At 40.2% G+C, this 573,517-nt stretch overlaps 3 protein-coding genes across 9 annotated transcripts; 2 read left to right on the top strand and 1 right to left on the bottom strand.

Moving 5' to 3' along the window:
• The first annotated feature begins 129,986 nt into the window (after positions 1 to 129,986).
• SULF2 (sulfatase 2) lies at positions 129,987 to 277,061 on the top strand. Of its 3 annotated transcripts, none has more exons than XM_043989120.1 (21): positions 129,987 to 130,364; positions 157,732 to 157,978; positions 175,013 to 175,252; positions 220,103 to 220,254; positions 230,763 to 230,932; positions 239,826 to 239,976; positions 241,444 to 241,619; positions 244,826 to 244,954; positions 247,518 to 247,574; positions 253,059 to 253,188; positions 253,992 to 254,205; positions 260,971 to 261,199; positions 261,423 to 261,519; positions 264,799 to 264,893; positions 267,201 to 267,260; positions 269,224 to 269,393; positions 270,255 to 270,397; positions 272,701 to 272,824; positions 274,136 to 274,169; positions 274,401 to 274,451; positions 276,116 to 277,061. In XM_043989120.1, the coding sequence occupies exons 2-21, from the start codon at positions 157,804 to 157,806 to the stop codon at positions 276,144 to 276,146; spliced, it is 2,628 nt and encodes an 875-aa protein (XP_043845055.1). In that variant the 5' UTR covers positions 129,987 to 130,364; positions 157,732 to 157,803; the 3' UTR covers positions 276,147 to 277,061. The 3 variants fall into 3 exon arrangements, with proteins under 3 accessions (XP_043845055.1, XP_043845053.1, XP_043845056.1); XM_043989118.1 differs by lacking the exon at positions 129,987 to 130,364 and adding an exon at positions 130,810 to 131,075; XM_043989121.1 differs by lacking the exons at positions 129,987 to 130,364; positions 267,201 to 267,260 and adding an exon at positions 130,810 to 131,075.
• A 543-nt stretch (positions 277,062 to 277,604) lies between these two features.
• NCOA3 (nuclear receptor coactivator 3) lies at positions 277,605 to 484,430 on the bottom strand. Of its 5 annotated transcripts, none has more exons than XM_043989114.1 (24): positions 484,358 to 484,412; positions 478,264 to 478,389; positions 378,907 to 378,977; positions 331,524 to 331,628; positions 328,203 to 328,375; positions 322,761 to 322,861; positions 319,561 to 319,735; positions 318,972 to 319,160; positions 318,721 to 318,813; positions 311,083 to 311,223; positions 310,701 to 310,848; positions 309,386 to 309,771; positions 307,116 to 307,981; positions 305,622 to 305,757; positions 300,921 to 301,115; positions 299,892 to 300,125; positions 299,634 to 299,760; positions 296,372 to 296,543; positions 293,346 to 293,642; positions 286,102 to 286,206; positions 283,743 to 283,995; positions 282,604 to 282,778; positions 281,966 to 282,107; positions 277,605 to 281,456 (listed from the first exon to the last, which is right to left on the bottom strand). In XM_043989114.1, the coding sequence occupies exons 4-24, from the start codon at positions 331,607 to 331,609 to the stop codon at positions 281,445 to 281,447; spliced, it is 4,206 nt and encodes a 1,401-aa protein (XP_043845049.1). In that variant the 5' UTR covers positions 331,610 to 331,628; positions 378,907 to 378,977; positions 478,264 to 478,389; positions 484,358 to 484,412; the 3' UTR covers positions 277,605 to 281,444. The 5 variants fall into 5 exon arrangements, with proteins under 5 accessions (XP_043845049.1, XP_043845050.1, XP_043845051.1 ...); XM_043989115.1 differs by lacking the exons at positions 478,264 to 478,389; positions 484,358 to 484,412 and adding exons at positions 450,868 to 450,978; positions 483,960 to 484,002; XM_043989116.1 differs by lacking the exon at positions 478,264 to 478,389 and having other exon boundaries at positions 484,358 to 484,430.
• LOC122743898 (60S ribosomal protein L29-like) lies at positions 404,562 to 405,236 on the top strand. The gene has a single exon (XM_043989122.1). It carries the CDS (start codon positions 404,603 to 404,605, stop codon positions 405,206 to 405,208), a length of 606 nt encoding a protein of 201 aa, XP_043845057.1. The 5' UTR covers positions 404,562 to 404,602; the 3' UTR covers positions 405,209 to 405,236.
• Positions 484,431 to 573,517: the final 89,087 nt, after the last annotated feature.

Consider the following 573,517-nt stretch of genomic DNA (forward strand, 5'->3'; position numbering starts at 1 on the left):
ACTTAATTCATGAACACAACTTACTGAGTATCTACCCTATTGAGAATGAAGTCCTAGGTTTTATGTGGGAGACAAAGAGGTAGCATGGGTGTAGTAATAAGGATAGGGATTGGACTGGTCATCTTGGCATAGGGAACTCCTAGGCGAAGAAATTCCCTTTACCAAATCAAATTGCTGCTTCCTTTGACACATCCACTTTTAGAGCATTGCCTAAGGGCTTATGGGATGTGTCCAGGGCCCCATAGAGCTGGACTCTGGTCTTCCTGGCTTCAAGGCCACCTCTCTGTCTGTCATGCCATGCTGCCTCTCTGAAGGTGATATCATGATACTGTTGTGACTGTGCCCCTGTAGGAATCTGTCCAGCTTTGGGTTCAGTGCTCTTCATGAGAATGCTTGGGGCCCCTGCCTACTAAAAGCTCCCTCCTTTAGACAAGTCAAGATCCGTCACATAGTCTCATGTTGTAGTGAAAAAAGTAACAGCCATCTTAAAGAGAAAAGCATTGTGATATTAATAGAGACCCATGTCAAACACACTTTCCATCTTCCCATACTCCCAACTCCCAGTCTGAAGGCTGCTGGGCCTGGCTTCCTCTCCCTACCACTGACTGCCTGGGCCAGGCCTTCCAAGTTTCCCAAGCACATCAGACCCTCATCTCTGGTGTTGGCCAAGATAGGAGAGTCTCACTACCGTGTCATGCAGCAACTACATCATATCTTTTTTGTTCTCAGAGAAATAGAGAAATATCTTGACTACAACATCAAGAGGAATGTAGAGTGGCTTACCGAGAGCCCCTCCCATGGTGACAATCCCTTTCTCTCCATTTCTGGCTCTTCTTCCTGCTCTCTATCTTGATCTAGGTGCTTCTCAAACTCCTGTCTTCTAGAGCAATTTCTTACCAGCCGGGCTGGCCAGTAAAGCTCTGTGGGAAGTATCCAATAATAGTACCTGTGGGGGGGAATGCAGTTCAGAGAAACCTGGGGTTATGTTTCTTTGAACAAACCACCTTCATTCATATTATTGTAACCCATGACCCAGAACTGATGAAAACCAGGTTAAATCTTGGGGGTTTCTCACAAAACATTCTCACTTAGGTCATGCCCCCACCAAGTGTTTCCTTTGGGAATATCAGAATTTAGTTCATGGATAGATCTCCCCAGAAAAGGCAAGGTAAGTAGCCCTCTCCTTCCATATAAACACTGAGGCTTACAATATACATAGAATATAGAACCAGCTTTATTTTTGTTGTTGTTATTCATTCATTTCAGTCGTATCCGATTCTTTGTGACCCCACTTGGGGTTTACTTAGCAAAGGTACTCCAGTGATTTGCCATTTCTTTCTCCAGTTGATTTTATAGATGAGGAAACTGAGGCAAACAGGGTTAAGTGACTTGCCCAGGGTCACACATCTAGTAAGTATGTGAGGCCAGATTTGAACCCAGGTCTTCCTGACTCCAGGCCTGGCTCTCTGTGCCACCTAACTGCCCCAGATTTCTTTTACTTGACAGAAAATGCAAAGGACTCACACCTGAGTCTAGAAATAATTCAGATGACTCTCCTTAGGACCTGGGATCATAGATTTAAAGCTGAAGGAGATTTGAAGATAGCAGTCATGTCTCCCCTAAATCTTCTCTTGGTTTAATGACCCCAGTTTCTTTAGCTGATTCCCACATGGCATGATCTTGAGGCCCTCACCATACTGGATGATCTCCAGGTTATTCCACCAAAAATAGGGCATCCAGAACTGAATATGATACTCTAGATGCAGTCTGACCAAAGTAGAACAGTATTATCACCTCCTTCATCCTGGACATTCTACCTTTTTGAAGGCATCCTTAGACAATTGGTTTTTGTGGCTGCCAGATCACCCCATTGACTCAAATTGTACTTCTAGCCCAGTGAGATCCCAAGTTCTCCTACTGTCTCATCACATTACCCCCATCTTGGACTTGTATGGGTGATTTTTTTTTTAATTGAAGTGTGACTTTACATTTTTCTCTATTATATTTCATTTATTTAATCTGACCCAATATTTCAGCTTATCATTATCTTTGAGATCCTACTCTGTCATCTAATGTCCAACCTATACCTCTTAACTTTGTGTTAGCTGAAAATACAATAATCATGCCATCTGTTATTTTATCCAAGTCATTGATAAAAATGTTGAGCAGCACAGGGCTGAGCACAGATCCCTAGGGATATCTACTTGAAACCTCCTTCCAAGCTGACATTAAACCATCCAGTTTCAAACTCACCTGCTGTGCTATTGTCCAGACAAGTGGTCTACATAATGGCTTTGACCCCAATGGGTGTGTGATGAAACATTTAGAAGGGAGGAAAATGAATCACAGTGCACCTTCCCTTAACAGCTAATCATAGAGCTTGTCTCAAATGCAATATTATTCACCAACACTGCCACCACATTCTGCTCATTCTCTGCACTCTGCAAGGTCCCCAGTTCTACCTTTCTAAACCAGCCATTGGCTCCCCTGTGCATTTATAACTAACCACTCTCTTGGTACCCATAGCAGGAGCTGTACAAGTTCCTTTGGGAAAATCCCATACCTTCTCAACATACCAATTCCCTGTCCCCTCAGATCGCCTTGTTCCTTCATCAGGTGTCCATTGGAAGGTAGCCTCAGGAATCCAGAGCAGAATCTAGTTAAGTAAGAAAACAACCACCTTTCTTTTCATTTTGGGTTTACAGAGTAAACCACACAAGATGGGCAGGTATGGATGGGTTGCAACAGATCACAGATCTCATTAGGTTATCTTCCCCTTCCCCCGCCACCCCAAACCCACCCTTTTCCAAACTTCCCTGTTATTGTCAAGGATACTACCAACCCTCCAATCAATGAGGTCTACAATCTCAGTGCCATCCTCATTCTCCCCTATTCAACCTATCCAATCAATTGACAAACATTGTCATTTCTACCTCTGTTCCATCTCTGCTTCTTTCTGCTGACTCATCTACTCTCCTAGGTCAGTCACTCATTACCCCCTCACTTGGACTATTGCAATAGACTCCTTATCTCCCCACTCTGGTCAATCTTTCACATAGCTGCCAAGTGATTTTCCTAAAGTTCAGGTCTGATTTTGCCATTCCCCTCCTCAGTAAACTCCAATAACTCCTGTTGACTCTGGGATTTTTAATTTTTTTTTTTGTAATTTGTGTAATGTTTGTAATTGTTAGTACATATATAATTTATAAATAAGTAAATATACACATCAGGGGGTGCTCAGAGGTTTGTTTGTTTTGACTCATAGTGTTGACTAATCAAAAACAATTTGGCAACTCCTGGTGTGGACCACATCTGTCTCTCTTTTCTATAAGAATATCAAGAGACACCTCATCAAATGCTTTGCTAAAATCTAAGTAAAGTATATCTACTGCAGTCCCTTGATCTACCAGTTTAGTAACTCTGTCAAAAAAGGGAATGAAGTTAGTCTGATACAATCTATTCTTTTTTTTAAGTTTTTTTTATTGCCTTTTGTTTTCACAACAAAGTCAGTTGCCTTCAAACCACCACCACTGGGCTTCCCCTAGCAACAAAGGCAAATACTCAACATTTATTATATTTTAAAATGTATGAGCCATTCTTAACTTGCAGGCGGTACAAAAACAGGCTGCAGGGTGGATTGGGCCTTCCTCCCAGCAGTAGTTTGTGGACCCCTGATTTAAGCTAAGCCAGCTGACAGAGAGGCTGAAAGCCTATACCACACATGTCCTGTCCTTGACTGTGCCATGCTCACTTTATTTGGTCACCAATTCCATTTCCAGATGTTCACTCTTATTTTAATAATACATTCTAGACTTTTCCCAGGAATCAAAGTTGAGTTCGCCAGCCTGTAATATGCACAGTGTGTTCTGTTCCCTTTCTCTGGGAATTAGAACAGATGCCTTTCCTCAGGTACCTCTCTTGTTCTCTTCAGTCTTTCGAGAATTAGTGAATGTGGCTCACCGGCTCTTTCTGTTCCTGAGGGCATAGTTCATTGATGGCTGGTGACTTGAACTCATCAAGGACAGTCAGGTGTTCTCTGTGTTCTTATTTACCTCGAGTAGGTATCAACTCCCTCTTAGCCACTTTTGCTCCATCCTCTCCAATCCAAAGGTCATCCTCCTTTGAAAAGAAGACAGAAGTAAAGTTCCAGGTAACCAGTTCTTGCCTTCTCTCTGTCACTAGTTATCACCATCCCAATCACTCTCAATAGCAGTTATAACCTTTCTTTAATCCTCTACTGTAATTTTTGCCCTGCGGTAGCAAAAAAACCCGCTTTTTGTTCCTAACTTTGCTTTCCAGCTCCAGTTCGTTCTAAATATTAAAATTCAACACCATTCTTGCAGGGTATTTATCCTCTTACCCCTTATTCCAGTATGTCTTTTTCCCTCAGCCCTGTGCATCATATCAATCAACAATCAGTCAAGTATTTGCTAACCCAAATCCTAGGTGCACTGAGAATACAAAGACAAAAGCAAGAATACTTGCCCTCAAAGAGTTTATAATCTAGTGGGGGTGAGGGGAATGAGCTACAACACCTACACACATGATTCCTACAAGTCTTAGTGTAATGTGATTAAAGCTTTAATGAAAACTTTAATAGTGTAAAACCCCTATGATTTGTGGGATACCCTGTATAGAAGTACATATAGAATATGATCATCATAATACCAAAGACAATAATAGCTGATACATAATAATAGATAACATATGGTTTGTAAAGCTTTATACATATATTATCTCATTTTAATCTACATAAACAACTCTCCCTTTTGCTTCACTTCAGAATTATTTCTCTCTCTGTCTTCAGAATTTCATTCTTAAAAGCTTCCCATCCTTTCTAGCCTGTTTTTCCCTGTAACATTTTAAGACATGGAATCACCCCTATCGTTTATATTCTTTTAGCTTTTCTCCTCCAAAAATCAAGGCTGTGTGTTAGCCTCTGCCTGCCTTACACCACTGATTCCCTCAAAGGAGTCCCATAGTTTCCACCCCAGTGATCAGTTTCTCCTCCTAACCATCCTCCTGATGAAAATCGAACCTAGAATATAAGTTCCCTTGTTGGTTCATTCACCTTTTGAAGGATGGAAGTTTCAGGAAGCCAATGTCAAGGAGCGATGAGCTGCTCTGCTTTGGGCCGAGAGAGCTTGAACAGATGTTCCCCATCTCCACTTTATTATGCCTCAATGCCAGGCGTGTGATCATTTCCCAAACTTCTCATCTACTTCATCTTCCAGGAAGTCTTTTATGAGCTGCCCACAGAGTCTACAGTATTCTGTCCTTCTGTGCTGAGGTTCTTAGAGCCTCCACCATTCACTGTGATTTTTAATCACAAGCCATTTTTTGTAGCCTTAGGTAATTCTTTTGTTTGTTTGTTTGTGTTTGTTTGTTTGTGGGGCAATGGGGGTTAAGTGACTTGCCCAAGGTCACACAGCTTGTAAGTGTCAAGTGTCTGAGGTCAGATTTGAACTTAGGAACTCCTGAATCCAGGGCCAGTGCTCTATCCACTGGGCCACCTAGCTGCCCCCCTACCCTTAGGTAATTCTTATGTGTAAGAAACTTGTATTCTCAATGAGAATGTGAGCCCCCTGAGGGCAGAGACCCCTTCATACACCTCTGTATCCCTGTGGTGTTGGGCACATAATGTAAACCCAATCAATTTTTGAATGAAATTGGAAGTAAAACGTTTCTGTAAACTGGAAGAATCAATGTTTTGAAGGCCTTCCCTTGACAAATCATGTAGAATCCTAGTTGTCACTTTCTGGGGTAGGTAATTATTTACTTGGGCTACATCAGGAATGCTCACTACTTGTGTTCCATGTCATTGACTTCCTGGAGAATGACTACTGATACTGGGAGGACTGGGGACCTCCCTAAACTCTGACGCTCCCTGCTGCTTTCCTGCCCTTAATTGGCACCAACATGTTGACACACAAAGGGTCCTACTCAGTGGAAGTCAAAGTTTGTTTACCAGTGAACTGGTCAGCAGCAGGGAAGACCAACTCCAAGGTTCAGACCTTTTTGGTGTAAATTGGGTAGCAAGCACAGGATGCAGATATCTGTCCTTTCCACTGATTAATCAAAATTTTGGATACCAAGTGAGTCCTGGGCCCAGCCTTTAAGCTGCAGGTCAGTGAGGTCCTGCCAATGCCCTCTTTTACCTAGTGCAAACCTGTTACTGTTACTATCATTAATAACAACCCTAATTTATATTGAATTGATTTTGAAGTTCCTATAACAACATTAATGCTATTATTTTCAATAACAACACTATCATAGAGTAGAAAGATTAATGGATTTGGAGTCTAAGGACCTGGGTTCACATTGTGGCTTGGACACTAGCTGAATGACCTTGGCCTCAGTTGCCAAGCCTCTTCTTTATACTTTAGTAGCTTGCTAGAAATTGGACTATATTGGCCTTTCCTTCAAGAATCCAAAGTTATCCCCCACTAAAAAGGAGCCCATGTATGACCTCATGGGACAATTCATGATTTACAAAGTGCCTGCCTCATAATCAGCCCTGTGCAATGGATATTAATTGTCAAATCATAAGGCAATAAATTTAAAGCAGAAGAGCATTAGAGACCATTGAGTTCAGCCTTTCCCCCCCACACACTTTACAGATGAGGAAACTGAGGCCCAGTGAGGCAAAGTGGGTATCTAACCAAAGTCACATGGCTAAGTACATGGATGGGACTCGAACCCAAGAACTGAATCCTAAATTCAGTGTCCTTATGTGATAGCATCCTTCCTCTTCCATTGCAGTAGCCAGTCAGAAAGCTGCAGAACACTTGATACAGGAGGTGACTGAGACAAATTCCCCACATGGACTTCATTTGAGCTTCTGTCTCATTGTGTTCCTTCTCAGCATTTGGTGACAGAAAAGAAAAATGAGGAAAGCTGGTGAGAGTAGAAGTCACATCAGAGCAGTCATGGGGTTTTTACATTGTTCCTTATGGCTCAAAGCTCTTTCCCCACCGACCCTGTCCTCAGCCCCACCCCCTGCACAACAGATGAGAGATTATCAAAAGTCTTGTTGTTTGAACAGCAGTACCAAATCAGGGCAAGGTTCAGAATTGATTAATATGATCCCAACTAAAACATGCCCGGTCCTGAGACTTGGGAGGGGGTTCACAAAGTGGACATCCTGGAATGTGGCAGAATGTGGATGATGGGAGCGGAGAACAAGCCCCTGTGCCTCCCCTGCCCCTGCTGTTTATCTCTTGGTTTTATTCATCAGAAAACCCAAGATTGCATTTCATTTGACACTACCGCCTGAGAAATAATTGGAAACAGGGCCCAAATGGAAAATGTTGGTAAATAGAATACGGTGTCTATTTTAAGATCTTCGATCATTTCAAGCTCTAATGTGGCATAGTGGAAAGACTGCCAGATAGAAGAGCAGGGCCCTAGTCCCAACTCTGTCACTGACTGTGTGACCTTGGACAAGTCTCTTCTCTCCCAATTTTGGATCTCAGTTTTCTCTCCTACGAAACAAGTAGGTTGGGTTAAGTGATCATTACAGTCCCTCAGATCTGACAGTCCATGAGCCAAGGTCTTCTTCCAGGATTAATATTTTATGATATGAGATCTCTTTTAGTTCTGACATCCTACATTGTAAGGTTAGGGTTTGGTTTGGTTTTCTGAGCTCTCACATTCTGCCTTCTGAGGTCACTGCTTAGCAACAGTATGGTACTGTGGAGAGAGTGATGGACCTAGAGTCAGGAAGACCTGGATTCAAACCCATTTCTTACACTTATTAGGTATGTGTGACCTTGGCCAAGTCACTTCACCCAAGCCTCAGTTTCTTTATCTGTAACATGAGAAAGTTGGGATAGATGGCCTCTGAGGTCCCCTTTAGCTCTGGATCTGGAATCTTTGGTTTATGCTCTAAGGACTCTTCCAGCATTAATATTTAGCAATGAGGTAGAAAGCCTCTTTTTTTCTCCAAGTTACTAAGTGACTCAAAAACTAATCCCTCCCTATTTCCTCCAAGAGTAAATACCCACTCCATAGCCTCACATATAAGGCTTTTCCAGGTCCACCTCCTGTACCTTTCCAACTTTACCTCATTCTTCTTCCCTTCCCTAACAGCGAACCAAACCACGTTATTAGTTTTTCCTTAAACTTGATGTTGCATCTCCTTTTTGTCTGCGTTCACACAAACTCAGCTTTGTAGCTAAAGTACCTTTCTATCATCTATCATCTCCTACCATCTCTATCATCTCCCACCATCTCTATCATCTGCCATCATCTCCAACATCTTCCATCATCTCCTGCATCTTTCATCATTTCCACCTCTTAAAACACTTCCTTCAAATTCAGTTCAGCCCAGGTACTACCTCCTGTGGGAAGCCTTCCCTCATTGTTACAATTTTCAATGCTCTCTTCCTCCTCAATTTTCCTTGTGGTATACTTATTTATGTGTAAGAGAGGTGATCCATAACCGAGCTTCATTTATGTCAGGGGGCCCCAACTCCTCCATTAAATCAATCAGTCACAAGCAGAGGTACAAACTAGTAGTGAGGTAGGCCTAGAAATCTCTATTGAATCAATCAGTCAAAGTAGAACTGAAATGCTTTGGAACCATTGGATAAAAACAAATGACACCACACAGAAAAATGTCTTGTGATTGGTTGAGTAGAGTCAGTCATTTTCTTTGGGGCTTGGATAATATCAGCAAGTCTATTTAGAAAGGGAATCACTTGGTGTGGAGGAGATAGTTTTGTCCCCTTCTCTTCACCCCTTGACCATAGAGGAATGATCTTGCAAACCTCAAAAGGTCTGGGAACTTTAGGTTTCCTACCCACAATGCTAAAAGTGTTTGTGGAACAGTAGTAACAAAGGTATCATCTGTGTCAGGAGCTAAAGACAAACTAGACACGAGATAGCTTCAAGGGAACTTCATGACGACCTCGGGAAGGGAGGGAAGGACTTCCACTGCACCAGGAACTGCCTGTGATCCCTGTGTCATTTGTGCTCCTAAGTTGGAGCCTCCTTCCTCCTGGACTTCACTGGTACTTGTGAGATAGTGAGCCCTAAACTTTTAGGAGACATGTTTTTAAACTAACTGTTCTTACTATCTTAGTAAATACTTCTAAATAAATGTTAATTTATTAATTGCTATCAAATGGATAATAGAGAGCATACCAGTAGGGGCTTATGAGTAATAATATTAGAAAAACCCCTTGAACCCCTTGGGCTTACCCCTGGAATCCTGAAGAGAGAATTAGTCAACCCCTGGAGCCTTGCACCCCCAATAGTAGTGGGATTATGTAGGTGGGGGGAGGGAGGAGGGAGGGAGAGAGGAGAGAGGCAGAGAGAAGAGAGAAAAATATTCCTCCCAAAAGATTATAAGGTCCTCCAGGGCAGGGATTATTTCATTTTTATTTTATATCCTGGGTGCCTAGCACAGTGCCTTACACCTACCAGAGGTGTTTAATAAATGTTTATTGAATTCCCTAAATGGAAGGGATTAGACCCCTACCAAGCAAGGTCAAACTACTTTTTCCATCCGATGCTTTTTTGGGTCTGTAGGGAAGACTTGGGTTCAGAAGAAATGCAATCTTCCACCACAGGGTGACTCAATTATCTAAAGTGGTTGCAGTTGTCCCTGCTCTAAAAGAGAAGGATTTGCTACAGATGAGATTTTAGCTCTGGATGAATTTTTTATTGAAATTGTTACTTAATGCTGGCCTAATGGATTTTAAATGTTGCAGATGCATTGCTAAGTAGGTTTGAGTCTTCAGAATGCTTCCTCCAAGTAGGAGGTTGAGAAATTCACTATGAGAGAATGCCGAAGGGGGTGGCTGATTTCACATGAGCCCTCTTGAGGCGCTACTATCTGATTCATGAGGTTGGGACTGCAGCACTTTTCTTAAGATCTTTTAAAAAGGTTTGTTGATGGCTTTTGTTTTCACATCACCATCATTTCCAGATATGCCCCACTCCTACCACCCCCAGGGAGTCATCCCTTGTAAGAAAGTAAAAACAAATGCTATAGCGTGTAGATGCCATCTGACAGCATTTGTGATGTTCTACACCCATATTCCACCACCTCTCCAATGAAAGAAGGGTGATGCATTTCCTCAGCTTTTCTCTTGGGTCACATGGTCATTGTAATTACATAGTGTTCATAGTTTTTTTTTAAACATCTTTTAGTTTATATTGTCACATGTTTTACATATTTATATTTAAATATATAATGTGAAATGTAATTCTTTTATACAAATACAGTTACAAATCATTTTACTATTTACTTTTTAAGCTTTTAAAGAATTATTACTTATCTCTTAGATCATAGGATCACAGATTTAGAGCTGAAAGGAAGTTTTAGAGCATTGCTTGGGTCCTGGACCACCAAGGCATCAGGTGACTGGTCCAAGGTCACACATCCAGAGTGTGTCAAAGGTCATTCTTCAGCCCAGGTCTTCCAGATTTCAAGACCAGTTCTCTGTCCCTTGTGCCACAGCTGCCTTTTTTTCAGAAATATATTTTCCTTATTCTGTGTGCCACATGGGTTACTCTGGAAAGAACCCAGGACTCCAAGTCAGAGAAACTGCTTTCTTGGCACATACTCTGCTGTTGGACCTTGGCAAATCACTTCCCTCTGGGCTTTAAATTCCTCATCTGTAACATGAAGAAAGTGGATTTGATTTTCTCTAAGGGTCCTTCCAGATCTGAAGTCTAGGATTCGAGGTTCAGGCCACCTGCTAGAAGCAGGACCTGGAACAACTTGCTGAAGTTTCCAATAAAATGAAAGCTAGTTGAGGTCAGAGGCTGTTTTAGGTTTATCTTTTCCACCCCAGTACCTGGTATGGTTACACATACTAGATCGAAAGATGTTTGTTGATTAGATAAAATGAGACAAATAGCATCTGTGCTCAATAACTCACAGGCTTGTTATGAGGACCAAATGGAATGTAAAGTACTCTGTAGGCCATCAGCCATCATCTACATGCAGGCTATCCTTGTTTCAGCAGAAAATGTGCCATATGATAGGAGCTGTTTTGGAGTTGGGTGTCATGGTACAAAAGTGAGGTTGATTCAAATTCATTAAAATCTGCTTTGGACAAGTGGTGGTGTAGCCCTTTAAGAATTGAAGAGCTTTGAACAGTCCTCCTGGAGTCAGATGTTGTTAAGTTGGTTCTCTAAAAAAAAAAAAAAAAATGCAAGCCAAAAAGAAAAAAAAAACACCACCCCACAGCTATCTTTTTATTTTTTTTAAGTTTCATTGATGCATTTTGGTTTTGCATCACAGTCACTTCCAGATATAATCTGAATCCCAACCACACCCCACCTCCACCTTCCCTCATAATATAGGCAGAAAAAACACCTACCCCTAATGCAGTGTCTGATAGAGTCGGTGATTTTCTGTACCTGTAGTTCCCCACCTCTCTAAGGAAAGGAGGCACGCCATCCACCAGTGTGGTCTCTTAAGAGCCACATATTTACTTGTCCCATGCATCTAATAGGATTAACTTTGCAAAGCACTAAAGTGGGAAACCATGATGCAGGTGTTTTCTATCTAAAACACCACTGGCTTGCTGTACAGCCTTGGGAAATCTATTAAATCTCTCTGCATCTCTATTTGTCAGTCTGTAAAGTGGGAATTAATGTTCATATATGGCATGCAAGGGTTGTAAAATGTTTGTCTATGTTTCCACAACTGGACAAAAACACTGACAGTGCCACCCCTTCCCTCACTCAGTTTGATGCTCCCCAGCTCACACTGCCTTGGTGCCCCTTTGTAGCTCTCGCATTTTATCACCTGGAGTTATTTTTCAGTCACTTTTCAGTTGTGTGTGACTCATCCTGACCCATTTGGGGTTTTCTTGGCAGAGATACTGAAGTGGTTTACCATTTCCTTCTCCAGCTCATTTGACAGATGTAGAAACTGAGGCAAACAAGATTAAGTGACTTTCCCAGGGTCACACAGCTACTAAGTGTCTGAGGTCAGTTTGGGACTTGGGAAGATGAGTCTTCCTGTCTCTAGGCCTGGCACCTAGTTGCCCCAGTCACTTAGAGATGACAGCTTAAAAGAGAAGTGACAGACTGTGCTAAAAAGTCCCCCACTCTGAAAAAGAAGCAGTAAGCCTTGGCCTCATTATATATGGTGGAGGAACAGATAGAGCCTAACATTTAGTTTCTTCAAACACTTTGAGGAAGAGTAAGGTCAGTGGGGACCTTGTTTCCTTATCTGTAAAATAAGACAGTTATACAGGATGATACTTGAAATCTCTTTCCATTCTAGCAGTCTGAGTTCTAAGGTCTCCATCCAGCTCTCACATTCTACATATTGTTCTGGGGCCACATCTAGCTCTGACATCCTGGGTTCTAAGGGCCCCATTCAGCTCATCATTCCTCTTTCTCTAACTAGAAAGGAGGGATCACTTCTGGGGGTGCTCCCTGAAAGTTCCAGTCAGGGGACTAACATCTATGGGACACTTTAACAGAGTTGGGAAAACTCTGGACATTGTCCAAGAAGAATTGGGTTCCAGTCCAAAGACCAACACAACTAAGCTGTATGACCATTGGGCAGTCACTGTCCTCTCAAGCTCAGTTTCCCCATCTATAAAATGGGATAACAAAACTCAAACCACCTCCCTCTCAGGATTATTGTGAGGCAGGTGCTTTGTAAACATTAAGGCCCTAGAGAAACATGAGGTATTATTCCACCCCACTGTGTCTAATGCCATTTCTGCTGCACTCACTCTCATGCAGAAAGCAGAGGACTTAAGGAGTGGTGGGTGGCCTAGGGATGAAAAATAACCCACAAGATGCTTGAAAGACTAAGTCTCAATATCCCTGGCTTATGGTACTTAGCTGGAACCTCTCTGAACCTGGGTTTTCACATCTATTAATAAGGGAGTTGAATGAAGAGAAGCCATTTCTCACTCCAATATTCTAAATTCAGAGGGGCAAACATAGACATATACATACACACATATACACCCATGTGCAGGTAGACATATATGTACATATAGTTATACACATATATGTCTATATAGATATCTGTGTCTATAAGCAGGTGTACTTATATGTGTGTGTCTATATACAGATACATACATGTATGCATATACATATCTCTATTTTGTATAATGTGTATAATATGTATGTATGTATATATAGACACGTTTATGTATGTGTGTATATGCCGTGTATTTATATACACACATATGTGTATATACACATATGCACAAATGTGCGTGTATATATAAATGTGTGTATGCACACACGCACATACAATCTTACCATAGCTAGCATTTACACAGTAGTTTAAGGTTGGCAGAGTCCTTTACAACTCTCTTCCAGCCCTCTTGTTTTTCTCCTTTGTTCCTAGGTCCTTTCTCACTCAGATAGTCTGAGGTTCTTAAAGTCCCTTCATGCCCAGACATTTTAGGACGTCATAACAGTAATGATAGTTGGCATTCAACTTCATGGTTTGTAAAGCACTTTCAGTATTCTCTCTCAGGGAAAGCTACAACAATCCTGGAAGGTGGGTGCTATTCTTATCCCTGTCATCCAAATGAGGAAACTGAGACTGAGAGAGTCTAAGTGCCTTGCTGCAGATCATACGAAAGAGTTGCCAACAGGTTAATGGAAATCATTAGCAGAAAGCAGGGCTGAGGGGAAAGGTTTTCTGCAAATGAGCTGCTGGTTGTTGACCTAACTCAGGGACTTTCCTATCATTGCCTCCCCACTGACCTTACTCTTCCTTGAAGTTTTTGGAGAAACTGCATATTAGATTCTCCTTGTTCCTCAGCCATGCATAATGAGGCTGAGGCCCACTGCCTCTTTTTCAGAATAGGGGGCTTTGGTGGAGTCCTTCACTTCTCATTCAAGCTGTCATCTCTGGATGATGAAGTGTGTTATCTTGACTCTTTCACTTTGGGTTCAGAGGACCAGAGTTCCAATCCTGACCCTGTCATTCACTGCCAGTGTCACCTAGGACAAGTCACTAAACCTCTCTATATCTTTGTTCCCTCATCGGTAAAATGAGAGAGGTTAGACTGAAAGCCTCTGAGGTCCGTCCTTTCCCTAAATCCATGCTGCTCATATCCTATGTGAACTTTCTCATTACTTTCCTCATCTGCAAAAAAAAGATAACTAGGATATTTGAGATCCCTTCCCAATCTAACAGTCTGGGTTCTAAGGTCCCAAATTAGCTCTAACACTCTATACACTCTTCTAAGGCTTCATCTAGTTCTGACATCCTGAGTTCTAAGATTCCCATCCAGCTCTAGCATTCTGAATATGATTCTAAGGCCTTACCCTGGCTTTTAAGGTCCCCATAGAGCTCTAATGTCCTGCACACTGTTCTAAGGCTTCATCTAGCTCTGATATCCTGGGTTCTAAGTCCTGTGATTTGAGGATTTTTCAGGTGCTATATAAGGGCACAGTCCTGTTGTAAGTTTACAGTCACACAGAAAACAATGATAAAAGATGCCCAGCCTCAAGCCCCAAATTCTCATCCTGGTGTGGGGATATACTTGGAAGTTTGGAGATGTCTCAACTAAGAGATTATAAAATAGAGATAGAAGGAGGAAATTTTTTCTCACATAGAAGAAGTATAAGTATAAGAAGGAAGAGCTTTTATAGTGGATGGGGAAAAAAGAGGGAGTGATGGCAATGCTTGAACCATATTCTTATCAGAATTGCTTCAAAGAGGGAAGAACACACACACACACACACTCAGTTGTATATGTAATTTGCCCAATAGGGAAACAGAAAAGGAAGGGGATGATTAAAGGGAGGATAGATGAAGGAAGGCTGTGGTTAAAAGCAAAATAGACTTTTGAGGAGGGATAGGATAAAAAGAGGGAGAGAAGAAATAGATGAAAATGGGAAAACACAATTAGTAATCATAACTGTGAATGGGAATGGGATGATCTCACCCATAAAATGAAAGCAAATAGCCAGAATTCAACAATATGTTGTTTACAAGAGACATACTTGAAACAGAAAGAAACTGAGAGAGTAAAGGTAAGGAGCTGGAAGAGAATACTTCATTCTGTTTCATTGTGCTTCAACTGAAGGAAAAAAGAGCCAGGGGTAGTGATCTCAGACAAAGAAAAAGCAAAAATGGACCTAATTAAAAGGGATAATTAGGGAAACTACATTTTGCTAAAAGGTACCATAGACAATGAAGTAATATCAAAAAAGAGTTTATAGCAAGTTTTTCTAATAAAGGACTCGTTTCTCAAATACATACTGAAGATAGAACTGTCAAATTTATAAAAATAAGAGCCATTCCCCAATTGATAAATGGTCAAAGGATATAAACAGGCAATTTTCAGAAGAAGAAACAGAGCTATCTTTAACCACATAAAAATGTTTTAAAACATTTTTGACTAGAGAAAGGCAAATTAAAACAACCCTTAGGTACCACCTCATACCTATCAGAAATGACAAATGCTGGAGGGGATGAAGGGGATATAGATACACTAATGAACTCTTAGTGGAATAGAGAACTGCTCCAACTATTCCCTAAAACAATTTTGAACTATGCCCAAGGGCCATATCCTTTGATCCAGCAATAACACTGCTGTGTCTTTATCCCAAAGAGATAAGAGAAAAAGGGAAAGGAGCTATATGTACAAAAATATTTGTAGCAGTTCTTTTTTGTGTAAGCAAAGGATTGGAAATCGAGGGTATGCTCATCAATTTTGGAACGACTGAAGTACTTGTGGTGTATGATTGTGATGGGGTATTATTGTGCTATAAGAAATGATGAGGGGGGCAGCTAGATGGCGCAGTGGATAGAGCACTGGCCTTGGATTCAGGAGTACCTGAGTTCAAATCCGACCTCAGACACTTAACACTTACTAGCTGTGTGACCCTGGGCAAGTCACCTTAACCCCAATTGCCTCACTAAAAAAAAAAAAAAAGAAAAAAAAAGAAATGATGAGGGAGGTGATTTCAGAAAAACATGGCAAGACCTATATGAACTGGTGCTAAGTAAAATGAGAAGAACCAGAAGATCATTGTGCACACTGACAGCAATTTTGTAATGATAATCAACTGTGAAAGATTTGGCTCCTCTGATCAATACAATGATCCAAGAAAATTCTAAAGGACTCATGATGAAAAAATGTTCTCCACCTCCAGAGAGAGAACTAATGAACTCTGAGTGCAAATTGAAATATAATTTTCTCACTTTGTTTTTCTAGCTTTCTTAAAAAGCATGGCTAATATGGAAATGGTTTGCATGATTTCACATGTATAATTGATATCATATTTCTTGACTTCTCAGTGGGTGTGAGAGGGTATGGGAGGGAGGGAGAGAATTTGGAATTCAACATTTAAAAAGAAAAGAATGTTTAAAAATATAGTTTTTTTTAAAAGATCATAAAATAGAGATAGGAACTTGGGAGTCCAAGTGAGGAAATTCCCTCTACCAATACAGTCTTAGAGAGTTGTCTGGGCCACTAAGAGGTTAAATGACCCTGGTCTAGGGTCAGACTACCAGTATGTGTGGAAAGCAGAACTTGAACCTGAATCTTCCTGCTTCTGAGGCCAGTTTTCTGTCTGCTATGCCACTCTGCATTTAGAACTGGAAGTACATTAGAGATCATCTAACCCTATTTCTCCTCCACCACCATTTTTCATTCAGATGAGGAAACTGAAGCCCAGAGAGAGAATATAGCTTGCCTATGGTTGTAGATGTATGTGTCAGAACCAAGAGTCACACCTGGACCTTGTGATCCCAAGTTTGCTGCTCTTACAACCATTACATACTGAAAAGGTAGCTCAGTTATAGTCTCATTTTTAAAAAAATGTTTTATTAATGCTCTTTTTTGTGGGGCAATGAGGGTTAAGTGACTTGCCCAAGGTCACACAGCTAGTGTCAAGTGTCTGAGGCCAAATTTGAACTCAGGTCCTCCTGAATCCAGGGCCGGTGCTTTATCCACTGCACCACCCAGCTGCCCCCCTTAATGCTCTTTTTGTAAATGTCATGGTCACTTCCCAGTACCACTCACCCACCCTGCCACACCCCAGAACCATCCCTTGTAATAGAATTAAGCAAAATAAATTGACATGCACAGCTGTGAGATCTAATTCCAGCCCTGATAATCAATCAATCATCACATGACTCGGCAACAAACTCTATGACGGGCTCCATTCCAGCAGGTGCTATACAGTGTCTTCAGATGGGTTCCTGCCATCAAAGAGCTTACAGTCTAGATGGGATAAGGCATTATTCACATGAAAGGGTAACCACCACTACCAGATGTTCTTGTCCATATGCTTTTGTGAGAGACACAGGCAGCAAATTCTTTAACAATTCTGAAGAAGTAGAGATCTCTGTGGCTTTGGCAATCAGGGAAGGCTTCCTGGAGGTGACAGGATTATCTGTATGATTGAACCTCACTTTCTTCTTCAGAACATTTAGGCTGAGAGACTCGCCTTTGGAAGGATTCTCTAGACAGGTACAAAATACGTAGGAAGACCTTTGTGTTCAGGACCAACCACCATTCAGGACTGTCACCAACTTTAAGAAAATCAGTGTACGCAAACACATTTTAGAGGGCAGAGAAGAGGAACAGACAGAAACAGAGATGAAGAGATAGAAGGAAATGGAGAGGGAGAGAGGAAAAGGAAAAGAGAGGAGAAAGAACAAGAGCATTGAGACACTCTCTCCTGTAAATTGTAAACAATTCACTTGGAACTGAGTTCCATAGAAATGCACAGTGAGTGAGAGTTGTTATAAAAATCTCTCTTCTGAGAATGCAGACAACCCTCTATTATCCAGGGCCATATAATCCACCACCCAGATGAGCCTTCTCCTTGCTGTTTCCTGGCTCTATTACCTCACCACCCCACCACACCGCCCCCCTCCTCAGAAAAGACAATCTTCTTAGAACAGTTCTAGCTGAGCCTGGTGAGAAAGACGATGGCACGAATAGTAGGATTTAAAATTGGAATGAGACCTGGAGATCATCTAATCCAACGCCCTCATTTTTATTTGATTTTTTCTAAGTTTTATTGTTGTCCTTTGTTTTTACACCACAGTCATTTCCCCTAAATGCCTTTATCCTCACCCCCACCCAGCCCCAGTGAACCCTTCCTTGTAACAAAGGCAAACATTTAAGCAAAGCCAACCAACACTGACTGCATCTCATCTGGGTACATGGCATTGTCTCCCACTAAGCAGGGGCCTTCCCCTTATATTTTTTCCCCAGGTACAGAACAGAGATATGTTGCCTCTTCCACAAAAGAAATACTTAAAACACAAAATACCGAAGTTAGCCAATACTTAAAATATGAAACTGTAACTCATTACTTCTATTATATTCACTTCCATACTTACTAAGTAAACAGGCTTCATTTGCCCTGAGCTTCCTTTTCTTTTCTATTGTATATCTCCCAATAGTTAGCCATCATCTCCCATTCTTTATTTATTTACTCCAGCCTTTGATGAAATGGTGGCCTTTTCCTGGCCAATACCACCTCCTCTCTACTTTTATCCCTTTTCATCTTCCCCAAAAGGTTACCCCCACAAATCATTACTCTCCCTCCCTCCCTCCCCCCCCCCTCTCTCTCACACACACACACACACACATATATACACACATCTCTCATCCCTCATGATATTTTGGCTCCTTCTCTACTGCCTTAAAATGTCCAGGTTTTCCCATCCTTAAAATAAAAAAAAAAAACCCACCTTCACTTAACTCCCCAGTCCTCTCAAACTATGCCTCTCCTCCCTTTTGCAAACAAACTCTTGAAAAAGTTTTCTACACTTAACTGCATTAACTTCCTCTCCATTGACTTCCCAAACCCAAATTTGGCTTCTGACCTCATTACTTAACTTAAACTATTCTTTTCAAAAGTATTAGTGACTTCGTAATTCCTTAATTCCTTTTCTCAGTTCCTATTCTTCTTAACCTCTCTACAGAATTCAATGCTCTTAACCATCCTCACTCCTCCCATGCCCTTTTTCCTCTCTGAGTTTTCATGATATTACTTTCTCTTAGTTCCGCTCTACCTATTTGACCACTCAACAGTATGCTCTGCTTGATAATCATCTATATCCCACCCCCTTATTTATTGATGCACCTCTGGATTCTGTCCTGGGCTCTCTTTTCTCTCTTTTACTTTCTCATCATTTCCATGGGTTTAATTATCCTCTTTAATTCCCAGATCTATATATTCAGCCCCAGTATCTCTCCTGAGCTCCAGCTTTGCATCACTAACAGCCTATTAAATATATCTTGCCATTGGCATCATAAACTCAGCACATCCAAAACCGAACTTATCTTTTGCCCAAAACTCCTCTTCCTAACTTCCCTCTTTCTATCAAGGGCAGCACCATCTTTCTAGTCCCTTAAGTCCAGCACATCAGAGTCATCCTGTATTCTTCCTTCTTCCTCACCACCACCACCGTCTCCCCCATCCAGTCAGGATGCCAAGTCTGATGAATTTTTTTCTATACCTTCCCTTGCATTTTATCCTATCTCTCTGCTCTCACAGCCTCTACTCTAGTTCAGGCCTTCATCACCGTACCTCTGCGTTATCACATCTTTTTACCTGGTCTCTCTGAATCCAGGCTTGCCCTTTTCCCATCCATCCTTCACCCAGTTGCCAAAGTGATATCCCTACAGCGTAAAATTGGCAGTGTCATTCTCCTCCTCCAAAAGCTCCAGTGGTGGCATATTGTCCTAAGGATAAAATACAAAACCTGCCTTTGTTTAGCATTTAAAGACCTCTACAATCTGACTCCAACCTACCCTTCCAGATTTATTACACCTCACTCTGTTGCAGCCAAATTGGCCTACTCACTGTTTCTCATACACAGCGTTCCCTCTCTCATCTCTCATCCTTTTCATTAGCTGTCCCCCATGCTTGGAATGCACTCTTTGCTCTTAAAACTTAGTTCAAGGGTCACCTACTATATAAGGCCTTTCTGGATCATTAGTGCCTCCCCAAATACTTTGTATTTACCTGGTATGAATACTCTGTATTTACTTTTATTTGAATGAATTGCTTCCCCTGATACAATGTTAGGCCTTGGAGTCTGATACTGTTTCATTCTGGTTGTTTTATCCTCAGTTCCCAGCCCAGTGCTTAGAATGTAGTCGGTTCTTAATATAGCCTTGATTGTTGACTAATTTTATATTTGTGTTCCTGACCTTTTTATTAAGAGAAAAAATGTGTTTTGTAATCAGTTCCACAGGAGTTTTAACAACATGTTTTTAGGAGTTATTGCTTACATTTCTCCCTTTCTGCTTCTACTGTGACAGTGGCAAAGAAAGGGAAACAGAGGGTACAAGAAATGATACATTTTTTAGACCATCTATAAGCCTAAGGTTACAATTCTTTAAATGTAAGGTGACTTGAGAGTTGTGACTTGATGTATTATTGGAGAAAGTGATGTGTGTTCATTTTACCATTCTTCACTATAAGCCATATGACAAGAAAGAATGAAGTTGTAACTAAACAAAATATTAGCTCACCAGTTCTCTTTGGAAAAGCCTATAAAAGAGTTGGCAGAGTTGGTTTCATTGTGTACCTAAGGGCAACATTATTTCCTGGAACATATTGCAGCACTCCTAAGTACTTGCAAAAAAGACCACCATGAAAATAACTGCAGTTTATGCACCAGCATTTGTTGCAGAGGATGATGAAGTAATAAACTTGATAAGACCTTCCCCATCAAAATTTAACTAAAATACTTTGATATTCAGTGACTTAAATGCAAAAGTCGAAACAGGTAAGGAAAGTAAGAAATATATATATGAGAATTAGCAAGAAATACTTGGAGAAATATGGATCAGGATAAAGAAAAAGAGGGTGGCCAAAGACTTGTAAACTCCGCAGAAGCTACTCCTACATATCATGATTTATTTAAGAAAAGAATTGGAATATGCTGGTCCTGTTGAGTATAAATAACATCACAAAAATGAAATTGATTATATTTTCATAGGAAATGACTCATTACTGCTGTGGGAGTCATCCCTCAAGTCAGCTGTCTGTGTATAGTCAAACTAATATCTTGTTCAAGCAAAGATCAAAATTAGCACAAAATAAAAGAAAAGAAAAGTGAGGAAAAGATAATGGCATGCAATTAAAACAACTCTACCTTGACCTATTTAAATGAGTTATCAGGGGCGAAAAATGGGAAGTAGATGAAAGAAAGGACATGGACACCAAGCACATTAACTTCATAAAGAAGTTTAGCCAATATAAATCACCTGCTATAATCAGAACAAAAGAGCCTAAGAAGCCCCTTAGTAAGCAATCACTTGTGCATTTCTTGCAAAACAGAAAGATATGACATCCAAGAGCAATGCCAGTTAAGAATATGAACTCATTTGTAAAATCTTATGAAGAAAAATCCTAGTAAAATAAGGCAAAAGCAGTTTAAAGAAAGCTTAGTAAGAGATCCAACTAAGCAAAGTCACCCCAAGAGCACTTAAAAATGAAAATGGATGCAAGGCAACAAAAGTAGAAGAAAACTGGAAAATATTTTTAAACAAACTCTCTTTACCATCAAAGAAAGCAGAGACACTATACTTGAACTCTAACACCACAGTCCCAGATATACTCTTAGAAGAGGTGGTAATAGTGCTAAAAGAGAATAAAAATAGGAACAGTAGCTGAAGTAGACCAAGAGTAAATAAAAGAGATCCATGCTGTAGGCAACAGAATTGTGAAGGCATTAAGGGAGTAATTCATAAGTTATCCAAAGGAGGAAAAGATATGGGGAAATTATCAAACCTTACTAATAAAAAATACAAATATAATATCAAAACCTAATAACTGGGGCAGCTAGGTGGTGCACTGGAGTCAGGAGGACCTGAGTTCAAATCCAGCCTCAGACGCTTAATACTTACCAGCTGTGTGACCCTGGGGAAGTCACTTAACCCCAATTGCCCCACACACACACACACACACACACACACACACACACACACACACACACAAAACTACTAACTATAGGCCTGTCTACACACACACACACACACACAAACATATACATTTACATTTATGTATATGTATATATATATATATACACACACACAAACATATGTACATAATTTTATGAGAAAAATATATAGACACATAAAGGACATATTCAATGAGGGTATAGGAAATAGGCAAGTTTTCACAAGTGATATTCCATCTTGATCATTACATAATTGACTAAAAGATATAGAGAATACAAGATCCCCACAGTGCTTTATGCTGATTACAAAAATGAATTTGATTCAACAGAGCAAACCACCACCTATTGATGTCTTGAAATAAGATATCAATACATATATCAGAAATATGAAAGAAATCTTGGAAAATATCTAGCAATAGAGATAGATTTGATGACCCTCTGCTCAAGTGTCAGGAAAGGCATAAAACGGAGATGGGCAATTGTCAAAGGTACTCACTACTGTCACAGACAAGATCCAGCATAGATTTCTGATTGAAAAGGAATTTTACTGTGAACAGTGAGAACCTCCAGGTTCTCCTTTTTGTGGATGGCAACATGGTGTCTGCAACAGAACCCCCCAGAAAGAGATCTATAACTACTTAAAATAGTTAGGGCTGTTGTTGTTTGTTTTTTTCTGTCATGTCCAACTCTTTGTGACCCTGTTTGAGATGTTTTCTTGGCAAAAGTGCTGGAATGGTCTTCCATTTCCTTCTCTAGCTCATTTTTACAAATGAGGAAACTGAGGCAAATAAGGTTAAGTGATTTGCCCAGGGTCACACAGCTGGTAAGTATCTGAGGCTGGATTTTAACTCAGGTCTTCCTTACTCCAGACTCACACCCAACTACCCTGAGTTGTGTGTAACCATCCACAAAAGGAAAAATCAAGTGAATGAAGAATGCCTGTTGTGCAGGTTATGATGAAAGATGAAGCATCAGAAGTAATCATGGATGTAGACTAGAGCAGATGTTAGAAGTCACCAAGTACACCCAAAAATTTTACAGATGAGGAAAGCGAAGCTTAGAGAAGTTTAAAGACTTGTCAGAGACAAGATTTAAATCTGACTCTTCCTGACTCAAAGTCCAACACTATCTACTACACCATGTTATATCCCAAAGGCATGTTTAACAGTCAGGAACATAATCCAGGCCTTACTTGTGACAAGAAGAAATTATTTTACTTAACTATGAGGTATAAAGATGGATGGATAGATGAATGAACAGATGGGCAGATGGATGGAGAGACAGACGGACGGATGGATAGATAAATGTTTGGGCATCTGTTAAGTGCATATGCCAAGCACTGTGGAAGGTGTTGAATATACAAGTACAAGCAAGCAAGACAGAAGTTTATGTTCTAATATCTAATATGTTCTAATGTTCTGAGCTATCACGTAAAAGGGAGCTGGAGAAGGGGAAGGGAAAATCACGATGGTACAAAGATGACTGGGAAATGTTGTGGAGGATTGGTTCCATGCAGACAAAATAAAAGTTCCCCTAGCAGGACCTGGTGTCCCAGAGTTAGAATCCCAGGTTACATTGGGAAGGGGGCAGAGTGGAGGAGAGCTGGAGATGATAGACAAAGTAGAGGCAACATAGTGTAGAGAAAACCAGAAAGTAGCCAAGAAAAGGTCAAAATGACATGACTTACTTTTTCCTTTTTCCCCCTTTAATTGGCTTCTTTTGAAGACTAGATGTAAACAGAAATGAAACCGACAATCTAATTTCCTTTTATGCATCCTTCATTTTTAAGAACAATGCTTAGTTACTCAGCACCTCTTACTAGCTCCCCATTGCCTAGTGAAGGATAGTTCAAATCTGTTAATTTTCCATTTGAAGCTCTTTACAATCTGGTGCCTTCATTATCTCATCTGCCACTACTCCTGTCCACCCATCCTGAATGAGGCAAACTGGATGACTCATTGTCTGTCTCTCCTTGCCCCTCCCCAACTCCTTTTCTAAGCCTATATATTTTTCTTCCTGTTCCCTTGCCTATTCCTGTTGCCTGTTTCTAACGTTTGAGAGGTGACTTATCCCTCAAGGCCCAGCTCAGGTGCCACCTTCTCTAAGAAGGCTTTCCTGGGGGCAGCTAGGTGGTGCAGTGGATAAAGCACTGGTCCTGGATTCAGGAGGACCTGAGTTCAAATCCAGCCTCAGACACTTGACACTTACTAGCGGTGTGACCCTGGGCAAGTCACTTAACCCTTATTGCCCCACACTAAAAAAAAAGGCTTTCCTGATATCACCAATCTGTAACAAACCCTCCCTCCCCAACCCCAACCTTCACATACCCTTTGGATTGTATCTTTCTTATGCATTTCACAGAACTTCAGAGTTAGAATGCACCCCAGAGATCATCTAGTCCAACCTCATCATTTCAGATTTGAGAAATCTGGGGCCCAGAGAAGTCAAAGTATTTGTCCAAAGTTACTTAGTAGTAAGTAGCAGGGGCAAGATTTGATATTCACTTCACTGTGCCAGAGCCTGGGAGATTTTAGTAGAATCCTGATAGGTCCACTAGAAGTACTTTCTTTCTTTTCTTTTTTCTTTTTTTCTTTTTTTGCAGGGCAATAAGGGTTAAGTAACTTGCCAAAGGTCACACAGCTAGTAAGTATCAAATGTCTGAGGTCATATTTGAACTCAAGTCCTCCAAAATCCAGGGCTTGTGCTTTATCCACTGCGCCACCTGGCTGCTCCCTATTTTTCTTTCTTTCTTTCTTTTCTTTTCTTTCTTTTCTTTCTTTCTTTCTTTCTTTCTTTCTTTCTTTCTTTCTTTCTTTCTTTCTTTCTTTCTTTCTTTCTTTCTTTCTTTCTTTCTTTCTTTCTTTCTTTCCTTCCTTCCTTCCTTCCTTCCTTCCTTTCCTTCCTTTCCTTCCTTTCCTTTCTTTCTTTCTTTCTTTCTTTCTTTCTTTCTTTCTTTCTTTCTTTCTTTCTTTCTTTCTTTCTTTCTTTCTTTCTTTCTTTCTTTCTTTCTTTCTTTCTTTCTTTCTTTCTTTCTTCCTTCCTTCCTTCCTTCCTTCCTTCCTTCCTTCCTTCCTTCCTTCCTTCCTTCCTTCCTTCCTTCCTTCCTTCCTTCCTTTCTTCCTTCCTTCCTTCCTTCCTTTCTTTCTTTCTTTCTTTCTTTCTTTCTTTCTTTCTTTCTTTCTTTCTTTCTTTCTTTCTTTCTTTCTTTCTTTCTTTCTTTCTTCCTTTCTTCCTTTCTTCCTTTCTTTCTTCCTTTCTTTCTTCCTTTCTTTCTTCCTTTCTTTCTTCCTTTCTTCCTTCCTTCCTTCCTTCCTTCCTTCCTTCCTTCCTTCCTTCCTTCCTTCCTTCCTTCCTTCCTTCCTTTCTTTCTTTCTTTCCTTTTTTTCACTAGAAGCACTAAAGCAAATCACAATTCATTCAACAAACATTTCTTAAGGACCTACTGGGTATAGATCCCTATGGTTACACGAAGTTTAGACAAGATATAGTCCTTGCCCTCACGAAGTTCACAGGATAAGGATAAGGCCTAAACATAGGTAAGGTTAATAATATTATATAATAAGTGCATTGGGGAAGTACAAACAAAATATTGTATGAGCTTTAAAGAAGAACTGGGGGAATCCAGGAAGAATTTGTGTAGGAGGTGGTGCCACCCTCAAGATGCCCCCAGTTATAAGAAGACAGCCTTGCTCATCCTCTCACTCAACAGATCTGGGAACTTTAATCTCTGGAGTCACCCAGGCATCACTTTTCACCAGCCCTGAAATCCAATGGGGGAAAAAGACCTTGAAAAAAACTTTCTTAAATTATTTAACATTAGCCAGACATCCCACTTATGAAAACTCTTGATCAAAGTTGCATGACATTTGCCTGCTGGAAAAGAAGTCTTGTTATTGGTTTGCAGGGAAAACGCTTTTGATATTGCCACAGTTGCTATTCTTCCCACGAAGGCAAAATTAATGGCCTATGACGGATATGACAAATCAGTTCTTATCTCAAAGGAAAACAGATACTCACCATGAGAAGCAGAACCCCTCTTGTCTCCTGAAGAATGTGCCAAAGAATTCCATGTTTCTCTTTAATATTTTTAAGATCCCATAGGGACAGAAGGTTAATCCATTCACTGTTGAGAGCAGGCAGGTCTAAAAATGGTTAGAACATTTCAGCCACAGCCTGGTGCAATGGATTCGGGGTCAGAGGACCAGGTTTGAGTCCTCATAGACACTAAGTGCCTCCTCTGGGGGACAGAGATAATAATCCTGCCCCAGCCCTTGCCTTAGAGGATGGTTATGAAGAAAGTATTTTGTAAACAAACCTTAAAGCACTATAAAAACCTTGATTTATTCTTATGATCTATTATTCTATAGCTCAAAACCACAAAGGCTCAATAAAGATGTTGTAGGGTCTGACATTAAAGTAAAAAGCAAACAAAAAGTGGTGAGTTTATGGGGGTGTAGTGAGGCACCCCAGGTAGACAAGTATTTGTTAAACCCTGACTTTTAACCTGGTCCCTTCCTTTGTGGCATAGGAATGAAGGAAGAGACCAAGCATTTATTGAGCACCTAAAGCCAGGAACTGTGCTAAAGCACTTTATAAATACTATCTTATCTGATCTTCATGATAACCCTGGGAGGTAGGTGCTATTATTATATCCATTTTACAGTTGAGGAAACTGTATTTGTCATCATCGTCATCATCATCCCAACTTTACAGTTAAGGAAACTGAGGCAGATGGAGGTTAAATTTGAACCCAGGACCTTGATTTCAAACACTATGATCTTCAAATCCCTTTCAACCAGCTAAACAGTCTAGGAAATGTTAATAGAATTACAGAATCCTCAGCATTGGAAGGGACCCCAGACAGCATCAATAACTGCCAAAGTGATTTTTCTAAAGCTTAGATCTGACCCTTCCCTCCTTCCCAACTTTAATGGTTCCCTACTACCTCCATGATAAAATCCTCTGATTGGCCTTCATAATCTTGGCCCTTCCCACTTTTCTTATACTTTACTACCTTCTGCCTACACTGTGATCTATCTACATTGGCCAACTTCTTGTTCCTTGCTCATGACACCCATCTTTGTCTTCCTGCTTTCCATGCCCTCACATCTGCCTCTTATTTTTCCTGTGTTCAAGACTCATTCAAATCCCACTTTTTGCAAGAGATTTTTTCCCCAGTACACACACACACACACACACACACACACACACGCACACACACGCACACACACGCACGCACGCACACACGCACGCACGCATATCTCCCAGGTACTACTCCCTTCCTCTTTAAGTTTACCTAGATCTAGAACATGTGTGTATATGCATACATATATGTACATGTGCTTATAGGTATGCATACACATATGTGTACATGCATGTGTGTGTTTATATGTGCCTGTGTGTATATTGACTATATTTCATTATTTACATGAGGTCTTCTCCATTAGAATTTGAACTCCTTTAGGGCAGCGATTGTCTTTTGGCCTTCTTTGTATCCCTAACACTTGGCATAATGTCTGATATATAGCAATCCCTTAGTAAATGCTTTTTGGACTTATTACATATCTATATACATATATGATTTTATTATATATGTTTTATGTAATGTGTACTACCTTACATGCTTATATATATAATACACACAGTTTTAAAGTTTATATGCTGCTTTAATACATTATTTCATTTGACTCTTACAACAACCCTGTGAGGTATATAGCTATGATTATTCCCATCTTACAAATCAGGAAACTGAGGATTAGAGAAGTTAAATGACTTACTAAGTATTCCTTAGCCAGTAAGAGTCAGAAGTAGGATGTAGATTGAGATCTTTCTGACTCCAAGTCCAGCATTCTATCTCCTGTACCATGTTATTGCTATAAATAATAATAACAATAATAGTTCATATCTATATAACACTTTAATGTTTATATTCCTTAAAACTAGCTAGTTAGGTAGATATTGCCAAAAATATTATCCCCATTTCACAGATGTGAAAAACTGAGTCTCAGGTTAAATAACTTGCCTAGAGTCACACAACAAATTAGAGTCAGAGGTAGATTTTGAACCCATATCACCCAACTGTATGTTAAGTACTCTTTCTACAATACTATGTTCCCTCTCTAATTACCATAATAATTTGTATTTCTATATCACTTCTAATTTTACAAAGCACCTTCTTCACAATGACCTTATGAAGGTGTTACAAGTAATATCATCCCCATTTTGCAGATGAGTCAACAGACTCATAAATAATAAATGACTTGTCCAAGGTCAACCAGTATGTCAGGTTGAGTTTTAATCCAGTATTTTTTTCCACTACCTTGAATTTCCTTATCTTCATCAGTATCAAGTGACTGGTGAAATTATAAGATATTCCCCAAACAAGTTCCACCTCTAACACTGACCTGGAATAATATTTCTTAAAATTCTACTTTTATACAACCAACAATTAACTGATTCACACATTCATTCAACAAGCATTGATCTTCCTTAAAAAATTATTGATAAGTTTGGTTTAAACTCAAAGGATACTTCCCAGCAAATAACCAAACAAAACCCCTTGCAAAGCACATTCCCCTCCAAAACAATTAATTATTAAAAGAAAGGAAGACTATATATTATTAATTAGCCAGTATGGCACTAGTATTGACTGTCATATTTGACCACAGCTTTTTTTAAAACAAGCATTTATTAAGTATCTGCTATATACAAGGTACTTGGAGAGATAGGATATAACATAACAATATTGTTGGCTGTAATACACAATAACATATGCTGAATGCATTAGATAGGTCAAGGACAGAGTGCTAAGGAAGATCCAGGAGGCAGGCTATTACCCACCAGGACAAATGGAAACTGACTCCTTCAAGAGGCTGGGAGAGGGTTTCCCACTGGCCAAGCCAATCTTTCCTAGACTAGTTCTAAGCTGCAGAAACTCTGGCCTCATTTCTGCCCCAGGGGCTGATCAGACAGCTCGGAGATATACGGCCTTTCTGTTCTATGCTAGGAAATTTATGAAGCATTTGAGCTTGGGTCTGGAGGGTAGCTGTGCAGAATATGGTTCACCAGAGACTAGTTAAAGATAGGGACTATGTTAAAGCTTCATTAGGAGGCATTTGGAAATTGAATGATGATGGATGCATTGTAAACCACAATGAATATTGTTTTTCCTTCCTCTTTGCTCGTTTAGTCTGCCCTATATCACTGAGAAGCAATGACAGGCTTAAAGGAAAGCGGTCTGCTAATTATATAGCTAGGAGCCCATTAAGCACAAGATGGTAGTGGTTGTCATTTCTTAGACTTGAATCGTAACCCTGTTTAAGAATAGGAAGATAAATTTTAAATGTGAAAAGGGTTACAGTCTGTGGAGCCTTGGGCTTAGAAGCAGAAACCCTGGGTTCTCTGAGTGAATCGTAGGATTTTAGGACTAGAAAGAGATCCCTTCATTTTACCAAGGAGGAAACTGAGGCCCACAGAAAAGTGACTTGCCCAAGGTCAATTAATCAATCAACAAGCATTTTTTAAAGCATCAACTATGTGCTGGCTCCATGCTAAGAGCCAGCCACACAAAGACCAAAAGAAAAATGCTGCCTGCCCTCAAGGAACTTACATTCTGTTGGAAAATACTGTGTGTAAAATGTATAAAATATAAATAAATACAAGGTAATTTGCAGGAAAGACACTGGCCTCCAGGAAGATCAGCAAAGGTCTTGTGTAGGCAGTCACACCATAATTACTAGCTGTGTAGTGGTAGGTGGGTTATTTCCCCTCTCTGAGCTTCAGTTGCCCTGTCCAGAAAATGGAAATAGCATTTGTTTCTTCTCCATCAAGCAGTCTGCATGTGAGTTTTGCATCCCCTACTCCTTATTGCCTTTGCAACATTGGGCAAGTCACTTAACCTTCTAACTCCAAATCTGCAGTAGAACATAAGCTCCCTGAGGCCAGGGATTGTTTCTTTTCTTTGTGAACCCAGTACCTAGCACAGTGTCTGGTATACAGTAGATGCCTAATACATACTTGTTGAATTGAGAACCTTCCCCTCTTAGAATACCTTCTATCTACTCTGCATATACCTTACAGCTTACTTGTCTCTCTTACATGTCATCTCCGCCTTTAAAATGTAAGATTCTTGAGCACAGAAACTGTTTTTGCCTCACTTTATATATCTAGCACTTAGCTCAATGCCTGCTACATAGTAAGTGCTTAATGTAGTGGTTCTCAAACTTTTTTGAGCTCAAGACCCCTTTACACTCTTTGGGGGGGGGCGGGAAATGAGGGTTAAGTGACTTGCCCAAGGTCACACAGCTAGTAAGTGTCAAATGTCTGAGGCCAGATTTGAACTCAGGTCCTCCTGAATCCAGGGCCTGTGCTTTACCCACTGAGCCACCTAATTGCCCCCTACACTCTTAAATATCACTGAAGGGGGCAACTAGGTGGCGCAGTGGATAGAGCACCAGCCCTGGATTCAGAAGGACCTGAGTTCAAATCCGGCCTCAGACACTTAACATGTATTAGCTGTGTGACCTTGGGCAAGTCATTTAACCCCAATTGCCTCACCAAAAAAACAAAAAAACCCAAAACAATAAATATCACTGAAGATGCCAAATATCTTTTGTTTGTATAGATTATATCTATTGGTATTTAGCATATTCAAAATTAAAATTTATTTTTAAAATATTTATTTAGTGATTCATCTAAAAATAACAATTATAAACCCATTTATACATGTGAATGTATAATTTGAATATAATGTGGGAAAGTATTTTTCAAAATAAAAAACATTTATTGAGAAGAGTGGCAATTGTCTTCCATACTTTTGCAAATCTCCAGTGTCTGGCTCAAGAGAAGACAGCTGGATTCTCACATTTGTCTCTGCTTTCAAAGTGTTGATATGTTGTTATGGTTAAAACCAGTCAACCAGCATTTATTAAATACCTACTGTGTGCCCAGCATTGTGTTAAGCACTGGGGAATACAAGGCCAAAAATTCCCTGCTCTTAGAAAATTCATATGTTGTCTTTATATTACTTTGAAAATAATTTTGGCTTTGTAGACCCCCCCCTGAGCAGTTCTTGGGGGTCACAGAGGAGTCCACAGAGTATACTTTGAGAACCACTGGTTTAATAAATGTTTATTGATTGAATGAATGAATTACTATATGAATGAAAGCTGATTATTTTTATTACTAGTAATAAACTGCGTTGCTGTGCTGCTTGTAGTGAATGGTTTTAGTAGGGTCCATAAAAACTAGGTAAAATAAGACCCCCTTAAACAAGTCTCTCATTGCTGTTTCAATCAAACTGCAGTCAGGCAGACTTCAAGTGATCCCTCAGAGTCATTTCCTACTATTCTTCTCTCAGTGGCCACAAAGTCAACAGGAGGTGGGCCCATAATCAATGACAGGATATATATTTATTTATAATTTTTTTCTAACAGGTCCTTTATCTGCTGTCAAGCAGGCCTCAAAAAGAACACTGGGTTTGGAGGCAGAGTGAGAATCAATAAATATTTATGAAGAGCCTACTACATGCCTGGCACAGTGCTAAGTGCCAAGAATAGAGAGAAAGGCATCAGACGGGCCCTGCCCTTGTGGTGCTCACAATCTAATGGGGACAACAATATATAAAAAGAAGCTAAAAAGTGTTGGGGGTGGGGGATTTACCCTCTTGCAGCTGGGGTGAGGAATGATCTGAGGGAATGAGGAATTTCTGGAGATGATGAAGTCCAGGGAAGTAGCTGGATAGTAAAAGATGAGGAGAATTTTCTGGGTACCCTCCTTAAATTGTGGAGGCTCTAGGAGAAACTCCCTAAAGTTCACCACCACCACCACCACCACCTTCTCTAACCAGAGAGAAGGATGGGATCCCAGGACATGGGATGCAGAGGAGGTTGGAATTGCAGAGTTGAGTTCATTTTGCAGAATGATGTGTTTCTGAAGATGATGAAGCCTTATACCTCGAATAACCCAAACTATGGGCCACAACCCACTCAACCTAGCAGAGAACTAGAGTGGGATAAACTCATCAGATTTGAGGGATAGCTTTATTCTACAGTTGCCCAGTATTGACCATGTCTTCTTGGTCAGGTGTGTGGAGGGGCCTTTAGAATATACCACCTGGGGGCAGCTAGGTGGCTCAGTGGATAGAGCACTGGCCCTGGATTCAGGAGGACCTGAGTTCAAATCTGGCCTTAGACACTTAACACTTACTAGCTGTGTGACCCTGGGCAAGTCACTTAACCCTCATTGCCCTGCAAAAACAAAACAAAACAAAACAAAAAAAAAACCCCAAATATCTCTAGTTCCTTCAGCTGTTCTTTTATGCCCTGCTCTTCAGTCCTTTAACCATCCTAATTATCCTCTTCTGGAGACCCTCTAGCTTGTCAGTATCCTCCCTAAAATGTGACTTTCAAAAATGAATTACAGTGTTCTAGTTGTACTCTAACCAGGACAGAATACAGTGGAACTGTTGCCTCCCTTGTACTAAACACTGTGTCTCACTTAATGCAGCCTAGTATCATAATAACTTTTGGAGTTTGCCATCTCAGACATGTAAGGTTGATTATTTGAATCCAAATGTGACTTTACATTTATCCCAATTTGCAGCTTATTAGATTCAGACCAGTGTACTAGCCTATCAAAATCTTTTGTATTTCCTGATGTCATCTACTCCACCACCACTACCACCAACCACCACCACCACCATCTTTGAATTACCTGAAAATTTGAGAAGCATGTCATCTAGGCCTTCACTTAAATAACTGATACAACTGTTAAACAGCCCAGAGCCAAGGACAGACCTTGGGGTACTACACAAGAAATTCCTCTCCAAGTTAATATTGAACTGTTAAGGACTACTCCTTCAGTCTGATCATTTAACTGGTTCCAAATCCCCCTGACTGTACTATTGTCTAGTTCTCATCTTTACCTTGTCCACAATGATAGCATGAGAAACTTTTTTACATCTTTTCCTAAAAACCAGGAAAGCTATGTCAACATCATTCTCCCATCTACTTTTGGTTGTGGTTTTGGTTTGGTAGGAGTTTGCGGGGAGAGGGTTATTTTTCATTTAATTTTGGGGGGACAAGGTACTAGACCTTTCAGAAAAGGAAATGAGGTTAAACTGGTATGACCTGTTCTTGAAGAAACTATCATGACTCTTCACCATTTCCCTTTATAAGTGCTCATAACCTGTCCTCATAATCTGTCCCTTTCTCAATACACACACACACACACACACACACACATACACACACACACACACACACACAGAGCTAGTTCAGGCCAAATTTTCTCTTTAGCAGATGAATAAACTGAGAGGAAAAATCACTTGTCACTTGGGAAACCAATGTCTTTATCTAAATAGAACTCCCCTCTATAGCCGTTCAACTATAGCTCCTTCACCCCTTTATTGTTGTTGTTGTTGTTGTTATTTTGTGGGGCAATGAAGGTTAAGTGACTTGCCCAGGGTCACACAGCTAGTAACTGTCAAGTGTCTGAGGCTGGATTTGAACTCAGGTCCTCCTGAACTCAGGACTGGTGCTTTATCCACTGTACCACCTAGCTGCCCCCTCACGCCTGTATTATGATGTGCCATTTCTCTTTCTGTCATACCACAAACTGACCAATTTCTACTACAGTGTAGTAGAAATAATGGCTCACATTTGTGGAGCTCTTGAAGTTTGCCAAGAATCTAACTGAATATTCATAGAAATTCTGTGGAATAGTTGTTATTACTATCCCGGTTTTACAGATAAGGAAACTACGGTTAAACGACTTGTCCACCATCTTGAAGCTAGTAATTTTCTGAGGTGGAACTAAAGGCCAGATCTTCTCAACTCCAAGTCCAGAGGTCTATCCATTATGCTATTGTTCCTCTCATTGAACTTGGGTTAGAACCCCACCTTTATCACTCATTACCTGTATGACTTTACACATGCCCCTTCCCTTCTCCAAGCTTCAGTTTTCCCATCGACAAAGTGGGCACAACAATCTTTACCCTCTCAACCACCTCATGGGGTTGTTGTAGAAATCAAAGGAGGTATATGGTAGTTCTCTATAAACTGTACAGTGCTATAGAATAATAACAAAATAATGGTGATTAGCAAACATATAGTGCTTTAAGATTTGCAAAGTGCTCCAAAGCATCTCCATTTTGCAGATGAGAAAACTGATATTGAGAAGAGTGAAGTGACTTGGGTAGGGTTCATACAGCTAGTGAGTCTGAGGTAGGATTTGAACTCAGGCCTTCCCAACTCCAAGACTAGGGTTCTAATTACCTAGATGCCTATAGAGTGTGAGGTAAGAGATTATTATCATCATCATAATCAGTATCATTAATTGCTGACTTGCCATTTGGGGCACTATGAGAAAGATTCTTAGTCCTTCCTGGATGGTAGATAGCATTTTCTTAGCACTGGCTCCTTATTGCCTAGGTCCCTTATTCTATTATTGCTAAATTATACAGCAATCTGGGGCACTGTAACTGTCACACATGTCTGGAACAGGTATAGAGCAGCTCATCACTAGATAAGAGTTGCCCCAAAACTCCTTGGACCATCAGAAAAAATGCAGAGGTGAGAACAGCACCTTATTAAACAGCTTGTGTCTCTGGCCACCTGCAGAAAACTGCTAAGAAAGCATACTGATTTTGTCTCCCCAAATGGAGACAAATGCCTTCTTCTGACAAAGATGGGAGACTGCAGGATATTTCTACCACTATTGTACCAGAGTACCGCTGCCCCTAGAACATGAAGAAAATACACAAACACGAGGCCCTGCTTTTCAAAGGTGGTTTTGTCAGCTTTTGGAAGTCATTGGAAAAAAATACGAGTTTTAAGAATGAACCTTCGCATACTTTGTTAGTTCTCTGCTTCTTGATCTTTTCTTTTCTAACCTCATAGCCCTGATCCTTCCCTCCCAGAGGCTCAGACTTTCTGCCACAGGCCCTCTCTGAAGAATATGTCACATTTTGTCCTCCATCACCATCTGATTTGGAAGTCCTGATCATGCACAGCTAAGGGGACAGACGTGTGAAGACCATATTGGCAGAGCAAAGTGGAGGAATGATGCATTTACCCAAGGAAACCAAGGGAGAGAACAGCCTTCGGCAAAATTATCCAGTTATAGGGCAGCTAGTTGGCACAGTGAATAAAGCACAGGCCCTGGATTCAGGAGGACCTGAGTTCAAATCCGACCTCAGACACTTGACACTTAATAGCTGTGTGACCCTGGGCGAGTCTCTTAATCCCCATTGCCCCGCCCCCCCAAAAAATGATCCAGTTATTTCAGGAAAAAACAATATCCAGGAAGAGACTTGCATTAACTGGATAATCCATTCAGCTATCTACTTCTGAAAGGGATGTCAAAGCATAAAATAGGAGAGCTGAAAGGATCTTGAGAATATAGAATGGCAGGACTGGGAGGGAACATAGAATATGAAACACAGACACCTGGAAAAGGCCTTAAAACATAAGATGGAGAACATGGAATGTCAGAGATGGAAGAACACAGCTCTTAAGGCATGGAACACAGAAAATCAGACTTGGAAGGAACCTTAGAACATTGAATTTCAGAGCAGTAAAAGACCTTAAAAATTAGAATATCAGAGGGGATATTAATGGAACATGGGATGTTGGAGCTGGAAGGGATCTTAGAACCCAACTAGTACCATTTCCCTACTTCCTCACTTTATAGATGAGGAAACTAAAACCCAGAAAAGGAAATTACTTGCCCAAGGTCATACATTAAGTCAATGACAGAGCCCTTGAAATAATCCAGGGTTGATTCCCAGAACGATGCATGGTCCATCACATCTCTGTGATCTTCTACAATAAAGTCCCTTCCTAACTCTTTGATTCGATGAATCTCCAGTCTAGGTTGGACTATGCAAGGTCTTCAAGCCTTTGATCAAAAGCATTCTTCATTTTTGTTCCTACAAGAGCATAGCTGATATCAAGTCAGAAGGAATGAGGCTGCCTGTATCCTCATGTCAAGTTGTAGGCGCTCTCTTATTAATATGGATTAGAAAGTATGGATCTCAGTGACAAAGTCATAAATAATCTGCCGCTTACCTACAGGACCACAGCTTGTTTGCTTGATGGGTAATTGATGTCGATTGTAGAGGATGTCCATGAACTTGGAATTGTGTTGTTTACCTGCCAGGGACCTTGAATGTGCAATTCTCTAACTTAGTCACCGAGGTATAGATTACATGCACAGTATGAGTATTGTCAAGGGACATAAATTACAGCAATTAGAATTAGCTGGAGGAGAGAGTGATGCATTATTAATTGGTTCGGTCATTAAAGGGCTGCAGAGAACCTGAAAGAGATATAGTGTCAATACCAAAGGGCCACAAGTGACAAGCAGACTGTGAGCAAAGACCAATGATGACACTCAGAGCTGAGGATCATTAACACAGGCGATTATTCGGAGCTTAACAATGCCGTGGGTGGAGTGAAATTCACTCCAACATGGTAACAATATGTTAAAATGGAAATTTTATTATTTTTCCAAAGCAGTAATTTTCAGATGACTACTTCAGGGAAGAAAAGAGTATAAATGATTACCTTCTCAGGAACTTGTAGCATTTCCTTGGGAAGATGGAGTGGAAAAAGTAACAACCCAGCAACCTGGTTAATTTGAATGGAAAATGAGTGTTTTATAGAGTAAACATTACAAAGATTATAATAATCGGGGCTGATGTAAAGATGAATAAATCTTACCATATTGACGAATAACATTTAATTAAGAGAATCTTTATGCTATGAAAACAAAGTGTTGCTGGTCTCATGCAGAGAAATATGGCACTGTGAATAATAAGAGGCTCATTGTAATGCAACTGTATATCAACCACTTAATTATTCATAAACTTCCCAGTGACTGGGCTTCACCTATTTTGAGCTAATTCTCTTTTTCTTTTTTAAATTCCAAATGCTACTTGTCTTATTTAATGAAACAGTTAATTCATTGTACTGTAAGTATAGATTTAAAAAAAACCAAAACAGAGAGAGGCATGTTTGTCCTCTCAAGGAATTTTAATAATTGATTTGCCCAGAATGTAAACTGTAAGTACTGAAGTTATTTGCACAGAGATGTGTGTGCATGTGTACTTCAGCTTTTAACATAAGCATGGCTCTAGATAACAGCACACAGAGTGAATGTGAAATTACCAAATAGAATCTTCTCCAGAGTCCTGTACCCCTAACTCAGGTTCCTGACTCCTGACCCACCTTTGCCCTTGCCCCCATGGCTACTTTACCTCCTGACATCTGCATCTCTTTTTGGGTGTCTCTGTCCTTTGGGTTACCAGAGTTGGCCAATTTTACTTTGATGACAGAAAAGCATGATGAATCCAGAGACGCAAACTTAGCTATTCATACCAGAATTCCTTGCTGGACGTCCCTCGTCAGTTGAACTTGGTAAGTCCCAGAATAGGCCTCTGCAATGCCCTCTGACCTTTAGCCATCCTCCCTAGTCGTACATTACCAGTAGCCCACTGGACATTTTATCCCAAAGATGTCTCAAACTCAACATGTTCAAAACTGAACTTGGTATCTTTCCCCTTAAATCCTTCCCTCTCCCCGACCCCAGCAGACTTCCTTGTTTCTTCCCCCAAGTCCTTCTAGTCTTCCACGTTCAAAATGTCAGAATTATCCTGAACTCCTCATTCTCCCTCACTCAATGTACAATCAGTCGCCAAATATTATCATTTCCACTTTGATAGCATCTCTCAAATGTGACCCTTTCTCTCCACTCATGCAGCTGCCATCTTAGTTCAGGCCCTGATGACCTTGTCTCCATGACTGCAGCAGCTTCCTAATTGGTGTCCCCTGCCTCAGGTCTCTCTCCCCCATTTCAATCCATCCTACTGCTGTCAAAATGATTTTCCCCAAACACAGATCTGACCATGTGACTCTTCTCAATCAACTTCACCGGCTTCTTGTTGCTTTTAGGATAAAATAAAAACTCCTGTGTTTTGTTTTGAAACCCCCCATGCTGCAAATCAGCCAAACTTTCCTTTCTTCTGTTTCTCACACAGCTCTGCCTCCCTCACGTCCATGCCTTTGCTTTGGCTCTCACGAAGTCCCATAATGTACTCCCCTCCTATCTCAGCTCCATAATGCCCCTCTCTCTCTTTAAGACTCAAGTACCAATAGCTAGTACCCTCCTTCCAAACTACTTGGAATTTGTGTACATATCCATATTTGTTTGCTTTATGTTGTAGGTGTGTTTATGGGTCCTTGTGGTCTCCTCCATTAGGAAGTGCTCCTTGAGGGAAAGGATGGATTGCTTCATACTTGGTAACTGTATCGCCATCTCCCAGCATAGTGGCTGGTGCATAATAGGTGCTTAATAATTGTTGGTTGATTAGTTGCTGAATTCAGCCTTTATTTGAAGTCTTCCAGTCAGAGAGAACTTCTTGCTTACCAAGACAGTCCATTCTGTTTTAAATAGTTCTAATCTTTAGGCATCCACCTTAAGTATTCCTCTTTGCAACTTGGACCTGTTGTTCCTATTTCTATCATCTGGGGCCCAGCTATTCATAGTCAGGCTGCAACCTACCTTGCTTATGTGATCTCACAGTGCTCTCATATACATGTTCTAGAGTCATAATGGACTTTTCACTGTCTCATAAATATCTCACTCTCCCACCTCCATGCATTTTCTTGCTCCATTTCTGAAACCTTGACTGCCCTCCCTCCTCCACCTGTCTTTGCCTGTTAAAATCCTACTCAGAGGTTCTTGATGATTCCACCCTCAGACCTTGTATTGCCTTTGGTTTGCACTGATCTAATGCTCTTACACTTTGATTTTTACTTAATTATATAATTGTTGTGGCGCCCTGCTTGACCAGAAGCTTAATGGGAGGGCATGTTTTACTTAATCATTTCTCTCTCCTAAGGTCTAGCACAGTGCTCTGTAAATAGAAAACATGTAAGGAATCCTTTCATTAAATTTAAGTATTATCTTTAAAATAATCCCACATTGGGACAGCACAGTGGTGCAGTGGATAGAGCACTGGCCCTGAAGTCAGGAGGACTTGAGTTCAAATCCAACCTTAGACATTTACTAACTATGCGACTCTGGGCTAACTTGCCCGATTGCCAAGGAAGGAAGGAAGAAAAAGAAAGAAAGAAAGAAAGAAAGAAAGAAAGAAAGAAAGAAAGAAAGAAAGAAAGAAAGAAAGAAAGAAAGAAAGAAAGAAAGAAAGAAAGAAAGAAAGAAAGAAAGAAAGAAGGAAAGAAAGAAAGAAAGAAAGAAAGAAAGAAAGAAAGAAAGAAAGAAAGAAAGAAGGAAAGAAAGAACAAAAGAAAGAAAGGAAGAAAGAAATGCAAGAAAAGGGACACATTGTGATATAGTCAAATAATCCTCAAAAGGAAGTCGGGGAGGGGCAGCTAGGTGGCTGGATTCAGGAGGAACTGAGTTCAAATCCGGCCTCAGAAACTTAACATGTATTAGCTGTGTGACCTTGGGCAAATCACTTAACCCCAATTGCCTCACCAAAAAGTAAAAAAAAACAAAAAACAAACAAAAAAGGAAGTCAGGGGGCAGCTAGGTGGCTCAGTGGATAAAGCACTGGCCCTGGATTCAGGAGGAACTGAGTTCAAATCCGGCCTCAGACACTTGAAACTTACTAGCTATGTGACCCTGGGCAAGTCACTTAACCCTCATTGCCCCACAAAAAAAAAAGAAAAAGAAAAAAAAAAAGGAAGTCAGGAGAGCTGCTTTTAAGTCCTAGATGAGCCCCTCATCAGCTGGGTAACATTTGAAGAACCACTTCTCTCCTCAGGACCTCCATTTTCCAGCAAGAAAATGATCACTTGAACCAAATTCAACTCACCTAACATTTATTAAGGCCCTACTATGGGCAGCTAGGTGGCACAGTGAATGTTGCACTAAGCCTGGAGTCAGGAAGACCTGAGTTCAATTGTGACCTCAAAACACTTACTAGCTGTGTGACTCTGATACTTAACCCTGTTTGCCTTAGTTTCCTCATCTCTAAAATGAGCTGGAAAAGGAAATGACAAACCACTTCAGTGTCTTTGCCTAGAAAACCCCAAATGGGGCCATGAAGAGTTGGACATAACTGGAAAATGACTGAATAACATGGGCATATGCTGGAGATACAAAGAAAAAATGAAACCATCCCTTTCCTCATGGAGCTTATTTTCTACTGGGGTTGGGGCAGGGGTGGTCTTCAAGGTCCCTCCTAGGTCCCACACATAAAGGTCACACTACCTGCTACTAAAGTGTCTGATCCACTTAAGAGCTCATATGTTTCTAGGACAGTGTATCATATGGGTGGGAAATGAAAGTGGTTTTTATTGATACCACAACTCTCTGAAACCCTTGAGTTTGGGTGCAAAGCTGTTGATAATTTTGATCAGTCTATCTCATACAGTAACCAAGGCATAAGAATCATCTAGGATATTGGCTCAAATTAAGGCATAGATATAGATCATGTATTTTTCTTACAGATTCTTGATTTATTGCCTTTTATAGTCTCTTTGGCCATGTGGGAAGTAAGAAGCAAACTGTCTGCATTAGGAATAGACACAGCAGAGCTGCCTAAATTGACAAATCTGCCCGTGGTGTTTAAAAAAAATCATTATGCTTTTGCCATTGGCATAAGTAGAAATTAACTACCTCCCCATTGAATCATAGGATCATGGGAAGGACCTTGGAGATGATCTAATCCAATCCCCTCGTTTTAAAGAAAAGGAAACAGAGGCACAAAAAGGGGAAGTAGTTTGCCCAAGGTCACACAGCAAGTTAGTTTCAGAGATGGAATTACAACCCAGGTCACTGTTTATAGAAATCTAAACTGTTTCCAACTTGGAGGTCCTCTAGTCCAGCCCTTTTGTTTTTCCACGAGGAGAAGAAGAAGAGGAAGGGGAAGAAGAAGGAAGAAGAAACTGAAACCCTGAAAAGAAATATAGTCTCCTCAAAGTCATACACGTCGTAAGTGGCAGAGTTGAGATTCAAATCTCAGAACCAAATTTTTGAAGACCAGACATCCCCATCATTATAGGCTTCATGGGGCCCTCATGTCTAAGACTGAACAGAGAGACTCCAGGGATAGGCTAATTTTTGTCCAGAATGCCATGGCCTATGTTCTCCAACATGAGATGCCATCTAATTCCAAGGCCTGGCTTGGTGTAGGGCTTGACTTTGGCATTAGATCCAAAATATGTCCCCTAATGATGCAGCATGAGTGATGGGAAGAGCATAGTATTGTGTGTCTGGTGACCCAGAATCAAGTCCTGGCTTTATCACTGAATTGCTGGATGACCTTGCTCTCTTGGCCTCAGTCTCCCCATTTGAAAAATGAGCAAGGCCAGGCAATAATAATAGCCACCATCTGAAGAGCCCCTCACAGTTTAAAGCATACTTTGTCGATCATAGCCATGTAAGCTAGGTAATGTATTAGTTCCCCCGTTTTATTGGTGAAGGAATTGATGCCCAAAGAGAAGTGATTTGCTCAGGGATTACACCAGTAATAACAGTCAAGATTCAAATCTAAGACTCCTGATTTGAGCTCTGTGGAGTTCCAAATGACTTAGTCTAAGCCATTTAACCTCCCAAACTCAGCTGAAGTCTCACCTGCTCTAGAAAGTCTATTCTAGGGGACAGCTAGGTGGTGCAGTGGATAAAGCACTGGTCCTGGATTCAGGAGCACCTGAGTTCAAATTCGCCCCCAGACACTTGACACTTACTAGCTGTGTGACCCTAGCCAAGTCAATTAACTTTCACTGCCCCACAAAGAAACAAACAAACAAAAAAGTCTATTCCAGTCCACATCGATCTCGTTATTCTTGGTAGTCTTGTAGCACTTCTGGGAAGCACCCACACAGCTTGATACTTCCTAAGTGTTCCTAATTTTGTCTATCTCCTTGGGTGCTCCTGTCAATCACCCACTTGTCTCTTCATCTCTCTAGGTTTCCATGACACTGCTCTCTCCTGGTTCTCCTTCTACCCATATGCCTAGGCTTTCTCATTCTCCTTTGCTGGATTTTTGTCCAGGTTGTGTCCACTCACTAATCATGGGTGTCCCCCAGGCTCCATCTTAGTTCCTCTTCTCTTCTCCATCTATACTATTCTGCTTCCTTATCTCCTGTGGATTCAATTATCATCTCTGTGTTGTTGATTCCCAGATCTATTTGTCTGCAATCTGGCATCTCTATCTGCCTCTTGGACATCTTGAACCAGATGTCCCATAGTCAACTCAACACATCCAAACTTAAACAAACTCAGCACTTAAAGTCGACACAACCCAAACTGACTCCATTATCTTGCAGCCCAAATTACCTCTTCCTAACTTCCTTATTCCTGTTAAGTGTACCACCATCCTCTTGGTTAGCCAGGCTTGCCACTTCTGTGTCATCCTCAACTCCTCACCCTCACCCCCCATCTCCAATATGTTGTCAAATCTTGTTGTTTCTACCATCCATTTGCTCGTCATGTGCACCCTTCTCTCCTCTGACCCTGCAACCACCCTGACACAGGCCTTCATCACCTCACGCCTTGACTACTGCAATAGCCATCTAGAAGGATGGTCTCCCTGCCTCAAGCCTTTCTGTGCTCCAGTCTACTCTCCACTCCTCTGTCACATTGGTCTTCCTTAAGCCAAAGTCTGATCACGTCACTACACGCCCCCCCCTCAAAAGCTTCAGTGGCTCCTCGTGACCACCAGGATTAAATATACAATCCAAAGTTTGGCCTTTAAAGCCTTTCATAACTTAGCCTCTTTTGACCCTTACAGTTTTCTTATACTTACTCCCCTCTTATGCTCTGCCATTCAGTGACACTGGTCTCCTTACTGTTCCATGCCTAAGATCCTCCATCTTCTGACTCTGGGAATTTCTCCTGGCTGTCCCCCATGCCTGGAATGCTCTCCTGCCTCCTGGCTGCCCTGGCTGCCTTAAAATCTTCAAGAAGTCTTTCCTAGTTTCTCTTAGTCTTAATACATCTTCTCTAAGATCACCCTCAGTTTGAGGGTGAGGACTAGTTTTGCCTTTCTTTGTATCTCCAGCTTCCCACAGTGCTTGGCACATAGTAGGTCCTTAATAAAGTCTTGTTGACTGACTGACTGACTGACAGTCCTCCACAGCACTCAGCACAGGACTGGTTACCTAGTAGGCTCATGGTCATGACTACTTGGTTGTTGCGGAAACAGGGTTCCTACGAAACCAACCTTTTGCATTCATCCAAGAAATCTTATATTGGCACCATTCTATCCCAGCTGGGATAAGGGAAGCTTTACTTAAAGGTCAAACATGGACCTAAACCTCAGCCAGATTCCCTGAGAGAAGCAAGCTGTCCCTTGGCTTCCATTAAGAACAAGATGGTGAAGTGGATAGAATGCGGGGCCTGGGGTCAGGAAGACTCCTTTTCCTGAGTTCAACTGACCTCAGAGACTTAGTAGCTGTGTGACCCTGGGCAAGTCACTTAACCTCAGTTTGCCTTGGTTTCCTCATCTGTAAAATGAGCTGGAGAAGGAAATGCAAATTACTCCGGTATCTCTGCTAAGAACACCCCAGTGGGGTCCTGCAGAGTTAGACATGGAAGAAACAACTAAACAACAACAAATTTATGATACAGAGTGAATGAAGAAATCTCTCCTTCTTCTTGACAGCAGCATTTTATGATTGATACATAATAATGTTTCCCTCCCAAGGAGCCAGAGAGCTATTCCAGGTCCCTGTCACTGGAGGGGTTAAATATAGTGGTGTCTTGGGAAACAGGACACATGGGTTCCACTCCTGGCTGCACCACAAACTCACTGTGACCACAAGCGAGACACTTCACAGAATCTCAGTTAGAAAACACGTTGGGGCCCTCTAGGACCACCTGTACCTAAACGGTAATCGCTTCTTCAGCATCCTTTGACAAGTCACCATCCAACCTTTGCTTGAAGACCTCCAGCCAGAGGGAGCCAAGTGACTTGCAAGGCATCCCACTCCACATTTGGAGGGCTCTAATCATTAGGAAATTTTCCCTGACATCAATCGTCCTCTCTGCCACTTACACCCATTATTCTAGTTCTGCCCTCTGGGGCCAAGCAGACCAAATGTAATCCCTCTTCCGCATGAAGGATTAGACTCACCTCATTCTGTAGAACCTGCATCTGTAAAATGAGCCTCTCTTGGGCTCCGTTTCTTCATGTAAAAAATGGAGGGGGTGATGGAAAGTGGAGAGAGATCTAGGTAAAAATAATAGTGGCTGGGGCAGCTAGGTGGTGCAGTGGATAGAGCATTGGCCCTGGAGCCAGGAGTACCTGAGTTCAAATCCAGCCTGAAACACTTAACACTTACTAGCTGTGTGACCCTGGGTAAGTCACTTAACCCCAATTGCCTCACTAAAAAAAAAAAAATAGTGGCTGATCTCTCCATGGTGCTTTAATATTTACAAAGCGCTCGTGTTAATAATTGTCTTACTTGAAAATGTATGTATGCTCCTGAATATAGATGATCCTGACATGTGCATGAAAAAGAAAACTCCAGTCCTATAAAATAGTCCAAATATTATCACCCCTCTTTTACAGATGAGCAAACCGAGGATCTCCTAGCATTGAAAATTAAAATTCTACCTCCTGTTCCAATAACAGTTGTCTGCCGGCTCTTCCAGAGATTAAAAAATGAAGCTGTCTGGTCTAACAAGCAAGACAAAAGGAGTTTTTGTTGCTTTCCACTCAGGATAGAGCAGGGGAGACAGGTTGTTCGGATTCTGTTGTGGGGACATGGAAGCACAGTGATTTCAGTGCACTTAGTTGACTTATTAAATGTAATGGCAGGAGTAATTGCATGCTATTATTATCAGAGGCTGGAGCTTGCAATCCATGATTGCAACAAAAATCTAAGCCCCCTTATAATGGGAATGGATTTTTATCAAAGGGATTGGAGACCTGCTTCAGCTTAGCCTTTTCAAAGGCCATGCTCACCACAAGCGGCAGCCGCCATCAAAGGCAGCCGGAGCCCTGAATGAGATTGGGAGGCATGTAATGACAGTCAAGCTATTTCTTTGTAGGAGTATTTAAATCTCCAGAAGTTGAGTGTGTGGCCCTATCAGAACTGCTGGGCCCCAGAGGGTCATTTTTAACAGCCTCCCCAGCTGTCTCTATTTGCATCTACTAACGACCACTGTTGAGACCAACCTGTTTGGAATAAAGGATCGCCATTATGTAAGGGGCAATGAGAAATTATCACCGCTAACAATAATAAAGCTCTGTGACAGGCACTGGGGACACAGAGACAAAGGGAGACAGTCCCTTCTTTCAAGAAACACACACACATACACGTGTTTGTATACATATACATACATACTAATACATATATACACATATGTGTTATTTTACATATTATATAGACGTACATCTATGTATATGTGTTATACATATGTGTGTGTTGTATGTATGTATAAATGTATATAAACTTTTGTGTCTATATGAAATATGTAGGTATACACATGCATATGTCCATGCATATCAAAAGAGACAATATGTAAGTTATGCAAGATCTATATAAAATGGCACCTGGAGGGTTGCAAAGAGACTTTGTCAGATAATCCCATTTTACAGATGAGGAAACTCAGGCTCAATTTGGTAGAGTAATATGGCCATAATGATACAATTTGGTGTAATGTTAAGGGTGCTATCCTTAGAGTCAAAAGTGCTAGATTAGAACCTGACCTCTGATTTTTACTGACTTTGTGACCCTGGACAAGTCTTAGCTTCTCTAAGCCTCTGTCTTCTCATCTGTAAAATGGGGATAATGATCTTTGTACTATCAAATCCCACAGGGGTATCCTATGGAAAGCACTATAATGCACTAAGGGCTATAGAAATAGTTATTGAGTGAGAGCCAGGATTCAGACCCCAGTTCCCTGACTCCCAGTCCAATCTTCTCTCTACTTCTCCACCCCACTGCCACTTCACCCCCATCTTCCTAGCCTGTACTATGGCCTTATAGCCAGTAAGTATCCAGGACGATTTTAGACAAACTAGCCAAATGCATCCCTATGGGATGTAAGGGGTAAGGATAACCAACACTTAGGATGCACTGTCCATGTGTTTTAATAACCTGTCTGCAGCTCTCAAATTATTAGTGGCCATTTCCTTGGGAGACTTGGGAGGAAAGAAGTGAGAGGTAGAGAGGGCAGGGTTGAGGCCTTTCTGCCCCAGGATAGACTATGATCTCATTGCCCAGGTTTCAGTCAGTCCGCACAGGTGGTGGGTGGGTGTGGATGTGGGTATGCATGCATGTGTGCATATTTGTGTGTGTATCAGTGTGTGTGTGTGTGTGTATCTGTATGTTTGTGTGTGTCTGGTGTTTTGAATATAGGAAAGGATTGAAGCCAGAGCCAAGTTATTGTTTCTGTCTCCTCTTGGTGAGCCAAAAAAGAAAACCAAAGGGATTTGGCAGCAAAAATAAAACAAAATAAAACAAAACAAAAAACAAAAACCCTTCCAAACCCTAGCAAGGAAAACAGGCCACCATGGGAAAGGGAAACATTCTTCTAGTTCAGGGCAATGGCAGCAAGTCCTCAATCTATTGGAATGCTCCTCCAGAAAGTAGAAGGTTCAGAGGAATTCCATCTTCTGGTTAACCGGGGATTTAACTCCAAAAGCCTTTGGGGGAAATCATAGGATTTATAGCTTGAAAGGAATTTGGAGATCATCTAAGGACTAATCTAGTAGGCAGTAGAGTATTATGGAAAGATATAGAGATATATAAATATCAATATAGAGCCAAGATTTGAACCCAAGATCTGTGGCAGTAAATCCAGTGCTCTTGGCACTTTGCCATGCTCCTGACTCCAAAGTTTATTAACACTATAATCTAGCATATGTGTTGTAACCCTCCATCATGCTCCTGGGTCCTAGTAAACTGTAAGCTCCTTGAGGACAAGATTTTTTCTGTTTCTGTATTCTCAATTTCTAGCACAGTGCCTTGTATAGAAACGATGTTTAATAAATATTGGTCGAATCAGTGAACGAACCCAGAAATGCTCCAAATGGTTTGCAGGTGGGTACAAATCTGATAACTGCAAAAGTCAGTGAGAAACCACATGGGGATTTAATAAGTCAAAGACTCTAAAGGATATGCACTAGCTGGTGAAGTAGAGAAAAGCTTCTTAAACTGTGGGCTGCAACCCCATAGGAGACTGAGTAACTGAATATGAGGGTCACGAAAAATTTGGCAACAGCAAAATGTTGTGTATACCTATTTTATATACCTATGTACTTGGGATTGTATAAAAATTTCTCAGGCGAAAAGGAGTAGTAAGTGGGAAAAGTTTAAGAAGCCCTGAAGTAGAGAATGATAGAATTTAGAGCTAATGGAGACTTAAGCAGCCTGTCTCCTTTATGTGAGAGAGAGGCAAACTGAGGCCCACAGAGGTTAAGTGATTTGTATGACTGTGCAGAAAAAAACATATAGCAGAGACAGAATTTGAATCCAGCTATGCTGGCTCCAAACTCAGTATGCATTTGATTCTATTGCGTCTCTCGCTAAAGAACAGTAAATATCATGTGGTAGTGATCAGCTCTCCCTCCAGTCGGTGTGGTTTCTTGGACATAAAGCCCGGCCACAGATTGTCCATCCAAGTCAAAGAAACTAGAAAAGAGAGGCAGTTGTTGGGATTACCCAAACCAAAGAATAGTCACCACCACCTGAAAGGTGAAGAGGGTTTTCCGGTCCCCTTTATTGATGATGCTGTTCTACGCAGTATCTGAACAACATCTTGAGCCTTCACTCAACAGAGCCTGTGAAGACACACAGGCTAAGGCTTTAAACATGTGATGGAGGCTGAGAAAAAGCCAAGCATTTGGTGGCATTTTCTTCCTTTCTTTGCCCTTCTATTTGGATCCAAGAACAAAACTGAAAATTGTGGTTTACAAGGTTTACAATCTTTACTTTACAAAGATGTTGGTTTAACATAGAACAGCCCCACTTAGCAAAATAAAACGATACAGACTACCTTAATTACCATGGCGGCAGAGAGTATGTTGCCATTGAAACACTAGCGTAATAGACAAAACCCTTCACTGGAGAAGAAAATTAATCGTCCACAAACAAGCATGCAGTTCATCTTGAATTCAGTTGTCTGACACTCCCTTGGCACAAGACTCTCTGGATTTTCCTCTTCCTTCTTTTCCAAGTCTCTACCTCTACAAGTCCTCTCTTTCCACCCTGCCCTGCCCCCCTCTTCAGGGGGGTTTTGTTCAGCAGATCAGTGGTAGTATTTGAGGTCACACCAAGGTCTTCGATTTAATAGTTGGCTTATAACCTAGTATTCAAGGTCTGTCACAGTCTGTCTACAACTTGATAGGTGTCAGAGCCCTATGACTTCTGGGCCCCATGGCCCAAGAAAAGAAAGGAGGTCAAGAGATGGCGCCAGCAACACAGCTATTGCTAACTTCTCATCATGACCCAGACCCATAGTCTTGGCCCAAGACCTCAAGAAGCTTATAGCACAGCCTAATACAAAGGACCATAAGCACAGACACATAGAAAACCATCCAGGGAACCAGACACCGCAGAGTTACTCCATTACCTCCACGTAGAGGTTTTACCTGGCTTTCTTGTTCTTCCTTTTTCAATGGATCCAGCACCACAGTCTACAGGCCCATTTAAAGAACACCAGCTCAGCAGCCTTTACTTTTAATAGCACTCTTCCTATTCCCATTATCTAACTGCTCTATTTCCCTAATTGTGGTAACATGGTTCATCAGGGGTTCTGGATTTTAGTCCTGACTCTACTATCTAACTTTAAGAAAGTCACTTCCTATTTTTCATGCTTCAGTTTCCAAGTCTGTGTAACCCATCACTCTTTACCAAAACATCTAGACAGATATAAGCCCAGGAGCATTCTGGGTTAGAGGGTCTCATTTCCTTGAGTATGAGTACCTCAGTGTCTATCTCCACTTCAAATGCCTCTGGAAACATCCAAACCTGTCTCATTTTCAGCTTTTCCCTGGATTATGCTATTCTAAATAAACTGAGGCTTCTAATTAGCATTTAAGTATAGAATATTTTATCCAGGACAGTGGTTAACAAATAACAAGGTTAGTATCTTAGCTCCTTATAAAGAAAGGAGTTTGTATAGCTCCCTTCAAAGTCATTGCCATTTTTTTATCCCATCCCCTCCCCAATAATAGCTCAATCTCAATCCTTCCCAGTCTCATGAGGCCAAATGAGAGATGTGGAAAAAATCCTTGCAGCCTGAGAGCATTGCTATTGCTTATCCCTGTAGATGTTCTGTCAATTTTTCCTCTTCCTTGCTGCATATACTCCATGGCAATGGCCTTAGCAAGACCTCTTTGTCCCCCCCCCCCAAGGTAGTGCTATGTTATAGACACGCTTGTACCTTCTTCTCCCTTCTTCCCAGCTGCTGCTGATCTCCCAGCAGTCCTTGCATGCTCCTTTACCCACTGTGTATCTTTGGCCCATCATATTCTAGGGCCACATCTCCTACAGTACTTGCATGAATTCTCCAACCTCACAAAGGGGGAAAAGAGAAAAGAAGTCATATCTCAGAAATGTGCCAGCTTTCACTCATGCCTGCTGCATGTAATATGAGGGGGCTGAACAAGATGATCAATTGGTTCCTTTCTAGCACTGATTGTCTTTGTTCTAGCTTCTAAGACCCCTTCTAGTATTATCCATCCATTACTCTAAGACTCTAAGGTGGGGCAGTTAGGTTGTGCAGTAGATAAAGAACTAGCCCTGGATTCAGGAGGACCTGAGTTCAAATCCAACTTCAGACACTTGATACTTATTAGCTGTGTGACCCTGGGCAAATCACTTAACCCTCATTGCCCTGCAAAAAAGAAAGGAAAAAAGAAAGACTCTAAGCTTATCTCATACTATTTTCCTTCATGTTCTCCACAGTCCTGCCTATCAACATGACTTGCCATAGTTTTGCTTTCCCACCTCCATGACTTTGCTCGTGCAGTCCACTTTGCCTTAAATGCCCTCGCCATCATTCTCACCTACTAATATCCAACTTGCCTTTCAAAACGTAGATTAGACACTAACTTTTCCATAAACCTTCTTCTGTGTCCTCAAGCAGAAATGATCTCTCTCACCTCAGATCATAGGATTGGAGAGATATAGCTAGATAGTATCTTATGGGTCATCTAGTCCAACCCTCTCATTTTACAGATGAGGAAACTGAAACCCAAATCAATCAGCATTTATTAAGTATTTATGATGTGCCGGGCACAATGTTAAGCACTGGGGATCCAAAAAGAGACAAAAGACAATCGCTGCCCTCAAGGGGATTATAATCTAATGTTCATAATTTAGAGCTAAAAGAAATCTTGGAGGTCATCTAGTTTAGCTTCTTCATTCAACAAATATGGAAATTGAGGCCCAGAGAGGCTAAGTGACTTGTCTGAGGTCACACAGGTTTTATGTGACAGAGTTAAGATTTAAATCCATGCCTCCCCTCCTCCCCAATGGTATGGAGTTGCATAGTGTAACAGAAAGAAGAGATCCTCTAAAGTCAAAAGACTTAAGCTAAATGCTGCCTCTGATGCTTGTTGATTTAATACCTTGTGTGACCTTAGAAAGGTAACTTCTCCTTTCTGAACCTCAGTTTCCCTATCTGTTTAATGAGGGAGATAGACTAAATAGCTCTTGATTTCTCTTAGCTCTAAGCTTTGAACTCATAATTCCTAATCCAGTATGCTGCTCTTAATAGTGTTTTGTTTGTATCTCTTCCATGCATGGAGGATATCTTGCCTTGTATCATGAAAGAAAGGAAGAAAAGGAAAAGAAAGAAGCAAAAAATACCAGGCATCATGATGTATGCCTGTTGTCTCAGCTACCAAGGAGACTGTCTGGAGCATCTCTTGAGCTCAAGAGTTCCAAGCTATAGTGGGATAAGAAAATCAGGTGTCTGCACTAAGTTCAGAATAATTATGGTGAGCCTCCAGGAGCTGGGAGTGAGAGAGGAGGGGGGTGTCACCAGACTACCTTAAGAGGGGCAAACTGTCCAGATCAGAAACAGTGCCCATCAAAACTCCTGTGCCAATCAGAGTGGTTTGGTCCTGCAGTGGCCCCTTCCACTGACACTTCCAACCTGGAAGAGTTAGAGTCCTTTAAGAAATCAGGGTAGCTGGGTTTTGGAGCATGCCCCATTTGGCTAACATGAAGGACCATAGCATTCCCTATGATGTAGGTTAGGTAATCACCTTTGATTGACTGCCTGCATATTTAAAACTGGTGACATTGAATCTTTTCCACATCTTTTTAGCTGCACTCTTTTCAGGTCTCCTATCTGCTGTGCTCAGCATAGACTGGTAAAAGTCGGGGACCTCTCACTCTAACTTTGAGAAATGGACCTGGGGGTGTTCGATTCCCTTATGCATTGTTTGTCCTCAGTTTTGTGTGCCAGAGGTGTTCCTCATGGGCCCCAGGAGTTCAGGACATGATGACTTTGGTTGACCTTATGATGGCTGGCAGGGTGGCATAACCAAGCAAGCCAGCCTGGAAGTTCTGAGAAGCCAGAGAGCCTGGTACACAAATCCCAGGGGGATTTTAGACTTGAAACTAAGACTAAGCTTCACAGTAATTGATCTTAGCTATGAACCTAATAATCCCTTTCTCCTCCCATGAGACTGAGGTATAAGGAGAAAGGGAGGAGTATGTTCTCAAGTGTTGAGGGAGGGACTTTGTATATTTGTGATTATATCTTTTGGAGTAAATATTTCCTTTGGAAAAGTTCCACTGTGTTGCATAAACATGGAAGGAAGGGGAAGGAAATAAGCATTTATTAAGTGCCTACTATGTGCCAGGCACTGTGCTATGTGCTATACAATATTATGTCATGATTGCCTTTTCAGGCAGTGGAGGTGGAGATGGAGGGAGGGAGAGAATTTGGCACTCAAATTTTTTTTAATGTTTAAAAAAAATAAATTTTAAAACCTTTTTAAAAATAAATATTAGTTCATGAAGAAGGAAAGAAGGAAGGAAAAGAGGAAAGGAGGGAGGGAAGGAAAGGAAGGAAAGAGAAGGAAGATTTATTAAATAATTACTATGGGGGGCAGCTAGGTGGCACAGTGATTAAAGCACCGGCCCTGGATTCAGGAGGACCTGAGTTCAAATTGGGACTAGGAAATTTGACACTTTCTAGCTGTGTGACCTAGAGTAAGTCACTTAACCCTCATTGCCCTGCAAATAATAATAATAATAATAACAATAACTATGTTCCTGACAATGTGTGCATTTTATGTATCCTACTGGATTGTAAGCTTTATAAGGGAAGGGCCTCTATTTTTACCTTCTTCCTATAGAGTATAGGATGCTACACAGGACCCTGAATAAATAGGTATTTAATAAGTGTTTGTTCAAATGACTTGGAATAAATTGTGTGCTTTCATTATATCACCAGCCCTTGATTTTATTTCACTATAACATGGCAGACTGTTTAGCCACCATCCCTCAAGATCCATGCCCCTCCTTTCTAAAGCAGCCCCATCACTAGTGATGAAGCTCTCACAAAACCCTTTGCCCAGCCTTTAAAGGGTAAAAGTCAAAAATCAATAATGAGCTTCTTCTCTCCTACTGCTGCAGCCATCAGAGGTAAATGAATGATTAAGCATGATGAATACCAGTGTAATGGAAGACGCAAAGTAGGGGAAAGTGCTCACTTTAGCCTAAACTCTGAGATTTATTGCTGAGTACCGCAAATCATGGGCTCATCAATCTCCCAAGGACTCAGAAAGGCACCCACTGCAGTGAGTTTTAAAAGGCAGTGAATGAAATTCTACCTCCTCATCCTGGCCCTTTGTGGTCCAGTTACTTCAGAATCTCACACTCCCCATCACATCACTATTCAGCCTCTGGCAACCGTTCTCTGACACCCTGACCCTGGTCAAACCATAGGTATCTGGTCCTTCCTTAAGATGCGGCTCATTGGCTGCTTTCTACACTCACAAAGAATAGCTTGGCTGGGTATCTGCCCTCTCAGCTGCTATCTTTGTAAGATGTGTTCTTTCCATTATTCAATTTTTTTTACATGAGAGAATGCCTATAATGCTGTCCTTAGCAGTCACACTGTGGGATGGCCTTATGATGAAGTGCTTGGTATTTTGGTAACCTAAACACTGGCTCCCCTAGCCCTGCTCTCAGAATTCCTCACTATCTCAGTAGTCCCTTAGATAGCTCACCTTATAGTGCCCCAATTTTAGCGGCTCAGATATACTCAGAAAACTATTCTGCCTATGAGACAGGTAGTCAAGAGTCTTGAGTTCTAGGTCTGGCTGAACTACCCACATGAACAAGTCATTTTTCCCATTAAGGCTTCAGTGCCATCATCTGTAAAATGAAGGGGGTTGAACTAGATTAGAGAGTTTTCTTTCTTTCTTTCTTTCTTTCTTTCTTTCTTTCTTTCTTTCTTTCTTTCTTTCTTTCTTCCTTTCTTCCTTCCTTCCTTCCTTCCTTCCTTCCTTCCTTCCTTCCTTCCTTCCTTCCTTCCTTTCTTTCTTTCTTTCTTTCTTTCTTTTGGTTTTTGGGCAGGGCAATGAGGGTTAAGTGACTTTCCCAAAGTCACACAGCTAGTAAGTGTAAAGGGTCTGAGGCCATATTTGAACTCAGGTCCTCTTGAATCCAGGGCCAGTGCTTTATCCACTGTGCCACCTAGCTGCCCCTTAGACTAGAGAGTTTTGACCTTGTTAGGGTCAAGGATCCCTTTGACAGTCTACTGAAGCCTATACAGTCCTTCTTAGAATCATATTTTTTAAATTAATAAAATAAAACCTCAGATTACAAAGGCAACTAATTATACTGAAATACAGTTATCAGAATATTTCGGAGAGCCCACAGACACCAATTCAAGAATCCCTGAACAAAGTAGAGTACAATCTATGTTCTAAACTCCCTCCTAGCTATACCTTTCTATGTTCTACTATATTTTCTAGTTCTAACATTTCTATCCCTTCTAACTCTGACTTTCCATTATTCTACATTCTAAGATTCCTTTCAGTTCAAACATTCTATGTTATGACGACATCTCTAATATTTTATCTCCTGTGTTCTAATGTCAATCAATCAATTAACATGCATTTATTGAGTTCCTGCTATGTCCCAGACAATGTACTTGGTGCAGGGGATTTTTGTTTATTGATCAGTTGTTTCAGTTGTGTCTTATTCTTTGTGAACTCATTTGGGGTTTTCTTGGAAAAGATACTGTGTTATGGCTTCCCACTTGCTTCTCCAGCTCATTTTACAGATGAGGAAACTGAGGTGAACAGGGTTAAGTGACTTGCCCAGGGTCACACAGCTAATAAGTGTCTGAGGCTGAATTTGAACTCAGATCTTCCTGACTCCCGGCCTGATGTTCTATCTATTATTGAGCTACCTAGTTACAAAACCAAAAATGAAAAAGACCTTACCATCAAGGAGCTTACATTCTATCAGGTTATAGGGTAGGTGACATTTACATGTATCTGTTTGTGTGTGTGTGTGTGTGTGTGTGTGTATTGTGTAAAATAAATGCAACATAAATCTACAACAGGAATAAGGGGAAAATACTTTCAGCCCTAACATATCTCCAATTTTCTATGACCAAAACTTACTTTCAGCTCTAGCCTTAAGTGTTCTAGGGTCCATTATAGCCCTAAGGTCTTTCCTCTTGTATTCTTGCTAGTTAGGTTTTTGTTAACCACATATAGTAGATGTGTATGTGAGTGTGTGTGTGTGTGTGTGTGTGTGTGTATCAGACTGTTGTGGGGGAACAAAGGGCTCAGAAATATATGTACATATATATATATATATATATATATATATATATATATGAAAGAAGAGTTTACCAAATTTTCCAAAATAAGAAATTCTTGTGGGGCAACTGCAGTGTCTTAATATAGAATTCCTTCTAACTTGATGTGAAAAGATTTAATCTCCTTCCTTCATTTGTATTTACTAAGCCACCAAGGAGACATGTATGTAATTCCCACCAGAGTCGGATGTAATTGTGTGCCCATATCAAGGAGATAAGTCTCTTTCTTGTGTGGCTAAGCAGTGTATTAAGTGGTCCCCTATCCATTACCCAGCTGCGTGGGCTTGGCAAACCCCACTGCCAGAAATATATATACATATATATTTTTAAATGGAAAAACATTAGGGAATGGCTTATGATAAGGGGATGGCATTTATCAAAATATTTCAGTTCACAATTGTGTGTTTGGGTAAGGTTTTTAGCAGGAGTATCAGACATGGCAGCATCAGGGAACAAGGCAGAGCAAACAGTACTGGGAGATAAGAAAAGGGTTATTGGTGAGATAGAAAACAGCAGGTAGAGAAGAGGCAGGGGACATTGGGTGGGATAAAGTTTGGAGTGTGTAGTAATGATAAGAAAAGCTACAGCAGCGAATAAAATTAAGATTGCGTGAGCCGTAAGACACATGAGACATTTTTCAAGGATATAAGAAGCAAGAGATCATTAAAATAAGTTACTAGGGCTTCTAAGAGATAGTAGGAGTAATTTAATGATAGAAGCACCAGACATTGCTGAAAATCCAAATTAATTCTTTGCTTGACTGTTCATGGGGGAGAAAGAGGATGCTAGCAAGCGGAATTCATTTTTCTCAGAGACAAAAAGAGATGCAGGAATGGATGGGGGAAGGCAGAATGTACCCTGGTGATAAAGAAAGGCAGGTTCTTTTCCCCAGTGTTTACAGCGGAAGGAAGCAGTGCCAACCCAGACGGATTTGAAAAATGCCACCTTCCTAGAACAAACCCTTCCGTGAGAAGTAGGTTCCAGGCTAGAGCTCCCCAGCCTGACTGATGCAGGCAGCAGGCTACCATGGGAAAGTCCCCATATGCCCTTCAGGAAGCTCAGACTCCTGAGTATTTCTTTATCCTCTCAAAACCTACAAAGCTTCCCACTAGATAATTGTCCCATAAAGATGTAGGGCTGTCAACTTCAATCAGATAAATCATAGGGTTTGCTTTTTTTCAGAGGCCGGTATGAAGAGCATTTAGATGTTTACTTTTTCACCTTTCCAATATTACTTCCAGATTAGGGGTATAAAGTCACAAGGGAGGGACAGTGACTTTTTTATTTTCTTCAAAATATATAAGTACAGGTTTCATTTCAAGAAAAAACCCTACATTAATAGTAATAATAATAGCTAACATTTATATAGCACTTACTATATGTCAGGTACTATGCTAGCACTTTGCAATTATTATCTCATTTGGTCCTCACAGGAGCCTTGTGAGGTAGGTGTTTTTATTATCCCCAGTTTCTAGATGAGGAAACTGAGGCAATTAGAAGTAAAGTGACTTGCCAGGGTCACACATAGCTAAGAAGTGTCTGAGGTCAGATTGGAACTCAGGTTTTCCTGACTGCAGGTCTGACGCTCTGTCTATCCACTGCACCACCTAGAATGTTCGAGCTAGAAGGGACATTCCAGATTATCTAGTATAATAACCCATTTTACTGAGGAGGAGGAGGAAGAAGAGGAAACTGAGACTCAGAGATAGGAAGTGACTTCAGTTCAATTAAGTTCTAGTGTATGTGCTAGGAGATAAAGACATAGACATGATGAAGCTTATATTCTTCTCTGATTTGTTCAACCTTTCCATTTCCTATGGAATGGATATTTATAGCTTCTTTGAGTCACAAATACTAGGTAGTAGGAGAACCAGTGGTTTCCTTGGCAGAAGCAGTCTGGTACAGAGCAGAAAGATGCCAGTTTTAGAGTCAGAGGACCTGGATTCTCCCACATTTCCTGTGTGACCTTGGGCAAGTCACAGCTTGTCTGGGCCTCAAATTCCTTACTTGTAAAATGAGGGTATTCAACTAGGTGACCTCTAAGGTCTCATCTAGTGGTAAATTTGTGCTTCTGATTTCCACTTGAATGTTCTTTCCACTGCTCTATTCAAATTAATTCAATAATCATTTATTTGGTACTCACTGTGTATACAGCTCCATGCTATCTGTCCATGTTCTTTTCCTCATTGCCTCTCTGGTAACATGCTACAGTATATTCATGTGTTTTTCCATTGTCCTTTAGGTGACCTGCAATTTTAATTCTTTGGAGAGTGTTGTCTTTCCATGCTTTGTAATCATACAATATCACTATAAGATTGTTGGGGTCTAAGAAAATCAGCCTTTATTTAACGGAGAAGGCATGTGTGATGAAAAATGGCATTCTACTTCCCAAAATTAGTTCAACACACTTTTATTGTCCATCTGCACTGTCAGTTCAAGATACATGTGTGGTAACTCTTCTTGGGCCACTTCCCTAACCTGTACTAAGACTCACCTGTTGAGGTCCTCAGAGGATTGTTTTACTGCTACTCTTAGGGCTCTAGGAGTAACCCTGAATTGATGAGTTTCTGACACTGTTGCTTATAAGCCCCCACTGGTGTGATTCCCATTGATTATCAGTCAGTAGGCTCACTTAGCTTTTAGCAAAAGTATTTAGTAAATGTACTTGGTCAAAATCATCCATCCCCTATATTCCAGGGGTATCCTTTATACATAAGACCTCTGGAGAGAGTAGGCGCAAACATAAAGTACAAAGGTAGTGTGGCACATTTATAAAGAATGCATATAACAAAAGGGGAAACTCATAATTCCAGATTGCTAGAAATCCTTTCCTCCCTTCACAGAATTCTTATGAACCCCTTTGATATAGCTCTCTGCTGGCCTCTGAGCATTAGTGCCTCTATAGAATCCATAGCTGGGAATTCTTTTCTAGAAGAAGGTGTTACACTGTTGAAAGCTGATTCCTCCCTTGAGTGACTATCCTTATGCATCCATCAGCATCTGCATTTGTCTTCAGTGTGTCTTTTGATGCATGTATTATCTGCTACAGTTTCTCCAGTCATGTGGTTAATGGTTTATTTGGGGAATCGGGGGTGGCAGCAGGGGCGTTATACTCCTTCTGGGCCCAATATTTTTCCCACTACCACTTTCTGCTTCTTAAATGTAGAGGCAAGGTTCTGCCTCATCAAGGTACTCCCAAAACTGGAATTCTCTAGCACCTGACTGAAATACCTCTAGGTAATTATATCTCCCATTGGTGTAGTTAGCTCATTTAATTAGCCAATCAGCTGTATCCTTCTTGACCCAACTCCAAATATCACCTGTCATAAAGAAATCACAAGGCATAAACCATCTTTTTATATTCCTTTAAAACTTCATCATATGTGACTATGCATGCACTTAGTAGCTTATAATGACATTAATTGGAATAAGGTGGAACCCAATCCTTAAGTATGTACTAATGGGCTATCTATCCAATGAGACAATGTCTAGCTATCTATCCTGGACAACAGGGATAATTTATTTGTTTTTTTCATTGTGTGGACAGTTAGAACAGACTCTTTCAAGTGATGACAGATGTCATTATGAAAATTCTGCATTATTCCAGGTAGAGATAATAGCAGAAGCCATAAACAAGGCTAAAACCATTAAGATGAAATTTATCAAAATAAATGTAGGGGGCAGCTAGGTGGCACAGTGGATAAAGCTCTGGCCCTGGATTCAGGAGGACCTGAGTTCAAATCCAGCCTCAGACACTTGACACTTACTAGCTGTGTGACCCTGGGCAAGTCACTTAACCCTCATTACCCTGTAGAAAAAAGAAAAACACAAACCAAAATAAAATAAATAAAAAATAAATAAATGTAAAGGCCTACACTTGGGTTCAACAATTAACTTCACACATTTAAATTGGTGGAGGCATGACTAAAAAGGGGCTCTTCTGAAAATGATCTGGAGATTTTAGTAATCTATAGACTCAATATGAGTCAATAGTGTAGTAAGAACTTATTCCACACCTTAGTAGATGTATAAGTCCTAGAAATTTGCCTGAGGAATGAAGAGATTGTGACTTTCCCAGAATCACATAGCTAATAAGTTTCAGAAGTGATATTTTACCCCCAGTCTTCTGAGCCCAACACTCTGCTACTAAGACAAACTGACTCTCGAGCATTTTTGGTTGTTAGGATGTTGATAAGATTTTAGGGTATACAGAATAGGTCAGGCGAGATGGCAAAGGGCCTTGAGAATCAATTTAAAGAAGAAGAACCCTTGAGAAGATAAGACTAATAGGTGATGTAATAATTGTCTCCCAAGTGTTTAAAGAGTGGCTATCCCCTGAGAGAGGCAGTAGACTTGGTGGTGGCATGGACAGAAGCTTCAAAGAATAAGATTTTAGTCCTAATACTTAGAGCTGTTACAACAGTGAAGAAGACCCCTCAGGTGACCTTCAGTGAATATCTTTAAGTGAAGTCTATATGACTGTTCATCGAGGGGGAGTCTTGTTCAGGTACATGTTGGACTAGATGCCTTCAGAGATCCTCAACTCTGAGATTCTATTATTATGTGCAATAGATGACTCACAGAGATTTTTGTAAATAGACAAGGGGAGTTTTAGTTCCTAAGATGTCAAGGGCTGATTAGACTATGTAGGCTGTCCCAAAAGTCTTAGTGCATTTTTTTTTTAGTGAGGCAATTGGGGTTAAGTGACTTTCCCAGGGTCACACAGCTAGTGAGTGTTAAGTGTCTGAGGCCGGATTTGAACTCAGGTCCTCCTGACTCCAGGGCCAGTGCTCTATCCACTGCACCACCTAGCTGCCCCTAGTGCATTTTTAAAGATTAAAACTGCACTGACTTTGGGGACATCCAATACCGTAGTTCTGACTGAACTTGAGGGTGCAACTTGGGGAAACCAGAGAGAAGGAATTTTATTGACTCAATGCACAGTGGATCAGGGAGTAAGAACCCTTGATGAATTAGGAAGAGGCAGGGGAGGCAGGACAGAAGTAAGTGTGAAACCCTTCCATCTCCCTTCCCTTAGTACAAAACTGGGGACTAGAGGGTTAGAATATTGCATACACTATCAGGTATGGAGGTTTTGTATATAGATTCTGTTTAGTTTCTTTGTTACAAGGGACAGTTCCGTTGGTGGGGGAAGCTAATGGAAAATTACTGTGATTAAGAAAAAGTAAATCTTTAGCGCTATGGAATACATCCATATGTATGTGTATGTATATGTGTGTGTGCATGCGTGTGTGTGTGTGTGTGTGTGTGTGTGTGTGTATGTATCTGTGTAGAGGGATTATAAAGCCCCCAATCCCAACAATAAAACTGAGAAAAGAAAAACTAGGCTCCTTAGGAAGCCAAACAAGAGAAAGAAACTGGTTCAAAAAGAGTTAAAAGTCTAGCCCCTGAAATCCACCTTGCTCATAGCTAGTTTCTCCAGCTGTAGTTATATTCCTCACTCTAACACTCTGGCTGAGTATAGAGTCTTCCTTTACCCCTTATGTTCTTCTAAAGCCTCCTGTGTTAGCACATGATATTAAGAAAATGGTTTGGGGCAGCTAGGTGGCGCAGTGGATAGAGCACCGGGCCTGGAGTCAAGAGTACCTGAGTTCAAATCCGGCCTCAGACACTTAACACTTACTAGCTGTGTGACCCTGGGCAAGTCACTTAACAATGGTTTAAAGAAGAGGTCTCCTCCTCAGAGGTTTGCCTCTAACAGGATGGCAGCCACATCACTCTCCTCATGCTGATACCAGCAGATGGAAAGTATGTAGCAATATGTTAGAAGAAGGAGATAGAGACCAAGTGATGCTATTAGAAATGGAGAAATGGGGGGGGGGGCAGCTAGGTGGCGCAGTGAATAAAAGCACCGGCCCTGGATTCAGGAGGACCTAAGTTCAAATCCAGCCTCAGACACTTGACACTTACTAGCTGTGTGACCTTGGGCAAGTCACTTAACCCAAATTGCCCTTCGCAAAGGAAAAAAAAGAAATGGAGAAATGCAAAGCCGTAGGTGAAACCTGAAGTCAGAATGTAAAACCAGAGATTGGAGTAACCATACAAGGCATTCAGACTCCATCTCCTCTATGAAGCTTTCCCTGATCCCTTTAGTCAGTAATGGCCTTGCCTGGCAAGGCAGCCAGGATGCTGGATTTGTAGTGAAAGAAGCTGGGCTCAAATTCTGGTTCTACTATTGACCACCAATGTAGTATTGGGGAAGTCTCTTCAGCTCTATGGGCCTCGGTTTCCCCATCTGTAGAAATGAAGGGACTGCACTAGATAATCTTTAAAGTCCCTTCCTGCTCCAAAGCTATGATCTTTATCATTTACAAAGTTCTTTGTTTTCTATTCTCTACTACACTTGCAGTATGATGGTGTGGATTTTAGCTTCCTGCTCCATTCTTTGTAGAGGTGGAAAACTATGGGAGTGGAGTATTCTATATGTTGTCAGATCAGATGATATGTCGATTAGTGTTGCTAAACTGCTTTTCTTGTTTCTTTTTTAAAAATTCTTTGTTATAAGGGATGGCTTTCTGGGTAAGATTGGGAGAAGTATATATTTCAAAATTTTGGTGGTGGTGGTGGTGGTTTAGTTCTTTTAGTTGTGTCCTATTCTTTGTGACCCATTTGGGGTTTTCTTGGCAACGATGCTGGAATGGTTTGCCATTTCCTTCTCCAGCTCATTTTATAGATGAGAAAACTGAGGCAAACAGGGTTAAGTGACTTGCCCAGGATCACACAACTTTTGTCTGAGGTCAGATTTGAGCTCAAGAAGGAATGTTCCTGATTCCAAGCCTGGCACTCTATCCACTCTCAGAACCCTGTAAAAGGATCATTGATCGTAAGAATAAAAATTAGAAGACGTCCAGCTTTCTTATTTTATAGATATAGAAATCTATTTGGAAGATGTTTTACCAGAGTATGTATTGAGCACGGCAAACTGTCATCTCTGAAGCACTCAGGTCTTGGGTCAGACTGACTTCCTTGATCATTTCAAATAGTCTTGACATTTTCTTCTCGATTCTAGCTGCCTTATTTTGAACTCCAGCTCCTGTGAATTGGGCCTAATCTGCCCTAGTCTTTGGGTTTCAGTTTCCTCATCTATAAAATGAAAGGGTTACACTACATAGTCTCTATGGTCCCTTCAAACTTTAAATCTATAGTCTATGTATATGAGCCTCAAGTCTCTTTCAGTTCCACCTAGTAGAACCACATCATTTTGGGTCACTGCCTGGACCCTAATAATGCATTGCCTAGTGCAGACTCCCCCAAATTGCTTGGTTCAATAGACAGCTCAGAAAGAGCTGCCTGAAGTATGGTGATAATATGAGAATTTTCTAAGGTTTCGGCACTGTCACATGAATTCTGGATTCAAGTCAGTTGGGTCAGCAATCCTCTGTGCTGATAAATGTTTTGCTAAGAGGAGAGGGACTTATGCTCAAGGAGAAATTTGGTTGAAAAGAAACAATTTAACTGTGCAAGTGATAAATTACAATTGTTTGAGGGTATTGGTATACACTCTTGTTTTGCTCACAAAGGTTATGTGTGCCCACATGGGCCTGTCTAGATGTGGTTCACAGGAAGATATGAATAGGTATTTCTAGAGATGCCTCTGCCTGTCCTTCTCCAAGGGAAACTGATTTCTGACATGAGGGGAAGCAGGAGGTTGGAGCCAGAGGCTGGCTACTCTTTTCTCCTTAGACATAGGGTGAGCGCCAGGCTAGAATTATCACTCTTTGCCTCCCTAAATATTGTTAGTTATGGGGAAATAATTTTTAGGTTCAAGCTACACTCCTGGTAATTTTCCCTTAATAAGGGAGGATTGCCCCAAACTATTTATCTAAGACTTGATTCCCTTCCCACCAACTGCCACTTTTACAATAAATATGCATAGATAATAAAATAATAATAATGTTTATATAGCACCTACTATGTGCCAGACAGAATGCTAAGCACTTTATAAGTATTATCTCAATTGATCCTCCTAACAACCCAAGCTATTATTATCCCAATTTAACAGTTGAGAATTTGGAGCAGATAGAGGTCAAGTGACTTGCCCAAGGACACAAAACTAGTGTCTTAGGAAGAATTTAAATCTAAGTCTTGGACAGCTAGGTGGCTCAGTGGATAGAGCACAGGCCCTGGATTCAGCAGGACCTGAGTTCAAATCCAGACTCAAACACTTGACACTTACTAGCTGTGTGACCCTGGGCAAGTCACTTAACCCCAATTGCCTCACCAAAAACTAAAATAAATAAATAAATAAATAAATAAATAAATCCAAGTCTTCCTAGGAAGATGCTGTCCACCTTCAGAGAAACAGATCGTGAAGAAATAAGCAGAGTATAGTCTTATTTTTATATATATATATATATATGTGTGTGTGTGTGTGTGTGTATGAATGTATATATGTGTATATTTACATATATATTTTATATATACACATATCTGCACTTAATGGCAGCCTTCTTTAGAGTCGGGGGGAAGGAGGGGGCAAATAACGAAGTTTAAAAGTGCACAGCAGAGAACAAAAGAAAAGCCACAAAGAAAGGCTGGGGATATTTGAAAACAATGTGTAGTATTTATTGTATAGGTTTTCTTGATATGGAAATTTATTGTTTCATATTGAATCCTCTCCTATGTTCTGCTGTATACATGGATTTTTTTTCTTTTCTCATTTTGTACTTAAGTTCAAAATTTTTTTTAAATCATTTAAGAAATTCAAGTTTTCCTGATACCAGGTTCATCTCTCTATCCACTATGCCACCTAGGTACAAATAAGCTCATTTATCCAAGCTGGTGGCAAACAAAAATCAGAGAAATTATACATATACATACATATTATTCCAGGCAGTACACATGGTAAAAGAGCTCTCCCACTGGGAGCAAGATATCTCAGCTCAACAAAGAGAGAGTCCCAGATCTCACTCAAGTGGAAATTCCCCAAAGTCTCTAATGCGGTAATCTGGGGACAGGACATGATCAAAGAGCCAGTTTCACCTGTCTGCTTCTTTCCAGAGTTTCTCTCCCTTCAGAATCCAGAAAAGAATCAGAAGCTACTTTTCTTCTTTCTTTAAGCTGGAAGCCAATAGACCAGGCTCTCTCTTCTCCCAAGTCCTCACCAGCTTAGCCCCTCAGATAAGCATGAAGCATTGAGTAATCAATGAGGAGAATCCCATGCAAATGTCCTTTGAAGCACAGGTAACACAAGAATCAGTCAATGAGAAAACTTATGATCTCTAAGAAGCTTAGTTACATCTCCTAAATACTCTAGGTCAGTAGAGTGAAATTCTCACAGAAATGGGGGCCACTACTCCACACATAAGGATCTGCACAGGCCGCAGACCAACTTAGCTTTTAAATGTAATCTTAACTATTTTATTATATTTTAAAAAATATTTCCTAATGACATTTGGGGGGGGGGTGTTGTTTTTTGGTTGGGCAATGAGGGTTAAGTGACTTGCCCAGAGTCACACAGCTAATAAGTGTCAAGTGTCTGAGGCCAGATTTGAACTCAGGTCCTCCTGACTCCAGGACTGGTTTTCTATCCGCTACACCACCTAGCTGCCCCTCCTAATGACATTTTAATCCACCTTTCAGAGTGTTGAGAGTAGTCCACTGGGGGCAGCTAGGTGGGGCCGTGGATAGAGCATTGGCCCTGGATTCAGGAGGACCTGAGTTCAAATCTGGCCTCAGACACTTGACACGTACTAGCTGTGTGACCCTGGGCAAGTCACTTAACCCTCATTGCCCTGCCAAAAGAAAAAAGAAAGAAAGAAAGAAAGAAAGAAAGAAAGAAAGAAAGAAAGAAAGAAAGAAAGAAAGAAAGAAAGAAAGAAAGAAAGAAAGAAAGAAAGAAAGAAAGAAAGAAAGAAAGAAAGAGAAAAAGAGAGAGTAGCCCACTGGCTGTATATTTGACCCCTGTGCTCTGATATTCTCCTACATGGTGGGAGGGAGCTAACTGAGTTTGTTTCCAGGGTTCCTTCAGGGTCTAGGATTGTTACATTTGATATTGCCAGCTTCCCCAGGTCAGAGTAGCTGAGCTAGAATCATAGCACAAGCACACCCCATTTTATTGTGCTTCACTTTCTGGTTCTTTGCAGATATTGGGGGTTTTTTTGTTTTGTTTTTGGGTTTTTTTTTTACAAATTGAAAGTTTGTGGCAATCCTGTGTCTAGCAACTCTATTGGCACCATTTTCCCAACCACATGTGCTCACATCACCTCTTTGCATCACATTTTGGTAATCTCACAATATCTAAAACCATTTCATTATTATTATATCCATTATGTTGATCTGTGATGTTACTATTGTGATTGTTTGAGGTACCATGGACTGTGCCCATGTAAGATGGCAAACATAATTGATAAATGTTGTGTGTGTTCTGACTGCTCCACCCACCGGCCATTCCCTTTCTCCCTTTCTTCAGGCCTTTCTATTCCCCGAGACACAACAATATTGAAGACTATCACATAAATTTAGTTGATAAAGCAGTGGCAGGCTTTTAGAGGATTGACTCTAATTTTGAAAGAAGTTCAAGAAGTTCTACTGTGGGTAAAATTCTAATAGTATCACAAGCTACAGAGAAATATTTTGTGAAAGGAGTCAGTGTGGCAAGTTCACTGTTGTCTAATTTTAAGAAATTGTCTCAGCCACCCCAACCTTCAGCAACCCACCCTGATCAGTAGGCTGCTCTCAGCATCAAGGCAACACCTTCTACCAGCAAAAAGAGTATGACTCCCTGAAAACTCAGGTGATGGTTTCCATTTTTTTTAGCAATAATACATTTTTTTTTTTGCAGGGCAATTGGAGTTAAGTGACTTGCCCAGGGTCACACAGCTAGTAAGTGTTAAGTGTCTGAGGCCGGATTTGAACTCAGGTCCTCCTGAATCCAGGGCCAGTGCTCTATCCACTGTACCATCTAGCTGCCCCAATAATACATTTTTAATTAAGATATATACATTATTTTTAAAGATATAATACTATTATACACAATAGATTACAGTATAGTGTAAACAACTTTTCTAAGCACTGGGAAACCCAAAATTAGGGTGACTCATTTTATTGCAATATTCTCTTTATTGCAGTGGTCAGAAATTACACCTACAATATCTCTGAGGTATGCCTGTACACAGAATGTCAGAGCTGGAAATGACCTGAGAATATCTAATGTTATATTTGGAAGGAACTGTGGAACATGGAATAGAAAAGGAATCTTAGACATCACATTATCCAACCCCTTAATTTAAAGATTGGAATAGATGAGGTTTGTTGAGTAGACTTGATCAAAGTCACATATGTGGACTAGGTTGAGACTACATGAAAATGACAGAGCTTGATCCTAAAAAATTGGTAAGCTCTTAATAAGTAACAGAGAAGGAAGGAGGCCACCTTTCAAAGACAGAAAGTCAGGAATGAATTGATCCTCTTATTCCCATTCAGAAATGTCTCCTAGGCAGCCACCTCACCCACCCCACCCTAGTTACAATGTTGGTGGGTTAGCTCAGAACAGGACTTCCAGGGCCAGAATGCTGTGATCCTTTTAGTTCATGATTATTTCTCTTACCATGGCCTTCCTTGCAGCCCAGCTACCATGGCCATGATCCAGGGAAGCCTCAGTGGAGAACTCACCCACCATCCCAATTAGCTACTACTCCCCTTTTTTGGTTGTTTTCTGGCTGAAGCAACAGGACATCCTAAAGGAGGGACAAGACAAGGCAGAACTGTGAGCCCCACAGCCCCAGGAAAAGCAGTGCCTCTCCCAACCCCCTCTCCCACCCAAACCATTGGCCCTGCTTCCAACTCAAACCTCCTCTTCTCCCAACCCCTGAGCCATCATCCAGGAAATCAATCTTTTAGTCCCAGCTATGGAAGATCCAGAAAAGTAAGTTCTCGACACCAAAGTCATTAGGGCAGTCAAAAGCTAGCATCAGAAACAGATGCAGTTTTGTCACTAGAAATAACAATGAAGACCAACTACTTTGCATCTGTCCCCTAATGATCATGGTGCCTTTCCATTTGATTTGCACCTGGAACATCCCATGTGTTGTATCTCCCATTAGAATATGAGCTCCTCCACAGCAAGGATCTTATTTTTCTATTTCCATCTCCAGCACTTAACCCAGTCTTTGCACATAGAAAGCACTTAAATCTTTCTTTCTTTCTTTCTTTCTTTCTTTCTTTCTTTCTTTCTTTCTTTCTTTCTTTCTTTCTTTCTTTCTTTCTTTCATTCACTCATTCTTGCTTGCTTGCTTTCATTTATTCATTCATTCATAACATTCTTCTAGTACAACACTAAGGGCTGGGATTCCAAGCCGGTCTCCTTCACCAGAATACAAATGGGGCCATATGTAGGAGTTCCTTGAGTTGTGCCACAGGGAGGAGCATTCGGATGGCTTCTAGCCAGACTCACTCTGACCTTAGAGCCACACAGAGCTGGGTCCTGCATCCATCATGGTTGTTTACAATGATTTCCTCTGCAACTTACACACAGAGAGAGAGAGAGAGAGAGAGAGAGAGAGAGAGAGAGAGAGAGAAGAATACAATATGGGGGCCTAGAATGGAAGGCACATTATAATGTTATTAACTTTGCTTTCTTGACCTATCCCTCATCCAATCCCCGATATCCATAGAAAGCCACAACCCATTTCCTTTGCAGTGGGAGAGGCAAAAGGCAGCATTTCCCCAAGGTGTCATAAGGGGATGATGGGGCACAGGGGGGGTTGCAAGAACTACATTTGATTCCCTCTGGCTGTAAGAGCCTGAGCTTGGGAAGAGAATTTGTTTCTCCTCTTAGGGGTCCTAGTCAGACCTGGTGAAGATGAGGGAAGAGGATTCATGGAAGGAGAATCTATGAGGTTTGAAAAGGGTGAACAGAGATATATAGATATAACCTATATCAGATTGCCTGCTGTCTGGGGGAGGGGGGAGGGAGGGGAGGGAGGGAGAAAAATCTGAAATTGTAAAGCTTGTATAAACAAAAGTTGAGAACTATCTTTACATGTAACGGAAAAAATAAAATACCTTATATGTAAAAAAAAAAAGAAAGAAAAAAAGAAAAGGGTGAACAGTATCTACTCTTGTCAAAATTGCTCTTCATTTTCCTTCTGCCTCCCTTTACAGGATCCTCTTATCCACCTTGCACTTCCCCTCACTGCTGCTGTGTCCTGATACCTGATCCCCATGGACTTTTGCGACATCCCACAACCCCCCATCCAAATCTGTCTCATAGATTTTGTATCAGATAGGACCTAATCAACTACTGTCTCTGTGCTTTTGTATGGGTTGTCCCCCGTACCTGGGATGCATTCTTTCCTCACCTCCCCACTGCCTCCCCCCATTTATATAGCACTTACCATGTGCTAGACACTGTGCTACTACAGACTTTGCAGTTATCATTTCACTTGATCCTCACAAGAGCCCTGGGAGGTAAGTGTTATTATCCATCTTTTACAAATGAGGAAACTGAAGCAAATAGAAGTTAAAGAACTTGACCAGGACCCAGCTAGTAAGTTTCTGAGGATGGATTTGAATAGAGTATTCTCATACCTATCATCAATCCATCAACATTTATTAAACACCTACTATGTGCTGGGCACTGTGCTAAGCCCTGGGGATAAAAAAAGAGGCAAAAAGACAGTCCCTGCACTCAAGGATCTCAAAATCCAATGGAGGAGACAACATGCAGACATATATGTACCAATAAGCTATATATAGGGAAAATAGGAAATAATTAACAGAAGGAATTCACTGGAATTAAAAGGTGTTGGGAAGGCGGCTAGGTGGCTCAGTGGATAAAGCACCAGCCCTGGATTCAGGAGTACCTGAGTTCAGATCCGGCCTCAGACACTTGACACTTACTAGCTGTGTGACCCTGGGCAAGTCACTTAACCCCCATTGCCCTGAAAAAAAAGAGGTGTTGGGGAAGGCTTCCTAGAGAAGGTGGGATTGTAGCTGGGATTTAGATGAAGCCAAGGAGGTCAATAACTGGAGTAAAGGAGAGTGAGCATTCCAGGCATAGGGAACAATAAAAATAGTAATCAATTCAGGGATGACAAACAAAAGATATAGCCCTAACTAGAGACTAAATAATGAAATCATAAATAATAAGTAGATCAAAGAACAAATCATAGAAAAAATTAATTATTATGTGAAAGAGAATGATAATGATGGGACAACATAATAAAATTTCTGAGATGCAGCTAAAGCATTCCTCAGAGGAAAAATTATATCCTTCAAAACATACATTAACAAGATAGAAAAAGAGTATTAATGAGTTGAATATGCATTTTAGAAATCAGAAACCCCACAAATAAACAAATAGAATAAACACTAAGAAGGAAATCTTGAAAAGGCAAGGAGAAATAGATAAATTGGGAACTAAGGCAACTATAGAACTGATAAACAAAACTAAAAACTGGTTTTTTTAGAAGACTTAACAAAATTAACTTTTAAAAACCTTTAGCCAAAATTATTAAAAGGAAAGCAGAGGGGGCAGCTAGGTGGCGCATTGGATAGAGCACCGGCCCTGGAGTCAGGAGTACCTGAGTTCAAATCTGACCTCAGACACATAACACTTACTAGCTGTGTGACCCTGGGCAAGTCACTTAACCCCAATTGTCTCACTAAAAAAAAAAAAAAAAAAGGAAAGCAAATAAACACAAGAAAAGTGAGCAAAATTAAATCATAACAAAACCATAAGAAATAAAAAGAATTATCAGAGCCTACTATGCACAACTATATGCCAATAAAACTGAGTACACTAGAAAAAAACATAAGCATCTCAATAGATGAAGAAGAAGCCTTTATCAAAGTCAAAGTGTCATTTCCATTTATGCTAACCCCTACAAAGTATAGACCAAGAGGAATCATTTTGTTAATGTAATAAAAGGTAAATAACAGTAATAAGCAAAGGAGATGTATTAGAAGCTTCCCCAGTAAACACAGGAGTAAAACACTATGCCCATTCTCCCCCTATTATTTGACATAGTTCTAAAATTCTAGCAATTATAATAACAGAGCAGAAAGAAATCAATGGTGTAGAGATCAATAGGAGATAAAACTGTCTGATTCGCTAATAACATGATGGTTTACTTAGAAAATCATAGGGAATCAGCACATAAATTGAGATATTATCTTTAATAAAATTTCACACTACAAAATAAAATCCCAAAGATCAGCAGCATTATTGTATAACAAAATCCACGAGACAATATAGGGAATCCCATTCAAAATTACTACAAAATGCAAAAAAAAAATTGGGGAGTCAGTCTACCAAGGCACATTCAATATTTGGATAGATGCAATTACATAATTCTCCTTAACTCTAAAGAACAACTTAAGCATAGGAATATTGAGTGTCCATGGTTGGGCCATGCCAATAGAATAAAATGACAATAATAATTTACAGATTAAATTTCCCACATGCTTAGAATGTTCTACCTCCTAACTTCTGCCTTGGAATCCCCAGCTTTTTTTCCCCCAAAACTCAGCTCTAGTACCTACTTTTGCATAAAGCCTTTCCTGGTTCCCACAGCTGCTAGTGACCCTCCCTCCAAGGTTACCTTGTGTCTGTTTTCTATGTATTTTATACTCCATATACATATATGTGTGTATGTATACCTACATATGTACGTGTTGCCTCCCTTATTAGACACTAAGTTCTTCTTTTTGTATCCCCAGTGCTTAGCACAGGGTCTGGCATACAGTGGGTAATTGATAAATGCTTAATTGTTTGAAGGAATGTATCACATCAATTACTATGAGGTTGTCACAGTAAACAAAACCAGAAAACAAAAGAAGTTGCCCTTAAATGGCTCAATACAGCCTCCTTCTAGAAGCAAGTCAACATTTATAGAGGCAGACCAAGTCATTGAGAGAAGGGGTTTCATCATGTACTCAAAGGCAATGAGAAACATCATTTCATGTGATATTTGGTATTGCCCACTTTGTGATGAATATAATTAAAAAGACCACCATGAAGCTAATCATAGATTTCATGCTAACATCTGTTGCAAGGGATGGAGAGGTAAAAAAAAAATTCTATCAAGAATTTGACAAAATCCTTTGAACCAAGACAATGTATACTTAGATTCTTGGTGACAATGCCAAGGTGGGAATGAGCTGTGATGATGAAAATTCTGTTAAAATGTGTAATCTACATTTAAGAAATAAATAGTCAAAGGCTTTTAGATTATTCCAAAACCTTAAGCCTTGATATGATGAAAGGAATGGAAAAAACATTGTTTAAGCATTTGCTATGAGGGGATACAAATAGAAAATAAAGACAGTCCCCGCTCTCGAAAAGCTCATATTTTAATTGGGCGAGAGCAAATAAAGGAAGTTCCCTGTTTTTGTTCAGTTCAGACAAGATGGGAAGGCTGGCTAATACTAAGACAGGAAAAATAGCTGGTCCGATGGCAAATCCTAAAACCCTCTCACCCCTGAAAAAAAGTAGTTGGAAGGCATTAAATACAATAAGCAATAAATGGCATTCCATAAAATGAAATTGACTATATCATAGTAGACAGAAAATAACTAATTACTGATATAGGAAACACATAGCAACAGTATGCAATTAGAACATCAGCAAAGGTCAAAATCAACATCATATCAGAATAAAGAGGAATAACTGAAGTAGCCAGATGGTGGGTGAAATGGATGAGATAGAGCTGGGCCTGTAGTCAGGAAAACTTGAGTTCAAATCTGGCCTCTGATACTTACTAGTTGTGTGACCCTGGCCAAGTCACTTAACCTCTGTCTGCCTCAGTTTCTTCATCTGTAAAATGGGGATAATAATAGCAACTATCTCCCAAGTATGTTGTGAGGATCAAATAAGATAATAATTGTAAAATGCTTAGCATAGTGCCTGGCACATAGTGCTATATAAATATTAATTTCTTATTATTATTATCTGTGTGACCCCAGACAAATCACTTAAACTGTCTGCCTCAGTTTCTTCATCCATAAAGTATAAATAATAATAGCACCTTCCTCTGAGAGTTGTTGTAAGGATAAAATAAGATAGTATTTGTAAAATACTACAAACCCTAAAACACTATCTATATGCTGGTTATCATCATCATTATTAAAGGATAAAGTTAAGACAATATAGGGACTAGCTGTGTGACCCAGGCAAGTCACTTAACCCTCATTGCCCTGAAAAAAAAAAGACAACATAAGGAGCAATGCATCAGATTCAATTAACATATTCAAAAGGCAAGTAATGCACATAAATGCAAAATGGAAAAAAGAAAAAGTATTAAATCTCAATTATCACTATTTGCTGGGGAGAAAATATAACTGATAAAAAGTAGTCACTACAATAGGAAGGCCAAAAAAGCCTAGAAAATGCTGGAGCCAGCACATAATCTCATGTAACAGGAAGACATGGCAGTCAAGAGCAACAATGGCTTGTAACTCATTTGTAAAATATCAGTAGATGATGGAATATTATGAACAAGTTGTCCTTATAAAACAGTGAAGAAGAGTGGAAGTAAAGACAAATCTAAAAAAAAACCAACTTGGCATGAGATCCAACTGTGACATTTCATTTGGAATATATTCAGAGATGAACCTGGCAGATAGACAACAAATAGAAAATGGATCACATTACTGACCCATTTCTTTCCTAAATGATAGTAGAACTGCTAGACTGGGACTCTAACACCTCAGCCCCCAATGTGCTATACAAGGAATTTCAAATAACACTTAAGATGAAATCAGGAAGAGCAGCTGAATCAGACCACATATATACTGAGAGAAATCTATGGTGTAGACAACACAATTTTGAAGGTGTTGAGGGATCATTTTACAAGATATCTTAGAAAGAGAAAAGATGCCAAAATAATGGGTGGTTTGGGGGGTAGGAATGACTACCCCCCCAAAAAAACAGTTAAAACAACATCAATAACTTTCAACTCTTTTACCTACTTTTTCATCATTGTGATATCTATAAGAATTATCTAAATTGTCAAAAAAAAAAGAGAAAATTACAAAGTTGGAGGGACTAGAGGGAAAAAAGAACATAAATGCATTGTTGGTGGAGCTATTAATCACTATGAAAAGCAACACCCAAAAAGTTACTAAACTGTATATGACCTTTGACCCAGAATACTATTACTAGCCTGTATAAATCAAAGAAAGATCAAAGAAAAAGGAACAGGATCAGAATATACAAAAATATTTATAGCTGCTCTCTTTTATGGTATCAAAAACTTGAAACTAAGGGAGTGCTTATGAACTGGGAAAGTACTATGTGAGAGTATGGGGATTCTATTGCACTGTAAGATTTGATTGAAAGGATTGTCTCAGAGAAACCTGGAAAAACTGCTATGAACTGATTCAGAATGGAGTAAGAAGAACTAGAAGTGAAAGTTTTGTAAAAACAAACAACTTTAAAAGACTAATGACAAACAATCAACATAGTGACAAACCACAATTCCAGAGGATTCATGATGAATCACTCTGTCTACCTTCTGACCGAGTCAATGGACTCAAGTCTATAAAATAAGACATATTTTGGGTCATGATCAATATGGGAATTTGTTTTGCTTGACTTGCATACTTATTACAAGTATTTTGAGTTTTTTTTCTTTTTTCCCTAAATCTTTTTGGTAGGAGAGGTTGGAGGGAGAGAAAACAGATTTTTTAATTAATTGGAAAAAATGAAATATTAAAAAAGAATGATCTACATATGTCTCCAGGGTATCCTTGATTAAAATATGAGAAAGAAACATTCTGTGCTAGATACTGTTTTCTTTTTTTCCCCTTATTTTTTAAGCCAGATTTGTAATTTCTCAGGGTAGGAAAACCTGGGGGTTAAACTGTCTCTGCAAATGTAGATAGACACTTGTAGTACAACTTAGCGAGATGTCTAGAGCATGGAGACATTATGAGACTTATTACCAGGGGTAATTCAGCTTGTATGTGACACAGGATTTGAACCAAGGGTTTCCTGACTCTAAGATCAGCTCTCTATTCACTATATCATCTTATCTTTCAGGGACATAAAATTAAAAACAACATAGCCACTGCCCACAAAGAAGTTATCACCTATATCTCCACTCTATCTCCCTTAGGACCCTGAACATAGGCTTGCACACACATGGTCCTTGGTTGACTGATTGAATGCCTGGTCATACATCTGTGTTGCTCCAACTGACCTCAAGATACTCCAGCTATCTTGAAGACACTCCTGCTTTTTGTGAAAGCAAGAGCTAAAGATGGAAGCTACCAGCCTGGAGGCCACTTCACATAAGAAAAAAGACTTGGGAAATAATTTGGGGTCACATTGTTATGTGAAGAAGGAAGGAAAGAGAAATTTGGGACTCTTTGGCATGGGTGATATAAGTAAAAAGCTTTCCAAGTTGTTTGGTTTCTTTGGCTTCAGTTTCGCTCCATATCCCAGATGTCCCTCTTGACTCAAAAATCCTAGAGCTAGAAGATATATGGGAGAGAGATCTATTTGACAGAGGAGAAAATTAAGGCAGAGCAACATCCAAATCACACAGATCGTAAGTAGCCAAATCCCAGGTCTGTTGACTGAAAATCTTATTTTTAACTTTTTTTATTACAAACTGAATAATAAACGAAGACAAATCCTGCAATGAGCATGCAAAATATAAAATATATAGGGTATAAATAAATATAAAATATAGGGTAGGGAAGAAAAAAAGAAATCTACATGATAATTTTGTTATATATCTGAGAGAATTAGCAAGTTGTGCATAGTAGATTTGTAGTTCCATGTGCAATCACCTTTTTTATTGTACTCTGTTATGGAAATGTTTGTTTTATTTCATAAATTAAAAATAAAATATTTTTTAAAATAAAGCTTACCTTTATATACATTTATACATATATATATATATGTGTGTGTGTGTGTGTGTATACATATGAATGAAAATCTACATAAAGCCATTCACATTTCACAAAACAGAAGCAGAAAAATTAACAGGGAAACAAACAAATTCATTCAAAGACCTGTGCCCTTTTCCAAGTTCATTGAAGGTCTACCTCCTTGGACTTTGTTTGCTCTTTTTATGTATGGTCAGCAATGCTGAGACTTCCAGGGCTGCTGATCTTGCCATATTACATCTTTCTCTACTTTCTTGTATTCTTTATATTCATTTTCTGCAGCACCATAATATTCTATTACATTAATTTTTTTTGCAATTTATTTAGCTATTCTTCAATCATTGGATATATGGGTTGCTTCAGGTTTGTTTGTTTTTTACCATTACATATCAATACAGGACATGGATATTTTTGTATAGCTATGAATATATTTATATGGATAGGTCATTATTTTCTCCTCTCTTAAAACATTTTTAGGATAAAATTCCAGCTGTGGAAAGGCAGTGTGTGGCATGGTGGACCAAGATCCTGCCTCTGAGAAAAAACCTGGATTCCCATCCTTCTTCAGATACATCCTAACTGTATGATCCTAGGCAAGTCCCTGTTGGTGCTCTCTTTTCTTTTTTTTTTTTGTTTTTTTGTTTTTGTTTTTTTGGTGGGGCAATGAGGGTTAAATGACTTGCTCAGGGTCACACAGCTAGTAAGTGTCAAGTGTCTGAGGCCAGACTTGAACTCAGGTCCTCCTGAATTCAGGGCCGGTGCTTTATCCACTGTGCCACCTAGATGCCCCTTGATGGTCTCTTACCATTCTCTAATACAGTAATTTTCAGAACAGGTACTCAGTTGCATAGGGAGAGGAGCGTTTCCTCACTCTCAGTATCCTCTGATAGAATCCAGGAACAAAGGGGAAAAAATGTTTTAAATGAAATTGCCATTTCATTGTGTAGTGTGATTAGTTTTGCGATCCTTACTGTATTTTGTCATATTGTTCACCAAAATACTTGCTCCAACATGCACTCCCACCAACAGATCCTGCATCAAGCGTCCTTTCCACCCTACCAGGCTTCATTAATGGAATTGTGTCCTTGTGCCTTCCTCTTTTAAGAAAAAGAGCTGAGGAAGGACCTAAGTGACCCCCAGTCTCTGTCACCTGGTGCCACTGGGTACTAGTATTCTGACATTCATTCATTCATTCCTGCAGTGGCTCACAGGGGCAATTGCTCACCTGTGGGGACTCATGAACTCTGATCCCTGTTCCATGGTAACCAGAGGCAAGGGAAATTCCTACTCTTTGTCATCTCTGCCTCTTTCCCTGCTTCTACCCCAGACAGCTCTCAGGAAGTAATTGGGCAAGATTAGAACAGAAACTAGATGCAGTCATACCAACTAATAGACCAGAGGTTAATAGATCACAGGAGTGGATTGATGATCACAGGCTTGGATTGATGCCCAGGGACCTATCCCCTTGTTTCTCCGGTTCAAGGATCGTAGGATTCAAAGCTATAAGGAACCTCAAAGGTCATCTAATCTAATGCTATCATTTTATAGCTGGAAGAAACTCAAGACCCAGAGAGGGAAAGTGATTTGCCCAAGGACATCTAGATAATAATTATAGACAGCTGGGTGGCACAGTGTATGCAAGCTGGGCTTGTAGTCAGGAAGACCTAAATTCAAATTCTGCCTCAGACACAGAGGGCAAGTCGCTCCACCTATGGGGGCCTCAGTTTCCTTATCTGTAAAACAGGGATAATAAAAGTACTTACCTACTATACTTGTTGTGAGGGTCAAATGAGATCATTTATGGATAGTACATTGGAAATCTAAAAGTACTATATACATTTTGTTGTTGTTGAGTCCTTTTCAGTCATGTCCAACTCTTTATGCCCTCATTTGGTGTTTTCTTTTTTTGTTTGTTTTTTTGGTTTTTTGGTGGGGCAATGAGGGTTGTGACTTGCCCAGGGTCACACAGCCGATGTCAAGTGTCTGAGCAGAGATTTGAACTCAGGTCCTCCTGAATCCAGGGCTGGTGTTTTATCCACTGTGCCACCTAGCTACCTCCATTGGGTGTTTTCTTGGCAAAAATACTGGAGTGAGTTGCTATTTCCTTCTTCAGTTTATTTTACAGATGAGAGAACCAAGGCAAACAGGGTCAAGTGGCTTGCCCAGGGCTGCACAGCTAATAAGGGTTTGGGGTCATATTTGAAGTCAAGAAGATGAGTCCTCTTGACTCCACTGTGCCACCTCGCTGCTGACTCATAATGATGATGATGATTATAATTAGCCAAGATAGATTTCAAACCCAGATCTTTTAAGTTCCAAATCCAATGCTCTTGCCACTACACCATGGTACCTAATTAGCCATCAGCTTGGTTCACAGCGCCGCCCCCCCCCCAAGCTCTACTATTATAAAAACGGTACAACCCCTTGTCTTTGCTGCTACCTTTAGATGCCTCTTATTCTCTTCCTATCATTCTCCCTTCTCTGGATTTCAGCCAAATAGGCAAAGTCAGCCTGGCATAGTATCTAGAGAGCAAGATTTCAAGCCATAATGACCATGGTTCCAACCCCGCCCCTGACATTTACAAGATCTGTAGTCATGGGGAAGCCATTTAATTTATATAATCCTCAATTTCTTCATCTGTAAATGGGGATAATAATATAGTACCCACTTCACATGGTTTTTGTAAGGTTCCAATAAGCTCATGGATGTTAAGACCTTTGAAGACTTTCAAGAGTTATATCTTTGTCAATTATTTAGGAAAGGTTTGATTGCCATGAAAGAGTCAACTTAACCAATTCTACGGGGTGGGGTGGGGCACAACAGAATCATAGTGTTCCAAAGGACTCTGACTATTGACAGTATCTGCTCTAAACATTCTAATTCCAAGCTGGCATTCACCTCCTTGAACGTCCCTGAGTAATACAAGCCTTAGATCCTGAGCAGCACAAAGCACCACAGCCGTCTGGCTAAGGAAAGCCCCAGTGAGGCATCATCTTCTGGCCCAAACCTCCCCCCAGACTTCTTCCTCCCATTTGGCTCTGCCTTAATCTCTGAAACTCAGTTTCCTCTTCCATTAAAGGGAGAGAATAATTACATTCCCTGTTCCATGGGATTCATTCGGGAAAAGTACTTTGTAAACCTTAAAGAGCTGTGGAAATGTGAATTCTGGTAGGGGTGGAAGCAGGGCTGTGATTGTGTCAGGGTGAGATGAGAGTGATTCTGTCTCCTCAGCTTCATGTTAGATCTAAGAGTTCAAATGGAAACTGCCCTAAGAGAGGTCACTGACCCACTATTGTTCTTATATCAGTGAATAAACATTTATTGAACACCTACTATGTGCTAGTACAGCAGAGTGGCACAGTGGATAGAGCGCCAGGCCTGGAGTCAGGAAGACCTAAGTTCAAATCCAGCCTTAAACAATTACTATTTGACCCTAGGCAAATCATTTAACCCCATTTGCCTCAGTTTTCTCATCTGTAAAATGATCTGGAGAAGAAAGTGGCAAAACATACCAGTATCTTTGCCACGTAAACCCCAAATGGGGTTATGAAGAGTTGAACACAACTGAAATGGCTCAACAGCAGCAGTAGCATGTGCCAGGCACTATACTAAGTGCTAGGAATGCAAAAGACAGTCCCGCTCTCAAGGAGCTCACAGTCTAATGTCAGGGACAACATGCAAATGACTATGCACAAACAAGGTTATTTGTATTATAAATTGGGAATAGTCAACAGAGGGAAGACACTAACCTAGAATTAAAGGGGATTGGGCAAGACTTGCTCCAGATGGGATTTGGGGCCTGAGAAGCCAAGAGGCATAGATGAGGGAGGCAGTTCCAGGCTTGGGGAACAGCCAGTGAAAATACCAGGAGTCAAGAGGGGGGGGCCTGCTTTTTGTTGAGCTACCTCACAGATGAATAAAATGATTTTTTAAAAATTTGTTATGGGGGCAGCTAGGTGGCACAGTGGATAGAGCACGGGCCCTGGAGTCAGGAGTACCTGAGTTCAAATCTGGCCTCAGACACTTGACACTTACTAACTGTGTGACCCTGGGCGAGTCACTTAACCTCAATTGCCTCACAAAAAAAAAATTGTTATGATTATTAGGTAAAGGAAATGGACTTTTGTCTTCATCAGTGTAAAGAGCTCCTAGGCAAGGAAATAATAATAACTAGCATTTTTATAGCACTTTAAATTTTGCAAAGTGCTTTACCAATCTTATCTCATTTGTTCCTCCAAGAACCCTGGGAGGTAAATGTTATTATTATTCCCATTTTACAGATGGGGAACCTGAGGGAGACAGAGGTTAAGAGATTTGCTTAGTTAGTAAATGTCAGAGATCATATTTGAAGTGGTATCTTTCTGGCTCCAAGTCTAGCTCTCTGTCCATTGTACTCCCTAGTTGGCCCTACTCCCTCTACCAATGTCGGGGGATGTCTGAGGGTCTTAGAGAGTTGTCCCACAGCACACCTTGAATCTGGGTAGTAAGAGCTTCTCGGATGCCTCTCTGCTACACCATGCTGGGTTTCCTCGTTTATTACTTGTATTTCCAAATACTCACTCTACATGACTACCTGCTTCCTGTACAAGGTTTGAAAATATGATAGCCACCCCTGGCCCAGCTGCTAAGGAACTAGGCTTCCCCAGGCAAGCCCTTCTTCACTCAATACCTCAATGGTCTAGTAAATCAAAACATTGGGCCCAAGCCTTGCATTTGAAGGAAGGCGGACTTGGGGCAGCTGCAGGAGGAGAGGAGAAGGGGGAACAGGAAGGAGAGGAAGGTGAGGAGGAGGAGGCAGCTGGCCACCAAAGCACAATTATCCGTCAGCTTGTAAAATACAGCCTGTATAAGTATGCAGCACCCTCCATCTCCTTCCCCACCCCCAGCCCCTTTCCTTGGTGATCCAAGCTCACATTTAGACAGGGTTTGGTAAACTTGTTTCTTCATAGCAGGCATGTGTAGCAGGGAGGTCATTCCCTAAGGGGGCTTGCTGTCCTTCCTCTTCAAGCCACTTCCTCCCTGCACCATCTCTGTTTACCAAAAAGGCCCAGGTCTATGCAGGTGGCCTGGACACCATACTGATGAAACTCTGACTACAGGCTTGGCTCTACCCGCGCTAGGTAGTTTTGCTCTGTTTGGCCACACAGACATGTGGCCTTGTTCACAGCAGCTCCAGGTAGGTGAATGTGGATGACTCAACATTATCTACACCCCCCCTCCATTATTGCAAAAATGGCTCATAGCCCAGGCCCCTTGATGTGGCCTAGTGGGAGAAAATATCAGACCCAAAGCCAGGGACCAGTCCAAGTTCAGTAGCTGACTCAGCCATGGACCAGCTCTGTGAATCTCAGCAAATCACTTAGCCCTCCCGGGCCTTCGTTCCTGCTCTATCAAATGATAATACTTCCCTTGCCTACCTCAAAGGGTTGTTGTGAGAATTAAATAAGATAATGGGTGTGAAAGCCCTTTGAAAAGTTAAGAACACACTATGGATGTGAGAAATTATGTATTATTACTGTTGCTTCAGTGACTGTCATCTTTATGTGTGGAAAAAAATCAGAAAAAGTAAGAATAGAGTGATTCAGAAATGGAAGGAAGGCACTGTGGGCAGTATATTGTTGTTGTTTGTTCTTTGTTCTCAAAGAGGACCATGACAGATGTCACAATTTGCAAAGAACTAGATTTAAGTGAGAGAGGGCTGTGCAAAGTCACCAGCCTCACTCTCTCCTCCAGAGCCATCCGGGTCCAGTGGCAAGATATATTATCACAACAGCTGGAGATGGCCCCAGATGAAGTGGGAGACCTTGGCCTTTTAAGCTAAGGCCTTTCACAGGTCTCAGTTTGCCTGATAGTGCTGGACCTAGAATTAGAGGATTTGGGTTTGAATCTTGGCTCTATTTGTCTATGTAACCTTCAGCAAGTCATTTACCTTGCCTGAGCCTCAGTTTCCTCATCTGTAAAAAAGGAAGGAGTCAGACCAGATGGCCACTGAAATCTCTTTTGGCTCTAAATCTATCCCTCCTCCGTAATATCTCTGACGTTGGAATCCAACCTCCGCTTCAACACTTACATTGACAGGAAGCTCCCTCTCTTTTGAAGCAGCTTGTTCCAACTGGGCCAGTCTCTTCCTTCTGTCTTTCTGAAATTTGCTTTCCTATAACTTCCCTGCCTAGGAACTTTTGGGCCAAGCAGAACAAGTCTACTCTTTTTTTCTAATGACCTTTTCCCCTCTTAGACCTGTCACAGAACCCAAAAGAATGTAAACACCTTGGAGACAAGAACTGTTTCATTTTTGTCTCTATAATCCTAGCACAGTGCTTGGCATATAGTAGGCAATTAATAAATGCCTTTTCTATTGCCTTTTTCATCTTTCTATACTTATATAATTTAGTGTGTTACAGTTATCAGTGTTGGAATCTTATCCCTTTATTAAACTACCTACAAGGGTAGGGACTATCTTTTTTTGGGGGGGGGTGAGGCAATTGGGGTTAAGTGACTTGCCTAGGGTCACACAGCTAGTAATTGTTAAATGTCTGAGGCCAGATTTGAACTCAGGTCCTGCTGAATCCAGGGCCAGTGTTCTATTCACTGTGCCACCTAGATGCCCCATGGGACTATATCTTATCTAAATTTTATATCTTCCCCCTCCCAGAACCTAAAAAAGATGGGGCTCTGTACCTATGTACAGTCTCATAATAAACATTTGTTATTATAGCTATATCCCCAGCTCTGGGCTTAAGTATTTAATAAATGCTCATGGAATTGAATGATATTGAATTGATGTTCAGTCCTTCAGATAGCTGGACTTGATGCTCATGACCTCCACCCCACCATCACATCAGAGCTACCTATTGATTCTATAAGGGCTATAGAACATCTTGCAAATCAAAAGGTCCCAGGAAAAACTGGCAATGGTGGCAAGTAAAAAACCACACAGGTCCTTACCCAAGGCCTGTGAGTCCTAGGAAAACACATGTGCTTTCTCCTGCACACCTGTCTCCTCCCTGTCCCAGGCGCCGGAAACAGATGCCACAGTGTGGGGTTGCTGTCAGCAGTCAGTCTTTACGTTTGAATCAAAATTCGAGTCACTGGAATGAGATGCTAATTATAGCCTTAGTGCATGCAATCTGTTACATCCTAAAAATATGTTGTCTTTCACTTGTACTGCCACAGGTGCAGCTGAGTTTGGGAAAAGGAATGCTTTTTTAGTCACCGTGCAAATAGAATAGGGCGGGATCCTGGATTCCCATGAGTGATGTTATCTGCTAGCGCCAGCGGTTGGTGTTTCCAAGATGACGCGAAGCCGGAGATTGGCCAATGGGAAAGGCTTTCTGTGTCAGTCAACAAAAAAGGCTCTGTCAAAAGAAAAAAGATGTCTTGCTTGTTTTTACCTGAAAAAGGATCACCTCACACATGAAAATGGCCAGCATCCTTCCAACCCACAGCTGCCTCACCACTTAAAGCTTGTCACTTCAAAGATTTGGAGATGAAACAGCATTCAACGAGAGCAATAGTAATAACTCTCATGTCTGTAGTTGATTAAAGTTCCTCATACCAAGCCTGTGAAGTAAGTAGTCCTCACCTTAGAGATGGGGACTACTGAGACTCAGACAGAGGAATCAGTGACTTACCCAGAGTCACACAGCTGAGTAAGTTTTGGAACTGGAACTTAAATCCAGGTCTTCTGATTCCAAGAGCGAGGTTCATTCCATTGCACTCTGCAGCCTAGCAGTATTGCCAAGGGCTATGGAAAGAGGCTAAAACTTAGCGTTATAGCAAACTATATTCAAGTTCCAGCTTTGCAACTTATTGATGCTAAGACTCAACAAGTCACTGAAGTTTTCTGAATCTTAGTTTCCTCCTCTGTAAAATGGGCAAACCCCATTCACCTCTGCTTCATAGAATCCCTAGCTGTCTTCAAAACTTAGCTCAAACTCCATCTCCTATATGAGGCTTTCCCTGATTCTCCCCCAACAAATTGCTTTGTATTTACTTTGCGTGTGTTCTGTATATATTTATGTGCATTCATCTTTGCCTCAATGCACATAAACTCCATGAGAGTAGAAACCGTTTCGTTTTTGTCTTTTTGGTGTGTTTTTTCCTGGAACCTAGCACATTACCTAGAATGCAGTAGGCACCTAATACATGATTGGTGATTGATTTATTGCTTAGTAAACAATCAAGGGTTTTCACAATAATGAGGGGAGCTATTACTGTTATTCACTCAACAAGTATTTGCTTTGTCATCTAAATTCAAAGTACTGTGAAAGATATCAAGGGGGATGCAAAGGTGACTGAAACATAGTCCCTGCCCTCAGAAAGCTGCCAATCTCCTAGGGAGAGATAGGACATCTGCACAGATATCTGTAACGCAAGATAAAATGTGAAAGGGCAACCAAATAGGGAAAGACAAAGTGATAAGAGCTCAGAAGAAGGACAGAGTCCCCTGTGGAGTCCTCTATCTTGTATTTGGGAAGTTGAATTTTTAAACCCAAGAATAAGATTTTACTTTTATCCCTGTAAAATTGTAGCTTACTTAAATCCAGCCCCAGAGTTCTAATTTGTCAAGATATTTTTAAGTCCTATCATCCAGCATGTTAGCTATTCCTCCTAACTGTGTCATCTACAAGTTTGATTTTTTCAAACAGAGAAAGAAACTGTCTTTATCTAAGTCATTGGTTAAACTGTTAAACAGCACGGGTCCCAGAACAGATACATACCCTAGTACAACTACAGTGGTAGGTTAGGGAGCCAGGTGACACAGTGGATAGAGCTCTGGGCCTGGAGTCAGGAAGACCTGACTTCAAATTTAGCCTCATACACTTACTTACCCATGTGATTGTGGACAAGTCATTTACCCTTGAGTTTCCTCAGCAATAAAATGGGAATAATAATAACACCTACTCAGCATCATGGTGAGGATCAAATGAGATAATTGCCAAGGGTTTGCAACAGTGCCTGGCATACAGCAGGTGCTATATAAATGCTTGTTCCATCCCCTTTCCCTCATAGTCCTTTATAGAATCAGGGACAAGGAAGTAGAAAAGGTGCTAGAAGTGAAGTCAGAAGTATTGGGTTTCTGATCTCAGCTCTGCTTCTTACTCCCTATGTGACCACTGGGAAATTCTTTAGCCTCTCTGGTTAGCCTCAGTTTTCTCGTCTGTAAAAGTAAGAGGCTGGAATAGATTAGCCATGGGGCTCCTTCCAGCTCTAGATCTGTGATCGCTGATCCTTCAGGAAGTTCAGTTCAGCAAGTATGGAGAGTCTCCCCTGTGTCAGGCACTCAGAGTCTTGTAAAGAAAAAAAATGCTAAGTCATAGAATTTGGAGCTCAAATGGTCATAGAGATCAACTGGGGCAACACGATTGGAAGCAGAGGCTCATAGGATTGATTTAAAGCTGCCAGGGACCTCGGAGATGATCTAATGTAACCCTCTTATTAAATTTATCCAGTTAAAAAACAGAGGGGGGGGCAGCAACTGTGACAAGGTCACACACGTAGCACATAGCAGAGTCAGGATTTGGACCGATATTTTCTGACTTCAAGCCATTATTTTTCTTTCCCATTATGTTACACTGAATTCAACATGCATGTATTAAGCACTTACTGCAAGCAGAATAATGTGCTTGGCACTGAGAGAGATACAAAGTTCAAAAGAAGACGGCCTCTGATCTCAAGCAAATTATTTTCTAATAGGTGGATAAGATATGGACACAAATTAACACAAAATGTTAAATGATGAATACATTTTAAAAAGATAAGCCAAGGGCTCTTTGAGGTCTCAGGGGAAAGGTTGCTACCGGTAAAAGATCAACCAGGCTTCATGGAAGTAGTTGTTCAATCATGTCCAACTCTTTGTGACCCCTTTTGGGGGTTGTCTTGGCAGAGATGCTGGAGTGGTTTGCTATTTCCTTCTCCAGCTCATTTTACAGATGAGGAAACTGAGGCAAACAGGGTTAAGTGACTTGCCCAGAGTCACATAGCTAGTAACCCAGAGGAGCTGGGTTCAAATCCTGATTGTGCCACCTAATCACAGGTATATCATTTCATCTGTCTGAGCCTCAATTTCCTATAAAAAATGATATAGGGTTAAGCTCCATGCCCAGCTCAAAATCTATGAGCTTATGATTCCCCTACTAAAATAGAGCTAAAAATTCAGGGTATGTAGAGGGGGAATATGTGAAAAGTCTGGAAAAGTAGACTTCCCAAAAAAGACACCCCCTCCCAACTACTCACCCCCAAACCTCCAATGCCTACCCCCAGGGGTCCCCTACACAAAGTGAAGTCCATAATCCACTTGACCTTTGCATGCATATTGGTGAAATGCTTCCCATGTGGATAATTATGACGGAGTCGATAAGTGAACACACTAATAAACTGAACAGATAGGAAAGGTGTTAGCACAGCACTTACAGCTCTTTGATGGTGCGCGGCTCTGGATTTATGAAACCATAAAAGAAACCTAGTATGCGCTGAAGCTATAAATTCCTAACAAAGTTCAAGGAGGGCCCCCGCTTCCCCCAGAGGCCAAGATTTCCAGGGCTCTGATTCTAGCCCCTACTCACGTCATGAGAGGCTTGCCCAGGTATGCAGGTGCACAATCCCCTTCCCCTCTCCAGGTGAGGCTGGAACCCTGGACTTTCCCAAGGGGAAAAAACAAAACAAGAGGACCTGACATGAATATTTCATTAGACTCAGGGGATTCCAAGTAGAGCCTGTAATTTGTAAATTGTGTTTCCATCTTTATTACCTAGAAATTGAACCACCACTGTGCTCTTCCCTTCACCTGGCATTTATTTTTAGTGCTGGGGGTCAGGGAGAGAACTTTAATTGCCTGCTCCAACCCAGTGAGGGGAATTATCTATTTCCATAGCCCAGAGCATCCATCTCACATGCAGCTAATATCTGGAGCCCAGGAATGGAGACTGGAGTGTCATCTTCAGGCTTTATGACGCTGGACCAGAACGGGCAGCATCCTTCAGTGTCAGTCTTACAAGTAGAATCACCTTTTTGTCCAGCCAGATGCAGTGTGATGTGTAACTCCGCTACTGAGCACAATCCATTTGGAGCCATAAAAAACCCTAGTCCTGGTTATTTTCATTTGGAATTGTCCTGCCAGACATCACCACTTGCTGATTCACAAAGCTGGCCCCCTGGGCAGCCAGGAATATAGTTTCATTTTCCTGTTGTTTGGAGGGGGTGGGGTGCAGGGAAAGGTCACAGAGAGGGAAGGGAAGGAGATTTGAGAAGAGGAAACACCTGGGCTGCTTTCTTTTGATTTTATATGGAAAGAAAGCTAATGTTGTAATGCCAAGAAATGTTCTCATGAAAGGTAGTGGCTGGTCCCACGGTATCAAAACCTTTCATGACATCTTCTCCATTTATATGGGTTGAAAAGTAGATGATCTGAGTTCCAGTTCTGACTGGGAATTAAGCCTTGTGTTTGTACAAATCCCTTCCTGTGTCTGGGCCCCATTTTTGACCCTCATAAAATGAAGACATTGGACCACACGATCCCTGATGACTCTCCCAGCTCTGACATTCAGTGTTCTAAGGGCCCTCCCAGCTCTGATGTTTTGTGTTCCATATTCTAAGGTCCTTTCTAGCTTTATGAAGCCTGTGGTTTACTGAGTGCCTACTTAGGTGCAGACAATGTTGATATTCTTTGCAAATGAAGGACCAACACAACCAACAACAGCTTAGTTGCAGACCAACAGGATTGGTTACCATTGATATAAAAATACATTGATCAGAGTCTTTAAGCAATTGTTTCAACTTCATCCATTTTATGGGGTTTTTTGGTTGTTGTTTTTGGCAGGGCAATGAGGGTTAAGTGACTTGCCCAGGGTCACACAGCAAGTAAGTGTCAAGTGTCTGAGGCTGGATTTGAACTCAGGTCCTCCTGGATCCAGGGCCAGTGCTTTATCCACTGTACCACCTAGCTGCCCCCTGTACCACCTAGCTGCCCCCAACTTCATCCATTTTAACAAGGATTTCCTTATTGCTGATTATTGTTTCCAAAAAAAGAAAGGGAATACAGGAGAGTTTAGAGTGGGAGGGAGACTTTTTCCTGCCTTAGGAACCACGTGGACACCTCCTCGTGTCTACTCATGGTTGGCTCCTTTGACACTTGTAGAAGACCCAGGGCCCATTAGCATATCACTTACTTCCTCTGTTCTTTGATCAGGTTCAAACCAGAATTTTGGAGAATTTCCGGCTGCCTTCAATATAAGTGCCACTGCCTACGAGATGCCTTGCCTCATGATGCCCTCCCCCATTTTCAAGTGCTCTTGAGATTATCTTGTATTTCTTGCGCTATTGACATATAGTATCCTCTCCTCTTCCCCAAAAGAATTTAAGCTCTTTGAGGGCAAACTGCTTTGTTTTTAAAGCTAAAAAGAACTCCTGTAGCCCAATGTGTAGCAGTGCCTGACATGTAATAGGGGCAGGAGTATTTGTTGGTTTGAATTGAGATGAAGCAATAAAAGGGTTGGATTGTATTTGCTTACTAGCTCTTTGACCTTGGACAAAGCAGAATGGAAATAATAATCCTTGTACTTCCTGTCTCTCCGGGGATGAAATTAGGTAACATGATGTGCTTTGTAAATCTTAAAGCAGACAGGAATACCAGCTTTTGTTATTTACACCTCCAAAGCTGGAAGAATGCCACTTTCTCATAGATCATAAGATTTTTTTTTTTTTTTGCGGGGCAATGGGGGTTAAGTGACTTGCCCAGGGTCACACAGCTAGTAAGTGTCAAGTGTCTGAGGCCAGATTTGAACTCAGGTACTCCTGAATCCAGGGCCGGTGCTTTATCCACTGCGCCACCTAGCTGCCCCAGATCATAAGATTTTGACTGGTGAGGGACCACAGAGATCATCTAGTCAGACCCTTTCATTTTACAGATTAGGATGTAGGAGAGTGTAGGGCTAGGGAGCAAAGAGTCGATTCATAGGATTCAACCCAAGTTCTTCTGAGTTCCAATGCAGTGTTCTTTCTATTGTACCACATAGGCGCTGGGTAGATAGAAATTGATCAACAGTCAGTGGGGTATCTTGTCTCTCTTCTAAAAGCCCATGGAAATCTCTAACACTTTGAATCCCTATAGAGTTTTCTGGGAGCTAGTTAGAAGGGGAATTGGGGAAGCCAAGCTTCCAAGTATATACTGGGGCTCTGTAAGGAGGTGGAATGGGGCTTAAGAACTCCTCCTCCTCAATCCAGAACCCCCCAAATACTGAGTATAAGCTATCTTTTCCAACTACAATGTCCGCTTGGAATCGATGGTTTCCAATATTGTCACTGCATCCTTCTAAAGAAGTCTGTTCATTGATTAGTGTAACAAGAGCTTCTCCTGAGGCATAGACTTCATCCCAACTGTTAATCTTTTCAGAGAAAAGGTCACTCCTATTATAAGGAAAGCCACAAAAGAAGGTCACATGATGGTCTCCAGAACACTGGTTCCTCTTTTCCTTCCTTCCTTCCTTCCTTCCTCCCTCCCTCCTTCTCTCCCTTCCTTCCTTCCTTTCTGTCTTTCTTCCTCCCTTTCTCTCTTTTTCTCTCTCTTCCTTCCTTCCTTTCTTTCTGTCTCTCCTTCTGTTTCTTTTCCTTTCTTCCTTTCTTCCTTTCTGTCTGTCTGTCTGTCTTTCTGTCTTTCTTCCTTTCTTTTTGAGGTAATCAGGGTTAAGTGATTTGCCCAGCATCAGCTAGTAACTGTCTGAGTCCAAATTTGAACTCAGGTCCTCCTGACTCTAGGTCAGTGCTCTATCCACAATGCCCCCTAACTGCCCCTGGTTCCTCTTTAATGAACCTTTGAAAATTTGAGGAGTCAGAAATTAATGAACTCTTAGGAAATTTTGAGTGGTTACACATTTAGGGTAAGGAAGAAAAAGAGAAAATTAAAGATATTAGATGATGGAAAGATCATTTATTAGGAATTTGGAACTAAGTTAATATGTTGTGACAAAAAAAGAACTCACTTTGGGGTCAGAAAGCCTGTTTTTAGATCTAGGTACTGCTGACGGCTACCTCTGTGAAAAGTCACCTAACCACTCTGGGTCTATTTTCTCATCTGTAAAAAGAAGGGTTTGTACCAGATAGCCTCTAAGTTACCTTCCAGAAGCAGTTGTTGACACAGTAGGAGCCTCAAGTCATGAAGACTTGAATTCATATCCAAACTCAAACACTTACTAGCTGTGTGACCCTGGGCAAGTCACTGAACCATTGTTTGCCTCAGATTCCTCATCTGTAAAATGGGGATAATAACAACACTTATTTTGTAGGGTTGTTCTGAAGATCAGATGAGATAATATTTGTTTAAAAGCACATAGAGCTTAATAAATGTTCTCTCTCTCTTTCCATATATAGATAGATAGAGATATAGTATGTGTGTATGTGTGTGTGTATATATATATATATATATATACATATATAAAATCTCATTCAGTCCTCACAACAACCCTATGAAGTAGACAGTACAAATATCCCCATTTCACATCTTAAAGATGCTCAGGTGAAATGACTTGTTCAGTGTCAATGTCACATGGGTACTAAATGTCAGAGCCAGGATTTGAACCCAGATTGACTAAATTCAAGCCCAGTCATCTTTCTACTAATGCAGCGGGCAGGAATACATACACATACACATACATATACATACCTGTCTGTTTTGTGGTATATCTTTTTTTTTTTTTTTAACAATTCAAAAAACAGTACTGTAGCTAGGAGCTGTGCCCTCAGTGAGAACTGAAATCCTCTGATGTACTGCCAATAAAGATGAGTTTTAAGATAGGTTTCACTTTATTGTGACAAGCGATTAGTTTCCATAAAAACCCCATCCCTCTTTTTCCACAGCTGATGGCATTTGGCGATTCAGTCTTTTCCTTCCTGAAAATGACATCCTCTTTAAAATTCAAATGCCCTTCAATAGATACAGTACTTTCAGGCAAACCCACGGGGACAGGTGGCACCCAGGGTAATTCACTAGAGGAGTGCCCTGAGCATAGTGTGCTTTTTACAGGTTTTTAGCCATCCTCTTCGTATTAACACTGAGGATTGCATGTCCTCAGGAAGTGACAAGCTGTAGGGTAGGAAAACCTGGGCTTAGATATCCATCCTACTACTTACAACGTGGTTAACCCCAGACTTCCCATTAGACTCCTTGAAAGAATGGACTGTCTTTTGCTTTTCTTTGTATCCCCAGACCTAGCACTTAGTCCCCGTCCCATAGTAGGTGCTTAATAAATGCTGAATAAATACTGATTGAATAGAGTTCAGTTCCCTCCTTTGTAAAATAAACCGGTGATCTCTAAGGTTCCTTCAGTGTATTATGTTTTGTCTTCATATAAATTGAACTCCAATGGCCAGAACAAAAGCTAGACTAGAAGACAATTAAATGTGAGGCAATGCTAGGGTGGGACAGGGTTCGGGTTAGAGGTGATGTTTATTTTTTTAAATAATATTTTATTTCTTCCCCAATTACATGTTAAAATAATTTTTATTGGGGTTAAGTTTTGCATTCCAAATTCTATCCCTACTTCCCTGAGGCAGTAAGCAAGCAGATATAGGTTGTATATGTGCAATCAGGTAAAACATTTCCATATTAGTCATTTTGTACAAGAAAACTCAAAAAAATAATGAAAGAAAGAAAGAAAAATGAAAATTTCATGCTTTAGTCTGTATTCAGACAATATCAGCTCTTTCTCTGGAGACAGATAGTATGTTTCATCATGAGTCCTTTGGGATTGTATTGCTGATACATTATTAAATCATTGTATTGCTGATAATTGCTAAGTCATTCAACAGTTCTTCAATATACAATATTACTGTTACTGTGTATAGTGTTCTCCTGGTTCTGTTCATATCACTCTGTATCAGTTCATGTAAGTCCAGGTTTTTCTGAAATTATCCTGCTTGTAATTTCTTATAGCACAATAATAATCCATCACAATCATATACCACAGTTTGTTTAACCATTTCCCAGTTGATAGGCATCAGAGGTAATGTTTAATGGGGGTAAAGTGACTTGCCCAGGATCACACAGCTAGTAAGTGTCACGTGTCTGAGGCCGGATTTGAACTCAGGTCCTCCTGAATCCAGGACCAGTGCTTTATCCACTGCCCCACCTCGCTGCCACAGAGGTGATGTTTAAATAAAAAAAAAAAACCTAGAACTATCTTTTTTACTTTAGCCATGTTTGTCAGATGTCAAGCAGTCCAAGATTCTAGAGAAATTAGATGAAGCTACCAAAGAATTTGGAGAGTGAGAAGTATTTTAATATAGATGTTAATTGGGGGCAGCTAGATGGCGCAGTGGATAGAGCACCGGCCCTGGAGTCAGGAGTGCCTGAGTTCAAATCCGGCCTCAGACACTTAATCCTTACTAGCTGTGTGACCCTGGGCAAGTCACTTAACCCCAATTGCCTCACTAAAAATATATAGATATAGATATAGATATAGATATATAGATGTTAATTTAATGGTCACCCAGAGTAGACACCTTGGAGCCATCTGTGACTCCTGTCCATTCAATCTTTTATGTCTTGTCTCTGGTTCCCATATCTTCAGTGACTCTCTATTGTCTACAGAACAAAGTGTAAACCCCTCTGCTTGTTCTTTAAAGCATTCTACAATCTGGCCCTACCCTGTGTTTCCAGCATGATCTCCTATTACTCCATGAAATATTAAGCAATCCACATGTAAAGAGCCTCCTCCGTGCATGACCACTCCTTGCAGACCAGGTCCATGGCTCTCTTGGGGCTCTGAAGGCCACTGCATTCCCTGCAGATTCAGCTCGAGTACAGGATGTCCTCTACGTACACTGGAAGACTCAAAATCACAACATTTCAGCATTACAAGAAACCTCAGCAGTCACCTACCTAGTCCAAACCATACTGGAAGAGCCTTTGCTTGAAAATCTCCATTGAGGGTAAACCTCCTCCCTTCCAAGGTAGCCCATCCCATTTGGAGTTGGCTCAAACTTTTAGGATGTTTTCCTTATATCAAACGTGGCTTTTTGCAACCTATTGCTCCTTATTCTTGCCTTCTGAGGTCAATTCTAACTCTTATCTCCCTTCCACATGGAAGATTTGCAAGTACCTATAGTGTTCCAGGCACTGTGCTAAGCTTTGAGGATACAAAGAAAGAAAAAAACCCATCCCTGCTCTCAAGGGACTCCCAATCTTCTGGGTGAGGTGACATGCAAACTATACACAGACAAGATAGTGACAGGATAAATGGGGGAGGGGTGGGCACCAGGGAACAAATTTCAGAGAGGAAGCATTAAGAGTGAGGGGGCCGGGGGCAGCTAGGTGGTGCCGCAGATAAAGCCTTGGATTCAGGAGGGCCTGAGTTCAAATCTGACCTCAGACACTTGACACTTGCTAGCTGTGTGACCCTGGGCGAGTCACTTAACCCCCATTACCCCACCACACACACATACACAAAAAAGAGTGAGAGGGCCTGGTAGGAGTTTCTTGCAGAAGGTGGGCTGTGAAGGAAAGCAGAAGAAAGAAATAGGGAAAGAAAAGATTCTAGGCATGGAAGAAGTCAGTGAAAAAGCACAGACTTGGGAGAGGGAGTGTCTTTTTTGAGGAAGAATGAGATGAGTGTCTCTGGATCAACAAGTATGTGGAAAGGATTAAGATGTAAGAAGACTGGAAATGTTAAAAGGGGCCAGGTTATTTAGGGCTTTGAATGCCAGAGGATTTTATATTTCATTCTAGAGGGAGCCACTGGATTTTATTGTCTAGGGAAGTGATGTGGTCAGTCCTGTTATTTTAAAATATCAGCATAACAGCTCAGTGGAGAAGAGATTGGAATGAGGAGAAACTTGAGACAAGGAAACCAACTCCCATCCTTTGGGTGATGAGGGCCTGCACTAGAGTGGTGGCAGTGTCAGAGGAGAGGAGTATATCTGAGAGATGGTAGAAAATCACAGGACTTGACCACTGTTTGGATATGGAGGGTATGAGAGAGGGTGAGGTGTTAAGGATGACACCCAAGTTTCAAGACTGGGTGACTTGGGAGGATGATGGTGCCCTTGACAGTAACTGGAAGTTAGGAAGACAAAGAGTTGTGGGGGAAGACAATTAATTTAGTTTCGGACATACTGAGTTTAAGATGTCTATGGTACATCTGGTTCAAGATTTCTAGAAGGCATTTCATGCCCCCCTACTCCTGAGCCTTCTCTTCCCCAGGCTAAGCATTCCCAGTTTGTTCAACTAGTTATAATATGGTATAAATTCAAGGAGTTTCACTGTCCTGATTGCTCTCTGGTGTTGTTTGTCCTTCATTCCTGAATGTCACTGGTGATGTCATTGATCTATTGGATGTGCTCTAGATATAATATTAATAAAGAACCATAATGCTCCAGACATCTGCTAGAGCTCTCTTACTGCCAAGAAGCCAACCAGCTGACTACTTAACTTGCTTTAAACATGACTTCATCTTTCAAAAGGTAAAGAAATTCTGTTCTAGATCTGATTCTCTCCAACAGCAATAGCCTAGAACGTTGGAAATATCATTGGTTCTGTAGTCAGAGGACCTGGGTTTGAATTTTGCCATAGATACTTCCTATCTGTGTGACTTAAGGCAAATCACTTGATTTCCCTGGACCTCATCTATAAAATGAGGGGATTGGACTAAAAGGTCTCTCTAGCTCCCTTCCAGCTCTATATCAGTGATCTTATGAACTAGTTTTTGAGGAGTGAAAATGAAGGGAAACTTTGAGGGAAGCACCCACTCCCTCCTGGAGTTTATGTTAAAGAAAGAGAGGGAAGTTGGTCAAAGTCTAACATGCTCCCTAGATTTAGTGGCTCAGATTTTAAAAGGTTCAGAGGAAGGACAGGTAGGATTAAAATCACTCGGGGGAAGTCAGACAGGGAGAGATGGGAATCTTTCAAGAACAACACTCTGGAAACACAAAGGCAATCAGTTTTGAGGGGAAAAAAATCAGAAGTATTGACACATGGAAAACTCACCTAAGATATGTACAGAAAATCGAGGGAAGATCATTTGGTATGAATACAAAAATATGCCTGATACTGTAAGAATAGAATCAGGAGAGCTAAAGCTCAGCATGAGTGAGATCAGGAAAATGAAGAACAACAAAATTGGGGAGGGGAGCAAGGTGTAGCTATATCATGGGAAGAGGAAAGCAAAAGATGAGATAACATGGGGGGAATGACACAATATAATAACTGACAACAGAGGGAAAGCAGAACTATTTAATTATTATTTTGTTTCTGTTTTCTTTGTCTAGGATAATGACCTTTGAACTGGAAAGGACAGAACAAAAATAGCTAGTAGGGAACTGACACCCAAGATAAGTTAAGAGATAATATGAGAACACCTTGTTGCCACTATAAACTCAAGTCATTATATATGCTGTATATTCTTTGCTCCCCAGACACTCCCTCTTCCTTCTTGCCTCTGCATCTTTGATCACACTATTCCCCATGCCTGGTATGTCCTCCCTTCCCAACTCTGCCTGCTGAATTCTTCTCTATCTTTTGAAATCAACTCAAAAGCTCTTCCATGAACTCAGCCCAGATGGTAAAAGCCTTCCTCTTCAGAGCTCACACAGCACTATCTGTGCAGCCCTCTGATGTGCCTCTCATCTAATATTAAGATTTGTATTTGGCTTTGTGTGTCAGACTCCTATCTAAAGCAATAAGAAAATTCCATGGGAACAAGAACTGTCTGTTATGTCAACTTCAAGGCATGGACACAAGTCCATGGTGCTGATTGAACCCTCCCTGGTTCAGGAAGCCAGGAAGGAAGTGAGCAAGCTGATCCAGTGGACCTGAAAGTTGATAACACACTGCAAACATGGTCAAGGACCAGCTGGAGAAGCTGAAGGGCCAGGGCCAGGGCCAGGTGTCAGGTCTGATGGAACAGCAGGGACAAAGCCAAGAGCCAAATTCAGGGAAGAGAGGGCTGGAGCCCAGGCAACAATGCTCTACACCAGCAAGAGGTGGGAGATAAGAGGAATCTATTGGTGGCATTTGCTGGCCTCAGAGATGCATGTGAATCTTTGGCCCTGATAGCTAACTTCTGAAATGCTTTTCACTTCTGTTAACTCACTTTTATTTCTAAGGAATCCACACAGTGTCCACACTTGACATCTCTCATCTAGACTATTCCAACAGTCTCCTAACCAATCTTCTGACCTCGTGACTCACCCTCCAATCTATCCTGCACCCATAACCATGTTAATCTTCCAAATAAATAACTTGAATCACATCACTTACCTGCTCAATATTTTTAGTGATTTCCCCCTGGCCTTCACTATAGAGTCAAAATTGTTAAGAGTTCAAGGCCCTTCACAAAATAACTCAGATCTACCTTCCCAAAAAGGGCTCAACAGACAGGAATGTTGGGTCCAATCAAATAAGATAGGACTTAAATTCTAATAAATGCAAAGTCTAACACTTGGGTTCAAAAAATCAACCTCACAGGTATAAGATAAGGGAGGCATGGCTAGTTGGCAGTTTATATGAAATGGATTTGGGGATTTTAGTAGACTTTAGAACCAATAGGGACAGCTAGGTGGAGTAATGGATAGAGAGCCTCATACCTAGAGTCAGGAAGATTCATTTTCCTGAGTTAAAATCTGGCCTCAGACACTTACTAGCTGTGTGACCCTGGGCAAGTCACTTAACCCTATTTGCCTCAGTTTCCTCATCTGTAAAATGTATTAGAGAAGGAAATGGCAAACCACTTTAGTATTATAGCCCAGAAAACCCCAAATAGAGTCACAAAGTCAGATACAACTGAAACAACTGAACAAGACTCAGTATGAATCAACACGATATGACCATCAAAAAAGCTAATGTGATTTTGTACTATGTTAACATAGTACATACATAGTTAACAAGGTCCACAAAGAAGGAGGTAATAGTCCTTCTGCGCTTTGACTTGATGAGAACACATGAGGAAAATACTGTGTTCAATTCTGGGCATCACCTTTTAAGGACAATGATAAACTGCACAGTATCCAGAGTAAGGCATTCAAGATAGCAAAGGGCCTCAAAGAGAGAGCGTACCTCATTCCCACCTCTGTGTCAGTCAGTCAGTCAATCATTAAGCACCTACTATGTGACAAGAAAGGTAAAAGATGGTCCCTCACCTTGAAGAGCTCACAATCTAATTGGGGAAACAACAAGCAATCAAATATGTACAAATAAGCTATAAACAGGCTAAAGAAAAAATAACATATAGAGGGAAGACACCAGAATTAAGGGCGATGGGGAGAGACAGATCAACCAGCAAGTTATTGCAATAGTCTAGGCATGAGGTGATGCTCCTCTACACCAAGGTGATGGCAATATAAAAGGAGAGAAGGAGGCCTATTTGAGAAATGCTGCAAAGGTGAATGTCCTTGGCCATAGATTGAATGTGGGAAGTGAGGGATAGTGAGGAGTCATGGATGTGAACCTGGGAGACTGGGAAGATAGTGGTGCCCTTGACAGTAATAGAGAAGTTCAGAAAAGGGGAAGGGCATAAGGAGAAAGATAATAGATTCCATTTTAGACATGCTAAGTTTAAGAGGTCTGCTGGACATGCAGTTTGAAAGGCCAGAGAGGCAGTTGGAGGTGCAAGATTAGAGGGCAGCAGAGAGGCTAAGCTCGGATAGATAAGTAGATGTGATAATCATCATCATAGAGATGATCATTTATCCACAGAAACTGATGAGATCACCAAGTGAAATAGTCTAGAGTGGGAAGAGAAGGCCAAGGACAGAGTTTTAGTGGAATACTCATGGTTATCAGTCTTTCTCTTCTATAACTAGAAATTGTTGGACTAGAAAGTCCCACATAGGTCTGAGGTTTTCTGTTGTGAAACCTTTTCTAACTTTGATGTTGCGTTCTAAGTTCTCTTCTAGCTCTGACATTCCATGTTCTAAAGTCCCTGCCAGTTCAAACATCCTGTTCTAAGGACCCTGCCAGCTATGACCTTCCATGTTCTAGTAGCCTTCCCTGATCTGAAATACGGCCATGTCATAAGGTCCCTTTCATCTGAGACTATATCTTTTAAAGCAGCTAACCTTCTGTGTTCTAAGGAACTCTTCAGTCCTAACACCAAAATAATCTATGATTCTATGATTCTTATCCTCTGGGTGAACCTTATCTCCTCCCTGTCACTCACTTAACTTGCATGCAGGTCAGGCTGCTGAGGCTGAGTTCTGACTCTAAGCCAGCATTGCAAAATCTTGGGATCAATTCAGTGCATTAGAACTTAGTGAAGGGTGAAGCTTCCTGAGCACAGCTCCTCCCCCTGTCATTGCAAGAAGCAGGACGGTTCAACTGTAGGCTGAGATTTGTTTTGGCTCATTCTGCTGTGGATGAAGCCAGAATGTGATACGGCCTCTCCTACAGTGTCTCTCTTTGCCACTCACCCTCCTCTCTCTTTATGTCAACATCATTCTTTATTCAGGACCTCCTATTCAAGTCTTGTACTCGTGGTGTTCACTCAAACCAAACTGGACAATTTTCAGCATCCAAGACTTGAAATGACCTGCACAAGCATTGGAAATAATCATCAAGAAAGAATTGTGTCGGGGGCAGCTAAGTGGCACAGTGGATAGAGCACCAGCCCTGGAGTCAGGAGGACCTGAGTTCAAATCTGGCCTCAGACACTTGACACTTACTAGCTGTGTGACCCTGGGCAAGTCACTTAACCCCAATTGCCTCACTAAAAAAAAAAAAAGAAAGAAAGAAAGAATTGTGTCAGAGCCAAGATGGTAGAGAAAAGGCAGTGAGTTCTCAAACTCATGACATGATCACTCCAGAAAACATCAAAATAATGCCATAGGACAATACCTGGAGCAGCAAAACCCACAGAAATAATCTTCTAACCAAGAATGGCTTAGAAGGTCAGAAGGAGGGAGCTGCTGTGCTGAGAAAGGAGTGGATCCCAACCCCACAGTCACCCTGACACAGATCCAGTCCCAAGAAGGCCTCACCAGAGAAGGAGACCCCCCAGAGCCTCTGAATCAGCTGAAGCAGCAGTGTCATCTGGAACTAAGCTCACAGTCTGGTGAGAGGGTTGAGCCCTTGGCAGGGGGGAGATTACAGGGGTCTATGCTGGTGCTGAGGCAGAACCTGGGTTTTTTACCCTTGCTGGGAACCAGGTAGGCTTGAGCAGCAGTGTCCCAGGTGGGAGAGGGGCACAGGCTGGTCAGAGCTGACTACCACAACACACAAAGCTAATTGATTAGCAAGTTGGTCTGTGGTCATCCACGGACCAGGGAAAGGCCGGGGGAGTGAAGAACCTGATCCTCCTTAAATCATACCACCTGGGACTTCTGAAGTTTGGGTTACTGCAGCCTGGAAACAGTACCCCACTTTAAGGAGCTAAAAGTCAAGTAAAAGAAAGGCAAGATGAGCAGACATAGAAAGTTTCTTCAGTGACTAGGAAGATCGAGATGCACCCTCAGAGAAAGATGTCAGTGTCAGGGCCCCTATATCTAAAGCATCCAAGAAAAATATTAATTGATCTCAGGCCATAGAGGCACTCAAAAAGGACTTTGAAGATAAAGTTAGAGAGGTAGAGGAAACAATGGGAAAAAAATGAGGGTGATGCAGGAAAGACATGAGAAAAAAGTCAACAGCTTGAAAAGCCAAGTTGGCCAAATGGAAAAGGAGGTACAAAAGCTCTCTGATGAAAATAATTGCCTAAGAATTAGGATTGAACAAATGGAAGCTAATGACTTTATGAGAAACCAAGACACAATAAAGCAAATCCAAATGAATAAAAAAATAGAGGGCAATGTGAAATATCTTCTGGGAAAAACTGCTGACCTGGAAAATAGGTCCAGGAGAGATTATTTGAAAATTATTGGTCTACCTGAAAATCATGATCAAGGAAAGAGCTTAGACATCATCTTCCAAGAGATTCTCAGGGAAAATTGCCCTGATATTCTGGAAGCAGAAGGTAAAATAGAAATTGAAAGAATCCACCGATCACCTCCAGAAAGAGATCCCAAAAGGAAAACTCCTAGGAATATTATAGCCGAATTCCAGAACTCTCAGGTCAAGGAGAAAATATTACAAGCTGCCAAAAAAGAAAGAATTCAAGTATTGTGGAGGCCCGTCAGGATAGCACAGGATCTAGCAGCTTCTACATTAAAGGACCAGAGGGCATTGAATATAATATTCCAGAGGGCAAAGGATTTGGGATTACAACCGAGAATCACCTACCCATCAAAACTGATCATCTTTCAGAGGAAAAATGGGACTTTAATGAAAAAGAGGACTTTCAGGTATTCATGATGAAAAGACCTGAACTGAATGGCAAATTTGACTTTCAAATACAAGACCCTAGAGAACCATAAAAAATTGGAGTTGGGGGACATACCTGGGGCCATGCAGTGGGTGACAGTGTTGTGTCTGAGGCCTGATTTTGGCTGGGATCCCCTTGGGTCTAGGGTGGATTCTTTGTCCACTGTGTCACCTAGTTGCCGCACATCTTTAGGGTTAAATTGAGGGGTGATTGGAATGCACTGGGGGAGGGGGAAGGGCAGAGGTAAAATCCTACATGAAAGAAACAGGAAAAGGCTTATGGAGTAGGGGAAGAGATAGGGGAGGAACAGGGCAGTAAATGAATTTTACACTCATCAGAAAAAGCTCAAAGACCTTAAACTCATCAGAGTTGCCTCAAGGAAGGATTAACACACACACACCCAACTGGGTGGAGTTATCTATTTAATCTGGGCAGTAAATGAGCCTAACACTCTTCATAATTGGCTCAAGGAGGGAATAACATACACACTTAATTGGGTGGAGTAATAGGAGGGGAAGGGGATAGAGAGAGTGGGGCAAAAGAAGGAAAGGCAGATTGGGGGAGGGGACAGACAGAAGCAAATCCCTTTTGAAGAGGGATAGGATGAAAGAAGATGGATAATAGAATAAATATCATGGGGAAGGGAATAGAATGGAAGGGAAACAGTTAACATTAGTAATCATGAAAAAGAGAAAAGGGGGAAATTGTACAAAAAATATTTATAGCAACTCTTTGTGGTGGCTAAGAATTGGGAATCAAGGGAATGGCCATCAATTGAGGAATGACGGAAGAAGCTGTGGTATATGATTGTGGTGGAATAGTATTGTGCTATAGGAAATGACAAACAGGATGATACCAGAAAAACTTGGAAGGGCTCATGAACTGATATATACTGAAGTGAGCAGAACTGGGAGGACATTGTGCATAGTGACAGCAGTATTGTTCAATGAGCAATTGTGAATGACTTAACTACTCATAGCAATGCAATTATCAAGACAATCCCAAGGGATTAATGATGAAACTTACTATCCATCCCCATAGAAAGAACTGATAAAAAGAGCACTTGTGGATTGTACGTATATAACCTGGTTGCTGTCTTGTGGAGGTGGGAGGAAAGGGAGGGAGGGAGGGAGAAAAATTTGGAACTCTAAATCTTATGAAAATGAATGTTGAAAACTACCCTTACATGTAACTGGAAAAAAATAAAATAAATATTTGTTGAGAAAGAAAGAAAGAAAGAAAGGAAGGAAAGAAGGAAGGAAGGAAGGAAGGAAGGAAGGAAGGAAGGAAGGAAGGAAGGAAGGAAGGAAGGAAGGAAGGAAGGAAGGAAGGAAGGAAGGAAGGAAGGAAGAAAGGAAGGCAGGAAGGAAGGGAAGGAAGGAAAGGAAGGAAAGAAAGAAAAAGTTGTGCCTCCACCTGGAATGTCAGGGCTAAAAGAGACCTCAGAGGACCTCTATTCTTTCCTAGTCCTCCCCTACTGGTAGTGCCAACCCCTCTTAGATTACCTTCCTTGTTCTTTGTAGTTACCTTCTGTGCTCTGATCTATCTATGTCATCTTCTTCTTTAGAATGTAAACTCTTGGAGGGCAGGAATTGCTTTTGCTTTTCTTGGTCTCCCCAGTGCTGGCATAATGCCTGGAACATAATAAGCACTTAATAAATGCTTATTGATTGATGGAGTCCAACCCATGCCCAAACTATGAGCCTCTGCTACATATCCTACAAGTTGTCAAGTGGTCTCTGTTTAACCACCTCCAGTGATAGGAGCAGAGCCATGCCAGCTTGGACAGCTCTAATTGGGAGGAAATTCTTCCTTGTGTTGCTCTGAAATCTCAGAAAGTTGGAGAAAAGGTGGCTGTGGAAGATTAGACTTTGAGCTTCCAGTGATTTGGGGTTGAGCAAGGGTAGGTGAGGAGTCAACAGGTCAGGTGATACTAAAGAAGCAAATATTGAAAGAAAAAGATGACAAGACTCAACAACCTGGGGCCTGGAAAATGTGTTTTGGCAGGAGAATGAAACCAGTCAGTCCCTAATTAACTATTCACATTGGCAAAGAGCTCCCAGCACACCCAGAGTCATCCGGGGATCGTTGCCCCTTGCTCATTAAGAATTGACATTCCTGAGTGAAGAAAAAAAAATCAGGCTTTTCAAATTCGTACACCCAACTATTACTTCTGTCTTGACGTTGAAATGTGACATGTGCAACCCGGTAGCAATAATGATGATGATGATAGCTCACTTTTCTGGTGCATTTTGTGGTTTTTACAAAACATTTTTCTGACAACACCTTTGTGAGGTAGCTGGTACAAGTTCATTCCCATTGGGCCTAAAGATGCCTTTTCTAGACATGGTTATAGCCTTCTGCCCTAGTCCTTAATTCTTTCTCATCTTAGTGATCCTTATTAATATAGTTGTTGCAAGAGTTTAGAAAAACCACTAAAGTTGGAGTTAAAATATCTGAATTCATGTCCTGGCTCTGATACTTAGTCTATCAGTCAGTCAATAAGCATTTATTAAGCTCCTACTATATGCCAACCACAGTACTAAACTCTTTGCTATAATTGTTGGCTCAACATAGAGCACCAGGCCTGGAGTCAGGCAGACCTAAATTTCAAATCTGGTCTCAGATACTAGCTGCGCAAGTCACTTAATCCTATTTGCCTAAGTTCCTTATCTGTAAATTGAGCTAGAGAAGGAAATGGCAAACCACCACAGTATCTTTGCCAAGAAAACCCCAAATGGACTCATGAAGTCACAACTGAAACATCTGAACAACAATTTAATGGAAAGATGGGGTGGGATTGAATCACTTGTATATATTCTCTATATTGTCTTGGCAAGAAGAAAGGCCACCTTTTCACGCAAGACAGGGGAAACAGAGATAGCACTTACCTTGCTACTAACGCAGCCCCACGTTTAGCTTTTTTAGCCACCATGTCATACTCATCCCGGGCTCTCAGTCCACTAACATCCACAGCTGGGACTATATAGGTGAGAGTGTCTTAGCTTAATGTTTAGAATTGAGGTTGTGATAGGGATGGCTGAGCAATCAAGTTCACCATAACTGGGACATGGAGAAAAGGGAGGACTCTGGAATAGATTAGACACAGGAGCATAGGATTTGGAGCCACTCTACTGCTCCGTGGCTCATACCATAGCCAGCAAAGTATTTTCCCATGGCATTGATTGCTTGAGGATAAAAATGTAGTGCTGCTGAAATAGCTCCCAAGATGAGTTCGTGAGCCACAGTGCACTTAAGATTGAGGTCCAGGAGAGTAATTACAGAATTCCAGTCACTGCACAAGGAGGTACATACCAGAAATGTATGAATTCCTAGCGTTCACTCTGTGCCAAGTGATAATGATGCCCAGAAAGAACCCTTTGCAATTTGGCCAAGTCTGCGAGCTGGTAGTTGGGTAGACAGCCATCGAAGGGTTGCAAAATTCGTACATTTCTATGAGAGCTGGTTTGGCTTTATTGCTTCCAATGGCAGCACTTTGTGAGATGCAGATGTTCACCAACAAGCTGTTATCTGTTTTGTCTGAGGAAGAAAAGTCTGGTAACACAAGAACCCCCACTCCAGTCCATGGTAATCATATCTTTGCTGGGGCATCAGACAGACCCCATGGGAGAGTGTTTCTTGTTTAAAAAAAAACAAACAATAACAACACCTTTTCCCTAGATTCCCTTCCTATTCTGACATTCCATATTCCATGTTCTAAGTCCCTTCCAGCTCTTAAACTCAACATTGTAAGGTCCCTAAAGTCCTTTTCAAAGCTTTGACTATGATATTATATGATTCTATTGCTTTAGCAAAATTAAACCGTTTTGACAGTCATTTGCCTAATTGGATCATTGTAGAGAGCTAATCCAGATAATTTGGACATAGAGAAGGTTTTGCCTGAGGTACAATTGAGGGGGCAAATGATGTGGTTTGATTTCCCCCATCATCATAGTAAATAAGTAATTGAAAAATTCTTGGTTTGGGCTTTAGAGTTGCAGAACATTTCACAAATAGATGAATGAATGGAAAAGAATGTGTTAAGCACTCACAAGCACTGTGCTAACCACTGGGGATACAAACACAAAGGAAAAGATCTTCCCTGTCTTCAAGGAGCTTACACTCTAATAAATGGATACTATATATGTTGGTGATTGGTGGTCAGGGAGGAGCTTTTTTTTCCTGAAAATTAAGGGAATAATGAATGGGGCCAAAGGAGGAATAGACTGGCACAAACCAACCAGGAATAATAGTAAATTTGATTTGATTGTGGTTCAAGCTTCCAGGACTGGAGTAGGAAAAAGAAGTGACAATATGAGGTAATATGATTAGTGAGAATATTATAGGAGCAAGAGTTCTCAAACTTTATACTCTAATAAATTATTGAGGATTCCCCTAAAGAGCTTTTGTTTATGTGGGTTCTTTCTTTCTTTCTTTCTTTCTTTCTTTCTTTCTTTCTTTCTTTCCTGAGGCAATTGGGGTTAAGTGACTTGCCCAGGGTCACACAGCTAGTAAGTGTTAAGCATCTGAGGCCAGATTTGAACTCAGGTCCTCCTGAATCCAGGGCCAGTGCTCTATCCACTGTACCACCTAGCTGCCCCATGTGGGTTATTTCTATTGATATTTTGTTGTTTGTTCAGTCTTTTCAGTCATGCTCAACTCTTCGTGACCCCATTTGGGGTTTTCTTGGCAAAGATACTGGGGTAGTTTGCCATTTCTTTCTCCAGCTCGTTTTACAAATGAGGAAACCGAGGCAAACAGGATCAAATGACTTGCCCAAGTTCACACAAGAAAGGTCCAGAAGTTTACAGAGCTAGTAAGTGTCTGAGGTCAGATTTGAATTCAGGTCTTCCTGGCTCCAGGCCCAGCATTCTATCCGCTGTGCCACCCAGTTGTCTTCTATTGATATTTGCTGTATTCGAAATTAAAACCTCTTAGTTTTGATTTCACAGGTCCCATGAAAGGGTCTTGGGATTCCCAAAGGCCCTCAACCATACTTTGAGACCTACTATTGTAACGACAGTGACAGAAAAGAAGGCAAATGAAGTGAAATATAGCTGAGGATTTCCCAAGTCTCCATAGAGAGACCATTGCCAATCAGGAGAGTAAGGGCCCAGAGCAGAAATGTTGATGTCACTGAAGTGTCTGATGTAAATGAAAATGAAATCCAAGTAGTGGGTGATGGGACACTGGTGCAAACCTAATAACTTCGTCTTGTTGATGGATTTAAACAAAGTCTTCTAAGCTCTGATTTTTTATTTAACTCAACCTAAAAAATCTACGCAGCAGGTTCACTTCACCAGGCTCATCACAGCCAACTCCTGGGGAACACCTGGCAGTTCTCTTTGATGTTCACACATCATAGATTCTTGTACCATTCAATTCATTTCATAGAAAGTCAGAGTTAGAAGGGAGCTTAGAGATCATGTAGTCCAAGTTCTTTACTTTATAGATGAGGAAACTGAGGCCTAGAGAGAGGTTGCCTCGGATCACAGAGCAAGAAGGGAGCAGAGCCAAGTCAAACCCAGGTCTCCTGACTCCAAGTTCACCGCAATTTTTACCGTGCTACCCTACAATTTTGTTCAGTTTAGTTTAGTTCATTTCAGTGCAGTGCAATTCCATTTAGTGTTTGTTTTTTACAGTTATTCTGTTTCTTATGCTGATTCTATAGAAACAATCCAGCTAGGGGCTGAACAAAAGGATTATGACTTTAAAGACTTAAAGAAGGGGCAGCTAGGGGGCGCAGTGGATAGAGCACTGGCCCTGGAGTCAGGAGGACCTGAGTTCATATCTGGCCTCAGACACTTAACACTTACTAGCTGTGTGACCCTGGGCAAGTCACTTAACCCCCAATTGCCAATTGCCTCATTTAAAAAAAAAAAGACTTAAAGAAGAGTCTCAGTTTTCTCAAATGTAAAATAAGGTTAGACTAAATGACCCTTACTGTCCCTTCTAGCTTTAAATCTATGATCCTAAGAGTAGAACTCCATATGAACAGCAGATAACTATATATACTATACTCTCTGGTGTATCTCTTTAACTCATCATTCACAGGTTGACAGGTTGGATCCTCATACTACTATTCTCAAGTTTCAAGATGCTCTGTGAGTCCTAGTTCTTAAAGCTATCTCTTAGGAGCCCCTAGCAGTGGACTTACCTTTAATAATCAGACAGGAGACAAAATTAACTCAAAGCAAAGGCTTTCACTAAAATGCAATACTAAGAATAACAGCTACAAAAAAATACCCCAAAAAACCTGGAGCACAGGCTCATACAGCATCAGTAAGAAAAGTGAGCACAAATGTAGATTCTAACAGTGATGAGGCATACATGTGGGGAATGGAATATATGTGGCCAGGGAAGTTTGTGGCTCCACTACAGGGCCCCAGTGTCCTTTCTCTTCTGATTAAAATCCTCACGCTTCTCCCTCCTGGGCATAGCTTGCTTTTCAAGAGCTACGAAGAGTGTGGCCAGTATTCAGTCAACCAATGGCAGCTGTCCTTTCCCTTTTTAAAACTTTATAAATCTATGCAAGGTCTATATACCTTATTTAGATCAACACCCTTTTATCTGCCTCTTATTTTATGTGACTGCATCCTACACTAGGGGTTAGTCAAGGACAGATTCCTCTGTTATTCACAGGTTGTCTCCCCCATTAAATCTTAAGCTCTGTGAGGGCAGGGAATGTTTTTGCCTTGTACTGCAGTGAACCAGATGTTCCTCCTTGCTGATCTTCTGAGATATAATAGCCAATCCTCAGAAACACCCTCCTTTCTTACTGGAGGCAAGAGACAATAATCTGTCCTCAAACGCTCTTCCCCATACAAATCCTTTTTGTGCTATTTGTCAGGGTGTTCCAATACATGGGGAGCTACTGTGGTCACTGAGTCTAGTTCTTATTTTATACGTGAAGAAACCAAAAGAAAGAAATGCAGTTAACCAATGAGTTCATGACAAGGCTAGGATTCAAATTCAGGTCTTCTCATAGCCAGTAGCTCACATTTCCTTAGAGCTTTAGAGTTTGCAGAACACTTTTTTCATAAGAGCCTGGTTGGCTGACTGTACAAAAATGGGTAGTGTGCTTTATTTGGTCCTTGGGCCATAGTTTGGTGAACCTTAATGGAGATAGTACAAGAATCGTTGATTTCCCCAATTTTACAGGTAAAGATACTTAGACTTAGAGCTCTGTGGTCCAAACAAGGTCACATACAGCCTCAGTGTCAGAACTGAGCCCCAAACCCAGGTCTCTGACTCAAAACCCAGTGTTTTCTTTACTATACATGCCTCCCACTTCTAAAATTCTATGCTCTGCAATTTAGATAAGTAGTGTGGTATCATAGGAAAACAACCACATTGAGAGTCAAGTTGAATGAAGGGGTTGAGCCATATCCCTCATAAAGTTCTTTTGAGTTCTAATATTCAGTGATGCTCCAGTTCTACTAAGATCCTATGAATCTGTGTATTCAGAGTGCATTTATAGAGACAGCAATATTGTTTGATGAAGAACTATGAATGACTTAACTATTCTCAACAATACAATGATCCAAGACAATCCCAAAGAACTATTGATGAAATATACTATCCATCTCCAAAGAAAGAACTGATATTAATGGAACACAGACTAAAGCATGCTATTTTTCACTTGCATTTTTTCTTTTATTCAAGTTTTCTTGTACAAAATGACTAATATGGTAATATTTTACATAATTGCACATGTATAACCCATATCTGATTGCTTACAAACTCAGGGAGGGGGGAGGGGAAGGAGGGAAGGAAAGATAAAAATTGGAACTCAAAACTATAAATAAAAATGTTTATTACTTTTTAAAAATGAGAAATAAAAAGAGTTCTAGGGAAAAGGAGTGCATTTACATAGTGCTTTAAGGTTTGAAAAGTACTTTACAAATCTTATCTCATTTGATGCTCACAACAATTAAGAGAGGTATTTTACAGTTGAGGAAACTGGGGCAAATAGAGAGTAAGTTAATTTTCCAATGTCATATAGCTAGTGTTTCAGGCAAAATTTGAACTCCGGTCTTCCTGACTCCATGTCCAGAATGCCACCCACTGTGATTATTTTCTCTTTAAAAAGTAATATTTTATTTTTTCCCAATTATATATAAAAACAATTTTAAGATTTGTCTTTTTTGAATTTTGAACTCCAAATTCCCTTCCTCTCCTCCTTCCTCTCTGAGATGATAATCAATTTGATATAGATTATATGTATGTAATCATGCAAAACATATTTCCATATTAGTCATGTTGTGAAAACACAGACCAAAAAACACACCATAAAAATAAAGTAAGTGAAAAACAGTATCCTTCTATCTGCATTCAGACTCCATCACTTCTTTCTCTGGAGGTAGATAATATTTTTCTATCATTAATCCTTTGGAATTGTGGCATCATTGTATTGCTGAGAATTGCTAAGTCATTCACAGTTAATCATCATACAATATTGCTGTTACTGTGTACAGTATTCTCCTAGTTCTACTCAAGTCACTCAGCATTAGTTCATAGAAGTCTTTCCAGGATTTTCTGAAATCATCCTGTTCATCATTTCTTATAGCACAATAGTATTCCTCTACAATCATATACCACAGCTTGTTCAGCCATTCCCAAATAGATGTACATCCCCTTAATTTTCAGTTCTTTGACACCACAAAAAGAGCTCCTGTAAATATTTTTATACATATTGGTCCTTTTTTATTTTTAAAAATCTCTGGGGGATATAGACCTAATTAATCATTTCAACTAATTTTTGGTTGATTCTCTAGGATCCTCTCTAGGTATGCCACCATACCAAATGCAAAGCATGATAGTTTTGTTTCTTCATTGCATATTCTAATTCCTTCAATTTCTTTTTCTTCTCATTGCTATAGCTAATATTTCTAGTACAATATCAAACAATAGTGGTAATAATGAGCATCCTTGCTTCACTCCTGATTTTACTGGAAAGGCTTCTAGCATATTTCCATTACAGATAATGCTTTCTGGTAGTTTTAAATATTACTTATCATTTTAAAGAAAGTTCCAGCTACTCCTATGTTCTCTAGTGTTTTTAATAGGAATAGGTATTATATTCTGTCAAAATCTTTTTCTGCATCTGTTGATATAATCATATGATTTCTGTTGGTTTTGTTACTAATATGGTCAGTTATGCTGATAGTTTTCCTAATATTGAAGCAGTCCTGAATTTCTGGTATAAATCCCACCTAGTCATAATGTGTAATAGCTCTTTCACACTTCTTCATGTAACATAATTCATCCCATTCTGCTTCTCCCTTCTCTCTTTCCCCAATGCAACCTTCTTTCTCACCCCTTAATTTTATTTTTATATAATCTCATCAAAGTTAACTTATACCCACACCCTCTATGAATATTCCATCTAACTACCTTAATAGTGATAAAGTTCTTAACAATTACAAGTATTATCTTCCTATGTAGGAATGTAAATAGTTTAATCTTATTCAATCCTTATTATTTCTCTTTTCTGCTTACCTTTTTAATGCTTCTCTTCAGTTTTTTATTTTAAAATCAAATTTTCTGTTCATCTCTGGTCTTTTCATCAGAAATGCTTGAAAGACCTCTATTTCATTGATAATCCATTTTTCCCCTGAAGGATTATACCCAGTCTCACTAGGTAAGTGATTCTCTCCTTTACATTCCAGAATATCATATTCCAAGCCCTCTAATCCTTTAATGTAGAAGCTACTAAATCCTGTGTAATCCTGACTGTGTCTCCATTATATTTGAATTTTCTTTCTGAGTGCTTGGAGTATTTTCTCCTTGACCTGGGAGCTCTGCAATTTGGCCATAATGTTCCTGGGAATTTTCATTTTGAGATCTCTTTTGGGAGGTTGATTGATGGATTCTTTCAATTTCTATTTTACCCTCTGGTTCTAGGATATCAGGGCAGTTTTCCTTGATAATTTATTAAAATTTGATTTCCAGATTCTTTTTTTGATCATGACTTTCAGGTAGTCCAATAATTCTTAAAATATCTCTCTTGGATCTATTTTCTAGGTTAGTTGTTTTAACGGTGAGATATTTCACATTTTCTTCCATTTTTTCATTCTTTTGGTTTTGCTTTTATTGTTTCTTGATGTGCCATGCAGTCATTAGCTTCTATTTGCTCAATTCTAATTTTTAAGGAATTATTTTCCTCATTGAGTTTTAGTACATCCTTTTTCCATCTGGCCAATGCTACTTTTTAAGAAATTGTTTTCCTCAGTGAATTTTTGTACATCTTTTTCTGTTTGCCTTTGCCAAGCTATTGACTTTTTTTTTTGCATGATTCTTTTGCATCACTCTCATTTTTTCCAAATTTTTCTTCTACCTCTCTTATTAGATTTTTTAAAAATCCTTTTTGAGCCCTTCTAGGAGATAATTTTGGACCTGAGACCAATTCATATTTCTCTTTGAAGCTTCATATGTAGCTGTTTTGACATTGTTGTCCTCTTCTAAGTTTGTGTTTTGATCTTCTCTGTCACCATATTAATTTTCTATGGCAAGGTGTTTTTTTTTTCTGTTTGTTTTTGCTCACTTTCCAGCCTCTCCCATGACTTTAATATTAAAATTGAGCTCTACTCCTGTGTTGGTTGGGGCACCATCCCTAACTTCTTGTACAGAGGCTGTGGGGCCTCACTACTGGTCTATCCCAGAGCCTAGGGCCTGGCTGCTGGCTTGCCCAGATGCTGCCTGCATTGGACTGTACTTCCCTTTTAACTACTGAGAAAGATCTTTCTTGCCAACCCTCTAAGTTTTCTTGGGCTGGAAAATTCTTCAACTCCATCTTTTTGTTGGTTCTGCCACATTCATTTTTAGGCAGAGTTTTGTAGTTGTTTGGAGGTGAATTCAGGAGAATTCAGGCAAATTCCTACCTTACTCCACCATCTTGGCTCCACTTATTGAAAACACACCACTGTGATTTTTTTACAGATGAGAAAATGGAAGTTAAAGAAGGTAAAAGGATTTGTTAAAGGTCTTACTATTTATTAGTGGCAAAGCAACAAATCACCTTGTGGCTTTACTGATTTAAACTACTCTGGTACTAATTAGGGGGATAATTACTGTGGGGTGCTCAATCAATCAATCAACAAACATTTATTAATCTGTTACTATGTGCAAAACACTATGTTGAGCCCTGGGGATACAAAGAAAAAAGCAAAAAAAAAAATTGCCTTCAAAGAGCTTATATACTAATAGAGGAGGCAACAGGCACTAAATTCAATATATACAAGATATACACAGGACAATAGGAAAGTAGGCTTAGTAAGGAAGGCATCACTAGCTAGAGGCTGTGGTCATGATGTTGTATGTACCTGATCCTTGGATAGGCTGAAGCTGGTGAATCCCTTGAATTCAGGATTTATCAGCTGAGGTAGGGCTAAAAGTGATCTGATGTCATCATGTAGTCTGACATGGTGAGTCCCCAGGAGGAGGGTTGGGCAGGTGGGGAACCGGGGCGAAGTGGCCCAAGGCAGAACCTCAGCAGGTCAAAGCTTCCCTGCTGATCAGCAGTGGGATTAGGCCTGTAGGTAGAATAGCTGTTGTACTTTCATCCGAGTTGAGAGAGGGAGACTCAGCATCAGAAAAACCAAACAAACAAATAGGAGAGGACAGGGGGTGGGAGAAAGGAAGAGAGGATCTTCTGCAGGGAGAAGGCTCCCTGCCTTTCAGCAGTAGGCATGTTCATGATGCTCCCTCTGAGATGAAGGAGGTAGCTTGGGAGGGGTCTGGCACTCATCCCAGAAGCCCCAGATAGGGCTTCTGTAGGGGGTTCCAAGAGTAAGAGCCAGAAGCTGCCAGACACACAGGAGGCAACCCCAGTGAGTCACTGAACAAGGCAATTACGAAATGAAGAAATGTCATTGCAAACAAGGATGCCAGACGAATAAGAGTTCCCGCCAAGTCACGGCATGGGCACCTCATCCTGACTGACACAAGGCAACCTTGCAAGGCACATCCAGCCCCATCATGGTGAAAAGGAAGAGAACAAAAAAATTTTTTATGCATCCTTCCTAACAACATCCAGCCATCCCTGGAGGCTGAAAGGGGCACACTCTGTCCATCTGGTCTTTCTTTAGGATGCTTCTCCTTAGAACAGAGACAGTGTAATCACTTGGATTTGGGAATGGGCTCAGAGTAGAGGGATCAGAGAAGCTGAGCTCTAGAATAGGTGCCACCCACCCCCTCCATCTAGGTCTTGTATACTGAAGGACTCAGAAAGGACTAGTTGAAAGGGCACTGGAATTTGAGGCAAAGTCCTGGGTTTTAATCTTGGAGCTGCCATTTTCAATCTGTTACCCAAGACAAATCACTCCACCTCCCTTGGCCTCAATTTCTTCACTTATAAAATAACATCTAGGCTTTAAGTACTTTTAGGTTCACTAAGCACATTACATGTTATCTCACTTGATCCTCACAACAGCCCTGTGAGATGCTCTTACTTTACATTGAGTAAACTGAGGCGAACAGAAGTTAAGAGACTTGCCCAGGATCACACAGCTAGTAAATGTCTGATTCAGGATTTGAACTCAGGTCTTCCTGATTCCAAGTCCAACACTCTATCCACCATGCTACCCCCTCTGCACAAATTCAAGGGATCAGACTGAATGGGTAAGGTCACTTCCAGTCTTAGTGCTTATGTTCCTGGCTCCATTTTGATTTGCTGTGTGATCTGAAGCATTTGCTTCCCCTCTCTGTTCAGTGGGGACCTGGCTTTCTGCCACCACTCTCTGCCTGGGAGGAAGGAGCTTTTTGGCTCTGCCTCTCCTATACCCAACCCAGCACTCCCACTGGCTTCCATTCCCCACCCCAACATTCCAGGTGAACTGAGTCTATGTGGGGTTGGCAGCATGGAAGGTGAAGGCAAGCAGGGACACAGGCTGCCCTTTATTTCACTTATCAATTTGTAAGATAGAACATGGCAACATCGCAATGGCCACTTCCCACCCCCCTTTCATTTTCCCTTATGGTTCATAGCCTGGGTAGAGCCAACACTTTAAATTCCCAAGCTTTCTTGGGCCACTGACCATATTCCAACCCAAGTCATTTCCATGGCATGTCTTTCCTGTCCTCCCCTGCTCTCCCTCTGCCTTCTCTCCCACCTTCCTGCCTCACAACCAGCTCTTTTTCCCCTTCACTGAATCTTCATGCCCTGACTCTTTCTCCCACTCTCCTTCAACTGACCTGTATCCTTTTGTTCCCACAGAATACTGGCCTTTGGACCACCTCTCCCTCACTGCAATTCCCTCTTCCTCCTCACAGCCCCTTGTCCCCAGAATTAAGGTTCATCTGATCACAAGATCTGGGGGCAGAAGGGACCACAAAGGTTATCTAATCCAACCTTGTTTTACAGATGAGTAAACTGAAGATCAGAGAAATTATATGATGTGCGAATAATTACACAGCTAGTAAATTTTAGAGCCAGGTTTTTTTAACACTGTCATCTAACTCCAAATCTAGAACTTACACACACACACACACACACACACACAACTATGCTGGGCCAATGCTAATTTAGGAAAACTGGAGTATATGATGATCAGAAAGGAGTCAGAAGCACCAAGTTCACTCTATAATTGTGACCCGTGTAAATAGGACCCACAAATATTGTCACTAGGGGCTGGAACCTTTGCTGGGCTTTGGAAAAGGCATGGGATTGGAAAGAAAAGAACTATCCTATACTTAAGTTTGTTGTTTAGTCGTTTCAATCGTGTCTGACTCTTTGTGAAACCATTTGGGGTTTTCTTGGGAAAGATCTTGGAGTGGTTTGCCTTTTCCTTCTCCAGTTCATTTTACAGATGAGGAAACTGAGGCAAACAGGGTCAAGTGACTTGCCCAGGGTTGCACAGCTAGTAAGTGTGAAGTGTCTGAGGTCAGATTTGAACTCAGGTCCTCCTGAATCCAGGGCCGGTGCTTTATCCACTGCACCACCTTGCTGCACATGCTTTAAGAACACCGATGGGGCAGCTAGGTGGCACAGTGGATAAAGCACCGGCCCTGGATTCAGAAGGACCTGAGTTCAAATCCAGCCTCAGACACTTGACACTAGCTGTGTGACCCTGGGCAAGTCATGTAACACGCATTGCCCCGAAAATAAACAAACAAACAAGCAAACAAACAAACAAATCATAAATAAATGAATGAAGGAATAAATGAATAAATAAATGCCCCAAAAAAGGACACTGACATAAACAAACAAATAATTAATAAATGAATGAATGAATGAATAAATAAATAAATGCCAAAAAAAAGGACACTGACAAACTGACATTCTAGAAAAAGCAATAAATTTTGAATAAAAAACATGGATTCTAGTTTCAACTCAGCTACATCCTAATTGTTTGTCCCTGGATAAGTGACCCTCTCTGGATCTTCCTTTACTCTTCTATGAGGATTGGACTAGAAGTTCTTCAAGTTTCCTTCTAGCTCTAAATCTTATGAAAGTTTAATGCATCCACAGGAAGGCTATAGAGCTCACAGATTTAGAAAAGACCTCAGAGACTACCTGATCCAAACCTTTCATTTTACAGTTGAGGAAACTGAGGCCCAGGGAAATTAAGTGACTTGTTCAATTTCACACAGGTTGCAAGTGTCAGAAGCAGGATTTGAACCTAGGGTTTTGTGCTCCATTGTTAGTGGTCTTTCCACTCTGTACTGACCTCCTAGGAGACCATACCAGAAGCAGCTGAAAGAACTAGGGAGATTTAACTTTAACAAAAGAAGATTTGGAGAAGGGGTTCACGATGGCTATTTTCATGTATCTAAAGGACTATCCAATGCAAGAAAGATTAGAACTCTTTTGTAAAATTGCTAAAGATAATGACCAAGGGAAGGTGTGAAAGGGAGATGGAGTTCAACTCAACATGAGGGGAAACTTTCTGATAATGAGAGCTGCCTCCAAGTAGAGCTGGCTGCCTCACAGAGGCATGAATTTGGTGAGATAGGGTTTGTAAAGTATATTCCAAGTCATAAAGCACTCCAGAAAGGCTACTAGCATTACTGTTATCATCACTGAAAGCATCTAAGCAGAGGATGCCCAGAGGGGATTCCTGGGTTACCTGGGGCACAGGGGGCCCTCCCAGAAAAGGGGCTCCAGCCCCAGCCCCACAAGGACTGGTTTCATTCTTGGCTGAGTCTAACTCCAAAGAGAAGGGTCAGAGTTATTGTTGTTATTGTTATTGTTTTCTATACTTTCTGGTTCATTGTCCCCTAACCAAGAATTCTAGGGCGAGAGTGGGGTTGGGGGTGGGGTGGGGGGAAATCTCTTCAATACAGTTTAAGTATAGTTCATTTCTAGGGTGTCTCTGATGAGGGATTAGGAGAATTAGTGCCTTCTAAAAAAGCTACTTGGCAGCTAGGTGGTGCAGTGGATAGAACCAGCCCTGGAGTCAGGAGGACCTGAGTTCAAATCCGACCTCAGATACTTGACACTTACTAGCCGTGTGACCCTGGGCAAGTCACTTAACACTCATTGACCTGCCTCCCCGCTAAAAAAGCTACCTGATGTACAAAGTAGACACCAAAGGTAATACATCTATTTATTTCCTCCACCACAAAAGAAATGCTTAAAACAAAACCGCATAGGGATGTATTAACATATATTTAAAGCATAAGAACCCATCACCCCATTTATATACTCCTTGAAAGTAAAGACAACTCTGTAGGACTTCTGAGCAGTTATTTCTTTTCCATCTCAGACCCCTCCCTTCTCCCCACCCCCAGCCTGATCAACTCTCAAGGTCCAGATGTTCCAACCAGCCCAGGTCTTGCTTTCCCCCTTTTAGCTGCAGCATCTTCCTGGCAGTGGTCATCTTCTCTTCTGAGAAGTGGTGTAGTCACAGGAAATACCTCTTGCTAGACAGCCAGCATTGACTCAGGAACCCAGGAATTCTTGAATATAGCATCTGCCAAGGCTGTAAATGTCTATCTTTTAAGATCGCTGTTCAACTACCTATTCTTAAGAAAGAAAGAAAGAAAGAAAGAAAGAAAGAAAGAAAGAAAGAAAGAAAGAAAGAAAGAAAGAAAGAAAGAAAGAAAGAAAGAAAGAAAGAAAGAAAGAAAGACAAAGCAGAAAATGTAGCCAGGTGTTTGAGGTCTAGTCTCAGGCTTGCCTGAACAAGGTTGTGTTCCAACTGCCACATGCTCAAGTTGTATCCACCATTGGGGCTTGATGGGAAAGAGAGGTAAAAAACTCCCCTTTCCCTTCTTTCTGGAAGTCCAAGAGAGCTGGCAGAGCCCCAAGCAAGAGAGAGATGCATACACAGAGACAGAGATAGAGAAAAGAAGGAGGAGGAAAAAAGGAGGAAGAGGGGAAGTAAGAGGACAAGGAAAAGGAGAAAGAGAAGGAAGAAGAGGAGAAGGAGGAGAAGGAGGAAAAGGAGGAGGATGATGACGACGATAAGGAGGAGGAGGAGGAGGAAAGAAGAATTTTTTTCCTCCATAAAAAAGCTGATGTCATAGTGGGATACAGCACTAGGCCTGTATTCAGAAAGACCTGAGTTCAAATTTGGCCTCAAACACTTACTAGCTGTGTAGTCCTAGGCAGTTCACTTAACCTCTGTTTACCTCAGTTTCCTCAACTGCTAAATTAAGAGAATAATAGCGCTTACCTCTCAGGGGTGTTGTGAGGATCAAATGAGATAATATTTATAAAAAGTAATTAACGCAGTGCTCAGCACATAGTAGTCACTTTATAATTGTTCATTCCCTTCCTCAGTTCCTCTACTGAATTTGCAGCTCCTCTTGGCTCATTAGCCAGTCCTTTGTGAGACACTCCAATCACAGAGAATATGGTACCAGTCAGAGTTGTTGATCTACACACCTGTCCAGTTCCCCAAGGAGCCATAGTACACATCTAGTTCCATGACTTAGTGCTTGGCTCATCCTAGCTATATTTGTATTGGGAACAAGATTGGATTAGATGATTTCTAAAGTCCCATCCAACTCTGGAAGTTAATATCCCCCTCTTGGGCTAAATTTTTGAGAGGCAGTATAGTACAGTGGGAAAGAACTTTGGACTTGGGGTCAAGGATCTACCTTGGAATCCCAGCTCTAGCTTTCAGCTGGGTCATGTGAGCAACAAAAAGGAACGACTAGACATCTCTCATTCCCATGACCTCTCAAACCTCTCCAAACCAGAAATCATGCAACAAAGATAAAGCAACTTCAGCTGTCTCCATGGTCTAGGACACCCAGAATCCAAAAGGATGGTGCCAGGCCAGAAAACTAAAGAATAGAAGGAACAAGACAGGACAACAGAACAGGATTCTATGAAGGTTGATGGTTAAAGGTGAGAGGAATACTGTGGAATACTTCACTAAGCATGAGGGGGAAAGCCAAGTATGCCAAAAGTCACTTGGGGCAGAGACATAGTTTTATGAACCATGAATTACCCAGCATTGGAGAAGACTAAAACACTTTGAGATTCTGTCCCAAAGTAACCACCATCAGAGAAGACAGAGCCAGAAAATGAATAAGGAGAAATCAGAAGGGGAAAAAGAATGAACTTAACAAAGATCTCAGGAAGAAGGAAACTCAGACTTGAACAACCTAAAAATCATGGGTCTTCACATGTAAAAAAATATTTATAGCAGCTCTCTTTGTGGTGGCAAAGAATTGGAAATTGAGGGGATGCCCTTCAATTGAGGAAATGGCTGAACAAGTTGAGGTACATGAATGTAATGGAATACTATTGTGCTGTAAGAAACAACGAGCAGGAAGATTTCCGAAATACCTGAAGACCTAAGTGGACTGATGCTGAGTGAAGTTAGCAGAACCAGGAGAACATTGTACATAGTAACAGCAACATTGTGTGATAATCAACTGTGATAGACTTAGCTCTTCTCAGCAATACAATGATCCAAGACAATTAAAAAAAAAACTCGTGATAGAAAATGTTCTCCACATCCAGAAAAAAGAACTGTGGATTCTGAATGCAGGTTGAACTATACTGTTTCTACTTTTGTTTTTTGTTTTTTGAGGTTTTTCCCTTTTGTTCTGATTCTTCTTTCACAACACGACTAATGCAGAAATATGTTTAATGTGATTGTACGTATATAACCTACATCAGACTGTTTTCTGTCTTGGAGAGTGGGGGAGGGAGGGAGAAAATTTGTAACTAAAAATCTTATGAAAACAAACGTTGAAAACTATCTTTACATGTAACTAGAAAATAATAAAATACTTGTATGATAAAAAAAAGATTATGGGTCTTCCAAAATAACACAATGGTACCAAAAAAAAACTTAACACCACAATGCAGGAAATAATAGAAGGGAACTCCCCAGAAATTCTGAATAGAAAAAAAGAAATACCAATTGAAAGAATTCACACATCAGCTCCACAAAAAAACCCAAGTCTGCAGACTCCAAGACACACAGTGGTTAAGTTTGACAATTCCTTTAAGAAACAAGAAATTCTGTAAAAAATCAGGAGAAAGACCTTCAAACGCAAAGGCAAGGAAATTTGAATAATGCAAAACTATTCAATACCCACCAGAAAACATAGGACAGAATGGAATCATGTATTCTGAAGAGCAATGAAGCTCAGGATGCAGCCTGGATAACCAATGCTGCAAATCTGAGCTTAACCATATGTGAAAAAGATGGACCTTCAATAACAGAAAGACTTTTGAAACATTTTTTAACAAGAAAACCAGAACTCAAACATGCCAAACAACAAAAATGCAGGTGAAGTGAATAAATGCAGCAGCCAAAAGTATCAATAGCAACAAAGTGACAGCAAAGAGACCAATGAGAGACTTCCTTCTAAAATGTACACAAAGAGACAGAGGTGAAGGTAGAAGGCTGGTGGAATTAACAGTAAAGAACACCTTGGGCATCATGGATGGAAACTGCATTGTTCTGGGTGTGAGGCATGATGAAAAAGAGAAATCCATGGAACAAATTCTACCAGGGAGTGACAGAAACAGCCTAGAGGGGAGAACCTAGAATGAATACCTTGGAAGCTTTGATCACATGAGGAATACAGAGAAAAGAGAGATCAGAAAATTATAGAAGTCATGAATCAGAGAATAAGAATCTAGAATAGACAGAGAGGATGAATAATGAGAGAGAAAAATAATTTTTGGAAAAAGGTGCAAAAAATGAAATTAAAAAGAAACACACACTAATGAACAGGACTAATTAAAGGAGAGGAAAGAAAATCTGGCCTCAAATACTTCCAAGCTTTACAGCCCTGGGCAATTCACTTAACCTCTGTTTGCCTCAGTTTTCTCAACTGCAAAGTTAAGAGAATAATAGCACCCATTTCCTGTACAAATTGGGAAGAACATTGCCAGAAGGGTCAGGAGATCTGGGTTCTAATGTAGACCTGGCTCTATATCAAAGTAAATAACAGCACTTGACTGAGAAGAAAAAAGGGGGGAAGAATTATATAATCAGATAAAAGCAGGAGAGCAAAAGAAACTAATAAGCAAAAGCTGGAAAGGAAAAGGATAACAAACAAAAGGAGATCAGGGATAAGGGGAAGAGTTCCCTATAAATGAGCCACTTTTAAAAAGATCAAGGTAAAGTAAGCAAAGGAACCTAGTACTATTTGCAGCAAAAGAGGAGAAAAAATTGTAATGAAAAAAACAACCAACATTAGTGACAAGAGAATTCAATATCCTTCTCACAGATTTGGATAAGTCTAACAGAAAATTAAACAAAAGAGAACATATGGAATTTAACAAATTGCTGAAGAAACTAGAGTTAAAATACTTATGACATACATCTAAATGCGATGGCAAAAGAATACACACACACACACACACACACACACACACACACACACACATTTCTCAGCACCATATAGAATGTTTACAAAAGTTGACCACTCCCTAGTTCAGGGTTTCTTAAACTTTCCACTCTTGACTCCTTTTTGCCTGAGAAATTTTAACTCTACTCCCCTGAGTATTTAGGTATATAAAATAGGTATCCATAACTTTTTACTGTTGCCAAATTTTTCTCAACCCCCACGTTCAGTGACTCAACTTCTTATGGGGTCAAGACCCACAGTTTAAGAAACTAGGCACTAGGGCACAGAGATATTTCAAACGACTTTTTTTTTAACTTTAAAAATATGCTTTAATCTGTATTCAGATACCATCAGTTCTTTTTCTGGAGATGGAATACATTTTTCATAAGTCCTTCAGAGTTATCTTGGATCATTGTATTTCTGAAAACAACTAATTAATTCACAGCTGATCATGTTAAAATATTGCTGTTACTTTGTGTACAGTACATTTCACTTTGCATCAGCTCATGTAAGTCTTTCCAGGTTTTTCTGATAATATCTTGCTCATCGTTTCTTTTGTTTTTCTTTCATAAAAGTATTTTATTATTTTCCAGTTACATGTAGAGAGGGTTTTCAACATTTTGTTGTTTGTTTTGTTTTTTTGTTTTGTTGTTTTTTTGTGGGGCAATGGGGTTAAGTGACTTGCCCAGGGTCACACAGCTAGTAAGTGTCAAGTGTCTGAGGCCAGATTTGAACTCAGGTACTCCTGAATCCAGGGCCAGTGCTTTATCTACTGCACCACCTAGCTGCCCCCCAACATTTGTTTTTATAAGATTTCTAGTTTCAAGTTTTTCTCTCTCCCTCCCCCCTCCCCAAGACAGCAAGCAATATGATGTAAATGATATATGTACACTCACATTAAACATATTTCTGCAATAGTCATGCTATGAAAGAAAAATCAGAGAAAAAAGAAAAACAAAAAAATAGAAATAATATGGTTCAATCTGCATCTAGATTCCATAGTTCTTTTTTTCTGGATTTGGAGAGCATTTTCCATCATGAGTCCTTTGGAACTGTCTTGGACCATTGTATTGTTGAGAAGAGTCAAGTCTATCACAGTTGATCAAAACACAATGTTGTTGATACTGTGTACAATGTTCTCCTGGTTCTGCTCATCTCACTCAGCATCAGTTCATATAAGTCCTCCCATGTTTCTCTGAAATCTGCCTGCTCATCGTTTCTTACAGCACAATAGTATTCCATTACATTCATATACCACAACATGTTCAGCCATTCCCCAACTGATGGGCATCCCCTCAAATTCCAATTCTTTGCCACCACAAAAAAGCAGCTATAAATATTTTTGTACATGTGGTTCCTTTTCCCTTTTTTATGATCTCTTTGGGGAAAAAGACCTAATAGTGGAATTGCTGGGTCAAAGGGTATGCACAGCTTTATAGCCCTTTGGGCATAGTTCCAAATTGCTCTCCAGAATGGTAGGATCAGTTCACAGTTCCACCAACAATGCATTAGTGTTCCAATTTTTCCACAGCTTCTCCAACGTTTTATATTTTCCTTTTTTGTCATATTAGCCAATCTGATAGGTGTCAGGTGGTACCTCAAAGTTGTTTTAATTTGCATTTCTCTAATCAATAGTGATTTAGAGCATTTTTTCATATAACAAGAGGTAGTTTTGATTTCTTCATCAGAAAACTGCCTGTTCATATCCTTTGACCATTTCTCAATTGGAGAATGACTTGGATTCCTATAAATTTGATTTAGTTCCCAATATATTTTAGAAACGAGGCCTTTATCAGAAATACTGGCTATAAAAATTGTTTCCCAGTTTTCTGCCTCCCTTCTAATTGTGGATGCATTGCTTCTGAAATTAATCTCTCTTTCTCTCTCTTTTTTTGGTGAGGCAATTAGGGTTAAGTGACTTGCTCAGGGTCACACAGCTAGTAAGTGTCAAGTATCTGAGGTCAGATTTTAACTCAGGTCCTCCTGACTCCAGGGCTGGTGTTCCATCCACTGTGCCACCTAGTTGCCCTGCTCAAACAAATTTTTAAAAGGCACAATCCTAGCCCTACTTGTATGATCTTGGACAAGTCACTTAACCTCTCTTGGCCTCAGTTTCCTCATCTGTAAAATAGGGGGTTGGACTAGATGAACTCTGAGGTTTCTTTCAGCTCTGTGATCCTCACTGTGCAGAAATATATCACCCAGCTCCCCAAGAAGATGACGTGCTTCAATTGTTCCTCTTCACAGTTAATTGACTAGGTGGTATGTGAGGAAACAGGGTGGGAAGGAGCCAGATGAGAAAAAACTTGCTTAGACAAAGAGTAAGGTAGTCCAGTGGCCAGGGTGTTTGAAGAAATTCTATTAATATCACAGATTCATACAGTACCCTCAGTTGCTTCACTGAGTAATTTCAAGCAAATATGACTATTAGTATCCAACAAACTTTGAAGTGTTTACGCTTTCCTGAATTAAACAATTCTTTATTACTTCTTTAGCTGAAAATATAGTAAGGTCTCCTGTAAGGAAATATGTATGTATGTATGTGTGTGTGTGTATCTGTGTATATATATGTATGTATATATGTATGCCAAGAACATTATAGAATGCTATAACATCACAAATGGAAAGAACCTTAGAATATGGATCGTTAAGTTGGGAGAGGTTCTAGAACACAGGGACCTTAGAGATCATCCAGTCCAATCCTCTCATTTTATGGATGTGTTCCTCTAAACTCACAGAGAATTGATTTGCCCAAGGCAGCTCAGTGGATGAAGCACTGGGCCTGGAGTCAATGAGACTTGAGCTCAAATATGACTTCAGATACTCACTAGTTATGTCACCCTGTACAAGTCATTTAACCTCTGTCTTCCTCAGTTTTGTCACCTGTAAAGTGGGGTAATAACAGCGCCTACCTCCCAGGGGTGTTGCGAGGATCATATGAGATAATACTTGTAGAAAGCTAAGCACAGTGTGTGGCATAGAAGAGGCTCTTCATAAATACCTGCTCCTTCCCTCCCTCCTGCCCCCCAAGGTCACATAGCTAGTTAGTAGCAAAGCTGGAATGAGAACCTTAGTCTCTTGACTTCCAAGGCAGCATGTTCTTTCATTCACACCATGCTGCTTCTCCATAAATAAATTAAAATTCATAACCTATTCCACTCCACAGTAGGGAGCTAGCTAAGATGCATGTGCCAGTGTGTTCATTTCATCCAGAGGGCAACATCTTCCCTTGTAGCCCTGGCTCCTCTGAGCTCCCCTCCCACAACTACAGTTCAGGTTCTGCTAGGGCTCTATCCCATAGCGTGTGGTGCATTAGCCAGATCTGGCAGCTGCAGTAAAATTCTTTTAGAACATTCTCCAGGTGGCATCTGGTTTTGAAATGACATCCCTGGGAAATTGTTCTGCAGGACAGCTATGACTTTAATTTTCAGGCTTTTGCGCAGGATACTTTATGATAAATTTTATTAAGTGGGGAAGCATCTAAAAAGGGGCATTCTGCTCAAGTTTGGGGTATAATCGGGTGACCTTTCTAAAGGACAAATTCCTTCCACCACCTCCCCTGCCACTCTGACCCATTTAACTGTTCTCCCACATGTTTCACTGGTTGCCCGGGCAGAGATAACCTGCCTCATGCTGGCAAAGCTGCAAAGCAGACCGGGAAGAACACTGGACAAATAGTCAGGAGGCATGGGTCCTAGTCTGGACCTGGCTCTATATCAAGGTAAAACAAGTTAGCCCTCTTCCCTGGGCCTCAATTTCCTCGTGTATAAAATGAGGGAGTTAGACTATGTGTAGAAACAGGCCTGAAAAAGCCATTTCTGAAACAACCCTGGGTTTTTTGAGTAAGAGAATTTGAGTTTGAATCCAGCATTTCCTGCTTTCAGGCTGTGTGACCAGTGGAAAATCACTTAACCTTTCTGAGCCTTGGCTTCCTTCTCTGTAAAATGAAGGGGTTGGGCTACATCAGGGCTTCTTAACCTTTTTTTGTGTATCCTGGACCCCCCCCCCCCCAGTCTGGTGAAACCTGTAGAACCCTTCTTAGAATAATGTTTTTTAAATACATAAAATAAAACACATAAGAATACAAAAGAAACCAATTATATTGAAATTCAGTTAATTCCAGTATTTCTTTTAAAGTTCCCAGACCCCAGATTAGGGACCTCTGATGGATAATGGAGTATAACTATAACAATAACAATATCTAGCATTGACATAGATAGCACGTTAAGGTTTGCAGAGAGCTTTACACGATATCTTTTTTTTTTTCCTCAAACAACCCTGAGAGGCAAGTGGCATTATCCCCATTTTATAGGTGAGGAAACTGAGACAGATAGGTCACATAACTAGTAATTGTCTGAGGTCACATTGGAACTCATGTCTTCCTGACTCCAGGTTCACTGTTCTTTCCCTTGCTCCACTTAGTGGCCTGCTAGAGTCTGTTCCAATTCAAAATCCAATGAGTTGGCTAATTCTCCTGTTCTAATGCCATGTCAATTTCAAGTACAGAACAGGCATGGGGGTGGGGTAGGATGAGGAGGGTAGCAAGTCAAACATTTATCCAAGTCATCATCTTACTTTTCCTAAATTATTACTAGTATTAATAAGTATGCAAGTGGTTTCCAGGAAGGTGTCCCCTCCTTCCCCCCTACCTCCCACCAAAAAAAATTATATAGTCATGGAGAGAGACATATCAAATTATACTTTTTTGTCCAACCAATCATGTTTTCCCCCCTTAGAAAGCTACTGGACCACCCTGGGTTCATTAAGCCTGCTTTCTCTGTATAGATCTGCAGCTGTGCCTTCCTGAGACACATTAATCATTTTAATACTCAATTATACATGTATTAATCTTGCTTGTATGCCTCTGTTTCATCACAGCAATAAAATTCCACGTGTTTAATCTTCCCTGGCTGGGTCTCCAAAGGAGAGCTATTGGTGGTTCGTTAAATGAGACAAATCACCGTTTTTATCTGTGTTCTCCAACCAGTGTTTAGAAACAGAGATGTCCTTAAACCATAAAAATTAGAGATCGCAGCACCATGGATGTAGAACTGGAAAAGACCTTTGATATCATTTAGTCCAGCCCCCCCCCCATTTTGAGTAGAAGGAAATGGGCACAGAGAGGTTAAGGGAGTGCCAGGATTAACAAAATTAGTGCGTTGTAGAACAAGAATTTGAACTCAGGTCATCTGATTTCAAATCCCATTCTCTTTCCACCACATTCTTGGAGGTAGATATGAAAGGGTAGAAAGAGCACTGAATTTGGAGCCAGAACATGTAGGATCCCAGAATCTCGAGGTTGAAAGATCATCTAATTTAATTGCCATCTGAAGCATGAGCTTCCTGTATGATATATCCTCCCCTCTGTTTGAAGGCCTTGGTGAAGGAAGCTTGCCACCAATAGAGACAGCCTTTTCCATTTGGGGGAGCTCTTTCTAATTGTCAGAAAGTTCTTTTTTTTTAAGGAGCCATAATCTGCCATTCTGTAATTTCTCCCCACTGGTCCTACTGCTGTTCTCTGGGACCAAGCAGAGTAAATCATGGGATCACAGGATGTTTTTTATTTGGGGAGGGGGGAGGCAATTGGGGTTAAGTGACTTGCCCAGGGTCACACGGCTAGTAAGTGTCTGAGGCTGGATTGGAACTCAGGTCCTCCTGAATCCAGGGCCGGTGCTTTATCCACTGTGACACCTAGCTGTCCCAGGATCACAGAATTTAGAGCTAGAAGGAACCTTGCCAAGATAGATCATCTGGTGCTAGTTGAACAAGCTAAGGCCAAGGTAGCAGAGGCAGTATTCTAACTCACATCCTCGCTTTTCAGATGCTTCCTTGGTCTCTTTAAATCTCACTTTTACCATCTGCAAAGCGGGTCTAATGAGACATGAACTATTTACCTCTCCTAGTTGGTTTTTGGTTTTTGTTTTTATAGGAAAGTGCTTTGTAAACTGCAAAAGCTCTATAGAAATGTCAGCAATTAATATTATTAATAATAATTGTCACCACTCTCTGAGGTCACCCATGTGCATGCTGCAAGTTACCCCAATTACACTGATTTGCCGTACCTTCTCCTTTCCAAGGATCCCTTTATTCATGAATATGCACTTTTGGGCGTCAGGCATTACTGTAAATTGCACTAAACAATTATTTGTAATTAAGGAAAAAAAATGTGTGCTCTGCTAAAGTGATTAGCCTTGTTCTGGAGAAGTTATTCCATCTCTGTGTCAGCTTGCTCCCCCCCTTAGTGATAGGGCATGAAACACAATTAGCTTTCTTCTGGGCTAGGGTGGTTAGGCTGCTGTTTTTCATTATCATAATATCTCAAGATATATAAACAGTTTTTCCCCTGACGTAATTTCATTTCGACAGGCAGGGCAGCTTCAGTCTGAACAAAAACATGGGTGGGATGGACCACAAGACTCTCTTCCGTGGATGATGGCAGACTCCACAATGCAAAACACATGCAAGGCTGGCCTCGCCCAGGGGTTGAGGGCTACAGGCCTGTTTGGGTGACAAGCACCTCCTGTAAATTCGTGTTTGTTCCAAGCCTTGGCACTTGATTAAAGCCACCTGTGCTCTAGCAATTTACCCCAATGTTAGTTTTTCTCAAATGTTTAGAGCACCCAGACTCACCAGATTTAGAGAGCTGGAAGGCACCTTAGAGATCTATTCATCTAAGCCCCTCATTTAACAGAAGAGGAAACTGAGACTTGGAAGTACCCAAGTTCACACAGGAGCCGATCTTTCCATTTTGCCCATTTAGTGCAACAAAAAGAATTCTTGATATGAAGTCAGAGAATTTCAAGCTCACCTCTCTGCTCTGCCCCACATTACATTGGTGACCTTGGGAAAACCACTAGGATCCTAGGATGTAGAAATGAAAGGGGTTTCAGAGACTTTCTTGTCTAACCCTCATCTCATAAAGGGGAAAACTGAGGCCCATAGACATTTAAGAGATTTTTCACAAGATCACCCAGATGACAAGTAACAGAGCTGGAATTTAAACCTCAAATCTCATTCTTATTCCTTTATATCACATTGCCTTTTAACCTCTCAGGGCCTCAGTTTCCCCATCTGTAAAAATGAATGGATTGGACTAAATGATCTCTAAATCTTCTTCCAGCTCGGATACCCTGTGATCTATGATGATCAAGACCTAGAGACATTCTTCATAATTGACTCATATTCCTTTGTCTGAAATATGTTAAAAGCTAAACTTTTATGACCCTCATAAAATCTCATTCTGTTCAGACCCAAACTCAGCATAGAAAAGGGCTCTGGCGAAAAATTAAAAAACAAAAATTAAAAGTGCTCAAAATTACATTCAAACTCTGGATGAAAAAGAAGAAACACCCATGAATTTTATGTTTGTTTCACATGACTTAGGAAAATGAAACAGCAATCCTGGATTTGTAAGGTTGAAAAAAAAAAACCAGACAGGAATTCTCCACAAAAGGCCGTTGATGTTGTGACGAGGCAGGAGCAGAAAACTAGGTTTCTGTGTGTGAAAAGAAAGACGCCAGGGGGGTTCAGAAGGACTTACAATGTTTACAGAGAGGCCGGTTGTGATATGATGAAATGGACAAGGTTATGGCTATCTGGAAAGGTATAACACTGCAGGAGACATGATGGAGATGTTTAGAATGATAAACAAAGAGAAAACCAATCAGTTCTTTTGTCCCCTAGCATATCAGATGAGATTTAGACACATTGGTATTAAAGGGTCTGGAGGGTGAGTGAAAGCAAGGGTCTCCAATGGAATACTTATCACCAGAATTCAGTCACCCATTGTCAGAACTGAGCATGACCTTAGAATATAGGATGTCAGCTCTGTTAGGACCCTGGTCTATCTGCCTCATTTTCTAGAGGAGCAAACTGGGGTGCAGAGATGGCAAGTGACTTGCCTATCGTGATATCACAAGTCAGAGCCAGTGTAGCTAGGTGTCGAAGTGGATAAAGCACCAGCCCTGGATTCAGGAGTACCTGAGTTCAAATCTGGCCTCAGACACTTGACACTTACTAGCTGTGTGGCCCTGGGCAAGTCACTTAACCCCCATTGCCCCGTTTAAAAAAAAAAAAAAGTCAGAGCCACAGCAAGACAAATCTCCATGTTTAGAGAGCTCTTTCTACCAAAGCAAAATTCAACCAACTGACCCCTTCTTCCCAAAGGAGGAGGAACTTTGAGTGTGATCTGGAAAGTAGATGTGATTCTGATTCCCTTACTAATATATTGAATGCCTCATGGTATGTTGGAAAAAAGCAAAATCACTGGGCCTGATTTTGAATCTTGGCTCTACCACTCCCTTTGTGACCTTAGGCAAATCATCCAACTTCTCTGGGCCTCAGTTTCTTCATCTGTAAAACAAAGGAGTTGGGCTGAATGATTTCTAACAACGTCCTTTCCAGCTCTAAATCTAAGATCCCACAGATAGGTGCTAGGGGACAAAATTGAAGATCAGGGGCATGGGCAGATTTGGGGCAGTCATGAGAATATTAGTGATTCTAAAGACTCAAGAGCTGTTCTTAAGAGCTGAGATAGAATAGCTGTCATTTGGGTTTTTTATTATTATTTTGAGAGGAGGTAGGATGGGGAAGGGAGTCTGACGTTCTTTTTCAAGAAGAGGCTAACAAAAAGAAAGAAAGAAAGAAAGAAAGAAAGAAAGAAAGAAAGAAAGAAAGAAAGAAAGAAAGAAAGAAAGAAGAGGCTAATGAAATCAGTGACATTAAATGGAAAAAGAAATCGCCCAGAAACCTGATTTTGAATAATGTAAAGGGATGTGGAGATGTGAGGCAAACTAGAGCCAAGTCATGAATAAGTAGTTTTCTCCTAAACTGGAATGAAGCCCAAGCACTGTGGGAGAGCAGGCCTAAGAATCTGGACAATTACTTCAACTCCTATATAAATTATATACATAATAATAGTCCTGTAAAAATATAAACAAGTCCCAGATACATCTGGGCAGAGTCCTGCATGACAATGACAAGAGGATGATTGCACTTGGGGTTGGAAGACCAGGATGGAAGACCTGGGCCCATTTGTAAAACAGGGATCATCTTGTACTACCTAATTCACAGGTCCACAGGGTCCCAGGTGGCCCATCATACTGTCGTGGACAGATCGCTGGACCTGGAGTCAGGCGCCCTTAGCTTAGCTTTGACATTTAGCAGCTGTTGTGATCAGGGGCAAGTCACAGAATGCTAGAACTGGGGGTGGGAGTGGGGGCAACCTTAGAGATCATCCATCCCAAACCCCTTTGCTTTGCAGATGAGGAAAATAAAGCCAAGGAGTGAAAATGCCCTGCTCAAGGCTACACCTCTAGTAAGTGGTAAAATCTAGACACAATGCAAGGTCTTCTTACATCAAGGCCAGTCATATTTCCACTACACCAGTGGTTCTCAAACTTTTTGGTGTCAGGACCCCTTTACACTCTCTGAAATCACTGAGGATCCCAAAGAGCTTTTGTTTATGCAGGTTATGTCTATCTGTATTTACCATATTAGAAATGAAAATACCTAGCATGATTATGAAAATAATAATCTTATGATTCTCTGAAGGAGACCTCTGGACCACACTTTGAGAATCACTGCATTATACCATGTTTCTTTCCCATATAACCTCTCTGTGCCTCAGTCTCCTTTTCTGTAGATTGTATTCGCACTACCTACCTCAAAGAAAGTTGTGAAGAAACTGCTCTGTAAACCATAAAGTACTATTAGAAAAACAAGTTGTTATTATTAGAAATTGAGGTAATGGTAGAGATAATCTATTGTAATTCATTTTATAGCTAAGTATGTTTGCTATTAAGAAAACACTACTTGGTGGGGGCAGCTAGGTGGCACAATGGATAAAACACCAGCCTCAGACACTTGATACTTACTAGCTGTGTGACCCTGAGCAAGTCACTTAACCCTCATTGCCCTGGGTAAAAAAAAAAAAAAAGAAGAAAAGAAAAAGAAAACACTTGGTAAATCTTAAACCGCATGTTCATTCATAAGATCATAGATTTAGAGTTGGAAGGGACTTTAGGAACATCACTCATTTTACAGATGAGGAAACTGAGGCTGGTGAAGGTTAAATTACTTGCCTATGGTCAGACAACTATTAAGTATCTGAGGTAGAATTTGAATTCAGGTCTTCTTGACTCAAAGCCTATCCTGTTCAGAAAGCACTGTGCTGGGGGCGGTACAGGGTTTAAACTAGACAGTCCCTGCCTTTAAATATTTTAGTGGTATAGGAAAGAGTGGGACACAGTTCGTCTTGTCATCAGTCCTATCCAACTTTAGGAAGAGTTGCTTGTCTGGCTACCCTTGGCTGGCTTCTAAAACTCGGTCTGGATCCTTTTGTCCTTTGGTGCCAAGGAAGAAGCAAAGGTCAGCCTAAATGGGCAGAGTTAGAAAGGGCTTCGGAGATCACCTAGCCTAACTCCTTTGTTTGGGGGGAAAGGAAATTGAGGCCAAGAAAGAGAAAAGGACTGCTGTGGACTAGGTCCAGAACTAGGTGTGGAATCCAAGTCTCCTGACTCCCGGGGGTGGGGGGTGTTCTTCCCACAGACCTACGCTGCCTGACTTTATGGCCCCAGTGAGTGTAGAATACCGGAGACCCATGTTCCCATGTCAATGACACAAATCCACAGCGCCCCTCCTCCAGTGGAAGGCAGTTTTGTATTTTCTTCTTTCCATCCCACTGGATGCCATTTCAGGGCAAAGACTGAGATTTCTTCTTAGGCCAGAGTATGGGTTGGTAACCTTGTGATCTCCCTGAAAAGCAGCTCCGGATGGTATCTCTAATAGCAAATGATATGTTGTTAGAGACAAGCACAGAGCAATGAAGGAGTTTTCTGCAGTGAGGCAGAAATGTTTGCAGATGGTGAAGGACAATTTGAAAGCAGATAAAAGAAAACACTTATTAACGTGTCGTGGGGGAGGGGGAATTGAATCTACTTGGATAATGATTGTATTTGGGAATCTTCTTGGGGTTTCAGAAATTTTTTCTTAATACTTTTCTTCCGGGAAATTATCTTTTTTTAAAATGTCTTTTTTATTCTATACAGAACTTTTCACGCCAGAGTGAACCTCATCAATAGGTTTCTTGTTTTATCACATTTGATTTGTTGTAAATGGTTCGCCCAGGACAGCTATTAACCCTTTTCCCAACATCTGTTCCCTTTCTAGTCAGTCCTGTCTCGTGTCCCTGTAATCTGTGTCTCCAGCTTCCCTCTCTCACCTCTCCAGCGTCACTTTCTAGAGTCTCGCTCGCTCTCGCCCTCTCTCTCCCTCCCAACCTCCCTCCCCCACCCCATTTGCTCTCCAGGCTCTCTTCAGCTTCACTTTCTCTCCTCCCCCTTCCCCCACCTCCGTTTGCTCTCCTGGTGTCTCAAGCTCAGTCAGTTCCTACCATTTGGGTGAAATACACATCTGTTTCAACTCAGAGCAGGCTGTGTGAGAGGACTGAGTAAGTGTATGCGTGTATGTGTGCGTGTGTGTGAGTGTGTATGTACGCGCGCACGCGCCCGCGACAGAGAAGGAGTCTGGGTCTGGGGCTGTGTGTGAGCGGTGACCCGAGAAGGGGGGGGCACACAGGCAGCCCACCGCGCGCCACCCCCCACCCCCTCCCCGAAATGCTGCGCTCTCGGCGCGGTGTCTGACTACCCGACTCCCATCGCTGAGACGGCTGCGGAGGCTGGACTTTGAACAAGTGCTCAGAGCCCTGGAGCTGGTCCGGCAGCCGCTCCTTGGGTCCTGCAGCCAGCCGGGACCGCGTCACCGTGGCCGGGGGATCCCGGAGGTAAAAAACTTATTTGGGGGAAAGAGAGGGATGGGAAAGTGGGGGGAGGGGGGCACTCAGGTTGCCGTTTCCTCCAGGTTTTTGTTTTGAAATGGGAGCCGGAGGCCCCCTGCCAGGGGTTAATCGCCGCCTCCCGTCTCTCCTCCCCTCTCTCCACCTCTTTCTCCTCCTCCTCCGTGGCCCCCCCGCCTCGGCTCCCGGCGCAGGGCTGGCTGCTGGCGGGCTGCGCGGATCGGCGGCGGCTGGGGCTGTGCCGGTGCCCGGAGCTGCTTCGGGATCGGGGTATTTAAAGCCGCCGGGTTGCAGCAGCCAGACTCGCCCGAGCGAGCAGAGCGCGCAAAGCTGAGAGGCGGGGGCACACACGCACACACACACACACACACACACACACACACACACACACACACACATACACACACACATTACACACACACACACACTCCCTCCCTGGCCGCGGAGGAGGAGTGGCTGCAGCAGCAGCAGCGGCGGGGCGGCAGTAGTGGTGGTGACTGGGGCCGCGCGGAGCCTCGGGCAGGGGAAGGAGCCGGAGCCGGCGCTGCGCTGAACCGGGCGGCTCTCCTCGGCATGCAGCGCCTCGGAGCTGCCGGCGCCCCGCAGCCGGAACGGGCTGCGGCACAGGCAGAGGCGGCTGCGCCCCGCTCGGGCTGAGGCTGAGGCGGTGCCAGCGGCAGCAGCGTTCCCTGCGCCCCGGTGAGTGGGGCGCGCTTCGGGAGCCCAGCCCTGGCTCGGGAGGAAAACCCGCCTTCGCTATGGAATGGGGAGAATGGAGGAACAGGGACCTCCTGCCCCGCGTGGGCGAGCAGGGACCCCCTGCCCCCGTGTGGCTATATGCTCTGCTTGCCCCCAACACTAGGGAAGGGGGAGGATACCTGGGGGAGCAGGGTCAGTGCCTGGCGGGGGGAAGGGGACGTGTGGCTCGGGAAACAGGTGTATGAGTGGAGCAGATTGGAGGGGGGGGGTGCCGAGAGGAGAGCATGGGGGGGGACCCTAGTCCCAGGGGGGGGGGGCTGATCGTGGGGGAGGCTGCCCATCCACTCTCAGATCAGTCCCCTGTGTCTTAAGCCAGCAAGGTGGCTGGCACAGTCCGGGCGCCGGGCACACGGGCTCCTGACTGAGGAGAGCCTGTCAAGTGGGATGAGGGGCTTAGCCTGAAAAATTCAAACCGCTGGAGGAGGTGGGGGTGGCCGATGATGACTTTTTTCCCCTTTCTTCTCCCGTTTTGGGGCCCCTTCTTTAGTGGGGACAGAGAGCTAGACTAGATGGCCGGTGGAGCCCATAGGGTTCCTACTGAGCTCCTGAACTCATCTCGCCCCGAGGCTTACGCGGGGAATAGATTGTGAATGGGCTCCGGCTGCTACTTACTCTCTGGGAGCCGGCTTTGTCAATTGCTTCTTCTCTAGGGTTTAAACTCAGTAGGAAATTGAAGAGAACATCAAGGGATCCCCGAGGGCCAGCCACGGGAATGAGGAGAACACGAGGGTCACTGGGGAACCAGCAGATTCCCGGTGGCGAATACCAGTTTTTAAACGTATAGTTTGTTTCCCAGGAACAGGAACTCCGAAAGACACCCTCCCTGCCTCCCTCGCCTCCCCTAGTGTTTTAGAAAGCCTTAGAGGTGGGGATTTAGGCGTTCTTCTCAAATACCTTTTCTCAGTTCCTTAAAAGCAGAAGGTTCTTTGAGTGGAGAAAACGAGATTTAAACCCATGATTCCCTTCTCTGTGAAATGAAATAGCATACGTCCTTACTTCCCCTATAAGCTCTGTCTGGATTTAAATACAGAGAAACCGATCCTGATTTTGATACTCTTCAGACCACCACCCCCCTTCCCCGGCACCCCCCCCCCATTCATTTCCCAACCCTTTTCCAGCTCGCTTCCCTCTTTCCCTCTGTTTGTGTTTTAATCACTTTTCAGTTAAGAGTAAATATTTAATTAATTAAGTAATTAAATTCAGCTTATGTGTGAATCTGGGTATTTGCACATCTGTGCATATTGGTACAACCTCTCTCCACCCCATCTGCCCTTCTTCATCCTCCAGCCCTCCCACACAATCATTCTCCCCTCTCCGCCTTTAGGGCCGAGGATTTGAGAAACAGGAGTTACAGAAAGATTCTATTCATGTTTGCAGGGAACTCCTGGTAGCAGGAGCCAAAAAGCTTTCTATGAAGCCTAGGAGCAGGTAAAAGGCTTTCTTTTGAGAGCCCCACCCCATGAACCTCTACCTCAAGAAGTTAGTATTTATTCTTATCTTATTCATAGAAAAGGAAATTTCTTCCTGCAACTATACTAATTATTGCAGAATCAAGGGAGAGTTTTAATTAAATTAAAGCCATTCATTAAATAGGGGGGGGACATAAGTGAAGGGCAGTTTCCCTCTATTCACTTACCGTGTTTAGTGGAAGAGAGAAAAATAATTCAAAACAACCTGTCCCAGTGTGTAATTTAATGTTCTAATAAGCATCCGGAAGGATGATGGTGCTGGGCTTGGCTAATGAAATGTTAGACATTTACACATAAAGTATCTTCCTTCCCTGGGTGGTTTGTGTGCATAAATATGTTCTATTGACGTTCTATCTGAGAAGGGTCAGCAGGAATTTGGGGTTGTAACTGTGGGCATCTGGGGTGATTTTTAACATTTTAACTTAAGGGTTGTTCTGTGGGTTTGTTTTGTTTTGTTTTGTGGTTGTTGTTGTTTGGTTGGGTTTGTTTGGTTTTTTTTAAACCCTGATGGTTTTTTTTAACATTATGAGTACTGTAGCAGCTTGACGTTGTGCAAAGAGAGCTGGATTTGGAATGGGAGGGCCTGTATTTGAATTCCACCTCTGCTTCTTACCAGTTCTGTGGTCTGAGGAAAGTCATTTGAACCCTTAACCAATTACCTCAGCCATGAAATGAAGGGCTTGGTCTCTTCCAGTTCTAATTCCTAGGATGAGTTTCTTTTGTAAATCTTGTCTCCATGGATTATTTTTCTTTCAAAGAATAGAAGTAGAGACAGTTGCTTCTCCTTGACGGGCTAATGTCCAGTATAAAAGCAAACACCTGGCTACTGTGCAGTATAACCTGAAACAACAAGGCTGTAGATGCTATGGAAAGGACACTGAACTGGGTATCAGGAGACCTTGGCCCTAATCCTGCTTTTGTGCCATTTATTAATGTGACCTTGGACAAGTCATTTCCCCTCTTTTGGTCCCAGTTTTACTTTCTGTGCAATAGAGAGATTGAATAAGACATAGGGGTCTTACTTGGGGTCTATGACCTTTTAAAAAAAATGTTTCAATAATTGTATCTCAGTGTATTGGACTTTACACTCCTGTATATTTCATTTAATGTGTTGAAAAGCATTATTTTGCTTAGAGATCTGTTGGTTTCACCAGACTTCAAAAGGACTCATCACACACACACACACACACACACACACACACACACACACACACACACACACACAGAGAAAATGGTTAAGAAACTCTGGATAAAAACAGTGGTCTGCAAAGTAGAGCCCACAGGTCAAATCCAGCCTACCTATGTGTTTGGACCACCTGCCAGCTACAAATGGTGGTGGTGTTTGTTTGGGTTTTTTTTAATTTTAAAATATAAAACTTTACTTTAAAATGTAAAAGCCGGAGTCTGGCAACCCCTGGATTAGAAGATGTCCCCATCCTACCTGCACCTCATTTGAAATGCCCTTTGAGTCTTGGTGCTATCTCCATTTTACTTTTCCCTAACAATTCTAGGTCCATTTAAGTCAAACCAGTCTTGAAACTGGATATTCCATCTCCCATCTCCGTGCCTTCACCTAAGCTGGCCCCCCTCTCCCTGGAAGGTGTTCTCCTTCCTCCCTTCTAACTGAGAATCTCTGTCTTCATTCAAGGCTCCACTCAGGGCTCAGCTCCTTCCTGTAGCTGGATTCCCTCCATCTCCACTGTTATTAATACTCTAGCAGACCGTAAGCTCCTTAAGGCAAAGATTGTCTTCCTTTTATATTTTCAGCATCTGGAAGTAGATCCTTATTCATTGATCTCTTCCTCAGATTATCCTAAATTTACCCATTTGTTTACATGTTATAATATCAAGTGATATAGATATAGATATAGATTTGTTGTTGTTGTTGTTGTTGAGTCTTTTTATCCGTCTGACTCTTTGTGACCCCATTTGGGGTTTTCTTGGCAAAGATCCTAGAGTGGTTTGTCATTTCCTTCAACAGCTCATCTTTACAGATGAGGAAACTGAGGTAAATAGGGGTTAAGTGACTTGCCCAGGGTCACACAGCTAGTAAGTGTCTGAGGCCTGATTTGATTCCAAGGTCAGTGCTCTAACCCCTGTGCTACCCAGCTGCACTTGTGTGTATGTACACACACATATACATATATATACATTATGGCCATTTACAATTCTCATAACTCTATATCAACTACAGAAATAAAGCATTATGCAAATAATAATTATGTTGTGTATCCCTCCCCACCCCCCACCCCCACTCATAGATTGTAAGCCCTTTGAGGTCAGAGATTGCTTGACTTTTCTCTCTCTCTCCCCAGCACCTAGCACAACGGCTTGCATGACATTTAACAAGCATTTGTCAAACTGAGTGAATCCAGCTGTTTTCCCTGGTGAGGGTGGGGTGGCCACAGGGCAAGATTCTTTTGTATTTACATTGAGAATGTAAGACATTAGCCAGTCCCAGAGGTTAATGCTGGACATTCCATGTAACTTGTCTATGCAGGGAAAGTCACCATACAGTAACAGAGCAGCATAGTGGTGTGTTTAGCTCATCTGTAAGTAAGAGAAATGGCAGGTTTTATTCTTCTGTTTTCTTTTCATTAAACAGCATGGCACTCCACCCATACTCCTGTCCTTTCTGTACCTGCATACGCTCTTCCAGCCAGAACATGAATAGTGAATGTAAGGGGGGGAAAAGTGGAAAAGACGTGGCTGTTGTAGCTAGCTAGCTAGCTAACTATAGGAGGGTTTAGATCTCCACAGGAGCCAGGAGCTCAAGGGGTTGGCTCTTGTGCTTCAAAGATCCTGATGACTGTGTGTCTGGAAGGTGTCATGAAGCCGGCTTAGCCTTGCCCTGGAAGTGATCAAATTTTGGATGTGACTGTGTGGCTTTCCCAGAGTTCTAGGATATACCATCTGAAAGAGGTCCCCGGGGATGACAGAGGGCTCTACCTGGAAGAACTCCCTTGCTGCCAGTAGCCATGAGCAAAATCTGCAGAAATTGTCCCCCAGATCTCTTTGAATGAAAGGCGCTATCTAATTGCAAGATCATTAAGATCATTATAATTAATTGGCACCCTGATAAATGGTATGATTGCCTAATTGGGGCTGTTGCTAGGGAACCAGGGCTCATGCCATGCACTGCACCGTTGCCAAAATCGAAATGGCACACCTAAGCCTGCCTGAGTGGTGCATGGAGCTTTGGACCCAGCACTTAACAGGTGGGAGCAGGCTTGGTGCTTTTGGCCAAGTCACAGCCATTCCCCTCAGCAGCAGCAGCTGCAGATGACACTTCTGTTGTGCACCTGCTATGTGGAGGTACAAATGGTATACCCACCCTATGTTATCATTGCCTGGTAGCAGAGAGAATGGTGCAGAGGTACAAAGTTCCTTTTTTCTACATTTTGAACTTGAATTTAGTGAAGCATTTTGTGGGTCTAGTGACAAAAGGGACAGCTTCTGGGTGGGCATGTCCTGAAATAGGAGATCATGTCAGGTATTGGGAAGAACTTGAAGTCAGAAGACCTGCATCCCTTGCTTACTGGCCGTGTGACCTTGGACAAATCATCTCCTTCCTCATAGCTTCGTCAGCGATTCCTTGGATGGTTGTTGTAAGGAAAGGTGCTTTCTAAGCCATATAGCAATAGAGAAATGTCATTGATGATTAGTATAATTGTCTGCAATGTTCTCTGAACTCCTGTAACACTGTTGTCTCTTCTGTGTGTAGGGCAGTTAGGTGTCCCAGTGGATAGTGCACTGGCCCTGAAGTTGGGTGGACCTGAGTTCAAATTTGACCTCACAAACTTGCTAGCTGTGTGACCCTGGGCAAGTCACTTAACTCTGATTGTCTTAAATATCCAGGGCCAACTCCAGCCATCCTGATCTATATCTTGCCACTAGACTCGGCTCTGAAGGAGAGAGTGAGGTTGGCGACTTTTTAAAAAAAATTTTCGGGGCAATGAGGGTTAAGTGACTTTCCCAGGGTCACACCGCTAGTGTCAAGTGTCTGAGGTCTATTTGAACTCAGGTCCTCCTGAATCCAGGGCTAGTACTTTATCCACTACGCCACCTAGCTGCCCCCTGAGGCTGGTGACTTTGCACAGCCCTCCCTCGCTTAAATCCAATTCAGTACAAGTCATGACATCACCTCCCAATGTCATGGTCCTTTTTAAGAATGAAGGACAAACAACAACAATAACAGTGTATTATGTGCATGTCACGTAGCACTTAATTCTATATTTTCTAGAGTTGGTCTTGAATAGTTTCTTGTGTGTATGTATGTGTATACACACATATATGTATGTGTATACACACATGCCCGTATATACATGTATGTGTACATGTGGTGTAGATATGTGTGCCTGTTTATACATGTATGCATATGTATGTATATGTGCATATACACTCACACGTGAAAGTTCACCACAGAGGTTATATATATATAAGGAGATAGAGGTATGGGTAGATTTTTTTCCTTTGCACAACTAGATTATAAGTTCCTTACGATTAGGAACCCAGTCTTTTCTCTTTATTCATAGATACCAGCCCTACCCAGGCTCCTGCTATCCCAGTGCAGATACTCAGTGATAATAAATACTCGTTGATTAGACCCTACCAGATGCAAAGCATTGGGTTTTATCGTCTTGGGGAGAAACAGTGACATTTATTAAATGCCGACAGTGTGCCAGATACTGGACTTAAGGGGCCTGGCTTCAGGCCCGAACTCTCTCCACTGGTTCGGTGCTAACATCTTGACTTTGTCTACAACTAGAACCAAGCCCCACACCCACCACCAGTTGTAGGTATAGACCACCGAGCCACACTACCTCGAGGTCCTGACCTGATTCTTGGTTTCCCTTCCCGGCTTCCCAGGATTCTTGGCTGCTATTTGTAGAGCTCTGAGTTTCACCTGAGAGCTATCAAGTTGACCCTGTTCCCAGACTCATTACAAGGAGCACTCCTATGCTTGAGTTGGTTGGCCTGGTCCGTTCTCCAGGGAATGTGAATGGTACCCGCCCCTCAAGATGTGTTTGACCAGGTGGGAGGCCAGATGTTTGAGGAAGGGGCCTGCCAAGAATCCTGCTTGCTGACTGAAAATCAGTCAGAGTGAAGAGAAAAGGGTAGGGTGGAGCAGGGCCTACAGAGGGTTTGATTCATTAGGCCCACAAGAGAAAATGAGGAGACTTAAGGAGGATTTTCTCAGCTAAAGCAAGGAGACAAGTGCTCACAGCACTCTGGGATGTAGCCATCTTTAACTCCACAGCACATGTTTTTGGAGCACCCCATCCACCATAGCCCTTTGTTCTCCTGGGAGACACGAGATGCGCAGGAATAAGTAAATACATGGTTATTTGAAAAGGGAGAGAACACTATCAAAAGGACTGTAGCTGAATTTCAAGGCATAAATTCATTCTCTATATTAATTTTGTTTTGGTGGGGCAATGGGGGTTAAGTGATTTGCCCAGGGTCACACAGCTAGTAAGTGTCAAGTGTCTGAGGCCAGATTTGAACTCAGGTCCTCCTGAATCCAGGGTCAGTGTTTTATCCACTGTGCCACCTAGCTACCCTGCTCTATATTAATTTTTAAAATCTCTGTTAAATGCCTGATGTGCATAGAGTACTATGCCAGGAAACCAAGGAGATGAAAGACACCGTCCTCACCTTACGGACTAGTATCCAACAAAGTTCTAGGTAGAAGCGACTAGGTGGCCCAGTAGATAAAACACTGAGCCTGAACTCAATAAGTCCTGAGTTCAAATCCCACCTCAGACACTACCAGCTTTGTGACCTTGGGCAAGTCTGGTGATTAAACCTCTGTCTGCCTCAGTTTCCTTCCCTGTAAAATGGTGATACTATCACCTCTATAGCCCAGGGTTGTTGTGAGGATCAAATGAGATAACATTTGTAACATGCTTAGTACAATACCTGGTGCATCATATACACTATATAAAAGCTAACTATTATTATCATCAGCATAGACCCAGCCCACAGTTCTCAAGCTGACCACACACCATGCCTCTCATATCCAGCCCAGCAGTATACTTCTCTTCCTGGTTACTGTCATAGCTATGTGATATTTATCTGTACTTTCTACCTCTTGCTCTGGGAACAATAACCATTCCTACCACTGCTTCTGAAGAGGCTTCGTGGCATAGTGGCTATAGGGCCAACCAGTCTGGGCACGAGGAATGCCCGGGTTCAAATCCTGCTTCTAACACAGTACTGCCTGGGACCCTGGCCAGGTCACTCAGCCTCTCAGGGCTCAAGTTTCAGACAAGACGCTGGCCTCGTTGGGAGGAGTGTTTCCATCTGAGATCAACTGGAGGTATAGTGGATAGAGTTCTAAACCTGGAGTCAGGAAGACCTGAGTTCAAATACAGCTTCAGACACTTAGTAGCTGTGTGACCCTGGGCAAGTCACTTCCCCCTGTTTGCCTCAGTTTTCTCATCTGTAAAATGAACTGGAGAAGGAAATAACAAACTACTCTGGTATCTTTGTGAAAAAAAAAAACCAAAATGGGGTCATGAAGAGTCAGGGATGACTGAAACAACTGAACAACAATGTTGTGCTTGAGGGGAGTACAAGGGTGAGTAATACCTTATGACTGTATGTTGGATATGAGATTTCAAGGTGCTTTCATGCTTATTAACTCATTTTATTTCCTCAATAACTCCAGCAGGCAGGCAGAAGGATGGGCATGTTACTCTCCCTATTCTTCAAGTGAGAACATCAATACACAGAGAGCTTCTATCACTTATTTAAGGACATACAATGAATTAGTCGATCTTCAAGGAGCTCCTACAGGATTTAGAGTTAGTGGATCTGGGTTCAAATCCTAGTTCTTATTACCTGTACACTTAGTACCTGTGTAAATTGAACCAAGTCACTTGGGTTCTTCAGGCCTCAGGTTCCTTACCTGTAAAATGAAGAAATTGAACAAGATGATGTTTAAGGTCCCTTCCTGCTCCAAATCCTATGATCTTCTGATTTCTAGGGGAATTAATTGACATTCAGAAGAGATCTGCAGGAAAGGGAGTAAGGAAAGTCTTCACTGTGAATTCCAAGAAAAGTAGTAGACTGTCTAGATTTCCTATTATGCATAAGAATCTAGCTGACATTTACAGAGCTCTTTACTGTTTACACAGCACTTTACAGTATACAAAAGGTACTCCAGCAAAGTAGAAAATGCACTAGATGATTCAGAATTAGGAGGTGAGGGGGCAGCTAGGTGGCACAGTGGATAAAGCACCAGTCCTGGATTCAGGAGGACCTAAGTTCAAATCCTGCCTCAGACACTTGACACTTACTAGCAAGTCACTTAACCCCCATTGCCTCACCAAAAACAAAACAAAACAAACAAAAAAGAATTAGGAGGTGAGCTCTGAGCTTACTATCTATGGGGCCTCCCTGGACCCCATTCTCCTCCCCTGCTAAATGAGACAGTTGAACTAGGTGAATATTAAAATCTAAAGTCTAAACTCCCTCCTATCTCTGAATTCTGTGATCTGTGGTCCTTACAGTAACTTTATAGGGTGGGTAACACAAGTATAATTTTCCCCACCTTACAGAAGAAAAAAAATCTCACCTAGGATAGATTTAAGTGACTTAACCAAGATGGCACAGATAGTGAGGAAGAAGGAAAAGAGAGTGTGCATTTATTAAGCAGGGTCTATGCTTCAAGCTTTACAAATAGAATAGTGGCTCTGAAGTCAGAGGGCCTAGGTTCAAGTTCCCTCTCAAGTGCTTACTACCCGTATAACCTTGAACAAATCACTTAACCCTTCTAGGTCTCTCATTCCTCTTTCTTGAGAGTATTGAACTGTATGACCTCAGAAATCCCTCTGGCTCTAAATGTATGTGGCACAGTTGATAGAGTGTCAGGCCTGGCTTCAGGAACACTTGAGTTCAAATCTAGCCTCAGACACTTGCAACTTTTGTGACCCTGGATAAGTCACTTACCCTGTTTGCCCCCACTTTCCTCATCTGTTTAATAAGCTGGACAAGGAAATGGCAAACCACTCCAGTATCTTTGCTACGAAAACCCTAAATGGGGTCATGAAGTCAGATGTGACTGAAAAAAATGACTCAGCAACAACAGATAATATATACATACACACATATACACAAATGTGTACATATACACACATATATGTATACATGGATAGCTAGGTGGCACAGTGGATAGGGTGATGGACCTGGAGTCAGGAAGATAAATCTTCCTGAGTTCAAATCCAGCCTCAGATATTTCCTAGCTGTGTTACCCTGGGCAAGTCACTTAACCCTAATTGCCTCAATTTTCTCATTTATAAAATGAACTGAAGGAGGAAAAGGCAAAAGTGTTCCAGTATCTTTGCCAAGAAAACCCCACATGGGGTCTCTGAGAGTCAAACACAACTGAAATAACTATACAACAACAGATATATGCGCTTGTTTATATATGTGTGTGTATATATGTATATATGGTAATATATGTGTATAAATACATATATAATATATATATAACTTAAAATATTGTTTAGAGAGGGAATCTACCAGACTGCTAAAGGGGTCCATGATGCCAAAAAAAGGTTAATAACCACTGTCATGGACCCTAGCTTCTTAAACTATGGGTCACAACCTCATGTCTGGTCGCATAAATGAATGTGGGGGTCACAAAAAAAATTGGCAACAGTAAAAGGTTATGTATACCTATTTTATACACCTATATACCCATGGTCGCATTAAAAAAGGGGTCATGAGTGGAAAAAGTTTAAGAAGCCCTGTCCTAGACCATAGAATGTCAGAGCTAGGAGGAACCTTTAAAGGATCATTAGTCCAACCCCATCATTTTATAGAAAAGGAACTAGAGGCCCAGAGAGCCTAAATGATATGGCCACAGTAGTACACACACGGGTAGATTATAAGCTCACTGAAGACAAGAACTATCTTTTGCCTCTATTTGTATCCCCAACACTTAGCACAGTACTTGGCACATGGTAGGTGCTTAATAAATGTTTATCGATTGAATGATCGATTGAGGTAATAGGTAGCAGCTACAGGGCTCCATGGATGGAGCTCTGGGCCTTAAATCAGAAAGACCCGAGTTCATATTTGGCCTCAGATACTTACTGGTTGTGTGACCCTGTGCAAGTCATTTAACCTCTGTTTCCTCAATTGTAAAATGGGGATAATAATAGCACTTAGCTCTGAAGATTGCTATAAGCATCGAGTGAGATAATATTTGTAAAGTACCTGGCACATATAGGTGCTTAATAAATGCTTGTTTCCTTTCCTTCTTTAATTCTCCAGGATTGACTTAGCCTCCAAATCCAGTCCACTATACTGTACCACCAAAGGGATTTCACCAAATCCCTGAGGCTAAAGCAAGGTAGTGCAAGTATTAGTTCCCCCACCTTACGGAAGAAAAAAATCTCACCTGAGGTAGGTTTAAGTGACAGCCAATATCACACATCTGGCAAGTGAGGGGGAAGGAAAAGGAAGTATGCAATTATTAAGCACCCAAGTAGGGAATCTGTATCCCCCTAATAGGAGCTTATTAAACCGAGGATCTCCAGGTATTAGAATCTGCCTCTCCTTGCCATTGAAAGTGGCTCTGAAACCCCACGAGACTCAAATAATCCCTCCAGTACTCCTTAAGCTTTGCAGCCTGTGCTTTTCAAGGTCAGTGATCCCTAGGGGAGAGCCCCCCTAACGTGCCTAAGTACAGTATCTCTTGGTGGGTGCTGAACCAAATCACCTGCTCTGGTCCTTTTACGTCTCAGTATCCTCGTCCGAAAGAGGGCAGTGATTTGCTATCTATCACCGGCTGGGACCATTGAGCGCATTCATGAGGCAGGTGTCCATCCAGTGGAATGGGTATCCCCGGGCAGTAGGTGCATTGACCGAATCATGCTTGTCTCTGCACTCCCCCCCCCCCCTTACTCTGCTCAGTCCCAACTGTCATGGTCTTAGCTTTCGATTCTCCTTCTCCTTCCAACAAAGCCATTAGCGTATCTGGTGATGCAGTGAATTCCTAATAGCCATGAGGTTCTCATTGTGACACTCTATGGAAAATTGGTCCCAGCTCCAGGACTACTTCTGACCTATCAGGCAGCAGGAGCTTCTTCTACCACTTTATAGTCTATTTCAAGCTGCTAATTAGATTTCACAGCAAACACCGGGTTAGGAATGGACCTGTCATTCTAATTCTCTTGACTCACATTTCTAAATTTAGCCGGTTATTTGGTAAAATTGCTTCAAATGCTCTCACCCAGCTACCAGTACATGTTTCCCAAATAATTGTGAGCTTCGAGCCGTCTCCAAGGAGTGCTAATAAGGAGTTCTTCACCTACTAATAACGGGGATGTAACATGTAGAAATCGTTTATACATCTGTGAATGGATGGGGGTGGGGGGAAGCCTAAGTCGAAAGTAATTACTGAGGGAGAAAGGAAGCTGGTCATCACAACTTTTTTTTTATATTCCTTGTGGAAGGTAATGGTAATTTCTCTAAGTGTAAACATTCATTCCACGTGGATAAACACACACCTGCACTAGGTACCTTCCAGGAAGGAGTGAAAGCCTGGGATAGAAATAGCCATCGCTCACTTTAGAAGACCATGGAATGCAAGACTGAAAGACACCTTATAGCTGGAAGGAGGGATTTAAACACCGTTTAGTCTATTCCCCTCATTTTATAGATGAGGAAACTTGGGCTCAGAGAGCCTAGGAGCACACACACAGCTAGGAAATCATGGACTTGGGGGTAGAACTCAAGTCCCTGGATTCTGCCTATGGAAAGCGATGTGGAAGCCCAAACGGGACCTTTTGTGAAATCATCCAGTCCTACCACTTTGTTCAGTTTGGGTTTTTTTCAGCCATGTCTGACTCTTCATGACCCCATTTGGAGTATTCATGGCAAAAATACTGAAGTGGTTTCCTTCTCCATCTCATTTTACAGATGAGGAAACCGAGGGAAACAGGGTTAAGTGACTTGCCCAGGGTCACACAGCTAATAAGTGTCTGAAACTGCGTTTGAATTCCTGAAGATGAGTCTTCCTGGCTCTAGGCCCAGCACTCTATGCACTGTGCCACCTAGCTGCTAATTAGATTTCACGGCAAACACCTGGAATATCACTTCTCAAAGTGTGGTTCATAGTCCCCCTGGGCATCTGGTCAAAACTATTTTCATAATAGTACTAAGACATTTTTAATTTCTAAAGTGGTAAACATTAATAGATATAACCTCCATAGAGAAAAGTTCTTTGGGATCCCCAGTACTTCTTTGGGGGGGGGAAGGGGTGCAGAGCAATGAGGGTTAAGTGACTTGCCCAGGGTCACACAACTAGCTAGCGTCAAGTGTCTGAGGCCAGATTTGGACTCAGGTCCTCCTGAATCCAGGGCCGGTGCTTTATCCACTGCACCATCTAGCTGCTCCAAATCCTGGAGCCTTTTTAAGAGCATAAGGGAATCCAAAGACTAAAAAGTTTGAGAATCACTGGCCTAAAGGATAAAGTGTTTTACTGGGAATCAGAAAGACCTGGGTTCAAATTCCACCTTTGAAACTTATTACCCAAGTGACTTATCAAGTCGCTTAATCTCTTTCAGCTTCAGTTTCCTTACCTATAAAATGAAGGCAATAATACCTACCTTGTAGGATTGTTAGGTGGCTCAGATGAGATCATGTAGGACAGCTAGGGGATGAAGTGGATAAAGCACCAGCCCTGGATTCAGGAGGACCTGAGTTCAAGTACAGCCTCAGACACTTGACACTTACTAGCTGTGTGACCCTGGGCAAGTGACTTAACCCTCATTGCCCCGCCCTGCAAAAAAAATAAGATCATGTGTGTAAAACATCTTGCAAATGTGTAATAATTTAATAAATGTAATAATACCAAGGCATGGTGTAGCATAATTGATAGAGAGCTGGCCATGAAGGCAGGAAGATCTGAGTTCACTAAATCTCTCCATGCAACTAAGTCTCAAAGTTACAGATGAGTGGCTAGCATGCTTCACTTTGGGGAGCAGGCACGGGGAGTGATTTCCACACTGACCATTCCCTATACCAATGAAATCATGGGGGTGGACAAAAAGAGGAGTCAGATCATTTTCTTTTTTTTTTCTATTCCCATACTCAATAGAATTCAAATAGAAATTATCTAGAAGCAGGTTTCAATTTTGCTATTTTAAAAAATGCTCAGACTGTTGTACAGATATATGAAATAATTGCTTTTTTTTTAGTCATATAAAAAGTATTGGCTCATGAATGCTCTGAAGACTCACTGTAAACTTCTTCAGGAAAACTCCAGTAACAGACAGATAATGGGGATGGTATTTACTTCATCTTATCTTCACACGGCTTGGATTTCTTCTCTTAGGTCTCTATGTTTTTTTTTTGTTTTGTTTTCAAGTGAGGCAATTGGGGTTAAGTGACTTGCCCAGGGTCACACAGCTAGTAAGTGTTAAGTGTCTGAGGCCGGATTTGAACTCAGGTACCCCTGAATCCAGGGCCGGTGCTTTATCCACTGCACCACCTAGCCGCCCCAGGTCTCTATGTTTTGAGAGCTTTCCATACCATGTAGTTTAGTGATTGGAAGTATTCAGTATGGCAACATCTATCATGTAGCTTGTTTTTGAGTTTTTATGGGTTTAAATAAAATCTAGGTGATGATGGGCAACAGTTTTGTCTATAATAATCAACAAACATTTATCAAGGATGTTCTAGGTACCAGATACCGTTCTAGGCATTGGGGATGCCAGGACAAAAGGGAGGCAGCTACTCACTCCCCTTGAGAAGCTTAATGTCTGGTCAGTATATATATGCTATTGTTTTTCACACATTTAAGTTGTATGTGATTCTTCATGACCCCATTTTGGGGTTTTCTCGGCAAAGACTGGAGTGGTTTACCATTTCTTTATCCAGCTCATTTTACAGATGAGGAAACTGAGGTAAACAGGGTTAAGTGACTTTCTCAGTGTTACACAGCTAGTAAGTATCTGAGGCTGGATTTGATTAATCTTCCTGATTCCAGGCTTGGCACTCTATCCACTGGGCCACCTGGCTGAAATACCTATAGAGAGATATGTAGATATATACAAAAAATGGGGCAGCTAGGTGGCCTGTGTGTATAGGTAGATATAGATATAGATATAGATATAGATATAGATATAGATATAGATATAGATATAGATAGATAGATATAGTGAGGCAATTGGAGTTAAGTGACTTGCCCAGGATCACACAGCTAGTAAGTGTTAAGTTTCTGAGGCCGGATTTGAACTCGGGTACTCCTGACTCCAGGGCCGGTGCTCTATCCACTGTGCCACCTACCTGCCCCAGTATATATATTTTTAAATGAGGCAGTTAGGTAGATAACATGCTGGACCTGGAATCCAGAAGACTCCTTTTTCTAAGTTCAAATCCAGCTCAGACACTAGCTGTGTGACCCTAAACATATTTGTAATATGGAGATTTTGTGATATGGGTTTGTGTAGGATAGGGAGCTTTGGCAGTAATCATTGTTATCTTGTCCTTATTCTTTGCTATCAGATTCAATCCATCAATAAGCATTTATGAAGCACCTACCATGTGCCAGGCACTGTGCTAAAAGCTGGGGATACAAAAAAGAGGCAAAAGACTGTCCCTGCCCTCAAGGAGCTTATGATCTGATTGGGGGAGACAATATACAAACATGTATAGAAAGCAAGCTATATACAAGATAAAAAGCACAAAGTTAACAGAGGGAAGGCACTGAAGTTAAGAGGGGTTAGGGAAGGCTTTCCATTTTTTTTTTTAAAAATGGCATTTGGGGGGCAGTTACGTGGTGCAGTGGATAAAACACTGGCCCTGGATTCAGGAGGACCTGAGTTCAAATCCATTCTCAGACATTTGACATTTATTAGCTGTGTGACTTTAGGCAAGTCACTTAACCCTCGTTGCCCGGACCCCTCCAAAAAAATATTTTTGTTGGGATTTAGAGGAAGGCAGAGAGGTCAGTAGTTGGAGCAGAGAAGGGAGAACATTTCCAGGCATGAAAGACAGCCAGAGAAAGTGCCCAGAACTGAGAGATGGAGTGTCTTGTGAACAGCCCATGAGGCCAGTGACCCTGGATCACAGAGTACATGCCAACAAGTAGGGTTGGGTAGAAATGGTGCTGGGACAAGTCTCCATCCTGCCATTACCCATTTTGCATTCACTGTTCTACAGACACAGGTGAATAAGTAAATTGCTTTGTGTGTATACTTGTTTCTCCTCATTAGACTCGCTCAATATGTCCTCGGTACACTGGACCATGTTGCCTCGCAGACAGTGTCCCAAAAGTCTTACTGCAGTTTTGAGCTTTTATAGCTTTGAATTGCACCAATACCTTCAGGACAGTGACAGATGGCACAATAGGGTTGCTAAACCTCATCCCATGCCCTCAGAATTTTCATGTCCCCTGCTGGGGACATAGCCCCTTAAGCCAAATCACACACCTCACAAGAGTATGGGCCATCAAGATGGAGGTCTCTCATCTTCTTCCTTAGCGTTCCTTCCCTCCCTGCCTAGAAAGGGTAGCATTGGGAAGCTTAATAATTCGAAGAGAACAATGACTCTGTCCCTTGTCCAGATTTATTGCTTTTGGCCCCAGCAAGGCTCAGGGGAATCATGACTTTGTTCCAGGGCCTCAGGGGCCGCTTTTGTCCACAAGTGGGTCGGTTGGTGAAGCGTGACACTGGACACAACGGGCAGAGGTGGACATTTCTATTTGCAATTTCTTTCTCCTCTGCTCCCTCCCCCGCCCGGGGACTTCTGACTGGCTTTATTATATCTATGCATTGGACTAGTTAAATGTAATTTTAGAGGTTAAGAGAGCAGACTACATTGCAGACCTCTATGAAGCCCAGAATCCTCTGGTGCTCTCTGCTGCAGATAAACTCATAAGGAGATTGGGTGGAGAGTATTCCCTTCCAGGTATAAAATTTTAAAAATAAGCCACTGTGGGTCCATGTCTCCCAAAGTAGCCATGTGCAAGGGCTGAGCCAGGTCCAGAAACAAGCCTCTGGTGCTCACTAAGCATATGCCCTGCCTATAGGCATAGATTTAATGCCATCTAGGAAGGAGCCCACCATTTCCTGGACTTTCAAGGTCCTTGACATCCAGTCGCTCAGAGGCTCCTGGGAAAAAATCTTTTGAAAACCCAGCTATCCTAGACTAGTTCCCTATGTGACTTTGAGCACATCGCTTTCTAGCAGGAGACAGGGCCAGACCAGCATCTCGGCTGCCCCTGGCAGACACAGCAAGAGATAAGGCCGGACAGTTCCTGCAAAAGGTAGAGCCTGTTCTTAGCCATGAAGCTCAAGATTGGGCAGTGCCCACCCACGACAAGCCACTCGCCCAAGTTTAGAAGGAGATGCAGATGAGCAGGGCAGTTTTGCTATGACCAGTTATGTTTATGACTGAAAATCAATGTTTCATATACGGTCCTTTTTTCTGTTCTTCGTATATTGAAATTTTTGTTTATATTTATACTGAAATGTCTATTAGGCAGTTAGATGGCACAGTGGATAGAGCACTAGTGATCAGGAAGACCTGAGTTCAAATCTGACCTCAGTCACTTTTGACCCTAGGAAGATTGCTTAACCTCTGTTGGCCTCAGATTCCACAACTGTAAAATGGGAATGATAATAAATACCACCTACCTTCCAGGGTTGTTCTTTATTCTTTATATAGTATCTTATATATAATCAGATCTCTAGTGGGACCTCAGTTGCCATCTTGTCCAGCCCCATCATTTTTACAGATGTTAAAACTGAGGCTTAAAGAAATAGAGTGACTTGCCCAGTATCACACAAGTAGTAACAATCAAACATTTTTAACCTGGGTCCTCTGGACCTGCGCTAGGTGGCACAGTGATAGACATAGTGCTGGACCTAGAGTAAGGAAGACCATTTTCCTGAGTTCAAATCTGACCTCAGGCACTTACTTGCTGTGTGACCCTGGGTGTGTCACTTACCTTTGATTTGCCTCAGTTTCTTCATCTGTAAAATGGGAATAATATCGTAGTGGTCACCCTTCATGCTCAAAGAGGACTAAAACGGCATCACTATGTCAGGGTCAAGGTAGAGTTTGTCTACCTGTGGCTAATCAGACCAAATATGAGTTCAGAAGGCACAAACAGTCCATGTAGACAAAAAATGGGAATAATACTAGTACCTGACTGCCTCTCCCCTCCAAGGTTGTGGTGAGGATCCAATGAGATAACAACAACTGAAAGGTGCTTAGCATAGTGCCTGGCATGTAGTAAGTGCTATATACATGTTATTATTATTGTCGTCGTTGTTGTTGTTGTTGATCATCAAGAGGTATTTCTTAATCTTTTAAGCACCATCTGATATCCCTCCTTTGTGCAAGGCCAGGAAAGAAGCAAATTTATATTGGGAACCCCCAAACTGCCCTTCTGTTCCCTCCCTTCCTATCCAACCCTTAAAAAAAACAACTTTCAAATCCTTCATTTGCATTGTAATGTCAATGACTCATAACATATGACCCTCCTCGCCTCCCCCATCCCAGGAGACTTTGCATTTTGGCAAGGATCAAAGCCTAAGGGGGCTAGAGATGCTCTGATGTTGAAATGTCAGGCATCAGCCGATGGGTGGTTTGGGGATAGAGATAAGCTGTGCTTCCCCCCACCAGCAGGGTGTTGTGTTTGTATACCCATCCCTTCCTGTTTAAATGAGTAGAGGTGTGCTGATTGCAAAAGGGGATGAGAGGGTTAGTTACTATTCTCTCAATGCCAGGACCTAACTTGTCTTATGAACTTTGCTGTTTCCTTTTCCCCCAGAGCACTCTGGCCATTGCTGGGGAGGGTGGTGACTTCCCAGCCCTGTCCCTGTGGAGTGGGTGTGCTAGGGGCCATGCAGTTCAGAGGCGATTCAGTCACCCCCAGAGCCCTACCCACACAAGGCACATTGGAGCTTGATGGTGGGCACACTGATAAAAATGGAACTATTTCCATAACCTGACAGCCAATTTTTCCCAACAAGATTATAGGATTTTGAGCTGGAAACCACCTTAGAGAAAATTGACACGAACCTCCTGGTAGTGGAAAGAACCCATTCCCCAAAAGGGAAAGTGACTTGCCCAAGGTCACACAGGCAAAACCTGGATTCGTGCCCAAATCCTGCACGGCCAGATCCAGTGTTGAATCTACTGTTCCAGGCTTCCTGAGTCTGTTTAAATCACACTTCATTGAATTGTCCAGCGTGGAGGCATAGGACACTAGTGGGAATCTGCTCAGAATCATGGACTTTAGAGCTAAAAGATTCCTTAGAGCTTCTAATCCAACCTTCTTGTTTTTACAGATGAGCCAACAAGCCCAGGTTGGTTAAGGGACTTGATGAAGATCACAGAGACAGTTAGCATTAGAATCCTCATGAGAAGCCAGGGTTCTTTGTCATTTTATCTGGATTTTGCATAAAGAAATAGAATGTTTGGCCCCTAGCAGGTGTCAAGTCCGCAACAATCCTGGGCATAGAACCCAGGAGTCCTTGTCCCAGTTTTCTCTGGTCACTGGCTAGAAAACCTATGTTTGTATTCTAGCCCTAATGCTTACCACGTGTATGACCTTGGACAAGTCATTTTTTAGCTCACAGTGCCTCAATTTCCCTATCTATAAAATGGAGGGGGGTAGTTTAGAGCAGGGATTCTTAACCTGGGGTCTTCAGGATGTCTATGAACTTGGATGGGAAAGAAAAATGCATCTTTTATTTTCACTGAATTTCAAGTGAAATTTAGCATTTCCTTCAATTATAGATTTTTTAAAAATAATTCTGAGAAGGGGTCTATGGACTTCATCATAATGACAAAAGGGTCCGTGACACACACAAAGGTTAGGATCATCTGGTTTAGGTGACTTCTAAAGTGCCTTCCAGCTGGAAGTCCTTTGGGATGGAGTTGCTATAAGGGTTAGCTGCCCCAGTAGGGGAGAAGGAAACTCTGGGTCAGAGGTAAGGCAGGCAAGCATGGGCACCGAGCACCAACTGGCATTTTCTTAAGAGACCTCAAAAAAGCAGAGAATTCTTGCTCAGACCTCCCTAAGTGTGGCTGTGGCCCATCCATGGCTGTCCATACCAGAGCCCTCTCAGAGCAAGCTTACCCATTGTTTCAGAAGGCATGCTTTCTCCCTCTTGCCAAGCTCCCACCGGAAAGGCCTACCGAGGGCAGAGTAACCCAGTAGCCTGGGCCTGGCCCCTGCTAATCTTGCCTAGCTGACCTTTTCCCCACCTATGACTTCATCTGTTTAAGTATATTTCCTCATCTGTAAAATGGGATAATGATTTCCCTCCCCCTCTCCCCCTCCCACCTCCGTCTCATGAGATCACAGGTGTTGGAAGTGCTCTGTAACCATTCAGTGCTCTGCAGATGGAAGATGGCACTTGTGGTAACCCCTGTTTCTACCTGGGTGTGACTCCTTTGCTGGTTCTGCAGATGTGTACCTAAACTCTTTTCTTATTATACCCTCTTTGCTCTGGGGTCCTAACCTTGATTCTCCCCCTTGCATTCTTTACCCTTCACCTTTCCCCGACCAACTGCTCACCCCACTTCCCATTTTAGGTCTTGTTTCCCCACTTAAAATGCCCTCTCTTCTCCATCTTCCCCTGTTGATATTATACTCATTCTTCAAGTCCCTTCCCTATCTGGTATTGTGGACAAGGCCAAGCCTTGGAGTCAGGATGACCTGGGTTCAAATTCTGCCTTAGATACTTGGTAAACTGTATGACCCTAAGCAAATCACTTAACCTGTCTCTGCCTCAGTTTCCTTAGATGTGTAATTAAGGGTTGGATTTGATGACCTCCAAGGTGCCTTCCAGTTCTAAATATGGCAGCCTACTGAAGCCTAGGGACCCCTTCTCAGATTGTTTTTTGTTTTGTTTTGTTTTGGGTTTGTGGGGCAATGAGGGTTAAGTGACTTGCCCAGGGTCACACAGCTGGTATGTGTCAAGTGTCTGAGGTCAGATTTGAACTCAGGTCCTCCTGAATCAAGGGTCAGTGCTTTATCCACTGCACCACCTAGTTGCCTAGATTGTTTTTAAATGTATAAAATAAGATGTGTAGGATTACAGAGGAAGTCAATTACATTGAAATATAGTTATCTGAAGGTTTAAAAAACAACCCCAAGTCTACAGATTCCCTCCACCCCACCCCATCTAATCTTCCCAAGCTGGAAATTATTTTTCTCTCATTGAATCTGATAATACTTTGGCGGGGAGGGGGCATCCAGACCTGTGATTTCATTTTTATAAAAAACTCCCAGAATGAATCTCCTTCTGCCATCGCAGATCAGTAACTGTTCCTGAAAATACTTCTATTTGTATTATGTGTATGTGTTCGTGTCCTGTTGCCTTTGTGTTCCCAAATATCAGATGCCATTTGATGCCATCTCACTGTGTGGCTGAGCATGACATCTTGTCCATAGCGGAGGCTCCAGAGACGGATGTTTGTTGAATGAATGAAGGAGTGAATTCACAGTTCAGCTCAGTGACCGGCTGTGGGGCCGCCTCAGTGGTCTGGCTAGCTGGGTTCAGAGTACTGGTGTGGGGACCTCTCACTTGGGGGGTGAACAGTTAGCTTCTGCTGAGCCTGGGTGGTAGCAGATGGGTGAAGGCCTCACACAGTACAGGCCTGAGGTTCTTCTGTTCCTGCGTTCTTGGTTGGGTTGGGTTTTTGTCCCCTGCCACAGTCCAGGACAGGAGAAATCACGGTTCTGCCAGAAAGAGAGCCACTGCCCACAGCAAAGGGAGGATCCCAGAAGTAGAAGGGCCTGACAGATGTGCATGTGTCATCCTATGTCTAGACAGAGTTCTGGATAGGAGAGATTTTAGATCACACATCCCCCTTCTTCCTCTGCCTCTCCCTGTTCCCTCAGGCTCTTTCTCTGACCCGAAATCCCCTCTCCTCTGCCTGTCTGACATCTCCTCTGGCCCTTCAAGGCCTCTCTAGCCTGGAGCGCTGGCCTGGGAGTGTAGGATCTTGGTTCTAGACCCGACTCTAACTGGGGGATGTTATTCTTCCTCTCTGGGCTTTAGTTACCTCATATGTAAAACGAAGTGGTTCGACTTGGATGATCTCTAAAATTTTTTTCTAACTGGTATTTTCTGATCATCTGTAATCATAATTAGCCAACAGGCATTTGAGGGGTTATCATCACTGTGGTGAGCCCTGGGGTTACTAAGACAAAAGCAAAGCAATCCCTGTCCCCAACTTATACGCTGCAGGTTATTCTAGATAAAGACGGCTGAATACCCCCATTCCCCCTGCCTTGCCCACCCCATCTTTTCTTGCTCTGGGGAACTCCTTCAAGGCTGCATCCTTAGGACATGTTGGGGTTGGGACCTTGGTTTCTATGGGCCCCTTTGATTATGCCTGATTTCCTTAGACTTTGTGCAACTGTGCCTCACTTAAATCCAATTCACTGGCAAGTCAAGGCAATCCCTATGATGCCCCTGATCCTCTTCAAAAAAATGAAGGACAAACAACAAGATTTCCTTAGATCAGGGATTTTTACCTTTTTTTGCATCGTGGGCCCCCTTCGGCAGTGGGTGAAGCCTAGGGACTTCTCAGAATATTTTTAAATGCATAAAATAAAATCCATAGGATTACAAAGGAAGCCAGTTAGATTGAAATGGAGTTATCAGAATGTTTTAAAAAAGCCAAAGCCATAGTCCCGAAGTTAAGAACCCCTGCTCTAGAATAATCCGAGAAGTACCCCTGTGCCCCGCATGATGCAAAGTACCCAAAGCCAAATGCATCCTCAGAAGTCTAGTATCCAGACTAAGGGAGGGGCGTGTACCTGTCAGTCCCACACCCTCAATTCTGGGTACCACTCTCTAAGAAAGGACATTAACCAAGCCAGGATGGTGAGGAACTTATGCCCATATAATGTGAAGATCAGTGAAAGGAACATAGGATGTCTAGTCTGGAGGAGAAAAGATGGGGTGAAAAGGCGGGGAAGGGGTATTAGCTTTAGTTGTCTGAAGGGATATCATTGGGAAGAGAGAATATATGTGTATATATGTATATGTGTGCATGTGTATATATGTGTGTGTGTATGCATGTATGTGGCTTCAGAGGGGTGGGAGTGAGGGAATAGGCATTTATATAGTACCTACTGTGTGCAAGGCCTGCACTGTACAAATAACACAGTAGGTACTATTATTATCCCCATTTTACAGTTGAGGAAACTGAGGATCACACAGTAAGCATCTGAGTCTGGATTTGAACTCAGATCACCCTAACTCTAGGCTCCCTAGTCAATCCACTGTGCCATTAGCTGCCCAGAGAGCATTGACTAGAGCAGTAAAAGGGAAGGAAGAGTGGAACAGGGATAGTGAGAAGCTGCTGGAGTACAGATTTCATCTTGATAAGAGGACTACCTTTCACATAAGCATTACCCATCAGTGGCTTTGGCTTCTTTGTAAGGTAGTGAGCTCACCACTTTGTAAGGCAGTGAGTCACCAGAGGTATTTAAGTGGATATGAGGTAACCACTTGCTAGGGCTTCTATAGAAGGGATGCTTGTACTGGGTGTAAAGGTGTACACCACCTGAAAACCCTGAATGTCTTTCCATCACTAAGGTTCTGTGACTTTCCCTGCCCCCTCTTCACTGTATCACCTCCCCAGATTTCAGCAACAGATGTGATCAATATTTATTAAACTGTCCCAGTGAGGCAATGTGGTGCAATGCAGAGAGCACAGGTGTTAAGAGCAGAAGGACCTGAGTTCAGATGTTGGCCCTGCCACTAACACTATCTGTGTGAACATGGGCAAGTCACTTATCCATCCTCTTGGATCCTCAGTTTCTTCATCTGTAAAATGGGATGGGGATGGGACTCGAGGGTGGACTAGAATTCCTGTAAAATTCCTTTACTCCTGTGAGTGTAGAGCAAATACTCTTCTGGCTGTCGGTGGGGTACAAAGATTAGATCAGGTGCAATCCCTAGCCTCATACAGCTCCCGTTCTTATAGGGGATGTGTCGGGTACACAGACAGCTGTAATTTTCAAAAACATGCTTGGTAACTTGTGTTAAGTGCCAACAGTGCCACATGAAGCTGGGGACAGGGGATCAAGGTGGGGAGGGGGATAACCAGAGCCACAGCTGCCTTCATGGAAGGGAGGTTCCTCCTCTATCTCATGTTCCCCTTACCCTCCTTTTCCCATACCGGCCTGGGTTTTCCAAGACTAGCACCCACCCATTTTTTATTTTAGGGAATTTTTGAATAGGTGTTTCTGGTTCTTCTGGGCTTTGCTACCAAAGAAGAGGGGAAAAAACAGTATAGTGTCCAGGGCAGAGCTGGGCATCAAAAGGGCAGGGTTCTAGTTCTGCTGATTGGTCTAAGGCAAATTCCTTCTCCTTCCTGTCTGTCCTCAGTTTCATTTATAAAAAGCAGAGGGTTAGATTAGTTGATCTCTGGGGGTCCTTCCAGCCCCTTCTCAGTTCTAATTTTGTGTTCTGAGATCTCCCTCCCTACCCCACCCAGGTCTGATGTTCTATGTTCTGAGGACCTTCTGTGTTCTAAGGGTCCTTTATGCTCAGCTGTCCCATGTTCTAAGAGCCCTTCCCTCTTAATCATGCAGTGATTCCCTCCCTGACATCCTTTGTTCTAAGGGATGTTTCCCCTCTAACAGTCCAGGAATCAATCATGAATTTCTGCATAGAATAGAAAAATCTCCTTAGAAGGAGGGACTCCATAAATACTAACTCATGTTTCTCTTGACATTTGTCCAGGTTAAATACAGATGCAGGAGCTAATTTTTCTGTAAATATTGGGAATCAGCTGTTTCCAAAGACCTTGTTCTGGGATAGGGAGCCTTGGGCTTGAGAGATGCTGCCAGAACTGTAGTCAGAGAGGGGACTGATTGTGTGCTTCTGAAATTGGCTCATGGGGACAAAGCTGTGCTATTTGCTTTATGGATGGAATAGCAAGTTGGTTTTGCTGAATGGGGTTCAGTGTAGGCCCTTTTAGTTCAGCTACTTTGAATCTCACAAAAAGTAGGTGGCTTCTCTTGTGTCTTTTTTTAAAAATTGATTTCTACCACATTATTACAGTGAACTGGCACTAGGCCAGGGAAAGTCATTGCTTGGGAAACTCATCAAAAATTGATTCATTGATCACTTGGTCTGATGTAATAATTAGCACTTGTTAATCTCTATCTTATTGCTCACTGGTTCTCTGGCTAAAATCGGGAAAAGGAAATCCCATTGATCCTGAAGAATCCCAATGGAAATTTTTATCAGTTCCCAGGAGGGCAATCTCTCTCCATCGGGATCAGTCAAGTGACAGGCATATACTTGGAGTACATATCTCATCCCTCCTCTGCATCAACTTCCAAACACACCACCAGCCGCTGACTCCAGGAAATTCAGGTCTCCGTGGTCTGTCCCAGCTTAGAATCTTGGTGCATTGGGGCCAGAAGGGACCTTAGAAAGCATCTAATGCAGATTCCTCACTCTACAAAGGAGGAATCAGAGGCGCAGAGAGGGGAGAGACTTGCCAAAAACCATGCCGGGCAAATGCCACTGGGACACTGTAGGTTTCTGCATTGCTTAAGGTATACTTTGGGCTCTGATAAGCTAAGAAGGGCTTTGTGCTCCAATACCAAAGAGGCCTGTTTCTTAGCATAAGTGTGTCATGCTCATTTCAGGAAGGATGTTGACATCTCACAGACCTGTGCTATGTTATAATACCCTGCTAATAATAAAATCGCTTATATAGAGCACCTTCCCTCTGGAGAACATGAAACGGTTGCACATCCCTGCTCTCTTTTGTCCTCATGGGGGCCCCATGAGTGATTGGTAAGGGTAGGTATTTTCACGGATGCACAGCAGAGAGAGGTTGTCACTTGCCCAAGGTCACACAGTAAACCAGTTGTAAAACCTTGACCCCTTAATCTTTTTTTATGGGGGGGAGCATGCCTCATTCCCTTTAGATAAAAGAAACAACCACACATTTACTCCTGGGAAGACACTTGAAAGTTCATTGTGATAAGAAGCAAAATGTCACATGAAAGAACAAGCAGACTCTGTAGCATGGGGAAATTCTCCAGTTATAATCCCTTCGCTTGGTCCTGTCCTTGCTGTTATAGCTTTGGACCTGAATTTAGAGGTAGGAGAGCCGAGTGGTTAGAAAGCATGAACATAATTAGTATAGCTTATATAGTATTGGGGTTTTTTAATGTTGATATTTTTGGTTTTATATCACCTTTGTTTCCCAGCGTGTGTCTCCCTTGATGTCGGTTCCTTATTAAAAAAGACAAGAGAGAAGCAGTTATCGTTTTAAAGCATAACAACCGACACATCGAGTCCAGCAATGTATGTGGTATTCCACCCCCATAGTCCCCTGCCCTTACAAAGAAGGGAGACAAGAGGTTGCCTATTGCTTTTTAGGGTCCTGAAAGCACATACTTTTTCTTCCTCTCTCTGTATTTGGGTAGCATTTTTCTTTTCTTTTTATTTAATAGTATTTTCTTTTTTCCATTTACATGTAAAGACAATTTTTAACATTCTTTCTTTGAAAGAATTTGAGTTCCAAATTTTTGTCCCTCCCTCCTTCCCCTTCCCCCATCCCCTTCCCAAGATGGCAATAGATCTGATATAGGTTATATATGCCAAAGCACACACTTAACAACAAACCTGGGAAATAGGTCTGTTATATTATCCCCACTGCAGAAACCAAACCTCCCAGAGGTAGGGGCTTACTCAGGTTTGCCCAAATAGCAAATGTCAAAAGCTTCCGACTTCGACTCCAGTGTTCTTTCCATTGCAATCGTGTCAATGACCTTGATTTCTTCTTTCCTCTGTTCCTTGCAGAGCCTGTCTCGAGTCTGGTTATCTAGAGATAAGTGGCTTCTCGGGTTGGGCGGTTAGGGCTTCATCAGACCCTCCAGATGATTGCCCGACTCTGGCAGGGAGGGGTCCCTGGAGTACTCTCTGTTGTCTTGGGAAACTGAACACATTTTGCTCCTGCCCTTTGTGGACTCGAGACTTGGGTTGGCTGTGGATTTCTTGTCCTTTTCAAAGAATTTCATAGTTCATACAAAAGGATTTCCTGAAAATTCTTTTTGGTTTATTTTTGTATGAATATCGATGTGGTTCTCTCTTCTTTACTCCCAGATCTGAAATAGGAGAAGATAAAGAAAACAACTTCAATCTCCCGGGTTTCACAGGAACCGAATCGGTGGAATAATGGCCCCCTACACCCTTCTCCTTGGCTTATTCACTGTGACTGTACTCTCCCTGCTGGACAGCAGCTCAGCCTTCCTGTCAAGCCAGCGCCTCAAAGGGAGGTTCCAGAGGGACCGGAGAAACATCCGTCCAAACATCATCCTTGTCCTGACAGATGACCAGGATGTAGAGCTTGGTAAGAGACCCCAGACATCAGAGTGATGCTAGTAAAAAAACAAAAACAAAAACAAAACAAAAAAAACCCGGCAAACCGCTTCTGGCAGAGTTCTGAGGCCATAGCTACACAGCACTCCCAAGTGAAGTTGGGTAGAAAGAATTAGCTGATTCCAAATTGACTTGAGTAGCAGGCAGATGGAGGTTTGTCTCACAAGTAGGTTTTGATTCAGATGTAGCTCTTTGCCTGAAAGGCAAATTTGCCACTTGTTCTCCCTCCTCCCAAACCGCCCCCCCCCCACCCCCCAGCCCTCTCCTGATGAAAATGTGCTTTACCTAAACCTCAGGGATTGGAGGGGGGAAGTGCTGGGGGAGGTGCTGACACCAGCTGGCATTGATCAGTTGCTGCTAGTTTCACTCCCTTAGCTTACTTTTCCCCTCGCCATGGAGATGGGGTTGTACCCAGCTAGCTTGGAGATCAATGAAATAAAGACTTGATAACTGATTGGTAGTTTTCAACCAATCTGTTGGAGATCCCTGCTTGAGATGGCACTTCTGCAGAAAGTGTGACAGGCAATCCAAATGAAAATCCACTTGGTCATGCCATCTCCCTAAATGTTATGGAATGAAAGAGAATAAGCATTTATTAAGCACCTACTATGTGCCAGGCATTGTACTAAGTGCTTTTACAAATACTATCTCATTTGATCCTCACAGCAACTCTGGAAGGTAGGTCCTGTTAATTATCTCCATTTTACAGGTGAGAAAACTGGACCAAGCAGACATTAAATGACTTGTCCAGGATCACACTACTAGGACATGTCTGAAGTTGGGTTTGACCTCGGGTCTTTCTGTCTCTCCACCCACTGTGACACCTAGCTGCTGTTGGCTACAACCCTACTCCTTATGCAGTAGAAAAAGCAGAAATTGGTGTTTTAGCTACTGAGAAGAGGTGATTTCTATGAAACCAACTCACTTCACGTAACAGCTTATGTTAGTGATCATAGGAATAGATTTTTCTCAGAAGAGTTTATGTGAGTAAAGAGAATTTGCAGAAGGGAAGTAGGCAGCACCCAGAGGGTGTTATTGATAATCTTGACATACAAGATGCAGACCTGCCAGGCAGTAGTGTTTAAGATTACTCACATTCTATAATTATGATGGGTATTTGTAGTGGGGCAGAGTTTCATATTTCTGAGCAAAATTTTGCCGAGGATGCTTCCAAATTACCCTCATTCCCCAGAAACTTTGCCCATTGTAAGTGTTTAATAAATGAATGGATGAATGAATGAATGAATGAATGAATGAGTGAGTGAATAAAGAAATGTTCTCCTCATTGTCCCCTGTGGGTCCAAGAGTATGGCCACCAGGGCCACCTATGGGTTACAAATCATAACAACAACTCCCATTGGAGTTTATTAAGTGGGAGGCCAGGGGTGACATGGTCAGACCTGAGTTTTAGGAATATCACTTTGACACCTGAGTGGGGAGAGACATGAGGCAGAGAGACCAACCGAGAGTCTATTGCAGTAGTCCAGGCATGAGGAAGTGAGGGCCTACACCAGGGTGGTGGCAGTGTCAGGAGAGAATTTGGGCATGGAATGATACATAGCCAACCTGGGTTTAAAAACTGACTAGTTTGGGGGCAGCTAGATGGTGCACCAGCCCTGGATTCAGGAGGACCTGAGTTCAAATCTGGCCTCAGACACTTAACACTTACTAGCTGTGTGACCCTGGGCAAGTCGCTTAACCCCAATTGCCTCACTTTAAAAACCTGACTAGTTTTGTGGCAATAGACAAGTCATTTCAACTGTCTGGGCCTCAGTTTCCTCATCTGTAAAATGGGGACAAATAATATTTCGGCCACCCACCTTCACAAAGTTGTTGTGGGACGCATGCTTTTTGGAAACTTTAATGCACTTTGAGGAATTCAATGAAACTTTAATGAATTGCAAGTGTAGTAATAGCACCTCAAAATGATATTTGTAAAGCACTTAGTATAACTTATTTATTAAGCACACAGCAGGTGCTTAATAGATGCTTAAGTCTGATCCTAGCAGTAAGAGGGCTCCCTGTTACCAGAAGGATCAAGTATAAAATCCTTTTTTTGGCTCTTAAAGCCCTTCTTAACTTGTCCCTTTCCAGTTTTCTATCCTTTCCTTCCATCCACATAATCTGTGATCATCTTGTCCAAGATCCAGTTCCTTGCCCAAGACACACCTTCCCCCAATTCTATGCATTTTCCCTGGCTGTTTTCCATGCCTGGAATGTTCTTTCTCCTCAAGCTCCTCTTCCTGACTTCCCTGGCTTTCTTCACATCCCTGCTAAAATCTTACCTTCTGTAAGAAACCTTTCCCAATCCCCCTCGAAGCTACTGCCTCCCTTCTAACATTATCTCTCATTTCTTCACACTCTGTATATTGTGGTTGCATGTTGTCTCCCCCCTTAGACTGTAAGCTTCTTGGGGACAGGGACTGTGTTTTGTCTTTCTTTATAGCCCAAGCACTTAGCATAGTGCTTGGCGCATGGTCAGCTCCCATGCTTGTAGATGGATTGAAGTGAGCACCAACCTGATTCTCGTCCGTCTGATGGGAGATGCACGTGTCAAGTTTGAAACAATGCACTGGTCAAGCCCTTGCATGGCAGCTGTTGTCCAGAACCAGCTGGCTATGCTCATAAAAGGAAAGGAGCTGTGGGCGTGATCTGGACAAAGGAGCCAGAGAAAAAACACAGTAGGTTTTTGATCCAGCAAAGGTTCTGTTCCTCTTGTAAGTTCCCAGTATCCCAGGCTTCAGATCAGTGCCCTAAAGTGTTTCTTCCTAACAGATAAGCTGGAGCTTTGTAGCAGTTGAGCTGACTTTGAAGATGGGTTGAGTTCCTTCTAGGAGGTGGGGAAATGACAATGCTTTTGAAACCACAAGACAGACTCAGTTCAATAATGCATGTCCCAAAAAGCTGAACCCATTAGCTCACAGTCTGGTGCAACTTGCAGTCCAGAGGGTGGTCCTAAAAAATTTATCATCTGCTATTTTCTGCTCCTCTGCGATGCAGCTGTAGTACTCCTCTGGGTTAGAGCCTTCTTTTCTAAGATAATCCAAGGCCTCTTTCCAATTTCAAGCACAGTGAACAGCTGTCCACACCAATTAAGGTCTGGCTGGAACAGTGGTACCTGATAAAGCAAAGATTAGAGATTCATCCTGTTTCCTTCATTGATGTGGGTGATTTTTTTTGGACCATTTTTTTTTATTCTTTTGCTTCAAGTGGTGGACAAGCCACCCCAGGTAGCTAATTGGGATTGTCACAGGGGTTAATTCTGAGCATGTCAGAATCACTCAGCTATCTGCTTGTTGGTCAGTGAGCTGCAAAAATCCATGGGGCTGGATTGCCAGAAAGGTTAGGAAAATTCCCTCTTTGAATGATCCACAGGGACCTTTTCTATTTCAGGCCATCCTCTTTGTCTAAGAGGTTAAGAAAGAAAAACAACAACATTGGGGCAGTCATTGGAAGGGGTTTTGCAAAGACTTGAATTCCCAAGAATAATAACAGCAATAGCTAACTATATTTAGCGATTTAAAGTTTACAACTCATTTTACCCACATATCTGATTTGATTCTCACAACAACCTTGTAAGGTAGGTATTATTAATATTCCCAATTCACAGATGAAGAAACTGAGGCTGAGAGAGGTTTAATGACTGGACCTAGAGCTAGCAAGTGTGTGAAGAAGAATTTGTACTCAGGTCTTCCTGACTCAAGGCCCTGTGCTCTATCCACTGCATAAGGCTGCTTCAGAGAAATCAGATGTTTATGGCTTAATTGACACCAGGGAGTGGTGCTGGGAAACGAGTAGGAGGCAGAGGAGCTTTGTATCTGGAGACTCAAGTCTCCTAGTTATTGTGCTGCTGTTAGTCAGTGCCCCAAACCTGGGAGTTTAGGCTATACTTTTGACAGTTAGTTTTAACTCTCTCATGCAGCACATTAGAGAAGTGCTCCCACTTTAAGAAAACTCTCATCTCTCAATTTGATCCAGCACACAATTATTGAGCACCCACTATGTGCAGTACTAGGAGATGTGGAGCTAAGTAAGGGGTCATCTGTGTCCTCGAGGACCCTAGGATAGGAGAAAAACAACATATCTATACAAATAAATACCTAGTGTTCTGTGGGAGTTTGTAGAAAGAAGAAATAAATCAAATCAATTAGAAATTTACATTTTAAAAGAATTCTTTGCCTTGGGGGGAATTTTGTGTACTCTCACATGTTATGCGCATTATCTGTTTACAAATATGTCAATATTTGACAGGTTGGTCTAGTTTTGAGAATTTTAAGAAGTGATTAGAGACCTGAGTCTTGGCCCTACCACCCTCTCAGGTTACCAGGGTACAGATTTTCCCCTCCCTATAGCAAGTCACTTCTCTCACTAGCCTCAGTTTCCTCATCTATAAAATTGAGGATTAGATTATCTCTAATGTCCTACCACTGCCAACCTTGTGTGACTCACTGCCAATTAAAGATTCATCAGAAAGAGAAAGCATCTCTGAAATGTAAAATTATACAAAAATAGATCCCCCTCCCTCCCTGTGTTATTATTCGGTCATTCAGTCATGTCAGATTCTTCATGGCACCTTAATGGGGTTTTCTTGGCAAAGAATTTGGAGTGGCTTGCCACTTCCTTCTCCAGCTCATCTTAAAGATAAGAAAACTGGGGCAGCTAGGTGGCGCAATGAATAGAGCACTGGCCCTGGAATCAGGAGTACCTGAGTTCAAATCTGGCCTCAGATGCTGTGTGACCCTGGGCAAGTCACTTAACCCCAATTGCCCCCTTCCCCCCCCACACACAAAGATAAGAAAACTGAAGCAAATAGGGTTAAGTGACTTGTCATGGGTCACACAGTGTCTCAGGTCAGAGTTGAACTCAGGTCTTCTTCCTAAATCCATTCCCAGCACTCTATCCACTGAGCCACCTAGCTGCTGCTTCCTCCCTCTCTCCCTAGGATGTTGTATAAGATGGTGTACACCCATATCGTTTAGTATTTCACAGGAACTACAGAAATACAGTCCAGTGCTGAATTCAGTTTAAATCAGCAAGCATTTATTAAATATCTTCTGTGATGCCATAGGGGTACAAAGACAAAATGAAAATCTGTGTCATCAAGGAACTTAACATCTCCTGGAAATTAATCCGTCAACAAGCACTTATTAAACACTTACTGTATGCTAGACACTGTACTACTTCCTGGGGATAGTAAGACAAAATTGAATCTGTCTCTGCCCTCAAGGAGCTTACATTCTAACAAAAGAGATAATCTGTATATATTTAAGTGTGTATATAATATACACAAAAGGAATATAAAGTAGCTTTGAGAGAGTGGGAAGGTCAGGGTGTCACAAGAAGCTTTATGAAGGAGACTCTTGAGCTGGGTCTGCAAGGAAATTAGAAGATTCCAAGAGGTGGAGGTGAAAAGGGAAAACATTCCAGGCATGGGGGAGAGCCAGCGCAAAGGCAAGGAGGCGGGAGATGAAACACAGGTTGAAGGCAGTAAGTACGCCAGTAGGGCTAAATTGCAGTGCGTGTGGACAGGAGGGATATATAAGAATAATGGAAAGGGAGTGAGAGGCCACATTGTAGAGATTTAAATGCCTCTGGAGTTTTGAGGAAAGGAGTGACATAGTCTTCATCCCTAGGCTTGGGGAAAGTAATTTTGGCAGCTGTTTAAAGGCTGGATTGGACAGGGGAGTGGCCTGAGGCAGCAAGATCAAATAGGAGACTTTAGCAGTAGTACAGGTGAGAGACAATGAGATCTAATCTAAGGATGTGCCTGTGTGAGTAAAGCCGAGTGAGCATATTCAAGAAACACTTATTGTGTGTGTGTATACACATAAGATATACATACATATACACATACATGTGTGTATATACATACACAGATACACAGGGGCAGCTAGGTGGCACAGGGGATAGGGTGCTGGGCCTGGAGTCAGGAAAACTCATCTTCCTAAGTCAGACATTTATTAGCTGTGTGACCCTGGGCAAGTCACTTAACTCTCTTTATCTCAGTTTCCTCATCTGTAAAATAAACTTGAGAAGGAAACAGCAAACTCTACCAGTATCTCTGCCAACAAAATCCCAAAAAGGGAGTCACAAAGAGTAAGACGTGAATGAAAAACAACTAAACAAAATGCATGTATATAGACATATCTACATATGCCTATATATCCATATGTGTGTATATATAGATGCATGTATATAGACGTGTGTTGTGTATATGTAAATGAGGTAGTAGATGCATATAAAGCATAATTATAATTCAATATAATTGGTTTCCTTTGTAATCCTCTCTACTTCATCTTATGCATTTAAAAACATCATTCTCAGAAGGGGTCCTTGCCACAAAAATGGTTAAGAACCCCTCTCTTAAAGGCAGTTGGGAGTCAATGAAGTTGACTTGAACAAGGAAGGCCCCTGGTCTGCCCTGTGCTTTAGGACTATCAGTGTGGCAGCTGTTTAGAAAACGGATTCCAGAAGGGAGATTTTAGAAATAGGGAGACCAATTATTAGGCTATTGTGGTGTCCCGGGTGAAAGGTGGTGAGGCCCTGAGCTCAAATGGTGGCTGTGGGAAAGAAGGAATGAAGAGAATGTGTTTCAAATATGCTTAGCTGTCAAAAACTTCATTGCCATGGGTAGAAATAGAATTGGTTAGTAAGAGACTTTGACAGAGTCCTTTCCTTCTCCCTGCACAGCTGGTGAGTCTGTTGTGGCAGCTTTACCTTGACCACCAGGGAGATCCCCTCCCCAAGGCTACAGAAGCCAAGGATTGTCTCAGTCGAGGTGGTATCTTCCCCTGTTCCCAGGTGATCAGAATATAGGGCTCTGGGTAGTTGAGCCTCTCCTTAGGCAGGGTTGGACCTACTCTCTACACTCAATATTTCTCAGGTCAGTCCACAGTGTTTTTTTGTTTACCAGTCTACAAAACTTTGGTCCTTAATTCTTAAACCTATAAACTTAAAAACCAAACAAACAAAAACCTCCCACCTACATCCTGCCCCTTCTACATCTTATTTCAGTCTTTTTTCAAGCAGGTTTGATGCCCCTTTGGAGTGATGGAAAGGTTATCAAAACTCATCTAGTCCCATCCCCTACCCACATGGTATACCTCCCCAAGGAGCACTATCCCCACAGAGCTTCTATTTAAACATCTCTGGTGACAGAGAACTCACTACTTCTAATTGTTGAAACATTTTTCCTCACATTGAAAAGAGAGTAGCTTGCCACTTACATCTGGACAGGTTTATAGGCACAGAGAAAATGAGAATTCTGGTCAGTGAGTGGGGCTTTTGCTAAAATCATACCTTGTAGGCAGGTTTAGTTGATTCAGCACAACAAGCACGTATTAAGTACCTACTGTATGCAGGTTCCTGGGGTACCTCTTAAGGGAAGTACAACAATCAAGAATATGCAGTCCAAGATCTTAAGAAGTCTATTACAGAGAAGTGGCACAATACTAATAATACATATTAGAGCATATAATACAAAATTATTGTATTTATTAAGCACCAGCTTGTCATACTCTGTTCTAGGTGCTCAGGGGACAAAACCACCAAGGAAATAGCCCCTCATCTCAGAAAGCTTGTCCTCTATCAGAGTAGACTGGACATGAATAAGTATGTATGTATATATGCATGTATGTGCATATATTGTGTATACATGTATATGCATACATATATACATATACATACACATATATATTCATAATAAATACAAAGTTAGGGAGACAGCACTAGCAGTTAGAGGGATAGAAAAAGCTTCATGCAGAAGATAATTTCTGAGGGATGATGTAGAGGTGTATGTGTTCCAGGCATGGGGGACAACCAGTGCAAAGTTGTGGAGGTGGGAGATGGGGTGTTATGTATAAGGAGCAAAGAGAAAGGCAGGCTGGATGGACCATACAGTTTGAGAAGGAAAATAAAAGCATAATGAGGCTCGAAAGGTAGTTTGAGGCCAGTGTGTAAAGAAGGGCTTTAAAAGACCAAACAGAGGACTTTTTCTATTTGAGCTGCAGAGTACTATGTGAGATAGAAGGAAAGAATTATCCTTCCCAAGTGAGAGGATCAGAAAGGCCTCATGGAGTAGCAGGATAACTCTGAGCTGGGCCTTGAAGGGTGGGGAGGATTTCACCAGGGCCGGATAACAGGGAGGGCCTGCCAAGGCTACGGAGGTGAGACAACACAATCTGGCTCCCTCTGCCACCTTCATCATTGACTTCCTCTCAGACTTGCTTTGTGGTCAGTGCAAAAGGCTGACTTGTGAAAAGGAGCCATTGGGGCTTTCCATCTGGGATCAACTTCTTCTCCCGTCCCCATCTGCTAGCACAGGGAAACCACACCCTGTCTTATGAACTACATTTCCAAGGGAGTGACTCTGAATCCCATGTCCTGTGAATCTTGGGCCCAGATGGCTTAAAGCCTGGCTTGATAATGCCCAGGTCCTAGACAACAGTGGACGGAAATGTGGACAGCCAATTCAGCTTTTCCTTGTTCCTGCCTCCTGGCACCCACACTGACCCACAGTGGAAAAAAAAAGAACAAGAAGGGAAAAATATATCTGGGTGTTGTCGTGCCAGAGCTGGGGAAAAGCTGATTGTGACCTACCCTGGAGATTAGTTTTCAAAACACATTCTTCTAAATTTTCAGTCTGGCAATAATCAAGATCATGTAGTGCTTGATGCCAGCTCACCACAGGGAAAACGCCGAGGGCGGGAGGGAACAGAGCTGTGGGCCCGGCCGGGCCTCAGAAGATTGTTCTGCACCTACAGGCACTGATGAAAAAAGGGACCTTTCCTCACTCCTAGATTAGAGGACCTCGCATCTCCCATCATCCTCTGGGTGATCGAAGCTATGGAACTATTGTCTTTACCTTTAGACTGGCTAGTTTTGTCGGGAGGGGGTTTTAAGGAACATGCTGAGAAAGCCAGTCCACTAACAATCATCTTCTCTGTTGGAATAGTAGGAACCATACTGACCATAGAGTCTGGAAACCTTGATTTGCATCCCCACCTTGGGCAAATCACTTTCCCTCTATGGGCCTCAACTTTCCTAATCTTTGAAATAGGGATAATATTACCTTGTAGCACCTGCCTCATGGGGTGCTTATGGACAGTGATTCTGTAAATCCGAAGGGCCTGTAACAGTGAGCGTAGTTGTTCTGTGGGGTACTCGGCTTCCCTTTGTCCATGGTACCAAAGCTGAGCCGGCTGTCTTGACGACAGTAACAGTGGTCCTCATTTCTATAGCTCTTTACAAAGCAAGCACTTTTCAGACTCCATAGTCCCATGCATTTCTTTTCTTTTCTTTTCTTTTTTTTTTTTTTTTGCAGGGCAATGAGGGTTAAGTGACTTGCCCAGGGTCACACAGCTAGTAAGCGTCCAGTGTCTGAGGCCAGATTTGAACTCAGATCCTCCTGAATCCAGGGCCGGTGCTTTATCCACTGTACCACCTAGTAGCCCAGTCCCATGCATTTCTAAACCTACAATTCATGATCCTCATGAGAACTCCCTGGGGTAGATACTGTATGGGTTATTATCATCATTTTAGAGATGGAGATAAGTCCTGGCATAGAGACAATAGGACAATGATCTTTCTCTTTTGGAATAATCCATTTCATTGATATCTGCTGTCTTTCTATCACAGTCATCCTCCAACCCTCACCCCTCCTCACTACTCCCTTGTGATAAAGATGAAACTAAGCAAAAACATGCTATACAGAAACTTTGTCCAAAAGGGTATGCCATAGTCTTTCCCAGTAGTCCCCCACCTCTCTGCCCGGAGGAAGGAGTTATATTTCATTATCTCTTCATCAGGACTTTCAAGGATGTTCCCATTGGTCAGAGTTCAGCATCCTCTCATGGATGTCATTCTCTTGGATTTGGGGAGGATTTTTTTAGCTCTTCACTCATTCATACAAATCTTCTCATGGTTCTCCAAGTTCCTCATATTTGTCCATTCTTACTGCAAAATAATATTCTGTTACATTCCTACACCATTGTTTCTTCCAGCCATTTCCCCAGACACTGGGCACCCCTTTGTAGTTGCTATCACAAAGAGTAGTCATGTAGATATTTTGGTATATATGAGGCCTTTATTTCTGTCTTTGACTCCCTTGGGATATGTGTGTGATGTCTTTTGCAGCTTCATATTATCACTTACAAGGAAGATAAGGCCAAAAGAGAATGGATAGCTTAATGTGACCCCTCCCAGTGATAGCTGTCCCCTGCTGATTGTGAGTTCAGGAGTTTTGAGCTTTAGTGGAGTTTGAGCTGAGGAGGCATCTATGCTAAATGTAGCCTCCAATATGGGAAGCAAGAGGCCACCATACTGCCTGATGAAGAATGAACCAACCCAAGACTGATGAGGAGTGGAATTGGGGGCCCTTGAGTAGTCACTACCATGCCAGCCTGGGTGAGATAGGGAGAACTGAAGCAGAAGGAAGCAGGAAGGGAGAGGGGGAAAGACATGGATTGAAATGAGGAAAAATAGCATTTCTCTACAGAACAACTTGGATAAAGTATAATTGAGAAAACCTTAAAGATGACCTAGTTCAACCCCCTCCTTTACAGAGGAGTAAAATGAATCCTGAAGAGAAAGAAAGAATTACTCTAGGTCATACTGAACTGAGATTTGGACTCAGCTCCTGTGACTCTAAATTCAGTGCCCTTTCTGATAATCTATACAACAGTGTGGCTGAAGGGCCTTGAGTCATGTTAAGAAAATCAATAGCCCGTCCTAAAGGATGCTAAGTATCCTTGATCATCCTCATTCCATCAGGTCATAGATTCATTTAAAGCCAAAAGTGCCCTTAGAAGTCTTCAAGTCTAGCCCCCCAGTTTTCAGATGAGGAAACTGAGGTCCACGGAGGCTAAGAAGCTTATCCAGGATCACACAGCTAGTAAATATTTGAGGTGATATTTGAACCCAGTCCTGCCTGACTCCCAAGTCTATCACTCTATCGACAGTGACTCAAGATAACGATAGCAGGGTTTTCATTCAAACGCTATTGACATCAGAGCCAGCAGAAGGGAGGAGAAAAATTAATCACATAATCTCTCAGACAATAAAATGTTCGTTAATGAAAAATCCAATATTGCTTCTTCAAACATCTGCTTAATTGATTTCGGGTTCAAGAGCAAGTTTTCCTTGATGGCCGTATGGTACTAAGTCCTCAACAAATCCTTCCTACTCACTTACACCTCGCTTCAAACAGGGTTTTAATATCCCTCCCAATGTAGTAGATGCCTCATTTTAAAAACAGATCGGAGGAAATCTAATATCATTATTTTGTATTGAGTTGCATGCACGCACACACACACACAGTATAATTATTGCTAGCTGAAAGATGTGAACAGATTCCAGCAGGAGGGTGGAAATCAAATATAATTGGAAAACAAAAGGATTTCCTCTCCTCAGACGCAGGCCCCAGATTCCGGTGTTGCCCTTCGACCTCCCTTCCGATTGTGGACAGAGGCCTTCTCAAAGAGCCAGTTTGCTCATGGCTTTGCTTTGGCTACAGAACAGGTATTGTAACTGGACAGGCTTTTCAGAAGCCGATCCAGCTACATTGCGGGCATTCCAGAGACCCTTGAGGAATGGATGAGAGCAGGTAAACAAATACCAAGCCTGTGGTTCAAAGAAAGCAGTCCCAAAGATTGGGGTGTGTGCTTTGAGTTTTGCTTTCTACATTTACTCATTTCCAACCCATTCCCCCCATCCCAAAGTAGAGTGCCCCTCCCCCAGCTAACTAAACCTTAGCTGCTTTCCAAGACCTAGCTCTGGTCTTCAATCAGAAGATCGTAGATTTATAGTTAAAAGGGAAATTAAGTGACTTATCTGGGGTCACATGGCTAATACGTGCCAAGCACCTAGCCTTACTTTCAAGTAGCTTACACTCTAAAGGGAATGCAGGGGAGGGATGGAGTAAGAACTATACAAATACATTGTATTCTTTTCAAAAGATAGATTTCTATTGCTATCTTTCTACACTTTGGGTCCCCCCTCCTTTTTTTTTTTGGCAAGGTAATGAGGGTTAAGTGACTTCCCCAGGATCACACAGCTAGTAAGTGTCAAGTGTCTGAGGTCAGATTTGAACTCAGGTCCTCCTTAATCCAGGGCCGGTGCTTTATCCACTGTGCCACCTAGCTGCCCCACCTTTTCTTTTTAAACAGATGAGGAAAGTAAAGACCAAAGGAGGAAAGTGGCTGACCCAAGGTTATGCTTAAGGAGCACCAGTAGGATTTGAACCCAGCTCTCCTCATTCAAAATCCATTTCTTTCCCCAACAGTTCCACACTGCCTTATTAGCCAACAAATTAATGGCAGAGTTAGGCCTGGAAACCATGTATTCCAACTCCTCCTTCAGTGTTCTGTCCACTAGACCACACCATTTGTGATCATCTTCACCCAGTCCTTTGAGCTAATTCATGGAGGCCTGCCGACTTTCAGGTGTCCTGATTAAATCAAGACTCCTTCCTTTCTGAAATCAGCCCTGCACACAAAGTCCCTGGTCTGCATATGACAAGTGAGAGGCTGGGGGCTGGGGGTGACTTCACCCAGGACCCTTCACAGCGGGAAAGTTCCATCACGGAAAGAAAACAGTTTTCTGTTGTTCTCTCAACATCTCCAGGCTGGTTTGGCTTGTTTGAAATATTTAAGGCAGGCCTCGAGCTCAGCACGGAAGGGTATTCCAGAGACTTCACCTGCCATCAGATCTGTCAGTCTGCATTAGTTCTAGCTCTTGGGCTGTGGAAGGCGATTAGATCATATGTTTTTGTATTAAAGATGGTTGATTTATAGAGCTGTGTCATTACAACAGTTTTATGAAACCAGGTTACTGTCCCCAAGGGGAGGCTTAACATAGAGTGCTATTTATGCACAGATGCCTCTGTCATTTAAGGGGATTGTTAAAACTGTACTTTAATAGCAGAATAACAAAATCCTCCTTCAGCCAGCCTGTTTGTTCAGGGGTGAGCTCACTCGACAAGCAGACTGTGCCTAGAGCTGCCACACCAATGCACCGTCCTCTTAATTGCCACAGAAATTAGAGGAATAACAGCATAAGCACGAAGCCTTTTTATCTAAGGGATTAAAAAAAAACAAAACCCACAAGGAAGAACTAGCCTTGCATTTTCTGGCTACTTCCTTTTGACTAATGTTATTTTTCAAGCTAGTTACTGCTGGAAAATCCATCTACCAGGTAGCTATTGTCCTATTTCCAGGTAAAGGTCGAGGGTGACCTTGGACTATCCACCATCTTTCACTGCTCTACTAAGGAAATATGTCTTGCCTGCTTACCACCTGTAGAGACAGAAGGAAGCACTGGGTAACACCACTTCTGTTATCTCTTCTGATCAGCATCAGTGGGTGTTCACTGAATGTGCCTTGAGGGGGTGGGATCATACTGGTCAGTACAAGATTCACTCAGTATAGGGCACTCAGTCCCTGACTTCAAGGAGCCTCTTTCAAGTGCTCTCTATAGCCGCCGTTATTCATTCATTCAACAAACATTTTATTAAGCACCCGTGTGGGTCCAAAGCATTGTGCTTTGGAGCCAGGCAGGGGCCTGGAACAAGAGATACAAAAAGGACATAAGACATAGAGTCCCTACTCTCAGGAAGTTTGTTTTAGGTAAAGATCATCCAGTCCAGGGATTCTTAACCTAGGACCCAAGGTCTATGGATACATTTCAGGGGATCTGTGCTTTTAAGGGGAAATTACATCTTAATTTTCACTAACCTCTTTTTTATATAGACCTTGTTTCCCTATCTTGCCCAGGCTGAAAATGCAGTGGCCACCACTGATGGGACTGACCCCAATACTGATTGGCCACAGAAGGATGAACCTGCTCTCTTTTTCTTCCCCAGGCAAATTCTCTCTTTCTTAGGCAGCCTGGTGGTCTTCTGTTGGGGGCGGTGGTGAACTGGAGGGATCTACCAGCCTCAACCTCTCCCTGGAATAGGGATTATAAAAGTGTCCTGGGGCAGCTAGGTGGCACAGTGGATAAAGCACCCTGGATTCAGGGGGACCTGAGTTCAAATCCAGCCTCAGACACTTGACACTAGCTGTGTGACCCTGGGCAAGTCACTTAACCCTCATTGCGCTGCAAAAAAAAAAAAAAAAAAAAAAGTGTCCTGCCTCATGTGGCTTTCACTAACTTCTCATTAAAATTAAGCATTTTCTTTATTAAAGGAAATGCTATTTTTAAAAAGAAGTTATTCTGAGAAAGGACCCATAGACTCTGCCAGACTACCACAAGGGTCTATGACACATATGCAAAAAAAATGCTTCAGAACCCCTAGACTAGCCCAGCCCTCTGATCTTACCTAGAAGAAATCAGACCTTGGTATATACCAAATAATATCTTTCTCATTGTGCACAAGAAATAGTTATCAATCACTTAGTTAAGCTGTGAATCAGATGGTCCATCTGGAAGAGCAGCTCTTTCTCCCCCCCCCACCCCCAACATTGGCATTTCAGGAAGTGCTCTAGAAGTTGGGCACAGTCCTGCCTTGGCAAAGTGCTCCTTTAGACAGCTCAACTAACTTTATTAATGCCCAAGGTAATATATAATTTGTGCCAGCTGGTAGCAGGAGGAATTGATTAAAGCCAAACTCTTCGTTTAGTTTAACAAGGGGGTGATTTCATGCCATGCTCAAGTCCTGGCGTTGTCTAGGCCCTCCCCCACCCCCGTGACTTTTTAAAAGGAGTGTGTGGCCTTGATACCATATGTCTTACTGGCATTTCTGAAACTTGAAGGTTGTTGTTCAACCAGATAAGCTGTTCAGCTTTTTCTCTCCCTTCTCTTGGAGGGCTCCCACTAGCCTTGGATGACCTCAGAGAAATCTAGCAGAGGGTCTCTGTGCTGAGCTGAGGGTACCACAGAAAGCATGCGTGCTGCCAGGAGGGAGGAGGACTGGGAGAGTGGAAACCTCCCCAGATTTGGAGTCAGAAACCTTGGGTTCAGATATGTGCTTTGCTACTTGTGGGACTGACCTGGAACAAATTACCTCCTGCCTCAGGTTTCTCATCTAGAAAATGAGGGGGTTGGAGCAGATGATCGTGAACGTTTGTCCTAACTCTGAAACCTATCCCCCTCTGAGAGGAAGTTCGTTCCCTGGCTTTCTCCCTGCTCATCTCTGAGAGACTCTTTCACACCCTATTGGGTGGAAGTTTAGATGTTCCAGGATGGTGCTCTTTGGTCCTTTGCCCTTGGGGACTAGAGGCTGAAAACCGGAGCCTCTAGAAAAGCTACTTTCAAAGTAGAGAATCACAGTAAAGGATTCTCAGAGCCCAAGCAGGACAAATCTCTATCTGAGTAAGAATTCCCTCTATATTTCACCCAACAGGTGGTCACCCACTACGGTCTCTAAAAGGCTCGCTATCAGGTAGCGTTTGTTAAGCCCCTGTTGCAGGCCAACCATCAGGGATACAAAGGCAAAAAAAGAAAGAAAGAAATAACCTCTGTTCCCAAGGTGCTTACATTCTCTCCAGGAAGAAGACTTATCTATGCAGTACATAAGTATGTGCCAAGTAACGATGCAGAACAGATACATGGGGAGGGGGGGTGGCACTAGCATTTGTGGGATCAGGAAAGGTTTCTTGTTCAGTTCACAAACATATGTGTAGCACATTTACTGCTATGCTATCCCACTTATCACAAATAAGATACAATCACTTCATCCAAAAGGGAAAAATCTTCTATAGTGTTAAGGGCTAAAATTCTAGCTAAACTGTCTAAAATATCTAATGAGTGGTCGCCAATAAATTATAAGCTTTAGCAAGAGTTAGGCTTTTAAGCATTTATTAAGGAGAATAAGAATTTGGTAAAGAGAAAGAGAAAGGCCTAGATTCCTATCTGTTAAAGGGAGAGCGCATTTCTAGCTCCTTTCTCCACCAGCGTCCCCAGGAAAAGATAGAGACAGAGTGCCCAGCTCCTCCTTCTTCCTCCCACTAGCAAATGTCATTTCCTGACACCAAAGAAAAGACTCCTGGTCTTGCCCTCAAAGACCTTCGCTTCATGGGGAGCTTTTCTACAGTAAGTCTCCAGCAGGTGACGTCATTCCAATCATTACAATAGGGACATAATATAAATGTGACTTTAAGTGCATATGAGAGTAGTATAAAGCCTATGCTATTAGATAAGTGAAGAAGAAAGAACTTACATTGGAAGAGGGCAGAATCAGGGAAGGCTTCCTGTAGGAGTGGGCATCAAAAGACAGAGAAACCATCTGAAGGTGGAAGAGCAATGTGAATGACAGCATAGATATGGAAATTAATATGAGGTGTGTGTGTGTGTGTGTGTGTGTGTGTGTGTGTGTGTGTTGGTAGGGAAGGCTTGAGAAGACTAGCTTGAGTTCAGAGTGCCTCTTAACTTCCCTGTCTTTCATCAGAACTCACCTGAAACAGCACCTTCTCCAAAAGGTTTCCTGGCCCCACCAGTGACCAGTGCCTTCACCTTTCAAATGACCTTTTATTTTATTTGTATGTACATACCTAAATATTTATGTATTGTCTTCCTTATTAGAATATATGCTTCTTGAGGGTTAGAACTGTTTTGCCTTTGTTTATATCCCCATCACACAATCAGTGTTTAATAAATGTTGCTGGGGAGGATAAGGAGTGGAAGATAAAGTTAGAGAGGCAGACTGGTCTGCTATGGAGGAACTTTAATTACCAAGATTATAGGTTTGGATGATAAAACTCTGGAACAGGTAAATGAAATTGGGAGCTAGAAAAGACCTCTCCAGAGCATCTAGTTCAACCTCCTTATTTTCTAGATACTAAAGAAAGAACAAAAAAGAAGTCCAGAGAAAGATAATGACTTGCTTGTCATCACCTATCAAATTAGTGGCAGAACCAGGTCTCTAGACTCCCAGGTGTGCATGTTTTTGAAGATTTTGAAGAGCAAGTGAATCCATATCAGCTCTGAATGAGGTCATTCTGGTACGTTGTTCTAGATAACCACAGGGTTTCTGTGTATCTGTGGTCATTGGTGGATTTTGTTGTTCCAGGTTCAATGCAAGTGATGAACAAGACACGGAGGATCATGGAGCAAGGAGGGGCTCACTTCATCAATGCCTTTGTGACCACACCCATGTGTTGCCCTTCCCGGTCCTCCATCCTGACAGGAAAGTATGCCCACAACCACAACACCTACACCAACAATGAGAACTGCTCCTCACCCTCCTGGCAAGCCCAGCATGAGATCCGTACCTTTGCTGTGTACCTCAACAACACTGGCTACCGGACAGGTGAGACTGATCCTATTATTTTTGGTGGTAGCCTTTTGTAAAAGGCATATGTCTGATAAACACCTATCTGCCCTAGCTGTTGCTTGAGGGGGTAAGACTTGGAGTATTTTTATCCCAAGATCTTCCCTCATTTATTGTAGAAGTTGCCAGGTCTTGTGTAGATTCTAACTGTGGTTTAAGATCCATTCCAGCTCTAAGTCCTAGGTGAGGAATCTATCTGGCTTTCTTCCTGCTTTCCTCTTATAAATTCTAATATTGCTCTATGCTAAAAGAGCCTGAAGAAAGAGTTGACTAGTTTTATATTTATTTTTTATTCTAAACAGTGCCCCCCCCAAAAAGAGCGTTTCTGTATACACAGTAGAGCACAAAAAGAGACTTGTATATGAAATTGTGAATCTCCATTTCATAGCACTTGCTTATGCATTATACAACTTATACATTTTAAAATGTATAATCATTCCACATATTACTTTCAAAATTGTCCTGCTTGTCTGTGCTTCCTTCTGTTGCCTTCTGTGAATTTAAAAAAAGGAATGTTTCTTTGGTCTTTTTTTGACATCACTATTGCTAACCTAAAATCTCCTCCCAACACTTCCCCCTCCCCAATTACAGCTTGAAAACCAAAAAAAAATCTCTTGTAACAAATAAGCAAAGACAAGCAAAAAAGAATCCACATAGTGCCCATAAAATGACATATGCCCAGTGACATAAAAATGTGTATCTCTTTTTGCACCTTGAGTCTATTACCTCTCTGCTAGGAGATGGGTAACACATTACATCCCAGGCCCTGTGGAGACATGGTTAGCCATTGCATTGACCCTAGTTCTTAAAGTCTTTCAGAGTTGTTTTTCTTCACATTGGCATTGTCCTTGTTCCCCTGGTTTTGCTCATTTTGCTCCATATCATTTCATACTCTTAAATTGTATTTCTTTTACCCTCTTCAAATTCTCAAACCAACCAGTCTACCCCCTAGAACTTCTGTCTTTCTTCTTTGATTCTTTCAATACCCTTTGGAGGCATTAAGGTTCTGAAAGAGATACTTGTTTCTTTTCTTCCCAGTAGAAGGGTAGCATCATATCATCATATAATTCCTTTCAGATGTTCAAATCAATTTACCTTTCTAGGTTTCTCTATCCTCTCATGTTTGTATTTCAACATTCCTACTCAGTTGTGGTCTTTTCATCAGAAATACTTGAAAATTCTCTATTCCATTAAAAAGCTAATTTTTTCTCTGTAAAATTATACTCATTTTTGCAGGGCAAGTTATTCTTGGTTGTAAGCCTATATCTTTTACCTTTCAGAATGTTATATTCCAAGATCTCTCATTTTAGTACAAATTGGCAGATCTTGTGTGAGGTTTTTTTTGGTATTTAAATGGTTTCTTTGTAAATGTTTGTAGTATTTTTCCTTTGACCTAAAAGCTCTATATTTTGTCTATCAAAGTAGTTCCCAATGTTTTTTGTTCTCCAAATCCCTTCAACAACAAAAAAATGCTATGAACCCCAGGGGTAATTTAATATACTACTCAGTATATTCTTTACGATCATTTACTGCTTAATGACCCATTAAATAATTTTTAGTGTGAACCCCTTGAACCATTGTCATGAACCTCCAAATGGGAGCCACTGTGTTCTATCATCCCTGGGATTTTTTCTTTTGGGATTTCTTGGTGAGTAAGTTCCTTCTATCTTGATTTTGCCCTCTAGTTCTAATAGATCTGGGCAGTTTTCATTTATGATTTCTTGAAATCTAGTATGCAGGCTTCTTTTAAATCATGATTTTCAGGAACTCCAATGATTCTTAAATTATCTCTCTTTGACCTGTTTTTGGAATAGCTTAAAAAAACCCTATGATTTGGCCAGTTTCTAGTGTTCATCTGCCAAACTCATTTTCTGTAGCATATTAACTCAGTTGCAATGCATTAAAAAAACCTTGGACTGGGATTCAGGAAACCTAAGCTTTCTTCTTGACTTAGCTAATGACTGTCTGTGGCAAGTTGTTCACTGTATGTTCCGCCCCTGGAGAATATCCTGTTTTGTGCGTTTCATCCCTGAATCTGTCCCTCCTGTTCTACTTTCTACTCTAACCCAAGGGTTTACAAGGTTTTTTTTTCATCCATTCATCTGAATTTCATAGAGATTAGGGTCTACACCTGTGATTTCATTGATACTCTTAGATGAGGGAGCCCTCCACCAATAGAGGTTGGCACATTCTCTGCAACCTATCATCTTAGAGCACTCACTACTCCAGGGTCACACAGCCCATATGTGTCAGAAGCTGGACTTAAACCCAGCTCTTCCTGGCTCCGAGGACAGCTTTCTATCCACCACCCCTCACCACTGCTTCTCAAATATTATCACCCTCATTTTAGAGATTTAGGAAAATAATAAGAATAAAGTGACTTTCCTAATGTCAGTCCTCATCTCTCAACTCCCGATTTCCACTACATCAGACTAACCCCTCAAAGATCCCATTGGTCTTTGTCCAAAGGGCAGCACTGCTCCCCACAGGCAGTAGGATGTGTGAACTGAGTTGGTTTCTCAGCACCTCTCAGAGGTTTATGTTGAGCTAGCTCCACAGTCTTCCGCTCACTTTTCACATTGTGCAATAGAAAGAACACTGGAGTTAAGATAGAGGTTTGAATCCCAGCCTCACCACTTAGTGCCTGTGGGAACTTAGGCAAGTCTCTGAACCACTTTGGGCCTCAGTTTCCTCATCTGTCAGGTGAGGGGAATGAAAAAGAAGTCATCTAGAATTCTTTCTAGCTCTAAAGCTCTAGGTGCATCATCCTGTGAACAGCCAACACACAGGGTTGTGGTTAGGCAAACACTTTAGAATTGTGGGTTATCTGTGAAGTAGTTGGCTAGAACCGGGCATATAGTTGGCAACCACAGACCAGAGCAAAGTTATTTGACCTTTACAAACAGAGAACCCGGTACCCTCCCCTGCCTATGCACCATGCAGCAGTCCCCAGACTCTTGGGTTGCAACAAACATCCTGCTATCCTTGCAGGTGCTCTCATCCTGTGGAGTTATAACAATACAATATTCTAATTCGAGGGCAGCTTAGTGGTGCGGTGGATGGAGTGTCAGGTCTAGAGTCAGGAAGATTTATCTTCCTGAGTTCAAATCTGGCCTCATACACTTATTAGCTGTGTGACCCTGGGCAAGTCAACCCCATTTACCTCAGTGTCCTCATCTGTAAAATGAGCTGGAGGAGATGTAGACATTATTTCGTTTAAGATCATCGATTTGGAAGTCATCCAATCCAGTCCCTTCCTTTTTCAGATGAGAAAACTGAGGCCAAAAGAAGTCACACAGGAAGTTAGTGAAAGTCAAAATTTGAACCTAGTCCTTCCTACTCCAGTTCCAGGGCTGTTATTGTACCACAGTGGATGTCATAACAGCTCCATGAGATAGGGACTTACATTTATTATTATCCCCCTTTTATATATGGGGAAGAGGGGAAGGCAATAAGCATTTTTATATAACATCTTCTATGTGCTAGGCACTGGGCTAAGCACTTTACAAGTATTATCCCATTTGATCCTCACAACAACTCTGGGAGGTAGGTGCTATTATTATCCCCGTTTTACAGTTGAGGAAACTGAGGCAGACAGGTTGTGATTTGCCCACAGGCATATAACTAATAAGTGTCTTGAGCTGCCTCTGGTGTTGATGGGGAAACAGGCCAAAGGAGTTAAGTACTTTGCCCAAGGTCACAGAAGTTATAACTGCGTCAGAATTGGAGCCCAGGTACTCCCAGGTTATCAGAGCAGCCCTGTGAAGTGGGGACTTCAATTGTATATTCCCGCCCCCCCCCCCATTTTGCAAATGGTTCAGTGATTTACCCAGAGCCATCTAGCTAGTAAGGGTTAGAAGGAGCTATTCCAGTTCATATCCCTTCATTCCCAGCGCTCTAGGGCATGACAATTCCTCTTGAGAATTTAACCACAAATGGAGACAGTGATGACAAAGGTTCCTTTTCACTACCCTCTGGACAGACCCCAAAGCCCCATCAACGGAGCCCATTTATCAGGTGCTTGCTGTATTAGGAGTCAAGTACTACAGACAGACCAGACTGCTTGTGACAGCCCCTCAGGAACCCGCAGCTGGCGTGGGGGGCAGGAGAGGGCTCGCCCCTTGCCCATGGCCCACCATCTCATTCAGAGTACTGGGTCAAATTGTTATGCTCCTCTCCTCTCCTCTCGTAAACAGAACCTTCACCTCCTCTGGACTCTATCCAGGCAAATTCATCTTGAAAGGAATAAATGGAGGTGAACAGACCTCTCTCTTGCCTTGTGGTTGTATCTTCTGCATTTGTGGTTTCAGGCAAAATGCAGATTGACTGATCCTCGGGTCCCAGGGAGATTGGCCAAGGTCACAATTTACAGTACTTTTCTTTACCATAAAGTTCTTATCTTTCACAAGAGGGAAGTTTATCCCCCCCCCGTTTATTTTCCATATGCAGATTTTATAGTTAGAGAATGCCATTTTTAACTCGATCTTAGGCAAGTTGTTTTCTCTTTTGGGGCCTGAGTTTCCCCCACATCAATCAATCAGTGAATAAGCATTTACTAAGTGCTCACTAAGTCCCAGACATTGTACTAAGTTCCCAGAATGCAAAGGCAATAATTATTCAATTTCTGCCCTCTAGGAGCGCATGGGCAGACAACACATATGTCCATGTTTGTATATCAAAGAAATAGAAAATAGATGGAGGATGATTGGGGATGGGAGGGGGACAGGAAAGGCACTAGCAACTGAGGAGATCAGGAACACCTTCATGCAGAAGATGCTTCTCAAGCAGACTGAACCATCCTATTTCTGTTTTTTCTTTTTTGAGGTTTTTCCTTTTTGCTCTGATTCTTCTCTCATAACATGACTAATGCAGAAATATGTTTAATGTGATTGTACATGTATAACCTATATCAGATTACTTGCTGTCTTGGGGAGGGAGGGAAGGGAGGGAGAAAAATTTGAAACTAGAAATCTTATAAAAACAAATGTTGAAAACTATCTCTAAATGTAACTGGAAAATAATAAAATACTTTTATGAAAAAAAGAAGATGGTGCTCAAGATGGGCCTTGAAATAGATCAGGGATTTGGGAAGATGGAGGTGAGGAGGGAGCATATACTAGGCTGGAGAGAGAACCTATGCAAGTGCATGAGATGGGACGTTGTAGAAAAGTTTGAGAAGCGAGAAGGCCCGTGTATCTAGACTGTACTGGGCATAGAGAGAAGCAGCAAGGCTGAAAATGTAGTCTGGAGCCAGGTTGTGAAGGGCTTTGAATGCCAAACAGAGGAGGATATAAGTGATCCTGGAGGAGCCATTGGGATTAATTGAGTAGGGGAGTGATGTGGTTGGTTGGATCTGCCCATTAGAAAATCCACTTTGGCAGCTGAGTGGAAGATGAGTTGAGATGCAGAGAGAGAGAAGAGGCAGGGAGACCAATTAGAAGGCTGTTGGAGGGGCAGCCTCAGACACTTGACACTTACTAGCTGTGTGACCCTGGGCAAGTCACTTAACCCTCATTGCCCCACCAAAAAAAAAAAAAAAAGAGCAAGTGTCTGAGGCCGGATTTGAACTCAGGTCCTCCTGAATCCAGGGCTGGTGCTCTATCCACTATGCCACCTAGATGCCCCAGAATATATCTTTTTTTAAAAAAGAAGGTGGGGGCAGCTAGGTGGCACAGTGGATAGAGCACTGACCCTGGAGTCAGGAGGACCTGAGTTCAAAGCCAGCCTCAGACACTTAACACTTAGTAGCTGTGTGACCTTGGGCAAGTCATTTAACCCCAATTGCCTCACAAAAAAAAAAAAAAGAAGGTGGTTGGAATAGTCCACACAAGATGTACTAGGGACTTGATCTAGGATGATGGCTCTGTGAGTGGAGTAAAGGGGGCGTGGATGTGAGAGATATAGCAAAGGGAAATAAGATTTGGTTGCTGAATGGCTAAGGAAGAGTCATGAAGCTGGCTAACTGGAAGGATGCTGGCGTCCTAGACAGAAACAGGAAAAGCCAGAAAAATAAACAGTTTTGAAGGAGGGGTAGAAGGGGGAAGATAGTCGGTTTGAGGGTACGTTGAGGTTGAGACGTTATCGATATCTAGTTCAGAGATGATCATTGAATCCATGGGAGTTGATAAGGTCAAGAAAAATCCCATGTATCTGTTATTCAGAGTGACTTACTCAAGACCATCATCAAAGAATGATGCTGGTGGAGCCACTCGTTGGGATAGGTCACTTCCCTGCCCACATTGCATACCTGATTCCAGGCCCTATGTTTCTAAAAGTTCCTTTAGAGCCCTGAAATCTCCAGTTAGACTCCCCAAGAGCCAGGAGGGACCTGGGCAGTCATCTCATCCCACCTCCCACCAGCAGTTGCTGGAATTCCTTCTACAATATCCTCAACAAATAATCATCCAGCTTCTGCTTGAATACCTCTAGAGATGAGACACTCAGTACCCCATAAGGCATGGCCCACGCATACACAAGGCTAGAAGTTTGAATGTGGCAGCTCAGGGAGCTCTTTTATGCCATGGTCTTCCCCACCACTCCCATCCCAGAGCCTCTGAAATAGAGGAAGCCTATGGCAACAACACATGCAAGTCATCAGTTGAGAATGGGATGCCTTGAAGACTTCAGGGTGAATGAATTCTCCCACACGAGAAGGGAGAAAGCATCCAGCAAGGCTGTGCAACAGTGGCTGTAGATTGGCTGTGGCCTTTGAAGGCAGATGTGCCCATAAGGCCTCAGACACTACAAAAAGATAAGAACGGCTTCTTTTGGGGCTGTTATCGTCCTCCTCCTCTCCTCCTGCTGCATTTTTTCCCCTCTGCACCCCCCCCCCGCCTTCCTCCTTCCCTAGAGTAATCTTCACACTAACTCTGTCCTTGGATCTGTACTTTATTGGGTGGTCGCTCTCATGCACACTCACACAAAGAGAAAGACCTAAGTAGTTTAGGTCTCTTTTCAGTTGTCATTTGGGTACCAGGAGCATCCCTCCTTTTTGTTGCTTCGCCAGCGTCAGTGCGTGTGTACATACATACACACATGTGTGCGCACACACGTGTACACACACACACACAGGTCCCACTTTCTTCCACTCCCAGTCTTCTCCATCCACTGGCTCCAGGCCCCAGCCCCCCTGCCAATGTAGCAGAAAGGGTCTTTCTCTTGTTGGCATGGAATGCTGGTTTACTGCCTGTCCGGTGGCCCAGTCCCAGCATCAGTAGCAGCTCTGGTTTGAAACCCCTCAGGATCCCCTGGGCTTTTTGGAAAGCCTGCCCCAAAAAACACAAGTGTGTCAGCAGGAGGCCAGGCACCGGCCCAAGCTCCACGACTCCATTCCAAAACCCCACTCAGCCAGGCAGGCCTTCAAGAATCTGGTACAGACGTGAGGGAAGGTTATGGGTGCAAGGGGACCCCCAGGACTCAGCTGCTTTCATCTTCTGCTTCAGACTTAGACAACCACGTCAGTTATATGACTTCCCTCCTACACCCCCAAACTTTTCATATCTCCAGTGAGGCAGTTAGATGGTATTTGTGTTCACATCCTGCCTCAGACACAAGCCATGTGACCACAGGCAAGTCAATTAACCACACTCTGCCTTAGTTTTGTCATCTGTAAAATGGAGAATAATAATGAACACTAACTTATTATATGCTATCACATCTTATATTGACTAGCTTATTATATGCTATCACATCTTATTTTGCATATGCTATTATAGCTTTATTATATAAGATGGGAATAATAATGAGCCATGTCCCACGACCAAATGAGAGGTGATATTCTCCATGTTACCTTTAATGAGTCATCTCTTCCACCAAGTCTTCTCATCTATAACATAAGTAGGCTAAACCAGGTGAGTTCCAGATTTAACATTCTTCTAGTATTTGAGTCAGTAATGCTTGGGTTCAAATCCTGATTCAAATACTTACTAGCTAGGTGACCCAGGATAAGTGACTTCCCATCTCTGGGCTTCACTTTGAGAAAGTTGGACTTGGTGACTTTCAAGGTCCCTTTTAGTTCAGCTCTAAATCTGCTAACTTACTCCTGCAGCATCTAATATCAAGTCAAGTGAACAGGCATTTATTAAGCACTTACTGTGTGCTAGGAACTCTGCTGAGCCCAAGGGATACAAAAAAAAGGGCAGACCCCTTCCCTCAAGGAGCTTACAATCTAATGAGGGAGACATGCAACAACAACAACAAAACTACAGACTAGTTATAGATAGAAAAAACTGGAGATAATCTCAGGGAAGGGAATGCCTCATTGTTTTTGAGGAGTTTTTTGTTTTTGTTTTTGCGGGGCAATGAGGGTCAAGTGACTTGCCCAGGGTCACACAGCTAGTAAGTGTCAAGTGTCTGAGGCCAGATTTGAACTCAAGTCCTCCTGAATCCAGGACCTGTGCTTTATCCACTGTGCCACCTAGCTGCCCCTCATTGTTTTTTGAGGACCATCCTTAATGTGCCCCCCCTTCACTTGGTCACCCACCTCCACGTATCCTTCACGTGAAGGCCATTCTCCCCATGGTCTTAGACTGACAGCTCTATGGGGCATCAAGATTTCTAGACATCCCTGTGGTCTGTCCTGTGAGGCAGGTGGTTTGAGTGTTGTGATCCCATTTTACAAGTATTCTTGCATAAATAGCAACATCAGTTTGTCCCTCAAGCACCCACTGTGGCTTGGGTGCTATATAGAACACCTCAGTGAACCTGTCACTGTCCTCATGAAGCATATAGTCTTAGTAGGAAGGGCCCCCATCACATTCATTCGTTCTATAGACATTTGTGAAGTGCCTGTGCCTGTGCCAGGCATTGGGGGAGGCACAGACTTTAGATAAGACAAGTGGCTGCCCTCATGGGGTTTACTGTCAAGATCTAAACATAGATAACTATAAAAACAAAGTGCTGATTCTGCATGTGAGGTCTGAAGGGGAAGGTCATTCCAGCCTGGGGAAATCAGGGATGCCTTGGCCGAGTGCCCCCTTCTTCCTGCCATCTGTGTCTGTCCTGTGTCTGTGAGTCTTCAAGAGAGAACTCTGGAGAAAACCCCAAGCCAAGCACCCCCAAAATACCAGTGGCCATTTCAAGGTTCTGGTCCTACCAATAACAGAATTAGAAAATATTGGCCCTGGAAGAGACTTCAGAGTATAGAATGTCATAGCTGAAATGGGCCTTAGGTCATGGGATGTTAGAGGCAAGAAGGATGTTAGTTAAATAACCTTTAATCCAACTCCATTAAGGGTCCTTTAAAGAACCGGGATTGGTTGTGATTTAACCAAGACCACCCAGATGGATAGTGACAGAAATAAAATGAAAAGTCAAGGCTAGTTCCTAGTCCAGTCCTCTCCACCACAACTCACTGCCTCTCTTTACCAGCTGTGTGATCTTGGACAAGTTTCTTCTCTTGTCAGAGCCTCAGTTTTTTCCCCTCTAAAATGGGAGCAGAGGGTAAACTAGATAACTTTAAGATCTTTTTCAGCTCAAACATGCTTTGTTCTAAGGCCCCTCCCCAACTTTAATATTCTCTGTTGTATGTTCTAAGGTTCCTTTCAGTTCTAACCCTTTATGATTTGAGCTGGTGCCCATGTCCCCATGTTTACGTCTCCAGTTGGACACAGACTCGAGGTTCTTGGTATCCGTGTGTCAGTCACATCACCCGCCCCACCCCCCTGGCACCAGCACCCCTGCCACACACCGTGTCACACATCACCAGGAGCTGTGCCAAGGGGCAGTTACCCACAAAGCTGCTTTCTGGATCCAGCTGCAGGTTCTTGGCCACCAGTGACATCAGTGAATGGGCCATGGGTACGAGGAGCCAGAACAGAGAGCAGGGTGATTTCAGTTAACTGCAAGAGAGGGCTAGAAACCAAGTATTAATCACCACCTCCGTGTGTGTGGATTGGGGAGGTGGCTTTTTCCAAGCCTGTGTAAACACTTCCTAGAAGAATGTTGTTTCTCCAGAGCTTGATTGAGTTGGGGAGGAGGGTGCAGGAAAGGAGGGGAAAGATTTAATTAAAACGTTAGCCATCACTCACTTTCTGGCTTGGTTGGAGTTCTTTCCTCCTCATTGTTAGCTCCTTTTGTAAAGAAGAAAGTTAAAAGTAAAAAAGCCTTCTAATCTTAAGAGGGAACTCAGGAAATAAAGCTGACCATTAACACTCAAGGGACCATAACCAGAAGAGTAATCTCTTTTTCAGGAAACGGATGGGCCTGATTCCTTATTGGCTCCAGCCTGGGTAGGAGCTTGGCAGCTCTTTCTTGGGAAGGAGAGTGGTAAGCCCTCACCTGCCCGTAGGCAAAGCACATCCCCATAGAGCTAGAAGGGAGTTCAGAATATAGACCTTGGGGGTCCCTGTGTTGGAAGAGATTCTAGGTATTATAAATATGCGGCTCTTAATTTTACAGGCGGGGAAACTAAGGTATAGAGAGGCCTCATCACTTAGCCCATGATCACACAGCTCATTAGGAGCAGAGTTGGAATTCCTGATTCCTAATCTGGGGATCTTCCTACTACAATGTACCGCCTCCTATTTAATTAACTCTCTCAACTCCTTAGGGAGTTGGCGCAGAGGTTTGTCCTCACCAGCACACTCGCTGATGGCTCTAGCCCAGTCCCAAGAGGGCCTGTTGTCACCAATAAACCTCAAAAGGAATTTCCTTCACCCCTTATTCATATCACCCCCATAGCACACCAAAGTGGTCATCCATTTTTTGCTTGTAGACCTCTAGTGAGAGCATACCCACTGTTAGTATTGTTAGGAAACTTTTCCTTATATATCAAAACTAAATATGCTTCTGAAATGTTTGTTCATTGCTGCTGGTTCTTCCAGGGCCAGACAGAACAGGTCAAATCTTTCTTCAAAAGATGGCAGCTGGGTGGTGCAGTGGATAGAGCTTGGGGCCTGGAGTCAGGAAGATGTGAGTTCAAATCCATCCTCAGCTGCCAGCTATCTGCTTCACTTCCCTCATCTCTAGAAAGAAGATAATAGCACCAATTTCCCAGGGTGGTTGTGAGAATTAAATTAGATAATATTCATAAAGCGTTTCACACAATGCCTGGCACATAGTAGGTGCTATGTAGAAGTTAGCTGTTGTTATTGTTATCATTATTATTATTCATATGCTTAAAGACAGCTGTCATGTCCCCATGGCTTCCACCACCACATCTGCTCTTCTTCAAGGCGACCATGCCCACTTCTTTCAACCCATTCTCAAATGCATGATTGCTGTCCTGGTCATCTTCCTCTGGATTCCTAGAGATGGACTCTTAAGGCCTCTCTAGCTAATTGATGACCTTCCTCAAATGTAGTGCCCAAACCTGAGCACAGCACTACACCGCATATGGGGTCTGACCAGAGCAGAGTTCAGCAGATATATTACCTGCTTCATCTTAGGAGCTCTACTCCTCAGAGTAGAACCGGAGATTTGTCATGTAAAACAATTGACTCCTATTTAGTTCAGAGCCCTTAGGATTCCCAGATCCTTTTCAGATGCATTGCTTTGGAACCCACTTTAGGTTTTAATCTCCTTAGATTTGACCCAGCATTCCAGTTTGTCCAGATATTTTCAGATCCTAACTCTGTTCTCTGGCATATTAGCTCTCCTTGTTTGTCTTCTGTCAATTTAATCAGCATTTGTTCCTTTATGCCTTAATCCAAGTCATTGATAAAATTGTTAAATAGCATAGACCACGCACATTCCTAGGGTAAGCTACTTGAGACTTCCAAGTCGATAGTGAAACATTAATGACCATTCTTTGAAAATGGCCATTCAAGGAGCAGCTCAGTGGCACAGTGGATAGAGCATCAGCCCTGGAGTCAGGAGGACCTGAGTTCAAATCCGACCTCAGACACTTACCAGCTGTGTGACCCTGGGCAAGTCACTTAACCCCAATTGCCTCACTAAAAACAAGAAAACAACAACAACCAAAAAAAAAAGAAAATGGCCATTCAAGCAATTCCAAAACCACCTAAACTATATTATTCTCTAGGCCAGAGCTTTTTCTACTCATGACCCCTTTTCACTCAAATTTTTACACTGGTATATAGGTATATAAAATAGGTATACATAACCTTTTACTGTTGCCAAATTTGTCACAACCCCCACATTCAGTTATGTGATCCCATTTTGGGTGGTGACCCACAGTTTAAGAAGCATTGCTCTAGGCTACATTTCCCCATGTTATCCACAAGAATAGCAAGAGAGCTTTTATGTGGTGCTTTGAATGCTAGGTAAACCATAGCTAGTACAGTCCCATAATGTACAGCATTGACAGTATCCTGTCAAAAGAAATGAGATTAATGTGGCATGATCTGTTCTAGATAAAGCCATGCTGGCTCTTAATGAACATGTAGAAAAAAGCAGCAAAACTCCCCCCTTTCCCTCCTTTCATTCCTTTCTTTCCTTTCTTCCCTTCCTTCCTTCCTTCCCTCCTTTGTTCCCTCCTTCCCTCCTTTCTCCTTCCTTCCCTCCCTCCTTTCCTCCCTTCCTTCCTTCCCAGAAATGCAATAGTTACTCACACACCCAGCCTCACCTAATACTGATTATCAGCAGAAACTTTAACCTGCTCTGTTTTTCCAACCTGGCCAGTTTGACTCTTCTTAGGCAGCCTGATGGTGCTAGACTTAGCATTTGACCTACAGCAGCCACTCAGAGTCTTCAAACTGGAAGGATATACCAGCCACAGCCTCCCCAGCAGCAGAGACTACAGAAATGTACCACTATGTCTCGCACAAACCATTTCTTCCTAGGATTTTGCCAAGAACCAAAATCATACTTGTTTATCTATAGTTTGCCAGATTCTGCCCTCTTCCATTTAAAAAATATTTTGGAAATTTGTCCTATTCCAGCCCTATGGAACTTCTCCAATTCTCTGTGATTCAAACCTTGCTAGCAGTGGCTCTGCGATCACATCCTTTTCAATACCCAGTATGTGGTTCATCTGGGCTTAATGACTAGAATTCAGCAAGGGAAGTGCTCAGTAGTTCTCTCACTGTCTCCCTATTTACCTTGGGTTTCAACTCCCTATCAGCCATTTGGGAGACCTTTCTTGCGCCTCCAATCATTCTCCTTGGCAGAGGAGCCAAAACCAAAATAAAAGTCGAGTAGCTGCGCCTTCTCTCTCTTCTACCTACATTGTCCATCCATTGTGAGCAAGGTTCTTCTCTCTTTCTTCATGCTTCCTTCCACTATAACTTAAAATAACCCCAAACACTTTTTATGGTCCTTAACTTTTCCCATGGGCCTTAGCTCATTCAGAATTTTAGTTATTCTGACAGTATCCTTTTTATTGTGTTTCAACACATTCAGAACCCCAGAATATTCAAATTGACTCCCCCACAATATACCGTCCTTGAAAACAGTTAAGCAAAACAGCATAAAAGAGTACTTGCCCCTGAGAGAGTACCTGAAGCCTTATATTTGACTAATTTACTATTTGTTAAAAGAAGGAATCGGGATGTAATTTATTAATACCAATGTCTTTGATCTTGGCTTTGTTACTAGACTTAGCAGTCTTCATTTAAGTATAGTAATTGTGTCTGTCATTCTTTTGGTTCTGCTTTGTTCATGCTGAATCACTTTATACAGGCTTCTCATGTTTCTTTGAATTCGGCATAATTTGCATTCTTTATCATTCAGTAATATTACGCTGTGTTCATAGAGCCCAATTTATTCAGCTATTTCCCAATCACTGGGAACATGACTTGTTTCTGACTTTTCGCTCTTACAGACAGTGCTGCACTGAATTTTTTGAAGAGATAGATCTTTTATTCAACCTCTTTGAGGCGTAAGTCAAATAGCTGGATCAAAAGGCATGAGCTATCTTTTTAACTTTTCTTAAATAATTCCAGGTTGTCTTCCAAAACTATTGAGCTCGTTCAGTTCCTCCATTTGTGAGTGTTCATGTTTTCCCACAATGCCACCAGCATGAAATCTTGCCATCTTTTTGCCATCTTCATCAGTTTAATTGGATGCCTCAGATTTGTTTTAACTGGCGTTTCTGTGATTAGTATCCATTCTGACCATTTTGTTAGATGGTTGTTGATACTTTGCATTTCTCCTTTTGAGGTTTCTTCAAATCCTTTGGCACTTATCCATTGAGAAATGGTTTCCTTCTGTATAGATTTGTGTCAGTTCTTAGAGATTTCAAAAGTCAGAGCTTCATCAGATGTTTTATGCAAAGATTTTTTCCCCTAGCCTATATCTTCTTATTACAGTTGAATTTTCTTTATTTGTGCAAAATATATTTTCTTTTCTTTCTTTTTTTTTTTTTGGAGGCAATCAGAGTTAAGTAACTTGCCCAGGGTCACACAGATAGTAAGTGTCTGAGGCCTGATTAGGTCCTCCTGACGCCAGGACTGGTGTTATATCCACCTAGATGCCCCACAAAAGCTATTTCCATATCATTGAAGTACTCTAGTTTGTCTTTCATAACATCTCTGTTGCAGCTAATTATGAGTTCATCTACCATTTATAACTGTGAGGAAAGGAACTTCTTGTTCTTTTATTGATGCGATGTTTTATACACAGATCATTTGTCCTTTTGGAATTCTTTGTGATATGTGGTGTAAGATGCTGAGCTAAGCCTCTTTTTCTTCAGGTTCACAATCCAGTATTCTCAGCAGTTCTTATAGGTTAAAGGTTTCTTTACCCCTTGTACTTTGCATTCTGGGACTTGGCAAAGACCAAGCTTTGTACATACATATTTACTTCTCATTCTGGCATGTCTGATGTATTTCACTTCAAAAATTTCCTCTTTTTTATCCAGTATCAGACAGCTTGGGTAATTACTGCTTTGTAATAAAGCTAGATATCTGGCTATACTAAACTCTTTTTATTACTTTTTTTCTTTTTTAAAAGTTTTTCTCTAGATTGTTTTCTACCTTGTATTCCTCTACAGGAATTTTTTTGCCTAATTCTGTAATGCATTTTCTTTGTTGACTAATAACATTAAATCTTTAGATCTGCTTAGGTATAAATTATCAAGTAGGAAAGATGACAGTGGGCCCACTTGCTTCACTCTGCCCTTACTTGGAAAGTTTCCATTGTTTCTCCATTATCCATAATGCTATTTCTTGGTTTAGATATACCCTTTAGATCCTATTAAGGAAAGGCCCCTTCCTTCCTAGGTTTTAGCCTAAATGAGTGCTATATTGGATTATATGCTTTTTTCTGAGCACATACTGTTGTGGTTTAAGTTTTATCTAATAATTTATAATTGCTGTTTTCCTGATGTTGACCCATCCTTGCTTTCCTGATATTCGGTTCAAATCAACAAGCATTTATTAAAAGCTTACTGTGTATAAGACACTGAAGCTATAAAAACAAAAAACACTCCTAAGCCACAAAGAGCTTATATTCTACTAGAGGAATAAAGCATACCTACAGAGAAGTAAATTATAAGTATATACATAGTAATTTTGTTGTGGGGAACCTTTAACACCTGAAGGAATCAGAAAAGACCTCACCTATGAGGAGGTACCTGTGCCTAGCCTTAAAGGAAGGTGGGGCTTCCATGAGTCACAGATGAGGAGAGACAGCATTCTAGGTAAAGGATGAAGGGGGGAAATGGGAGCTGTCTGAAGGGACCGATGTGAATTCACAGAGAATTCACTAAGTTAGATGTAAAAAAGATAGCGGGGCAGCTAGGTGGTGCAGTGGATAAAGCACCGGCCCTGGATTCAGGAGTACCTGAGTTCAAATCCGGCCTCAGACACTTAACACTAGCTGTGTGACCCTGGGCAAGTCACTTAACCCCCATTGCCCTGGAAAAAAAAAAGATAGCATGAGGAAGATGGAAGCAAGGGTAACAATGGATGGATACAAAATTATGATATCTTCTCTTAACTCATCTTGTATACAATATGATAATTTATAGATATTGTTGAATGCTAAAGACCAGGAAGGCTGAAGCAGGTGAGGGAAGCTAAACATGACAAAATGTCTTTGGTTTAGTTTGTAGCCATATTGAGGAAAGCCTCCAAAACTCAGAGCTGAAGAGAAGGTGCCAACCTGCATAGGTAAGAGGAGTTTCCTCAGTGAAATACACATTGGGGAAAGGAGGAGAATCAGAGGAGGTTAAGTGCCTGCTCGGCATCATACAATCTTTCATAAATTCAGGTCAGATAAACTATAGCCTTAGTACTTAAAATAGTAACAAATGTGAATGCTGAACAAATTGTATTGGTATTTGAAAGATCATGGAGCATGGAGGAGGTCCTAAAGGAAAAGCAAATGTCCCACTTTTCCCCATAAAAGGGAAGAGAATGGAGTCTATATCCTATAGATAGACCAATGATCATAACTTTAATTCCTGGGGAAATTCTAGAGCATATTAAAGAGAAAATCTAGGAAAAATCTAGAAAAGGAATTGGTTGACCATAAAGAATTGACCAGACTTGGCAATTACCTACTGGAATTGGAGGGAGGGAAGTTAATGAGGGTGAGAAAGGAGTCCTCTTTTGGCTCTTATGACTCAGAAAGCAAATCTGAGTGACTGGAAGAATGGTGGTGTCTTCAACAGAAATAGAGAATTTTGGAGGAGGAATGTTTAAGAGAAAATGAGCACTTTTTTGGCAATGTTGAGTTTGAGATGCCTATGGGACATCTAGATATAGAAACCTAGCTGGGAGTTGGTGATGCAAGATAGAAATAGAATCATCAAACAAATCAAATTGTCAAGGGGAAACCAAACTCTGACATAAATGAGAGGTGGAATATGTATGTTTGGGAGTTATTTGCATAGAGATAACAACAACAACTAGTACTTACTGTGTGCCGGGTGGTACCATGCAAATAATTGAACCCATGAAAACTGAGAAGATCAGAGAGAGAGAGAATGAGTGAGTGAGTGAGTAAAGGGAAAAGAGGGTATAATACAGTGCTAAGTGGTGCACTAGAAGAGGTATTGGACTTGGAATTGGGAAGTCCTTAATTCAAATCTAGCCTCAGACACTTGTTAGCTGCATGACCCTAAGTTACTTAACTACTCTATACCTCTGTTTCCTCATTTGTAAAATGGATTTAATAATAGAATCTGTCTCTCAGGGTTGTTGTGAGTATAAAATGAGATGATATTTATAAAGTACTTCACATATTTTTTAATAATAAACATTTTTACTTATAGTTTTGGGTTCCAATTTTTATCCCTATTTCCATTCCTCCCCTCCTCCCTCCCTGAGGCAGCAAACAATCAGATATGGGTTATACATGTATGATTATGTAAAACATTACTATATTCATCATTTTGTACAAGAAAACTTGATTAAAGGAAAAAAAAGAAAGTGAAAAATAGCCTGCTTCAGTCTGTTCCATCAATATCAGTTCTTTCTTTGGAGGTGGATAGTATGTTTCATCAGTTGTCCTTTGGAATTGTCTTGGATCATTATATTGTTGAGAATAGTCAAGTCATTCACAGTTCTTCATCAAACAATATTGCTGTCTCTGTGTACAATTTTCTCTTGGTTTTGCTTACTTCACAATACATCATTTCATCCATGTCTTTCCAGGCCAATCTGAAGTCATCCCGCTTGTCATTTCTTATAGCACAATAATATTCCATCACCATCATATACCATAGTTTGTTTAGCTATTCTCCAATTGATGAGCATTCCTTTGATTTCCAATTCTTAGCCACCACAAAAAGAGTTGCTATAAATATTTTTGTACAAATAGGTCTTTTTTCTCTTTTTGGGGATGTCTTTGGGTTATAAACCTAGCGTGGTATTTCTAGATTAAAGGGTATTACTTTGCATATTTTAAATCACTATATTAAATGCTATTATTATTATTACCCCATGCTTCAGGCCCAAGGGATAAATGATAATGCCACAAAAGAGTAGACGTACTCAGACTGGTAAAAGAGAATCATGAAAGAACTGCATCAAGAAAGCCAAGGGTGGAGAGAGTATAGATTACATAGGAACAAATGGTTAACAGTGTCAGATGCTATGATGAGAAAAGGCCATTGGATTTAATAATATAAAATTAGTGGGAACAGAGGGAACAGTTTCAGTCAAGTGCTAGTTTGGAAATCAAGTTTTAAAGGGTTGAATGGGAGGATGATGAAGTGGAGGCAATGAATGTAGATGGGTTTTTGGAGGTGGTTTGATTTTAAAAGAAAAGAGAGAAATTAGGATATAGCTTGAGAAGATGTCAAAGTGAGGAAAAGGTTTTTTAAGGGTAAGGGAGACCTGGGAATAGTTGTAGCCAACAAATGGAAGGGATCGGTGGATAAAGAAAGAATGGGGGGGGGCAGCTAGATGGCGCAGTGGATAAAGCACCGGCCCTAGATTCAGGAGGACCTGAGTTCAAATCTGGCCTCAAACACTTGACTGTTACTAGCTGTATGACCCTGGGCAAGTAACCCTCATTGCCTTGCAAAAAGAAAGAAAGAAAGAAAGAAAGAATGGGTGGGGGAATAGAAAGGTTAAGCTTTCAGAGTAAGTAGAGGAGCTGACCTAGCAAGGAAAAGGGTCATCCATGATCAAAGACTATAACAAAGAAGAGAATGGGGTATGGTGTTGAGAAGTTTTGAGCTATAGAACTGGGGAGAAAAAGAGGCTGATAGCCTGTTTTCTCAGTAAAGCAGAAGGCATTGTCCCCCATTGATAGGGGAAGGGAAGTAGGTGATATAAATGGCTTAAGGAGAAAAGAGATTTGGAATGACCACTGTGAAGAATGAGATAGAAGGTTAAAAGGATTGTCACGATGCATCAAGAGTCAGTTGAGACTGTATAAGGGCCTGATACATATATAGTTGACCTACTCAGCACAAGACTTTCTTAAGCAACACCTATATAAGAATGGAGAAGGTTTTTGGTGAGGCCAATCCATGATTGAGATTTGACAAGGCCTAAGGGGTGATATCTGATAGATAACAGTAGTCAGGATCTAATTAAGATAAACCTTAAAGGAAGAAAGGTTACTGTAGGTTGGCAACAGAAAGAGGGTATGGACTGAAGCTGAGGAGTTAGGATGTGTTGTAGGCATGAAAGAGTATATCTAGTACTGAAGAAGGTGGCCAGGGATACTATTACTTCTAGGGAGAATCAACTATAAAGCTAACTTTTTCATTAAAAAAATATTTTAATATTGCTCTAATTTCTTTGTCAGTATTGTATTTAATATTTCTGCATTGATGGTCCTTAGTAATTATTGGTTGGCAGCTTTCTATATAAGCTTTATCCCTCCCTGGTTTGTGAATCAAAGCCATGTTTAGGTCATAGAAAAATATTAGTATTAGTATTAGAGTTGCTTTTTTCTCTATATTTGAAACCAATTTATATAGTACAGAGATTATGTTTTTAAATGTTTGATAGAATGTACTTAGAAGTAGTTCAGGTCTTGGAGCTTACTTCTGGCTTGCTTAATTTCTCTTTCTGAGATAGCATTATTTGGGTTATCTGTTTCCTGTTTTGCTAATTTTGTTATTTTGTATTTTGTAAATAATGATTTTGTTTAGGCTTTCATTTTTGTTGTCACATAATTCAACATAGTCATTTCTCATCAGTTTTTTAATAACAGTCAGCTCTTTGTTTTGTTCAGTTTTTTTTTTTTTAATTTTAAATCTTGTTTGTCCCAACCTACATTTTCAAAATCTCTTGTATTTGGGGGAATTACTAATCTGTCATTATTCAAGGTTCTTATTTGCATGGTTAATTGGTCTTCTCTTGTTTTTGTTACTGCAAGTGTTGAGGATTATGAATTCTTCTAGCAACTGTTTTAGTTTCATCCCATAAATTTGAAAATATTAGCTCCCTGGTATCATTCTCTTTAATATAGTTTTTCTTATTCTCTGATTTTATCTTTGATCCACTCATTTAGGGCATTGTTTTTAGTCTCTAGGTCTGTTTTTTTCCTCTAGTGATTATAGTTTTATTGTATTCTGATTTGTAAAGAGTTTTAAAAGACTTCTTACCTTATGCATTTGAGTTTTTATGCACTAGTACATGAATTTTTATAAATCCCAAGAAAGTCTGAGAAATATATTTGTTCTTTAATATTCCTATTCAGTAAAATTTAGATTAAATCTGTCAAATTTAATCCTAAGATTTTGTTCATTTGAAGGTTCCTTTTTATTTTGTTGAAGTCTGATAAAAGAATATTAAAGTTTCCTAGAAATAGTGTCCTACTATTTGGGTCTTTTCTCATTTCCATTGACTTTTCTTCAGGAGTGTAATTACTATGATGTGAGTGGGTGGGTATGCATTTGTGCATGGGCATTAACTACTGATAGTTTTATTTCCTATTGTGCCATTAATCAAAATGCAGTTTTCATGTTTGTCTCTCTTAATGATATCTTTCTCTTCTGTTATCCAAAATCATAATTGCAACTCTTGCATTTTTTGAACTCAGCTAAAGCTAAATTTGTATGATTATCTATATTTTAGGTATATTTCTTATAAGCAGCAAATTGTTTTGTTTTCTTACCCATTCTGAAATGTGTTTCCTTTCTATTGGTGAATTTAACCCATTCAAATTTTAAATTGCTAAATTTCATTTTTTTTCATTATATTACATATTTCTCCTCTTTCTATTGAAATATTATAAACAAGCTGCTTTTTATGTGGTGGCAAGGAATTGGAAGTTGAGGGGATGCCCATCAATTGGGGAATGGCTAGACAAGTTGTGGTATATGAATACAATGGATTACTATTGTGCTGTAAGAAATGATGAGCAGGAAGAGTTCAGAGAAACCTGGAGGGTCTTCTGTGGGCTGATGATGAGTGAGATGAGCAGAACCAGAAAAACATTGTACACCGTATCATCAACATTGAGTGTTGATCTACTGTGATGGACTATATTCTTCTCACCAATGCAATGGTACAGAAGAGTTCCAGGGACCTCATGATAGAAGAGGATCTCCAAATCCAAGAAGAAAAAAAAAAAGAGCTGTGGAGTATAGATGCTGAATGAATCATACTATTTCTTTTGTTTTTGGTGCTGTTGGTTTTTTCTATTTTGAGGTTTTTCATCATTGCTCTGATTTTTCTCTTATAACATGACTAATGCAAAAATAGGATTAATGTTATTATGTGTGTATATATATATATATATAAAACCTATATCAGATTACCTGCTGTCTAGGGGAGGGGGGAGGGAGGGGAGGGAGGGAGAAAAATCTGAAATTGGAAAGCTTGTATAAACAAAAGTTGAGAACTATCTTTACATGTAACGGAAAAAAATAAAATACTTTATTAATTTTTAAAAAAGAAATATTATAAACAAAAGAGAACAATTTATACAGTGACCACATTAATATAAAGGAAAACAACATTGAAAGATTTCAGAACTCAGATCAATGCAGTGACCAATCATGATTTCAGATTACTGGCAAAGCTGACTTAACAGAGATAGAGGTGATGAGCTATATATGTATAACAAGGCACAGATTTTCAGACATAGCTAACATTGATTTATTTTGCTTAACCATACTTCTTTTTTCACAGGGAAGCTTCTTTTGAGAGAGGTAGGGAGGAGTCATTAGAAGTGAAAGCAGTGTTTAAAAAAGGTATATCAATAAAAGGTGTTTTGTTTTGTCATTGAAACTATGAAACGTTTCTGGGAAGGGATGCTCTAAATGTGAAGTTCCTTTCTTTTGGCAGCCTATGGATTTTATCAATTTGTACTCTGTCCTATATCTCCAATATTTCTGGGCAATTTTATTTTATGATTACATGGAATGTTGAATTCACACTCTTCATATTTTTTTCTGGGAGACCGATAATTCTCAGCTTACTGAGGTCAGTCCTCTAACTCTATTAGTCTAGTTTATCATCACTGGAAGTAATATTCCAGTTTCGCCTTTTTAAAAAATTGACTCTGTTGTTTGTTCTTCCATTGCTGAGTTGTTGTTGTCATCACCGTTGTTTTTAAATTCTGCCTGAGCTTCTGTTCCTCAGAGAATCTACTGCTGAAATGAGATATTCTATCACCTTTTCTAAGTTGTCAGTTCTTATATTCACCTCTTTGAATTCTTCCATCAATAATCTTATTTTCAGTTTCAGTGAGGCCATATCTTCCTTCTTAAACAGTTTCATATTTTAACCAGTATGAAAGGTTTTTTTTAGCATACCCATTTTCTCTTCAAAAACATATTTGATGATCGGCCCTGGATTCAGGAGGACCTGAGTTCAAATGCGACCTCAGACACTTGACACTTACTAGCTGTGTGACCCTGGGCAAGTGACTTAACCCTCATTGCCCTGCCAAAAACCAAAAACCAAAAACATATGTGATGTTGTTATAGATAAGGGTTGTTTTTTTTCTCACTTTCTTTTACTTTATGGTATTTATTTTTGTATCAGTGCAGGTTTCTGGACCATTCGTTTCTTCTATCTTCCAGTTCTTTTCCACTCCTCTCTCTTGTGGTTCTTTGATTTCATTTGGTACTTTTGTCTTTCTTGCAAAGTGGCACAGCTTTTGCTGGGTCTCTTTCTCCTGACAGTGTTAGAATAACTTTTTGATTTTATGTCACAATCATTTACAAGTACACCCTTTCTACTCCACCCCTGCCTCTGGGATTGAGGACTCTCTATAAAACACACACATGGGAGCAGCTAAGCACTGGCCTTGTCTTGTGTTCAGGAGGACCTGAGTTCAAATCCAGCCTCAGACACTTGATACTTAACTAGCTGTGTGACCCTGGGCAAGTCACTTAACTCTTATTGCCCTGCAAAACACACACACACACACACACAGAGTTAAGCAAATATAGTGACCACACCTTTCAGTACATGTAATTTTCTTTTTTGTTGTCACCTGCCTCTCTGCCAGGAGTATGCTTCATTATTGGTTCTTCAAGGCTAAGATTAGCTGTTAAGTGTCCTGAGAGCTTTATTTCAGCATTCATTTCATTTATATTATCATAGTCATTGTGTGTCTTATTCTGATGCATCTGCCCACTTAATCATTCCCATATTTCTCTGAATTCTTAGTATTAGTAATTTCTTATTATACAACAACATACCATTACATTCATCAGCTGTTTTTTTAGGCTCCCACTTTATTTCAGGCAGCCACCAAACATTTTAAGCACCTACTATGTGCCAGGAACTGTGCTAAGTGCCAGCAATACAAGGAATGGCAAAAAAAAAAAAAAGAACTCCCTGTTCTCAAGGAGCCCACGGTCTAGTTGGGAGAAACATGCAAACAGCTATGTATGTACTAGCTATGTAGAGGAAATATTGGAGATAATCCAAAGAGGGAAGGATCTAGAATTAAGGGAGAGCGGGAAGGGATTCCTCTAGAAGGCAGGGTTTTATCCGAGACTTGGGGTTAGACACTCCATCTCCCGACTGGGTTTATCATCTATTTGGAGGTAATATTTACACAGACACCTCCCAAAGCATTTCTATATCTATCATCTGAGAATATCACTGAGAAGCACATTAGGTAAATGATGATCTCCCTAGCTTACATATGAGGAAAAGAAGCTTGAGAGCGATTGTGAGTGGGGTCACACAGCTAGTTAGTGGCAGACCTGGGTCATCTGACTCCTACTACATTTCTCTTATGGGGCATTGTCATATAGCAAAAAGAGAACTGGCCTTGGAGTTAGTAAAGACTGAGATTCATATCTGGTTACTGACACTTCCTAGCTCTTTAGTGACAAGTCACTGAGGCTTTCTGAACCTCACCTTCCTTATCTGTAAAATGGAAAGAATGCCAACTTCTCCACAGGGGTGCTATTTGAACCAATCATGATAATGTATGGAAAGTGCTTTCCAAAATTGAAACCCCTATGTAAATGCCAAATGTAACATTATATCTTAAAGAAGAAGTAGGGAGGGGACCCCTGAGTTAGGTTTCCAGGACAGCTTAAAAATCCTTTGCGCCTTGGCCGGGGTTGGGGGGGGGAAGGGGGAGCGGGGAGTCTTGGAGCCACCATTAAATGGGAGAAGGACCTTGAAAGGGGAGATAAAAACTTGATCCCCACTTTGGCTGGGGCATAGTGCAGTACAAGGCTATAGCAAAGGTATGGCTGGTAGCAGTATTTCCTTACACCAGAACTTTGAAATGGCAAGGAGGAAGTCATAGTTCATTTTCCCTACTGATGGTGTCCAACAGGTGGGAATTTCTTGGCTTCCACTTCTCTGTCTTTTGTAAGTCTCTTAACCTCTTCCTGGGATTCAGATTCCTCCCCATGTAAGAATGAGGTTAGACTAGATATTCCCTAAAAGGAAGAAAGGGAAAAAAATAAGCTATTATGGAGCACCTACTATGTGCTGGGGACTGTGCTAAGCACTTCCAAAATATTATCTCATTTGATCCTCATATCAACCCTGGGTGGTGAGTTCTATTATTATTATTCCCAATTTAGAGTCGAGAAAACTGAGGCAGACAGAGATTAAGTAATCTGTGCTGGGTCACACAGCTAGTTAGTGTATGAGGTTGGAATTGAACTCAGGTCTTCCTAACTTTAGGCCCTGCACACTACCCACTGTACCACATACTTATCTCTAAAAGCTCCTTTTATCTCTGAAACTGTTGACTCTAAGGCCCTTCCAGCTCCGATGGCTTCTGTTCTATATTCTGAGAACCCTCCCCATCCTACTGTTATAAGGATTCTAGGAGATACACAGAATGACTTCTGTGGACTCTTGGGGCACAGGTTACCTCCTTTTTTCCCTAATCTGCCTTCTCACAGCTCTCTGCCCTCCAGGATGCCCATTCAAATTCCTTTGCCAATTTTATTCATCACTTCATCCCAAGAACAATTTTTAGTTTGATGCCCTTTGAAAAAAGAAAGCAAAGAGATTCATGTTGCAACCTTGCAAGTAGTAAAAAGTTAAAAGGATCAGATTACAAGGCATCAAAAATGCATCAGGTCCTGGAGGTTGAGGTCTTTCCTTTTCTAATGCAAAGTCGGCTTTATCTTGGGGGGATTGTGCCAAAAAAATGAAGACCGCAGGCCTGTGGCATTGGACATTTAATATTCACGGGGTTTAGGAGCTTTACAAAAAAGCATTTTATCATCAGTTTATCAGTTGCTCCTTAAGAGGGACCCTCTGGAAGGTTGGGGTTATCATCCTTCATTTTCCAAAAGAGGAAAATGAAGGGCAGGGAGGCCAAGTGACTTTATGTTCTGGCCATTTTTTCCTGTTGTGCTCACAAAGAATTCAACACAGTAATAGCTAATAATAATAGCCAGTATTGTGTGTGTGTGTGTGCGTGTGTGTGCGTGCAAGAGAGAGAAATTGAGATTGAGATTGAAGCTTTGCAAAGTGCTTTACATAATGAACTAAGTGATATTATTATTATTATTATTATTATTATTATTCCCAATTTATAGGTGAAGAAATTGAGGCAGATAAAGTTGTAAGTATCTAAAGCAGGTTCGGAACTCAGGTCTTTCTGACTCTGATTCTAGCACTTGATCCATTGTGCCATCTAACTTCCGGTGGCATGGATAAATTGGAGAGATTTGGGAATTGGTTTTGCTGAGTATGTCTGGGAAGGAAAGCTCTCCAAGGCCAATGGCCTCAAGGTTGAAATGGTCTGGTCAGGGTCATGTATGGGAAGGAGAGATAGGCCTGGAGTTATCCACTGGCCAGGGCTCCAACTAATAAAAAAACAGTATAGTCTAGAAGTGTGGCCTAGATCTAGGTAAATCACATGAAACATACTCCTGGATTTGAGTGCTACTTGAGTAAAGCATGGGAACGACTCACTTGAATCCTTTTAGAGGGGGAAGGCGCCTTAGATATCTTAAAGTTCTCAACCAGGGGTCCACAAACTCGTTTTTTGTATTGTTTTTTAAAAATATTTTGATAACTGGATTTCAGTGTAATTTGTTTCTTTTGTAATTCTGAGTATTCTGTTTTATGCATTTAAAAGCATAATTAATTCAGAGAAGATTTCACCAACTAACAAAGGGGTCACAGGGCACACACATACAAAAAGGCTGAGACCTCTGCTCTAGTCCAAACTCCTTCATTTTACAGGGGACGGGAGGGGACTAACCAAGTTACATATACAGTGGCAGAGCAGGAACCAAGATCTAGGCCTCTTGATTCTCATCGTGGATGAATGAGTGAATAAATAAATGAATAGACATTTATTAAGCACTTGTTGTATGCCAAGCACTGTGCTTCATACCTTGTGGGAACAAAAAAACAAGTGAGCAAGACAGTCCCAGCCCTCAAGGAGCATACAGTCTAATGAGAGAAGACAGGATACGAAGGGGGGATAGACTTGGAAGGGAGGGGAAGGGAGGAAAAGGTATATGTGTGGAAAAGCCCAGAGAGGGTGCAGTGGCCTACCTCCACACAAGACAAGGTGAAAGTTCATCTGCTCAGAGCTCCAGGGGTAGCACCAAGGTTCTAACCAGTTCATCTCCAGTCCCAGAAGCAAGTTGGCAACTCACTGACTCAGCTCCTGGGTTTTCCAAACCTCTGTTGAATGGAAGAAAAGACCTATAGGTGTACGCCATAGTGTTCATGATGATATTTACTAGAATGCTCACTACAGTGCTCACTATAACATGCATTATAATGGTTTCTTTGGGGTTCACAGGCCTGCCCAAGAACTTCTAGGTGAATGTGCCTTATAACAAGATCTTCCCCCCAACCCCCGGGTCAGGGCAATGAGGGTTAAGTGACTTGCCCAGGGTCGCACAGCTAGTAAGTGTCAAGTGTCTCAGACTGAATTTGAACTCAGGTCCTCCTGAATCCAGGGCCGGTGCTTTATCCACTGGACCACCTAGCTGCCCCCTATAATAAGATCTTAGTACTTGAGTAACTAAACCTCCTGGCCCAGCATCCCAAGGGTGAATCAATCCACTCATATAGCTCAACCATAATAAGCATTGCTGCATCTTCTATCCTTCCAAAGGCTTGGCCACACAAACCTGATTTCCCTTTAGGATCATGGATTTGGAGCTGGAAGGGACTTAGAGGCCATCTCGTCCATACACCTTATTTTACAGATGAGGAAAATGAGCCCCAAGGAAGTTAAATGACTTGGTCCAAGATCACATAGGCAAAAAAAATCATCAGAGGTAGGATTTGAATGCAGCATCTCTGACTCCATAGCCAGTGTTCCACATTGCTTCTTCACCAGTAGAGTTAGACTTTAGGGGTTGTCCAGTGTAATCCTTTTATTTTACAGAAGATAAAACTGAGGCTCAGAAAGATGACTTGTTTAAGGTCAAACAGGTCATATATCCAGGGCTTAATTCCAGGCCCTCTTATTCAGAAGCCAATACTCTCTCCATCCCCGACAGAATGCTTCCCTTCACTCTCTCTCTCTCTCTCTCTCTCTCTCTCTCTCTCTCTCTCTCTCTCTCTCTCTCTCTCTCTCTCTCACTCACACACACACACACACACACACACACACACACACACACTCTTTTTCTTTTTCTTTTTACAGGGCAATGGGGTTAAGTGACTTGCCCAGGGTCACACAGCTAGTAAGTGTTAAGTGTCTGAGGCCGGATTTGAACTCAGGAACTCCTGAATCCAGGGCCGGTGCTTTATCCACTGCGCCACCTAGCCGCCCCACACACACACACACACACTCTCACTCACACACTCACTCACACTCAAACATACACACTATATATCTGATACACACACTCACACAAATACATACACTATATATATATATATGTGTGTGTGTCTTACACATACTCACACACTCACTCACTTCCACACACTCACATAATAAACAATATATCTCTCACACACATATACATACTCTCATACTCTTCCTCCCACACATTCATACTCTCCCTCCCTTATACACACATACACACACTCTCTCTTACACACACTTTCTCCCTCACACTCTCACAAATACATAAATTGTCTAAATCTCACACACACTCATATCCACTTACACACTCACTCTCACACATATAAACAGTATGTTTTTCAGTCATTCTCACACAAATATACACTCTCATAATCACACTCTCCCTCCCTTAAACACACATACCCTCACTCTCACACATACTCTCTCACACATATTCACATCCTCCTTTTCCCGTGCACATACACATAATCACACACATTCACACTCTCTCACCCACACCCACTCTGCCCTCCCCACCCCGCCCACCCCAACCAGAGCTTGGTGGATGTCTCAAATCTATTTCCTATGTATTTTTGCAAAACTAAGAGTTGAGAAATCATTTCACTTCATATATTGGGGGTTCCAGCTTTTTCCTGCCTTTAAAGTCCCTCCCACATGAAGTGGGGCTGGTTTATTTTGGGGATGAGGGATTGTTCAACAGTTTTCTACTTCATTCCTCACTGACCTTTCTGAAATGTTTTGGCAAGAACTGTTTATTTTAATTGACTGTAGCTACACCCCTCCAGCCTGTCTTTGCTAATAGATACATTATAATGTGCAACAGATTTCTTGGTGCAAACATAAACATTCCTCATCTCCTCTCAGCACCGATTACTGGAAGTCTTGGAGTAACCTTGACATTTTCCAATGCTGTGTCACAGTTGCTTGCCATGTCTGGCTTCCAGTAATCACTTACTATTTTCCCCTACACATGTCCTACAATCTATTTTGTCTCCCTTATCCTGAAAAAGCAGGCTTCATTCACAGAATACAGCAATCAGTCTATTTATGTAGTCAGCTTTCTGCTATGGCCTTTTCAACCTTATCTGTTCGCTCAACAAACATTGACTAAGCCTCGGGCATACCCATGGTTAAGAAGTGGGAGACAGATGGATGATCTTACAAAGAGCAATGTCATGGAATCTGATGGGAGAAGAGAGTATCCAAGAAAGTCGAGTGAAATAAGAATTCAGGGGGAAGAAAAGTCACCAGATAGAGTGGTAAATCATTGGTAGCATTGGAGAAAACAATTTAAGTTGACCAAAGTCAGAAGCGTGGTTGAAAGGAGCTGGGAAGTGAGTGAAAGGTTAAAAAGTGAAACAAGTTAGCGTAGGCAGTTCTTTCTAAGAGTTTGGCTGAGACCCTCTGCCATGCAGAGGTTAGAGGGTTTGGGCCCCTGGGGTGGTTTCCTCAGAACTCTTAGCTGCTTAGCAACCCTTTGATGAGGCCACTTTTCCAGGCTGAATCATAACTTCTGGAGGGATTTTCCTTTGAGAAGATAAGCAGTAAAAGAACTGGGATAGGAAAGGGAGAATCACAGAAATGAGAGTTGTGTAACATCTCACGTCCTAAAGAGAATCCCCGTTATAACATGCCCAGCGAGTTGTCATCTACCCTCTGCTTGAGGATCGGCAAGGAGGGGAAACCCATCTCCTCTCAAGGTGACCAGTTCCATTTCTAGATAGCTGTAATTATTAGGAAGTTTTTCCTGACTTTGAGCCTCAATTTGCCACTGTACAGTTTCTGCCCATTGTTCCTGATTTTGCCCTCTTGGGCCAGATGGAATGATTCTTTTTTTTTTTTTTTTTTTTGATTTGGGCAATGAGGGTTAAGTGATTTGCTAGTAAGTGTCAAGTGTCAAGTGTCTGAGGCTGGATTTGAACTCAGGTACTCCTGAATCCAGGGCCAGTGGTCTATCCACTGCGCCACCTAGCTGCCCCAGAATGATTCTTATTTTTTAAAATAGTATTTTTTTTCCAATTATATGTAAAAACAATTTTCAACATTCCTTTTTTGGAAAGATTTTCAGTTCCAAATTTTTCTCTCTCTCCCTTCCCCAAGACAGCAAGCAATCTGATATAGGTTATACATGTGCAATCATGTAAAAGATTTCCACATTAGTCATGTTATGAAAGAAGAATCAGAACAAAAGGGAAAAAAACACAAAACAAAAAACAAAAACAATTGAAAATAGTATGCTTCAATCTGCATTTAGATTGCATCAGTTCTTTTCTTGGATATAGAGAACATTTCCCATCATGAGTCCTTTGGAATTGTCTTGCATCATTGTATGACTGAGAAGAGCTATCAATCATAGTTGATCATCATGCAACGTTGCTGTTACTATGTACAGTATTCTCCTGGTTCTGCTTACTTCACTTGGCATCAGTTCATAGAAGTCTTTAGATCTTTTTCTGAAATCTGCCTGCTCATCCTTTCTTAGGACAGTGGTATTCCATTACATTCATATATCACAGCTTGTTCAGCCATTCCCCAATTGACGGTGTAATGATTGGAATGATGCCCGCCATGAGGAGAAGGCGTCTGAGGGCAAGCCATGCGGTCAGGTCCTTGGCATCAAGAAGTGAAGTGTCAGGAAGTGACATTTGCTCTTGGGTACTGTCTATCAAACCTACCAGACAATCAACTTGAGGAGCCTCCCATTTCTGGGAGGATGACACAAAGTAAGAAGCCTACGCTGGCAGAGGGCTTTTTCCTCTTTTGGTTGGAGACATCGACTTGGTGGAGGACTTCAGGTGGGAGTTTAGGAAAGCTAGGATTTCCATGCTATAAGAAATCTGTTCCCAATCTTTCTCTTTCTTTTACTATCTTTTAATAAACCCTTTAAAAACCTAAACTCATTTATCAGTGATTTTAGCCAGTTTCCCCCCAAAACTGGGGGGGGACAGATTAGAACCCACATTTAGAATTTTAAATTACACAATGGGCATCCCTTCAATTTACAATTCTTTGCCACTACAAAAAGAAGCTATAAATATTTTTGTACATGTGGGTCCTTTTCCCATTGTTATGATCTCTCTGGGATACAGACCTAGTAGTGGTATTGCTGGGTCAAAGAGTATGTGCAGTTTGATTGCCCTTTGGGCATAATTCCAAGATACTCTCCAGAATGGTTGTTTCAGTTCACAACTCCACCAACGATGCATTAGTGTCCCAATTTTCCCACATCCCCTCCAACATCTGATATTTTCCTTTTCTGTCATATTAGCCAATCTGATAGGTGTGAGGTAGCGCCTAAGAGTAGTTTTAATTTGTATTTCTCTAATCAATAGTGATTTAGAGCATCAGATGGAATGATTGTACACAACAGCCCTTCAGATACTTGGAGACTGCTGTCCTGTGCCCCCCAAGTCTTCCCTTCTCTAGGATAAACATCCTCAGTTGCTTCACCTGATCATCATATGACATGGTCCTCCCCATTCCAATTGCCCTTCCCTCAATGCCCTCCAGCTGATCAGGGTCCTCCTAAAATGGTGATGCCCAGAATGGAACGTCATACTCCAGCTGTGGGTGGGCCAGGGCGAGGTGCTGTGGGACTCTCACCTCCTTATTCCCCAAGTCTCTCCCCATCTTGGTGCAGCCTGAAATGCCATTCGCTTTTTTGGCTGCCCCATCCCTCTATTGACTCATCTTGAGTTTTCCGTTTACAAGAACCTCTAGTTCTTTTTCAGGCAGATGGCTTTCAGATCCTGCCTCCCCCGTCCTGTACTTGTGATGGGCTGATCTTTTGAGTCCAAGTGTAAGATTTACATTTAGCCTTACAGAATGGTTTGATTCAGCCAAATGTTCTATCAAGCCATCATGATCTTTTCGGATCCTAACTCTGGCATCCAGTGGGTTAGTTGTTTCTTCCAACTTTGAATCATGCTTAACTTTGACAAGAATGTCTTCTGTGCCTCTATCCAAGGCACTGAGAAAAATGTTAAATAGCCCAAAGTCAAGCAGAAATCCCTTGAACACAACACTAAAAACCCTCGCCAGGTTGACTGTGTATGGCATGGTAGTTGAAGGTTATTGTAAAATGAGAAAGAACTGGGGTTGTCTGTAAGCAGAAGAAAAGGAGCCAATGGAAAAAGAGAGATTAAAATTGAGACAGACAGGGGAGGGAGGAAGAAGAGGAGGAGAGAGAAGAGGGAAAAGAAGCAGGAGAAGAAAAAACAAAGAAGGAGAGAGTGGCAAAAAAGGACAAGCTTCTAGAGTAGAATTAATAATAGTAATAATAATAATAGCTTGCATTTATATAGCAATTTCGGGTTTACAATGCACTTTATAAATATTTTGTTTGATCCTCACAACAACCCATGAAGATAGGTCCTATTATTATGCTTATTTGACAGAAAGGAAACGGAGGCTAAGGGAGTTAGTGACTTCCCCAAGATCACACTGCTAATAAGTATCTGAAGTTGGATTTGAACTCAGGTCTTCCTAATTTCAGGACTAGCTCCCGCTCTCTCTCCCTCTCCCTTTCCCACTCTCTCCACTGCCCCATGTAGTTGAGAAGGGATGATATAAAGAACATTTATAACCTACTCAGTCTTTTCAACCATGAAGCCTAAAGGTCAACAAGAGCTCAACAAAGGAAAAGACTTTTAAATCAAAACACTTAATGTTAGATCATGGAACACAGAATGTCAGATATGGGAGGAACTTTAGAACATAAGATATCCAAAGTCAGAGAATCCTTAGAACCTAGGATGTCAGAAGGAAGAGAAACCTTGGAACACAGACTGTCAGAGCTGAATGAAAACTTAGAACATAGATGGTTAGAGCCAGAGGGAACCCTAAGAGACCATTAAGTCAATTCTCCCCTCTGCAGAGGAATAAATTGGAGCCCACTGAGAGAAAATGACTTGCCCAGGAACACCCAGCTGGTTGATAGAGGGACAGAGTGCAAGGTAAGAAAATTAGGCCTTGGAATCACTACCCATCCCTGTTGAATTTCCTACCTGCAAGCTCCAAAAAGCTCCCAAGGAACATGTGAGCCAGCAGGAAAACGAATGTTTTTATTTTCCTCAGTGTCTCAGTTTTGCACTTCATCCCCAGACAGGAGAGGAGAGTCAGTCAGTCAACAAGCATTTATTAAGCACCTACAATATTGCCAGGCACTGTGCTAAGTGCTGGGGATACAGAGAAAGGCAAAAGACAGTCCCTGCCCACAAGGAGCTTACAATCTAATGGGGGAGACAACATGCAAAAACAGGGTACAGTTAAAGCAAATTCAAATAACAAAACTCTATAAATAACTAGGTTGACTCATACCACAGCTCTGCATTAATTAGCCCACAGAGTTGACTGTAGACATCTCTCTCTATGCCCCTTAAATTTATCATAGTTGCCAAAACACAGATTCACCTCCTATGAGTCAGGAAGACCTAAATTGGATTCTAGCCTCAGATACTTACTAGCTGTGTGTCACTAGGCTGTGTGGTCACTTAGTTGCTATCTGCCTCAGTTTCCTCAATTGTGAAATGAAGATATTAATAGAACCTACCTCCCAGGGTTGTTGTGAGGATAAAATGGGATATAATATTTGTAAAACACTTGTACACCTGTGCTAGCTATTATTATCATTTTATGTCTACATAATAGTTACAAAATGTTAGTCTGTATCTTCCTATGCTCAAGTTCATTGCCATGATTCCATTTTCTCATCATCAATAATAAGAGCTATATTTTAGATAAATAAATATGTGCACCTATCTAAATAGATAATGATATAGATATCTAATAATATATCACCAATAATAATAGTGATATTTTAGATAAATATGTATACCCATTTAAATAATGATATATAGGCATAGGTATCGAATAATGTATGTGTCAATAATGATAAGAGCTATATTTTAGATAAATAGGTGCGATATAGATATCTAATAATATATCGCCAATAACTATATTCTAGAGATATATATCTAAATAGATAATGATATAGATACAGATGTCTAATAACATATATATCACCAATAATAACAGCTATCGTTTTTATAACACTTTATGGTTTGCAAAGTGATTTACATATTCATCTCATTTGATCCTCGAAACTGATACCTCCCAATGAGGAAGGTGCTGCTGCTTATTCCCATTTTACAGATGAGGAAACTGAGGCTGGAAGAGGTTAAATGATTTACCAAGGATCCTAAGTCAGGATTCAAACTCAGGTCTTTCCGACTCCAAGCCCAGCACTCTACCATCTCACTGCCTAGACAGCAAGAAACATCACTCCTTCAGTCCAGCAAAGGCAAACGTTAAGGAGTGACTTCACTGAGAATCCAGGGCTTAGAAAGATAACCAGAAGAGCTTGGTTCTCCTGTCTGACTGAATGATTCATTCAGCAACATCATTTAACTTGGGGGAAAAATTGGTAACCGGGATGAAAAATCAAGTGGCCAGAAGGAATAAAGAGGCCAGTAGGAAACTCTTTAAAATCACGGTCTGGTCCATATGGGGATCACAGGCACCATCCGCCATAATATGGAAAAGTGTGGTGCATAAAGGCCCCTTAGAACAGAGGGGCTCAGTGGGTGTTGGAGAGAGAGCCCAAGGGGTGGGATATGAGTTCTGAAGTGGGGACTTGTAATACAGGGGAAACTCCAATTCTCAGTCAGCTAAGCCAGGGCTTAGAACAGCACCTGCCACTCAGTAGGGACTTAATAGTTATTGACCCACAGACTGATCAGGAGACGTGGCCACTCACACACTGCATGGTCTTGGGCAAGCCCTTCCCTAGCTCCGGCTTCAGTTTCTCCACCTGTCAAATGAGGGAATTAGGCTTCCCATAAGGCCTCTCCAGCTTAAGCCATCTATGATTGGATGCTCTATGGCCGATGTCACTCAGCACCTTTGTTAAGGTGGCAGATGCTGTGGGTCTGTGTGAACAGGGGCCGTGAAAGAAAACAGGAGAGCCTGGGACCGTGTGATAATTGCATCTTGGCAGGATTTCCTCCATATGGAAACTGCACTTGGAGACAAGACAAACAGCAGCCCAAGAAGGAGAATTAGATGAAAGAAAGGAGACCAGTCCAGCCCTCTCCCCTCCTGCCCTGCTCCTTACATAGGTCATAGAGTTTGGGCCCTACAGATTTCTCCTGAACTCTCAGCTTATTGAAGGCCCTTGAACAAAACCACCTTTCTAGGCTTATTCATGGCATTGAGGATTTTCCTTTGAAAAGGTGAACAGGAAGGGAACCTGGATATAAATAATATCTTAGATTAATATAAGATTTGATATCTTTCAAAGTGCTTTCCAGATAATTTTCTCTGAGTCCTCATAACCCTCTGTGGGGCAAACAGAGAGAATGGAGACTTTAATCTCCTTTTTCATGATAGGGAAAGTAGAGGCCCAACTTATCTCTGGGTAAGTTAGTGAACTCAGGTCTCCTGACTCCTAATCCATTCATTGGCCCATGATCTGTCTACCAACTAGCTGTGTGACCTTGGGCAGGTCACTTAATCTCAATCTGCCTCAGTTTCCTCTTCTAGAAAATGGAGATATTAATAACACCAACCTCCCAGGGTTATTGTGAGGATAAAATGGGATATAATATTTGCAAAGCACTTTGTAAACTTCTGGCAAGGGGCCAGAAGTAAGGGAGTAGTTGAGACTTAATATATACCTCTGAGTTGTTTAAGGAACTTTGTGAACCTTTATTAGGGGCCATTATTATCAGGAAGGGAGGCCTTCTTCTACCACATAATCCTTCAATAATAATCTGTATTCACACAACCAGTAATGAGTTGCTGTTTAATTGATTAGTCATGTCTGATTCCTCATGGCCCCATTTGGGGTTTTCTTGGCAAATAAAGTAGAGTGGTTTTTGCCATTTCCTTCTCCAGCTCATTTTACAGATGAGGAAACTGAAGCAAACAAGGCTAAGTGACTTGTTCAGGGTCACACAGCTTGGAAGTATGTGAAGCCAAATTTGAACTCAGGTCCTCCTGACTCCTAAGCCAGTACTCTATCGACTGCACCACCTACTTCAATACAGGCCCACAACCTCTTTCTGTACAAACTTCGAGCTGAGAAAGATTTTTTATATTTTTAGTACAAAAACAGGCCGTGGGCTTGATTTGACCAAGGGGCTATCGTTTTCCAACTCCTGTTCTAGGGTTCCAAGTTATAGTAAATGCTACATAAATATAAATTAATATGTAATATACAAATATGTAAATAGGAAGTGTTCAGAGGACCAGCCCTTTTCAGGGCTGCTCATCTACCTTGGGTGTCCACCTATCACCCAACTGTCACCTGTGGCTCCAAGAAGCTGTAGCATGTGCAGAGGCCACACCCTGGTAAAACCATATTGGCAAATGGGGTAAGCAACAGGCCTCAAAACTTGTCGGCGAGTTAAGGGGTTGTCTCCCCAAAGCATGTGAAGGCTTCTCTTGGCCAAATGGGCAGATGAGAGCAGTTTGTTCCAACGGCCATGAAGGCGGCTAAAGCAGGTTCTGTGGAGCGCTTAGAGCTTGATCAGACATTGATGACACCAAGCTCATTCACTGCATCCTGAGCCATTGCCGGGCATTTCAGCTTTTGTCTTCCACTGGATTTCAGTGACTCTGGAGGAGAGAGTGAGGCTGAAGACAATGCAACTCTGCCTCACTTAAATCCAGTCCACAAGCAAGTCAAGACATCACCCATGATATCATTAGTCCTCTTTGAAAATGAAGGATGAACAAGCTCTTGTTATCATTATTATTATTATTATTATTATTATTATTATTATTATTTAGTTCTGACAGTCTGTGATTCTATGAAATTAAGCCTACCTACTCTTTAAAATTTCCAGAAACTTGGGTCTAGAAGGTGCTTGGAGGGGGGCAGCTAGGTGGCGCAGTGGATAGAGCACTGGCCCTGGATTCAGGAGGACCTGAGTTCAAATCTGGCCTCAGACACTTAACACTTTACTAGCTGTGTGACCCTGGGCAAGTCACTTAACCCCAATTGCCTCACACACAAAAAAAATGCACAGAAGAGAAGGTGCTTGGAGACCCGTAAATCCAACCCACTCATCCACAGCTGGGGAGAATGACTCAGAGAAAAGGGAAGTGGATCCTCCAAGGTCACACAGGGAGTGACAGGCATCTGTGGGTCTAAAACCCAGCATCCCTGAGTCATAGCTCGGGGCTTTTCCATAATGCTCGGTTGCCCGTTACTAAAATGTGTGTTTGTCAGGCAAAGACCTGCCTGAGATGGGAATGGAGCAAGGGCACAATCCATACCACCTCATCATGCCTCACGGCAGGTTCCTGTCCAACCACTGAGGTGGAGAATTTTGTTCAAGGCCCTTCATTGTTTCCTGTGAGTGAGTCTGCACTTTGTAATCTCTGCCTTTCTGGACCCACAGTGGCTCACAGAGCCCATCCGCCTCAGTGGCCAATGTGAGCTATTCATAAGCAGACAGGGAGCCCATCCCAGAACCCGATGAACCAAAATGATTTGGAGACAGGAGGATGCAGGCCTGTTTCATCATGAATCAGCCTGACTGAACATGGCACGGGCTGATGAGTAGCTTCCAAACCACTGAAAAAAAGAATTGAGCTGAATTGGGGAAGCAAATGAAGGCCCTATGCCTGGCCCTTTTCCTGTATCCTGACCGCCAAAGAGAGTCAGATTTTACTTGCAGGGAGTCAGTACCTCCCCCAGCAACAAGCTTCTCGGCCACCGTTCTGTCCCCTGGGCCCATGGGCATGGAATGGGCCGCCTGAGACAGGAGGGAGTGCCCTCTCCATGGAGGCTTTCAGGTCCGGGCTAGATGAATAACTGTAGGGGATACTGACAGTTCTGCTCAGGTATGGATTGGATGAGATAACCTCCAACGTCCCTTCTGGCTCTTTGTCAGGGACCCCTCATCCAACCAATCTCTTTGTGGGTATGTGTCTGCATCACAGGCCACACTTTACCCCCATACTCCAGTGCACTTGAGTCAACTCTTGTAATGAAAAACTAGCAGACATAGGGACCAACCACATCTTATGGTGAATACCTACTCCCTACCAAGAGGAGTAGACATGTTTCATCAGTTATGAGGGAGGGAGGGGGGAAAGAGCGAGAGAGCGAGCAAGAGAGAGAGAGCGAGAGAGAGAGAGAGCGAGTGAGAGAGAGAGAGAGAGAGAGAGAGAGAGAGAGAGAGAGAGAGAGAGAGAGAGAGAAGGGAGAAAGAGAGAACACTTGGAGAGAGAGAACAAAGAAGAAAGGGAGCAGTGGTTTGGGGGAAAGGAAGAGAGTGGATAGAGGAAGTGGTGCATGTAATGGAAAGTCACTATTTACCCTTGGCCACCTGCCATGACTCCTCCCAAAAATCTTTGTGCTTTCCCAAAGCCATCTAAAGCCCCTTTCCTAATAGCCAGGAGGAGAAGAGAAGTCCAAAACAGGTTGGTTCCTGAAACCCAGTAGAGAATGCTGTTCATTTCATTGTGCTCTTGACCCTTACTTAGAGACAACATGGAGTAGTAGAGAGAACACAGAACTTGGAGGCAGGAAGGTGTGAGTTCAAATCCTGCCTCAGACTTTTTTTTTTAACCAACTGTGGGATCCTGGGCAAATTACTTAACCTTTTTGTACCTCAGTTTTCCCATCTGTAAAAGGAGGGGTGTAGATCCAATGGTCCCCAAAGCACCTTCTGGCTCTAAATATATGACTCTCTGATCATATAACTCACTAAACACATCTGGGGTGATTTATCATCCCTTGCTTTTTATTTTAAAGTCCCATCTGCACTTGACCAACCATGAGCCTAGACCTTAGCTGTGTGACCCTGGCTGCGGTGTTACCCCTATCATCCTGTTGGCTATACTTGTCTCTTTGAATTTAGATGAGATTGAAAGTCAACTTCAAAATCTGAGAATCAATATATCTTCATGGGCCACTTAGATCACAGCATCTTCTGTGAATGGCTTCTTAATACTAAAAGTATTATTAATAACAACAACAACAATATCTAGCATTTATCTGGCACAATAAGGTTTGCAAAGAACTTTACAAATATCTCGTTTGATCCTCACAACAACCTTTGGGGAGGGGGTAGGTGCCATTATAATTGCTATTTTACAGATGAGGAAACTGAGGCAGGCAGACAATAAAGATTTGCCCAAGGTCACGCAATATTAAGTATCTGAGGCTAGATTTGAACTCAGGTCTTCCCAACTCCAGGCCAAGCACTCTGTCAAGTGCATCCCCTGACTGTGTCTTGGTTTCTCCTTGCCCTCTCTTACTCTTTTCAAAGATTTGGATCCCACCATCTTAAACCTTTTGGATATCAGATTTCCTGTGGTGAACGGTTAGCAAATATGCTGTAAGAGTCTACTATGAGGGGCAGCTAGGTGGCGCAGTGGATAGAGCACCGGTCCTGGAATCAGGAGTACCTGGGTTCAAATCCGGCCTCAGACACTTAACACTTACTAGCTGTGTGACCCTGGGCAAGTCACTTAACCCCAATTGCCCCACTTAAAAAAAAAAAAAAAAAGAATCTACTATGATCAAGTCCCTGAAAGGCAAAAGACCCAGGTTCTGCCTCCTAGGAACTTAATTTCACTTGGGAGGGAGAAGATGCTATGTGGGCACAAGTGCAAGCTCCAGCCAACTACTCCAAGAATATTTGAGGAGGGAAAGAACAGTCGGGGAATCAATCCATTAGTCACCAAGTATTCATTATGCACCTACTATATGCCAGACACTGTGCTCCAAATGCAAAAACAAAAAACAAAAACAGTCCGTGCCCTGTAGGAGCCTCCGTTTTATTGAGTGGGATCACATCATGGAGGAGGTAGTGCTTGAGCTGAGCCTTGAGGGAAGCTATGGATACTAAATTATTATAGCCAGCTTTTACGTAAGTCTTGGAAATTCTGCATTTGTTCCTCACAACAGTCTGAGGAAGTAAGTGATTATCATCCCCATTTTATAGATAAAGAAACTGAGGCTGAGAAAGGCTTAGTGACTGGCTCAAAATAATACAGCTGGTAGGGATCTGAGGCAGGACTTGGACTGACTATCCAGCTCTCCCTCCACTTCCCCACTTAGCTGCCTGAATCATCCTAATGATGATGCTAAAGACAGAGATAAGATCTCAGTGACTCTGCCACTGATTGATCAGACAATAAGCATTCACAAAGCACTTACTGTGTGCTAGGGGGTTGGGATCCAAACAGGAAAGAAAGAAACAATCCTTACTTTCAAGGAGATTGGCTTCTGGAGGTTAGGGTTGGAGGGTAGGTAGAGACAGCCCGGGCATGTCTAAATTATGCTAAATCAATATGTACAGAAGAAATGCAAAATAAATACAAGGTGATTAGGGAGGAAAACTTTATGTAGAAGGGGGTGGTGGTGCTTGGAGTGAAGGAGATCTGTGAGGGGAGGAGGGCATCCATCCCAGCTGTGGGAGAGAGCCAGGGCGGGGTGGAGACGTTGGGAGCAGGAGGGCCGGCAGCCTATCTGGGATGGCCACTTTGACTAGATCTTACATAATATAGAAAGAGGCTAGAAGGATAGGTTGGGATTTGCTTATGAAGGACTTTAGAAGCCAGAGGATTTTCTCTCTCATCCTAAAGGTATATGGAGGCATATGTTGCTCAGAATGTCAGAGCAGGAGGGATCTTAGAGAGCATCTAATAACAACCCCTTTGCTTGACATAGGCCAGAGGAGGAAGTGACTTGCCCAGAGTCAATAGGGAGGTGGTGACAGAGCCAGTATTAGAATCCAGGCTTTTATTGTTCCATCTATTGCACTAGGCTGCCATTCCCAACCAGTTTCACCTGTATATAATTTTTTTTTTTATCCTGAGCTCTGACTCCCAGCTTCCTTCAGATCTCAACTAAAATCCCACTTTCTGCTGGAAGCCTGGGTCCTTTTTTTTTTTTTAAGGGAGTTGGGTTAAGTGACTTACCCAGGGTCACACAGCTAGTAAGTTTCTAAGGCCACATTTGAACTCAGGTCCTCCTGACTCCAGGACAGTACTCCATCCACTGTGCTACCTAGCTGTACCTTCCCTCTGAGATGACTCTTGCTTAGCCTGCCTTGATCCCATTGGTACATAGTTGCCTGCATGTTGTCTGCCCCACCCACTGGCCCCTTAGATTGTGAGCTCTTTGAAAACAAGCATGGCTTTTGTTGCTCTTTGCAACTTAGTGCCTAGCACAGAACTTGGCTTAATAAATGCCTATTTCTTGACTCTCCCTCATATAGATATAAGCAATGTAGTTTTCTCCCAGCCCAGTACCCCCTGGGGTAGGCCCTGACTTTCCTCCTATTTATACTACCCTTGCATTTAGTTTTTCCAGATCAGCCTCCCAGCAAGCTGTGATACCTGCAAAAAGACACCCCACCCCACCCCCACCCCAACACACACACACACACACACACACACACACACACACATATTCCTCTTTCCTTTTCTGCTGTCCTGGTAACAAAGGCTTAGCTACAGGAGCCGGGAGAAATGCCTGCTCTGTAGCCTGAGTTCTATTTTAAGTTCTAGGTTCCTTCTTCGGCCTTGTCCTCAATCTGAGTCTCCTGGGCTCTGGAGAGGCTCGGAGGGGCCTATGCTTTTCTCCCCCTCGCCCTTGTGTGATGCCTCCATGGCCAGTTTAAAGATTGTCTTAAGGAAGCCTAATCAGAGGAGCTCAAAACTGAATTTGGTACCGAATCTGGTCCGATTTTTGTGACTGGGAAGAGTGTGTCTATTGGGGAGCCGAAGTGATGGAGGGGACTTTAAGCAATGGATTTCAAGTCAAATGATTCATATTCTACGTCTTACCTTGAGCAAGATCTCATTTGTAAAATAAAGGGGTTAGACGAGGTAATGAAGAATAATAGCTACAGGTAACACTCATACAGCACCTACTTTGTGATAGATGCGGTGCTAAGCTCTTGACAAATATTATCTTTTTATTCTCATGACCACCCTGGGAGGTAGGTCCTATTACCCTCATTTTACAAATGAGGAAACTGAGGCAAACTGAGTAAGTGACTTGCCCAGGGTCAAACTGTTAGTAAGGGTCTGAGGCCAGATTTGAACTCGGATCTTCAAACTCCAGGTGTAGCACTCTATCCATGGCACTATCTAGCTGCCCCTTCTTCCTCTTGATGACCGTGAAGAACTAAGTTCTTAGGACTTTCTAGGCCAAGGGTAGAAGGAGAGTGAGAGGGTTTCTCAGAGGAGAAATGGCTTAAAACATATTAACACTCATGCAATTAGATGGGATGATAGTGGGCTCATAAAGGTTTTAGATTGTCCCTCTCCCTGCCCATATCAATCCCCTCCGTGTATCCTGGCCACCAGAACTGATACTCCTCCCTCCCCAGAGCTAGCTCACCTTTGGATAACCCTTTTGTTGTTGTTCAATGGCCAAATCTTCATGACCCCATGAACCATGCCATCTATGGGGGTTTCTAGGCAAAGATACTGGAGTGGTTTGCCATTTCCTTCTCCAGTGGATGAAGGCAAAAAGAGGTTAAGTGACTTGCCCAGGGTCACACAGTAAAATGTCTGAGGCCAGATTCCTCACTCCTGGCCCAGCAGCACTCTATCCACTGAGCCATATAGCTGCTTCTGGGTAACCCTTTAAGGTTTGAGAAATACTTTGCACATTTTTATTATCATGTTTTCATCCTCACAACAGCTTTGTGGGCTAAGCATTATTATCATCCCCATATAACAGTTGAAGAAACTGAGGCTAATTATACCCAAATAACAGTTAATAAATGCCTGAGGCAGAATTCAAACCCAGGTCTTCCTGACTCCAGCTCTAAACCAATATCTCCTATACCTTTCTGCCTTTTTGCATAGTAATAGTGAATAGTTCTAATCCAAATTTCCATATTTATAAGCATTTTCCTAACAATAGCCCAGGGAGGGAGGTAGTGAAACCACAGTTACCCCCATTTTATAGATAAAAAAAATTGAAGCTTAGATTAAGAGGAGGGGTTTTCCCACAGCTGCTAGGTGGCTTCAAGGTCAAACCAGCTGAGTCAAAAGGTAGGTGAGTCTGGAAAGGAGGTGAAACATCATCAATAAGACCCAAGCCTGTAATTTACTTAGTCCTCCACTCCCAACTCCAGGTGTTAGTGCAATCCCATTATTCCCTGATTCTCGACCAGAGAAACTCCAGTGCACTGTTTAACAAGGCACCTGTTACCAGACTGCATTTCCCTCTTTCTTCTGGATGTTCCTCAGGAAGCAGGGTGGCTGGGGACGGTTCCTTGCCCTCTGAGGGAGCCTGACTTCTCTCTCTACTGACTCCCCTGAATGAAGTGGGGTCTTGCCCACCACCTTTTCTCCTTTCCCTGCTCCACGTCCACATGTCCTGACTTAATTATTCTCAGCTAGGAAGTCACTGGTGCAAGCCCTTCTTCCTTTTTATCACTAAGGAGGGCAAAAAATGCTTCATCTTCAGCATGGGCTGGATTTGGCTGCCATTCTTAAGATGGTCTTAGTTCCCAAGCAGCACCTGCCTTCCCAAGTCTAACGCCACCAGCTAACGAGTTTCCTTGGAATGCCACCCTTTCATTGGGCCAACTTACTCCTGTTCTTCTGTTTTCTGGGCTGATATGCATTTAAGAAGGCTGTGTTCTTTTCACAACAGTGACAGACTGTAGATTTAAGGTTCAAGGCATAAGTCCCTGAAATAGCCCTACCTACCACATTCAGTCCTTTTCTTCTCTTTCTCTATTCTTTTATTTTTCACTCCTTCCTCTTGGTCCTGATTGAAGGAGTTAGGAATATCTGGTCTGGAGGAGATAACGCTAAGGGGGCCATGAGTGCTGTCTTCAGATAACGTTAAGAGCTTATTCTGTTTGGGTACAGAGAGTAGAACTGCGTGGAGGGTAAACAGAGGCAGACTTTGGCACAGTTATAAGGAAGAATTTCCAAATAACTGGAATGCTCACAGTGGAGTGGACCACCTTGGAGGTAGAGAGTTCCCTGTCACTGAAGGTGTTCAGAGACTGTTCGAGATATACTGTAGGAGATTATAGGGGTTGGACTGGGCAACTTCTAAGCTCCCTTCCAACTCTGAAATTGCATGGTCCTGTAATTCTTTTTTTTTTTTAAGTGAGGCAATTGGGGTTAAGTGACTTGCCCAGGGTCACACAGCTAGTAAGTGTTAAGTGTCTGAGGCCGGATTTGAACTCAGGTACTCTTGACTCCAGGGCCAATGCTCTATGTACTGCGCCACCTAGCTGCCCTGGTCCTGTAATTCTTACATAGAATCATAAATTGAGAGCTGGAGGGGCCTTGGAGACCATCTAATCCAACCATCTCCATTTTACAAATTTGGAAACTGAGGCTCAAAGGGATTAAGTGATTCACTCAGTAGGGTTACGAGATAATTTTCTTTCTCCTCTTCTCCCTTTTCTCCATTTCTCTGACTGTGTTCCATGTTTTTAGTGAGGTTATAGCCAAATAATCTGAGAAAATGGTGTATGATAATGTCATTAGATTGATGAACTTTGTTGGCGGGGAGGAATGGATCATGGTGGGAATTTCAGGACTCAGGGCTAAGCCAACAGAGGTTATTTGGGAACAAGAGTCTGCTTCTCCAGGGAACTAACAATTCTCTCCAAAGGCTCCCATGTCCCTTCAGCTTTCTGTAGTGTCTCCTGGGTTTCTCACACAGTCTTTGCACACTTGGCTGAAGCCTTGGTGGGTTTGAAACCTCCCTCAGCCCCATAGGTGGTGACAGTCCCTGCCTGGCCTCCAGCTGAAGTGGGACTTCCCCAGCTCCGGCGTGTAGCTGGACTGACTCTCTCTCTCTCTCTCTCTCTCTCTCTCTCTCTCTCTCTCTCTCTCTCTCTCACACACACACACACACACACACACACACACACACACACACACACACACACACACACACACAGCTCAGAAATATGGCTTGAAAAATAATGCTTTGTTATAGACTCCTAAAACACTATTGGGTTTAAAGAGGGCAGGAAGCCCATCTCTCTCCCCTGTCTTAGCCTAAGACTGCCCTCAAACCATCCCTGTCTGCCGTTTGCTCCCAAGAGATCATAGGCTCATGACGAGGAAGATCATAAGCTTTCAAGTTGGAAAAAGGACCTCAGAGATCAAAAACTCCCCAGAGATTATGTCTGTTTAACTAATGCCTCTGGCGAATGAGAGCTTAATAAATACAACAGGGAAGGACAAGAGAGGAATCCTAATTAGTGGTACAAGAGTGTCAGCTGTTTTATGTCTGTCTTCTCACCTGACTTCTTCCTTCTTTTTTTTTTCCTTCATCCCCAGCTTTCTTTGGAAAGTATCTCAATGAATACAATGGTTCCTATGTGCCACCCGGCTGGAAGGAATGGGTCGGACTCCTTAAAAACTCCCGATTTTATAACTACACACTCTGTAGAAATGGGGTGAAGGAGAAGCATGGATTTGACTACTCAAAGGTAGGTTCGCATCCCTCCTTTCACCTATAACAGAAGAGCTTCAGAGGCTAGTGGATTACCTCCCCCCACCCAAAACCTCATCCATATGACTCTGACCCTTCCCTCTCCTGCATTGCCTGCCTCTAGTCACTCATCAGAGCTGTCAGTTCCTTCTTTTAAAATTTTTTCCATTTCTTTTTAATATCTCTCACCTCCTTCCCTCTCCTGCATTGCCACCTATACCACCCTTATTTCAAATCACTGAATTCTTGAGTAGGAGGGGCTTCTGTGGCTATTTAGTCCAACCTATACACCCCAAAGTCTCCCCACTAGAAGGGAGGTAAAGAGTATATATATATATATATATATAGTCTTGCCCCTCACAATCAGAGCACCCTCCCTTCCACTCAAGAAGTCTTATTCTCCCTCCAGTCCATCCTGCCGTGGGCTACCAGATGAGAGATAGAAACCAGACCTGGGATCTCATTTCCATAGGGATCTCCCAGGTGAGGAAGCCCCCTCTACCTGCGCAGGTGTGTCCGTACCCTCACGTGCAACTTAGAATCTTAGGGGACTGCCCAGCGCACTGAAAGATTAAGTGAATTTCCAGGGTCACACAGCTAATAGGAGTCACAGTCTGGACTTAAACCTAGATGAATGTTGCTAAAACATTTTTGTCACTCCTTTCTGCTCAGAAACCTTCAGTGATTCCCCACAGTGGATAGCATGAAGGCCAAACCCCTCAGCCTGGCTGTGAAGACCTTCCGCCATCCAGCCTCACCCCCTTTATCCAACTTTATCCTCTCTTTCTATCCTGCTGATATCTCAGTATCTCCTGGGAAGAACCTTTCACTCTAGTTCAAGGGGACTTTGAATTTTTTTTAAACTTTTCAATAACTGTATTACTGGTTTCCTTTGTAATCACATATATTTTTATTTTATTCGTTTAAAAATAGTATTCTGAAAGATCTCTAGGCTTTACCAGATTGTTAAAGGGGGACATGCCCAAAAAAAAGGGTTAAGAACTCCTGCTCAAGTCAGACTGTTTTCTTCCTTGACCCCTGGTAGATACTAGGCTCTTTCTTAACACCAGGCCTTGGCTCAAGATGGTCGGACTCCTGGCCCAGGCCTGTCTGAAATGACCTTTTTGTAAAATGTAAGCTTCTTGAGGGAAAGGACTGTTTTGTATTCCCAAGGCCTAAGCTAGTACCTAGCAAACAGCAGGCCTTTAATAAATTCTTTTTGGTATTGCACTGGAATCCCATTTTCAAGGTTGATATTCCCACTTCTTCCAAGAAGCCTTCCCTGATTGCTCCAGTCCACAGTGATCTTTCCCTTTTTCTAAACCTTTGTCATCAGTCCTTATCATGGACTGCCTTGTCCTTACTGTCAGCTAACTTCTTTGTGACTGTGTGTCATCTCCTTAAGTTCCAGAAGTCCACAGTCGGAGTCCTAATAGATTTCTTTTGTCTTCCAGTCAGAATCTAGCACAAAGAGGGCAGCTAGGTGGCACAATGGATAAAACACTGGCCCTGGATTCAGGAGGACCTGAGTTCAAATGTGGCCTCAGACACTTGACACTTACTAGCTGTGTGACCCTGGGCAAGTCACTTAACCCTCATTGCCCCACCAAAAAAAAATCATTAGAATCTAGCACAAAATTATGTAATAATAATGAAGATAATAATTTGTGGCTATGTCGTATTTTTAAGTTTACACAACGTATATCATCTCATTTGATTACTACAGGACTTCTCTAAGGGTAGGTTTGTACTATCTCCATTTGACATATGAGGAAACTGAAAGTCAGTCAACAAGAATTTTGGGGAAAAGGTGACTTGTCCGAGGTCAAGTAAATGAAAGATCCAGAATTAGAGCCTTTCAAAACTTGACTCCTTCTATCTGTCCAGTCTTCTTAGACCTTACTCTTTTCCATGTATTGAGTGCATCCATGTAGTCTACATCCAGTAACACTGGCTTCCTTGCTTTTCCTCTCACAAGACACTCTATATGCTGACTTTGACTAGTTACCCCACATGCCTGGAATTTTCAGCCTCCGCTTTCCAGCTTCGTGGCTTCCTTCATGTCCCAACCAAAATCCCACTTTCTGCAAGAAGTCTTTCTCAACCTCCCTTAATGCCTTTCCTCTAAGAAGTTCTTCCATTTATTCTGTCCATATCTCATTTGTACTCGTGTGTTTACATGCTGTCTCCCTCTTTTTCTTGTCTTTGTATCCCCAGCACTTAGCACAGTGCCTACTATATAATAACAGCTTAATAAATCTGGGCAGCTAGGTGGAGCAGTGGACAGAACACCAGGACTTGAAGTCAAGAAAACTGATCTTCCTAAGTTCGAATCTGAATTCAGATACTTAATAGCTGTGTAACTCTAAGCAAGTCACCTAACCCTGTTTGTCTCAGTTTCCTCATCTGTCAAATGAGTTAGAGAAGAAAATGGCATGGTATCTTTGCCAAGAAAACCCCAAATGCAGCCAGGTGGTGCAGTAGATAAAGCACTGGACCTGGATTCAGAAGGACCTGAGTTCAAATCCATCATCTTGACATGACACTAACTAGCTATGTGACCCTGGGCAAGTCACTTAACCCCCATTGCCCCGCAAAAAGCAAACAAATAAACAACAACAACAAAAAATGGTGTCATGAGTTGGACATGACTGAAGATGACTGGACAACAACAGTAAATGCTTCTTTACTTGAATAAAGATATAGCCATTAGTGTAGTTGGAAAAGAGCAGTGGAGTCAGAAAACTTGCATTCAAGTCCTCTCTAACCATCTGTGTGACCTTGAGCCAATTTCTTGACCTCTTAGTTCTTCAACTTCTTCTTCTAAAAATAGGGTTAATAATAGTAATAGCTGTCTTTTTCTATAAAAAGAACCAGAGGAAGGCCTTTGACTCATTGGGTCATTCATGCCAAGACATAGCCAAGAATCCCTTGGACACAACAGCCAGCCAGATGGCATTGAGCACTAGTGGGTGGCATGCCAGCACCAAGGAATTCACAGTGCCACCAGAGTACTGAAGTTGAATGCCTGCCCTGCCTACTTGACTACCAGGGGTTGCTTTGTAAACTCCTAAGTACGATGTAAACTTGAAGGGCACAGCATCATTAGTGTGTTAACTGCCCACCTCCCCCCAGAAAAGTCCAGAATTTCTTCCCTATGTATTACTCACCTGCTGACAGGTTAACAAAGTGCTCTTCTGACAGCAGCTGCAGAAAACAGGTGAAGTAGATATTGTTATCCCCATTTTGCAGATGGGCAAATTTTGGCTTCAGGATTTTCTGGGACTTGTCACCTAGCTAGTGAGACAGGATTCATTGACACCCAGGTCTGTGCTCCTTCCATGACATCCCAGTAGCCCCTCTACTCCTCAATAGATGGTTTCATGCCCAGCCTTTTTCTGCTGATGTGGCACTTGCCTTTAGACCCTTCAACAACAGATTCATAGCCTATCATTGAGTTGATCCTTAGATTCTTTCCAGCTTGATCTCACCCATCAGTTCCAGCTCCACTGCCATACCTTTTGAGAGAGCTCCCAGGATCACCTCCAAGTCATGGGGAGGCATCAGAGAAGTGGAGGCTTTTTATACAAATAATGATGGAGAGGAAGCCTGATATACTGGATAGAGAGCTGGCCTCGGGGTCAGGAAGACCCAGGTCCCAAGTCTCACCTTTGATGAGCACTGGCTGTGTGACCCTGGGCAGGTCACTCTCTGAGCACCCGGAAGGCTCTCCAAGACTCCAAGTCACAGAGCAGAGGCAGTGGGCATTGTTAGAGAGAGCATCCTCTCGTTGGGAATTTCCTGCACCAAGACAATCATAGATCCAGACTATAAGAGAAAGATGTCAGCAATGGTAAGAGCTGGAGGAAAGAAGGGCATGCCCAAAAGGTGAATGCCAGGAGAACACTGAGAGCATACCCCTGCTTAGGACTGGGGGAATATCCCAGGAAGCTAAGTATAGGACATGGGGAGCAGGTCGCTGATATCCATGAGAATGCTTGGAAAAAGCATGTCTATCAGTTGCTTAGTGAGGCCCGCTAACCCATAAGGGAAGATCCAGGTTTCTGAAGGTAAGATTGTCAACCTAATGTACTTTTTTTCTTTTGGAACCAAGAGGTAGGTGGTGTGGGGCAGCTAGGTGGCGCAGTGGATAGAGCACCGGCCCTGAAGTCAGGAGGACCTGAGTTCAAATCCGGCCTCAGACACTTAACACTTACTAGCTGTGTGACCCTGGACAAGTCACTTAACCCTAACTGCCTCACTAAAAAAAAAAAAAAAAAAAGAGGTAGGTGGTGGAGGGCAGAGAGTAGATTCCATTGCTGGAATAGTTAGGATTATGCTACTGGCTTCCCAAGCAGAAGAATAACTCGGTCCCAAGACTGGGAGTCTGGCGGGGACCCTGAGAATCATGCCCCTTCCCCCAGTACAGCCAGGAGAGCTTTGGGTAGTCTGTCTTAGGGATCAGAACCAACCCAGTTTCTAGGGACAAGAAAGGATATAGAGACCCCAGGAGCAACATGGCTGCTTTAGAGAAGCTGATGACATTTATTTCTGAACCCAGGGCCCAAACTCCCATAGCAACTGGTTTATTCATTGCTTCAGAAATAGCTCTGCAGCCCTGGGGTGGGAGGGGTGCTAGGAGGCCAGTCTCAGGCTCTGCAGCCCGGAGCATCCAGGAAAGATACAGTACAGCCTGGGTTTGATGTCACTGACTCCATTTTTGGCCCACGCTTCGCTCTCCTTCCTGAGGGCTCTTAGCATTTCTCCTGCTGGCAGGGCTCCTTAGCAAGGACCACATTTACTCGGAACAAAATGCATTCGCTTGCTTGCAGCCACAAGCTAGCAATTTCCTCAAACGGGTTGTAGCGCCTCCTGATTTATTGATGGAGATAAATTATTGATGGGGGATGCTCATTAGGGGGAAGGGGGCACAGCAAGAAGGCAGCAAGGCTCTGGGAAGGGGGAGCAGCATAGACCTAGAGATACTGAGATTCTACTCGTCCGCTGTAACACTGGGGAATCATTTCAAACCAATGCTTCCATCACCTTGAATTTTCCTCTGATTGCATCACATCTAGGTGCAGGGCCAGTCAGTCCAGTGAGGGAGAGCACTGGGCTCATGAAGCCGAATTCAGAGGCCTGGGTCCACTCTGACCTCTGACCCTATCTGAATGACTTCAGACAATTCACTCAATCTCCCTAGGTCTGTTCCTTCCTCTGTAAAATGAAGTTAGACTAGTCAGCCCCCAAGGTCCCTTCCAGCCTCGGGCTTGTGATCCTTCTGTCCCACAGCTGCAGTGCCCAAGGGTACCGGTCACCCTTCTCATCCGTTGTGCCTGATCAGTAGAAGTTGTTGATTTGTTTTCAAGCTCCAGATTCTTGTAACTGGCCATGTGACCGTGTGACCTTGAGAAGGTCTCTTCCTGCTCTCTAGAACTCATTTTTTTCATCTATAAAATGAGGATGTTAGACAAGATGAAGTCTGAGGGCCTTTCCACCTCCAAGGCCCTTCCCTGCTCAGGTATTCTATATCCTGTCAATCAATAAGCATTGATTAAGCCCCTTCTGAATGCCAGGCACAGTGTCTAGGCACGGGGACACGACTACAAAGGATGAAACAATGTCCCTTCTCGAGGAGATTGCTTCCATTCCCAGCAGCCCCGCCAGCATTTATGGTATCTCTATCCAGTCTCCACTCTCCTGGAGCCGCCTGCCTTGCTTGTCTGCCTTCTGCTTGGCCTTGTGCTTTCTGATTGGCTCCGAAGCGGCCATTTGTGCCTTCTCCCTCCCCCCCCCCCCCAGCCCTGCACCAGGCAAAAGTTCAGAAGTACCCTTGGTAAAAATCATGAGCTTCTCACACCGGAATCACATTTTTATTCTCCGTGGCAAGTATTGTATCCCCCCAGAGAAAAACAAATTAAAATAAATTCACTTTGCCAACAACAGCTCAGGAGCAGCAGTAAATAATTCACCTTGATCATTTCCCCTTCATGCCCAAGGCCTCCTTCAGTTTGACTGTAAAACAAACCTTAGACTAGTGAGGGCAGGGTTATGTGTATTCTAGGTGCAGGATAGAAAGAGCCCTGCCCATAGGGCAGCAAGGTGGTGCAATGGAGAGTGCTGGGCCTGGAGGTAGAAAGACCCGAGTTCACATCCAACCTCATGCACTGACTAGCTATGTAACAGTAGGCCAGGCCCTTAACTGCTGCTTGCCTCAGTTTCCCCAACTGTAAAATGGAGATAATAATAACATGTGCAGTGTAGGGTTGCTGTGAGGATCACATGAAGTATTTGTAAAAGCGCTCAGCACAGGGCCTGGTACATGGTAGAAGCCATAGAACTTCTCCTTCTGGGGCAGCTGGGTGGTAAGGTGGATAAAGCACTGGCCCTGGATTCAGGAGGACCTGAGTTCAAATCTAGATTCAGACACTTGACATTTACTAGCTGTGTGACCCTGGGCAAGTCACTTAACCCTCATTGCTCCACCAAAAACAAAACAAAAAAATGCTCCTTCCCTTCCCCGTCCTGAAACTGAGATGGCTCAATGCCACTGATTTCCCAGTGTGTCTTTAGGGAAGCCACTCCCCACTCTCACAAGAGCTATTCATACTCATCAACTTTCTGGCTCTAAATGACTGTCATTCTGTATGCCTTGGGAAGAGACTGTACCCAGAACCCCAACTGACCATCTTGCAAGGGACAGTCATGAGGGGATGAGGCAGAAGTTCTAATAGGTCTCAGTGTAGACATCTTCCACTCAAGGGGGAAAAAACCCTCTAAGACCCCAGCCAGCCAGGATGTAAGTAGCAATATCTCTGTGTACAGAGAGTCATTTCATAATGGTGATAACCTCCATCCCATTACATTAAGGTTGACAAAACACATTCATTCTTCCTGGCAACCCTATGGAGGTGTATGGTGCGTGGTGCTATTATCCCCATTTCACAGATGGGGATTCTGAGGCTAATAGGTTTAGGGATCAAGGTCACATAGCTATTACAGAATCAGGATTCAGACCCAGACTCTCTTTTTCCTACAGCAAGATGCCTGATCTAATTCTTGTCTTTCTGGATGTCCTTCCACCATGCTGTGCACATAGTAGGTCCTCGTCCCCTATGTCAATGGGGGGAGGGGATTAACTAAAACCAGGACTAGTTCTTCTTGAACCTGAGCAGAAGGATGTAACACACATACCCCCTCCCAAACACTAGTCCTAACCACCATTTTGACCAGAATCCCTCTCTGCTTCTCCTGGGTAATAAATGCCCTGCTTGCCACACCCTCTGTAGAGCTCAGCCTCTGGACCCAGCAGAAGCCGTGCATGTTCATCGTGTTCATTGCTGACTGCTTGACTTGTATGGCAGATTCCATCCCCTCCCCTGGTAGTTCACCTGCCTGCACCATTGTACAAGCTTCATCCCTCACCGCCCACATTACATTGGCTGCTGTTGTCCAAGTCTCATCAATCTGGACCTTTCCCTAATTACCAGAGCGGCCCTAGGCTGGCACCTTGCAGACAGCTAACGATCCCGGAGATAATGAGCCTCAGAGTCAGTGGGTAAACCTGTCTGTAACCGGGGAAACATCCCTCACTGCTATGCAAAGTGAGGTGAGGGTTGGGGTAGGTTGGGTAGGGCTGTCTCAGAGAGCTTCCCCAGCTTCCTAGGCCAACAAGTGAAAATGCAACGCAAGGTCCCTCATCCTCTAACACAAAGGATCACTGTATCTCAAATGCAGTACCTGAAAGGACCCTCAGAGGTCATCTAGTCCAGTCTCCTCATTTTACAGACGAGAAAACTGAGGCCAAAAGAGAGGAAGGGACCCACGCAAAGTCACACAGGTGGTAGATAGAGCGGCCAATTAAATCAAAGAACAACAACAACAAAAAAAAACCCAAGAAATTGAGTGAGCCTTCATGCAGGACTTTCTCATCTTAGATACTTTTCCAAAATTTCCAGAGAAGTACATAGAATAGCCGCTCTTCATTTTCATGGTAGGGTTCTAGCTCACATTTCTACGGTACTTTTATTTTACCCAGATTTTCCCCCCAGCCTCAGTCCCGTCATCTGTAAAACAGAAATAACACAGGGTTATGATTCTATCATTATTATTACTACCTCACAGGGTGGTTGGAGGTACTCATTTCCCCTCTCATAGTAAGCCGTACATACAAGTATGATCAGCCCCTCCTTACGGATGAGGAAATTAGCTTAGATAAAGCAGAATGGGACTCAGTCCCCCATCCCAAATTAATCTTGTTGCACTTGCTCCCTTTTTTTGTGATTCAGTAGAGACAGCTAGCTGTGTGACCCTGGGCAAGTCACTTAACCCCAATTGCCTCACTAAAAAAAAAAAAAACTCAGTAGAGACAGCAAACAGCACAGGGCCTCAATGAGTTGTCTTCAAGTTAATATGCAATTCATAGGATTTAGAGGGGGTAGAGAATTTAGGGATCCCATAGCCCAACCCCCTTGTTTCACAAATGAAGAAACAGGCCCTGAGAAGAGACGGAAATTGGTTGATATCACAAGGGTATTAAAGAGGAAAGCCAGGATTCCAACCCAGGTCCCTTTCCTTCCACCATTATGTCTCCCAAGAGCCTTATCTGACATTCCCTTCTTCCTCACCACCCTTCCTCTGCATATTCTCTCTCTCTCTCTCTCCCTGTCCCTCCCCCTCTCCCTCCCTCTCTCTCTCTCCACTTTCCCCTGCCCCTCCCCCCTCCCTTTCTCTCTCTCTGTCCATGTCTCTTGCTCTCTTCCCCCCTCTCTCCCTCCTTCCTTCTCTCCCCCTCCCTCTTCTTCCCCATCCCTCCCTCTCTCACCCTCTCCCTCCCTTTCTCTCTCTTTCCATCTCTCTCATTCTCTTCCCCCTTCCTCCCCTCCCTCCCTCCTTCCCTCTCTCCCTCTCTCCATCTCTCTGTCTCTCTGTATCCAGCTTGTAACAACAGTCCACAGAAGTCCACCATAGAAGCCAGCATGTGCCCAGAGTAGCATGGCTCCCTTTTCCAGCCGTGGCATTTCTTGGTTTGATTGTTTTTCTGAATCTCCCTCTTTCTCTCCCCGTTGCCTAGTCACACCAGCCCAGTTCTAGCTCTTCGCTGCTCTGTGGGGGTCTCCTGACAGCAGCGGTAGTGGAAGCCACCGCCAATGCAGCGAGCCAGTGCTAGGCCTCCCTCCCTGATTACCATTCGGATTGAATGGGAATTGATCCACTGGTTGTTGAAACATCAGCTTATCTCTCCCTCCAGCCCTTCATTCCTAGGCAGCTGAATCCTCCAGTGGAGCATGAAGCAGGTTTTCCATCATGCCTTTAGGAAGCCTTTGGGTTTTGTGTCACATTTCTCACACATCAAGAGAGAAGAAAATCCCTCATATAAAATCCTGAGGCTAAGGAGGTCACCTTTCTACCCCCTTGCCTCCAGCCTGTCCACCAGATATGGCCGAGAACAGGAATGTCTACAGACCCCTAAGATAATAACCCCTCCTGCTCTGCCCGTGCGAGATCTCCCATGCATCTTCCTCACTTCCTTCCTGTTTCTGTAAGTGTACAGGCTGGGTTAGGATCAAACACAGAGTAGGATGGGACCTTAGAAGTCATCTAGTTCAACTCCATCATTTTACAGAGGAGGAAACTGAGGCCCAGAATGTTAAATGACTGGCCCAAAGTTGAGTCACTAGTAAGTATCTGAGGCCAGCACCCTCTAGCTCCACTTTGGCATGTCATGGTATGCTTAAGAAGCTGGTAAAGAAAACTTGGGGGAAAATAAGGAAAGAAATAGCATTTATTAAGCTCCTAGTATGTAGCAGACACTGTGCTAAGAGCTCTACAAATATATTTTCTTTGCAACAACTTTTGAGGTAGGTGCTGTGATTATCCCCTTTTAATAGTTGAGGAAACTGAGGCAAATGGAGGCTAAGGGATTTGCCTGGGTCACAAAGCTACTTAGTGCCTGAGACTGGGTTCAAATTCAAGTCTTCCCTGATACCAGGCCCAGCACTCTATCCTCTGTGCCACCAATCTGCTAAAAGGGAAAGTGTAATACCTGCCTTTGGGTTGTTATGTGGAGTGGAATTTGCAGAGGCAGATTTCACTTCAGCTTAAGGAAAAGCTTCCAAACCATTGGAGCCATCCCAAGGTGAAATGGGCTACCTTGGGAGGTGGCAAGTTCCTCCTCATTACTTGTTGGATTGTTGTGAATTCCTGTACCAGTACAAATTGGACTAGATTCCCTCTTAAGGTCCCTTCCAACTCTGATAATCTGTGCTAAGGATCCTTTGTCTCCCCAATGCCTCTGTTGTTTGGAGTACCCTTGCAAATGTTTTCTCTTTTTTCTTTTTGAGGTTAAGTGACTTATCCAGGGTCTCACAGCTAGGAAATATCTGGGACCAGATTTGAACTCAGTCCCAGGTCCAATGTGCCATCCGCTGTACCACCTAGCTAGCTGCCCCTAATTTCTCTTTTTTTCTTCCCTTTCCCCTAACCCCTGTTTTGTCTCCCCTTCAGGATTACCTCACGGATCTGATCACCAACGACAGCGTGAGCTTCTTTCGAACCTCCAAGAAGATGTATCCACACAGGCCGGTCCTGATGGTCATCAGCCATGCTGCTCCTCATGGCCCCGAGGACTCCGCCCCCCAGTATTCTCAGCTCTTCCCCAATGCCTCCCAGCACATGTAAGGTCAAGTTCCCCTGTAGCCAGAGGATGGTCAGAGACCTAATTAATCCTCAGGGGAAGCTAGTCTGGGTTTGTTTTTGTGTTGTTGGCTTGTTGTTGTTTTTTTTAGAAAGACGAAAATGTACACCATTTGCCTAACTGATTGAGAGTGGCAAGGACAGGGCAATTTGGAGATGGCATGAATATTCAGGGGCTTTAATTTTCATTAAAATCAGAATGTATTTCTCCCTTTCCATAATTGCTTTTAGATGAAGCTCAGAGTGGCGCTGAGCTGATAAGTGCTGTGTGTTAACCTCCTGCTCTCCTGGTCTTTGGGGAGGAGTTGGGAGCTGCATTTGATGGAGGAAGAGAAAGCAGCCCCCAGTGCAGTGGTTGCCGTGGTTCAGCCTTGGATCCTGTCCCACTGCTTCCACACGACAGGCCAAATCTCCCAGACTCGCCGGCCAGACTCCTGCCTCACTCCCATGATGCACAGGGGCAAATATGCACCCAGTAGCCAAATCGGAGAGTCCAAACCCAGCCTGGCTTCTAGATAATCATGACAGCAACTCCCATTTCTATAGCACTATAAAGGTAACAAAGTGTTTAATCAAGAGCAGCCCCATGAGGCAGAAAGATAAAACTGGGGCTCAGCTACAGTGTCATACTTAGGGTCAGTAAGTGTCAGCACCAGGATTTGAACCCAGGTCCCTTGATTCAAAGCCAGGCCTTCTTTCCACCCTGCTGTGGCGTCTGTGCTGTAAGAAGCCAAGAAAGCATGTGTTCATTCTATGACTTCTCTGCAGCTTTCAAAAGGGTGCAGTTCTCACCCCAAAGCAGCCAGGTATTTCATGTTTAAATTGTTTGACATCTCCTGCTCATTTATTTCCCTTTTGAAATGAAAATTACAGAAATTCAAAATGAGCAGTGCCTGATATTACTTACACATACAATCAACCTTCGCCTTATTAGGAGTGTATTTGGAAGGCACTCTTATCTCTAAGGTATAATCATCTGCAAAACAAAAAGAAGTCCTACCGCTGGGCCTTTTAAGGATGACAGTCAGAGGTGGGGAGGAGGGAGTGGGAAGGGTCTGACTGCCTGCATCTTCTCTAGCATCCATCAAGCCTGCAGCCACAGCCCGGCCTGTTCAGGAGTCTGACAGTGACTGGTGTTGGGCAATGCACTCCTCCCAAACTGAGCTGGGCAAATGTTTAAGCACCAACTGGATGCAGAGCGCTGAGCTGGATGAGCACTACAGAAGTTAAATAAGAAGCAGATTGTTATTCTGCAGCTAGGGCTAGAGGCCAGCCCCCTAATTTTATGGATGGGGAATCCCAAAGAAGGGAACGATTATTTATTTAGTACCTACTGTGTACCAGGCACTTACCCTGATTAGACCTTTACAGATATTAGCTCACTTGATTGCATTTACATCCCCCCCTCAGAGGGGATGCAATTATTATCCCCATTTTGCAATTGAGGAAACTGAGGCAGACAAAAGTGAAGTGACTTGCCCAGGGTGACATAGCCAGCAGGTGCCTAAGGGCAGATTCTAGACTCAAGTCTGCCTGACTCCAAGTCCAGCACTCTATCCACTGCATTGCCTGGCTGCCTCTAAGGAGGATCAAAGACAGTGATTTTCCCATTATCACACAGGTAACATCAAAGCCAGGATTTGAACCCAACAGGGTCCTCTTGACTCCAAAGCCTGTGTTCTTTTTCAAGGTGCCACAATGTTGAAGTCTGGGTCTCAAAGCTCAAGATGATTACATTCTAGTGGGGGTCTCCCATAAATACTTACCACATGTGAACAGGCATTCACACACACACACACACACACACACACACACCCCTAGAATACAAAATAGAATATCATAAGGAAGATTCAGAGTTCCTGAGGAATTCAGAGAAGAGAGAGATCACTTCCAACTGGGAGAATCAGGTTCTTTGAAGAAAATGGCTTCAGAGAAAAGCCTGGAAGGAAGAGATGGATTTCAACAGGTTGGGGCAGGGCTAGGTAGGTTGGAGAGAAGAGGGGCATTGCAAGCACAGGAAATAGTACGGAGGCGGGAGAGCACAGCACATGCTTGTCAAGGACTACATTTTAGCCAATGGATCGAAGAGTATGGGATCAGTTTAGAATGGTCAGGTAGGCTCACGTTATCAAGGACCTTGAACAGCAGGTTAAGAAGTTTGGGCTTTATTCTAGAGGTAATGGGAAGCCACTGAACAGTGATGAGCAGAAGAGATATGATTGGAGCTGTACTCTAGAAAGATGAGTCTGGCAGTATGGGGTGACTTGGAAGTCAGGAGAGAATGGAAGCAGGAAACACTACTAGTCCAGAAGTGGTAATGGGGGTCTGGAGTAAGAAGAAGCCAGTGGGATTAGAATAAAGACACAGATGTGAACAGATATTGGTGGCAAAATCAACAGGCGATGACCCTCCTTGTCACATGACTCATTCACCTGCTTCGGTTTCCCTTTAAAATGTGCCTGGAATGGGGCAGCTAGGTGGCGCAGTGGATAGAGCACCGGCCCTGGATTCAGGAGGACCTGAGTTCAAATCTGGCCTCAGTCACTTAACACTTACTAGCTGTGTGACCCTGGGCAAGTCACTTAATCCCAATTGCCACACACAGACACACACAAAAAAAAATGTGACTGGAATAATAGAGAAGTAATATTTTGCTGTGGAAAGAACGCTGGATTTGGAAACAGAAACTGGGTTCAAATCCTGGTTCTGTCACTTAACTGTATAACATTTGGCAAGTCACTTAATCTTCCTAGGCCTCAGCTTTCTCATCTGTAAAATGGAAAGATAGGACTAAATGATCTCTGAAATCCCAACTTAAATAGTGCAGTTCGACGTGAGTTTCCTTAGACCATCTTTCCTCACACAGACCCGACCCACCCTTTTTTCAGGGACCCAGTCCTAAGATTGGCCCCAGATCTTAGGTGCTGCTCCTCAGGTGGGCATTAATGATGATGGCTTCATCACTCTCTGGCCTCATGGGAGGCAGGCTGTTGGTGGTGGTGTTGGTGGTGATCTGCTAACACACCTGGCAGGGGCCTTGATTGGCTTCCACTAGGGGAAACTTTGAGATCAACGTTCCAAAACCACCTGTGAAAATGATGCTAGTGGTGAGAAGGGCTGACATTTATGAGGTGTTTTAAAGTTTACAAATATCTGTACAGATATCATCTGACTCAGTCCTCACAACAGCCCTGTGATGTAGGTAGTGGTATTATTCTCCTCCTTTTCCCAGATGGGGAAACTGAGGTAGAGAGAATGTTGAAGCAACTTTCACAGGATCACAAAGCTTGGCAAGTGTCTGAGGCAGAATCTGAACTTGGTTCTTCCTGACCCCCAAGTCCAGCATTCTATCCACTCCACATGAGTACCCAGACATCCACATTGAGGATGCCTTGCTGGACACTCAGGAAGTTCACCAGGCAGTTCTCTGTTCAGAAGACCCTTTCTTCGAGTCCCTCTAGCTTCAAGACCAAGCCTCTCTTTCAAATCTTTGTCTTGGAGAAGGAAGGTAGGAAGGACAACAAAATCCCAAAAGGAACCCATTGTGTTTGCATGTCTCTTTCCTCTTTCTGACCCCGCCAGGTTCAGAGAGGGGAACACACAGCCAGCCCAGATCCATGCTTACCCCTTCCTTCCAGTTCCTAATCAGTCAACGCTGCTAATGGCAGTGGTCAGTGGCTACTCAAAGATGGCAGAGAGAGAAGAGGCCCCATTAGAACCATAGGCCGTGACATTTGCCTTTCCGCCAAACTTTGCTTTAAAAAATTTCGCTGGGTGTGGGGAGGGCTGGGGCCTTGCCTCAGGAAGTTCTTCCCACCTTGGGTTGGCGATAAGACAATGAATGTGTTGGGCATGAGAGGGTGGCGTTTCCAGCAATCAAAGGGAACCCGTGGGCTAAGGTTGGATTTAGCGACAGGAGTCTCCAATCCACTGAGGAGTCACAAAGCAAAGTCCAGAAGGAGTCAGCCCAGTATTGTGATTCATCGTGGGCATTACATAGCAACAGTTTCCATCGCCGTCAGCGTGTTCAGAGCTGTAATGTGATTATTCCAGCCATGAGAACGTGCTGATATTCAAGAGGCTATTAAGGTATCAGAGAAGAAAAGAAGGCATTTTTTCCTCTGAGCAAGGCCTTACCCCCTCCCCCTCCTTCGCCCCACTCCCCTTGGCCTCCCATGTCTGCTCAGGGCTGGCTTTGAAAAGCCTCCCCCACTCTGGCTTGCTGAAATCCAGACACTGTTTTCTAATTGGTTGAGGATGTGTGGGAGAACCGAGAAGGTGGCAGGACCTGTGTACCTCAGCCCCAGCTCATGTGGGGGTGTTTCTGTAGCAGAAGCTTTTCCTCTGTAGATCAGAGACAAAGTTTGGTATGATGGAAGGAGCCCAGGCGTGGACTCAGGAGACCAGAGGTCAAGTCCCAGAAGTCAAACCCGAGCTTTTATTAGTTATGTGATTATTAATAGGTCACTTTTTCCCCTTCTGAGCCTCAGTTTCCCTACCTGTAAAATTAAGAAACTGAAAGTGTAGAAAGCCTACCTTCTTTGATGCTGGATTTTGCCTAGGTCTGGCCCCAGAGGCTGGGTGGAAATAACACTGTTCCTGGAGTCCTAGGCTCTAGGTTCAGATCTCACCTGGGATGCTTACTACTTGTGTGACTTTGGGGAAGACACCTAACATCCCTGAGCCTCAGTTTCCTTATCTGTAAAATAAGGGAGATGTGCTTGAATGGCCTCTGAGCTCCCTTTCTGCCCTAATTGTTATGATGTCATGAACCGCCCCCCCCCAGGGCAATAATACCTTCCATTCCTATAACTTTGGGGGGGGGCGGGGCAATGAGGGTTAAGTGACTTGCCCAGGGTCACACAGCTAGTAAGTGTCAAGTGGCTGGGGCTGGATTTGAACTCACATCCTCCTGAATCCAGGGCCCATGCTTCATCCACTGTGCCACCTAGCTGCCCCAGCCATTTCTATAACATTTAAAACTTTTTCTGTAACATTTTAAAGCACCTTCTTTTCTCTACTGCAATAACCAGGCAGGAAGTAGGCAGGATACATGTTATCTCAGTTTTACAGATGAGGGAACTGAGGATCCAAGAAATGAAGAGCCTTTACCCAAAGTATCCAAGCAGGGCCCTGGCTCTGGCCAAATCCAGCTTTCCTTCCACTCTGCCAAATGGACTGTCTCCAAGTCCAACACCCCCCAGCTCCACAGTGGTGTGGCGTGGTATCCAATCAGTTCAAGAAACTGGAAGAGAAGGCTTAGGGGGAAAGAAGGAAGAAAACACACATTTATGAAGTGCCTGCTATATACCAAACAATCTTAGTGGGATTTGATGATTCTTAGACCTTTGGGGCGATGAGGTCCAGGGGCAGGGCCAGTAGCATTTCCTGGGGTTAGAGTCACCCAGAGAAGTGCCCATGGAGCTCCTTCATTGGCGACATGACTAAGACATAAACATAGAGTAATGTGAAGTTGGGGGGAAAAGTGAGGTACCAAACAAAAGACTAGGGAGTATCAAGGAGAGGAGAGATTTCTTCAGGTGGTGTTATGTCATTTTTCAGTCGCGTGAGACTCATCATGACCCCATTTGGGGTCTTCTTAAGCAAAGGTACTGGAGCAGTTTGCCATTTCCTTCTCCATCTCATTTTACAGATGAGGAAACTGAGGCAAACAGGGTTAAGTGATTTGTTCAGGGTCACACAGCTAGAAAATATCTGAGGCCAGGTTTGAACTCAGGAAAATGAGTCTTCCTGACCCTACCTGGCACTGTATCCACTGCACCACCTCGCTGCTTCTTCTTCAGGTGTTAGGGCATAGATGAACAAGAGCTCCAAGGGAATCAGGGCAGGCTTCGTGGAAGTGGTAGTTACTGAAGGCAGGCCCTGAAGAGAGATAGGTGGTGCAGGAAAGATAGATCACTGGAATGCCTGAGTTCAAATGTAACCTCACTAGCTATGTACCCTGGGAAGGTCCCTCAGCCTCCATTTCCTCACCCATAAAACAGGAATAATAAAACCTACCTCCCAGGATTGATCCAGGAGGATCAAAGGAAATAAATTTGTAAAGAGCTTTGCAAAGCTTAGAGCTAGAAGAAGTAGTAGTAGTAGTAGTAGTAGTAGTAGTAGTAGTAGTAGTAGTAGTAGTAGTAGTAGTAGTAGTAGTAGTAGTAATAATAATACTGAAGGTTGGGTTGTATTTCAACAGGTGTTAATGGAAATGACAGGGAATGACATAAGAGCTGTATTTTCAGGAGATGACTAGGAGGTGGCAGATTCAGGATGGATTGGAGGGGGAAGAGACTGGAAAGGAATCTGCTGATAACTTCAACAACTATTTATTAAATACCTGCTGTGTGCTTAGCATTAGGGGAAATAGAGAAATAAATCACACAGACTCCCTTCCTTACAGAGCTCCTGCTTGGGCAGGAGGGCTTGATAAATGCTTGTTGATCGATTGTCCAACGTGTACACAAATACCTATAATACACAAGGATTTGGAAGTGATTAAGGGAGGTGTAAACAAAGCCCTGTGGTCCAATTCAGATCTGCATTGCCTTACCCCTGGGGTGATTGTCAAAGCTCATCAAACAGGCTAAAATAAAAACCATGTTAACAGCCTGTGTCTAGAGTAACGTTATGAGGTTTACAAAGCACTTTGCTCACAGCAGCCCTCTAAGGTAGGAAACTTATGTGAGGTGATCTCCCATTCTTCAAGTGAGGAACCTGAGGCTCAGAGGAAGGGGGGGATCATGTAGTTTGTTCGGTCGTATTCAACTTCATGACCTTATTTGGGGTTTTCTTGGCAGAGATACTCCAGATCATTTTACAGATGAGGAAACTGAGGCAAACAGGGGTAAGTGACTTGTCCAGGGTCACACAGCTAGTGTCAAGTGTCTGAGGTCAGATTTGAACTCAGGTCCTCCTGAATCCAGGACTGGTGCTTTATCCATTGCGCTACCTAGTTGCCCCTGAGAAGATACTATCATTAAGGGGGGGCCAGGAAAGGCTTCTTTTAGAAAATACAAGGGGCAGCTAGGTGGTGCAGTGGATAGAGCACCGGCCCTGGAGTCAGAACAGCAAAGAGTCCAGTGTCATTGAATTACAGAGTACCTCATGGTAAGGCATAAGGGGACTGGAAAGGTAGGAAGAAACTAGGTTATAAAGGGCTTCCAAAGACAAAGAATTTTATATTTGAACCTGGAGGTACTGGAATCTATTGAATAGGGAGGTGGCACGGTCAGAGCTGTATTTTAAGAATATTGATTTGGTAGCTGAGTGGAAGATGGATTGGAGTGGGAGGTGGTGGAGGGAGGAAATAAGCCTTTATGAAGCACCTACTATGGACCAGGCACTGTGAAAAGCACTTTATAAATATCTTATTTGATCCCAACAGCAACCTGAGGAGGTAGGTGCTATTATCTCCATTTTATAGCTGAAGAAACTGAGGCAGACTGAGGTTAAGTGACTTGCCCAGGGTCACACAGCTAGTGTCTTAGTTCAGATTTGAACCTAGGTCTTCCTGACTCCAGGCCACCTTGCTGCCTCTGAGTTGGGAGAGATGAGTCAGGGAGACCAACCAGCAGGCTATTACAGTAGTCCAAGCATGAGGTGATAAGGGCCTGCAGCAATGTCAGAGGAGAGAAGGTCCTGAAGAGCCAAATAGAGGGTTGTAATTTTAGTCCTGGAGGTAACAGGGAGCCAGTGAAGTTCACTGAGTAGGGAAGTTCCATGGTCAGTCCTGCCAGCAGAGTGTAAGCCTTTGGAGCCACAAGGGGACAGGGAGGAGAGCGAATGTAGAGGCAGGTATAGAAGCATACTGAATGATTGGGGGATGCTGCCTGCTAAGATAGGAGCCATTTCTCTCCAGGTTACAGAGAATAGCACTGGCCCAACAATGAGTATGTGGGGACCGTGCTCTCTAATGCAGAGTAGCTTGATATAAAAAGAAGAGTTAGGGGTCAGGACAGCCAGGTTCTAGTCCTCCCCCCCCCCCCCCGAACGAGGCCATGAACCAGCGACATCAGTTTGGCAAGTCTTCTCAGAGAAGTGGTTTTCTCAGGTATAAGTGAGGAGTTGGTCTGTGTCAGGGATTCTTAACTTGAGTTCTGTGAATTTGGACCTTTTAACATCTAGGTAACTATTTCAATAGAATTGGTTTTCTTTGTCATCTGTATTTTATGCATCTAAAAACATCCTGAGAAGGGATCCATGGAGGAGCAGAGAGGAAAGGACTAAAACAAAAGGTTAAGAACCCTGGGTCTGGGTGATCTCAAGAGGCAGCTAGGTGGCCCAGTGGTTAGAGCACTGACCTCAGGAAGTTAGTAGCAAGACAAGAAGTAAAAACCACTATGAGGAGTGTCAGTAGAGTAAAGAGGACCTGAGTAGCTCTGTGATTCTAGGCAAGTCACAGCCTCTCTGGGCCTCCATTTCTTCATCTGTAAAATGAAGGGGTGGGACTTGGCAGCTTCCAAGGTCTGATCATATGACCTTTGAAGTCTCTTTCAGCCCTAATGTTCAACATTCTTAGGTCCCTCCCAACTCTGACATTCAACATGATCATAGACTTAGGCCTGCTCTTCCATCTCTTCTATTTTACAAATGAGAAAACCAAGTCTTGGGAAGGTTAAGGAGCTTGTCCAAGTCAGTCATCCAGGTAACAAGCATTCAGGTAATAAGTGGAAGACCTGAGATTTGAACCCAGGTCCCTGGACTGCCTCCCTTTTTCTGAGGTCTCTTTCACCCCTTACATTCCATGTCCTAAGGCTTCTTCAGGCTCTAGCATTCTATAGCTCCATGAGATTTGTTTTGCTTGACTAGTCCGTGGCCATAATCTGTTGATTTGACCACTCTGGTCTCTGTTTATCATCCCCCCAGCACTCCAAGCTATAATTACGCGCCTAACCCTGACAAGCATTGGATCATGAGGTACACAGGACCAATGAAGCCCATCCACATGGAATTTACCAACATGCTGCAGAGGAAACGTCTGCAGACTCTCATGTCTGTGGATGACTCGATGGAGACGGTAAGCAGGCCCTGCCGCCACGACCCTTCACCCTCGCCTCCTCAGCACATAGGTGTCCTGTCTCTTGGATTCCCCTTCCCTTTCCTCTCTTGGGACGAGCCTAACTCTGCATATGGCCAAGCCAAACACTTCTACCATTGACTGGTTTCCCAAGCCCCTGGCCTGGGGCATCATTGGCTAAAGAAGAAAGAAACAGAATGGAGGATGAACAATAATAATTATAATAATCCCACATCCCAGCCCATGCAGCCCAACACCCACTTTGATCCTAGCCAAGGAAGGAAAGCACACTTAACAAGGTCATATTGTTGTTTGGTCATTTCAGACCCTTCATGACCCTATTTGGAATTTTCTTGACAGAGATACTGGAGTGGTTTGCCATTTCCTTCTCCAGTTCATTTTACAGATGAGGAAACTGAGGCAACTGTGACTTGCCCGGGGTCACAGAGCTAGTAAGTGTCTGAGGCTAGATTTGAACTCAAGTCTTTCCGACTCCAGGCCCAGAGTTCTATCCACTACACTATCTAGCTGCAAGATTCCAAGTGAAAGAAGGAACTCCCATGGAGACAGAGGTGAGGATGTCCTCACTCACACTCCCCTGAGCCCAACACAGTTTCTAAGTTACTTGATAATTGTTTTAAGATCCCAAACCAGCCAAACCAGGTTTGGAGAATTCAACCTGTGGCTATTTAACAATAGGATTACTTGAGGACTGTGGTTTGTTTGCTCCCACCATGCACCATGGCTACCAGAACCTCCGGGAAATCCTGCAACAAGTGTCACTCAGGCTGGCTTGGTTGTCAAGGCTCCCTGCTTCCCTTTACCTGTTACCTGTCTTCTCCCATGGCTTCCTCTGTGCCTCTGCATATGAGGAAGAGAGAACAAAGGAGAATATTAATGGGAGGGGGCAGCTAGATGGCTCAGTGGATAAAGCACCGGCCCTGGATTCAGGAGGACCCGAGTTCACTTGACACTTATTATCTGTGTGACCCTGGGCAAGTCACTTAACCCTTATTGCCCCACCAAAAAAAAACACAAAGAAACCCAAGAAGAAAACTAGTATGTGCTAGGGAGAGCACTGCATTTGGAGGCAAAGGACTTACTAACCACACATGCGATTGTGGGCAAATCCAGCCCCTTCCTTGAGCCTCACAGAGTTGGCATGAGAGGTCCTGGGTTTGAGTCCCATTTCTTCCATTGGTTACTATCTAGTCACTTAGTCACTCTGTGCCTCAGTTTTCTCATCTATAAAATGGGGGTAACAATAGCGCCTATCTCCCAGGGTTGCTGTGAAGATTGAAAGAGTTAACATATGTAAAGCGCGTTGCAGACTTTAAAATACTACATGAACGCTAGTTGTTGTTATTAATAGTAATTGGATATGGATGCAGAGAGCTGGTCACACGCACATCCTTCGTGGTTCCTCATGCCGAGACGACGTGGGCTCATTCATTTCTGTTGTTTCAGATTTACAACATGCTGGTGGAGACGGGCGAGCTGGATAACACCTACATTGTTTACACTGCTGACCACGGCTACCACATCGGCCAGTTTGGTCTGGTGAAAGGGAAATCCATGCCCTATGAGTTCGACATCAGAGTCCCCTTCTACGTCCGAGGCCCCAATGTGGAAGCTGGATCTTTGTAAGTCCACTCCTTTCTGGCTCTGGGGAAGGGCTGTGACACCCTTTGGGGACAGTGGTAACTTACGGGGTGTCTGCTGCCAGGCTGGGGAGCAAGGCAAAAGCAGCTAGAATGCCAGATTTCTTTCTCCCCCAATGCTATGCGAGACTCGGGCCCATGTGCCTCATGTCATTGAAGTGATTGTGGGTCCCAGGCCCAAATCTGAGATTCTCTTAAGCCTCCTTAGGGACACATGGGGACATCTGCCCAGTGGTCATGTATGGGGAGTCCTCTATCAGACAATTATTTAGGGCCTGGTCATTGTCAGACAATAGTCTTGCCACCTCCGACGAAATAGCCAGTCATCTACAGAGATCAGGATGCCAGAAGCTCTGTCCCCTCAGCATTTTCTATTTCAGGGGTCTTTGGGCAGCAGGGCCCGCAGTGAACAGCTCACCTTGAGCTAACCTTTGAGGTGACACATTCCTCCTGGGAAGGGCTCTGTCTGGGATGGGGGGAGTGTAGAAGGACTTAAAATGATCAGAGTAACTTTGATCATCTGGGAAATTATGTAGCTGGACTCCTGGGATTTTTGATATGCAAATACTCACCATTAAGCTGTGCTTTGGGACTTACATCTATAATGAGCTGAACACACACATGCACAACTAAGGTTCCTTCTAAATGAGTGCTGAATATAGGAGGCAGAAATAGAGAACAGGGAGTCTCTTAAGGACACAGCTAGATTAAAATATGAAAAGCCAGTGCAGCAACAGTGGGAGAAACAAAGGACTAAAAATCAGGACACCCAGCTTCTGATCTCAACTTTACCACTAACTAGTTAGAAGACCTTGGGCCAGTCATTTCTCAGCTTGATATCGTGGAAAGAGCACTGACTGGATTCAGAATCAGAGAATGTGGGTTTGAATGACTGGCTGTGTCACATACTACCTAAGTGAGTCCCCTCCCTTGTCTGGACCTAAGTTTCCTCCTCTGTAAAAAAATAAAAGTCAACAAGGTATTTGCCTATGTCATTGAGGATACCTTCAACAAAGGACAAATAAAAGATTCCCTATCAGTGGCTAGTTTATCTAGCTGCTTCTATTTTCAGATCATACTTATGGCCCTGCAGCCTTACAAAACCTCCTCAGTGAAAACTACATTCAATTGAAAATGGTCCTGAGGATCCACGTGCGAAACCCAAAGTGGATGATAAAACATATTAGCCAGATAACACTGTGCAGTTGGACAGGAACCCCACCACAAAGTCTGTCTATATATCCTGCATATCTATACACACACTGCAGATGAACAATAAGGAGGGTTCAGAATTGATTAGGAGAGGATTGAGCTAGATCATATTTGGAGAATCATGTGTTGCTTTCAGTGATCCCAAGATTATTTCCTAGCAGGATGATTTTTTTTTTTCTTTTAAACACCAAAACTCTCTGTGTGGTGCTGGATGGCTGCCGATCAGGGGACACAGTGGCCCACTAGGAGGAGGAAAGGCACATGGTGGGTTTGAATAGGGCAGAAACATATAACCAACCATGGCTTATAGGGCAGAGGAGGAATTTTTAAAACCTTGTAAGGAATATGCATGCTCACCCAGGGAGATGGGTTCTCAGGCCATGTATCAGGGATAAAAGCATGAATACTGGGGGCAGCTAGGTGGCGCAGTGGATAGAGCACCGGCCCTGGAGTCAGGAGGACCTGACTTCAAATCCAGTCTCAGACACTTAACGCTTACTAGCTGTGTGACCCTGGGCAAGTCACTTAACCCCAATTGCCTCACTAAAAAAAAAAAAAAAAAAAAGGCATGAATACTGTGAGAAGACCCCACTAAAAATAGTAAGGTTGAATTAAGCCAAAACCCGCTCTTGATTCTTATGTCTGGCTTGAGGAAAAAGCTCTCAAACATTCCTTCTCAAAGAGATTCCCCCTCTTCCCCACTTGTTTCTCCTCCTAAATCATTCCCCATCAGGTTGGCCTGTTGGTGATGAGAGCATATAGACCAGTCGCAGCTGTCGCACTCATCTGCCACATAATTCTAGGCACCAGGAGCAAAGACATTAGATTTGGTGTCATAGTCTAGAGTTCATCTCCCAGATCTGCTAATTGTGACTGCAGGTCACTTCACTTTGGTGTAAAACGAGGGGATTAAATAGACTAAATGATCTAGAGAGGGAGCGTGGCATGGACAGGACACTGGGCTTAGAAGCAGGAGGACTTGGGTTCAGATCCCACTTCAGATATTTCCTAGTTGTGTGAACCTTCATGAGTCACATCATTTCTCTGTCTCAGTTTCCTGATGTGTAAAAAATGGTGAGCAGTGGAGGAAGAGGGTAGAGGCTCTGATCTCTAAGGCACGTGGCAGCTCTAAATCTTTAATCCTGTGGTCTTTGGGATCTCTCTCTTTCAGTTTCAAAGCCTGTGATTCTGAATCAACTTCTCCTTTCAGAGATGTAGTTTTGGGATCTGTAAAACGAGGGACTCGGACTAAAGTTTCTTCCAGTTCTAAGATCCGTTGCTCCATGTTCTCTCGGAGACTGTGTGCAAAAATGGCAAGGGTCACTGGAGAAACTTCATGGCCTTTCTGTATAACGGGGGATTCAAATCTGCGGGTCAAACCACAGTGACAACTCACTGAAGCAAGAATCTTCCCCAAAGTCGGCTACTGCCCCTCCCCCTCAAACCCCACCAGGTTTCAGGTTGGGATGGAGTGTCAGCTGCCTTCCAGTCTTCCCTGGTTCCCTGAGGATGGATGAATGGATGGATACATAGATATAAATACTTAGATGGGTGATAAATCTATCAGTCTTTATTAAGTACCTACTATGTGCTGCTAACTACTAGAGATAAAAATGTAAAAGAAACAAGAGTCCTTCCCCTCAAGGGGCTCACAACTCTAATGGGTGAAGACAGCACATAAAGAGACCACGCAAAAGATAGGAGGGGAGAGGGGCTAGGGAGAGGCTAGCACAAGGAGACTGTGGCATGGTAGCCAACAGCAAGATAAGGGCACCATTCTCCAAATTTCTTTCTCCATCTGTTGAAGCTTGGATCCCAAAAGCCTCTATTAGGAGCCATGGTGAGGAGAATGCAGGCTGAGGCTGACCTGTGGGGCTCTGGTGTGTTTAACAGGACCCTTCCCGGGAGCTGGGTTCCCAGAGGGAGGACTCAGCAGAAGCTGAAATGAACTCTCTCCCCCACCATCTTTTCTGCAGAAATCCCCACATCGTCCTGAACATTGACCTGGCGCCAACTATCCTGGACATCGCAGGCCTGGACATCCCTCCCGACATGGATGGCAAGTCCATTCTCAAACTTCTGGATACCGAGAGGCCAGTCAACAGGTGAGAATACCTGGGAACTGAGAGGGAGGAGAAGGGGAGGGAAGCGAAGACAGGGGCCTCCATCCCAACAGCGTTCAGCAGCACTTCCTCCATGCTGGGCCCCTCTGCTCATTCAGTCCGGCCAGGGCGACAAGCAAACACAGCACACAGACCTTGCCCTCCCAGAGCTTGTAGGATGGCAAGTGAGACATGCACATCCCAATGAAATAATCCTCCCAAAGAGTAGCTAAGCAGATCCCCAGATGCTCAAGGTACAGATTAGATAAGGGCTAAGACAAGATCTTTGCATTCCAAAAGACACTTTGGGACGGCAGATAAACTCCATGAAGGACAGGGGTCTTAAGTGGAGTCTGGAAGGATGGTCAGGCATTGGATAGAGAGGAGAAAGGGGACAGGGAAGGTCACCAGGCCATTAGGCAGAAAGACCAGGCCATGCAGCAGGATCGGTCTGAGGTGGGCTGGACTTCCCTCCTGGCCACTTATCTGAGGCTATGTGGTGTAAGTGCAGAGACACCCGTCTTAAAGTTAAGCCAGTGTGAGGAGCCCCACCTCCAACCTCCTTTGTGTCACGATGGCCATTTGTGCTTTCTGAGCCTCAATTTTCCTCAGGTTTAAAATGGGGCTCCTAAACATGTAGTGGACAATAGTAGAAGGAGCTCTGGTTGTGGAATCAGAAGAAAGACCTGGGTTCAAATTCCAGATTTTCCATTTCACCAGCTTTCTGACCTTGGGCAAGTGGTCCAATGAAAAGTGCAGGTTTGGGAGTCAGGGGACCTGGCTTAACACCCAGCCTTGTTACTTACCACTCACCGGCCTCAGTTCCCTCATCCGTGAGAAGGAGGGGATTGGAGGACATGTCCATAAGGACTCTTCCAACTCTAAGTCTATGACCCGGTGAGCCCCTACGTCACAGTGCCTCATGGCCTCAGTTTCCCCATCTGCAAGATGAGGGGGTTGGCCTGGATCACCTGGGGGTCCATTAATTTGTCTGTGAGGGAAATGATGTCTTCATTTTCTCTAACCTCTAAAATTTAGCATTTCTTTTCAATGATTTAAAAACCTATTCTGAGAAAGGGTCCATGACACAAACAAGGTGAAGAACCTCCAGAGCTCATGTTCTCTAGTGTCTCCTCCAGTTTTAGGAGTCCTGTTATCCTGCTTAGGAGAGATCTGTCTCATCTGCCCAGCTATGAAAATACTAGATTCTCTGCAATGCAATAGTGACCTCTGGTGGGCTATCGTGTAACTACAGCATCAGAGTTTGTACTGTCCAAATCCTCTGGCCATGAAGGGAGAAAATGTGGGGGGGACCAAGGGATCCCATCACCCCCTTCCTGAAATTAATAATGTCTCTTAGCTGACTGCCTAAGAAATATGCTCCATTTGGGGCAGCTAGGTGGCACAGTGGATAAAGCACCGGCCCTGGATTCAGGAGGACCTGATTTCAAATCCAGCCTCAGACACTTGATACTTACTGGCTGTGTGACCCTGGGCAAGTCACTTAACCCTCATTACCCCGCAGAAAGAAAGAAATGAAGGAAGGAGGGAAGGAAGGGAGAGAGAGGGGGGAGGGAGAAAGGAAGAAAGAAAGAAAGAAACAAAGAAAGAAACAAAGAAAGAAACAAAGAAAGAAACAAAGAAAGAAACAAAGAAAGAAACAAAGAAAGAAACAAAGAAAGAAACAAAGAAAGAAACAAAGAAAGAAACAAAGAAAGAGAAAGAAAGAAAGAGAGGATGGATGGATGGATGGTTGGATGGATGTTCCATTTAACAGACAGATGTCAAATCTCCTTGGATTAGATACTGCCCCATGTAGTTGACCTCCTTGGCAATGATTCCAAGCAGAAGGACTAGGAGGAAAGCTCACTCTTCAAGGAGTTCATTGCTGGGAATGTAGAGGCAGCACAAGCTTTAGTCCTTGCTCTAACATGGGCTTGTTCCGTGTCCTTGGGAAAACTGCTTTCCTTCATAAGGCTTCAGTTTCCTCTCTCATATAGGGATGAAAAATGCCATGCAATGTGCTAAGCACCGGGAATGCAGATCCAAGCCAGCAGGGCAGTACCTGCCCTTGAAAAGCTTGCATTCTAAAAAGAAAAGACAACATATAAAGGGGAGCTGGAAAACAGGGAATGGGGTTACTCTATTTAGATGAAATCCAGGTCAAAGACCAGTATGGACAATGAAAGAACATCAGAAACTGTGGTGCATTTATCATATCATAAAACAAATACCATCAAAGGTTGCTGGGGTGTTCCGAAGGAAGCTGAATTTGGAGTCGGAGGACCCGAGTCTGATGCCCAGTTCTGCCTCCGACACCCTGTGTGACACCAGGCGATCTTTCTTTAGCTTCCCAAGATATAAAATGAAAGTTTTGTATTAAATTATTCCAAATGTCTACACGAGATTTCAGCAGGGCCCTTTGCCCTGCAGAGATACCACATTCCCATTCTGTACAAGGGCTAATTCCAATGGGTCGGCGGATCCAAGCCCAGCCAATCCCATGGGCTTTGGGGGAGATGGGCTCTGTGCTTGTGCTGAGAACTGAGCTGTGTGTTTTCCCTAGGTTCCACTTGAAAAAGAAGATAAAGGTCTGGAGAGACTCATTCCTGGTGGAGAGAGGGTAAGAAAGAAGTCTTTTAAAGAAACTAACCATAGACAGTCATTATTCAACTATTAAGGGCATAAAGTGCACAGAACCTTGAGGTTTAGGGGGTTGTGCATTAATGAAGTGCCTACTATGTGCCAGACCCTGTATTAGGTGTTAGAGATTCAAAGACAAAAATGAGATTGTCCCTACCCTCACACTGCTTACATTCTACTTGGGGGGGGGGTGTTCATAGATAAACACAGCAAATACAAAACAAATGCACAGTGATTGGTGGCAAGGTATACTACTAACAGCTGAGGGAATCGCTAAAGGCCTCTTGAGACTCTACTTAAGTTGAGCCTTGAAGTAAGCTAGGGTTTTCAGAAGAGATGGAGGTAAGAGAGTTGGCATTCCAGAGGCACAGCCTGTACAAAGACACCAAGCCTGGAGATGGAACGCCATACATATGGAATAGCAATTTGGCCTGTTCGGGCTGGAGCATGGGGTGCATGAAAGGGAATTGTGCATAAATCAGCTCAGAAAGGTGAGCTAACGGCCAGATTATGACTAACTATAAATGGCAAACAGCTGACCGTGAAGCCAAACAACTGGACCTGTGCTTTAAGGATATCAGGTTGGCTGGTGTCAGGGCCTGGTCGCGTAGTCCTTGATGCTGGGAAGGCTGGGGCTGGTGGATCTCGTGAGTTCCGGAATTCTGAGCTGCAGTCGGGCCAACGCCAACCAGGTGTCCCAAGATGGTGGGACTCTGGGAACTAAGGAGAACCAGGCTGCCTAAAAGGGAGAAAACTGTCCCAGGTCAGAAAAACAGAGAAAGTTGATTACTGTTCTCAGAGCTAGTTAGAAATTGAGGTTGTGTAACATTAAAGTGGACAGAGCAGCAACACTATCATAGTGGTGACAGTGAGTTAAGTATACTAAATACCCACAAACGAGGATAATGGAGGCTGAAAGAAGGATGTTGCCCTTGAAGGGTGGCACGATGGATAGATAGAGCACCGACCTTGGAGTCAGAAAGACCTGGGTTCAAATCCAGCCTCAGACACTTGCTATGTGACCCTGGACAAGCCACTTAACTTCTGTTCATTTCAGTTTCTTCATCTGTAGAATGGGAATGATAATAGCACTTACCTCACAGGGTGGATAAAGTGCTTAGTACAGAGCTTGGGGCTTGTTCCCCACCCCTGAAAAAGGTAGATGAATACGAGGAGGGGCAGCAGAGGGAGGCAGATGGTGCTGAGACATCCGGAGGACCGTGCTGGCTGAGCTTAGGCTCCATGAAATACTGCAGAAACCTGGGAATCAGGGATAAGCATGGGAGATGCAAGGACCTTGGGGGTCAGAGGAGAGAACAAGGTGAATCTATGTTTTCCTTCTTCCTGTGATGACTTCAAAGGCTTCATTGAGAAGGGTCGGTTTACTCTACACATCACCAGTGGCAAACAGGGGGCTGAAATCAGCCAAAGTCAGGGGCAGCTAGGTGACACAGTGGATAGAGCACCAGCCCTGGATTCAGGAGGACCTGAGTTCAAATCCGGCCTCAGACACTTGACACGTACTAGCTGTGTGACCTTGGGCAAGTCACTTAATGCTCATTGCCCAGCAAAAAAAAAAAAAGAAATTAGCCAAAGTCTCCCAAAGCAGCAGGACACTGGACACTCAGTAGTGAGGCAGCTGACATTTATTAAGGCAGGCACTGTGCTATGTGCTGGGGATACACCAAAAAAGGCCAAGCTGAGACTTGAAGGAAGCTGGAGAAACTAGAAGACAGAGATGAGGAAGAGAATTCTGGGCAAAGGAGGGACAGGTGGGAAAAATGCAAGGAGTCAGCAAGAAACAACAAAGAAGCCTGCATCTCTGGACTGAGACCATGTGTTGAGGAGTAAAGTGTCAGATCACTGGAAAGGTAGGAGAGGGTAAGGTTGTGAAGTGCTTTAAAAGCCAAACAGAGAAGGGCAGCTAGGGGGCGCAGTGGATAGAGCACCGGCCCTGGAGTCAGGAGTACCTGAGTTCAAATCCGGCCTCAGACACTTAACACTTACTAGCTGTGTGGCCCTGGGCAAGTCACTTAACCCCAATTGCCTCACTAAAAAAAAAAAAAAAAAAAGCCAAACAGAGGATTTTATTTTTGATGCTGGGGATAATGGGAAGCCACTAGAGTTTGCTGAATCAGAAGAGAGGAGGGGTGACACAGTCAGATTTTTTCACTTTAGGGAGATCAGTTTGATAACTGAATGGAAGGTCGGCTGTAGTGGGAAAAGACTCGAAGCAGGAAGACCAACCGGCAGGCTACTGCAGTAGTCTGAATGTGGAGTGATGAGGGCCTGCACCAGGGTATCAGAGGAGAGAAGGAGGCATATGTGAGAGATGACAGCATTTGACAAATGACTGGATACCAGAAGTGAGAGTGAGGAGTTGAGGATGACACCTAGGTTGCAGGACTGGGTAAATAGGAGGATGGTGATATTCTTTTTTTTTTTTTTTTGCAGGCAATGGGGGTTAAGTGACTTGCCCAGGGTCATACAGCTACTAAGTGTCAAGTGTCTGAGGCCGGATTTGAACTCAGGTACTCCTGAATCCAGGGCCGGTGCTTTAACCACTGCGCCAACTAGCCACCCCGATGGTGATACTCTTGATAGTAAGGGGGAAGTAAGAAAGAGGGAAGGGTTTAAGGAAAACTATAATTCTGTTTCGGACATGTTAAGTTTAAGGTGTCTATGAGACATTCAGTTCAAGATGTCTAATAGGTATCTGGAGATTTAAGCAAGACTAAAGGTGAGAGAGAGATCAGAGCTGGATAACTATATCTGAGAGTCATCTGTACACAGATGATAATTGAATCTGTAGGATGCCATTGAGATTATAAAATGGAATATTACTAAGAAAGAAAAAGGTCCAGGACACGACTTTGGGGAACAGTCACAGTTAGTGGCCATGACCTGGCTGAGATTCCAGCAAAGGAGACTCAAGTAGGAGAGGTCAGATAGGTGGGAGGAGAACCAGGAGAAAGTAGAATCCCCCAAACCTAGAGAGAAGAAAGTATCAAGGAGAAGAGGGTGTGTGTTTGACACTGTCAGAAGCTACAGAGAGGCCAAGAAGGATAAAGACTGAAAGAGGTCAAGGCAGCTAATTGGAGCAGTGGATAGAGCACCAGCCCTGGAATCAGGAGGACCTGAGTTCAAATCCAGACTCAGACACTTGACACTTACTAGCTGTGTGACCCTGGGCAAGTCACTTGACCCCAATTGCCTCACTAAAATAAAAAAAAAAAGAAAAAAATTTTTAAAAAATTTAAAAAAAAAAAAGAAAGAAAGAGGCCATTAGATTTGGCAGTTAAGAGATCATTGGTAACTTTGGAGAGAGCAGTTTTAGTTGGATGATGAGATTGGAAGCCAGTTTGTAAAGTTAAGAAGATGGTGAGAGGAGAGGAAGTTGAGGTACTGATTGTAGAAAGGCTTCTCCAGGAATTTAGCCACAGCAGAGAGGAGAAATACAAGACAACAGCCCCCGGGGAAAGGAGGGATTTTTGAGAATGGGGGAGACACAGTAGGCAGTAGAGAAGTGGCTGGTGATTGTGACATTCGTGTGAGAGTAGGGATTATGGGCCAATCTGCTGAAGACTACGGGATAGAACAGGATCACTTGTGTACATAGAGGCTTGTCTTGGCAAGGAGATGGGCCACCTCTTCATGGGTAAATTAAGTAATAGTGGCAGAGGCATCTGAGTGATGAGATGAGGAAGGGTAGAAGAGGGAGCTCTCCAAGAATGGTGTGTTTCTCAGAAAGGTCCTCACCAGGGCGAGCTGTGGGGGAGGCTTGAGGAGGGATGTAAAGATTTGGGAAAGCCACTAACTAACTGATCAGGAGGTGTAAAAGCACAGTTGAGATTATGTAACATAAATCTGTGGCGGACCCAGTCAGCAGAGTTTCTTGACTTTTTAAGCTTTATTCAGCAGCATGTGAGTGGGACTGAAGGGAATGGTTGATGAGAGTAATCCAATGTTGGCCGGTAGGATACAAAGTTTAGGGATTCCCGAGAAGTCAGTGCAAAACTGAACTGGTTCACCAAGGGATCCAGATGGGGAAAGGGAGACAGTGTAACCAGTGGAGGGGCGACGATGACCTGGGAAAGAACTGAGGTCTGGAGCATCCTGATGTGGCTGAAGAATGAGATTTGAAGTTCAAGGCAGAAGGGCAGGTGAGGGACAACAGATAAAGGATTTTCAAAATTCATGAATGTGAAAGCGGTACATTGGTGGTGGACGGCAAGAACAAGAATATGAGCGTCTCCATGTGTAGCTATGGCGGTGGAGTGGAGGAGCAGGTCATAGGAAATGAGTTTGTTAAGGATTTGAGAGGCTAAGGTGTATTTTGAAGTCCCCTACTGGGAGGGGAGGAGTTGGGAAGGAGAGAAAGACTCATCAAGGAAGGAAGGAGACAGCTACAAGAATCTCAATTGGGTGATAAATATGAGTTGAATGAATCTCAAAAGGAGAAGAGGTTACTGAGTAAATATGATAGAGAGCCTAGAAGTAGGAGTAACCCGATTTCCCCACTACAACCAGTGAGGGGCTGGAGGTGGATAGGAATGTGTGCAAGTACCACCAGGGCTGGAAAGGGTGGCCAAGGAGGCTCTGTCATCAGAAGGAAGTCAGGTATCAGTGAGTTCAAGAAGATAAGAGTACAAAAAGAAAAGGTCTAAGATGACCACAGGGAAGGGATGGGTGGCTTTGAGAGGAAGGGGAAGGGAGTAAAGGAGTGGCCAGTGGGGGGGTGGAGAATGGGGTTTTGAACAAATGGGGCAAGTAGGGGACCAGAATCACTGGGGTGAGAATAAGGGAGTGGGGGGGCAGCTAGGTGGTGCAGTGGATAAAGCACCCGCCCTGAATTCAGAAGGATCTGAGTTCAAATCTGACCTTAGACACTTGACACTAGCTGTGTGACCTGGGGCAAGTCACTTGACCCTCATTGCCCCGCAAAAAAAAAAGAAAAAAAAAAGAATAAGGGAGTGGAAGTGTGTCAATCATTGAGGTCGGTCTGGTGGTTATCATTGTTCACAGGGGTCTGGGCCTCAGGTGGAGCTGTCCCAAGGTGTCAGACAACTGTTTGTGACTAAAAAGGGGAGGGAGTAGGGGACAGTGTTGAGGGTACCCCAAAGGGAGCCCTGTGGAGCTGAAGGTGTCCAGAAAGGATGTCTTAGAATTCGGTTAAAAGAAAAATTATTTTTTCCTAATTTCAAGTCAAAATGACCATTTTCCCTTGGGCTGGAGATGCAGAGGAATATTTGTATGTATGGGGTAGATGCTGGAGAAGGAAATCACTTGTGAGCTTGGGTAAAGTACTTTTCTTTAATGAGGAGGCTGAACGAGCCGATCTTTAATGTCCCTTCCTGCCAATATCCCAGCGCTGACTGTGTTCTAAGGCCCCTCTTTAGCTCAGAAACTCTGTGTTCTAAGGTCCTTGCCAGTTCTGACTTTCTGTGATTTCTTTTCTTTCTAGGAAATTGCTTCATAAAAGAGAGAACGAGAAGGTAGATACCCAAGAGGAAAACTTCTTGCCCAAACACCAGCGAGTGAAGGACCTGTGCCAGCGAGCAGAGTACCAGACAGCTTGTGAGCAGCTGGGACAGGTGAGGCGCACATACGGGCAGCTGGTACCCTGGGGGGCCTCTGTGCGGAGAGGAGACTCTTGCAGCAGCTTCTCTTCCCATTGAAGAGCTAATAGCTACGTTTCTAGAGCACTTTATGGTTGGTTACAAATTGCTTTATATCCATTATCTCAAGTGAGCCTCATAACTGCCCTGGGAGGTAGGCAGAGGGCAAAGAAGAGATGGGAGAGGAGGAAACTGAGTCTCAGAGAGAAGGAAAGCCCTTTGCCCAAAGTTATGTAGGTGACCGAGGCAAGTTTTGAATTCTTGTCTATTGACACCAAGTCCAGTGCTCTCCGTCCCCCTCTGGCAGTAGTCCCTCTTCTCTGTGGATGTTAAGACGCATGTTACGGCATTTATAAAAAAAGTCTGACCAAAAGGCATCTATTGGACACTTACTGTATGCCCAGGCTAGTGATAAACACTTCGAGTGGTTTTCAAGGCCCCTTTTACCACCTGATCTCAGTTTATCTTCAGTACTTACCTCCTAGCCTAGCCAGGCTCCTCTCCTTACAGCTTCTCAAGCCCTCCACCCCCACCCGTGCCCATCTCTCTCTCTCTCTCTCTCTCTCTCTCTCTCTCTCTCTCTCTCTCTCTCTCTCTCTCTCTCTCTCTCTCTCTCTCTTTCTCTCTCTCTCTCTCTCTCTCTCTCTCTCTCTCTCTCTCTCTCTCTCTTTCTCTCTCTCTCTCTCTCTCTCTCTCTCTCTCTCTCTCTCTCTCTCTCTCTCTCTCTCTCTCTCACACACACACACACACACACATCCTCTGTCCCCTGGGTCTTGCAGAAGTGGCAGTGTGTGGAGGATGCCTCCGGGAAACTAAAGCTTCACAAGTGCAAGGGACCCCTCAGACTGGGAGCCAGCAGTGGCAGCAGCACCAAAGGCTTCTCCAACCTTGTGCCCAAATACTACAAGGGAAGCACTGAGGGCTGCACCTGCGAGGACAACGAGTACAAGCTCAGCCCCGTAGGGCGAAGGAAAAAACTCTTCTCCAAGAAAAGTAAGTGTCAAGGGACCACCTGTGGGTGGAGGGAGGGGGGCAAGTTTCCTCCAGCTGTTCTTTTTTTTTCCTGCTGCAGGAAGGAAAGTGGGGGGGGGGGGGCCGTGGGAGGCAGAAGATCCCAGGATTTTGGCCAGTTAGCCCACCCACCCCCAGCAGAAGCTGATGCCCCTAGATGGAAAGAACAAGAGTTTAGAGGTTCAGAGGCTAAGGGGGTACAAATCACTAAGCCCTTGGGCTTTAGCAAGCTGTATTCTGGTCACATATGGTATTTTCTGCTATGCAGTGTCTGGCACATTTCAGTAGCTCAACTGCATTAAAACTACAGAATTCCAGATTATCTGAATTGGGAGGTCCCTTAGAACACTGAATGTCAGAGCTTCAAAGGTCCTTAGAGCACACAATGTCAGAACTGGGAGAGTCCTTAGAACACAGAAAGTCAGAGCTGGGAGGGCCTTAGAACACAGAACATCAGAGCTGGGAGGGCCCTTAGAACACAGAACATCAGAGCTGAGAGGACCCTTAGAACACAGAATGTCAGATCCGGGAGGGCCCTTAGAACACAAGATGTCAGAGCTGGGAGGGCCCTCAGAATACAGAACATCAGATCCGGGAGGGCCCTTAGAACACAGGACATCAGAGCTGAGAGAGTCCTTAGAACACAGAATGTCAGAGCTGGGAGGGCCTTAGAACACAGAACATCAGAGCTGGGAGGGCCTTAGAACACAGAACATCAGAGCTGGGAGGGCCCTTAGAACACAGGACATCAGAGTTGGGAGGGCCTTTAGAACACAGGACGTCAGAGCTGAGAGGGCCCTTAGAACACAGGACGTCAGAGCTGGGAGGGCCCTTAGAACACAGAACATCAGAGCTAGAAAAGAATGCAAAGGCTAGGAGGGACTTAGGAACATGGTGTCACAGCCGATGTATGCCTTAGACCGTTTAGTCCAATCTCATTATTTATAGAGGAGTAAAAGAACACCTAGAGGGATTCAGCAGCTTGCCCGGTTTCATATGGCAATCTGTGTACTAACAGAGCTAGGACTATCACTTAGGCTCCTTGACCCCAAGCACTATGGCTGGGGTGGATGGTCCTTGGTGATGGGTGTGCTGGGCATTTATTTTAGAAGAGTGTATCTCCAAGGGGGTTAGCTAGGTGGCGCAATGGATAGAGCACCAGCCCTGGAGTCAGGAGGACCTGAGTTCAAATCCGGCCTCAGATACTTGACACTTACTAGCTGTGTGACCCTGGGCAAGTCACTTAACCCTCACTGCCCAACCAAAAAAAAAAAAGAGATTATCTCCTGGGGGGAGGGTGATGGAGATGGAGGTGGGGCCGACTTGAAGAGTCAGAATTGTTTTTGGAATCAGAAGGCCTGAGTTCAAATTCATTCTCTCCTATTTATTGCCATATAACCTCAGGCAACTTCCTTCACCTCCCTGGCCCTTAGTTTTCTCCTCTCTAAAATGAGGGGGTTTGGACAGGATAATCTATAATGTCATTCCAGCTCTAAGTCTTATGATGCTCCTCTAATCCAGCATTGATTCTTCATCAGAATGGACATTCCATCAGCCCAAACACATAGGTCCTTACAGGTCTAGGCTTTATATGTCTAATATTTAAGGGTTATTCTCAGCTAGGTGATGCTGCAGTGGAATAGAGTGCTGGGCCTGGAGTCAGGAAGACTCCCTTCCTGAGTTCAAATCCAGCTTCAGACACTTCCAAGCTGTGTGACCCTGGGCAAGTCCCTTCACCCTGTTTGCTTCAGTTTCCTCATCTGTAAAAGGAGCTGGAGAAGGAAATGGCAAATCACTCCAGTATCTCTGCCAGGATAACCCCAAATAGGGTCCCAGAGAGTCAGACACAACTGAAAATGACTTAACAACGGGGCAGCTAGGTGGCGCAGTGGATAGAGCACCGGCCCTGGAGTCAGGAGAACCTGAGTTCAAATCCGACCTCAGACACTTGACACTTACTAGCTGTGTGACCCTGGGCAAGTCACTTAATCCCAATTGCCTCACTAAAAAAAATAAAATAAAATAATAATAAAATAATAAAAATATTGGGGCAGCTAGGTGGCGCAGTGGATAAAGCACCGGCCCTGGATTTAGGAGTACCTGAGTTCAAATCCGGCCTCAGACACTTGACACATACTAGCTGTATGACTCTGGGCAAGTCACTTAACCCCCATTGCCCCGCAAAAAAAAAAAAAAAAAAAGAAAATGACTTAACAATTCTTATCTCTCCTGCCCCATGTGATAAGCGCTAAGGGCCCATCTCAGGAAGGTGAAAGAAATCCTCTACAGCAGTTGGCCTGCTCTGCAGGATGTTTGCCTCCCAAACCCAGGCACTTTCCCAGACCTGGCTCTCCTCTGACTCAGATAAATGTGCCCATTTGAAGGATGGAGTGTGATTAGAATAGAAGTGGCAGGCAACAGCTACCAGCCATCACTTCTCAACTACATTTCTTGCCTCTCATCCCACAAACGCAGATCCTCAATTATTTAGCAGATTAGTCTTTCTCCATAATGACCTGGCACACGCTTCAAGACAGAGGCTTCAAATTGATTCCCCCCCACCCCATTATATTTCCTCGCAGGCTGATTACTAACTACTAAGCTAATTTTTTTTAGGTGAATAAAATTATTGGTTGCTAGATTGAATTACACAGCGACGCTCTCTTTTAAGTGTTCGGCATGGTAGATAATCTTTAAATAATATGAGAACTTGGGACTCAATTAAGCTTTTTTTTTTCCCTGCCTTAAAAAAACACAAAGAAGGGGCAGCTAGGTGGAGCAGTGGATAAAGCACCGGTCCTGGATTCAGGAGTACCTGAGTTCAAATCCGGCCTCAGACACTTGACACTTACTAGCTGTGTGACCCTGGGCAAGTCACTTAACCCCCATTGCCCCGCAAAACAAACAAAAAAAAAAAATACAAAAAAAAAAAAACTCATAGTAACCTGAGGGTTGATTTATGAGGCAGGGCCCCCAGCCAGCCCTCAGTAAGTGATGCTTTGAGAACTGGTTGTAAACATGTTCAGGCGATGGCAGCTGATCCAGTTTGACTAAAACATAAGAATATTCAGGAGGAAATGATGTGAGGTTGGCTGGAGAGGTAGGTTGGAGGCCGGATTGTGGAAGGCTGTGAACGCCAGTGAGGAACATGGAATTTGAAACTGAAAGGAACCTTAGTGATCAACTAGTTAATTCAGTAAGCAGAAAAGTTATTACGTGCTTAAGCAATATGTTTTTGTTTGGGGGGGGGTGAGGCAATTGGGGTTAAGTGACTTGCCCAGGGTCACACAGCTAGTAAGTGTCAAATGTCTGAGGCTGGATTTGAAATCAGGTCCTCCTGAATCCAGGGCCGGTGCTTTATCCACTGCGCCAGCTAGCTGCCCCAAGTGACATGTTGTGAAGTGGGATAGAGAGCTGGACTTAGACTCAGGAAGACCCAGAGTTCAAATCCTGCCTGAGACGCTTGCTGGCTGTGACCCAAGTCACTTAATCTGTGTGCTTCAGCTTGCTCATCTGTAAAATGAGGTGTTGGACTTTGCCCTCCTGAGATGTACATTTGGGGAATGGAGATGGGTGGGGGAGAGACAACATGTAAATAACCAGCTACCTACAACATATAAATCTGTGTGTACGTATGTATATGGAAGGTAATCGCAGAAAAGAAAGTTTAGTAGCCAAGAGGGAATTTGAACTGAATCTTGAAAGAAGTCAAGGGCAGCTAGGTGGCACAGTGAATAGAGCACCAGCTCTGGAGTCAGGAGGTATTGAGTTCAAATCCAGCCTCAGACTCTTACTTGCTGTGTGACCCTGGTTAAGTCACTTAATCCCCAATTGCCGAAGAAGGAAGAGGAGGAGGCCTGAAAAACTAGGGGATCTCAGAAGTGAGATGGAAAAATAATTATGCATCAGGGGCAGCCAGGGTACTTAGTTGGGAAGATAAAGACTGTGATGTGTGAGGAATAACAAATAGTCCAGTGTGGATCAGAGTATGTGGAGAAGTGTATGATGTGAGGCTGCAACCATGTCTGAAAGGGAAGACTGGGGTACATCCCATGTAGATGGAGCACCTGAGTTCTAGGCACATGGTGAATACTTAAAATGTTTATGGATAGATTTTGATAATGACATATATGGCCTTGTGACTAGATATCACCTGAGGTGATGCTAATTAACACTGGGATAAGAGAGATACTAAGAAACTGCTCAACCTTGGGCAAGTTATTTAACTTAATTGGGCCGCAGTTACCTCATCTCTAATATGAGGGAGCTGGACTGGGTGACCTTTAACAATCCATCAGTATCTGGGCAGGCAACCAACATGTACTTACTAAGTGTCTACCGTGTGGGGCAACTAGGTGGCGCAGTGGATAAAGCACCGGCCCTGGATTCAGGAGGACCTGAGTTCAAATCCAGCCTCAGACACTTAACACTAGCTCTGTAACCCTGGGCAAGTCACTTAACCCCAAATGCCTCACCAAAAAAAAATAAATTAAATTTTTAAAAAGTGTCTACCATGTGCCAGATAGCCCCTTGCCAGGCCCTAGGGATACAAAGACAAAGGGGGATGGCAGGGGGCAGGAATGTCTTTCCTTTAAGAAGCTTACATTCTATCAAGGGAGAGACTTCTCATACCAAGCCCACTTGGGTCAAGCCCAGAGTTTATACCACCTACCAGCTGGAAGTCAGAGGGAAGATTCCAGCTTAGCCACCCAACCAAGGAGCCCAGCTGCTTCATCAGGGCCCCTAAGGAGTGGCAGAGGCTGAGTGATGGGGGCTCTCAGAGAGTTAATGGAACATACAGCTCGGGTCTTTATTCCTGTCAGAGCCAGGTTTTATGGGTTCATAATAAGCCATTCACTTTTTTATGCGTATGAATCATCATCACCAGACCCCCTCTGACATCGGCTTCACTGTGAATGAGAGAACTCCTTTACGGACTTAGTGACAGCTGGTCAAAGAACTATGGGGTGAGCAGAGGGAGGCAACTCGGAGGCTGGAGGATTCTGGGTCTGAATTCCTTATATTCCCCCTTCTCAACTGGCTTCTTGCCTGGGGCTGTGCCACTGGAATTGTCCAGAGCTTACTGTATTTATCTGGCCCTGGCCAACCAACTATGCTTAACCACGCCATCTTCTTGCAGTACCTCATTCTTTCTTTCTTTTTTTGGTGGGGCAGTAAGGGTTAAGTGACTTGTCCAAGGTCACACAACTAGTAAGTGTCAAGTGTCTGAGGTCGGATTTGAACTCAGGTCCTCCTGAATCCAGGGCTGGTGCTTTATCCATTGTGCCACCTAGCTGCCCAAGTACCTCATTTTTTCTCTCCACTACCACCTTTCCATCTCTTGGCAGCTCTGGAAATAGTAATTAAATCAACCCTATCATTATTTCTAGAAAGGGTATACCAACTTATTGCCCTAGGCCTCCACTTACCACCTATACCCATGACTTTCCAAACCAAAAACACCTTTCCTGGGCTAACATCCCCTATCCCTCTCTCAAAATAGATGATCCTAAATATATGTCTCTCTTTTGTACTTGTTGTGCTTAAAAAGTATTTCTTTATTCATTTATCTCACTTTTCAATCACGCCCACAAAATTCCCTGAACAGTTCCCACCCTGGGCCAGGGGAGTTTGGGGGAGAGGAAGGGGAGGGAGTTAGAAGGGGATATGGGAAGAGGACAGGGTGCAGATTTTTTAAATCATCTTCCTGGGGTTTCTTCCTAAGTACTTCTCAAGCCTTCCTCCCGACACACACCCCTGCCCCACTTCCTGTAGGCCAACTACATGCAAAAAGAAATAGATGGTGACTGCCCTTCAGAAACTTAGGGAGAACAAGGAACGAGAAGGTGAGCGATGCGGCCGATCTTACTGGCGGTCAAGAAGGAATAGATAGAGGGGCAGCTAGATGGCACAGTGGATATAGCACCGGCCCTGGAGTCAGGAGTACCTGAGTTCAAATCTGGCCTCAGACATTTAACACTTACTAGCTGTGTGACCCTGGGCAAGTCACTTAACCCCAATTGCCTCACTAAAAAAAAAAAGGAGTAGTAGATGGAGCTGGCAATCAGCTCTATATACTATGTGCCAGGCAATTTGCCAAGTGCTAGGGGTACACTTAATTGCTGTCCTTAACAAACACATTCTAACAGGAGAATACAACATATCAATAATTATGGCAGATAACCTGAAAGGAGGAGGGCTTCGTAGCTTGGGAGGACCGACCCTAAGAAGTTGGGCTCTATCTGACTGAGGCACTTCCACTCTCTGGGCACCAGGTGCTTCTCTTGCAGTACAGATGCACTAAACTAAATGATTCTCAAGGCCCCCCCCAAAAAATTCTATGGTTGTGGGATTTGATTTCTTGTTTTGTTGTTGCAGTTTTTAAAGATGGGCCTATTTTCTAAGGGGAAAAAAGAATCCATCTGTTAGCGGTTGGAAGGAATGCTATCTTACCTAATCATGCTGGACTTACGATGAGGCAGGCTTGGAGGGAAAAGGAGTAAGCTTGAGGACGTGGAGGGGGGGAATGACCCAATAGACAGCGCTGGATTGAACCAAGTTTTCAATCCAGGTGCTGTTACTTAGTAACTCCTCTGGGCCTCAGTTTCCTTCTCTGTAAAATGAGGAAGTATAAGAAGGTGCTTAGAAGGCTGGCGGAGGAGCCTAAAGGTTTCAGGCCGAGGAAGGAGGGAAGAGGATGAACAGACTGGTCCTGGGAACAACTGTAGAGACACACTCCCTTTGCAGAATACAAGGCCAGCTATATCCGGAACCGCTCGATCCGGTCTGTGTCTATCGAATTGGATGGGGAACTTTACAGCATGGGACTCCAGCCTAGGAATATCACCAAACGGCACAGGCTGGAGGCTGGAGGGGCCCCTGAGGACCAGGAGGAGAAGGATGGTGGCAGTGAGTTCAGCGGCACCGGGGACCTTCAGGAGTATATGGCCCCCAACCTCATCAAAGTAACCCACAGGTGAGGTTGGTTCTGTGACTTCTCTGGAATAGAGAGGGGAAGGAAGCCGAACACCCCTGGAATGAGGATCATAGGGAGGGTCTGAGGGTGGGGAGGGACTGACGGTGCATACTTATAACTGATCCCTCATCAGAAGCTTTCAGAGGTGCCAGTCCTAAGGTAGGAAGGAACGTCTCTTTCCCAGTCAGTAATATTGTCTCCTTCCTCTACCCAACTTGGACAGGTGCTACATCCTGGAGAATGACACTGTCCAGTGTGACCTAGACCTATACAAGTCATTGCAGGCCTGGAAAGACCACAAGCTACACATTGACCATGAGGTGAGTGGTCCCCTAGACTCAGTCCTCAAAGCTTCATCTGACCACAGGGCTATCCATGGATGACAGAATTGGGATGGTGGAAGGGTCACTGTTGGAGAAGTGTCTGACCTAAACAGGAGGAAATGGGCACACTTTTCAGCAAAGAGTCTCTAGTTAGACTAGTGGGTGGTGGGAGAGAGAAGTGGAGATTTTTAAAGAACAGGATTAGGAATGGGTGGGGAGGGAGGAGGACAAGCATTTATTATGCAGGTGGCATTATGCTAAGTGCATTACAATATTACCTCATTTGATTCTCACTAACAACCTAGTGAGAGGTAGGTGCTATTATCTCTATTTTACAGTTGAGGAAACTGAAGCAAGCCCAGTGACTTGCCCAAGGTCACAGATAGCTAGTGAACACCTGAGGTCATATTTGAACTCCTTAGGCCTTCCTGACTCCAGGTCTAGTGTTCTATTCACTGAGTCACCTCGCTGCCTTGAGAGAAACAAAGTGGGAAGGGTCACATAGTATAGTAATACTCAACTATTCAGTCTGTGTAGTTTAAAAATCTAAATGTGGGTTCTAATCTGCTCCCCCCCAGTTTTGGGGGGAAACTGGCTAAAATCACTGATAAATTCAGCAAGGGTTTAGGCTTTTAAGGATTTATTAAAAGATATATTATAAGATAGTGAAGAGAAAGATGGAGAACAGATTCCTTATAGCATGAAAATATTAGCTTTCCTAGCAGGCCACGTGAAGTTCTGCCACCAAGCCTATGTCTCAAACCAAAAAGAAGAATATCCAGTCAGACAGCCTCAGCTTCCTACTTCTTGTCTTCCTCCCCGAAATGGGAGGTTCTTCAAGTTGATTGGTTGAGAGTGGTCTCCTGTTGATGTCGAAGTCCACAGCCTCTGAGAACACACTCTACTCAGGGTTGGTCACGTGTGGTCTCAATTTAATCAACCTTAACTAGGTCCAACTTCTGAGAACAACACCCTACTCAGGGCTGGCCAGGTGTGGTCCCGATTTAATCATCCCTAAGTAGGTTCTCAGTCTCTCATTCTCACCCAATTCAATCAATTCCAAATCAATCTTCAGGTCTGCCAAGTCCCATAATTTTACCACAAATCAAATATTTATTAAACACCAAATATGTGCCAGGAACTCAGGAAACTCTTTGTTCTCATGGAAAAGAGAATTCTATCTGTCAAATAAGACCAGTACATATACAAAACCTATGTGGAATAAATGCAAAAGAAATATAAAAACAAAGTTAAGGAGGGAGAGCAGTAGCAGTTGGAAAGATTAGAAAAGGTTTCAGGTAGAAGGTGGTGCTGAATTCCATGAAACACAGGTGAGGAGGAAGTAAGTGCACTTTAGGCAAAGGGGAGAGCCAGAGGTGGCAAGAGGCAGAGGCAGAGTACTGTGTGTGAAGAATAGAGAAAAGCCTAATTTGTCAAAATCGTGTAGACTCGGCTAATTAGCATTTGTTAATTTATTAGCATCTATGGAGTTGAGCACTGGGGATACAAACAAACAAAACAGTGCTCTCCAAGAGCTCAAAGCCTAATGGGCAATTTCCACATTAGTCATGTTGTAAGAGAAGAATCAGAACAAAAGAAAAAAAACACAAGAAAGAATAAACAAGAATAACAAAAAAGCAACAACAAAAGTGAAAATAGTATGCCTCGATCTGCATTCAGACTCCTTAGTTCTTTTTCTGAATGTGGAGAGCATTTTCCACTGGGTCATTGCACTGCTGAGAAGAGTAAAGTCTATCAAAGCTGATCATCACACAGTGTTGTTGATATTGTGTACAATGTTCTCTTGGTTCTGCTCATTGGGAAAGCCTTCTTGCAGAAGGTAGAACTTTCTCTTAGATTTAATGGAAGCCAAGGAACCCAGAAATAAGAAAGGTGGAGCATTCCAGGCATGGGTGATAGACAGTGGAAATGCTCAGAGTGGGGAGAGGGAGTCTCTGAAGATGCCAAGGAGGCCAGTGTCACTGGATTGTATAGCACAAGAGGATGGGGAGGTGAAGGTGTGAGAAAGGTTGGAAGAGGCTGGGTTATCAAGTGCTTTAAAAGCCAAACAGGATTTGTATATTCTATCCTGGAATTAACAGGAGGCCTGGTATTGATTGAGTAGGGAGGTGGCATGGTCAGAAAGAAGGCACTTTAGGAAAACCATTTTGGGGGGTGGGCAGAGCACTGAGGGTTAAGTGACTTTCCCAGGGTCTCCCAGCTAGTAAATGTCAAGTGTCTGAGGTCATATTTGAACTCAGGTCCTCCTGAATCCAGGGCTGGTGCTTTATCCACTGGGCCACATAGCTGTCCCCAGGAAAACCAATTTGACAGCTGAGTGGAGAATGGATTGAAGTGGGGGGAGACCAACATGGCTATTATAATAGCATGGAAAGTGGGGTAAGCTATGGGGTAAGGCTGGGGAAGGGATTTTAAAGCCAGAATAATGTATTTTTTATTCTAGAGGTAATAGGGATTTATTGAATGAAAGAGTAAAATAGATTTGAACTTAAAAATCATTTCAGCAGCTAGAAGAACCTTAGACTGGGAATCATAAGGCTTGAGTTAAAATCTCAACCCCAACACTTACTAGGGATCTGACCTTGAGCAGATAACTTCCTCTTCTCTGGGCTTCACTTTCTTCCTATAATCTGAAGGGATTGGACTCAATCTCTGTGATTCCTTCCAGCTGAGACACTCTGTGAGTGTGATTGGAAGGTGGGACAGTTTACCCTCCAATTGCTACTGCTCTCTCTCCTTGACTTTGTTTTTATATTTCTCTAAGACTTCTTAAATCCTCACCTCTGGAGAATGGGGCTAGTCCTTCTTAAAGTTAGGGAGAAGGATGAAGTGATCTTGGGGGATGCCTAGTGCACTTCACAGCTGTGACCGAGGACAGCCTGGACCAACAGCACAGGGAAGAAAGAAAGGGCCCTCTCTCCATTCACACTGGGATTATGGGGCTAACCTTTCTTGCCTAACCCTAAGTAAAAACCTAACTTTAGTGGATAGAGCACTGGCCCTGGAGTCAGGAGGACCTGAGTTCAGATTCAGCCTCAGACACTTGACACTTACTAGCTGTGTGACCTTGGGCAAGTCACTTAACCCCAATTGCTTCATCCAAAAAAAAAAAAAAACCCCTTAACTTTAAAACTATCTTTACATAATCTCCATTTCTGTGTGCTACAGGGGAGGCGGTGCTGACCCCCAGGACTAGGGCATCAGCCTCAGAGGTTTAGGAGTCTTTTGGTCTCCATTGTTCTTTCCTTTCCTCAGATTGAAACACTCCAAAACAAGATTAAGAACCTTCGAGAAGTCCGAGGTCATCTGAAGAAAAAGAGGCCTGAAGAATGTGACTGCAATAAGATGAGGTAGGGGGCAGCTGGGCAGTCTTGAGGCATCATGGGCTATTGGCTATTTCAGGGGATGTCATGGGAAAGGCAGGCAACACACTTTAAAATTGCAGATATTGCTGGACTCAGCCCCATCTGGCAAGGAGGGCAGCCATTTTTGTAAATGGACAAGCTGAGGACTCTTTTTCCCTCTGCACTCACTTGATGGGACAGGGTAAAGAACAGCCCTCAACATGTGGGCCCCTCTCTGACCAGATTTGTGTGATGTCTTCTGAACAACCTTAACACCACCCCCAGGTAGCAGGCCAGGTTCCGCCTGATAAGAAGCAGACAGCTTGAGGAAGAAAACCTTTGAGGACAACTTGATCTGGATGGATGGAACTGACCACCATGTGACAGGGCTTCTAGCTTAGGAGAATGTGAATTTGAGAAAATGGCCCCCAAAGCCTCCAATGTGAGCTTGGGAAGAGGCTTGGGAAAAGTCTTCTCTGCCCACCTTTTAGGAGAGCTGTCTGTCTTGGGGTTAAATTCATGCTGTGCAGCCTGCCACCACAGGTTCCCATCCCCCCAAAAGGGCAGCACTCAGTTTTGGGGTCTTGGCCCTGATAAACCCTATCTTGCCCCAAACCAGATTGTGTCAAGCCCCAAGAACTACCTACATCACCCAGTAGTTTTGTGGAAAGTATTTTTCAAGTCGTAAAACACTTATGTAACTTATTGGATAATTAGGCCTAGTGACCTTTCACCTGTTTTTATGATCCTACTTAATCTTCTGTTCAGAAGTTGGTTGTGATTTTGCAATATATGATCAGCACCACTAGAGGTCACTATTACCTCGGTTCTATCATAGGAAAGAGTACACAAGTCTTAGCTAAATTGGGAGGCTGACGTTGGCCAAGGGAAAATGACTCCTATTTAGCTAGTAAGGGAGCCCAGGCAGAGTCCCGGGCTCCTGATTACTGGGCCACTGTACTTTCCACTTATGCCATGGCTTGCTTTTTCCTTTTGAAGAGCTAAAAGTTCCCCCTGCATATAACCCTGATTCTAGATAACTGGAGCTGAAATTTACTCTTATTTCTGTGAAAGCTGGATAGGAATGGGATTTCTAAAGTCGGATTTCAGAAAATTCACTGAGTTCTGGGGCTAATATTACCAGTTGTCTAATTAAAAAACAAAACGAAACACAATTCCTGGGGATTACAGGGGAAGAATTGCCATTTAGTGAATACACTGGTATACCTGTAACTGTCCATGTTCGATTACTATCCTAGTGAATGGCAGGATCCAAGAGGCAGGAGGATCATTAGTGGTTCCATATCCTATCACATCCTCAGCGGAGGTCTCCCCCAGGGAGCTGGGCTTGACCTGGTGCTATCTTACTGTTTACTCGGTGACTTGGACAAAGGCAGAGATGGCTTGTTTATGAAACTTACAAATGACCCAAAGCTGCAGCTGGGATAGCTAAGGTGCTGGATAACACAAAACAGGACTCCAAGACATTGTGAGGCTAGATTATTGAGCTGAATCTAATTAGATGAAGTTTAATAATTTAATAATCTCAGGCCCAGGATTGAGACGGCATGGCCATACCGGGAGAGGAAGCATGGCTAACTTGCTGGACGAAGATGTGGGTTTCTTTCTTAGTGGGTTGCAAGATCAGTATTAGTCCATGTTTAATGTGTCAACCAAAAGAAAATTAAAGAGATATAGTGTGCAAGCATAAGGAGGTGATACTCCCTGGTCCTCCGTCCCCCAGTACTCTGCCCCAACCGGACAACATCTGGAGTATTATATTCCTAGAGGCTACATTCAGGGAAGGACACTGATAAATTGGAAACTATCCAGAAGACAAATAGGATAGTGAAGGCAAGTGCAAAACTTGGGAGCAATTTGATGAACAGGGGTTGGCTTAGTCTGAAGAAGGGCGCCTCAGGGAGCATTTTGATGGCTGCCTTCAGGCTTTTTGAAGGGGTGTCATGGAATAGACTTGTCTCTCTGGGCAGCAGAGAAATGAGAGTACTGGGTGGCCATTACAAAGAGGCAAGTTAAGCCTTGCTTTGAGAGACTTCCAAACAATTAGAGCTACCCCCAAATGCTTTGGAGTTGATGCATTCCCTTTCACTAAAGGGCTTCGATAAAAGGCTTGCTAGCGATTTGTGGGGCTGGATTAGACTTCGATGATACTCAGATATATACCTGATACATAGGTATAAGTAGGTTTGGGGCTCCAAAGGCTAACCCAGCCTAGAAAAAACATCGGGCGTGGGCAATGGCATATGGTACCCTGTTAAGCAGCAGCTTCTAAGTACAGATTCTGTTTTCCAGCTACCAGGCTAAACACAAGGGGAGAGTCAAGCACAAAAGCTCCATGCTACACCCTTCCAAGTAAGTGGCAGCTGGCTCTGGGAAACACTTCAAGACCCAGACCTACTGCCTCTGAGACAGGGAGATTTGCAAGCTGGTTTGGCAGGGAAGTTGGAAGGGGGTAGGGGGGAGGAATGCAGGAGGAGGCATCGTTCTAGCCCCACCTTCTTTCTTTCTTTCTTTCTTTTTTTGGGGGGTGGGGCAATGAGGGTTAAGTGACTTGCCCAGGGTCACACAGCTAGTAAGTGTCAAGTGTCTGAGGCCAGATTTGAACTCAGGTCCTCCTGAATCCAGGGCTGGTGCTTTATCCACTCCGCCATCTAGCTGCCCCCGCCTTCTTTCTTTCTTTTTTTTTTTTTAAGTGAGGCAATTGGGGCCAAGTGACTTGCCCAGGGTCACACAGCTAGTAAGTTTTAAGTGTCTGAGGCCGGATCCGAACTCAGGCACTCCTGACTCCAGGACCAGTACTCTATCCACTGTACTATCTAGCTGCCCCCCCCCCTTTTTTTAGCTATTTATTTATTTATTTTCAGGGCAATGGGGGTTAAGTGACTTGCCCAGGGTCACATAGCTAGTAAGTGTCAAGTGTCTGAGGCCGGATTTGAACTCAGGTACTCCTGAATTCAGGGCCAGTGCTTTAACCACTACGCCATCTAGCTGCCCCCCCCCCTTATTTCTTAAAGAAAGAACTAACCATAAGCCAAGGATATCTCATTCCTTCTTAAACAGCAGCTCATGATGTTTCCTACTGTATATTCCATAGGAGTTCATCCCAAAAGAAAACCCCTTTATTGGGATTCAAGGAGAAACTGGATGCTCTCTTTTATCTCAAATTCAGGATTTCCCTCACAAACCCATAAAAGGGGTCTTTGTGCCTTTTAGTTGATGGAAAAGGGAGGGAAAAAAAGAAAAAGAAAAACAGCACACCTGCCTGATATGTGTTGATATGACTCTAAGGACAGGTTTGAGTGGGTATTCTACTCTGGTTCTTTCAAATGCCAACTATAGTTGGTAGTGGTAGGAACTGTGTGATTTTAATCCGAGCTCTTTTGTGTCACTTTAAACCAGAACCTCTTTAGGATTGTTTCTTCTTCTGTCAGAAGGTCAGATGATTCCCACAACGCCTTTCACCTCTGATCTCCAATTAGAGCTAATCCAGGAATGGAATAGGCTACCCTGACTGACATCTAGTGCTGTGGTATTCATTGGCAAAGCAGTCTATCTTCGCCAAACTTGAATTTTTTTTGATCTGTAAAATGGGGATATACTTGTATAATCGCTATCTCATATAATAAGCTGGTGGTTGTTGTTTGTCCATCATTCTTGAAGAGGACCAGTGACGCCAGGAAGGTGATGTGTTGATCTGCAGTGAACTAAATTTAAATGAGGAAGGGCTGTGCGAGTCACCAGCCTCACTCTCTCCTCCAGAGCCATCTGGGTCCAGTGGCAAAACATAGATCAGGATGACTGGAGATGGCCCCGGATTAGCTGGTTCCCCAGTATAGAAAGAAGGTCTCTGAATGACCACTTGTCAGATATGACAGAGGTGTGAAGGCACCGGAGCCTCAATGCTCCCCGAGTACTGCTGGAAACCAGATAAAAATGGAATTGGGAAATATTTAACAAAACAAAAATGCTGTAAAATACAGAAAATGTTCTAAGTTACTATGCAGCCTCAGACACAGTCATGTCAGTCCCTCCCCACCCTTTTCTATTTCAGTTTAACCCACTCCCTATAGAAAGGAATCCAGGTCAGGTGTGGAGTGAACTCTGTAGATGATTCCTTCTAGCTCTAAGATTCCAAGCTTCCCAAAGCATAAAACGACTAGTTGGGATCCAAGTCTGCTCTGTGTGGCCATCTCAAAGCCAAAAAGAGGGCCTTTTGTGGGGAGACTGGACTGTGCCGAATGGTAGGTAATACCTTTGGTTTCTCTCTCATCCTCCTTTCCCTCCCCTCCCCTTCCCTTCCGGCTTCTGTACCTAGGAAAACAACGCAGGAGAAAGACAAGGTGTGGTTGCTGAGAGAACAGAAGAGAAAGAAGAAACTCCGCAAGCTGCTGAAGAGACTGAAAAACAATGACACCTGCAGCATGCCTGGCCTTACCTGCTTCACCCACGACAACCAGCACTGGCAGACAGCTCCGCTGTGGACATGTGAGTGGGGCCTTCCTCTCAACTGCAGTTAGCACCCCTCCTGAGTCCTTAGTGTGATAACCACTCGCCTCCCCGATACTTTTTTTTGGGGGGGGGGGGGTGTTAAGTGACTTGCCCAAGGTCACACAGCTAGTAAGTGTCAAATGTCAGAGGCCAGGTTTGAACTCAGGTCTTCCTGAATCCAGGGCTAGTGCTTTATCCACTGTACCACCTAGCTGCCCCATCCCTGATACTTCTTAAAGCTTGCTCCATGTTTTCACAGGCTTGATTGATTGAAGCTTGTTCCTTATAACTGTGTCAAGTAGCAGAAAGTGCTGGGGGCTTGAAGTTCAAAGACCCAGTTTCCAGGGCCCCACTCAGTCATTTACTATACACCCTGGGCAAGGCATAGCTTCCCCCAGTCACAGTTTCCAGATGAGATGAGGATGAAAGGAGATAGAGGGTGTGCTTATTATTATAACATCTGAAGGAAACTAGTACAGAAAGAGGAAAATGACTTGCCCCAGGTCAAACTAAGAGTTAGTGCTGGGTCAACAGGCTGAATCTTCAGACTTATTCTCTTTGACCACACAAATCCTGGGCCATTTAAAGGACAGGGTGACAACAAAGACAGAGGAAGGAGAGCATTTCAGTTCATTTCCATCTACAGTTATCCAGTGAGAATCTCTTGGCTGGTAGCACCCCCCCAAGGACCAAATCTAAAGGTAATGTGCCATTCTATACCTGGGGATAAGGACTATAGGTTCACAAAGTTGCCATTGCTGTGTCAGATTCCTAGAGGATCGAGTGCACTGTCCCCCTGCCCTTTATTTCTTGCAGAATGACTCATGTTGATGCTGCGTCTTCCTCTTTTGATTGCAGTGGGTCCTTTCTGTGCCTGTACCAGCGCCAACAACAATACGTACTGGTGCATGAGGACAATCAATGAGACACACAACTTCCTATTCTGTGAATTTGCTACGGGCTTCCTGGAATATTTTGATCTCAACACCGATCCCTACCAGGTATGGGATTCACTATTTAAGTCCTATCAATCCCATCTATTTTAATTAAGTAGTTTTTAGTAGGAAGCATCATGGTGCTTCAGGGGGAAGACCATTTGGCTTCAACTTTCCACCGAAGGGTTCAAACACAGTCGAATAAGAGGCACTTGGGTAACGAAACCTATGTTGTACAACCAACTCAAGTGGCTAAGGAACTCATCCCAGTGGTCAGTTTGGAGGGCCCCAAAACGTCTGTGTAGTTTAACATTTTTATCAGTGACTCGGATAGGTAAGAATTGCATGTTTATTAAATTTTTGGATTCAATTCAGCAATCATTCCTCAAGCATCTAGTCTCTGCCCTCAAGGGGTTTACGTTCTATTCAGGGGATATACCATTCAACAGAGAAATTAAACACAGTTTGAGGAGGGAGAGCCTACGTCCAACTAAGTGAAATCAGGGAAAGTTTCTTGTGGAAGTGGCACTTGAAATGATACTTTGAGAAAGCAAAGATGAGAAGTGTTGGTTATAATACTGTTTCCAAAGCTAGAATTGGTGTCGTGGAATTTATGAAGATGACTGGGAAGTAGTGCAGTGAATCTGAGTCTGGGCTAGTGAATACTTATCAATGTGAAGCCCAGTGTTCCTGAACGCACACAGATCAGAAGCTCAAGGTCCCTGGAATCACTAAATCTGGACTGAAAAATCTCTGATAGGATACGACATTAGGTCAACTCTGATAAGCTGACATTTATCCCTGTCTTGGGCTTGGATTCAGAAATTAATTTCACAAATGTAGAGGTAGGTAGTGCAGTCCAATAGCACTCACATGTCTAGAGGGCAGTTCACAGTTCACCTGAAAAGGTCTGAGAGTTTGTGTATTGCAATCTCAGTCATCAGTGTCCTAGGTTTCATTGGCATGAAGTAATGCAGTCCCACTGTACACTACCCTGGCATGATCCCAGCTAGGATACGTTCAGTTCTGAGCACTACTTTTTTTTTAGAAAGGTCAGTAATAAGCTGGATTATGTCCAAAGAAGGAGAAACGAGCTGGTGAAGGGCTTTGAGTCCATACCATCCATAAAGAGTATTGATCGGGAGGTAGAGCTCTCTAAGGAAGAATTTCCTAACCTTGAGAGTAGCAGAAAAGTGGAGTGGACTACTCCTCTCAGGAGGCAGGTATCCTGCCTCTTATACATATGCGTGTGATATGTGAAAGGAGGGGAGTGCATCCTGAAGGATACTGGGTATCCCTAACAGCTGTTGTCTTCAAGGGCTTGCACTTTCCTGGCATCTCTGGGAAAAACTAGGTAGGAACAATGGATGGAAATCACAAAAGCCAATTTAGATTTGCTGTGATGAAAAATTTTCTAACAATAGGGGTTGCCTCAGGAGCTTGTAGCTTTCCCTCCCTGGAGGTCTTTAAATCAAGGCTTAAGGAGTACGTGTCAGATATATTCTACAGGTTCAAGTTGGACTAGACACCCTCAAAGGTTCTTCAGAACTGGGAGAATCTGATTCCAGCTTCACAACTGTGTGACCTGAGTGAGTCAGGTCACTTCTCCCTGGGCCTCAATTTCCTCTTCTATAAAATGAGAGGGGTGGGTTAGATGTCTTCTGAGGTCCAGACTAGCAGCAGGAGATCTGTACTCCTCTGACTTGACACAAGTTCTGGCCAGGTGTTTGGGGTTTGTGGGGATCGTGAATTCCCAAGAGAGACTGCAGCTTAGGGTCAGAGTTATGTAGGGGCATTGAGAGGTTCTCTTAACCTTGGTGAGACCACATAGTTAGGTGATGTCAAAGGGGAGGACTTGAAACCAGGTTTCCTCACTCTGAGGCCAGCTGTGTCTCGATCCACCAGGCCATGCTCTCTCTGCTCCTTAGTCCATACAACTGGCTTCCAAAAATAGAACCTTAAAAGTGCAGAAGATTGCTTCCACATGTTAAAAGAGCTGATAGAAGGTTAAACTAGAATGCTGACAGATGAACTGCTAGTATTTGGAACCAAACCTAGTCAAGTGGACACAATAATGTAATACTACTAATGTTCACAATGTGTTTCCTTCTAACAACTCCAAACCCTTTTAAAATAAGAAGGGCAAGCATTATTTTCCACATGGTCACACAGCTACTGGCACAGGCCAGACTCAAATTCACCCCGTTTCCATTTATACCACAATGACAGCAGATCAAAGACTGACAGAACACTTTTTTACCAACTTCAGTTGGTATAGGTTGACACAAGACAATGGAAGAAATACTTCCACAATATGAAGCTGGGTAGCCTTAAAAATTTTTTCTAACAATTTGTTTTATAATCACCAGCTGATTAATGCAGTGAATACACTGGATCGAGATGTTCTTAATCAACTGCATGTGCAGCTTATGGAGCTTCGGAGCTGCAAGGGGTACAAACAGTGCAACCCTAGGACTCGAAACATGGACCTTGGTAAGTATCCTGCCTCCTTTCCCCCCTCAATGCCAATATCCTGTACTTGTCCCCAGCCGTACAGAGTGCCTAGGGAATCTTAATACGTAACTTAAGGTAATGATGTATTTGAGTAATCAGGTTCATACTTTCAAATTCTAGTAGCAGTTTCTTAGACAGTATGACTTGAAAAGTACAAAACAAGATATTATTTGTATTTTCTTTCTGTTTGTTTTTGTTTTTGTGAGGCAATTGGGGTTAAGTGACTTGCACAGGGTCACACAGCTGGTAAGTGTCAAGCATCTCAGACAGAATTTGAACTCAGGTCCTCCTGAATCCAGGGCCAGTGCTCTATCCACTGCGCCACCTAGCTGCCCCTTGTATTTTCTTGGGTGGGAGTGGGAGGGGGTGTCTAGAGAGACTTGTTTGGCTAAATAAAACCTATTTAATTGTCAGATCAGCCTTTCCTCAAGATGCAACTCATGAAAAAGGAAGCAAAGACACTGAAAGAGGCCTGCTTCCCCATTCTAGAATAGTCGCAAATGAAATGTGATGAGAAAGGGCAGAGAAAGGAAAAAAACCTTAAAGTTATGGAGTTTGAGAATAACATCCTGCTATTCCTTTATTGTGCTAAGAAAAATCAAATGGTGAACAATAGCCCTGATGCAGTGAAAACTCTAACCAGAGATAAAGTCACAAAACCTCTGTCTGAGGCAATGTCTGTTCTCTAAAACCTGCCTTAGAATTAGGAAGGTAGTCTTATCTGTTCCTTGGGCCAACAGTAGTAAGGAAACAGTTGTCAGGGAATTTTATAATTCTAATTAGGACCAAACAGTGTCTCTTCCAAGAGAATCCACTGAGTTGAACAGACTACCATACTATTGGAATGTCTTTATTTTTTTTAAATAGATTGCTAATCTTGGAACCAAGGAAAACGGATATCTAGCTACAATAGGAAATTTCTATTCATATTTGGGGCACTAGTAAGATGCACCAGACCCTGCTGAAGTTCTGTGATAGACTACGTGTCTCAACCTAGTATTTGGCTTGCTGGGGCAATGGTGTAGAATCCTGCACAAATAGATTTATTTTCCTCTGTAAAATGCAGGGTTTGACCTAAATTACTGCTACAGCCTTTTCAAACTCTAAATGCTAAGATGGGTTTCCAATTAGTCTCCTGAACCAGAGAATACCAGTGCCACCAGTTACCAATACGAGCAGAAGAGAGAAATTCTTTGATAGCAGTTTGATGGTTATTTCCAATCTGTGAACCAACCTTCTTTACCTTTCCAGGCTATTCACTGATAACCTCTTTATTTCCCCCTCATTTAGGACTTAAAGATGGGGGAAGCTATGAGCAATACAGGTACTTTCACTTTTATATGTAAATTTTAAATAAATGTTTCCCCAACTCCATTCTGAAATAATCTAATCACCTCTCCTTTCCTCTGTGGGATTTTCATGTCTCTGCCATAACCCCAAATTAGGGATGATTCATTTCTAGTGATAGAATACTTTCTGGGGTGGTTTGGGCTTTTTTTGTCTTGGTGATTGTTAACCCTTTGTTCCCTTCCTTTTTAACTTGTTGAAAACCTAGGCAATTTCAGCGTCGAAAATGGCCCGACATGAAGAGACCTTCTAAGTCCCTGTGAGTTGAGAAACTATTTTACAGATACAAAAATAATTCTGATCTGTTTCATTTTGCAAACCTTCCTGGTTTTCATGCCCCCTTTCAGCTTCTAGTAGCACTGGTCTTGCCCTCAAATAACAACAACAACAAAAAAGTATATATCTTCTGTTTTATTTACTCCTGATAGTTTTTAAGGGAGTTGGGATAGAGCTATTTTAAGCAAAACAAGAAATGTAGCATTCTATAACCCACCCCTCTTAAAAGAAATTGTTTTTAAGCAATACAGCAGTACAAACTCAGGCAGGTCCCGTATTCATTTTGGAAGGCTTCAAATGTGGTTTGAGAATGGATCCTTTGATCCAAAGAATAGCCTCTCAGTCAAGTTCAGAGAAACATGTGGCTTCAGGGTAAATGTTTTAAAGATAGCCTACCAAGTTTTGGACATAATGTCTGCACCAAGAAATCAGGGGATCCCTGTATGATCAAAGCATTTCCTAAAAGTGGGGGTTATATGTAATCACTTATTCCCCTTGTGGAAAATGCATTTGAATACTCCCTTATTGAGAGTTGGGAAGAGTAGAAGGAATCTAAGACAATGAAAGGAAGCATGAGCATGAGGCTCTCAAGAGATAAAATGGTGTCTCCTGGCCTGTCTACCAGAATGACAGGCATATCTTTAAATCTGTTGCATTTATCTTCCCTTCTGAAACTTAGAGAGAGTGCTAATGTGAATCTTCTATATTAAAATGATATAATGGATTTAAATAAATTCTTTGGACAATTCATAGCAGGACAAAAACAGTAATGATCTTAATATTCTTAGTGTAACAAGAGTCACACAGCATGATCAGACATGAAATTGTGAGCATGCATATTGATGAGACTGTACATGTGCTGGAATTAATACGCATCTTGATTTCAATAGCCTAATGATAAAATAGTTCTGCCATAGTGCTTGTTTCAAAAGCATGAATTTGTCCTAACTTGATTGATATATTAGGGAACATTTTGAATCTGACTGGAGTTATCACCACGTTTCTTTTTCTTTTGAGGAAACTATTTTAGATCTCTGTATTCTGAATTTGTTTATGCTCAGTTTCTTCCACAAGAAAACAGCAAGAAAACACAGAAAACTTTATTACTTCACAATAACTCACAAGTTGCAGCCTTTATGCAAGCAAACTTCAGGTCTTAAGATAGAGCACCATATTAATTGACTATCTTATGATTTATGTATCTTTACTAAACGTGTATAAAACTGTGCTACTTTTATTAGATTCCAATCTTTTTTTTTAATTTGCCAACAAACTTCTTGAGCCTTATGCCCTAATCCTATTTTTCCATAAGCCCTGTGGTTTTTTAATTGCACAATTTTGCAATACTGAGGTGCTTTTGGGGAATAGATACTTCATAGCAGAACTGAATGTAGTTACTAAAAAGTATTAATTGACTGATTAAAAGTTAGGATGGGGTTTAAGAAATCTTTTTGGTAATAATGTTGATAATCGTAGTTTCAGGAGCATATATATAACGAAAGGCCCCTATCTATCCATCTTTGGTGCATAACAAATGCCCTCTTTCCCAAGTTTAGGAAAACCCAGACTAGTTAGTTGGAGAATAACCTGACATCTGCAAACAATATAGTATCCTAATCCTGATGCTCTTTTTCTTTGGCTTAACAGAGGACAACTCTGGGAAGGATGGGAAGGCTAAGCTCCAAAAGCTCGTTCTCAAAGAAGAAAGACGTCCACTGGCCAAAAAGCCAAACTTTTTACAGATACTGTGTATGATTTCAGTAAGACTTCCACTGTTGTACTGGAGAAACTTTGGGGCTGAGGTAGGTAGAATATACCACTGTAACATGCTATAAAGAGATCTGGTGGATTCTAGAGGACATCCAGAAAGAACAGGGATCCTTTTTAGAACTCCACTGGCAGACCTGCTTTTGCTTTGGACTATATACCTCACCAGCTGCACAAAAAGCATTTTTATTCCAAGAAGTCACCACTAACACTGAGTTGCTAAAGGGAAAAAGAACCTAGAAGTGTCATACGGTATCCAACATTGGAAACTCCCCCAAGGGCAAAATCCACAAGAATTTTTTTAAACTACAGTGAATTCCCATTTCACTTCATAAAGTGTATTAACAGTCAGAGAAAGAAGGCTTTATCTCTCAAGGCAAGTGAAACAGGTACACTGCACCTAGAAAAATGGACCTTTTTTTTCCCTTAAAATCAGAATACACACACTAAGTAGAAGATGACCAGTATAAAGATGTCACAAGACACTAAAGAGCATTGGGACAGAAGAGGATAAACACTCACCATGTTTCTTGTTTCCTCTAAGGAAACTGTTTTAGCTCACTGTATATACGTATGGCCAACCTATTACACATCAATTGCCACTTTCCAGATGGGCAATGTAAATAAATATTCAATAACGTTCAAGTCAAAAGGAAACTCAAGTTGTGAAGATTTTTGTCAATAAATTGTGGAATGCCCAGATACCGTTTCTTTAAATGTTGCCTTGTTACCACATCATTCCAGGATTGACCATTTTTAAAGCACTGCAAAGAAAATGCAGTTAATGTATGTCCTGAGTTTTAATGAAATCCTATTTGTACAGAAACTTTTTTAGTGTGAGTACTGTATTGTTCACAAACCCAAACCATTAGAGTAGGGATGGGGGGGGGGGGGGGAGAGAAGAAGAGGAGATTTCATCATATATATGCGCTGTGAAGATACAGTGAGCAGCATGGAAGGATTTTCTGATGGGGAAATCTTACCCAGGAATTTCTTTTGATGCATGGGAGACAGACCCAGTGACAAAGTTGCAATGAACAATTGTAAAGCTTTTCCCCTGGTTGCAAAGACAGAGAAAAGCATAATCCAGTCTGAGATTACAAGGGCCCTCCACCGCCCCCACCCCCACTCTCTTCAGAGTGTGACTTTAGCACCTACAGTCATAGCCCTTTGTAGCTTGGGATCTAACTGGATAGGAAAGAAATTTATCATTACTTACATTTTAGAGTGCTTAAATGCCATAGCTAAAAGGGAATGTAAAGACCGACCACACCTTTTCATAAAAGGTTTTTTCTTACCAGATGTGTGAATTTCATGTGTTACTTAACAAGCCAACAGGGATGAAAAGTGCTGAGTAAAATTGTCAGGGTCCAATTTTAAATAGAAACCTTTATTTACATTGACATTAACATCAAAAAACAATCAGAAAAGCAGTCATAGCTTACAACCCAGCCATCTTATAAATCATCCCATGGGGTTTGGATTTTTTTTGCAGTGTAAAGAAAGATACAGATATTTCAAGCAATACTTAATGTAAACTACATTTAAATTTAATTCATTCTCAATACTGTAAGCCTTCTCCTGAGAATTTTTAAATATTGCTCTCAGAATTACATACAATTTTATGATTGCTGTATCATTTCCACCATCTTTAAAATTCCACATAGTAACCAAAAAAACCAAAACAAAACAAAACCACCTTAAAGAAAAAACCCCTGCACATTACAAAATGTAACATTCAAAAGGTTTGCCTTATAGCAGGGAAAAAAAAGCCCTCATTCCCTTGCTGTTCAAAGCAAATATCTGGGATGCTATTAATTCTTTAACTAGCTCACACATGTGCAGCTTCCGTGGCTACAAGACCAGACGGACAGGTATTAAAAGTGACTTTTCCCTGCAGCAGGTTAAAGTGGCCACTGCTAGCAGTCAAATGGCCTCACTTTCCAAATCAAAGAATTTTCCTAAAAAGTGTTTTTCTGTAGAACTAAATTGGGGGAAAAAAATCCCACCCCAACTCACCTCTTAAGATATCAAACACTGAAGTACTAAGCAGTACTGTTTGTATTCTACACTTTTCTTTCTGTCCTGATAAATGATTCATAAACAGCATTGTCATGAGAAAATCATTAACAATGTAATTTCATTTTTTTTAAAAAAGGAAGAAACATTTATTTCTTTTACATCACATTTTGAGCTTTATAAAAAAAAATATATCTTTGGATTCAGCAAAAAGTAAATACTGGTAACATCCAACATTCTAAAATCGGATGAAGTATTAGGATTTCTTGTACATCCTTCAGGTACCAATTTTAGAAAAGGGACATAAGGAAATAGAGCAGGTATCAGAAAAATATCAAGAAAAATTTTCAAAAAAAGTAAAAAGGGCAGGATGTACAAAGCCATCAATATTTGCAGGTTTCACCAGCATGATGAACAAGTATAAAATGTTTAAAGAATCTGGTAGGTTTCATACTGAATATAAAAAGTCGGGAGAAGAGAACTGCCGTCCTTCCAGTGCCTGACCATGTAAGTCTACCCTTGGAATCAATTCTGAAGAGTCCTCAAAGGGGTAGGGGAAAGGTATTTAGAGCAAAAAAGGAAAGAGCACCATTCTCTTTGTTAAACACAAAGATGAGTCAAACAAGGGAAACATACACACCCCAGGAATAGAATCCATGATTTAAGAGGTGGCAAGAAAGTAACTGATTTCCCCTTGAGGCAGTGGGTAGCACAGAGGGGAGAGCACTGAGCTTGGAATCAGGAAGACCCGAGTTCAATTCCAGCCTCAGACTAACTGTGTGACCCTGGGCAAGTCATTTAACCTCTAGCTGCCTTAGTTTTCTCATCTGTAAAGTTGGGATAATAATGGCACCTACCCAAGATAATATTTGTAAAAAGTACTTAGCACAGTGCCCAGCACAAAGTGGGTGCTATAAAAATACTTCCCTTTCCCTACTGTGTTCAGATCAAGTTTGTGGGAGAGTGGGGTGTAGTATTTTGGGTGTGGGGGTTTTTTGGAGGGGGTGAGGGAATAAGAAAAGAGACCCATTAAAATAACCTACATCTTACTCCCACATACATTAGCCTAAAAAGAGGGTGGTGGTTGTCACTAATTTTAAGTCATAGAGCTTCTGAAAAAAAATTCAGACATATTAACATTCCAATTGTTCCCATCTCACCCCCATTTTAATAGAAGCTTTGGAAATTCATGTTTGCACTGCTAAAGACACTTTCAGGAACTTGGTAGAAACTAACTTATAAATAAAACTTGTTGCCAACTCCCAATTAAATACAGCAAACAATAATGTCAGAAATAGTATGATAAACCCACTAATGCCAAAACTCAAGTCTGAAATTTAGGACTAAAATAACAGGTGACCTGCATAAAATGGTTTTAAGTTGAATCTTTCCTTCCCTTCTACTGACTGCCAACTGGTGCTGGCATCAATAGCCAAAAACAAGACCCAGTGGGCAGTTGTCATATCTGAAGTATGGACAATCAAGAGTTAACAGAGACTAAAGTTGTAATTCACTAAAGGGTTAGAGCTGACCAGAAATGCCAGCTTTTTTCACAGAGGCATAGAGAAAACAACAATCTGAGCTATGGTGTTAACAAAAAATGGCTAAGACGACATTGAAAATTAACACAAACTCATAGTACAAACAGGCTGCTGTTTACATCAGTTTGAAGCAATGACAAAGCCTATGTCATTCATCCACTCCCTGACTGAAAAGGCAACGTGTTTAAGTTAAAAAAAAAAAAAAACAAAAAATACCCTGAATTGCTGTGGTACAATTCACGGAGAGCTGAAAAAGGCAGAGAGCTCTTTTTCTTGTCAAATCACACTGTATTTTTAAACACGAAAATAATACCCTCCCCCCACCAAAAAAAAAATTTAACAAAGTGCTTAGTTCAGGTGGAGAAAGCAATTATGACTGCCTAACCCTAAATGAATCATCTTTTTAGAAAGCTATTTGTTTTAAAAGATGGAAATGAGTGAGGTGACCAAAGAAGAGGGGAAGCTACAGGCTGCCACTATCCCCCACCCCCACCCCCAGGTCATTAAATTAAGAATGTCTTATTTTTTACCTCACTATGCTGAGCTTACAGAAATCAACACTGTTAAATATTTAGCTTCACAAACTCTGCAAAAATGAGTTCTTGTGACCTACAAAAGTCATATGTATGTACACATAATACAATATCTTAACGACTGTATTTACAAAAACCTATTCACAGAAACAGACTGCAAATTTCTGATTCAGACTGCAGTACCCGGCCTTGGGTTTTCTGAAGTTGATTTTCAAAAAGGATTATTGCTCTACCATATAGGCAAAGTGTGACATTATCCAGTCCTTTCGAGTGAGTTTACAGTTCCTGCCCGATGGATTAGCTCGGACGAGAACATGGATACAGCTCACCATAAGACCTCAAAAATATTGCATTAATCCATTACTTTCTATATAAAGTGCACTCAGCTGCACATTAGCATGTAAATATTAGCCACTATTGCAATTAAATACTGTAATTTCCATTTTCCTTTCTTCAAAGCCACTTGCCATCAGTCATAATCTGGAATTATGATGGGATTAGATGCTAGTGGTAATCCTAAAGGAATTAGAGAGCACAACCATCAATGGTGGTGGGGAATCCAAAGCCCATATTCAAGTTGATGACATGACCTCAAGCATTCTGATTTACTGGGGACAAGAGGTTAAGAGAGGACTGTTCACCAATGAAAAGAGGCCTCAAGGCTGGGAACTACATTCTGTGTCAGACATTGCTACTAGAGAAACCAGACTTTTCTATCCCACAACTTCTCCACTCTTTGGCCTGCCTACATTTAAAGGGCTTTGGATAGCAAGGCAGAAAGAAATAATAACACACAGGGAGTCTACCATATTTACTAAAATGCCATTGCCAGATTCACATCTCTAGAGGCAGAATGCCAAAAAGATTTATTATGTCCATTGCTTAATATACCACAATATACAGAAAAACAGGTAGACAATGTTTTAGCTCACAACCCAGTTCTGTTCAAATGAAGTTGCTTGGGATACCGTAATGAAGATTTGAGGGAAGTGGGTCTTTTCCATAACTGAGATATCACTACAAACAATGTGTAACCCCTTATTTTTACCTCTTGAAAATACTAGTGCAGAGACTTTTGTACAGTGATTTTTGGTGGGAGGTTCTGGACTTCATGTGTCAGCAGTATTTCTGCAAATAATAACAGGGAAAAAGAGTTAAAATATCTATTTTGCAAAATTCAAAACACCTATGTTTATACTTGTAAATAGCAATGTGTCCATTTATGTTCAATTTGTCCATATATGATTCTTTGTTTTTACTAAATTCAGTCTCATTAGTTCAAATCAATAAATAGAAGGCTAGCAAAAAGATTATGCCCTCTAATGCAAATCATCAACCATATGACAAGTAGAAGCATAGACTGTCAAAAATGGGAGGGCCCTTGGCACAGATGTTTGAAGGTGGAACTGACTTAACAAAAAAGGGAGTAAGAGTAGGTATGTTCCAAAGACACCAAGTATGACCCTCTTATGTTACAATGAAAAAGAATGACCAAAGAAAGGAAGTGACTGACCCACAGCCACAAACTAATTAAGGACAGAGGCAAGATGCTACTACACAGCTGCCTCTAGCAGCATTTTAAAACAAGTTAACATCACCAGAGAGTGATTAAAGAAAGAGGATTAACATTTCTGTACCTGATCTGGACCCATGGGCATCCCAGACATGGGCATAGAATTCATGTTCATTTGTCCGATGTGGCCACTGTTACCATTCATGTGCATCATACTGTAGGGGGCAGGGCTACCTTGAGGGGGAAACTGCTGCTGTGGAAATGAACTGAAAAGCAGAAAGGACCATTACCTTCTACGTCCTTTTGATTAGTTGCAAACAGTACACAGAAAAGAGAATGCAAAGAAAGCCTGGACAGTGAAGTCAAGGACCTTTTTATCCCTATCTCTTCACTTACAGAGAGAACATTTAAAAACAGATACCCAGAAAACCTGGTGAATCTTTACCTCCAGAAGAATACTCATTTGTTTACTGTATCTATTAACTACATTTGCTTTCACAACAAATTTTAAAACTAGAAAGGTCCAAACATATCATTGTCATTCTCTGAGGTAAAAACCCAAAGCCTCACATTTAAAGTTTTATTGCTAAGGGCAAATATCCATAAGTGGGAAATACAAAGAGTACTTTACTAGGTTTCAGAGCCTAAGTGTGAATGAGTTTTAAAGTCACCTAATATTACTGACAAAATACAACTTAATAAAAGCAACAATAGCTATGGGTATGGGAAATTCACTACTACATAACCAAATATGGTGTTCACCTGTTTCTGGACAAGGTTCCTGATGGCCAGCCCTTCATCTCTGGGGACTGATACATTGGTGCATTCTGAGGGTGCTGCATCATGGGGTTCTGGGAGGCACCAATTCTGGATGACATCATTGCACTGGGAGGACTAGATACTCTGCTAAAGGCAGGATCTGATTGTTGGCTCATTCCTTAAAGAAAAATAAAACAAATGACTGGTTTGGGTTGTAGGGTCTTTTTTTTAAAAGTTAAGCAAATATTCAAATGCCACTTCACAAGATGACTGCACTAATTGCTCTAAAGAATGTTTTGGGAAAAGTTAGAAGAGAGGAGGGATTATGCTAGGGGTCATCTATCCCTATGTTGTACACAGATCCTCAAGTTCTACAAACTTATACAACAGGAAGATAGCCACATCCCTTAAAACAAAATTACCTTGCTGTCCTTTCTAATCACTTCACATTACCAAACATACTTATATATATGATAAATAGATAATTGACTGCTTGAGATAGGTGGGTATATGAAGATACTTTTCCTGTTAGGTGAACATCCATAGTCTTTCCCCAAAATTTTCTCATTTACACCCCCCAACAGCTCCCAGTTCCTGAGAAGTGAGCCTCCTTATATCCAAATGTTGATTAGAAGTAAATAATGTTCAGGTGGCTAGGTGGCACAGTGGATAAAGCACCTGCCCTGGATTCAGGAGTACCTGAGTTCAAATCTGGCCTCAGACACTTGACACTTACTAGCTGTGTGACCCTGGGCAAATCACTTAACCCCCATTGCCCCACAAAAAACAAAACAAAACAAAAAAAATAATAATGTTCAATCAGCTTCATTTACTGTCAGCAGGCAGGATTCAATAATAGTTTACACCTCTAGAAGGTCTTACTAAAAGCTAAATGTTCAGTATGGAACTAATTCTATCCCCAAGGCTACAAAGATAACAGCTTCATACCTTTTCCTCAAAACTTAAGTTGAGGGAAGAAAAAGTATGTATTGAAAATATGCCAAGTAACATGGGAACAATCTGCCTACAGCCAATGGTGAAAAGTGCTGACTTAGTTTTTGCTTGTTTGAATGCTCTGAACCAAATTTAGGCCATCTACAGTGTTCCTTTAAGGAAGACAAGTTTTCTTCTTTAGAATTTACCATAATTTGGTGGGTATGAAAACTGCTGTGGAGGAGCTTGTGGCATTGAGGTCCCAGCCAAAGTCCCATCCATGCTGGCTGAAGCAGTCACATTAGGGGGAGGGCTAAAGGTCTGTGTCTGCTGCTGCTGCTGCTGCTGCTGCTGTTGCTGTTGTTGCTGTTGCATCATCATTGCCATCCGGTGCTGTCTGATGTGGTGACTAATCAGCTCTCTACTACGCTGGGCCACCATCTGGGCATTGAGAAAACCTTGCTGCTCACCAGGAGAAAAATGAAAGACATAAATGAAGAACAGACTGATGTCATCATGATCAAGAACACAAAACATATTAAAGATACAAATCACATGGAGGGCAGAGATCCTGAGAGGGTTTTCAGTAGAACTGTATATGACAGTAAGCCAAGAGAAAATCTGACCAAGACTCTCAATTTTGTAAACATTCTGATAAATAGGTCATGGGAAGCTGTTAACTGTTTAAGGTAACAGAAGAAGAGTGTTTGCAAAGCAAGAGACCTAAAAGCTAATTCAGTGAGATATCACAAAATCTCATGTGGCACACAGGCTGTCTCAGCAGGGTGCTCCTATATAGCGTGTCTGACCAGCATTCATCCAGCCTCCACTTGAAGATCCCCCCTACCTTCCAGGGCAGCCTATTCTACTACTATGACATCAGAATTTTGGATTAATGCGTTAATTTAGATTAATATTCATCTTTAGTAATCAAACCTTTATTGTCAGTTTCCTATAAGTCTCACCTCACTTTATATAAGATGTACAAGAAAATTTAAGTTCTAATACCTCCAAGCAACCTTATAACAACAAAAAGTTGAGGAGTTTGGGGTTTACTGAGTTTAGTGAGTATTCATTAAAAAGAAAATATAGCATTGTATTTTCTTTGTAAACACCTTTCTTGTTTAATATGTAGATGCTATCTCTACATGTGGCAAAAGCTAAAGATAGGAAGAAATAACATTCCCTATCACTGCTCTCACTTTTACTAGTAAATAAGACTCAATAGATAAATGGTCAAAGGATATGAAGGAACAAGTTCTCAATTAGAAATTACTGACAACCACATTAAAGAATATTCTAAATTACTAAAAATAAGAAAAGCGCAACTCAAATAATTTTAAGGTTTTACCTAAAACACAACAAATTGGCAAAGCTGAAAAAAGGTGGGAATCATCAGTGTTGGAGGGATAACACAAAAACAAGCATACATTATTGGTGATGCTATGAACTAGTCCAACCACTTTGGAAAGCAACTTTCAGTAACGTTAAGAAATGAAAATTGCTTAGCATAACTTTTGACCCAGAGATGTCACTGATAAATATATATTTCAAGAACTTCAATGACAAAATGAAAACCCAAAATATCTATAGCAATATTTTTTTTCTTGCAACAAAGAACTATAAACCCAAGTAGCTGCCTATTCATTGGGGGATGCCTAAATAGATCATGATACATAAATGTAATGGAATATTACTATGATGCAAGAAATTATGAAAATGATGAATACCATGTAGTGTGGAAAGACATATGAATTGATTAAAGAGATGTAAGCATACAAGGAAAGCTATGCACATTGACAGCAAAGTAAATGGAAAGAATACAAGTGCTCTAAAAATGTTGCAAAATTATAATGACCCAGTTTGGCCCCAAATAAAATACCTAATCCCACTTTCTCTGTAGAAATGAGAGACTGTGGGTGTCAAACACTGTGTATGACAACAGGCTAGTTAAGGGATGGCTCTGGGGAGGGAGAGGGTGGTAGAAGTAAACCATGTGAAATGTAGCTGATGTAAAAACAAAAGCTAACAAACATTTATTTTTAAAAATTAGACTAGATGATATTTCATTCAAAAGAAACACTAGATCTTAAAAGACCCATGTTCAATTGTGCTAAACCAGGACTAATAATAATAATATGGAAGAAAAGAAGAGGCCTCAGCAGAAGGAACAATGAGTGAAAGCTGTGAAGCGGGATGTTTAGTTGTAAGATGAGAAAACAGCTAAAACTATCTTCAAGTAGAACAGGCTGGCTCAGAAGGTATTGAGTTACTCCTGTACTGTAAGTCTTCAAAGTCTAGAAAGACCATTATGTATGAGATCCCAAAAGTCTTAGTGCAGCTTACAAGCATCAACAGCTTTAAACTGCACTAAAACTTTTGGGACATCCTGTATCTAAGCTGGAGTTAGTGTGTGCATGCTTGTGTGCATGTTTATGTTCACTTTTACACTAGATAGCCTCCAAGGTTCTTCCAACTCTGATGTTCTACAATAAAAGGATACCATGCATTTATTCAACAATTATTCACATGTGCTCCTTGAACTGAAAAGATCCCTACCCTTCTCACCTGAGAGTTTACTTGGGCCTGCATTACAGGCCTCATCACTGTAGCCCCACTAGCAGGAGGGGTTTCCATTTTCATTTCAAGGGCCTGCCGGCTTTGGTTCAAAAACTGGAGGGAGAGAGAGAAATAGGTCAGAGTGCACATGGAGTTTACCAACAGATCAAAGGGAACATGCCTTCAAAACAGAAGCATTAAACAAAGGAACAACATGCTGAGGAGATCTCCTCCACTGAACTGGTTAAACTACCAACTTGAAAGCTATAAACAAAATTTGCAAAATACTTCAGGATCAATTTATTTTAAGTTTGAAAAGTCCTTGGTCAGCAGAAATGAAGCTTAAGACAAGAGAATCTTATAAAAACAAATAAAAAATGGATGTGAAACTGAATGTTAAAGGGCATGATCAAAAGGTATCAGAAAAGATTTATTGAGGCAGATTGTCCCTACAACTGTGATTTTGTAAATTATTCACTTAGAGAAGCTGCATTAACTTTTTCAGGTTAACATTTAAAGCATTACTGTTAATCAGACATTCTTCCAGGTAACATTTAATAACAATAATTTTTAAATGCCACCCTAAACAAGTGAAGAAATTTCCAAAATGCTGAATATGCTCTGCCTTGGCACATTCAGAGAAAAATAATAAAGTTCTCTGGATTATAAAATTACAAGCAAAGTTAACTCAATTCAGTTCAATTCAACAAACACAGAACATTCTTCAAGGTGATATTTGGTAACATTTAGTTATAACGTGTTTAAAAAATAATCTTCATGAGTGAACACAACTTCCCAAAATGCCCAATTGTCTGCACGGAAGCAGTTAATGCACAGGAAGACAGAGCTCTCTAGAATATACATTTGCAAATCAATTCAATTCGGTTCAGTTCAACAAGCACTTATTAATCACCTGTATGCATGAAACACTGGTAGACACTGGGAATGCAAAGACAAAAACAAAAGTTACTGCCCCAGAGGAGCATTATATTCTCCTGGGAGCACAGTACATGCATATAAATATAGTATGAGAAAAACTGAGAAAGAGAAAAATAAAACACTGCTGGGTGGGGACATCAGGGAAAGCTTCATGGAGGTAAAGCCTTGAAAAACAAGTTTGTTGGATGGATAGAAGGAAAGCAGTTTGAGAAGCAAAGAAGAGGAGGAAGTGCATAGTAGGTATGGAAGAAAGTTTGTATGAATGTAGATTAAGAAAAGGGGAGTATCAAACATAACTGGCATAAAAGGTAACATGATTAAAGGCAAGGAAGAAACTACCTTTGAGATATATGGATTGACATAGTTTATGGGATATCAGAAAATAAGATGGGTGATTTGTGTTATAAAATTTCAGAAACAAAACCAATGTAGTTAAAATTAAAAGAAATGGGCATGATGGGGGGGGGGGATTCTTTGTAGCAGGTCTCTCTGATAAAGGTTTCATATCCAAGATATAAGAGGAACTGATTCAAATGTATAAGACTAAGAGCCAATCCCCAATAGATAAAGAATCAAAAGGATTTTCAAATTAAGAAATTCAAGCTATCAACAACAATGTGAAAAAAAATTGCCCAAATCACTAATAATTACAGACATAAAAAGAAGTGACTTTGCAGTTCCATATCACACCCATCAGATTGTCAAAGATGACAAAAGAGAACAATGACAAATGCTGAAGAGGCCACCAAAAAACAAACAATCAGGTTCATACTAGTGCACTGTTAGTGGAGCTCTGAATTGGCCTGGCCATTTGGAAAACAATTAGAAACTATGCCCAGAAAGTTGTGAAACTGAACATCCAGCAACACCACTACTAGGCCTTAAATACTAAAGCCCTAATACGAGTCCCTAGGAGCAAGGAGACACCAGGCTTGCTTGAAGAGAGTTGAACCAGCCTAAGTCAGAAATAGAGCACATCGAAGCTTCCATGCCAGTCATGAGTGGCTGCTAGACTCCAGCAAGCTAGGGAGACCTAATTTCAAAAAAAGAGAAAGGAGGAAGGAAAGACCTGAGAGTTGAGAAGAGACAAAGTATCAAGTGAAAGGAAGAGCTAGTAGTTCTGTTTGGCTAAAATGTGGCATTCAGAGAAATAACTAGTATAAAATGAGGCTAGCAAGACTGGTGAGAGCCATATTATGGAAGGCTTTAAATACCTGGTTAGGGATCCCGTATTTTATCCTATAGGCAATGGAAAGTCATGGAAGGTTTTTGAGCAGGAGAGTAAGGTGATCAAACCTGTGCCTTAGAAAAGCTGGTAACAGAATGGATTAGAGGAAAGATATAAAAAGCTGTGAGACCATTTTGGAGGTTCTTTAAATAGTTAAGGTAATAAATTTTTATAGTATGAATTAGGATTGTGGCTTGTAAATGGAGAGAAGACACTTTACTTAAATATGAGACTAGATGCTATGTGAGGTCCACGCCAGTTATGGAGTTCTGCGATTTTGTAACATATAAAAGAGATAGTATGGAAGTAGAATACACAGGACTTTCCACTGACTAATGGTGAAAGATAAAAGAGAGGGAAGTGTTAAGCATGAATCCAATATTAAAACCTGTTGACTAGAAGGTGGGTGATGATATCCCAGGTCCAAAAGGATAAAGCTGAAGGAAGTATAGGGCTTAGGGGAGAGGTGAGGAAAGAAGATAATAAATTCTGGTTTTTATATAATGAATTTGAAATGTAAGGGGGTATATCTAGGTAGAGACATCTGGCAACAAGTTGACAGCTAGGGCTCAGGAGCGATATTAGGAATGGATTGAGAATAAGCTGCACAGAAATGATACTTAAAACCATAAGAGTCAGTAAAATCCATTAAAAAGAGAACATAGTGACAGAGGTGTCCTGACACAGCCACACTAAATGGATGATTCCACAAAGAGACTGAGAAATAGGCACATAAGTAGAAAGAGGAACAGGAGATGTGAAGAGACTAGGTTCAAGAAGAGGAAGCAGGTCCACAGTATCAAAACCTGAAAAGAGATCAAGGAGTATGAAGACTATGGAAAAGATCATCAGATAGCAATCACCCAAAGAGCATTCACCTATCATTTTCTATGGGTCAGGCACCAGGGATAGAAAAGCAGAGTTGAAAAAGTCCCACCCTAAAGCACATTCTGAGAGACAAAATACATTTTATAAGTATATATAAAATAAAGGCAAGGTAATTTTTGAGAAGAGACACTGGAAATGGGGCTGGGGGGGAAATCAAGAAAGGCTTTATACAGAAGAGAGCATTTGAGCTGAGTTCTGAAGAAAACTACAGAGCCTAAGAGGTAAAGCTGAGGTATGAGGAATGGAGACAGGTTCATCAGGTCATTTTCTGAATCAAAAGTTCCAAAATGTCAATCATACAGATTGGCATATATATATATATATATATATATATATATATATATATCCTTGCTGTTTCACTGCCCCTCCCCCATTAGATGTAAGTTACTTGCAATTAAGGACTGTTTCATCCATTATATTTTGGGGTTTTTTTGGTTTTTTGACATTCATTATATTTTTAAGCTTCAATGTCTAGTACATAGTAGGCACTTAATAAATACTTGACTGTAAGGGAGAGGTGGAAGAGGAGGACAAAGGAAAAGGCCTTTTGTAACATCCACAGTTGTGATGGCATACTGATGATTCAGCTAAAGAAACTGACTCAGATATCCAGAAGAAAATGAGATATATCTAGAGAAAAAAGAGAGTGGTTTCACAAAACACCAGAGAGGAAAGAGTATCTAGAATATCAGTGTGCCAAATGCAAAGAGATCAAGAAAAAATGAAAATTGAGAAAAACCTAGGAGATTTGCAAAATTAAGAAATTATTGGTAACTCTGAAGAGATTTCTCTTGAGTAGAGTCAGATGCTAAACAGTAAAGAGGATGAAAAGAGAGTGAGAAGAGTCAATGAACGTAGGGATATTTTTTCCTAGCACTTTCACTATGAAGAGAAGAGAAACTTATAGGATAATGTCATACAGGAATGGAGGTTTCAAGTGAAGTATTTTGATGGATGGAATAGATTTACACATGTTTGTAAGCAGCAAAAAAGCATCATTAGATAGGAGATTGCAGATGAGACAGGCATAGAATGATAATAGGGTAAAGACTTGTAGGATATAAGAGGGAATGAGATCCAGGACACTGAGGTAGCCGTAGGAAAGAAGACCACTCCCTCATATACAGACATAAAGGAAGAAAGGATGAGTAAAGATGTTTTGGGGTTTTGAGGTATACAGAAGGGAGTGTATGGCAAAGCATAACAAATGATTTCTTGTGTTCTTATGTAAAGCATAAGGCAAATGATTTTTGATAAGAGATAGGAAGGTAAGGAAGGAGTTGAGTGCTTAAGAGAAAGATGGTTGTTCTTTGTACTCGAAGAGAACCAAAATGACATTACTATGTCGGGGTCGATGTACAGTGTGTCCAACTGTGGCTGATCAGACCAATACAAGTTTGGAAGGCTCTACCACAAGAGGGCACAAATTGTCCATATGAACATTTGGGATAGAGATGTCTCTAAATTTGCACACCTCACATTTCATTTGAGCTACTGCAAAAAAACAACAACATTAAAATGAAAGATAAAAAGAAGATGAGAAATGATCTACTTTTAAGAGAAAAGATGATTTAGAACAAAGCCTGAGAAGGGAGTGAAATAATCAAGTAATAAGAAAAGGTTTACTGTGTAACAGTAAGGGCTAACTCAAAATTAGATGAAATTAATCTGTAATGAACCCAGTTGTCAGTTATACAAACAAATAACCAAGACAGAAGACAAATTAACAAAGAAGGCAGATGGAGATGATGATGTCCGGTTGAGAAGTTCAGGGAGTAAATAGTGGCAGACCAGGGATTCAGAGGATCAAACATGGAGAAAAGTATAAAGCTGAACTGGTGGTGAACTATATAGCAAAGCTTTTAAACTGTGAGTTGTGACCTCATGTGGGGTCATGTAACTGAATGTGGGAGTAGTGAAAAATTTGACAACAATAAAAGGTCATGTATAACTATTTTAGATGCCTATATACCCAGGGTCATGTAATAAATTTCTTGGGAGAAAAGAGGTCACAAGTGGGAAAAAGTTTAAGAAGCCCTGAATTACAAGATCGTGCTTGCAAGAAGAAAATAAAGGCAGGTCAATAGTGGAAGACCTGAAGAATAAAGAAAGATAGCTGGGAGTGGATGTTTGAAGAAGAATGAAGCAGAAGAGGAAGAAATGGGAATACAGGAGATTCTAATCAGCCAGAGGAAGTTCAGAGTTCAAGATCACAAGAGGTAATAGGTATTGATCAAGTAAGATCTAAGTTATGGACATCTTTATATGCAAATGAGGTAAGAGTGTAACGATTGGAATGACGCCACCTGCTGGAGACTTACTGTAGAAGAGTTCTGCCCATGAAGCGAAGGTCTTTGAGGGCAAGACCAGGAGTCAGGAAGTGACGCGGGCTAGTGGGAGGAGGAAGGAAGAGACTGGCGCTCAGTCTCGCTCTCTTTCCTGAGGACGCTGGTGGAGCGGGGAGCTAGAAATGTGCTCTCCCTTTAATAGATAGGAATCTAGGCCTTTCTCTCTCTTTACCAAATTCTTATTCTCCTTAATAAATGCTTAAAAGTCTAACTCTGGCTAAAGCTTATAATTTACTGGCGACCACTCATTGGATATTTTAGACAGACTAGCTAGAATTTTAGCCCTTTAACAAGAGTGAAGCTATAGTTTTAGGAGCTGAGGTGGTTGATGAGCTGTTGAGTCAGGTGTCAGACTGGCAACCAATGTGTACACTGGAGCCCCCAAAAATATGAACACAAGAGCTGGGTTAGAAAGGACAATGAACCTACTATTGAACTCCATAAGAAATCTAAGTCTAAAGTCTACAATAAAACATAGTCATTAAATGATAAAATAACCTAGAGCCCAATAGAACACAGCAGCAAGTAACTGGACCAGATGATCATCAAAAAAAAGAAGAAGAAGAATATTGTAGTGAAAAAAGCACAGGACTCAGTGTTCAAAATTCCAAGTTCCAATATCAACTCTGTCCCAAATATCAACTCTCTGGGCCCAAAACCACTCATCTAGAAAATGATAGATTTCTTTCTTTCTTTTTGAAAAGGATGGATTTCTAATAAGCCTTCTAGTTCTAAATCCTAGGCTGTAAGTAATTAACCGACTTACATAAACACATAAATAGACTTAAATAGACACATGATTAAACTTAAAGTTCATTACAACTGGGTTTGTGTCTTCCTCAGTGATGAGACATTTAATCATATATATCAGGGTCAGTTTTGGAGTAGGAAGGAACCTTAATGAATAGATAATCCAATCCTCTCACTTTGCAGAGAAAACTGAGTGAACCAGAGGTCAAGCAACTTGGCTCTTAGGTAGAAAGCAACAGACACAAAACATGCACCCAGGACCCCCAAAACTTCATGTTCTCACTGTACTACTACAAAGTTTATGAACTAGGAAATGATGGGGCTAAAGTAATTACATGTTTAATTCTGCAGTATCAAAATTAAACTAAGATGTTATTAGATAGTGAATTTATAAAATGGGGAGATATCATTATCTGATATAAAAGAACACACTGGACTTGGAGCTCAGAGTCCATTTAAGTCTCAGCTTTAGTTCTCATCTGTAAAACAGGAATCATTCTTCTACTATTTATTTCTTTTCTTTTTTTTTTTAGTGAGGCAATTGGGGTTAAGTGACTTGCCCAAGGTCACACAGCTAGTAAGTGTTAAGTGTCTGAGGACAGATTTGAACTCAGGTACTCCTGACTCCAGGGCCAGTACTTTATCCACTGCGCCACCTAGCTGCCCCTTCTAATATTTATTTCACAAATTTAAATACTACAAAATGCTTAAAAAATAAGGAACTCTGAATAATCGTCCACTCAGACCATCACCTCTGCATTCTGCCCACTGGTAACCTGGGTTCCACCCTCAGATCCCTCATATCTTAGCAGGCCCAGCCTTCTACAACCATTCACAACAGTTTGCATTGGTTTCCATTGGTCTCCACGGCCTCCTGACCATGCAGCCCCCCTTCTGTGCTGTCCTCACCCAATAGAAAGTGAATACTCCTTAAGGGCAAGGGATGTAAACAGTTCCTGGAACATAGTTAGCACTGAATAAATCTCTATTTCCTTATATCCCATTCAGATTTATGAAAGAATCAAAAAACTGATCTCTCTCTCTCTTCTCATCCACCCCCCACCTCTGAGATTTCAACTACCATAAACACATGCACTTACCTGCTGGCCCTGGAGTCTCTGTTGCAGTTGCATTCTAAGCTGTTTTGGTGTATTTGTCCGGGGTCTCATCATGTTAGCTCTGGGATGCATTCCCTGTAGTGGAAAGTTACCCTGCTGGCTCATTTGATTCATCATTGAATTAAATGACTGCTGTTGTCCCTGAAGATTACTAAAACCTCCTTGTATTACAGCAGACTGGGCTTGATAGGATTGTCCGTATAGAGCAGTCTTTTGGTCAATCATTACTGCAGATTCTTGACTTTGGAAAGACTCCTGTTTAGCTTCCAAAGCATGTCCCTTTAACAGCAAATAAATGAATACCAATATATCATTTAAAATATCAGTTATCATGGGCAACATACACCATACATCTTAAAGAGATTAAGTATAAATTTTACAATGCCACCATGAAATTCCAAAAACAAAATACTTGCCAGCACAGTCTGAAATAATAGCTTTTAAAGCAAGCCCTACTTTAAGTTTTTATAGCAGTCCTGTGAACACTGATCTAAAAAACTCATTAGTGAAGTGAATAGTAGTTAACTAATGCCTCAACCAAGAGATAAATAACTAATTGGGAAGAAAAGTACCTCTAAGACTAGAAATTCTTATTGTCAGCTAATCCAAAGAATTAAAAAAAACATTTGCCATTAAAATAAACTGAGTAAAGACAGAGTAAAGGACCCATATTCACAAAAATATTTATAGCAGTTGTTTCTGTGGTGGCAAAGAATTGGAAATTGAAATGGTGCCCATCAATTGAGGAATGGCTGAACAAGTATTGGTCTATGAATGGGACGGAATATTACTGTGCTATAAGAAATGATGAAGATGATGGTCTCATCCCCTGGGAAGATGTATATAAAAACCAAACCATATTTTAAATAAATGAATGAGAAAACACTTATTAAGAACTGGCTATGAGCAAAGCACTATGCTAAGCTATTGTTTGTCCTTTATATCTGAAGAGGACCAATAACATCATGGGTGATGTCTTGACTTGTGTGTGAATTGGATTTCAGTGAGGCTGAGCTGCACAAAGTCAACTGCCTCACTCTTTCTTCCAGAGTCATCAGTGTCCAGAGGCAAGACAAAAGTCAAGATGACTGGAGATGCCCTGGGATGCAGTAGATGACCTCAGCATCTTCAGTGTCTGACCAAGCTCTAAATGCTCCAGAGCAGCACACCGCTCCCCTTCAGCCTCCTTTATGGCTGTTGGAACAAATTATTCTCATCCACCCACTCTGCCAGGGAAAGTCTTCACATGCTTGGGGTAGACATGCCCCTAATTCATTGACAGGTTTGAGGTCTGTTGGTTCTCCTCAACCTGTTTTAGCCATCTGCCGAGATGGTTTTACGAGGGTGTGAGCCACTGCTCGTGTAACAGCTTCTTGGAGCCAAAAAGTGAGAGCTGGGTGACAACTGGACACCAAAGGTGGATGAGCAGCCCTGAAAAGGCCTTAGTAAGCCTTCACACCAGAGGTGCTAGTCTTCCTTGAACACCCTGAACACTGCACTGTGCTAAGCACTAGTGTTACAAATTACAAAGCATAAAGAGTCTCTCATAGACCTCACATTCTAATGTGGAAGAGTACACACAGAAGAGGTTTCAGCTGGAAGTCAAATGGAAAGGTCCCATAGTACTTAGAGGACAATGGCAAAGTAGATGGTAATGTCATTTCCACTGATAAAATCATTTAAATTTCAGATGTTGAACCATTTGACAGTGCCAAGAATTTGGTGACTAGAACTTTTTCTGACTGACCTTCAGTAGCTGTTGCTGCTGAGAAAGTTGTAAAGTTTTAACTATTTAGAAGAAACAAAATAACCTTTGATCCCACTAATGGACATAGAGCCCAAGGAGGTCAAAGAGAGAAAGGTCCCATATATATCAGTATATATGGAATACATATCAAAATATTCATGGCAACAATTTTTGTGGTAGTAAAAGAACAGCAAACAAGGTGAGTACTCACTGAATGGGTAATGGCTGAACAAACTATAATAAACAAATGTATTGGAATACTGTTGTGTTATAAAAAATGGAAAAAAATAAGGAATTCAGAGCAACCTGATTCGATTTTTAGGAATGGATGCAAAAGATGGTCAACAGAACCTAAAGAACAATATACCTAATGACTATAATACTAAAACTGAATGCGGTGATCCAAATTCTGATTAATTGCAGTGAGCAACTTAGGTCATGCACAACAGAGATGAACCATATTTCCTTGGTCTCAGTAGAGAGGTGTGGTACAAGATGAAAGGAATATTACCCTGCTAATTATTCATTAAACTTTTTGTTTATGATGTGAGAGAATTTAATGGAGCTGGAGACTGTATATCAGCAAATAAATGTAATGTTAAAAGTAAAAGATTAAAGAATGATTAAACGGCTTCTTTTGCAAAGTTGAGAATCCATCCATAACACAAAATAGCCATAAATTATTTTTCTGTTTTGTAAATCTGGAGTTTTGTATAACTGCTTCAAGGAAAACTATAAAAACTAGTGGGGGAGATGCAAAGGGACAGTCATGGCAGATTTACCTTGTTAGTTTCATTGTGTTGAAGTGAATAAAAAAAATACCTTGCATTCTACCTAAAGCAGCTACACTAGATCATTACATGTTTAGGATCAAAAGCTCCTTGACAGCAAATTAATGCATATACAGACAACAGTGGTTGAGGATTTTCATGTAATTTGAATCATGCAGCAATGTCAGGGAGTTAGTCATACTGATAAGATTATGAACATTAGTGACTATAGTAAACTCAAGTGAATATAGAATAAAAAAATATGACCTTGGGTTTTGTCACTTGCAAAATGAGATTATCCTCTCAAGTCCCAAACAAGTCAAACATTCTTTGATCCTAATTTTATTGAGACATCATCATTAAATTATACGTATTTCTTTTGCTACCTATTAGGATTCTAAGTGTAGTATTTGAGTTTTACAAATTATTTTTTCATTTCCAAAATATAAGAAAATAGATGTATATCCATTAGTCAGGTTAATATTACTTACTTGATTTACAAGATCAGGTATTCCTAAAGCTTTATCAATTTCCTCAAGTCCTGTGACATCTGTGTTACTCAACAGAGTATGTAACTGATCCAAAAGAGCTCTTTCATCACTCTGACCTTCTACGTTCGAAGGAGGACACAAAAGATCATCTAGGGAATTCCTAACAAGGGCTCTAAAAAAAGACAAAATTAGAACATTTGGCATCATACTTCAGACACTTCAAAATAAAAGTATAATTCACAAAAGTATTAGTTAACCATCTAAACCAAAACTTCTTAAATTGTGGATCGTGAACCCATACGGGGGTCATGCAACTGAATATAGGGGGAGGGAAGGCACAAAAAATTTGGCAGCAAGTGTTTGATTTGTATACGTATTTACCCAGGGTCAAATAAAAATGTCTCAGGTGAAAAGGGGTGCCAAGTGGAGAAGGTTTAAGAAGTCCTGTTCTAAACAGCACTGTCATACATGAATAGACCTCAGTTCTAGTACTAACTCTGACATCTCCTAGCCTCTCAACCTAGGTCAAGACACCCAACCCTTTCCTGTAAAATGGAACTCCTTGCTACTAAACCACTCCAAGTGTTTCTGACCTCATCATTCTAAGACATGGTCACTACAATGATCATATACACATATGAAAATTGCTTTGCTATTCTGCTCAATTTGATTCAATAGATATGCCAAGTACACTCTAATTACTGTGGCAGATCCCTGGGGCAAAAAGACAAAACCCAAAGTGTTCTTGCCCTAACAATCTATTAGTAGCATACAAGAGTTACAGAAATACAGTACGAGGAAAATTATGGAAGTGGTAGCAAGAGGAAGGGGAGATCTGAGACAGTTTCATGGAGAAAATGGCATGTGGACTGAATGACATGTGACTGAGTAAGCAAGAACTTACTGCCTTTTGAGAGGCAGTGCTTACATATACCTGGCACAGATAAAAGAGATAGATTTCAATTTAGAGAATAGCTTGTGGGCCAGTTTGGCTGGAATATAAAGTTTATGAAGGGGAGTAGTAGGAACTAAGGTTGAAAAGGTAGGTGGGAACCAGATTGTGGAAGGCCTTAAAAGCCAGTCAAAGGAGTTTATCATAGAGGCAAAGAAAGCCCCTGAAGGTTGCTGAGTGACATAGCCAGACCTGCTGTGCCTCTGGAAGATTATTTTGATAGCCAGATGGAAGATGGACTGATTAGGGCTGGATGAATTAAATAGAAACAAAGAAACAAATTAAGAGGATTACTGTAGTCCAGGTAAGAAGCAGTGAGGGAATATATTGTTGGCAGCACATCAATTAGTTCAACCATTTTTAGAAAGCAATTTGGAATCTGTGTGTGTGTCTGTATGTGTGCTTCTGTGTCCATACATACATATGTATGGATGTGGATGTGGATGTGTACGTATGTCTGCGTATCCATCTATGTATCTGTGTGTGTATATACTTTTTTTTTAAGCGATTAAAGACTGCCCAGAACTTCCAGGGAAAATGGCCACTTCAATGTAGCTGCCCAGCTCCCATATATCTAATCCAGCAACACTCTGGAGTTTTCAATATGGAATAGTCAATAGAACTGACCTCAAACCCAAGAAGATTTAGTTCAAGACCAGCTAAGAATTGGAAATCAAAGGAATGCCTTTCATTTGGGGAATGGCTAAATAAGCTGTGGTGTATGATGGTGATGGAATATGGTGCTATAAGAAATGACAAGCAGGATGACTTCATAAAGCCCTGGAAAGACATGTATGAAAGAAATGATGTATTGGGAAGTGAGCAAAACTAAGAGAAAATTATACACAGACAGCAATATTGTTTGATGAAGAATTGTAAATGACTTGACTATTCTCAACAATATAATGATCTAAAACAATCCCAAAGGACAAATGATGAAACATACTCCACCTCCAAAGAAAGAACTGATATTGATGGAACAGACTGAAGCATGCTGTTTTTCACTTTCTTTCTTTTTTGTTTTCTTTTAATCACGTTTTCTTGTACAAAATGACAAATATAGCAATGTTTTACATAACCGTACATGTATAACCCACATCTGATTGCTTACCACCTCAGGGAGGAGGAAAGGGGAGGAAGGAAAGGAGGGATAAAAATTGGAACCCAAAACTACAAATAAAAATGTGTATTACATTAAAAAAAATAAAATAAAATAGGGGCAGCTAGGTGGCGCAGTGGATAGAGTACCGGCCCTGGAGTCAGGAGTACCTGAGTTCAAATCCGGCCTCAGACACAACACTTACTAGCTGTGTGGCCCTCAGCAAGTCACTTAACCCCAATTGCCTCACTAAAAAAAAATAATAAAAATAATAAAATAAAATAAAAAGACTAACTTCAACACATACTGGCTATCTGACCCTGGGCCAATTGCATAACCTCTTAAAGCCCTAAGCAATTGAGACCATACGTTACAGAAAATATGCCAAATTGCATCAGTAGAGGGAGTTCAACACTGTAATAAATAAAAATATGATCTTGACTTCAATCCACAATCATTCTGGAACTAAGAAGAGGGGACAATAATACCACATTCAACAACATCCAAAAAGTTGTTTTCAAGTACAAGATTTGTTTAAAGAAACCAGAGTAATCTCTCACCTAGCATCAAAAAATAAGCTACTTCAAATAAATGTTTCCCAGATAATTTTATAGACAGAAATCTATCATACTTCTTTGTCTTCTGAAACATAGTCAACTATTATGCATCAATTATAGTGACACCCTCAGGGCAGCTAGGAGGTGCAGTAAATAAAGCACTGGCCCTAGATTCAGGAGGACCTGAGTTCAAATATGGCCTCGGACACTTGACACTAACTGTGTGACCCTGGGCAAGTCACTTAACCCTCACTGTCTCACAAATCATCATCACCACCACCACCACCATCATCATCATCATCGTCGTGACACCCTTAAGGAACATTTATAATATATAGCTATTTGCCCTTTATTAAGTGATGCCAGAATGTTATGACTTTAAAATAAAATTCTTCTCTCCTCCCTTCACTGTGAATGAACATTGCTTCTTAGTGCTGCAAATGGATCCTCCAAGTTTCTAATTTGCTTTTATATTTTTACTTCAAGTGATGCTACTATGCTTTTAATGGGTGGGGATACTGAGGGTCTAATGTACATATAGTTGTGGTTACTTATTTGTACATATAATGTAATTACAACTACTTCCTTACAAATTAGTTTACTACTCTTTCCTAAAAATATAAACACAGTGACATCACCTATTTGAATCCCTACCTATTTTGCGTCCCACGAGGGCCCTGATCCATGGACAACATATTATCAGGCCAAGATCCAGGTTGATTAGAGGGTCCTGTCTGACCATAAGCGTTTACTCCCATACCCATAGGAATCTCACCAGGCCCTGGGAAATAAAAATCAGAATATATTCAGAAATATACAAAAGAATCCCTGAAAATTGTTAGGTAGCAATTTCAAATATGTATTTTACTTTTTGTGTGTGTGTGTGGGGGGGTGGTGGTGAAGAAAACTTACTCATATGAATCATCTGTTGCTGCAGCATTGGCCTTGTACCAGGCATACTATTGGACCTAACAGGAAGGCCAGGTAAAGTACCACCCATTGCAGGTCTTGGTAAGGAATTACTGTAGTCAGTTCCTGGCCTCACCAATGAACCTGTGTTTTGTTCCATCCTGCTAACTTTAGAATTTGGCAAACCCCACTCTCCTGAAGGATGATGGTTCATAGTCATATTTCTATTTGGAGCACCTAGGTGGAAAAAGCAAGGATTAGTTCTTCACCGTTTTGCAATACTGCAATATTTTTACATAACCTCAATTGCATGAAATAATGGCCCAAAGAGAATCCTTGAACAGTAAGCTTCCAATACTACCATAAATGGTATTCTGCCTTACCACTTCTGAGGGCCATAGCCAAGTAAACAATTTTAGAATCATCCAATCACCATTAATATTGCAAATAATGTATAAATATATTCTGTTGGCTATTATTCCAGTCCACTAATTAAAAATTAGGAAAGTTATTAATAAAAATTTTTGAACTAAAACAGTCTGAACACATCAAGTAAAACCTTGACGAAGATAAACTGTAACTTGGATGGATTCAATGTCATAATAATTTTTATTTAAAATAAAAACTTAACTCTATGCCAACATGGAACAATGATGACTGGTAGAGTTGGAGACAGAAATGTTCCAATCTTGCCTCAGACTTATCACTTATCACACTTAGCTGTGTGACACTGAACAAATGATTTGACCTCTATCAGCCTCAGTTTGCTTATCTGCAAAATGAGAGAAGTAGGCTCCATGTTCTCTAAAGTCCCTTCTCATTCTACATCAGTGCTCTTATAATCTATTTTACAAAACATGATTAAATGGGGAGGGGGAGGAGGAGACACTCCTCCCCCACAGGGAAAGTATGGAGGGGAGGAGTGGAGAGGAGAAGAAAAAAAAACTATTGTCTCATAGGAACGTTTCATATATGCCCTCAAAAGGTTGTTTTCCAAAATGCATTACAATAACTCCTGAGTAAGCAACATACCCATGTTAGAGCCAAAATTCTCCTGCGTATCCATCATCCTTGTATTTCCGCTTACCACAGGCTGCTTTGGTAACATGGGAAATGCATTAACATTTCTCACTGGAGGGCTTGAACCAACAGGAATAGGGCTATCCAAGGATACAGCTCGATTAAAAGGAGGACGAGCAGATGGCAAAGACTGTGGGCTTCTTAAACCTAAAAAGGAACCAAAAATGTGTTTTATAAATAACATTGTATCTACCTCAAAAATATGTAGAAACGAAAGACTCCTCCTATCTCTCTGCCAATACCTATACCCTGCCCCTCAAATACTAAAATACACAGGTTTTTCCTTTTTCCTTTACATAATAAACACTAGAAGGAAACAAAATCCATATCAAAAGTAAACCAGGGGGCAGCTAGGTGGCACAGTGGATAGAGCACCAACCCTGGAGTCGGGAGGATCTGAGTTCAACTCCAGCCTCAGACACTTGACACTTACTAGCTGTGTGACCCTGAGCAAGTCACTTAACCCTCATTGCCCGCCCCCCCCTCCCCCAGTAAACCAGCATTTTAGCCATTGCTGATGAAGAATTTCAATAGTGGAGCAGGGATGAGTACTGCCTTATAAGGTGATGTTTTATATAAGAGCCTTCTCATTTGCTCCTTGTTGTGAGTCAACATTCCTCAAATCCACAGACATTTTTTCCCCTCTATATGTAGTTATACTAAGTGGCTCATGAATCAAGATAGAGATCTTTTTTTTTTATGACGGGGCTGAAGTATAAAATTGTTCATTAAATATTTTATTTTAATTTAATTATTCTAAGTGCTCATTTTAAGCAAAGAATAAAGTTCTCTAAAATGCATACAATATCATTCTTAATAATCATCATTAAAGACAAAGTCATTAATATAAGTAACAAAGGGGAACACAAAAACAAAAGAGGGTATAACAACCAAATAGATTTATACATTTCAAAACTGAAGCTATGAAGACACCAGACATTTATGACAGATTTACCTGAAAATGAGAATATGAAAAAACAATGTGACTTTTAAAATTTCTAGTTTCTTTTTTAAAATTCTGGTTTAATTTTATTTATTTTCAACCCAATATTCTAGATTTTATGTGTCCAAATAGGATTTCTCCTTCAAAGTTGTTGTTTGTTCTTCATTCTTGAGGAGGACCATGACATCAGGGTGATTTCATGACTTGCACTGATTGGATTTAAGTGAGGAAGGACTATGCAAGGTCAGCAGTCTTACTCTCTCTTCCAGAGCCATCTGGGTCCAGTGGTAAGATATAGAGAGATATGGATATAGATATAGATATAGATATAGCTCAGTGTGACTGGAGATAGCCCTGGATGTTTAAGGTAATTGGGTTAAGTGACTTGCCCAGGGTTACACAGCTAGTAAGTGTCTGAGGTGAAATTTGAACTCAAGTCCTCCCAACTTCAGGGTGCCGCCTAGCAGCCCTATCCTTGGGAATATACTATGCATTGATTTTAGCATAGTTCAAATGTTTAAATTACCTACACAAACCAATTTATGGGCTATGCAAGACAGTGAGGGTTGTTATCATGTCACATTTCTTTAAACTTAAACTGCTATAGACTTCCATTATCACCTACTTTTTCTTCTTTTTTGTCTTTTGATGAGGCAATTGGGGTTAAGTGACTTGCCCAGGGTCACACAGCTAGTAAGTGTTAAGTGTCTGAGGCTAGATTTGAACTCAGGTACTCCTGACTCCAGGGCCGATCCACTTCGCCACCTAGCTGTCCCTATCACCTACTTTTAAAATCATACATAGCTGCTTGAAACCTGTACTAAAAACAGTCAATTTTTCAGGAGAGTTTATTGTAAACCAGGTCATTTTCAACTTAAAAAAAAAAATCAGTCAAATTCGAGCTGCAGCAGTAGATAGAACAAATTCTAATCACTAGGCAAGGCTATATTGGATCTGAAATCAATTTCTCCAAATGCACTATTTTAAAACTGCATAGACACCCATTCACAGGAATCAGCTCACAAGTACTGTCACATTTCTCATTCAACTCCCTTTTTCTCTCCTCTGACACTGCCTCCAACACTGGTGCAGGCCTGACTGCCTTATCCTTGGACTATTGCTGTAATAGCCTGCTGGTGGTTCTCCCTGCCAAGAGTTTCCCTCCACTACAATCCATGACTCCATTCAATTGTCAAAATGTAGGTCTGACCATATCACCCCCCTCCCCAATTCAATCAACTTCAGTGGCTCTCCCTATTACATGGAGGATCGAATATAAAATCCTCTTTTTGGCTTCTGAAGCCTAGCCTTAGCCTTTTGACCTAGTCCTTTCCTATATTTCCAGTCCTCTTATATCTCACTCTCCTCCACATGCTACACAATCCAGTGACACTGGCTTCCTTCCTGGTTATTCCTCTAATATGACTCAGCATTTTCCCAGGCTTCCCACACACCTGGAACTCTCTCTCTCTTTCCCCTTACCAAGCTTCTTTGAAATCTCAGCTAAAGGCCCACCTTATGTAAGAAGGCTCCATAATCTTAGCGGCTTCCCTCCAATAGTACTCCCAATTTTTCCTGTATTTATTTTGTTCATACAGTCTTTTGCATGTCTCCCCTTAAGACTGTGAGCTCTTTTAGAGCAGAGACTTATTTTTATGCTTCTTTCTATCTAACATACTTAGCACAGTACTGGGCACATACATAATGGGTGTTTTTTTTAAATGTTAGTTTAATTTGACTTGACTTGAAAACTGACTGTAATTTATGAACTTCTAGCTCAACATCAAGAAATATATTGTAGATCATCAGAAATTGACATTAAAAGTATGATTTTAATAAATGGGTCCCAGAAACAACTGAAATAGTCAAAAGACATAAGTAAAATTCTCTACCACTAATTTCTCCAGCAAGCCATTATTATGCACTCATTTTGTTGTTCAGTGGTTCTCAGTTTTGTCCAATTCCTTATGACCCCAGTTGGGTTATTCTTTTAGAAAAGATACTGAAGTGGTTTACTATTTCCTACTTCAGCTCATTTCACAGATGAGGAAACTAAAGCAAATAGGATTAAGTGACTTGCCCAGAGTCACACAGCTAGTAAGCATCTGAGGTCACATTTCAACTCAGGTTTTCCTGACTCCAGAAGTGGTACTCTATCCACTGTGCCACCTAGCTGCCCTATTCGCTTACAGACTCTAAATTTATAACAGTGAAATGCATTCTGTAACATCTTATTCTCAATCATGATGGGGGTGTTCGGTCAGAAGAAGATACAGAGATTGCTGTAAATTCAAGTGCAGATTCTATCTGCATGGTAGGAAGGAATATCTAACTTTTTAAAAACCTATTAATGGGGACGGTTAGGTGGCGCAGTGGATAGAGCGCCAGCCCTGGAGTCAGGAGTACCTGAGTTCAAATCCAGCCTCAGACACTTAACACTTACTAGCTGTGTGACCCTGGGCAAGTCACTTAACCCCAACTGCCTCACTAAAAACAAAAAACAAAAAACAAAAAAAAAACAAAACACAAACCTATTAATGAATTTTTGTTTCCAAATTTTGTAACATGACATTTATATAAAATCAAATGTGTGTTTTTTTCCTTCATTGTATCAAGTCAATTAACAAGCATTTATTAAGTGCCTACTACATATCAGACATTGTACTACATGCAACTGAAACAATTAAAAATAATGAAATAGCCCCTACCTAGAAAGAGTGTACATTCAAATGATCACTAACTTTAACTGCATACACATCCAGGAGGGAAGAGTGGTATAACTGGTTGTGTTAGAACTGAAAAAAATTACTAATAAGGTACCTTTTTAAGAAGCTCCATTCTAGTGTTAATAAAGTGCCATTAAATACATATTTTTCATATCAAAAAAGATTACAGATAAGTGAAAATTAGGGATGAGATGGAAGGAAAACATTTTATAAACTTCCCATGGACAACGGACAGATAGAAAGGGCATACACGGGGGCGGCTAGGTGGTGCAGTGGATAAAGCACCGGCTCTGGATTCAGGAGTACCTGAGTTCAAATCCGGCCTCAGACACTTGACACTTACTAGCTGTGTGACCCTGGGCAAGTCACTTAACCCCCATTGCCCCGCAAAAAAAAAAGAAAGAAAGGGCATACACAAGCTTTAAGTGAAATAGAATCATATTTAACAATACAATTGTAGGCAAAAAAGAAAAGCTTAATACTTTTTAGGATCTAAAGATAAGTAGATTCCAAATTTCTCATGCTGGATATCTATTTTGTAGTAGTGCATTATGCTCTTTGCACTATCACACAGGAGAAAACCTAGTTTTCAACAGAAGTATGGATCAAAAGAATTTTAAAAGGTACATAATTGGAGAGAACTGGTCACTAGAAAAATTAAAAAGCTAAAAGCTTAAATGGCAAAATAGAAGCATTTACATCCAATTTCTGTAGGGCTGCTTTGTCTTAAAATGCACTCTAACAGAAGACCCTTATGGGCACGGTCTGAGTTCTCTTTATTGTTTCATTTTCCTGTGCATAAAGCAGATGACACACAGGTCTTTAATAAATGTCTGAATACCTGAAGGTATGAGTTCACCTCTTGGTTCTAGACAGCATCCCATAAATATAGCAGATGTAATCTGTCTATATATTTCTAGTCATAATTTCACAATGTTAAGATTTAGAAGACCAAAGTTTTGTTTTAAAAAAATTAAGACTTACCTAGAGGGGTATTTCCTTGAAATAACTGTTGCTTACTTGCCAGATTATTACCATTTGTGGACATGGCATTGTTATAAAACTCGGAACTTGTCAGGTCACCAAGAATAGCATCTAAATTATCCAAGTCTCCACTCACCTAAAGATCAATTTTTTACAAACAGGTTAAATGTATGTCTGTATATATGTACCCCAAAATAGGTGTGTGTACAGTAAGAAACAAACTGAATGATGAAGAAGAATAAAATGGAACAAATGTCTGAAAAAATGGTACGGGTAAGTGTGTGGCACTTATAAGAAGTAAACTAATTACTGGCATATTCCTGAAAACTCCTTTATCTAAATGAGGCCTATTCCTCATCACAAACATGAAGATATTTACATATTTTAAACTCAAGCTAAGTTCATTTGTTACGGTTAACATTAAGTAGCTAATATTTTCTTAACTTTCCTAGAGAAGGGTTATCCAATTTAATGTCCAGTGTAAACCAAAAGAAAATTTTTCCCTTCAAAGTGTGATCGATTTCCCCTTCTGGGACAATCACAGCACCAAAGGTATGCTCACATCTGAAACATATTTGGCCCTGGTGTTAGGACTTATACTTGACATAAAAGATTCCACAGTGATGCTGCACATCATTGCCATCACCAGATATAGAATAAGTACACATTATTCAAAGTATGCCATAAGTAATCATCAAAAACTATTACACACTTAATTTGGTTTCTAAATGGCAATAAATATATCTTGATTTTTGTGTTTCACTACCCTTTTAATATGCTCTTAGTTACCTAGAATTTTCATTTGGAAAAGAAGCATCTGATATGAAATTTTCCACTTCTACTTTCAAACCATGCATATCAACAAACTAAGGACATCATGCATTATTTTCCTGTCTTTCAAATAACACAACTCAATTTAAGTATAATTCTGATCCCACAAAATTAAATAAGATAAAATCATAGCCTGTTAGAGTTGTAAGGGATCTTACAAATATAATCTTGGCCACTCGTTTTACAAATGAGTAAATAGACATTCACAGACAGAGGGAAAGTGAGATGTCCTTCTTTAGTCATACAGCTATTAGATGAGCATTTGTTTAATTGTATCACTGAATTTTAAATTTCTTCATTAAGTTATAATTGAGAGATCATGAAATAATAAAGTGCTGAACTTGGAGACAAGAAAGTCTGGGTTCAAATAGGCTTCTCACACTTACTGTGTAAGCAGGTCACAACCTGAGCCTCAGTTTCTTCATCTATAAAATGGAGAAGATATTATCTACATCGTAGAGCTATTGTTTAACTCAAATGAGATCATCCTTCTAAAACTTTTTGCAAATTGTAAAGCTTACATGTAAATTTTATCATCATCATTATTACTATTAACATTTTGTTGTTGTTAGTTATAATTCCTAGTTTTATATCCATGCTTAATATAGGATGGAAATAACAGAAAACAAATTAATGAAGTTCTTAAACTACTAAACATGTTACCTCTTCATTTTGTTCAGTCTTAACTTTAATCTCTTTTTCTTGACTTGAAGTAGGAATAGAAGTGGTGCTGCACTGCCCCATTTTATTATCTACACCTTCCACTTTAGGTTTTATGTCTTTAGGAAGTGAATCATTAGGATCATCCCTATCAAGCAGATATCGAAGAAGAGCATTGTTTTCCTTCTTCTTGGGACTTAGCTGCTCCTGCTTAACTATTCCTTCACTAGAAGCCGCACTGCTCGTGTCCTTCCCAGTAGCTTCGGCTGTAATCTTGGCTACTTCAGCAGGAGAATTCCCATTCTGCAGCAATTTGTGCAAAATTCTGTGCTTCTCTTGCAACAAGGAGCCATGCATGTTGGACGTGGAAGAAACTCCTCCTGATGTAGAGGAGGAGACTCCAGAAGGACTAGTGACATTGGCAGCAGTGTCTTTACACCCTGGATCTAATGGAGAATTTGTCAGAGTGGAATGTCCCCGGTCATCTGTAGAGCATGTTAGTAACTGAAGTAATTTTTTATGGCCTTTGCTTTCAGGTGGTCCCCTCTGATTCTCTGGCCCTTCAACACCAGTTTCTTTACTGTCTTTATCACTGGGGTGGTCCCTGCTATTGGCTTGGCATAAGGAACTTTCCACTTGACTCTGTTCACAATATAAGCCAGCGGGACTTTTAGACTCCTGGCTGCCTATTTTACTTTGTTGGTTCATGTTCATATTTGGAGAATTATCCAACTTAGGGCCTGGTGAAGAAAGTGTAGACAAAAGAGAAGTCCCCACACCCTCACTGATGGCTTGAAGGGCACTGAGAGAGCTGCTGGAGAAACTGTTTCCCCCAGTGTTGCTAGCAGATCCCATTGGAGAATGCATACCTATATGTAAGGAAGAAAGCCAAAAGAGTCAGGCGATACTTAATCAACAAACATTTCTTAAATATTTGCTAAGTGCTGGTGATACAAAGACTTAAATGAAACATTCCTTGTCCTCAAGAAGCTTACATTCTATGTAGGGAGACAGCACAGACATAAATAAATGTAGACAAAATAAACAGGAGGTAACAGGAAGAGAGGACAGCACTGACAGGAAAGGCTTCATGTAAAAAGTGCTACTCCAGGGGAATTTTCGAGGAAACAAGGAATTCTGAGAGGTATAGGTGAAGAACAAGCAGATTCCTGGACTAGGGGCCAGACAGTGAACATTCAGGAAACAGGAATGCAGCATAATGTGTAAGGAATTGAAAGAAAACCATTTTGGATGGATCATAGAGTATGGGAAGGAAAGAAAGGGATAAAAAGGCCAAAAAGACTTCAACAGGGCTATTTGTTCGTGGTGGTGTTCAGTCATTTTCAGTTGTGACCAACTCTTGAGAAAGATACTGAATTGGTTTGCCACTTCCTTCTCCAGTTCATTTTATAGATGAGGAAAAACAAGCAAACAGGGTAAAAGTCAGTCTGGAGTCAAAGGCTTTAAATGCCAAAGAGGAGTTTGTGTTTTATCCTTATAAGAAAATATGGAAAGAAAAAAAAATAAGCCATTGGAGTTTACTGAGTAGAGGAGTAATATAGTCATCCCTACATTTTAGAAAAAGTGCCTTCACAATTATATGGACGATCAAGTGGAGAGAGGAGAAGCTTAAAGTAGGGAGAAAAATTAAGAGGCTACTGCAATAGTGTATGCAAGAGGGCCTGAACTAGGTGGATATGTGAGGAGAAATAAGGGGCCAGATGCAAAAGATACTGTAGAGACAGGAACAACAACATATGGTAACTGAATGGATATGGGAGATCCATTGGGAGGATGCATCTTATTAGGACTTTAATTTCTCAAAAATAATGGAGCATGGAAAAAATTAGTTATATATATATATATTTGACCTTTTTAAAAAGTCTCCCCAAATCTGATTATTAGACAATACTGGGTAAGAAGGAAACCTTCTAAGGCTTGAAGCCAGGGAAGTGCAAGACATGGCCAGACCTAACACACTAGGACATCTTCTGTGTATGGGTTCAGCAACAAGACTACATGTCATATGTCTAAAATTTATACTAAACTGTGTCTTATATAGGTGTTGAGTCATCCTCTGAAAACTGGTTCCCATGAAATGTAAGCTAAAGTAACATATATTTGTATGCCATCGACTAAGGAGTAAAGGGGTTATTATCTACATTAGTAGCAAGAGTGCCAACCTGGATAAAATTCTAGATCTTTGAAGTATTTAAACATGAACAGGAAGAACACTTAAAAATCGACAAAAAGAAATAGGCCAAGTGAAATACCTGGAACAGGAGAAAATTGATGTGAAGGCATCTTTGGACTACCTCTGTTACGAGGAGAAATCATTATGTTCTGCTGATTGGTTCCAAGGCCAGGGCTACCATGTGGGGGGCTGTTCATATTTAGCCCATAACTGTTGTTCTGATAGGGAGAGGATTGCATTCCTGGTCCAAGATTCATAGAGCTTATGTTATTAGGGCCTCCGTATCTAATGCCACTCATCTGTCCCACTGCATTGGGGTCTCCCAAGGAGTAGGGCCTGTTCTGCATTGGTAGGCTTTGATTTGGCGACATATTCATTCCTCCAACGGAACTTGCACATCCGACTGTCGGAGTTCGTATATTTTGTCCCACTGGGTTGGGATTTGGTCTATATCCATTCTGCTCTCTGAAAATCACACACAGAAAAACTCACAAAAGTTTACACAACAATTGCAAAGCTCGTTAAGATTATAGATGAGAGCTGAAATATAGGAGGAAACACATATCAAACTACATCTTTACAGATACTATGACTATGCCTTCAATAATTATACCAACAAAAACACCAATCTGTTTCTAATGAGATTGAATTAATTTACCTTCCACTAGGCTACTACAAAAATTGTCTCGTAATTCACAACATATTTACTGCATTTTACAGAATTAAGACGTTCCAACAAAGCTTCAAACTCTTCAAAACCAGCATTTTCTATGAAGCAGAGATTAGAGAAGATTCAGGGATTTCCTCTTTAATGTTTTGTACATGCTGCCTACTCTCACTGGGATGTCATTTGTTATTTATGAAATGCATGTGTTACTAACTGAAATTTGAATTTAAAAACCTAACCTCAGTGTTATACATTAACATCATTGGAAAAAATGGGAGATGGAAAGAAGAGTAGGAACACTTTTTATACAAGTGTTGCCACCTATACAAAATAAGTTGCCACTTATAAAAGATATGCCACCTAGTCTATACTTCTTAATAGAACAGTTATCCTGGAAGAGAATGTAACAGTTCATCCAATCTATCCCTTAGTCTTCAGATAGGGTCTTCCTCCCCTCCACCCTGGAAAATAAAATGTTCAGGCAAAAACTGCTTTGTAAAACTTCTCACATACAAAAAACAACCTTTAAAAATGTGCATTCCTACTCTCAACTCCAAAACTTTCAAGTTCTAAAACCAAAGCACGAGAATCAAACTCACTACCAGAGGATACTTTTTCTCCCCTGACTTCTTCTACTAACGTTTTTACACTAACAAAATATTTGACAGCTTGGTATTTTTGAAGTTTAAAAATAAGGTGACTGAAAAACACAACAGAAAGGCACTACCTCTGTAGGAAGTGGGTAGAAAGAAAGCCATGGCGATCATTAGTCACTGGATTCCGAAAAAGTTTGCTCTTTGTTTGGGCTGATACTATAGTCCCATCAGCTAAAGAAAACCGGTACACAGGGGTTTCAGCATGTCCTTGGATATAAGCTGTATGAGAGAAATTAACATTGTAGACTGCATCAATGGAACACATCTAGCAAAGATGAGAAAGAAAATATATTTGAAAATACAATTCTTTCAAGAATATGTAGCATTAAGTTTTATATAAAAATTCTTAAGATACATTATGAGAGGCAACCATATAACATAGTGTACACATACAAAAAAAGGGGGGGGGAGGTACTAAATGTAACAACTTAATTTTTTTTTTAAGTTTCTTACCTTCCTGATAGTGCCGTTTTTGGGACCATGACTGTCCATCATTAAGGCTAAAAAATCTCTGGATACACCTTCTGATTATATCTTCAAAGCCAGGCCTCATAGAAGATCTCAGTGAGTTTGTATCTATAGTGACAACTTTGCCTGTTTTTAAAGTATGAAGGAAATGAAAATATTTATTAGGTGTCCACTATGTGGAAGAACTGTATATAAGATAAAGAAAAAGGAATTGAGTCAAATCAATAAAAAACTACAGAACAAGCTCATGTCTTAATTGTCTGGTATCATAACTATGGATCCAAATCAGATCTTACCGAGGTCATCTTTCTGTACAGGGCTCTGACACTGAAGAATGACAACATACCTAACCAAAATATTTTAGAGAACATCTGAAAACATTTTATTATCATTTCCTTTGACTTCTGGATGGCAACAGTGGTCTGAATGTGGCCTTTACAATTATCTAAATCTTCATAAAACACTTCAGGTATAAACAGTAACCACTTTTTGGCCTAAATTTGAAGGACCAAGCAACCCCTCTATTACATAATTCATTAAATGTTTTACTGAGCATCTACGATATGCTAAGAATTTCAGAAAAGCTACAGAGATTCAGCTAATCCTACAAAGTATAACTGCAGAAACTCATCAGAGGTTTCTCTAAATGAATTACTGCCTCTTTCAACTTTCAGGATGCAGCAGGTAAATATAGCCAGAGAAAAGTCTTTAAAAAAGGTATCCTCTGTAAATTATGAGTATTTTGGAGGGGTTTTAAAATATCCACATCAGTTACTGCAGATGAACGATTTGACAAGTCACATCCCCAAAAAAGATCTCCTTCCATTCTGAAAAAAAAAAATCTCCTCCCCTTCACTGTTTCTTATATGTCAGTATATCTCTTTGATAGAATCAGGTAGTTGCTCTCCTGAAATCATTAAATAAATCAAGAAAATACCACAACTCTACAAGTGAGACGAATACAAAGGTTGATGGGTTCTACCTCTGACATGAATCTGTTCCTCAGTCCATCACTGGAACTGAGAGAGTGAGCCTTCCAGTATTGGTCTGTCTCCTTTCTTTGGCCTACTTCTGCCCTACCTCAGAACACAAAACACCAAAGCTCTTCCCAATATTAAGAGACTAGGAAGGTGTTGAAGTTACTTGCAGATTTGGGTTCATAGTCCTCCTCACGACAAAACCTCCTACCATGCACAGACACAATAACCATTCTGCATGGTGTCACCAAGCCAGCTAAGAAAGCAACACTTCAGCTCTTTATAACCATGGAGCACTCCAACTCCAGGCTGCTCAGGGCCCCTCTTGGGGCCCCACTCTGGTCAGTTAATAGCTAAGTTCCAATGTGGAGTGCCATCATCTTGGGATGAGGCCAAGGAATTGGTTCCAAATATTAATTCAGTCAAGAACCCAGGACTCGATCATCAAACATCACTGACTCTTTTCACCCAAAGCTTCTTGCTGCCTTCATACATAAAATTCCCAGAAAATAAGTAGGCTGATGCTACTGCCAGGGGAGGAGTCCTCCTACTGTCACAGCACATCAGAGAATGAGCTCCACCCACCTAGTGGTACTTACCAGGTCAATGGCTAGCAAATGCCTACATCCTAGGCCTCGATCCCTATAACTCAGAACTACAGCTCACTGAAGACCCAAACCCCCCTTTACCTGAAAATACTCACTGCTCTCTGATCCCCATCCAGCCGTACTCATCCCCAGTCTCTGCCCTCCTTAGGCTTCTGAAATGGCTTCATCATCCAACCTTTCCACTCACATTCTTTTCATCTTTTTTACAATTACAAAAACGTGGCTCCATCCAGAAAATACTACATCTATCAAATGGTTTAATTCTCATACCTCAAATCTGCAATTACAAAGGGCATATTCTGTTGTCATCATTGATCCTTCCAGACCATTCCTTCTACATGTCATTCATATACAAGGTCTAGATCACATCCCTGTGGCTATAATGTACCAAGCAGTAAATCATTGTCCCTCCTTTCACAAATTCAATATAATGATCTGTCTTTCCACATTTATCAATCTCAACTCTTAGGGCATATATATGTTTACTCTACCTCAGCTATCTACAGGGAACACACCTAGGTAGCACTGGGCCTGGAGTCAGGAAGAAATGAATTCAAACCCAGCCTCTGACACTTTGTAGCTGTGTGACCCTGGGCAAGTCACTTAACCTTTGTCTCAGTTACCTCCACTATAAAATGGGGATAATAACAGTACCTACCTGACAGGGCTGTTGTGAGGCTCAAAAGACATTATTTGTAAAGTGCTTAGCACAGTGCCTAACACTTACTAAATGCTTGTCTACTTTATTTCCTTCCTTTCTGGTTATACTTCATGTCTCACAATAACCCATAATGATGAAATTCCCATTTTCACATCTGTCTGACTCACTATTCACAAACCTATCTTTCACCTCACTGTGAAAACCAATACCTCCACTCTTCCATATTCTCACAGTCTTATGAGCATCATTGTTACAAGCTATTTTTCTTGCCTTCAGAGCCTTAACCCTATATTTGACCAAGTGAACTATACACGGTTCTCTAACCCTGAATGAATGAGCATTTATCAATACTCACTTGAAGATACACATAAAAGCAAGCAAGCAAGAAAGTCCTCTGCCATCCAAAGTCCAAAGGAAGATAATACACCTAGTGAAATGATCTTTCTGGGCATAGTAGTGTTTATGTGATTACTGTTCTGAGCAAGAATTGGGGGGGAGGGGAGTATATCAATAAAAGTGAGGTCAAATCAAAGAAAAGATCTAATGTCTTACCTTATAGGACAAGTTCATAAATAGTTAATCCATAATGATTCCATTTATTAAGTGAATGTATAAAACATTCCAAAGAAATTTCTGTCAATAATTGAGGAAAAAATTCTCCTAACATTGCTCATGCCTTAGCAATCCTCAGCTCAGAGTAAGCCCACATTCTGACTTCTTTGCATGATTATGAACCTTGCTGGTGGAAGTCCTGGTTGAAATGTACCAATTTGGCACACTACAAATTCATGTAATATAATCAATCTCAATGAGACCCTCACATTTTTATACCAAAATACTTTTATGTTTCCATGATGAGCTACCATTCTCTACAATGTAAATGTTCCAAATCTTCTCTCTCCTCAAACCAACCTGTATCATTTGTTCCCTCACAACAGAGGCCTTTGCCTCTTACTTTACAAAGAAAAACAAAGTCCATCAATCTTAATCTACAATTCTTTCCCCCTATTTCATACCTTAAACTTCTGGCAATTATTCCATTTTCTCTGCTCCAGTATCTGAGAAACAGGCAAGCCTGCTTCTTACTTTCTAATTCTAAAATTTAATTTAATTTAATTTTTTTTATTAATACGCTGGTAACAAATATGCATAGCCAAACAAAACAAATTCCTACTGTGAACATGTCCAAAGTATGTGTGTGTCTGTGTGTATTTGTGTGTGTCTGTGTGAAATTTTATAGCCTAAATCCATTGCTTCTGTCAATAAGTGGGTAAAATGGTTCATGAATGATCCTTTGGAATCATGGTTGGTGATGACATTGCTCAGAGTTCTTAGGTTTTCAATGTTATTTTGACTTTGCAATAATTATATTATTATTTAAGTTGTTCTCTTGCTTCTTTACTCTTCACTCCGTATCAGTTCATACAACTCTTTTCAGGTTTCTCTAAAACCATCTATATCATCATTTCTTGTAGCACAGTAGTAGTTCATTAAATTCATAAACCATAATTGGTTTGTTAGCCATTTGCCATCATTGGGCACCACTTTAGTTTCTTATATTTTAGCACAGCTGCTACAAATATTTTCATGCGTAAGAGTCATGGAAGCAAGGTGGGCATAAGGGTCATTTACTCTTTATCCTTTTGACTTACACCCACCTAGTAGTGGTATTCCTAGGTCAAAAGGTATGCACAGTTTAGTAACTTTGGGGACAGAGTAACAAATTGCTTTCCAGAATGGGGAGAACAATTCACAATTCCACAAATAGGATGATATATACTTGTTTTACCACAGCCTCACATGGCACCTGTCATTTTTTTTTTTGTGTCCAGTTTGCTACTCTAATTGGTGTGAGATAGAATTCATCTGGCATTTAAAGCTCTTCATAACTCACAGTATCTTTTCATTCTATTTATCCTGCCAGGTTCTCAGTGGTCAAGTATTCCTCATATACAACACTATATCCCATCTCCATTCCTATGCATGTTGGGACCCCATGCCTGGAATGCTATCTGCCTCACCTCCACCTCTTAAAACACCTAGTTTCTTTCTAGACTCAGATTTAATGCCACTCTTTGCAAAAGGCTTTTCTCACTCCCTCAGCTACTAATATCTTCCCTTTTAAGATTATTTTCCATCTGTGCTGTATCTATCTTTTATTTACCTATTCCTATGCAGAAGGCATATTCCTTCAACTAAAGCACACAAAATATTTGTAGGGATTCAGTTACAAAGTGTTCTTAAAAGACAGGGGCAGCTAGGTGGCGCAGTGGATAGAGCACCAGGCCTGGATTCAGGAGGACCTGATTTCAAATCCGACCTCAGACACTTAACACTTACTAGCTGTGTGATCCTGGGCAAGTCACTTAACCCCAACTGCCTCACTTAAAAACAAACAAAAAAACCCACCTGATTAAAAAAAAAGAAATAAAAAAAATAAAGAATAATTGAAAAAGCCAGACAAATATTCAGAGTTCATAGCTGGGCCATGCCAATTTAATAAAAGTAAAAATGATGCTATTACCAAAGTTAATTTATAGTTTTAATGCTCTACCAATCAAACTGTCAAATGAATACTTTATAGAACTCGATAGAATAATAACAAAATTCATCTGGAAAAGCAAAATATCTAGAATACCAAGGGAAATAATGAAAAGAGATAGGCCACAAACTATATTATAAAGCATCAGTCATTAAAAGCATTTGGTATTGGATAAAAATTAGAGAACTCGATCAGAGGGAGGAGAATAGACAATGGAGAATCAGAAACAGTGTAACAATAATTTAGTGTTTGAAAAATCCAGAAAACATTAATTACACAGGAAAAACCTACTCGTTTAATTGATGAGAAAATTTAAAATCAGTATGGTAGAAATTAGACTCTTACACCAGAACCTTCTCCCATACTACACAATAAATTATAAATGGATTCATTACAATAATAGTATGATCATGCCATAAAAAAATTAGAAGAGAAGTAGATAATATACTTTTCACAGCTATGGATAAGAAACAGATTCTTAACCAAACAAGGGGAAGAGGTAATTAGAAAAAATAGAACTGAAAACTTTGCTTAGTTAATGAAAGTAAAAAGCTTCTACACAAACAAAATTAATGTGCTTAGGATAAGAAGAAATGTAGTCAAATGGGAGAAGAATCTTTGTATCAAATTTCTCAGATAGGGGTTTAGTATCAAAGATTTTTAAAAACCAGATTATATCTATATATTGATACACACACATATAACTTTTTTTTTTTGAAAACGAAGAGGAAAGGAGGGGAAGGGAGGGAAGGGAGGGAAGGGAGGAGAGGAAAGGGAAGAAAAGAAAGTGAAAGGAAGAGAGGAGGGGACCAAAAGATAAGTGGTTCCCCACTTGATAACTGATATAAACAAACTTGATATAAACAAAAAGTTCTCAAAAGAAGAACTGCAAACTAATAAAAATAATATGAAAGAATACAGCAAATCATAAATAATAAGAAAAATGGAATCAAAATAACCCTAAGTTTTTATCTCTCTCACTCTCTGTAAATGGCAAAGATGGTAAGACATAGGATTATTCAATGTTGGGAGAGGTTCTAGGAAGAAAGTGTATGTTTGGTGAAGTGGTGAAGCAATACAATTATTTTTTAAAGCAATTTCAATTATGTAAATAAACTACCTAACTGTCCATACCCTTCGACCAAGTGAGTCTAAAATCAGGCTTATACCTCATGGAGATCAGTAATAAAAAAAAAAAATCTCCCTATAAAGCAAAATATTTATATCAGCAATTTTTGTGATAGCAAAATATTAGAAACAAGTAGACAGCCATTTATTGGAGAATGGTTAAATTGTGGCACATGAATGTAATAGGATATTACTGAAATATGAGAAATAAGATTTAAAAGATATGAGGCATATTGAAGAAATCAGAGTCAAGAAAATAATATACACAATAAACTCCAACAAAATAAATGAAAGAACCACAAAAAAATCAAAAGGCAATGTTGCAAAAATTTAAAGAGCAATAATAGCCTTTAAAAAGAGATATCAAAAGATACCTGCAAACCTATTCCTTTTGCAAAAGTGACAGGTTCCACAGATAAGGTATATTGCTCATATTTTCAGACCTTTTCAATGTGTTGATCAGCTTTGCTGATTTTTTTTCTCTTTTCTTAAAAATATGATTTGTTATATGGGATGGCTCTCTAGAAGGGTAGAAGTGAAGGAATGCTGGAGAAAATTTTATAAAGATATCAATAATAGTTTATTTTTAAAATATTTTTATATGGGAAGGGGAGAGAGAGGGATATTAGGAAAAAAATTGGTGATGTAAAAAAACAAAAATGTAAATAAAAATTTACTTTAAAAAAAGAAATCATGTACCTTGAGGACAGAAACTGTCTTTGATATTTCTTTGTGTCCTCAGCATTTAGCACATTGTCCAGAACATAGTTTAAAATATTGACTTCGTGAATGGGTTAAACATGTTTTATTTTTGTTTCTTAGGCATAAATGCAAGTACAAGACTGTCCTATTAAGCAGACAATTAAGACTACCAAATCATAAGACAGGAATTATTAAGTCATTTGATTCACTGTGAGAAAATTTTCTTTGTCCTTCAACCTCAAAGTCATGAAAAGATTTGAATGAGAATAACTACCAAGAACCAAAGTACATAAGTACATGGTCATTTAAAAGGTGAAAAGTTTCACTGTAAAATCAATTTCAAGACAGTATGGGGCATAGGAAATGATTTCAGAAAAACCTAGGGAAAATTTTATGAGCTGATACAAACTGAAGTGAGCAGAACCAAGAGAACATTGTATACAATAACAGCAATATTGTAACAATGATCAACTATGAAAGACAGCTACACTATCAATACAATACTCCAAGACAATTCCAAAGGACTCATGATTAAAAGTGCTATCCCACCTCCAGGGAAGAGAACTGATGAACTGAAGAGTACAGATGAAGTACATTGTTTTTCACTTTATTTTTCTTGGGCTTTTATTTGGGGGGGGGGGGTGTGGGGGGGAGAAAACATGGCTATTATAGAAAGGTTTTGTATGACTTCACATGCATAATGGGCATCATTGCTTGCTTTCTCAATGATTGGGGAAAGGCTGGAGAAAGAGAATTTGGAACTCAAAATCAATATTAAAAATAATAAGGTATGAGGCAAAAAAAATGACATTAAAATTAAAATGTGGACAAAAACTCTAACCTTGCAAAAAGATTCTATGTTGTTTGCTTTTTTCTTAAAGTCACTTTACTGACATCATTTACTAAAAAGATGGAAGATATAGCATTGTAGTAGGTACTTTTTTTTTTTTAATGTGGAGGTGGGAGGATAAAAGCAGGCATACTTGTAGCACTGATCAGTCTTACCTGAAAGGTCGTGTTTAGTAATAAAACTTTCAGGGGTTGAGGGGAACACTGTAGTGATGCGGCGTGCCACACAGATCATACAAGATTGTAAATCTGTAAATAAAAATTTAACCCATTTCAGATTCGCCAACATTTTATAAGGATAAGTTCTTAGAAAGATGAACAAAGAAACTTAGAAACACAGAAAACACAATGACTTCATTATTTTGTCTTTCCTTTTGTTTTACATATTTGAACTATATAACACATACCTTCTCCTTCCTCCATCATAGCTCGTGGCTGAGACAAGGCAAAACACTGCATTGTCTCATATCTCTGGCGCATATCAGGACTGGTACCCACATCATCTAGAATATCATGCACGGTTTTCACCAACATACGGCAATTGAACGTATGACTTTTTTGTCTAGGTGCCTCACTTGTCCATGGATCTCCATTAACTTTAGAAAACAAATCAATCATAGGGGAAAGAAACAGGAAACAAAATATCACTTTGGTATATAGGGAATCTAAACTTAAGCATACTAAGAACATGAAGCAGTATTTTCCATACTTCAGCAGAGGAGTTGGAATACTAAATATTTTACAAAGCATCAATGGAATATTATACTCCAAGGTTAACACAAACTCACCAGGAACTGCAGTCATGGGAACTGTCTGAATTAATAATTAATAACTGTCTGAATGTTAAAGAAGCTTGTGTATGTGAGAACACAAACACATCACTGCTTCTCAAAGCTCTAGTTGAATAACTTTAGTCAAACTTTACAAAACTGAGCTAGATAGCTAAATAAAAGAATGTTTTTGGTTGATTTGTTTTTAAAGCAAAAATATAATTACCTGCTGATTTAGGCAAATTCTTGAGAAAATCCTTCCTATCATCTTCATGCAAGATACTGTAGACACTGGTGTTAACCAAGTCTTCTTGCTTATACTGCAGGTACTGTGTGACATTTTCTGATACAAATACAATGGTCCCATCACGATTAACCACAAAGAGAAAACCATCCAAGGCCTAAAACATGATTGTACAAATACACATTAAGATGTGACTTAATTGGGTTTGGTTAAAAAGCTATTTTATTTTGATACCAAATGATTAAAACAGCTGTACTACATTACTCCCTTCCCCCCACAAAAAAAATTATTCTTTTAAGAAAAAGTACACAAACCTAAATTAACACTTTTCCATTATATCTGCTAATATTAATTTTGCATATAAATCCTTATAGTCATAAAATAAAGGGAGACAAATATAATTTTCAAGACAATATGCAAAAGTCAGGCTCAGATTCACAACAGGAATATATAAAATATAAAAGCTTTTATAAAAATAAATTCAACACAATCCAAATTAGGAAAGATATACAAATGGAAAAGAAGTATTTGCATTCAATGTTCCTGAAAGAAGTCTGAAGTACAGAACCAGCTGCACCCCTTGGGTTCAATGCCACCATGCATCAGCTCTGGTACTAACACTGCATCATCAGTATCACCCACCTCAGTCTCCCTGACCAGAGCAAAAAACTTCTCCCAAAGACTTTATTTAAAGAGGGTTCTCAAGGCAGCTATTTCCCACCAACTTCCTTGCTAGGAATCAACTCCACCATCATCACACCTTACCCCCCCCCAAAAAAAACTTCCTTTTGAGTGTCCTCTTCCTTGATTAAATTCTGTAAGCACCTTTAGGACAAGGACTATCTTCTTCTCATTTGTATCCCCAGCAATTACACAGTGCCTGGTACACAGTAGGTGTTTGATATTTACAGAATACTGAATTGAAAGTCTGACAGAAAATCTATAGGAAATTGATACATATAAGTTAAATATGTGATCAAAATTATACAGAGAGCTTTCAAAAGAAATTTAAACTATTACCTTAAAAATTGATCAGAATTACTCCTTAAGACCCATTTTTTTTTTGGTGGGGCAATGGGAGTTAAGTGACTTGCCCAGGGTCACACAGCTAGTAAGTGTCAAGTGTCTGAGGCCGCATTTGAACTAAGGTACTCCTGAATCTAGGGCTGGTGCTTTATCCACTGTGCCACCTAGCCGCCCCCCTTAAGATCCATTTTTAAAACTGCAGTATTGCCTCACAGTTCAAATTAGAAAAGACGATGATTTATGTGGGATAATTCAATTCTGGAGGGGCTATGGAAAGAAAGGTATGCTAATTCACTGCTGGTGAAAGTGTAAACTTATCCAGCCATTTGGGGAAAATACTTCATATCCTTTAAACAAGAGACTTTACTGTGGAGATTATACCCAAAGAAGTTAAATAAGAAAAGGCCCACATTTACACACATATTCATAGGAACGTTATTTGTGGTGATAAAAACTTAAAATATACATCCAATAATTAAGGAATGGTCAAAGTGTGGTATATGAATGTATGGCAAACATTATATATGAAATACTGAAAAATGAAGAAAGCAGAAACATATAAGATGTGTACAATGGCCACAAAAGTACAAATAAAGATAACACTAGAAAAAGGAAACAAAACTAAGCTGAAATACATTGGACAACACAGGTCTACACTTTCAAAGATCAATTCATAAACAAAAGTAGAAATCAATATGTATTATCATAATGCAATCACATTATGAGGTGGCTTAAAAAATTGGAGGAAGCCTACTTTGTTAGAGGATGGGAAAGTTTTGCATTTATTGGGAAGTGCCTTGTATCCAAACAAAATCTATAAATTTAAATAAATTCTGCTTTCAAGAATTTTATCTTCAATAAAATGTTTTGTAAAATCTTGAGGAAACAGAAAAGGACATGAAATTTTTAAAAGTTAGATACAGAAGCACCTAGAACCAAGAGGTCAAAAAATGAACTGATTAGATTTGTTTCTATGTCTTATGAATTTGAAATGTTTGTCTGATATTTAGAGAATACTTCATTGAAAAGTTAACTTTTTTTTTTTAAATTTTAAAAATACTCCACTGTAATTCAATGGAAAGAGAGCCAGACTGGGTGGAACAAGGCCAACTCTTCTCCTTACCTATGTGAGATCATTCAAATCTTTCTGGGCCTCACTTTACTCATGGCATAGCAGATAGAAAGTTGGCCTAGAAGCTAGAAAGACCCAGGTTCCAGTCTTGCCTCTCACATATGCTGGCTAAAAGGCTATTGGGGGGGGGGGGGGGGCCAGCTAGGTGGCGCAGTGGATAGAGCACCGGCCCTGGATTCAGGACTCCCTGAGTTCAAATCCGGCCTCAGACACTTAACACTTACTAGCTGTGTGACCCTGGGCAAGTCACTTAACCCCAATTGCCTCACTTAAAAAAAAAAAAGGCTATTGGGGCGGGGGGGGGTCGTCACTTAGCTTCACAGTGGCAAAGACAGGTCTCTAAGACCAAGCTGCAGAGAAGGCGCTGACCTCTATCAGCAGAGGAAGCTTCCTCATCTCAGAGTTCCCTATACCAATGAAATCACAGGTCCAGTATATATTCCCATTCCTATTCTATCAATTAGGGAAACTGCAACCAAAAATTAATATGTTTTTAATACTTAAAAACAATCTACAAAATTGTTATATTTACTATCACAATAAATATTCATACATTTAACTACCAGTCCTAAAAAGAAAAGTGCTTCTAAAATTCTTTTTATACCATAACTATATCATTTTCATCATTCTAAGATTGACAATTATTTCAAGATCTATGGCACATAAATAAAAACTAAAGGGTACCTATCAATTCAGGAATAGCTGAAATAGTTATGTTATGTGAATATAATAAAACACTAATATGCTATAAGAAGTGATGGGAATAATTTCAAAGAAACCTGGGGAAATTTGGATGAACTGATACAGAATAAAGTGAGCAAAATAAGGAAAACAATTTATACGATAATATCAACATTGTTTTTAAAAAATCTGAAAGATTTAAGGACTCTCATCAATGCAATGCCCAACCATGATTCCAGAGAACCAATGATCACATCATACCCACTTCTACTCAAGATATGGTATAAGATATGGTATAATATATGATATAATTTGTCATTTGGTTCAACCCTTTTATACTTGCCTGCAGTAAAAGTGGTCCTAAGGAATCTTTATCAATAACTCCCTGCCCTGTAGAAGATACATCAGCTTTCTGAACATCATCATCAATGGAAGCTGCCTTTCCTAAAGAGACAGAAGAGAGTTCTTCAAATGACTCTAGTTATGCTGGTTAACAATTACAAAATGATCCAGAACAGATACACAACACACATTCTGTTCCCTCAATGAGGGAATTATTTGATCATGAAAACATGTAACTTGAATAGGAGCTCAAAAGATATGGTCTGAATTCTATTAATTAAAAAAAGGAGACAAGGTCAAGTGTTGGGGAGGAGAAGGAAGGACATGTGACATAGAGGCGGTTAATGAGAGAGAGAACTAGAACAGCCGCTGCATGAAGCTTGATAAAAATTCAGTTAGGGAAGATTTTTTTTATAAATCTACTGTGAAGCAGTGAAGGTAGAAACAAAGATTCTAATAGTGTTCTTGGGTATGATAACGTCTGCAGACAGCTAGCATGGAGAGGAGATCACAAGGCTACAAGTAGGGGCTGAAACAGTTGCTTGCTGCACTGTTTTGTTTTGTTTTCTTTTTTTATTGTGATTTGTTTCATAATTTTAAATTTAAAATGTTGTTATAAATAATGTTTGGAGCTGTCCAAGGAAGGAAGGAAGGAGAGCCGGGATTAGGACAGAAAACCTGGTGACCCAGATATATTGAATTCCTTGAAAAAAGAGGAAGCAGGGCCTAGACTCCAGCAAATGACAACATGAAGGATCTGATAGGGTGATAGAGATGTTTGAAATGAACATCAAAAGAAAAGGCTGTTCAGTGTTTGTGGCAGAGGGGAGGCCTGGAAGAGGTACTGGGGACCAAAGACTTTGCTACAACCTTCTCTTAACTCAGTGAAGTGAGGCCATGACAGAAGGCACAACCTATACAAAGAGATTATGCCCGGGGATAAAGAATCTCTTGGGGAAAAAAACAAGTTTCCATCAATATAATATGATCATAAAAGGAAGAAAATCAAGAATGAAGACAAATTTGTTAATAACAGTGGATTCCAGGGGGCAGCTAGGTGGCGCAGTGGACAGAACACCAGCCCTGGAGTTAGGAGTACCTGAGTTCAAATCCTGTCTCAGACACTTAACACTTACTAGCTGTGTGACCCTGGGCAAGTCACTTAACCCCAATTGCCTCACGAAAGAAAGAAAGAAAGAAAGAAAGAAAGAAAGAAAGAAAGAAAGAAAGAAAGAAAGAAAGAAAGAAAGAAAGAAAGGAAGGAAGGAAGGAAGGAAGGAAGGAAGGAAGGAAGGAAGGAAGGAAGGAAGGAAGGAAGGAAGGAAGGAAGGAAGGAAGGAAGGAAGGGAAGGAAGGAAGGAAGGAAGGAAGGAAGGAAGGAAGGAAGGAAGGAAGGAAGGAAGGAAGGAAGGAAGAAATGATGAGCAAGATCCTCTCAGAAAAACCTGGAAAAGACTTACATGAATTGATGCAAAGTGAAATGTACTGCATACAAAGTAACAACCATACTGTAAGATGATCACAATGACTTATTATTCTCAGCAAAACAATGATCCAAGACAACTCTGAAGGACTTATGATGAAAAATGTGATCCATCTCCAGAGAAAGAACTGATGGTGTCTGAATACATATTAAAGCATAATTTTTTTAGTTTATTTTTCTTGAGTTTTTTTGGTCCATTTTCTTTCACAACCTGACTAATATGGAAATATTTTCCATGACTACACATGTATAACTTATATTGAAGAGCCTGCTTTCTTTCTTAAAAGGGAAAAGGAGGGAGAGAAGAGAATTTGGAGCACAAATTTTTTTAAATGAACATTAAAAATTGTTTTGGGGGCAGCTAGGTGGCACAGTGGATAGAGCACTGGACCTGGAGTCAGGAGGACCTGAGTCCAAATCTGGCCTCAGACACTTAACACTTACTAGCTATGCGACCCTGGGCAAGTCACTTAACCACAATTGCCTCACCAAAAAAAAAAAAAAAAGTAGCCTTTAAAAATTGTTTTTACATGTAATTGGGGGAAAATAAAATAGTGGGTTCCAGAGGGCAGATAGCAGAAGAGAACAGGGAGAAAAAATTAATCTGAGAAGTCAACAGCTGGTTAAGAAAACGAAACTTAAATTTCTGGACCATGGCTTACAATATTAGAGATCACAGATTACTGGCCAGAAATGCAGTAAACCTAACAAAAACTGGTAAGAATGTAGTTGGCAGATGCCTTGCAAATCTAATCAAAAGGGTTTCAAACTGAAAAAGACAAGGGAAGAAGACAACCCTCAAGTTAGATACTTAAAAGGAAGAGTAATAACAATTGAAAAATTCAGAAGTCCACCAGAGACAAGAGCCAAGAGATGAATCAAGTATAAAACCCTATGACCTAAACAAATTTCCAAAGTAATTTCAAACAAACAAACAAAAAACCAAAACCCAGAGAACTAATTGTCCAAGGAGGCAAATTTGATTTCATAAGTACCCCCTGCAACTTGGGATAAAATCAATCCAGACCAATAGTTCTAGATAAGTATACTTTAAAAGAAAAGGGGTAGTAGATAACAGGATAGAAAAAAGTAGCATCAGCTATTAAGAATGTATGCTGGGGCAGCTAGGTGGCACAGTGGATAGAGCACTAGCCCTGGACTCAGGAGGACCTGAGTTCAAATCTAGCCTCAGACACTTAACACTAGCTGTGTGATCCTGGAAAAGTCACTTAACCCCAATTGCCTCACCAAAAAAAAAAAAAAAAAAAAAAAAAAAAAAAAAAAAAACCTGAACCAGATAGTAATGAGAGTTACAGGAGAGGAACAAAAAACCTCTGAAGTTCAAGGATTCAATGACCAGAACCATGTCAGAGTAAGTGCCAACTGATCATAGCAGAAAACTCTTGAATCAATGGCAACAGTAATTGAGAAGGTCATGTGGTAAAGGCAAGAACTAATCCTCAGCCCTCTAAAGCTATGAAGATCATTTTATTCTTCTGTACTCCTTGATCACAGAGGACTCAGTAGTTATCAGAGATAAAAAATATTAATAGCAATGGCAGCCTAGAGGCTCATATAGTACAAAAAAAGCCTACTGTCCCAAGAAGCAGCTGGCCACTTCATTCATCCCCCTTATTCACAATCTTTCTTTCTTTCTTTCTTCCTTTCTTTCTTTCTCTTTCCTTCCTTCCTTCCTTCCTTTGTTTTTTGCTGGGCAATTGGGGTTAAGTGACTTGCCCAGAGTCACACAGCTAGTAAGTGTTAAGTGTCTGAGGCCGGATTTGAACTCAGGTCCTCCTGAATCCAGGGCCGGTGCGCTATCCACTGTGCCACCTAGCTGCCCCTTTATTTATTTATTCCCCCCCCCAATAATCAAAAATTAAAAACCAAGGCAGGGGTGTGAATAGAAGTGGTACAAAAACTTTCTCAATTCTGAACAGCCACATTCCTATTAACCTGGGTTCTTGAGAGTGATTGAAGATTGGAGAAAGAGCAATTTCTAGATGGTAATGATGGACAATGGTGACAATGGGCAGAAAAGTAGACACTCAAGATGATTGATGATATTGGAGGGAAGGGGGCGACCTGCAATTCCAATCCCTGAGAAGTGCCAGGGTCCTCAACACTCCTAGGTCCTTAATTTATGAAAGAAAAGAAGAATTTAAAGTTCAAACACTTGGCATCAGCACTGCCCTCCCTACACTCTTTCAGTATTCTTTTTCTATTTGGGCCTCTGGTCATCATGAAAGGTGGTAGAAAAGAACTTCCTGATGGGTATGGGAGAAGTAGGTGTCAGGGAAAGACTCACAGAAGAGGTTGCATTTGAGTTGGGCTTGGACAAGAGATTCTAGGATAAGGGTTCTGTTAGCAAAGGCATATAAATATAAAAGTTTACAACATGTAGTGGGAATGAACATCAAGTAGACTGTCTAAAGTAGAGAGTAAGAGAAAAATAATAGTATGAGAAAAGCTAGAAAGGTGTGGAGAAGCCATATTTTGGATGGCCTTGAATGCACACCAAAAAAGATTTGAACTTCACTCAGTATGGAGAAGAAAAATGTCACCTTCTCCTTCTTTCCCCCCCCCCACCCAGGGGAGAGGGATATAATTATATCTATCTTTAAGAAAGATTAGTTTGGCATTGTGATCAATGTTATATTGGAGAGAAGAGAGGAGAGACTCATTAGGAAGCTAATTCAATATTACCAAATTTATACATACAAAAGATTAGTCTGGCGATGGTATTTGGAATCACTCTTTCAACAAATATTTATTGTTTATTATGTGTCAAACATTATAAAAACAAAGACAACCAAATTCCTGCCCTGAAAAGAAACTTACATTTTAATGAGGTAGATAACATGTACGTATGTAAGTATATAAAAGACATATACAAAGCAGACAAAATATAATCTCGAATAAGAAGAGATCAGAACCTGAGGTGACCAGGAAAGGCCTCATGCACAAGATGGCATTTGAGCAAAGGAAACCAGGGATTACAAGGGACAGAAACATAGAGGAAAAGCATGGAGATGGGAGATGAAATATCATGAATTACATCAAGGAGGTAATCATGACTCAGGCATGGAGGGATTGGATTAGAGGGAAATGATGTAAAAGAAACTGTAGAGGTAGAAAGTGACCAGGTAGTGAAAGCTTTAAATACCAAAGAATACTTTATATGAATTCCTAAAAGCAACAGGAAGTCACCTGAGTCTGCTGAAGAGGGGGAATGATTCAGTAAGACCTGCGATTTAGGAAAACCACTTTGAAATGATTCCTCCCCTTGCCCCCCACATACATTTGTGTGCACTATAACAACAGTTCTTAAAAATGTAGTCCATAGACCCCTGGGGATCCTCAAGAACCTTTCAGGAAGCGGAGTATGTAAAGGAGTGCTGAGACCAAAATGTTTGAGAACTACTATGCCATACAGTGGTTCACCCAAAAGTGTATTTGTGCCACTGCCCCCCCCCCCCGGCCATTTGAATGTGAGTTCCTTCTAGACTAGGGCCATGTCTTTGCTTTTCATTGTATCCCCAGCACATAGAAAAATGCTTTGCCTATATTAAGTGCTTCATAAATGCTTAGGTATTGTTGACTGACACATTGAGTTTGGAAGCCTACAGGATGCCCAATTCAAAAATGTATAGATTAGATATTCTTTCTAAGAAGAGGAGCCATGGTTAAGAACAGAGTATCAGCATATGGAGCTACTACATGACAAATCAAAGAAAAGAACCTCAATACAGTTCCCTCTCTATCCATTTGTCATCTCAGTCTACTCAACCCAACTTCACTCAAATACCTGGTTACCTGAAGACTCAGAGACTAACAAAAACATAGCAAAAAGAATTAAAAATTCTAATAGAGCTCCATGCTTGAATTAACAATGGGAATCATCACTAAGTGAATAATTTTTGTGACTCAATAATTGCCTTATTTAAAGTTCCACATTACCTTGTTCCTTGATCTGTCGGATCTGTCTCACAGTTTCCTTTAAAATTGCACATTTATCTGGTTTGACATTGAAACTGTCGATGTCACTGAGATTAGCAGATATCAACTCAGCCAATTCCTCAAGGTATTTACTCTCTTGCTCCCGTCGCCACTTCTCACCACTGCCAGTAAGACTAGGGGAAAGAATAATCATATGATAAAGGCTCTGAATGCAGCAAGACCAGGCAGTGGTACCAAGAGCTGACCTTGGAGGCAGGAGAAACATGGTCCAAATGACCATCCAAACACTCACTACTGACACAACCTTGGTCAAGTCATTTAGCATTGCTTTTCCACCTGTAAAATGAGGCCAGCACCAATAAGACCTACCTCCTAGGGTTTTAAGGATATAAAGAGGTCTGCAAAGCTTGAAGCTTCTATCATTATTAACTCTTATGCCAATGCATCTGTGGTTTCATCAATGGGTAGTACCCTCCAAGGATAGAAATGATGGCCCATACATGTCCTTCCAAAGCTTACCACAAGGGTTTCATCCAATATGCTAGAGGCCTTCTGTTACTTCCTCCACTTCTCCCTATGTTACAAAGTAACAAGAGACCACCCCAGTCATCCATGGGCATATCCCTCACTCTCAGAAACTGACAAAGTTATCTTTTTTCCATCATACAACTTTTGATGACTCTTATAATTCCTTTACTGACTGTATGTTGCAGCCTGCTCACACTAAACACTCAGGTTTCCATTGCCATTTATGTGATGTTCATTTGTAATAATTCTTCAGAGGCGGTAGGGTTCCAGATCTTGCTAACATAAAGTGTAAAACTGGTAAAATGTTTTTATCAAAAATGTGGGTCTGTATAGGAAATTTAGGGTAAGTAAAAGTGCTTTACAATATCCCCAAGGTAATCTAGCACATTCTCTTCCTTCTTTTCAACTCTGGGTCCATCAGTATTGGAGAGGGGTGTAGGTGTGTATGTGGGTGTATATACCCATACATACACATGTACACACATACATACATATGTACATACATACACTGTTGGAACTACAGTGCATATTAGCTAAAAAAAAATCGTGGTCAACAGAAAACAGTTTTTCCAGAACTATGAATACATGAAATTACTGAGAAACTGTCTTTCCATGGTGGTTGTGTTTAAGCTTACACTTTAATATTAAACCATGGTATTAAAAAGCTGGGAGAATGTTACTACAAAGATGAAAGTTACCTCACTATAGAAATAGAAACAAAGATCTTGTCATTCTTAAGCTACCCAAACTCCAAGCATATTCTTTTTTGATACAGAAAATTTCATTAAGAACAAAAATGATTGCAATGTATACAAATGTCACCAAATATCAACTTAAGTCACACTGTGAAACAATTTCATGAGATCACAGAATCTCAAAGTGAGAAGAAAACTTACGGACCCCAAAGTCCTATTCAATATAGGGACTCTGTCAATAGCATTCTTAAGAGAGTCATTTAGTCCATGCCTGAATACCCCTAGTGATAAAGTTATTTAGTTTATGGGGCAGCCTATTCTAAATACTGAACTGCTATACTCATGACAAAGCCATTTCATACCTAAAATACAATGTCTTAATGACAAGAATAACAAACAATCAAAACTTAATGCTATAAAATTGTAATGAAAAACATGGGGAAAGATATGAAAATGTATCTCTACCCTTTTTGGGAAATGTAGGGAAATATAAGCATGGAGCACTGTATATAATAACAGCAGACTCTCTGATTTGTTGGTTAGCTTTATTAACCTTTCTTTTTTTGTTGTTCTATAAGATGCACCACAAAATGTAGTTGATATTGGGCGGGGGGTGGGGGGGGGAGGATAACAATACAAATTTATTTTTTAAAAGGGAGGTTTTGTCTTTTGTGATGTCTCTGTCCCTTGTCTGGTTAAAGATGGTTATCCTAGTACTAGAACTGTGAAAGGTATCTGGTTGCTTTTTTTCCCCTTGGGGGTGGGGGAGTAGAACCTTTACTATTCAGATTACATATACACTTTTATATCGGTACAGTACATGGTTTAAGATATTCCTCTAAATCTACTTTCTTCCAAACTGCTTTCCAATTTTCCCATCTTGTTATTCAGACATTTCAATCCTGTCCAACTCCCTTCATGACCCCATTTAGGAATTTCTTGGCAAAAATACTAGAGCGGTTTGCCATTTTCTTCTCCACTGGATGCATTCTGTCAGGCAATCAGAGGTTAAATGACTTGCCCAGAGTCACACAACTTAGGAATTATCTGAAACTGGATTTGAACTCAGGTCTTCCTGACTCCAGGCTCAGTGTTGTATAGAGAATGATCTTGATGTTTTCCCATGAGTCAAATAGGGAATTCATCCCCAAGTATACCATATTGCAGATTTATCAAACACTGGGTTGTTGGGTTCAACAGTTTCTAATTTTTCTTTGGATAGTCTGATTTTATTAAAAATCTTTGGCTAGTACATTTTTATGATTACTACTTAAAGGCATAATTTGAGATCTAAAAATGCTCCCTTCATTCTTACTCTTTTAAAGTTTCACTTCAAATAATTTTGAATGCATAAAACTGAAAAGCTTTTACTTGAAGAAAAAAATCATTGCAACTGGGATAAGAAAGCTAGCTTTCAACTGGGAGAAAAAAAATCTTTGCAACAACTATCCATGATTAGGTCCTAATATCCAAGAAATACTGATAAGTACCAAAAATAATATTCCCCAGTGGATAAGTAGTGAAAGAATATGAACACTTCCTACCAGACACCCACAGACTGTAGTTAAATTGTATTACGTGCTTATGGTGTTCTAAGAAATCATGAATATTCTGACTACAGGAAATAAAATGTGAAATAAGTGAAAAGAGGAAAATAATATATTCAATGACAAAAATATAAATAAAAAGAACAATCAAAGCTGAATACTACGTAAGTATGATGGCCAAAGCTGTCCCCAAAGAAAAGATATGGGAATGTATTTTCTCCTGCTTCTTTGCAGAAGTAGAAAATTATGGGTGCATAATAGCAAATATACTATTGAATTATGTATTGGTTGATGTATTAAGTTAATGTATTGGTTAGTTTTACTCAACTGTTTTTCCCCTTCTTTCTTTTTACTGTTTTTTATTATATGGGATGGCTCTCTGGATTAAAAAAAAGGAATATATTCGGGGGCGGGGGGGTGAAATCAAAACAAAAGTTGCCCCCAAAAATTTTAATGAGATAAAATAAAATATATTCTCCTGAAAATTAAATTAATAGATGTCTGTAAAAAGTTATGTAATATTCAGTTCATATGAAAACGAACTTTCTTACCCTTGTACTGGAGTATCACATGGCAATTTACGTTTTCGAGAATCAGCAGTCAGTGGATCTAAGGAGTTTTCTCCTAATCCACTCATTTTGACTATACATCAGCAACTGAGAAGAGAAAATAAAGAAATGTTAAGACACAAAATATGATCTATTGTGTAAAAGCTGTCAGGCAACATCATGGCCACATTTTACAATACAGAACAGGAGGACCATGAAGAAGCTGGCATTGTTTTTTTGTTTTGTTTTGTTTTGTTTTGTTTTGTGAGGCAATTGGGGTTGTGACTTGCCAGGGGTCACATAGCTAGTAAGTGTTAAGTGTCTGAGGCCATATTTGAACTCAGGTCCTCCTGACTCCAGGGCCGGAGAAGCTGGCATTGTTAAGAGACACTCTAAACATGTAAATTCTTAACACATTTTTCCTAGTTAGATCTACCTATAGTGTCTTACCTGACAATAGTTTCCCCAAATCCTCTCAAAACTACATGTATTCTAGTGTTTATTTACCCTTCCAAAGTATGAGAAGGATGTGTTCAACTGGCAGCTCAACTTGAATGACCAGCACTGGGATCCTCAAAAATAGCTTGTGGTTGGGGCAGCTAGGTGGCACAGTGGCTAGAGCACCAGAGTTCAAGTCCGGCCTCAGACACTTGACACTTACTAGTGTGACCCTGGGAAAGTCACTTAATCCCAACTGCCTCACCAAAGGGAAAAAAAAAAAAAGGCTTGTGGTTGTAGAAATATCAGTAGACTCTGCAAGGTAAGCACCCTAAGGCATAGAATGCTTTGAAGGGCCACGTCAGGTAGAAAAGCTCAATACATGGCCATAAGAAAGAATAAAACAAATGCTACTTCTTTGAATGCTAAGTTTCCCTAAGAAAAGGAAAGCTTTTGGTTTTTGCTTATTTGGGGGGGAAAGACAGGGAAGACATACATGTTAAGTGGTCATTGAACTCCTTATACTCCAGACACTGGAATTTTTTAAACAACTAATCTTTTTTAAGGGGTAAAGAGATAACATTTGGGGCATGGGAGATGAGAAAGTCTTAAACATAAGAAATTATAAGAGCAAGACACAGACACTGGCCTTACATATGGAACATATCTGGGAGATAAGTATTCCAGAATACAAGGTCCATGAAGGAGAACAGTGTGAAATAAGGCTACAGACATAGGTCAGAGCCACATTGTGGTTTTGAATGCTAACCAAATATGTCCTTTATTGGGTAGGCAATAGAGAACCCACTGGTGTTTTTTTAGCTCAGCAGTGAAATGATCAGAGCCGTGGTATTAGGAAATTGTGTAAAGAGAATTAGAGAGGGAAAGAGATTGGAAGAAAAACTAATCAAGTATCTATCATAATAGTAATAGATTTTTAAAAAAGAAAAAAAAGTAATAGATTATGTGGCACTTTAAAATGTTAGCTAAGTATTTTACACATATTATGTCATTTGATCCTTACAAAAACCCTATTAAAAAACAAACTAAGGGGCAGCTAGGTGGCACAGTGGCTAGAGCACCGGCCCTGGATTCAGGAGGACCTGAGTTCAAATCCGGCCTCCAACACTTAACACTTACTAGCTGTGTGACCCTGGGCAAGTCACTTAACCCCTATTGCCTTACTTTAAAAAAAAAAAAAACAACTAACTAAAGTATTCCCATGAGGTAGGTGCTTATTATTTTCCTTATTGTACAAGTGAGGAAGATGAGGCCAAGAGAGGTTAAATGACTTAGCCAGGCATTTGAGGCAAGATGGCACTGAAGGTCCTTCCAGACATCCATATGCAGCACTTTATTCACTACACCACGTAGCTGCCTCATAATAACATGAATGGAAAGGAAAGGATGGTGGTGCAAGATATTAAAGGGGTATAAGTGACAGGACTTGGCAACTTATTGGAAATGCAAAGTTGAGAAGGAAGAGCCAAAGATAACCCCAAAAAATTTCAACAAGAAGGTGACTAATAAGAGGCAGCAGAAAAAACCAGGAGTAAGACAAGTAACCAGGAGACAATAGTGCCACAGAAGTGAAAGGACAAGAATATAATCTCAACAAGAGTGGTCAAGAGCATCAAATCATACAAAACAGTTAAGGAGAACACAAACTGGAAAAATACCGACTTTGGCATTTAGGTCAGGGATGACTTTCAGGGATATTATAACTCTTTCGGATTAAGGGCATAGCAGTATTTAAGTTTGAGGTTATTTACATACAGTTCAAAATCTGATTTAAAAAGGAAAAGATTTCCATAAGAAAAGGGGGGGGGGGGAGAAGAGAGAAGCTACTCACTCAACCTAATTAAAAACATTTAAAGTAATTGGCTTATGAAATGTTAGTTGACTTCCAAAGACACTTCTTACAACATAGTCGAACACTCATTTTACAGATGAGGAAAACAAGGTGCAGAGAAGTCACATGCCTGCCTAGCTATAATTATCTAAATATTTGGGGAAAGAAGAACTAATTTGGGTTATGAAACGAAAATATAACCAAGTATTTGCCTATCAAATCTATTGACAAATCAAAAAATTTACGTCTGAAAAACCTTGTCTCTCCCAGTAGAATGAATTTTTGCTCTTTGAGGACAAGAATTGTTTTTACTTTTTCTTTGTATCTTCAGTATTTACGCATGGTACCTGTTATATATATAATAAGCTCTTAAATGCTTTCTGATTGACTGAAAACTTTCATCCCCATCAGCTTACAAAGTGCATAAAGATTTTTTTCTTAAATAAAATAAAAAATCTTTTATTTTACCCCAATACTAAGAAAAGTCATACAGAATGATACTCAACTTTCCACTAGGTGGCAGAATTCTACCAAGTGATACTTTTTAAAACTACCATGACCTCCATCCCAAAAGAGGCTACAACTAAGTCACCTTCACGATTTTTAAGACTGAATAAATCATCATTTCAAAAGTTGCACATTAAGTACTCCTGTAAGGGACTAGGAGATATGAAACAAGAACCATAAAGGATCATAAAGAACTGAACCCATCCTAAAATGTTGGCAGTAGAAATCTCTAACCATTTTGTGTTAAAGAAACAAATAGGGTGATGAAACAAAGTGTGAGAAAGGACTTAAAATAACAGATATGATGAAAGATAGCTCAAGGCTAGGGCTTAAAAGATGTTTTGTTAAACTGGTGGGGTTTTTTTTCATTCTCCATGTATAAAGAAAGAAGGAATTCTCCAATTATACTACTGAATTAATTTGGCAGACACCAGAAGTTTTTTCTTCACTCCCCTCCCCCCCCCAAAAAAATTCCTAACTGGATCAAGGAGTTATCTATCCAAGTAATATAGAGATAGGGACTAGACCCATTTTTTCATTGGTATAGGGAAAATTTCAAATGAGTAACCCCCCCAACACTGTAAAAGGGTTTTAAGCCTAAGTTTTAAACCTATTTCACATTCAAAATGTATTCCTCTGCATTAATATTAATGACAGAAAGCTGACTGAATGATCACGTTCCCCTAGTATGTTGTCTGAAATAAAAAATTGTCTTGAAATGTATATCAGGTAAAAAAAACACTACAACAATGCTTTCCCATTAAGTATTACAACATATGTACGAAGTCCTAAATACTTACAAAGTATTTATATTACAACAATCCAGTTCACAATTTCCTCCATGTAAAAGATGAGAAAACTAAGGCCACATCTGAGAAGTTAAATCACTTGCTCATGATCATACAGCTAGCAAATGTTTGAGGCAAGATTCCAACCCAGTTTTCCTGACTAACCAGTTCATAATTTTTGCCATGAAGCCACAATACCTCCCCTCATACTCTGGAAATTTTAGATTTTTTTCTCAATGCTGTTATTCACATCTCAGTGTATTCTTATCGCTGGTAAACTTGTTCAATTTTCACTGAACCAAAACTAAATCCTAATTGCAAAGGAATGTCATGTTCTTAAGAGAGATTACCTTATCTGCATCTTAGGTTACAAAAACCTTATAGGTAAGATGAAGGGAAGAAAATGTCAGTTATAATGTAATCTAAACCAAGGCTATAATATAATTAACATATTGATTATAATTAATATAAAAGGATATAATTTGAGATGGAAGAGACTACTCAAAAGGAGATAAGTTGGGAACCTATTAGAATATAATAATCCAGTGATAGGTGATAAAGAACTGAATTAATTTGATGGTTGATAATAGAGAGGAGAGGACCAATTAAAGGGAACTGCTTAGCAATTAACTGAATTGGTCAGAGTAAGAAAAAGGGAAGAATCAATAATACTCTGAAGCTATATGCAGAATGGCTAGAAGGATGTGGCAGTATTATCAATAGAAATGGGGGCAGCTAGGTGGTGCAGTGGATAGAGCAACAGCCCAGGAGTCAGGAGGACCTGAGTTCAAATCTGACCTCAGACACTTAACACTTACTAGCTGTGTGACCCTGGGCAAGTCACTTAACCCCAATTGCCCCACCAAAAACAAACAAAAAACAAATAAAGAAAGAAAAAAAAAGAAAAGAATAGAAATGGGTAAGTTAGGAGGCACATCACACTCTAAGTAGAGAAATTCAGTTTGGGAGAAGTTAAGCTCCTTGAGGAGAGGGGTTATTTTTTGCAATCCAGAAATGTAAAACTCTCAGGGGACAGTTAAGACTAGAAATAAAGATTTAGGAGTCAAATAAAATTATAAGTCATAGGATAACTACAACTGGAAAAGGCCATAAAAGCCCAACTCATTTTTTACAGATAAGGAAATTGAGGCCCAGGGAGACAATAAACTATGGAGGTACTAAGACTGTCAAAGGAGAGGGTAGAGTGAAAAGTTTGAGGACAGAATAGAAATGACCAAAATTAGGGGGCAGTACTACTAAAGGCAGGGAAGGAGACTAAGAAGGATCCGCCCCCCCAAAAAAGGAGGAAAACCTGAAAGAACAATGTTTCAGAAACCAAAAGGCAAGACCTTATCAAGAAGGGAGTAGTCAGCAATATCCAAAGGTACAGAAAGGTCAAACTGAGGACTAAGTGGTCACTGGATTTAGCCATTAGGGTAGCTATTGGTAGAAGCAGATTCTGTAAAGGGGTTGTGATGAAAACCAAATCTGTGTGGGGAGGTATGGGGTGGGGGGAGACAGGAGAAGGGAGGTTGAGGTTTGATGGTTGTTACAACAGCAAAGGAAGCAAGTACAGACTACTCTGTGTACCAGTTTAATAATGAAGAGGAGGAAAGAACTAGGACAATGGCTTTGAGAGACCAAGAGGCAAAGCAGAATCAAGGGAAAGTTTATTAGGTTGTTGCCTTGGTATGTTTTACACAAAAGTGAATGAGATCCAAGAAACATGAAGAAAATGAAGTTATGGAGTTCATGAAAGTATCGATAAAATGATCAAAATTCTCAAGAAAACTAGAGGTAAGTAGAACATAGGCACAGCTAGACGCAGGGTTACAATCTGTCAAAGAGGAAGACAACCTCATTGTTTGGAACAAGGAAATTAAAAAGAATAACAAGAGCACGAGGAAAGTGTTAATGATACAGAGACATGGGTACTCACACTACCTTAGAGGTGAGGGAGGTGAAATAGATGAACTAGAAGCAAAGAAGGTGAAGGCAGAATTGGGGGTTTGAGGAAAGGAGATCAGGCTTTGAATGGCAGCTACAGGAAAGAAAATACAAGAAATGAATTTAAAAGGAGTTACAAGGAATGCTGATGACCCAATTCAAGTTAAAGGGTATAAATGACAGTGCTGATAGCATAGCTAAAGGAAGTCATTAAACTATCTATTCGACATTAACAAACTTAGACTTTTTCTTGGACCCAGTACATCAAATTCTCCAAGAACAGCACCTTTTTTCAGGCCATAGAAATTTTTAGCTCCAGAGGTAATTATGCATAGTTATTAATGCAAAAACCACTAATTAAAAACAATGGTAATGATGCTTATCCATCAAATATGAAGGTATAATTACTTCAGGTACTCAATATTTCTCATGCAATGAAGCAGAGAAATAATTTTAAAGCATGTTTCTTTCAATACCAGATGTAACAGCCTTTTCCTAATTTATCATTAGATATGGATTAAGGTCTTTAAATTAATTTGACCAGATTTCATTATACACAAAAAATATTTTTAAGAGACCACACATAACATCTACATAAATGAAACAGGAGCAAAACTCATCATTATCCATCTATCATTTATACAGGTTCCCAGTAAAACAAAAATACTCCTCTCACATACTTTTTCAAAATTTGATTACAATTCTTCTAAGTCAAATTGTTCAACAAAAGTTGGTTGCCTAATGCACTAGTGTCAAACGATAACAGAAACAGATCCCTGCTGGACACGTATTGACTTAGAAAAAACCAAATTAACATTATGTTTTATTGTATTTTTGTTTATTTTGCTAAACATTTCCCAATTATATTTTAATCTGGTTCTAGCTGCACTTCAGTTTTGTAGCCAATGGACAATAAGTTTGACACCTCTGATCTCATGAATGATAGTTTTAACATGAAAAAAACCTGAGTTTAAAAAATCAACTTTACAAATATAGGATAAAGATGCAATTTTACAATAATTAGCCTGAAAAAGACCAGGCAGGACTTTTGGTAGACTACTGTTGTTCATCCTTCCTTTTCCAAGAGGTTAATGACATCAAAGAGTGATGTCTTGACTTGTACATGAATTGGATGTTGTTAATAGATTATTTTTCGGGGCACCTCTGGGGTACATTCCAACACAAGTTCCTCAGGCTCTCTGAAAAATGGCATGGAAATTTTGATATACAAAAAAGTCGGGGGCGGGGCGGGGGGGGGGGGGGGAGAGTTAGGTGTCACAGTAGATAAAGCACCAGTCCTGGATTCAAAAGGACTTGAGTTCAAATCCAGCCTCAGACACTTGACACTTATTAGCTGTGTGACCCTGGGCAAGTCACCTAACCCTCTTTGTCCCACCCCACAAAAAAGTCATAAACAAGAGGCATTACCTTATTTTGTGATATTTTAAATTTTATTTTAACACATACATACACATTTAGATCATTACAACTGTTGTCATTATGAGGAACATTTGATCACATTTTCTCAGCTGACCAGGGCTTCAGTTCATCTTGTCCCCATTATTTATTAGGGTGTATGTATATGTGTGTGTGTTTATGTATGTGTGTATACACACATATACATATGTGTATATGAGTGTATACATGTATGCATGTGTGTGTATTAAATGCTAACAAAATACTGACAAAATTATCTTGTTCCTGAGACATTGTCCTAACTTTTCTAGGTATTTACAGAGGGTGTGTTATTATTTCTCAGGTATTAGTAATCAATATGTACACCTTTCTTCTGGATCTGCTTCTTTCCTCCTCTTCTTTCCTGACACGGGGTCCAAGAATTCAGCAGCCTCTCAGGTTAAGCCAATGGCATTGCTAATCAGCACAGTACCTCTGAGCAGTGCCACAACTTGCAGGGGCTCACCATATCAGTGCTGAACTTAGCTGGGCTGCATGTCAGAACTTTTAAATTCAAGTTACCTGCCAGCCTGTCCTTTTAGGAGAAGGATTACAGGTATGAGTAGGGTAGTCACTATGTCCCAATCCTATTTCTTCATATTCTTTACCTATCATTCATCATGATGCAATAAGAATTACAGTCTCCAGGGAAGAAACAACAGCCATACAGATCAATACAAATACAAAGTAATTTCAATGGGGAAAGAGGATTAACAAGTAGACCTGGAAAGAGCTTGTAGAGGAGGGAGTCTGTAGAAGAGTTCACCTGAACTATACTGAACTCCTTATCTTCCCCTCTTCCTAACTTCTCTGTGAAACATTTTCCCAGTCGCTCAGGCTCACAATTCAGGTGTCAATCTCATGATCACCTCCCAAATCTGATCTGTTACTTAGTCCCATTGTTTCTTCTTTTGTAACATCTCTCTTTTATGCCCCCTTCTGTCCTCTGACACAGCTGCAACCCTAGCATAAGTCCTCATCAGCACACACTTCAACTACAACAGCCTTCTGGGTGGTCTCCCTGTCTCAGGTCTCTGTCTCTTCCATCCTTCACTAAGCAGCCAAATGGATCTTCCTAAAACACAGGTCTGACCGTGCCGCTCACCACTCTACTCACTAAAGTCCAGAGGCTCCCTATTACCTCTAGGATCAAATATCAAATCTTTTACTTAGCTTTTAAAGCCCAACCTAGCCCCATCATACCTTTCCAGGCTTCTTCCATTTTCACTGGCTATCTCCCATGTCTGGAATGATCTCCTCCCTTGTACTCTGCCTCTTTGCTTCCCTAGTATCCTTCAAGTGTCAGGTAAAATCTCCCCTTCTATACCTTTCCTGATCCCCCTTCATTTGAGGGAGAACCCTGTCGATTACCTTCCTACCTCCCAATTCTCATTCATATTCTCTCTCTCTCTCTCTCTCTCTCTCTCTCTCTCTCTCTCTCTGAGGATTAAGAACAATACACTCACATCTTTCAGCTCTGGACATTTTCTCTGCTTGTCTCCCATGTCTAGAATGCTCTCCTTCTTCATGTCCTTACTTCCTTGGCTTCCTTTAAGTCCCATCTGAAAATTCCACCTTCCAGAGAAAGCCTTCCCCAACATTTCATAACTCTAGTGCCTTCCCATGATCAATTATTTCCTATTTATCCTTTATGTAGCTGTCTGTACATATGTATTGCACAACATACATGCTGTTTGCCATTAGACTGTGAACTCCTTGAAAGAGCTGGTTTTGCCTTTCTTTGTATCCCAACCACTTAGCAAAGTGCCTGGCACACAGTAAATGCTTAATAAATGCCTACTACCCTATTCCCCAATTATTAGAGACATAGATTGTTTTCAGTGTTCTGCCATTACAAATAGTGCTGCTATAAATAGGACAATCAGTTTATAAATGGCTACATTTCATTTGTAAATAGTTTTTGGTGAGTTCAAATATAGGTTACTTGGTGTTTAGCTCTGAGCAGTATAATAGGGCCTTTAAAAAAAGTCAGATGAGTCTATATTCTATTTTGAAGTCTATTTTCTAACTCGGCAGAACTCTTTCCTCTAAACAAATTGTTTTAGAATTACAATTAAGATAACTAACTCATTCAAAAATAGAATATCAAATCTCCAACCCATATACACAATATGAAGGTACAAACATTTTTTTTAATCTGAATATATATGATGCAAACAGAATCCTGCTCAAACAGGGTAAACTAAAAGGTGTAATACCTTTTAAATGCACTAAGACTTTGCAGGTGCCTGGAATATATTATAGTGTAGATAACAATAAAAATAGATAGCATTTATATGGTGCTTTAAGGTTTACAAAGGTCTTTGCAACTATTACCTCCTTTGATGCTCATAAACACTCTGTAAGATAGATGGTATTATGACCACATTTTTACAGATAAGAATACTGAGGCTCAGAGAGGTGTCATGATTTTCCTGGAGTAATTCAAATAAATGAGTGTTTGAGACAGGTCTTCTTGAAGTCAAGTCCAGTGCTCTTTCCACAAAGCTACCTAGTTATTAAATGGCAAGATTAAGTTTAGCTAAATACTTTGTGTAGATATTTAAAGTAACACCAATCACCACTGAATGTCACTGTCCAGGCAACCCTAAGGTTCTAAGTACAGAGAATATGTTGAATTGCAAGGGTAAGAGAAAGGTCTTCACCATGATCTCCCTCCAGATGATGAATATAGTGGAAGAAAACAAAATACTGAGGCATATGCAAAATAAATGCAATGTGAGGTCAAAATGGAGAAATATTGGGTAAGCATGGTCAGGAAAGGTTTTATAGAAGAGATGGCATTTGTGTTAGGTTTTAAAGGACAAATAGGAAGGGATTCAAAAGGTAAAGAAGGAGGATAACTTACATTCAAGGCATGGGAGAAAACGTGAATAACCACAGGAAAGGGGATGAGGGTGGCCAGAGAGGGCTTTAGTCTAACTGAAGCATAGTGTACATGGAAGAAAACAATATGAGACAGGGCAGGAAAGGTGGAACAACACCATACGGTTCAAGGAACTGAATACTATTCAAGGATGTTAGCATTTTACACAATGAAGAGTCACTGAAAAACTCTGAGCAGAAAAAAATCATATATCTAAATGGATGTATAATGTAGAAGGAATTGGTATAATGTAGAAGGAATTGGTATATTTAACTCTGTAACTCCTAGAATACTCAGATGCACATCCCTGGATAGATTTCAGAGGGGTTCATGAAGATGTATGAGAAAAATGAAAAAAAAAAAAACCTCACTAATGTTTTTATTTCAATATAATTAGTTTCCTATCTAGTCATACATATTCTATTTTATGCATTTAAAAATATTATTGTGAGTGGGTGTTGATAGGTTTTCACCAGATTGACAAAGGTGTTCAAAATGATACAAATAATATAAGAACCCCTGCAATAACGGTAGTATATATAAGGAAATTTTCATAATACTTTAAGTTAGCTCAAGCAAAAAAAAAAAAAAAGGGGGGGGGACACAAAAAATTCAACTAGCCTACAGGAAAATAATTGGGCAGCTTAAGTGGTTCAGAATGCCAGGTCTAGAGTGAGGAAGACTAATCTTCCTGAGTTCAAAAACTCTGGTCTCAGATATTTACCATCTGTATGACCCTAGGCAAGTCATTTAATGCTGTTTGCCTCAGTTTCCTTATCTGTAAAATGAGCTAGAGATGGAAATGGCAAAGCACTCCAGTATCTTTTCCAAGAAAACCTCAAATGAGATCATGAAGAGTCAGACAAAACTCAACAGCAACTGACCAACAACATGGGGGAATGGTAAAGAATCTGGTATATGGGTTAATAATATAGACCTACTCTACCTTTTAAATATTCAGGGCTAATTATATACTATAGAGCATGCAAATGGACAAGGATAGAGGAAGTCCAAAAGGAAAAAAATATATATCAACAAAAGCTGCTTACATTAGATAATTTATTAGTGTTGGCAGGTAGAAGGGGGAGGGGTTCTTAAGGGAAACCATAACAGAGTGGTAAAACTGGTTAACTCAATAATTTAAAAAAGTTAGCACATATCACAATTCCACGTAAAATATTTTATTCTTCTTGAATTAAATTTGTTTCTTAAAGTTTCCTAAGGGGGAAAAACCTAAGAAAAATACCAACTGGGTATTTTATTTGCATATCTGTTAAATTACATTCACTAAAAATTCAAATGGCATTATAGGTGGTAAGGATTTAATTCAGTTATGAATGAGGTAACTGGGAAAGAGTAGAGACAAAGATCAATTACACATGAATCTTCTAATATTCTAACTAGCATGTGAGAGAGGCTTGGAACCAGAATCCACTAGGAGAGCTATTGGCCCAACAAGTAGAGGAAATCTGACAATAAGCCCATCTCAGATAAGTTATTCCTTCTCATCTCTACAAGGAAATGGAATGCCCTGGAATTACTTCTCTTTTAACCACAGCCACTTCTCAGAGCCAAAATACTCCCTCCTGCCTCAGATGCTCCTACCTCATATGCTAGTTCTGGAATCTTAATCAAAACAATACTGTAAAAACTACTTAAAATAATTTCTCAATCTACTTCCCCTACTTCCCTAAGGCTCCACTCACCTTTCCAATATCCTCCCTAAACCTCCCCCACTTCCAAATTATTTCTCTAATTAAAATATAAATTTCTTGAGGACAAAGAATGCCTTAACTTTTGTATTTTTGTCTAAAAGAAGTTCAGGGTTTGGCATCCAGAAAGCACTTAATAAATGATTTTTCAAATGAGATATTTGTATAGCGCTTAGTACAGAACCCGGTACATAGTAGGCAGTGTATAAATGCTTATTCCTTTCCTCCCCGCATCCATTTTACAGTAGATTTAGTGATCCCCTGAGAGGCCAACCAAAGCAAGACTTATGGAAAGCTTTTTTTGGTTTGAAGAGGACAAATTGGGAAGGAGAGGGTCAAGGCAGGTACAGAAAGATGGCACTTCTTTTGCCACAGGTTTGATGAAGGGGAAGGATAAAATGGGACCATAAAGCAGTGGTATCAAACTCAAAGAAAAAGGTTCACAAAACCTTACATGAATATTTCTGAAGGCCACATATTGACGCAGAAAACCACAAATTAACATTATCCATGTTTTGTTGGTTTTTTTATTTATTTTGTAAAATATTTCCCAATTATACATATATATATATATATATTTTGTGGGGCAATGGGGGTTAAGTGACTTGCCCAGGGTCACACAGCTAGTAAGTGTCAAGTGTCTGAGGCCGGATTTGAACTCAGGTACTCCTGAATCCAGGGCTGGTGCTTTATCCACTGTGCCACCTAGCCGCCCCCCCAATTATATTTTAATTGGGTTTCAGCAACACTTAGAAGTGTTGTGGGCCAAGTGTCTTGACATCTCAGTTGTAGAGCATCAGAACAGAACTTAGTCCCAAAGTGATACTGGGACAGGTACCATTAATAATACAGTCAAAAGCAAAATCATACTGATCCCAGTGCCTGCATCAGCACCAACCTATTAAGTTCCACTCTTTTATTTGTTTAATACAATATGGTTCTCTTCATTTAAAAAAAAAATGTACATTTGTATTGCTAAAAAAGAGAGTAGCATTTTTTATAGTTAACAAAAAAGTGTTAAGTAGAGAGTCTATTGGGGAGATGCTTAAACTGTAGTACATGAATATAATGAAATAGCAAAGTAAAATGAGCAGAACCAGGAAAACATACTTACAATATCTGCAACAATATATAAATGGAAAATGCAAAAATTGTGAAATAATCAAAATATTGCCATAAAATATACTGTTAAAAATGGACCCAAAGACAACACATAAGAGTAGTATCTCTCTTCTTTACAGAGGTTGAAGACTACCAATGTAGAAAGACAGCTGTGGAAAAGGTGCTATTAGTACTTTTGATCAAAGCAAAGGCATTTAAAAAAAAAAAAAAGCCTGCCTCAGAATGAAGGACTAACCAACCATGTTCTGTTTTATTTAATTACTAGGTTTTTAAAAACATGGTACTGGGTTTTGCACGACCTCCTGTCTTCTCCCCTTGCCCCCCACAATTTTTCATTCTTCACAAGAAAAGCTGACCCTCTGATAAGTATAGATTGGAAAATGTAGTTAATGTAAAAACAATAGATCAATAAAAATAATTTCAAATAATTTAAACACAAAGATATTCATTTTAAAAACATTGTTCAAAAAAACAAAAAATATATAATACAGTACATACTTCATATAATTTCAACTAAGTGATAGTGAAGCCAAACTGGCTCCTTCCTGCAGACAAAGAAAGGAAGTCAAAGAAAAAAAGACTCCAGAATCCATGAGTGGCAGTCCCTGATACCAAAGGAATTCTTTGCCTCTGTGAATCCTTATCAAACTAATTCAAGATTGATGTACTGGAGTCTGACTAAAGTTCTCAGCATGAATAGTTTTCCTTATAGTTTTGCCTCTCAGAAAACAGAAAAGTTAGCTTTGTGTTTTATGTAACATCAATGTTTTCAATAAACTTTAAGAAGTGTCAGGTTCTGGTACTACTGTGATAGTAATTTTCCATCTTTGATTTTCTTGTATATTTTTATATTTGGGGGAGATCAGGGACTTTTCTCCTAGTTAGAAAGTTACTGGGATTGCTCAAATCTGTCCCTTGGGATGTGAAATTTTACTTAAGTTTCAAACGTTCCTCAGATAAGTCAAAAAGACTAGGTAATTTGACTTCAGGAAGGATTCATCTGATACCTACTCTGTAGGCATATAAATCTCTCCTCCCAATCAGCCTATTGTGAATACTCTAAATGTAGTTTAATTTGTAACCTGACTTAGTTTACCCATACAGTCTGTTTAACTAGGTTTGTTTCCTTAGGGGACATATGAGATTATGGTTCTACTTAACTAAATTTGTTGAACTTTTATGACATTGAAGGAAGCATGGGATTATGAATCTTTTTTTTAACTTTTATAGCCTAAAAGAATGCACAAGGTTGCAAAATCTAAAAAATAATTATTTCTTTCATTCTGATGTAATTTTGTCTCTAAGAAGTCTTCTTAGAATCTTAATCTTTGTTCAAGTGGTTTTTTTTTTTCCTGAAGTCTAAACTTGTGCTTAAACATAATAAAACTTAGGTTTTTACCTCTCTAATGTCTGTGCTGTAGTCGATGTAGTTCAGCAGCAGGTACCTACCATGTGGAACTCAAAAAAGGAGATTTTTCTCCTATAGCAATAGTATTCCTCGAGTTTCAATTCTCTGGTGTTATGGGCCCTGGTGGGTGTGTTTCCACTTTATCTTGCCCCAAGTCAGGCCCAACCATTTCCAAACCATGCCACCTGCACTCTGGTCCTTCTGCTCCTGGGACACTTAGCTTTGATGGACCAGCTTTCACCCATCTTGCCCATAAGCAGACTTCCATGTAACATGTAGTCATTCATTTCCAAACCACACAGCTCCCCTGTACCCTTTGTGTCTTTCTCTATTAGTATCTAAGTTCCTTAAGAGTAGGAACAGTTACAAAAACAACAACAACAAAAAACTGAAGGGCAGCTAGGTGGCGCAGTGTAAAGCACCAGCCCTGGATTCAGGAGGACCTGAGTTCAAATCCAGCCTCAGAAACTTGACACTTACTAGCTGTGTGACCCTGGACAAGTCACTTAACCCTCATTGCCCAGCAAAAACAACAACAACAACAAAAGAGTAGGAACAGTTTTGTTTGTTTTGTATCCACTATGTCTGGCAGATTTAGAATGAGATCAATTCAGTAAACTCTTTTGCAAGCTAGTCCAAGAACACCTTCCAAGCATTGTATCAGTCTTTGTGGTTCCCCATAATAAAGAGCATCCATTTCAAGTTGAAAGATAAACATAACAGGAGGCTAATTCACAATAAGATGTGATTATATTTACTCTACAATTAGAGTAAGACTGCCCAACTTTAGGCACCAGTATCTTAGAAGAGTATATATAGTGTTCACTTGGCATGGTATAGAAGTAACACTAAACTTTCTAGATTAAAATTCCAAATCTTATTAGTTTTGTGACCCTAAATCCCTTCCCTTCTCCAATCCTCAATTGCTTCACAAATAAAACGAGAAGATTAAAGTAAATAATCTCCGAACTCTAAAATTCCTAAAACCCTAGGGTTGGGAAAACAAGAGAAAACACAAGAATAGAGGAGAGACTACCAAAGGATGCTTGATAAGAAAGGTTGATTCACTGCAATACATAGACAAGTAGTGCCAAAAATATTAAAGAGGAAAAGCAAACCAATCTCTTATTGTAAGCAATGAATACCAGTTTATTCCTTGCCTTTGTTCTTGGTCCACTAAGTCATGGGAGCAGCCTGTACACATCCAACCTGCCAAATCCAGCTAAACCTCCCAAAGATCATATTAGTTCCCCATAGTAGGAAACAAAAAATCTAAGGACACCAGACAAAGAATAATGGATCCTGAAAAAAGAAGAAAGTAGAGGACAAAACCGTGATTTGTGTGGCTATTCTTACTTCTGTTCATCTCTATCCTGACCAATAACTACTAGTGTGACTTTCAGCAAGTTACTTCTCTCTAGGGTTCAGTTTCCTTATCTGGAAAATGAAAAGGCTGAACTAAATTATCTAATTTCCCTATAAGCTTAAATTGTATTATTTTAATGTACCTTTTCTAGTCAAGAGCTGACAGAGTAATGAACTACAGAAGAAGAGATGGGATATATGACTGAAAATGCGTTCAGAATCAGACGACATCCAAGTCACCAGAGCAGGAAAATTCCCATTGGAGAAGAATGACAAGCTTCTCAACAAAAGGTTTAGAGGAACAATTATGGTTCTTTGTGATTAGAGACTGGCTATATGATTGTGAGCTGGTTGTTTCTACTAAGTACTCAAAAGCATAGGCTATTTATTCTACAGAGCAAAGAGTAAATATATGAATGCCTTCTGAGGTAATCCAATCCAATCCAATGCTAGTTACACTTAACACTGCCTTCTTAGAGAAGGACAAGCTGTTCTCAGTAAGTAAAGTGCTCACATAGAGGTTGAAATAAGCAAGACAAGGACACTCTCAGGGTCTCTGAAAAAACCCTAGTACCCACTGTAAAACATGGAAGATGCACAGGAATACCCAACGTGGCTTGCCTACATCAAAGAAGGTGCTGTGCTACAAGAGCACAGCAGAATCGCAGTAGTGAAAAGGAAACTTAAGCTGTGCAAATCTAGAGAAATCTCCATCCCAAATGTTCACATGGGCTCTTTGTACCTGACCCATAGCAGAGCCTTCTGAGCTCATACTGGATTAGTCAGCCACAGTCAAACACACCATACTTTGACTCCCTCATCATGATGTCATTGGTCTTCTTTCAAGATGAAGGACCACCAACAACAGTTACACCTAATCTCTATGGTCATTGTCAGTGTTTCATGGCAGTAAAAAGGCTGGGATTTGGGTTTGGGTTTTGTTGCTATTGTTTTTTTTAAATAATAAGGGAAAAACAAAGGTACCCAGTAATAGAATGTCATGTCCCTATTGTAACTAGATTTTCTGTAATTAAGTACTAGTGCCAAAGTCCTTCCACTTCCAGACCAGTTGCTTATCCACTAGGCCTGACTGCAATCTTGTACAAGGTATTATTAAATAGGCTAATTAGTAAGTATTTCTGGGTGTCACTGGAGAATTACAGTAACTTAAGGAAAAGTTTCAAACAACAGCTGTGCATTTGAATTGATTTACAGAAAACTGCTAGAAGCACTATGTAAAGCAGAGGCTGTTCAAAGTAATTAGAAAAATAAATTGCTCTCGGGAAATATTTATGAGGCATTCAAATGTAAAAGCACACAATGAAGTTCTATCCAAAAAATTGTGGGTTCCAAAATTGATACATGTACTCAGACTACTGAGTAGATAATCACTGCTAGACGGTCAAAGGGCTTAATCCTTCAATATTTTCAAAAAAACTAAACTAAAACTGTAGCTTCCAAAGGGTAATCTAAATGGCTCCATTAATTTAACTGCTGTGCTAATAAAAATTTAAAGCAGAATTGCTGAAAGGAATTAAACTTCCTATTCCAAGGTAGACTTTATGACAGTGATAAATGTGTAGTATAGGGTTAGCTACTAGAAGTAACACAAAGAAGAATACAGCACAACAGTGAGAAGTTTAGCAGAAATCTTTGAAACCTAGTTAAGCTCTCAAATTTAAGCAATAAAATCCAAGGTAAATGGCTCCTACACTTAGGTTTGCATCCAATTCTAAAGCTGACCAATAGCAACAAGAAAGCACTATACAAATAGGAGTAAGTAGACGATAAAATAGTTGCATGTGTTTAACCACTTAAGTATCTGTTGAAAACACTGAGATTATTTTCATTTTAACAAAATAACAAGGATGTACATACAAACATCCTTTCCTCCACCAAAAGATGTTACATCATCCTGTCTAATAGCATATGATTCTCCAATAAAGGGCTTCAGAAGCTAAAGTAAAGGAAATGCATAGGATATTTACTGACAGATCATTGGATCACATATTAATGCTAGAAAGGATTCTAATAACCAGTGAAAGTTTATCTGAAAAAATCTTTAGTGTAAAAAACTGCACATATTTCACTAAAACAAAAATATATATGAGAAATATTAATGGGGTGGGCTGCCACAGGATGTAGGGGTTCCCCATCACAAGAGGCTTTCAAATAGAAGATGGATGCTCATTTGTCAGAGATATTTAGAAAAGATTTTTTATTTGGAGTTTGGTTGGACTGTATCCAATCAGTAGACATGGATTAGGTCTCTAATATATTCCGGGACTGTGTTGAGCAATGGATATACAAAAAAAGCAAAAGACAGTCCCTGACCTCAAAGTGCACACAATCTAATGGGGAAAAGACAATAAACAAATATATACAAACAACGTATATAAAGGATAAATGGGAAATAGAGGGAAGGAACTAGAAAATAAAGAATATAGAGAAGTTAAGAAAGCCTTCCTATAGAAGACAGGACTTCTGTTGGGACTTACAGCCTGGGAAACCAGTAGGCAGAGATGAGGAGGGAGAGCATTCCAGACATGGGGAGAAAATGCCAAGAGCAAAGAGATGGAGTGTCTTATTCATGGAACAAGAAGAAGGCCAATAATACTGGAAAAAAGAGTATGTGGTAAGATGTAGGGTTGAAGAAAACTGGAAAAGGGCAGCTAGGTGGCATGGTAGATAAAACACCAGCCCTGGATTCAGGAGGAACTGAGTTCAAATCTAGCCTCAGACACAACATTTACTAGCTGTGTGACCCTGGGCAAGTCACTTAACCCCAATTACCTCACCAAAAAAAAGGGGAAAAAAGAAAACTGGAGAAAGATAGGAGGGGGCTAGGTTATGAAGGGCTTTGAATGTGAAACAGAGGATTTCATATTTGATCCTGAAGGCAATAGGAAGTCACTGGAGTTTAAGTAGGAAGGTTACAGGACAGACTCGCATTTTAGAAAAATCATTTTTAGTGGCTAAATGGAGAATAAACTTACAGTGATAGTGGACAGAGACTTGAGGAAGGAAAATGCACCAGCAGGCATGGGGTACAAAGAGTCTGTACCAGAGGAGCAGCTAAGTAGGAGATATGGGATATAGAGCTCTGAGGCCAAGAAGACTCATCTTCCTGAGTTCAAAACTGGCCTCAGATACTTACTAGTTGTGTGACTCTGGGCAAGTCACTTCATCTGTAAAATGAGCTGGAGAAGGAAAAGGCAAACCACTCTAGTATCTTTACTAAGAAAACCTGAAAATGGAGAGTCAAACATGACTGAAACAACTGAACACTACCAAGCAGCAGGGTCAGAGGGGAGAAAAGGGCTTATAGAAAAGATGTTGAATCAAGTCTTGACAATGTAGTAAGATTATTGGAATTTGGCTGACTCATTGGGAGGGGCCAAACCTAGCCTGCCCTGAAGTGATGTAGACTACTGATGCCAGAAGGAGAAAACCTCTCCCCATAGGCAGTTTTTGAAGGGCCTCCCCTTTTGGGGGAGGAAGATTAAACGCTCGATGAGGGGAGTCTGGGTCTCTTCCAGAGTTTCCTTCTTTCTGGTGGTGCGAGAGCAGGAGTAAACACCCAGGTGGTGAGTTAACATAAAAGCCCTGCTTTCTTTTGAATTAGCTTAACTGGAAGGTAGTTAGAGATTGTATAGACTTAGGTTAGAGCTAGGAGGATTATCCATATTTCTTTTTTCCTATTCCCTTATCTTTGATTTTTATTAATTTCACCTTTGCTGTTTATTTTATTTCCAATTAATAAAATCTGATCCGTTTGTGGAAAAGAGGCTGTAAGGCTCCTCTCTTATTGGCCTTGGAGAAATATCTAAAAAGGCAGTTCAGAGGGGAGGGTGCTTTGGAACTAGAGATCCCTCATTATTTCTGGGACCCCAATATTATGGTGAGCCACTCAATTAACTCTCCCAGATATTAAATTTGGCCCTCACAGCAACAAGTGGAAAGGGGGGTGAAAGAATGGGAAGTACGCGATAACTCCTAGGTTGCCAGCCTGAGTGACCGGGAGAGTGATAATACCCTCCATTGCAATAGGGGAAAGATAATGAGTTCAATTTGAACATACAAAGCTTAAGCTACCTACTGGACATCCAATTGGAAATGCAAGTTTGGAGGTTAGGGAAAGAAAGGTAGATTTGAGAATCAACAGAATTAGAAACTAAGTTCATAGGGACATATGTAAAGGGAAGAGGAGAGAGCCCAAGACAGAGCTCTGCGGGACACCTACAATTATTGGGAGTGATCTGAATGAGAATCAACCAAGAGACAGACAGGAAGGAGAACCAGGAGAAATCCAGAGAAAAGAGAATTTCAAGAAAGAGAGAGTGATTAACAGCATCAAAGGCTGCAGAGAGTTCAAGGAGAATGAGGACTGAGAAGAGGCCATTGGATTTGGCAATTAAAAAGAACAGTTACTTGGGGATCACAGAACTGGATCCCAGATCACTTCCAACTCAGATTCTGGAAGGAGTTTTGACTTTGCCCTCTACAGCAAGAAATTACTGTTTTTCTTTTTCTGGAACTTATAATACAAGTTGAGCATGAATTTTTCACTAAAAAAAAAACAAAACTGTGGGACTAAAAAGGAGAATGTTTTCCTGTCACCTACTTGCTCCAAACATCAATGCCAAGATTAGTCAGATCCACAAAGCTCAGGACACTAGATAAACAATGTTTCATCATTAAGTGAGAGGTTGGTGGGAGGGTGGTAAATTCCTTACCACAAATGGAAGAAATATAAATGAAAATGTATTAATATGGCAACCGAGACAAAAATACATTTAAGCAGAACTTGCTATAAAAATATATTAAGTACTTTCCCCAAAAACTCACCCCTCTTCCTAAATTCCCCATTACTGTCAGGTGTGCCGCCATATCCCCAAATTATCCAGGCTCACAACCCAGGTGTCATCCTAAACTTCTTACTCTCACCTCCCAGATCCTATCTATTACCAAATCCCATCAATTCTGCCTTTAAACCATTTCTCCCATACACCTCCTTTTTCTCTTCTGACACAGCTGCCATCCTGGTGCAAGCAACACACATGGATCATTGCAATAGACTAATAGTCTCTTCTCAAGTCTACCCCACTTCAGTAAATCCTCCACTCAGACATACAGTTGATCCTCATGATTCACAGGTTCCATATTTGCCCGTCTAATCACTAAAAATTTATGGTACCTCAAAATCAATACACCTGGTGTTTTCATAGACATGCACAGAGCAGCAAAAACTTGAGTCACCCAATGCACAGGCCTCTCTGCCTTCTTGTTTTAGCTCCCATACTGTAAACAAGTATCCTTTTTGATGTGTATTTAATATCACAATTTTTGCATTTTGGGGTTTTTTCTTGGTGATTTCATTGTTTAAAAGACCCCTCATACTTAGTGCTAAAGTATAATCTCATATTCCTAAGAATAAAAAAGTTGTGATACGTCTTACATAGAAAATACATATGTAAGATAAGCTTTGTTTTGACACAAGTTATAGTTTACTGTTGGCTGCAAGTTCAATACAGTATACCCAGAAAAAGGAAGAGGAAACTCGTAGATCTATACATGAAGCCACTTTGCAAAGTGCTACAGTAAATGCTATGACCAGAATTTTGCAGAAACCTAACCCTGATATTTCCCCAGGAGCAATGGTTCAGTATTCACTAATTCAACGATCACAGCAACTTTAGAGAACCTAACTCCCACAAATGATGGGAACTGACTATAGCTAAAACAAAATTCGAAAATGAACTAAATGCTGATTTTCAAAACAAGACTTCTTTTAGTTTCCTGAATAAAATATATTAAAGACAAATATATTGGGGCAGCTAGGTGGCGCAGTGGATAAAGCACCGGCCCTGGATTCAGGAGTTCCTGAGTTCAAGTCCAGCCTCAGACACTTGACACTTACTAGCTGTGTGACCCTGGGCAAGTCACTTAACCCCCATTGCCCCGCAAAAAAAAAAAAAAAAAAAGACAAATATATTTAAAAAACATGAGATTTTCAAAATAAAAATTTTAATGAACTATAGTTTCAAGCAAAGAAAGAGTGATGTCATAACTCAAAGGCATCTGTCAATAAAAAAGCAACATGTTTTGCATGTTTTAGCTGACTTTATTATTCTCCATAGTATTTTAATCAGCTAAAAATAAAGTACATGCTCACCAAATGGGCTATTTCCCTATGCTAATCTCTAAAGATGTCAGAATAATTTATAAAGGAAAATTATGATAGGAGTTCTCTTGGTCAAATGCTTGTGTCACAATTAAAAACTAGATAATATATATAAAAAATACACATGTAAAAGCTTATATTTCTGTATCTGCTTTATAAAAAATTTCAAAACACCTATTGCCAAAAAAATTGTCTTGCAGATTTTTTTGCACATATCTTATTCAGTTTAATTTTTCAATTTCTCTCCTCTAATCAGTTTATTTCTTGAAACACATTGTTTTTCAAGTATGAAAACTACTTTGAATGCATTCGTTAATCATGATTTTTTTTGTGCCTCCTGAGCTTTTCTCAGAAGTCAACATAAGAAGAAGCAGCATAACATAGGGGATAGGACAAATCTAGAAGGCCTGGGTTCAAATACTGTCTCAAATGCAAGTCCCTTAAGTTCACTGTCCCTCAGTTTCCCATTCTGTATAATGTGGGGTTTTGAACTTTGTGTTCTCCAAAGCCCCTCCCCCATTTTTTTGGTGCAGGGCAATGAGGGTTAAGTGATTTGCCCAGGGTCACACAGGTACTAAGTGTCAAGTGTCTGAGGCTGGATATGAACTCCTATCAAAAAAATGAACAAATAAGAAACACCTAACATTTATAAGAAAAGCATGTAGTCAAGCGAAACAAATTCCTACAATGCCAAAGTACAAAACTCTGGGTCTTATTCTGCATTAAATCCATCACCTTTCTGTCAGGAGATAGGCAGAATATCCATCATGCATTCTCTTAAGTCATGATTGTACACACTACACTGATCAGAAATCATGTCATTCAAATTCGTTTGTACATTGTTACTACATAAATTGTTCTGGTTCTGCTCAGTTCACTCCCCGTTAATTCAGAAGAGTTTTCCCAGGTTTGCTGAAAACATGCATTTTGTCATTTCTTAGAGCTCAAGAGTATTGGATGGTACTCATATACCACAATTTTTTCAGCTATTCACCATCTGATTGACTTGGTTTTCAGTTTGTAGTAAACTTTTTTGTATAGTTAGTACTTTTCTTTATTTCAAACTCTGGCTTACTAGCCAAGTAATGGTAACTGTGGGTCAAAAGATAGGCATAGTAGTTTTGTTGACTTTCTAGGAACAAACCAAATGAAAGTTAAGGACTCTACAAGACAAGAAATATTAAAATTAAGCCAATAGAATGAAACTGTTAAAAAAAAAAGGAAAGAAAAAATTTAATGTTTCAAACAAAACAAATGATGGGAACTGACTATAGCTAAAACAAAATTCGAAAATGAACTAAATGCAAAAACAACTGACCCTTCCCTCCATTAGATTTCTTTTCTCTTCCCTTTCTATTTTGCTTTTAATAAGATCATGAAGATGTAAGACTCTTTGTCTAATTAGATTTTCTTTATGACTTCTGATAGGGTTCTTTTTTATAACATTATAATATTACATCACATTCATATACTATAATCCATCCCCCAATTTACCAATTGTACTCTAGTTTCTAATTCTTTATCATCATAAATAGAGCTGGTATAAATATTTTTCTACATCCTTGGTTTGCTTCGCTTAACACTAATTCCTTCTTTAATCTACCCTCACTCTTTTCTACCTTCGCTTTTTCCTGATTCTTTCCCTATTCAATGAAATGATTTTTTTGTCCCCAACTCTATGTTGAATATTTTTTCCTCCTTTGATCAGTTCAGATTAAAGTGAGGTACAAGCATAGTCATTATTACAGTGTCTCATAAAAGTCACAAGTTCAAGAAGGGAGTAATTTTCCATTTAAAGGCTAATACACAAGTCATACTTTTAAACTGATTCACTCAGAACATTTTTTTCTTAACAAGGAAAACAACAATCTTGCAATTGATTTGGGCCAGTCTTCAGTCTGAGTATCATTTGATTTTATGAAATAATAGCAGAGCATCTGGTATTTTTTAAAAAATGAAAACATTCATACTTGAGTGATGATAACTTGATTTTTTTTTTTTTTTTGGTGAAAACAGTAATACACAGCCAAATTCTTCATTTCAGGTCATTTCACTAACTCCATGTGATCATTGCACAGTCAGCAGGAAAGTTCATTTTACTAGGGGGAACATTCCTATCCCTATGCATATTTTGTTCTGTAGCTGCTTCTCCTGGGATACAAAAAGATCAAAGATATTTTGACTGAAAGAATCTGTGATTTCCAAGTAATTTTTAAATAAAAAACAGTTACTTTAAAGAATAGTTCCTATACTCTGGGTCATAGGAGAAATTCAAAGAGAAACTAATTTTTTTTCAACCTAGGTCAAAATTGAGACAACAAAAGGGCACTAACTCAAGGTTCTAGCCAGGGTAAGACCAACTCAAAAGACTTCCAACTATTTACCTGGACTGGTGCTAACAACAGTATAACCCAGACCCTGAATTTTAAAAGCTCTGGGTCAGGCTAAAAGATAGCCATTCTATATAAAATTACTTAAGGTACTAAAAGTTCTAAAAGTTGTGGCGAATACCATCTATTAAGTCCCTGAAGAACCCAGTGCTTGATGACTAAAACAAACAGCTGCAGGGTAGATACTGTAGATCAGGACTACACAAGGCCCTACCATTCCCTCCGGAAGTACACAGAGTCAGGCTCTGAAAAAAGTCCCATTTCAAAAAATAAAGAATAGAAAAATGAGTTCATGAAAAGAAGCCACTATTTCAAAGGCTAGTTTTTCTGAAAAGATTTTTTTTAACATTTTTGTTTGTTACACTTTGTTATATTGGGATGACTCTCAAGAGATTAATGAAGTAGAGACATATTGGGAAACAAAGTTAAAAAAACTAATAAACCAAGTGTTTTTAAGGAGAAGGGACTCTTCACATGCAAAGGTTGGAAATCATACTTCTAATACGTAGAAAAAACAGAAAAGAAGTGTAACGATTGGAATGACGCCACCTGCTGGAGACTTACTGTAGAAAAGCTTGGCCATGAGGTAAAGGTCTCTGAGGGCAAGACCATGCGTCTTGTCTTTGGTGTCAGGAAGTGACGTTTGCTTGTGGGAGGAAGAAGGGGGAGCCTGGCGTCTGACTCACTCTCTTTCCTGAGAACTCTGGTGGAGAAGGCAGCTAGAAATATGCTCTCCCTTTAATAGATGAATCTAGGCCTTTCCTTCTCACTTTACCAAATTCTTATTCTGCTTAATAAATGCTTAAAAGTCTAACTAAGCTTATAATTTATTGGGGACCACTCATTAGATTTTAGATAGTTTAGCTAGAATTTTAGCCCTTTACAGAAGGAAACAAACAAGTGCCAAGTGCTTTGGAAATATTCTCTCATTTGATCCACACAATAACACAGGATCCACACAAAAACAGAGACAGTAAAGTGTCTGAGGCCAAAATTAAACTCAGGTGTTCCTGACTCCAGACCCAGTCCTCTATCAGTCAAGCTCTTCTTAGGATAGAAGTATTCACTTTATAAATAAAGTAAGAAGACATGTTGTTGTTTGTCCTTCATTCTTGAAAAGGACAATGACATCAGAAGGTGATGTCATGATTTGCAGGGAATCGGATTTAAGTTAGGAAGGTCTGTACAAAGTCACTAGCCTCACTCTCTCCTCCGAAACCATTTGGGTTCAGTGGCAAGTTATATATCAGGACGACTGGAGATGACCCTGGTTGTATTTGAGGCAATCTCAGTTAAGTGACTTGCCCAGGGTCACACAGCTATTAAGTGTCAAGTGTCTGAGGCTGAATTTGAACTCAGGTCCTCCTGATTCCAGGACCACAGCTCTATCCATTGCACCACTTAGCTGAATAAGGCAAACAAGTCTTAGAAGGAAGGTTGTCATTACCTTCTTTAGTGTAATATCTACTGATAAAATGATAGGCTTTTCTGACACTGAACTATTAGTGCCAAGGATTTCCATGACAATAACTTTCTTTTGTGTTTCTGAGATCACTGTAGCTCCTTCAGAATCAAGTGCTACAACTGCCAGGTCAGGTCTCTACAAGAGCTGCACCCCTGGACAACAGTAAGTAGGGCCAGACTCTAAGTAAAGCTAGTAGCCTGAGCAGCACAACTACTTCCAGTGCTCTGGGATAAAGGGTCATGGGATACCTCCAGCACAGTTGTTTGACTTGCCTAGCAATTGGCTCCTCTAGTCTTAATCACAAGATGAACAGCTAATGAAGTTGGGTTGACTTCCCTGAACACTGATTGCAACTGGTAAGAATAGCAAGCCGAACCCAATGAAAGCAGGAAGGAGTCATACGTGGATCATTACAGATAAATTTTGTTTTATCTGGTTCAAAATTATTTTTAGTAATCCCTTAGTGGTTTGATTAGTGTTGCACTGAAACTATAAATTAAGTAATATCAACATTAATATACTAACATGACCTAACTGAAAAATTGAAATCAAATTGTCTCCCCACTGCTTTCTTCTTCAAGAAAGTGTTTTATAATTGTTAGTATTTATAATGTAGTAATGTACTTATTATGTACTTTTTATGTACTTTAAAAGTATATAAATACTTGCCTAGAAAAAATTATTCCCAGATTGTATAGTTAAAAAATTATTTTGAATAGAATTTTATCACTCCCTGCTGAATTTAAGTAACATAGGGTAAGTCTAATGACTGCTAAATTTACTGAAATCATTCGATTTTCACTTGAATGTCTAGTGTTCACTAACTGAATCATATCTATAAAAAGCAATTAGCTTGTACCTTCTTTGATTATGCTTATTACTGTTTTACTACATATACTACAACTAGCATTTCTAAAATTATCCCAAATGACAAGGATGATAATTTATCATAGGCTTATGTCTCCAGAGATGAAAAGAACCTATTTTACCCCTGATCTTAATGGAAATCTCTCCAGCATTTCTCCATTACAAAAAAAAAAAAAAAAACACTTTTTAACAGTGTGAGATTTAAAATTGGATATACGAGCATTAAACTCCCCCTTTTAACTTTTCCCTTATATACCTCCCAGACCAATAAGAAAAAGAAGCCTCTGAGCTTTAATCAGTGAGGGATTAGTTTTTATTGTTTGGGAATTAATTAGACAACAAAAGGTGATACCAATTAGGGAAATAGGAAAGTAGAAATACAAATGAATAATCTTAGATCTAAGCTTAGTCTATATTCCTTTATAAAACTCACTGAATCCCAAACTGCCTGCCAGGCCAAGAACCAGCACCGAACACCAAACCGCGCCACCACAGCTAAGCTGAAAAGCCAGAGAGCCTGAACTTTTGTTCCACCCTCAGTTTTAAGCTGGCGTCCTAGAAGTTCGTCACAGTCTCCACCCCAAAAGGGAGGTCCCTCAAAAGCCACTTCAGTAGCATGCACTCAACTCTCAAATGATTCAGCTAAAACTTGTTTTTTACCACAACAGGTACTACTATGTTAAACCTATAATGTTAACATGACTACTGTATTTTGCCAATTTTTTCTACACTGCTGATATAATTATGATAGTTTTGTAATTAATGTTTATTAATGATATTGTACTTATTAATATTATGCTTAGTTTTTCTGATGTTGAAAAACTGCATCCAAGACTTAAAGCTAACCTAGTAAGAGAAAATACATTTTTATATTATAGTACCCGCTTTCATATATATATAGTTGTATATAAGTATATGTATTCTACAGTTTGATTATCACACGTCTGCCTATGATTGTATTAAATTGGGGTTTTCTTTGTATTTTTACTTTCCCCTCTGGATCTAACAGAGCTGGACAGGTTTACTTTATGTCTGAATCCAACCCCAGTCTCTGACCAGGAAGTTTGTCATATCTTGTGGCAGAGGCTCAAAAAAGAAATTGTATTGCATTTAGAACCTATCTCCTGGCATCAGGCCATCAAATAGAAAGTCCACATCTAGTACAGACCAGAAGCTCACTAGTGTTTCTTGTTAGATCTGTTAAATCTGTGTGTGATTGGCTACTCTTTTTCAATGTTCCTGAAGTGGGTCTCTGGGAAGATGGGTTTATGTAGGACCTTTCTCAGAATCAGGTTGGTCCAAAGTCCCACCCAGTCTTCCTAAAGATTCTTCTCTTCCATTAGCTTATATGACATTGAGGAAGTCCAAAAGATGTTGAAGGAAAACCATCATCACTCTATCATCCTTGTCAGTGGGTGCAGCCTAAGCAGCTATTCTGGGTGAATTACCAGTTTGAATAGGTTCATTTATTAACTCTATGCAAATGATGGTCAAATCTATATATCACCTGCATATAGATATAGGAAGACATATAAAGGGGGGCAGCTAGATGGTTCAGTGGATAAAGCACTGGCCTTGGATTCAGGAGGACCTGAGTTCAAATCCAGCCTCAGACACTTGACACTTAACTAGCTGTGTGACCCTGGGCAAGTCATTTAACTCTCATTGTCCTGCCCAAAAAAAGACATATAAAAACTGTATTGTCAACTTCCTGTTGGACATCTCCGCCTGAATATCTTGTAAAGGCATCTCAAACTAAAAATATCTAAAACTAAGCCCCCCCCAAAAAAAAATGCTACCTCTAAACCTTTCCATTTCTATGATGATAATTTTTTTTTTCTGTTTGCTCATTTTCCCAGCCTATTTCTTGACTTTTAACTCTTTGTTAAAGTGGAGCACTGTTTCCAGAGTGGAGGGTGTACTGTCCCAAACTTCAGGGGATTTGTGCAGCTGTTTTCAGAGATACTTCTAGGGATTTGTAAGTTATTAGTTTTTCCAAAGTGGTATGATTCAAGGAGAGGTATGTTTACTGCTCTCCTGGCCTGTGCTCTGGTCTCTAAGCAATCACAAGCCTGCTTTTCTGCCCTGGAACTATGAACAGAATCCTGTCCACTGTGGCTTCAAGCTCCAGTGTACTTGTGCTCCTCCCGGGCCTGGGACTGCCACCCACAACTGTGACCTGAATCTGAGTATGGGCAAAACAACAGGGTCCTGCCTCAGTGCTGGCCAAAAGATCCCTGTAATCTCCTTCTGGCCAGTTGTTTGACCTCCTTACTTGTCTGTGGGCTAAGAGTTCCAGAAGCAGGTGCTGTACTGCTGCTGATTCAGAGGCTCCCAAGGCCTCTTGGTTTGCTGGGACTGGGTCTACACAGGGTGCTCCACTCTCACCCTAGCGCAACAGACCTTTCCTGCAGACCTTCTAAGTTGTCTTTGGCTACAAAATTATTTCAGCCTGTCATTTTGTGGGTTCTGCTGCTCCAGGAATTGTCTTATGACATTATTTGAAGGTATTTGGAAGCGTCTTGGGGAGAGCTCAGGGAAGTAACTGCCTTTTCTCCTGTCTTGGCTCTGTCCCCTCTAAACCTCACCATTTCTAAGAAACTCACTCATCCTTCCAGTCAACAAGGTTCACAACCTCAAAGTCATCTTTGACTACTTCCATCATCCTCATATCTTCATATCCAAATCAATTCCCAAGTCTTGTCAATTCTACATCCACATTTCTAACATTTCTACTTTTCTCTCCAACTCTCACAGCCATGAACTCAAATTTAGGTCTTCACCACCTTTTCCCTGAACCATTTTAATAGCCTCCTGATCGGTCACCTTGTCTCTCCTCTCCAAAATCTCCCTTCAAAGTTGCTAAAGTGATATTCCCAAAATCTTTATCTGACCATTTCCTCCACCACCACCACTACTACTACCTCCATTACCACTACCACACAGATACACAGTATGTGCGTATGTAGCTTCCAAATGCTTCTATGATAAAAAAAAAACATGAACATGACATTCAAAATGATCTACCACCTGCCTCTTGCTTACCTTTCTAGACTTAGTTCACATTACTATTTCATGCATTATGTTTCAGTCAAAATGGCTGACTTACCTGTTCTTCATATACAACATTTCAATACCAACCTATATAACTTTACCCCATGACTGTAATGTGCTCTATTTCTTAGAATCCTTAGTTTTCATGAAGTGTTAGCTCAAGTACAACTTCCTACATAAAGCATTTCCAGAGTCCTATTCCCCACTTATATTTGGTCCCTCATAAAATTATTTTCTGTTTCCTTTTCTATACACATTTTCTATCCCCTAAGAAGAATGTAAGGAAGCTCCTTGGAGAAAGGAGGTGATTTGTTTTTGTCTCTAGATTCCCAGAATTTAGTAGGTGTTTAATACATTTGATGAAATGAAAAATTACGTAGAGGTTCTTGGAATTCATGATAATGAATATACATAGCTCCTGAATAATCAGAAACTTTTCCCCGTGATAAGAACTAAAATATAAGCAACACAATGGGCCATTTTATTAATCTGAAAGTTAGGAGTTACTGAAAAGTCCTTACTTCAAGAGTTATAGGCTCTCCTCAAAACAATTACCTTTCAAATATATAATAGCAGAAATAAATAATTTTTTAAAAATCTTTTAGTATTGCTCTTCTGCCACTCAGTCAACTAAGAATGCATTACCCAAGCATTTGCAACCAAATGATTTTTTTAATGAAACCTGTGGTAAAAATGAACTTTTATAAAATTTGTATTTGATTATACATGCACAAATACCATATATCTTCAGACAAACCAACTCAAAACTTCAAATATATACATAAAAATATATATTCGTATTGATGTGTTCTTTTTTACATTATAAATGTTTATAAGATTACCATCATTCCTTGAGGTTTCCTATAACAACGTAAACTAATTAAGTAAAAACTAGTAGAATAATGACCTCATCTGAAAGGGTATGGAACATGCACATATACCCCTGACTACTCTATTTTTGTTTTGTTTTAAATTAACAAAAAAAAGTTTTAACCCCTCCCACTGTTTTAATCCCTCTTACCTCCATCCCACTAGGGAAAAAAGAAAAGAAAAACAAATTCCTTATAACAAATATGTATAATCAAGCAAAACAAATTCCCTCATGGCTGTGTATATATATATATAGTCTCATTTTTGTAACCTAAATCTATATCAGCTCTCTGTCAGAAATTATGTTTTCTCATGAGTCCTCTGGATGGTCATTAAAGATCATAGTTTTGAGAACTTTCAAAGTTGTCTTTATAGTGTTGTTTTTATTGTATTTATTTTTCTCCTGGTTCAGCTCATTTCATTCTTCCATCAGTTTATAAAAGTCTTCAAAATTCTTTGTTTTTATAATATTCATGATGTGGTATAAGTTATTCTGAGTCTACTTACTTCATTCAGCATCATTTCATATATATCTTTCCATGTCTCTGAAAGAATGTTCTTAAAGCAAAATAGTATTCCATCAAATTCATATACCTTAATTTATTCATCCATTCTTTAACTTTTAGTTTATAGTTTGTTGCCACCACAAAAATATTATAACATTGGTAAGACTTTCTCCCATTTCTTTCATCTCTTTCGGGTATAGGCCTAACAGTGGTATAGCCAGGTCAAAGAGCACACAAAGCTTAGTAATTTGTATATAATCTCAAATTCTTCTTGAAAATAGTTCTACACATTCACAAACCCACCAACAATACATCAATGTACCTGTTTTCCTAAAGTTACAATTAAGTTAAATACAAGCTAAGATAGAAAAGAATGAATTGAAGTTACATACCAAAACCCTGATTCTAACCTGTTACACTGTATGGTAAAAACTTGTTTGATAAATTTAATTCATTACTTCAAAAGGTCTTCACTTTTAGTAGGATGGATATCCCCTTAAAGAAAGTAAAGGTCAAACTCTGGAGATATTTTACAAATTTAAGCAGCTAGGGCAGCCCTGGAACAAAATAGAGTCCAACACATGACACAAATTCAAGGGACCTGCCACAGCTCATGTTCTGGAGCACCAGGGATCACCTCCACATCAAGGAGAAGGGCTTATTGGAGAACTGTCAGATTAAATCATGTAATTTAATATATTGAGTTTAAAATAAAACCAACATAAAACAAATATGTATTTGTCAGGAGAGGATTATGTGCTTGGAAAATGCCACAATTTCTTAATCAGTATGTCAGAATGCTGTGGCATAAATGTAGAACATAGCCTTGGGATTTCCTGGGTTTCCTTCTCTCTTACACTAATTTTTGACTTGAAGATTAAGAAAAGGGTGAAAACAATGATAAGGTAAAAAAGAGGACCATGTGTAATATGTGCCTTATGTTTAATATAATTATAAATACAGTATGTAGCTTGTAAGGAGACAAAAGATAAAACTAACAAATATTTCAACCAGGAAAAGGTGAAGAGAAAGCACACAGAGAAATGTATCTCAAAATTTAATGGTTTCGGGGGCAGCTAGATGGCACAGTGGATAAAGCACCGGCCCTGGATACAGGAGTACCTGAGTTCAAATCCGGCCTCAGACACTTAACACTTACTAGCTGTGTGACCCTGGGCAAGTCACTTAACCCCAATTGCCTCACACCCCACACCCCACATCCCCCAAAAAAATTTAACGGTTTCATAGAGACTGGAAAATGCTGGGGAACAGTGATGTAGACCAAAAAAGGCACATAATGAAAAGTTATAGATAAATGCTCTAGGGAAAACCTAATTTAGGTGCTAAATGTGTACTATCAAAAAATAATTCTGTTAATGGAATTAGTACTACTATTTGATGAAAGACTAAGATTTCAACAGCACTACTTGACTAAACAATATGCTCATTATTCAAGTGAAAAATTACTTCCTATTCAAATCCCTTCACATTGGTCTATATGTTCCTACAATTTTAAAACTTTAAAAAACTGCTACTACAGTAAATACAAGAATATATGAAATGTCTGCTGATTCAGTGTCATTAATTCTAAGAACTTCTACAAGTGCTAGAGAAACTTGCAATTACATTGTAAGAATTAAATTACTAACCCTTAGTCCCAAGGAAATAATGATGACTCAAATTTTGTGGAATTAAACTAAATGAAAATATTACCAAAAATTAAGATTTCAACTGTCCACTGAAATTAGACACACATGGGAAAAACAGAAGTACTACAAAAATAGAGTTAAGATTGCCTCTGCTATCTAATGCTTCCTTTCTTCCTCACATATCCAAAGTGTCCCAAAGTCAATAGACCTTAATATCCTCAAGTTATTCTATTATATCTCTCTTCCCTTTCTCAACCAAATAAAAGCTATCAACCCTGTCTGCTTCTACTGCTTTCTTTCCTCTTGCTTACTCAGTCCTTTACAATCTGGTTTCTAAGCTCATCACACAACTGAAACTGCTCTCCAAAGTTACCAGTGATCTCTTAACTGCCAAATCTGATGGTCTGTTCTGTCTTCATCATAATAAACCTCCTGCATGGAGCAATAAATAGAACATTAGACTTGGAATCAGACGACATCTTCCTGAGTTCAAATCTGGCCTCAGACACTTACTAGCTATGTGACCCTGAGCCAGTCACTTAACCCTATTTGCCTGAGTTTCCTTATGTGTAAAATGAACTCGAGAAGGAAATGGCAAACCACTCCAGTATTTTTGGCAAGAAAACCCCAAGGGGTTATGAAACAAGTAAACAACAAATTCTTGCATATTCTCACCTTTTTGGGTTTTCTTGACAATACTAGTCTCCTTACCACACTACTCCTTCTCAGCCTCCTTTGCTGACTAATCACCAACCCTAACTGTGGGAGTTCCCCAAATTTCTGATCTAGGCCATTTCTCTTCTCTCTTTACACTTTCTTGGCAACTTAATCAGTTCTCATGGGTTTAATTATCAGATGCAGATGATTCACTGTTCTGGATAGCTAAGTGGCCCAACAGCATTAGGCCAGAGTCAGGAAAACTTGAGTTCAAATTTGGTCTCAAACTTTACTACCCATGACCATGGGAAAGTCATTTAATCTCTCTTAGGTTCAGTTTCCTCATTTGTAAAAATGGTGATAACAAAAGCACCTGCTTCACAAGGCTGTTATGAGCATCAAAAGAAATATCTGTAAAGCACTTTGTAAACCGTAAAGCACCATATAAATACTTGCGATTATTATTATATAAATACAGTACCAGTTTCTCCCTTGAGCTTCAGTCCCAGATTAACCACTACCTATTGACCATTTGAAACTGGAACTCCCAGGGACATCTAAACTCAATATGTGTAAAACTAAACTCTGTATATTATACAATCTTTTTCCCAAACTCTGCCCTCTCAAACTTCCCAAGTTCTTTTGCAGGTAGCACCATCTTTGCAGTCTCACAAGTCCATAACCTGGCAGCATTATGCTGGCCTCTCTTTTACATGATGCTGCTTGTCCTCCAAAGATTGAAATGCTATGGCACGTGAGGTAGTTAGGGGCAGAGGATGAAAAAGGGTGGTGATTTGTCTACCGGATAACAAAAGAGAAAACTGTTTTCTTTCCCAGGCATGTGTCCATGCTATAAGAGAGAATATCCAAAGACATATCTGTGATCCACTTAGGCACAGATGACACTACCAGAAGAAACCTGGAAGGTATTGCGAACAATAACATCATCTTGGAGAAGAAACTTAAGACCATGAGAGAAACAGAGGGTGCTCTTCTCACATGTCTTCTCTTTGCCCTTCCCTCAAAAAGCATTACTTGAGCCAGAAAGTATCCTGGCCAGAAAGGTAAAAAAAGAATTACAAAGCAGAGGCAATCTAACTTTATTTTTGCAGAATTGCTGTTTTTCCCATGTGTGTCTAATTTCAGTGGACAGTTGGAATCTTCACTTTTTCATAATAATTTATTTTATTCCACAAAATTTGAGTAATCATTATTTCCTTGGGATTCCAGGGGATCTTTTACCACTGCCCTCATTTCTCCATTCTCTACACCCAAACTACCCAGACCCAACAGGGCTGAGGTTCTTAACTGTTTCCGTAGTCATGGATCCCCCTTAGGCATCTTGGTCATACCTGATTCCTTCTAAGAATAATGTTTCTAAATGAATAAAATAAAATACATAAAATTACAAAGAAAAACATTTATGTTGAAATGTAGTTATCAAAATATTTTTAATAAAACCTTCACAGACCTTAGGTTAAGGACCTTTGCCATAGGGTAAAATGGGCAAGAAATGGAGCATGGCTGCTGAGGGTACTTTGTTTAAGAAGCCTTGGAGTGGGATAGAGACCCACCAGGCCAGACTACCTGCCCTTCCACAGGACCCAGTGAGTACTCCAAAGCTTTACTTAGTCACTGGGCAGGGTCATCCAATACACTGGTATACTCCACACCTGGTTCTAACCACTCACAACCTCCTACTGTCTCCACACACAACTTTAGGATGTGAGCGCCTTCCATTGCCCTGCAGATGAACAGGGACAAGGGAAAAGAATAATCATCTGCTTTTTCTCTGTGTATCCTCCAACCAACAGCACACTATAAGTATTTAATAAATAAGTATTAATAAGTATTTAATAAATGTTTCAGGGTTTTATTTAGTTTTCTTTCATTCACTGTTGCCCACTGAAGAGAAAAATTCATTTGGGAATGGAATAGCTGGCAAAGAAGATAAAAGGCAGACTGCTGGATTCTTATGTTATTCTGTTTTCTCTACAAAAGGAAAAGTCTTTACACTGAAAATGAGACATCAGTGACTGAGGGGGTCGACATTCAAGATAAGTAAGAAGATAGTAAGAATGCACATCACCTGGCCCAGATGAATGCCATTCTCAAGTACTGAAAGAACTCAAAAATGTGATTGCTAAGCAATTCTCATTGATTCCTGAAAGAACGTAGAAAACAGTATAAGCAAAAGATCCAAAAGGGGAAATTCTCAATTTTTAGAAAAAGGAAAGAAAACAAAGTTTGCAACCTATGAACTAGTAAGCTTAACTTCAACCCTCAGAGAAATTCTAGATCGGATCACTAACTTCTAGATTAAACAGACTTCTAGAAAGTGATGATTACAAAGGTAGAAGCCAGAATAATATAATTTGCCTTTTCTGATTAATAAACTAATAGATGGGAATACTGTGGATATTGTTTACAGAGATTTTGCCAAGGCTTGTGATAAAGCAATCCATTCTATTCTTGTGGAGATGAAGAGATATGGATTGAGTGACAATACAATCATATGGATTCTGAACTGGTCAGGTGATATTTGGACAAGAAGACTGCAAGATCAGAATGAGAAAGTCCAGCTCCACCAACACCTATATTACTTCAACCAAATTCTGAAATTCCTATCAAATCAAATAGTAATCAAGAAATTTAATGAGAAACTAGTAGAAGTGACTTCATCTGAAAATTTCACATGAAGTCAGGCAGCAACCCATAGCAATGGAAGAGGTAGCTACCAACAAAGCCAAAACAGCCAGAACAGGCAAACAAGCCCACAGACTACTAGTAAGAATCAAGAATGGTCAGACAGGTATACCCTCTAGGACTCTCTTTCCCTATGGTTATAGGGACCAATAAAGGGGATACCTGAACCACCAGGAAACAACAGTTATCAGTGACTAGTATACGCAAGCTCAGTTGGTGATACTCCAGAACATCCCTTTCCTGAGAAAAAAATAGAGGGCTCCAAAGATCCAAGAGAATATAAACCTAGAAAGAGGAGGTCAGCACATGAACCCAGATGACTCAAGGAAAAACCAAGCAGAACCAACTATCACACTCCAATACCAAAGAGGTTTGGGGGAAGGGGGAGAAGAGTGTCTTTGGCACAAAGCTCCCAATTCAAAAACTAAAACTGGATAAATCAGTTAACCACTGAGTAGGATGAAAAATAATGTAAATATAGAGAACTTTAAAAAGAGAGAGAAAGAATAGAAGGGGGAGAAGAGGAGTAGGGAGAATTTCCAAGGAGGTAGTAGTGGCGAGTAAAACCAACCTTCATATACTAAAGAGGGATAAAAGGAAAGGGAAAGAAAATAACTAGAATAGAAAGAGGTAAGGATCAATTGGGAAACTGCTGAAAAATTTGTGCTATATGAATGTAACAGATTATCAGTGGTTCATAAGAAATGACAAAAGAGAATTTCAGAAAATCCCAGGTAATTTAAAGTGAAGTAAATGGAACCAGGAAAATAATTTATAAAAGAACAATAACAAAGAAATACAACTTTGGAAAGAATTTTGCTCAATGCCACAATCAACCATATTTTTAAAAAGAAGAAGAAATTTGGTTGGATGGTCATCCTCAAAGAGTTCAGTGTCAGCTTGTCAGGAAGTCTTCAATATAGTATTGCAGAGACCTGTCCTGTTTAACATCTTCATCAATTCCTTGAATAAAGGTATAGATGGTATGCTCAGCAAATCTGTAGATAATATTAAATCGGGAGGGATGGGTAAATACATTGGGTTACAGAGTAAGGATCTGAAAGGATCTTGGAACACTGGGATGGACATCATCAGATGACATTCAATAAAGAAAGAAGCAAAGTGCTATACTTGAATATAAAAAAAATAGCACCGGCCCTGGAGTCAGGAGTACCTGAGTTCAAATCCGGCCTCAGACACTTAACACTTACTAGCTGTGTGACCTTAGGCAAGTCACTTGACCCCAATTGCCTCACTTAAAAAAAAACCAAACAAACCAAAAAAAAACAACCTCACAAGTACAAGATGGGAAGGCGTGGTTAGACTGCAATTTTTCTGTCAAGTATCTAGGCAAGGCCAATAAGTCAGCAGTGTGGTGAGACAGGAAAAAATCTTAATGTATTCTATCACTAATGCATTAACAAGGACATAGTTCTAGGAATAGAGAGGTCACACTATATCTTGCTGCACTCAGATCTTTTCTGGAGTACCATGTTCAGTTCTAGAAAGACAGTGATAAGCTACAGAGTCTAGAGGAGAACAACCATTAATTCTGAAGGGCTTTAAACCCATGATGTATAAAGATTATTGAAGGAATTTGGTCATTTTAGCCTGGAAAAGGAAAGACTGAAGCTATAAGAACAAATCTCCTCTACATAAGAGCTATTCAGATACTTAGAAGTCTGATATCATATCCCTCATGAAGACAAAACTAGGAATCACAGATGGAAGTTGCAAAGAGAATAACTTAGGGTTTGATATCAGGAAAAAACTTCTTAAAAATGAGAACCGCACAAAGTAAAATAGGCTTCCTCTCAAGAGATAGTGGCTTCCTACTCCTTGGTAGTCTTCACATAGAAGACTGGATGAGCACTTGTTGGGCATGTTACAGTGGGGATTTCTTTTAAGTATAGATATGGGGCAGCTAGATGGCGCAGTGGATAGAGCACTGGCTCTGGAGTCAGGAGTACCTGAGTTCAAATCCAGCCTCAGACACTTAACACTTACTAGCTGTGTGACCCTGGGCAAGTCACTTAACCCCAATTGCCTCACTTTAAAAAAAAAAAAGTATAGATATGCTAGACTGTTGCTGAGATTTCTTCCAAAGCTCAAATTGGGTGATTCTGTTTTGGTAAGTTTAATAAATCAAGTAATACTGTGGGACATAAGAAAGAACAGAAAAAGAAAGAAAATCTACAAGGGATGTAAAATAATTCAAAAGCTTCTTGAGGTATGATTTCTTTTTCCCAGACAATGTTATAAAGATAGATATGTATCTTTACAGACTAGGAAGCAATGAATAAAGTGAAATTAATAAAGAGAAAAAATGGTAAAGATGTAATGCTTTGTAAGCTCTTTTTAAAATATCATAATTTTTTTTTTTTTTTTAGTGAGGCAATTGGGGTTAAGTGACTTGCCCAAGGTCAGCTAGTAAGTGTTGTGTCTGAGGCTGGATTTGAACTCAGGTCCTCCTGATTCCAGGGCCAGTGCTCTATCCACTGTTCCATCTAGCTGCCCCCTAATATCATAATTTTTAAAATATTTGAATGACTAAAATCAAAATGAATTCTCCAAGAGTATTCCTCCAATAACATATGATGGCACTAAACTAAACCTCAAGTTCTAAGAAGCTGAGTACACTCCCTGTCACATTCTAACAAACTATGAAGTCATCAAAGTACAGAGCTGATGACAAAGCTGCATGTGTTAATCAAGGAATAACCTGACTTTAGAAAGGTTCATCACTACAAGCAGTCTTTTTTTTTTCCAGGCCCAGAACTCATGAAATGAGGGAAGAGAAGGGGAAAGGAGGAGAAGTGAGGAAGAGAAAGAAGGGAAGAGAAAAAGACCGTAGCTATAAAAATAAAACCATTAGGTGGGAAAGGTGGCATATGTATATATAAAATTTATATTTAAACTGAATTCATTAATATAAAATTAGACGGGACCAAAACTCAATGACTCCATCCAACAAGTATCAACTATCAAAAACTAACCTAGAAAAAAGTAGAGAATCAAGCTCCCTGAAAATCATGACCAAATAAGAGAGAAGGGGGTATATAGAATCTTTCAAAAAAATCATAAAGGAGGGGGCAGCTAGGTGGTACAGTGGGTAAAGCACTGGCCCTGGATTCAGGAGGACCTGAGTTCAAATGTGGCCTCAGACACTTGACACTTACTAGCTATGTGACCCTGGGCAAGTCACTTAACCTTCATTGCCCCACCAAAAAAAAACAATCACAAAGGAAAACTCCTCAGGCTTATTAGAACCAGAATTCAAAGTGAAAATAGAATCACCTTCTGAAAGAAACTCCAAAATGAAAAATTCCTAGGAATATTACAACCAAAATTTAGAACTTCTAGTTCAAAGAAATGATAATATAACCAGCAAGAAAGAATTCAAGTACTGAGGAGCCAAAGTCAGCATAACACAAGAACGGGCAGCAACTACTACAAAGGACATACACTCTTTTTTTTTTTTTTTTTTTTTGGTGAGGACCTATATTTTGCTCTTGTCAAAAATTAACTAAAAATTAGCCACTAGGGGCAACTAGGTGGCGCAGTGGATAGAGCACCAGCCCTGGAATCAGGAGTACATGAGTTCAAATCCAGCCTCAGACACTTAACACTTACTAGGTGTGTGACCCTGGGCAAGTCACTTAACCCCAATTGCCTCACTTAAAAAAACACCATATGTCAGAAGAAACCTAAGGTAAAATATATTTGAGAACTGGAAGTGGCAACTAAATGTTGATGAAGTACTGACATTCGAGAAAGAGGGGGAAAGACTAATATCCTTTCAGAATCCTAATGTCTTCAAGGTTTACAAAGAGAATTGAAGAGCAGTTAGGTGATGCAGTAAATAAAGCACTGGCCTTGGATTCAGGAGGACCTGAGTTCAAATCCAGCCTCAGATACTTGACACTTACTAGCTGTGTGACCCTGGGCAAGTCACTTAACCCTCATTGCCCTGCAAAAACAAACAAAAACAAAAACAAAGAGAATTGAATAACATAAAGAGGGCCCCAGGCAGTTTTGTTTTGTTACAATGGACATAAGAAAAAGCAAAGAACAGGAATACCAGAGGGAAGAAATTAAGAAAAATGGAGTTTAATTTATTATTTTTCATAATTAGGTTAGAGAAAGAAAAGAGTAGGCAAACGTGGAAGAAGGTGGGAGTTAATGGGCAAGACAAAAACCTCATTCTAAATCTAAACCAAAGTAGGACTAAAAAGTTACACACTCTCTCTCTACCTTCTCATTCCCTCCCTCCCTCTCCCTGTCTCTCTTTGTCTCTCTCTGTCTCTCTGTCTCTCTGTCTCTCTGTCTCTCTCTCTCTCTCTCTCTCTCTCTCTCTCTCTCTCTCTCTCTCTGGTGTCTTTATACATTGAATTTAACAAGAAAAGAGACAGGGAGGATGATAAAGGCCTATACTCTTTATCTGATCCTCTCAACCTCAAAAACCTCCCTAAAATAGGAATTACACACAAGAAATAAAGCAATTTCAGCTTTCTCCACAGTCTAATCCTAAAAGGGTAACAAGCCAATGAATTATTAACAGAGGTCAATTCTTGATAGTTTGGGGTCACTCAGTACTCCCTCCACAATGGTCACATTTTAGAAGAGCTGAACAAACTAACATGTGAGCTTGCAACAGAACTCAACTCTGTCTCCCACTATTTGCCCTAGCCCAGCAGAAAATCCTAAAGCCAGAAGCTTTTTGTGGCTGGGAGGTCAACCAGAGAACTGTAGAACAGAGAGAACAAGAACAGGATGACAACATGCATATGGCATTCCACTAGGACTTTAGTAAAAGGGACTGACATTCAATTGTGGCCAGTTCTGTCCACTCCAGAATTTCCCCAGAGTGGAAGGAGACTGAGATAACTTTGCGACCCAAACCCTGGAGAACACCCCCCCCCAAAGGGGAAAGAGTCAAAAAATGAGAAATAAGGGAACATGGGGGAAGAGGGCAGAAGTTGAAATTAACAAAAATCTCAGGAGTAAGAAGCTTAATTAAAGACCTTGAACATAAACAGATAAATCAACAAGGAAGATATATTAAGAACATGATTATGGCTTCCAGATCTGCTAATATTTTGCAAGACAAAAGAAAATAAGCCAACACCTAATGAGGTAGAGGACCACGTAAATTCCAAAGATAGGACAGAACCACAGCAGGATGCTCCCTAAATGATTTCAAAGAGAAACAAGAATTGTGAAAGCAGAACTTATGGCCTGAAAAGCAGAAATAATTGCAGAACACAAAAACTTGACTCCATGGTAACAAACCTCACCAAAGAAACAAAAGGCAGTAACTGACTGGATATGTAAATACAGAGAAGTGAAGAACAATCTAGAAGAAGCAAAATAGAAATACTAGTTAGTGTTAAAAGAAAACATTTTCTATATAATCAAAAACTTTTATCTCAAAAACAGGTTGCAGAGAAGCAATTTGAGCATTAGAAGTCTCCCAGAAGAACATAAGTCAGAGAAAACCACAACACTACAAGGAAAGAAATAATACAAGAAAACTGTCCAGACCTCCTGAACACAGGAAAAAAAAATGTCAAATAAATCTACAGATTGCTTCAAAAAAATCAACAGTGGAATGGAAGGCAATACAGACTATAATAGAAATAGCAAAACAAAACAAAGAAAAAAAACCCACCACTACACCTATTTTGACTTCCAGTTAGAATGTAAAGGGGAGCATTTTTAAAAGGAAAGAAAGTAAACATAAGAAGCAGCAGTGCAATCTGAATGACGGGGGAAAGAAGGAAGAGTAGAGTAGAAACAGATTACTTCAATCTCTTTCACCACCTTCCTTTTATAGAGTGATAAAGAAAAGAAAAAGTACATGAGGATAAAGAAACCCAAAATATGCATTACAGTCATAACTGTCAACAAAGCTTTACATATAAAAATATTTATAACAGCACTTCTTGTTGGAGCAAAGAACTGGACACTAAGGGCGTGTCCATTAGCTGGTCAGTTAACAAGCATTTATTAAGTACCCACTATGTGCCAGGCACTGCGTTAAGTAAGAGATGGATAAAAAGAAATGCAAAATCAGTACCTCCATCAAGAAGCCCACACCTTAGTTAGCAGATAACAGGCAATAATAAATTGTGAGTAATTTCAAAAGGAAATTGCTAGCATTAAGAAGAAACAGAGGGGCAGCTAGGTGGCGCAGTGGATAGAGCACCGGCCCTGGAGTCAGGAGGACCTGAGTTCAAATCCAGCCTCAGACACTTAACACTTACTAGCTGTGTGACCCTGGGCAAGTCACTTAACCCCAACTGCCTCACTAAAAACAAAACAACAAAAAAAAGGAAGGAAGGAAGGAAGGAAGGAAGGAAGGAAGGAAGGAAGGAAGGAAGGAAGGAAGGAAGGAAGGAAGGAAGGAAGGAAGGAAGGAAGGAAGGAAGGAAGGAAGGAAGGAAGGAAGGAAGGAAGGAAGGAAGGAAGGAAGGAAGGAAGGAAGGAAGGAAGGAAGGAAGGAAGAAAGGAAGGAAGGAAGAAAGAAAGAAAGAAAGAAAGAAAGAAAGAAAGAAAGAAAGAAAGAAAGAAAGAAAGAAAGAAAGAAAGAAAGAAAGAAAGAAAGAAAGAAAGAAAGAAAGAAAGAAAGAAAGAAAGAAAGAAAGAAAGAAAGAAAGAAAGAAAGAAAGAAAAGGGAAAAGAAGAAACAGAAAATGTTTTTTTAATAGAAAATGAGATTTTAGCTGAGACTTTAAAAGAAGCCAGGGAATCTATGTGGCAGAGACTAGGAGAATGAGCATTTCAGGCTTGGAGGGGACAGACTGTAACAATACATAGAGTAAAAAGACAGGAATGTCTTATGGAAGGAACAGCAAGAAGAAGAAGAAGAAGAACAGTGTCAGTGAATCATAAAATATATGGACCGGCTTAATTAGTAAGAAAACAGGAAAGACAGGAAAGGGTCAGTTTATCAAAGGCTTTAAAAAGCCCAAAAGATGATGTTATATTTATTCTGGAGGTAATACATCTGGAGAAAATTGAACAGGGTCAGACCTCCAGGGGGTTTTTGTTGTTGGGGGGGGGGGCCCGCAGACGGGACAGGGCAGTGAGGGTTAAGTCACTGTCCAGGGTCACACAGCTAGTAAGTGTCAAGTGTCTGAGGCCAGATTTGAACTCAGGTCCTTCTGAATCCAGAGCCAGTGCTTTATCCACTGCGCCACCTAGCTGCCCCCCAGACCTCCACTTTAGGAAGAATGTTTTGGCACTTGAATGCCAAATAGTCAACTGGAATGGAGAGAGACTTATGACAGAGAGCAGAGAGATCATCCAGTAAGCTAGTACAATAGTACAATAGGCATGAAGTGACAAGGACCTTTACTGGGGTGGCAATAATGTAGGCAAAACATACAGAGATGCTGCAAAGGTAAAATCCACAGAACTTGGCCACAGAATGGAAATGGTAGATAAGAAAGTGAATTGGGGATGACACCTAGGTTTCAAGCCTGGAGGACTGGGAGGATGCTGGTGCCCTCAAAAGTAATAGGGAAATTAGGAAGAGAAAAGTGTTTAAAGAGGAAAAATTAATCAGTTTTGGTCATGTTCAGTTTAAGATCTCTATAAGGGACATCCAGTTTAAGATGTTCAAGAGACCACTGGAGATGTAAACCTGGAGTTTGGGAGAGAGGTTAAGACTAAATCAACAGATTTAAGAGTAACCTGAATAGAGATCATTGAAACCATGGAAGCTAATGAGACCACCAAGTGAAATATTATGTAAGGAAAAGAGAAGAGGGCCCAGGAGAGAGCCTTTAGGAGACAGCCTCCCTCAGGGGACAGTTAAGCCGACTTGACATGGATGCAGAGCCCCAGAGAGGTAGGAAAAAACAGGGACATTATAAACTAGAGAAAAGAGTATCAAGTAAAAGAGGATAATTCACAGTGCCCAAGGCTGCAGAGAGGTCAAGAAGGATGAGGATTAAGAAAAGGTCAATAGATTTGGTAATTAAGAGAGCACTGCTAAATTTGGAGAGAATGGTTTCAAGTGACTGAGTCTGGAAACCGGGCTACAGAGAATTAAGAAAAGGATAAGAAGAAAGGAACTGGAGACACCTACTGCAGTTTAGCCACAAAACAGAGGAGAATCGTAGGACTATAGCCAGCAGGGATGGGCAGATCAAGTAAGGCTTACTGAGAATGGGGGAGAGATGAGCATGCTTGCATACTGTAGGGAAGGAGCTAGTTAGATGAGAGACTGAAGATTATTGATATAGGGAGGATATTGGGAGGGGGGAGGGGAAATCTCCTGGAGAAGACAGGATGGAATAGGATCACTTGTGCATAGAGAGGTTTGCCTTTGCAAAAAGAGTCACCTCTTCAAGTGAGATGGGTAAAGGAGAAGATGATCGTGGAAGGCATCTGGGCGATATGAAAGAGTGTGGGAGAAAAGGTAGTTCTCAATGAGTGGGCACAATTTTGAGGCAAGGTCCTCACTTAAGAGGGTTGGAGAAGAAACCAAGGGAAGTTTGAGGAGGATTGAAAAGGTTTAAAAGAGTTGCTGTGATATCTGGGATAGTGAATCAATTATGGGGGTATAAAAGGAGTACCTTTATGCAAAGAGGCCCAGTTAAAATTATCCAATTCAAAACTATACTGGACCTGGTAGGCATGATTTCATAATTTTCTCCAGGAATAAGAATTCGAATGAAAGCAGCAGATGGTGGGAGTAATCCCAGGGTGGTGCTTGATTAGCAAGAGGATAAGAGGGCAAGCAACTAGAGAATATAGTGTAAGCAGTTCAGGGATGATGGCCTAGGAAAGAAATGACAGGCTAAGGGAATTGAACAATTGAGGAATATCTGAAGAGATCATGGTTTATGAACGTAATGCAATATTACTGCACCTTTCCCTCTCCCACAAAAAATAAAAAATAAAAGGAAAAAAAATATATATATATATATTACTGTACCTTAAGAAATTATGAAACAGATGTACTCAGAGAAACCAGGTGAAACCTGTATAAAGTGATGTGGAATGAAGTGAACAGAACCATAATAGAAAATTATGTAATGGTTGCTGTTGTCATTGTTGTTTTTTGTCCATTCTCGAAGAGGATCATGACATCAGGAGGTGATGTCATGGCTTGTTGTGAATTGGATTTAAGTAAGGGAGGGCTGTGCAAAGTCACCAGCCTCACTCTCTCCTCCACAGACATCTGGGTCCAGTGGCAAGATATACATCAGGACGACTGGAGATGGCCCAGGATGTTTGCAGCAATCAGGGTTAAATGACTTGCCCAAGGTCACACAACTAGTAAGTGTCTGACACTAGATTTGAACTCAGGTCCTCCTGACTGCAATGCCAGTGCTCTATCTGCTGCCCCACCTAAATGCCCTATACAATGGCTACAACAAAATAAAAAAATACAACTTTAAAGATTTAATAACTTTCATCAAAGGACCAATAATGAAGCATATATCCCACTTCTAGATGAATGATAGACTGGCAATGCAAGATAAGATATACATTTTTGAACATGGCAAATCTGTGGATTTGATATGCTTAACTATGCCTATTTTTTATGAGTTGTTTTTATTTTTTTTAAAGTATAGAAGAACCTAAAGAGAGAATAATGTTAATTTTTAAAAAATAACGAGCAAAATATGTTCCTAAAAAGTTGCATATAAAAATAAGCAAGATATGTTCCTGAAGAGTTGCATATAAAAGGAATATGCTAGGAAAACCCTCCTCTTCCAAATACTTATAGACTGCTTTCATAAAACAATTATGTCTACTGTAATTCCATCCAGATATACTTGTTTTTTAGACAAGGATTATTATTTCTAGCATTTGCTTACGGTGAGGTATACCTGTATCAATTGCAAGATAAGAAACTTTCTAGGAACACACCAACAAAAGCTGTAAGACAAAGAGTTATTTTTCAACATATAAATGTTCAAAGGATTAGAATTAAGAAATTAGCCACATGAAAGATTGTTCCACTTCACCAATAATAGAAATGCAAATCAAAACAAATGAGATTTCACACCAAAAAAAGCCAATTAGCAAAGATGACAAAGTATGTAAGCAATCAATATAGAAAGGAAAGCACACTGCTACAAACCAATCTAACCACTGAAAAGTAATTTGGAATTATGTGTAATTTTTGAAGTAACTGAAATGTCCATAACTCTTCAACTCAGAGATTTACTATTAGGTTTGAGTCCCTAGAAGGTCAAATTATTCACTGTAACACAAAGAACTGGAAAAAAAAAAACTAGAAAAAACAGCCCAATAAACTATAGTACAGAAATATTGTCCCATAAGAAACGACAAATTTGGAGAAACATGAGATGATAGGAAAAGGGAAGTAATACCAGGAGGACAATATATACAATGACCACAACAAGGTAAATAGAAAGAACAAAGCTAAATACAATGTAATTATAATGACTAAATTTGGACAAAGACAAGAACTGAAAAAGTACATTTCCCTTCATGCACTGGAAAAGTAGGGGACTGTAGGTCTGGAATGTTGTATGTGCTAAAGAATAAGATCAATGTGTTGATTTATTTTACTCAACTTTTTTTTCCTTTTTAAAAAAATCTTTGTTAAAAGGAAAGGCTTAGTAGGGAGTGGGAAAGGGAATATTCAGAAAAGAATGTAATACAAAAGAAAAAGTATCAATAAGCAAACACACACACACAGCCCAAACAAATGCTGCCATGACAGATTATTAAATTTTAAAACTAACTTCCAAATAGTAAAGCACTTATTTTATTCCAATAAAAACATACCTCCAAAATCAGTGTTAAGAAAAGAAAAGAAACAAATGGTCTTAACTTAGAGGCCCTACATGACCCGTCGGTTTTTTAACATCTCTTACTCAACAAGAACAGACTTCAGAATCATAGGACTTAAGCTTTCAAAGCTTTGTGAAGTTTCTTTCAGTTAGGCCTGGGAAGAGACTTTTTAAAAGTAAGTCCCATTGTAATCAAGTGAGAAAGAAAAGAAGTCTGAAGAGTATACACATCTGTGGCATCTCAATATGAATAGCAACAATGGACCCCTATAAGGATATTATTTGGGATAGAGGGAGGTGGTAACTCTTTTTTGCCTGTTAAAATGAAGGAGTTTAATAATGGTCATGAATATAATTAGGAACCATGAAGAAGGGGAATTATAAAATCAATTTCCTTTATTTGTGTACATGTTAGTGAATACAGAAAGGTTAAATAAATGCCATGAGACACTAGGGGAAAAATCAAAGAAGGGACAAAAGAAGGTGAAAAAGTTTCAACAGTCTTCTTTGCCTAACCCCTTTCCTGAGGAAGAAACTGAGGCAGATAAATGTGGTGAAGTGACTTGCCAAATATTAAACAGTGGCAAAGCAGAACTATACTCATTCCCCATCTCCACTAAATTTTCGGTCTTTTTTAACCCAGGAATTGAGGCTGTTCAAAAGAGAAAAAATTTGAAAAAGAATTTAAGAAGGATAAGGAGATAGATGACTAAGTTGATCCTACTTGTTTATCTCAAAGGGCCTATGCAATTTAAAAATAAGGGTTTAATACTTACCACTTAAGCTCATGCATTCCACTGTTCAGTTTCAGGAATCTATAGTATTTTACTTCAATAAGGGAATACTCCTGAGAGAAAGGAAAAAAGGAAGAAAGACCTTTGTCAATAGATCTCTCATTTTCATTTGTTATTTTCAATTTGCAAAACTAAAGCCAAACATTTTTCATAAAGAGAAATACACCATCTTCTTTGTTAGGATCACAGAATCTGAGAGTTGGAGTGTAACTTCACATTCATCCAACCTTCATTTGAAGCCTGAATTTATTCTAAAATTCCCAAGTTAAAAACCCATCAGTAACAGAGTACTCATTATAGCACAGTACCCTTTTAGGTTGCTTAAAATCAAATCAAAATCTATTTATAAATTATATTAGGCACTAAGAGAAGTACAGAAGTTTAAACCATGGTCCATATCAAGGAGCTTAAAATCAAATAAGGCAAACAAAATATATACATATTAGGTCCTGTTCTTGGTTCTTCCACTTTAGTTAGGTTCCTTTCCTTTCCTGGACCTCAGTTCCTTTCTCTGTAAAATAAATGTCTCATTCCTATGGTCTTTTTCACTCAAATATTCTAATTCTAACTTCCATGACAAAAACAGTAAATAATTAAACATGACATTTTTAACTACAGATTATATGTGTTGTGTGAATTTAATGAACAGGAAAGCCAATGGGAACTAGAATTAAATGAGACCCCAAAAGACATTATGTATCTGTGCCTCTGCATAAATTGTCCCTCCTATCCCTGGAACATACTCCCTCCTCAACATAGTTATAGAAGATTTTAGCATAGTGCTTGATTGAGGTTAGAGTGACAACATTTAATGCAAAATTCATAGATACAATTCCCTTCATGGTCACTCACCAATTTTTGGCTTTAAAAAAATGCTAACAAGGTATCTCTATAGGCATATTGTCCGTACAATTTCAAGTTTCAGTGTTACTTCTTTTTCTCTAATTCTGTATTTTAATTCCAACAAAGGATCTCAGCATAGAACCTCTCTTCACATTTGAGCAAAGAAAAAGAAACCCAAATTCTTTCCCTTGAGCTCTCTCTTCACAGGGAGAAGTCAGACAAAGCTGAATAGTTAGAATAAAAACTTTTCACCATACACATAAATACTTCCCATTAAATCACCAATAGGAACTAAGAAAGAAAGATACTGGGGTTGAGGGAGAAGTCTATTCCAAATGCAGTCAACAAAAGATGCAAGCAAAGACAAGAAATGACAGAATGAGAACAGGGGATATATAGGGAATAGTCTAGCTTGGCTAGAACAAAGAATATAGTATATAGTATAGTGAAGTATGGGGAAAGGCTGGAAAGATAAAACTGATGCCATTCTGTGGAGGACTTTGAAAGACAAAACTAGGAATGTGTACTTTATTCTACAGACAATGGAGAACCACTTGAAGTTTCTGAGTAGAGTAAATGACTTGATCAAAATAATCCATTACTAAGACTGCTTGTGGAGCAGCTAGGTGGAGCAGTGGATAAAGCACCAGCCCTGGATTCAGGAGGACCTGAGTTCAAATCTGACCCCAGACACTTGACACTTACTAGCTGTGTGACCCTAGGCAAGTCACTTAACCCTCATTGCCCCCGCCCCCCCCCAAAAAAAACTGCTTGGGCAGCTGTGTGAAGGACAAATTGGAGATGGAGACAGAATAATTATCAGCTATACAGAATAGACAAGAGACCCAAATTAAGATGATTCTAAGAGAATTTGAATGGAAAGGTCATGTGTGAGGTTTTCCAAGAAGGAAATTAATAATAATATTTGGCCATTGGAGAGGGGGAAGGCAGAGAGAGATGATAAATAACATTTATATAACATTAAGGTTTGTAAAGTACTTAATATTCTCATAGCTCTATGGAAATACTCAGTACAGGTACTGCTCACATTTTACAAATGAGGCAGAAAGGCTAACAGACAAACCCAGTGTCACACAGCTACTAAATGTGAAACATGAGATTCAAACTCAGGTTTTCCTAACTCCAAATCCTACATACGAGACACTATGTCAGAAAGAGTTAAAAATTATACTCAGGTGTCTGAGTGACTGAAAAGATGGTGTGTGAGAGAGAGAGAGAGAGAGAGAGAGAGAGAGAGAGAGAACTCAGAGCAGGGAAAGCTTTTTGGTTTTTGTTGGGTGTTTCTGTTTTGTTGTTGGGTTTGTTTATTAAGAGGATACGGGTTGCCCGTAGAGAAGGAAGATTGATTTGATCTTAGATATGCTGATTTTGAGATTCTATACAGGTACAGATACATATATATAGAAAGAGACAGAGAGATAAGGCAGCTAGAAATACAGTATGAAAGGTCTGGAATAAAAGGAGGGAGATCTGTATTTCACATACATACTACTCTGATCCAGCAAGATTTTAAAATGCCCTAAATTTCCAGTGCCTTTATAACAGTCTTGCATTTGTTCACAAAACCACTGCCAGTGTAGCTAAGAACCAGTGCCAGGAGATTTCTCTAAATACCTGAAAATAACCAGAATTGAAGCTTATAGAAATATTCAGTAGAGAGAATTAATCACGTCTCATTCAAATGAGATTGCTCTTTCAGGACACAATGCTTACAGGCCATGGAGAAGTACTTGGACAGGTACAAAACTGAAGCATATGTGAGCACCTGAATTAAGTTTATTCTAAACTGGCCTAATGATATATGCGAATCCAGCCCAACCATTTCTTGCCCAAAACAGTTGTTTCCAAAAGGAACCACAGTATTTCAGGTTTTAAACTAAAATACCAGAGGCAGTAAAGCCATCCACCCACACTGGATAGATTCCATGCTGCTGCTTCTGAGGGTCTGTCACACATTCTAGGGCAGAACTCCAGCACACATTGCTTTCACATGGCAACAAAAGCATTCCAGTCACTGCACAACACAGCAATTCCATACTTTACTCAATGGTTATTAATTTGTCATTTTAATGTTAAATGTAAACTCATATCTACATTAAAAGCAGTTCTTCACTGATGCTTGTTAGATGTATTTTACATTAGAAAATATAGCCATAGATGTGTATACTTCTTAAAATATGAAAATACACAAGCAAAATCTACAAAATCTCAAACTGTTTAAGGGAAAATAGCTTGTAATTTTATTGTCCCCTTTCTTCATTTTACTTGTTCCACTATTTCCCTTTTACTCATTTTTCTAGTTCCATGCTTGTTTTCTTTTCCACTATAGTTTGATTTTTCATTTTACTTTGTTTTATTTTCTCCTACAGCAGAGGTCAGCAGATTTTGGACCCACAACGTAGGAGTTATTTTTACATTTTTAAACAGTTGGAAAAAATCAAAAGAAGAACATATCATGACATGTGAAAATACGAAATTTAAATTTCCATGTAAATAAACACTACACCCATGCTCATTCTTTACATATAGTATACATGGTTGCTTCAACAGGGGCAGTGTGACATTCTCATCCCTTCACCTTGTTGTTCCAACATCACCAAAAAAAAAAATCACAGTGGTGCCATTATGCTAGTTGACAGCATGAATGCCACACAAATCACCATACTTTGACATTTTTTTTTAAATACAGGGCATACTTATCAAGTCAAAACAAGAAGGGGGAGAGAAAGGGATAAGGAGCTTTATGATTATTTTTTGAGCTCAGGTCTGAGACTGAAATTTTCTCAACAAGAACTATCTTTGACTACTAATGTCAAACATTCAGTGGCTTTGGAAATTAGCTTTTTTGTTGAAGACTTGATTAATCTAAAATCACAAGATAAACCAGGGTTTCTATACAAAACTTATTAACAGTAAAGTCAATTTGATAATTGAATGAGAAGTAATGTCAAGCTGCTTTATTCACTTCCCATGCTCTCAAATTTTAATACAATTGTGATGTCTCCATTCCCACACAAATTTGCAGTGGATATATTTTCTGAGTTCAAACTACAGTTCCAGGAGAAATTTTCAACTGCAATGATAAAAGAGTTCCATATTTCAAAACCCATTTGATAGTAGTATAATTGAAGACCTTCCACCTAACATTCAATTGGAAGGGATTGAACTACAATGTAATGACATGATAAAAGGTAAATATGAAAGAGAATCCTAGAAATGCATTCCAAAGAATGAATATGCTCAATTAAAATCCCATGCTCATGGACTGATACCAGTATTTGGCCAAACTTATCTGTATGAAAAGACATTTTCAAAGAAATCTGTAAATTGTCATTACAGATCAGCACTTGTTAAAAAATGAACACTTGCAATCTATTTTGATGATAGTGAACACTTCTAAAACCCAATTAAGGGAATTGTGTACCCCCCAAAAAAGAATTCCCTTCTCATTAGACCAATGCTGCAATAAATTGTACTTATCATTATATTTTATATTATATATAACTGAATTCTGTAAAAAAAAAAATCTATGAACATCTGTTTTCTCCCATTGTAACAAGTAGCTACATAATTGCCTCAATTTTGCCTATTGGCCCACAAAGTCTAAAATATTTTCTATCTGAATCTAGCCCTTTACAGAAAATTATTTCCAACCAATGCTATAGTCTACATTCTATATACTTCATCATTCCTATACCCACTAACATACATTTTCACTTCTAGTCTATTTTTCACCACCATTGTCACTCCTCTGCACCAAAACAGCATCTCCTAGTTCTCTCATCTAAATTTCTCTATCTAGAATCTGAGACCCTCCAGCAACATCCTCTCAACTCCCACACATCTTTCAAACTTCATTTCTTACTACAACTCTAGTGAGTCTTCACTTCAACCAAGTTAATAGGTTTGCTCTTCCCATAAAACATGGGATTACACATGTATTCCTTTTGCTACTCAGTGCTCTCCACCAATTCCTGCCCCTCACTCACCTTCAAAATTTAGCTTAAACCCACCATTCTCTAGAAAGGAATTTCATAACTAGTTGTACCAGATGTTGCTCATGAGCCTTACGAGCAGCACTTCAGCCCTCCAATTCAACTACATCAGTGTTGCTTGGAGAGAAAGCGCGCACACACACACACACAAACATGCTGTAAGCCTTTTAAGGCTAGTTATCACCTCTTCTTTTCATGTACTTATAGCAAATGCTCAAAGTTGCTGACTCACTAATCTAATTTGCAGTTATGTGAAGAGCAAAACAGCCTTACACATGCCCACAAAACAGCCCATGGCAAATTCATATTACAAATCATCATATCTCCAAAGAACTATATACCATATAAATAATATATGAATATATATGTATGTGTATGTGTATATGTGTATATGTATATATATGTGTATATATGTATATATAAATAAAATATATTATATGTGTGTGTGTGTGTGTAAATCTACACATGCATAGTCCCTAACTTTCAAACTATTTTCAGGTCAGCAGCTGTTTGGACCATTCATTCTATGTGATGGTTCAACTATAATTCAATCACCATGTATTAAGTGCCTATCGTTGTTGGTCTTGTTGTTGTTTGTCCTTCCTCTTCAAAGAGGAGGACCAATGACATCATAGGGTGATGTCTTGATTCTCGTGTGAATTGAAGTAAGGCTGAGTTGCACAAAATTGCCAGCCTCACTCTCTCTTCCAGGGTCACTTAAGTCCAGGATCAGAAAACAAGTCAACATGCCTGACAATGACCCCAGATGTACTGGCTGACTTTGGCATCTCTGATGTCTTACCATGCTCTTAAGCACTCCAAGAACACCCTCTTCAGCCACCTTCATGGTCATTGGAACAAAATATTCTCATGTGTCCATCCTACCAGTGAAAGTCTTCACATGCTTGGTGAGACATCCCCCCATCTCACTGACGGGTTGGAGTCCTGTTGGATTACCCTCAACCTGGTCTAGCCCATCTAACTGACGTAGGAGGCAAAAAGGGGTTAACAGAAAAACCTAAGATCCAAGCTCTAATTCAGATATTAGCCCTAAAAGGGATTCAGACCCCAGTTAATGGATAACTAACAAGTCAGGATGCTAAGTTCTCTTACCCACATAAATCAGTACCCTTAACAGGAACATAATGGGGCAGGTCATACAACAATGAAAAAAACTGCCAGGCTATAGAAACTCAAACTAGGAATAAATGATAAATGAAGATGTTTTGAAACTGAGCATGGGAACCAGAAAGAGACATGCACAGAAAAGGCCAAATTTGTCTCCAGATTCACCTTATGACGTGTAAACCCCCAAAACACACCTCCACAGAAAAAGGTACCCACCTCGGGGGTTGGCTTAGGACCCCAGGAACTCCAAATTAGGATAAACCCTCCCCTGTACCTTCCAAAGGTAGAGATTATTATAATGAGAAGGACAGGCCCTCCCCTGTACCTCCCTAAGGTGGAAATTATTATAATGGAACTGATAATCAATTTATCCATTTTATAAATATAACTGTCTCTCCTTTCCTTATTTGAGAGGTACCTTTCCACCATTCTGGTTCTCTCCCTGTGGTCACTCACAGTATTGCAATAAAACTTGGGAAACTGAGTCACTGAATCCTGTAATTCTTTTGGGACAACTCACAATCAATTTGACCCCAAATTCCAGCCCACATCATACCCAGGCTGTTTACCAGGGTGTGGACTGTGCCTGTGCATGGGTGACTAGCCTCTCTGCTGTGAGGGCTTGCAAGAGCCCTTTTCAGGGCTACTCTCACAGCAACCACAATAATTCTTCTAAAGAGAGGGTTTGGTCATATCAGTCACCTTCTAACAATCTTCAATGAATCTGTATTGCCTATAGAATAAAATGCAAGCTCCTCAATTTGACACTGGACACATTAATTCTCTGACTTTCACACACCTTCCTACGCTGTTGTTGCAGCTAAAAAGGCCTACCTACTGTTCTCCAAGTCTGGCCTTTTGTATCCCTAGGCTTCACATACTCCTTCACATGAGGAGCCTTTATTTCCTTTAGGGCTCAATTGGTAGAAAGAACAATATCAGGAAAACTCAGAGATTAGTAAACATAATGCAAAGAGAAATCAAGATAAGAAAAGGTTAAGGAATCAGGCAATTAAGAGATCATTTATAATGTTTGGAAGGAATAGTGAGTGCGGTTGAATGATGACACCAGACTGCAAGGGACTGGAGGATGAGAAGTGAGAGTGAGTGGAGGAAGTAGAGGCAAGTGTACACATTCTTTCCTAAAAATTTAGGTATAAAAGAGCTGAACAATAAAAGAGCTAAGACGATAGCTGGAGGGAGTAGCGGTAGAATTGTTGTGTGTGTTTTTTAAGGATGGGGGAGACCTAGTATACTTAAGCAAGTGGGAATGAATAGATATGGAAAGACAAGATTAGAGAGGGGAAATGATCATGGGAACAATCTGCTGAAGATGAGAATTAAATCAATGTCACAATAAGCAAGGTTGGCCCTGGTGGAGGAGAAATACCATCTCTTTATTGGAGACTGGTTTGTAAAAGAGGAGAGAATGGAGAATGTCATCAAGGGACCTTAAAATGTAGACTAGGAAAGAAACAGGAACTCAAAAGTAAATGAGCTACCTTTTCTCAGGAAAGTGGAAGGCAAGGCCCTCTACTGAAAGGGTGGGAGGGTAAGATAGGAGGAAAAAATACAAGGTTTTAACTCCTTTGTAAAATGAAAATGGTGAAGGCTGCCGGACTTTTAAAAAAAAAAAATTAAACTTGCAGTGAAATCCCAGGGAAGATTAGATAACAAATCAATTAGTGCTGGACATAGGCTGTGAGGCTGTTGACTTCCTCAAGCATCTTTCACTTCACAAAGCTGATTAGTACCGAAGACGAATCTAAAAGTCAGCTTTCAAAAGCTATGGGGCCTTTTTCTATTATTGGACAGCTACGTGAACTGAAGGGATATGCCTGGGACTCCAAATCTAAATAACTTTTTTTCCTTCTACTTTGAACATCCAATACAGGGCTACCTTGTCTATGAAGAATCTGCTCACTTCAGAATAACAATTCATTTGTGCTATTTGGAGTGCTTCCCAACGCCAAACAGTGCTGATGGAAGTCTTCTTTAGAACTGATGTTCAGAGTTGTGCCAGGAGGTAGAATGGAACATGCTTCTTTTTTTGGGGGGGGGGGGGGAAGGGGGGGTTACTTCTGATTTTTCTTTAGGTAACTCCTTGTTAGATACAAGCACTATGGAATTAATGGGAATTTGGGGTTTTTTTAAAAGTACCAAGGACCCCCAGTCCAATGCTCTAGCCACTATACCATACTGTGAAAATATAGATAGATAGATATAGGTATAGGTATAGATATAGATATAAAAAGATACATATATATATATATATATATATACACACACACACATATATACATTTACATAATACCTTGTAAAAAATGCTCAGCTCCCCTTTTCTTATTAGGAAATAACTAGAGTAGGTACTTCAAAGGGGTCATGTTAACAAGCATTTATTAAATGCCTATTATTTAACAGGCACAAAGGATACAAAGAAAAGCAATAGACAAGCAGTGCTGTCAAGAGGCTTACAGTCTAATGGAGAAGACAACATGCCAATAACTATGTGTAAACAAGATAAACAGGAGATAATCAAGAAAGGGAAGAGATTACCATTAAGGGGATCAGGAAAGGATTCTTAGAAGGTGGAATTTTAGCTCGGACTTTAAAAAGAAGCCAAGGGACAGCTAGATGGTACAGTGGATAAGGCACTGGCCCTGGATTCAGGAGTACCTGAGTTCAAATCCGGCCTCCAACACTTAACACTTACTAGCTGTGTGACCCTGGGCAAGTCACTTAACCCCAACTGCCTCACCAAAAACAAAACAAAACAAAACAAAACAAAGAAGCCAAGAGGTAGAAATCAATTGGGAGAGTATTCCAGGCATAGGAGACTGGCAATGATAATGCATGGTCAGGAAAGGGAGCATCCTATGCAAGGAAAAGCAAGAGAAATGAAAAAGATGAGACAGAAATGCTAAAAATCACAGGAGTAAGAGATGGAAAGCATCTAAAATCATCTAGTCCAACTCATCATTTTAAAATTGAGACTAAAAAAGATGACTTTCCCATGAACATATACATTGCAAAATCTTAGCCAGGAATAAAACCCAAATTATCTGATTATAAATCCAGTTAAGTATAACAGTACATATTTAGTTTCTCTTTCAATATTTAAATATTCCTATAAAAAGTATGAACAGGAAATAAGATCTCACATATACAAAGGGGTCTATTTTTTCAACTCATACTGAAAAGCCATAATTTCGTAAGAGAATTTAATAAAATTCAGGTTTCTAACCTCTTGAGATGAAATGCTAGCGACTACTTTTGTAAATAATATCAGAATGGAACATAAAGTTAGGCAGGTTCTACCATGCTGAAAAAGCTTCAAGTATGGTCCAGTCCAAAGACCATGTCTACTTTCCAAGGACAAAACCGAGGTAATTATGGTGTCTTTATTTAATCAACAGAGGAGAGGTCACTTGGTGATGATTTCTTTGGCAAAGATAACATAAAACAAGAACAAATACCAAATGCTCCTCAGTCCCCTGTAGTACCTTCCATTTCTGTAGCAATGGTGGCAGAGCAGCAGAAAAGAGTGGAGAGGGTTGCTAAGAATTAGTTGTCTGTAGTTTAAAAGTTTGATCCTTTTCCAAAGACCCATTGAAGTGATATACTACTTTAAAACAAAAACATAAATCTTGACATTAACTCTTCTCCCTCTATACTACTTCACTTGATCTCATCAGTTCCCATGGATTTAATTACCATCTCTATGTGTATAATTCTCAAATCTACTTATCCTACCCAGTGGCTATGCTGACCTTCAAACTTGCATTTCCATCTGCCTTTCACACATCTCAAACTAGAGGTCCATTATACATCTTAAATTCAATATGTCCAAATTCAATATGTCCTCCTAAACCCTCCCCTCTTCCAAATTTCCCTATTATTGTTGAGGGTACCACCACCTTTTCTGTCCCTCTGGCTTGAAAACTGGATGCCTTACTATCTCTCAAATTCCCCTCCCACACACAAACATATACACACACATTCAATTTAATGTCAAGACCTATTTCATCTTTGCAACATCTCTCTTATATGCTTGCTTCTCTAACCTGATACCGTCACCACTCTGGTGCAGCCCACCCCAATGCCTTCATGCTTGGACTACTGAAATAGGCTACTTGCTTGTCCACCTACCACAAGTCCCTCCACTCAGCTGTTAAAACTGGCCATATCATTCCTTTCCTCAAACTCCAAGGGCTCCCTACTTTGTTTTCAATTCTTTGCTACTGTAAACAATCTGGTATATATGGGTGCTTTCTTTTTGTCATGGACCTCCCTGTGGGATATGCCATGAAACATCTGGGCCATTCTCTTCATCTAATTCAAAATTCTAAGAGCGCATTTCTAAACTTCTATATAATATGCTAATATGAGAGGGCTGTTGTTCACAAAACCTAATAGTGATAATTGTTCCTCACTCCCAGCCAAACCTCCCTTTTGATAATAGCTACGCAGGTCCCATTTTTAAAAAAATAGCATTTATCTACTTTCACCCCAACCATAGATCACCTGGTGGATACAACAGACTCCTCTGAAAAGTTAGGAAGGGTGGGCTCAATGCTTTGAGGCAGTAACCAATGAATAAGAGTCCCACTTACCCCCTTTTGTTTTGGAAAGCCAGAGTGAGTGGCACAGGATGAAGAGGCAAGGAGAGGTTAATATATCAAGTATCATTATTACCTTTATACCCAAAACTACCCCTCTTTCAAACTTCTAAAGAGCACCATCATCTTGAATCACTCAAATTCATATCTTCAGTGCTTCACTCTCCCTTATTCACATATCCAGTTCATTGCCACAACTTCCACATATTCCATTCTTTTTACTCATACAGCCACCACCCCAAGTTCAAGCCCCTATCACTTCTAATCCAGAATAATTTAACGGCTTCCTAAAGCACATGTCTGACCACGTCAATCCCCTACTCAGTAAAATCCAGTAACTCCCTATTGACCCTAAATTCACTTACTTCATCTTTTTTCATAAGTTATTATATTTACATTAGAAACATTTACAGATTACTATCGTTTCATGAAAGTTTTCTTGTAACAAAGTCAATTAAGAAAATATAATAATGATGAGTGGCTTCATCTGAAATTGCATGCAATATTCCACATCTGTAGGAACCACTCTTTAAAAAAAAAATTAAAAATTAAAATAAAAAGATCTCTATTTTCTCTCTCTCCCACTCCTCATCCCACTGGGGGGGGGGAGTAAAGAAAACCAATTCCTTGTAATAAATATGCATAGTCAAGCAAAACAAATTCCCATATTGGCTGTATAAGGCATATGGTCCATTCAGCACACTAAATCCATTACCTCTTTCTAATGGATAGCATGCCACACCCTCAGTCCTCTGCAATTATGAAAGGTTATTGTATTGATCATAAGTCTTATCACTTTCAAAGTTGTTTGTTTTTACAATATTGTAGTTACTGTACAAATTGCTCTGGTTCTGCTCACTTTACTTTGTAGCAATTTACAAAAGTCTTCAAAATTTTCATAATATAGTTGGTGTCATATAAACGGTTGGTCTGCTTACTTCAATCAGCATCAGCTCCAAAAGGTCTTTCCATGCCCCTCCAACATTTATCATTTTCCTTTTTTATCATTTTTATAATTCTGATATATAACCTATAAATAAGCAAATATATACAGCCTACAGGGCTCTGCTCAAAATTTTTTTACTGATGGGATGGCAGAAGTGAGGAGTTTTCACTTCTCCAGGGGAATTTAGGCACATCTAACAAACAAAAACTTAAAATGTATGTTCCATAAAATCCTTGCTTTAAGAGTTGAAAGTGACATTAGAGCTATATTCCAAGTCAAAAGTGCTCCAAAACCATCTTTGGACCCTAAAAGCCTTTCAGAGGGTTATAGAGTTACTAACAATTTCATAATGCCATTAAGACATTATGGGGGGGGGGGGCAGCTAGATGGTGCAGTGGTTAAAGCACTGGCCCTGGATTCAGAAGGACCTGAGTTCAAATCTGATCTCAGACACTAGACACTTACTAGCTGTGTGACCCTGGGCAAGTCATTTAACCCTCATTGCCCTGCAAAAAAAGAAAAGAAAAGAGAAGAGAAAGAAAGAAAAAGAAAGACATTATGTACCTATTAAAATATTCTTCTCTTTTCCAATTACATTCATCATAGGGGACTGGAAGGCTAAAGTAGGAACTCAAAAGATAATTGGAATAACAGGGAACTTTGACGTTGGAGTACAAAACAAAGCAGGGAGGAAACTAAAAGAGTTTTTTCAAGATAATTCACTGGTCATAAATACTCCTTTTCCTTTTCTTTTCTAAATAAACATTTTTATTTAAAGTTTTGAGTTACAAATTTCATCCCTCCCTCCCTAAGCAATCAAATATAGGTTATACACACGTAATTGTGTAAAACATTTCCATAATAATCATTTTGTATAAGAAAACTCACAAAAAAGAAAAAATGAAAAAAGTGAAAAATAGCATCCTCCAGTCTGTGTTTAATCAATATCAGTTCTTTCTTTGAAGGCAGATAGTATGCTTCATTAATCCTTTGGGATTGTCTTGGATCATTGTGTGCTGAGAAAGTTGTCATTCACACTTTTTCACCTAACAATATTGCTGTTACTGTGTACAATGGTCTCCTGTTTCTGCTCACTTCACTCAGCATCAGTACACTTAAGTCTTTCCAGGCTTTTCTGAAATCGTCCTGTTTGTCATTTCTTATAGCACAATAATATTCCATTATAGTCATGTACCACAGCTTGTTTGGCCATTCCCCAACTGATGGGCATTCCTTTGATTTGCAATTCTTAGCCACCACAAAAAGAGTTGTTATGAATATTTTTGTACAAATAGGTCTTTTTCTCTTTTGGGGGATGTCTTTGGCACATAAACCTAACAGAAGTATTGCTGGATCAAAGGATATGCACAGCAAACACGCTTTTTCAACAACCCAAAACAGACTCTACAGATGGATATTGCCAGGTGGTCAATACTGAAATAAGATTGATTGGGGGCAGCTAGGTGGTGCAGTGGATAAAGCACCAGTCCTGGATTCAGGAGGACCTGAGTTCAAATCCGACCTCAGACACTTGACACTTACTAGCTGTGTGACCCTGGGCAAGTCACTTAACCCTCATTGCCCCCCACCCACCCCCAAAACCAACCAAACAAAAATAATAATAATAATAATAATGAGGCTAGTGGAGATGATGGAATTCCAGCCAACTATTTAAAATCCTAAAAGATGATGCTGTTAAAGGGCTAGACTCAACATGCCAGCAAATCTGGAAAACAACAGTGGACACTAGATTGGAAAAGATCCATTTATGTCCCAATCCTAAATAAGGGCAATGTCAAGGAATTTTCAAATTACCAAACAACTGCATTCACTTCACAAGCCAGCAAGGTTATGATTAAGATCCTAGAAGTAAGGCTTCAGCAATATGTGAGCAGAGAGAGAATTAACAAAAGGTAGGATGGTTTTGAAAGAGGCAGAGAAACTAGAGACCAAATTGCCCATTTTGGCGAATTCTGAAGAAAGCAAGGGAGTTCCAGAAAAACATTTACTTCCGCTTCACTAAGCTAAAGCTTTTGATTGTGTGGATCTCTCTCTCTCCACCCCCCCACACACACACACACAAAGAGTGGCAAGTCCTCAAGGAGATGGGAGTACCAAATCACCTTACTTGTCTCCTAAGCAAACTGTATGTGGGCCAAGAAACAACTGTTAGAACCAAACACAGAACAACTGATTTGAAAAGGAGTAACAACATGGTTGTATATTCACCTTATTTATTTAACTTATATGCAGAGTACATCATGTGAAATGCCAGGCTGGATGAATCAAAAGCTAAAATTAAGGTTGCCAGGAAAAATATCAACAATTTCAGATATACAGACGATGGCAGAAAGTGAAGAGGAATTAAGAAGCCTCTTGATGAGGGTGAAAGAGGAGAATGTAAAAACTGGCTTGAAGCTTAACATCAAAAAAACTAAGTTCCTGGTAACTGGTCCCATCACTTCCTGGCAAACAGAGGAAGAAGAAATGAAAGCAGTATCAGATTTTATATGCCTGGGTTCAAAGACCACTGCAGACAGTGGCTGTAGCAATGAAATTAAAAGATAGTTGCTGCTCCTTGGAAGGAAAGCTATGACAAATCCAGACAGCATATTAAAAAGTAAAGATTACCTTGCTAACCAAGATCCATATAGTCAAAAGCTATGATTTTTCCAGTAGCACTGTATGGCTATGAGAGTTAGACGACTAAAAAAGCTGAACACCACAGAAATCAACACTTTTCCAATAGTGGCGCTAGAGAAGATTTCTGAGAGTCCCATGGATAGCAAGAAGGTCAAATCAGTCAATACTTATAGAAATTAATTCAGGCGGCCTCAGACACTTAACTAGCTGTGTGACCCTGGGCAAGTCACTTAATCCCCATTGCCCCAAAAAACAAAACAAAAACAAACAAAAAAAAAAGAAAGAAATTAATTCAGGCTATTCACTGGAAGGTCAAATACTGAAACTGAAATTTAAATACTTTGGCCAAATAATGAGAAGATGGGAGCACTAGAAAAGACCCTGATGTTGGGAAAGACTGAAGGCAAAAGGAAAAGGGGATGGCCGAGGATGAAATGGATAGAAAAGAGGAATATAAACTTGGACAGACTTCAACAGATAGTGAAGGATAGAAGGGCCTGGCTCACTATGATCCATAGCATTACAAAGAGTCAGACACCACCAAACAACAAATATATCATTTGATCGTCAAAAACCCTCTAAGATAATGAGTTCAAGTTTTCATTTATAGAGGAGTAAATTAGGACATGGAGATGTTAAGTAAATTGTCCATGGCTCAAAATAATAACAACAAATGGCTCTATGTATATCTTATTTCATTTGAAGCTCACAAAACCCAGTGAAGTAGGTATTATATAGGCCCTAAAAGCATCAACAGTCAGTCTTCCGATTCTAAGTCTAGGACTCTTTTCCCCACTTAACATGCCCCTTTTCTTTGCAGCCAGTTGTGAAGAAAATATAAACCCTTAAGTAACTTAAATCTTACAGACTCAGTCATTCATTAACAGGGTTTCATCATTCATGTTCTTCTTTTAGTAGATTCAGTATATGCTGAGTAATTAAATCTGACTACAGAAATGCCTGAGTAAATTATGAAAAAAACTCATGGTTTTATGCAGTTTTTCAAACTGTCAAAACTGATCAAACATGGCTCCAAACCAAGTGTTGCTAAACTCTTGGCACTTAATAATCAGAAGTCTAGGCAGTATATCAATTACAGAAATGCACTGTGGGAAGAGGTGAATATTTTAAAAGAAGCTATGCTCTACACATTGAAAAATTTAGTCAGTAATTATTTTTAAATTATGTTTTCCTTTAAACACATGAATTGATTTACTGTTTTTTAAAAAGTGATAAACCAAAGTAGGTGCTTAATAAATGCCACAATTAATTCCTCATAAAGCAGAACCTATGAAAATTGTGTGCTATAGCTAGCATTTATATAGCATTTAAAAGTTTTCAAAGCACTTTACATACATTATCTCATTTAAGAAAAAGGGCCTTGTGTCACCAATAAATACATAATTTTCTAATAAACAATTTTAGAGGCAGTAATAATAGTTAACACTAGTATAGCTCTTTAAGGTTTGCAAAGCATTTTACACATATTATCTCATTTGATCTTCACAACAACCCTATAAAGCAGATGCAAGTAAAATCCCCATTTTCATAGATGAGGAAATTGGGACAGAGAGGTTAATTGATTTGCTCTGAGTCACCCAGCTAGAAAGTTTCTAAATTCAGGTCATTCCAGATTCCAAATCAAGCACTGTATCCCAAGATTTGTTTGTTTTTTAAAAAGAAGACATTGGGAATTTACTATATTTTAAAATCCTTTCCCCATAGTGCTTGTACATCAACTACAACAGTTTTTCCTTCAATTGCCAAAAGAAAAATGGTCAAGGGAAGAACTAAGATTCCTTATATTTCAAATGAAAATGCAAGATAATTACATAACAATCTGCACACACCAAACTTAACACACAAAAACTTGTTCAAGGTCAGACCAAGTAAACACTTTTATTTTAAATATGATCACAGGTATATACACACATGCACCCTCTCCCTCCCTATTCCTCCCTCCCCCCCCCCGTCACTTCTCACCCTTCCCTCTTGCCTCACCCCACCACACACACACACACACACACACACACACACACACACCTCTTCTTCTCAAAGCCTAAGAATCAAAGACTCATAATACTGAATCATATAATCTTGCCTGACACTGAAAAGACAGTAGGATTACACTACAAGGCCAATTTATCTTCCCAAATCACTGCATTTCTCCTCTTACCTAGCTCAAAAAATTCAGTGTGATCTGCACGTTAATATATTGAGGTACTGCTGTAGTAATATTTTTGGGCTAACATTAAATAAGAAAACAAAAAATAAACTTCAACCATTCACTGATAATTCATTGTTGATATATGGATAAATAGATGTGTATATGTATACACACATAGACACACACAAATTTTAACAAATTAACCACCAAGACAAAAGTGACAGAAAAATCATCTTGCCAGGTTGTAACTGTATAATAAACAAACAAATAACTAACTCTACAACTGTGAGGCAGCGGGGAGAAGAGGCAAAGTTATCTGAAAGCAATTTCTGTCTTTACTTTCCACTGTTAGTGCCAACAGTAGAAAAGAAAACAGAAAAGAAAATCTACATGTAGTTTATAATATACTTTATAGTAGTATGTAGACTCACTTAAATAGGTAGGGGAGTATCATGATAAATTTCCATTAAAATTAAATGTTTTCTACTGTTAATCTTGGAGGACTTGGGTAATGCTCCAGTTTATATCAAAGTAAGGCAGTACACAAAGTTTGATGTATGAAGCTCATTAAAATTTTATACTTGAACTTCTGTGTTAATGACAGACAAAACACAATGGGGGAAAATCATTTAAAGCTCAGAAACATATGCTGAGCATGTGTGTACATGCAAGGCTTTCAAAAGTTACTTTAAAATGTGAAAATGAGAAAAGCCCCCGTTACCCTTGATAAATATCAGCTGTCATACACCCAAGTCCAACACGCCCTACTTTTCACAATGCACAAACCCAGAAAATGGTAATTTTGGATCTACCAGCTGCATGAAATGTATTATACATAGCGATTTCTATTCAAGGTCAGAAGTTTAGAGGTTTTCAAATATTAACTTCTAAATGATGTGGGCTACAATGTTAAATATTACACATGCTCAAAAACATACTCCATAATTAAAGGGTGAAAACAGAGGCCATTCAAGTCCAGAAACTGACTACTTATCTGCCCTCTCCTAACTATAGTTGATTATTTGGTTTGTTGAGTTATTACTTTTATTTGGAGGAGGGAAAGAGATTGAGCCTAAATATACTGCTCAATCATACCTATCACATTTGCCTCCCCTTTTTCCCCTTCCAAATTAATTTTTTTTTAAATGATTTGCTTTTTCTAAAAACTAAGGGTAAAGAATCATTGAGGTTGGGGCGGCTAGGTGGTGCAGTGGATAAAGCACCGGCCCTGGATTCAGGAGCACCTGAGTTCAAATCCGGCCTCAGACACTTGACACTTACTAGCTGTGTGACACTGGTCAAGTCACTTAACCTCCACTGCCCCGGAAAAAAAAAATCATTGAGGTTTTATCTCTTCTAGCTTTAAACAATAGAAAAAAATGGTTGCTCAATTCACATCTAAAAGGATTATAAATTTTGATTTTAAAGATATCTTTGGTGCAGCTAGGTGGCACACTGGCCCTGAATTCAGGAGTACCTGAGTTCAAATCCGGCCTCAGACACTTGACACTTACTAGCTGTGTGACCCTGGGCAAGTCACTTAACCCTCACTGTCCAGCAAAAAAAAGGGGAGGGCAGAGTCAGGGAGGGGGCAGTCAGTAGAAATGACTGAAAGTTTCTGCAGTTCATGAGTAAAAGAAATAGTTTAAAACCTTTCGGGGGCAGCTAGGTGGCGCAGTGGATAAAGCACTGACCTTGGATTCAGGAGGACCTGAGTTCAAATTTGGCTTCGGACACTTGCTGGCTTGTGACCCTGGGCAAGTCACTTGGCCCTCATTGCCCCGCAAAAAAAAAAAAAAAAAAAAAAAAAGAAAAGAAAAGAAAAAAGAAAAAAAGAAAAATCACACCTTTAGAGATCAGAATTTATCATTAAAGTACAATTCTCAAAAAAAGTTATGACACTTTGCCAAGTATGCCAAATATAATAAATGACCTGCATTAAATATGAACAACTCCAATCTAAAAAAGACTCTAAAAGCAAAATCATTCTTCAAAAAAAAATTTTTTTAATCAGGAAAAGTTCCCAAATATCAGTAAAATAGCATCACCCTACACCAAACTCTCAAGGGATATTTTATAGAAAGAAAATTTTAAATTCATTTAGAAAAACAAAAGAAAATTAGATTAGTGCAAGGATCTAGATTGGGAAGCAAATTACATCAGAAAGTACTCCCCATTTGATAATAATCACTGGCAAAAGAAAACAATCTAGCAGAAATTAGGTTTAAACAACCATGTAACACCATATTCCACAATAATCTCAAAATAGCTATGTGACATGAATATTCATGATATCACTTTTTTTAAATCATCATATGGAAAGAGCCAGATCTCTAGCCACAGGTGAGAAGAAAAGTCAAACACTTCTTTGAACATAGATGTTCCCTGATGGAAGACAGCAAGGGACCATACACACATCTTTCATCTGCCCCAAAGGGATTACATAATTACACACAGTCACACACTCATGTTCTGTACCACTTCCTTCTACCACTACCTGATCTCCAACTTCAGGTAAGAAGAAGAATCAAACTTTCCTCTGATTCATACTCGATTTGCTCCCTCAGGGAAGGTGGCAAGAGACCTGGCTGGGCAAATTCCATCTGTAGCAAAGCAATAAATTCCATCTGTACCAGCACAAATTCCACCTCCTACTCCCAGCCCCATCTCCCAACTAAAATATAGGGAACCTCCAGTGCAAAGAGCAACCTTCTTTCAGATCAAAAGCCTTCCATCTCCCACTGGGCCTATTTCTTGATGCCAGATGTAACTGGTGGGAACAGGATCTCCTCTGGCTGTGCATGTTCCACTTCCATCTCTTACTGTGCCCTTCCTTGCCTAATCTCCAGCATTGTAGGGGAAGATGAATAAGGTTTCCAAAGTTCCAAACACCACCAAATCCCTTCCACTGTGCCTTCTGGAATGCTTGTTCCATACGAAACAAACTTCCCTTGATCTTAATTCTTTTCCTCTCCCATGCCTTCCATCTACAAGCTATTACTGAAACCTGGCTCCCCACTGATGACATTGCTAGCCACCTTTTTCAGTATTAGCTGCGGTTTCACTCATTCCCCTTAATTCACTAGCCAAAGTTGGATTACTCCAGTCCCCACCGCCACTTACTCCCCACTGCTTGCTCTGATTGCCACTTCCAAGTTCTCCCCTACCTCCATCTCCTCCTTTGAGGTTCATGCTATTCATACTTACCACCACATCAAAATACTGGTAGCTGTTGCCTACAGACCTCCAGGTCACTCCCCTTCCTTCCTCAGTAAGTTTGATTCCTGGCTCAAAATTTTTCTCCCCTCTCCAATTCCTGCCCTCCTACTTGGGAACTTCAAAATATATTTCCCATGAGCCTCAGTCACATGTAGAGATGGTCATACTCTTGATCTCCCCATAAACCCACCAATGAATGACCTCCAAAAATCAAGAACATAATTCCTTATTTGACCATAATATATTGGCTTTTCACCTGACTTCCCTCAACAAATTCTACTCTTCATCTGCACTATCACCTCCAATCCCTTGATTCCTCAATTCTCTCTCACATCCCCCCTGCACACACTCTCTCCTTTTCCCATCAACTCTACACTGTTCTCTTCTCTTGAATCTTTAGCCCCCTTATATCACCAATTGTTGTTCAGTCATATTTTCAGTAGTGTCTGGATTCATGTCCCCTTTGGGGGTTTTACTGGCAAAGATACTGAAGCAGTTTGCCATTTCCTTCTCCTGCTCATTTTACAGATGAGGAAAGTGAGGCAAACAGGGTTAAGTGAGTTGCACAGAGTCAAGTGTCTGAGGCCAGATTTGAACTCAGGAAAATGAGGCTTTCTGACTCCAGGCATGGCACTCTATCCACTATACCTAGCCACCCATATTGCCAATTATACCCTGCCAAGTTGCAACCTTGGATCACTCCCATCATTCATCACCTTCACTCCTACAATATGTTCTGCTGAATAAAAGTGGGAAAAATCCCACACCCATTCTGACTGGGTCCACTACAGATAGGTTACATAGTGGGCCCTCACTGCTGCGAGACTGTACTACTACATACAGCTCCCTATCAACTCTCTATTCCACTCTCCAAAGCAGTTTTCAAAGCTTTTCATCCCTCTTCAAACCTGCCATGGTTCCATCATGCCCACTGTATCACATTTTTCATCTCCCCATGCATATCTACTGGCTCATCCCACACTGTCTACAAGTATGTGCCTATCTCCCCAATTCTAAAAAAAGCCTCACTTGATCTTTTCATCCCATTATCCTATATTCATTCTGCCTTTTGTGGCTAACAAAATTACTTAAAGTGACTATTTACAATAGGCATCTCCACTTTCTCTCCTCTCACTCTCTTCTAAACCACTTACAATCCATCATCAGACCTCATCATTGCACTGAAACTGCTCTCTCCCAAGTTACCAATGATCTCTTAGTTGCTGAATCTAACAGTTTTTTCTCAACCTTATTCTCCTTGCTACTGCAACAGTTGAGACTGTTAATCATTCTCTCCTCCTTTATACTTTCTTCTTTCTAGATTTTTGGAATACCACTCTCTCCTGATTTTCCTCCGACCTCTCTGACAACTCCTCAGTCACCTTCACTGGATCTTCATCCTAGTCATGCTTTCTAACCACAAATGCCCCACAGGATTCTGTCCTGGGCCTCCTCCTCTTCTCCCTCTAGCTACTTTATTCAGGGGCCTCCATGGATTGAATCACTATCTCTATGCTGATGATTCTCAAATCTGCCATCCTGTCCTAACCTCTCTGCAGACCTCAAATCTCGCATCTCCAACTGCCTTCCAGACATCTCATATAGGATATCTAGTAGGTATCTTAAACTCGACATGTACAAAACAAGTCTCTCTTCCCCTAAACCCTACATGCCTCCTCCTACCTTCGCTATTACTGTAGAGAGCAACAACCCCTACAACTACAACCTAGGTGATATCCATGACTCTTCATTCTCACCACCACCACCCCCCCATATTCAATTTGTTTGCCAAGACCAGTCAATTTCATCCTTGTAAAATCTCTCCTATACATCCCCTTCTCTTCTCTGACACTGCCACCACTCTGGTCCAGGCCCTCATCACCTTGCACCTGGACTATTCCAATTAGCCTAATGGTGGGTCTTCTTGCCTTCAGTTTCTCTGCACTGAATCTTCCATTTAACCACCACAGTAATTTTCATAAAGAGCAAGTCCAATCATGTCAATCACCCCACCCCAACAAACTCCAGCAGCCCTCTAGGCTACAAAGTCAAATGCAAAATGTACTGTTTGGCAGTCAAAGCCCTTCAAAACCTAGCTTTCTCATATCTTTCCAAAGTCCTTACACCTTACCCCCCAACATATACTCTTTGATCTGGTGACAAAGACCTCTTGGCTATTCCCTGAACAAGAAACTACCTCTCCTCAGCTCCAACATTTATTCTGGCTGTCCCCATGCCTATAATGCTCTTCCTCCTCATCTCTGCCTACTGGCTATGCTGGCTTCATTTAAGCCCCAACTAAAATCTTATCTTTTACAGGAAACCTTTCCCAACCCTTCTTAATTCTAGTCCTGCCCTATCTTAATTATTCTATATATAGCTTGTTTGTACATATCTGTTTAGTCATCCCCATTAGACTGTGAGCTCTGCAGGGGCAGGGACTGGTTTTTGCCTCATTTTGTATTCCCACAGCTTTGTACAGTGCCTGAAACATAGTAGGCAGTTAATAAATGTTTATTAACTGACTGATATACCTTTCACAGATATGAGCAGGGAATGAATTCTTAAACAAATGAAATAGAAACAACTACAAAAAATCAAATAGATTTTAATTAGATAAAATTGAAAAGCATTTGAATAAAATTAATGCATCTAGGATAAAATAGGAAACAATCACTTGGGGGGAGCAATCTTCATATATTTCTCAGATAAATGTTTGGTATCCAAGATACATAAACTATTAATAGAAATATAAAACCAAAAGTCATTCCTCAATAAGGTGTCAAATTATATAAATGAACTTCTCAAAAGAATAATTGCAAACTATTATCAATCACATGAAAATAAAAAACAAGCTCCAAACCACTAATAGTATGAAAAAATAAACATTAACAACCCTGAGGTTTAATCTCATGCTTAGCAAGGAAGAAAAGGAAGGAAACAAATACTTATTACACATAGCAACCTAGGCATTTTACAAATATATCTCATTTGATCCTTATAAGAACTATGGGGAGGTAAATGTCATCATTATCAAGCCTATTTTACAGATGAGGAAATTGAAGCAGGGAAAAGTTTAAGTGATGTACCCAGGGTCACACAGCTAGTATCTGATATTGCAAGTAATCTCAGAGAGAAGGCAGTACAATTAAGACTGTCTTGGGGGGGGGGGGCAGCTAGGATAGAGCACTGGCCCTGGAGTCAGGAGGACCTGAGTTCAAATCCAGCCTCAGACACTTAACACTTACTAGCTATGTGACCCTGGGCAAGGCACTTAACCCCAATTGCCTCACTTAAAAAAAAAAAAAAAGACTGCCTGGGAAAGTCTTCTTTGAAGAAGCTAAGACCCAAAGAAAGCTAGGAGACAAAAATGACTAGAAAGAATTCCAAACAAGGGGGATAACCAATGAAAACAATAAATGTCCTGTGAGAAGAATTGACAGATGTCAAGGGATCTAAAAGTACATGGACAAGAGTGAAGTGTAAAAAGACTAGAAGAAAGGAAGAAGCCAGGTTTATAGGCAGGTAACATGGTCAGACTCACATTTTAGCAAATTCATTATGGTATTTATTGTAGCACAGTAATAGCTGAGTGGAAGATGAAATAGGAGTGACAGAGAACTGAAAAGGAGAAACCAACCAACAGGGTGTTGCAATAGTTCAGATGTCAGGAGATAAGGACCTGCAACCTAGTGGTTGCAGTGTCAAGAGTCCATTGTTGATGAAGGTGCAAAATGATACAAGCATTCCAGAAAGCAAATTTAAGTTATGAAAACACACACAAAAATACATGATATGCCCATACTCTTTGACCCAGATAGTGCCTTTTTAAGTATACACCCCAAGTAAGTCAGTGATAGAGAGGTTCCATATTTATACACAAAAATCTTTTAAGCAGCATCTTCTGTAGTTACAAAGTAATTGAAACAGAGAAGATGCCTATTGACTGAAAAACTGATAAACAAACTGTGGTACATTAATATAATGAACTACTCCTGTGCTACAATAAATACCATAATGAATAAAGAACAGCACTGAAAGTTTTATAAACTGATTGGTGCAAAGTGAAGTAAACAGAAGCAGGAAAAAATATATACATAATGACCATACATAAAACCACAGAACAATCTAATAAGTGTTGCAAAATTATTATGAACAAGCTTGCCCCCAAGAAGGGACATGAAAGAATACCTTTTCATACTCCTGGTTCTCCTGCTACCTATATATGGAAATTTCAATCTCTTTAGCAAGATCATCCTCCTTGGTCTCATCCCCTATTCAGGGATGATCTGGGCCTTCTCTTCTTTTACTGTATCTTCACAATTGCATAAATTTGCATGGGTTCAATTCTCACCTCTTTGCAGACTATGCCCAGGGCTCTACAGCTTTCACTCTAACTCCAGTCCCCCACATCACTAAATGTCTACTGGGCAATTTCCAACTGGATTTCCAGCTAGCATATCAAACTCAAAATGTCTAAAACAAAGTTAATCTTTCCCTTCAAACCCATTCTTATTAACTTGCCTATTTCTATTAAGAACAGTACCATCCTTCCCTTTACTCATTGAAACCTATCATTCTCTGGAGCAGCTAGGTGGTGCAGTGGATAAACCACTAGCCCTGGAGTCAGGAGGACCTGAGTTCAAATCTGGCCTCAGACACTGGACACTTACTAGCTGTGTGACCCTGGGCAAGTCACTTAACCCCAATTGCCTCACCAAAAAAAAAAAAAAGAAAGAAAGAAAGAAAAGAAAAGAAAAAGAAAGATAAATAAATAAATAAAAGATAGCTCAAGGAAGGGAAGAGATGGTTTCTAAAAAAGTTATTAAAAAAAAAAAGAAACCTATCATTCTCAACTCTTCCCTCTCCATCACTTCCAATGAGTTGCAAAGTTATGCCTTCATAATATCTCATTGATCCCATTCTCTCCACTCACAGGGCCACCACCCAACTCTAGACTTTCATCACTTCTTGCTAGGACTACTGCAGTTTCTTACTTTTTATTCCTACCTCCACTCTCCCTTCTGCCAAATCTGACTCAATGTGCTATAGCTCAATAAAGCACAGGTCTAACCAGGTTCAAGCAGCTACAGGGCTCTCTCTTGCTGCTAGGTTAAAGTACAAGTTTTCCTCATTTTTAAAACCCTTCACCATCTATCTCCACCCTACCTTTTCTGGGTGAGTGCACTTTATTCCCTTCACACTCTGAGCTGAAGCCAAACCCACCTGCTTTCAATTCAGTTCCTTATGACGCTCACCTCTGCCTCAGAGATACTTTAGCCGGCTAAAGGTCAGCTCCTAATTGAAGCCTATACATAATCCTCTATCCACCCATGTTCCTAGTGCTCTCTGCCCAGAGATGAATGTGTATATATTTTGTACTTATTTCTATTACTACGTGTTTCCCTCAGAGAATATAAGATACTTGAGAGTAGGTTGTGTCTTTTTATCCCAGGCACTTCCCACCGTGGTCAGCTCTTTTTGTTGTTCAGTTGTTTCAGTCACACCCAGCTCTTCTTGATCCCATTTGAGGTTTTCTTTGCAAAGATAGTGGAGTGCTTGGGCATTTCCTTCTCTCATTTTACAGATGAGGAAACTGAGGCAAACAAGGTTAAGTGACTTGCCCAGGGTCATACAGCTAATGAATGTCTAAGCCCAGATTTGAACTCAGGAAGACAAGATTTCCTGACTTCAGGCCCAGCACTCTATTCACTGTGACACCTAGCTGCACTGTGGCTGGCTCTAGAAAAGTATTTAACAAACACTTGACTGATTAACTTGGAGATACAAAGATGAAGATAAAATCTTGCTTGACTCAGTCACATTTGAGTATTTTCTGAGTCAATTCTGCTACTACTCAAAGTAACAATATCAATTGGACAGTGTCAATTATACCATTTTTGCAAAACATAAGTGTTGCAAATCTCTACTTAGAGAGTAAAAGTTATTACTACTACTATTACAAGCTTATATAAGCTTTTAGATGTAAAAGCAAATAGACTAGCTTTCTCTCTCTCTCTCTCTCTCTCTCTCTCTCTCTCTCTTTCGGCCTCTTCCGGTCAGTGGAGTGCCTGTTAGCGCAGGCTGTGGTGTAAAGATGGCTAAGTCTAAGAACCATACCACCCACAACCAATCAAGAAAATGGCACAGAAATGGCATCAAGAAACCTAGGTCACAGAGATACGAGTCTCTGAAAGGGGTTGACCCCAATTTTCTGAGAAACATGCACTTTGCCAAGAAACACAACAAGAAGGGACTGAAGAAGATGCAGGCCAACAATGCCAAAGCCATCAAGGCCCGAGCAGAAGCCATCAAAGCCCTGAGCACCAAGGCCTCCAAAGCCAAGCTCCTCTGGCACAAGATGCCCAAGATCCCCAAGGCCAGTGCCCAGCGTGCTGGCCTCAAGATGGCCACCAAGTATCCAGGCCCTAGGGTCGGCATCAAATGCCCAGGCCGCAAGATCACAAAACCTGCCTCTAAGGTTGCCAGGACCACTGACTCCAAGGCCGCCAAGTCTGCCGCCAAGGTCAGTAAGTCTGATCCCAAGGCTGCCAAGTCCAGCCCCAAGGTCACAAAGTCTACCATCAAGGCAGCCAAGTCAGATCCCAAGACAACTAAGTCTGATCCCAAGGCTGCTAAGCCTGCTGAATCCAAACCCAAAGATGCTGAGGCTAAAGCTGCAAGTCCCAAGCCTTCAAAATAGATGCTTCATTCAGGACAGAAGGACTTGTTTAAACCCTAAAACCACCCATTTTTCTCAGCCTGTATGGTTATTCACTATTTTGTACAAATAAAGGAAATGGTGAGTCATGAGGGGGAAAAAAAAAGGCAAATAGACTAAGGGCAGCTAGGTGGTTCAGTGGATAGAGCACTGGCCCTGGAGTCAGGAGTACCTGAGTTCAAATCCAGCCTCAGACACTTAACACTTACTAGCTGCGTGAGCCTGGGCAAGTCACTTAACCCCAATTGTCTCACTTAAAAAAAAAAAAAAGCAAATAGACTACTTTCAAGTCACGAGAAGTTTTACAGGTAGTACATATTAAGATGTAGATCATCATATATCTCCATCACAGATAGAAACATCTACAACAGAGATTCGAAAGGACAGGTAGATGCATTTCTATTTTGAGTTTTTAAAGGTTTAAGAAAATATATAACCAAATAATTATGCTATACTTTAGTAAGTTATTCTATTTGAAATTATACTATCTGAAAACATTGCTCTTAACGTTATAAAACACAAAGAAAATAATTAGGGGTTCTTAACCTGGAATTCCTGAACTCATTTTAATTTTTTGCTAATCAATTCAGTATAATTGGTTTCTTTTGTATGCCTATGTATTTTAAACATTTAAAAACATTCTAGAAGGTGATCAAAGATATCCTTAATATAAAAAAGGTAAAGAACTCCTCTAGTAGTACCTTAAAGATCTGTAACACTACAATCAGATGTGATACAAAGTTATTTCGCAAAGCCACAATCAGACACAATCTCTACACTGCCTTTAAATACTTACATTATCTACCTCACAGTGTTTTCATAAGCCAAGTTTTTGCAAAGATTAAAATACTACTTAATATATTGCAAGTCAAGCAATATAAAAGTGGAAGTTTAACTTTATTAGTCATTTTTATAAAACTAGTCAAGTGCTTTAAGAAATTGTATTCAGGGGCAGAAATTGTATTCTTGGGATTCTCAAAAGCCAAAATTCTACAATTTTGTGGTTGGTGTTAAATTATTCTGTTGAATAACTATGGATAGTATTTTTATTGCTTTAACAGGACCACCAAAAATTCTCCCAAGCCATTCAGTAATTAACTGAATTGCAAAGATGCTGCCTAAACATTGCAACAAATAAGCTATTGTGTCTCCATTCTTCTGATAAACTTACACTTAAAGAAAGTAAATACACATCCCTAAAAAAATTGATATTGAGGTTATTTTATAATAGACATACTATGAGAAGTATTCATTCTACAATTTTATCATGACATGCAATAATTTTAGTAATAGTACTTTTTTTTTTCTCTTCATGGAAATGAGGATTAAGTGACTTGCCTAGGGTCACACAGCTAGTAAGTGTCAAGTGTCTGAGGTGGAATTTGAACTCAGGTCCTCCTGAATTCAGGGCCAGTGCTCTATCCACTGTGCCACCTAGCTGCCCTGATAGTACTTTTTATTACCCCAATTATGCTTCAGATATTTAAAATAACTCAACTGCTTATTAAATATCTTGAAATTCTCTTGGCTAAACCAACTAACCAATCTAGGTCTCTGTTTCCATATTAGTAAAGATAATGAGATAATGCATAAATTACTCAAAAAAGCCATATATAGAATGTTATTATATTTGTAGTTTCTCCTTTCTCCAGTTCTTGCTAGGAATCTCCAGCTGGATGTCCCATAGGCATCTCAACCTCACTATTGGAAATATTTCTATTTTCTTCAATCCTCTAAATATCTCAGTATCTTTTTTTTTCTTTTTTTTTTTAAGTGAGGCAATTGGGTTTAAGTGACTTGCCCAAGGTCACACAGCTAGTAAGTGTCAAGTATCTGAGGCCGAATTTGAACTCAGGTACTCCTGACTCCAGGGCCGGTGCTCTATCCACTGCGCCACCTAGCTGCCCCAATATCTCAGTATCTTTTGAGGGCACACTCCTCCAGTTACTCAGGTTTGAGGCTCAGTCACTCTTGATTCTTCCCACTCCCTCATTCCTCATATCCATCAACAAGTACTATGTCCCAGGCATTTCAATAGGTACTTGGGAGAAAACTACAAGGAATGAATCAATACCTACCTCCCAAGGAGCTTCCATTCTGATAGGAGAGACAATAAGTATATATAAGTATATATAAAAACATCTGCAGGACAAATATGAAGTTAATAAATCCAAATATATACAAAGTAGTTAAACACAAGATAGTTTGAAAGGGATAGCATTAGAAATTAGGGAAAGAGCAGAGGGAAAAAAAACAAAAGGGGCTTCAAACATAAAATGGTGCTTAAACTGCATCTTAAGGGAAGGAACGGGAAAACACATTTATATAGTGCTCCTACTGTGTGCCAGGCACTATACCATGTACTTTTACAAATATTCTCTCACGGGGCAGCTACGTAGCACAGTGGATAAAGCGCCAGCCCTGGATTCAGGAGGACCTGAGTTCAAATTTGGCCTCAACCACTTGACACTTACTAGCTGTATGATCCTAGGCAAGTCACTTAACCATCATTGCCCACTCCCCCAAAAGTATCATCATTGTCACTTGCTGAAAAAATCTCTGTAAGTAGAAACCTGAGTTCAAATCTCCATTTGGGCACTTAAATCTCTAGGATTCCATTTATTCATCTTTAAAATGAAAAGTATTGGATTAGATTCTCCCCAAGAAGATCTTCTAACTCTAAATTCTACATCAGATTTTATTTCCCATATTCTTCATGTTAAATACCTATAAAATATATCACATAACATTATGTAAGGGTGAGCACCCCAGTTACTATGCTAGCCACTTACCTTTGTTGGCCTTTGTGCCTAAACTCATAGCTATGAATCTAAAACAAACTCTCAAAATCTGAAGAGTGAAGCAAGTGGACCTTAAGAGTTATTATATTACCACCACCATGTACTGACCCCCTTCAAAATGAGCCAATCTTTGCAAGAACTGATTACAACAACAATGTTTTAAGGACAGCAAGATGCTGCCAATTGACTCACTTTTGGTCCAGTGTAAATCTGGCATTGTTCTTATATTTTTGCCCAGTTAAGCATTTGTCCTGTGGCATTATTTTAATTACAGTACCTTTATGCTGGGTCAAACAGTTTTACAGGTGCAGAACTTCATCCCAATTAGGTTAGCATTACCTCTTAATTTATCAGAAATTTTTACTTAGGACTATTCAGACCAATGCTTAATAAATGCTTATTTCCCCAGGTCTGTCTGAGTCTTTGACTGGTTAGTATTCAATCTTGAAACAATAAAACAATCATCAAATGTTTTATATTTCTAAGTGGCCACAAATTTCTTTAATAATTTGTTCAAGTATTTTTCAAAGGATGGAAAATAAGCTGACAAGTTTATATAATTCCTAAGTCAGCTATTTTTGACCCTTTAAAGAGATATCTAATAAATTGAACGTGAGAGTCTTTAGACTTCTACATTTTGTGAGTTCTCTTGTATCTCTCCAACAATATCCATCAATTCCTTTATGTACCCTAGGAAATATACTGTCAGGCCCCAATAATATTAACACATTTTGCCATTCCTTTCCTTCTCTTATAACTTTCTACTTTCCCATCAGAGATGAATTTCTTATTAAATTATTAGTTTATCACAAAGCTACATTCTATTAAAATCACTACCTTTCATAATCTTACTTTATCAGCATAATCATACTTTATCAGGAATCTTTTCCCTTAATTGTCTTTGTCTTAATTGATATTTTCCTGTTACTTCTTACTTCCCCTGCAAGATTAATCTCTTCTACAACTTGACCTTTCCACATTTCTTCTCTAAATAACTTGATTCTGTCAATTCTAATAATTAATTTTTTGTGTCTTCCCTTCTTCTTTCAGATTTCTTATATAGTTCTAGGTTTGATCCATTTGCCACTAACCTTCCTATGGGAAAAAAAAATGGAAAATCATTACAAAGCATCTAGGTGGTGCAGTGGATAGAGCACCAGCCCTGGAGGACCTGAGTTCAAATTTGGCCTTTGACACATCCTAGCTGTGTGACCTTTGGCAAGTCACTTAAGCTCAATTGCCTCACTTAAAAAAAAAAAAAAAGCACATTTGTGATAGTGAAAAATTAAACTAATTGGCCAGGAATTTTGTTAGCACAAGCTATTTACGCAGTCTTATGCTTTCACTACAGCCCTTCTACACAAGTTACAATCCACTCCAATTCTTCACTCATTTTACAAATTCCCTACCCTTCTGTCTCCACTTTAGCCTTTCCAATTTCTATCCATTGGGGGGGGGGGGGGGCTAGTTCAAATTCCATCACCTCCCAGAAAGCCTCACCCCTATCTAGAAGTGACTTCTCCCTTTTCTGGGTACAGCTCTTACTTCATTGTGAGATTGTACACCTTACATTTTAAACTCGCTGTAGACATCTTACCTTGTTCCCCTACCCAAGAACAAGGACTATCTTTCATCCATCTTTGTATGGAGAAAAGGGACTATTTTTCATCCTTCCTAGAACTCTCAAGCATAATAGGACTCAAATATTTACTGATTATATTCCAAGTATCTGACATTTTTTAAAGTTACAAAATAAAACTTCTTTGGAAATAATTGTCACTTTAACAAACCAGTCACCTAATAATATTATTAACTGAATTTCAATGTCAACCTTGCTACTTCACTTATTCATAACAAGATGTCCATGATAGATTTCAAGGAGTCTATGAACTCTTTGGGGAAAAATTACATCTTTGTTTTAACTAACATCTAAATGAAATTTAGCATTTCCTTCAATTATGAATGTAGGCAACAACAACCTTCATGCTATCTTAAAAAATGAAAATTTAACTTCTCTTATTTTAAATGTATTGCCTTGTTACTATATCATGATTTTAAAAAATTATAATTGTATTTTGATATAATTGGCTTTCTCTGTAATCCTACATATTTTATTTTATCCATTTAAAAATATTATTCTAAGAAGAGGTCCAGAAGCTTCACCAAACTGCCAGAGAAGCCAATAACAAAAAGGTAGCTGGGGGGATAAGAAACCCTGCTCTAGACCATAACTTTTTCTGAAATCCTATTATAATTTAACGTATACCTCCCAAACCACAGGTTTTGATAGAAATAAGCAAAACCTGGCATGAGAGAAAGGATTAAGAAGGAAGAGAATAAGTATTTATTTGGCACCTACTGTGTACCAGGCACTGTGCTAATATGCACTTTTACAAATATTATCTTATTTAAGGCTTCACAACAACCCTGCAAGGAAGGGGATTATTCCCATTTTATAGCTGGGAAAACTATGGCAAACACTGGTTAAGTGACTTACCCAGAGTTAGATCTTCCCAACTCCAAGCCCAGTGCTCTATCTACTGCACCACCAGCTGCCTCTATGACCATCTATGTTGTTAAATTATTTTAAAATATAAAATACAGTTTGTTTTGAACATCTTGAAATAACTAAGCTATTATTTTGTAAGGCTTCCTTAGAACATCTGCCAGGTCCATTATTTCTGCCTTATAAATGAGCTAAAATAAAACTTTGGGAAAGTTAAAAAAAAATGTTAATAGTTTTCCAGAGTCTGCTTTAGCCTTGACCATAGACATTTCTCTTGCATCCTGTATCATCAGAATAGGCTCCCAGAAGGAGATATTGTTAGAACAAACTGGGTGTTAGACGGAGGAGTACAGCAAGTGACAAGTACACAATCAAGTGTGCTCACTCTTGCTCTCTCTCACATACATACATATATATATACACACACACACACACATATATACATACACACACACATATATACATACACACACACATATACACACACACACACACACACACACACACACACACACAAGAGGCTTTACGCCTCTTGCCTGATTTTCAAGGCTCTGAGTACACAGGTTTGTGATAACTATAGAGAAAATCAAACTGATTTCCATTTCTTTCTCTCTTTTTTTTTTTTTTGGGGGGGGGGGGGGGAATGAGAGTTAAGTGACTTGCCCAGGGTCACACAGCTAGTAAGTGTCAGGTGTCTGAGGTTGGATTTGAACTCAGGTCCTCCTGAATCCAGGGCCGGTGCTTTATCCACTGCACCACCTAGCTGCCCCTTCTGATTCCATTTCTTAATCGATTCTCTTTTTTTTCCTGGATAAATTACACTGATTGTTCTTTAATTTCTCTATTAAACTTTACAATAGTACACTAGTATCTCAAAAGTAACAATTGGGGGGGGGGGGCAATGGGGTTAAGTGACTTGCCCAGGGTCACACAGCTGGTGTCAAGTATCTGAGGCCGAATTTGAACTCAGGTCCTCCTGAATCCAGGGCCGGTGCTTTATCCACTGCGCCACCTAGCCGCCCCATAAGTAACAATTTTTAATAAAATATAGTCAAATGGGAAAAAGGAAAATGAAAAGAATCTATATCCCTTTTCAAAGCAAGTATGTTCTTTATTTAGGCTAAAAGCTACCTTACTCGATAACAAAACTGCCTTCATTCATTCAAAAATGTATTTCATCCCTTGTATGTGTACAGCACTGTCTAATATCTGAGAGAGATATAAAGCAATCAACTCAAGGAGTTTATAGTCTAGTTAGGGAGAATAGAAAATTTTTTTTAACTCCTATAGTGCTTTAATGTTTATAAAGAGCTTTCATGAGCATCTCTATGAAGTTAATATTACAAGTAGTATTATTCCCATTATGCAGACAAGGAAACTGAGGCTAATGGACAAGAACTAAGCAGACACTATCAGCATAAAAACTCATCTCTTGAATCTCCTGGACTCCAAAACTAGTGTTCTTTCCACTATACTAGGTTACATGTTGTACAATAAAACAGAGGAGAATGTGCAAATGAGCCATACAGGTAACATGTGGTACAAGAGCTCAGAAGAGGGAAAAAATACTAGAGGTCAGAATAGTATCAACAAGACTTCTTTTAACAACAAATAAAGATTGCATTTATATAGTGTTTTAAGACTTTCAAAGCACTTTACAAAATATTATTTCATTTTCACTATTTCATTTAATATTTCAAAACAACCCCTAGAAGGTAGGTGCTATCATTATCATCCCCATTTTACAGATGAGGAAATATGAGGCCGACAGATATGAAATGACTTCCCTAGGGTCACATAATTATTAACTGAGTCTATATATGAATTCAGGGCCTTCCTGATTCCAGGTCCAGCACCCTATCCACTTCAACACCTGGCTGCCTAAGACAGGCATGAGTTAGGCCTTGAAAAGAAGAGTAGGGATTTCCACTAAGAGAACTGCCAACAAGGAGCACAACATGAGCAAAGAAAAGAAAGGAAAAATGAAATGATCAAGGAAGAGATTTTACAGGGAAAGGTGAAAAGACCAGTCTCATCTGACAGAGGTATAGAGGGAATATATGATCAAAATCAAAGTTTAAAAGGTAGGCTGGAATTAGATTGTGGAAAGCCTTAAAAGGGGCCCAAGGAAAATCATGTGATTCAAAGCAGTGCGCAGCATATTATTCTGGCAACCAACTGCTGGATAAACTGAAGATGCTCAGAGACAAAAGATGGATGAACCAGTTGAGAATGTTAGGGGGAGGGGGCAAGACACTGACTTTAGGTGTAAAATATTGTATACATCAGATACAGTTGATCTAGTGGGTAGTTTTGCTAAACCACAATGTCTTATTTCTTTTTAATCTTTGTTACCAAGGATAACTCACTAGGTAAGGGAAGTATAAGTCATAGATTCAGAAATTAAGGTGATGTAAAAGCAAAACAACATTAAGATTTTTTTTAATTAGCCACAAAAAAGAAGTTACTCCACTAATCCAAGCATGAGGCTATGAGGGCTGCAAACAGTGTAGTTGCAATAAGAACAAAAGAAAAAGACAGAGATGAAAAATTGAGGAGGAAGAAGAGGACTTGCCTGTTCAAAAAGCATGATAAAATTTCTAGTCTGGCTTGACAGGGAGAATGGTTATCAGTGACAGCAGTTACCACAACATAGGTGCTTAATAAATGCTAGAAGTCTGAGAAATAGAATAGGCTGTCAGTTAAGTCAATTATGAGAAATATAAATTATACTGTCAATAACCAGGACAACTCTCTTCCTGTCTTCATGTCTCTATCCTTCTACTTAAAGTTGGAGTAAGCATTAGAATCAAGGCCATTTTATCATCTATCTGTGACATCCTGAAATGGGAATAAAAGAGGAGAGAACTAGGGAAATGAATCAGTTTGTAAACAATGAAATAAGATACTGGCAACAGAAGACAAGGCTCATCACCCATTTTTTAACCCACCTTTTAATATCTTCTATCCTCAATCTTACTCCAATAGTGGGGCAGTGACCCTGGGGAATCATGAAAGAGGTGCTCGTAGAAAAACTCTGGCAGTCTAAGACTAACTATAGGCTCAGATTATTTTTTGAGAAATGAACTCTTAAATTTGGAGAGTCTCATTATGACAATTTAGTCACCTGATGGTTTTTCTTTTGTTTGAGGTTTTCTGTGATAGCAAAGCATGAACACCAGTATCAACCAATGCCTAAAAGGGTTCCAATGTATATCTGTGAACAGACTGCCTACACACAGATTAAATCATTGTTCTTTTGAAATATTTCAGTATAAAAGTTTGTTTTTTAAAATTGTAATACCTAACTAAAAAATAAAAGTCAAGTATGTGTGTACACATACACACACACATACACACACACACACACACACACCCCACATTGTTTCCCCTAATGGAAAAACTTTTGACTTAAAAAAACAAATGTTTATCTTATCAGGTTACAAATTCAGAAAAAAAAGAGGGTTTTTTCCTTGACATTACAGTTCTGAAATCTGTAGTCCTATGAGTTACAAAGGCAATACAAAAGAAAAATTCAATTATCTAGCTGACCAACCAAATGATGGTCAGCTAAAAATTTATTTTGTTCCTCTCAATGACCAAAGGAGTCTACTGTAGATGGTATATTTTGACCTTGAAATAAGATGCTGCAATTTTACTACTCCTGTGTAAAGAGAGAGAGATTGAGATTTTATCAATCACAGAGAATAACTCTTCCCATTCTTCCTTTCCCCTACCACACAAATAGAGTAATAGTTACTGGGCATAACAGTTACCCTTAGGAGCTTTGAAAGATGCCTTCAGAAGGATCTATTTCCCACTCAATCCCTACACATTTTACTGTAAGTTAGCTGCCACTTAAAAGGTCCTGTATAGTACATTATATTAGGTCATGGTTTTTAAGCACGGGTGTTCTTTTTTGCAACAGCTCTGAGCCCTTGAAAGTGCTCAGAACAGATGGATGATCTGAACCTGTGGATGTCCCCACCTGTCTGAGAGAGCTGAAAGCTCAGTGGAGAGCAATTACAAGCAATATTAATGCCTTGGCAGACGCCACTGCAGCTTCTATAGTTAGTCCAATGCAGGACAGGAGCTAAATGAATAGCAAATTAGACATACTAGACACCTTCTCCCTGTCCCCGCCAAGTTTGTTTTTTTCCCTGGGGGAAAAAATGTACAACCCAGTTTACCTAAAAAGAATTTTAAAGGGGGGGAGGTGTGGGGGGAGCAAAGTAATTATTCAATACAGTCTCCAACAAACCTCCAAGAATATATAACTTAGATTTTGCACGAGAGCTGAGAAAAGAAGAAAGCTAATATAAACGTATTTCTTCGCTCTAAATTTCTAAACCAACTAATTTAAGTGGTATCTGAACCAAGTAAGACTGCAATGCGAAGCTCTACTACATTTATATTTCTAGAGGTGTTAGGGTTAATGAAATTCATGCTGGAATTGGCAAACTGAAGAAAAAGAGGACATTTCCTCAAAATCCACATGACAGAAACATACCATGGCAATGGCCAATCAGCATGGGATGGGTGTGGCAGGAGAAGGCAAGAACAGAAACAGAGGCCAGCTGCAAAATGTGAGGGGTGTGTTTGCCTCTGAAAGGAAAAAGGGGGGGGGGGTAGCCCGGGGACACAATCATGTTTATATCAAAGGAAAAAAGGTGAATATCCAATTAAGATCAGCACCCACATAACTAACTGAGCAGAGCTGATAAACATATAGCACATACAAATCCTTGTGCAGGCATTTTCCTATAAGTTAATGGTGTTACAAAAGTTCATTGTTAGAACTTGAGGGAAAGCTATAAATGGTGGGTAGTTTCCCAGGACAGCCCACAGAAGCCTATTTAATCCATAAAGCAGCTGAAACACTGTATCTTTGCCAAAAAAAGGAAACATCATTCCAACATTATTAAACAAAGCAGCATAGCACAGAAGCAGCACTAAATTTGTAAGCAGGAGACATAGGTTTCAATCCTGGCCCTGCTTTTGGACAGGATTCTTATAAAAAAAACCAGCATTTTCCCTCAGCAGCCTGTACTCTTCTGGACTTCATCAGTGGTCACCAGAATCTCATCATCCTGGAAGATCACATGAACTCTGAAATTCAAATCTCCTCAGTCCTCCCGAACCCTGGAGCCCGTAGGTCCCCTCTGAATAGGGGGTGGAGGGTGGACAGTGGAAAAGGCATCCAGCCCATCCATCTCTCCATTTCCTACCCTGCTGCATGCCTGAGGACTGGACTCCATCATGCCCCACTAGTGCTATGACTACTCCCCACCCCCCCAATTAGCTTCCTCAAGTCCTTTTGTGTGTTTTGTATTTCCCCCTCAAATTATAAATCTGGGAGAGCCGGGAGTGTCTTCTGTTTCATATTTGTATCCCTGACATTTAGCATAGAGCTGGCACACAATAGGTGTATAATAACTGTGGTTCTGTCCCTTCACTAGCTATGTGATCTTAGAGAACCATAGACTCAATCTCCTCATTTGTAAAACGTGTTCATTCAAGTTTCACAGGATCCTATGATCTTAGGATCTAAGGCTGGATTCTAGGAAACCTTGAACAATATAGGAATTAGGGGGGGAAAAAAGGTTCAGAACCCTGCCCTGAAGGTATCTGCACTCTACTTACTTTCAGAGATTTACTATAAGGAAGGGAATGATAATGATGGTCACAAAGAGTTAAAGAAGAATTTGAAGGAAGAAATATAAAGAAGAAAAAAAGGGACACATCACAATGATGATAGTAACAGTACTTATATAGCGCTTACTTACTGGCTTCTGTGCCAAGCACCACGATAAGTGTTTTTAATTATTATTTCATTTGATCCTCGAAACAAACCTGGAAGGTAGGTGTAGAGAAAAGTGGGGCAAGCAGGTCCAGTGGCTTGCCCAGGATCACACAGTTAAGTGTCAGGAGAGATTTGAACTCGGGTCTTCCTATCTCCAAGCCCAGCCCTCTCCCTCAACCTCTCTCTCCACTAAGGCACCCAGCTGACTTTGAAAACTTTAGAAAATACAACAAAGCCAATTTTTAAAATGTGAATACACCAGCCCCCCCCCCCGGCCTGCCCCCACCTCACAGAATCAAATCATCAAGTAGGAAAAACATGCTGTAAACCATAAAGTGCTACATGTGAACTAACTCCTGCTACGGTATCAACCCTTGAATCTATGGATTCAAGGCACTCCTAGGGAGGTGCCTGAGGCACATACAGGTTAAGTGCTATTCCACAGTGTCATACAGTTTAAAACTCAGGCAGGATTACAACCCAAATCAGTGTTCTTGACTGCAAACCCAATTCTATGAATGGAACAAGAAGCTCAGGTAAATATGTCCCTTGAGAGCAGGGACAACTTTCTTTTTTATCTCTGTGACTGGTATGTAGTATGTGCTTAATAAACATTAGTAGATTAATTCTAGCACTTAAAGAAAAGTAGAATTATAAAGTAAATAGAGGAGATTATTTTCACAAAAATACTAAGATGTTTAAATTTCTAATGTGGTAAATATCAAGAGATAATCCATATAAACAAAAGCTCTTTCAGGCATCCTCAATAATTTTTAAGGTGTAAAGAGGTTCTGAGACTAAAGAGTTTGAGAACCACTGTACTACATGAATCCTAAGGTCTATTCTGTCCATCAAATTCTGGGCCTACTAGCCCTCAAAGGAGGCATCTTGGTACAGTGACAAGAACACTGGATTAAAATGGAGCCGGAGTACCTGGGTTTGAATCTCAGCTCTGCCACTTGCTCTGCAGCTGTAGGCAAGTCATTTTACCTTTCTGGATCTCAAGAGTTTTCTCATTTGTAAAAGAAATGACCTCTGAAGTTCCTTCCAGCTCTAAGTCTATGATCCAGTATCATTCATTTTCCTCTCAAAGCAGGAATCTGGTTTAAGCAGAAATTCCCTATGGGTCAAGAGTTGGGTTGTCTATCCCATAGTACAGGAATGAACTAGACCTTCCTATTCAGCTATAATCAGAATCCTCCAATTATATTAAAAGTCATACCAGATTTCCTGTGACAATACTTATGCCTCAGGAGAAAAAAAAATCATTTCTTTATTCCTTTCATGCAATTCAAGTTACTGTCACTACACAGTGTGTGCTACACCAGTGCTATCCTGACAAATAAGTAGGACATTCTCCAAAGGTGTTGGGCATACTTCAGTCTTCACAACACATACTGAAATCACAACATTTTCACCAAAATCAAAATGTATAAACATATTTCTGCATACAGATCCTAGTTTACTGATATGACACTACCACAATGACAGCCAATCAAAATCAAATAACATTGCTTGATTGTTCAGCATAAGCAAAAGCTGCAAGGGCAGGAATAAAACATCAAACTATATAATTGTTAGTGCTTGAGAACACCAAGGGAACAGATGATAAAGGTCGATGAATATTATGAATGTGTTCTGCTTCTGCAGCAGCAAATAAGAAGGGGCAGAGAATCTACTATTAATCACATTAAATTCATTGTTTCTTCAATGTTACTACTGGTATTGTTCCTGAATACTCCCTCCTTCCTCAGTATTCAACTAAAATTGCAGAGACAAAGGAACAGTCTTTGGGAGCTGTAGACTGAACCTGATAACTAACCTCCAACACACATTGAAATGCTAACACTATCAAACAAGGTCCTGCATCCACTAAATTTCAGGTTAAGAGTTGTGAGAAAAACTTCCATTAAAAAATTTTAAACAAATGTTAACAACCAATTTCAAGATAACTCATTATATCCTTTGTCAAAACTTACGAAAAAGACTGGATTCTAGGACAATTAGCTACAACTCTCTAAGAAGTGTGATTTGACAGGGGATGGGGGAAAACATTAAAAAACAGAAGAGAAATTGACACTTCTACTAAGATCCTTATTAAGCTTAAACTTTAAAAAGGGGTCAGAGGCCACAATTATTAGATAGCCCACAATTGCTGAAAAGCAATGTGTCCTAATATATAAGATGCTTGCCTTAAAAGCCAAGAGAGGGGGCAGCTAGGTGGCTCAGTGGATAGAGCACTGGCCCTGGATTCAGGAGTACCTGAGTTCAAATGTGGCCTCAGACACTTGACCTGTACTAGCTGTGTGACCCCAGGCAAGTCACTTAACCCTCATTGCCCAGGGGAGGGGGAGAAGGAGCCACCAAGAGAATCTCAGCTAAAGAGCCACTTCTGACATGAAGTGGCTGTGTGACCCTGGAAAAATCACTTAACCCCCCTGTACTCTAGGCAACTCTCACCTAAAGACTTCAAACTACAAAAGGTATATTGGTAGAGGAAATGCCTCACCTGGAAATTTCAGTATACCAATGAAATCACTGGTCCCCCTCCTTACCCCTATCCCACAACTGTTAAGAATTCTAAAATCCCCCCCCCCAATCCAAAAAAAAATTTGATGTTCATCACCAAGAAAACCTTGGAAAAGTGTTCACTAGTTCAGTGAAAATAGCAAAAGAAAATAAGACTTTCTTTAAACCCATATATCAGAGGAAGGGGGAAAAGGAACTTAGGGTGATACAAAGAAACTATGGATAGGTATGGTAAAATAAACTACCCAATTGTTACAACTTCTGACTTAAGGTGTTAAATGAAGAAAATATAATAAGGCTGACTCTTATCCTAAATCAGAGTTTCTTAAATTTTTTCCACTCACAACTCCTTTTCACCCAAGAAATTTTTATGAGACCCCGGGTACATAGGTATATAAAGTAGGTATACATAACCTTTTACTGTTGTCAAATTTTTCATGACCCCATATGGGGCCATTACCCACAGTTTAAGAAGCTTTGTCTTACCTAACCTAAATAGTTATTGGGTATGTCAGAACACAGTTAAGTCCCTAACTGTTCTATTTAAGTGGCCAAGTACAAAAAGCACTGGATTTACAAAGACTGGCTGTATTGAGTCTCAGTAGCATCATTTTCCAAACTCCACTTAAACTCTCTGAATCTAGGCTTCCTTATTTGTAAAATAGGAATAATTAAAGCTTAAATCAAAACTCTCTATGCAAATAAGATATATCTTAAGTTATAAACACAAAAGATGAACACTGATAAACTGGGTTATTGATATCATTTTTTTTTCAAATTCTCTGCCCAAAAAATGGATCTTACTTTGTGACTACAAGAAAGAGGTCAGAGTGACACTGAAAATAAATTTCTCCTAATGGCAAATAAACATCAATTTTTTACTTTTTAAGAAATTATGTACTATTTCTCAGTCTAAATATCTATCAGTTATTGTTTATAGGTACCTGAAAACAAAAACACTTTTTGGCTTAAAATTGCCCAACTAATTGTGCAGTACATTGTACTGACACAGTTACAGTATTTCAGTGATCAAGGCATAACATAAGATTCGAAAAAAACTAAAACTTGCAGTTTGCAGACCAGAATATAAGAGGCAACATGTCTGCCCGGCCTTATTAAAATGACATCGTTGCTAAAAAACGCATGTAAGTCACTTGCTGGTGCTTGTCCCGACTCTCTTTTCTCTTCCCTTCAAAAAACTGCATGGAACACTACCAGCTCACAAAATGAGTACAGGAAAGGGGGGGGAGGAAGAAAAAAGGGGGGAAAAAACCATAAGGCTAGGCTCCACCAGTGGAAGGCGTTCCACAAGAACTGCTACAGGGTCAAAAGTTTACAGTGGTTTCAATTTCACCTTTTAGCAGCCAATCAGAGAACAGAGGCTGCACGCTGACCCTCGGGCGGCAAATGAACATTAACTCCTTGGGTACCAGGGTTATATACATTCTTTCTTTATGGATTGTGTTTTGCTTCTCAAATCCCAACACTCCCTCCATTTGGAGAACGAGGGGGAAAAATTAGGCTAAAGTCACATTTTTCTTCAAGGCCATATTTTGCTAAACTATGTATTTTCAAAAATAGGCATTCAAAGAGTAAAAAAATATCGAAAATAAACATTTATTCTTCACCACATACTGTGTGTGTGTGTGTGTGTGTGTGTGTGTGTGTGTGTGTGTGTGTGTAGTTTCTTTGCCATTTCTAGGAGAAGAAACATCACTAACTACTTAGTATTAAGACAAATAACATACTTGGGGCAACAAAACTAGTTTATTTACAAAACAGTTGTAATTCTAAGAACAGAGAACTGATGCATTTTAAGATAACACCACAGTATAGTTTGGTTGCATTTCTAGTATAAAACTCCATTAGCACTGCAAACACAGGGTTTCTGGGCAATTTTTTTAAAATTAGTTTGACTTCCCATGCAACATTTCAATACAAACAAGTAAACTAGTTTGGTATTTTTATATTGTACAGGGACGAAAGGAATTGTCTAAAATTTAGAGATAACTCTAAAAAACGCTATCAGTCATTTTTTAAAAAACAACATTGTGTACCTTCTCTCCTACTGGTCACCTACTTTTGTAGGGGAAAAAACTAGAAACAGAGATGTTCAAAAAGGGTGGAGATTTGGGGCACCTCAGGTGCACCATCATGGTGATGGAAAGGATCTTCCCTAGAGTAGTCCCAAGATAGCCCAACTCCAGTTGTACAGAACTCCTCCCCATTCCCTCCTGCACCATCCTCTCCCTCTAAAGGCAAAACTCAGATTGGATTCAGCATGACTTCTCTCACTGATGAAAGATTATCTCCACCACTGACTCCTGTATCGCCTACCATAATCTAAGACACTGATCACTGTTTCTTCAGTCCCCCTAACCCAAATGTTTTTGCACCAATTCTTAATTACAGCTCTGACCTGAAATATGAAAAATTAGGCTCAAGTTCCCATAATGAGGACATTAAGGGGGTATCTAAATGCAAAGCCTCCACTTCTTCACAAACTTCCTCAAACTCCTGTTATCTGTCTGCTTTTAGTTCCTAGCCTAATTCTGAACTGTTCTCAAAGGGATCTTGAAATCATTTAGTCCATTCACCCTCATTTTACAGATGCATAAAAATAAAGGCCAGGGAGGGAAGTGACCTGCCCCAGTCTACAAAGGCATTGAGCAATACAGCCAGGACTGAAACCTTCGTTTTCTCCCTAATTCCAGTGTTCTCTCCATTCCACAGCCTATTCAGTGAGTATGACACTTCCTCTCCCGGGGCCACAATTTCCTCTTCTATAAAATAAAAGGCCTGGACTGGATTTTTCTCTAAAATTCTAAGATTATAATTTTTGTCCACTAACAATACCATTACAAAATTTATCTTCATTTGTGATTGATATCACTGTCTGTCCTCCCTCTAGCTTTTGTTTATAGACTTATTCTTCATAGAAGCTAACACTCTAAAGTACTAAAGGTATTCCCCATTTTAAAGAAAGCCTGAAATTAATCTTTTATTAATGAAAATCACTCCTAATTTGTCCACTTGGTAGGTTTTCTATAGACTTAAAGTTGGATATAACCCATCCACAATCCAATTTCTCTAACACAATATGTTGGCTACATTTGAAACTGAATTAATTGCTGGCAAGTAAGCAAAAGAGCACTACTATACACAACATTAAAAGTCTGTAATACTACTCAAAAATTTGATTGCTTTCAAAGGCAACTGTTGGCACAGCAGATAAAATGAATTAAAAACCAACCTCTGGCACTAACAAAGTGGGCAAAGTCACTTAATCTGTTTGCCTCGGTTTCCTCAACTGTAAAATGGGGATAAAAATAGCACTTATCTGGCAGGGTTGTTGTGAGGATCAAATGAGATATTTGTAAAAATTGTGTTTAGCACAATGCCTGGTCAGTAGTAGATGCTACATCGGAAAGGTCCCTTTCCTTCACCTCTACATAAGGAATGTTTACACTAAAACTACATTCTCATCAATCAAAATGATCATTTCAATTCTAAATAAGCAAAAGTATGCAAATGCCAAGAATCTGCAGTCACCATTTTCCAAAATTAATGCAATTGGGGGCCAAATTCTAGACACCATATTAATATATTGCTTCTAAAAGCCATTTTAAGAACGGGGGGGGGGGGGGAATTCTTGACCTTTTTTTTATTTGTTTTTTTTTTAGTGAGGCAATTGGGGTTAAGTGACTTGCCCAGGGTCACACAGCTAGTAAGTGTCAAGTGTCTGAGGCCAGATTTGAACTCAGGTACTCCTGAATCCAGGGCCGGTGCTTTATCCACTGCGCCACCTAGCTGCCCCTTATTTGTTTTTTTAAATCATGAAACCCTCCCCACCTTGGACAGTCTAGCGAAACCTATGAACCCCTTCTCAGAATAAGGTCTTTAAAGGTATGAAATAAAAAACATAGTATTTTTTAAAGTAACTAACTGTATTGAAATAGTTATCAAAATATTTTTAAAACTTCCAGATGCCAAATAAGAAAGCTTAGGACTAAGGAAATGATCCCACAGGGGTCCCTTTTTACAATTCAAGGTGGTTGCCTTACCACAGAAATTTCATTTCACATTATCCTCACAACACTTCTAATATACTAATGTGCATAAGAGCACATCAGTTAACACAGAGTAGCTATGGAATTTTTTTTAAACCTATAGCATAAATTAGAGCATTGTTTATGCAACAATTTCATTCTGAATAACAGTATGCTCATTAAATCCATAACATGACAAAACTAATGATACATAAGTATTGTTCTCCAAAATTTTATTTTTATTGTGTAAAAACTAAGCAAATATCAATATTTCATTATTAACATCATGGTTTAAAATTATGTATATTACACAATTAAACGGGTACTCTTTTGAAAAAATTTAGGTATTTTAACAAGCCTTCCTGATGCCTTCCTTTATACTAAAGTTGGAGGAGTATTTCAATATATCTTCTTTTTACAAGATGGCCTCATTTTGAAAGAAAATGGATGCGATAAAATTTTACATCAAGTCGGCATGTTACCAAGAAGGTTTTTTGTGTGTTCTGAATTTGATTAATACAAGCCAAGGTCACTTCCTGAAAGATGCCTACCACTGCAGCTGCAGGCAAACTAGGCTTCGGTGTTCTAAGGCTGGGGGAAGGGAATGGGTGTTGGCATGTAGCAACATTGAAAGAGGTCCCATGAATTCTAGTTACTATAAAACGAAAAAACAAAATGCTCCCCAGGGCACCCAGAAATATAAAAATTAAAAGATTTCTATTCTCCTTCAAAATCTTTAAAAGGTTAAATTATAAAAATATATCTGAACTGTTTATACAGAGAAAACCTTTCAAAGACATTTTTATGTAATACTATTAAATCATTTTGGTTAATACTGTACAAATTATTAAATACTTTTTGTAAAAAAACAGCATGCAATACTCCTACCTACCCTTGCTATGCTGAATACCTATTTAAAGTGAAACCTCTAAAGTAAGTAGAATCACAAGAGATCCACAATATTAATTTTATCTACAACTCAGAAAAGCAGAACAGCCAACAGCGAACACAAAACTAACCTTTCATAAGAATAAATTTAATGTATTCTTCCAGATAGTTCAATAAAAAGCCATTACAAGACTACTTTTGTTGTGCTCAAACAAGAAATATTTAAATAACTAGGATATTTAGCCAACAAGCAAAATTTCTCAAAACATTCACCAAGGCACCTATTTAGTTCAAACTTCAAGCACAGGAAACCTCTGTGTTTTATTAATCCTCTATGCTCAATTCTTGAGTAAAGTGGGGGTTGTCTCTCTGTTACATTTTTTTCTACCCACAAATGCTTCCTGCCCCAATTTATGGCAGCAGTCTGTAGAGATTCTCTATATATTTATATAGAGTACTTCCAAAAGGGTTTGGAATTCCATGGAAATGTTGTCAATGGGGCATTTTTGCTGGCTTGTTAGTACAATATCTAGGAAAAGAGAAGCTCCCAATGTTCAACTGTAGCACATTAAAACAAAGCCTTATGATTTCTTATCTTTTCAGGATATTCAAAAAGCATTATCTTTTTCTGAAACAGCTTTTCAGGATATAATTTTGTTCCTCCCTTGTGCTCCCCACCCTCTTCTCCTCATGCAGGTCTGCTAAGTTATTTAAAGAAACAGGAACATTTGATATGAGATATTCAGAAATCAGGTTGCTTTAGCTTGATTCTGGTTACAGACACTTCCACTGCAATGACTGAAAGGGGGGAAAAAACTTACTAAGTTTTGTAGAATAATTTATTCTTTTAAATTATTTCATGCAAAATGAAGCCATATTCAATAGAAGTTCCTGGAGTCTTAAAAAAAAAATAAAACAAAAAACCTAACCCCCACCCCACCCCCAAGAGCTTGCAATTGACTTAGTGGGTACCTTGTAGACAAATTAAATTAGACCCTAACTTGAAAACTAGTAGGATAACCTATCATAGGAATGAGGTTACAAAGGGGGCTTACTTAAGGTGAATAAGAGGAAAAGCTCCAATTCCTCTGCAATTTCACACATTTGATGAAGAACAAAAATTGTTTTGTTTTCAGTTTTCCTCAATTTCTCTTTTCCTTATGCTTTTTCTTAACTTTTAAACACTAAACCACTGTTGCTATCAGTGATGTCACTGTAGTGATTATGTACAACAATCTTTACTTTTTGGAGGAAAACCAAGAGTTACATGAATTATCTACATGCCCTTAGAACACAAATATACAGAAAGGAAAGGGGAATTATGTATTCAAGCTCCCATTCCCCACCCAGCTGCCTGGCATCCTCCTCCTAGGTACAGAATCTGTTAGCGCACTGTCTCAAGAGGCAATGAGAGAATTGAAAACCACTGCTTGGTCCAGGACCCTTCTTAAATCCCAAACCTAAAACTTGAAAGCAAATAAAATCCTAAATTCAACGTGATGACGTTGGGAGAAACCTTCAAGGTCATCTAATTCAACCCCCTTGTTTTAAAGATAAGGAAATTGAGATCCAGAGAGGGCAATGGACTATTATAGAAGCAGTCAGATATAATGAAAAGGCCTATCTCCTCACACAGTTCTTTTTCTGTCCACCTGGCCTCATTAAATGAAAGAGATATGGTACTCAAAAATAAAATGGGTTGAAAGATGAAAACCTAGGGGAAGATTTTAGGGAAGCAGAAGCCAAGTAGATATAGCACCTGTCAAAGTGATTTAAAAAGCACTAAAAACTTGGAGAATCATTGCTTTAGCTTAGGAAAAGTTTTTTAAATATTCACAGGATTTTAATGTCTTTCTTTTTAAGACCATTAGACATTTTCTGTCATATCAAGTTAGATCATTTGGTTACAGTATTGCTAAAAAAGATAAAAAATTCAGATTAATGTATGTAAAAGCCCTTTTAAAAATATATATATATTTATTTTAGGGGCAGCTAGGTGGTGCAATGGATAAAGCACCAGTCCTGGATTCAGGAGGACCTGAGTTCAAATCCAGCCTCAGACACTTGACACTTACTAGCTGTGTGATGTGACCCTGGGCAAGTCACTTAACTCTCATTGCCCTGCAAAAAACAAAACAAAAAAGAACCAAAAAAATATATATATTTTAAATGTGATCAAAAAGTCCAAATCTTGTCTTCCATGTACCTATTTCTTTAAGAACATACTATATACACCCAGAGGTGGTCTAAGTGTGTAATTTCCTAAATTAAACACCTGTTTCCTAATCAGAAAAATGGTGGACTTTGCAACACCAAAGACCCTTCTAACACAAAAATTCCTTAACCAAGTAAAATAAACCATTTTCCCATCATCAACCAGAAGAACAAAAGATTGATCTCAAAGAGAGCCTAGACTCCAAAGTCAGTTTCTAATCTTAAAAACAAGCTTAGTACATCTTGTAAAAGAACTATACTTAAAGCCAGCTACACACCATTAAAACAAAAAGGTTTAACTACTTGTTAAGTCTTGAAGACCATCAATTTAACATCATATTTCATTTTTGTGGCAACTTGCTGATAAGACATTTACAACTGCTGATAAGGCACTTAGGGAATGAATCACATTTCCTCATGCCATACTTCCATGTATTACAAAATAAGTATTAATTGCATGGTTTTTTTTCCTTAACTATTTAGGTATGTGGTCAGGTGATGAGCCTCAGAGCACTTTGTACTAATGCACTAATCATATAATTTGTATTGTAGGTTTTATCTCATTATTAAATTGTGAAATCCCACAGGAAAGGGCCTTATTTTACCTTCATATAACCTTCAGTCCTAGAAACACTATCAACCAAGGAAAGCAATGGGCCTAAAATAAGAATAAACCAAGACACTGTACCAAAAAAAAAAAAAAAAGATGAACAGTCTCTCTCAATAGATTCATAATTAAATTTATAGCATCTTAAATTCCTGGAAAAGGTGCTCTAGCTTCAAGGATCACCTAAATTTAGTTTTGACACATTATACACCAAGTCTTTTCATTGTGAAGTGACTTTAAAATGGCTACATAAATGAAGGGTCACAATTTTAAAAGACTTATTATCATACTCTATTTCCACAGTACTACACAATACATTCAATAACTTTTTAAAGAAGGAAATAATCTTAAAATGTGTAGGCTATCAGTCCTCTGTCATTTAAATACATCTTTCTTCAACAATAAACCAGCTTAGTCAGCCTACTTTAAACCTAATTCAGTGAATTGTTTCTTGAAATTGTCAGTGTTCCCTATATTGTCTACACAACAAATCAAATGAAAAATTTAAGAATTGAAGGTACTCATTGAAAATCTACTCTGTTCATGCCAAACATCACAGTGAGTTCCAAATGAATATGTAGCCTAGGCATAAAAGGTCATAAACAAATTAGAGGAGAAAGGAAGGCAATACCTTCTAAAAATAGTAAAGATGACAGGAGAGAAAGTGAACTGTTTTGGTAATATAAAACTGAAGGGTTTCTGAACAAAATCAATACAGTGAGAGTAAAAAGGAAAACAGCTGACCTGGGGAAAATATTTTGAGCAAATTTTCTCTGATAAAGTTTTTTTTTTTTTTGGCAGGGCAATGGGGGTTTAGTGACTTGCCCAGGGTCACACAGCCAATAAGTGTCAAGTGTCTGAGGCCGGATGTGAACTCAGGTCCTCCTGAATCCAGGGCTGGTGCTTTATCCACTGGACCATCTAGCCGCCCCTCTGATAAAGATTTGATAGACCAAAGATGTATAGGAAATTGATACAAAGATATAAGGAGAGCTAGTCTCCAATAGATGGAGTCAGGATATGAACAGGCAGTTCTCAAAAGAATCAATACAAGCTTACAACAACCATGTGAAAAAATGCTCCAAATCACTAATAAGAGAAATGCAAATCAAAACAACTCAGAGGTTCCTCCTTGCACTCAACATAGTGACAAAGGCAACAAAACAGAAGAGTCAATGCTGGAAGAATTGTGCAAAAAGAAACATTAGTATGCTGTCAGTGGAGCCATGAAATAGTTCAATCATTCTTGAAAGCAAGTAGGAATTATGGGAAGAAAAAGACTAAAATGCCCAAACTCTCTAACCCAGAAATCCCAATTGCTAGGCATATAATTCAAAGGAGATCTCTGACAATAAAGATCTACATACACCAAAATATTTATATCAACTTTTTTTTGTAATAGAAGAGAATTGGAGACAAAGAAGATGACCACTGAATGGTTAAGGCTAATAAGCATGAATGTATTTGAACAACAGAGAAGCATGAAAAGACTTCTAAAAGCTTATAAAACGTAAAATAAGCAGATGAAAAAACAATCTACACAATGATTATGATAATATAAAAGGAAATAAGAACAAAGCAAATGAAACTGAATGCTGTGAAATTATAATGACCAAGCATGGCCCCAAATAAAAGATATGAGAAGACAGGTACCCCCTTGCTGCTTTGAAGAGTTCAAGGGCATACGCTGCCAGGCTATTTCAATTTGTTGTTTAGTTTTGATAAATGGTTTTATTTTCCTCTTTTGGGCACTTTCATATAAGGAATAGCTCTCTAGGAGGAAAGGGGGGGTTACATTGGGAAATGTAGTTGTTATAAAAATGAAAGTATCCAAAAAATGTGGTTTTTTTAATTCTGAGGTTATACCTCAGACCCAATCAGATGGACAAAAATGACAGAAAGTAAATGACAATGGTTGGAAGTGCTGTGGGACAACAGGAACGCTAATGCACTGCTGGCGCTTGTAGAGTAGTTCAACCCTTCTAGAATGCAACTTAATATTACACCCAAAAAGTCACTGAACAACCCATGCCTTTCCACACAGCAAGACAACTACTTTCCAAAGAGCAAAAGGAGACCTGTGGATAAAAAATACTTATATCAGCACTTTGTTGTAGCAAAGAACTGGAAATAAATTAATGAATCAACCAACAAGCATTTATTAAATATTACCTATGTGCCAGGTACTAGGATTATAAATACAATTAATGAAATCATCCCTACTCACAAGGATCTCATATTCCAATGGAGTAGACAAATGTTTTATATGTATGTAAATATATAAAAATAAATGCAAGAACGTACACATGCATTGTTTGTGTACATGTAAGTGTGTGTATATATTTGTGGGGAATCAAAAAAGGATGCATGTAGAAAGTAGTACCTGTATTTCTTCTTTACATTCTAGATCTAGGAGACTTCAAAGGCACACAAATAGGAAATGGAGTGATGTGTGTGAGAAATTTGAACTGTATGTTAGCAGCAATAAAATAGCAATAGAGTTTACTAAGTAGGAGAGTAACAGGTTCAGATTATTAAGGAAAAAAGAGCACTTCTGAAGCATTATTTAAGATAGACTGAAGTGAGGAGAAACTTGAGAAAGGGAGACCAATTTCAAAAAAAAAGGTAACTAAATGAAGCGTGTTAAAGGGCTTAAATTAAAATATCATCTGTCTAACTATAGAAAAGTTGGCTATACGAGATATTACAGAGGTGAAAAATGGCATTTGGAAAATGATGGGGTAAGTGGTGAAGAAGAGTGGAGAGTAGAGGATGACCACAAGGTTATGAACATGAGAGACTGGAAAGATGGTGGGGTCTTCAATAGAAAGGAGGGAGTTAGGAAGAGAGTTTGAAAGAGGGAGGAGATAAATTCAGTTTGGGGTATCTTGTATTTGAGATGTCTCTGGGACACGATTTAGAACTGAAGCTCATGGGAGATGAACTGGGTCTATATATATAGATATGGAAGCCATCCATATAGTAGATAATATAGCCGATAATATAACAAAGATAATTAAACCCATGGGAACTGATGAGGTGGTCACCAAAAGAGAGTACAGACTTTTTTTTTTTTAAAAGACTAGGAAGCCTAGAAGAGAGCCTTGGAAAATACTCACAGCCAGGGCCTAATATAAATTATGAACTAGCTAACAAGACTGAGAAAAAACAAGTTAACAACAACAAATTTATATGGCCTTTTATGGTTTGCAAAACCATTTTTGTTGCAGTGGATTGAATGCTTGGGCCAGTAGTCAAGAAAACCAAAGTTCAAACCTACTGTTGCTCTACTTCAGTTTCTTCATCTATAAAATGGGGATAACAAGAGTACCTACCAGGGCAGCTAGGTGGCACAGTGGATAGACCACCGGCCCTGGAGTCAGGAGTACCCGAGTTCAAATCCAGCCTCAGACACTTAACACTTACTAGCTGTGTGACCCTGGGCAACTCACTTAACCCCAATTGCCTCACTTAAAAAAAATAAAATAAAATAAAATAGAGTACCTACCTACCAGGATTATTGTGAGGATAAAATGAATATTTTAAGTGCTTTACAAACCTTAAAATGCTATATAAATGCAAACTATTGATATTATTACATTATTTCATTTTACCTTTACAACAACCCCATTAAGTAACTGCTATTTTCCCATTTTACAGATGAGGAAACTGAGGCAAATGGATATTAAGGGACTTGCCCAAGTTGTAGAGACCTAGTAAGTGAGGCAGAATTTGGACTTAAAATAAGTAGGAGATAATAATATCATCAATATCTAGAGATGGGAGAGTGTCTAGGAAAAGAGGGTGGTCAGAGTCAAATGCAGAAAAATGTTCAAAAGGATAGGGCCTGAGGAAAAAAAGCCATCAGCTTTGGCAACTAAGAGATCATTGGTAACTTTGGAGTCATTGGTTTTCATCAAATAATGAAGTATAAAACCTGACTGTCACAAGAAATTACAAAATGGACAGATTTAGAGAAACCCAGGAAGGCTTGTATGAAATGATACAGATCAAAGTTAAGCAGAGCCAAGAAAAACAATTTATACAATGTTACAATATCAAAGGAAAACAGCTGTGAAAGACTTTTAAGACTCAATCAGGGGCAGCTAGGTGGCGCAGTGGATAGAGCACCGGCCCTGGAGTCAGGAGGACCTGAGTTCAAATTCGGCCTCAGACACTTGACACTTACTAGCTGTGTGACCCTGGGCAAGTCACTTAACCCTCATTGCTTGGCCCCAAAAAACAAAAAAACAAACAAATACAAAGACTCAATCAATGCAACGACCAATTATAATTTGAGAAGACTAATGCTGAATCAAGTTTCCCAATTCTTGGCAGAGAAATTGTGATAAAGAAGAAAGGAGAAAGAGAAAGAAAAAGAAAAGGAGGAGGAGGAGGAGGAAGAGGAAGTGTTAGTGAAACATTTTTTTAAAAAACATAGAAGAGTTTAAAAAGGGACACAAATAAGCAGAAGTATTGCTGCTACTATATAAAATTTAACATACAAAAAGCTATACATAAGATTGAGACTTTCATATATAATTTGTTCTATTTTTGTTATATGTTGAAATGTTTCTAACAAAAAAATTTTAAGAGAAAATTTTATCAACTTGATGTGGAGAAGCTATCAGAAGAAGAGCACATTTGCTATTATGAACTATAAACTGATAAAGAAGTATTTTATTCCTAATGAATACAAATCCTATACAGGAACATGTTTAAAAAAAAAACACCTGCCTCAGTATTAATTTGTATTGACATTACTAAATGTTTCTGTTTATTGAATTGATTGAATGGCTAACCTAAAACATCATCTTCCACAAACCAACCTTCCTTATCAATAGTCTGTGGCTATAAAAGAGCTCAGACTAGAAGAATGCAGTACCTGAACCAGATAGTTCCAAATGAGGGCAAAGAATGTAATTAGTTAGTGAATATTCAAAGGAATGCAACTAAGAACTGCCACTTAGCCAATAGCATTTTCAACCACATTCACAGACAAGTTAAAAAAAACACACACACACACTTCTAAACTACATTTGAGGATGTTAAAGTCTTTACTGATAGTCACCAGTTCTCAAAGTATATAAATGCCAAGCACACAGGAAGCTCCTTCATGCTTAGCACATGAGATATCAAGATATCTACTGAAATTACCTTAATTGTTCTCCCTCCCTCCCTCAAATCTCTCTCCACTTCAATACACCTTACATCTTATTTAATTACAGATCATAACAGGTCACTGCCCCACTCGATACTTAAAGCTAATGGCTCCCAACTGCTTCAAAATAAAATATAAACTCTTCTATTTGACTTTTAAAGCCTTCACAACTTGGCAGGAACCAAACTTACAAACTTACAAATCCTCTTACACACTTCTCCCCTTGCCATAATCAACTGATTGATGTATTAACAATAAAGCATATCAAAGCAAGGATCTAACTATACCTTAAATGGCTGACAATTCAGTCCAACATTCAAGAAGAGAAGTAGAAACTACTTAGTATCATCTAGTATTTTTATAGCACTATAAGGCAGTTAATTGCAGTAATAATTCACACTGACTTATCAGGGAGGTAACAGTATCAGCCCATTTTACAGATAAGGCTAGAGAAACACAAGAAGTTAAGTACCTTGTTCCTGAGACAGCTAGCCTCAGTCAAGGATAAGATTTATGACACAAGAAAGGCCTACTCAGCCTTAGGAAGTCAGCCCTATTAATTTAATAGAAAGTAAGGACAGTTACCAATAAAAGGAGCAAAAAAACTTTCATGTAGCAGAGAATTTCCTCTAATGTTCAGGTTGTGTTTTTATTTTAATATTTCTAAAAATTGTAAAAGGGAGAAAATACACTCAAATAGAAAGTTATTTAGGACTACACTACAGCCAGATGGAGACATATACTAAAATGTCTATTCTATAACAAAAGCCAGAGTTTGAAATGGAAATAGTGTCATCATTCAAAGATTGATAGTGATGACTCATCATAAGGCTATCACCTAAGAAGGAATGAAAAGAAGAAAAATAAAGAAAATGATTCAAAATTTCAAAAGCAGAGTTCAATGATACAGAACAAAGCATTTCCAAAAAGCAATTGTTAAAACGCTTGCAACATTCCCCCTCCCAAGATGAACCTAAGATGAACCTGCATCTTTTCAAATTACCTAATTAATAATCCTCATTTTTCCTCATACCCATTGCCTTGTTAATGATATTTAATGTAACAGTGATGGAAATCTTTCCTCCTCCACCACAAACCACATCATTTACATAAGCCTGTTTAAGACTACTTAAAAGACTGATTTGATTAGAAAATTTCACAGTTCCTTTTAACTATGTCTTTTGATTAGTCTTTAAAAATTTTAACTTGTTTAACAAGTAAATAAGAAATCAGTGTTCATATAAATTTAAGAGAGCTAACATTATAAAAATTAATTTATAGCTTCTGTACCATATCAAACTCAAAGGATTACTTTAGAGAACTAAAAACAATTCATCTAGAGGAACAAAAGGTCAATAAAATCAAGGGAAAATAATGAAAAATTGAAAAGGAAGGGGCCTAGCTCTAACTACACTACATATTAGTAATCAAAAAAACAATTTAGTGCTAGTTAAAAAATAGAAAAATCTATAAGTGGAAAAGATTAGATACACAATTTCCCAGAAGCAATTGAACACTGCAGTATAGTAATAAACCCACAATGATGTTCCAACTACTATGGTTAAGGATTCACTATTCAATAAACATTTCTGGGAGAACTAAAAAGCAGTCTACCAAAAATTAGGATTAGACCAACTTCTCCAAACATATACCACAATAAGCACCAAATGGACATTAAATACAGATACAGATTTCATCAACAAAGTAGAGGAATAAGAAGGACTTTTCATAATTATGGATAGGAGAAAAACTCTTGACAGAACTAGGAATAGGGTATCATAGGAGAGAAAATGCTTGATTTTTATTTCATAAAATTAAAAAGGTTCTAAATAAATAAAATTAGTGCAGTAAGAATTGGAAAAAATAGTAAGGAAAAATATTTGCCACAAGTTTCTCTGATAAATTCTAATATCCAAAATTTATAATCTCCATTTAACTATTTTTTTTTAGTGAGGCAATTGGGGTTAAGTAACTTGCCCTGGGTCACACAGCTAGTAAGTGTTAAGTGTCTGAGGCCGGATTTGAAGTCAGGTCCTCCTGACTCCAGGGCCGGTGCTCTATCCACTGTACCAAATAGCCGCCCCTTCCATTTAACTATTAAAGCTTAAAAATGCATTAAGACTGAGGGCAGCTAGTTGGTGCAATGGATAGAGCACTGGCCCTGGATTCAGGAGGACCTGAGTTCAAATCCGGCCTCAGATACTTGACACACTAGCTGTGTGACCCTGGGCAAGTCACTTAACCCTCACTGCCCTGCCTAAAAAAAATTTTTTTTTAATGCATTAAGACTTTTGGGATACCCTGTATACAAAGAACCACCAATCTCCAATAGGCAAAGGGTTAGAGGATATGAACCAAAAATGCAAATTATCAGTTACCATATGAAAAAAGTGCCATATCAATAATAGTAAAAAAAAATGCAAATTAAAATAATTCAGAGATTCCACCTAATATCTACAATTTTGGTAATGATTTAAAAAAAAAAAAAAGGAAAATTGCAACTGCCAAAAAGACTAAGAGGACAGGCAAGTTAATTAATTGTTGACAGAACTAAGAAGTGGACCACAAGTCACTAAACTGTTCTTCTCTTTGAACTATTAGGTTTATACTCCAAATAAATCAAAGAAAAAAATGAAAAGATATGTGAATGTAACACATTATCATTGCACTGTAAGAAATTATGAAAGGGGGAGCAGCTAGGTGGTGCAGTGGATAAAGCACCTACCCTTGATTCAGGAGGACCTTGAGTTCAAATCTGGCCTCAGATACTTGACACTAGCTGTGTGACCCTGGGCAAGTCACTTAAACCTCATTGCCCAAAAAAAAATTATGAAAGGGACAGATTCTGAAAAACCTGAGAGGACTTGTATGAAATAGCAGAGTGAAATGATCAGAACTAAGAGAACTAACAACTACAACACATTAAAAAAATATTTAAGACTAAAAACTGTAATCAATGTAAATGACCAATTCCGGAAGACTGGCAATAAATCATGCTTCCCATCTCTTGTAGTAAGGTGAAAGACTAAGGCTACAGAAAAAACATAGATACAATGTGTCAATCTATTTTGAGTAACTACACTCATTATAATAAGTGAGGACTTATTTTTATTTTTCTTATGGGGAAGGAATATATAGAAATAAATCATTTTTAAAACACACTGAAGACCAGAGAGAAGTTCAGACAAGGAAGGCAATAAGGATAGGGACTGAACCTGTGATTTCATCAGGATAGAGAATTGCTAAGTAGACAGACAGTATTTCAATATAACTGGTTTCCTTGGAAATGATTTGCATTTTAGTTTATGCATTTAAAAACATTCTGAGAAGGGGTCCATAGGTTTCACCAGACTGCCAAAGGGGTCCATGATACAAAAAAGGTTAAAAACTACTTTCCTGGAGAGTTGTCTAGGGCAGGGCTTCTTAAACTTTTTCCACATGAGACCTCTTTTCGCCCAAGAAACTTTACTCAACCCTGGGTATAGTTATATAAAAAAAGATACGCAAATCAAACATTTACTGCTAAACTTTTCCCTACACCCACATTCAGTTACACAAACCAGTTTAAGTCTAAGCACTGAATGAAAGGTTAAGTGATATTCAAATCTAGCCTCAGACAAAAGTTGGGCGAGTCACTTAACATGGATATGCTTCCATTTGCTCAGCTAGTAAAATGAGGGAATTGGACTCTGGCCTCTAATGTCCCTTCTAGACTTAAAAATCTAGGATCCTATAATGTTTCTATTGGATGGAGGCAACACAGTGAAGGAGTAGAAAAGGTACTGGCTCTAGAAGTCAAATAACAAGATTTCAAATTCTTCCTGTGACATTACCGGTGTGACCTTGGGCAATTTTATTTAACCTCCCTGGGCCTCAGTTTTCCTATCTGGAAAAATGAAGGAGCTGGAAAATATGGCTTCTGTGGTCCTTTTACAGGGTAGCTAGGTGATGCAGTGGATAGACTGCCAGACCTGGAATCAGGAAAACTCCTCTTCTGAGCTCAAATCTGGCCTCAGACTGATGTAGAGTATCACACAAAGCCTCTGATCTTGTCTATTTCAAACAGACCCTGGCCTGGCTGTGTTCCAAGATGCAGCTGCAGCCTTAATCTCTGCTTTCCAACCCTGTCTGTCTCAGACAGGCTCTGGCCTTGAGGTACCCCAGCTACAATGCCAAGCCTCCCCTGACCACTAAGCACCACTATGTGTCCTTTGTTCGGTGAATAACTGACCTCATCTTCATTTGATAAACTTGCCACTATACCACACCTACTCTTTTTGTATATAACCAGGTAGGCTACAAGACTCATTACTCATTGTTGGAGGGATGAAATCCCCCCGCCCTTGAGTCCACTCATAATAAACTCTCTCTCTCCAGCTCGAATACCTGGCTGAGTATTTTCTGTATCAATTGTGCAGTAACAAGACATTTACTACCTCTATGACCCTGGGCAAGTCACTTAACCCTGTTTGCCTCAGTTTCCTCATCTGTAAAATGAGCTGGAGAAGGAAATGGCAAACCACTCTACTATCTTTGCCAAGAAAACTCCAAAGGGGGTCTAACTCATTTGTTTTAGAATAAACGTCGACCTCTCCAAAAAGTAACTTGCAAAGAAATATCCTCATTTCTAGTAAAGTGTTCATTCCCAAGCATTAATAATCCAGGAGTTTCCCATACTCAGTCTCTCAATTTCTTATATGTAGACCTGCTCTCTGTCAGCAAGGGTCTTAGTGAACATCTCTGGTTATTATTTCCCATCCTCCTAGAATAAGAAGGAAGGCAAATAAACTAATTGCTCTTATGTGCGCTGTTCATAAACTCCCTGCCTTCCTAAGTCCCCTTCAGATTGCCTCCTCCTGAGTTTTCCTAATTGAATGAGGTCTGTCAACTGTTCCCTACACTGTGTTTCTCTGTTTTTTCCACAACTCTGAAGAAATTGGCTGCTTTCAACCAAATCTGCTACACCTTTCATAGTTAGGTTCCTAATTTGGTCTACTACTATGAGGGGAAAGCAGAGAAAGAGTGTGAAGAGCATTTAAATACACACAACTACCTAAACAGATTTCAATTAAATTTATTAGATGGTTACAAAAAAATGTGCAAGGAAAAAGACTTGTTTTTTTAAAAAGTGATGGCAGGGCAGCTAGGTGGTGCAGCGGATAGAGCACCAGCCTTGGTGTCAGGAGTACCTGAGTTCAAATCCAGCCTCAGACACTTAACACTTACTAGCTGTGTGACCCTGGGCAAATCACTTAACCCCAAATGCCTCACTTAAAAATTAATTAATTAATTTAAAAAGTGATGGCATTCCACCCCAATTAAAAACAAAAAACTTTCTAACAAACATACATAGTCACTACTATTATTTTTTCAAAGATACCCAGTAACCTAGTACACATCACTGATTCAATGACTTGAACTTATGGAGGACATTGAGGTACTCTCTCATCATCTGTCCATTTATCTTGGGTTTCAATTTCATGTTAAGCTTTTTTGTTCAATGCTGCCCACTATAAAGTTAATTGTCATTAATAGAGAAAATAAATAAAATAGGAGTCAAATATTTCTGAGAGAATGTACATGCATACTGGGATAAGCAGAATGATAAAAAAGGGAGAGGCTACCAAAACACTTGTGGCAATAGCAGAAGCAAACAGGCTGCAAGGGAAAGACCACCAGAAAAACACCTTTGGCTATTTGATTGGACAAAGACAGGGCAGAGGTGAAATGTAAAAGGACTAATTATCCACATTGCAAATCCTGTTGTGCACCAGGGTATTAGCTTCCCAACAGACTATTAGTGGAGATAAGTTAGGTAACTGAATTGGATGCTAATGGTATATAAAGTACTCTGGGATTTCTATGGCTATGATTGGTTATGTATGGGAATAAAAGACTTGTTCTATATCCATAAAAAGACAAGAAAAAGAAAAAAAGTGATGGCACAACAGACTGGGAGGCAGAAAAATGGGTTACATCTTAGATGAGACATTTAACTATGTGATCTTGGGTAAGTTTCTTCACCTCACTGAGCCTCAGTTTCCTAATCTGTAAAATGAAAGACTATATATAACAGTAATTCTATGAATATTCATCAAATGTTAAACCTGGAACAAACACTGTAGTTAAACATATTCCAACCTCTTCATTTCACAGATGAGGAAGAGAGGAAGGTGAAATAGTTTGCCCAAAGTCACAGGAGAAATTCTGTCAGAGATAAGAATATGACCCAGATCCTACGAGACTATCTCAAGCAAAATGCTTTATTCCAATTAATGTAAAAAAAAAAACCCTCAGTCATATCAATCTGGCTGGAGAATGGGACTCTCCATCTTATGGAAACAACTAAGTATCTACTGTGTATATAGTTTTTAAACATTGAAGCATAAAATTTACTAAATCCATTGAAAATATGAAAACATAAATCATTCTCTTCCATTAAAGCTCCCTCTCAATATCCAAGTGGGTAAATTTAAAAAAAAAATTTCCTCAAAGAATCCTTTGGAACTAAGACAATAGCCACTTAACATTTTTATCAAAGGTTAAGGTAAATATGGAACCAAGAGAAAAGACAATAATAATAATACTTAACTGGTATTACTAAAATGAAGTAAAAAATACTACAAACAAGATAATATAGGCCTAGAAAACTTAAGGACTTAAAAAGTAAAAATATACTATCCCACAAAATATAACTAGTCTGATAAGCAAATATATTGCTGATCTTTTTGAGGAATTTCATATTTCAAAGAAATAATTAACAAGCATTTTTAAGCACTTACCATGTGACAGGTGCTGTATTTGACATTTGGGCTTCAAGTACAAAGAACGACCCTACTCAAAAGAAGTTTACCTTCTAATTGAATAGTCAAGTACATAAACAAAGACATAGATAAAACAAGTACAACTATGAAAGGTAACATGATTTGATAAAAAGGATAATGAATTGAGTATCTAGGGAAGAAATCTATACTAACAGAGGTTCTAATGCGAGCTAGCTATGTGACTTTGACAAAGTCTCACAACTCTGTTAAGCCTGGCTGGGGTTTTTTTCACCTGTAACATAAAAAAGAATAGTGTGGGGGCGGCTAGGTGGCACAGTGGATAAAACACCGGCCCTGGGTTCAGGAGTTCCTGAGTTCAAATCCGGCCTCAGACACTTGACACTTACTAGCTGTGTGACCTTGGACAAGTCACTTAAGCCCCGTTGCCCTGCAAAAAAAAAAAAAAAAAGAAAAAGAAAAAGAGTAGTGTGACATAGTGGCCAGGGTGTCAACCCAAGAGTCTGGAAGGCCTGGGTTTCATTCTCTTGTACAGTAACATACTAAAATCCTCATTCTACCTTCTAGAAAAACAAATAGGAGGTACTAAGAAAAAGCAGGAGCAGGATCATCTCCTTTTATACAACAAACCCTAGCATCAGTAAAACATTTTAAACTACTACCAGAGCGCAATGTCGAGGTGACCAGAGGTTCTCTAACAATATGCCAACAAACACTATGAGTTCTGGCAGGTTATCCTAAACAAGAAAAGTTTCTTATGATCCTGGTAACAAATTACATATAAGGACCAGTCTAGCTAATCAATCAACAAACATTTGTTATACAGTTATGTGACCAGGGACATTGTGCTAAGCCTGGGGGATACAAGACTAGTGAAATCATCCCTTCTTACATTGTAACCAAGGAAACTGACAGGAGCTTAGGATAAATCAGAAGTTTCTCCTGTAAGAAGCAAAACCAAAGATGACCAGGTAACAGGACAGACTTATCAAGGAATCAAGGGACTATTAAAGTTTAGATTGTCCAACTAGATATCAGCACAGACACACCTAAGAAGTATGGGGAGATAAATCCTACAGCAGGAAAGTCACTTAGGTGCGACTACTACCTGACCAGAGCTAGGAAGACAGAGATAACCCCAGAGGTCAGCACCATCATTCCAAAAAAAAATTGCCCTGACTCTCAGGAATATGACAAGCACTGAAGCTTTCCCCACCCCACCCCCAAAAAGGAACTTTCCATTTTCAAGTGGTCACCGCATCTATCCTCTATAAAAGCTTTTGCCTTCCTTCTGTTCTAGGAGGAGGATGTTTCTTAAACCACCTTCTCCCTGGGGGGTGAAGTCTTTGAATTCCCACTGGATCACTTTCTCTAGCACCAAATAAAAGAACATTTTAATCCTAATTGAACTGTGTACAAGAGTATAATTCTTTATTGAGGAATATCTAAGGACCCCCCCACCCATCTCCCCTGAGACAGAAACTATGTACATATCCCATAACACACGTCTATATGGCAGACATTATGTTAGGCCTAGGGATGCAAAAACCCAAGTGGAATGGTCCCTGCTTTCAGGGGGCTTACATCTAACAGGGGAGAAACTATGTGCATATATTCATTATATACAAAAAGAGTTCACTAGCCATTTGGGGGAAGGAGGATTAGTAAAGCAGTCTGGGGAAATCTAATGGGTCCCTTCTCAGAATAATATTTTAAAGTGTCTACAATAAAAGACATAGGATTGCAAGGGCATCAATATTCAAATACAGCTACCAAATTATCTTTTTTAAGTTCACAAATCCCAGGTTTTGAACTTCTGGGTTAAGGTTTCATTGAGAAAAAGGCATTTGGAGGGCAGCTAGGTGACACAGTGAATAGAGCACGGGCCCTGAAGTCAGGAGGATCTGAGTTCAAATCCGACCTCAGACACTTTACACTTACTAGTTGTGTGACCCTAGGCAAGTCACTTAACCCTCACTGCCCCACCCCCCCCCAAAAAAAAGGCATTTGAGTTGGTTCTTGAAGGAAATCAGAAATTTCAAGAAGTGGAAGTCAGGAAGGAGTACATTTCAGGCATGTAGGTAGCCAGTACAAAGACACAGGAGACAGAGGATCCCATATAAGAAACAATAAGTAGGCCTGTATGGTTGTCACAGAGTTCACAGAAGGGAGGAATGTCTAAGACAACTAAAAGGTATATGAACTTTAAATGCCAAAAAGAGAAGTTAACATTTGATCCCATAGGTAATAGGAAGGCACTGGAGTTTACTGCTTCCTGGATTTCCTCATGAGTATGTTTTCTTAAAACACAATGCACTTCACTCACCCCTTCAGACTTAATCTCTCTTGTGAATAAGGTACAGCCTTCTATAGCCATAGTCCATTCATCATTTCATACCACCAAGTTTCAACAATGCGTACTGAGGTCAACTTTGTCTCCTCACTTTAAGAGGTCTAATTCATCCTGCCTGTTAGCCTTTCTTTTAGCATTTGTGTGTAGACATCTGGGATCATGGATTTCTATTACTGATTCTTTTCCTTGTATTTTATTTCCCATGCCCTTCCAAGAGTTTCAATTTCTAAGTACAATCAAAGTAGCTTGTTTCAACCCCAGTAATCTAACCCTCCAAGAAGAAAATACACACACACACACACACACACACATCTGCATCATGTAGACTCTTCTTTCTCTCCCAGAGAAGAGAAAAGAAAACCAGGAGGGAAGTAGGAAGTGGCAGAGAGATGGGGGGGGGGGGGGAGCGCCAGAGAAAATAGGAAGATGTGGGTGGCAGGGACTGAGCTCAAGAACACTACTGTAGCTTCCACTGTCACAATTCTCTGATGAATTTAGTAGAGGTCCATGTACATGATAAGCATGTCATAAATGTTTGCCAAATTGAATTTGACGGGAGGAAGTAACGGAAGAACATCAAGACACAAAAAATGACTGCTAGGTGGCAGCTAGGTGGTACAGTGGATAAAGCACCAGTCTTGGATTCAGGAGAACCCGAGTTCAAATCCAGCCTCAGACACTTGACACTTACTAGCTGTGTGGCCTTGGGCAAGTCACTTAACCCTCACTGCCCTGCCAAAAAAAAAAAAAAAAAGAATGCTAAACAAAGCTGAATTTCTTCCTTACCAACAAAATTCAGCATTATATAGTACCCAAGTATGGTGATCCCAGTAATGACACTAACTTAAGATCTAATGTGCTTAGCAGAAGGCCAAGTTCACTGCTAATATGATTTCACTCATTTTCCATTTGAATTATATACCAAGACTGATAGTGAGGAACTCTATTGTACTTTCTTCTCTGAAAAGTCACTTAATCCTGCTATTTAGTGTATCATGGTTTTCATAAGATCATTCTACTGACATCCTTTCATGCATGTTAAATTGCTACCATTCTATTACAGTTTTTGAGTTTCAACTATGGAATTATTCTAATTATTAAGATGTGTTAGGTTTAAAGATGTATGGAGAAAGAGGAATGAGGATTTCTTCCCCGTTCCCTATCCTCCATATTTTAAGAACTTTTCTTTATTAGAAACAATATAGGTATAGTCAATAGAGAGCACCTTTGACCCTGTGTGACCCTGTGAAAGTCACTGAGGCTCTGACATGGTGCTGACCTGATTGGTAGATGGAGTCTTCTGATCTAAGAGTTCTCTATACCAATGAAGTCACAGGTTCTGTCTCAATACCTAGACTTTCTCAAACTTTGAGAATAACATAGCATTTAAGATGGCATAATACCTTGCTCTCCAGTCTTTACATGACAAAAATTTCTTCTTAAAAATTCCTATTCCCTAAAGACAAGTAGTGTGGTGCTCAACTACAAGAATAAAACATACCCCTCTATTTTCTAAAAGCACTATCACTTTAGCTAAAGGAAAGGACCCTCTCTATCCCTTCTACTTAGGGACTTTCTCTTGCTGACTTCTGATCTAGAGACTGGTGTGTATATTTCTGTCAAAAGACTGCTTGTGGACTACAGCATCCATCCATTTCTGCAGAGATTAGAAGCAAGGAGTTTATTGCTCTGCAGATGAAAGACTAAGCTTTAAAGGTCTAAATAAAAGAGGTTAAATGACTAGCCCAAGGTTACACTGCTATTTAGTTTCAGAAGCAAGACTTTAACTCAGCTTTTCTGATTCTCTTTACTACACTTAACTGCCTCTGTGCTCCTCTTAATCTGGTAATGCCTTCGTTTTCAAAAATCTGAAGATAAAAATGAATCACCAGAAAAAAGCAGGAACTACTCACAGTAATAGCTCAGAAAAATGAAACTCTAAAGTTATATATGGTAAAGATTTAATTCAGTAAGCTATGGTGGTTTCCCTTAACCCTCAACTACTTTTCTAAAAATAAGCTATATCTGCTTAAAACTACAAAAGTACAGAAAATAAAATAAATATCATTTAACTATGAGATTGTTTTTCTTCTTCTCTTTCTTCTGTTCTCAAATTTTTGCCTTCTAAACTGTCCAACCGTCCAACACAAAATATTCCTAAACACCTCTTACTCCATTTATAAGAATGTAAAAAAGTTCAAATTAATAAGCAAATGCATACATATTAAATAAGAGACTTTTAAATGTGTTATACCAAATGATTTAGTTATACAGGTAAACAAAGAATCTAAAATGTATTTTTACATTCCCTATGAAAAAAGATTTATAGGATCTAAATATCCCACACACCTTAATTTTCTCCAAAATATCTGATTCCCATTTAAAACTCCCCCAAAAGCTTTCTTTCTCCTACCTTCAAAAAGTTTCTCAAAATTTCTAAGACTTACTTCTGATTATATTAAATGCAAAAAAATATTATGAATTTGGAATGAAATAATATTCTTATATACTTCAAGAATCTGGGATTTCATCAGCCTAGTTACTCTCTTCACTGATGTATGCAAATTGAAATCCTCTTCACTTCAATAGATGGCCTGTGAGAGTTGTTGAGGTCAAAACATTTACTTCTCTAGCTAATAATTTTATGGTGATAAATACTCTTACCATAAAACTAAATAAAATATAGCCTACTATTTCCAAAACTATAGTGGCTTACAGATCTAGCAGTATTTTTTCCAGACCTTTTCATTAGTCCTGTCAGTTAATTTCAATAACAACTGAAATTAGATACATTTCTCCAGAACTGATAAATCAGGTATCTGTCCAAAGTCATGGGTAAGATAGAATATATCCCACACCTTTCATTAACCCACGAATCTTCTGCATTTTAGTTTTACTGACTGATCTGAGTGAAGTACATGCATTTTTTAAATTGTCACGTTTGAAAGGAAGAAATATCAGAATGAATATATTTTGTATTCCCAGTAAAATATCTTTAACAAATGAAGCCTTTGTCCAAAAGGAAGATCTATTAAAAGAGTATATACTGTCATTTGTAAACTACAGAAAGGGACATCAAAAATAATGTGCCATTTGTCCATTTTCCACATTGAAAAATTTCCAAACTAGTCTAAATTAACCCCAGGTTTAAAAATCTTTTTCACATTTACCTTCTAAATTTCTTCCCTAAAATACCTTATTTTTTTTTAATTTGAAAAACAATAAATCAAGTCTGAATTTGTGGATTAGCCACAATACGTTTTAAATCTCAAGAACACTTGCCCATACTTTCCAATTCCCCTTTCAGCTAGCATGTATATGCAGAGGGAATAAGAATCCATTAACATTAGCCTAAGGAAATATAACTAAGGAGGCAAATCAGTTATAAAAACAAATTATTTTTTAATCAGTCGCCATTTTTTATTATCTAAACTATTCCCACTAATATATGGGAAAATTCAAGAGAACAATTCAGGAGAAATTCATATAACTTGACATTATGCCTTACAATTTAAAACAGTCTCTTTTTCCAGATGAATTAGCAGAAACATCAGTTGACATATTTAGCTTCATCAATATGTTTATATGAAACAGACTCCAGCTACACTACCAGGCACATTAACCAAGGTTCTCTAGATTCATTGAAATTTCAAGCATGTAAAATTTCTTTAACAGACACTGCAAAGGTGTGTGCTCGGCAGGAAGAGATGAACCAGCTTAGCTTTATGAAAGAAGCAATTCTTTCTTTTCCTCCAGGGAAAGGAGAACTAGTTAAATTCTCATTTGCTAAAAGACCAAGTTTTCCAGAATACTATATGTAACAACCTCTGAACCAGGATAAATTATTTTTGTTTCACTGTTACCCACCCTTCCCAAATGGTAGATGACTGCCTCTTTCAAATTCACCTGCTATCTACCTACAGGTGCATATATTTGATTTCTTCTCTCTCTGGAATGAAATCTGTAAGGCAGACTGCCACAAAGAAATTTGTTTCCATGCCTGACTATAGTACAAACTACTTTATGACCAAACATGTTAAACTGCAAACTCAAACCTTTGTCTAGCCACCAGGTCTTGTCTAAAGATCTACATGTAAAAAATACAATTTCAAAATGTGGAGAGAACATTGTAGAAAACAATTCATATAAAGAAAGAATTAAAATTGAATTGAAGAATTCAACTCAACATACATTACTAAGAGTCTACTGCGTGCAAAACATCCTAGAAAACAGGATTTGGGACATTAAGTGTGCTGTTACATCCAAAGATTAGGACAACTAGCAATATAGATATGCTTCCTAAAAAAAATTTAAAAATCAGTAGTCAAAAGTCTTTCCTTATACTTAAAAAATGACAATATAAAAGGCTTCAATTTGGATGTCAGCATATGCACAGGAAAATAAAATAATTTCGATTAAAAGAAGAAAAATTGAAGTGAAATCAAATTGCTATAATATTTATTTTAAACCCATAGATAAAATATTTTATATAACAACATAAAGCTATCTAAGTACTACACAGAATTTCTGTATTCAAAGAAAATACAGTTTACTAACAGTAACAATAAAGACATTGCATTTAAGTAGTTATTTTTATTCATATTACCTTAAATGCCATTTCAGTGGAATTGATTGACTAACACAAGAAAATGATCATTAATTGCATTTTATCTGTTGGGCGTTGATATTTTTCTTTTTAACAAAATCCAAGCACTCTAGGCTATGACTGATGAGTGACCTTGAGGCAGCACTTGGAAGGCAGTTACCATGGTAACACAACCACAAAAGTGGCTCATCCTCAGCAAAAGGACCAACCTGGTGCATAAGGATGCAAGATCCTAGGAAAATAAAGCTTTACTAGAAATAGGGTTTTATGTTTGGTTTGTTTTGGTGTAGAAGGGAGACTACAATGTATTTTATTTTATTAATTAAATAAACCAAAAATTCAGCCTTCCTATTTATTTTACCATGTGAAAGACAAAAGTATATTTTTTAAAAGTTATTTCTGATGTCTAATCTAATCTACAATAATTATCATTTTCTTTCTGTTTTCTACTGCACTTTCTAAATTATCAAAACAATTTCTTAGCATAAGATGAACATAAGATTTTTTAAAAGAAATTTAGTTTCCAAAACACATTTCTAAGTTGGTTGTATCAGGTTTTAGTTTTGCTTTTTTTGTTTTTCCCCTCAACTAGAGAGTTCCCTAAAGGCTTGATTAGGTTGTATCTAAATTTTCACTCTTCTCCAGTACAACTGCACAGTAAACAGTTAATATTGGTTGAAATAATTCATTATAAATCAATAAATTATTTTAAATTGATATTTTCCAATACAATTGCTAATTATCTATTTACACTGACTCCTTTTTTTCCCCCACAAATGAAAAAACTAAAGCACCCATAGAAGTTAAGGGACTCACAAAGCTGTTCAAGAGGAATGCTTAAACTAGTGTAAGAACATGGCTAATATGGAAATATGTTTTGCATGACTGCACATGTATAATCTATAGCAAATAGATTGTCTTCTCAAGGAGGGGGAGGGGAAAAAGGAGGGAGAGTGTTTGGAACTTAAAATTTTTTTTTAAATGAATGTTAAAAAAACTTTACATGTAATTGTGAAAAAAATAAGATAAAATTTGCCCCCCTCACTCCCCCCCAAAAGAAACTAGCGCAAAGTCAGAAGACCCACAGAGTGAGCTGATTAACACTTAAGATGCACCCTGGAAATCTGAATCTTCCAACATTTTTATACTATACACCTCAATAAGCTCTAGTCTCTCTCCTGAACTTCAGTGCCACACCACGACCATTTCAAACCATATCATGTACACAAAACTTAGTAACTTTCCCCCACAACCCAGTTTCTACCAAAGGCATCTCCATTTTTTTAGTTTCCCTGAATCTTTACTGTAATGTCATCCTAGCCTCCTCACTCTCAATCATCCCACTTTGGTCAATCAGTTGCCAAATCTTGCCTACCTCCAAAACAATGCTTGAATCTTTCCCTTTTTTACTCCTCAAATAACCACCCGTAGTTTAGTTCTTATAGCCACTGAATGAACTACTGCAATGTCCTGATTTCTCTGCCTTCCTCTTTCTCCCTAGTCCTATCCATCTTGCACAGAGTCATTTTTCTGACACCATCTACTACTGTATCTCTCTACCTACAAAATAGACCTACAATAGATCATGCCTGGGAGGAGCTAAGCCATAGCACCACCCAGAGACTAAGTAGCCTCCTCTTCAACCAGCCAATCCAATCACCACTATCACTGCCAGGACTGCCCTGTAGGTACAACTCACAATCATTGTGTCTAGACAAAACATCACTTCTTTTCCAGTTTATATTGTCTTCACACACACACACACACACACACACACACACACACACACACACACACACACACCCTAAGCCTCATGTGGTATGCAATTTCCTTGAATTAATGGCAGGGGCTGTCTTTGTATCTCTATACCCAAGCACAATGCTTGGCACATATTCAACACTAAATAAATTCTTTTCATTCCCTCATGAAAGCTCAGGGTCTTAAGTTTTTCAAAATTGTTTATCAACAATGTTGTTGTTATTGTCTAAGTTGTCATCGTGCTTAACAAACAGCATCAGTTCTTCCCCATATTTTCTGAAACTGTTCCTATCATCATATCTTCTTACAGCTTAGGAGTATTCCATTACATTCATATATACTATAATCTGTTCAGCGTTAACTGATGTGTATCCCCTTATTTTCCCACTCTTTGCCACTACAAAAATTGCTACCATAAATCTTTTAGTGTATGGGGGAAGGGGAAATTCTTCTTTCTTTGATTCCTTTAGGCTATAGGTCTGGTATAGGTCACCAATGAGTCAAAGGCTATGCAGCTTAGTAACTTTGGGGACAATTTGTCCAAACTGCTTTCCAAAATGGCTGGACCCATTCACAGCAATGACCTTAACTTCTCATGGACAAAGGGGAAGAAGAGGGCCCAGCAGGGTTTGGAAATGGTCAGGAAATATATCCCGACAGTGGCTCAGATCCCAGCAAAAGAAAGAAAAATTCACTAATCAGAGAAAGTTGTTCCAGGGCCAGAATCTAAGTTATCATTAAGGAGGTAGGATGATGGCCAGAGAACTGACAGCATAATTTGGAAATGGCAGAAATAAACGCAATTGACTGATGTGACTGAGATTGAAAAAGTATTTCATATTGCTAGACTCTCAGCTCCTTGAGAAGAGATATCATCATCCTGTTCATCTTTGGATCCCATTCTTAATGGATATAGTAAGGCAAAGTGATTCAGCTGCCAAAATGGCCTTTCTAAAATGCAGATATGAACATCTCACTGCCCTTGTCAATAAACTTCAATAGCTCCCTACTGCTTGCAGGATCAAATATAAAATGCTCTGTTTAGCATTCAAAGCCCTTCATAACCTGCTCCCCCTTCTGCCTTTTCAATCTTCTTACACATTACTCCCCCTACCCCATGCATTCTGCAATTCAATGACACAGGCCTCCCTGCAGTTTATTGAACTAGAAACTCCATCTTCAGACTCTGTTTTTTCACTATCTCTTATACCTGGAATGTTCTTCCTCTCCATCTCCATCCCCTGCTTCTCCTGGCTTCCTTCAAATTCCAGCAAAAACCTCATCTTCTACAAGAAACCTTTCCTAGTCTTCCTTAATGCTAGTTCCATCCCTCTGCTGCTTATCTCCAATTTATCCTTAATATATCTTGCTTGTACAAAATTGTTTGCATGCCACTTACCCATTAGATTAAGGCCCTTGAGCACAAGGACTAGTTTTTGCCTATCTTTGTATCCCCAGCATTTAGAAGTGTCTATCACATTGTAGATGGTTAATAAGTGCTTTGTTAACTTGATTTGACTTGGATAGAGAGCAGGCCTAGAAGCTACAAAGGAGTTATAGGCTGAAGTTCTATCTGACACATACAGACTTGAGGGACCCTATGCAAGTCACTTAACTTCTCAGTTCCCTAAGACTGCAAGTCTGTGATGTCAACCTCACTAGAGTCTGACATCACATCTGTAAGTTCTTGAGAAGGTACCAACCTGAATTGGTTGAGTTTCCTCATCAAAGAATTCCCTAGATCAATGAAATCAGAGGTTCAGTCCCTAGGTGGTGCAGTGGAGAAAGTGTTGAGCCTGCAGTCAGAAAAATCTAGTTCAGATCCAGATTCAGAAGCATACTAACTGTGTGATCCTTGGCAAGTCACTTAACCTCTGACTCAGTTTCTCAATTGTGAAATGAGAATAACAACCATACCTACCATACAAGGTTGTTGTGAGGATCAAATGAGATAATATTTGTAAAAGCACTTCACAGGGGAGCTAGGTGGTACAGTGGATAAAGCACCAGCCCTGGAATCAGGAGGTCCTGAGTTCAAATCTGACCTCTGACACTTACTATCTATGTGACCCTGGGCAAGTCACTTAACTCTTATTGCCCCACCAAAAAAAAAAAAAAAAAAAGCACTTCACAGTGTCTGACACATAGCAGACACTTAATAAATGTTGTTCCCTTCCCTTTCCTATTCTAACATTACAGAAACACAACCAATTTCTAACTGCATCTCAATGCCTAACTAGCCCAATTTCCTTAAGGCTGAGTGGATATTGACAAGGCAATAAGAGAAAGAAAGGACTATATATCCTCTTAACATTTTGGGGAGGAGTTGCTGAGACACCACTGCAAGGTACTTAAGTAAGTTGTGAGTCATTCCTTCTTTACCACATGGCTTACCCATGCTCTCCAATTTCCCTTCATCTAGTCTTAGAGACAAACTGAATATTACCATCTGCCCAGTCCACCTACAAAGGGGATTTAACCTATTCAGCTCTGGAACTCCTACTCTGGGGCCCAAGCTGTCCTGCCTATTAAGTTCAGGAGAATTCACATAGCTAGGGAGTCCACCATATTTACCTACCCCAGGTATGCTTCAAATTCTACCCTAGCCATATTGTTGCCACACATTCTACTGTTTCCCATGTCCCCCTCATCCCAAAGCAATATTTCCAAAGCATTTTAATCAAATCCACTCAGCATCCCTATGACTTTGCAAAGCAGAACATTCCTCCTTGGCAACCTTTCTCACTATATATGTTGTCTTCCCCTATTAAAATGTAAGCTCTTTGAAAGCAGTGACTCTTGCTTATGTATTCATACCCCCTAAGTTTAGCACAGTGCTAAGCATAAAGGAAGTGCTTAATAAATGATTTTTCATTCGTTTATTTATTCTTGCTGTCAACATAAGTTCCAGGCAAACTACAGCAGAGGTGGCTTTGTGAAAAAGGCCAAACCCGGGGGCAGCTAGGTGGCGCAGTGGATAGAGCACCGGCCCTGGAGTCAGGAGTACCGGAGTTCAAATCCGGCCTCAGACACTTAACACTTACTAGCTGTGTGACCCTGGGCAAGTCACTTAACCCCAATTGCCTCACTAAAAATAAAAACAAATTTAAAAAAAAAAAAAGGCCAAACCCCTTCAGGATTCCTTCAATCCCCCTCTGGCTGGCTGAAAGAAATCTCACTACCACTACACAGTTTTTGTGCATTTGTTAGTAGCTCTTAAAACAACATTTCACCAAGATTCACATCACTGTTAAAGTGAAAAGGAAAGGTTCTCCACAGCCTGGGCAAACAAGAAATGGGAACTAGAAGAGAATAGAAAACAAGGAAAGCTGATTGGCCCCACACACAGAAAAGACTGATTCCCCTTCTCTGGAGACTAAGCAAAAATTGTAGAAGATTATGGCCTAGCTCAACAGCTGTATCTCATTTTCTGGAAGTGGAAGGAGATTGAGAAGTCCAAGCAAAGCAATAACCAAAAGAAGAAACAGAGACCACAAGGTTTAGATGCAGTAGAGACTGGAGGTGAGCAATGAAAGAAAACCTTTGGAAACGGTTCAACTGGATAACAAAGCATTAGTGCCCACCTTAGAAGCACAGAGGTCTCTCTCTGCCAAGTTAACCTCTGAATCACTAAAGTTCTAGGTCCTCAAGAAGACAGCATCATGACCACTCAGATTAAGTTGTGGAAATATTACCTGGAAAAAAAAGGTATGATTATGTACACAAATGAAGCTAGGAAGGCTCCCATAGGAGATGAAAACCCAGAAGTGATTGCACATATATAACCTCTATCAAAACGCTTACTGTCTCAATAGGGGGAGAAGGGAAGGAGGGAGGGAAAGAATTTGAAACACAAAAATTTTTTTAAACTAATACTAAAAATTGTTCTTACATGTATTTGGGGAAATAAAATAAAAGACATTATTATTCTCCAAAACTGACCAAAAAAAAAAAAAGAAAAGAAAGAGAGACAAGAGAAAATTGCCCAGATCTCTTAGAACTAGAGGGCAAGCTAGAAAGAATCCATAGCTATGGAAAGAATCCATAGGTTTGTTTGAAACAAACCCCAAAATGAAAATGGCCAGGAACATGACATATGGTCAAAGAGAAAATACTGCAAGCAGACAGAAAGAAATGCTTAAAGTTTTGAGAAGACACAGTCAGGAACAAATATAATTTAGGAGCCACCACTATAAATCAGAAGAGTTTTTAGTTTATTTTTCTTCAGTTTTTTTTTTTCTGTTTTCTTTCACAACCTGACTAATATGGAAATGTCTTGCATGACTACACATGTATAACTTATATTGAATAGCTTGCCGTCATGGGGGGAGGGAGGGACGGAGGAAGAGAATTTGGAGCACAAAGGCTTTAAAATGAACATTAAAAATTGTTTTCACATGTAATTGGGGGGAAATAAAATTCCAAATAAATAAACTAAGCTTAATTCTATAGGCAATGGGGGGGGGGGGTTTACACCATTAATGAAAAAGAAGACTTCCCAAGCACTCCAGATGAAAAAAAAAAAACAGTTCAGTAAAATCTTTGAAGTACAAACACAGGAGTTAAGAAAAATATTAAAAGGTAAATATGCTGTGTGACCCTGGGCAAGTCACTTAACCCTCACTGCCCTCTGCAAAAAAAAAAAAGTAAATATGAACAAACTAATAATTGACTAAAAAAGGATAAATTGCTTACATTCTAATAAGGGGAGCTGATAAATGTGCCCCCTTTAAACTCTCTCATTATCAGGTTTCTTAAAGGGAGTCTAATTAGACAAGCCTTGGGGGCAGTTCTATTATATCTTGATCTTAAGAGAAGTAGATGTCTATTATTAAAAATTAAAAAATTAAAAAGAGGAAAGGGGTTGGGGGAGCAATAGCTGACATTTAAACCTCACTTTTCACCTAAACTAGACAAAGGAAGGAAGAATTACACATACACTCACACACAAAAAAAAATATATCTCACCTGGGGAAGCTAGGTGGTGCAGTGGACAGAGCAGCACGGGCCCTGGATTCAGGAGGATCTGAGTTCAAATCCAGCCTCAAACACATAACACTTACTAGCTGTGTGACCCTGGGCAAGTCACTTAACCCCAATTGCCTCACCAAAAAAAAAAAAAAAAAACCCATCTCACCCAACAGGTAAATTGTTTGTCCTTCATCCTCAAATAGGAACACAACATTGGGTAGTGATGTCATGACTTGCAGTGAATTGGATTTAAGTGAGGGAAGGCTGTGTAGAGTTACTAGCCTCACTCTCTCCTCCAGAGCCATCTGGGTCCAGTGACAAGATATACATCAAGATGACTGAAGACAGCCCAGATGTTTGAGGTAATTGGGGTTAAGTGGCTTGCCTAGGGTCACACAGCTAGTAAGTGTCAAGTGTCTGAGGCTGGATTTGAACTCAGGTCCTCCTGACTCCAGGGCTAGTGCTCTATCTACTGAACCCCCTAGCTGTCCCACAACAGGGAAATAAGGAGGAAAAGGGAGAGAAATGGGGGGATTAGAAGGAAAATTAGGAGAGAGGAATTATTCCTAAGCAAAACAAACTAAATTTGTATAAAAGCATTTGTAGTTCTTTTTGAAGTAGCAAATGGAAATCTGATGGGTGTCCATAAATTGGAAACAAAAGATATATAAATGTGATGGAATACTATTGTGCAGTTAGAAATGATAAAGGGGATGTTTTTAAAGAAACCTAGAAAGACTTATGAACTGGTACAAAGTGAAGTGATCTGAACAAGAAGAACAATCTATACCACTAAAACAATAAAGACAAACACTAAAAGAATTATGGACTCTAATTTAATAATTAAACATAATTCCAGAAAACTAATGATGACAAACTCCAATCCAAACTCCAATAAAGTGAAAAGCCAATAATGATTAAGAGAAGAGACAGTGAAGAGAGGAGGGAGAATACTAGGGCAGACCATAGTATACATTATCAGATGTGGTCAATGTACTGGGTATTTTTGCTTAATTATTCTTCTTTCTTACAAAAAAGTGCTCTTTGGGGCAGCTAGGTGGTACAGTGGATAGAGCACCAGCCCTGGATTCAGGAGAACCTGAGTTCAAATCCAGATTCAGACACTTAACACTTACTACCCATGTGACCCTGGGGGCAAGTCACTTAAGGCCAATTGCCTCACCAAAAAAAATCAAATCAAATCAAATCAAATCAAATCAAATCAAACAAACAAAAACCAAAGAAGGGCTCCTCTCCAGTTAGGAAAGGTAGGGGAAAATAAAACTATTTCCAGGAATGACTGATATGGAAAAAGACATCAATAAGGGAAGTAAAGATTGAGTCTCTCTCACTTTGACGGCTTTTTATTAATATCTATTAATATGGTTACAAGAGAGTATTCTTCTATGTAAAAGCACCAAGTACAGAACCACAGGGGAAAATATACATTTTAACAAAATAGCTGATCTATGGATAAAAAGTTTTAATTTCTACTATATACATGTTCTTGGTTCAAAAAAAAAACAACTGGCATCCCAATTAAGAACCAAAGAACAAGGAGCCAACAGCTCTGCTCTAAGTCAACATTTAGAAAAGGAAGAAAATACAGAAGGCAGAGTATACCATTCAAAAGCTCAGGAGTAAAAACAATGAGTTTTTCAAACCATCTACAGATTTTTTAGGTAAAAGCACTTAAGCCATTTCTAAAATGGAGACTTTTAATATTGGTGTTTACTTACCAAATAATTTTTTTTCCTAACATGGTGGGAAAGGCAGGCCATTTTTTCCCAATAGCTCTTATGATTCTAGATAAAATCTAAATATACACTAAAAATTACATACTATAAAAGCTAAAATTTGGAAATTTTCTCCAACACAATTTTTTTTTTGAGGGGCAATGAGGGTTAAGTGACTTGCCCAGGGTCACATAGCTAGTGAGTGTCAAGTGTCTGAGGCTGGATTTGAACTCAGGTTCTCCTGAATCCAGGGCCAGTGCTCTATCCACTGCACCACCTAACTGCCCCCTCCAACACAAATTATTAAAGTTATATGTTTTGGTTTTTAATAACAAATGTTTCAAAATTTTGTCAAATTTTGCTGTAGAATTTGACACCCATAGAGTTAATAAAATTTATTCTGGATCAACTTAAACATAAGAGCCATTCTAATCTTGGTTTACCAAGGTAATTGTTTATTGAAATAACTAATTGTGAATGCTTCTAAAAATATGCTATTGCATGTTAAGGCCAAAGTTCAGAAAATCCATTGCTTTCTGAAATATTTCTACAGGGAAATAGTCCCGTTACTAGGGCAAGGCATAATAACATTGTGATGAGAGCCATGGACAAAACCAAGTTGTCATAACTAAAGAAAACAATTAGGTAAAAAGCAGCATACTTTCTCTCTCCTCAGAATCAGTGGAAATAATACTGAATTTGGAGCTAAAGACACCAGTGAGAATCCCAGATCTGCCACTTCTGTATAACCTGGGGCAAGTTATTTATCTCTGAGCCTGTTTCCTTTTCTGTGAAATAAGGGTGACTAGATGACCTCTAAAGATCCTCTCAGCTCTAAATCTATGATCCTTACCATCCATCAGTAAATTATCAGAGCAATTTGATTCAAAGTAGCCCAGAAGCCCAATCCCAAACTATTCCTCACAAGTCTGCTCAAAGTGGTAGAAAAGCATTTCTTTGTAAGACAGATAATGTGAGATTCCAGGCATCAAAAAATGTGAAGGAAAAAAAATATTTAACCCTAGGAAAGATGATTTAAGAATCAAAGAGCTTCTTCTGAGAAAAAAGCAAGAACTGAAGCGGACCAAAAAGCAAGCAAGGCAGGTATTTTGAGAAAATAAGACTGTATGGCATAAGAGGAAATAATTTTTTAGTTTTTTTTTTTTTATATCCATTTCTATCAATGAAATTGTAGGCTCCCAAGGGAATTCCTTAGCATAAAAAGCCGGCTAAGTTGTAGCTGTGGGCAGGTTTCCACTATTTCCATTATCTTGAAAAAACCTTCCTTTGACCCCATGCCCTTAACAAATTTAGGTAACAATTTACCAACACAAAGCAGATTAGAGAGCAAATAAGAAGAGAGCAAAGAGGATACTATAGGCAAACACAGTGAAAGCAACAAGAAATCACAGCTGACTTACAAAAGCAAACCCCCCCTCCAAAAAAAAAAACTACAAAAAAACAGACACAACACTTTTCATTTTCAAGATTTCACTTTCGAAGGTTCATTTTGTCTTAGGAACAAAAACAGAATTTTCTAAATAGCTGTAAAGGAAAAACAAAAACACTACAACAAAATACAACTTGAAGAAAAAGTAACATTTTAACCCTATTGGTCTCAACACAAGCCATGCCTTTTTCTCAAAATGTTGCTTACAGAAAACTTGAACTTAGCCTATCATCAGTACTTTTTTTTTTAGCAAAGTTTACATCTATATATATATTTTTTTCCTGTTCAAGGGGATCCTGCCCAAATACAATACTTGGTTTAAAAAAGCAGGGTAGAACTAAGAAACATTTTAAAATCATCACCACCACCCCCCAATCTATCCAAATTAATTATGTAAATGGGTTTTTTTGTGCTTAAAGGAGATATACACAGGCCCAGAAAATTCAACTATCTAAATTTCATTCCCTAGTGGCATCAAATATGCAAATATACCTTTGATTTCATTCAAGTTATTTCCTCCAAACTTTTGTGTCTCCCTAAATGTTAGTGCCTTCCCTGGGAGATTACCTCCAAATCATTCTACATAAATCTTGTTCATACATCATTGTTTACATATTACCTCCCCCTTTAGATTGCGAGCTCTTTGAGGGAAGGGGCTCTTTTCACCTTTTTTTATATCACCAGAAGAATTTAGCACAATGCTTGGTCTGCAGACTGCAACCCATCTGATGACCTGCCCATTCTGTGCAACACGTGTCCATGTTCTCCCAAGAGTTCATGTATGTAAAGTACTTGGGATTTCTCATAGTCTCTTGACATTTTGTGCATGTCAAAAAAGTCTGTAAAAGGAAATTCAATTCAAACCAGGCTAGCTGTCCCCATTGGTTATTCAATATTTAGGGCAAGTGCCAATCCATTTGTTTCCTCTTTTTTATATGGCACCAAGCTGAGTTTTCAAAAGGCCAAATTAAAACACTGCCACCTTGTTTTCAATCCTCCATTATTGACAGTCAACAAACAAGTATTTCTTGAAAAGCATTTTATTTTAGTTATGCATTATGCTGAGCACTAGGAGTTTATAAAGGAACATAAACTACTGAGATTATGAGACATTTGAAAAGACAAACACACTGAAAAACTGAAAAAAAAAGACCCAATGCAATGTATAGCAGTGTAAAATTGATTGGTAAAGACAAAGACCATTGAAAAGCATGTTTGAAGTTCCAAGAAAAGTAAAATTTAAGCTTGAAGGAAGATAGGATTTGGATAACTGAAGAACAGTATTTCAGACAAATGAAAAATAGGCAAGGATAGAGGGGTGAATGAAAACAAACAACCCTGTGTACAGAGCATTACAAAACCAGCCTGACTTCAGCAAAAGCTGTGTCTGAAGGAGTAAGAGTCCAAGCAAGGAGCAGCTAGTTGGCTCAGTGGATAGAGCACCAGCCCTCGAGTTAGGAGGACCTGAGTTCAAATCCAGCCTCGGACACTTAGTACTTACTAGCTGCGTGACCCTGGGCAAGTCACTTAACCCCAATTGCCCCGCCCAAAAAAAAAAAAAAAGAGTCCAAGCAAAACTACTAACAAAAAATAAGATGGGGGAACTCAATTCAACAAACATTAGGAAAGCATACTATTTGCTAAAGACAATACTAAGCATAAGGGGGCAGCTAGATGGCACAGTGGTTAAAGCACCGGCCCTGGATTCAGAAGTACTTGAGTTCAAATCCGGCCTCAGATACTTGACACTTACTAGCTGTGTGACCCTGGGCAAGTCACTTAACCCCCATTGCCTGCAAAAAAAAAAAAAAAATACTAAGCATAAACATATACCAAAAGTCACTGCCTTCAAGGAGCTTACATTCTACAGCAAGTAAATTCAAGATAATCTGAAGTTAAAGAAAACTTTTAAGTAGAATATCAGAAAAGGTATTCCCTAGGAAACAGCACTTGAACCATAACCTGAAGTTAAGAATTCAGAGAGATGGAGAGGAGACAACCCATTCTGGGGATACAGGTAAAAAAGGGAGGGGGTAGCTAGGTAGCAAAGTGGATAGAGCACCGGCCCTGGAGTCAGGAGGACCTGAGTTCAAATCCAGCCTCAGACACTTAACATCTACCAGCTGTGTGACCCTGGGCAAGTCACTTAACCCCAATTGCCTCACCCAAAAAAAAAAAAGTGGAAGAGTTGAGAGAGAGGGGGAACATATGGAGATATAAAATACTGGCAACATTAGGAGAACAGCAAGTAGGTCAGTGTAGATAGAATATAGAGTCTATGAATGTTAATAATGTGATGTAAGTCTGGAAAAGTAGGATACTGTTCCTTAAATGTCAGGCTTTTAAGATAGAAGGGAAAGGTGATAGGAAAAAAGGGGGTGACCAGAATCAAAGTAGAGGACATGGGATAAGAGGAATGATATGGCCAAGGATTATGACAGACAGCAAAGGTTAAAAGGACCAAAGGTCAATGTCATCCCACTATGTGTTAAAATTAGACTTTTAACTTTAACCCTGAAAAAAGTGATAGGAAAATTAATTCAAATCTAAGAACTTTCTCCTAGTGCCCTGGGGAGGAAATCCTGATAAAGTATTCTTAAATTTATGCTTTCTATGTAAAAATGAGAGTAAAAATTTCGGGGGGAAGGAATGTTAAAATTATATTTACATGTAGTTGAGGTTAAATAAAATATCAAATAAAAAATAATTAAAATTAAAACGAGAGCTTTAAGGTGTCTTCCAACTATCAAAAATTCTAGGAAATGAGTGAGAAGGTGACTGTTCACAAAAATACATAAATATGAAAAGTCCCTTGTAAAAGGGTAATCCCCATAAGGCAGAGACCTGACAACTGGAAAATTAACTCTTTAAAAGCTGGTTAAGGGGGGGCAGCTAGATGGCACAGTGGATAAAGCACTGGCCCTGGATTCAGGAGGACCTGAGTTTGAATTCAGTATCAGACACTTGACACTTACTAGCTGTGTGACCCTGGGCAAGTTGTTAACTCTCATTGCCCCACAAAAACAAACAAACCAAAAAAAGCTGGTTAAAACAGTCATACCTTTTAAATTAATTATCTCAGTAATTATATAGTGCTTCAATATTGTTATGGCTCTGCCCGGAAATGGATGAAATGAAGGTAGGATTGCAGTTTGCAAAGCATTTCTAATACCCTATAACCTCTCACTATTATACTTTCAGACTCCCAATGATGCCTTCAGTCAGAAAAATAATGCAACAGTGCTTGCTTTCTGGGGGTGCACTAGAAACTTGTCCAATAAACAGAAAAGATGTCCAGTGTCCTAAAAATCATTTTATACAGACCTGGAAAATGCTAGCAATAGCAATAAGGCAAAAGAAAGAAATTAAAGCTAAGCCAACAAAGCATTTATTAAGTACCTATAATGTGTCAAGCACTGATCAAAGTGCTGGGAATAGTAGTAGCCCTCCACCAGTCGAGGATGGCCATGGATCAGCACCTTGAAGAGCCAAAGGCCACAGTGTGGCTGTGCAGTCTGATACGGGAGCCGAAGCTCCTGAGTGACTTATAACGGGTAACTGCCACATCCGGTGTTCTATCTACCCCATAAGGAGTAGCTGGAGTGTCCTCTCCAGGGCGCTGGCCTGGGCGGATCAATATGGAAAACAAGCTATTGCCCATGCAGCAGGTTTTCCCTCTCTGTGACACTGGTGGATCCAAAGGAGAGGCAGAGCCAATACAGTTTGGCACCAGTGCCGCTGCAGGAGTTGCCAGAGGGATGTGATGTCCAACATCCAACTGCCTAACGGACTTCAACTCCTGATTTTTCCTCGGGGTTAACTCCCAAAGCCTTTCCCATATATGGCTATAGCCCCAAGGCAGTGGAGGTTTAAAATCAGGGTTTCCTTCCCCTAGGCAGCTTGCCAGCCAAGGCTAACTAGCCCCACCTGCCCAAAGCGACTGGTTTTTAAGGCGCCAGTGACTCGCCTTCGCCCCTTCTCCTGTTAGTGGAAACATTTCCGCCAAGAGAAGGCCAGGAGTTGGGCTTCGGTTGTCAGAGGCTATTTGAGACGCACGCTATTGGAGCATTTTATAAGTGCTGGGAATACAGTAAAGTAAAAGACAGCTCTCCATGAGCTTACAATCTAATACTGGAGACAATATGAAAATAACTATATACAAGCAAGATATATGTATTATATCCAAAATAAACTGAATGTAATTATCAAAGAGAAGGCACTACCATTGAAAAGTAAATGGATGGCAAAGAAGTGGAAATTGAAAGAATTACCATCAATTGGGGAATGGCTGAACAAGTTGTGGTATATGAATGTAATGGAATACTACTGAGCTATAAGAAATGATGAGCAGGCAGATTTCAGAAAAACCTGGAAAGACTTAAGTGGACTGATGCTGAGTAAAGTGAATAGAACCAGAACACTATACACAGTAACAGCAACATTGTGGAATGATCAACTGTGATAGACTTAGCTCTTCTCAGCAATACAATGATCCAAGACAATTCCAAAGGATTCATGATGGAAAATGTTCTCCACATCTGAAAAAAGAACTGTGGAATATGAATGCAGATTAAAGCATACTATTTATACCTTTTTGTTGTTGTTTTTTTCTTTTTTTGAGGTTTTCCCTTTTGTTGATTTTTCTTTCACAATATGACTACTACAGAAATATGTTTATTGTGATTGTACATATATAACCTATATCAGATTGGTTTGCCTTGGGGAGGGAAAAGGAAGGGAGGGAGAAAAATCTGGAACTCAAAATCTTATAAAAAACAAATGTTGAAAACTATCTTTACATGTAACTAGAAAATAATAAAATACTTTTTAAGATTTAAAAAAAAGAAAAGGAAAATGGAAAGGTTTCTTGTGAAGATGATGGCAGAGATAAGGAAGAGAGATTTCCAAGCACAGAGAAACAGCAAGTGAAAAAGCCTAGAGTCAGACGTCAATATGGCTGAGTATCAGTAAGAACTACAGTGAACTCCCCTGCTCTCCCCTCCCACCCCCCAAAAAAACCCTCCTCCAAACAGTTCTAGAAAATGTACCAGACCAATCCTGATGGGTAAATTCAAGAAATAAATCACAGCGAGTCATTTTTCAAGGGAAGCTAGGTGACATAGCGGGTAGAGTACAAGGCCTGAAGTCAGGAAGAATCATCTTTCTGAGTTCAAATCTGACCTCAGACACTTGCTAGCTGTGTGACCGTGGGCAAGTCACTTACCCCCGTTTGCCTCAGTTTCCTCATCTGTAAAATGAGCTGGAAAAGGCAATAGCAAACCACTCCAGTATCTCTGCCAAGAAAACCCCAAATGGGGTCACAAAGAGTCAAACAAAACAAAAATGACCAAACAATAATGACTCACTTTTCTAGCCCACAGCAGCATAGGAGAAACAGGCAGAGACATCTGTGGATACTAGAGACAAGGTCTGGACAGGAATAACCTCTTGAAACAAACTCCAAAATGAAAACTCCCAGGAATATTATAGCCAAAAACCAGAGCTTCCAGATCAAAGAAAAAATACTGCAGCCAATCAGAAATAATTCAACTATCAAGGTGCCACAGTTAGGATCAGAACAATTTAGAACCCACAGCTATAAGGAGCAGAGAGTTTGGAATATGCCATATTCCAGAAGGCAAAGTTTCTAGCATTATAGCCAAGAATAACTTACCTGCTCAAACTGAGTATAATACAACAGAGGAAAAAAATGGCCCTTTAATGCCATATAGATGATTGGGGGGGGGGGGCGCAATGGGGGTTAAGTGACTTGCCTAGGGTCACACAGCTAGTAAGTGTCAAGTGTCTGAGGCCGGATTTGAACTCAGGTACTCCTGAATCCAGGGCCGGTGCTTTATCCACTGAGCCACCTAGCTGCCCCCATATAGATGATTTGTAAGCACTCCTGATGAAAAGACCACAGCTGAGTAGAAATTCTGAAGTACAAAGGAGTTAAGAGAAGCATAAAAAGATAAACACAAATGAACAACAACAAAAGTCTAAACAAGGATAAACTACTTACATTCTACCATGGGGAAATGGCATGTGTCCTCTCTCAACTCTATGATCTTCAAGGGTCATAGAGGGACTCTTAATTAGACAGAAGACCTGAGAGTGGTTCTGTTATTCTTTATGACCTTAAGGGAAGAATAGAAAGAGAACGCCCCCCCCCAACCCTGCCAAGGGGAAACGGGAAGAGAAGGGAAACTGAGGTAATACAATGAAATAGGTATTGGGAGAGGGAAAGAAAATCAAGGTTAGGGATAATTATCTCACATAATCAATGTCCACAAGTAGAAGTCTACCCAAATAAAGAGGAAAGGGTTTAAGAATGGGTCAAAAAACAGAAAGACATATACACAAAAGTTAGGTGCATAAATACATTTCATTCAACAAGCAAAACAAACTCTAAGGGTGTACAAAAATATTTATAGGGTTTTTTGAGGTGGCAAAGAATTACAATCTGAAGGGGTGCCCATCAGTTGGGGAAATTACTATGCTATATGGATGTCATGGAAGACAGTTTTGCTGTAAGAAATGATGAAAGGAATGGCTTCAGAGATACCTAGGAAGACCTGTATGAATGAACTGATACAGAGTGAGATGAACAGAACTAGAACAATTTGTACAGCGAATACTAATGGAGACAAACCACTCTGAAAGACTAAGGAACTTTGATCAATGTAAATAGCTAACCATAATTTCAGAAAACTAATGATTAAACACGCTATCAACCTCCTGATATAAAAGGAAGAAATTTTAAGTGCAGAATGAGACAGACATATTTGTATAAATGTTTGTGTGTTTATGTGTGTATATACATTTATTTTTTATATTAGAAATGGCCAATGAATAAATTTGTTTTGCTTAGCACAGTGCCTACCACATAGAAAAGACACTTTAAAAATGCTTACGGGGGGGCAGCTAGGTGGCGCAGTGGTTAAAACGTTGGCCCTGGATTCAGGAGTACCTGAGTTCAAATCCAGCCTCAGACACTTAACACTTACTAGCTGTGTGACCCTGGGCAAGTTGCTTAACCCCCATTGCCCAGCAAAAAAAAAAAAAAAATGCTTACCGAGGGGCAGCTAGGTGGTGCAGTGGATAAAGCACCGGCCCTGAATTCAGGAGTTCCTGAGTTCAAACCCAGCCTCAGACATTTGACACTTACTAGCTGTGTGACCCTGGGCAAGTCACTTAACATCCATTGCCTGCAAAAAAAAAAAAAATGCTTACCGAGACTTTCTGGGCAGAGCCAAGATGGCAGAGGACAGGCATGACTCCTAGGAGCTCTCCCCCAAATCCCTCCAAATCCCTTCAAGTATTGCCATGAGACAATTCCTTGAGCAGCAGAACCCACAAAAGGACAGGGTAAGATCATTTTCCAGGTAAAGACGGCTTAGAATGTGGGCAGGAAAGGTCTGTTATACTAGGGTGAAAGTGGAGTACAGATCCAGGCCACACCACACAGACCCAGCCCCAGCGAATCAGACCTCTGGAACGTTGGAATCAGCTGAGGCAGCAGCTACTTCTGGAACTCAGCTTACAGACTGGTAAGGTGGTTGACTGGTTGGCTGGGTAGAGACTTCAAGGGTCTGCTGGCACTGAGGTGGAACTCAGTTGTATTGCCCACGCTCAGAACCAAGAAACAATCTTAAGTGGCGGCCCAGGTGGGAGAGGGGCACAGGCACACCAGAGCTTGCAACCATAGTGAAACAGAATTCTGTTTCCAGGTTAAAGTACAAGCAGGCCTGTGGTTACTTACAAAACAGAGCACAGGCCAGGGGAGTGTAGAACATGCCTCTCTTTAAATTGTATCACCTGGGACCCCCTGACTCTTGGAACAAAGTGTCCTAGAAGGAGTGCCCCACTTTAAGAAGGAGTTAAAAGTTAAGAAATAGGCTGGCAAAATGAGCAGACAGAAAAAAATACAGACACTAGAAAGTTTCTTTGGTGACAAGGAAGATCAAAATACACCCTCAGAGGAAGATAACAAAGTCAAAGCTCCTACATCCAAAGCTTCCAAGAAAAATCTGAATTGGTCTCAGGCCATGGAAGTGCTCAAAGATGACTTTGCAGATAAGATAGGAGCTTTTTTTGGAGGGGGCAGAGCCAAGATGGCAGAGGAAAGGCTGTAACCCTTCCCACTCCCAACAAACACATCTACACACTCCAAAAATAATGCCATAGGACAACTCCTGGAGCAGCATAACCCACAAAATAACAGAGTGAGACTACTTTCCAGCCAAAGAGGGCTTAATTAGGCAACTGGGATCACCTGCTGTTCGGGCTGAGAAAGGAGCACAGTGCAGAACCAGCCCCAGGCAGGCTGCCCCTCCAGAGCCTCAGAATCTTCAACGGCTTCTTCTGAAGCTTGGCTTATGGACCACTGAGGGGGTTTGGCGGTCAGGGGGAATAGCTTCGGTCTCTGCTAGAACTGGGGCAGGGCAACCAAGTCCTGAACCAGCAGGCAAATTTGAGTGGCAGCCACCCAGTAGGGGAGAGGCACAGGCACTCCAAGCTTCTGACCATAGAGAATCAGATTTCAATCAGACATCTGCTTCTGGGTCAAAGAGAAAGCGGGCCATGGTTACTTACAGGTTAGGCAGGCTGAGAAAAAGCCCAACCACCCTCTGGGCCAAGCTGTAGCTCAGAACAGTGTGTCCTAGAAGCAGCAGTACACTTTAAGAAGCAGTTAAAAGGGGCAGCTAGGTGGCTCAGTGGATAGAGCACCATCCCTGGAGTCAGGAGTACCTGAGTTCAAATCTGACCTCAGACACTTAACACTTACTAGCTGTGTGACCCTGGGCAAGTCACTTAACCCCAATTGCCTCAAAAAAAAAAAAAAAGAAGCAGTTAAAAGCCAAGAAATAGGCAGTCAAGATGAGTAATAAGTGAAAACAGCAGACCATTGAAAACTTCTCTGGGGGCAAGGTAGACCAGAATACACCCTCAGAAGAAGATAATAAAAATGTTAAAGCTCCTGCATCCAAAGTTTCCAAGAAGATAAGGTAAGAGAGGTAGAGGGAAAAAAAGGAAAGAGAAATGAGAGTTATACAATTAAGTCATGAAAAAAAAAAGTCAGCAGCTTGAAAAGCCAAATGGAAAAGGAGATACAAAAACTCTCTGAAGAAAATAATTGCTTAAGAACTAGGATTGAGCAAATGGAAGCTAATGACTTTATGAGAAATCAAGACACCATAAAGCAAAACCAAAAGAATGAAAAAATAGAGGGCAATGTGAAATATCTCCTTGGAAAAACAGCTGACCCGGAAAATAGATCCAGGAGAGATAATTTGAAAATTACTGAACTACCTGAAAGCCATGATTAAAAAAAAAAAAAAGAGCTTAGACATCATCTTCCAAGAGACTGTCAGGCAAAACTGCCCTCATATTCTAGAAGCAGAAGATAAAATAGAAATTGAAAGAATCCACCAATCACTTCCTGAAAGAGATCCCAAAATGAAAACCTTCAGGAATATTATAGTCAAATTCCAGAACTCCCAGGTCAAGGAGAAAATATTACAAGCAGCCAGAAAGAAAAAATTCAACTATGGTGGAACCACAGTCAGGATAACACAAAGTCTAGAAGATTCTACATTAAAGGATTGGAGGGCTTGGAATATGATATTCCAAAAGGCAAAAAAAATGGGATTACAACCAAGAATCACCTACCCAGCAAAACTGTGTAATCTTTCAGGGGAAAAAAATGGGAATTCAATGAAAGAGAGGACTTTCAGACATTCATGATGAAAAGACCTGAGCTGAATAGAAAATTTGACTTTCAAATACAAGACCTTAGAGAAGCATAAAAAAGGAAACAGGAAAAGGAAATCACAAGGAATTAAACTGTTTACATTACTACATAAGAAGATGATACTTATAACTCATAAGAACTTTCTCGTTATTAGGGAAGATGGATGGTGTATATTTAGACATAGGGCACAGGTGTAAATTGAATATGAAGGAATGATATCTAAAAAAAATTAAATTAAGAGGTGAGAGAGGAATGCACTGGGAGAAAGGGAAAGAGAGAGGTGGAATGGGGTAAAGTATCTCACATAAAAGAAGCAAGAAAAAGCTTATGGAGTGGAGGGGAAGATGGGGGAGGTGCAGGGGAGTGAGTGAGCCTTACTCTCATCAAAATTGGCTCAAAGAGGGAAAAACATACACACTCAATTGGGTAATCTATCTAACCCTGCAGGAAAAGTAGGAGGGGGGAGGGGGGAAAGAAGGGAGGGCATATTGGGGGAGGGGAACAGTCAGAAGCAAAACACTTTTGAGGAGGAAAAGGTTAAAAGAAGATAGAAAATACTGTAAATATCATGGGAAGGGAATAGGATGGAGGGAAACACAGTTAGCAATAGTAATTGTGAAAAAAAATTTTGAAACAGGCAAGAGCAATATAAGATGATGATGATGATTGAATGATTGATGGATTAATAAGGATTGGATAAAGATGAGGATTGATTGATTGATGATGATGATAAAACATATGGTATTTTGCCAGAATATTGTGAAGAAAATTCTTTGTCAGGTTTAAGGTACTATATAAATATTATCTATTACTGTTATTACAATAATCAACTTGGGTTTTTTGTAAGAAAATCTCTCTTTAAAGTACTATATAAATGTAGCTTATTATAAAAAAAAAGAAATGATGAGCAAGATGCTATCAGAAAAACCTGGGAGCAGCTAGGTGCCACAGTGGATAAAGCACCAGCCCTGCATTTAGGAGGAACTGAGTTCAAATCTGGACTCAGACACTTGACACTTACTAGCTGTGTGACCCTGAACAAGTCACTTAACCCCCATTGCCCCACGGGAAAAAAAAAAAAAAAGAAAAACCTGGAAAGACCTACATGAGTGGATGCAGAGTGGAATGTACCATATACAAAATAACAGCAATATTGTAAGATGATCTGCTGTGAATGACTTGGTTACTTTCAGTAATGCAATGATCCAAGACAACTCTGAAAGACTAATGAAAAATGTAATCCATCTACAGAGAAAGAACTGATGGTATCCGAATACAGATTGAAGCATTTTTTTGTTAGTTGCTTTATCTGAAGTTTTGTTTTTGTCTGTTTTCTTTCACAACCTGACTAATGTGGAAATGTTTCACATGACTATTCATGTATAACTTTTAAAAAATGCTTATTGACTTACTATACATGTTTGAATCAAGGATTTGTTTTGCTTTCATTCTCAATTGAGAAGAGATGGAATGAGGAGGAGAGGGCAGGTTTTTGCTTTTTTTTTTTTTAATTTAATTTATAAGAAGAAAGAAAGAAAATGCCCAGTTGATAGATGGGGGTGTCTAGTTCAAGGAAAAGCAAGGAGGCCAGTATTTCTGGATCACAGAGTACATGAGTTAGGTTAAAAGGAGAAAGAAAACTAAAAAGGTAAGAAGGGGCCAGGTTACAGAGGGCTTTAAAAGCCAAACAGAAGATTTTATATTTAATTCAGGAATAATAGGAAGCCTTTGGTTTGACTGAATAGGAGGGTAACATGATCAACCTCGTGCTTGAGAAAGATCAATCTGATAGCTGAGTGGAGGACAGACTGGAGTGAGGAGAGGCTTGAAGCAGGGAGAACAACCAACAAGCAATTGCAAGAGACCAGGAATGAGGTGATAAGGGCCTGCACCAGGGTAATATCAGTGTCAGAGCAGAGATGTGAAGGTAGTAATGACAAGACTTGGCAACTGATTGGAAATGGAGAGTAAAGAGTTGCAAATGACCCCTTAGTGACTGGAAGGATGATGGTATGCTCCAGAAGAATAATAGGAAAGTTAAGAGGAGGGGAGGGTTGGGGAAAAGATGAATTCAGTTTTAGATATGTTGTGTTTAATATGTCTATAGAATATACATTTTGAATTGCCTTTTGACAGGTCAGCAGAGAGGTTAGGACTGGACAAATAAATCTAAGCAGCATCTACAGAGATGATAGTTGAAACCATGATAATCAGAGATAGGTAAAGGGGATAAAACTATTCCAACTTGCTTATGGAATGGAGGTTTAGTTAGGAAATCCTGGGGAATAAACAAAAGATACTGAGACAGTAACTTCTAAGTTGCAACCCACAAAATTGAAAAGTGTTTCTTCATAATAAAATCCAAGAAGCAATAATAGAAAGGGGAATCTCATTCAAAATAACTACAAAATGCATAAAATATATAAGAATCGATCTACCAAAGCACACAAAATTCTTGCATAGATTCAATTACAAAGTGCTTCTTAAAGAAATAAGGGATAACAAATAGCCAGAGGAATAGTCAATGTTCATGGCTGAGTCATGTCAATATAATGGAAAAAGGTAGGGATAGAGGGAGAATAACATTTCCAGACCTCAGATTGTATTATTAAAGCAGCAGTCATCAAAACAATGTTATTGGTGGAAAAATAGAGAAGTAGATCAGTGGAACTGACCAGATAGGGAGAACCAGAAACAATGTAACTCAATAACCTAGTATTCAATAAACCAGAAAACATAAATTAGTAAAGAACTCTTCATTTCATAAAAATTGCCAGCAAAAACAGAAAACAGGGAGCAGCTAGGTGCCACAGAGAATAAAGCACCGACCCTGGATTCAGGAATACCTGAGTTCAAATCCCACTCCAGACACTTGACACTTACTAGCTGTGTGACCCTGGGCAGGTCACTTAACCCTCATTACCCTGCAAAAGGAAAAAAGAAACAGAAAACAATCTAGCAAAAATTAAGCTTAGACCAACATCTAACAACATATTTCACTATAAATTCAAAATGAATACATGACCTTACCAGTAAGGATCATGTCATTAAAAAATTAGAAGAAAAGCAATAATATACTTTTCATCGCAGGAATAGGTTGATGTTTTCTTAACAAAACAATGGATATAAATATATTACAAAAGCTAAAACACATAACTTTGATTACATGAAACTGAAAAGCTTCTGCACAAATGTATATAATGTATCTAGGATACGCAGGGAAGCAGATTAGGAAAAAAAACTTTTATCAAATTTCTCAGATAAGGAAAAATAAGAGAATTAAGTATCCAAGATATATACAAACAACTAACAGATATTAAAAAAAAAACCACAAGTGACCAAAAGATATGAAGTTATTAAAAAAAAGAATTGCAAACTATTAACAACCATATTAAAGAATCCTCCAAATCACTAATAAGAGAAAATGTAAAAACAACCCTGAGGTTTTTACCTCACACTCAAAATTGGAAAGGCTGGCAAAAAAATTAGTAAATGAAGGAAGATATAGGCTCACTAGTAACTTTTTGGTAAAGCTATAAAACAGTCCAACTGTTCTGAAAAGCAATTTAGAATAATAGGAAGGACAAAAATGAATATTCTTTAAACCTATAAATTCCACTTCTAACTCCAAGGAAGTCACAGATAAGATGAAAGTTCCCATATAGACCAAAACATTTATACCAGCAATTTTTATGACAGAAAATAATTGAAAACAAAGTATGGTAAGTGCTCATTGATTGGATAATAACTAAACAAACTGTGGCATGTGAATGGAATGGAATAAGAAATATGAAGAACATAGAGAAGCATGGAAAGACACTATCTGATGCAAAGTAAAGTAGGGAGGCAGGGTAGAGGGGGAAGGGGGAATGTACACATTGACTACAGTGTAGCCAGGAAGAACAATCACAAAACATTTAAAAGAGAATGCTGTAAAGTTACAAAGAATAAGCAATGCTCCAAAAAAAGGTACATGTAAAAAAACACCAGCTTACTCGTTTGAAGAAATGGCATGTTGTATGAGTTTTCAGACTTTTTTTTCCGTTTTGTTGATTTCTTTAAAAATAGTATTTGTTATATAGGATGGCTCTCTGGGAGGGGGAGATATAATGGGAAAATTTTTGATAATATGTAAAAAGATATCAATGATCAAAAATGTTTATGATAAAATTTGTTTTTCTTTAGTTCTCAATTGAGGGTTAGGAGTGGAAGAGTGAGAAGGCAGATCTTTGCTGACTGAAGATGATAAAATATAATTTTTAAATAAATAAAAATATATCCATAAAACTTTATTTTAAAAAAGGTTCGTGAATTGAATCAAAGTGAATAAATAGAACCAAGAAAACAATATGCATATGTTGTAAGTCATTTTTCAGTCTTCCTGACCTCATTTTGGGATTTTCTTAGCAAAGATACTGGAGTGGTTTGCCATTTTCTTTTCCAGATCATTTTACAGGTGAGAAAACTGAGGAAACAGGGTTATGTGACTTGCCCAGCATCATACAGCTGATGTCTAAGGTCGGATTCAAACTCAGAAAGATATCTTCCTGACTTCAAGCCTGGCATTTTATCTACTGTGCCACCTAGCTACCCTCATATATACAATTACAATGATGTAAATGCAAAGAACCCCCCCCAATAAAAAGTGACTGTTGTACTTTATATGTATTAACCAATTTGATCATCCCAATAATCCCCTCTTAGCTATGTCATGTGTTGGAATTGTATCCTTCAGCAAGTCACAAATTCTGAGCATGAAGTTTCCCACATATAGAATGTCCAGTGATTTTCCCCAACTATAGGTGAATTATACTACTAAGTTAAATAATATTTTTGTCTCTGCTACATAACAGGATTGTTGCAGAAATAACTACTAAAATATCGATATTTCAACAACCATGTTTAAAATTACATATTTTTAATAATTTTGCAATTTCACTATCATATATGTGGCCACATGGCCCCAAGAGCAAATTATGCATTAGGAAACATGAATGTATATACAGCTTGCTAAAAAGCTGGCCAGATGTCATTTTACCACTGATAGAATAGCCTCAAATTCCACTCAAGAGTGCGACTGCTTGACCGAAATAACAGCAGCATAAGCATGCCTGCATGTTATTAAAGGAAATAGTGGAAAATTTCACAGGCTGACATCCAGAACGTCTGCGGTTCTTTTTCATATTTCTTTCTTCCTGCAAAGCCGTTATTAGAACAGGACCATTTTTTTTTAAGCCTGGAAATTTCCACTGTGTGTGTGTGTGTGTGTGTGTGTGTGTGTGTGTGTGTGTGTGTTTAACTAAATCTTTAAAAATGTAAGCTGCAACAAGTTTTGTGATTCTGGCATAATAAAAACAAGCATTAAAGCAACAAATAAATAAAAGAACACCCATAATCAAGAATGAGAAGTCAGACTCGAGTTTGAGACTTATTTCTTGGTTTATTTGGAGATATTTGGTTTTAAGTAAGCAAAGAAAGTAGCCAGAGAAGTATTTAGACTATTTGAGAATCTAATCATTTAATTTAGGTTCCAAATATGAAGACTATATTGCATAATGGATCTCAGTTTCTCTTTATGTTACAGTGTAGCCATTCAAAATGCACACATTAGTATAATAGCTACAAGGAAAAAAACAAAAAGGGAGATTTTTCAATATAATATTGTGATGAAAAAGTAAATTCTATAATAATGAAGGTGAATTATAATGCTATGGTTATTCAGTCTGAAGTCAAGAGAAGATACTTATGTATGCTTCACATAAGATTTAATATGCTAGATGGTGAATCACATTCTATATGCTTTTCATTAAGATAAGACCAAACAAATGATATTGGTTAATTTTTGCTCTTCATTTATATGAATACATGAGAAACTAGATAAGGGCTTATTGATCCCTTTTTATTAAAGGGATAAAAAGAAGGGAAATTCCAGACCATGAATTTTAATTAAAAAACAAAGACTTTAAACAAGCCTAAATAGGTGAAAATCAGTGATCTATACACAGAGGGTTGGGGGCTGGTGAAGAGGGGAGTATCAATGCCAAAATACAAACCATTTCCAGGCTCTAAAATCTTTAAGAGAATTTTTTTTTTGTTGTCTTAATACTTCCTTTAAAATTACACTCCAAATTCAATAGACAGCAAAAAGAATCTACTTACATTATCTCAAAATATAAATGCTTCACAGCTAATAGAGCTGTGAAATAGACTAGCTGTTCTGGATTTCAATTTGGAATCACATAAGAAAGGTTAACTGCCCATATACTCTGACCCAACAGTTCTAAATCTAGACATGTACCCCAAAGAATTCAAAAACAGGAAAAACAAAATCTGGTATATAACAAAATAATCATGGCAGCATTATTTGTGGAAGCAAAGAATTCAAAGTAAACAGCCATTGATTGTGGAATGCTGAAAAAAAATTAAGATATATTAATATGATGCTAAGCAGCAAAAAATGAAAAATGTGTATAAACAGCAAAGAAAATGTGTATAAACTGATACAAAGCAAAATAAGCCGAAACAGGAGAATTTGCATAAGGACTACAGCAATGTAAACAAAAAAAAGATCATTTAAAAACTTGAACTCTAAGTAAAATCAAGTAAAGTACTGGAGAAAAACAGAAAACACCTCTTTCCTAAACAAAGCTGGATGAAGTCTCTCAACCTTGCTGACTGGGTACATTACACACATGTGTTATGCAATCTCAACTGGGCACTTACTGCGGCAGTCCTTTTATTCCTCCCCTAATCGATTCTGGTATCTCATAGCCCTCAGGAAATATTTGATAGCCTCTCTTCCCTCCTGTAGCTCCCAAAACCATCTTCTTCCCAGCCTCTGGCAGATGACAACGTGGTCTCTTTATTAAGAAAAATGGAGCCATCCAACACGAGCTCCCTCTTCTCCCTTTCTCTTCATCTAAAAGCTCCTTTTCCCTTCTCTTCTCCTTTCCTTTAGTCTGACAAGAGATGGCCTTTCTCCAGGCTAAAGCCAACCCCTCTAGATGTGCCCTTCGTCCCATCCTCTCCTATCCTGTCCAGCAGATTGCATCCTCAACCACTCCCTCAGCCCCTCACATCTTCAACCTCCATCTACTGGTTCCATCCCTTGGGAGACTGTCAGTTCCCAGATATTGGAGGTCTCCAAGATGAAACAAATGACCATTTGATAGGGCTACTGGATACTACTGTAGGGATTCTTGAATATAAGGAGCTAGACTTGACCACTAAAGTGTTTTCTCTAAGTCAGAGTTCTATAATCCTAAATTTTGGTTTGGAGGTGTTAAGGGCTAAAATTCTAGCTAAACTGTCTAAAATATTTAATGAGTGGTCGCCAATAAATTATAAGCTTTAGCAAGAGTTAGACTTTTAAGCGTTTATTAAGGAGAATAAGAATTTGGTAAAGAGAGAGAGAAAGGTCTAGATCCCTATCTATTAAAGGGAGAGCACATTTCTAGCTCCGCTCTCCACCAGAGTCCTCAGGAAAGAGCCTCAGAGTGAGCGCCAGTCTCTTCCTTCCTCCTCCCACTAGTCTGCATCACTTCCTGACGCCAAAGAAAAGACTCCTGGTCTTGCCCTCAAAGACCTTCGTTTCATGGACGGAACTCTTCTACAGTAAGTCTCCAGCAGGTGGTGTCATTCCAATCGTTACAGTTGTAAGAGGTCATGGACATGGAGCTCTATCTAGCCCTGGGGGTGGGATGGGGGTTCAATAAATGAAGTGCTGCTGGGAAAAACCAGAAGTAAACATGGCATAAGGGGATCTGACAGGTAATGAGGCCCTTGAAGACATTTGGCATTCTGAAGGAGGGGATAGGGAAAGGAAAGGAGTAGTAGAGAGGCACTTCATGCCCCTGCACAACTTTCTCTAAATCTATAACCTTGATCATTCACTTGCTATCATCTTTTTGGGCAGAGGACATCTGGGGTTAAGTGACTTGCTCAGGACCACACAGCTACTGTCTGAGATATTTGAACTCAAAAAGAGGAGTCTTCCTAACTCCAGGTCCTGCATTCTATCAACTAACTGTGCCACCTATCTGCACTCTCTCCTAGTATGTGTCTCCTCTATGATGACTACTCAATCTCCTAGCTCATCATAGATATCATATTCCAATACTGTGGATGCTTCCAAGTATGAGAATTGGAATGACACCCCTGCTGGGAGGGACACTGTGAGCTCTGGCCTGAAAAGAAACCATGTGACTTTAGCGTCCGGAAGTGACATTTGCCACCCCATGGGTCCTGTCAATCAGCGCTACCAACCAATTAGCTTGGAGGTGTGTGTGTGTGTGTGTGTGTGTGTGTGTGTGTGTGTGTGTGTGTATTGCCCTGTTTCCTGTTTCACAGGAGGCTTCGGGGAGGAGCAAAGCCTTTTTGTGGCCAGACAGGGGCTTGGCATTAGAGACAGGCAGGATAGGGAAAGCAGGCAAAATCTCATACTTTATCCACATGTTTCTCTTTGCTAACCCCGAATAATACTTTATTTTTTGTTTGTTTTTGTTTTTGCGGGGCAATGGGGGTTAAGTGACTTGCCCAGGGTCACACAGCTAGTAAGTGTCAAGTGTCTGAGGCCGGATTTGAACTCAGGTACTCCTGAATACCGGGGCGGTGCTTTATCCACTGCACCACCTAGCTGCCCCCCAACCCTAATACACTTTAATAAATACTTAATGCCCAAAGATTGGTGCTATACGTTTTCTAATTTAAGGTGATCACTCATTAGATTTTAGACATCACAGCTAGAATTTTAGGCCTTACACAAGGTTCTATACTGGGTCTTCTCCCTTTATACTCTCTCAAGTAACTGAACTCATCAGGTCCCAAGGGTTTAACTATCATCTCTATGCAGATGATTCCCATCTCTATATATTCTGCCCCAGTCTCTCCCTTGAACTCCATTTTCACATCACCAATTGCCTATGGACATTTCAAACTGTATAACCCTGATACATCTCAAACACACATCTAAAATTTGAACTCGTTATCTTTCTCTCTAAAAACACATGCTTCCAAACTTCTTTATTTCTCTCACAGGCACCACCATCCTTCCAATGCCTCAGGCTGGCAATCTCAGAACCTAGACTCCTCAGTGCCCCTCATCTCACATATCAAATCAGCTGCCAAATCTCAACATTTATAGCTTTACAGTATCTCTCCATCACACCCCTTTCTCTCTACTCATTTAACTACCAACCACACTAGTTCAGGTCCTCATCACCTCTCACTTTAATTATTACAATAGCCTCAGTCTTCCTGCCTCAGTTCTCTCCCCACATCAATCTACCCAGAACTCAACTTTCAGTGATTTTCCTAAAGCACAGCAGAGTCAACCTCCAACCCCAAACTCCAATGGTTCCCTTTTATCTCCAGGATCAAATATAAATTCCTGTTTGATATTTAAAACTCTTCATTAAGGGGGCAGCTAGGTGGCACAGTGGATAAAGCACCAGCCTTGGATTCAGGAGGACCTGAGTTCAAATCCAGCGTCAGACACTTGACACTTCCTTTTTTGTTGTTGTTTTTTTGTTTTTGGTGAGGCAATTGGGGTTAAGTAACTTGCCCAGGGTCAGTCACACAGCTAGTAAGTGTCAAGTGTCTGAGGCTGGATTTGAACTCAGGCCCTTCTGAATCCCGGGCCATTGCTTTATCCACTGTGCCACCTAGCTGCCCCACTTGATGCTTATTAGCTGTGTGACCCTAGGCAAGTCACTTAAGCCTCACTGCCCCACCCAAAAAACAAACAAACAAACAAAAAAACAAAAAAAGCCCCTCACACCTCTTCATTACCTGGGCTCATCCTACCTTTCCAATCTTCTTATCCTTTACTCCATTCCATGCATTCTATGATCCAGACACACTGGCCTACTTCAGATTCCTCCTTCTCTCTCTGTCCATGTCTTTTCACAGATCTCCATGCCTAGAATGCTTCCATCCCCACCCAGGCTTCCTTCAATTCTCAATTAACCCTAACCACTCTCCTAACCTCCAGACTCATATCTTAGACTGCCTTGTGGACACTCAAAATGAATGTCCCATACACAGACATGTTAAATGTGACATGTCCAAAACAACTGATTATCTTTCGCCAAAAAACACTCCCCACTTGTAAATTTCCCTGTCACAGCTGAGGGTACTACCATCCTCCCCAGTCACACAGGCTCACAACCAAGGTGTCATCCTTAACTCCTAACTCCCTCATTCTTCCTCTGCTCCCATATTCAATCTACTGCCAGCGGCTGTCCATTCTACCATCATCCCATCATCATGTCTCTTGTAGACACCCCCCTTCTATCCTCTTTTGCTGTCACCACCACAGGACAGGTCCTTATCACCTCAGACTTAGACTACTGCAAGAGCCTGCTAATTGGTCTTCCTGCCTCACGTCTCTCCCCACTCCATTTCATTCTTCAGTCAGCTGTCTAATTAATCTTCCTAAAATGCAGGTCTAACCATATCACCCTCCCTACTCAAACTCCAAAGACTATCACTTGCAGCCACACATAAAATCCTCTGTCTGGCCATAAACTGGCCCCTTTCCACCTTCGTAGTCTTTTTACTCCTTATACGTCCCTCCCTCCCTATCCCACTCCACTCCTAGCTGTTGCTCTAACTAGACCTTCCATCTCAAGTCTCCAGCCATTTTCCCTATCAATCCTCCATGCCTGGAATACTTTCCCTCCTCACCACCTCTTGGCTTCCCTGCATTCCTCTAAGTCCTAGCTAACATCCCACATTCTACAAGAAATCTTTCTGGATTTCCCCTTAATGCTACTTCCTTCCCTAAGTCAACTATTTCCAATTTATCCTGTACATAGCTTGTTTGTACATATATGTTTTCATCTTGTTTCTCCCATCCTGTGAGTTCCTTCAGAGATCATAGACTCTTTTTGTGCCTCTCCAACATTTAGCACAGTATGTGGCTCATAGCTAATGTTAATAAATGATTACTGACTGACAGACAACCCTATTTTTCCTCTAACCACCTATAGGACTTACCTGTCTGTATCATTCAGTAAAAAAAAAAAATGTATATTACTCATGTGGCACTAATATACGCCTTTATAATGTTATCTCACCTGCTAACACAAGACTTTCTGATTCCCTAGGTCAAAGTGCTCTCTTTCCTCAAATTACACTGTAGTTATTTAAATGTATTTTCCCAGTAAAATATAAGCACTTTGTGGGCAGGCACAAGGAATTTTTTACGTTATGTATTGCAGTGCCCAGCATAGTACCTTACAGATAGCAGCCCTTACGGTTAGCTGACAATGACACCCAAAAGAGGTATTTAATAAACTTTCTGAATGGCAACTAAATGAATTTGGTAGTAGAAGAAAAAGTCAAATACGATCCCAAGAACAAGACTAGGGTACTCAACCAAGGGGACTGCTTTTGAAAAGAAGGAAAAATGATGAAACCAGACCTGATTCTGATCCTGTATCTTGACCCAAATGAAACTGTCATGTACCAAGTGTGTGAGGATGGTGATAAAGTACATAGAGATCAGCCATTTACCTAGCTGAATTCTCCTTATATTCCTTGTCATCCAATAGGCCCTAATTCCTAGTAAAATTATTAATAAAACTAACTTCCTAGCACACAATATCATATGAAGATAACACACCTGAGCTACCCCACATCCCCAATGGAAAGGACATGTGTCTGAGTTGCTTTTCCCCTTAATGACTACCCATTTCCCCAAACCCACCCAGACACACTTGCTCAAACATTCAACTCTGGGACTGCATGGGGTTAGATTAAGGTTAAGGTTTAGCCCTAAAACAAAAGGAAGGCATACTACCTCTCTCATATCCTGCACACCTAATGAGAGACAGAAAAAGTGAAGGACTTAAATATGGTTTTCTATTAAAAAAATGTTTCTGATTTTTGTGAACAACTTTCAAATAAAATTCTTAAAATGCAATCTATAAATTGTATTGTTCTTCCATACAATAAATGGGAATAATTCTAACAACAAATTCTGACAACAAATTTACTATTAGTTTTTAAAGGATATATTGCTCTCGTTTTTCTTGGATCAAAAACAAGACAACATAAACATACTAGGTATGTAAAAGTCAATTACAACCAGTACTTTTAAGAGTTAATTCACAATACTATTGTGCTGTAAGAAATGATGAGCAGGAAGAGTTCAGAGAAACCTGGAGGGTCTTACGTGAGCTGATGATGAGTGAGATGAGCAGAACCAGAAGAACATTGTACACAGTATCATCAACATTGAGTGTTGACCTACTGTGATGGACTATATTCTTCTCACCAGTGCAATGGTACAGAAGAGTTCCAGGGAACTCATGATGGAGGAGGATCTCCAAATCCAAGAAAAAAAAAGAAAGAAAGAACTGTGGAGTATAGATGCTGATTGAACCATATTATTTCTTTTGTTTTGGGTGCTGTTGTTTTTTTTTTTCTATTTTGAGGTTTTGCATCACTGCTCTGATTCTTTCTCTTGTAACAGGATTAATGCAGAAATAGGATTAATGTTATTATGTGTATATATATGTGTGTGTATATATATATCTATATGTATATGTATAGATATATATAGATATAACCTATATCAGATTACCTGCTGTCTAGGGGAGGGGGGGAGGGAGGGGAGGGAGGGAGGGAGAAAAATCTGAAATTGTAAAGCATGTATAAACAAAAGTTGAGAACTATCTTTACATGTAACGGAAAAAATAAAATATCTCAAAAAAAAAAAAAAAAGAAAAAAAAAAAAAAAAAAAAAAGAGTTAATTCACAGACTAACTTGTCACCAAACTTTTTATGCTGAATCAGCATGGGAACCAGCACATAGCATCACCCCATTGTCTAGTGTAAAAAGCTTAGCTCACTTAGTATTTGGTTAATAGGACTACAACAAAAGACACCATACACACTGGTCCTCTTAGTACAAACTATTTTTGAATTAGAAGAGCCTTAAAAGCCTCATATTTTACAAATGGGAAACATGAGGTCCTGAGAAGTGATCTGCCTAAAGCCACACCCCAAATCACAAACAGAGCCAGAACCAGAACCCAAGCTAATTCACTATACCTTCGGTTACCTGCATCCCTGAAGAAAATCTGATCTTCACTCAACCAGTAGAGACCAGAGCAAAGTAATTTGTCCAAAGCTGACAAGTTATTCCAAACTTTTTCCTAAACGATGGATAGGTGAAGTTTTGATAGTACTAAAAGATAAGAAAAAGAAGCCAGTTGATCACATTCATACACATATACTGTACATGATCATTTGTCTTGAAATAGTGGGGCATAAAAGCTTACGTTCTTTCCACAAATGATCATTTTAATTATTCAAAAATGTCAACTGTATGAAATATAAACTATTCTTTATTAAACAATTTCTTCCACTACCCTCAAAGCAAAAATTAAGTTTTATTTCAGTTGAGTTTTTAAAATATTTGCTCACTATTTTCTCTTTTTTTTGCTAAAATTTCTTTTTTCATCCTCACTTCACTCCCTCTTTGTTCTAATGTTCTCAAATGCATGAGATGAAGGAACAATACCACAATACAACTGCAGGCTTCCTGCCTACTGCTTAGCCATTATTCTTCAAGACTTGAGAACTTTCAAAACAGTCTTGGGCTGCTTTGAAATTCCCTCTTTCAGATTTTCCCTCCTTCATGGAACATCTATTTAAAAGAATGACTTCTAAAATAGCCTGTCAAAATGCTGTGTCCAATCACAATTGCCAAGGCAAACTAAAAATGCCAACCTTAAAGATGGAGGCCTTCATTCTAAAGTAGGGAGTCCAGAAGAAAGTGTAACTACAGCTACCCAAGCAAGGAAATAGTATTTTTCTCATGATGAAATGAAGGAAGTTTGTGAAATACCTTCATAGTCAAGCTATGCAAATTGCCACTAGTTCTATTTTTACATATAACTATACTAAGATCTAAGGGGATAAAGTCTCAAACTATACAAAGCTGCAATAGAAAATGAAGGACTATATAGTTTCTCATTACTTTTAAACAAATGTTAGCTTTAAGACAAGCCTTTTCACAAACAACTAAGGCAAAAGGAGAGGGATGGGGGGAAGATCTCTAAATGGGTCAAAAATGAGAAACCAATAGTAAATGCAAAGTCTCTAGGATGGTTCCTCATACATTTAAGGTGGTAGTTTAAATCACACTTGCTAATAAACTTACTGACAACAAGGTTAAAACAACAGGCTAAACAAGGCACTAACAGAAAAGAAATAAGCAGTAAGAACAAAGAACTGTTGGCCCTGCATAGTAGGAGTCCAGGCCATTTAAAAGACAGATGTAATTTTTTTCTTTTCTTTCTTTCCTTTTTTTTTTAACATAGAAGAGGTAAAATTTCACAATCAACTCAACTATTTCACACCTATTTAAAATAACATTTTTTAAATCTCAGTATTTTGTAACAAAAAGATTTCAACCATTAACCTACTAATGCCAAGTAATATTAAAATAAGTCAAACAACAAAATCATTTGGATAGTTCCTTGAACTCTGTTATAATGAGGATTTAACCTGTATTCTCAGTTTTCAATTACTCATTTGAGACTTAAACTAATTGAGGATTATCCTCAAATCTGAGCATTTTCATCTACCCACCCACCATTCCAGCACTGCTACCCAGTACTAAGCAGTAGTACTCTTCCCAGGGGAAGAGTAGATCATACACTGTTTTGTATTATCCAGCTTAATGTTGCCTCACCTCCATTAATATGGATAATCAAAAGTTAACTTTAGGAGTTCTGGGAATATCTTCTAAAGTATTTCCAAAGACATGGGCTTCAAAATACTCATCTAAAGTCTCTAAGCAATGAAAATTAAGTATTTCATAACATAGACACTAGTGAATACCTTCAGAGATCTTAGATGTTAGTTTAATCCCTTTACAACCTTTCTAATAAAACTTCAATGAGGTAAATAAAGCAAATATCATTAACCACTTTACAGACAAGAACGTTGAGACTTGGAAAAATTGTGACCAGCCTAAGATTGCACAGCTATTTAGTGTCTTCTCTAATTTTAGGGAGGAGGAGAAAGCTTTTTTTTTTTTTGGTGGGGCAATAGGGGTTAAGTGACTTGCCCAAGGTCACACAGCTAGTAAGTGTCAAGCATATGAGGCCGGATTTGAACTCAGGAACTCCTGAATCCAGGGCCGGTGCTTTATCCACTTTGCCTCCTAGCCGTCCCGGAGAAAGCTCTTTTAAGGAGTGAGTGATATGGAACATCAAGGTGCAAAGTGAGAGGAAAAGTTATATACATACTGGTGGAAGCAATCAGAAGTTTTGCTTAGGGTCTTGTTTTTGTTTTTTTAGGTAAAACCTACTTGCCAGCCAGCTCACCACACTACTTCTCTTGCCTCTAGGCTACAAAGTTGGCACTCCTGAGAATAAAACAAACCTTTATTACTGACCCATCATAAACTGGGCTAGGCAGGAAGATAGCTATGGAACTGTTAGTGCTGAGAAAGATCAAATAGGGTCACAACTCTCAATTATCTGGAATCAGATTATCTAGTTTGTGGAGAAGCCAGCCTCTTAGCCACTGCCTGTTCTCTCCACTCCTGCTGGGAATCTTTTGGCCCTTTCACTGCTCATTTAACATCTCCACCAGAAGGAAGAGAAGGGAGAATAAATTAAAGTCAATTCTATCATTTGTTAGTGGGTCGAAATTAAAGTTAGATTAAGAATCCCATTTATCGAAAATTTAAGAAATTTTAGGAGAGAGTTATGTTAAATAAAAAAGTCATCAATTACTCCCAGAAAGGCAATGAGCCACAGTAACAACTATAGAAAAGATTTACAATAAACAACAGTATACCCAATTACAAGACTGCTCCTTGACTCTCAGAGTGATAAGCAAAACTAATATAAATTAGCTTTTGCAGATCAAATGCAATGATTTTTTAAAGCCATTTTATAAAATAGAAAATAAGCAAATCTCCAAACTTGAACACAGCTTTCCCTTCCCCTGACAATCAGGGTTATTACTTGTAGCTTTTTCTTTCATCTATTGCACTCTAACAAAGAAAGGGAAAAAAAGAATCATTCATACTTGAGTCCTTTCTGCTCAAAACACTAGACCTTTTAACATCACAGAAAACAGAGGAAATACTGGACAGTACACTACAAAAGTAAGTTCAAACTAAAAACAGGTAACAGTAGACCTAATGTTAAGGCCTATTGAGTCTGTTGTGCACCTTCAATCTTGTTTAACAACTCTTGCTTTTCCAGTCCCAGGCAGCTTATTAACAAACTAACTATTGTGGTAGTTTTTGCTATGTAGACAAACAGCCATTGGAAACTATATTTAGTTTAAATTTGCAACAAACTAACAGTTTTCAAAAGGATTTTAAATGCTCTGGGCAAGGTTTAAAATCATCCAGTCCTAACAGTATTGGAATTATTTTCACAACAATTAGAGTTTTTATCTTGTCCTATTGCCCAGGCTGAAAATTAACAAGTGAGGAGATCCTATAAAAGATTTATCCAAAATGTAATGGTCATGAATCAAAGGGAAAAGATTCTACAAACAGGTGGATGAATTTTTAAACCCTTGTCTTTATACTACACAGTTCTTGACATATCACCCTGCAGGTAAGCCTATCTCAATTCTCTGATTAAGTATACACCCTATTAATTCAAGGGGAGACTTTGCAAATAACCCTTTCAGTAGGTAACTTTTGCATGAAAACATCACCTAAGAAAAAGCGATCAGCATCATATTCCTTATTTAAATTCAAATCTACTTATGGTTTGGGTCTTTTGGGGGGGGGCAAATAGGATTTGGGGGGTTTTCTTGGGAGTGGTGGAGAAAGAGGCAAACATTTAAGTCCTTACTAAGTACTGTCATCTACACAGAAACACAACTCAGGAAAACCATTTTTAATATACTCATTTCCAAATTACTGGGAATGGATATCAAGTAATTTTTGTTTAAGTATGTTTTATACCCTTCCAAGTTCTTTTCATTGTGATAAACTTGTTGAAAATGATATTTCTAATCTGTATCAGATTTATAACACAATAGTTTCAGAATTTGAAATACACAAAAAGGAAGTTTCTGTATCAGAACTCAACAGTCTACAGATACAAAATTATATTTTTCTTTAACTATTCTGTATTTTCAAAGACTGTGGTTAAGGAATGCTTAAGACAAGTATTTCCTAACACATCTATCCCAGAAATCTTATCTGTATTCTACAGTCTTCACCTCCTTCCTATCTTGTGCTCTGTTAAGTAGGAAGTTGTATTAATTTTTATATGATTAGTCAATTAAGTCACTTCTCTCATCAACATAATACAAAATATTTGATCACTTAGGATCATGGCAACCTAGATTACTGCTCATTTAAATGCAGGACCTGAAGCAGCCGGCAGTGTCAGGGAGAGTATAGTGTTCAATATCATTTTACATGTTACCAACAGAGGGTTCATCTTACACACAAACAATGGGCACTGGCAGGGTGTCTTCACCCTCCTAAAGCCCCACAAATTGTATTTCTCCATAAAATGATTAAAAGATTTGAAGACATCTGGAATATTCGGAAGCTCTTTTGTAGCTTATTGCCAATTTTTTAAAAAATCATTCAAAATACGAGATTCCTAATTATGTTTTTCTCCCTCTCATTTTATTTTTCTGCTCTACCTACGCATTGAACAGGATGTGCATAGGAAGATTTTAAATGAGCAGTTCGAAATAACAGATTAAATATTTCCAAAACCAACAAACTGTCCAAAAACTTACGTGTCGAAAAAACTGTCCAAAAAACAGGGTTTTTACCAAAATGTGTTATGTGTCTGTATACATTGCACGGATGGTTTCTTGAAAATCGATTTCTTTAAAAATAATTCTCTAACCTAATGAAGTGCTTCAATGAACACTTTAAACCACTGCAGTAAGTATTCGGTGTAATATTCTAAGCTGGGAATTTATTTCTCTTAATGAAAGAGACTCGGGAATCTTACTCAATACTACCACTGCCCTCATCTCATTCAACTCCATTTAAAACCAATGCAGTGAGACAGCTGGTATTTTGCCTTCCCATTTTCTTACAGTACGAGGTTAGTCAGAAAAACAGGTTGGTTTGAAGTGCAGTTCAAAAATGCAAAATAATTTCCCAAAGAAAAGGGGAAAGAGAGAAGGCGAGAGAGGGGGTTTAACTGAGGAAAGAATCCTTGGGTAACTTCATGGGTATTCTATCACAAACTCAATAGTTTTCTTCCCCCCCCCCCCCATCTTGAACAACTTCGTCACTGTACAATGTCTTCTATAATGGACTAGCAATAGCGACTAGAAAGACCACATTTTAGGAACATGGGTAAACGAAAGAAACCCCACTGTGTTTAATCATTAAAACAAAACTTTTAACCTTTGTGAGCCCGAGAAGAGGGAGAATTATGGCCAAAGCCCAAATTTAATTCGGACTTGTCTGGCCACTTCTTTCTCTTTCCTTGTTAGCCAGGGACCCACCTTTCTAGTGATGATATGACGGACAGAAAATTGTTGTAAGGGCCACTTGGACACAAAATGGTCTTTTTTTTTTCGGGGGGGGGGGGGCAGGTTACGGGACAGCAGCCCCAACAGGTCTGTTGGGGTTTTCCTCGCCTTTCCCCTTCGGGGGAACTACTGCTGTCTAACTGGCCAAGCCCGGGAAAGGCAGGAGCAAAATAAACTTTGGGGCGAGGGGAAGGAGCGCCCCCCGCGCGCCCCGCAGCCCCTCGCGCCGCCCCCGGACGCCCCCAGCCCGCGACAGCCCTGTACCTCGGCTCCCGCCCGTCCGTGCGTCCGTCTGTCCGCCCGTCGGCGCCTCAGTTCCTCCTCCCGGCCGAGGTTCGCCCGCCTCAGCCGCCCCGGCAGCGCGGGCGCGCCCCCCCCACCACACACACACACACACACACACACACACACACACACACACACACACACGCACGCACACGCACGCACACACAAACACACAAGACACCCCCCCCCCTCCCTGCCCAGGCTCGGGGCGCTCCGAGGGGCGAGGACGCGGGGACGCGGGGACGCCAGCGGCGGGGCTCGCCCTCCTCCTCCTCCTCCTCCTCCTCCTTGTCCTCCTCCTCCTCCCTCAACCCTTCGCCCCCGCCCCGTTTTCCGTCGCCGCCTCCTCCTCCTCCTCCTCCTTTATCTCCACTCACCGCCCGCCGCCATCTTCCTCGCTGGTTGGATTTAAATAGGAAACTCGCCCCCCGAGCGCCGCCAGCACCGCCGAGGAATAGGCGGCTGAAGCTGGTGCTCTGGCCGCGGCGCGGGGACCGCTGGGAGATGTAGTCCCCAGGCCCCGCCCCGCACTACAGATCCCAGAGGACCCTGGGACCAGGGAGCCACACTTAAGGTCCTTTTAGCCCCAGCTTGCCTTTTCCGAGGCATCCCAGCGAGGGGCTTGGAGATCAGAGAAGGTCAGAGCTGGAAGGATCATGGGATCATAGGATTAAGAATCAAGAGGGACCTTTGAAATGTATAAGATCTCAAGACTCGAAAAGATATTATAGATTAGGTAGGCCAACCTGTACTTGATCAGGAATCCCTTCTACAATATCCCCAGTAAGTAGAGTACAACACTTATGGAGGACCCATAGCCAATGAAACAGCCCTTTCCACTTTGGGCTGGGTCTAATCTTTGGGGCAAGTAGACTGATCAGTGGAGAGGATGCTAGGCCTGGACTCAAGAAGACCTGAGTTCAAATTCGGCCTCAGACCTTACTAGCTATGTGACCCTGAGCAAGTCTCTTAACCTCTCTTCGCCTTACTGGAGAAGGAAATGGCAAACCACTCCAGGCTCCTTGCCAAGAAAAGCCCATGAACAGTATGGTCCATGAGTTCACAGAGAATCCGATAGTACTAATAAACATCAATGTTTGGGAAATCGTGTGTGAAGTTAGCTCTCTGCCTTTGCAATTTGCCTGCAAGTCTTATTTGGCCCAAAGAATGGAATAAACCTTATCTCTTTAATATCAAAGACTCAGTGTCTTCTCTTAAATTTTCTCTTCTCCAGGCTATATCCATCACAAGTTCTTGCAAATGATTTTTTAAATTGATACCTTTTGGTGTAAAAGTTACATCCAATTCATTTATTTTTTTAAGGTTCTGTGAGTCCCCTCTCCTCCACCCATCTCTCCTATAGGAAGTGCAAGGGCTACACACCTGATAACCTGTTAGCTTTGACCCATTTCCAGCCTGGACCAGCTCAACTCTACTTAGGCAACCTGGTGCTCTGTCAACATTCACTTTTGTAAGATTTTGAGTTCCAAATTTTTCTCCCCCTCCCTCCAGATTCCCTTCATCCCTCCCAAAGCCAGCAAACAGTCTGATATAGGTTATTCATTACAATCATGTTAAATATGTTTCTACATTAGTCATGTTGTAAGAGAAAAATCAGAACAAAAGTTAAAAAAAAAAAAAAGGAAAGAAGCAGCAACAACAACAACAAAAGTGAAAATAGTATGGTTCAGTCTGCATCCAGACTCCATAGTTCTTTTTCTGGATGTGGAGAATATTTTCAATCATGAGTCTTTTGGCATTGTTTTGGATCCTTGTACTGCTGAGAAGAGCTAAGTCTATCACAGTTGATCATCATACAATGTAAATACTATGTACAATGTTCTCTTGGTTCTGCTCATTTCACTCAGAATTAATTCATCTAAGTGTTCCTGGGGTTTTTTCTGAAATTGATCTGCTTAACATTTCTTTTTTTTTAAATCTTAATAGTATTTTATTATTTTCCAGTTACATGTAAGGATAGTTTTCAACATTTGTTTTCATAAGATTTTAGTTCCAAATTTTTCTCCCTCTTTCCCTTCCCTCCCCCCTCCCCAAGACAGAAAGCAATCTGATATAGATTATATATGTACAATCACATTAAACATATTTCTACATTAGTCATGTTGTGAAAGAAGAATCAGAACAAAAGGGGAAAACCTCAAAAAAGAAAAAACAATAACAAAAGTAGAAACAGTATGGTTCAATATGCATTCAGAATCAATAATCTTTTTTTTTTTTGATATGAAGAACATTTTCCATCATGAGTTATTTGGAATCATCTTGGATCATCTGCTTATCATTTCTTACAGCACAATAGTATTCCATTACATTCATATGCTAGAACTTGTTTAGCCATTCCCCAGTTGATGGGCATCCCCTCAATTTCCAATTCTTTGCCACCACAAAAAGAGCAGCTATAAATATTTTTGTTCATGTGGGTCCTTTTCCTTTTTTATGATCTCTTTGGGATATAAACCTAGTAGTGGTATTTTTGGGTCAAAGGGTATGTATAGTTTTATAGCCTTTTGGACATGGTTCCAAATTGTTCTCCAGAATTGACCCAGAATGGTTGGGTCAGTTCACGACTTCACCAACAGTGCATTAGTGTTCCAATTTTCCAACATTTCTCATTTTCCTTTTTTTGTCACATTAGCCAATTGGATAGATGTGAGGTGGCACTTCAGAGTAGTTTTAATTTACATTTCTCGGGGCAGCTAGGTGGCGCAGTGGATAGAACACCGGCCCTGGATTCAGGAGGACCTGAGTTCAAATCCGGCCTCAGACACTTAACACACACTTACTAGCTGTGTGACCCTGGGCAAGTCACTTAACCCCAATTGCCTCACTAAAAAAAAAAATTACATTTCTCTAATCACTAGTGATTGAGAACATTTTTTCATATGGCTATAGATAGGTAACTTTAATTTCTTCGTCTAAAAACTGCCTGTTCATATCCTTTGACCATTTCTCAATTGGAGAATGACTTGTATGCTTATAAATTTGACTGATCTTGATATATTTGAGAAAAGAGACCTTATCAGAAAAACTGGCTATAAAAATTGCTTCCCATCTTTCTGCTTTCCTTCTAATCTTGTTTGCATTGGTTTTGTTTGTGCAAAACCTTTTTAATTTAATGTAATAAAAATGATCCATTTTGTATTTCATAATGTTCTCTATCTCATCTTTGGTCATAAGTTCTTCCCCTCTCCATAAATCTGCCATTTTATGAGAGAGTTCATCCCATTCACAGTTTTGATTACTAATTGTGTATTTCCCTGCATTCTATTTTTCCCTTTGTTTATACTTTTTTCTTTCCTTACCCCCTGTCCCTTCTCACCAGTGTTTTGCTTCTGACTACCACTTTCCCCAATCTACCCTCCCTTCTATCAGCCCCACCACCCTTTTCTTTCCTCTTTTCCGTCTTCCCTATGGGGTAAGAAAATTCTATACCCAACTGAGTGTGTATGTTATTCCCTCTCTGAGGCAAATCAGATGAGAGTAAGGTATCTACCTTCTTTCCCTCTATTGTAATAGGTCTTTTATGCCTCTTCATGTGATGTTATTCATCCCATTCTGCCTTCCCTTTCTTCTCCCAGTATAATCCTTTTTCTCACCCCTTTAGTTTATTTTAATATCATTGCATCAAAATCAACTCATATCTACACCCTCTGTCTATGTGTACTTCTCCTATCTGTCCCAATAAAGACACAGTTCTCAAAAGTTACAAGTATCTTCCCAGTTATCAAGAGTTACAAGTATCTTCTTCCCATGAAGAGATGTAAATATTTAAACCTTATTGAATAACATTATACTTTTTTATCCTTCTCTTGAGTCTTGTATTTGTAGACTGAATCTTCTGTCTAGTTCTGGGCTTTTCATTAGGAAAGTCTTAAAGTCTACTATTTTTTGAATGCCCATCTTTTCCCCTGAAAGATAATGTATAATTTTGCTGGGTAGTACATTTTTGGTTGTAATCAAATTTCCTTTGACCTTTGGAATGTCATATTATAAACCCTCTGATCCTTTCATGTTGGAGCTGCCATGTCCTGTGTAATCCTGATTGTTGCTCCTTGATATTTAAATTGTTTCTTTCTGGCTGCTTGCAGTATTTTCTCCTTTACATGACAATTTTGGAATTTGGCTATGATATTCCTTGGAGTTTTCCTTTTGGGCTCTCTTTCAGGAGGTGATCAGTGAATTCTTTTAATGACTATTTTCTCCTCTGGTTCCAAGATATTGGGGCAGTTCTCCTTGATAATGTCATGAAATATGCTGTTCAGGCTCTTTTTTTTATCATGTTCCTCAGGTAGTCCAATTATTCTTAAATTGTCCCTCCTGGATTTATTTTCCAGCTCTATTGTCTTTCTGAAGAGGTGTTTTAAGTTTTCTTCTACTTTTATAATATTTTGATTCTGCTTTACTTCTTCCTGTTGTCTCATTGAGTCATTAGTTTCCATCTGCCCAATTCTGATGCTTAAGGCATTATTTTCCCTGGTCAGCTTTTGCACCTCCTTTTCCATTTGTCCAATTTTATTTTGTAAGGCATTATTTTCTTTTTCCAAGCTATTGACTTTCTCTTACACAACTCTCATTTCTTTTCCCAATTTTTCTTCTACCTCTCTTATTTGGTTTATAAAATCCTTTTTGAGCTCTTTCAGAAGATCATTTTGGACCTGAGACCAATTCCTTTTCCCCTTTAAGACTTCATGTGTAGGTGTTTTGACATTGTTGTCCTCCTCTGAATTTATGTTTTGGTTCTCTCTGTCACCAAAGTAATTTTCTTTGGTAAGGGTTTTTTTCTGTTTCTTATTCATATTTTAGCCTCTTTCATGCCTTCTAAAGTTGAGTTCTGCTCCAGGGGTATAGCATGCACTGTCCCAGACTTCTTTTGATGGGGGCCAATGACCTAGTCATTGGCTTTCTGCTCTAAGGCCTCAGCCACTTGCAGCTTGCTCACTGCACTGGAATAGGTCCTCAGTTGCTAATCTGTGCCATGGCTAAGAGCCTTTTGCTAGCTTGCCCAGATACCCTCTGCACTGAGGTGTACTCCCTTTTTACCCAGGTGAGACAGACCTTTCCTGAAGACCTTCTAGGTTATCTTAATCCAGAAGATTGTTTCACTCCATCTTTTTGCAGTTTCTACAGCTCCAGAATCCAGTTAGAGGCTAAATTTAATTTTGTTTCTGAGGGAAATTTGGGAGAGCTCAGGCAACTTCCTGAACAACATACTTTCTGACACCAAATAGGCTTAACCCACTGCAGCTCAGAACTCTGAAATTCAAGAGATCCCTAGCCTCAGCATCCTAGCAGCTGGGATTATAAACTTTGTATAATCATGCTCATTTCTATGTATATTCCTCATTGCTCCCCTACCCAAAGAACATTTCTTTTGGGGGGGGGGGGGGCGTGAAGCAACTGGGGTTAAGTGACTTGCCCAGGGTCACACAGCTAGTAAGTGTCAAGTGTCTGAGGCTGGATTTGAACTCAGGTCCTCCTGACTCCAGGGCCGGTGCTCTATCTACTGTACCACCTAGCTGCCCCGCAAAGAACATTTCTTATAACAAAGATTTTAAAAGAGAATAGGGAGGAAGTGGTTGAGATTATGAAATCTAGGAGATCAGCCATGTGGAAAATAAAGAGGTGCCTTACCTGGATGCCTTCCTCAAAACTGGGGATCTGTAACCTGTAGAAATATTTTAACTGACTAGCGTAATTTGGGGGGACTAATCTGACTGGAGGACTAATCTGGGACTTTTGACTAACTGGCTATCTGACTGCTATTAATTTAATGTAGGCAGTTTATAAAGTTCCATCACACTGCTCCACTCCCAAAATTGATAAACTAAAGATTAAGAAGCCTCTTAACTAAATAATCAAAGCAGAGTTTATTTATGAGATACTATTTAAAATTAAGAATACAGGGAAATAAAATGTACAACCTGACTGCGTTGCAGTGTCTCTTTCCACCTGCTGTGCCTGGAATTTTTTTAATATAATAAGGACCATTGCCACCTCTTGCCTTAGGGTATGTTCCACTTTCACTGCTCAGTTCCTTTCACTAACTCAGAGCCCCTTTCACTTTGTCGATCCCTCTGCTTCTAACTTTCCTCTCTTGCCATGGCTGAACCCTTGTGTTTCTCTCTCACCAACCTCTCCTTCTGTTCTCCTAGTGCTCCAGTGTCCTGTTCTCTTAAGCTTCACTTTCTCCAACCTGTACCCTGTGCTGACTGCTTCTGTGCTCTCCGCTGTCTCCTGTTCTGTCTGTCTGCCTGTCTGCTCCATCAGTCTGCCCTCTGCCACCTTTGCCGCCCCTCTAATCTTGTCAGCCCCCCCCCCTCTCTCTCTCTCTCTCTCTCTCTCTCTCTCTGTTCTTCTAATCTTGTCAGTCTCCTTTCCCTGCCACCCCCACCCCCGCCTCTGCCTCCCCTTCTTGCTCTTAGCTTTTTCTCCTTCCCCAGTCTCTTAGTGTTCCAGCCTTTCTGCTCTCTTAATCTCATCAGCCCCCCTGAATCTAACTCCCAGGTCGATATATATCTTCCTTCTCCCCACTCAAATCTCAGGGCTTTTTGTGCCCCCATACACACCAAGCTAATCTGCAACTGGGGGGGCGGGGTGAGCTCGAGCCTCCCATGCATACCACACTCAGGGCTCCAGGGGCCCATGCCCCTGCTGTGCGCCTGGGACCTTGGCATGGGCTATGCCAGAGCCCAGCCTGGATGAGCCCAGGATCTCTTGGATAGATCCTCTCAGGGAGCTAGGGCTCCCTCCCCCAACCATCTGACCTGGCATCTTGTATAGCCTGTGGGCTTTTTGGCTCAGCTGAAGCAGAGGGGGAGGGGCACCAGCATCTCCCACACAGAAGAGACCCTGAGGGCCTAAGACTTTCTAATCTCAGCCTAAAGGTAGGGTCCCCAAATCAAAATAAATTTCCACAAACCCCAGTTGCCCCCTGTATTGATCAGAATCCTTAAATCTTTCAAAGTTGTTTTTCATTATAATGTAATCACTGTATAACTTGTTTCCTGTTTCTGCTCATTTCACTCTGTATCAGGTCATATGTTTTCCCATGTTTATCTGAAATAATTCTTTTCATCATTTCTTTCAGAGGAAGAATATTTTATTATTACATTCATTTACAGTAATTTCTTCAGCCACTCTTCAGTTGATGGGCAGCTCCTTATTTTCAAATTCTCTGATACAACACAAAAAGCTGCTATGAATATTCTTGAACATATGGTTACTTTCTCTTTGTCTTTGATCTCTTTGAGGTAGCTGTCCTTTTCCTTCTTTAATTAGTTCATGGCTCACAATTTTTCTCTCTTCCTCAACTCCTGCCTTCATACTAGAGAACTTCAACATACATATTGACTCACTTTCAATTCTCTAATACTCAGTTCCTCAACCTACTCACTTCCCATTAGCTACTTCTACACCCATCTTCAGCCACACACAAAGATGGTCATAGCCTTGATCTTGCCATCATCCGCATATGTACCACTGTCACATTCCAGAATTCTGAAATCCCCTTATCTGGCCATAATGTATTGGTGTTTTCCTTCCTTCTACCTTCTCTTACAAATTCATCTTCACCATGACCTCCAATCCCTTGTCCCTTCATTTCTCTCCAAACCCATCTCCTCTGTACTAGCCATTCTCTCCTCTTTCCCCCATCAACTCTACACTGTCCTCTCTTGAATCCCTAGTCCCCTTATTATAACACCAATTACTCCTTGCCAAGCCTCAGCTTTGGATCATGCCCACCATTTGACACCTGTTTAATTAAAGTTGAAAAAAATCACGCAACTATCCTTACTGGGTCTACTACAGATTTATGTTATACAATCTGAACTGGGTCCTCACTTCTGCTAGACAATCCTACTATATACCTTCCTTATCAATTCACTATGTCACTCTCCGCAGCAACTTTTCTAAACCTTTTCATCTCTTCTCAAACCACCCATAGCTTCTTCCCCCTCCCATCAGTCTCTCAGCTGAGGTTCCTGCCTAATTTTTGTGTGTGTGTGTGAGGCAATTGGAGTTAAGTGACTTGCCCAGGGTCACACAACTAGTAAATGTCAAGTGTCTGAGGTCAGATTTTAACTCAGGTCCTCCTGAATCCAGGGCCAGTGCTCTATCTACTGTGCCACCTAGCTGCCCCTTGCCTAATTTTTTACAGAAAAAAAAATTTGAAGCCATTCATCAGGAGCTCCTTCTCCCCACTTCCTTATCTCTTATCACTCAGATGCCTTCTGCCACTATCCCTCCTTCACTCCTGTCTCACATGATGAAATGGCCTTACTCCTCACTAAGGCTAAATTCCTCTGTCCAGGCAATCCCATTCCAACCCATCCCTTCCAACAGATTGCCTCCTCTTCCTTCCTACTTTTTCACTTATGTGTAATCTCCCCCTTTCTACTCACTTATTCCCTACTGACTACAAACATGCCCATGTCTCCCCAATCCTGAAAAACACCCTCACTTGATCCTTCCATTTCCATTACCATTCTATATCTTTTCTGTCCTTTCTAGATAAACTCAAAAAGGCTGTCTACAATAGGTGCTTCCTCTCACTCTCTTCTGAATCCCTTACCATCCGGCTTCCAACTTTATTATTCCACTGAACCTCCTCTCTCCAAAGTTTCTAATGATTTCTTGGTTGTTGAATCCAAATACTTTTTCTCAGTCCTCATTCTCCTCCACCCCTCTGCAGCTTTTGACACTATTGATCACCTTCTCCTTGATACTCTCTCCTTTTAAGGTTTTTGGGATACCACTCTCTCCTTGTTCTCCTCCTAACAATCTGACTACTCTGTCTCAGTTTTCTTTGCTGGCTCCTCATCCAGAGCATTCCCTCTAACCATAGATATCCCTCAGGGTTCTGTCATGAGCCCACTTCTCTTCTCCATATATACTACTTCACTAAGGGATCTCATCAGCTCCCATGGATTTAACTACCATCTCTATGCTGATGATCCTCAAGTCTACCTCTTGGCTGACCTCCAAAGCCACATCTCCAACTGCTTTTCAGACATCTCAAACAGGATATCAAATAAATATTTTAATCTAAATGTGGCCAAATCAGAACTCATTATCTTTTCTCTAAACCATCCCCCCTTCTACCTTTCCTGTTACTGTAGAGGTCAACACCAGAAAGAAATGAGGCTGCAGTTCATCAGACTTGCAACCTAGGTGAAATCCTTGACTCCTCACTACCTCTCACTCATCATAACCAAACTGCTGCCATGACTTTTCATTTTCATCTTAGGAACATCTCTCAAATATGTCCCACTTCTCTAACACTGTCAATACTCTTGTTCAAGCCCTAATTACCTCATTCTTTTTATTGTTGTTGTTGTTGTTTTTTTAGTGAGGCAATTGGGGTTAAGTGACTTGCCCAGGGTCACACAGCTAGTAAGTGTTAAATGTCTGAGGCCGGATTTGAACTCAGGTCCTCCTGACTCCAGGGCTGGTACTCTATCCACTGCGCCATCTAGCTGCCCCTAATTACCTCATTCTTGAACTAGTGCAATAGTCTGCTGGTGTATTTGCCTGCCTCAAGTTTCACCACACTCCAATCCATCCTCCATGTAGCCACCAAAATGATCTTCCTAAAGCACAGGTCTTACCAGGTCACCCCTCGACTCAATAAACTCCAGAGGCTCCCAATTGCCTCCAGGAATAAATACAAAATGCTCTGCTTGGCATTCAAAGCTCCTTATAACCTAGTCCCCTTCTGCCCTTCAGACATCTTTCACCTCAATCCTTGCTGAGTACTCTTCATTCCATGAAGCCACTAAAGTGATTTTCCTAAAGCACAGATCCCACCTTTTACCTGTCCATTCAATAGTTTGTTTGGACATATTTGTTTGTCTATTGTCTCCCCCATTAGATTGTTAGCTCCTTGAAGGTAGTGACTGTCTTTTGCCCCTTTTTTTATCCCCAGACTGGCACTTTGTAGGTTTTTAATAAATGTTTGTTGACTGACATAAGTTAAATTTATAACAAAAGAAATCATCGGTGGCCTTAGAGAAAGCATTATATTATACACTGTATCATGTTACCCTGTATTGTAAAGTGTTTAGAAGTGAATAGAAGGCAAGAAGGTGGAAGTAATAAATGTACACAGCATTTTTTAGGAGTTTGGTTATGAAAAGTGGGGATGATAAGATCAAGTGAATATTTTTTTAAGATGCTGGAGATGAGAGAGAGAAGAGAGAAAGAGAGAGAGGGAGGGAGAGAGGGAAGGAAGAAAAACACAAGCCAAAAACACACACACACACAATAAATAAGTAGATAGATGATAGATAGATAGATAGATAGATAGATAGATAGATAGATAGATAGATAGATAGATAGATAGATAGATGGATAGATAGATGGATAGATAGATAGATAGAGTGAACAACTATATGTTTTAATCTGCATTCAGAATCTACTTTCTCTGGAGGTAGATACCATCTTCCATCAAGAATCCTTTGGAGGGACAGCTAGATGGCACAGTGGTAAAGCACCAGCCCTGGATTCAGCAGTACCTGAGTTCAAATCTGGCCACAGACACTTGACACTTACTAGCTGTGTGACCCTGGGCAAGTCACTTAACCCTCATTGCCCTGCAAAAAAAAAAAAAAAAGAATCCTTTGGAATGGGGGCAGGTAGGTGGCGAAGTGGATAAAGCACTGGCCCTGGATTCAGGAGGACCTGAGTTCAAATCTGGCCTCAGACACATGATACTTACTAGCTGTGTGAACCTGGGCAAGTCACTTAACCCTCATTGCCCTGCCAAAACAAAAACAAAAATACAAGAATCCTTTGGAATTGTCTTGGCTCATTGTATTGCTGAGAATAACTGTCATTCACAGTTGATCATTGTAGAAAATTGCTGTTACTGTGTACAATGTTCTCCTAGTTCTGCTAATTTCACTCTGCATCACTTTATGTAAATCTTTCCAGGTTTTTCTGAAAGCAGGCTACTTGTCATTTCTTATAGTACAATAGTAATTTATTACAATCATATACCACAATTTATTCAACCATTCCCCAATTGATGGGCATTCCCTCAATTTCCAGTTCTTTGTAAGCACACAAAGAACTGCTATAAATATCTTTGTACAACTATTTATTTTTCCTTTTCTTTCTTTTTTTAAAAATCTCTCTGGAATACAGACCTAATAGTGGTTTTGCTGGATCAAAGAGAATGCACAGTTTGATTTACCTTTGGCAATAGTTCCAAATTGCTCTCCAGAATGGTTGGATCAGTTCACAATTCCACCAAGAGTCCATCAGTGTCCCAATTTCCCTTCATCCTCTCCAACATTTATAATTTTCCTTTTCTGTTACATTAGCCAATATGATAGGTGTGAGGTGGTTGTTTTAATTTACATTTCTCTAATTAATAGTGGTTTAGAGTATTTTTTTTATTTGACTATAGATAGTTTTGATTTCTTCATATGAAAACTGTTCATATCCTTTGACCATTTATCAAGGAATTACTTGTATTCTTTTTTTGTTGTTGTTGTTCGGGGCAATGAGGGTTAAGTGACTTCCCCAGGGTCACACAGCTAGTAACTGTCTAAGGCCAGATTTGAACTCAGGTCCTACTGAATCTAGGGCCAGTGCTTTATCCACTGTGCCACGTAGCTGCCCAATTACTTGTATTCTTATAAATTTGAATCAATTATCTATATGTTTGAGAAATTAGGCCTTGAAAAGAGACACTTGCTATGAAAAATTTTCCCAAGCTTTTTGCTTTCCTTCTAATCTTGGCTGCATTGATTTTGTTTATGCAAAAAACATTTAATTTAATATATTTGAAACCATCCATTTTACATCTTTTAATGTTCTCTATCTCTTGTTTGGTCATAAATTCTTCCCTGATCCATAGATCTGACAGGCAAACTATTCCACGTTCTCCTAATATGCCTATGGTATCACCCTTGGTATATAGTGTGAGGTGTTGGTCTATACCTAGTTTCTCCCAAACTATTTTCCAGTTTTTAGGGAGAGCATAATTGAAGGGGCAAGCTACTGATGGACAAGGGAGGGGATAGGACTAAAGACAAAAGCAAAAAGGTTAATGTTTTTACAGTTCCTGTGGACTAATGATGAAAAAATGCTATCCACCTAAAGACAGAATTCAGATTGCAGATTTAAGCATATTTTTTTCTTTTATTTTTCTTGCCTTCCCCCTCCCCAGAACATGAATAATGAAGAAATAAGCTTTGCCTGACTTGATATGTTTGTTTATCAGATTTTTCACCTTAGTGGATGGGGGAGGGGTGGAGGGAAGGAGAGAATTTGGAACTGAAAATAAATTATTTTTAAAATAGATTTTTTGTTTGTTTTTGGTGAGGCAATTGGGGTTAAGTGACTTGCCCAGGGTCACTCAGCTAGTAAGTGTTAAGTGTCTGAGGCCGGATTTGAACTCAGGTCCTCCTGACTCCAGGGCCGGTGCTCCATCCACTGTGCCACCTAGCTGCCCCTTAAAATAGTTTTTAAAAGCTTAGTGTTGGCTAGGGGAAGGACCTCCTCATCCTATGAGTCTGAAATAAGAAGATGATAGGTGATGGTGCTGAGGTTATTCGAAGTACAGAATTGAAGAGGAGAGAAATTTCAAGGTAGGTGGCCTCAATTTTCTTAGTGAAGTTTGGGAAGAGGTTAAAGATCATTTTAAACCAGTACAAGGAATAGATTAGAGAGTGAAATACAGAGGCAACAAGAAAACCCAAGAGGATGTTGTTCCCATAATCCATGTGGATGACATAGTGCAAATGTCAGTGCCTATTTACATCACATTTGGAATTCTGATAACATCTCCTTGATAGGTTATAAAGATCAGCCTTGCCTATTACCTATTGGTCACAGATGCTGACTCCTGGCATTCAAGAGAAGCAGAATATCATAGTTATTTAAAGTTATTTAAGCTTTAATAGTTTAAAACTGCACTAAAAATTTTGGGATATCATATACTTGTGAGTTGTTATTATTGAGGATAAATTCTTACATCATAGCTAGTGAAAGGTCTGATCTAGAGGTAGAGACAGAGACTAGAGTTAAGAGATCCAGATATAAAAGGGGATATAGATAGATCTAAATCCCTGTGGGTTGGAGGAAGGTGGGGCACCTGGCTATCTGAGATGCCCTCTCCCAAGGAACCTCTTGATTCTAGAGATGACTCCAGGGGAGAGGCAATGGCAGAGCAGTGAAGAGATTTAAGAGGGGAAACCATGTGGCTCCCCAAAAGGAGGAGGCCACAGGGCCTGAAAGATGGTAGTAGTCAGAAGTAGCTATGGAAGAATGAGACCATCCCTAATAACCAACCCTCCTAGAGAGAGAAGGGGGAGGGGGGGAGTCATTGGATAACAATGCTATAATTATACCCATTTTGCTGATCAGGAAATTGATGTATACAGAGGTTAAGTGATTTGCCCAAGGTCACAGAGGTAGTATCAGAGGTTAGATTTTAACTGGAGGCTTCCTGACTTCGTCTTCTGTATATGTGGGAAAGCTCTTGTTTCTCATGATCCTGTTTCTCAGATACAGGATTTTTTAAAAAGAAAAGAAATGTTTTCAAAGAAAATAAAATTGGTCATTAAGTAAGGCAATAAAGAAATCATTGGTTATATTAGAGAGAAAAACATTAATAATTACAATGATAGCTAACGTTTATATAATGCTTTAAGGTTTACAAAGTACTTTATGTGGGGCAGCTAGGTATTGCAGTGAATAGAGCACCAGCCCTGGATTCAGGAGGACCTGAGTTCAAATCCACCTTCAGACACTTGACACTTACTAGCTGTGTGACCCTGGGCAAGTCACTTAACCCCAACTGCCTCACCAAAAAAGAGAGAGAGAGAGAGAGAGAGAGTAGCAAAGTACTTTATGTTTATTATCTTATTTGATCCTCACAACAACCCTGTGAGGTAGGTGCTATAAAGATTAAAGAAAGAAGAGGGGAAATAGTGGAGGCCATTTGTTGAAGAAGAAGAAAGGAGAGAATGAGATCATGGGCACATGTAGAAGGGGTGATTTTGTCAAGAAGGAACACCTCTGGGACAGCTAGGTGGCACAGTGGATAAAGCGCAGGCCCTAGATTCAGGAGGACCTGAGTTCAAATCCGGCCTCAAACACTTGACACTTACTAGCTGTGGGACCCTGGGCAAGTCACTTAACCCCAATTGCCTCACACACAAAAAAAAAAAGAAAGAAAGAAAGAAAGAAAGAAAGAAAGAAAGAAAGAAAGAAAGAAAGAAAGAAAGAAAGAAAGAAAGAAAGAAAGAAGGAACACCTCTTCAATCAGACAAGGAAGGAATAGTCGGAGAGTGACATCAAATGGTTGATATGAGGAAAGGAGTTGGGAGATAAGGAGAGGAGAAGGAACTATCAGTGAATGTCCTTCATTTTCTTGGTATGATGTTAGAATACAGGTCTGGTGCTAAGGCAAACCCTATCAACTTACTTGACTCATACAACCTCTTCATATGGAGGATGCTAGGGAGTTTGCTTCTGGCAGAATCATGATGCCATGTAAAGGAAGTACCTTGAAGAAGCTGTGGAGCATGATTAAACATTTTCTAACTATTTCTAGTCAAATAACAATGAGATAAAGGAGAGGCAGAGCCTCTGATTGGCTTTGTAGGTGTTAAAAGACCCACAGCAGCCATTGCTTCATTTGCCTCAGTCACTCTTAGGACAAGTCACTTATTGCTCCTAGTGAGAGACTACACTGTAGGGGCAACTAGGTGGCGCAGTGGATAGAGCACTTGCCCTGGATTCAGGAGAACCTGAGTTTAAATCCGACCTCAGACACTTGACACTTACTAGCTGTGTGACCCTGGGCAAGTCATTTAACCCCAATTGCCTCACCAAAAACAAAACAAAACAAAAATGTAATTGAGAGATGATACTGTAAAGGGGAAGGCCTTAGAGCCTCTGCCCTCAAAAGCCATATGGCCCTGGGAAACAGGCCTTGGTCTTTGGCTTTTTTTTTTAAACCATTATGGAAGATGAGAGTGGAATCTGTAATCTTGAGTTTTGAAAAGTTGGGAAGAATAAGTCACAGGAATCCAAGGTTCAAGAATTGTAAACAAAGGAGAAGTTCATCAATTAGGGAATGTGGTACAGGAATATAATGGAATACTATTGTGCCCTGACAACTCTGGAAAATTCAGAGAAGTACAGAAAGACTCATATGAACTAATGCAAGGGGGGAAAAGGTAAACAGAAACAGGAAAAGTACACACACACACACACACACTGACTACAACAATGTAAATGAAAAGACAAACCCAAAACAAACAACCTAGGTCCTATATAATTATAATGACCAAACCGGGCAGGTGATATCATATATTGTCATTACTGTTAATCATAGTTGAAATGGTGGTTGCTAAACTGCCTTTTTCTCTTTCTTTTATATTTATTATTGCAAGGGATGGATACCTCACTGTGTAGGTGAGTCAAACAGGTTGTTTTTATACATGAAGGTGATGAAAAAAGAACAGATGTCAATAAAGAAAATTTTAAATGACAATTGTGCTATAGAACTGCTGTTTTATAGGTGTTGTTTCTGTTAAATATTTAAATAAATGAATTTTGTCACCTCATAAGTCCCACACTGAATGGGATCTAGAAACTAAAAAGCTTGTGAAAGAAAAGAGATCAAGATATGCACATTTTAAAAGAGGATAACATCTATAAATAGGATTTCTGTGTGCTTCAAGGTTATGAACTTGCATTCTCCTTTAGGATTATTTCTAATTACATCTTCATTATAAATTTGACTTGCTCTGTGACATGGGGTTTAGGATGACAGACTTATCAAGGAATCAAGGGACTATTAAAGTTTAGCTTGGTCAACTAGATATCAGGAGGGACACACCTAAGAAGTAAGGGGTGATAAAATTCTATAGCAGGAAAGTCAATTAGGCGTTACTACTACCGGACCAGATGTAGGAGACCAAGATAAATGAGAGGTAAGGACTATAATTTCAAAATTTAAATATGCCACTTGACTCTCAGGAATCTTTCCCCACTTCACCCCCAAAAGGAACTTTCCATTTTCAGGTGGGGTCACCATCTATTCTCTATAAAGGCTTTTGCCTTCCTTCTGTTCTGGGAGGAGAATGTTTCTTAAACCACCTTCTCCCCAGGGATGAAGTCTTTGACTTCCCACTGGGTCACTTTCTCTAGCACCAAATAAAAGATCATTTTCATTCTAACTAGACTGTGTGCAAGAGTGTAATTCTTGGGGACAACTAGGTGGCTCAGTGGATAACACACTGGCCCTGGATTCAGGAGGGCCTGAGTTCAAATGTGGCCTCAGACACTTGACACTTACTAGCTGTCTCAGACACTTGACACTTACTAGCTGTGTAACCCCGGACAAGTCACTTAACCCTCATTGCCCCGCAAAAAAAAAAAAAAAAAGAGTAATTTTTTACAGAGGAATACCTCTCTCCCCTGTGACATTTCATCAATAAGATAATTTTTAAAAAATCAAAATCCTGTAGTATCGAAGATTCTCCATTTTTATTTAATTGCAGGCAACTCAATAGTAGGAAATAGAATGAAGGGGCACAACCATGTGGCTTTTTCCTCTCACTTTAATATATATCATCTTAGCTGAAATAAAGGGGGAAATCATTTGAATGAATAGGGTTGTGCATTACAGTAAAATGTGTTCATAAAGTGCTATCTCAAGAAAGATTATGTATGTCCAAATATATATGCGTTCAATAAATGCTTACACTGAGGAAATACATGAGAGTTGAAGACTTTTTTACCTTTTCTATAAATATTTAGGACATGATCCATACTTAGGCTCATATGTAAAATGCTAATACAACAAAAGAAAGATTAAGATACTGCAACACCCCACTTGCTTCTCCCCCCCTGCCTCCCACTGAATGCATTCCTAATAAACCCAAAGGTGGGGTTCTGGGTCACAGGTTATTTTTATGAATAATATTTTTTTTTAAACCTGAAAATAAATGTCACTGTGATATAGGGAACAGAGTGCTGGATTTGTTTGAATTTCAGCTCTGCTACTTACTAACAGTAAAGATAGCTAGCATTTATTTATTTATTTTTAAATTAATAAAGTATTTTATTTTTTTCCGTTACATGTAAAGATAGTTCTCAACTTTTGTTTATACAAGCTTTACGATTTCAGATTTTTCTCCCTCCCTCCCCTCCCTCCCCCCTCCCCTAGACAGCAGGTAATCTGATATAGGTTATATATACATATATATATACACTTAATAACATTTATCCTATTTCTGCATTAGTCATGTTATAAGAGAAAAAATCAGAGCAATGATGAAAAACCTCAAACTAGAAAAAAAAAACAACAGCATCAAAAACAAAAGAAATAGTATGGTTCGTTCAGCATCTATACTCCACAGTTCTTTTTTTTTTTTTTCTTGGATTTGGAGATCCTCTTCTATCACGAGTTCCCTGGAACTCTTCTGTGCCATTGCATTGGTGAGAAGAATATAGTCCATCACAGTAGATCAACACTCAATGCTGATGTTACTGTGTACAATGCTCTTCTGGTTCTGCTCATCTCACTCATCATCAGCTCACGCAAGACCCTCCAGGTTTCTCTGAACTCCTCCTGCTCATCATTTCTTACAGCACAACAGTATTCCATTGTATTCATATAGCACAACTTGTCCAGCCATTCCCCAATTGATGGGCACCCCCTCAACTTCCAATTCCTTGCCACCACATAAAGAGCAGCTATAAATATTTTTGTACATTTGGGTCCCTTTCCCCTTTCCATGATTTCTTTGGAAAAAAGACCCAAAAGTGGTATTGCTGGGTCAAAGGGTATGCACAGCTTTATCGCCCTTTGGGCATAATTCCAAATTGCTCTCCAGAATGGTTGGATCAGTTCACGATAGCTAGCATTTATATAACATCTTAAGGTTTGGACCCTGGCAGGTAGGTACTATAATTATCTACATTTTACAGATGAAGAAATTGAAGCAGACAGGTTAAGTGACTTAGTCAGGGTCTTAGGTTGGATTTGAACTGACATCTTCCTGACTGCAGGTCCAGAGCTCTATACAATGTACCACCAAGCTACCTCTATGCATGATCTTACTAACAGTGAGACTTTGAGCAAGAGTTGGGCACTTAACTTTTATGGGCCTCAGACTCCTCATGTGTAAAATGAAGAGGCTGGAACAGATTGTTGCTTAGGTCCTTTCCTAAGATGGGGACAGACCATAGTTCTAAATCTATGATCAAAAACTGGTAAGAGTTTCAATTAATCGTGGCATATAAATGAAATGGAACGGGGGCAGCTAGGTGGCACAGTGGATAGAGCACAGGCCCTGGAGTCAGGAGTACCTGAGTTCAAATACGACCTCAGACACTTAACACATACCAGCTGTGTGACCCTGGGCAAGTCACTTAACCCCAATTGCCTCACTAAAAAAAAAAAAAAATGTAATGGAATACTGTAGTGTGATTAAGAATAAAAAAGACTGAAAAAAATCTGAGAAGACATGAAGAAAAGTAAAGAAAGCAAAGCCAGGAAAAAAGAATACAAAGTAGTTATTACTTTATAAAAGAAAAAAATGTATAGGGATAAATGAATAAAAAGAAAGCTGAAAGGGAACAAGTAACAAATTACAATGGATATTTGTGTGCAAAAATGAATTTATTCAAATGTAAGTAGATTAAAAATTAGTTTAATTTGTTATGTTGAGGTTTAAAGTTAATTTTCTAATAAATCATTTCATAACTTCTTAAAAAGTGTTTTGTAAAACTTAAGCACCATATAAATAAATTGAAATGAACCCCCATAGAGTTACAGATGGAATGATAAACTTGAAAGTTTCTGTGAGCCAGTATACAAATAAAACTAGCCATGATACAACTATAAGGTATTCTGAAGACAGAAATGACCTTGGATATCCTTGTTGTTTCTAATCCAAGTTTAGGAGCTGTCTACCTACAGCTCTTGGCATGTGGGACAATTTTAACTGGGGTCTGCTTTAGCCACACCCCCTCCTGCCAGCTGGGGAAAACTGTCACCAGCTGGGAGAGTTGGGGCATGTCTGTGATTTCCCCTCCTCTTGCCTATCTTAGACCAGAGCCTCTCTCTGGCTTTAGATTAATGAAGCAGATATCTTATGGAGGAATTGGCCCAATGGTTTGCTTTGTCCTATTTTTCCTCCATGACTAAAGATAGGATCATAGTATTTATAGATAGAAGGGACCTTAGAGATGATCTTGTTAAACCAGTCATTCTACTGGTGAAAAAGACTGAGAGTTATTTGCTCAACATAATGCAGATAGAAAGTAGCAAGAGTTGAGATTTGAACCCTGGCCCACTGACTCCAAAGTTGAGGCTCATTGAGAGAAACCTTTCCATAGTGCCGGTAAAAGGTTATCTAACCCTAACCTGATTTAAAATCATTTTCTTTTTAGGAGTTTTGTCTTTATTGTTTATTCAAGAGGAATACTCTGATAAACATGAAACTGCAGAACTTATATTGGAAGAATTGTCTTGGTAGTGGGGAAAGAACTTGGGATTTGGAGTCAGAGGTCTTTTTTTTTTTTGCCACTTATTATCTGTATGACCCTAGGCAAGTCACTTAACCTCCCAGGGTCTCAATTTCCTCATCTGTAAAGGATTAGACTGACTAATCTCTAAAGACCTTCCAAATTCTCCATCTGTAATCACATATATGTTGAGCTATTTATTTAATATATTTCATATTATGATATATAATATGTTTATATCTTTATTATATTATGGTATGTTATATTATATATTTGTGTATATTTTATAAGTTATTAGTAGCTTATTATAATGGAAAGAACATTGGATTTACAACCAAAAGAAGTGAGTTCTAGCACCAGATTTAATACCACTTACTGCATAATAGTCCAATCATTCAATACCTCTAATACTTAGTTTTTCTCATCTCTAAAATTGACATAGTAATAAATGTTCTTAACTAATATGGTGGCTATGAGAAAAGTGTTTGAGAAACTTCAATTTCTACCCAAATTATTCAATTTCTACCCAATATTATTCATTGATTTCCTCTTAGATGAGGAGATTACCTCAAGTAATGTAGGTGAGCATCGTCACCTTCACAGCAACATAGAATCTTAGAGAGTTGCTCAGAACACAAAGGTTGTCACCTGCACAGGCTCATAGAGCCAATAAGTGTCAGAAGTGGCACTAGACAGATAGATCTTTTATTAAATACTTTCTCTGTACCAGGCACTGTGCTAACCACCAGGGATACAAATAAAAGCAAGATAAGAGATATCCCGACAAAACAATATCACACAGCACTACATGACTAATTATCAAATGAGTGCTAAAGATAATGATTTCAGAGCAGGGGTAGCATGGCATTATAGGATTTAGAACTAGAATAAACCCTTTTGTTGTTGTTGACTCATTTCATCTGTGCCTGATTCTTCAAGATCCCCTTTGAGATTTTCTTGGCAGAGATACTGAACTGGTTTGCCATTTTCTTCTCCAGCTCATTTTACATATGAAGAAACTGAGACAAACAGGGTTAAGGGACTTGCCCAAGGTCACATAGCTAGTGAGTGTCTGAGGTCAGATTTGAACTCAGGAAGATGATTCTTCCTGACTTTTGGCCTGGCACTCTATCTACTATGGTGCCACCTACACCTAGCTGCCCACAGAATAGACCTTAGACAGCATCAAGTCCAATCAGGAGACTAAAGGACAGAGAGGGCCTCCAAAGTCATGGTTCTTACCATTATACCAAGGTAGTTTTTTTTTTTTATTTCTTTTTTTTTTTTTAGTGAGGCAATTGGGGTTAAGTGACTCGCCCAGGGTCACACAGCTAGTTAAGTATTAAGTGTCTGAGGCCGGATTTGAACTCAGGTACTCCTGACTCCAGGGCCAGTGCTCTATCCACTGCGCCATCTAGCTGCCCCACCAAGGTAGTTTTGAGAAGCAGAGGGTCATCAGAGGGCATCTAGTCCAACTCATAATTTTATAGATGAAGACACTAAAGACCAAAGAGGATCTTTATGTCCATTGTTCGGGGGCAAATAGGTGGCACAGTGGATAAAGCACCAGCCCTGAATTCAGGAGGACCTGAGTTCAAATCTGGCCTCAGACACTTGACACTTACTAGCTGTGTGATCCTGGGCAAGTCACTTGACCCTCATTGCCCTGCAAAAAAAAAAAAAAAAAGAATGTTTATGTCCATTGTTCTTACTATTAAACCATGATAAGTAGAGGCAAAAATGCAAACAGATAGCTTTGGGAAACCTACAGTAAACATAACTTCTTTGGGGGACAGGAACCAAGGCTTTCATTCTCTAGTGTCTTACTCACAGCCCATAATACAAATAGCTGTCATAAAGCCCATGCATTTTATATTCACTTCATAGCCCACTGGTTAAGAGTTGTACATATAATTAAGTTTCCAATTCAATAGGTTTAGTTATCTGGTTTTCCCTGACAACCTTCATTGCTTAGAGTTAGACAACAGAGGCTAAGGAGCAAGAGGGCTTTTGCTAGCAGATGCACTGACAGCAACAAAAATGACAGCTGACAGCAAGGTAGGAGACAGCATTAAAAATGAAGGAGAGGGAGGGGGCAGCTAGGTGGCACAGTGGCTAAAAGCACTGGCCCTGGATTCAGGAGGACCTGAGTTCAAATCTGGCCTCAGACACTTGACACTTACTAGCTGTGTGACCCTGGGCAAGTCACTTGACCCTCACTGCCCTGCAAAAAAAAAAAAATGAAGGAGAGGGGGCGGAGCCAAGATGGCGGTGGAAAGACATTAAACGCACAGAGCTCCTGATAGAATTACCCCCAAAAACAGCAATAAAAGAACCCCTGGAGCAGAAAAACCCACAAAAATATGAGCTAAGATTATTTTCTAGCCATAGACAGATTAAAGGGGGTTGTGCTGGGCTACAAGTAAAGTTCAACCCTGCAATTGCACTGACAGAGACCCTAGGTACTCCACACCAGAGGAACTTAATCCCTGAGCCTCTGAATCAGCTGCAGCACCAGTGCCTTCTGGAACTGAGCTTGCTGTTAGGTGATAGGGCTGAGCAGCTGGCATGGGGGGAAGGTGCAGGGTTGTCAGTGGGACCTAGGGAGGAATTCGGATGTCCCACCCCAGCAGGGAACTAGGAAGAAATCCTGAGGCCTGGGTCAGGGAGGGGCACAGGCTCGTTGAAGCTAAGAGCCACCATAGCACTCTGCTGGTTGGTTAACTAGCAAGTTGGCTTGAGGTTATCTTCAGTTCAGAGAACAGGCCAGGAAAGAAAAAAACCTGCCCTCCCTCAAACCAAAATACCTGGGACCCTCTGAAGCTGAGGACAGTAGTGTAGCCTAGAAGCAGGGCCCCCCAGTGGGGAGTTAAAAGTCAAGTTAAAAAAAAAAGGGGGCAGCTAGGCACAGTGGATAAAGCATTGGCCCTGGATTCAGGAGGACCTAAATTCAAATCCAGCCTCAGACACTTGACACTTACTAGCTGTGTGACCCTGGGCAAGTCACTTAACCCCAATTGCCCCGCAAAAAAAAAAAATGTCAAGTAAAAGATGAGCAAGCAAAGAAAGTTGAGAAATATAGAAAGTTTCTTCAGTGACAAGGAAGATCAAGGTGCACCCTCAGAAGAGGATAACAATCTCAGGGCCCCTACATCCAAAATTTCCAAGAAAAATATGAACTGGTCTCAGGCCATGGAAGCTCTCAAAAGGGGCTTTGAAGAGAAAGTAGGAGAGATAGAAGGAAGATTTAGAGAGAGGGAGGAAAGAATGAAAAGAGAAATGAGAGTCATGCAGCAGAGTCATGAGAAAAAAGTCAACAGTTTGAAAAGTCAAATGGAAAAAGAGATAAAAAAGCTGTCTGATGAAAATAATTGCCTAAGAATTAGGATTGAACAAATGGAAGCTAGTGACTTTATGAGAAAGCAAGACATGGCAAAGCAAACCCAACTGAATGAAAAAATAGAGAGCAATGTGAAATACCTCCTTGGAAAAACAGATGACCTGGAAAATAAATCCAGGAGAGATAATTTGAAAATCATTGGACTAGGGGCAGCTAGGTGGCACAGTGGATAGAGCACCAGCCCTGGAGTCAGGAGTACCTGAGTTCAAATCCGGCCTCAGACACTTAACACTTACTAGCTGTGTGACCCTGGGCAAGTCACTTAACCCCAATTGCCTCACTAAAAAAAAAAAGAAAGAAAGAAAATCATTGGACTACCTGAAAACCATGACCAAAGTAAGAGCTTATACACCATCCTCCAAGAGATTATCAGGGGAAATTGCTCTGATATTCTAGAAGAAGCTAAAATAGAAATGGAAAGAATCCACTGATTGCCTCCTGAAAGAGATCCCAAAAGGAAAACCTCTAGGAATATTATAGCCAAATTCCAGAACTCCCAGGTCAAGAAGAAAATATTGGGAGCAGCTAGAAAAAAGGAATTCAATTATTGTGGAGCTCCACTAAGGATAAAACAAGATCTAGCAGCATCTACATTAAAGGAAAGGAGTGTATGGAATAGGATATTCCAGACAGCAAAGGAACTGGGACTACAACCAAGAATCATGTACCCAGCAAAACTGATTATAATCTTTCAGAGGAAAAAATGGGACTTCAATGAAAAAGAAGACTTTCAGGCATTTGTGATGAAAAGACCTAAACTGAATAGAAAATTTGACTTTCAATACAAGACTCTGGAGAATCATAAAATGGTAAACAGGAAAAAGAAATCACAAGGGACATTAAAAGGTTAAAATGTTTACATTCAGGGCAGCTAGGTGGCACAGTGGATAAAGCACTGGCCTTGGATTCAGGAGGACCTGAGTTCAAATCCAGCCTCAGACACTTGAAACTTAACTAGCTGTGTGACCCTGGCCAAGTCACTTAACCCTCATTGCCCTGCAAAAATTAAACAAAACAAAACAAAACAAAATGTTTACATTCATACATGAGAAAATAATACTTCCAACTCATAAGAACTTTTTCAGTAAGGAATACACAGAGGACACAGGTCTGAACTGAATATGAAGGGATGGTATTTGTAAAGCATTTCTTTTTTGTGTATCATTGTTCTTTGGGGAGCAAACAGGGTGGGATGTCTTACATCTGGGGCCAGATTTGGGCTCAGGGCCTCCTGGGTCCATGGCTGGTGCTTTGTCCACTGTACCACCTAGCTAACCCATGATGACATCTTTAAAATAGGGTTATGGGGTAGGAGGAATAGACTGGGGGAAGGGGAGGGGAGAGGTGGACTGGGGAGAGGTAGCTCACATGAAGGAAACAAGAAAAAAGCTTATGGGGGGAGGGGAAGAGGGGGAAGGAGTGGGGGAGTGAGTGAACCTTACTATCATCAGAATTGGCTCAAAGAGTGAATAACATACATATGCAAGCAGGTATTGTTATATATTTATGCCCTGAGGAAAATTGGGAGGGGAAGGAGTTGGGGAGGGGGCGGTGGAAGAAAAGAGGGGAAAGAAGGAAGAGAAGTTTGGGGGAGGGAGCTGTAAAAAGAAAAACACTTTTGAGGAAGGTGAAGATGTTCTGCATAACAGCACATGTATGACAATATATTGAATTGCTTGATTTCATAGGGAGAGTTGAGGAGGGAGGGAGGAAGAAAAATTTAGAGAACAGTATTAGCTCAAAGACCTTAACCTCATCAGAGTAAACTCAAGGAAGGAATAACATACACAGCCAACTGGGAGGAATAATCTATTTAACCTTACAGGAAAGTTGGAGGGAAAGAGGATAAGGAGGGAAGGGTGAATGAAGGGAGTGTAGAGTGGGGGAGGGGGCAGTCAGTAGCAAAACACTTTTGAGGAGGAATAGGGCAAAATAAGATAGAAAATAAAGTAAATATCATTGGAAGGGAATAGGATGGAGGGAAATAGTTATGATGATTGACTACAATGTCAAAATGTATGTTACCTACTCTGCTGGGCTATTGTGAAGAAAATTCTTTGCCAAGTTTAAGGTACTATATAAAAGTTATGATGAGCAGGATGCTATCAGAAAAACCTGGAAAGACTCACATGAACTGAAGCAGAGAGAAATGTACTGTATACAAAATAACAGCATTAGTGCAACTGATCTGCTGGGAAGCACGTGGTTATTTTCAGCAAGGCAATGATCCAATATAACTCTGAAGAACTTATGAAAATTGCAATCCATCTACAGAGAAAGAACTGATGGTATCTGAAAACAGTCTGAAACACTTTTTTTTTTGACAATTCCTCAATCTGAAGTTTTGTTTTTATCTGTTTTCTCTCACAACCTAGCCAATGTAGAGATGTTTTCCATGACTACTCATGGGTAATTTATATTGAATTGTGTAATGGAATTTATTAATTTGATCATTAACAATGCTATGCTAAGGTTTAGTAAAAATGCAGCAATTCAAACAGTTAAAGAAGAGAATCCAGCTTTCTAGACCAGAGTCCAGAATCCAGCTTTCCAGACCAGAGTCCAGAATCCAGTTTTTCCAGACCAGAATCCAGTTTCCTCCTGATGACATCTTACCACTTCAAGAAGACAAGAGAACTCAGAGACTTTATATGAACTGTTTTGCTTTATTAGTTTTTACTATCTCCTTTCTGTTATAATATACACTATCTGTAACATGTACTCTCTGTAGAGGCTCTCCCTTTGCAAGACTAATGTCAGAGTGTCGGTTCATGAGGACAAAAAAAATCGCCCCTCTGGACAAAACTTTCCTCTCTTCCTTTTCTATATTGTTGTTCACATATTATTAGTTAGCAATAGTTATTATATTCTTTTTACTGTTCCATCAAGGAAACATTCCATTTCTTGAGGAAGCAAAGGGGGGAAATGTGGTAAAAAAAAAAATGAAAGTTTTTAACAGTCGGCTAGGATAACTGAAAGACGCCAGTTTTTGAAGGACCACCCTTTCAGGGAGGAGACCAACGGCATGAGCTACACACGCCAGACTGCCTGCTAAGCACTCGACTTCCGGGGTGCGAGCTTAAAAGGCAAGGAGAGAACGGAAGTGGGGACTTTTCCTGCTCTGCTGGTCCCCTGGCTGCGCTACACAGACAGACACTGACTGGAGTTCGACTCGACCCAGCTTGCGGTTAGCAGTAGCACGCGCTTGACACGGTCTCTCTTGGGCTTTTGGTGAGTTTTATACGGAATATAGACTAAGCTTAGACTTAAGACTATTTGTTTTGTATTTCTACTTTCCTATCCCTCTAATCAACATCACCTGGTAACTACCATACAATTAAAGCTCTAACTAGAAAACCAGAAGCTTCTTCCATTTACTAGTCTGGGAGATAAATTAAGGGAAAGGTTAAAGAGGGGAGATTTATGATCTAATATCCAATTTTAAATCTCACAATTGCTTGAGTTCTTGGGGTGGGGGGTGGGAAGGGAGGGAGGAAGAAAAGTTGGAACACAAAGTTTTATTTTGGTTTTTTTGGTTTTTGGCAGGGCAATGAGGGTTAAGTGACTTGCCCACACAGCTAATAAGTGACAAGTGTCTGAGGCTGGATTTGAACTCAGGTCCTTCTGAATCCAGGTCCGGTGCTTTATCCACTGTGCAACCTAGCTGCCCCCAGGAACACAAAGTTTTTTTTTTTTAATTGATGTCAAAATTTGCTTTTACATGTAATTTGGAAAATAAATTTTTTTTTTAAAAGGAGAATTGCAAAGTACCATCAAAATATTTAGTATAGAGGCCAACAGTCAGCCCTTACAGGCCTCTCTAACTCCTATGGTCACCAGTGCAGACTAGCACTATGCTGTAACTTATGTCATCAAGGAAAAGATAAATGACGTTCAACATACTCCGTAGCCTGGGAGGTATGTGATTCATTACAAAGATCTCAAACAAAAAACATTCTAATTAAAAAAAAAAAAAGCAAAAATGCAGAAACTTAAGGGGGTAAGCTTCAGTTATGTGGAAAATGTAGAACACCTCATGTCAGTTAAAGAAATGTCACTGTGTCATTACATATTCAAAACCTGTTTATTGAATGATTGGTTATAAGTAGGTGAGGCTGGTATCTCCACTTGTCTGTAATATTTCCACATGTTCTCTTAGCAAAGCTCCAAGATATTTAATCTATATATAACTAGTTGAATAGAACTTGTTTTTTTTAAATGTGGCAAAATAAAACAATTACTTTTTCTTTATAGGAAATGCCCTAGTTTTTGGACTTGGAGTTAGGATTTCTTGGTGGAAAGAGAAGAAACCTTTAATTCTGATAGTCATCCCAGGTACCTACAGGGTCTCACTCACTTCAATTGAGTTCTCAGATCAGGTTTGAAAGGCTCTTCCAAACTGCTACCATTGAAAATACATTTCAACATCTTTTCCTCTAAGAAAAATTCCTGTTGGTATCATACCATGTAATTCAGAAAGACTAATCACATCCAGCACATGGCTCACAATCTAGCAAATAATCCCTTTGACCAAAAAAAAGGAAAACAAAGTTTGACCCACCCCAGCCCCTAACCTCACCTCCAGTCTGTCCCTTTTCTCTGAAAACAAAACAAAACAAAATGCTTAGCTTTATCTCATCTAAGTTGATTTAGTCAATTGGTTTAAAAGCTTGGGGACAGTTGCTTAAGCTCCTCTAAAATATAGGTTAAAATAAAGACTCACTTCCCCTAATTAAATAAGGTTCAAAAATTGACCAAAGGAATTTCCCTAAATTCCCTGAAGGCTAAAAACCCAATTCCTTAACCAGGAAGCTTAAAAACCTCCACAATCTGATCCCAATCTACCTTTCTAAACCATATCTCCTACTACTCATCTGTAGAAACCTTCCACCACAGCTATACTGGTTTATTCATAGTTACCTAAGTAAATAGATCATATTCATCTACACCTCAGATACTTTTCTCCTCATGCCTCCTTCAAGTGCCACCTCCTCCATGAAGTGTTCCTGAGTGCTCCAACCTCCAGTGATCTTTTCCCCTCCATTGAACTCATAGAGTACCTACCAGTCATCTCTTGAATGGTTGTCAATTATGTTATGTTTGTTGATTCAGTTTTCTTATTGATGTTGTCATTCAGGTATATCTGACTCTTCGTGACCCCATTTGGGGGTTTCTTAGCAAAGATACTGGAGTGGATCACCATTTCCTTCTCCGGATAAAGAAACTGAGGCAAACAGGTTAAGTGACTTGCCCATGGTCATATAGCTAGTAGGTGTCTGAGGTCAGATTTGAATTTGTAAAGATCAGTCTTCCTGATTCCAAGTCTAGGACTCTTTTCACTGTGCTACCAGTTTCCCTGGGTTGATGCAGTACAATCACTCAATCAATCATTTATTATATATCTATGGGTCAGGCAGTGCACCAGGTGCTGGGGATACAAAAACAAAAAATACAATGGTCTTTGTCTTCAGAGAGCTTGCATTCTATCACAGGAGATAATGATTTGATGCAAGAGATGTAGGAAGAAAATTGTCAGCAATACTTTGAGCTGAATGGTTACCAGTTTGAGGCTCTCTTCAAGATGATATGAGTGGAAGGAGAATGATACAGTTTTCCCATACCTTACTCCAACAAAGATTTATTTTTTTAAAGCAGTGGACCAAGAAAGAATTGAGGAACTACAATAAATGCAATTTGCCTGCCTGAATATACACAGAGAGAGAGACAGAAAGAAGCTTGTACTCACTAGGGAAGGGAAATAACCAGAAAAGCCTAGCCCAGGAGTCATGAATTTGAACTTGGAAGCCTACAGGCCTCAGACCAATATGGCAACTATCAAGGGACACTCTAGATCACAACCCCACAACAAAGCAAGTTACATACAACAATGCTGGGGCAGGCTGAACCTTGGACACTGTCCTAGGCATAACAGCTGGGCAACGGTTCCTGTAGTACTTAAAAAACACAGCACTCGGGGATAGCTAGGTGGCACAGTGGATAAAACACTGGCCTTGGATTCAGGAGGACCTGAGTTCAAGTCTAGACTCAGACACTTGACATGTACTAGCTGTGTGATCCTGGGCAAGTCACTTAACCCTCATTGTCCTGGAAAAAAAATTCAATTAAAAAAACAAAAACACAGCATTCATTACCTGGATCCCAGATAATACAAATCAGTAACAAAGAAGGCTCCATCATTACTTCCAGAAGCACACAGAGCCTAATCTTGAAGCAAAATCCTAATTCAGGAAGTAAGACTGGAAAAATGAATGAACACAAGAAAATGGGTGATCAAAAAAAACCCAAAACACATTATGGAAACAGCAATGTTCAAGACACAGACCCAGAAGAAGAGAATAACTCCATATCATCCCAAACCAAAGAAATTAGCTAAACTCTCTGTGAAAACTGTCTACACTGGGTACCTCCCTTTCCTTTCCTTTCACTTGATTCTATGCCCTTTGTAAATTTGACTTGCAGCTTTCCTTCATCTGAAATTATTCTTTCCAGTTACCAATGCTCTCCTAATTGCCAGAGCTAATGGCCTTTGTCACTCCTCATCCTTTTTGACTCCTCTACAATTTTTGACGTTGTCAGTTCCCTACTCTAGATACTTTTCTCTCTAGGTTTTCACAGCACTGCTCTCTCCCCATTCTCCTCTTACCTTTGCAGTACTTTCATCCAGGTCATACCCACAAACAGTAGATGCCCCCAAGGCTCTATCCTGGGCCCTTCTCTCTTTATACCATTTCCCTTGATGATATTATAAAGTCCCCAAAGGATTAATGATCATTTCTATTCAGATGATTCCCAATTCCATCTATCCTGTCCTGACATCTTCCCTAAGCTCTAGTCTCCCAACATCAACTGCTTTTTTGGACATCTTGAATAGGATATCACGAAGTCATATCAAACTAAATATGTTGAAAACAGAACTCATTATCTTTCTCACCAAATGCTCCCCTCTTCCCAACTTTCCTGTTACACTCCAGAGCACCACCATCCTCCCAGTCACCCAGGCTCACAAACTTGGTGTTGTCTTCTAATCTTCACTTTTACTCACTTCACATATCCAATCTTTTTTTTTTGTGGGGCAAGGAGGGTTAAGTGACTTGCCCAGGGTCACACAGCTAGTAAGTGTCAAGTGTCCGAGGTCGGACTTGAACTCAGGTCCTCCTGAATCCAAGGCTGGTGTTTTATCCACTGATCCACCTAGCTGCCCCCTCTGATCTATTTTTGTGTCTTGTCATTTCTACCTTTACAACATCCTTTATTAATGTCTCCTTTCCATTCACATAGACACTATCCTGCTTCAAATCCTTGTTGTCTCACCTGGACTATTACAAGAGCTTTCTGGTTGCTCTCCCTGCCTCAAGTCTCTCCCCAGTCCAATCCCTCCTCCACTCAGTTGCCTAAGTGATTTTTCTAAAACATAGGACTAACAATGTCACACATGCTTCCACTCAATAAATTCCAATAGTTCCTTATTATCTCTAAAATCAAATATGTATAGAGTCCTCTGTTTGGCCTTTAAAGCCCTTCACAACTTATTTCCTCTACATATTCCAAGTTGTAGCTACCCTGGCTTGTTCACTATTTCTCACGTAACACTCCACTGGCCAACTTCGTGCCTTTTCACTGGCTGTCCCCACCTCCTGGAATGCTTTTCCTTCTCACCTCTGCCTCTTGGCTCCCTCCAAGACTCAGCTCAAATCCTATCTTCTACAGGAGGAATGTTCTTATTTTGCCTTTATCTTACCTCTGCCTTGCCTCTAATATTAGATAGATAGATAGATGGTGGATGGATGGATGGGTATATGTGTAGATAGAAAAACAGATGGATAGATGGATAAACAGATGGATGGATAGATGGATGGATGGATCTATAGATATATACATACATTTGTTTTTGTTGTTGTTCAGTCATGTCTAATTCTTCATGACCATAATTGTCTGTGGGGTTTTCTTGGCAAAGATACTGGAGTGGTTTGCCATTTCCTTCTCTAGTGCATTAAGGCCAACAGAAATTAAGTGATTTGCCCAGGGTCACACAGCTAGTAAGTGTCTGAGACCAAATTTAAACTCAGGTGTTTCCAAATCCAAGCCCAGCACTCTATCTATTGAACCAACTAGCTGCCTCCTATATTCACTCATACATACATACATACATCTTATATGTATATAGTATTTACCTGTTGTCTCACCCATTAGAATGTGAACACCTTAAAGGCAAGGACTGTGTTTTTTACTTTCTTTGCAGTAAGTACAATGATATGCATAAAGCATTAAGATATTGTTTTATGATTATCTCATACAATGGAGGTCTCAATCATATATGAGACATGATTATCTCATAATGCAGAAGACTATACAACCATGGAAGAAGGGGTGGGGAAAGTATATGAACCTCACTTTTATCTGAACCTGACAGAGGAGGGTTAAACACACACACAAACACAAAGAGTTTGGGATTAAAACAATACATTAAACTCAACAAGGGGACAGCTAGGTGGCACAGTGGATAAAAGCACTGGCCTGGATTCAGGAGGACCTGAGTTCATATTTGACCCCAGACACTTGACACTTACTAGCTGTGTGACCCTAGGCAAGTCACTTAACCCTCATTGCCCCGAAAAAAAAAAATCTCAACAGGACATCAAGCAAAGATGGGGGAGAAGGGAGATGGGGATTCATAGGGAGAGAAGATTGAGATGGAGATTAGCCATAAGTAAAATGAAATTTATTTTGAGAAAGCAGAGAATAAAGGGTGGAATAAAAGATAGGAAATAAAGAGTAATAACCTATGATGGGACACTGAGTAAGGGGAAGAGAAGTACTATAGAGGGATGGAAGCAGATAGTAGATAGTGATGAGCAGTATTGAGCAAATTATTCTCTCAACATCTTTTTCTAAAAAAGAGATATGGGGGGGAAAAGATATATGGGGACAAATAAAAAGGAAATTATTTAAAAAAGATAGGTTGGAAAGAAATACATAATTACAAATCATAACTGTGAACATGAATGGGATGAACTCACCCATAAAAAGAGAGGGCAGGTAGCAGAATGGCTTAAATAGTAGATTCAAACAATATTTTGCTTACAAGAAACATACTTGAAACAGAAATATTCACACAGAATTAAAATAAAGGGTGGGAACAAATCTATTATATCTCAGATGAACTCAAAAAAGAAAGGGTAACAATAGTGAGTTAAAAAAAAAAAAAGAACAATGAAATATTGCCAGAGAGATGAGCTTCTTAATTCTTGTGGTAAAGTCAAAGCTGGGCTACAGTTGAACATGGTGGGCATAGTGAGAGTCTAAATCAAGGTATGGTGGAAATAGTAAGGTGGGGGTGGGGGGGACACAAGAGGGAATTACCAAGGAGTGGAAAAGAAGTGTGTATCAAGTCTAAGTCTTAAGGTATTTACTAGGAATTAGTCCATACAGAGAAGAGGGTAACATGAATGAGAAATACCATAAAAAGATCAATATGAGTATCAACCAATTAGCTAATTGGAGTTTAGTAAACTAAGTGGATTCAGATAAACTCCATGGAAGTGTGAGAAGCAGAGTTCTGCTTTGTGAGTTCTGGCAGACCATGCTTCAGGTCCCCTAACCCATACAAGGCTAATTAGCCTCAATTGGCACTGACAGTTATAGGCTTTAAGATCTGACCCCAGAGCCTGAACAAGTGTGAGGCAAGCCATTTGCATCATGTGGCAAAGCTGAGGGACCCAGAAAATGTCCCAAATATACACCTACTATCTCAAGCATAATATGTCATTGGTATAGGGGTTGGGGGGCGGGGAGAAATGTCATGATCTCTTTTAATCTTGCCTTTAGTGCAAAATAAATTTAGTCATAGTGTTATCTGACCCATCAGACCATGTGCAAATTTTATGTTCTTATTGCCTCTATGTAGATGGGCCCACTGGTCATTTGGAATCAGTAGTTAAGGTTCTTGGTTACTCTGATTTTAGAACCAAATTTTCCACATCACACATAAAGAACTGAAACCTTGAAAGTTAAAGATAAAACCTAGTAGAAATAAAACTGAAAATAATCTGGAGACATGGAGAAGACAGGAGATTATCATAAAGCATGAAGCCTTATCAGAGAGCAAAACAACGGTAATGATTTGCTCTAAGGTGACTCAGTGAATAAAGCATTGGCCCTGAATTCAGGAGGACCTGAGTTCAAATCCAGTCTCAGACACTTGACATTAGCTGTGTGACCCTGGGCAAGTCACTTAACCCTTGTTGCCCCACCAAAAAAAAAAAAAAGATTTGGTCTGAGAGCTTTCTCTCTTAGGTTGTACTTCAGTATTGCTAGTTTGAACTTAGAAAAAACAAACATTCCTTTATCTAACAAGAGAAACAAGTGAATACAAGAAACTTTAAAAGCAACCAGTATAATTTAGTCTTTGTATGAAGTAATTTCCAATTCTGGGAAAGGTAAAAACAATTTTTAACAAAACCTTCACCTCCAAAATGGAAGCTATCTATCTATTCCAGAAAATAAGAAAATCGATTCTAAGAAGAGGATATTTAGATAATAATAAATAACCAAGAAAAACCATGAAATCAACAACAATAACAACAAACTGCCAGGAAAACTATAGGGTCCAATTTTTCCCTTTTGAGAAAGGTTTTGTTGATTGGGGTGAAGGTAGATTTTTTTTGTTTGTTTTAAAGTTACCTCAAAATGACTAGATCAAACTTAGTAAACAACTTTCCTCATTGATACCCCAGGCTAGATAACCTCCATGAACCAGGCCAGGCACATTCCCAGGATGGCCAAGCCACTGGGCAGCCTGTATACCCCAGTCATGGGGTCAGTACCTGCCTCATTAAGTTATTTCTCTCAGCAGTTTGGTACAGTTCTCTCTCACACTGTTTCTAACACAATGATCAGAGGCAGGAAAATATTTTTTCTAATCATTTTGTTTTTAATCTCATTAAACTCTGCCCCTCAAAATACCTGTTAGGAAGGCCAAGTCTAGTTATATAGTCTAGTTTTTGAGAGCTCCTAAATCTAAGGACAGAGCCTCAGGAAACAAAGAGTTTAAATGATAATTATCAAGAGTCTCTATAATACACTTCTCCAAACAAGTAAAAAGCCCTTACAGATACAATCTACTCTAATTATCTGAACATCCCTGTGAGATAGGCAAAAAACAACTATTACCAGCTAATTTTACAGATGTGAACCCAGGTGACCTGACTCCTAGCCCAATATTTCATCCTCATAAAAACAATATAGCAGGCTGATTGTGGGGAGGCAAGAACTGTGAAAGGAGAGCCAGAGGAAAATGCTAAAAAGTTTAAGAAAATGCATCTATAGTTAGTTCTAGGTCCAAAGCAAAGCAAAAATCTTACCTTTGCTCTGAACTTCATTTTCATAACAAAATAAATTATCATAGTTCCAATCTCCACAGTTAAAATAACCCTACTCAGTGCTTGCAGCAAAATCTTAGGTTCCCCCATGAGCTTTTCTTGCCTCTAGGTTAACTCTACAAGAGTTTGGGAATTGATTCCTCAGGCTATTCTAGAATTGTGACCTACATTCAGAATTTGAATTCCCCTTCCAAAAAAAGTTGTGTTGGATGAATAAAAGTACACCCTCCCTATCCCCCAAAAAACCAATCAATTCTCCATTGGTACAGATTTCAAAGTAAGACTGGGAGTAAAGGATTGTATAATCCAGATACACCTCCCAAAACAAGCTATTTGGTTTGGATTAGAGCAAAGAGAAGAGCTGAACTTCATCCCTCACCTTTGTACAGAAGAAAAGTCACAGAGAGCTCTCAAAAGGATTTTCTAAAGCAGGGCTTCTTAAACTTTTTCCACTTGGGATCCCTTTTTGCCCGAGACATTTTTACATGACCCTGGGTATATAGGTATATAAAATAGGTATACATAACATTTTACTATTGCCAAATTTTTCATGACCGCCCCCCCCCATTCGGTTACATGACCTACAATTTAAGAAGCTAGGGATTAGACAACTCTACAACTCCTGAGGAATCCTGTGGCTTTAGATTTAGGGTCCATGAATTTGTTTCGATTACTATATTTTAATATGATCAATTTTTTTGTAACCCTATGTACTTCAATTTGTGCATTTAAAAACTATTATGAGAAGGGGTCTATAGGCTTCACCAAATGGTCAAAGGGTAGATAAAGCCATAGGTAGAGCATTTTTAAATTTTTTACCTATTTTTTTTAATAAAAGTATTTTATTATTTTCTAGTTACATGTAGATATAGTTTTCAACATTTGTTTTTCTTTTCTTTTTTGTTTTTTTGTTTTTTTGTTTTGTTTTGTTTTTTTGGTGAGGCAGTTGGGGTTAAGTGACTTGCCCAGGGCCACACAGCTAGTGTCAAGCATCTGAGGCCGGATTCAAACTCAGGTACTCCTGACTCCAGGGCTGGTGTTCTATCCACTGTGCCACCTAGCTGCCCCTCAACATTTGTTTTTATAAGATTTCCAGTTTCAAATTTTTTCTCCTTCCCTCCCCTTCCCGCCCCGCCCCCCCAACAGCAGGTAATCTGATATAGGATATATATGTGTGTATGTGTGTGTGTGTGTGTGTATATACATATATAATAACATTAAACATATTTCTGCATTAGTCATATTATTTTTTTAATTGTCTTCTTCTGCTTCTTCTTCTTCTTTTTTTGCAGGGCAATGGGGGTTAAGTGACTTGCCCAGGGTCACACAGCTAGTAAGTGTCAAGCACCTGAGGCTGGATTTGAACTCAGGTACTCCTGACTCCAGGGCTGGTGCTCTATCCACTGCGCCACCCAGCTGCCCCTCAACATTCGCTTTTATAAGATTTCCAGTTTCAAATTTTTTCTCCCTCCCTCCCCTTCCCCCCCCCCCACAGCAGGTAATCTGATATAGGATATACATATGTGTATGTGTATATACATATATAATAACATTAAACATATTTCTGCATTAGTCATATTTTTTTTTTTAGTGAGGCAATTGGGGTTAAGTGACTTGCCCAGGGTCACACAGCTAGTAAGTGTTAAGTGTCTGAGGCCGGATTTGAACTCAGGTACTCCTGACTCCAAGGCCAGTGCTCTATCTACTACGCCATCTAGCTGCCCCCATATTATTTTTTTAATTGTCTTCTTCTTCTTCTTCTTTTTTTGCAGGGCAATGGGGGTTAAGTGACTTGCCCAGGGTCACACAGCTAGTAAGTGTCAAGTGTCTGAGGCCGGATTTGAACTCAGGTACTCCTGAATCCAGGGCTGGTGCTTTATCCACTGTGCCACCTAGCTGCCCCTGCATTAGTCATATTATAAGAGAAGAATCAGACCAAAAAGGAAAAACCTCAAAAAAGAAAAACAACAGCACCAAAACCAAAAGAAATAGTATGTTTCAATCAGCATCCATATTCCACAGTTCTTTTTTTTTCTGGATTTGGAGAGCCTTTTCCATCATGAGTCCTTTGGGACTTTCTTGTACTGTTGTATTGGTGAGAAGAATCTAGTCTATCACAGTTGATCAACACATAATATTGATGATACTGTGTACAATATTCTTCTGGTTCTGCTCATCTCATTCATCATCAGTTCATGCAAGTCTTTCCAGGTTTCTCTGAACTCCTCCTGCTCATCATTTCTTACAGCACAATAGAATTCCATTACATTCATATACCACAACTTGTTCAGCCATTCATCAATTGATGGGCAGCCCCTCGCCACCACAAAAAGAGCAGCTATAAATATTTTTGTACATGTGGGTCCTTTTCTCTTTTTTTTTTTTTTTTAGTGAGGCAATTGGGGTTAAGTGACTTGCCCAGGGTCACACAACTAGTAAGTGTTAAGTGTCTGAGGCCGGATTTGAACTCAGGTACTCCTGACTCCAGGGCTGGTGCTCTATCCACTGCACCATCTAGCTGCCCCCAGAATCCCTGTTTTAAACTGATGTTACAATTTGACTAAGTAGAATATGGATTTTGTTTAAAACTGAAAGCTGAAATTGCCTCCTGAATTCTATGAAAGATGGTGTTAAACTCAAATAGAAATAGGGTCATTAAGCAGTACATAAGAATCCTGGAAGGTATATGTTGACTTAGAAAAATGATATAACATTATCTATGTTTTATTGTATTTTTATTTATTTTGTTAAATATTTTCTATGTACACTTTAATTTTGAGCCTACCCTATTCCTGACCTGTTTCTGAGTCATGCTACCATGGGGTCATGTGTTTCACATCTTTGATCTAAACCATCCCTGAAAATTCAGTTTCTCTAGTATTTTGAAATGTGAACACCCACAAAGAACCAGAAAAGTGTTTGGTTTAGTGGGGTGGTCACTTGGGGTTCCTTTGTCCTAGCAGGACTCTCCTAATTACCCAAACAAAATTCCAGTGAAGTATTCAAGATCATTTCAAGGTGCCATTTGCTTTCAGTTTCTTGAATGGGAGTAGGTGTTTATAATTTCCTTAGGTATCTGAGGCCAGAGACAGACCACAAGGGGAGGATGGAGAAGATTGCCTTTTCTTTTGCTTATTGGAGCGTAAATTTGGGCCTCACTCAGCACAGTTGGGAGTTTACATAAACAAACCAGCGTGCAGTTTTTAAAGCCTTGGTTTTTGGTTTTTGTTGGATACCATATTTGATACGCCTTCCTTCCCTCTGGCTGCTGGTGGGCAGACACCGACATTTCCACGAGTTGTTTCAGCAAGCAAAATGCAGACATTATTGAGAAAAGGAACAAGTTTGTGGGGACTGGTGGAGCTTTCCTACAGTAAGTCTCCATCAACCACTCATTCGATATTTTAGACAGACTAGCTAGAATTTTAGCTGCTTACAGGACAATTAGGCATTTGTATATGTGCAAGATCAATACCTCAAAATAAGACGAAGACTTTGAAAATAAAAACCAGACAGTTGAACTAGGGCAGTTTGAAGCCCAGTCTCTGGTTCGTACCACTTTAAAGATTTTAAAGAATCTAATTTAGTAACTAGATGACTCCTTGCCCCAGATATGCCCCAGATATGTGCCTTCATTAGAGTATAAGCTCCTTGAAGACACGGACTGTTTTGTTTTCTTGGTATTCTGCTTGGTACAGTATCTTAACAAATACTTATAATAAAATTAACAATAAATGGGTGTTGATTGTTTCTTTTTTCAGGAAATAGGGGTTAAATGACTTGCCCAGTGTCGCACAGCTAGCTAATAAGTGTCTGAGGCCAGATTTGAACTCAAGGCCCAGCACTCTATCCACTATGCTACCTAGCTGCCCAAACTAGAAATACAAAACAAAGAAAAGCCATCAAGGTGCTTTCACTATAGCACGAGAGGTAAGACATTACACAAATATCAATGACCAATGACTACATCTATGATTTTATTGGTTTCCTAGTCAGGAATTGTTGTTTGTCCTTAATTCCCAAAGAGGACCAATGTCATCAGGAGTCTTGACTTTGTACAAGTGAATTGGATTTAAGTGAGGCAGATCTGTGCAAAGTCTTCAGACTCACTATCTTCTCCAGGGGCATCTGAGTCCAATAGCAAGACATGTTCTCCAGAATAACTGAAGATGGACCCAGATATAGTGTAAGACCTTGGTCTTTTTAAGCTAAGGTTTTTTCCAAGTCTCAGTTTCTCTGAGGCAACACCCATTCAGAGATTTAAAGCTGGTTAAGAAATGAGGCAAAAGGGGCGGCTAGGTGGCGCAGTGGATAGAGCACCCGCCCTGGAGTCAGGAGGACCTGAGTTCAAATCCAGCCTCAGACACTTGACACTTACTAGCTGTGTGACCCTGGGCAAGTCACTTAACCCCCATTGCCCCGCAAAAACAAACAAAGAAACAAAAAAAAGAAATGAGGCAAAAGATGGCCTAATTTAGAGGAAAAAAAAAACCCACAAAACTTGTAAGGAAAGACTTTCAGTATTTCTAGCCAGAACAGAAACAATTGCTATTTATACTCACTCTGAGCCATCAAAACCCAAACAATGACCAAGTGAAGCTTGGGCTAGGACCTATTCTTGGTCAATCAGTGAAAACCAAAGTAATTTGGATTTAAGGTGTGGTCAAGTCACTCCTTGAGTCCCAAGGAGCTTTATCAAATCCTGTTTTCCAATGCTGCATTTCAAGAAATCATAAATGAAACTACATAGGACAAAATAATGAATTGTCCCAGCTTTTAAAAAAAATGATAGAATAAATAAGTAGGGAAGAGGAAAAAAAAATCTATCCTGTAAACCCCAACAATTAAAATTTATATTCTTTTGGGAAATGCACTCATAAGCAAGGGTACTATGATTCCTTATGTAGACAGAGGGAGAGGGGGGAGCGAGGGGAAGAGGAAGGAAGGAAGGAAGGAAGGAAGGAACATCGCAGCATTGCCCAATTCGGGGGTGACTGGTGAGGAAACTCCTTCTGTCAATGCAGATCATCAACACTAACCCGTTTGGCAGTCTTGTGGGCCTGGTGGGGAGGAGTCATGGCCCTCTTCTCAGAGTAATGGTTTTTTTGTTTGGTTTTTTGGGGGGCAGGGCAATGGGGGTTAAGTGACTTGCCCAGGTTCACACAGCTAGTAAGTGTCTGAGGCTGGGTTTGAACTCAGGTCCTCCTGAATCCAAGGCTGGTGCCTTATCCACTGCGCCACCTAGCTGCCCCCCCAGAGTAATGTTTTTAAAGGCACATAATAAAACATAAGATTACAAAGGAGTGCTCAGTGGATAGAGCACCGGCCCTAGAGTCAGGAGGACCTGAGTTCAAATCTGACCTCAGACACTTGAGACAGTTGACACTTACTAGCTGTGTGACCCCGGGCAAGTCACTTAACCCCAACTGCCTCACCAAAAAAAAAAAAAAAAGATTACAAAGGAAAGCAAAATTTAGTAACAACAAAGATGTATTTTTTTTCCCATTCAGGTTCATAGATGCCTTAAAAATCTATCTATAAATCCCTTGGGGCACAGTGGAGCCCATGTTCAAAACCCTGATCCTAGAGACCTGGGGCACTGAGTAGTTAAATTTCTCTCCTGAGTCACATTACTAGCATGTGCCAGAGGCCAGACTTGCACCTAGGTCTTTCTGACTCTATATACATATAACTATAATTCAATTAGAATACAAAATGTGCTGCAAGGTGCCAAGAGATACTAGGAGAGATGTGAAGGAGAAGTCACTTTCTAGATGAGAATAATAAAGAAGACTTGACAAAGGAAGAAGCCTAGATTCTAAAGCTAATAAGGGCTTTGTACAGCAACTGGGTATTGTCTGAACTAGACCCTGAAGAAAGGAAATTATTTCAATAGGTAGAGATTGGGGAGATTTGGGGAAGATTCCTATTCATTGCCTGGGGGGACAGCATGAGGATAGGTGCAGAGATAGGAGAAGACAGGATGAAGATGAGAGACAGTGAATAGTCCAGTTTTCCTGGAGCAAGATTAGAAGAATATGCTTTGTTGATGGAATTTCTTGAAAGTCAGCTATGGCAAGGAGAGAGAGAGAGAGAGACAAAAAGGGACAGAGACAGACAGAAAAAGAGACACAGAGAGAGATGGAGACAGAGAGAGACTGACAGAGACACAGAGACAGAGAGAGAAGAAAAGAGAAAAAGAAAAAGAAAGGAAGGAAGGAAAGAAGGAAGAGAAAGAGAGAAAGAAAGGAAGAAAGAAAGAAGGAAAATGAAGCATGAGCTTGTTTGTATTGCAGCCTACTTAAGGATGATGTGGCATGATGGAAAGAAGATGGTATGTGGAGTCAGAGAACCTGGATTCGAATCCCAACTCTGTGGCTCACTCAACACTCATGTAGTAGTAATGGTACCTATGTAATGGGGTGTATGGCATGTTCAGGGAGGACCGGTGCCTATGGTATGAAGGCTTGCTGAGCCTTTTCCAGGGCTGCTCATCCACCTTTGGTGTCTACCTTCACTGAACTTTCACCTGTAGCTCCAAGAAGCTGTAGCATGAGCAGAAGCTACCCCCTGGTAAAAAACAAACAAACAACAACAACAAACACACAGAAAATACAGCCTTGGCAGCGTCCCACCACTCTCTCTCTCTTTTTTTTTTTAGTGAGGCAATTGGGGTTAAGTGACTTGCCCAGGGTCACACAGCTAGTAAGTGTTAAGTGTCTGAGGCCGGATTTGAACTCAGGTACTCCTGACTCCAGGGCCAGTGCTCTATCCACTGCACCACCTAGCTTCCCCACCACCACTCTCTTTAAGGAAGCTACCCCACCATGCCCCCTATGGACATCACCAATTACCCTCAACATGGCCCACTAAATATGTTTAAGAGAAGACTTGCTGGGGGGCAGCTAGGTGGCTGTACATAAGAGCAGTACATAAGAATCCTGGAAGGTATATGCATGATTAAATTTGGCCTTCACAATAGCCTTGTGAGATAGGTCTTATTATCCCCTCTCTTATGATTAAACAGTTTTGTTTGTTTGTTTCAGGGCAACAGGGTTAAGTGACTTGCCCAGGGTCACACAGCTAGTAAGTGTCAAGTGTCTGAGGCAGATTTGAACTCAAGTCCTCCTGAATCCAGGGCCGGTGCTTTATCCACTGTGCCACCTAGCTGCCCCTGATCCCCTCTCTTATAGATGAGGAAACTGAATGTTAGAGATGTTAAGCAACTTACCCATGATCAATTACTCCACTTGGGAATATATCAGGGGGAGAATCTGAACAGAGGTTCAGATCTTCTCATTCCCAAATCAGTCTTCTGCCCACTATGCTAGTCTGTGAATTCCCACCCAAAAGGGTCTCCAAGTTATGCTACTCCCTTTGCTTCTACCTCTGGTGTTACTGCATTCTGATGTGGACACTCCTCTTCTTTTCCAAGGTAAATTAATCTGTTCCCTATCTTAACAATTTCCATAGCTCCAAATTTCCATATATTGAATTACCATATAGTGAGGGGTGCCTGCATGTATAAACCATTGATTTGGCCCCTTAAGTCCTATTCCTCCAGCAACAGTTTCAATGAATGGCTAAAAACCTTAGTTACTAGAGAATTTGGGTTAAATCCAGGCTTTATTATCTACTATGTTCTATTTTATAAAATGATAGTCATGAATTTTAATTATGTGTGTGTGGGGAGGGCATCCAAGCATTAGTTCACAGGATACAGTGGATCCAGTGAAGACCAGATCTTTCCTGAAGTTTAATTTTCTATTAAAAAATGCTACCCTGAAAAACTAGCAGAATGCATTTTTCCCCAAAAGCTCTCTTTCTGTTCACACAGAATGACAGCACACCACAACTAGAAATCTAAAAGCTATCCATAAAATTAGAAAGTGGAGAATTAAAGTTGCCCAACCATGAAAAGTATGAGATTGCTTTCAATCTTGTTCAAACCTCATCTAGATGCATTCCTGATTTCACCAAGTGTGTTGGATTGTCAGAAAATCAAATTGCCTCACAGTGCATCTGGTTTTTGAGGACTAGCCTTTATAAAAGCCAGGCAGCCTTCTAACATAGGATGGATGAGTGGACAGTGGAGCTGGGAGATATGGGGTTTACTCTGGGTTCTACTATTGACTCATCTCATGAGCTCTCCACTCTCAAGGGCTCCATTTATCTGTTAAATGAGGGAACAGGACTTAAAGATGCCAAAGGTCCCTCCCAGCTCTGATATTCTGTACTGTAAGATTACTTTCAGCTGAGATATTCTCCTTTTTGTTCTAAGATTCCTTCTGGTACTAACATTCTATTTCTAAGATCCTTTCCTCTTCTAATATTTCAACTTCTCAGTTCCCTTCCATTTCAAAATTCTAAGATTCTTTTTTTTCCTATTCTCCTGTTTTATGGTTGCTTTCAGTTCTAACATTCCATGGTTCTGCGTATCACAATCCAATGCACTAAAATGACATTTTCTCAGCCAAAGTAAAATTAAAGTTTTAGATAAATCCAAAATCAGAGCTAAGTGTTGCTCTTATTAAAGTTTGGTTGGGGTTTTTTTAACTGAAATGAAAAACAAAATCAAAAACATTGTACAGCCATAAAAAACAATGAGAAATCTGTTTTGATAATATATGATGAGTTTAAGAAGTGGTGGATGAAACATTACTCAAATGACAAATGAGGTAGTTAGGTTGCATGGTGAATCCTGTGCTGATCTTAGAGTCAGGATGAACCGAGTATGAATCCTCCCATACTTACTAGCTGTGTGACTCTGAACAAGTAATTTCACTTCTCTCAGCCTCAGTTTCCCCACTATAAAATAGAGATAATAACAGTATCTATTTCCCAGAGTTGTTGTAAAGATCAAATTAAATAACACATGCAAAGCACTTCGCAAACCTTAAACCACTATCTAAATATTAGCTGCAATGTTTTTCCCCTGTGCTTGAGAAGAAGAAATGGAATGCAATTCAGCTTTCTGGTGGTTTAAAGGGAAGGGCACAAATGAGTCAACAAATGTAATGGGGAGCTGGATCCTCTTAGCTGAGGGTCACTCTTCTGCTGTGTACATTGCTAACTTGAAAGCAGAGTCAATCCTGCAGAAGAATTTTATTTGATGATTGTAAAAAATGTTTAAGTACACCATTACAATGTGTAAACAGAACTTTATCTTCTTCCTACTCATCACAAACTCTGATTTTGTTTAAACTGCTGAGGCTTCAAAGGAGTATCAATAAATAAGGGAGAGAGATGATGTCAGAGTTGGAAAGAACCTCATAGGTCACCTACTAACACAACCCCCACCCCCATTTTAAAGATACAAAGACCAAGGCCTTGAGGGTTAAGGTGACTTACCTAAGGTCACACAGTAAGGGCTAGAGTCTAGGCTAGATCTCAGTCCTCCTGAGTCTTGATCTTAATGTTCTTTCCCTGAATCTATAGGGACTAATTACTTACACTTTTCATTTAAAACATTTTTAAATGTATAACCAAGAATTTAAAAAAAGAAAGGAAACAAGCAGTTTGGCAATACTATCCAACATATCAACCAAGTCTGACAATAAACGAAATGTTCAATGCCAACAGTCCCCTATCTCTGCTAAGAAGGGAGAGAGAGCATGCTGACTAGTTGCACTGGTGTATTTTTAGTATACTTAGAAAAACCTTTCTTCAGATTGAGAGATAATGGCAGGAAGTGAAGCTGTACAGAAATAAGTTCTCTACCTATCAGCCCATACATACTGTCATCCTTCAGTTTGAAGAAAAAAAAAACAAACAATAAACCTTCTGGATCTGACTAAGCTGAGAGTTAGAAGAAAACAATATTACAAAAGAAGTCTGAGTTTTGTTTCATCAGTTAACAACAACAACAAAAATGGTTCTCTTGACTTTAAAAGGCCTTATGGGTCAAGGACATTTATCCTTTTGTTCACTTATGACATTTTCATATTTATACATACAATTGACTTCATACCCACAAGAGAGTAAGCATGAGTAGCTTCTAGTGTGGTCTTTTTATTTTTTCTTTTAAAGTGGCCACTGCAATTACCCAATGTTAGTAGGTAATTAAAACACAACTTAGAAATATGTCCTAAAAACTAAAGAAGAGTAGAGGGAATTAGGGATAAACGAGCTGGACTTCTTAAACTCCTTTCCAATAAGTGCTCTGATTCTTTGAAATGGCAATGATTCTGAGGAATTGAGGCCATGTTAATTAGGTAATTCATAATTTAATTTTGACATGGCGTCAAGAGCAAAAATTTTGTAATTGCTTTGAAGTCCTTTCATTCAACAAACAATAGAATTTTAAAACTAATAGGATTCTCTGCTGAGCTATTAGGAAACTATGCAGTTGATATTCCTCAAGTGACTTGTACCTAGTCAATTAATCACCTTAGGAAAAACTGGAACTTATTAAGTTCTGAAGAATCTTCTTAGAGTCCTGAAGAATTTCAAAGCCCAGTGGATAGAGCACCGGCCCTGGAGTCAGGAGGACCTGAGTTCAAATCCAGCCTCAGACACTTAACACTTACTAGCTGTGTGACCCTGGGCAAGTCACTTAACCCCAATTGCCTCACTAAAAAAAAAAAAAAAGAATTTCAAAGCCCTGAGACATGATTTAGTCCAACCCTCTCATTTTACAAATGAAGAAACTTGACAAGTAGGAAATAGTTTGTCCAAAGTTAGACATCAAGGAAGTGGCAGAACTAGGAATAAAACCTAACTGTCCTGAGACTTAGTTCAATACTTATTCCAGGTCACCATGATGTCTGTCTCATCAGCAGAAAAGTGATCAGTTGGCTGCCCAGACTGGGCCTTATGGGGTCATAGGTTTTGGTCCTGGTTCTCATAAAATCATATAATGTCAAATTAGGAAGGGACCCTTAGAGGAGAGAAATCATCTAATACAATGCCCTGAATTTGCAAGAAAGAATCTGATTCTCCAAGAGGGGAAGTTTCTTGACTAACATCACACAGGGAATTAGTGGCAGTGCTAGGAAGAGGAGCTTGGTCTCCTGATTCCAGATCCAGTGCTCTTTCCCATTGTATTAGGTCAGTTTCAGGCAATCAGGCTCTGGGCAATATATTCCTAATATTTAAAATCACAAGAGATGTAATGATCAGTTGATTTCTTTCTCATGGGAAATATTCCTAGCAATAAAACCCATGCCAATCATTGGTACAGGTACTCTTCCTCCTTTTAAAAAATATTTTATTTTTAATTTATGAAATAAAATCAATATCTTACACCATTTACCAAAATAAGGTAAAAATGGTTACATGACCTAGATATAACAAAAGATACTACAAGAAAATTACAACATGGAACATATTACTTATCAGACTTATGGATAGGTAAACACTTTATGAGATAGAGATAGAGAGCAAAGTTAGGAATAAAATGGATAATTCCAATTACATTAAATTAAAAGGCACCTTCCTTTTAAAGCAGACCAGGGGATTGCTTGGTGGTTATAGAATCAGCTAAAGGAAGCTGAGAATATTTTGATTGAGCAGAGATAATCACTGGTAACTCTAGGGAGATTTCTGCCTACATAGAGGCAGTCGGTTAGTGTAGAAAGTAAGCTGGACTAGGAGTAGGGAGATACCTAGGTTCAAAGCTTTCAGCTTCTTAGCAGTGTGACTCATCAAACAGTTACTTATTCTCTCAGGGTTGAAGTTTTCCTCATCTGTGAAATGAGAGTGATAACTGAAGTCCTCACATTCCTCACAGGCTTGGTTTTGTTGTATCTGGTGGAGTGGACCTTTGGTCTGGACCACATCTCTGATTTCATTGGTCTAGGGAACTCCCAATAAGGAAATGCCCTCTACCAAGGAAGACTGACAACAGGTCAGCAATTTATGGTCTTAGTGAATTGCTATGGGCAATGAAAAGTTAAATGGCAGCGTTACCCAGTCAGTATGGGACAGAGGTGAGACTTCAACCCCTTTTGGAAGCCAATACTTTCTCATATATATTCAACTCTGAGTATATATACATACATACACAAATGTATGTATGCACATGTATGTGTGTATATGTATGTATTTGTGTGTATGTGCAATATACACATGTGTGTACACGTAGGTGGTACAGTGGACTGAATGCTGGGTTTAGAGTCAGGAGGACTCCTCTTCCTGAGTTCAAGTCTGATCTCAGATACTTACTAGTTATGTGACCCTGGACAAGTCACTTAATCTTGTTTGCTTTAGTTTTTTCATCTGTAAAATGAACTAGAAAAGGAAATGGCAAACCACTCCAGTATCTTTGTCAAGAAAACTCCAAATGATCTCACACAGAGTCAGATGACTGAAAAATGTCTAAATTAGATAGATAGATAGATAGATAGATAGATAGATAGATAGATAGATAGATAGATAGATAGATAGATAGATAGATGAATGGATGGATGGATAGATAGATAGATGGATGGATGGATGGATAGATAGATAGATGGATGGATGGATGGATAGGTGGATGGGTAGGTGGATGTATGGATAGATGGGTGGGTGGATGGATGAATAGATAGATGGATGGATGGATAGATGGGTGGGTGGATAGATAGATGGGTAGGTGGATGGATGGACGGGTAGGTGGATGGATGGTAGATAGCTATGTATATGCGTGTATATATATACATATATGTATATGTGTGTATTGCTCTCCTTACTATGAGTCTGGGATGGTCACTAGACTTAGAGAATTTATTTCCTTGGACAGTGGATGGTGGACTACCACTATGGACAGACTCCAACTCTGTCTCCTCCTTTCCTGGGGGATGTGCAGATCCAAATGCTTTTATTTAGACATTATCTTGGATATGGTACAATGCAATCCCAGCTTTCTTTAAAATCAGTTACATTCCAGCCATGCTTTTCTAGGAGACACCCTGGCTTCCTTGATTGATAGCTAACAACCCATTCACAAACACATCTCTCAGACTAGATTACTTCTGCAGCTGGTCAAACTCTTCTATTCTATGTTAATTCTATTTATGGGGATGACATTTTCCCAAGTTTCTTTCCAAATCTGGGAGTTTCCCCCATTTAGGGCTTGTGGCCTAGTATGCACAAATTCTATTGTGTCAGCATAATTCATATATGTAGAGCACCAACAAGAACAGGAGCCTTGGAGTCAGTAGATACGGGTTCAAATCCCAGCTATGATGCATATTAACTGAGAGAACTAAGTTATTTATCTGTCTCAAATTTTCTTTTTACAGATGACAACTTTTTGTCATCTCTGAAATTTATAATTACATGCACAAGGATATTATAAGGAAAACATTTTTTTAGAAGTGCTATAGAAATGTGAGTAGTGACTAGTATTATTCATTCAGGAAACCTTTGCCAAAAGCTCAGAACACTGTGCTTGACACTGGGGAAAAGAAGATATTTCTATCAGATCCAACTCCTGATTTCATGGAACACAGTCTTTTTTTTTTTTCAGGGCAATGAGGGTTAAGTGACTTGCCCAGGGTCACAAAGCTAGTGAGTGTCAAGTGTCTGAGGTCAGATTTGAACTCAGGTCCTCCTGAATCCAGGGCCAGTGCTTTATCCACTGTGCCACCTAGCTGCCCCCTGGAACACATAATCTTGTAGGGAGCTATAACAAACACATATAACTATAATGCATAGTGGTCTATGCTACCTGAATTAGAATGGAGATAAAATTTTATTATGTGAGGTCTGAGGAGAAAGATCATTTACCATCCGGGGAATTAGAGAACAAACAAATAAATAAATATATGAATTTAGTAATTTTAAAATATTTGGTAAATGCTTATACACTGTGTAAGCACTGTTAAGTCCTAGTGATACAAAACCAAAAGCAGACAATATCCCTTGCCCTCATGAAGCTTACATTCTTTTTTTAGATGAATTTTTTTCCATAAAAGTATTTTATTATTTTCCTGTTACATGTAGAGATAGTTTGCAACATTTGTTTTTATAAGATTTGTAGTTTCAATTTTTCCTCCTTCCCTCCCCCCTCCCCAAGACAGCAAGCAATCCAATATAAGTTATATATGTACAATCACATTAAACATATGTCTGCATTACTCATGCTGTGCAAGAAGAATCAGAGCAGGGGAAGCTAGGTGGCACAGTGGATAAAGTACCAGCCCTGGATTCAGGAGGACCTGAGTTCAAATCCAGCCTCAGACACTAGACACTTACTAGCTGTGTAACCCTGGGCCAGTCACTTAACCCTCATTGCCCTACAAAAAAAAAAACAAAAACAAAAAAAGAAGAATCAAAGAAAAAACCTCAAAAAAGAAAAACAAAAAAGTATATAGAGATAGTATGGTCCAATCTGTATCTAGATTACATAGCTCTTTTTTTTTCTTTCTGGATTTGGAGAGCATTTTCCATCATGAGTCCTTTGGAACTATCTTGGACCATTGTATTGCTGAGAAGAGTCAAATCTATCATAGTTGATCAACACACAATGTTGTTGATACTGTGTACAAAGTTCTCCTGTTTCTGCTCAACTCACTCAGCATTTTAGATGAATTTTTACTGATGCCTTTTTTACATAACCAGAATTTATCCCAGAATCCTTTTACCTTTCATCTCCTAGAAAGTCAATCCATACAACAAATAATATTTGTAATGAAAAAAAGAGGAAGAAAAGGAAAAAAATAAGCAAAAATAAATACACAAATAAAGTCTGAAAACAAATGTAATCCACCTATGGACCTCCCATCTCTTCAAAGAAGTGGCGTAGGGGTATTGTCTCATGTATGGACTTTGGGGCAATTGCTTGTTCTTTGTGATTTTGTGACATTCACTTTTGATTGTTTAGCATGTAGTTGTTCTTTACATTTACATTATTGTAATTACTGTAAATATTGTTTTCTTGATTCTACTTATTTATATAAGTCTAGCTATCTGCATCCATGCTTCTCTATATTTATCATATTCATTGCTTCCTACAGCACAGTAATATTCCATTACATTCATGTGCCCCAAAGAACTTATACTCTACTGCAGGGAGACCACAATAATAGGGGTTGGAAGCCAGAGTGGGGTATTGTGGTTTTGAAACTTACTAGGAAAGGGGCAGCTAGGTGGTGCAGTGGATAAAGCACTGGCCCTGGATTCAGAAGGACCTGAGTTCAAATCTGACCTCAGACACTTGACACTTACTAGCTGTGTGACCCTGGGCAAGTCACTTAACCCCAATTGCCTCACCAAAAAAAAAAAAAAAAGAAAGAAAGAAGGAAAGAAAGAAAGAAAGAAACTTACTAGGAAAGCTCCATGCAGGAGGTAATATTTGAAAAATGGGCAGGGCAGGCCAAGGTCTGGCCAACCCAGACTCACTCCTAATAGGAAGGAAGCCTTGTTAATGGAATGCTTGCTCCCTCCCTTCTCCATATACAATGCCTGTTCGTCCCTAAAGGATGAATTGTAAGTCATTCCTCCTTCTTAGGGACTTCCCCAATTTCTCCAGTCTCCACTGATTATCTGTGAGCCTCAATAGGACTTTTTGTCTGTCCCCTGTATCTGGCATTTCATGAACTGCTGCTGTCTTAGATCATAATAACATAATAATAATGGCTGACATATATGTATGCATATATGTGTGTGTGAGATATGTGGCACTTTTAAGGTTTGTAAGACTTTATTTATATTATGTCATTTGATCATCACAATAACCCTATGATATAATAATTTTCAGCTTATGTACTATTATCACCATTTTACAGATAGGCAATTGAGGCTCAGAGAGTCTGAATGCCTTAGTCATATAGCTTGTGGTTCAATTGTGCAGTGATGTTCTCTTTGTGACCCTGTATGGGGTTTTCTTGGCAAAGATGCTGGAGTGGTTCACCATTTCCTTCTCCAATGGATTAAAGCAATTAAGTGACTTGCCCAGGGTCACACAGCTAATAAGTGTCTGAGGTTGGATTTGAATTCAGGTCTTTCTGATTCCAGGCCCAGGGCTCTATCCACTGAGCCACCCGGATACATTTCGCATGTTTCAAAGGCAAGATTAGAGCACACTCCTTTCTTGACTCCAGGGCCAGTGCCCATTCCATTACATCATTCAGCACACCAACAGAAGTATGAGTTTTGTCTCTTCCATAAAGCGTAATCAATCGAAGTCTTTATTAAGCACTTACTATGTACCAGGTACTATACTAGGACATAGGGAAACAAAGACAAAAGTGAAACTGTACCTGCACTGAAGAAGTTTACATTCTAATGGGGAAGAATATATGTATGCATAATCAGTAATGAGCACTCTCCCTGTTTTGCTGAACTGTGGAACTTAACCACGGAATTGGGCATGCACTGTGGTCCCTTTCTGTGTGACATGTGTGCTGGCTCCTGGATAAAGAATTTCAGCTGCTCCTAATTAGTCCCTTGGTCCTCATGATGGGGGCGTCTTTGAAGCCAAGAGGCACTCCTGCTAGGCTATCAGAATGCCTAAATCCTCTACCCCTCCCTCTTTGGGGGCTGTCCTCTCTTGGGACAGATCCAGTGTCAGCTCTCCCAAAAACTTCCAGCAACGGAGGAGGGAATCTCTCTATACTACCCTACCCTTTGCTTGCCTCACCCTGTTCAGCAGCAATGGAGTCTACAACTCAAGTAGGAAGTAGTGAGAAGCTGTGGTTGCTTAAGTGAGCCTGAGACTGGACATCAAGTCCCTGGTTGCTTCTTCGGTTTCATTTCCCTGAGCCCAAGTCACCAATGAGCATTCCTGAAAAAACAGATGTTTCTGGCCCTACAAGGCTCCTCAAGAAGTTTGAGAGGCAGAGAGTTTCTGAGCTGGTTCCAGTGGCCGACCCGGAAGTGTTTCCTAAACCTAGGACACTTCTCTGAGAAGACAACCACAGGCTCTTCCTGAGCCTGAAGGAATAAGAGCTATGTCCACTCTCTCTAGACAGAAGATCTGAACTTTTGAATTGCTTGGATGATACAGATCCAAGATGGATATGAAATATCTATTCAGCAGTTCTACCAAGGGCAGACAGGAAGTAAAGTAAAGTGGATAGAGTGCCAGGTCTCAGAATCAGTAAGGCTCATCCTCCTGAGTTCACATCTGTCCCGAAATATTAAATAGCTATGTGACTCTGGACAAATCACATAACCCTTTTTACCTCAGTTTCCTCATCTGTAAAATAAACTGGAAAAGGAAATGGCAAACCACTCCAGTATCTCTGCCATGAAAATCCCAAAATGGGGTCACAGAGAGTCAGACATAACTGAACAACAACTTTAAGAACCTTCCTAGAAGGGACTTTTTTTCACCTTTTTTAGGGGAGACCCTAGACATGAGCTATGATTAAACTTTGTTGTAGAAATTTTTCCTGATTCTCTGGGGTGGATGCCAGATGTGTGAGAATCAGACTACCTAGGATGAATCCAGGGTCTCCTTGATCCCAGAGCCAAAGTCCTTTGGGGAAGCTGATGACATAGGTATTTGTAAAATACACTTAAAAGAGATGCAAAATAACCTTAGAAGGGAAGGTACCATCAACTCCAAGGACCAAAAAAGGTCTCATATAGAAACTGACACTTGTGCTAAGTCTTAAAGAAAGCCAGGAACCCCAAGAGGCTGAAATAAAGAGGACAGCATTTCAGATGAAGGGATAGCCAGTACATGGACATGGAGACCGAGAGGTAAAGTTTTCTATGTGAGGAAGACCACATAGGGAAGTCTGGCTAGACCATACAGTACATAGAAGGCAGTAATATGTAATAAAGTGGGAAAGGGAAGATGGGGTCAGGTTGGGAAGAGCTTTAAATGCCAAAAGAGGGAGCAGTTAGGTGACGCAGTGGATAGAGCACTGCCCCTGGATTCAGGAGGACCTGAGTTCAAATCCGGCCTTAGACACTTGACACTTACTAGCTGTGTGACCCTGGGCAAGTCACTTAATCCCAATTGCCTCACAAAAAAAAAAAAAAGTACTAGATTCAACAGGGAGCCACTGGAGTTTATTGAGTTTATTGAACAAGCCTATACTACTTTAGGAAAATCACTTTGGCAATTGTGTGGACAGATTAGAGTGGGGAATAAACAAGTTAGGGATATGTATTAGGAAGTTGTTGCAATAGCCTGGGTAAGAGGAAATGACCAACTGATCTAGGGTGAAAGCTGTGTTAGTGAAGAGAAGGGTATGAATGTAGTAGAAATGTTGCAAAGGTAGAAACAGAAAAGACGAGATCTAGCAACTGATAAAATCCCACCTTCTACAGGAAACCTTCTCTAACCCCTTTTAATTCCAGTGCATTTCCTCTTTTAACTATTTCCTATTTAACCTGTATATAGCTTGCTTTGTATATATTTGCTTGCATGTTGTCTCTCCCATTAGATTGTAAACTCCTTGAGGGCAGCGACTGCCTTTTGCCTCTTTTTTGTATCCCCAGCATTTAACACCATGCCTGGTTCCTAGTAGATGCTTAATGAATGTTGATTTAATTGATTTGAATATATAGGAGTCTGCTTGAACCTTGGATATCACCTTTGGGTCCCCCATATCCGAACTGAGTTTTCACCTTATTTTGTCTGGAATCAGGCTTCAGTGCTACTTTTTAACCATCTCCATAACAATGTCATTCCTTTCTGTGTTATCTTTCTCCATTAAAATGCGAGGTCCTTGAGAATATGGACTATTTTTCCTTTTTTTACATCCCCAGACTTACCACAGTGCCTTGTACTTAATAAAAATTTAATAATAAATACTTGTTGACTGTCTTGCTTGCTTTCATTTGTATCTGTAACACTTAATACAGTGCCTGCTTATTTAATGGTCTGTCTTTCATTTATTTATCTCTTTAGTATTCCCCAAGGTGCCTAGTAAAGGTCAGGCAACATAAAAAGTGCTAAATAATTTTTTAAAATTTAATTTAAATATTAGAAAAAAATTTCCCTCATTGGAACAAATAGATGTGTGAATTAACTTTTGGCAGCCACACCTGAAGGAGACACAGGAAACTTTTAGCTTCCGGCCTAAGTAAAAGAAGTTTCCTCTTGCTTCTAGATATTAGAATATCCTATTTTGAGTAAGCTAAACTACCTGGCTTGGGAGTTTAAAATACTTTCTTATTTAAAGACAAGCATTAGCCTGGGATATTAGCCTGCCTTGTATCCATGCTCAACTTCCTCAACACCCTTCCTTTGCCCTTCATTGTTACTTCACTTCACCCCAACCCAGGAAGATGAAGAAACCATAAATTACTGTTCTGAGAATTAATCTACAGGAAATTCTGACTGATAGGATATAACTTAATCATTTGTTGAAAAAAAAATCCCCAGCATCACGAGGTTTTCTGAACACACAAATGTGTACATAGCAGCAGAGCCAGTGTAATGGAAAGGACTCTGGCTGGGCCTGCAGATACAAAACCAGGTCTTAGTTCTCAGCTCCAGCTCTTACTAGCTTTGTTATCTTTGCCTTTCTAGGCCTCAGGTTATTCTTCTGAAAAATTCGAATAATAATACAGACATTACTTACTTCACTGGGTTGTTGTAAGGAAATGGTTTTGTAATCTCTGAAATACTAGAACAGTGGGAGCCCTCTTTTAACCTTCCTTATAATTTTTTTTTTTAATGGTTGTGGGGTGGGGCAGCTAGGTGGTGCAGTAGATAAGGTACTGGCCCTGGATTCAGGAGGACCTGAGTTCAAATTCGACCTTCACTTCAAATTCAGCAAGTCACTTAACCCTCATTGTCTCACAAAAAACCAAACAAAAACAATGACCAGCAACCTTTCTGATCAGCTTTGTAAAAGCATTTTGAGTAAGCTAAGCTCCTGGCCTAGTAATAACTTTCTCTTTTTTTTTTTTTGGCGGGGCAATGGGGGTTAAGTGACTTGCTCAAGGTCACACAGCTAGTAAGTGTCTGAGGCCGGATTTGAACTCAGGTACTCCTGAATCCAGGGCCGGTGCTTTACCACTGCGCCATCTAGCTGCCCCTCTCATTTAAATATAAGTATTAGCCAAGGATATCAGTCAGTCCCTGTTCACTAACCTCGTGTGTTTTAAATAATATTTTACATTTTTTTCCCCAAAATAAGCACTTATTAAGCATCTTCTAGGTATAGAACAAAATTCTTAGGCTCTGCAGGATGCAATAAAATTTAGATAAGACTCAGTTCCTGCAGTCTTGGAGCTTATAATCTAGTAAAGAGATTAGATATCAGGACATACCATTAAAATGCCCTCTATTACAGAAATGCATTACTGAGTTACAACAAAAAGTTCTATGTGGGATCTGAAGGAGGTCATTAACAGTGCAAGAAGTGTGTAATAAAGATAGCAATGCATGTTTGAGTTGTTTTGTGCAGAATAAATAGGAACCTTTAAAAACTTTAATTTTTCTAATTAATAAAAATCTTTTCCTCTCTACTACCTCCCCTATGCTGGAAAAGAAAGAAAGAAAGAAAGAAAGAAAGAAAGAAAGAAAGAAAGAAAGAAAGAAAGAAAGAAAGAAAGAAAGAAAGAAAGAAAGAAAGAAAGAAAGAAAGAAAGAAAGAAAGAAAGAAAGAAAGAAAGAAAGAAAGAAAGAAAGAAAGGAAGAAAGGAAGAAAGAAAGAAAGAAAGGAAGAAAGAAAGAAAGGAAGAAAGGAAGAAAGAAAGAAAGAAAGAAAGAAAGAAAGAAAGAAAGAAAGAAAGAAAGAAAGAAAGGAAGAAAGAAAGAAAGGAAGAAAGGAAGGAAGAAAGGAAGAAAGGAAGGAAGAAAGGAAGGAAGAAAGAAAGAAAGAAAGGAAGAAAGAAAGAAAGAAAGAAAGAAAGAAAGAAAGAAAGAAAGAAAGAAAGAAAGAAAGAAAGAAAGGAAGGAAGGAAGGAAGGAAGGAAGGAAGGAAGGAAGGAAGGAAGGAAGGAAGAGAGAAAGAGAGAGAGAGGAGGGAGAGAGGGGGAAGAGGGAAGGAAGGAAGAAGGAAGGAAGGAAGGAAGGAAAAGGAAAGGAGAGAAAAGAAAAGCACTTAAAACAAATATGCTTAGTCAAGCAAAAGAAATTCTCAAGTTGGCTATGTCAAAAAAATATGTTTCAGTATTTTCTGGACATAGCCAATGCTTGAATTTATTTTGCTTGACTATGAATATTTGTTGTAATTATTTTGTTTTTGTTTTCCCCAATGGAAGCATGGGTAAGAGGAAGAGAAAATCTATTTTTATTTACTTAAAAAAATTAATTTAAAATTTTTAAAAAGTCTCAATATGCACCCTGAGCCCATTACCTTTGTTTCAGAAGGTGAGTTGCATGCTTCAGCATTGGGCTTCTGGAATCTTAGCTGGATATTTCATTGATTAAAGGGAATAAGAAAATTTAGAACACAAAGTTGTTTGGGTTTTTTGGGTGGGGCAATGAGGGTTAAGTAACTTGCCCAAGGTCACACAGCTAGTAAGTGTCAAGTGTTTGAGTCCGGATTTGAACTCAGGTCCTCCTGAATCCAGGGCCAGTGCTTTATCCACTGTGTAGAACGGAAAGTTTTTAAAAATCAACATAAAAGTAATAATGAGCAGGGGGAGTTCAGAAAGACCTGGAAGGACTTACATGAACTGATGTTGACTGAGAGGATTAAAGTTGGGTGGGGTTTTTAAAGTCTTTGTAAATTACTTTTATCTGTGATGTTGTTATTGTATAAACTGTTCTTCTAAGTCTGCTTACTTTCTTCTGTATCCATACATGTGTTCCCATATTTCACTGAAGCTGTCACCTTCATCATTTCTTCTTTTAAAAAAAATATTCTATCTGTTTTGTTTTTGGTTTTGTGAGGCAATTGGGGTTAAGTGACTTGCCCAGGGTTACATAGCTAGTAAGTGTCAAGTGTCTGAGGCTGGATTTGAACTCAGGTGCTCCTGAATCCAGGGCTGGTACTCTATCCACTGTGCCACCTAGCTGCCCCTTTATCTGTTTTAATTACCCTAGATCTGCCTTTTTACACTCCTATGCCAATCCCTGCCCCAAGTGAGAGTACAAGAAAAACATAATCTATTACAAGAAGTATAATTAATGAAAACAAATTTCTATATGAGCTGTATCTATAAAAACATTTTTTCTAATTCTGTATTCTGAGTACTTCACCTCTATCAGGAGGTGGGTAGCCTTTTTCATTATTAGTGCTTTGGAATTCTGGTTAATCATTATGCTGACAAGAGTTGAACACAGTATTTTGTTATACCATAACTAGTTCATCCATTCCCCAATTTATGGGCACCCCCTCAAATTCCCATTCTTTGCCACTTCAAAAAGAGCTATAAATATACTTGCACATCCTCAGAGTTTGTTTTGCTTAGGACTAATCCCTCTCTTAATTTATTCTCCCTCTAATTTCCCCTCCCCCTCTTTTCCCTTTTCCCTTCTATTTCCCTGTTAAGTAAAATGTATTTCTGTCCCCAATTGTGTGTTTGTGTGTATTCTTCCTTCTTTTGATTAGAGGAGAGTGAGCAATTTGGAACTATGCCTCTAAAAATTATTAAGCTGTCCATATACTTTGACCTAGTGATACTACGACTAAGCCTATAACCCAAAGAGGCCAAAGAAAGAGGAAAAGGCTCCATATGTACAAAAATACTTAAAGTATTTAAGTATCATTTAGTAATGATAAAGAATTGGAAACTAAGGAGGTATTCATCATTTGGGGAATGGCTGAACAATTATGGCAAATGAATGTAATGGAACACTATTATGCTAAAAGAAATTACGAAAGGTGTAACGATTGGAATGACACCACCTGCTGGAAACTTACTGTAGAAAAGCTCTGCCATGAGGTGAAGGTCTCTGAGGGCAAGCCATGCGTCTTTTCTTTGGTGTCAGGAAGTGACATTTGCTTGTGGGAGGAAGAAGGGGGAGCCTGGCGCTCTGACTCTCTCTCTCTTTCCTGTGGACTCTGGCAGAGAACAGAGCTAGGAATGCTCTCTCCCTTTAATAGACAGAGGAATCTAGGCCTTTCTCTTTCTCTTTACCAAATTCTTATTCTCCTTAATAAATGCTTAAAAGTCTAACTCTTGATAAAGCTTATAATTTATTGGCGACCACTCATTAGATTTTAGACAGACTAGCTAGAATTTTAGCCCTTACAAAGGGAAGGGAGCAAAGATGGTAGAGTGATAGGAAGCTGTAAAGTGGGCTCCTTTCATGAACTTTTTCAAACAGATCTAGAAAATACACCAGATAGGCTCCTAATTTGAAAATCCAGAAAAAGTCACAGTAAGTCATTTTGTCCAGTCCAGTTCAGCATAGGGAGACAGATAGGGAGGTCTTCAGACACTGGGATAGGGTCTGGCATCAGGGGCAGAACATTCTAGTAGCCAGGGTGAGTTCAACATCTCAGGCCTGTACCAGGATACAGAGTAATGGGGACAAATGCAAACTAACAGCTTTGTTGCCCGTTCCTCAGTTTCAGGTCATGGATCCATGGTGGACTAAGAAGATGTGGGCAGTGGGGCATGGGGGAGGTTCTAGCATTCCAAGGTAGGGATGCCTTGGGCTATTGATAGAGAAAGGAGGAAATTGAGAAGCAATCAGCAATGGTGTGGCTCAGAACCCATTCTCAGGGCAGAATTTCACTTTCACCTTCTAGCACAGCCTGTAGAGGAATGACCAAGTCAGGATTCCCAGACAATCCTAGGCTATAATTCTGCCACTTTTAACCAGTAGATGACTGATACAGGTGGAGTTCAATATCCTAAGAAAGCAGCAAAAGAACTACCCCAGACCTTCTCAGCAAAAGTGTGGCAGTACCCAGCCCTCATATCCAGTTCAATATCAAGAAGAAGGCTGGAAGAATGAGCAAAAAAAAAAAAAGAACCTTACCATAATGACCTATCATGGTGGCAAGGATGCTTGAGACACAAACGCAGAAAAAGAGAATAACTCCAAATTATCTTATATGCAATGTCTCAGAGAGCAATGCCTCACAGTAGGGCACAAACTGAACCTAGATTTCTGGAAAAGAATAAATAAGCAAAAGTTTTTTTAAAGAGTATTTTTTTTCTTTTTGGGCAGGGCAATTGGGGTAAAGTGACTTGCCCAGGGTCACACAGCTAGAAAGTGTTAAATGGCTGAGGCTGGATTTGAACTCAGGTCCTCCTGACTCCAGGGCTGGTGCTCTATCCACTGCGCCACCTAGCTTCCCCTTAAAAGAGTTTTAAAATGTTTTTATTAATGGAATGTGAACACTTGAGGAAAAAGTTGGGAAAAAATGAGAACTATAGAAGAAAGAATTGGAAAGGGAATTAATAGCTTGGCACAAGAGGTAAAAAACTTTGTCTAAGCAAACTCCCTGAAAATTAGAACGGACTAAATAGAAATCAACGACTTCATAAGGCAACAAGGAATATTAAAACAAAGTTAAAAGGTTGAAAAAATAGAAGAAAATGTACAATATCTCACAGCAAAACAAAACAAAACAAAACAAAAAACTGACCTGGAAGACAGATTGAGAAGAACTTTAAGAATCACTGGATTAGGGGCAGCTAGATGGCGCAGTGGATAAAGCACCGGCCCTGGATTCAGGAGTACCTGAGTTCAAATCCAGCCTCAGACACTTGACACTTACTAGCTGTGTGACTGTGGGCAAGTCACTTAACCCCCATTGCCCTGGAAAAAAAAAAAAAAGAATCACTGGACTAGGGACAGCTAGGTGGTGCAGTGGATAAAGCACTGGCCCTGGATTTAGGAGGACCTGAGTTCAAATCCAGACTCAGACACTTGACACTTACTAGCTGTGTGACCCTGGACAAGTCACTTAACCCTCATTGCCCTGCCCCCCCAAAAAAGACTATGGTAAGAATCACTGGACTATCTGAATGCAAAAAGAGCCTAGGCATTACATTTCAAGAAATCTTAAAAGAAAACTGCCCAGAACTCTTAGAACCAGAAAGCATAGTAGAAATAGAAAGAATCCACCAGATATCCTCCTACAATTGCACATGTATAACTTAATATTGAATTGCTTGAGTTCTTAAGGGGGGGGGAAGTGGTTAGGGAGGGGGGAAGAGAACTTGGAAAACAAAGTTCTAAAAAGAAACTCCCAAATGAAAACTTCCAGGAACATTATAACGAGATTCAGAGCTTTGAGTTCAAATTTAAAATACTGAAAGCAGAAAAAGAAACAATTCAAATACTGGGAAGCCACAGTCAGTCACACATGATTTAGCAGCCACCAACATAAAGGAGTTGAAAACTTGAATATGACATCCTGAAGTCAAAGGACATATCAGCCAAGAAAAACTTACCTAGAAAAACTGAATATAATGCTACCAGGGGAAATGGATCTTTAATGAAATAGAGGCCTCCAAAGTATTCCTGTAAAAAAAATTCTTTTTAGCATTTTTTTCCCTTTAAATTTTGAGTTTCAAATTTTCTCCCTTCCTCCCACCCCCTTTCCCTTTAACTGAGAAGACAAGCAATATGATATTAATTACACATGTGAAATCATGCAAAATATGTTTCCATATTAGCTATATTTAAAAAAAACAAGAAAAATGAAGTGAGAAAATTATACTTCAATTTATACTCAGAGTTCATCAGTGTTCTCTCTGGGGATGGATAGAATTTTTTCATCATGAGTCTTTTGGAATTGTCTTAGATCATTGTATTGATCAAAATAGCTAAGTCTTTGACAGCTGATCATCATTACAACATTGCTGCTACTGTGTAAAATGATTTCCCAGTTCTTCTCACTTCACTTTGCATCAGTTCATATAGATCTTGCTATGTTTTTTTCTGAAACCAACCCCTTGTTATTTTTTATAGCACAATAATATTCCATCACAATCATCATATACAACTTGTTTAACCATTCCCCAACTGATGAGCAACCCCTTGATTTCTTTTTTTTTTTTTGGTGAGGCAATTGGGGCCAAACAACTTGCCCAGAGTCACACAGCCAGTTAAGTGTCTGAGGCCAGATCCGAACTCAGGTCCTCCTGAATCCAGGGCCGGTGCTCCATCCACTGCACCACCTAGCTGCCCAACCCCTTGATTTCTAATTCTTTGCCACCACAAAAATAGTTGCTATAAATATTTTTGTACATGTAGGTTCTCTTCCTTTTTTATCTCTTTGGGATACAGACCTAGTAGTGGTATTGCTGGGTCAAAGGGTATGCACCATTTTATAGTTTTATAGTTTATAGTTTTGGCTCTTATTTTTATAAATTTGACTCAGTTCCCTATATATTTGAATAATAAGATCTTTGTCAGAGAAACCTGTAAAATTTTTAGTTTTACTTTATTGTTTATGGTGCCTTTTATCAATATATGTTTTCCCCTATCTCTCTCTCTTTTTTTTTTTTTTGGTGGGGGCAATGAAGGTTAAGTGACTTGCCCAGGGTCACACAGTTAGTGTCAAGTGTCTGAGGCCAGATTTGAACTCAGGTCCTCCTGACTCCAGGGCCGGTGCTTTATCCACTGTGCCACCTAGCTGCCCCCCAATTACATTTAGTTTTGCTGGGTAGAATATTCTTGGTTATAATCCTAGCTCATCTGACTTTCAGAATTTTACATTCCAAGCCTTCCCCTCACTTAATATTGTTGTTATTGTTAAGTCATTTTAGTTATGTCCAATTCTTCAGGATCCCATTTCGGGTTTTCTTGGCAAAGATACTAGAGTGGTTTGTGATTTCTTTCTCCAGCTCATTTTACAGATGAGGAAACTGAGGCAAACAGGGTTAAGTGACTTGCCCAGGGTCACATGGCTGCTAAGTTTCTGAAAAATTATCAAGTGTCCTTTAACATGAAAGCCACAAAACCTTGTGTTATCCTGACTGGTTGGTTCCACAATATTTGAATTGTTTCTTTCTGTCTGCTTGCAATATTTTCTCCTTGACCTGGAAGTTCTGGAATTTAGCTATAATATTCTTGGAAGTTTTCATTCTGGGGATCTCTTTCAGGAAGTGATTGGTGGATTCTTTCAATTTCTGTTTTACCCTCTGGATCTAAGATATCAAGGCAGTTTTCCTTAATAATTTCTTGAACTATGGTGTCTAGGCTCTTTCTTTGATCATGACTTTTAGGTAGTCAGTTCTTAAATTGTCTCTCCTTGATCTATTTTCCCAGTCAGTTGTTTTTCCAATGAGATATTTCACATTTTCTCCTATTTTTTTTTCATTCTTGGACTTTCTTTTATTGTTTTTTAATGTCTTGTGGAGTCATTAGCTTCCATTTGCCCAATTCTAATTTTTAAGGAGTTCTTTTCTTCAGTGAGCTTTTGCATGTCTTTTTCCATTTGACCTATTCTGCTTTTTAAGGAGTTCTTCTCATCAGTAGCTTTTTGTGCCTCTTTTACCATTTGGCCAAATCTGTTGTTGTTTTTTTTTAGGTCACTGTCACTGTAGTAGTTTTTAATAGTCAATTTTTTTGTTGTTTGCTCATTTTTTGAGCCTATTTTTTTTTTACTTTGAACTTTGTATTAAAATTGGGCTCGCTCACCTGGACCTGAGGAGGCACTATCCCAAGATTCAGGATTTTTTGTGTGTGCTGCTGTTTTCAGAGCTGGTTCTGGGACTCTGCAAGTTTTTGGTGTTTCCAAGGTGGTGTGATCCCAGGAGAGGTATGGTCACTGCTCCTGGTCTGTACTCTGGTTTTTATGAAGGAAGGCCCTGATTTTCTGTAGCTGCAAGCTCTAGCACTCCCTTTTCCTTTGGTTCTATGAGCAGGGCCTCTGCTCCCTTGTGACCAACTAGCAGTGCTCCTCCTCTCCCTTGAACTGCAACCCAGAACTGCATATGGGCAATAGAGTTGCTAATCACTCCCAGCCATACCCAATGCCAGCAAAGGATCCCCTGTAACCTCTTTCTGACTAGTTGTCTCACCCCCTTACTGTCTTTGAGCTAAAAGCTTGGGAAATTGTTGCTGTTGCTATGGCCACTGTTGTTGATACCACATTGTAGGCTCTAGACAGGCTTCTACCCCAGTGCCACAGACTTCTCCTGAAGACCTCTCAAATTTTTTCTAGGCCAGAAAGATGTCTCACTCTGACCTTTTATTGGCTGTGGTGCTCCAAAATTTGATTTGAGGCATTATTTTAAAGTTCTTTGGAGGGGAATATAGGAAGAGTTCAGCTAAATGGCTATCTCTAATTTGCCATCTTGGCTCCACCTCCCTTCAAAGCATTCCTGATGAAAAGATCAGAGCTATGGAGAATCATTGAAGTTCAAATGCAGGAATAAGAAGAAATATAAAGAGGCAAACATTAATGAATAATGATAAATGACTAAAGAAAGATAAACCGCTTAAATTCAAGTATAGGAAGATGATATTTCCCCTCTGAACTCTATCAACATTGAGGTTCGTAGAGGGATTCCAATTAGAAAAGGTCTGACAATGGGATTCTGTTATGTCTTGATGATTTTTCTGAGGTATCACCTCATACCTATGAGAGTGGCAAATATAACAAAAACAGAAAATATTGGATGTTGGAGGGGATTTGGGAAAACTGGGACACTAATCCACTGTTAGTGGAGTTGTGAAAAGATCCAACCATTCTGGAGAGCAATTTGGAACTATGCCCAAAGGGCTAAAGAACTGTACATGCCCTTTGATCCAGCAGTACCACTGCTAGGTTTATATCCCAAAGACATCCCCAAAAAGAGAAAAAGACCTATTTGTACAAAAATATTTATAGCAGCTCTTTTTGTGGTGGCTAAGAATTGGAAATCAAAGTAATGCCCATCAGTTGGGGAATGGCTAAACAAACTGTGGTATATGACGGTGATAGAATATTGTTGTGCTATAAGAAATGACAAGCAGGATGATTTCAGAAAGGCCTGGAAAGACTTGTATGAACTGATGTATAGTGAAGTGAGCAGAAACAGGACACCATTGTGCACAATGACAGCAATATTGTTTGATGAAGAACTGTGAAAGACAACTATTCTCAACATTACAATGATCCAAGACAATCCCAAAGGACTGATGATGAAACATACTATCCACCTCCAAAGAAAAAACTGATATTGATAGAACACAGACTGAAGCATGATATTTTTCACTTTCTTTTTTTCCTTTTATTCAAGTTTTCTTATACAAAATAACTAATATGGTAATGTTTCACATAATTGTACATGTATGACATATCTGATTGCTTACTACCTCTGGGAAAGGGGAGGGGAGGGAGGGAATGGGAGATAAAAATAGAACCCCAAACTATAAATAAAAATGTTTATTACTTTTTTAAAAAAGAGAGAGAATGGGGGGCGGCTAGGTGGCGCAGTGGATAAAGCACCGGCCCTGGATTCAGGAGTACCTGAGTTCAAATCCGGCCTCAAACACTTAACACTTACTAGCTGTGTGACCCTGGGCAAGTCACTTAACCCCCATTGCCTCGCAAAAAAAACAAAAAAAAAAAGAGAGAGAATGGAAAGAGAGGAAAAGAGGAGTATGCTGGTAAGGAGAGATGAAAGGAAAGTTCGGGAAATTTATCTCATAAAATCAGGGTGTACAGCAAACATCTAAACAGATAAGGAGGAGGAGGTAGAGCTGACAGTTTGGAATTATGTGGACCAACTCATAAGCCCATCAATCAATGTGCCTGTTTCCTCGCAGGCCCTCCAACATTTATCAGTTTTCATCAATTTTGCCAGTCTGATAGGTATTAGGTTGAACGTTAGAGTACCTTTAATTGGCATTTTGCTCACTCTTAGTGAGTTGGAATATTTTTTTCACATAGCTATTGGTAGGAATTGAGCAGTTGAAGAAAGAGAAGGAAGAGAAGGAATACAGTAGAGTAAGCTAAGACAAGGAATTATGAGAGCCCAATGCATCTTTGGCTGGAATATGGAAAGGATTGTGAATGAATGATATGAAAGAGAAAATTGAAAAGGTAGAATGATAACAGATGGGGAGGGGCTTGAAGGCTATACATAAGAGTGTAGGCACTGAAGATTTCTGAGTGGAACAATGACATATGCACAGGAAAGATAATTCTGGCAGAGGAATGAAAGATGGACTGGTGGGGCTTGAAGAGAGGAAATGGAAAGACTGTCAAGAGGCTATTACAATAATAACCACTGCATGGGTGGTTATGATCACCAGTCTGTACCAGGGTGGTGGGCGTAGTCATAAAGAGCAGACAGATGCAAGAGATAGTCCAGATTCAGAATTGGCAGGGCTTGATAAAACCAGTGGCGTACATGAGATGAAGGGGAGGAATAAGTCAAAGAAAATTCTAAGGTTATGAATGTGGGATGCAGGTGAATGATGATGCTTTTAAAAGTGGGGAAGTGAGAAAGGCTAACAAGATTATGGGGGGGAAGATTATGGGGGAAAATAAACTTTGTTCGGGACCTATTCAGTTTCAAAGGTCAGTGATGCTTCCAGGTAGAGATAAACTGAAGGTGTTCAGAAATGTCAGTCTGTATTGGTGATGCAGGCTTGGGAATCATCTTCATTGCAATGGTAATTGATGCCATAGAAGTGATTGAAATTGTTGAGAGAAAAGTGGGCCAAGGACAAACTCTCCCTCACTCCATATAGACAATCATTTCCCAAGCTTGTCAATTCTCCTTCTACATCATCTCTCATATCTGTCCCCCTCTGTCCACTCACGAGGCCACCATCCTAATTCTCTCATCTCTTCTCACTGGGACTGTTACAATAGCCCCACGATTGGTCTCCCTGACTCAAGTATTTGCCCCTTTCTAATCCATCCTCCACACAGGGGCCCAAGTAATATTCCTAAAGCACATGTTTTACCATGTCAGTTCCCTTCTCAGAAAACTCTAGAGTCAAGGGTTCTAAACCTGTGGTTTCTAAATTTGGGTGTTTTTTTTTAATTTTGATATCTATAGTTTATCATAATTGATTTCTTTAGTAATCCTATATATTTTTACATATTTAAATTTTTAAGATATTTTTGTTTTATGTATTTAAAAACAGTATTCTGAAAATCAATTAATCAATGAACTTTTATTAAGTGCATACTATGTTCCAGGCACTATACTAAGCACTGGAGAAGGAATCTGTAGGCTCTGCTAGTTGGCCACAGTGGTCCATGGCACAAACACAGTTAACTTCTGCTCTAGAGGTGCATTCTTACTTCTCGGATCAAGTACAAATTCTTGTATTTGACATTTAAAGCCCTTCACAACCTAGTCTCTATGTATCTTTCCAGCTTTATTATACATTACTTCTCAAGCCCTATATGGTCCAAACTGGCCTTCTTGCCGTTCCTTACCCAGAGCATTCTATCTCCTGTCTTCTTTGCCCAGGCTGTTCCTCATGCCTCTAATGCCCTCCCTGCTAACCTCTTACTCTTACTATAGAATCCTGAGTTTCCTTTAAACCTCTGCTCAAATGCTCACTTCCACATTAGGCCTTTCCTGATTGTCTGCAGCTGCTAGCACCCTTCCACATTACTTTGCATTTATTTTGTTTATAGCAAACAATTAGAACCCCAGCTGCACCCAGTGGGGCTGGGGCTGTGCACCTTCTCCTTCTCTATTAAGGGGCCTATCTGCTCTGGACCCAAGCATGTGGTCACACCAGGTTCAGTCCTGGGAAAGACTGGACTTTTTTTTTTTTGTCATCTAAGTATTTTATTATTTTCCAGTTACATGTAAAGATAGTTTTCAACATTTGTTTTCATAAGATTTTTTGTTCCAAATTTTTCTCCCTCCCTCCCTCCCCTTACCCCCTCCCCAAAACAGAAAGCAATCTGATATAGGTTATATATGTACAATCACATAAAACTTATTTCTGCATTAGTCATATTGTGAAAGAAGAATCAGAACACAACGGAAAAACCTCAAAAAAGAAAAAAAAACAGCCAAAAAGTAGAAACAGTATGGTTCAATCTGCATTCAGAATCCACAGTTCTTTTTTCTGCATGTGGAGAACAGTTTCTATCATGAGTTCTTTAGAACTGTCTTGGGTCATTGCACTACTGAGAAGAGCTAAGTCTATCATAGTTGATTATCACACAATGTTGCTATTACTGTGTACAATGTTCTCCTAGTTCTGCTCACTTTACTCAGCATCAGTCCACTTAAGTCCTTCCAGGTTTTTCTGAAATCTGCTGGCTCATCATTTTTTTACAGCACAATAGTATTCCATTACATTCATATACCACAACTCATTCAGCCATTCCCCAATTGATGGGCATAACTTCGATTTCTAATTCTTTGCCACCACAAAGAGAGCTGCTATAAATATTTTGGTATATGTGGGTCCTTTTCCCTTTTCTATGATCTTTTTGGGATACAGACCTAGTAGTGGTATTACTGGGTCAAAGGGTATGCACAGTCCCATAGCCCTTTGGGCATAGTTCCAAATTGCTCTCCAGAATGGCTAGATCAGTTCACAACTCCAACAACAATGCATTAGTGTTCCAATTTTTCCACAGCTTCTCCAACATTTATTATTTTCCATTTTTGTCATATTAGCCAATATGATAGGTGTGAGGTGGTACCTCTGAGTTGTTTTAATTTGCATTTCTGTAATCAATAACGATTTTAGATTTAGATTTTTTCATAAGAGCCTGGACTTTAACGAAAGAGGTGAAGCTCCTTTTCTCACATTATTCAGCTTTTCATTCCCTTACCCTGGAACCTCCAAGAAACATTGACTGAAAGCTCAGATTTGGGGTCAATTTTAGGGAAGCCCCAAAGTGAGAAAAAAGGGAGTAAAGAGGTGGTAAGTGTACAACGTAAATCAGATATGAACAGGCACTTATTTCCTACACATAAAAGAAATGTTTAACAAACACACTGACAAAAAGCTTCAGCAAGCTGTATAAACTACTGTTATAATTTCCCAGGAGGTTGAGACTTAAACATCAAAATATGAAGCCTTTTCTGGGACTGATGAATAAGCATTTTACATCTCTCCTCATGGTACTGTCCCCCTCAAGATATGTGGCTTCTAGCAAGCCAGGTCAGGGATTGGGCTCATCCTCTTTCCTGCTAATTATTGGCAAGCAGTGAACCCAAGATATTTGGGTTTCTCAAACTCAGAAGGTTGCCATATGGGAGAGGTTGCCCCATGCTTCTGTTGGAGGGGAATTGTTCTCCCCCAACCTTATCCCTCATGGGAGAGGCTGAAAAGTATAAAGGGACTGCTTCATCATTTCCAAAATGCCAAGAATCCTTCAGCACTGAGTCACACATGGTTGTGGGAAGTAGCCAAGGACTCTGTCATCCCCAAAGTATCCAAACACTCAGATAGCACAGTGGTCATTAGGAAGCAAACAAAGCATGTCTGTACATGCCCTATTACATCTATCTATCATCTGTCTATCCATCGTCTATCTATCTATCATCTATCTATATATCATTTCATATATGTATGTATGCTATTTTTCCCTATAAATTGTAGACTTCCACTTACTAGCTGTGTGACCCTGGGCAAGTCACTTAACCCCAATTGCCCCGCAAAAAAAAAAAATCAATAAATTGTAGACTTCCTGAGGACATGGCTATTTCATTTTTGTTTCTGACTTGCCAATACCTAGCATGGTACCTGGAACAAAATAGGTATGTATTGCTTCCTGACTTCCTTGATTGATTGAAGAACACTCTCATTCAGGAGTCAGAAAGAGAATGAAGAATCATTGAAGGAGCGATTAGAAAGGTCAGAGAAAAACCTGGTGAACCAATCTCTCTGAATCCAAAGGAACTCAGAATCCACAGCAAAGGTGGGGCAGGCCGGCAGGTGTCACACACAAAAGGAGGGAGGGTTCACAGATTCAAAAGTTATAGACAAGTTAAGGAAAACTGGACAAAAGAACAGAAAAAAAAGATGCTGAATTATTGGTGGGAAAGTGAACAAATGAGTACTATCAGTGGGGCTGTCAATTGGTTATAATCTTTTTGGGAAACATAAAAGTATACAATCAGAACTAGAGAATTATTCATGCCCTTTGACTCAATAATCTCACCACTAGAATAAGATGCTAAGGATTTTTCTGAAAGAAAAAAACCTATTTGCATAAAATATTCATAGTAGTACATAACAATAAAAACTATAAATAATCTATATAGCCAACAAATTGAGAATGACTAAACAAATTATGGTAATACTTTAGAAGCAGGTTGGTGGTACAGGGTATAAAGTGCTGGGCTTAGAGTGAGGAAGATGAGTCCAAATCTTACTTCAGACACCTACTAGCTATGTGACCCCAGGCAAGTCACTTAACCTTTGTTTGCCTCAGTTTCCTCAGATGTAAAATAGGACTAATAATAGAACCTACCTTTCAGGTGAAGATCAAATGAGATAATAATTGTAAAGATCTTAATAATAGTGTCTGGCACATAGTAAGCACTATATAAATGTTAGCTATTAATAACAACATTAATAGTTAATGATAATAATAAATAAATAATAATAGCTAGCATTTATAGAGCACTTTAGGGCTTACAGAGCGTTTTATATTATTTCATTTGAGCCTTCCAACAACACTGTGAGTTAAGTGTTGTTATTATCCCAATTTTACAGTTGAGGAAACTGAGGTAAACAGAGGTTAAGTGACTTGCCCAGGGTCATACAGCTAGTAAGTTTCTGGAGCAAGATTTGAACTGATCTCCCGTCTCCAGGTCCAATACTCAATCTCCTATAGCACCAAGCTTCCCGTAGCATATGAACACATGGAATATTATCGTGTCATAAAAAATGTCAAATATGAAGAATACCAAGAAATTTGCAGAATCATATGAAGTGATGTAAAGTATAGAAACAAGAATCAGAGCAACATACACATTGACTATAAACATACAAAATAACAGCAACAAAACATAAAATATTCAAGGAGAAAAAATCAAAAGAAAACAAATAGGGTGCTATTATTGCTTTGCTGATGTTAACATATGCTTTAAAAAGACAAATAACAAATCATATGGCGCTCATATTTATACATCTGATTTTTTTGTTTTTTATTTGAATATCTGCTTTGTTGATGGTTACCAAATTTAGAATTTGTTTTTAAATAGGCATTGGGAGGAGGCAGCTAGGTGGCACAGTGGGTAAAGCACCGGCCCTGGATTCAGGAGGACGTGAGTTCAAATCCGGTCTCAGACATGTGACGCTTACTAGCTGTGTGACCCTGGGCAAGTCACTTAACCCTCACTGCCCCACCATAAATAAATAAATAGGCATTGGGTTTGTCAGTAGAGTCACTTGTGACCTTAGAGCAGTTTCTTGAAAATGGATGGAAGTCTGTTTTCAAAGGGTTGAGGAATCTGCAATGAGGAAGTTGAGGCATTGGTTGAAGATAACTTTTTCACGTTTTGTCATGAAAGGAAAGAGAAAAATGTAAAGCCAGCTCTGAAGGTTTGAAGGGTCATGGGAAAGTTTTTTTAGGATTAGGGATGCTTGACCATGGTTGCAGGCAGATGAGAAGAGTCAATAGAAAGAGAGATGTGAGGGGCAGCTAGGTGGCACAGTGGATAAAGCACTGGCCCTGGATTCAGGAGGATCTGAGTCCAAGTCTGATCTCAGACACTTGACACTTACTAGCTGTGTGACCCTGGGCAAGTCACTTAACCCTCATTGCCCCACAAAAAAAAAAGAGAGAGAGAGAGAGAAAGAGAGAGAGAGAGAGAGAGAGAGAGAGAGAGAGAGAGAGAGAGAGAGATGTGAGAAAATAATCATTAATAATGGATTTCTTGGGGGACATAGGGACCCGGTCTTAGCTTTCTCTTCATCCCCACTTGAAGGAATTTTTGCTGGTCTCTTTCAGAGCCCAAAAGTACAATAGAGATCAGACTAACTTAGTAGAGATAGAAACCACACCTACTTGAAAGCACCTTTGCTCTCAGGGGGTCTGTCTTTCACTAGACCCTGACTTAATCTCAGCAGAGCTCATTTTAATATGGACCACCCTCAGGTCATGTCAACCAATGCAATTGATTGATTCTAGCCAATTAGCTTTGATCAGTGTAGAAGAGCCAATTCTATTGGAAGAGGAAAGAGATTGGGATCACAAGGTAAACACCATTCTGGGAAATATGCTTGGTGAGGAAAGCTGTCAGGTAGCCTTCTCTCTTGGTAGTGTAGGACTTGTGAATTCTGCTTGGAGCCATGTGTTCTCTCTTAGAGACAATATGGTGCTGGGAGGTTTTTAGCTTGTGTTAAATGCGGTCAATGCTCTCCTAACATTTAATATGATTTAATAAATGCTTACTGCTGAAATGGGTGCAATAGCCATTAATTTATAAGTAGCAATATTTTAGAAAACCCCAGCCTAGTTCCCCAATAATTTGGAACACAAACAGGCTAGTACCACAATATTTTAAATGACATTAAGAGATTGATAATGCATGGGCAAAATGGCACAACTACTGGGACAAAACCCTGAGCAAAGTCACAGAATCACAATCTCAGCCCTGGAAGGAACCTGAGGTCACCTAGTCCAGGATCCATACCTGAACAAGAATCCCCTCTACAAGATACCTGTTTTGTTTGAAGCCTTCCCAAGAGAGGGAGCCACTGCCTCCCCAAGTGGTCCTTGGGACTACTTGAACAGTTCTAATTGTTAGGTCATTTCTCAGTCCCACCAACCCACATATCAAATCTATATTTGCCTCTTTGCAAGTGCCATATCTGCAGTCAGGAAGACTCATTTTCATGATTTCAAATCTGGCCTCAGATACTTACTGCCAGTGTGACCCTGGGCGAGTCACTTAACCCAGTTTACCTCAGTTTCCTCATCTGTAAAATGAGCTGGAAAAGGAAATGGAAAATCATTCCAGTATCTTTACCAAGAAAACCCCAAATAGTGTCACAAAGAGTCAGACAAGACTGAAATTACTGAACAATAAACTTCCTCCCATTGCTCTTAGTCTTATTCCCAGATCCAAACACAACCAATCTAATCTCTTTTCTAGGTGATAGCCCTTCAACTATTTGAAGGCATTTACCATGTCCCTCCTGAGTCTTGCCTTCTCTGGGCCAAGAGGTTATTTACAACATGTTTTATAACTTGGGCTGCTAGAACACCAGCACTAAAGGATGATTTTAATTGTATCATGGGAACCAAATTTGCTCTTCAGAAATATCTGTGAAATTATAATTGATGTAAATTACAATAATGACAACTGTCTTTAGTGCTTTAAAGTTGACAGAGCATTAATCTTACTTGAACCTTGAAGCAACCCTGCAAGGTAGATGATAATAACATCTACTTTGCCAGATTGTTGTGAGGATCAGATGAGATAATACCTGTAAAGCACTTTGTAAAACAAAAAAGGCAATGCAAATGCTAGCTATTATTGTTGTTGTTGTTGTTAGTATTATTACAGCTATTAAAGATGAGAAAGAAAATTATTCCTATTACAATATGACAGCTAAATGGTACAGTGAATAGAGCTCTTATATTCAGGAAGATATGAGTTCAAATCCAGCCTCAGATACTTACTAGCTATGTAACTGAGCAAAGCACTTAACCTCTATTCATCTTGGTTTCCTCAACTGTCAAATAGAGATAATAGCAGCACCGACTTCACAGGGTTGTTATGAGGATCAAATGAGATAATATTTGTAAAGTGGTAGTAATCACAATGCCTATCACATAATAGGTTCTTTGTAAATGGTTATTCCCTTCCCCTAACATATAAATATTCACTTTACATACAATTTTTAAAGATGAAAGGGAATGGGGAATTGATTAAATATATATTCATTTTACATACAATATTTAAAGAAGGCAAAAAGATTAGCTTTTGAGAGGAGTGGTCTTCCTTTTATGACCAGAGGAAAGGACAAAGTACAGTCAGTGATGCCAATGGGGAGGGGAACTGTTGAAGCTAGATGGTCCCAATCTTCTCAGTGAAGCAGAAGACTGTATAATCTTCTGTCAGTGTGTAGTTTAGTAGCACTGTTGGGAGTGAGAAGAGAAAAAATAGACTTGAGCAGTGTTGTGGGAAAGGATCTAGGGAGTTGATTAGAGTTGCACAGATTTGACTGTCATTCCCCTATTCCAGCGGTCCCCTATTACCTCTAGGATCAAATATAAATTCCTTTCTGTTTGACATTTAAATAAAGCCCTTTACAATCTGGACCCAACCTACTTTTTCAGTCTTATCACACATTTTATGCACTCTTTAGTCCAGCCAAACTTATCTTTTGTTTTTGTTGTTGTTCCTCAAACTCAAGATCTCTTGTCATCTCATAGCTAGCATGCACTCCCTCCTAATCTTCATCTCTTAGGATCCCTAGATTCCTTAGAATCTTAGTTCAAGTGATGGCTTTTACAGGAAGCCTTTTCAGATCCTACCACAACTACTAACACTTCCCTTTACAAAATACTTTATATTGATTTTCCACATATTTTGTATATTCTCCCCTGCTAGAATAATACATTCCTTGAGGGTTGGCATCTTTTCACTGTTGCTTTGTATTCCTAGCTTCTAGCACATTTGTTGTTTAGTGGTGTCCAACTCTTTGTGATCCTGTGGATTTGTCCATGAGGTTTTCTTAGAAAAGATGCTGGAGGGCAGCTAGGTGATGCAGTGGATAGAGCACCAGCCCTGGATTCAGGAGGACCTGAGTTCAAATCTGACCTCAGACACTTAACACTTACTAGCTGTGTGACCCTGGGCAAGTCACTTAACCCCAATTGCATCACCAAAAAAGAGAGAGAGAGAGAGAAAAGATGCTGGAAATAATTTTTAAAAGAAAAAAATTTTTAAAGAAAAAAAAATAAAAAGATGCTGGAGTGGTTTGCCATTTCCTTCTCCAGTGTATCCCCAGTGTATACCGATGAGGAACATAGTAGGTGCTTAATAAATGTTTGTCCCTTGATTGACAGAGCCAGATTTATGGCTCTACCTATTAAAGGGAGGGGAAACAGGACTGGAGGGAAAACTCCATGACCAGGAAAGGGAAACAAGTACAAAGGGTGATAGATCACTGTGCCATGTTCCTATAATATAAGATTTAATATTAATCTACCTCAGCATTCTGAAGAGGATTTGGAATGTTGGTGTTTTGAAGCATGCTTTCAGTGCCTTCCTGAGATTATTTCCCTGAGTGTCTGTTGCTCCTGAACACTGGGTAAGAGAACAGAGGGACTACTCATTGAATGGTCTCAACAAAATTATTTCTCCAGATGTCCTTTTACTTTTCTCCACACACTTTCCCATTGGTTCAGCTTACCTTCATCTTTTGTGCACTGTGACTTAGGCTGGATGGATACTGTTGACTTCCCACACAAGCCCTCTCCCTCTCCCCCACTCCAATCAGTTCCTCAACTAGCCCAAGAAAACATACAGTACTCACTCCTGAGTCTGTCCATCTCAGAACAGCCTTCCTCTTACTCTCCTTGTAGTCAAATCTTACTCACCCCACAAGAAAAAATTCAAGTCCACATCCTCTACACCTGCTTTTAGCACAAGTTGTTCTCGTTCCAGGCATTAAACTTTTGGCTGGCAGGTCAGATATGGCTTAACTGACCCTGATTTACTACCATTCTGCAATTTCTAGCAGGAAAAATTCTTGTATTTAATTAGTTAGCAGGAAGGTAGGCTGAAAGGTTAGTAAGGACTTACCAGCTACCTGCTGGTACTATTGTGTAACTGACTCCTGCTGAGCATCACCCTAATTAGTCTTCCTGCCTTGCATCTCTCCCTTCTTCAATCTAACCTTCACACAATTGTCCTAGGTCTCTTCCAACTCCCACATTTCCATGTTCAATATTCTAAGATCTCTTCCAACCCTAATAGTCAGCAGTCTAAGATGCATGTTAGCTCTGGTATTGTGTCCAATCTTCCATCTTGTCACTGAGTTGACATTGGATAAGTTACTTAAACCTCTGTAAGCTTCACTTCTCTCATCTATAAAATGAGGAGGTTGGACTAGGTGGCTTCTAGGGTCCTTTCCCACTCTAAACCTGGGATCTTATGTGATTTCAGGGAGCCAAGAGACATGAATTCCTCTCCCAGCTCTGACCAGCTCTCTGTGATTTTGATCAAACCATCCCCTACTGCTAAAGCTATTTCCTCCTCTATAGAACAAGGAGAATAATACTTGCAGCCTAGCATAGCAAATATAGCCTAAGAATCAGAAAGAACTGGTTTCAAATCCTTCCTCTGACTCTCTATACAAGCTGTATGACCAAGGAACAGGCATCTAAGATTATAAACTTGAGAAACAATTTACCATTTGCATTGATAAGAGTAGTTCTTCACTGGGGGCAGCTAGGTGGTGCAGTAGTTAAAGCACCGGCCTTGGATTCAGGAGCACCTGAGTTCAAATCCGACCTCAGACACTTGACACTTACTAGCTGTGTGACCCTGGGAAAGTCACTTAACCCCCATTGCCTCCCCCATCCCCCCCAAAAAAAGAGTAGTTCCTCACCAGGAGCTCCCTATAACAATGAAATTATAGGTATAATAATAACAACAACAATAACAACTTATTTATCTAACAATTTAAGCTTTGCAAAGCACTTTACAAATATTTCATTTCATGATTTTATGTTTACAGAAATCCTGGACAATAGATGCTGTTATCATTCCTACTTTATAGATGAGGAGATAGATGCAAGCAGAGGTTAAGTAATTTATCCAGGGTCTCACAGCTAGTAAGTTTTCCTGATTCCAGACCTAGCACTATATCCACTGTGCCACCAAGATGCATAGAGAGGTAGATAGGTAGATAGATGATAGATAGATAGATAGATAGATAGATAGATAGATAGATAGATAGATAGATAGATAGATAGATAGATAGATAGATAGATAGATAGATAAGGGGGAGATAATTAGTTCTTCCTGCTTTGTGGGATTGTTATGAAACAAGTACTTTATAAACTCTAAAGCATTTTAGAAACGTGAGCTAGTATTACCCAATCAATGTTAGGCCAATCAACCACTTCAAACCTCAGTTTCCTCATTTGTAAAAAGGAGGTAATAATACTTGCCCTGTCCTACCTCACTCATTAGGGTGCTGGGAGGCTCAAATGAATTTACATTTTTTTTTTTTTTGGTGAGGCAATTGGGGTTAAGTGACTTGCCCAGGGTCACACAGCTAGTACGTGTCAAGCATCTGAGGCCGGATTTGAACTCAGGTCCTCCTGACCTCAGGGCTGGTGCTCTATCCACTGTGCCACCTAGCTGCCCCAAATGAGTTTACATTTTAAAAATTCAGATATTATTCATCATTCATCCAGTCATTGTCACACAACAAATTCTTTTTTTTTTTGGTGAGGCAATTGGGGTTAAGTGATTTGCCTAGGGTCACACAGCTAGTAAGTGTTAACTGTCTGAGGTAGGATTTGAACTCAGGTCCTCCTGACTGCAGGGCCAGTGCTCTATCCACTGTGCCACCTAGCTGCCCTCAACAAATTCTTAATAGGTCTAATTAGATGCCTGGACTTTTGCTTTGGTGGACACAAAATGAATGAGATCAGTCACTTTCTTGATGGAACCTATAGTCTAGTAGGAAGGGTGAGCTAAAAACATGGACATAAATGAGAACAAAACACAAGAGAATATAAGTACAAAAGAGAAAAAGGGCATTTGTATCTTCCTGAACAATGAGAGGTAGTACAATGTAATGGAAAGAATTTAAATTTTAACTCCAACTGATTTACCTATCACCTCCCCATTCTAAGCCTCAGTTTCCTCATCTGTAAAATGTAAATAATGATAATTACACGACCTACCTAACTGGGCTATTATGAAAAGAGTGCTTTGCAAATGTTAAAGTGCTCTATAAATGGGAGATATTATGTTGATTGACAGATGTTCATTCCCCTGCTTGCAAAACTGGCTGTTAAATTTCCCAAGTCATCTGGATTCAAATCCCAGTCTTGCACTGACTAGCTGTGTGACTTAAAAGTGACTACCCCTCTCTCTCAGTAAAATGAGAGGGTTAGATGAGATCATCTCCAAGGTCTCCTCCCACTCTCCAGTGCTATCATGCTGTGATCTCCAAGGAGCACAGTGGGGCCCCCAGTATGCCTTCCTTCCCTCCCCCACCCAGAATGCTTAATGTGACACCTGGGCTTCCAGCTGCAATGGAGAGAGTGGGGGTGGGGTGAGGTGGGGGAGAAAAAAGAGATGGCAGAGAACAGGGAACAGGTTCCTCTTTTCTCTCCATTAAATTTCGGAGTTAAGTCTGTTTTCAGAAAGCTCACTGAAAGGTGACAGGATGTGGTCACACTACTCTCCTGGTTCTACTTCTATGACTTGAGATAATACTGGTAAAGAAGCCATTATGTTCATTCTTGTTTGTTTATTCCCAGACATACAATTATCTATGACCAAAAAAGTCAAAAAGCTTTAAAAAAAAACAAATTTAAAGCTTTAAAGTAAAAAAGCTTTTAAAACTGTTTTAAAAAAAAACTACTAAAGACAGCTTTGGCAACAAATATTTAAACAGGACCTCAATTCACCAATTTGCTAATTATTCTTCCCTGGATTGGATTTTAATGGACATTAGGTCTTTAGATCTGCAACAAAACCTACTTCAGATGAAAGACATTTGACATTGGAAGGTTGCTGCAAGAGAATTTTAATTTAAATAACTGAAAATATTCAAGGTAAGGTAGATACAAAAATAGGACTAGTGGGATAAAGATATCACTAAGTATAGTGGAAAGAACACTCGAATAGGAGTCAGAAGATCTGGATTCTTGTTCTAAAGATGTGCTACTAAAAAGCTGAGTAATCCTGGGCAAGTCATTTCCCTTTCTTACTTTTAATTTCCCTAATTTCCCTGTAAATTAGAAATCACCAGTCACACCACCAACCTCTTAGCAATGTTGTAATTTTTTTTTTTTACATCAGCTAATGAAACAATAATATTCAAAGACTGGATGATCTTTAAAGTTTTTCCAAGCCCTAACATTTAATACCCTAAAGGCCCTTCTTGTTCTAATGTTCTTTGAGGTCTCTCTAGCTCTAACTAGGAAGCATCCTGTTCATTCTCAGCTCAGTTCTGTGTTCTAAGGTCCTTCCCAGATTTAACAGCCTATGTTCTAAGGTCTGTCCCAGGCTGCTCTGACATTCTATGTTCTGAGGTCTCTTTCTAGTACTAACAATCTATGTCCTAAGGTCCCTCCCAGCTCTGACAGCATGTGGTCCCAAAATGACTTCATCTATCTCAAAATTATCCTTAAAATGTTATGTCATTCTACTCTAGTAAAACGAAAAGACAGCGATCAATTTTATTGCCTTTTAAGCATTCAAACAGCTAAATGCATTCAGCTGTATGTGCATGACCTCTATTGGAATCAGAGCCTCTGAAAATTAAGAGGAGTGATGCAGACAGGAAAATCAGACTAATTACAGTTCATTTAAGTAAAACGAATATAGTGTCATATTCTGTGCCACACTGATTGATAGAAGAATATTTTGAGGAATACATTTTCAGCTCTTGTAAATTGAGATTTTAATGTACTTTCAGGTGGGTTGTAAGTTTTGCAGTGGTCCATAACTTTTACCAACCTCACACATAGTAAAACTGTATTTACACAATAGAATCAGATCATTAGAAAGTTAAAAAAAAAAAAGTGGAGTTGCTGACTTAGTGATCATGGGATAGCATATTAGCAATAACTCTGGCCTTAAACTCAGGAGACCAAGATTCTGGTTTTAGCTTCATCATTAGTTTGAGTAAGTCCCCACCCCCCAATTCTGTGTGTGCTTCATTTTATTTTTGTTTTGTTTCATTGTTGCTGTTTTCTAAAATCAGGAGGTTGAATTGGATGATCTCTAAGATTCCTTTCAGCCTTGTATTCTATGATCACTAGGATACAAGAAATGTTTGATTTTGAACTTGATGCAAGACACCATTTGGTTTTTCCCACTTCTTCATCCATCCACCCACCCTCCCTTTTAAAAATGGAGGATTATTTCTTCCTAAGGGGCAAGACAACCCCAGATGGGAAGTAAGAATTCTCTCAACTTTGCTACTTCTTAGCTATGGGGATATTAACAAGCTATTTACTTTCTTAGTCTGTTTCCTCAGTCTGTGAAATAGGGATTCAAAATGTTGGCCTTTATGCTATATTTTAGGGGATTGTAAGAATCAAATATAAAATCCTCTGGTCAGCATTTAAAGTCTTTCATAACCTCTCCCTTTCCACCTTTCCAATCTTCTCACACCTTTCTCCCCTCCACATACTCTGCAATCCAGTGACACCGGCCTCTTTGCTTGCTCCTGGAACAAATTCTCCATCTTCCAACTCTAAGCATTTTCTCTGGCTGTCCTCCATGCCTAGAATGTTCTCCCTCTTTGAATCTGCCTCCTGCCTTCCTTCAAAACTCCCCCTTTCAACCAGAAGCTTTTAGAACCCTCCTTCTGTGATTATCTTTAATTTATCCAGTCTATATTGTTTGTTTGTTTGTTTTTTGGTGAGGCAATTGGGGTTAAGTGACTTGCCCAGGGTCACACAGCTAGTAAGTGTTAAGTGTCTGAGGCTGGATTTGAACTCAGGTCCTCCTGACTTCAGGGCCCGTGCTCTATCCACTGCGCCACCTAGCCGCCCCCTGTCATTATCTTTTTTTTTTTTTTTTAGTGAGGCAATTGGGGTTAAGTGACTTGCCCAGGGTCACACAGCTAGTAATTGTTAAGTGTCTGAGGCCGGATTTGAACTCAAATACTCCTGACTCCAGGTGCTTTATCCACTGCACCACCTAGCTGCCCTCCCCATATTGTTTTTTATACATAATTGTTTGAATGTTATCTCCCCTATTAGACTGTGAGCTCCTTAAGGGCAGAGACTGGCCTTTCTTTGAATTCTCCTGGCACATAGCAGATGTTTAATAGATATTTGTTGGCTTAACCAAAGAGAAGAGGGGAAGCTAGGTGGCACAGTGGATAGAGCACCAGCCCTGGAGTCAGGAGTACCTGAGTTCAAATCCGACCTCAGACACTTAACATTTACTAGCTGTGTGACCCTGGGCAAGTCACTTAATCCCAATTGCCTCACCAAAAAAAGAAAGAATAAAAGAAAAAAAGAAAAGAAAAATACTGAGCCATTCCCCAGTCAAAGGGTACCCAATCCATTTCCAACTTTTTGCTATTCCCCCCCCCAAAAAAAAATACTTCAATGAATATTCCAGTCTGCTTGATCCCTTCCTTTCTGACTTTGATCTCTGTAAGGTCCTATACTGTTCCCAATAATGGGATTACTGGGTTAAAGGGTATGAATAGTTTCATGACTTTTCTCACATAGTAGCAGGAGCTTTTTTCAAATGCATCCACAGACCCCAGGAACCTTTTGAATCTCCCATTCCAGAGTAAGCCAGATAAGTTAGCAAAGTTCTTTTGATGTTACAGAGTTGGGGCTGGGGGTGGTATGCTGATGTCTCAATTACTCCTTTAAGCTTTAACAGTCTTCCTGACCACTCCCAGCAGAAGACAAAGTACAGTCTGGCCAACTATCCTTGTTCTTGCTCTTCTCACCCTTCTTTGTGGTTCCATTTTAAGCCAAAGGCAGCCCTGACCAAGATAAGCAGAAGATCAGTGCTCTGTACCAAGCTTTGGAAATAAGGAATTAGACATAAGAAAGAGCCTGTGGCCTCAGCCTCTGAGAACTTTAAAAGCCCCCTGAAGCCCCCTTGAGAGTTCCCACTGAAGTATTCCACCACTTCATCTGCCTTTGATTAAGCCTTATTTTCTCAAACCAAGATTTAGAATCAATTTAAATGGTTTAAAATTTAATTGTTTGCTGTTGATTTAATTACTAGTATTGTTCTCTCTTTGCTGCTCCCCCCACCCCACTCCCAATAAATGTACTGTACATTGTTGCAGCTACAATTGCGGTTAAATAGGGTTTTTTGTTGGATGTCCCAGGAACTCAACCACAAGCTATAACACTGTTTCAATGGGAAAGTAAGGAAATGTATCCTTCATTCCAAACACTTGACTCAAACAAGGGAACTCTGGGGATACAAAACATTTATAGATAGGGAATGGCTTGGAGAATTTGGGTCCTACAGTCAGTGTGGTTGGGTGGGGTGAACCCTGGACTGGGAATCAGGATACCTGGGTTCAAGTTCGAATATGTTTTGTCTATGTGGCCTTAGGCAAGTCAACTTCTCTAAACCTTGAATTCTGGAATTACCAACAATTAACCAAAGTTGGTAACGCTCAGGAGGCATGTATGACATCTATAAGAAGGGTCCTGTGGATCCAAAACCAGAAATGAGGCTTCCCCTTAAGTAATGGGTGGAAAAGGGAGTGTTCTGAAGGTCATAGAATGTCAGAACTGGAAGGAACCTTGGAGCACATAAACAAGAATATTAGAACTAGAAGAGACATTAGAACATAAGAGTATCAGAGCAGGAAGACAGCTTAGAATCAGAATCCTCATTAGGAATCTTTGCATCCTGAGTAAATAACATAAAGTGTTGAGCTGAAGGACTGATGAAGCCCCAGTCACTTTACTGTAGTTATGATTCTGCTTAGACTATAGAATATCAAGGGGGCAGCTAGGTGGTGCAGTGGATAAAGCACGGGCCCTGGATTCAGGAGTTCCTGCGTTCAAATCTGGCCTCAGACACTTGACACTTACTAGCTGTGTGACCCTGGGCAAGTCACTTAACCCTCATTGCCCAGCAAAACAAACAAACAAACAAAAAAGACTATAGAATATCAGAGTTGAAAAAGACCTAAGAATATAGAATATAGAACCCAAGACCTGTTAGGGACTTTAAAAAAGAGAATATCTGAGCCAAAAGTGTCCTTAGGACACAGAATATCAGAGATAGAAGGAAACATCCAAAATAGAATGTCAGACCTGGAAGGGACCTCAGAGATCATCCAACAATCCCCTTTATTTTACAATGATCAGTAGAGAAAACAATATAAATCTTAAGAGTGTCCCTGACATTGATCGTATCATATCTCTTGGATGGTATGATTTGAGAAGTGATGAAAATCTCCCCAACTGCAAAATCTCTCTCCAAACACAGTGGCCTTGCCAAGATGTCATGTGAAATCATTCATTCCCCGCCCCCACCAGCCCCTACTACCATAATGCCCAGCCTCCTAACAGTCCATGAGAGATGGCTTCTTCACTTTTTTTTTTTTTTGAGAGATAGCTTCTTGTGGGGAAAAAGGGAGGGTATGACAAGAATCAAAAATCAAATTTATTTCTGGGGAGATAGGAGGGACCTATTTAAATATTTACAGCTGATAATGTAGCATCACAAAGGATGGCATGTGTGCCCCTTCCTGGAGTGTTTGCTTAGCTTCCAGATGGACTGGGCTACAGAAGACAGTTAAAGAAATCTAATTGGATGAGTCCCTATAGAAAATTTCATCTCATCTCAGTACTGACAGGGACTTTGGACATCATTGAGTCCAAACAATTATCTGAGCAAGAATCTCTTCTAAAGGGGGCAGCTAGGTGGCACACTGGATAGAGCATTGGCCCTGGACTCAGGAGGACCTGAGTTCAAATCTGGCCTCAGACACTTGACACTTAACTAGCTGTGTGACCCTGGGCAAGTCACTTAACCCTCATTGCCCTGGAAAAAAAAAAAGAATCTCTTCTATAGCAGCTTCCAACAAGTGGCCAACCTGCCTCTCTTGAAGATATCCATTGATGGGGAGCTCACTATCTTCCAAAACAACTCATTCCACTTTTAGACAGCTGTTTTTTGTTAGGAAGTTTTTCCTTTGCCTTTCTGTAACTTCCACCCATTGCTCCAAATTCTTCCTTCTGAGAAGAGGTCAAGCCTCTTCCAATTGACAGCTCTTCAGATTGTTAGAGGTAGTGATTGTGTCCATACTCCCAAATATTCCCTGCAAGCTAAACATCCCTACTTCTTTCAGATGATCCTTGGACTGTATGATATGGTCTCCACTCTCTTCCTGACACACGCCTTTGGATAAATTCCAGCTTGTCAATGTCCTTCCAAAAATATGGCAGCCAGAACTGAGTGTGGTACTCCAACTGTGGTCTGTCCAGAGCATCATACAATGGGACTATTTCTTCTGGACGCTGTATTCTGTTGATATAAACCAATATCATATAAAATTTTTTGCCTACCATGTCACATCATTTGGTTATTTTGAGTAGGCAAGCTCCTTAAACCCTCAAAAAAATTTTATAGGAGCTGTTATCTAGTCATGCTTCCCCTGCCTTGTATTTGGAAAGATTATTTATTTTATCCAAATATAAGACATTTATGTCTAGTAATTTTAACCTTAGTGGATCTGGCCCATTGATATAGCCTGTCAAAGTCTTTTCAGATCTTGCTTCTGTCATCCAACATGTTACCTGTCTTTCACAGTTTTGTTTCCTTTAACAAACTTGATAACTGTGATACCCACACTTTGACCTAAAACAGCCTAGGGCCAAGGACAGATCCCTGAAGCACTCCAATAGGGACTTCTTTTCAAATTGGCATAAATTTATTAATGACTAGTCATTCAATCAATTCTTTTTTTTCTGCAGGGCAATGGGGGGTTAAGTGACACCCAGGGTCACACAGCTAGTAAACATCAAGTATCTAAGGCCAGATTTGAACTCAGGTCCTCCTGAATCCAGAGCCAATGCTTTATCCACTGAGCCATCTAGCTGCCCCCCATTCAATAAATTCTAAATCCATTTACTTAGACTACTACACAGGCCATATTCTTCCATCATGTCCACAAGGCTAGCATGAGAAATTTTGTTCAATGCTTTGCTTGAGGTCTCTAGATATATCATGACTATCACATTTCTCTAATCTGGCAGGATTGTAAACCTGTGAAAAAGAAAAGGAAATAAGGTTTGTCTGTCAGGACTTATTCTTATTCTCTTCATGACAATTCATCCTTTCAATAATATAGTTTAGAGGGGCAGCTGGATGGCACAGTGGATAGAACACTGGCCCTGGATTCAAGAGGACCCAAATTCAAATCTAAGCTCAGACACTTACTAGCTGTGTGACCCTGGGCAAGTCACTTAACCCTGATTGCCTCAAAGAAAAAAATAGTTTAGAATTTTGACAAGAACTTAAGTCAAGATTACTGGCTTATCATTTGAAGACTTCATTTTCTTCCATTTTTTGAAAACTGATACATTTGCCCTTCATCAGTCCTAAAGCACCTCCTCTGTTCTAGAAGATATTTCGAAGAACAGTGATAGGGGCTCAGCAATTGCTTCTACTAATTCCTTTAGTATCTTGTGGTTTATCCAAGCTTGATGACTTGAATGTATTGGGGGCTGCTTAACCATGTCTTTACTTTTCTTGGAGCTCATCTCCCTGTTAATCATTTTTGTTCTATACTTCTCATTCCAAAGATCTAAAGATCTCCTCAGCAGAGAAAACAAACAGCAAATTAGGAATTGACTAGTGCTGCTTTCATTCTGTCATCTGTTATCATCAATCCATTCACCCTAAGCTAGGATGTTATCCAGAGGTGTGCTGGAGTCAGCTCCTACCAGCTGACAAGAGCAAGTTGTTAAATTCTTAATGTAGGCATGCACACCTTAGAAATTAGCAAACATTACAAATCAAGGCTTAATTTGCTTTATTGATTGTCTAGACTTAAGAAAATGAGGGAGAAAATATTAATGCAGAGGAAATTTTAAAGTATGTGCTGCATTTTTTGGAGAGTGCCTTGTTAAACAATTACCAGGATGTCCCTGATTCTATCCTTCCTTTGATCTTCCCTCACATAGTTTAAAATTCAGTTTTTGTTATCTTTGACATTCATCATGAGCTTAATTCACTCTGAACTTTGGTACTCCTGATCCTAGTATTATAACACTGTATCTCATTTTTGTATTCATCCACAATTTAGATACCCTTGCTTCTATCTCCTATATATGTCTTTTTAAATAGCTGCTCTCTTAATGGTAGCAAAAAACTGGAAATTGAGGGAATGCCCATCAATTGGGGAATGCCTAAACAAGTTGTGGTATATGATTACAGTGGAATACTACTATACTGTAAGAAATGATGAACTGATTGATTTAAGAAAAACATGGAAAGACTTGCATGAAATAATGAAAAGTGTAATGAGCAGAACCAAGAGAACGTTTTATACAGTAACAGCAATATTGTTCAAAGAACAGCTATGAATGAACTATGAATTGTTCTCTGTATTATAAATATTCAAATTATAAATACTCTCTATTATAATACTCAAATCAACAAAGAACCTATGAAGGAAGATGCTATCTACCTCCAGAGAAAAAACTCACAAATAGAAATATGTGTAGTATGGTTTTACATATATTTATAAATCTGTGTCAAATGGTGCCCTTCTGTAGTGCAGGGTGGAGGGGTGGGGAAGCAATAGTTTGGAACTTAAAGTGTAACTAAAAATAAATAAATTAATTTTTAAAACTCTAACTTAATTAATGAGTTCTCTGTGAATCCACTTTGATATCTTTTCTTTTCTTTCTTTCTTTTTTTTTTTTTTTGCGGGGCAATGAGGGTTAAGTGACTTGTCCAGGGTCGCACAGCTAGTAAGTGTCAAGTGTCTGAGATTGGATTTGAACTCAGGTCCTCCTGAATCCAGGGGCAGTGTTTTATCCACTGCACTACCTAGCTGCCCCGACTCTGATCTTTTAAGACAATGCTTTTGCTTTCTAATTGGAACCAAACTGAGTTTGTGTCATTAAAATTTCATTCTAGAGTTTCCCATTTCTCTTGGTTTTAGTTCCTCTCTAGCATTTTGGAACATGGGATCCTACTTCTTCCTCTGAACCCTTTCAGAGCTATCTTACTAAAATCTTTGAGGAAGGAGGTGTGAGACTGTCAAGCTTTGCTCCCCTTCTCTATCACAAATTCTAAACTAGAGTAGTCACTTTTACTCAAGATTCTAATACTTTTTTTTTCAGAGCAATGAGAGTTAAGTGACTTGTCTAGGGTCACACAGGTAGTAAGTGTCAAGTGTCTGAGGTCATATTTGAACTCAGGTCCTCCTAAATCCAGATTGGTGCTTTATCCACCATGCCACCTAGCTGCCCCAATTCTCATACTTTCTACTTCACCAGGTCCTCTCTATTTGTCAGAATCGGTTACAGAATAGCAGTTCCCCTCATGATTTCCTCCACCTTTTGAAGAGTGAAATTACCATTATGGAAAATCAAGAATTTATTTAGCTGTTCCACTTTTGGCAGTGAGAGAATTCTAGCAGGTGTCTGGGTAATTGAGGTCCCTCATCACCTCTAAATCATGCCTCTGTGCCAGGCTTGTGGTGTTTGCTACTACTAAACTCCTTATTAATGTCTACCTTTTGTCCATATAGTATGTAGTATTCTCTCATGACAATCTTGCTTTTGGTTTCTTCCTATATTGGTTTTTTCCTAAATGTTCTTTCCCCATGCTTTTTACCTTCTGGTTACTGGCTGTCTTCTTATGATTATATGTTCTTAATGTATAATGCTATTCTCCTTCCCCCTTCTATCTATTCTGTCCCTTTTAAATCAGGCATACACTCCTATAGCTACATTCAGTCATAGATCCCATCCCACCAAATATCAATCTCTACTTCAAATCCTATGAATTCAAATTTGTATGCTTGCTTTTGAATCTCCGAGTGACTTTGTTTATCACATTGTACATTTGTGTATAGACATTTGAAACCATGGGTTTACTTGTCTTTTTTCTTGGATACTGGTTCCTGTGAATTACTGGTCCTTTCTCTTGTTATTTCAGCTTGGTGGTATAGCAGGGTTGGTGTGAGGATTAAATGAGATAATGCTTGTAAAGCACTTAGCTTTTCAATTTACAAAGTGCCTGGAATGTAGAAGGCACTATATACATGCTTATTTCTTTATTCTCTGTCATATTTATTGTCTAATTAGCATTGTCATTATCTGCCTTGGTCTATATGTGTAAAAAATTATACCAAAAAATTGTATCTCTCCCTTTTATAAATTGAAAACCTTCTTAACTAAACTCTTAACATTCCAGGCAAATTTGCTTTTTTTTTTTTTTTTGGCGGGACAATGAAGGTTAAGTGACTTGGCCAGGGTCACACAGCTAATAAGTGTCAAGTGGCTGAGGCCAGATTTGAACTCAGGTCCTTCTGAATCCAGGGCTGGTGCTCTATCCACTGTGTCACCTAGCTGCCCCCCCCCAAATTTACTTTTTACCAGCCCTCATTAGGTGTACTCCATCCCTAATGAAGAAATCAATATTGTCTTAAAGCTGTGACCCAGAAATATAAATGCTGATTTAAGGGACTATCTTCTGAACCAACTGTTCACTTCCCAAATTTGTCATTATTGTCTGAAATTCCTATCTTCAGTTAGCAACAGTGATGAAATAATCACCTGCTTTCCTAAGGTCTCCAGTTTCCTGCTCAGGACTTTGAAATCTCTAGCAACATATTCGAGGTTCCTTCTAACAATATTATTCATGTCCACATGGATTACCAAAGATGGGTAGTGGTCAGGATGTTTGCCAATCCAGATGTGGTTGTCATGTCTTGGACACATGTGGGGGCAATGGGGGTTAAGTGACTTGCCCAGGGTCACACAGCTAGTAAGTGGCAAGTGTCTGAGGCCGGATTTGAACTCAGGTACTCCTGAATCCAGGGCCAGTGCTTTATCCACTGCGCCACCTAGCCGCCCCGATCTCTGTATTTTTTATGTCAGTCCAACCAATTGCCACCTCATTACCTTATGACCAGAATAAATAGCTTCTCTTTCCTTCCTCTGACCATTCCTAGATAACTTCTTTTCTTCTGATAGCTATGGATCCACATGGTCCTGCCAAGGATGGCTCCTTCCTTGGTAAGTCCAGTTTCCCCTCTAGAGGAAAGACTTCTTACTTATTATATAGCTATAGTCTGTGCCCATATTATTTTTGAACTATTATTTACCCCTGGCACTGGAGGTGAGGATAACTTGAGGAGTAAGAGAGTGATAAATGTGGATGCAGATCCTTAATGGAAGTCTCAGGGAGTACATTGCTACCAAGGGCAAGAAGGTCATGGTAGGGATCCTAAATATGTAGGCTGATGTATAGATACAACACCTCTTCCTTCCATTATCCTTGAGATTTAGATTTCCTTGTTACTGCGTTGGGGGATGGGGGTGGGAAATGTGTCATATAGCAACAAGTATTCAGTAATCCTCCTTTTTGCTTTCCTCCTGTGTCACATTTCCACTCCCTAATTTCCTGATTGAGTGTTTAGGATCCACCTATCACTCTCCCTACAAACACACACACACACACACAGTGCAAAGATTTATTTCTAGTAAATGTGAGACCTAAATGCTATGTTAATGCAATCATGTGTTTATTGGGCCAACTTGAATGGACATATTGTCCTTGGAAGGAGGATTTCTTTCATAGGATAAAATTGTGAAGGATCAAAGAATCAAAAGAAGAATAAAAACTACTCGCACAGAAAATCATAAGATCATAGATTTGGATATGAAAGAGACCTCAGCGATCATATTGCCCAGCTCCATCATTTAACAGTTGAGGAAACTGAGGCCCAAAGAGATTAAATGACTTGCTCAAGTACATGCAGAGAATAAGTAACAGAAGTATGATTCCAACCCAAATCCAAGACTCTTTCCACTGTACTGTGCTTCTTTTAAATGCTACAAAGAATCTCAAGGAGGGTGAAAATCAATGAAGATGAGACAACTGAGTTGTCACTATTTTTGTTTAGACTGAAAGCTGAAGTTTGAGCAAACTTCATGAATAAGATCCATTGCTCTGCTGAAGAAAGAAGTGTAAAAGGAACATTGAGGTAGTCAAGACTGTGGAGGAAAACAGGAAGTATTAAATTAGAACCTTAAATGAAGCTTTTGCAGGAATTTTTGCATGATGTCTGGGATGGCTTGGGCCAACCACATCCAAATTAGGTCAGCTGAAAGCTTCAATTCATATCAGGAAAACCCCATACAGACAGCCCCACTGTGATTGGGTAGTAATGACTACAAATGAGTAGGTGTAGCCTAAGTTTGTCTAGTTTCTTTTTAATAAAGTATTTTCATCTGTTTATTTTTTTAAAAAATTTATTGATAGTTTTCTTTTTAAAAAACTAGCGTTATTTCCAAATGAGTCTCCCACCATAGAACCTTTCCCTATAACAAATAAGTATAGCTAAGCAAAACAAATCAGCAACTTATATCTTCTCAGATATGTTACTTTCTTTGTTGCTTCCCTGAAATACTTTAAATTAGAAAAAAAAATTGTATCTTTCATTCTTACATCACAAACACCTCCAAATATAGTCATCTTCCTCCTTCCTATAGAACCACCTCTTGTAAGAGGAATAATATGTAGTTTTTATAGACTCTGGGGGTTCCTTGTCCCAACTTCCACTTGCACTGACAAGTTGTATCCTCAGAGGAAGGTTGGTTAATTCTCCCGCTGGGGATTCTAGGGGTACTCCTGAGGGGTAGGATCTTTATAGTGCTATTATCTTGAGTCCCTGTTCCAGAATAATCCTCTCTAATCAGTCTCTAAGTACCAATCTCTTTAATTTTGATACCAATTACATACAGTTTGTACTTCTCCTATATCACTGACACAGTAATTTGTGTCCCATTATCAACTTAACTATTTCTGTTCTCCTTTGTATCTGAGAAGCAATTAACATTAAATAGTATTTACAAAGGAATATTTACAGAGAATATATAGCAGGAATGGAAGTAAAAAATCATTCCCACTACCACCAGGAGGGCATGTTTTCCCTTTTACCACCTTGGTCTATGGAGAGAGTAGGCTTAAGTTTAAAGCAATTGTTATAAGCGGAGCTAAGATGGTGGAGTAGAAGGAAGTATAGACAAGCTTTCCCCCACTACTCCAAATAAATCCAGAAAATTCACTAGACCAAGTCATGATTGGGAAATCCCCCCCAAAAAAAACCCAAATAAAATAAAAATAAACATGGGGAGTGATTTTCAAGTCCAGGATAGCATAGGGAGATAAGTAGTGCACTGTGGAGATTGGAACAGAATATAGTCAGGAATTACCACACAGAGCATTCCAGTGCTAGGAAAAACCATACGCCAAGGCAAGAGGAGGTCTCACATCTAGCATAGAGGAGCCTAAACATATACAGAGTGCAGGAACAGGTGCCAACTGGCAGCTCTGTTGTTCACTATCCGGTTTTGTAACTCAATTCTGAGGTCACAGATTCAGGTGAACAGAGGAGGGGACTTGTCAGACTAGAGTCAGAAGCAGTCACAGATCCTAGGCTGTGAATCAAGAAAGAAGTAAATTAAAAAACAAGCAGCAAGGGGCAGCTAGGTGGCGCAGTAGATACAGTACTGGCCCTGGAGTCAGGAGTACCTGAGTTCAAATCCAGCCTCAGACACTTAACATTTACTAGCTGTGTGACCCTGGGCAAGTCGCTTAACCCTAATTGCCTCACTAAAATAAAAAACAAAAAAAAAAAAAAACAAGCAGCA

This window comes from Dromiciops gliroides, chromosome 2 (genome assembly GCF_019393635.1).
Source record: "Dromiciops gliroides isolate mDroGli1 chromosome 2, mDroGli1.pri, whole genome shotgun sequence".
Lineage (NCBI taxonomy): Eukaryota > Metazoa > Chordata > Mammalia > Microbiotheria > Microbiotheriidae > Dromiciops > Dromiciops gliroides.

Coding starts and splice junctions, on each gene's coding strand:
- NCOA3 (XM_043989116.1), bottom strand. CDS start 331,609: ATGAGTGGATTAGGAGAAAACTCCTTAGATCCACTGACTGCTGATTCT. Junction 307,982..309,385: donor TCAATTTTCTCCTGTTCCAG/GTATTTCACTTG, acceptor CCTTACATATAG/GTATGCATTCTCCAATGGGA. Junction 282,779..283,742: donor TTCATACCCACCAAATTATG/GTAAATTCTAAA, acceptor TTTTTCTTTAAG/GAATGAGCCAACAATCAGAT.
- LOC122743898 (XM_043989122.1), top strand. CDS start 404,603: ATGGCTAAGTCTAAGAACCATACCACCCACAACCAATCAAGAAAATGG.
- SULF2 (XM_043989120.1), top strand. CDS start 157,804: ATGGCCCCCTACACCCTTCTCCTTGGCTTATTCACTGTGACTGTACTC. Junction 175,253..220,102: donor CAACACTGGCTACCGGACAG/GTGAGACTGATC, acceptor CTTCATCCCCAG/CTTTCTTTGGAAAGTATCTC. Junction 247,575..253,058: donor TCATTCCTGGTGGAGAGAGG/GTAAGAAAGAAG, acceptor TTTTCTTTCTAG/GAAATTGCTTCATAAAAGAG.